The following is a 545,885-nucleotide window of genomic DNA, read 5'->3' as shown; positions in this document are numbered from 1 at the left end:
TACGAAGGTTGGCAGGGTTGTTAAGGACACTAATGACAGTACACTGCTGCAACAGAATCTAGAAAAGTTGAGCAGATGGACTGAGTGGTGGCAAATGAAGTTTAACATTGACAAATGAAAAGTACTACATATGGGAAGCAGTAACCCCAGAGTAATGTATCAACTCTGTGGTACTATACTGACAGTGGTAGAGAATGAAAAGGACCTGGGGGATAATTGTGCAGGCAGTTATGAAGTTTTCTGAGCAGTGCTGACAATCTGCAAGAGTAGCTCATGGTGTCTTGTCAATGATATCCAGGAATTTTTCTAGCAGGGATAAGGAGATGATTATCCCCTTGTATAAGGCAATGGTCAGGCCACACCTTCAGTACTGTATACACGTCTGGAGGCCTCATTTTAGAAAGATGTAGAGCTGTTGGAATGAGTACAGAGAAGGGCAACAAGATTAGTGAATGGAACAAATGGATGCTCTTATGAAGAAAGGCTTAAGTTTTACAAATTACAGTGTCTGGAGTAGGGATTGTTTTTCGGGATCGCAGTTGATTTTTGCTGCGGGATTTGCCGGTCTGAATTACTTACTTTAATAATCAATACTAACAGTCTTACACACACATTATAAATATATATATATATGCGATCATCGTGCGCTGGCAAGATAAATAGTTTCTTCATAATTTGAGATATCGTCAGCAATAAAGATGTGTATTATTTTAATTTAGAAAAATATTTATTTTCATACATTACATTTGCAATATATATATATATATATATAAAACAGAAAGCGAAAGGCCAGCACTTTCTTACATTTCTCTGTAATGTCATCGTCGTCATTTCTCGAGTCTCGACTCTTCTCGATTATACATGTCATTTGTCCTAGAAAGGTCCTCTTGCAGTTAAGCCGCTTTATATATATTTTATTGTTTTAATATTTTGTGACGATGGAGAGATCAAAAACATTCGTCTGGCAGTACTTCATTAAATGTAATAATAATGAAGAAGCAAAGTGTAGTGCATTGTGGTGCAATACTGAAATGTAGAGGTTTTTCTACAAGTGGCTTGATTCGGCATTTAAAAACTAAACATTCTATTGAGAAGCCAAGCCTACGTCGGCAAATGATTGTAATCTCAAACGTTCTGCAGGGGATGAATCTGTAGAAAGCTCTTCGAAATGTTTAAAAAGTGTTCATTCTCAGCCAACATTGTTTAGTTTTTTAAAGAAAGACACAAAAGAAGAAATCATTGCAAAGCTTGTAGCTGTAGATGGATTTCCTATCAGTGCCATATGTAAAAGTGAATTTATTCAGCAAGCATTCAGTGAAAAAGGTTTGCTTCTTCCTAAAAATCCCAATCATGTTATGCAATTAGTGTATAAACAGTATAATATTATAAAAGAAAATATAATCAAAGAAATTGAACAATCATTAAAAAATGGTAAGAGATTCAGCCTTTCTCTAGATGAATATACGTTGCTTAAAAACAAATGTTATTTAATCAATGTTCATCAAGATAAAGACAAATTTTGGAATCTAGGAATGATTGCTATTAATGGTAGAATAAACGCCGAAGAAATGGTTGAAGATGTAAAACAGAAGTTATTGGAGTTTAAATTATCAATAGAGCATCGTATAGTTGCGTGCGTAATGGATGGGGTGAAATTTGGATAGTTGATAGATTGTGAACATCAGCTTTGCTATGCCCACGGTATACACCTTGCAATATGCGACGTTCTATACAAGAGATGGAATGATTCGGAAGGTGTAATTGAGGTAGAAACAACTTGAAGACAGCGAGGAAGATTTAGAAGAGGATGAAACGGAAAATTATGATTCAAATCTAAGCTTCGAAAACAATCCTGATAAGGAACAAAAATGTGATTTCAGAGATCACCCATTCTCCAGTGCATTAAACATAGCTAATATCATTAATAAAGTTAGAACGATTGTGCAAATGGTTCGAAAGTCTCCCTTGAAAAATGATACTCTTCAGAATTATGTTAAATTTCCATTCAAGTAAGAAAATTTAAGCCTAGTACTCGATTCTAAAACTAGATGGAACAGTTTGGTAGCCATGTTAGAACGATTCTTACAGTTAAAATCACAAATTGAAAAAAACAATGATTGACTATAACATGAAAAATCCAATATGTGAAGCAGAGTATACAGCTCTTAATGACCTTGTTCGTGCATTGAAACTCGTCGAAATCGGATCACAAAACCTTTGCAGTCGTGATGTGACACTTCTTACTGCAGAGGGAGTTTTTTCTTTCATCATACAAGAACTTTCTGAGCAAAATTGTATCTTTTCGATAAAAGTTCATGAAGCACTAATTTTATGGACAAACGAGAGAAGGCAAAAAGCTTTGGTTGGATTATCGAAGTATATAAAAACTGGAAAAACGTATTATAAAAGAAATAGAAAAATAGTAGAAACCGAGTTGCAACCATTTCCAAGAAAGTCAGCCTTGTTGGTTACAGCAAAATGAATAATAACTCATCTTGGGTTTTCCTCTTCTGAATCATCGCAATCTGATTCGTCACATTCCGACTCTGAGAAAGAGTGTGACAGTGAGAGAAAAGACAGCAGACGCTTTGAGAAATTGCCGCGTCAAATCAAAAAACAAACTGAATGTGTTTCTAAAGTTCCTCAACATGAAGCTGAAGGTCAATCACTTGCAAAGAATATATCCAAGGAGTTCGAAATCTTTGAGGCACCTGGTGAAAAAACAACAAATGTATTAAAATTAATGGACACTTTCGAATCCATACCACCAACAAGTGTAGAAGCTGAAAGGTCCTTTTCGGCTGCAGGACTATTTATAACCAAACTCAGAACTAGACTCAGCGATAAAAGTGTAAATTGCCTGTGTTTCTTACGTTCATATTACATGTCAATTGCCAAATCAATTTCAAAATAAACTAAAGTGAAATAAATTTTTGTTTAACAATGTAGTCACTAGTCTGTCAAGGTTTAAAAAGAACATGTTAGGTTTCTGAAAAGTAAGTTTTGAATTCGTTTCAGTTTGTAGTTTAATATATGTATATATAATTATATATATATATATAATTTTTTATATATAAAATATTGTAAGTAGAATGTGTGAAGGAGATTTTATTGAATTAGATCTAATGAATATACAGTATACATTGGGAGTGATATATGGTATGAGAAATGGACCGGAAATTAAAATAAAGGTAAGAATTGAAAAAGCGACCAAGATGAAATAACATTGCCGTGTCTTTCACAATTTCAGTGTCATCATCCGAGGTCATCCACCGAAATTATGAAAAAGACAGCAATGTTCTTGCTTCTGTTTCCGACACGTATCATAACCACTTTTATTGGCACATTACCTTATAACCTTACTACAAAATTCAAAATCTAAATTTGCCTTTGTAACATGTGGCTACTATACACGTGCACCACAGCATGTCGTTCAGGGTCCTAACTATAGGAATGGGTTTGCAACCCCAAACTACCCGAGCCCAACTACTTATCTCTACTTCATTTATCTTTCTGCTTTACTAGCCACTACTTCTTATGTCCTGTGAGCCATTAGTCTACCGAACACAATAGCGGGACACTACTTTCTAACTTTACCCAATCTATTAATCTATTTTTCGCCTTAACAAAGTTTAGCTGCCTTTTACTGCTACTTTGTTAGCTATTATATTTCTTAACTATCCTGGGCAGTTTGGACATCATGTATTTAATCTAGATCATCATCACCACCCATTTCATTTCAATCTATACTGTCTTTATCACCACTCATTTCATTTCATTTCAATCTATACAGTCTTTACCACCATTCATTTCATTTCAATCTATACAGTCTTTATCACCACTCATTTCATTTCATTTCAATCTATACAGTCTTTATCACCACTCGAAAAGAGTAGGAGACCGGCGGAATTACTTAGCAAGTACAGGTCACTGTTGAAAAAAAGCCGTGAATTAGGGTTGAATTTGAAAGTGTCTGCAATTCTGCCCAGACATGATAGGAGGGAGTATATGATGAGAGCCTTGTCGATCAATTCGGCCCTGGAGGGATTGTGCAAGGCTCAAGGGGTAGTATTTTTTTCAGCCTGGACTGTACTTGTTAACAGGAGAGATTGCTTCTACAGGGATGGGATACACTTAAATAGGAAGGGTGCAAGAATTTTTGCTGATGCTGTCGAGGAAGAGTTAGGTGGGTCGGAAAACTGCTAGTTGGGGGGGGGATACAAGGACTAATAGATTAAAAGTAGCCACTGGCAGAGGTGGAAGTGATTCTTGCACTGCTTCTATTGAAATGAGCAGAAGCCTGAAAAACAAGATGCAGGATATTTCAGAGACTGCTGGGAGTCATTGCGGTACAAGTAAACACATGGGTTGTGTTAGGGTAGCCAAGAATAGAAACAGGTGCATGTATACCTGCGTATACACCAATGCTAGGAGTTTGGTAAATAAATTTGATGAATTTGAGGTATTGCTCAAAATATCAAAGGTAGATATTGTTGGGATATCAGAGACGTGGTGTCACACAGATATAAGGAATGCGGAACTGGAATTTGGGGAATACAATGTGTATAGAAAGGATAGACAGGACAGGAGGGGAGGAGGGGTTATGCTATTAGTTAAGAAACGCAAAGTCCAAGGAAGTGAAGCCAGTCGACATCGATGGACAGGGCAGTGTCGAGTCAGTTTGGTGTGACATAAGCATAGGGAAATCAAAATTGAGAGTAGGAGTGTGCTATAGGCCTAATGACTCTGAGGAGTATAATAAGATATTGTACAGGGAAATAGAGTGGGCCAGTAAATCAGAGAGTCTTATAATGGGGGATTTTAATTTCCCAGATATTGACTGGAATTTGTGGGTTGGTCACTCGCACACTAGCAAGGCTTTTGTGGATTTATTGGATGACTGTTTTCTACATCAGCATGTTCGTGAGGCAACAAGAGGGAGCAATACTCTTGATCTGATTATCAGTAGTGATTCTTCATGCATTAAGAATCTGCAGATAAATGAACCACTAGGTGGCAGTGATCACAGTATGTTGAAGTGGGATTTACTCAAGGAGGTAACTACCATCAGAGGTAAAGGGAAGGGTTTTTGTTTTCGTAAAGGCGACTATGATGGTCTGAGACAGTATTTAAATTCTATACAGTGGGACCAACTGATGATGTTACCAACAGCAAACTCAAAATGGGAAGCATTCAAGGAACTAATCTTGGAGGCTACCAAGCTTTACATACCAACTAAGAAATATTGTTCAAGGTTTAGGCCTAAATGGTTGTCAGATGAACTAATGAGACATGTGGCAGAGAAGAAAAATGCATGGGATACATACAAATTAATGGGTGACATGGAAGCCTATGATAGATATAAGTTGGTCTGTAACCAAGTCACAAAGGAGATTAGGCAGGCAAAGGCAGACTACGAAAAATCCTTGGCAAAGGATGCAAAGAAAAACAGAAAAGAGTTCTTTACCTATTTAAACTCAAGAAGGAAAGGGATGAATCAGATTGGTCCACTGGATATTGATGGTTCAACAGTTGAGGATCCTGCTCAGGTGGCTAACAATCTAAACGAGTATTTTGCATCTACATTCACGCATGAGGAGTTATTCAGGAAGGAGAATGATGTGGGTAAAGTAAACATTGGCAGTGAGCTGGATGATTTTGTAATAACTGAGAGGAAAGTGGAGTAGAGGTTGTTGAGGATAAACATAAAAAAGGCACCTGGGGTGGATGGGATCTATCCAGTTATATTAAAGGAGGCAGCAAAGGAGGTAAGCAAACCCCTAGCCATAATTATGAGAGCTTCTTTGGACTCAGGGGAGGTACCCATAGACTGGAGATGTGCAAATGTAACCCCAATTTACAAAGGAGGATCAAAGGCTGACACAAGTAATTATAGACCTGTTAGTTTAACTTTTGTTCCAGGTAAATTAATGGAGGCACTGGTTAAAGAAGCACTGCAGGATCATCTAGACAAGAATTCAGTTATAGCTCAGACGCAGCATGGTTTTGTTAAGGGCAGGTCTTGCCTGACCGATTTGATTGGATACTATGATGTAGTCACAAAAGAACTGGATGCAGGGAATAACTTTGATATTATATATTTGGATCTTAGAAAGGCTTTTGATACTGTTGCACATGGAAGACTGCTGCACAAATTGGAGCAGTGTGGCATTGGAGGCAAATTGCTGCTATGGATAAGGGGGTGGTTGAGTGGCAGAAGACAGAGAGTGGTAATCAATGGACACTGCTCAACGTGGACTAATGTTATTAGTGGAGTTCCTCAGGGTTCAGTGTTGGGTCCGTTGTTGTTTTCGGTGTTTATGAATGATATTGATGAATGGGATATCAAGTTTAATGTCCAAGTTTGCAGATGATACAAAGGTTGGCAGGGTTGTTAAGGACACCACTGACGCTATGCTGCTGCAACAGGATCTGGAAAGGTTGAACAGATGGGCTGAGAGGTGGCAAATGAAGTTTAACATTGACAAATGTAAAGTACTACATATGGGAAACAGTAACCCCAGAGCAACGTATCAACTCTGCGGTACTACACTGACAGTGGTGGAGAATGAAAAGGACCTGGGGGTAATTGTGCAGGCAGATATGAAGTTCTCTGAGCAGTGCAAACGAGCTGCAAGAGTAGCTCATGGTGTCTTGTCAATGATATATAGGAATTTTTCTAGCAGGGATAAGGAGGTGATTATTCCCTTGTATAAGGCAATGGTTAGGCCACATCTTGAGTACTGTACACAGGTCTGGAGGCCTCATTTCAAGAAGGATGTAGAGCTGCTGGAACGGGTACAGAGAAGGGCAACAAGATTAGTGAATGGAACAAAGGGTTGCTCTTACGAAGAAAGGCTTAAGTTTTGCAAATTACAGAGTCTGGAGACTAGGCACCAGCGAGGTGATCTGATAGAGGTGTATAAGGCTTTGAATGGTTTGAGCATGCTCAATGCCAATGGGATTCTTCATCTTGCTAAGAATAATCAGCTCAGAGGGCATAAATTCAAATTGAGGAAGGATGGAGGTCGGATAGATGTGCGGAAATTTGCCTTTGGCCAGTGGGTGGTTGGTTGGTGGAACCGACTTCCATCACTTGTTGTTGAAGTTGATATCCTAAACAAATTTAAGGCTCAACTGGACAGGTATTTCGAGCGAACGGAGGGGTGAAATGGTAGTGGTGTGTTTTTTTTTTTTTTTTTGGCTGATGCTGAATAAGCTTGCTTTCTTGCATCATATGCCTCTACTAATGTTAATGCTAATTTCATTTCATTTCAATCTATACAGTCTTTATCACCACTCATTTCATTTCAATCTATACAGACACCATAACAAAATTATTTATTTTTTATTATTATTTTTTTTATCCCGCACCTAACGCTAGGAGCCGCTAGCATACCCACACATAAATATACTGGCACCCCGCCATCTTGGTCTTTTGGTCAGTTTTACAAAGTAACGGTAAGTCCCTTTCTTCCTGTCTATACTGATAATCCTTACTTTAGTCTATCCAGTTTTTTTTTCAATTCTTTTCACTTGCTTCTGTAAGGTCATCCATGATCTGTATGCACCACGTATCATAACCACTTTTATTGGCACATTACCTTATAATCTTACTGCAAAATTCAAAATCTAAATTTGCCCTTGTAACACGTGGCTACTATACACGTGCACCACAGCATACATGTCGGAAACAGAAGCAAGAACATTGCTTTTTCATATTTTCGGTGGATGATGACCTCTGATGATGACACTGAAATTGGGAAAGACACCGCAATGTTATTTCATCTTGGTCGCTTTTTCAATTGTTATCTTTATTTTAATTTCCGGTCCATTTCTTTCTCGTTTTCATACCATATATCGCTCCCAGTGTATACCGTATATTCATTAGATCTAATTCAATAAAATCTCCTTTGCACGTTCTATTTACAATATTTTATACATAAAAAATTTATATATATATATATATATATATATATATACACACATTATAGCTGTAGGGTACTTTTTGCTAATGCAGTATCCCTGATCCATAAGTTATCTTTTTATTACAGGCCCATGTCCCCCCCTATATTAATTAGCTTCTCAATACCATTATTCTTGATTATATAATTATATATGTGTGAATAAATAAAATGCTGTGAAATTTCCAGTTTTAATTCCACCTACAATAACCCCAGTAAAAGAACATTTTTTTCCCAGGATCCCGGGATTACCAAAATCCGGGAAAAAGACAATCCCTAGTCTGGAGACTAGGCACCTGCGAGGTGATCTGATTGAGGTGTATAAAGCCTTGAATGGTTTGAGCATGCTCGGTGCTGATGGGATTCTTCCTCTTGCTCACAATAATCACCTGAGATGGCATAAATTCAAAGACAAATGTAGGATAGATGTGCAGAAGTTTGCCTTTAGCCAGCGGGTAGTTGGTTGGTGGAACAGACTTTCACCCTTTGTTGTGCAAGTTGATAGCCTAAATAAATTTAAGGCTGAGCTGGATAGGTATTTGGAATGAATGGAGGGGTGAAATGGGAGCGGTTTTTTTTTTTTTTTTTTGGCTGATGCTATATAAGCTTACTTTCTTGCATCATATGCCTCTACTAATGCTAATGCTAATGTCTTGCAGTGCCAAAAAAAAAAAGAAAACGGCAAGTCACGTGATTAATGTATTTGTTTATGTTCACCATTTTGAAAGTGAATTCTGTACTGATATTAGCATTAGTAGAGGCATATAATGCAAGAAAGCAAGCTTATGCAGCATCAGTCCAAAAAAAAAAACCTCCCATTTCACCCCTCCATTCATTCCAAATGCCTGTCCAGCTCAGCCTTAAATTTATTTAGGCTATCAACTTCCACAACAAAAGATGGAAGTCTGTTCCACCAATCAACCACTCGCTGGCTAAAGGCAAATTTCCGCACATTTATTCTACAACTGTCTTTCCTTATTTTGAATCTATGCCCCTTCAGGTTCTTATTCTAAGCAAGAGGAAGAATGCCATCAGCATTCAGTTTGCTCAATCCATTCAAGGCTTTTACACCTCAATCAGATCACCTCACAGGTGCCTGCTCTCCATGTGCTGCAATTTGCAGAACTTAAGCCTTTCTTAGCAAGAGCGCCCCCTTTGTTCCCCTCACCAATTTTGTTGCCGTTCTTTGTACTCGTTCTAGCAACTCTACATCCTTCCTAAACTGAGGCCTCCAGACAGCTGTACACAGTACTCTAGATGTGTCCTGACCATTGCCTTGTACAATGGGATAATCACCTCCCTGCCCCTGCTAACAAAATTCCTATATATCATTCACAAGACTCCATGACCTGGACTGCTCAGAAAGCTTCATATTTGACTGCACAATTATCCCCAGGTCTTTTTCACTTTCCACTTCCCTGAGTGTAGTACCACACAGTTGGTACATTTTTCTTGGGTTAATGCTACCCATATGCAGTACTTTGCATTTGTCAATGTTAAACTTCAGTTGCCACTTCTCAGCCCATTTGCCCAACTTGTCTAGATCCAGTTGGAGTAGCATACTGTCTTTACTGTTGTTAAAAACCCTGCCAACCTTTGTATGAACTGCAAACTTGGACATTAATCTTGATATACCATCATCAATATCATTGATGAATACACAAAACAACAATGGGCCCAACACTGAACCCTGGGGAACTCCACTAATAACATTTGTGTATTCATCAAAGTGGTAATCAATGGACACTGCTCCACGAAGAGCAGTGTGCATTGATTACCACTCTCTGTCGTCTCCCACTCAACCATCCCTTTATCCATTGTAGCAACTCACCCTTAATACCATACCTCTCCAATTTGTACAGCAGTCTTCCATGTGCAACAATATCAAAAATTTTCCTGAAATCCAAGTATATGATATCAAAATTATTTTTGACAATAAGTTCCTTAGTGACCACATCATAGTATCCAATCAAATTGGTCAGACAAGTCCTTCCTTTAACAAACCCATGCTGTGTCTTAACTATTACTGTAGTCTTGTCTAGATGATCCTGCAATGCTTCTTTAATCAGTGACTCCATTATTTTCCCCAGAAAACAAGTTAAACTAACAGGTCTATAGCTATTTGTGTCACCTTTGGACCCCCTTTGTGAATTGGTGCACATTTGCACATCTCCAGTCTATGGGGATCTCCCCTGAGTCCAATTACATGGATTTTAAATTAAATTAAAGCCCTCACTATGGCTCCTAAAGTTAATAAATCTCATTGAATCTTTGTAGCAAACTTGATATAATCCAAACTATAACATTAGGGTCACTGGGAAAATTCCAGCAAAAAGGCAATACCATTGCCTTTTTGCTGGATGAAAAACCCCAGTTTATGGAGGGGGAAACCTTGCTATCTATGCCTGAGACCAACTTACTCAGCCTCTGAGTGAAAAAAAAAAGCCCATAAAAGTTCCTTGCATCATCAACGGGATTAGAACACTTGCCTTTTCAACATGGTGTGGGGAGGCGGTGACGATACTACTGTGCTACCTGTTCAGACTAAACTTGATATAATAAAGAAAATCTAATGGGGCGTAAGGAGTATATTAATGGCAGAATATAACATTTTTATGTTTTTTATGTGCAGTTAATAAAATTGCATTCTTAATCTCTCTATTTCTTATTTAGCTTCATTATTTCTGCAATAAATATATTAAAAATAAAACTTTCTAGATAATGCAGAAATCGAAAGAACTGCACCTTGAATCCCTGAAGGTGCCGTTATTCTGAAAGGCTACTGTATTTGCTTCTAACGTGATTTTCATATCCTGTGTCTTTAACAATGGCAATTCATGGTTGTGTAAACAATCCATATGGGGGTTTGACTTGTATTGGGCTAAAAAGTTTTTAGCCCAATACAAGTCAGAAAGGTTTTCATGAAAGACAATATTGTCAATCTGTTTTGTGACTCTTGTGTGTTCACAGGAAATTTCAGGTTTATAACTATACTCTTTTTTTTTTAAAGAGGGCATTGAAGTGTGGAAAGTGAATGAAGATGGCGATTGTTGAAAGAATCAAACACCATGCATTCATTGAGTACTTTCACTTAAAAGGGAATATTTCCATGAGAAATTCATGAAGACATGCAGCAAACATTAAGGGAATCTTGTCCTTCATATGCCATGGTCAAAATCTGGGTTGTAGACTGTGGGGGTGCATCTTAAATATGTGGACAAGACAGTGTTGAAGATGCACCCACAGTGGGGGGGCCTGTTACAGTGTCGACACCTGCAAATGTGGATGCCATTCATGACCTGATTGTGCAAGACCGCAGAATAACATTGAAGCACATTGAGACAACATTCAGCATCTCTCTTGAATGAGCTCACAATATTGTGGTGAATGTCTTAGAAATTAAAGTTTCTTCAAGGTAGATCCTTAAAGCACTGAATGCAGATCAGAAGCGAGAAAGAGTGAAGTGCTGTCATGAGATTGTGCAGCATTTTGAAGCAAAGGAAGCTCAGTTTTGGAGTGGTATATACTGCAGAAGAAACATGGCTGCACTACTTCGACCCTGAAACAAAAGAAAAATTGAAACAGTGAAAGCATCCCTCTTGTCCCCCTCCCAAAAAGTTTTGAGTGCAGAGATCAGCTGGAAAGTCATGGCATCCATCTTTTGGAATGCAGGAGTGATCATGGTTGGTTTCCCGAAACAAGGTACCACTATCAAAGCTGAGTATTATTCTAACCTACTGAGGCATTTCCGAGAAGAATCAAAGCTCAAGAGGCATGGGAAATTAGCCAAAGGGGTCACCTTGCATCAAGACAATGCAACAGTACACACACACACACACACACAGCATTTGTGACTCAGGAAACAATGCATGAGCTATTACAGCATTTTATAGGTGGTAGATGACTTTCATCAACCGGTGAAATACCACCACTTTGCTTATTGGAGGCTTGAAGTGGTGAAACCCATGTTTAGTCTGTAGAGCAAAGTTTCCAACATCCCCCTCCCCCCACACTTCCCCTTCAACCCATGCACGGTACTAAGTACTATAGGTTTTGATACCTTTCGTGTTTGGGGTTTTCATAAAAAAAAAAAAAAAATTCACCCTACTCACTGGATTTATCTCCATCAGACTATTTTCTGTTTCCAGATCTCAAAAAGAAATTGAAAGGACAGAAATTCAACATTGACTGCTGTGATGGTTCAGTCAACAAATTGCGTGAGTCAAAATATTCTGAATTTTATTTGAGCATACTACAAAAGCTAGAGGATCATGCCAGAAAGTGTGTTGACATAAGATAGGACTTGAAAAATAAATGGGTTTTTTCACATCTTTTTGGCATTCCTTGTATAAGAGGCTAGAACCTTTTCAACCTCCCCTTATATTTTGTTGCATTTGTGGTAACTATGTTGTGGCAAAACAAATGCAGGATACATCAGTTGTAAATAATGTATGTTATTTTGGAATTAAATTGACCAAGATATAATTCCCCCCCCCCCCCCATAAAGTGTGCCATACGTGTGTGGAAAGCTTGCGAATGTGGACATATGGTTAAAAAAAAATTGCCATGATGTTTGCCATTCTCAGGGTATGGAGGGAACATTAATAACTACTGCTATATTCTGTAAATTTAGCAGGTGTAATGTGAAGAACAAGCAGAGCATTGTGTAACCCCATGGATCTGAACTACCGGTACCACCTCCTTCAATCTTCCTTGAACACATTCCTCCAAATCTCAGATTTGTGATCTGGAGGATGATATAAACTATTGTGGCAAAAAAATTCACAACTCTGGACCACTGCTGTTTATGCAAAGTAAGCCTGATAGTCTCTTGAGATTTAAATCTATCCAAAGGTAGATTTAAATCTCAAGAGATTGTCAAGCAGAGCTTTTAGGGTCAAGACCATAATCCACAAATCTTCTGGCCCTAGGAACAGTCTTTCATGGTATAGACATTGTGAAAAACAATTGGTTCCCATTTTTTTTTTTTTTTTTTTGAAGAAAGATCAATGATATATTGCAACAATATTCCTGCAGTTATGAACTTTTTGGAATTTTCTACCAGCCAACAAAGAAGAGGCTATTTATTGATTATTAAATTATAATAATGTTAAACTTTAACTTTCGTGACTTGCTGGAGTTGGATTCCGACTATAGAAAGTCACGATTGTCCCAGATTATGAGACAAGCAACTAGGCTACATGTTAAATGCACTTCTTACACTCTCATCTCAACTATTTCCCAGAAAATTTTGGTAGTTTAAGTGAAGAGTAGGGACAAGATATTAATCAATCTATAAAAGAAATGGGAAAAAGGTAGCACCAAAGGGACAAGATATTAATCAAGTTATAAAAGATGGGAAAAAGGTAGTACCAAGGGGGATGGAATGACAGTATGATCACTAACCACTGCTGGATGCTAAAAACGGAAACAGCTACTGAAACTAGTTGCGTAAGGAATTCAAAAAGACATGAGTTTAACCAGTAGATTGTATATGAAATCCACTTTTTGGCCATCTCTGCTTGATGGGCAGATGTAGCCCTTTGGTATTTCTGGTTTTACATATTTTTATATAAAAATAGCATATTTATAAATATCCTTAATCCAGTTTATTTTTTTTTAATCTATGCTTGACAGGACGACTATTTTTAAATAAAAACAACATTCATGAGAGGTATTAGAACCAATAGTACTTAGTACCATGCATGGGTTGAGATGAAAGAAGATATTTCTTGATATTAGACTTGAACTTTGTAATTTTCAGGAAATACATATGAAGTAAAGTTGCTCGACAGTACAAGGATGTTGACTGGTTGCAGCACGTGTTCGGTATGCTTTGGAAAAGAGAGAGAGCAGGAATTATAGAAGCCAATTCAGAAGGGACAGAGTGGAGAGACTCTGTTTGAAACTGCCCTCTTTTGAATGGAATCTAGAAGAGAGAGAGAGGTTTTGGGGGCACCGCCCCATATTTGGGAACAATATTCCATGGTAGGACAGATTTGCGATTTGTATGGAGTGAACAGGTGTTTGGAAAGAGAGTAACACCGAGAGTGAAAGAGAAAACACAATTTTTTAGATGCAGAGGAAGCAATATTTATAGTGCGCTTATGCCAAGAGAAATTAGAAGTCGGGTAATCCCAAATAGAGATATGTGATCTTGTCTAGAAATCTGAGTGTCATAGAAGGTCATTAATAAACATAGGAGCAGAAGGATCCTTTTTGTGAGATATAAGATAACACTTAGTTTTAGAAAGATAAAAATTAAGCAGACATTTCTTCCCCATTGTAGAATTACCTGGAGATCAGCATTTAAGGATGATGGATATTCCAGAAGTTGAAGCTGTTTGTGCAGAGCAAGTTTCTTAAACTGGAAGATGGAATACAATGTGCCATTATCAGCAAAACTATGGATAGAATTTCCAGTCAGTGGAAGATCATTAACATATGAGAGGAAAAGAGAGAGAAAGGACCGAACCTTGATCATATTCCCCAGCTGATTCTGTTTTGGTGTGGTCTTGTTCGGTTGGCCAGTTAAATATTTCTCCAAAAAACTTTTGGTACTCTTGTAGGATTCTGCCTGTTTTACTTCTGAACAAGCTTAAAAAAGGGAATGAAGAGAAGATTCTGAAAATTTACTTATGTTTTTTTATATGATTGAAGATTTTGTGGAAGGGGAAACACATTTCACCATAATAACTTAAAAACCCACAGAATTCCAGCTATCAGTATTATTGCAAATGCAATAAGACAGAGTTTTTTAATACGTTTATAATGAATTGCACTAACAGAAAAGCCCAATAATCCAGAAAGTGTAAATTGTTTTTATTGTTTTATGGTAGTGACCTCCAGAAATGTGCTTTAGTAAAATGTGAGCTCTCGTGGGATGATAATAGTGAGGTTTTGCCTTAACCTTGTGAAGTTCTTTACAGAAAATTGACCATTATCGTGGTGCCAACTAAGAGAATAAGTGATAGCAGTACCAGTAAATCTACCAAGAAAAGGAATCAGAAAATTAAAATAAGGATGTATGAAAATGGTCAAACATTAAACAAGTATCATGCAGAATTCAGATTTCTTAGTCAAAGGTGAACACAAATAATAAAGGGCAAAGACAGAATATGACAAGTGGTGAGGGGATCGGCACCAATGAAGTCAACTATAATAAACAAGGTTACGAAATACATATCAGTTTTTACAGTACAATAACGTGTTTTTTCTTCCTTTTGTTTTCTTTTCTTATGTGCCACTCCGGCTACTTGCCCAGATAAAGTTTTTAATTGAACTAATTAAAAATATATAAATAAATAAATTTTCTGTTTATACTCCAGGACGACCAAACGGTTAGAGGAGTTTACAAGATATACAAGAAACAGCACCGTATTCAGCAGTCACGGGCTTCAACCCCGGTCACTCAAGGCATGTGTACTTATGCACCCGCACGCCTGACCACTAGGCTACGGCGGCCTTACTATTTTACTTCCTCTTTCCAAGCATATTGTGGTTTTTGTAATTTTGGCTTATCAAAGATATAGTAGCAGTATTTTATTAGTCATTCCCGAGTTACTTAAGAAGTCCTGGAACGTATCTCTTACGTATGTCGGGGACTTACTATAGTTTTCAATTAACCGGGAAATTGATCATCCGCGATTTTCTTTTTACCATCTATCCCGGAAAATCAAGAGTCTACTGTATTTGGGTGGGGAAAATTCTGCATGTAATCAAATGCAATTGCCACAACTCATTTGTTCTCAACTTTTGAATTTTTGAGATATGTTTTTTGAATTTCTTGGCCCTCCTTTTAACTCACACAGACAAGTATGTTCAGCTTTTTATTTTGATAGCATGTTATCAAAGTTATGCATATATTAATTTGAGGCCTACTGAATCAGCTAGCCGACCTGGCTAGCCGGGAGGGTAAAGTGCCTGCCTGGCAACCCAAAGGTCGCGGGTTCGATTCCCGCCTCGGGCTTGGATCAAAGTACTGCAAAAACCTTGGGAGGTGCATTATGGCCACAGAAGCCTATGCGCCAACTACCAAAAAAAAAAAAAAAAAAAAAGAATCAGCTTGAAAAATTTTCCCTAATAAAACTATTTCAGATAAAATTTAGTTTTATTTTTTAACTTCGAAATTTTTTTAAACATGGCATACATTGCTATTACATCTAAACCGGCATCAAGATTATCCAATGTGCTTGCCGGCATAATGTACTTTTTTTTAAACTCTGCAGTCATGGTGTCCTTCACTTTACAAAAATGGTGGTACACCTGATAGGTGTAAACTTTCTTTTTAATTTCTGGGAAAAGTTTGTGGGGTTTTTTTAATTCTACTTGGAACTTACCAATATTTCATCTTTTCTGAATGACTGACTGAATGACTTTCAGTATTTATTACGTGTTAATTATAGTTTAACATTAATTTTTAAAAAAAATACATATAAATACAAAGCTGAATTATTTGCACATTTTATTTTCAAACAAAAAAAATTCTGTTGAAGAAAAAAAAAAAACCATTATAGACAAAAAATATAAAGATTTAACTGTTTCTTCCATTTTACAGTTTTAAAAATTATTTAAGTGTGAAAATTTAAATGTATGCACATGTGTATATATTTCTGCTTATTGTGCATATAAATTATTTTAAAAACATTAAAAAATATATAACATTTTAGAAAATTATTTACTTTTTCCATTTTTTGTTTAATTTTTAAAAATTTATTTCAAATATGGCATGCTGTGAACTGCTTGTAACTTGAATGTCATATTCAGTGTTTTCATCTTGATTATCTTTCAAAAACAAATATAAAGATAAAAATAAAGATAGAATTACCATCAGGGGTAAAGGGAAGGGTTTTTGCTTCCATAAAGGTGACTACAGTGGACCCAGACAGTTTTTAAATTCTGTACAGTGGGACCAACTGATGATGTTACCAACAGCAAATTCTATGTGGGAAGCCTTCAAGGAATTAATCGTGGGAGCTACTAGGCTTTTCATACCGATTAAGAAATATTGTTTAAGGTTTAGGCCTAAATGGATGGCAGATGACTCGTGGCAGGGAAGAAAAGTGCAAGGGATGCATATAAATTATCAGGCAACACAGAAGCCTATGGCAGATATAAGCCAGTCTGTAATCAAGTCACAAAGGAGATTAGGCAAGTGAAGGCAGATTACAAGAAATCTTTCACAAAGGATGCTAAGAAAAACAGGAAGGATTTCTTTATGTATATAAACTCAAAAAGGAAGAGGATGAATCAGATTGGTCCACTTGATATAGATGGTTCAACTGTTGATGATCCTGCTCAGATAGCTGATAATCTGAATGAGTATTTTGCATCTACATTCACACATGAGGAGTTATTAAGGGAGGAAAACGCCAGAAGTTTATCAAACTGTAACAGGGTGCTTAATGATTTTGTAATAACTGAGAGCAAAATGCAGGAGAAATTGTTGAAGTTAAACATAATAAAGGCACCTGGGGTAGATGGGATATATCCAGTTATATAAAAGGAGGCAGCAAAGGAACTAAGCAAACCCTTAGCCATAATTATGAGAGCATCCTTGGACTCAGGGACTGCAGTCCCACAGACTGGAGATGTGCAAATGTATCTCAAATTCACAAAGGGGGAACATGAGTAATTACAGACCAGTTAGTTTAACTTCTGTTCCGGGTAAATAATGGAGTCACTGATTAAAGATGCATTGCAGAATTGTCTAGACAAGGCTGCAGCAATAATTCAGACACAGCATAGGCTGGTTAAAGAAAAGTCTTGTCTGACAAATGGGATTTGATACTATGATGTGGTTACAAAAGGAACTAGATGCAAAAAATAATTTGGATATCATATACTTGGATTTCAGGAAAGCTTTTGACACTGTTGTGCATGGAAGATTACTGTACAAATTGGAGCAGTATGGTATTAAGGGTAAGTTGCTACAAGGGATAAAAGGGTAGTTGAGTGGGAGAAGATGGTCAGGTCATACCTTGAGTACTGTGTACAGGTCTGGAGGCCTAATTTTAGGAAGGATGTAGAGTTGCTAGAACGAGTACCGAGAAGGGCAACAAGATTGTAGAATATATGTGCGGAAGTTTGTCTTTAGCCAGCACGTAGTTGATTGCTGGAACAGACTTCCATCTGTTGCTGTGGAAGTTGTAAATTTAAGGTGTAAGATGTAAATTTAAGGCTGAACTAGACAAACATTTGGAATGTCCGGATGAGTGAAATGGAAAAGATTTTTTTTTTTTTTTTGGTGATGCTACATAAGTTTTCTTTCTTGCATCATATGCCTAAACTAATGCTAAAGACAGAAGGGGTAATCAATGGATGCTGCTCTTTGTGGATTAATGTTATTAGTGGAGTCCCACAGGGTTCAGTGTTGGACCCACTGTTGTTTTGTATATTTATCAATGATATTGATGAAGGTATATCAGGCTTAGAGTCGAATTTGCAGATGATACAAAGGTTGGCAGGGTTGTTAATGACAGTAATGGCAGTGTGCTACTGCAACAAGATCCAGAAAATCTGGGCAGATGGGTTGAGAAGTGGCAACTGAAGTTTAACATTGATAAATGCAAAGTACTGCATATGGGTAGAAGTAACCCCAGAGGAATGTACCAACTGTGTGGTACCACACTTAGGATGGTAGAAAATGAAAAAGATGTGGGAGTGATTGTGCAGTCAGATAAAAGTTTTCAGAGCAATGCAGATAGGAGAGCAGGTCATCGGGTATTGTCAATGATATACAGGAATTTTGCTAGCAGGGAAAAGGAGGTGATTATCCCTTTGTATAAGGCAATATTCTGGCCATGCCTTGAGTACTGCGTCCTGGTCTGGAGGCCTCATTTTAGGAAGGATGTAGAGTTGCTTGACTGTGTACAGAGAAGGGCAATAAGATTGGTAAGGGGGTACTGAATTCTGATGGGATTCTTCCGCTTGCTCAGATTACGAACCTGAGGGGGCATAAATTCAACTTGAGGAAATTCGGGCATAAATTCAAATTGAGACAGTTGTAGAACAGATGTATAGAAATTTGCCTTTAGCCAGCAGGTGGTTAATTGCTGGAACAAACTTCCATCTGTTGTTGTGGAAGTTGATAGCTTAAATAAATTCTAGGAAGAACAACAAATTTTCAGAGGAAATGGTTGCGTGAAATTGGTATTTTTTGGCTGATATTACATAAGCTCATATGGTTGCTTTCTTGCATCACATGCCTCTATTACTAGTACACTTTGTGTTAAGACTAATTGTTTATTGAACATCTGGGACAGTTCTTACCATAGATAGTCTATTGTACTATTCTTTTTGTCCACAGCAGGAAAAAAAAATTTGCATGCACAACAAGTTACAATAGTATTGCATTACTTTCAAATAAATGGCCTCGTTAGAAGGTTAATTGCCTATTTATTAATTTCTGAAAAACAATCATAAATTAGATAGAGAGTGCTTTACTTTGCAAAGCAGTCTCTAATTTATTATTGTTATTTGGATAAATAGACGCCTTTTAGGCTATAATGCTCTAAGTGTACTTATGCACTGTATTTTAAATTGAAGAGATCAACCAAAAGCAATACATATTTTATCAAATACATTAATAATAATAATAAAGGAGAGAAGTAACCCAGTATCTAACTTACATTAGAAAAATATCTAGCCACTTAGATAGAAATGACTCAAGAAAACAGGAAACCAAAACAAACAAGATAAAACAACCAACACACTGAAACAGAAACTGTTACAATAAAAAAACTTCAAGAGTAAATCATATGTTGCAAAATTGTTTTGCAAAACATAATATATCACTTTGAGACATTTTTAAAGCTGGACAGAAAATAATACAAGGAGCCTGCAACAAAAATTATAAATATTTTGTAGCACAACTAATGAGATATGCTATTGCCAGTGAAAAACAGTAATGAATATGTTAGCACTATACCTGATGGGTATTTTCATGTAGTATTCCAAGAAAATAAAAATTCAAAAGTCATATCCAGTTTAGGAAGGTACAGAAAATCATAAATTTTTTATCACCAGCCAACAATCATTGTGGGCTCATTATTTTTGAGATGGATCTCACAAGCGTAGTACCACCGGTTAAGGGGAAACTGGGAAACAAATATATGTTGTGAATCTCATGGGATACTTCCAGGCAGTACTGTATTGTATCAACCTTAGAATGTTTTGCTTCCAGGAGTAATTTTAAGTCTATGTACTCAGGTTTCTGTACTTCTGTGTAATGAAATAAATTCTTTACACACACACACACACACAGGATCATAATAAAGTATTTGTGTGGTTTTAAATTTTCATAAATTCCATTCTATACATGATGAAATCAATCTGTAAAAAACGTTAGAAATGTAATTTAGAGAAGTTTAGTATGTACTAAGAGTGATTCATTTATTTTAGTGTCGTTTTTCAAAAATTTTATATTATTTCTTTTGCAGAATTAGGCTTGACCTAATTGCTTCAATAGAAGAGAAAGTAAATTGTGTGCTGTGGTTGGCTGAGTTAAAGTCTGTAATTGCAGTACAGAAAAGATTTAGAACCCATTGCAACAAAGATTCACCACACAGGAATTTCATAACTAACTAGATGAAAAAGTTTATAGAAACAGGTTCCATCAATGATAAACCATGATCTGGAAGGCCATCTCAGTTTGTATATGTAATGATGGTGGACACATTGAGAATTAACAATCACAAGAATAAATGGTTGTTTTTTTTTTTCGTTGTTGGCGCATCGGCTTCTGTGGCCATAATGCACTGCCCAAAGTTTTTGCATTTTCTACTCTGATCCAAGCCAGAGGTGGGATTCGAACCCGCGACCTTTGGGTTGCCAAGCAGGCAGAGGCAGAATAAATGAATGTAAAATTGTAATAAATTCTTTCACTTATCCCTTTTACAGATTGATTTTATTATGTATAAAACAGAAGTTATGAAAATTTAAAACTGCACAAGGACTTTATAATAAAAAATAAATAAATAAGTTTTCTGTTTATACTCCGGCACGACAACCAAGCCAGTAGAGTTTACAATAAATCGCCAATACAAATATTTATCGTATTTAGTAGTCACAGGCTTGAACCCCAGTCCACTCAAGGAATGCGTGCTATGCACTCTTGCTCCTAACCCTGTATACAGGGTGTCTCAAAAATATTGGTACAAACGTTTAGGGGAGGTAGGTAACATCTAAAGGAATGTGAATCGCATAGGAACCCATTACTGGAAACATCACCGTAAGTCAGTAGATGGTACTGTTCATCAGTTCGCGAGAGGGAAAATTTCTGGTTTACTCATTCAAGCAGTAGTCGCCACACGAAGAGCATGCATTGATATACAAACTGTGAGCTGCCAGACATGCACCTAGTGTATGGATTAGCAGAGGGCAATGGACGAGCCGCTCAATAAATTTATGGAGAATGCTTCCCAAACAGACATGTACCAGATAACTGTTGGTTTGCACGTGTGCATCAAAATTCGTGCGATTATGGGTCCTTTAGAGGTAACAAGAGTAGTGCGGACAGACCACATTCGACACGAACTCCCGCCATGGAAGAAAGTGTGTTGAATGCCGTCCAGAATAATCCTACTACCAGAACACGTGCCGTTGCCTCTGCCTTAGGAGTGTCTCACAGTGTACAGCGTGTCTGGCAAGACGATTCCTTACACCCCTTTCATCTCCAAAGGGTTCAGTTACTGCTCCCCCAAGATCATCCTGCACATGTGGCTTTTGCACAGTGGTTTCTCCAAGAAAGTGTTCAAGACTTGAATTTTCCAGCCTATGTTTTGGTCATGGATGAGGCTCATTTCACTCAGGAAGGCTTATTCAATCAGCACAATGCTCATGTGTGGGCTCATGACAACCCACACGGTATGAGCCCCCATGTGGCACAACATCGCTTCGCAATAAGTGTTTGGGCAGGTATGGTCGGTGACTGTTTAGTCGGCCCATACCTGTTACCATCCTGCATGAACTCCGCTAAATATCGGATCTTTCTTCAAATGTGAGATGCAACATTTGGTTTCAACATGACGGGGTGCCTGCCCATCATGGAAGGTGTGTTTGTGACCATTTGAACAGGCGTTTTGGGCGTTGATGGATTGGCCGTGGATTCACAGTTGCCTGGCCCTCATGCTCACCTGATTTATCGAGCCTTAATTTCTTTCTGTGGGGGACCCTCAAATCTATCATGTATGAATCGCCTGTGGAGACGGAAATGGATCTCGTGGTGAGACTCGTCTGTGCTGCTGCTATTGTCAAAGAAAGTCCATGGTGTGTTCGACCATGTCTGCCAATCCATGATGCGTCAGTGTCACGTATGCATCGCGTCTCGTGGTGGAACCTTCGAGCATCTGTTGTAACATCATGAAATGCATCCATCTCGTATTCCATTGTTAATATTATTTCAAATAAATGTTTGCCACTAATTACTGTCTTGTGTCATTTCTGCTTTTTGTGCCTCTGCTACTACTTTCCCGTGACGTTTCCGGTTATGGGTTCCTATGCCATTCACATTCCTTTAGATGTTACCTACCTCCCCTAAATGTTTGTACGAATATTTTTGAGACACCCTGTATATGTTATTTGTGTAAGTAATTTGTATGAAATTACTCACCTATCTTTTGACTGGCTGCATAGAAAGAGCTAGTAAGTTTATATTTATTTTATGTATTATAGTTAAACATCATTGTCTGGCTCTTTAGCTAATGGGATGGAAAGTTAGGAAGGTAATTAGGATAGAAATAGACACTGCTGCCCTCATATTACACTAATAGCTCAGAGTGTGGAAGAATTTTAGTTGTAGGAAAGGAAAAAGTATATGATTGAAGACTATAACGCTGGTGCTCAGGTTATCCAGGAGCGCAATTTCTCATCCGTGTTAGTAACGGCCCTGGACATGTCCAGGGCTGTTAATGAAATAGAGTCTATTTCTATCCTAATTACCTTCCTAGCTTTGCCTCCCATTATCTAAATAGCCAGACAATGACTTTTAACTATAATACATAAAATATATATGTAGGAATTGATAGGTCTGATAAAGTTTGATAAAGGTGCAGAGATGGAAGTGAAAAATGCACAAATTACCAAAAAGTAAAAGGGTGAGGATAGCAGAAATAGGAAGTATTGTAGGTTTGTAAAAAGAGAGAAAGAATGTGAATATCCTATGTTATTCTCTTCTCTTTAAGGTCACAGTTTCTCATCCCATGTCTATCTCCTCTTTCCTGTCTACCAGCTGTTTTCCTTTTTCTACTCTCTACAGGCCTTTTTTTTTTTTTTTTTTTTGAGATTGAGTTCTCAGTCTCATTTTATCTTTTGACAGATCTCAAACCATGATTTTAATCCTTTCTGAGGGCTCACAAATTGATAAGTAGCTCCTTTGAGGAACTGAGCAACCCAGTGAAGAGATATAGTCATAATATGGGGATAGCAATTTAAGATGAAAGTCTTATCTCCAACATAACATGCTATAAGAGCTATAAAATATTGTAGCAGAGTATAACCTCATTCTAGGCTTGTTATGTGGTGCACTGATTTCACATCGTGGAGACACTTCACTCTGAGTTGCCTCTGTTATACTATTCTAAACAAAAACCTTCAGTGGAGAAGAAATTTTTTAGAAACAAGGGTATCTGGTCAGTCATTAACCTTGTGAGTTTCTAAATGCAAGATATTTTTTGTGATAATTTCATGTTAGTTTTTTTTTTTTGCTTAACTTGCAATTTGTAGGGGAGGAATAGGTTGACAGTTTTAATTGCAGATTTTCTTATTTTTGTATTAATCTAAATATTTGGAGTTATACATAATATACATTCATCTGCTACCACTACTCAGTTGGAGGGAAAGTTAAGTATAACAGTTTCATTCAATCATGTAAGTAGTGGGCAAGTTTCCAAAGTACCAAAGAAAACTGTTGTTGAGTATTTTCATTTATGTAATTTTTAGGTATATAATTAATATTATAAGTGTTTTATAAATTTTACATAGTACATATATATATTGTTATAGTTGCTGGGAATAGTATAATATTATTATCATACTTATATATTGCAAGGGGGACTTCTAAAAGTATAGTGTTGAGGTATAGTGCTCTAGGTTTAATTTTTTAACGGAAGTTATTCCTTGGCATGGGGGAAGGAATTGCCAAGGAAAGTTCTATGAATTAAGGCCTTATTGTGTGTGTACTGGGGTGGTACATATACAGAATTGACTTTAGCTAGCCATAACTCTTCCATCACTGTCTACCACTCATTTAGAAAAGTTTGGGTGTCATTGTTAATTGGAGGAATTTCTAAAGCCCTTTAGTTGAAGCTGTACTTAGCCAATTTTATGAAGGGGGTAGGGTTCCACCATTCCAGGTTTTTCAGCCTCTCAACAAGAAAATCACCCTATGAACATACATTTCTACCAACACTGCTCATATGAGTATTGTTAGTACAGATATGAGCAACAAGCTGTGATACCATTAAAATAATAATTTGAATCTGTAGCTGGACATAATGCCACAGGAAATGTCTTTGTGCATGCTAGGTGCAAGGAAATTAAATTGAAATTCAATGTTTTTATGGATGAATTTGAGTGCTTGAAGAAGAGAGTGATTACCCTGAAAGGATTTCAATCAGGGGTCTCAGTAAGTACTCAGCTGCCCCAATTCACCATTAAAGTGGTAGGAAGTAGTTATTCTTGGTGACTCTATTGTTATGGAAATGGAATATTTTATACTTACTTACTTATATTTATATTTCTATATATACTTATTTATATTTATTTATTATTATATTTATATTTTATATAATCAGATTAGAATGGCATTAGGACTGGGTTTGTCTACTTGTTGACATTATAGAACAATTGCACTGGTCAACATGATTTTTACTTCCACTGATATCAACTGTTCACACTCAATTTTTTGCTGGAATTTTAAAAATAATTTTTAAAATTTCACATCATGTCAGATTTCTACCTATACAGGCTTTTTGTGTTTTCCCATAATATGCATATCTTACTACAATTTAGGGAAATAGATATGTATTACCTGCAAATAATAATGTTTGCATGTGCTCATTGATAGCAGTAATGTTAGGGAAGATGTTCAGCCTTGTCTGTCTGCCTCCCACTTTTGTACATGTACCCGCACTAATTCTCCTTTAGTAACAGAAAGAGTTTATAGGGTGACTACATGTACAGTTTATATGCGTATCTTTTACATATGGCCTGTTGCTTCTGTATTTTGCTTAGCATTATACTGTAAAAATGTTTGAGCAGAACAAGGGACGTGTCTGAATCAACTTGAGTTTCTACTACATGTGTTGATGGTTAACAACAAAAAAACTCAGAAGAACAAAATCTACAGTATTACTAAACATGCATACTCCTTGTATTTTGGTTGCAAGATTAGGGATCAGGACGAAAACTTGGGTGCCACATATGTGCTGTATTACCTGCAAATCTGAGGGCATAGCTAACTGAGAAAATTAAAAACATGCCTTTTGTTGTTCCTATGGTGCAGCAAGAGCTGTACAACAATCGCATTGACAACTGCAATTTCTGCATGACAGAAATGCACACCCAGGGTCCTGAGCTGGATATCATCATTCTTCTTTTTCTTGGTGATTCCCTTCCTTCTCTCTCTCTCTCTCTCTCTCTCTCTCTCTCTCTCTCTCTCTCTCTCTCTCTCTCTCTCTCTCTCTCTCTCTCTCTCTCTCTCCGGGGTAATTCAGAAATTTTTTTTGGCTGGTGCAGCATAAGCCTCAGGCTTCCTTGCACCATATGGCTAATAATAATAATATCAGGGATGTCCAGAAAGGAAGCAAACACAGCATACATCAAACAGCCTAATATATCATCTGTAATAAGGCCTACTCCACATAATGAAGACCTGCCAATACTGGATCCCCCAAAATTATGAAGTAAAGGAAGCACTGATAAATATGGTAAGGATTCTTGTGTTGCAAACTTTGCTGGATCATCCACTTCAACAGATTTGGACTGCCAGACAGAAAATTAAAATGCACTGAACTTAATTAAACAAGAAGGGCTGAATGACTTATGTGATTTAAGCTTATCTAAAGAGCAAGCAGAACTCCTTGGTTCTAGTTTTCAACAGTGAGAGTTACTTGAAGCAGGAACTAAAATTACAGTACATATATTGTAAATTCCACAAAGTGTTTTCAAAATGCTTTGTTATGGAAAACTGTTTCTGTAAAGATATTAGTGGTCTTCTGAAAGAACTGGGCAGTGAACACAATCCTAATGAATGACATATATTTCTTGATACCTCAAAATTAAGTTTAAAAGCATTTTGCTGCATAGTGGAAATGCATTCTCATCAATTCCTCTACTTCATGTTTGTTAGCTCAAAAGAAATATGAAAGTATGTCCAAGATCCTGAGTGCAATAAAGTACCATGACTTTACTTGGAATATCTATGGTAATCTTAAGGTAAATGGATAATTCGCTGGTCTACAGGGAGGTTTCACAAATTGTTTTGTGCTTGTGGAACAGAAAAACATTATATTGTGCAGCAATGGGAAAAGAGGGAGAAAGTTTTATCTCCTATTTACAGCAAGGTCATACAAAACATATTCCACTATTTGGATGAACAAAGGTTCTTTCCCTTTGTATATAAATCTCGAATTAATGAAGAATTTTGTTAAGGCCCTGGATAAAGAAGGAAATGGATTCTGCTGCCTAAGGAAAATGGTTCCCAATTTCACAAGATGTGAAACTGAAAGAAGGAATTTTCATTTGGCCTCAAATACATCAACTCTTCGCAATGATGTATTTGAAACAAAGCTACAGGATACTGGACTAGCAGCATGGCTATCCTTTAAAGCTTTTTATAAGAAGCTTTAAATGATTCAAGAAAACTTCCAAGTTTCATGGAAGAAGGAGAGAAAATAATTATGAACTCTAGTGTCAAATTTAGTATTAGTAATGGCCATATGGTGTAAGGACGCCTAAGGCTTATGCTGCAAATAAGCCTAAGGCTTATGCTGCACCAGCAAAAAATAAATAAAAATAATAATAAAATAAATAATAATAAGAGAAAAGGAAATAGACAGCCTATGCATTTCCCTTCTCCTGTAGGTAGCTATCCAGTTGACCTTTAAATTTCCCCAAACTGTCAGCCTCTACCACCATTTGGGTAACTTATTCCAGTAATTTCTAACTTACTGATTAAAATAAAATTTCCTGAAATGCAGTCTACACATCTCCCCCTGTAACTTGAATTTATGGCCCCTAGTTCTAGAATCATTTATAACCATGAAAATTTCATCCTGATTAATTTTACTATTGCCTCTCCGAGCCTTAAACACCTCAGTCAAGTCGCTTCTAAGGTGCCTAGTTTCTAACTACCCACATATTCAAAGTCTTTCCTCATAAGGACATCCTTTTGTCGATCTCACCAGGCGAGTTACCCATCTTTGGATCCTTTCAAGAAGCTTGATGTCTTGTTTTGGGTGCGGTCTCCATACTTGAACACAGTATTTCAAGTGTGGTCTAACAATAGGATTATGATGTCCTTATCGCTACTAGCAAATGTTCGATGAATCATCATGGGCCTTCCTTGCAACCTGTCTACAATGCTTGGAGAACTTCATGTCTGACCTCAACTTCACCACTGACTTTAGTTCAACTCCACCAAGTGTATAAGTTATTTTGAGGTTACTGTTCCCCAGATGTAAAATTTACTGCAATGTTATAAAGATATGAACTGCCAAATATCTTTAAAAATTCATTTTCTCCATTCCCATCTCAGTTTTTGCCTTCAAATTTTGGGAAGTGTAAGTGATGAACAAGGGAATGCTTTTATCAAGACATATTCACAATGGAAAAGTGGGTAGCGATGACAAGGTTGCTGGAATACTGCTGTGATCAGAAATTCCTTAAGAGGGGAAAGCAAAATGAACTAAGAAAAACTCTTTGAATGGCAAAAAATCTTTTTAAGGAAACAGAATGTATGTAGTACATTATATGTTTGATTAAAAGTATTTTAAAATGAATGTCTCATTTTTAAGATAACATGTATTGTTGTATGACATTTTAAATTGGTCATTCATTGAGTTATTGAAATTTCAGCAAATCTTTCAACGGAAACAAAATAGAAACATAATTTTGGTATTTTTGGAACCAGCAGGTCAATTTCCTTTAGAATCTGGAACTTTTGTTCCAAAGGTACAGAATTTTTTTTTTTTTTGTTGACCAGTATTATCTTTTAAGGGTACAAAATGTGATATTGCTCTATATTTTGTGGTACTAATGATATTAACATAGACGGGCTGAGGCTCTAACTTAACAGGCTGATGTTGAAAAAAAGCTTCAAGTTAGAACTGAATTTGAAAGTGTCTGGGATTTTGCCAAGATGTGACAGGAAGGAGTTTTTGATGAGAGCTTTATCAGTCATTTCAACTTTGGGGAAATTGTGCAAGGCTCATGGATAGAATTTTTCTCATCATGGTCTATGCTTGTTAACAAAAGGGACTGTTTTTATAGAAATGCACAATTGAATGAAAGGGGTACAAGAATATTTTTATGATGCTATCAAAGCAAAGTTAGATGGTTTGAAAAACTGCTAGTTGGGGTGGTATGAAGATTAATACTTTAATGACAACATAAGCATTGATTGATTCCTGCTTCACTTCTATTTGGATTTGAATTTGTGAGTTCAAATCCCACAGTATTTCTAAATTTGTTAGATGACAACTTTCTGTACCTACACATTAGGGAGGCACCAAGAGAAAATGGTATTCTTGGTGTGAATTATCAGCAGTGCTTCATCGTGTATTGAAAATCTTCAGGAAATTAACTACAGGTAGGCCCCGATTTATACAGATGAATTATAATGTATAGGTTCCTTCACTATGAAAATTGAACCATAAGAGTTAATATAAGTGTTTTTTAAATTAAATATTTGTGGCTATTTTATAATTATGAGATATAAATAATAAAATAAAAATTTAATTTAGTACTTTGTTTCTGTAAAGTCATCTTTGGAGTATGTAGTAATGGTGCTATCTACCCCCCCATTGATGTTCTTTGACAGTGGCATAATGAGGCGGCATTAATGGGATGGGCCTGATGGAGGGTCAACCGGTTCTGCAGGTTCTTTGGCCTTAGAAAAGAACTGCAGCACTGACGTCTGGTGAGTCTTTCTCTCTTCTTACATATTATAGTAGGGCTTCAATATGTTAGTAACAGTTCTTTGAATGGAACAGCTGCATTCCCAGTCTGGTCATTATCACATAGACTTTCACAGCCTGTTTGTATTTGTGCTATAGCTTATTGAAGTGTCTTTGTGGTGAGGGTCCTAATTGGCAGTCTCCTGCTCTTCCTCCTCAGAATCCTGTTTAGCCAGTTGTGCAACCAGCTCCTCCAGTACTCCTTTGAAAGAGGCTTTGCAGAAACTCACTGACATCATCAATGTCAACCTTGTCAAGGCCAACTTCCTCAGCCAACCCAAGTGACATCTTCAACCATTGCCGAAACTGGCTCAAACTCAAGAAAGTGAGACACTACATTAGGCCACAGTTTCCTCCAAATGCCATTCATGCGTGATTGCGACACTCTTTCCAGACTGCAGCAATGTTACTTATGGCCTTAAGGTGTTGTAGGACCTTCAGTAGTCCCTCACAGTCACTGAGTTAGATGCTTGCACTGCCTCGACAATCCCTTTGAAGGTCATATGTAAATAGTATGCCTTGAAGGGTGCAATAATGCCCTGATCCATTGGCTGTAAGTGAGGTTGTGTTGAGTAGCAAATAAATGACTTTCACATTCAGAACATCATTAGGGATATCTTCATGGTTGGCTGGATTTTATCAGACAAAATTGGGCCACCTCTGGACAGAAATCTACAGTAAGTAGAAATCTATGAGAAATCATTATGAAGAGAAAGTCCACTTGGTATGAATGATGATCCTGTATAGGTTGCTGCCAAATTGAGTAATTATTTTCATCGGCATTCACATACAAGGAAAGGTTTAGATATGATGGGCATGCCAGAAGTTTAGTTAATTCCGAGTAGAAACAAGTGTACTTCATCACCATTAAAATGAGTTCATTCCAAAGATGAGACTTGAGGTTTCTGAACAAATAATAGTCACTTAGGGGCAGAGCAGAGCTGTACAGGGGGGGGGGGAGGTTTAACCCAAGCATGGTACTAAGTACTATAGGTTCCAATACCTCTCGTATTTGGGGTTCACATAAAAAAAAAAAAATTTGTTCAAATCCACATTTATGAATTTTATCCTATGAAGCTTGGATTTTGTGCATGGGTGCATTATTATTATTATTATTATTAGCCATATGGCGCAAGGAAGCCTGAGGCTTTTGCTGAACCAGCCAAAAAAAAAAAAAAAAAATTTCTTAGTTGCCCTAAGACAGAGAGAGAGAGAGAGAGAGAGAAAAAACAACAATCAAAAGTAGAAAGGAATCACCAAGAATGAGAAAAATGATGATATCCAGCTGAGGACCCTGGATGTGCCAAGCCCATACTCACCAGATGCGAGCCCCTGGGGCTATAATGAAGAAGTCAAATCCAATGACCCAACTTTCTCTCCCCTTTTCTAATTTTTTTTTTTTATTCAGCAGTGGTAATTTTTCAGAATTGACTGCTTCAAATGGCTGACCATAACATAAATCATCCTTAACTGATGCCTGTCCTGTGTTCAACTCTCAACAATTCTGCAAAAGTAGCATGAATGGGTGATATTTCCCCAAACACTGATCATTCTTCCGTGGATTTCTTGAACATTTCTGCCCCCTTTGGTTAAAAATTTGAACAATGCTGAATTTGTTGGATATTCATTCTTCTTTCACCTACCAACATAAAAAAATTAAATTTTAGAAACTGCATAAGACATTGCTATACAATTTTTTTTCTAAATTTTTTCATGTTATTTAAACTATAATTTATTAATACATTTTTATATACTTAACTTTTGCCCAACCATCATATGCACATATGGATTTTTTTTTTTTTTTTTAACACAAGAAATAACTTAGCATTAGCATTAGTAGAGGCATACGTTGCAAGAAAGCAAGCTTATGCAGCTTCAGCCAAAAAAAAAAATCTGCTCCCATTTCACCCCTCCGTTCATTCCAAATACCTGTCCAGCTCAGCCTTAAATTTATTTAGGCTATCAAATTCCACAGCAAAAGATGGAAGTCTGTTCCACCAATCAACTACCCTAAAGGCAAACTTATGCACATTCATCCTACAACTGTCCTTCCTCAATTTGAATTTATTCCCTCTCAGATGATTATTCTGAACAAGAGGAAGAATCCTATCAGCATTGAGCATGCTCAAACCATTCAAGGCTTTATACACCTCAATCAGATCACCTCGCAGGTGACTAGTCTCCAGACACAGTAATTTGCAAAACTTAAGCCTTTCTTTGTAAGAGCATTCATTTGTTCCATTCACTACTCTTGTTGCCCTTCTCTGTACTCGTTCCAACAGCTCTTCGTCCTTCTTAAAATGAGGTGTCCAGACTTGTTTGTTTGTTTGTTATTTGGTTTTTAGGAGCATTAGCAACTAAGGCCATATTGCTCCGGGGATATCCAGTGGTCATTTCCTGACCTTTCCGCATCCTCCGTATTTGGTGGGCACGGGCTCGAACCCCGGTCTAATCAAGAAGCGTGTGCTACGCGCTGCTGCTCCAGACTTGAATACAGTACTCAAGGTGTGACCCGACAATTGCCTTATACAAGGGAATTATCACCTCCTTATCCCTGCTAGAAAAATTCCTGTATATCATTGACAAGACACCGTGAGCTACTCTTGCAGACTGTCTACACTGCTCAGAAAACTTCATATCTGCGTGCACAATTACCCCAGGTCCTTTTCATTCTCTAGCACTGTCAGTGTACTACTACAGAGTTTATTCATTACTTTTGGGTTATTGCTTCCCATATGTAGTACTTTACATTTGTCAATGTAAAGTACTACATATGGGCTCCACTAATAACATTAGTCCACAAAGAGCAGTGTCCAGTGATCACAACTCTGTCTTCTCCCACTCAACTATCCCTTTATCCATAGCAGCAATTTCCTCCAATGCCAAACTGCTCCAATTTGTGCAGCAGTCTTCCATGTGCAACAGTATCAAAAGCCTTTCGAAGATCCAAATATATGATATCAAAGTTATTCCCTGCATCCAGTTCCTTTGTGACCACATCATAATATCCAATCAAATTGGTCAGACAAGACTGAAATTTAACAAAACCATGTGTCCGGACTATAACTGAAGTCTTGTCTAGATGATCCTGCAGTGCTTCTTTAACCAATGCTTCTTTAATATCCTTGGAACAGATGTTAAACTAACAAGTCTATAATTATTGTGTCAGCTTTTGATCGTCCTTTGTGAATTGGGGTTACATTTGCACATCTCCAGTCCATGGGTACCTCCACTGAGTCCAAGGAAGCTCTCATAATTTTGGTCAAAGGTTTGCTTACTTCCTTTGCTGCCTCCTTCAATATAACTGGATAGATCCCATCCGCTCAGGGTGCTTTCTTATGTTTATCTTCAACAATTTCTCCTCCACTTTCTTCTCAGTTATTACAAAATCATCTAGCTCACTGCCAGAGTGTAATTCACCTCTGGCATTCCCCTCACTGAATAACTCATCATGTGTGAATGTAGATGCAAAATACTCATTTAGTTTGTTAGCCACCTGAGCAGGATCATCAACAGTTGATCCATCGATATCCAGTGGACTAATCTGATTCATCCCTTTCCTTCTAGAGTTTACATAGGTACAGAACTCTTTGCTGTTTTTCATTGCATCCTTTGCCAAAGATTTCTCATAATCTGCCTTTGCTTGCCTAACCTCCTTTGTGACTTGCTTACAGACCAGCTTATTTCTGTCATAGGCTTCCATGTCACCCATTAATTTATAAGTATCCCGTGCATTTTTCTTCTCTGCTACACGTCTCATTAGTTCATCTGACATCCATTTAGACCTAAACATTGAACAATATTTCTTAGTTGGTATGTAAAGCCTAGTAGCTTCCAAGATTAATTCTTCGAATGCTTTCCATTTTGAACTTCCTGTTGGTAACATCATCAGTTGGTCCCACCGTATAGAATTTAAATACTGGCTCAGACCTCCGTAGTTGCCTTTACCCCTGATGGTAGTTACCTCTTTGAGTAAATCCCACTTGAGCACACTGTGATCACTGCTACCTAGTGGTTTCTTTATCTGCAGATTCTTAATGCATGAAAAATTGCTACTGATAATCAGATCAAGAGTATTACTCCCTCTAGTTGCCTCCCGAACATGCTGATGTAGAAAACAATCATCTAATAAATCCACAAAATCCTTGCTAGTGTGTGAGTAACCAACTCGCAAATTCTAGTCAGTATCTGGAAAATTAAAATCCCCCATTATAAGACTCTAATTTACTGGCCCACTCTATTTTCAGCATGTTCGGGAGGCAACTAAAGGGAGTAATACTCTTGATTTGATTATCAGTAGTGATTCTTCATGCATTAAGAATCTGCAGATAAAGGAACCACTAGGTGGCAGTGATCACAGTGTGCTGAAATGGGATTTACACAAAGAGGTAACTACCATCAGGTGTAAAAGGAAGGGTTTTTGCTTTCGTAAAGGCGACTACAAAGGTCTGAGACAGTATTTAAATTCTATACAGTATTACATATGGGAAACAGCAACCCCAGAGCAACGTATCAACTCTGTGGTACTACACTGACAGTGGTAGAGAATGAAAAAGACCTGGGGGTTATTGTGCAGGCAGATATGAAATTCTTTGAGCAGTGCAGACGGACTGCAAGAATAGCTCATGGTGTCTTGTCAATGATATACAGGAATTTTTGTAGCAGGGATAAGGAGGTGATTATTCCCTTGTATAAGGCAATGGTCAGGCTACACCTTGAGTACTGTATACAGGTCTGGAGGCCTCATTTCAAGAAGGATGTAGAGCTGCTGGAACGAGTACTGAGAAGGACAACAAGATTAGTGAATGGAACAAAGGGTTACTCTTACGAAGAAAGGCTTAAGTTTTGCAAATTACAGCGTCTGGAGACTAGGTACCGGCGAGGTGATCTGATAGAGGTGTATAAAGCTTGAATGGTTTGAGCATGCTCAATGCTGATGGGATTCTTCCTCTTGCTCAGAATAATCACCTGAGAGGGCATAAATTCAAATTGAGGAAAGACAGATGGAGGGTAGATGTGCGGAAATTTGCCTTTAGCCAGCAGGTAGTTAGTTGGTGGAACAGACTTCCATACCTTGTTGTGGAAGTTGATAGCCTAAATAAATTTAAGGCTCAGCTGGACAGGTATTTCGAACAAACGGAGGGGTGAAGTGGAAGTGTTTTTTTTTTTTTTTTTTGGCTGTGCTGTATAAGCTTGCTTTCTTGCATCATATGCCTCTACTAATGCTGATGCTAATTTTCCTGTACAGTTTTTATTATACTCCTCAGAGTTATTAGGCCTGTAACACACTCCTACTCTCAATTTTGATCTACCAGTGCCTATGTCACACCAGACTGACTCGACTCTGAACTGTTCATTGATGTCAACTGGCTGGACTTCCTTGGATTTTGTTTCTTAACTAATAGTATAACCTCTCCTTCCTTCCTGTGTTTTCTGTACACATTGTAATCCCCAAATTCCAGTTCTGCCTTCCTTATATCTGTGTGACATTACATCTCTGATATCCCAACAATATGTTTTGACCAACACCTCAAATTCATCAAATTTATTTACTAAACTCCTAGCATTTGTGTGCACGCAAGTATACATGCATCTGTTCCTATTCTTAGCTACCCTAACACAACTCATGTGTTTACTTGTACCGCAATGACTCCCAGCAGTCTCTGAAATCCCCTTCATCTTGTTTTCCAGGCTGTTGCTCATTCCAATAGAAGGAGTTCAAGAATCACTTTCATCTCTGCCAGCAGCTACTGTTAATCTATTTGTCCTTGTATCCCCCCCAAGCTAGCAGTTTTCCGACCCATCTAACACTGTCTCGATAGCATCAGCAAATATTCTTGCACACTTTCTATTTAAGTGTATCCCATCCTTGTAGAAGCAGTCTCTCCTGTTAACAAGTACAGACCAGGTTGAGAAAAATTCTACCCCTTGAGCCTTGCACAATCTCTCCAGGGCCGATTAGATCAACAAGGCTCTCATCATATACTTCCTGCTATCATGTCTGGGCAGAATTGCAGAGATTTTCAAATTCAACCCTAATTCACGGCTTTTTTTTGTTTTCAACAGTGACCTGTACTTGTTAAGTAATTCCACTGGTCTCCTACTCTTAATATAATTGTGCCAATGTGTACAACAATATCACCTTTTGTGCCCTTAAAAGATGATATCTGCTCTACAACATCATTAACCTTTGCCCCTGGCAGACGTACCCTGGTCCTGTTCCACCTATCCTTTTTGCACAATATATATTCCCCGTTTCCCTGACAATAGAGTCACCGACAACTAGTTCCTGTGGGACCAGTGCATTCTGCTTTGGGGGTTGCCGCTGTGTTGCGTGATGATCAAGTGCAAGCTGTGGCGATGTGGGCAGCTGAGAGTTTGATGGGCCCCTCAATTTAGATCCTTCGAGGGCATCCACCCTGTCATTCAAGCTCTCATATAGGCCCATAACAACACTGAGTTGTTGCCTGATTTCCTCACACTCCTTACATTGCGTGCACACAAAGACATTCCCCTTGACAATATAATGTCCCGTACCTGATTGATCCACAAACATCAATCAAGCAGTTCATTTCAAAAGGCTGTGATTCAGAGGGGAACTTCCCCCCCTCAGTTCTCCCCTGAGCCACAGCACTCCCATTGGCTTGAGCCTTTTACTGTGCTTCTCTGGTCTGAGTAATGACTTCGATTCGATTTCAGTAAATTTCAATTTGAGTATAAAAATTATAACACTATATATATATATATATTTTTTTTTTCTCTCAGTATTGAGTATTATCTCCGAGTTTCATTATATAACTTCCGTATCGAGTTATGTATTAATTAATATGTTACGTTTGTAAAATCTAAGTCGTTACATGTATTTAGTTAAAAGAGTAAAATTTAATTGACAATGAAGTTTAACAAGATTAATAAATTTTACTGATTAATTGATAATATATAATATACTAAGCTAACGCTGTCTAGTACGGGATATAACGTATCGTATAACAATTACGAACGGTAAATCTACGGACTAAGTATCATTAACTTCCAAAATTTCGCTATCTAAATTCAGAATAAACCAAGGATCTTGACTAGGTCTATAAGCTACTTATAGAAAATAATTTAATATAACAATCAGTCAATAAAGCGGCTAAATATAGCTAAAAAATTTTTCGTTCGCCGGAGCTGCAAAAACTTGTAAAACACGTTGATTGAATAATACCCTTACTGATAATAAGTAATAACCTACAAAATCTCTATCGAAGTTAAAAATTAAAACTAAGTATCGTAACTAGGAATATAAAGGTACTTCTAGAAAATAAATTAATATCCCAATTTAAGTTAATAAAACATAACTTTATTAGCGTTACCAAAGTTCTCCCGACTTCTTTCTGCAAACCTATGTAATCATAGGCTAAGCAAGTAACATCCCAGGGGCTCACATCTGGTGAGTATGGGCATGGCACACCCAGGGTCCTGAGCTGGATATCATCATTCTTCTCTTTCTTGGTGATTCCCTTTTGTGTGTGTCTCTCTCTCTCTCTCTCTCAGGGTGGCTCAGGAATTTTTTTTTTTTTTTTTTTGCTGGTGCAGCATAAGCCTTAGGCTTCCTTACACCATATAGCTAATAATAATAATAATAATAATGCGAATCAGGTTTGGATAGAAAACTAGTAATGCAGGAGCTGCTGCTATCGTGTAGCAGCGTCACTAACAGAAATACAGACTATTTATCGCCGTGGTTCGATTCTTGATCTGGTCATACTTGCAAAGAATTGTACAGTAATTCACGATTTCGAGAATCCTACGAGCAAATGCGGACGAGAAAGTTCTCTGTCTAATTTTCCAAATAGCAAATGTGCAATATAACGGCCACAAGCATCAGCGTACATCTAGATACAATTTTCTCTAATATCTGACGGATTTCGTTAGTACTGTCATCACAAATATCATTAAAAAAGCCACGATTTGTATTTACATATACAGATGCATATAATCCAATGATTAATTACATCCTACTTATAACGTAATTACTTTGGTGATTCCTTTTATGTAAGGCTTGCTCTCAGAGTTTCTTTCTAAGCAGTGAAACTATAGTTTATATCACAGAGTAATAATCTGTGGTAATATAATATAAATACTGTACAGTATATTATAATATCACTCTTAGTGTCAAAACACTGAGTAGTAAGATATCTTATTACTCTGTGCGTAAACTATTGGAAAAGGAGATTGTCGAAAGAGTAAAGAAATAAGTTACATAATAATAAATTGCTTTATTTTCTAGTTTTCTAATATAAAATAAGACAAATGCGATGTTTGTGTTTTTAGAATTAAGTTATTAAAAATTTTTCATGCAGTAAAAAAAAAAAAAACGAATCTGTTTATGTATTGTTTTATGAAATATTAGCAACGCTAATATTGGATTTCGGTTAAAAAAAAACAAAAAAAAAAAAAAAAAAACATTGATGTAATTTTTGTCAGGGAGGCCCTAGCAGTGGTCCCGATTTCCCTTGTAGAGAGAGAGCGTTGTTTTTCCCCGATTTTTTCATGGGTTCCATTTTTAATTTTATGGACGAAAATCGGGACAAAACGAAATGCCCATTCTATTTAACCACAGGGGCTCACATCTGGTAAGTATGGGCTTGGCACACCCAGGGTCCTGAGCTGGATATCATCATTCTTCTCTTTCTTGGTGATCCCCTTCTACTTTTGACTCTCTCTCTCTCTCTCAGGGTAACTCGGATTTTTTTTTTTTTTTTTTTTGGCTGGTGCAGCATAAGCCTCAGGCTTCCTTGCACTCTATAGTTAATAATAATTGTAAACGAATGCTATCAATCAGTACTAAAGTATAATTTAAGCCTAATGAGTTATTATTATTATTATTATTATTATTATTAATAGCCATATGGTGCAAGGAAGCCTGAGGCTTATGCTGCACCAGCCAAAAAAAATTTCTAAGTTACCCTGTGTGTGTGTGTGTGTGTGTGTGAGAGAGAGAGAGAGAGACAGAGAGAGAGAGAGAGAGAGAGAGAAGTAGAAGGAAATCACCAAGAAAGAGAAGAATGATGATATCCAGCTGAGGACCCTGGGTGTGCCAAGCCCATACTCACCAGATGTGAGCCCCTGGAGTTTTCATTTGTTTATTTGCAGTTGAATTAAATGAATATTTTCGGTTGTTTTATTTATTTCCTCTTCCTCACAATCCCCTTTCTACCAATCGCTGGTGACAAACTAAAATTTTGTGAATATATATCGAAATGAGAAAAATTACTCAATGTTTCACATTAATATACTGTATAATGGAGCCTTACGGTGGATTTCCCCATCTCTTAGAAATGTACATATAAAAGCCACTACCCGGCATATAAGAGCTTCTAGCGTGTCATGCTATGGTGCAGCCACGTCAGGTTCTGTCTTGGGGAGAAAAACAGAAAAATGACTGAAGGGTAATAACGAAACTTGGCAGTGGGGTCCAATCTTCTAATGATACGTTTCTGCTATTAACTACATTCATTTTGCTTGGTAGGCCACAAAATAATAACAGACATCTTAATTTTCACTCATCCTGATGCTGTTTCTTGCTGCACTGGTAAATACTCTCTTCAAACTACTGTCTACTGTCAGCAAAGTAAACAATTTTGCAAGCTCGTATTCGGCGTGACTTACTTTAAGCTTTATATGAAGTGGCAAAATTCCTGTAGCAAGTTAGGTCACATCAGGCAACTTGCACATCAGCATAGAATTCATTACCACCATAATTTCAATAGGAATATGAAACAGCATTAACAGAAAATGTGCTGAGTAATGCTTGCACAATAGTCTCGTTCGTTGTGTGGCTTACAGCATATGCGCAACTATGCGTTGGTATAAATGTTACAACATGTTTTCTATAGGTGTGGGCAAAAAAGAAGCAGGGGGTAAAAGAGTGAAATGGGCGCTCGTTATTAAAATATGTTATTTTTAATAATCAGATTGTACAGGGGTTGCTGTCAATTTGTTAGCAAGAGGATCGGTCAAGAAGAATTTCAGCTAACGGTCATCTCCGGTTAAAATAATCAGTTAAATTTTATGAAACTGTTTCCCCCGTTTCTTTTCAGCAAGGATAATTCCCAAAAATTAAAAAAAAAATGGTTCGCACAGTTCCTACAGCACACCCCTGAGAATTACAAGTTCATTACCGCAATGTGTGACAAATTGGAATGGCGTTTAGGTGCGCTCCAGTTCATTATTATTATTAGCTATGTGGTGCAGGAAGCCTGAGGCTTATGCTGCAACAGCCAAAAAAAATATTTCCCTAGTTACCCAGAGAGAGAAAAGTAGAAGGGAATCACCAAGAAAGAGAAGAATGATGATATCCAGCTCAGGACCCTGGGTGTGCCAAGCCCATATTCACCAGATGTGAGCCCCCGGGGTTAAATCCAATGCATATGTAGCTGAGTTAGTCCTAAAAGATAATAGTAGTGGTTACATGTAAATATCAGTTTAATTTGTTAAATACGATCAAGTGACAATAAATCTAGTTATAGCAAATATTGTCAGCAGCGGCGAGCCAGCCTGAGGATGAAAGGGCTGCACTGCACCCGGGTGCCAACGTTCAAGGGGCGTCAAATTTCAATTGGCACTAGGGTGCCACATACCCTAGGAACCCCCCTGATTGTCAGAATATCAATGGATGTGCTTCAGAGAAAATAAAATACTTTTGCAACAGAGAATAAGAAAAAAAGAAACCAAAAAAAATTCTTCTTGAGGAATAATTACAGCAAGTAATCCTTATCCGTTTACATGATATTTTGGTTTTAATAATGTACTGCGGAGAAATTTATTGAATTTCTCTCAAAATCGTCACGTAATAAAATCGTTAAGGTCATTGTTCCGTTTTTTTTCTGCCGTTAATTATATCAAAAAGAAAAACAACAGGTGGCTTAAAGTCACTAACGAGACCTTCTCTTCCATAGCATTGGTACGAAGTGGGAATGTGTGGGTGACCTTGAGCCACCTTGTTTTTCTCACTGCTTTAGCCTTGCGCTCACAAGCTGTGACTAGTTACAATGGCTCAAAAAAAAAAAAAAAAAAAAACCAAATAAAATCTAATATTGGTTGTGTGGATTAAATCTACTGTTTGTTAGGTCCCTGTTTGTGGAAGAGATCAACTTTAGAAGAGATTAGCTTTAATGAAACATATACAACCCCAGGGACTCGCATCTGGTGAGTATGGGCTGGGCACACCCAGGGTCCTGAGCGCTGGATATCATCATTCTTCTCTTTCTTGGTGATTCCCTTCTACTTATGACTCTCTCTCTCTCTCTCAGAGTAACTCGGGAATTTTTTTTTTTTTTTTTTTGGCTGGTGCAGCATAAGCCACAGGCTTTCTTCCACCATATAGCTAATAATAATAATATATTTCTCAAGCTTTATCCACACTGGACATGTTCGTCCTCTGTTCTCAGTTTCCCCAAAGTTAAGTTATCGTCACCAGTTCATGCAAGCGCTGTTGAACTGCAGCCACAGATGTATAAGAGTAATTTCGCTTAGTTACGAATTATACTGAACAAGAAATAGCATTAAAAGAGAGAAATTCAAAGTTATAATATAGCTAAAGCTATATTATAATATGGCTTGACAGATATCATAAATTTATTATAAGACCATATGAAATACAATGGTCTTAATTTTTTTAAAAATTTACTTTTGTAATGAATTGTCCTAGTATTGCACTACTTTCAACCTTGCCAATGGTTTAAGTGATTATTTCTTTAAAAGATTAGGGTACTATGACAGCCAATTTCAGGACTGCCCGGTTCCTAAATCAGATAGCAGGTGGTATTTATTATTATATTAGCCATATGGTGCAAGGAAGCCTGAGACTTATGCTGCACTAGCAAAAAAAAATTTCTGAGTTACCCTGAGAGAGAAGGGAATCACCAAGAAAGAGAAGAATAATGATATCCAGCTCAGAACCGTGGGTGTGCCAAGCCCATACTCACCAGATGTGAGCCCCTGGGGTTGATTAATGACAATACCCAAACAAAACAGCTTTACCTACATTACAACTTTGAAAACTCCGATTTCATATACTGCATCGCAGCTCGCATCGAACAACCAACTTCGCCGACCGGGCTAGCTTGGTGGGTAAAGTGCCTGCCTGGCAACCCAAAGGTCGCGGGTTCGATTCCTGCCTGGGGCTTGGATCAAAGTACTGCAAAAACCTTGGGAGGTGCATTATGGCCACAGAAGCCTATGCGCCAACAACTACCAAAAAAAAAAAAAACAACCAACTTCCTTACAACTGTGTGTTGCCATTACACTAATGTAAACATTTCCATAATCGATTATTTCCCTTATTTTTTGTATAGATTCTTAGGGACAAATTCAATTTTTTATATCACTATTTTTTGTATAGTTTTAAAGACATTCTATCATTGATAGGAGTGCTGGATCGATTTTTTAATATTTCAGGATTTTAAAATGTTGATTTTTTTTTTTTTTTTTTTATAAAATGTGCCGGATTTTAAAGAATTCGGGATTTTAGAGTGCCGGATTTTGCAGATTTTACTGTATTATAATAGTTAATATTAAAAGATACCAATTGTAACTGTATAAAGAATTTTGAATTAAGTTCAGTGCAAGACGCGTATTGTGATCCCGGATAATTTTATCATTCGTGTAATGTTATCACTTTTATGAAGTCCAGATCGGACGTATACAAATACAGTACCTAAAAAACGACTGTTTTTTTTTTTTTTTGAAATCGGACACATTGCGTGTCCAAGTACTGCTGTTATGGTTGTTGGTGTCCTTACTCCGTGAAAGAAAGTACCGGTATCTGTACTCCTACCAAGCTGACTTTTTTTACAGTAGAACATTAGCCTTTTCTAATCATCCATTTTAATATTTTCTTTATTTGTTTTTAATGGTTTGTATGAATTTCTAGAAACATCATGGTACAAATATTTATTTTCGACCCTTCCTGGAAGAAACAGTGGACATTCAAATTAAAGTATTTTATATTGCTTGATTTTAATGTTTTCTTTCTGTCCACTTCTACCTTTTTTATGTATACATTTCCGAGTATCAACAATAAGAGGGCGCCTCAGAAGCGCTGTAATCAACGTTTAGTGGATTTTGTTCTGATGTGAATTCTATTTATTTCAGTGAATCAAGCAGTTTTATCACGAATAGTGTTTGTAAACCGTAGTTAACTAACCGAAATGCCAGTGGTGTCTATGAACAGGTAAGTATATTTCCTTATTTTTATTTGATTACGTATCGTTAGGCCTAACAAGCTTACAATTACTTATCTGCCTAATGAAGAAGCAGAAACTCGGGGGAAAAGTTGTTACTCTTCCCCATCAAGGCAGAGGAGAATCACGGACTTTTAAAATTTTCCACAGTCTAATAAACTTAAACCAACATTTAAAAAAATGTATCCAACCGGAAATAATGACCTTTTACCTATCAGTTCGAAGAGAAAGAAAACAATGGCATTAGCATTAATTGAAGACTAAGATGCATTTAGGGCTAAAGACTCAAGCTGCGAGGAAATTTAGACTATGTATATATTAAGTGCAATAGCATCATTAATACACAGCCATTTCTGAATAAACAGAATATTTATAAGGCGGCATCGTTTTAAGTTATATCTCATATTGTGAATACCTTCACAACGAGTTGCCATGATATTGCACTACTTCGAATAAGTAACGCTTCACCTAAGGAGAAGACTAATGTTACTTATTCTCAGATAGGTACCACCACCCAGATAGCACCGTTTCAGGGCTATTTTGTATTTGTGTGGGATAATAACTTGACTATCCACTTGGCCCTATTAGACTTAGAAAATCAAAAAGGTAGGGGGAAAGTAATACTAGGAGTGAAAGAGGAAAAGAAACGGTGTAGAAGAATGAAAGGGACCGTAACTCCTTCAACTCACACCACTCAAAAACTCGTAAACTCCTCGAATAGGCAACGCTTCATCAGTGGAGAAGGCTGTTGTTACCTATTCTTGGAAACTCCGGACATCATCAGGCTCCCCCTGGTGCCGTTTCAGGGCTATTTATGTATGTATGTGAATATCTACTCGAATATCCACTTGTCCCTATTAGACTTAGAAAAGCAAAAAGTAGAGGGAAAGTTATAGTAGGAGTGGAAGAGGAAAAGAAACGGTGTAGAAGAATGAAAGGGACCGTAACTCCTTCAATTCACACCACTCAAAAACTCATAAACTCCTCGAATAGGCAACGCTTCCCCAGTGGAGAAGGCTGTTGTTACCTATTCTTGGAAACTCCGGACATCATCAGGCTCCCCCTGGCGGCACCGTTTCAGGGCTATTTGGCTCTTCTTCGGTGGGTGGGTAAGTACCCAAGTGATGCAATGATGGCAAAACAGTTATGAAGTATAATTCCACAATATGAGAGCTGCTTGATGGTATGTGATGTATTTAGACTAAGATGCATTTAGGGCTAAAGCCTCAAGCGGCGAGCAAATTTAGACTTTGTATATATTAAGTGCAATAGTATCATTAATACACAGCCATTTCTGAATAAACAGAATATAAGGCGGCATCGTTTTCAGTTATTATTCCATCAGGCATCTCTCATATTGTGGAGTTATACTTCATGACTGTTTTGCTATCATTGTATCACTTGGGTATCTACCCACCCACCGAAGAAGGGCCAAATAGCCCTGAAACGGTGCCGTCTGGGTGGTGGAACCTGTCTGAGTAACATTAGTCTTCTCCTTAGGCGTTACTTATTCGAAGTAGTGCAATATCATGGCAACTCGTTGTGAAGGTATTCACAATATGAGATATAACTTAAAATGATGCCGCCTTATAAATATTCTGTTTATTCAGAAATGGCTGTGTATTAATGATGCTATTGCACTTAATATATACATAGTCATTAGTTGAAGCATACGATGCAAGAAAGCAAGCTTATACAGCTTCAGTCAAAAAAAACCCCCTTCCCATTTCACCCCTCTGGTCACTCCAAATGTTTGTCTAGTTCAGCCTTAAATTTATTTAAGCTATCAACTTCCACAACAACAGATGGAAGTCTGTTCCAGCAATCAACTGTCCGTTGGCTAAAGGCAAACTTCTGCACAACTATTCTACAACTGTCTTTTCTCAATTTGAATCTATGCCCCCTCAGGTTCTTTGTCTGAGCAAGAAGAAGTATCCTGTCAGCATTGAGCCTGCTCAAATCATTCAAGGCCTTATATACCTCAATCAGATCACCTCCTAGTCTCCAGTTGCCTCAACTTGCAGAACTTAAGCCTTTCTTCATAAGCGCACCCCTTTGTTCCTCTCACCAATCTTGTTGCCCTTCTCTGTACTCGTTCTAGCAACTCTGCATCGGTCCTAAAATGGGGCCTCTCAGACATATACAGTACTCAAGGTGTGGCCTGACCATTGCCTTGTACAAAGGGATAATCATTTCCTTGTCTCTTCTAGCAAAATTCCTATATACCATTGACAAAACTCCATGATCTGCTCTGGCAGCTCGTCTGCACTACTCAGAGAACTTCATATCTGACTGCACAATTACCCCCAGGTCTTTTTCATTCTCCACCTCCCTGAGTGTAACGCAAGAGAAACGTACCACAGAGTTAGTACGTTTTTCTTGGGTTACTGTTACCCATATGCAGTAATTTGCATTTGCCAATGTTAAACTTCAGTTGCCACTTCTCAGCCCATCTGCCTAAGTTTTCTAGATTCTGTTGAAGTAGCATACTGTCTTTAGTGTCATTAACAACCCTGCCAACCTTTGTATCATCTGCAGAGTTGGATTAAGCCTGATATACCTTCATCGATATCATTGATAAATACACAAAACAACAATGGGCACGGCACCAAACCCTGAGGTCCCCGCTAATAACATTAGTCCAGGTAGAGCAGTGTCCATTTATTACCACTCTCTGCCGTCTCCCACTTAACCATCCCTTTATCCATTACACTGATTTGCTCTTAATGCCATACCGCTCCAATTTGTACAGCAGTCTTCTTACTGAACCACTAACACCTTATCTATGCTACTTAGGTCGACTAACTGCGCATTCTCGTAACTCACGTGGTCAACGGGTCGCATTCACTTTTCTTAAGTGTGGTCATAATTCAATGATCACTCAGTGTATAGTAATAGTATTCGTCACAAGTGCAAGGAAGCCCCAGGCTTTGCTTCACTGCCAAAAAAAAAAAAAAAAAAATACCAAGTAGATAAGAAATTATAAATTATATATTTCCCTCCTTATACAGATAACGATCCAGTTGACATTTGTATTTATTCAAACTGTCAGCCCTAACTACCTGCGAGGGCAACTTTTTCCAGCAATCAGTGACTTGTGGGCTAAAAGAAAACTTACAATTTAACTAAATCTCAACCCCTGTAATTTGAATTTATGGTCCGTAGTTCTGGAATTCTTTATAACAGTGAAAATTCCACCTTCATTCATTTTACTAATCCCTCCCAGAGCCTTATAAATCAAGTCTCCTGTGAGGTGCCTGGTTGCCAAGCTCTGCAGCCCACATAATCAGGGTCTTTCCTCATATGGTCGTCCTTTTACTGATCCCACTATTCGAGTTGCTCGTTTTTGGACCCTGTCAAGAAGCTCAATGTCTCTTCATATGAGATCACCATACTTGAACACAGTGTTCCAAATGTGGTCTTAAAATTGCCTTGTACAGTGGGACTATGGCCTCCGTATTTCTACAGGACAGTTCGATAAATCATATAAGAGTACACCATGGGATTGCATGTTTTTACTGTTCGGAAAACTTCATATCTACTAGCATCGTAACCCCCCAGATCCTTTCTTCCTCTACTGTTTTTAATTCAACTCCAGCAAGTGTATAATTAATTTTCGGGTTGGGTTGCGCCTCCCCAAATGTAAGATCTTGCATTTTGCTGCATTAAAACTTAGCTGCCACTTTTCTGACCGTTCCTGAAGCCTGTTCAAGTCATTCTGAAGGAGCGCTGCCTGGCACTGAACTTTAACTACCAATCTTTACGTCGTCTGCAAATTTTGACATCATGCCTTCTATTTCCCTTCGTCGATGTCATTAATGAAAATGAGAAACAACAGTAGTTCAAGAACCACTATAGAAAGTCAATTGCAAATGACAATCAGTGGAACTACCGCATGGGCAAATTGCAATGGCATCATGTCATTTGTCAAAATAAAAGACTGACCACACATTTCTGTAAAAAACGAAATCCGCATCCAGACCCTTAATTTTATTTACAGGACCATATCATCCCGTTCACTAGTACCATGCGCTTCATTACATTAACACTAGACAAAAAACTTAACTTTCTTAGCGCAGATAAAAGAAATCCGAACTAACTGCTTAGAAAAAATGAACATTCTTAGAGCAGTATGTGCCAGAAACTGGGATGCTGATCATGCTAGCCTTCTCAGTGTCTATCGAGCTTTAATTAGGTCGCGTCTGGACTATGGCTCTCCAGTCTATGACTCTACCAGTAAGAGTGCACTAGCATGGCTTGAACCTATCCAGCACAACGCTCACAGAAGTGCGTTAGAAGCCTTTATAACTTCCCCAGCTGAAAGCTTATTTATAGAAGCTCACGAATCACCAATACATCTTGGAAGGAAAATTTTATTAGTAAACTATGCATCCAAAGTTTGAAGCTTGCGAACTCATCCTATTTGGCCATACCTCTTCCAGTCTCAGTAGACTGCTCAATATAAAAATAAGCCGCATTTCAATAAACTTGCAAGCAATAGACTCCATGAGATCACTTCAGACTGGAATCTACAGATCGAAAAAAATCTGTCACGGAGTGCTACACTGTGGGCTACAGTTATGGTTAAATGTGATAATACTACTCGACAAAATTAACAGAACACGCAAAAAACGTGGTATAACTCGTGTAGCTTGCGATAAAGCGGGAAAATATTTGGTATGGTGGTGTAATGTAGAATAATGATGAAATAAGGAGACAGCGAGAAACTTCGGACAGACATAAGGGACTTAAATATGGGGTGTAAAGGAATTACCAAAAAATATCACATTGCAGAAGTTAATACAGGATGTTCGAAAATACTACGGTTACATGATATCAGTATGGCGTATGATCCCCTCCAATGGCTAAACAGGCCTGACAGCGGTGAACCATGCTCGAAATAAAAGTTTCTATAAGATTCTATGGCAACGAATCTCATTCTTCCACCAGCGTAGACCTTAACTCAATAAGTGATCGAGGCGTTTGCTATCGGCGTGCAATGCGAGGCCCAAAAGAGTCCCATACATGTTCGATCGGATTTAAGTCTGGTGATCGAGCTCGCCACGGCAGTCGTTGGATATCTTCTGTTTCAAGATATTCCTCCCCACTTGAGCTCTATGTGCAGTGGCGTTGTCGTGCATGAAACACAATCTGGGCCAACAGCACCCCTAAAAAGTCGCCGTACATAGGGTTCGAGGATTTGCTCTCAGTACCTCTGCGCCGTTACGGTACCCTTATCAAAAACATGAAGTGGGGTGTGGCCATTGATCATTATTCCTCCCCACACAAGAACACTGCCTCCATCGTAAGTGTCCCTTTCTCTGATGTTGGAGGGATTGTTCATCATTCCTCGTCTCCAGATGAAATAACTTCTAGAAACTTTTAGGCTAAAACGAGACTCATCAGAGAACAGAACTGTACTGCAGTTGTCAGGGCTCAAAGTCAAATGTTCATGGCGCCAGTTTCAAAGACCTCTGAGGTGGGGGTTAATGGGATACAAACCACTGGTTTCCTTTCGTGGAGTCCACTTGAATTTAGCCTTCCTGAAACAAATTACATCTGAACTGATCCAGTTACACGACAAACAACATACGTATTCAGCTGGATCCCAGCTCATTGTGGCATACTCGAAAATGAAAACGCAGATCACACAGCAAAACAACCAATAAATTCAAATGTAATTGATATGAAGATTTCCGTCCAAGATTACAAAACCATTATACGAAAAGGCTGCTGTTCCCATTGAACAAATATACGGCAAGAATATGTTCTTGCAACAATAAACTTATAGAAATTAAAACCCAGCCATCCTTCTGGACTTCCAGCACCAGGAAAGTAAGAAAAGAAAAAGTGATTCTTGCAAGAGTACATATTGGATACTTATATAACTCATCTTTACCTTCTCAGAAGCGAAGGCCCTCCACGCAATCGGCATACCTACAGCTATAATGTTCTCACAGTGGGCTAACGAAGTAAAATATTAACGTATTTTACTAGACTGTTCCTATTATCAGCAGGAAAGGCTAAAAACATTCTTATCTCACAGAAGTTTACTGGAGTCTATAACAATGAAGCGCATCGTGGGAAATGAAGCAAACCTAGATAAATTTTTCTCCTTTGCGAACTTAAAACTATTATATTAATACTGTAATTTGAAAGGCACAATATGGCCGCTGTAAACTGGTGTGCCAAAACCAACAACAACAACAGCAACAATAAACAACGCTGAACAGTGCATTCTTATTCCATCGGGTATTTTTATCAATTAAGCTGTGCCTCGATGTGATCACAATATGTGGTGTCCACTGTATTAAGTAACTTTATGTTAGCCTCAGAGACTAGTTATTCACAGGATCTAAGTCAAATCTGTTCGCTTCTGGATCTTTTTAGTTGGCATGGTAGGCACAATATGACCCAGGAGGCCCTTGTGCCAAAAAACCCCACAAGTTGGCATGGTTCTGATGACATCGTATTCCTAGACTCCTGCGCATACCACTGAACTCGGACTTCACGCTCAGTTGCAGACTGACTGAAACCAGCTGCATCAAAACGCAAAATGGCAAAATACATAACTAAACGGCAACTTGGCCGCGAGGCGCTACTGCCATAATTACTACTACTCCATATTTATGTTTGAGAAATATGAGAGGAAGTAGTTTGGGAAAAATGGAGCTGCAAAATCTCAACTTTTCAAGCGTACAAAAAATCAAATCAACAAATACGCTTAGACTACATTTCCTGTAAATATAGTCTTCAGAATTAAAGCCAGTAAATCGTTTAGCAATAAACATAAAGTTCAGGGCTAAGCATTGTGTCACAAGATTATAATTTATGAGAGTAACCAACAGTATCAGTTTCGCTTTAGTCTACAACGCAAAACGAAGTACGCATCGCACCCTGCGATTCGAGATTGTTAGGTCGTTAATGTTTTATAACACGTGTGGTGTTTATATATCAGATGCATGTACGTGATGTGACATCAGATCATAAATGAATACAAGTATTTATTATACAGTTACGTGCATGTGAAGTGTAGAATTGCCAAATGTCTCTGTAAACACAGCAAAAATAGTAACTCATTGGCACATAGTGTAATATCATAATGGTACGTTGCCTTATTTATACCTTACTCATTATTCTTCTATCCAAAAAAAAAAAAAAAAAAAAGAGAAAAGAGTGTTTATTCAAAATTCAAATGTAATTAGAAAATGAACATTTTAAAATATGGGAAGGGGAGAAGAAAATTAAAATAAAGCATTTTAATGTTCCAAATACAGCATATAACTATAGAGTTATCAGTTAGACGGATACGAAAACGAATCTTAAATGAGAAAAGAAAAAGAGCAATTATTTTTATTTTTGAAGATCGCGTAATTAAGGTGTGCTTTCATTTAATAGTTTGGCTAAACTACAGTATAGGGTACACCGGTACACCGATGAAAGACGGCGGTAATTGACAGGTGAAAGTACTTCCCGCTCAGTGCTGTGATTGACAGGTGGATGTCACGCGAGAGTACGTGGTTGTTTGGGATTGTAGCAGTCTCCGCGCAATGGGCGTGATCGTAGAACGGAGTGATTGTACGGTCGAGTTCTGTGGGGTGATTATTGTGGAGGCGTTTCTTTCTGATTGTTTTGTGTCGTCGAGGAAGGGGTGCTTAGCTTAGGTAGGGTGTTTATCCCCTGCTGTTTTTGAATCGTAAAATGAGTTTGCGATCTAAAAACAGCGGCAAGTGGGTGGAAAAACACCCTAGGCATATCAACCTAGGAGGACAGTGGACGGAGTCACAACTTGTCAATCACTGCTTTCCCACTGTTTTGCTAGTCGCCATGTTGGACGGGGTATCCTAATCTGGAGTTTACCAATAGTTTTTCAATAGTGAAATTATAGTAACTTTATAATACCGTGATAAATCTGACTAAAAAATGAATAGCAAATGCTTAGAAAACGGTACTCACCTTGTATAAATCTGCAATAAAATATTTTTGGTAGATGGTGGTTAAATTTAGGTTGGAAGAAGCATTAAAAAGAACTAAGGCGGGGAATGGGGTGAAAATATTTTAAACAGATTTTAAAATGAGCGCAAGGAAGTAGAAATGCAGATCTCCAATCCTTGGTTGTCATAAAGAGGTTAAAAAACGTAAATGAAAAAAAGAGAGAATTTGCTGCTGAAAGCACAAACTTTCATAATATTACATAATTTTTTTTAAATAAGTTATAGTTATTTATAAAAGAATAGAATTACGATGCCAGAAATACTTTTGAAACTTACACCGGGTTCCATTTTACAATAATTAATAAGTAAATAATTGAATAAGTGAATAGATCATTACGAATAAAATTATTGATCCGTTCTTATTCATTACGCTGAAATCACTGATTTCATATACTGTTTGTAAATTAATGGTCTGACTCCACAGCGACGTAGTCGTTGAAGTAGAATATACAGCAACCACAGAACACAAGGACGAATACACAAGAAAGCAAGCTTATTCCTGCTTAACAAATAGATATTTATTTAAAGTATACCCAGTATAAAATAAAATAAAAATAAAAAATATTTATTTTTTATTTTTCCTATTCTTATTCCTGCTATTGTGAATCAACCACTCATGTCGGGGTTTCTAATGTATTAATCATGGGCATACCCTCGGAGTAAATGTACAGTCCGACGTTACGTTTTCTGAGCACCGCAGACAGGCTGCTAGGAAAGTTCATGGGATTCTATGAATGATATACTGTATAGAAATTTTGCAAGGAGGAACAATGTGAGTATGCAGTTGTATTAGACAGTGTAGGCCACATCTTGAATGCTGCATTCAGGTTTGAAAGCCAGTGGTAATCTATTTTTTCATAAACTGAATTACCAGTTTTGAAGGAAAAAAAAAAAGACTTGGCGGGGGGGGGGGGAAATGTTTATTTATATATTTTTTTATAATCGAACGGGTCTTCCGAAATTACAGTTTCTTATCAACAAGTTCTGTTGAATCTCAGCAGTGGCGGAAGCGGCATTTTAGGAAATATTCAGATCTGTTGGAATAGGTGCAGAAAACAGCAGCGAGATTAGTCATGGGCACAAAAGGGTGCTGTTACCAAGAAAAGCCTTCACCTCTGTAAATCGAAACGTCTAGGAACTGGGAAGATCTGATTTAAGTTTTAAAGCTTTAAATGGACGGAAAAACTAAATGCTGATGGCATCTTTACTCTTTCTCTGATGGCACATATAAAGAAACATAAAATTTAGACTAAAAAAGGATGGCTGCAGAGTACGAAAATTTGCATTCAGCTAGAGCAGAGGTGATATCGCCCCCTAAAGGCGAAAATTGGTTTTTGGGGGACGAAAAATCATAGTATTACAATAGTTTGTGGCCCCTCCAAAGTTCATCCCTACCCGACGACATCCTATTCCTTAATGTTTAATTTCTCTCATTGGGTTTTCTTTTCTCCCTGAGACAACTGATTTTTAACATATAGGTATATCATATTAAGAATGAGCGAGAAATTTGATAAAAGGGAAGATAGTGGCGTGATTTAATTCAACCACCTTTTCATAGGCATTAAATGCCTAAGTGTTTCAGAGGTAATGTCTACGCCAGGGGTGGGCAACAGCCGGCCCGCGGGCCACATCCGGCCTGCGACGATGTTGAATCCGGCCCCCTCGGTAAATGCATAAATATAGGAAAATCCATACCTGACTACACTCGCCGTAAACGTTCGGCTTATTCGGTTCAATTGGGAATCGTGGCCAGTACAACAGTAACCAAGTGATTCTACGCAGCGTCAAAGAGTTATTTCCTAATTATTATTGTAGCATCGATCGAACGAAGTTCCTTTGGGTTTGACTTCTTATTGAAAAAAATAATATTGGTGCGAGATATTTTGTTTTATGCCTTTTCTAATTATTACAATTTTAATTTAATATAATTTATAGCCCATAAATGAGCCAATTAAAAAAAAAAGAAAAATTGATGCCGAATGCCGCATTTTCAATGATAATTGGACATTCAGATATATTTTTTAAAAATACATTAATAATTTGGTAATTCAAGTAATATAACATTTTTTAGGTTCTGATTTTTTTTATTAAATCGTTCAATCTATTCCGGCCGCATCATGATACGAAAATTTCATTCGGCCCGCTGACGAAAAAAGTTGCCCACCCCTTGGTCTACGCAATTCTTGGCGTTTGCGTATTTTCGACAGCTGCGACCGTGGTGGTGGACATTGGACATGGTTTATTTATTTATTTACGTATTTATTCTTTTGTTTCATTGGTCAATACATGAGGCATGGATGGGATGAGGAAATGTTTGTCTATTGTTTCTACTTCTAAGCGACAATTAGTATTGATTTATTGTTATTTTTGATCCACAGTGCTTTTTTTTTTTTTTTTTTTTTTTGATTTGGTAGTTGTTGGCGCATCGGCTTCTGTGGCCATATTGCACCTCCAAGGTTTTTGCAGTACTTTGATCCAAGCCCGAGGCGGAATCGAACCCGCGACCTTTGGGTTGCCGGCAGGTACTTTACCCACTCGGCTAGCCCGGTCGGCAGTGCTTTTTTGAGTGATATGGGCTATGAGAGTTAAATTAAAATAGTTTATATTTTATTATTTAATTCTTTGTAGTTATTCAACCCATCATCAATCATGTCAAGTGTGGATCTAGCTTATGGTTTTAATGAAAGCCCATTCGACTCAAGACAGCCCATATGTCTTATGTGTAATAGTTCTTTTTCAAATGAGGCTATGAAACCATCACGACTCTTTAGATCACTTAAAAATGGAAACAGCCGGATAAAGTTGGTAAACGTATCGAATATTTTAAAAATTTGAAACAGAATTTTGAGCAACATAACACTGTTACTTCCTTATTAATATAAGAAGAACACACAAACAAATTACGATGGAATGATTGCGTATTAAAAAATTGCAGAAATCAGTCTTTAAAAGTATAGTTAGTTATAAACCATCAATAAATAAAGTCACATACCAATTATGATCGGATTTAAACTGTTGTGGCTCTAAGCATGTATGAGGCCCTTCTCTCTTACAGTTCGCCTGTGACAATATTAAAAAAGGATTTTTTAAGGTGGAGTGAGGCCCTAAGGCTGTAGCTTGTTTAGCTTATATAAGTCCAGCCCGGCTTCTTTTTCATACAGAAGTCAGATGGCTTTCTAAAGGAAACTGTCTAACAAGATTTGTAAACCTTTTTAATACGATAATTAGTTTTTTGGAATGCGAGGAGAGAGATTTCGCAAAGGAGATCAGAAAACACAAAAACAACATATACTGTATGCGTGGATTTTTCAAAAACTTAATGAGGTATCACTTCAACTTCAAGGGAAATTAATTACGGTGATAGACTGCAAATGCGTATTAAAAGCCTTCACTGAAAAACTGGAAATATTTGAAATTCGAAAACGGTGGCATGGCTGAGTTGTGGGTATCAAAAAACAACTAAACTTCTTTATCCAACAATGTGATCTGAAATGGCCAAAGTACTTCTGTTTTTCAACGTCTTATATGGTTGAAAGTGGTTTTAATTCAGTAAATAAACTATAATAAAAGAAATTAATAAAAGAAACAGAATTGCTAAATGTTCAAGAGGAGACATTAGAATTAAACTTACTAACATCATACCGAATATTGAACTTTTAGCTAAGAAGCATTTATTGTACAGAGTGATTCGAGATGTACCTGCTTTTTTCTTTCAGCCCCAAAGCAATTACACAGGCATGGGCTTGCCTCACTGATCAATTGGGGTCGCCTACTCTATCATCCCCATGCTTCTGCCTTGGCGTCTCCGTAGCCAGGTGGGAAGGAGCAGCAGTGCGTAGTACACGCTTCTTGATTAGACCGGGGTTCGAGCCCGTCACCACCAAATACGGAGGATGCGGAAAGGTCAGGGAATGACCACCGCATATCCCGGAGCAATATGGCCTTAATTGCTAATGCTCTTAAAAACCAAATAACAATCTGCCTTACTCCCCCCCCCCCCAGCCTTCAGCTCCTCTCCCTCTCTACTTTGACGCAAGCGTAAGCCCCACACACCTAAATCTAAATATGTCAAAATTATCTTTCGCCCATCCGTTCGGCCTTTCTAAATTCAAGCGACCCCCCCCCCCCCCCGCTCAATCGACAATATCCGCACATATACAAGGTTGTTAAAATTAAAATATTTCTATGTAGACGGCTCTGGAGCGAGTTCTAAGCTTCGTACTGAAGAGAAATTTGGACAATAGATACAAAAAAGAATGCGCTCGTCATTTATTGGGAAAAAAATTAGTTACCTTAATTAAAGTATCCCAATGTAGAGGGCTGTGGAGCGAGTTCTAAGGCTCGTACTGTGCTCGTCATTTATTGGAAAAAAAATAAATTAGTTACAAAATTTGTCACTGTATGGCGCGTAACTATCTTAGTTACGATTATCTATCTTAACTATCTTAGCGTAAGATAGTTCTTACCAGGGCTCCCACTCCTGGGTTTTTCCACCCAGATCTGGGTTTTTTGATTGTCATCTGGGTTGATAGGTTTTTTTCACAAAAATATCTCATTATCTGGGTTTTTTCGGTAATTTTTAATTTTAAGTCAAAATTTATTTTTATTTCTTGTAAATACAATAAAATTTTTAATACATTTAATAACGGTTTACAATTTTCTTAATTTTATATTCTAATCATAATTTGTAATATCTCAAGTGCTTGTACAAAATACTAGAAATGTAAAAGGATTTCAAACTTTTCGCAGGGTTCTACACTATGAAATTACGCTTACATGTTCATACATGTAAGCATACATGATCGTGCTACTAACATGTATGCGCAGCCTATTGAGCAGGCGGAAGGCGGTTGATAGGTTTTTTTCACAAAAATATCTCATTATCTGGGTTTTTTCGGTAATTTTTAATTTTAAGTCAAAATTTATTTTTATTTCTTGTAAATACAATAAAATTTAATACATTTAATAACAGTTTACAATTTTCTTAATTTTATATTCTAATCATAATTTGTAATATCTCAAGTGCTTGTACAAAATACTACAAATGTAAAAGGATTTCAAACTTTTCGCAGGGTTCTACACTATGAAATTACGCTTACATGTTCATACATGTAAGCATACATGATCGTGCTACTAACATGTATGCGCAGCCTATTGAGCAGGCGGAAGGCGGTCTTTACTGCACAGTCTTTTGTGATCGTTCGTGGTATTATTGCATTATTTGGGGTGATTTTTACATTTATGCGTATACTACATACAGTGATATAATAAATTTAAATTGTAGTGACTATTTCTATTTTATGTTAATGGATTAGTGATTTATTTTTTATTTTATAGAACATTTTAAATAAGATAATTGCTAATTAGCCATACCCACAAATTGCCCACAATGTCTGAAACTTGTTCCCCACAGAGAAAGATGAGTAAACATTAGCATTAGCATTAGTAGAGGCATTTGATGCAAGAAAGCAAGCTTATGCAGCATCAGCCAAAAAAAAAAAAAAAAAACCACTTCCACTTCACCCCTCTGTTCGTTCAAAATACCTGTCCAGCTGAGCCTTAAACTTATTTAGGCTATCAACCTCCACCACAAGGGATGGAAGTCTGTTCCACCAACCAACCACCCTCTGGCTAAAGGCAAATTTCCGCACGTCTATCCTACATCTGTCTTTCCTCAATTTGAATTTATGCCCTCTCAGGTGATTCCTCTGATCTAGAGGAAGAATCCCATCAGCATTGAGCATGCTTAAACCATTCAAGGCTTTATACACCTCTATCAGATCACCTCACTGGTGCCTAGTCTCCAGACACTGTAATTTGCAAAACTTAAGCCTTTCTTCGTAAGAAGAAAGGCTTATGTTTTGCGTAAACGGTGGTATACTCAAAATTTTAGAAATGAATGGTTAGAAGATCTGGAATTAAAGGATTGGTTGAAAGAAGACAGTAATGAAAAAGGTGCATCTTACTGTATTTGTTGTGATATGAAATTAAAGAATGCCAATAAATCGATGTTACTAGCCCATAAAAATACAGTTAAACATAAAAAAAAGTGCAAATATTGCTAAGACAAGTTCAACGTTAGACACGTTCTTCACAAAACGTAAACCTACGAGAATGAAGAAGTAGCAAAGGCAGAGTTAACAATTGCTGCACTCATTTCTGAGCATAATGTTCCATTTGCGCAATGTGATCACCTTATAGAAGCATGTAAGAAAGCATTTCATAATAGCAATATTGCAAAACAAGTTCAGATGAAGGCGACTAAAGTCTCTTATCTTATACAATATGGCATAGCCTATCATGAAAAATTATACATTTCTAACGTATGCAGAAACAACAAGTTTTCAATGATAATAGATGAAAGTACAGATTTATCTTTATCACAAGTTCTAGCTGTTGTTGTTAGATATTTTGATATTCAAAAACTTGATGTTGTAGATGTGTTACTTGACACTGTTTGTGTTGAAAATGGTATTTCAGAAGGGCTTTATCAAGCTGTAAAAGATCTTTTCATAGGAAAAAACATTCAAATAAGTAATCTCGTTGGCTTTGATAGTGATAAATGTGCCACTATGATGAGTACTAAGAGTGGGTTCCAGTCATTGCTAAAAAAGGATGTACCATCAGTATTTATAATGGGATGTGTTTGCCATTCTTTTGCATTATGCGCTAGTCATTCAGTCAAGGTACTACCATCATATCTAGAAATATTTATAAAAGATATCTCTTGTTATTTTTTCCGTAGTAGTAAAAGATTAAACGAGTTCAAAATGATTCAAGATGTTGTAGATACTAAGCATAAAATCCCCAAATTAGCACAAACACGTTGGTTATCCCGTGGCAATGTAATAAAAATTATTATTGAGCAGTGGGATGCGTTAGTTCTTTATTTTCAGTCTCAATCAAAAATTGATAAAATCGATGGTGCAGGGAATATTTACAATACTATGATCACCAAAGGAACTAAGCATATGTTGTTGTTTTTAGGATATGTACTGGAGAAAATAAACTGCCTGAATATTGAATTTCAATCTGAGCATTTCAGATTGCACTTACTTCATTCAATGGTTTCAATTGAGTATAAAAATATTCTTAGATTTTTCATAAAAGAAGTCATTACTTCGTGCAAGCTGGTCGAAATTGATCCAAGCAATGCAATAAATCATAAGCCTCTGAATAAATTATATTTGGGAGGCCGTTGTATGGCCTTATTAAATTCAACACCGCTTGGTGACAGTGAAAGCAGGTTTAAAAATGATTGTTTAAAATTTCTTGTTGAACTTTGTATGGAAATCAGAAAAAGATTTCCTCTAAATGATGGAATTATTGCCAGTCTCAATGTTCTTGACCCAGCAGTGATACATGATTGTGCCAATTCGCCACGCTCAATTTTCCATTTAGCAATGCAGTTCCCTCACCTTGTTTCTGAAGACAAACTAGATCTTCTAGATGACGAATGGAGATCATTTCGTTTAAATCAAGATTTAGATTTCTCTTACAAAACCATCCCTGAGTTTTGGTATCTGTTACGTAATGTAAAAGATGGCTTTAATAATTCTAAATATGAGATTTTATCTAACTTTATGACCAGTCTAACTATTTTACCTCACTCTTCGGCAAGCATAGAAAGAATCTTCTCCCAAGTAAACCCTATAAAAACAAAAGCCACAAACTCCCTTAAACCAGAAACTGTGAAAAATCGACTAATGGCAAAACAGGCGATAAACAGATCTAATCAAAATTGCTATACATGGAAACCTAAATCAGAATTGGAAAAAGAAGTCATACACGGAACTTGTCATAAAAGATACGAAGAACGTTTGAAAAAAATGAAAGAACTTCAAAAAATAAATGTGGAGGGAACTGAATGGGATGAAAATTCTGATTACAATTAAATAAAAGATATTTTTGCATGGTAAGTTTTATCTTATTTGTGTTGCTATACTATATGATGAAAACTAGGTTTTTTTTGGGTTTATTTAAGTTGCAATCTAAGTTTTTTTTAAATTTGTGAGTGGGAGCCCTGGTTCTTACGCTAAGATAAGTTACGATCTTAAAAGAACTTAGTTACGATTATGCAAATAGCTTATGTTATTTGCATAATTGCAAGTTATTTCCACAGTGTCACTACTCAGCTCTGCTGTACTGTATAAAAGCAAAGCAGTCTCTTCAAAATCATACAGTAGATGTTTGCCTGCACCACAGAAGCAATGCCAACAACGTTGCAGGAAAAGGCGCTGTTAGTGAAGCTGTACTATATCAGCTGCGGCTATCAGAGAATTCCAGCGTCAGAAGCGCATAAAACCCATGTGGACCTATGACTGTTTGTGCTGTCCGCAAAATGACTGCGAAATTTGAAGCGAGGACATCTTGGTGTTCAACCAAGTAGAGGTCGAAAACGAGTGGACGCCTCTCGTGTTGAAGATGTGTCTATGCTGTCGTGGATTTATCAAGTCAATCTCCATGTGGTAGCGCAAGTGTGCCAGCTGTTTCTCGTGAATTGGACATGCCGTATTCCAATGCCTCATGCGTTGCGGTACTATCCTTACAAGATGCACATGCTACAGCAGCTAAAGCATGGTGATGATGCAGATATTCGTTTCACATACGCCCTTCAGTTTCTCGCGCGAATGACAGTGGATATCACTTGGCCATGGAACATCCTTTGGAGTAATGAAGCCCACTTCTGCTTAAATGGACAAGTGAATACGCACAACTGTCGCATTTGGGCAACAGAAAACCCTCGAGTTATCCAAGAGGTCCCGTTGCATTCTCCAAAAGTGACAGTGTGGTGTGGATTTACGGCCACATTCATGATTGGGCCACCATATTTTTTTGAACAGGTAACACCGACTGGACCCCACACCTGTTACGTCACTGGACAGCGATATTATGAAATGTTGGCAAATTTCGCAATACCAGAGCTGCAACAATGTGGGTGCCTTCAGGATACCATATTCATGAAAGATTCACACCACTCCCATATCCACCGTTGTGTCCAAAGATTGCTAAGGCAATACTTTACAGACGAACGGGTCATCAGCCGTTGTTTCCAGACATCTTGGCCACCTCGATCACCGGATCTTACCCCATGCGACTTCTGGTTGTGGGGTTTTTTATGAAGAACCAGGTGTTATCGAGAAGGATGTTAAACTCTGGCAGATCTGAAGGACAGCATTAGACGTCATGTGCTGGCCATTCCAGTTGACATGTTACGTTCTGCTGTAGAAAATGCTGTTCTTAAAATGGAAACCGTTGTTGACCAAAATGAAGGACACATTGAACAATTGTAGCGCTGTTCAAGTGATTTGTATTGCCACAGCGCCATATAGTGAAAAAGTTTGTAACTAATTTTTTTCCCAATAAATGGCGAACGTATTCTTTATTGTACCTTGTCCAAATTTTACTTCAGTATGAGCCTCAGAACTCGCTTCAGAGCCCTCTACATAAGGATACTTTAATTTTAACAACCCTGTATATATATAATACTACTACTCTTCTTTTTTTTTTTTTAGGTCCTAGCCACTGAAATCTGGGGAAACTAGGTGGCATGACCTGCCACAGTAAATCAAGTCTACTGGGTGTTCTTGGTCTGCTTCACTCGACAAAAGTGGGGTAACGTTGGGCCTCAGCAGGGGTTCAGTGGCTAAATGATCAGATGAACAACGGTACAGGACACAAAACTTAAACAATACCCACGCACATCTAAATCTCTGGCATTCCCAGCGAACTGGCACCCACAATGTAAGCAACGTGGAGATGGGCAAACTCCCTGGTGCCGCTAGACATCAACACATTTTACACTTTATACAGAGATGACGCTGATAAACTTTTTTTTTCGCTCCCTGTTAAAATACAGGGTGATTCTTGTAGATTTGAATTTGTTGATACTTATGCTATCTCTGGCATTTACAGAGTTCGTACTGCGTCACAAAGCATATTTCACTATTTGTAGCGGGAAACCCCTGGTGCCGCCTAGACAAGAACCACTATACTACATTCTACTCAGAGATTACATCTTATATTCCTAACGTGTTATGCGGGTATAATTAGGGTACGGTTTCATCTTGCAAGAAGATTACACTCAACCACATCGCCCTAGACTAATTGCCCACTATCCGAAGTTAATGCCATTATCCCTATGTAAGTGCAATGCCATCTTCCGATATCAACTCTACAGAACATAATTTCCTTGGATGTATTGCTGTGAGTCCTGCATTGCAGTCGGGGATACATTATCATTTTAATCTACGACCTCACTCTTTACCATTATATCGTCCTAAATAGTTTAGAATTTTGTAAATATTTTAAATATTTGTGTAGTTTGTAAATATTTTAGTCCTGCTCTTTCGGACGCAACAATATTCCTCATACATTGGGGAACCCGAAACAAAAGGCCGTTTCCTAAGTGACCTATGTAAACGCAGGTAAATAATTATAAAGTGATATTTATTCCACCTTAAGAATGCTGCGTGGTGGGGTGTGGTGACCAATGGGAGAAGAGGGGTGCGGGGTCACGTGGTACAAGTGGGCGGGGCAATTGCGTCACTACGAATGCACAGGTAAATAATTACATAGCCATTTCCTGATTAGATATCGATCAGGGTGTTTCGACAGGTGTCTTTTACGTAGAAAAGATTTGACTTACTACGTTATACCTCTACATTTTACATAGAAAAGCGTGCGCGGGAGTTGGCGAGCAAAGCGAGCAGGGGGCAAAGACCCCTAGTACATACATTATTATTTTTCCATTAATTGTGTTAGTTAGTTATTTTGGTTTTTAGGAGCATTAGTAACTAAGGCTATATTGCTCCGGGATATGCGGTGGTCATTCCATGACCTTTCCGCATCCTCCCTATTTGGTAGTGACGGGCTCGAACCCCGGTCTAATCAAGAAGCGTGTGCTATGCACTGCTGCTCCTTCCCACCTGGCTACGGAGGCGCCTTTAATTGTGTTAATTTTAAGTTTAAATAAACAGATGTGCATAATGACCACAGCAGTCGATGTATCAGAAAATTCTCAACCAACCAATAATTATTGAAGAAATTAATTATCATTTTCTGTCAGCCACCTTTAGTAAACATTGAAGATATATATGCGAAGTTGCAGCCGAATATTTCCAAGGATTCCCAAAATATGCTCCGTTTTTGTGACTTTTTACCTAAATTTTGGAAACCATTGTAATTCAATCATCTATGTACCTAATTCTTATTTCACCCAGCACAGTCAAGACAAATTTATATAAACAATTCAGAATAATTTTACAAAAGTAATCTAAGCATTCAATGATGCGATTGAAAAAATACTACACAGATTAGTTCAAAAAATGAGGAATTGGTTCAAAAATGAAGCTCTGATTCTTGTCTGCTTCCTTATAGGATGCTTTATGTTGTATAGGTTACAGCAGCATCTACGCGACGGTGGAATTAAGCCATGTTTATTTGCATACGGTATCTGAAATCAGGGCATCTTTTGGGTATGTGGGTGATAGTGGTTGTGGTGTGTGTATGTTAAGCGACAAGATAACTAAGGCCATGAAGCGTCAGGATATTGTCTGTAATTGTGGGTATTCTATTGTTAGTTTTCTAGTTTAATACGAGAAACCCCGTGTTTCGAAAACCGTATAACCTTCGTCCGAGCCGACTAATTCAACTACTGTGTCAAAAAAGTTACACTATGGCGCGCTCATTCTCTCTCTCTCTCTCGCTCTGTTTTTCTATCGCAGTATCGAAATATTTTTAAGAGGCTGCAAGGGTAAACTTAACATACGTCTTCAAACTTCCTAGCTTTACTAACTTAATTTCCCAAGTCATTATAGAGTAACCCTTTAAAGTCGCCAATGTAAAGGTTGTAGTTGTTTACCACTGACCCCACAAGGTGAGTTGGTGTGGGAACCCGATAATAAACGCGATTTTATTTTCCTGTGGTATTCATTTAGGCTAATAAAGAGGCTTAGTGGCCATCATTTAACGTGGATCGTTTATGTACAGTTGGCACTCTGCCAATTGTTTGAGACGTTTCGAGTCATAGATAAAGAGACAAACAAAACTTTATGAGTGTAATAAAATGAATTCCGAAGAGTGGCGCAAGCAAGTTTTTGGAGTGAGTTGCAATGGAAAATGTTCTTATAACAAAAATGGTTTATTTTAATATGAAACATTAGAAATTAGAAACAACTTTTTTGTTCTTTGGACTGTACATATATACCCTTGCAGTCCTCTTTTCCCCCGTTGACCCATTAGTTCTAGACCCTAAGTTTCAAATTACCTAAGTTTCATCTTGCCATATCATACCAGTCAAGTATTGTCCAAGGGAAGTTTTGAAGAGTAGAAAGAATTAAACCTGCGTAAATAATCTCTTAACGGCCTCCGTAGCCGAGTGGTCAGGAGCGGGAGTGCAGTAGCACACGCTCTTTGAGTAGACCGGTGTTCAAGCCCCTGACTGCTGAATACGGTCGACGTGCCAACCCGCACTGGACCAGCGTGGCAGATTATGATCCATTTCCCTCAGCATGAATTGTTGAGGAGGCTTCCATCCTGCAGTGGGTTGATATTGGCTGCACTTTTTTTTAAATAATCTCTTAGAGAGTAAAAAAAAACTGGACAGTAGATGATTTAATTAGCATATGTAAAAAGTCGTATTGTCGAGGAAATTTAAAAAATACTTTCTCGCGTTCTTATTCGGTCATTTTCTTTGATTAAGTGACTTAAGTCATTCACTGAATTTTATGACGACTTTTAATAATGAATGAAAATTTATAAACTAGAACATCTTAAAAAGTGGCCTGTGTTCAAATAAGTTTGGAAGAGAGTAGGGGAAATTAGAGATGTCAATGCAGAAAAACAGTTCCTGTGGAAGTGTCTAGAGAATGGAAGTGTCTATGAGACAGAACTTGAGAGAGAGAGAGAGAGAGAGAGAGAGAGAGAGAGAGAGAGAGAGAGAGAGAGAGAGAGAGAGAGAGAGAGAGCGCAATTCTGCCACCACCACACCAGACATGGTCACAATATTTCATGGTAGGGTTGATTTGAGATTTCTATAGAGCGAGTAGTTGTTTGCAAGAAAAGTAACGCCCAGAGCGAAAAAGAAAAACCCAGAGGAAGGATTATTTGTGATGTGCTTATGCCAAGAGAAATATTACAAGTATAATCTGTAGTAAAAAAGATGTGATTTTGTCCAGAATGTAATCGAATCTTGTCTTTGAGTGTAATCGAATATGATCACAGAAGCAGTAGACTCTTTATCTGAGAGAAATAAAACGACTGAGTTTCAGGATTGAAATTAAGTAAGTTTTCTTTTCCCCATTGGAAAAATTACCTGGAGATCTGTATTTAAGGAACTAGTGGTGGATATTCGAGAAGTTGGGGCTCTTTAATGTTTTGGGCAAGGATTCTCGAAGTGAAAAGTATGATGTAGTATTGTGTCGTTATCAAAACAACGGATAGGATTTCGCTAAGTGGCGGATGGTTATTAATATACAAGAGGAAAATAATGGGAAAAGAACTGAATATTAGTGGAGACGTTAGAAGACAACTTCATCTACAATAACAGCAGTGAGTGGTCAGAGAGAAAACTGGATACCCAATTGCAAAAGACATTTGGCAGTCAATATGATAGGAGCTTGTGTAGATCTTTATACAAAACATGATAAAAAAATCCTTAGAAATGTCAAGAGAAACTGCTCGGGTTTTCTAAGTTTTTCTATCGAATTTGTCCAAAGACGTACAATTTTTGCATAGTTTTTTGTTATATGAAAAAAAGCCATGCAAAAATATGTAAATCAAAGAGGTTATTTTGTGTGTAGCGTATGTAGGAAAGTGCTGTAAAGCTGTGTGTAACCCGACAAGTGCTCAAATTAGTTCACCGGCAACAGGGAATGGATAGAATTCTCACGGACTTCCAAAGGAGTAGTCATCGGTGTGCGTTTAACGAGTGCTGCAGCAGAGGGGTAAAATTGCACTTGTCGAGTATTCAAATATTAGTGTAATTCGAATCTTTAACGAGTAGGGAAACGCCCGAAAAAATTCTCTACGCAACTTCTGCCAAAAATGTAAGGTGATGAAGCGAGATGCTCGACATCTGCAGCGGATAATTAAATAAAATCATCACTAAACGACAAATCAGTTAATCTCTGCATTTAATGCAGGAACATCACAAGACATCAGTACCCGAACCATGCGAAGAATACAATACTAAAGTGAGTAGGAGATCACGGACACTAATCGGAAAATACGACTACGTTGATGCCAGGAACACAAATGATTGGCTCAGGAGGACTGGAAGCAAACCATGTGTTACAGTGGGTCACGATTTACGCTTTTCAATCCCATTGGAAGAGTGCATATAAAGGATGAATGAAACTAAACCTCACGAGGCACAAGAACTATTCTGTGTATCGACAATACAGGTTGTTGACGGAGGTGTAACAGTGTGGGGTATGTTTCGTGGCATCTTGGATCCCTGATTATAATGAAGGGTGCTGTGCACGTCAGAGCATACCTGAACAGCTTTTCATATTGCATGCACTCGGAAATGTTACATGATTACCACTATGGACAGGGTACTTTCAAGATGACAAACAATCCAAGCATCCACCGCACCAAATGTGTAAAGAGCGATTTGTTCCTCAAATCACTCTTTTACACATTGGGCACGAGGAAGACGTCAAGCGTCTTCCCTGGCCAGCCCAATCTTCGGATCTCGATCTCATTGACCATTTGTGATACGAACTAGAAAGGTGTGTTCGTCAGCCTGCGTTATTCCAGAAATTAAGACAGTTTGTTACCTAAAAAGTCCAATATTCACAATTCACATGCCAAGTTGTGTCGGAGCAGCAATTCGGACCAACAGCGGCCCAACACAGAATTAGTTGGTCCTTATATAGCCAGGTTGTATATGAAATGAAGAAACAATGTGTAACATCGAGTTGTCACACGAATTCAAACAACTTGACAGTTCAATCAAACGTAATATGCCAACAGTAAAAATCCAGTCTGTCTGAAAAATTTCGCTCCTACAAGAAAATAAAACGTGAGGGGAAAAAAAAAAAGTAAGGCAATCTACAGGGTTGTTGCATTTCAGGCACGTTCGATTTTTATTTCTTAAATTAATGAATATTTTTAATGATTAATGAAAGTGAAAAGTAAATACCCTGTTCGACAAAATTGACAGAAACGTGGTGTAGCTCGCGTAGTTTGTGAGGAAGAAGGATAAAATTTGGTATGGTAGTGTACCATAGAAAAACGATGAAATGAGGAGAATCGAGAAACTTCAGACAGGTATAACGGACATTTATAGGGGTTGTATAAGAATTACCAAAAAACGATCATGCAAGATGCTCGAAAATATGGTCACGACCTCAGTACGGCGTATTATTATTATTGCTCTTATAGTATTTCTCCCTGATTTGGGGTTCCACCTCGTGACGGGTATTGTTACCAAGTACGCTGTTTTTTTTTTTTGTTTTGGTTTTTTTTTTAGGAGCATTAGCAACTAAGGCCATATTGCTCGGAGATATGCGGTGGTCATTCCTTGACCTTTCCGCATCCTCCATATTTGGTGGTGACGGGCTCGAACCCCGGTCTAATCAAGAAGCGTGTGCTACGCACTGCTGCTCCTTCCCACCTGGCTACGGAGGCGCCTTACCAAGTACGCAGGGTGGTTGTTGTTATGTCTGGTGTTACTGTTGGTCGAGGAACTCTCTGACTGTCCTACAAGTGTTCAGGATTGCGACTTTCTGGAGTTCCTTGTAAGTGTTCGCTGGGAGAATTATAGCTGCTAGGCTGTTATGTAAGGTCTTTGGCACCATACCTGTGGTTGACACGATGATCGGGATGGTCGTTTTTATCTATGTGATTTTATAGTTTTTATCTATGTGATTTTATCGATTTTATCTATGTGATCTTGTTGCATATGTCACATCTCTTTGATCTCCTGTCTTAGGTTCGTGTACTTCCTGATTTTTCCCCATGGGTTTTCTGCAGGTTGCCAGTATTGGGTACCGCTATGTCAATTAGATAGGTAGCCTTTTCCCTCTTGTCCGCAAGGGTTACGTCCGGTCTGTTGTGCGGGGTTGTCCTATCCATTATTATGGCGCGGTCCCACTACAGCTTGTGAGTTGGGGTCTCAAGTATTGCCTGGGGTTCGTACTTCTAGTACGGTACACTTTCTTCGATCAACTGGTATTTCCTTGCTAGCTTCTGATGTATTATCCTGGCTATCTGGTCGTATCTATGAGTGTACTCAGTCTGGGTGATCATCATGCATCCCGCGGTGATGTGTTGGATCGTTTCTGAGGCCAGGTGGCATCATCGATATGTGTCATCGAGCACTCCGGGCTCCTTGGCGATGTATTTTCTATAGTTCCTGGTGTTGATTGGCTGGTCTCGGATGGCGAGCATGAATCCTTCAGTCTCTGGTAAAAGCGTCTCCGTTCATCAGCCATGCACTTCAGTATAAAATAGTAGAGACAGGTCCGGCTCCACGTGCCGGGGACGGGCATCAGCCAGCAGCTGAAGATGTCAGCTGCTTCCTGATGGCAGAGAGACCTGACATAAACAACATACTAAGCTCATAAACATTTCTTTAATACAATTTTAATCTATCCTATACAAAATTCTCTATTTCTACTATAATTAGTGTAATTTATCTACCAAAATTTTCTTGTTTTGAATATTCAATTTCTTAGCTATATTTCAGGCCCACTTTACAGTTTTCTGTATTATTAAATGAATTAGGTGGAGATGGGCACATGCCTGGGAACCACCCCGACACAGTATACATACACACACACACACACGTTCATCAGCCATGCATTGGAAGCAATTTTATTACTGTGAACTTGATGGAGATCATTGTAGTGTCTGCATGAAGTGTCTTCTCTGCCATCTTTCTAGCTTCGTTTGTACCTCCTGGTTGGAGGGGACTCCTCGCTTAGGTTGAGTGGGATATACCGCATGCGTATCTTCCTTATGGCCTGGTGGAGTGCTGCTGTGTGTTTCTGGAAGTAATCCTTCAGGTTAACTATCGCTGTCTTCTGTTGCTCAATGAGGTCTCTCAGGTGCCTTCCTCCTTCTTCCCGAACAATTGTCAGTCTCTCCACGGCAGATTTCGGGTGGTATTGGCGGCCCTTGGTCATCATTGTCCCTGTATTTCTCATGATATCCTCCAGCTCGGTGTTAGTCCAATTTATGATCCCGAAGGAGTATGTTAGCACTTGGACTGCATAGGTGTTTATGGCTTTAACTGTGCTACCTCCGTTCAGCTTTGTTTTCAGCATGCTTCTGAGCCTCTGATGGTATTTTTCGGTCAGGCAGGCCTTAATTTCCTTGTGCCTGCATCATCCCCAAGTATTTGTAGGCCTCTCCCTCTGCCATGGCTTCGATCTCTTTATCAGTCTGCAGCTGGTAGTTTCGGTTGACTAATTTTCCCTGGTTCAATCCGTGGGTCTTGATTTGTCTAGACCAAATTCCATCCTAATATCATTGCTGAATTCTTCGATGATCTGGAGTAGTTGCTGAGGTGCTTCTCTGTTCCCTCATAGAGCTTGATGTCATCCATGTACATCAGGTTGGGTGAGGGTGTGCAGGTTCCTCCTTCCTTCTTTGAGGTTATATCCGTACTTTCTACTGTTGACCATAGTGGATAAGGGGTTAAGTGCTAAACAGAACCACAATGTGCTCAGGGCATCTCCCTGAAAGATTCCTCTCCTGATGGGGATTGGCCTGGTTGTGATGGTTTCGACCATCGTTTCTCCTAGGAAGTTTGCCGCTATCGGATTGACTTTGTAGATGTTCAGTGCCTCTATTAGCCAGCTATGAGGCACGGAGTTGAAGGCCTTGCTTTAATCGATGTAGGCTGTGTACATGTTGCGGCGCTTCTTGTAGGCTTGCTCTATGACAGCGGCATCTATGGTTAATTGCTCCTTGCATCATTTGCTCAGCCACTTGCATCCTTTCTGCTGTTCGGCCATTATGTTCTGGCTCTTCAAGTGGTCTGATATCTTCCTGGTTATGCAGCTGATCAGGATCTTGTACATTGTTGGGAGGCAGGTGATTTGCCTATATTTCGCCAGGTTTCTTCTATCTTCGTCTTTAGGTTTCAGATATGTGATTCCTTGAGTGAGAAACTTCGGGATTGTCTCTGGGTGCCTTATCACTCTTGTACCAGTAGTTGTGGACGTTATCTGTTCCTGGAGTTCGCCAGTTGTGAGAGTTCTTGATCGTCTGTTTTACTTCTTCTTCCCGAATCTCCCACCCTCTCATTTCTTGTACGTCCTTGGCTTTCTTGCTTTCTAGTTCTATGCAGGTGGCTCGGCTGTTATGTCTTACTTCCCTGCTCCATATGTTTCCCCAGAACTCTTCAGTCGTCTTCTTCTCGGGTGGTCCGTTCCCTTCTTTCCCGTGTTCTCCGAGATTCCTCTTTGGTCCTCATCGAAGATTCGGTTTATTTTCCTCTGGGAACTCTCTTTGTATCGGCGTAGTCTCTTGCTGAGTGCAAGGAGGTTCTGCTTCAATGAGTGCAAGTACTCTCTTATTCTCTGATTTTTTGTCCCATGTTTGCTGTGGATGCTGTCTCTCTCTCTTGAGGATGCTCTTCACTTTTCCATTTAATTTCTTACTCCAATTGCCCCGTTGGTACTGGGTCAATTGGCCTATCTTGGCTCTTAATTCTTCTATCTTCTGCTGAAGTCTTGTTTTCCCAAGCTGGTGCTTCCTTCTGTTTTCGATTCTTCTGCTGCTGTTCTCTCGGTTCTCTTCCGTTAATCCTCTTGGCTGGTACCGCAGAACAGTACACGGCTGTGTGGATGGCCTCCAGTGTTGCACTATTGCTGTCGAGGTAATGCGGTATTATGTGTCGATTCAGGTGGTTTGTGACTCATTTAGGTGTTTGTGGGGGTCCATTCCTTCGAATTCTGTTAGGGCCTTCTTCAACTCGTCCTCTATTCTGGATATCATGACCTCGTCTCTTTCGACTTCAGCTGCTGTGGGTTGTATTTCTTGCTCTTCTTCCGCTGGTTCTGTATTCTTTAACCTTTGTAGTTGATAGCTCACGTCCTGCCTGATTTTTTCCAAGATTGCAGGAGCTATCAGGTTCTTCATGACGATGGTCCCCTGCTCCGCTATTCGGTGACCTGAATATCCGGGAATCGTTCCAGCCACTTGGTATGTAGTCTCGCCCTTTAAGTTGTCATATTGGTCTCCAGCTTCATTATTTCGTAGTATGCTTCCATGATGTGCGTATTCATTTCGATGCTCCACTTCATGCGTTGGCGTTTTCTCCCTTCCTGAGTGGTCACTAGCGCAGTTGCACAGGAAGCACTTCCAGTTGGTGGGCCTGATGGTCTTGCCCTTCTCTTGTTGTAGCCATGGGGGGGGGGGATGGTGCCACTCGCTCCACTGTCTTCCTCGGGAGACCGCATCTGATTTTTCGAACCGACCCCTCTACCTAAGGCCTGAACGCGTGTGACTTTATGCTGCGCCACACTCGATGCAGTATGATTAATATTTCTCTGCGACATCTAGTCCAGTGGTAGTTCTCCGGAGTGACGTCAGATGGCGCCACAGTTTGGCTTACCCGCCACTTCGACCTTTGGGTAGGTAGGTCCCTTGGAGCAACTTTCACGATGTTTATTTATATATTAATTTTTATTAATTTATTTATATTACTATTAATTTATTTATTACTATTATTCTAATTTATTACTATTATTATACCAGTCTCCTAGAGTGATGGAGCCGCGTTCGCTTCCGCCAAGGCGGTACTCGAACTCGGGTCCATCAGGCTGGTAGTCCAGTGTCATAACCACTGGGCCATCGTGACCATTATTATTATTATTGTTGTTGTTGTTGTTGTTGTTGCTCTTATATTATTTCTCCCTGATTGCGGGATTCCACTCCGTGACGGGTACTGCTACCAAGTACACAAGGTGGTTGTAATGTGTGGTGTTACTGTTGGTCGAAGAACTCTCTGACTATCCTACATGTATTCAGGATTGCGACTTTTTGGAGTTCATTGTAGGTGTTCTCTGGGAGACCTATTGCTGCTATGCTGCTATGTAGGGTCTTTGGCACCATACCGGTGGTTGACACGATGATCGGGATGGTCGTTACTTCTTGCATATGCCACATCTCAGGTTCGTGTATTTCCTAATATTTTCCTCATGGGTTTTCTGGACATTGCTAGTGTTGGGCACCGCTATGTCAACCAGGTAGGTAGCCTTTTCCATCTTGTCCACAAGAGTTATGTCTGGTCTTATCCGTTATTATGGCGCTGTCCCAGTACAGCTTGTGGGTTGGGGTCTCTAGTACTGCCTAGGGTTCGTACTTGCAGTATGGTACACTTTCTTTGGTCATCTTATTATTATTGTTATTATTAGCTATATGGTGCAAGGAAGCCTGACGCTTATGCTGCACCAGCTAAAAGAAAAAAAAATTCTGAATTACCCTGAGAGAGAGAGAGAGAGAGAGAGAGAGAGAGAGAGAGAGAGAGAGAGAGAGAGAGAGAGAGAGAGAGAGAGAGAATCAGAAGTAGAAGGGAATCACCAAGAAAGAGAAGAATGATGATATACAGCTCAGGATCCTGGGCGTGCCAAGCCCATTCTCACCAGATGTGAGCCCCTGGGGTATGATCTCCTCCAACGTCTAAACAGACCTGACAGCGGTGACCCATGCTCGATATAAGGTTGTCTATAAGATTAACCCCTAGCTCAGTGCCGTGAAGAATTTGTAAAGGTAGGGTACCTACGTCTACCTATGAACCTTACAATAAAGATCATATTATTATTTGGCAAAATATTCCATTCTTCCACCCGCGCAGACCGTAACTCACCGAGTGACCGAGGAGTCTCTCCTCTCTCCCCGCTCATGTGTGTGTGTGTGTGTGTGTGAACTGCGCATGCTTTTGTTTATAAAGCAACAATTTTCTCATTTGTATAGAAGGCAAAAACTAAGCAATTTAAAATAAAAAGAAGCAAAAATAAGAAAAGTAATCTTTCAGCATCAATTAGTGGGAAAAGCATCAATTAATTAAAATAACGTTTCCGCCAGAAGGCAGCATCTAATTAATTTCTAGCCCAGGAATACAGCAAAAGTTTCTTGTAAAATTCCTTAAAGAATCTATGAAGAGAGTCCCGTGAGACAGCGACCGAGAATTAAACAGGAAGATGTCTAATATATCTATGCTATCGATCCATGCAGAAAGTAACGCGTTTCTGATTGGGATGGCGCAATCTCCGCAAGCTTTGTCTGGCTGGGGTTCTCAAAAGGGAACAAACTCTCAGAGGGCAATTTGATATTCCTTTTGTCCTTAGTTGACTGGAAGCTCGACAACTGGAGGGAAAAAGTGCCAAAGTTCATGCACTCACTCCAAGTCAGCAGAAATAATGTATGTGGATGAGAGGAAAGTTTCTTCAAGGAAAAAGTTCCATAAAGAGAGACAATTTGTGCTCGCACGTGTATGTGTGCGTGCGCGCATGAAAAGAATCACACCACTGGAAATGTTGCGATTCGCAAGTTTGGTTTGTTGCTCTCATTAAATAGTTAATAGAGTAAATAGCCTATAGTATATCAATTGAATCTTCGTTGTATATACTTCCATAGACGTCTTTTCTTGCCTTTTTTCTTCGAGATCGAAATAGCGCATCATAGTTTTGCAACTGTTTTGATTTCATGTATGTATCTGTAAATTGCATGTAAAATGGGCACCCCTAAATTGAGAACCGGTAATCCCTTCATTTCTCAGATAGATTGGTATCCTGAAACTGACCACTAAATTGCGGGCCAGCCATTTCTGGAATTCAGATTATCAAAAAATAAAAAATTAAATGGCAGGGGGAGAATGGTTTATTAATGCGGTCAGTCTTCTAATGCCGCCAGTCTTCTAATGCGGGAAGACCATCGTAAGACAGTTCGATAAAACATTCATTTTAAACTTTATTTTTAGTGAACAGTTTTAAAGTTTAGTAGGTAAAAAAATAGTTAAAAAGTACGCAGCCTTCTCGAACTGCACAAAAAAAAAAAAAAAAAATAGTTCACCTCCAAAATTTCTAGAGGGGCAGGATAATTTAATATCAAGAAAAGACGAAAAATAGTATTAGTTCGTTCTTGATCTAGAAGAAAATCCGAAGAGGATATATCCAAAAAATAATCAAAATTAATCTGCTCGGAAGGAAAATCAAGTTGACAAAACAGAAACAACATACAAAACGTGGTTTTATTGCTGGATAAAAAAAGTGTCGAAAACTTATTTGGAATTTTCACTAAAATTGGTTGTTGTTGACAATGACAAAAGCTACACACAACACCATATTAACAAAGTGACCAAATTCAATAAGTTGCTGCATATTTCATCTAAGAGGTTTAAGGAAATAAAACCTAGGAATGGCAGGTCCTCTTTATGGGGAAATGCTGTTTATTTTAAACATTTTTCTATAGAAATAACGACAGTCAAGCTGGAAATGCCTTGTCTGGTTTGTCTTTATCTACACATGAAGTTGAAAATTGTTTCGTCTGGTTTCTGGGGAATTTGGCTCTAAAGTAAAGCAAGTGGTCGATTTAATTAAAATTATAGTGGAAAGTGCTAACTTTTCTTCCTAATATATAGACAGAAGTACACCAATGAGCCAAAACATTTGACCAGCGAGTCGTTATACAAATCGAAGCAACTGCAGGTGAATTACGGTGCGGCGCGGGTCGAGACACGGTATAAAAAAACACCTGATACAGAACTCCGTTAATCAGGTTACTTTTGTTCTTCAGATGGGAAAGGCAGCGGACTTAAGCGAGTTTTACAAAGGCCAAATTGTAATGGCCAGACGGCTGGGTCAGAGCATATCCGAAACGGCACGGCTGGTGGGATGGTCACAGTCAGCCGTGGTTAGTACCTACCGAAAGTGGTCCGAGGAGAGAAAGCCCACGAACCGCCGGCGAGGTATTGGACTACCACGGCTCATCGATGCTCGAGGTGAGCGAAGGCTATCCTGGATGGTATGTGGCAACAGAAGGGCGACTGTGGTGCAACTCGCCAGTAACTGGAATGCTGGCGATGGGAGTAATGTTTCACAACACGCAGTACATCGAACCCCTTCTGAAAATGGGGATGTATAGCCGCAGGTCGCTCCGAGTGCCCATGCTAACCACGGTTCACCGGCGACAGCGCCTAGAATGGGTACGCGAGCATCGAAACTGGACCTTGAGTGATTGGAAAAAGGCTGTCTCGTCCGATGAATCACGTTTACTGTTGCACCATGTGGACGGCCGGTCACGTGTGCGTCGTTTACCTGGGGAAGTGATGGCGCCTGGATGCACCGTGGGATGAAAACAAGCCGGTGGTGGCAGTGTCATGCTTTGGGCGATGTTCTGCTGGGATACTCTGGGTCTAGTCATCCATGTGCTGGGCGCTGTGACGTCTACCACCTACCTAACCTACATTGTCTGCGTGGGTTGCACAGTGGTATCGTCACTGTCCTCCCCACACCGGGTGGAAAAGGCGCGGGTTCGAATTCCGTCGATGACGCGAGGAACTTTAATGGGCTTTTTTCACTCTGTGGCTGAGTTAGTCGGTCTCAGGCGTAGATAGCAAGGTTTTTTCTCCCAGATCTGGGGTTTTTTCGTCCAGCAAACAGGCCAATCGACGAGAGAAAACACGCAATTTACAGACAAAATAAATATGGGTAGATGTAATCATTTATAGGGGACCTTAATACCAATTTTTTTTTTACTTGACTTACAAGATCCATACACTTTTAAATCTCTGGCCTTTCCAGTGAACTGGCACACATTCACAATGAAAGCAATGCGGAGATGGAGGGAAACCCCTGGTGCCGTTAGACACTGAAAACATTTTACACTTTACATCTAATCTTCAAAAACAGGTTGGATTACCACAGACCCCCTAAAGTGGTTATTCACGGGAATCAAATTCCATATGTGGCACAAACACCTTGGCATAATATTGGACGACAGGTTCAGTTTCCAACCACACGTGAACAGTTTAGGAAACAAAACCAAAACCTTCATTGCAGCCGTCATCAGGGTCTCCCGTTCGGACTGGGGACTAACCAAAAGAACCCTATCTCTCTACTATAAAGCTGTGTTTTTGCTAATTGCCTCCTATGCTGCTGGGGGTCTGGTTCCATAGGGTCACTAACAGTAAAATCCGGGCGTAACTCCTTTCCGTGCAAAGAACCATGCTGCTTGCTACACACCGAGTACCAAGAACAACCTCAACTAATGCACTGCAGGTTCTATCAGGGGCCCTTCCCTTGGACCTATATATAGCTTATAAAGGCTTCATCTACAAACACAAAAAAGCCTACCAACCTCACTCCTTGGAATAGATTGTAATCCTGATACAATATCAAACAGGAAAAAATAAACCTATGGAATAACCTCCTCTCCCTTTGGCAGGTTAGATGGGATGAAAGTCCCACTGGAGAGGTCACCAGACTTTTTATCCCGGATGTCACCTTTGCCATGAATAAGCCGCATTGTAATTGGTTCTACCCATCCATGAGCACGTCCTACATCGTAACAGGACATGGTGCTCTTAAAGCGAAACTGTTCCAATTCGGACTGGCAACAAATCCTCATTGCTCCTGTGGGGAAGAGGAATCCTGGAACTACATCCTATTGTCCTGCCCTAACTACGAAGAACAACGGACAACACTTAAAAATAAGGTTCAGAACATCTCAGAAGTCAATCTTAAAGCCTTAATTAAAAATGAGACTAACTTTCAAGCCCTTCAAATCTTCACCAACGACGTCTTCAGCAGAAGAATGCAGATGCTTCACCACACTGGATAATTCAACAAGCTCTTGCTGAGCTGTTCCCTGTGTTACCTACCAGTCATCCTGGACTTACACTTTTTAAATCTCTGGCTTGTCCGGTACAACGAACACATGCGGAGTGGTAGAAATCCCAGGTGCCGCTAGATCCCAAACATACCTCATACCTTACACCTAAACATCATTGGTGACCAGGTACACCCTTTCATGGCAATGGTTGTCCCCTCTGGCGGTGCCGTCTTTCAGCAGAATAATGCGCCATGCCACACCGCCCGTCTTGTTCGAGATTGGTTTGCGGGGACATGAGGAAGACTTCCAGGTATTGGCATGGCCTCCAAATTCCCCAGACATCAATCCCATCGATCATCTGTGGTCTGTTTTCGAACAGCAACTCCGATCTGCGGCGTCTCAACCACGGACTTTACAGGAATTAAAGGATCTCTGGTTACGTGTTGGTACCAGATACCACAAGACACATTTAGAAATCTTGTAGCGTCCATACCTCGCCGGGTACGAGCTGTTTTGGCTGCACGTGGAGGGCCAACATCATATTAGGTAGGTGGTCATAACGTTTTGGCTCATCGCTGTAAGTTGTTCGGCAGAACAGGCAATAACTGTACATGCAAGTTCTCATTCACGATTTACACCAGCATCTCCAAAATGCATCCATCTTTATTTCATTTTCTTGAAGTTGTTAAAAATTTCGAGCTGGCATATAGAGGCCGCCGTAGCCTAGTGGTCAGGCGCGCGGGTGCATAAGTACACGTACTTTCAGTGACCAGGGTTCAAACCCGTGGCTGCTGAATGCGATACTGTTTCTTGTATTCTGTCTATCTTGTGAACTCCTCTGACCGTTTGGTCGTCCCGGAGTATAAACAGAAAGTTTATTTATTTATATAAAGTGCCGAAGTATATCATAAAAAGTAAAGTTGTTCAATGTCGTCACGAGATTTAAATTTGTTCAAACCATATCACATTCATATAAATATTACACGGTTTTGACATATATGCTTATGCGATAATTTTAAAAAATTACATACGCAGAGTATATTTCAAATTTTTATAGTTTACACATTGTGATTTTGTATTGTACATTTGTATGTAATCTGTGTAAATATTTAATTGTATAAAACTTGCACTCTAATAAATGCATACAGAAAAATTAAACTGAAAAAAAAAAAAAAAAAAAAAAAACACTTTTTTTGTTTTAAGTCATGTTTTCACAATAACATCTTAATACCTGTAACTAATCATATAGATGGTTGCCAATATAGTTATCGGATTCCTTCCAATGGGCGGTTAATTCGCAATTTAGAGATACCAGCACAAATGACATTACCTGATCATTATTTAAATGCGACAGAAACATATCAAAATACTTGTATAATATTTATATCTGTAATTTACATTACCTTCCAAAAAAGTATTCGGACACACTTAGGTTCACATCGACATCACTGTCACTCACTTCAATAGTAGGTTGGATCCTCCTCGGCCGCTGTAACACACTTCACCCTCCTGGATAGGCTTTCTCCCAAATTCATTTCTTTCCCTTCATTTCGCCTGCAAAACTGTGACAAATTGAGCTACTACTATGGATGTTGTTGGCCTGATCCTCAGGGGATTTTTCAGGGATTTAATGTGTTGTTGTGGCGGACCCAAGGGTTTCCCCCATTAGCCGCTATTGTACATCTTGTGAAAAAGCTTGCGCCAAAGCCGGCCATTCGTATGTAGTGTGTTGGATGTGTACGTGTAATGATATGTTCTGTCGTTGTGTAGTCGGCCGTCCCACCCAAATCCCCGGCACGTGGCGACGGCCAAGATCTACTAATATCTTCTGCACTCACCTGAGGCAAAGTCTCAAGGAGGCACGGGAGGAAAAAAAAGGAATTAAGATTTATAGTAAGATAAGTAAGTCTGCGCGGATAGCACAGTGGTATTGTCACTGTTCTCCCCACACTTGGTGGAAAAGGCCCGGGTTCGAATCTCGTCGATGACGCTAGGAACTTTAATGGGCTTTTTTCACTCCGTGGCTGAATTAGTCTCTCAGACGTAGATAGCAAGGTTTTCCCCACAGAAACTGGGGTTTTTCGTCCAGCAAACAGACAAATCGACCATAGAACACACGCAATTAACAGACATAAGACACAGCACGGCAGATGAATTTAATTATTCGGGTGGCCTAAATATAATAATAGTTAGTTAGTAAGATAAGTAAGGTATCTGGTGAGGGAAGGATATAATCATAGTATAGAAGTGGATCAAATAGATGGATCCACCAGAAAAGGGAGTTAGGAGACATAATTAAGGCTAAAGTAAAAAAAAAAAAAAAAAAATGAGAGTTAACCTATCATCCCCGTCAACAGTCAGCTTCATGAGATCCATGTATTATGGAACCATCATCTCTAAAAGGAGACCATCATAATATTAACTTCAACTGAACCTAATTAAGGGTATCAATCAACTATACAGGTTTAAATACAGCAGGAATTCTCAGGAACAATTATCACAGAAATCCTTCCCCAAAGACATCATCAGTTCCTGCAAGGCAAAGCAGGGGGTAGCAGGAAGCTAGGATAAAAGCATATGCCAATTGAAGAGAACTATCTTCATAATTGTCGTTTTCTTTTAATTATTCAAAGAAAACGAGCAAATGGACACAATATTTTCAGCGGGGTACGTCTTCTAAAATGTGAACGTTCGTTTGAAGAACACATAGCAGGTTCCTTAATTAATAGAGAGCCCAAAAAAATCAAAGTGACATCATGAGTGACAAAATGAGCAATTCACACCAGAAAAAGATGAGCCTGAACACAATATTTTTATTTTAAAACTCAAGTTAAACTCGTTCCATCTTTGTCTATCCTACGTCTTCCAAAGAGTGCAAAGTTCGTAAAGATGGACAACATCTTCTTGCTGAAAGTGTAGAGCCGATATGAAGAGCAAACACTATGACTTCCAAAAGATGCAAAGTTCATAAGCGAGGCTCCACAACAAAGGCATCAAAACAGTAAAACTTTATAATAATTACAGAAAAAAAATCAGGATTCGTTGATTTGCCTCAGATCTAGTCTTCTCTTGAACACTGTGAAGATATTCTTCGACTGAACAAATTCCATTTTATTGCAAGGATCAAAGTTATCCACCACCAATTCCGATTCATGACGAAGATCATAGTAGAGATGACATATAAATATAATGTACTCAACGGTTTTGTCTGAACCACAGAGACATGCTGTAGTTGCAGAAAGACCAAGCTTATATAATTTACTATTTATGCTACCATGTCCAGTTAATAAAAACATGCAATAGAAACTTGGAGAGAACCACAGTAAATCCTTTTTTTTTTTTACAAATTCCTTGACCACAGGCCTGATCCTCAATCAACGGTTCATCCCATAGCATTAGCATTAGTAGAGGCATACGATGAAAGAAAACAAGCTTATACAGCATCAGTCCAAAAAAAAAAAAAAAAACCACTTCCCATTTCACCCATCCATTCGCTCCAAACGTTTGTCCAGATATTCCTTGAATTTATTTAAGCTAGCAACTTCCACAACGACAGATGGAAGTTTATTCCAGCAACCAACTAGCCACTGGCTAAAGGCAAATTTCTGTGCATCTATTCTACAACTGTCTTTTCTCAATTTGAATATGCCCCCTGAGGTTCGTAATCTGAGCAAGAGGAAGAATCCCATCAGAATTGAGCCTGCTCAACCCATTCAAGGCCTCATACTCCTTAATCAGATCACCTCGCAGGTGCCTAGTCCCCAGACGCTGCCATTTGCAGAACTTAAGCCTTTCTTGGTAAGAGGACCCTTCGTTCCCCTCACAAATCTTGTTGCCCTTCTCTGTACTCTACATCCTTTCTAAAATGAGGCCTTCAGACTTGTGCGCAGTACTCAAGACGTGGCCTGATCATTGCCTTATACAAAGGGGTAATCACCTTCTTATCCCTATTAGCAAAATTCCTGTATATCATTGATAGGAACCCATGGCCTGCTCTGGCAGCCTGGCAGGTGTATACAATGCTCAGAAAACTTCATATCTGGCTGCACAATTACCCCAAGGTCTTTTTCATTCTCTACCACCCTGAATGTAGTACCGCATAGTTGGTACATTTCTCTGGGGCTACTTCTACCCATATGCAGTACTTTGCATTTGTCAATATTAAACTTCAGTTGACACTTTTCAGCCCATCTGCCCAACTTTTCTGGATTCTGTTGCAGTAGCGTACTGTTATTAACAACCCCTGCCAACCTTTGTATTACATGCAGATTTGGACATTAAGCCTGTATACCTTCATTAATATCACTGATAAATATACAAAACAACAATGGTCCCAACGCCGAACCCTATGGGACTCCACTGATAACAATAATCCACGATCATAAAGTTCAAAGCTGAACTCTACCCGTACATTCGAACAGTCATGTGATTAAGTCATTATTATTTAAGTATTATTGCACAGTATTACTGTCATTACTAAATGTCATTATCACTATTGTAGAAAGATTTCTTACTGTTATAGAGCGCCTCGGCCATTCAGTGTATTTATGTTTTTGGCTTGCTCACCCACCAGCATATCCTGCCGTCTCGGGGAGAAGTGTGCTACTACTTGATACTTGATAAAAAAAAAAAAAAAAATTATCATAATGTTATGATGGAATATATTTATTCTCAATAGCGATATACATTTCTTTATGGGGAGGTGCTGTTTATCTGAAAGTTAATGAAGTAACTCATTGTGATTTGTTTTACATTTCATACTGTAAAGCAAATCGTGACTTACTGTGAGCCAATGGTTACGATTGCAATCCTTCAACAACATGTTTAAAGGACATTAGTTCGAAAAATTCGGGTTATTCATGTAGTAAAACATTCAGACCCTACCATAGAATATACGCAATGCACAACTGACATCTCATGGCCTTAGCTGCCTAGGTGCTAATTCCAACTTTCAACAATAATAATAGTCTGACCCATCATTTACAAATGATTCGCAGGCACGAATGAGACAGGTACTTTGAACAGTACCTGGAAAAAATAAGTTTATCTTTGAATGGTACTGTGCCGATTTTTTTCAGCCTTATAGAGGTGACCACATTCCGATAGCAAGGATAGCCCCGGATTTCTAGGTTGTTAGCATCCTATAATTCTTATTATGGCAATCAGCCCACTAATCTATCTTATGGTTTAGTTGTCTGGTTGTTCCTGATACTTTTTTTAATACTCAGTGACCTGTTGATTCTTGTGTAAGGACGATGTAGGTCAAATAAAATTTAAACAATAAATAAAGAAATAAATTTCCTTTTATACTAGTGCGACCACATTGACCTGATTTGGCAACTTTATTGTAACTGTTTTACTCATTATTGGGAGTAAAATATTAATACATAATTTTCATATTTCGTTTGCTTGTTATTAATTTTCTTTGCGGATCTGGTTTGTATGTGTGTGTGTGTGTGTGTGTGTGTGTGTGTGGTGGAATGACCGAAATACTTAGTCGTGGTCTCGAATTACGGCGCCAAGATATCTAATTGGAAGTCGATATTTGTACTATTGCTGTGTTTCCATGGGAGCAGTGTTTCTACAATTGCAGACGAAGAAACAGACGCTCTAGAAACAGTCGTTTGACCTACTATTTTCACTTCTGGGTAACAGAGTAAGGTAGGACCTTACTCTGTTACCAGAAGATACGAGGTCAAATGCCTCATATCGGCAGCAGATATTTAAATATTTAACGATATCATCAAATTTTGCATAAACTAGATTATAATTGTGAACACTGACAGTGATCTTAGAAATAACTGGAAACTACAAATGACTGGATCTTTGAAGAAATGGAAACTAGAAATAACTATGGTAAAAAGCAATAATATAATATTAATTTCATTTAGTGTAATTATGTAATATATGTAAATGCATATTGTATTTTATAATTTTACATATGTACAGTGTCCGACAGCGTAGTGCAGTGGTGCACTCATCAGTTTTGTTTTTGATGGGTTGGGGGGGGGGACGCGTACGTTCCGCATTGGCAAATTTACAATTTTCAGCGCATGACAATTTAATATAAAATTTGCATACACAATTATATGATTGTATATGTTTAATAATTTAATAATTAAATAATTGAATAATTGTATATGTTATTGACACGGATGATGCAGAGTATATATGCAGGCATATATAATGGTAAAAAAAAAAATAAAATAAATAAACTGCAGCCATTATCAACCCACTGCAGGATAGAAACCTCTTCAACAATTCATACTTGAGGGAAATGGACCATAACCTGCCACGCTGGTCGACCGTATTTAGGAGCTTGAATCCCAGTCTACTCAAAGAGCGTGTGCTATTACACTCCCGCTCCTGACCATTCGGCTACGGAGGCTCAGAGACATAGAGGATGGGGATTAAAGTTAATTATGATAATGTTAATTTTGATGAATACTTAACATCGAAAGAAGAAGTTCTGGAGATAGAAGAAATTAGAAGCAATATAAACTTAAAACAGTACATAACTTTAAATACTTCGGATCGATAATACAGGCTGATGGATCGTCTAAACTGGAGGTTGAATTACCGATGGAAGGAAAGTGATAGGTAGTATGCTGAATGCAATCCTGTGGAATAGGAATATACTCAGTATACTTATCTACCAAACAATAGTACAGATCATCATTATGCTCTATGGGACAGAAACATGGACAGGGAATAAAACACAACAAGGGAAATTGCTTGCAACAGAAATGGACTACCGGACAAGAGCAGCAAGAAAGTGAGACTGGATAAAATAAGAAATGAACGGATTCAACGAATGATGGAAGAGAAAACTGATATAATCCAGGTAATTGAAACAAAAAAAAAAAAAAAAAAGCCGAGGTGGTATGGACATTTCAAAAGAATGGAGAGGGATAGACTTCCAATTTGATTATGAATTGGGTGGCACCAGGAAGAAGGAGGGGAGGAAGACCAAGAGAGGTGTGGATGGATGGAGTTCGTGAAGGCATGGAAAGAGGAGGACTGAGAGAGGGAGATACAGAAAAAAATAGAACTGTGGCGAAAATGACTAGAACAATAGAAGTTTTTTTTTTTTAGGTCGAGGAAAATCCATTGCGCAATGGAAAATTCCTAATGAAGGAGAAGTATATGTTATTGAACAATTATGTATAATCTTGAATTATACTTATATACGTATGTATAATTATGAATAATGATAAATATGTATTTAATGATTAGTTGCAACGAGAGGAAGTCAAAGAGTTCCAAGTGATTAGTGGAGTTGGGAGAACGGTAGAGACAACAGATGAATTTCACGCAATGAGGTAGAGAGATTTTAAGCCAGAGAAGATCAAAGAGAGGAGATTCCAAATTGCCAAGTCTCTGACAGGGAATATCAGAACGGACATATGCACAAGTACCACCTTTGAGGCGAAAGGAATCATACAGCGAATAATTTGGGCATCTGAGATGAGCAGTAGTTGAATCAACCGATAACTGAGATTCTGTCAGAAAAAGTACATGTGGTTTGGCAGACTGCAAGTGGAAATGGACATCGTTGAGATTAGAATTGAGTTGAATTAGGAAGTCCTTGAGTTGAATTAGGAAGTCCTTGGGAGGTTTAGATCTTTTCGCAGATAAGCTTGTTCTATTAGTTTGACAATTCATGGTGTATTCAATAGTAAGAAAATGTGGGTGGGACATGCTGTATGAAGTAATGAAATTTTTGGATATGGCGTACATGTGGTAAGAATATACCCAGATCCTTTACATAACGTGGCCTCGACAATGCTCCCCGCATACACACTACTCGGACTCCCTCCAGTCACTATCTGGCAGAGTAGAGGTAGCAAGATTATACACTAGCTGATCCGGAAGCCTCCTAGAGAGTTACCAATAGGTTCGGTCCGATGTGCTAACTAGCGGCCGGCCTGCGAAAACCGTTTTAGAGCTGTACCCTCGAAATGTAAGGAATATTGGATCTCGCCACGACGTTCATCATAACCTCAAAAGTCATCAATCATACTGCATGATGGAAGAGATAGGGAAGGGTTGACCGGAACTTAGCTCTAGAGACTAAACATGGGTTCCACCACTTCAAGCCTCCAATAAGCAAAGTGGTGGTATTTCACCGGTTTATGAGAGTCATCTACCACCTAGTACTGCCTGGTAACATAGAGGGGCGGCATTCCTCCATGTGGTGTGAGCGCCACACCTCGACCCCTGCTTACGTTGGTTCACACCTGGGTGGTCACCCACCATGTGCTTGTGCATGGAGGTTATACCCAGGATTACTAACAGTCCCACCATCGTGAAGGTGCAAGCAGAGGATTTGGCTGTCACAGACCGACTGCAGAAATAATTCAGATACAGCATGGGTTTGTTAAGGGAAAGTCTTGTTGACCAATTTAATTGGATACTATGGTGTGGTCACAAAGGAACGGGATGCAAAAAATAATTTTGATATCAATACTTGGATTTCAGGAAAGCTTTTGATAATGTTGCACATGGAAGATTGCTATACAAATTGGAGCTGTATGGCATTAAGAGCAAGTTGCTAAATGAATAAAAGGAGTTGAGTGGGAGAAGACAGAGAATGGTAATCAATGGACGCTGCTTTTCTTCGACTAATGTTATTAGTGGATTCCCCCAGGGTTCGGATTTGGGCCCATTGTTGTTTTGTATATTTATCAATGATATTGATGAAGATATGTCAGGCTTAATGTCGAAGTTTGCATATGATACAAAGATTGGCAGGGTTGTTAATGACAGTATGCTACTGCAACAGGATTGAGAAAAGTTGGGCAGATGGGCTGAGAAATAGCAACTGAAGTTTAACATTGACAAATGCAAAGTACTGCATATGGGTATCAGTAATCCCAGTACGAACTGTACGGTACTACACTGAGGGTAGCGGAAAATGAAAAAGACCTGGGAGTAATTGTGCCGTCAGATACGAAGTTTTCTGAGCAGGGCAGACAGGCAGCCAGAGCAGGTCATGGGGTATTGTCAATGATATACAGGAATTTTGCTACCAGGGATAAGGAGGTGATTATCCCCTTGTACAGACAGTGGTCAGGCCAGACCTTGAGTACTGCGTACTGGTCTAGGGACTTCATTTTAGGAAGGATGTAAAGTTGCTAGAACGAGTACAGAGAAGGGGAACAAAGGGTTCTCTTACGAATAAAGGCTTACGTTCTGCAAATTGCAGCGTCTGTAGACTAGGACCTGCAAGGTGATCTGATTGAGGTGTATAAGGCCTTGAATGGATTGAGCTGACTCAATGCTGATGGGATTCTTCCTCTTGCTCAGATTACAAACCTTGATTACAAGCCTTGAGGGGCCATAAACTCAAAACTATAAACTCAAATTGAGGAAAGACAGTTGTCGAATAGATGGGTGGAAATTTGCCTTTAGCTACCAGGTAGTTAATTGCTGGAGGAAACTCCATCTCTAGTTGTGGAAGTTGATAGCTTAAATAAATTCAAGGAAGAAGTGGACAAACGTTTAGAGTGAGTGGATGGGTGAAATGGGATTTTTTTTTTTTTTTTTTTTTTCTTGGCTGATTCTGTATAAACTTGATTTTTTGCATCATATGCTTCTGCTTATGCTAATGCTATGTTTAATAATTGTAATAATTAAATAATTGAATAATTGTATACGTTTTATAATATATATAATTATATAATATAAAATAAAAAGTTATCACCCCCCCCCCAAGAGTGCACGTGTGGTGTACTGAATGATTATTCCGTTAATATTTGTCAGGCAATTTTCCATTAATAAATGTCAGGCAATGTTTTTATTTGTGCGTTTGTTTTTCAGAATGTTGCTTGGATCTGGAAGATTTTCATTTAATAAAAAATCTATTTATTATAACGCAGCGAGTTTACAGTCGAAAGTTCAGTGTTCATTTAGCTCCATTGGAGCATGTTATTAGGAAGAGTTTTGAAAGTTGTAGTGCAAAAGGAAGTGTTTCTGAAAAGCTATCAAAAGGACGTAAGTATCGGGACACTAGAAAGTAAAGAGGCCTTGCGAATGTCAGCAACACAAAGCCTTCAAAAGTCTGTTCGACGTCTTTCTCCCTCGAATTGAAATTGAAATACCGACAACTTTACGCTGCATTTTTCACAGGAATGCATAAATATTTCTGCAGGTATAGCATATCCTAGAAGTAAAGCGAATAGCTTTCTACTAAACATTTCTTTTAGTAATGCTTTGAAGTTCCAAAAATTCTAATCCAATAATGTATACAAACCATACAAATAAACACTACATTAAAATAATGTCTTGCTCTTTTTGTACCTTGTTTTGTTTTAAGATTAAGCTTATCTTTGTAAGAAACCTTAATCTTTTTAAGCTTTCGCTATTCTTTTCTAGTCTATTAACACGGTATTTGAAGATTTCTAAAAATTTCGTATTGGCTTATCCATGCATTATTGCTTACAACTTTTAGGGAAGCTGATTATTCACTCACACAGAATGGGGAACGCTATTCTGACATTCTGTGTGTGTTAAGCGTAGTTTGCCTGTTAGGCACGGCGACATCATTGTATCTTGCATCACCTAAGATTATCTAAGATTATCATCCTGCATTATCTAAGAGTAGTAACCGTGCAGGTGCTGCTTTCTTACATTCCAAATCTTTGCTCAGAGGCATATTCAAATATGGGTTTGGCTGTTCACGAAGCTTTTGATTCCAGTAACGTACAGAAAAACCTTAATCTTTGTAAGAAACTCGCTTCACTTCATGAACCTAAACTTAGAAAAAAAAAAAAAAAAAAAAAAAATAGCATGGAACAGTGGAAGTGTTAATGCACCGTTTCTAACACTTATATTTCTGACAGTCCTTGTTTGGGATCGCCAGAAGAAGAAGGGTGAGAAATAAGGGATCCGTCTCAAGAATCCCTTATTTTTTAATGTATTATGGCATTTTGCGATCCACCATCATATTGGGCGAGATTTCTCCCCTCATTATTATTATCCTTATTGGATTTCTTTTGTTCAAGGCATTTTCTATATGATCAACGGTTCCTATCGAACCATTGATTCCAATTATGTTGATTTAACGGTGATTAACGGAACGCCTCCCTTTCCATCGTCGCCGACCAAGTACAGCCCTTCATGGTGACAATGTATCTGCATGGCCTGCACAATCACTGGACTTATTGAGCACTGTGGGTATATTTGGAGAGGAGAGTGAGAAGCAGATTTCCTCCACTTTCATCACTCAAGGAACTTAAAACGTTCCTCCATGAAGAATGGTGCAATATTCCTCTTAAGATAATTCAAGATTTATTTGAATTTATTTCACGTAGAATTATTATTGTCATTATTACTCTTATTATTATTTTGTCCATCCATATATATATATATATATATGTGTGTGTGTGTGTGTGTGTGTGTGTGTGTGTGTGTGTGTGTGTATTAGGTGGATGAGCTGAACTGTCAAGTGAACTCTCAATTTTTCCATGGAAATTACACAGTTCATCTCCTCCATCCAATACACTGATAATAATATATTTGTCTATATTTCATTATGGTTTCCGGTTTTCTCTGCTATAACTAGTAGTACCCCGGATTCATAAACAGTTTAATATTTTTAAATTTATTTTTTAATACCGTTTCTTGTTTGCTAACACTTTCAGTAATTTCATTATATCTTATTTTTATCAATATTATATATATATATATATATATATATATATTTTTTTTTTTTTTTTTTGGTTTAAGAGATATTTTCAGGAAGTCGTGTGCGTGAAATAATGGTTTGTTTTTATTTCAGTTGCAAGATTTCCTTTTCCCTCTCCGAATGCATTTCATTTACGAAGGGCAGTCTTAGGAGGTGAGTTTATCTTTAAACATCCAGTTGTTAGTTTTATTCCTGTTGCGCCGAGGATGTTGGCTTTCTTTTAAACTAAACTTCATAAAAGAAAGTGCTGTGATACTGGGCACTAATCCAAAAACAACGTGTCTTTGTCAGTACTCGTGTTTGAATTTAACATGTCATTATATACTTTATGATTTACACAAAAAAAAAAAATATATATATATATATATATATATATATTTATAGAGTGGTGATTACGCAACGCGCGACAAACAATTTTCTTTTATTTTTTTTTTCCCACTTATTTTAGAAGTAAAAAAAAACAAACTAGAGAGGAACAATGGAAAAACAAAGGATGGATAGGACTGCAGGAATAAAGATGACAAAACTGAGATAAATATATATACTTTAAAAAGTAAAGATTTTTAAAGTATTTTTAAAAGTCGCATAGACAATAAACAGAATGAAAGAAAATAGAGCAGATCTTCGAAAATAGCTTTGGAAACTGTATCAGAAGGCGAGAGAAAGTGAATCCGTGAAATCCGTGTATTTCTTCTGTTTCCATGGTAACGAAAGCGGGCGTGGCAAAAGAACTTGACGAAATGAAATGCGCAGTGGTTGTTGCCGGGGTGTGGCAGTAGCACGTTCCGCTGATCATATGACAACGAGCACCCAACCGCTACACGACCACACTAGCTTCGCAGAAAACGGCGTGCTAAGGTCTTTAAGAGCGCTCCGATCAGCGAAAAGAAAGGAATAAACGTGGTGTTGGATTAAGCATCCTAGCATACTCTCTGAAACGCTCGAGAGGATTTTTGAGATTTACGGCCGAACTCTGGGGGAACCAAGGTAAGTTAATGAGATATATATAGCTAATCCTTATCTCTCGCTCTCTCTCTTTCGAGAGAGAGAGAGAGAGAGAGAGAGAGAGAGAGAGAGAAGCAGTTCTTAGTTTAAGTGATGATGATTGTATTTCAACCGCATGTCTGATCGCCATGTGAATGGCTGGTGGTACACATGGAATGCTAGAGGTGACCGCTTCAGCCTTTAGTGACCGACAAAACTGCTCTCGCAAAGGTTACGCTCTGGGTAATGCTACCGCATTGGATTCCCGAAGATTTGATTTTTATGCGAAGGTGCAGCACAGGAACATTTCATCGCATGTGGCTCCTGTTGGGGAAAACACCTTAGCTGATATACTTAAAATTTGAATCGGTTGCTGTTTGCTCATAGTTGGTACGATTGATGTATTTGTATAAATATGTAGATGCTGCGTAGACTGGTATGTACACATATGAGTCTGCAACATTTCAAAGCCATTTCCTATTTATTAAAGTTTTTTTTTTTTTTTTTATTCCTGATTGTTTATATTTTTCCTTAAAGTTTCACACCCCCACCGACTCATTCCATATGCGATTCGAATATTACTTTGAGAGATCTGTACAGTTAGAATAAACGCTAATTCTAGTTACCTAATAGTTTTTAATTTTTGGAATTTTGGAAACTGTATAATGTTGAAGGGGTGGTTGTGGTCCTTGGATGACATCCGGGGCCGCTCGTCCCTATAGGCGAATTAGGCGGTCGCCTAGGACACTAATGGCTTTTATCTACCCTTGAGTTTTGCGTGAGTGGGACGCCGATTGCGTGGTTGGTCTAGGATACGAGTTGGTACCTAGTTTAGGGTTACTTGGGTGGCGTACATGATCGCTGTTCCGTATGTTTCGTGATTGAATCTTTATACAGACTCCATCGCTGGCAGTACAGCGGTTCTGAGTGCCAAGCGATTTTCTCGAGCAATATTAAGTTTAAATTTAATATACAAAGTGATCTTTCTGAGTGATTTAGTTCTGTTTTAATTCTAGTGCCTTTCTTCCTTTAGTTCTGTAAGCGGTTCTGTACTTAAAAAGTTTCTAGAAAGAACACAGGAAGTAAATCTACTTTTCATTTCTTAGTATGTTTTTTAATTTCTTTATCAGCTACACTAATTTATCCAGCACTTGGTCACTGGTGCTGCTGCTCTTACCTCCACGTGGCGGGACCGGAAACCTTGTCAGAAAAGTTGATCTACCAAGGGCTAAAAGGACGAAATATGGATTACAATGTGTTTCCACCTTTAGAGCTGACAAGCTCTTGGCCAGAGACAGAAACTGACTATGGTACATCTCAAACCAGGAGGTTAAAAACAAATTCCTGAACAACAGATTTCCCCGCATTTCTTATATTGCACTCTAAATCCTCCTTATCCAGAAACACCAAGAAAGGATTGCAGGATTTCCTAAAACGGCTAAAAGACTGCAATCAGATCTACTAGTGGAAACTATAAACTGCAGGCATTCGGAGAAACTCCTAAAAGTTGCAAATTTTGTAGGAATTCCAGTGAAAGTATCTTCTCATGCAATTCTAAACACGTCTAAAGGTATTATATCTAGCTGGGATCTGTTGAATGTACGTAGGAAGAAATCACTCATGAGCTTCAAGAACAAAATGTAATTGGAGCCAAACAAATTATGTTTAAAATAGTTAATAAACTTACACCTACCAGGAATATTATTCTTAACTTTAATACCCCAAACCTACCCTCATCGGTAAAAACAGGTTATCTATTTTGCGGCGTTAGTCCTTGCATTCCCAATTCCTTGAGATGTTATAAGTGCCAAAAGTATGGCTACTCTCAAACGACATGCAGAGGAAACCGGGTGGGTCTCAACTGTCGTCTGCACGGGGAGCACAATGGTATCGTTACCGTCCTCCCCACACCGGCTGGAAAAGGCCCGGGTTCGAATCCCGTCGATGACGCGAGGAACTTCAATTGGCTTTTTTCACTCCATGGCTGAGTTAGACGGTCTCAGGCGTAGATAGCAAGGTTTTCCCCCTCAGAAACGCACAACACGACAGATGAACTTAATTATTCAGGTGACTTAAAAATAATAGCTTTTTAGTTTTTTTGTGTCTCAACTGTGGGATCTTCGTTCAAATTCAAAGTGATTGTTTGGCGATAAAAATTACCTTCCCCAGCTGTAAAGGCAATCATCCTGCTTACTCTAAGACATCTAATGGATGGAAAATTGAGGGGAAAAAAAAAAGAAAAAAAGTAAAATATAAGGTTGAAAACAAAGTAATGAAGAGTCAAGGAAACTAATTGCACCCCGGTTACCTAAACGTACCCATGCTAATATTGCACAAAAACATCAATCAGTGGCCACTAAAATTGTTGTTACAGTCCCATCAAACATATCAGTCTCCGATTGGGCTCGGGCTGTCTTCTCTCAGCAACAGTCCAATGTCCCTAAGCACTCGGACTAGGCAAGTAATACTCTTCTTATGATACTAGCGACATCTCCTCTTCCACCTCCTCCTCCTCCTCCTCCTCCAGTGATTACTGTTATATCACATCAAATCAATACTATTTGATTTGATGTGATACAAATCAAAGAATATTCAAGACTCATCCATGGATACAGACGACTCATACAAACAGGAAGATCCGATTCCAGAAATAAATGTACGAGACATGCAAACTGGTCGACTTTTCCAAAAAAAAAAAAAAAAAAAAAAAAAAAAAAATGAGAGAAACGGCCTTAAGGCTGTTGTTATTGGGTTTTTCGGAGTATTGGCGACTAAAGCCATGCTCCGCGTGTATTGTTTGTAAATTGCGTGTTCTGAGGCCGATTTTCTGTTTGCTGAACGAAAAAACCGAGTTTCCGGGAGAAAAAACCATGCTACACTTGTCTGAGACCGACTAACTCAGCCATGTTGTGTAAAAGACTCATAAAAATTCCTCCTTTCATCGAACTCAGGTCTTTTCTAACCCGGTGTGGGGAGGACGGCGATCCTACCAACTGTGTTACCATCGAGGGCACGCCTTAAGGCAACCACAATAAAAAAGCAGTCAGATACAGCTGCTACTAAATTCAAATAACCCCTTTTACTTTTCAGCCGAATTGCAGAGGCTTTCTTGGCAACACTGATGATATCCAAGACTTAATCGCTACTCTCCAGTAGGAATGTCTGCAAGAATACTGTTTAACTTCTCAAATTTCCGCTGCCATAAAAAAGCTACTCTATCTACTTTCTATCGAAGAGATCGCAATACATCGGATACTGCCCGTGCTGGTGTAGCCATCTTTGTCAACTCATAGATTGCGGCCAAGCAAATCTCTCTTTAAACTCAAATTGAAACTGTTGCTCTGCGTCTGATTACTCAGACTGCTTTAAGACTAGTTTTAGTCTATCTTCCACCAAATTATACCTGCTGTTATAAAAGATTTTGAACAGCTTTTAATTCAGCTTCTTTCACCTCTCTTTGTTTGTGTTTGCTAGGGGATTTCGATGGTTATAACCCCTTATGAGAATCCCCTAAATTACATAGACGTGGCCGACTCATTAAAACATTTCTGGATAAACAAAACCTTGCGATTCTTAATATTGGTGCGCGTACTCCATATGCAATTACCAACATGACACACTTCTGTGATTGATCTCTCAATTTGCTCCTCGATACTGTTTCGGTATGGAATGATCCGTTACGGATGGTTCTATGGGCAGTGACCATTTTCCAATTGTTTTTAGTCTGGTCACTACAAAACTACATTATCCCAACCGTGCAGAAAATGAAAATTTTCTTAACGAGAGAACTATATGACTATAGCCCATAGATGAAGTCACATATTATATAACATCGCTGGATACAGACGACTCATACAAACATTCGATAATGGAATTCAGCAGCTAAATGCTGAATTCCATTATCGAATCCCCCGGCCCAACGGCATTTTAATTATTGGTGGAATGAAGAATGCAGGAATGTGAAGAAGGAAAAAAAAAAAATAAAGCGTGGAATTCATACCATAGTTAACCCTATTAATTAAAAAAAGCTAAGAGCAAAAGCGCTTCTCATTCGAAGACAAGCCAAAAAGGAATCTTGGACTTGGTTTGTATCTACTTTTAATAGAAACACTGACTCTAGATTAATACGGGGAAAAGTAGGCAGCCTTCTTACTTGTTTCCTACAATCCCTTCACCAATTCTTTTCGAGAAGGGGCAACAACTCTCCACTCCTCTGGATATAGCAAATGTCTTGAACAAAACTTTTTCCCAAGTCTCAGTGGCATCAGCTTACTCTCCACCATTCCAGAAAATCAAGACCACCACTGAACAGCGATCCATCAACTTTCGAACCTCACTGTTTCTTCTGTATAACTACCCTCTTCAATATTCTGAGCTTCTACAAGCTATTAGATCAGCACGCAGCAGTGCCGCTAGACCAGATTAATTATATTATGTTCTGTTACAGCACCTTGATGGCCTAAATTTACAATTTTTTTAATAATCGAATCTTTCTTGAAAGCATTTATCCCATTTCTTGCCATTATGCACAGTTCCTGGCCTCTTTGAAGCTCGGAAAAGATTCCACCAGTCCTTATAGTTACAGGCAAATGTCCCTCGCCGGTTTCCTCGGTGATGATCCACAATTGACTCATTGAAACTGTTGTAGAAGGATTTTAGTAGCTTTAGCGACTAAGGCCATAATGCTCCGTGTACACCGAGTGGACAGAAATCATGGGATATCTATCTAGTAACGGGTAGGCCCACCTTTCGTCCGGATAAGAGCAGTCACACAGCGAGGCATTGAGTCCACTAGTTCACGAAAGCGTTCCACAAGTATTTCCATTCATGCTTGCTGCTCCACTGTCCATAATTCCATCGCATTCCTGGATGGAGGATCCAAAGCTCGAACGGATCTTTCCACAGCATCCCAAAGATGCTCTACAGGGTTCATGTCCGATGAACGGGAAGGCCATTCCATTGTAGTAAAATCTGCGGAATGCTGTTTGAACTATGTTCCCGTCACCACGGCTCTGTGGGGATGCGCATTGTCCTTCTGGAAGAGTTCATTGCCCTGTGGGTGCACTGTTGCTCTCCAGTTGGCTGAAACAATGCGAGACAGACGTCGACTGCCACATTCATCCAACACCTTTCTCCGCCCACAGCGCTGTCCAAATTGAGATGCTATTTCAAAACTGGCGTATTCCCGATACACTCTTGATACTGTCAAACGGGGACAGTGCAATTTCTATACCACCTCTGCAATAGAGTGACCCATGCGTCGGGCACCCACTATAAACCCTCTTTCAAAGTTGGTTAGCTCACGACGTTTATCCATACTGACATCGAATTACCGTCTATGTGGATGCAGTAGTGATGCAGTGTACCTATATACCTGCCAAGCGGTGGGTTCGTCCACTTGTGAGAGGGGTGACAGCGTCGCATTGCCCAGGAACCAGGTATCCCACGAATTCTGTCCTTTTAGTAAATATATATACACCGAGTGATCACTGAATTATGACCATCCCTATGAAAACTGAATGCGACCCGTTGACCACGTGAGGTACGAGAGTGCGCAGTTCGTCGACCTACGTAGCATAGATAAGGTGTCAGTGATTGATTAGATAGTAAAATTCCGAGGTTGATGGGTAAAAGGAAGAATTTACCGGACTTTGATAAAGGACGGATTGTGGGAATTCGACGAACTGGTGCCTCGATTTTCCAAACGGTTGAATTGGTGGGGTGTTCAAGAGCCGCCGTTGTTAAAGTATATCAGGACTGGCGTCAAAATGGTCAAACAACGGCCCGACGGCAAAACTGCAAAGGTCAGCGAAAGGTTGATGTTGGAGGTGAGCGCCCGGTCCGACGAATCGTACATGCAAACAGGCGCAGCACTGTTGAAGAGTTGACTACCCAATACAACATGGGTCAACCCGGAACAATATCTGGCATGACCATGCGTCGCACGCTCGCATGTATGGGCTATACCAGCAGACGAACCCTAATCATCATCTCCTAACCAAGGTTCATCATCATCGTAAAAGACTCGCCTGGTGCAAAGAGCATGCAAGTTGAACGTTAGAAGACTGGAAGAAGGTGTGCTGGTGGGATGAGTCATGTTATTTACTCCACACCGTGGATGGTCGTGTACGGATTTGGCGTCAACAACATGAGGCTCTTCATCCATCATGCATGGTATCAAACGTGCAGGCCGGTGGAGGCGGTTGTATGGTGTAGGGCATGTTTTATTGGCAGGAACTTGGACCATTGGTACATGTGGAATAACGTATCAGTGGTCTCCACTTTTTTTTATTTTCTTTTATTCATGTGTTGTTGTGGCGGATCCCAGGGTTCCCCCCATAAGCTGCTATTGTACTTCTTGTGTTGAAACTTTTGCCAAAATCGGCCATTTGTATGTAGTGTGTTGGACGTGTAAGGGTTATGATGTGTTCTGTTGTTATGTTATCGGCCGGTGCCTGGCTCTTAGCAGGTAAGAAGCAGTAACACCTGGTCACTACGTCTCACCCCCGATCCCCGTCACGTGGAGGCGGCCAGGATCAACTATCTCCTGCTGGGCAAGCCCAGGGCATAACACCTAACAGTGCCCAAAAAAAGAATGAAGTGGAAAAGGAGGAATACAGAGGGAGAAGTTTGGGATCTGGGGAGGTAAATGGATAGAATAGAGGAGAATCCACAGAGGGAGAAGTTTGGGATCTGGGGAGGTAAATGGATAGAATAGAGGAGAATCCACAGAGGGAGAAGTTTGGGATCTGGGGAGGTAAATGGATAGAATAGAGGAGAATCAACAGAGGGACTCTCCAATAGTTAGAAGTGAGAAGAAGTAAAGCAAGAAGTGGAGATGTGGACTAACTTCTCTAACCATGGGAACTTATCCCATGGAAAATCCCATCCTGGGAACTAGGATCAGCAAAACATCTTAATTTACAGTTTGCCTAACCCCTTGTAGGCAGAACGTCTTCAGTTGTTGAAGAAATAATTTACCGTCTAACAAAAAACACAGTGAAAGCAAATTCCATAAATTCTGAAAAGCTCCACGGAAAGACACTATGTCCTTTTCCTCTTCTTCAGGAACACAGCAGAATATACACTATGTACTGATACGTCCAATGTAATGCCAGGGTAATACCATAACCTGGCCCAATTAAATAAAAGATTTCAGGTTTAACCCAAAAGTAATATACATGTCCAAATCAAATCCTAGATGAGATCACATTAGGCAGAGTTCAAAATTATGATGTTTTAAAAAGTTTTTGCCTAAATACGAGCTCTAAGAGAGCCCAAAAAGTCTAAGATAATCATTCAATACAGTTAATAACAGAGTTACTAAGAAATGTCTCTAATATGAAATGTCACAGTGGTATTCACTCACAAAGAAATATTAATTGCAAAAAACTCTAAAACGCTAAAGGCCAAATAGTATCTCGATAAGTAGAGCAAAATTCCTTATACAGTAAATACCTATTCTGCTGAAAACAGTTCCACATGAAGAACAAGTCTATTATAAGATCCATGAAAGTGTAGCACTTAATGATACTAATCAGTTGCAACTATAGAATCCAATCAAAAATGAGAGATATTTCTTTCCTAATCCAATAAAGGATCCAAGAAATCACAGGAACAGTAAAACTAGGACCTGATTTCGGTTCTTCTTTTAAATGCACTAGAAGCAAACACATTCAAAGCATTAAAAGCTGTCTGAGATTCAACCAGAATTTTATTGTTGCTGGAGTCCAAGTTAGGAACTACACTAAGCAGGTCACGTCGAAGATCGTTATAATAATGACATTGATGAAGAATATGGTTAACAGTTTCTTCCTGGCCACACAAACTAGATGTTGTTGGTGAAACTCCCAGTTTGTGAAGTTTAGTATTTATACTTCCGTGGCCAGTTAATATAAAAATACCATATAAGCCCAGCAAAAACCACTTTAACTCCTCCTTTTTAATTTCCCTTGCTACAGGCAGAAAGTCCCTTGTAACTGCACCAATATCAGACGAAGACCACTCCTGCTGCCATTTTGCAATAAAAATTTGCCCCTTAATCTTGTCTTCTCAGTCTTAATGGGAGCACTTAGATCTAATTGGATGTCATCATAGGTCAATGGTATTTTCTTCATAAGGTGCTACTTAAGGTAGCGGCACTGAACTTCAAAATGGACAGGTAGTTTGCCAAGCAAAGCCTGAAGAGCCATGGTGGAGGTAGTTCGACAAGCTCTTGACATGGTCAGGAGGGCAGCCCTCTGTGCTTGTAACAGTTGCTTTACTACAGCAGCTTTATTGGCTCTAAAGCCCCATGCACCAGCTCCATAAGAAATTATCGACAAAAACACAATTATAGTGTAGTCGTAAGGTTTGACCTCTAAGACCCCAATCTTGTCTTGTTATCTGTTTAATTCGGCTCAGGAAAATTTAGCCTTTTTTTTTAACATACTGAACATATGGTAGAAAACTGAGAGCATCATCAATATAAATGCCTAAGTATTTGGTCTTCGATAAGTACTTAATGGCTTGTTCCCTATATTTAATAACTGGAGGTCTTCCATGGTCACGCTTTCTCTTAAGCAACATCTGAGACGTTTTTGCACTAGAAACGTGTAATTTATGTGTTGGAAGACCAGTTGGAACTCTCCAGCTGGTCTTCTGGTTCCAACTGGTTCCCACAGCACAGCATTTGCTGATTCTTCAAGGCTTTTCCTAGAATTACCTTGAATTAATATTGTAAGATCGTCAGCATAAGCGATCCTATGAATAGTTGGAAAACTCTTAACCAACCAGGAATCAAAAACCAGATTACAGCATAAGGGACCAAGAATTGACCCCTGTGGACATCCTCTTGTAACTCTGCGAGAGACCTCCTCCAGTCCAGATTTAACAGAAATGGTATGATCAGAAAAATAGCTCTTTAAAAGCTTATATATATTTATGGACACTTCGGCCTCCCGGAACCTCGCCAGGGCACTTTGCCACCAAAGGGTGTCAAAGGCCCCTTTGAAGTCCACAAAGAGGCCAGGCAAATACTTGGAATCTGTATCAGCCTGAAAAGCTAGAAGTCTAACTAATGCATCTTCTGTCCCTCGTCCTTTGGTGAACCCATACTGGTCTCCAGAAGCAAGTCCTTTGTCGGCATATGCTGCAATTAATCTACTGGCAACAACCTTCTCTAGCGCCTTTCCCAGAACTGGGAGAAGGGCTATAGGCCTATATGATGATGGATTCTCAGCCGGTTTTTTAGGATTCTTAAGCAAGATTTTGAGCAAAGCTCTTTTCCACACTCTAGGGAATTCACTACTTCGTAGGCATGAATTAAACAAAATTAATATTGAAACTGGTACAATTTTCCAGACTCTTTTAATAACATCTACTTCCGTTTTATCATACCCGGGGGGGGGCGATTTACCTGAGCGCATGGATTTTATTGTGCATTCGACCTCTTCCAGAGAGAATGGAGGTTCTTCGGTCAATCCTGTGTAATTAGAATTTAAATGTACGATGTCAGTTTGTTCCGGTGACATATTAGTATCAGAGTCTTGATGTATAATTACATCTAATATTCTATCTATAGTAGAAGACCAAGATACTTTGACCTTCTGCAGTTGTGACAGGCGTGAAAATCTCCCCTAGTGGAATATTTTTGGTCACAAGCTTGTAAATAAGTTCCCAGGGATCACTGTTTCCCTGGGTGCTAATTAAACTCTCCCAAGAAGTCCTTTTTTTGTTTGCGAATTTCATTATTATAATTTCGTCTTGCTTGTTTGTATCTACTTTGGATTTCTCTTTGCCCTCTGGAATTCACGTCTAGTCCTTCTAGTAAGCTGTTTTAAATCAGTTAATGTAGAAGACCACCAAGGAACGTGATATGGTTTGCGCTTTCTAAATTTCATTGAGGCTTCACAAGCCTGTTTAATAGTGTTCTGTATAAATTCAACTTGATTATCAAAAGGAAGAGATTCCATAATACCCATCTGCTCAGGAGTAAACATTTATTTTATTACCTTGTCAAAGACTTGCCACTTTGACAGACCTAGTGTGAAAACGAGGCACATCAAAAGGATCCGATCTAGAACGAGAAACGATATCTGTCATAGTAAACTTGATAACGTTATGGTCACTTGTTATCCAATCAGTTTTAACCTGCTAATCCGAGATCCTTTGGGCCAATGACAGTGTTGCCAAGGCGACATCTATAAATGATTGTCCACGTGTGGTAACAAAAGTCGGTGGATGTCCATGTGTGTTAAGAATTTTTAGACGATGTGACATAATTACTTCCTCTGCATTTTCGAGCACCCTCTGGGAGGCCACAATTGATGTCTCCCTGGCCACCAGGAGTATGGCCGGACATGTGACTAATTGGAGGGTGGAGGAAGCATGGACCACCTCAGACCACCGGGCAATAACCTTTTCAGTTGAAAGACAACTAACAAGAATAACTCAAACAAACCAACCACAAATGAGATATGCAGTCGCAAATGCAGACTGGACACTGTATAGAGAGTTGCTCACCACGGCAATTAGACACAATCTGGAAAACATAAACCCCCGGAGCGACCCGGATGACCTTCAGAGGGAAACTACAAAATTATTACAAAACATCAGTGATCGAGTGATAAAAAAAAAAACCCCAAAACCTGGCACAGTACCCTGGTGGACACCAGAAATTGCAGTACTACGACGACAAATGCAAAAAACAAGAAAAGACTTCCAGAGAGCTCGCAGAACCTGGCCTGAAGATGAGGTGGAGGTCCTGAGACAACATTACAGAGAAGCTAGGAACCGTTACACAGACACCATAAAAAAAAGTAAGAAGGGTTCTTGGGAGCGCCTAGTGTCTACTTCTGGAAACACCGACCCCTGGGGCATAGTCTACAAGGTGATAACCAATAAGCTTCCCAGGGGCGAGGTCATTAGTACTACCAGGACACCGGAGGGAAACCTAACGACCACTTGGGAGCAGTCAATGGGCAACATACTGGACAAAATCTTCAAGGAACCAGCAATATTAACCATGCAAGAACAACACGAAATTTGCAAGGACAACGCAGTCTATAACACCTCGACAATTGAACCCCTCTTCACCCTGGAAGAGCTCAGTGAGGCTGCCACCAAGATCAGAAATCGCAAATGCCCAGGACTGGACATGATCGAACCAGAGATCTTGAAGAAAACTGCAGAATTTGCACCGCACTTACTACTTACTCTCTACAACAGGTGCCTGGAAACAGGCAAATTCCCCACAGCATGGAAAACAGCAAACACCAAGTTGTTACTTAAAAATCCTAACAAAAAACCGGACTGCCCAGAGTCATATAGACCTATTGCACTGCTCTCAGTGGTCAGCAAACTATATGAGAGACTGCTGCACAAGCGAATCAAAAACCACTATGAGAGGACAAACTTGGTGGCTAGGAATCAGTTCGGATTTAAGCCGGGTTCCTCCACAGTGGATGCACTTGGATACCTGCTTCGGAAGGCACAGGAATGCAGAAAAAAATACCTACTAGTCATTTCAATTGATTTTGCTGGGGCGTTCGACTCACTATGGTGGCCGAACGTCCTAGCCAGACTAAGGGTGGCTGCAATCCCTATCAACCTATACAAGGTAATGGAGGACTACCTATCTTGCAGGAAAGTAGAAATAAATGCCAACTACCAAAAAGTCACAAGATCTGTATACAGGGGCTGCCCGCAGGGGTCTGTCTTGGGGCCACTCCTTTGGAATATGGTTCTCGACGAGCTCCTGAACCTGGACCTGGGGCTGATCGGAGCCCAGGCCTTTGCAGACGACCTTATTCTTACCATTGAGGCTGACTCAAGAGCCCAACTGGAAACTACCGCAAACCAAGCTCTGCAGAAAATACAAAATTGGGCTACAAGAAACCAGTTAAAAATTTCACCGACGAAAACCACATCTATTCTACTAAAAGGAACCCTGCAAATACGGCGTCCACCCCAAATTAAAATAGAAGGTGTGACCATTAAACTTGCCAACCAAATGAAATATCTAGGAGTTATCCTAGACAAAAACTTATCCTTTCAACCTCACCTACAATATATAAGGACGAAGATAAGACGTTACTCGGCACTGGTGGCGAGGGTTACGAGAAAAGACTGGGGATTAAAAAAAACAGCACTAATGTTGTATTATAAGGCAACCTTCATCCCTGCGATAACTTATGCTGCTGCAGTGTGGTACAGCAAAACGACGCTTGCAGTCAATAGGAGAACTCTGGATACGATACAAAGGACCATTTTACTAACAACCACACGAGCATGCAGAACAGTAAGCACACCAGCGTTGCAGGTGCTTGCTGGAGCGCTCCCCCTCGATTTGGAGACTGTAAAAGCTGGCTTGCTCTTCCTGCATGCCAGGGGGGTTGCTGCCACCTTCCAGGATTTCATAATTGACCCAGCGAGTAGTACAAAAACAGAAAAAGTCCGATTACAGGCTTACCTACTTCGGGAGTGGCAACAAAGATGGACCGATACAACAAAAGGAGAATTCACAAGAAAATTCCTTCCCAACCTCAGCAAAATATATCCCAAGCAACCAGCCTGGTACTTTCCGGGGAAGCATTTGACTTCGCTCCTTACTGGTCATGGTCCCTTTAAGGAGAAGCTGCTTGGGTTCTGCCTTGTTGAGGACCCCAACTGCACATGTGGGGAGATCGAGAACTGGAACCACTTGGTCTACGACTGCCCAGAATACGAAGATCTCAGAGGCATCCTGATCACAAAGATACACTACCTTCCGAAAGGACTGGAATCCCACTTCATTGACACAGAAGAGGAATACAGAGCACTTTCTCAATATGCGCAGGACCTCTTCGAGAGGAGAAAACTGCTAATTACCATAAATCGTGTCTGAAGAAAGATCACCACAAGTTAAACTGTACAAGACCATAAAATGCTATCAACAGAGTTACTACAGAGAAAAACCTTGAGACAAGTGAGTGAAAAACACAAGGACGGAGCTTACCCCATGAGCGACTGGACTGAAATCGACTCAATATTGAAGAAAAGAGACTTAACACAGCACAGCTGCCAAACGCCATTTGGCGACTTGAAGAGGGCACCCTAGCCTCCTTCATCTTTAATACCCATATCCCCGGTGGGGGGGAGAGACGGTCTTACTGTCTCATCCCCTTCTCGCCATTCCCACTTTCCCTTCTGGTGGGGCATGGGCATGCCCCACCGTGACTTGGAGTTGCCTCCTCTCTCGACTCCATACTTCTGTCTTTTCCCCCCAGACTTCAGTCTCCCCACCCACTCTACCTGCACATACGCAAGCGAATGCCCTACACATCGGAATTGATTTAATCATCTCCAAATTACGTTTTCCGCCCATACACTCGGCGTTTCAAAAAATTTAGCGTTAGTCCCCATAGAATTTACCAAAAAAAAAAATAAAAAAATATATATATATATATATATATTTATATCTTAGTTTATTTTTTAACTTTCTTTTCCTCTTTTTTTTTTTTTTTTTTAGGTCCTAGCCGCCGAAATCTCAGTAAATTAAGCGGCAGGACCTGCCAGAGTAAATCTTAGTCTACTGGTGTTTCCTGGTCTGCCTCCACGGGGCGAAAGTGGGGCAACGTTGGGCCTCAGTAGGGGTCCAGCGGCTAAACGACCAGATGAACAACGGTACATGACATTACACATATACAATATCCATACACTTTTAAATCTCTGGCATTTCCCAGCGAACTGGTTCACTCACAATGAAAGCAACGCGGATATGGGGGAAACCCCTGGTGCCGTTTGACCCTAAACACACTTTACACTTTACACTTTAATTACTTCCTCTAAAAGTTCCCCTTTTTTATTTGTCGTTGAGCATTCCACAATGTCGAATGGGCATTAGCATCCATTAACAGGAATATTGGTTCATTCTGTAAAGCTCTCACGGCGGAATCAATATAGTTCACAAATGGTTGAATAGAATCATTATGTTGGGCACATCGACAATAAATCGAGATAAGATAAAACTTTCCGAACCAGCCTTCAATGTAGGCACAGACTGCGTGTGCAGAGCAAAGACTTGAACTCCGAGTAACAGTTAAATTAGGGTCAGCAATGACAATCGCTGCCCAAATTCCCCTTCTTGCATTTCCGCCAGTACCAGTAATGTCTGGGTCAGATTGTAAGACTCTAAATCGCGTAGGTAAACCATTTACTAATCCCTTAAAGGAGTAAGGTTTCTGTAGGGCCATGATATTAGTCGACTGATCAAGAACAGTTGTGGTGAGGTCATGCATAACTGCAATCGCACGTTGACAGTTAAGTTGGAGAAAATTTAATTGTTTTAAATTTGTACTGCTTGTGTTGTAACTGATTGGAGGTGTATTATTCATAACTAGTTTTAGATCTGATAATTTCCAGCGCCTTTAAATATTCTTGGCATTTAGCATCTTTATATGAATGAGCATAGTTCTTTTTTCTCCGCTTACAGTTCGGATATTCTGGGGGTTTGTCTGTATTCTGACAATCTGCAATATTATGACCTGAACAACCGCAGTGACCACACGCTTGAGCTTCTTGAGTACACATCCTAACTGAATGGCCGTAGCCAAGTGGTCTCCACTGCTTGCTGACTGCGTACACCCCGCTATATTACACAGTTCTGACTTCAAGCATATCGATTTGCCTCCAAATTCCCCCAATATCAATCCCATAGAGCACTTGTGGGACACTATGGAAAGGCATATCAGGCGCCTGGATACACTAATTACCTCTATACCTGCATTGCTGACCGCATTACACACAGCTTTGTTGGCCATACCTCTCGAACGCTTCCGACATCTTGTTGAATCAATGCCACATCGGATAGCAGCTCTACTGAGGGCAAAAGGAGGACCTACGAAGTATTAGGTAGGTGCTCATAATTCAGTAATCACTCAGTGTATAATGTATTAATAATAAGAGTTTGTAGGAAACGATTACAATGATATTTAGATGGTTTATGGGCTAGGGACACTCTATATACAGCAGAAAGAACCCAACGACCATAATCGAATATAGGTAAGTAAAAAGTGAAGGAAAGGAAGGGAACGAGCTAACAAAACAGGAACTCGAAACTGTGAAAAAATCGGAAGGTACCTGAAAAATAAAATAAAAAAAGATGTACTTAATGTTGTAGATCCCATGATTTCAATGTCTTCATCAAGGGTGAACCTCGAAATCACAGGAAAGACAGCAAGAAATATATACTGTATATATGTCAGCTGTCAGTTGCTCATGAGAAATGACATCAAAATTATAAAGCAAAGTCATTATTACACAAAACTACTTACACATATATACATATATTGTATTCAGTTATATTTAATCTATTCATTTTTCTCATTTAATCTTATAATACACGCTATAATTTCCATAAATTTTCTCTCAATTAACAATATCAATTCTCTCAACAACGGCGATCACTCAACCGATTCAATCCTAATAATTTCTTCATATTTCTCTTTATCAACAATATCAATTCTGTTCACAACAGCAATCCATAAATTAACTTAATACTAAACAATTTTTAAAATTTCTCTTAAGCAGCAATGTGAATTCTCTTTACAACTTCAACAAATCTACCAACCAACTCTATACTAACCTACCAACCAACTCTATACTAATCTACCAACCGACACTACTAACAAATCTACCAACCAACTCTGTACTAAACATTTCCTTGTATTTCTCGTAATTTCTTCAACATCAACCTTACTCTAAAATAATCTGCAGTTTTACTTGAGCACCCTTTCCAATACAACATACTCGTAGTTCAGAGGACTTGCGTTTCTTCTCTTTTGCGGTGGGGTTTCTTTGTGCGAATTCCTTTCACGGAGTGCGGTGGGGTTTCTTTGTGCGAATTCCTTTCACGGAGTGCGGTGGAGTCTCTCTTTTTAGTTTAAGTCTGCCACGTAGCTCTTCCAGTGCTGTCAGTAATGTCTTATTTCGGGACCATTTCTCTGATGATAATGAAGCAAATTATCACAGCAATAGTAGAGGCCAGGGACACTATCTGACTAGCCTGTTACTCAGCTTCTGGAACAACTTATCACAGGAACATGCCCGACGACAGATAAGTTAAACTTTCACTAATAACATTACTGCTTAAGAAGTGGACATGTGTTGTGTCTTATGTACGGAGGCACCTAAACGTTAGTTTAACTCTGCCATGGTACCCTGTGATGAATACAGAACTCTGTAAAATGGCCAGGTATCAATATGATGTTATGTCTGCGAAGTGTGTGGGTGTCTTGTTTTGTTGTTTCTGGCCACTTAGCTACCAGGCAGCAGCGACCACCAGGATGGCTGCTACCTAGTACCCGTCCATGGGAGGTGGGCCACAATTCGCGTACTATCAAACGAAAGTGACAGGTAAGAATCCCGCATCCACTGGAGGAAAAATCAATTCTAGTAGATGCCAGCTGAAGGAAGGACTGGACAAGACTGGTACCATTTTATTTTACTCTTTTCAATGTTTTCTCTCTCCTAGAACTGAGACTTTTCTTCCCCCCACACGCTGTGCGCTATAGCCTCTGTAGAGCACGGCAGAACTCGTCACTACATAGCGGGACTCTCCCAGAACTGGACCGTGAACGTAACCCATAACTACAACATCAACCTCTACTTTTGGCCCGAAAACCTTATTTATTTTCTCTCTCATATTATTTTTCATATTCTAATTTAAATTTGACCCAATCACGGTATAATTCTTTTAACTCACTCTTTCCGTGAGTAACTCACATTGTGTTTTTTCCCACACAATGGAACTCTTTCATCTGTTAACTCTAGATCACCTGTTGACCATATCTTTGAAGCTGCTGCATACCGACGGCCTTCCCCAAAATACCCCGTGTCGCGTCCTCAAATAGCAATGTAATATAGGAATTAAACTATTGTGCTGATTACTTCCCTGAGCGTCTTTTAAATATACCCTTTTTTCCTTCGCGTAGTCGGCTACTTCCCATATTTAAATACTTAAAGGACTCTGCTACTTTGTCGATTGTTCCGAAGCTTTTAATTTTAACCCACTTCTGAATCTAACCATGCCAGTTGGCTGACCAAGCTAAGTGCCCGACTGCTAGGCCTCCTTCCACTAATGGAAATATTTCCATAATGATTTTTTTTATTATTATTATTTTTTTAATTTAAGCGTTTTATTTCCACACTCTGTTCTTACTAAGAGAAGTATATTTGTATGACTTTGTCTTATCAGTGTTATCAATGTCTTACAAATGTTACAATGTTAACGAATGTTTATGTGTTACAATGTTACGAATGTCTATGTGTTACAATGTTACGAATGTTGTTATTATAATGTTATTATAATAACAGACCTGCTTCATGAAGAGGATTTTGTAAATCTTTGGACATGGGGAGCCTGGATGGAGTTAGCCCCGGTGGCTCCCAACAATTTTGTCCCCATCTTTCTTTCTTTTTTTGCAGTAGTACCATGCTGCAAAAGCTGTTGGTGTCGGAGGAGATCGCCGTCACCTGGGCTAGTCCGCCCTTGTCTGCAGGAAAGAAAGGGTGCTTCTAACAAAACGACTGGAAGGAATCTACTAGCTGTTCTTTTAATATATAGGTTTTGTGTATGTGTGTTTTCTGGAAGAAAAACTATTTGGATTTTTTTTTTTTTTTTTTTTTTGGTAAAACAAATAAGCCATGTCTTGGGAACTCGCTAACGTATATGAAGGAGTGAAAATTATACCAGATGATTAGATGATCACCGAAAATCAATGTTTAAAATATTTAAACTGGTATTCCCGAGTGCTGTAAATCATAGGTATTCAAATAAAGGATTAAGAAAGGAACGAAAGAACCATTCATGAGATTACTGCAAGCCGATATGCTTCACGTATTGTTGATCACCGAATAAAAGGTCAAGATCTATATGTTCAACGATGCGAAGAAACAAAGAGCAGGAATTGTTTTTGTCTGGTATCGGCGACTTCAGGAAGAGCTCTTAATGAAAGGAATTCTCCGTCCTAATCAAGCTCCATAAGTTGAGAGAGTCACAACGTCCGGTAAGCAACGTGTAAAAATATTTGTTCCTCATTAGATTCATATCTAATAGGATGAAATGATACGATGTGATAGTGAGGATATGCGATTGCCAAATGGCAAAACGAAATCCCTATTAATATTATATCGTAATAACCAATGGATGTGTGTAAGCAAATGGTCATAGAGAGAGAACACTCGGCCAAAATAACTGAAAATAAGAGGGTAGGCAGAATTCATCTTGAGATATTTCGTACTTTTATCATTTAAAGTGGTTTTACTGTGGTTTTTATATTTTCCGTCCGATTTGTTTTTATTTTTATTAGCCGTCAAAATACAGAAAGAATTTTAATTTGAGAATTAAAAACAAGTAATTTGTCATTATAATGGATAAAATCAGTATTACACGAAATTAGTATCGAAGACATTTGACAATAATAATCAGATTCCATCTACAATATTTTGTAATCAGCAAGTTGGTTGGTTGATAACTTTACTTTGCCAGAGAAGTTAGTATGGCATTTCGATGTACAGTACTTTTGGTGTTAATCGAAAATTGAAAGGTTCATCAGTTCCATTTGATTATTTTAGAAAACATTTTGTTCAATAAAAGCTGCGTGTTTCTCTTATTCTCCAGTTAAATTTATTTAGTTGGTAATCATGTCTTTGTATTGGTGTTACTAAGTGATTTTGTTTATTATCGCCTTTCCAATGCTTTTTGTTGTTGCCATATTCGATCAGCTTCTAACTCCTGTTTTCTCTTTATTTAAAGCCTAACCCTTTTCTCTTTCTTTTACCTTCAACAGATATACTTCTTGGTATTCTAAATATTTCAAGATTGCTGTGAAAGATATACAGTAGATGAGAAGGGAAACACTAATTTAACACCGTTAAATTTAGTTTCAGTAAATTTTATTTTGATAAGTAGAAAGTTAGTGTTGTATGCGAGTAATTTTAATTTCCCACTTACTTCCAATTCATCGACTTAATAAAGGCGACGTTTCTATTCCATATTCAGTGTTCTGTCATCAGGTCTAAATGTATAAAGATCTAAGAAATTTAACTAAATTCAAAGGTTAATTAACAAATTAATATTAAAATATTTATTTGTATTTATAAATATTACAGTGATGATTATTATAACAGAATTCATTCAACATTTATTTAAATTTTAAGAGATTGCAACATGATTAGATTATAAAAGTATGACAAATAAAAATTTAATTAAGGCAAAAATTTGAGTTCTTGTTCTTAAGAATTCAATAAAAGAGGAATTTGAAATTCAAGCTGAATTTCAAGGCTTAATCTGTTTCCCCTCACATCTTCATAATTTCTAGATGAACAACCGAAATGTCCTGTCCTGTCCTTTGCATAATACGTTAATTTAAGGAACTATTTTTTATTCCCTTTCTTTTCCATATAATTAAAACCAGTTTTTTTTTTTTTTTTGTCGGTAAGTGACATGGTACAGCTGATTATTACCCAACGTTAGTATTGGGCACACCAAAGATTGCAAGTCGTGAGTGAAATACCGTGATTGTACATTTTGTTCTAATCAGTAACGTGGCAGGTGAAGTCGGAACTATTCTTCAGACGTGTCACGGTTTTTTTGGGACTTGAAAATGTACTCATGGAATAAAATTCCCACAGCGAATATCGTAGGTAAATAAGTTTAACGTTTACCTTTTATTAAATAAGTTTAACGTTTACCTTTTATCTCTTTATACATTAAAAAAGTTTCCTCCTAGTGATATTTATTCGAGCCAATAGGAGAAGAGGTCCGCTTGATATCAATGGTATGACTGTAGATGATCATTCTCAGATAGCTGCCAAACTAAATGAGTATTTTGCATCTGCCTTCACACATGAGGAGTTATTCAAGGAGGAGGAAGCCGGATGTTTATCAAACTCCAACAGAGTTTAAATGATTTTGTAATAACTAAGATAAAAGTGGAGGAGAAATTGTTGAAGTTAAACATAAGAAAGGCACCTAGGGTTGATTGGATTTGTCCAGTTAAATTAAAGTAAACGGCAAAGGAAGTAAGCAAACCCTTAGTCATAATTATGAGAGCATTTTTAGACTCAAGGGTCTGGAGAAGGGTTTTAGACATCACGGACTGGAGATGTGCAAATGTATCTCCAATTCACAAAGGAAGATCAAAGGGTGACACGAGTAATTACAGACCTATTAGTTTGACTTCTGTTCCAGGAAAAATAATAGAGTCACTGGTTAAAGAAGCATTGTAGGATCATCTAGACAAGACTGCAGTAATAATTCAGCCACAGCATGGGCTTCTTAAGTGGAAATCTTGTCTGACCAATTTGATTGGATACGATGGTTTGGTCACAAAGGAACTGGATACAAAAAATAATTTTGACATATGATATACTTGGATTTCAGGAAAGCTTTTGATACTGTTGCACATGGAAGACTCCTGTACAAATTGGAGCAGTATGTCATTAAGGGCAAGTTTCTACAATGGATAAAAGGATGGATGAGTGGGAGAAGACAGAGAGTGGTAATCATCTGGCACTGTTCTTTGTGGACTAATGTTATTAGTGGTGTTCCCCAGGGTTTGATGTTTGGCCCATTGTTGTTTTGTATATTTATCAGTGATATTGATGAAGGTATATCAAGCTTAATGTCAAAGTTTGCAGATGATACAAAAAATAGGGTTGGCAGGGTTGTTAATAACAGTAATGATAGTATGCTGCTGCAACAGGATCTGGAAAAGTTGGGCAGATGGGCTGAGAAGTGGCAACTGGAGTTTAACATTAACAAATGCAAAGTACTGCATATGGGTAGCACTAACCCCAGATAAATGTACCAACTGGGTGGTGTTACACTCCAGGTTGTGGAGAATGAAAGAGATCTGGGTGTAATTGTGCAGTCAGATAGTGGTAGTAATAATGGAGGCATGTGATACAAGAAAGCAAACTTATGAGCTTATGTAGCATCAGCCAAAAGAAAAAAAACCAAACAATTTCACACATCGATTCCCTCTAAAAGTTTGTCCAGTTCCTCCTTGAATTTATTTAAGCTATCAACTTCTACATCGGCAGATTATTATTATTATTATTATTATTATTATTATTATTATTATTATTATTATTATCTTTATTTCTCCTAGGAGACACCCGGTTACAGCCATTAACTAGGGGGTGTAGATACATATTCTGTTATGCAACAGAGAATAATATTATATACAATTTTGTTATGCAACAGAGAATAATATTATATACAATTTTGTTATGCAACAAAGAATAATATTATATACAATTTTACATTATACAAAGTATGTAATACTCGTTACTAAATTATACAAAGTATGTAATACTCGTTACTAAATTATACAATACATGTAGTACTTATTATCTGAATTATACAATACATGTAGTACTTATTATCCGAATTATACAATACATTAATAATTTGTAATCTGCTTAAGACTTAATAAATAAACGAGAAAAATTTTATACTGCTGCGTTTAAAGCATAACATCGCCATATTTACATTAGCACGGATATTCACAGTAGAACAGTATACAGAATACAATATAATACAAAATAAAAAAGCGTAAAAGTTCAATTTCTTGGTAAGAGGACCCCTCACCAATCGTGTTGCCCTTCTCTATACACGCTCAAGAAACTTATCATCCTTCCTAAAATATATGAAGTTTTCTGACAGTGCAGACAGGCTGCGAGAGTAGGTCATGGGGGTCTTGTCAATGATATACAGGCATTTTGCTAGCAGTGATACGGAGGTGGTTATCCCCTTGTGGCAATGGTCAGGCCACCACTTGAGTACTGCGTACAGGTCTGGGAGCCACATTTAGGAAGGATGTAGTTTTGCTAGAACGAGTACAGAGAAGGGCAACAAGAGTGGTGAAGGGAACAAAGGGGTGCTCTTACGAAGAAAGGTTTAAGTTCTGCAAATTGCAGCGTCTGGAGACTAGGCACCTGCGAGGTAATGTGATTAAGGCCTTGAATGGATTGAGCAGACTTAATGATGATGGGATTCTTCCTCTTGCTCAGATTACAAACCTGAGGGGAGCATAAAACTGAAATTGAGGAAAGACAATTGTCGAATATAACCCCAGGGGCTCTGGTGGGTATGGGCTTGGCAAACCCAGAGTCTTGAGCTGGATATCATCATTCTTCTCTTTCTTACTTTCTTGGTGATTCCCTTCTAGTTCTCCCTCCCTCTCTCTCTCTCTCTCTCTCTCTCTCTCTCTCTCTCTCTCTCTCTCTCTCTCTCTCTCTCTCTCTCTTCTCTTTTTCAGAGTAGGGTAACTTGGGAATTTTTTTTTGCTGGTGCAGCATAAGCCTCAGGTTTCCTTGCACCATATAACTAATAATAATAATAATATGTGCAGTAATTTGCCTTTAGTCAACGGGTAGTTAATTGCTAGAACAAACTTCCATCTGTTCGTTTTGGAAGTTGATAAATTCAAGGACGAAGTGGATAAACTTTTGGAGTAAATGAATGGGTGATTTGGGAAGTTTTTAGTTTTTTTTTTTTTTTGGCTGATGCTATATAAGATTACTGTCTTGCATAAAAATCCACTACTAATGCTAATGCTAATGCTGAAGAGGATGGGGCAATTACGTCGCTTATTTGAGCTATAACTGCCTCCATAACGTTCATCGACCTCGAGCACGTGCTTCACGGTGTAATGACCATGCCCGGCATTATTTGATGTTCCATTGTAATGTTAGCTGATGAATGGACCCAATGTAGTTTGTACGTTTGTAAATAGTTTAGTATTTTGTAAATATTTTAAATATTTGTATAGTTTGTAAATATTTTAGTCCTTCTCTTTTGGATGCCAAATATTCCTCGTGCATTATGGAACTCAAAACAAAAGGTCTTTTCCTAAGTGACCTATGTAAACGCAGGTAAATAATTACATGGTCATATTTATTCGCCCTTGAGAATGTTGCGTGGTGTGGGTTGGGTAGTGAATGGGAGAAGAGGGATGTGGGTTACGTGGTGCAAATGGGCAGGGCAAATACGTCACCACAAATGCACAGGTAAATAATTACATAGGTCATTTCCTGATTAGATATCGATCAGTGCGTTTCGCCAGGTGTATCTTTAACATAGAAAAGATTTGACTTACTCCATCATACCTCTACATTTTACATAGAAAAGCGTGCGCGGGGGTTGACGAGCAAAGCGAGAAGGGGGCGAAGCACGCTAGTTATTATTATATTATTTTTGTAAGATGACTATACTTAACTTCCAAGCTGCATATATTTTGGGATATTTTTGCGAGATAAAAAAGTTGAATTTCTTGCGGGAAAAAACTAGAATTGGCCGCGAACAGCTCCCTACTAAAAATATCCCGAGATTTGAACCCAGGCTATTTTTAATGTGGCAAACATTAGTAATCAGGCCGATGTGCCAGCAGCTACTTTTTCTTGTAGACTTCCTCACCACTTTCCAGCAGCATCTTTCCTTGTCCATGAAGGGGACAAAATTCTTCCCTCACAAAAAAGTAAATAAATAATAATAAAATTTGCGTATTTATTACAATAGATCTAGGTTATTTAAGTGTGCTTATTCCTTTTCCCCTTCCTTTTAGTGATATCTAAAGACGCCAACATTTAAACCATGCGAAGTAAACCTCACAGAACGAACTATAGGGACCAGAAAGTCCGAACAACTCCTTGCAATGAAAGCTTTTTTTTTCATCATCTTTTCTTTTTTTTTTTTTTTTTTTTTTTGTTTAGCTGCGTGTTAGTTACGATGATTGCATTTGGCCAATTAAAGTAGAACAATCAAATTCCTTACGGTTAAGTTAGGTTATGCGTATGCGAAGCGCCAAAGCAACTGTGACGTGTCAGCATATTGTGTCTACAATAGCGTGCATTCTCGGTCGTTTACTGTTTACTGGACGAAAGCCTCAAGTTTCCGCGAAACAAAAAATGATTCAGAACTTAAGACTTTTTCCACAGCAGGAAGAATTATCGTTATAACCGTTCTGCTGCGCTGAAGGACACGTTACCAACCATTTTGTATCTAAGCATATATACCAGGTGGTTATAAAATAAGTTTTCCTATTCAGGAGTCCCTAGTGTCAAAACGGTTAGAGTTAGCGCTGTGAGTAGAAGAAAGGTAGAAGAAAAATTAGTTCAAATTTCGGTCACCAGGGAAAAAAGGCTCTGCACATATGTACAAGTTATCATTTACTTCAAGACACGCTGCTTACGCAAATGACATCCTGTTAAATAAAATCATAAAGGCCAACGCCACCGTCAATAACCATTATGGTTCTTACAAAAAAGGAACGTGCACTTTTAGTAACACTATTCTACCAGAATATAATTTTTATTTATTATTTATTTATTAAATCTGTTTATTGCTATGCCGAAGAGCAACCCCCTGGACAGCAGGAAGCTAGGGGGCCAATATTTACATACAGAGGTTAAGACAGGGTATGTGTCTGGCGGTTACATGGGGCACATGTATGCTTAACCCGAAAGGTACAGAACTTAGTGTTTATTATTTTATATAATTGAAAGAATTATAGGATATTATTTTCTCAAAAGTGCTATAAATTACAAAAGCATGAGAGAAATGTACAAATATAGAGAAATGAGGCAGTCCTTCGCTGGTTGTTCCGTGGTATCTCTTCAATCTTGACTGTAATAGTGCTCACAGCCAGGCGTCTTTTGAGTAGTAGATTCTAAGAGAAAGGACCAGTGATGGCTTCACTTTATTTTCCTTTTCACCTATCTTTAACGGGATGCATTGTGGTGGCAATTTCCTTCGTGGTGTCTCATAAGTGTACGTTTGCATATGTGTCCTTTAGCTTCTGATGTGTGTATGTATGCTGCTTGCAGAATCTATCCAGGTCAATGGCTAGATTGTTCATCAAATCTACCGTGTTTCCTGGGAACATACGTCTCAATCCTTTCAGGTTGTTCAAACTGATTGTGAGTGGGAGCCTTGGGTCCATTTGATTCCTTCCGGCAATGCGGGGAGTTTTTATTATATCAGTAATGTCAGGGGCGTCGAGTCGTCTTGTGATTAGTCTGGCAAGTGTAAGAAGGTTTGCTGCCACAATCTGTTGTTTCCATGGGGTGACTTCCAGATTTATGTAGAACTGAGCCCTAGAAATGATGTATTGGTTGCCAGTCCGCTTGTTGAGCCATTTCAGGAGTCAGTATTTCAGGCTGAGGAACTTGTTGAAGTGTGTGTTGTGGGAGCAGAGGACCAAATGGTTGCGGAATAGAGAGATATGGGATAGACACATCGGACAACATATTCCTTTACCAGGTCGGCGTCATGAATTCCCGTTAGTTCCTGGTGGATCGCCCACACAGCGGAGTACATTTTGGTTTTTGTGTTCAGGAGGTGAGCTTGGAATGTCAGCCCCTCATCCCATACTAATCCGAGATCCTTGTGTGTTTTAACTTTCTGAATGGGTGATCCATTGATGGTAAGATTAATGTCATTGCGTGACTTCTTCCAGGTGAAGGACATTTGAGCTGTCTTTGCTTGATTAATCTGTAGTCCGATGGAAGCCAGATATTGTTGGAGGTTATGTATGGTTTTACTTGCCTGCAAGGTAGTGCTAAGAACCCGAGTTTGGTCAGAAGATGTGATATAAAGTTTCAGGTCATCATTGGAAGTCAGTTTGGGATGCCAGGAAGGGCTCCAGCGCTGCGGCAAATAGGTTTGGTGATAAGACTCCCCCTTGTGGGACACCCCTATTAGTAATGCAAGTTGTCCGAAGTCTGCGATGCGAGATGATGAGATGTCTATGCTCCAGGATTGATTTAATGATACTGAGAGTCCTTCCAGTGAAGTTAAAGTACTGCTGAAGAATGGTGATTAGAGCTGTTGTGTCTATTTTGTCATAGGCCGCTTTTATGTCAAAGAAAATAACATCAAGCTGTGTCCTGTTGTTGAGGGCTTTGTGGATTCTGGTAAGGGTGTCTAGGAGGTTGCTGTTAGTAGATCTCCCCTTAATCACAGTGTGGAGGTACGGAGGCCTGTGATTGAAACAGTGGTCTGCAATGGTGGGCTGGATTGCTTTTTCAAATATCTTTAGGAACCCACAGCCGATGGCAATAGGCCTGAAATCTTGAGGCCGCTTGGGCTCCCTGCATTTTGGGACTGGCCGAACAAAGTATGTGTTCCAGATATTTGGAATCTCTCCACTTTCTAAGATTTTATTGAAAATATGGACTAAGGGGTCTATAATATATGTACTGCAGAATTTGATTAGAAACAGAGAAAACCGGTCGGGACCCACAACAGCCTTCAGTGCAAGTTTTTTGACGACCTCCATCAGATGGTTTCGGGTTATGGTTATGAGTGATATTGGAGGTTTGCAGGGAGTGCCAAAAAGTGTAACAGGGGGTGGAGCATGTGACTGGTCGGTCTGTTGAAAAGTGAGCTCAGTCCATTCTTTAAATATTTCTTCCTTCATCGTGATTTGCTTATGGCTCTGTTTCTGGAGTCATTTAGATCTTTTCAGCTTATCCAGGGCAAATTGGTTGCAGACAAGTCGTTTTTGTCTTAAGAAGAGAGCCCTTGCCTTTTTATAGGCGCTGAAGTTTTCGGCGTCAGCTGATTTTCTCTATCGTCTGTAAGCCTTCTGCTTCTGGAGTAAAGTTTGCTGGATTGTTTGGTTAAACCATACAGAGGTTCTGGAGGTGATGCGTATTTCTTTTGCAGCTCCCTCTTTGGCTATTCCATAAAGTTCTTAGGCTAGGTGGCTTGGGGCTAGGTCAGGAGGTACAGTAAACAGGTGTGTCCAGTTGAATTCTCTGAGACGTCTGAGGATGATTTCTGGTTTCAGGAATTTTGTAGAAAAGGTTAGTTCTCTCTAGGTTGGTTTTCTTTTCTGGGCAAGTGATGATTGTGATTTTTTTGGGATTTCACATGTAATAGGATTGTGGTCAGAGTAGAATTTAAAAGAAGAGGTGATCATAGAGATGCTGTCAGAATTATGGAATACGAGGTCGAGTGTGCTATTACCTCTGGTTGGGCTCGTAATAATTTGCACGAGGCCCAGGAAAACAAATATGGCATCCAATTCTTTCCTGGCTTCTTCATGGCGTGGTGTAGGCATGTTGAAGTCACCGGTCACTATGGTTTTGAGGTTTGTTTCTAAGTTTGTGGCTATCCAGTTGTGTAGCTCCACTCTTGAATCTTCAGTTTGATCTGGGGGAAAATATATTACACAGACTTGAATCTGGGTATCATTGAATGATAACACTGTGGAAAGAGATTCAAAGTTAAATGTTTGGCTGGTTTTAGTTTTAGTGGGTTGAAAACGTTCTCTGAACACAAGTGCGACTCCACCTCCTTCTGGCGTCTCTGGAATTCTCTAGAGATCTATACCTTGTTGGCTGCGTGAGTGTATCTAGGTGATTGCTCTTGAGTAACCATGTTTCTGTGATATATATAATTTTATATTCTTCCATGAGGAGCAGGGACTGAAGTGTGTTTAGTTTGTTGGTGAGACTTCTGACGTTTTGGATGTAGCAACTGAGCTGAAGGCATTTCGGGTTCATATGTTCCTGATCTGTTGGTTGCTGTGTCGAATGGTTGATTTCGTTGGTGGAGAAATTTTCTCTATGAACCCTGTCAATGAATGGTTTAACCAGGGTTCCTGGCGGCCAGATTTTGGGATCTAGAATTATGCTTTGTTTATCCGGAGGACAGAAAATGACAAATGAGGTATAACTTGGGCGTCTTGTTTTTTTTTTTTTTTTATGAAAACCCAAAACACGAAAGGTATCAAAACCTATAGTACTTAGTACCGTGCATGGGTTGAAGGAGAAGTATGGGGGGGGAGGGGAATGCCGGAAACTTTGCTCTAGAGACTAAACATGGGTTTCACCACTTCAAGCCTCCAATAAGCAAAGTGGTGGTATTTCACCGGTTGATGAAAGTCATCTACCATTTGACGGGTTTCACTTCTACCTGTGCTGCGAACTCGGTGTCCAACATCATCTTGATGTTTTCGCCCGTTGTAGCTGGGCTCGATCTTGAGACGAAAATTTTCCAGCGAGTTGGGACAGCAGTGATATTATAAATGGAAGACAGGCGTTGTGAGTGTTGGTCTCTTCGAGGTATCGATGATCTGGTGTCTGGTAAATAGTTATTTGCGTGAGGAACATTGATGCCCGGGTCAATTGACTGAACCACATCAGCTGATTGTGGGTTTAACCGCCTGACAAGAAGAGAGGGAGGTTTAACTACTGACCGTGAGGTTAACCTGTCGTGCTTTTCTGGGTACATCTTTACCACCTTAGCATATATCTGTTTGGTGGGAGGGCTTGAAGGGTAACGCTTATATTGCTTGAAGGTAACATATAATAGTAACGCTAATGTAGTTTAAAGCGGAAACTTAAAGGTTTGCGTAAAGGACCTTTGACATTGTCAGTGGAACTTCGAAAACTAATAAAGAAATTCGAAGCGACCGGGGAGTTAGGTGTAATTCCAGGCAGGGGACGCCCAGGTATCGGAACGGAGGTAGTGGATGAAGTGGCGTTTGCAATGGCCTCCAGGTGAGAATGCGAAACACTACCAGTCAGTATTGCCAGAGGTGTGTCAAGAAACTTGAACCTTCCTTGGTCTACTGTACTTAAAGTACTTCGAATAATTTTACGCTGTCTCCCGTACAAGATTCATGTAGTGCAATAACTAAAGTCTTGTGATCAGCAACAGCGAATAGACTTTATCTACGATTTCTGGCTCGTATGGAACTTGATGATACATGGCCCGAATGACCTTGTCTGATGAGGCACATTTCACTCTTTATGGGGCTGTAAATCACAAAACTGACAAATATGAGGAACTTCTCGCCCACCTGCTGCGCATGACAGACCACTACAAAGTCCATACGTTACAGTATGGTGTGGATTCACAGCAGAGTTTATAATCGGACCATTTTTCTTTGAAGAGTCTACGCCTCATGGCCCCGTAAGATGTATGGTAACTAGTGCACGGTACTGCACTCTTCTAAGAGATCACATTATTTCCGATCTGCAAGACAGGCAATTCTTGAAGACCGTAGTGTTCATGCAAGATGGTGCCACTCCCCACGTTGGTCGACGAGTTGTTGTTGTTTTTGGTTTTTAGGAGCATTAGCAACTAAGGCCATATTGCTCCGGGATATGCGGTGGTCAGTCCCTGACCTTTCCGCATCCTCCGTATTTGGTGGTGACGGGCTCGAACCCCGGGCTAATCAAGAAGCGTGTGCTGCGCACTGCTGCTCCTTCCCACCTGGCTACGGAGGCGCCTGGTCGACGAGTGAAGGAACTGCTCTGTTCAACATTCGGAAATGGTTGCATCATTTCTAGTGACTTTCTGCAGTTCTGGCCAGCCCGATCAGTAGATCTCAATCCCTCTGAATTCTGGCTATGGAGATACCTGAAAGACAGAGCTTACTGTGGCGGTATACGCTTGTCGCTTTGAAAGCAAGCATTAAACAGCATGTAGCCAACATCCCCAATGATATGTTACGCGATACTGTGTCTCACCAGTCCTCCGTTTTCAAATGTCATCTCAAGTGAAGGAAAGCACATAGAACAATATCTGTAGATTTCTAAGTTCTGATATTAAAATCTAATCCCAAGTTAAGTATTCCATCTGTTTACAGCGCCATTTTCTCCCCTGGTGGCGGAAATTTGAACATTTTTTTTTTTTTTTTTTTCTTCTACAGATCGCTTCCCCATACCCTAAATAACGTAACCATCGATTTTCACAGCACTATCTATAACCGTTTTGCCACTAGGGTCTCCTGAATAGGGAAACTTATTTCATAACCACCCGGTACATACAATTGCTGATATTGTTTTTTCTCCGCAGTCAATTCTAAACTATCCATCCTTTTATCTTTACCATACCACGATTTAACCTAAGTCAACCACTTACCGGCTTTATGGAGCAAGCAATTCGGGGACCGTGCCTTTTTTTTTTCTTTCCCAACTTATGCTATCGGCCATTACCTGAGTGCAGAACTATTATACTTACAAGTGAACAGAACAGTCTCCCACTGACACACTTCAATTGTTCCGTTCTTAGTCCGAACTGCCCCCATTGACAGCGCTAATCAGCGCTTTACCCCCAACGAACACCTGTGGTAACTTTATGCACAAGCAATTAGCCTAATCATATCTGTTTAAAATAATTAATTTCAAACACAAAAATTTATTATTTTTTTAGACTTGTAAGATACATCTTAGAGTATAATGATGCAAGGAAGCGAACTTATTCTGTCTCTGTCAATAAAACTTTATCATATTATTCTTATGGTCCAAAAGTGCTTATCCAATTCCTGCTGTGCAGCAGGAATTGGATAAGCACTTTATTGAGTGATACATCAAAGATCCCAGATCTTTGGTGTATCACTCAATGGTGCAGGTGGTGCAGCTATACCAATGCCCTTAACTAAGAGGCCAAAATGTCAAAGAGAAATTTACATTAAAAATGAATAAATTACGTTGTACCAGGTCCAAAATTTCTCTTCTCTTAATCTGTACATTACCATATTTGCAATCGGTCCAAATCCTTTTGAAGAAGCACAGCCTAGTCCATATCGTTAACCACTCTCTCAACCGTTAATTCGCCCGTAGATTTTGACAGTTTTCCCCATCTTTCCTCATTAGTGTCATTTCGGAAGTTAACCACCCTCTATCCTTCAACTAACCCCTGATCCACTGATGCCTTCAATTAACCCCTGATCCATTGATGCTTTCAACTAATCTCTGATCCCCCCTCTTATCCTGACCTGCTGGAATTTATACAGTACCCTCTCATGAGAAACTGTATCAAAAGCCGTACCAAAATCCAGACGTATAAGGTCAAAATTGTTTATTGTGTCAACTACTTTATTAATTTTGTCATAATAATTTTACAGGTTTCTCAATCAGGATCTTCCCTTCACGAAACCGTGCTCAGACCCATTTAGGATTTTTGTCGAGATGGTCATGTATTGCGCCTTTAACCATAGTTGCAAGGAAGGCCCATGTTGCAAACAGGTTGCAAGGAAGACCCATGGTGTCCTATCTATGATCTATCGCACTTTTTGCAAGTAGATATAGGGACGTGATAATCCATTATATAAGGCTTTTGTTACACCACACTTGGAATACTGTGTTCAAGTATGGAGACCGCACCTAAAGAAAGACATCGAGCTTCTTGAAAGGGTGCAAAGACGGGTAATTCGCCTGGTGAGATCGGCAAAAGGGCGTCCTTATAAAGAAAGACTTCGAATATGTGGGTTGCAGAGTTTGGAAACTAGACACCTTAGAGGAGATTTGATTCAAGTGTTTAAGGCTCTGAGAGGCATCAGTTAAATGAATGAGTTCGAAAATTTCAAGATTATAAATGATGCTAGAACTAGGGGACATAAATTCAAGTTACGGGGAGAGATGTTTAGATTGGACTGCAGGAAGTTTTATTTTAGCCAGCGAGTTATAAATTACTGGAATAAGTTGCTTACATTTTCTAGCAGGGATAAGGAGGTGATTATTTCCTTGTATAAGGCAATGGTTAGGCCACATCTTGAGTACTGTATACAGGTCTGGAGGCCTCATTTCAAGAAGGATGTAGAGCTGCTGGAACAGGTACAGAGAAGGGCAACAAGATTAGTGAATGGAACAAAGGGTTGCTCTTACGAAGAAAGGCTTAAGTTTTTCAAATTACAGAGTCTGGAGACTAGGCACCGGCGAGGTGATCTGATAGAGGTGTATAAGGCTTTGAATGGTTTGAGCATGCTCAATGCCAATGGGATTCTTCATCTTGCTCAGAATAATCAGCTCAGAGGGCATAAATTCAAATTGAGGAAGGACGGATGTCGGATAGATGTGCGGAAATTTGCCTTTGGCCAGCGGGTGGTTGGTTGGTGGAACCGACTTCCATCACTTGTTGTTGAAGTTGATAGCCTAAACAAATTTAAGGCTCAACTGGACAGGTATTTCGAGCGAACGGAGGGGTGAAATGGGAGTGGTGTGTTTTTTTTTGTTTTTTTTTTGGCTGATGCTGAATAAGCTTGCTTTCTTGCATCATATGCCTCTACTAATGCTAATGCTAATACTACATGCGTGGTAGAGGCTGACAATTTGGGGAAATTCAAAGGTCATCTGGATAGTACCTTAAGTTGTGAGAAACGCATGGGATGATAGGTTTAATTTCGTTTTCTTTTATTAATTATTAGTGTTTTTTATGATTGTTTTATTCGGGTTTGTTTTTTTTTTTTTTGTTTTTTTTTGGCTGGTGCAGCATAAGCTTTCTTGCACCATGCGGCTATTACTAATACTAATAGATTCGGTAATCTTACCAACTACAGAAGTCAACTCATTGGTTTATAATTGACTGTGACTTTTTTTAGCGCCTCCCTTATGGACTTGAGATCATATTGGCACTACTCCAGTCCAAGGGACTGGAGAAGTGCCAATGTTTCCCCCAATAATCCCTGAATCTAATGATGATGATGATCTCATTAACATTACTAGTGGTTGGAGGCCCTCACTTGCCTCCTGTAACTGGATATACACCATCCGCATCTGAAGATTAATATTCTCCTACCTTCGGTATCTCCTCACATTGCCATTTATTTTACAGCGGTTCGATTAGACTTCACTGTTCAATTCGGCCGCCATTTTGCCGAATCTTGTAAGCGGGGGCTATCGAATTTATTCTTTGCTTTTTTTGTATTCATACTGCGCAGATAGCACAGTGGTATCGTCACCGTCCTCCCCACACGGGTGGAAAAGGACCGGGTTCGGATTCCGTCGATGACGCCAGGAACTTTAATGGGCTTTTTTCACTCCTTGGCAGAGTTACTCGGTCTCAGGCATAGATAGCAAGGTGTTTTCCCCCAGAAAACTGTGGTTTTTCGTCCAGCAAACAGACAAATCGACCATAGAACACACGCAATTAACAGACCTATGACAATGCACGGCAGATGAATTTAATTATTTGGGTGACCTAAATATAATAGTTTGGTTTTTTTTTTTTGTATTCATAAATGAGTAGTACTTCTTTCCCCGTTCTTAGATCTCTTCTCCTCTTCTTTGCGATTTTGTACTCAGCTTTTGAAAGTATTACCTCATCAGCGGTTATAAATTACTGTGTTAATGGTTCATACTCGTAACTTATATCCGTACAAATGTATTTTTTCTGTATAACTATGTGATAGGCTGAAAAATCCCGAATGAGTCACGGGAAAAAGCCCTACTACCTCTGCCTGAGATCGGCCAACTACATCTTCGATTGAAGAGAACTTTAAAAATTCTTGCAGTCGTCGACGGAAATTGAACTCCAAACAAATTATAGGTAACGAAACCAATATACGTTCTTGGAGGACCCGTCAATGGGGGTACAATCACTGCCGAATTAAGGTAGTCTGGGTTCCTAGATCAACAGTGATCTCGTTACATCGCAGTTCCCTTGAACCCTGGAGCAGCTGTGCCACTGTAATCCGCTAAGGGCGGTATGACTTACAATTATCATATGAAGCAGAGTTACGCGATAGCCTGTATCTATTCCATGGCGTTTTCTTTTGATCAGTTAAATCTTTTACTTCTCTCTCATCATCCATTTTGGCACCTTTCTATTGCGCTAATTCTCAAACAATAGGTTTCGGGACTATATGTTCTGTTCTGGCACGACTGCTTCGTCAGAGGGCGTCTACTGAAAAGTATGTGCATTCTCGCGCTTGATCGCGACTGCCAAATACTTCTGAAAGAACGTTCACAGTCCCTATTGATGTGCAAAACAGTGTTGCGACTGATGTAGTAGTAGTAGTAATAGTAGTAGTAATGGAGGCACGTGATGCAAGAAAGCAAACGTATGAGCTTATGTAGTATCAACCAAAAAAAAAAAAAAAAAATCAATTTCGCACATCCATTCCCTCTAAAAGTTTGTCCGGTTCTTCCTTGAATTTATTTAAGCTATCAACTTCCACGACAGCTGGAAGTTTGTTCCAGCAATTAACCACCCTTGCCTCAATCTGAATTTAAGCCCCCTCGGCTACCTAATCTGAGAAAGCGGAAGAATCCCATCAGAATTCTTTATTATTATTATTATTATTATTATCTGTTTATTTCTCTTACGAGACACCCATAGACAGCACGTGGCTAGAGGGTGTGGTTACATTATATCAGTATTTACAAGCATATTTACATGAACTTATTTACAATATTTGGAGATGAAAAAGCACAGAGTATGTGTTAATGGATTAATTTCGAATGGTTGTTAAATGTTAAATATCATTATATAAATTATTAAATTAGTCTTCTTATTATATTTGTACCTGCCGGTACACATTACCAAAGATTTCTGTCCTATACATTTTGTCTGTACATAGTTTCTCTGGATCTATATTTAAATTATTAAAATAATTCACAGTATTTGCTGGGAAAAATCTTCCCAGAGAGTCCAATTGAGTCAGTTGGCACTTGAGACTTGGTTCTTCTCTGTTTATTCTCGGTCGTATCATCCGAGGGCGAGTGATCACGTTTCCCACTTTCGGCGCATCTGTTCTCTCCGTTAGTAGCTTTGCCAGAGTTAAGATGTTTCTGGTTGTGATGATATACTTCCAGGGTGTGATGTCCAGATTGGCAGACAAAACCACTCTTGAGATGGTAAACGGTTTCCCGGCGATCTTGTTTAGCCATCTCAGGAGCCAGTATTCTACTCCTAAGAAGGCCTTGATGTTGTTCTCGGGGGCCGATGACCAGATAGTCGATGCGTACAACGGAATCGGTGTAACGCATTTAAGGATGTATTGAATCATGAGATGAGGGCTTCGGAGACCGGTGAGTTCTTGTCTAGTGCTCCAGAGTGCTGCGTATGTCTTTTTCCTGATGTGTTAGAAGTGAGGTATGAAGTTTAATCCTTCATCCCACTTAAGGCCAAGGTCAACATGTGCGGGGAATTTTTGGACTCTGGTATTATTCACTAGAATCGTAATTTCATTTTTCTTCTTTTTGTTGGTGAAGGTCATTTGGGCAGTTTTCTTTTCATTAAGTTTCAGGCCAATGTAATGCAGATATTCTTCTAGTTTCCTGATTGCCTTGTTTGCTTCCTCTGATAGATGGGGTGCAGTTTCTTGTTCTTTAGAGATTACAAAAAATTTCAAATCGTCAGCATATGTAATAAATTGCTCACAGTTTTGAACTAAAAATGGGGCTAGTGCTATTGCGAAGAAGGTGGCGGATAATACGCCCCCTTGAGGTGTGATCAACCCATTCAAGGCCTTAGAAAACTTCATTGCTCAGAAAACTTCATTTCTGACTGTACAGTTACTCCCAGATCTTTTTCATTTTCTACCACCCTACGTGTAGTACCACACAGTTGGTACGTTTCTCTGGGGTTACTTCTATCCATATGCAGTACTTTACATTTATAAATGTTAAACTTCAGTTGCCACTTCTCAGCCCATCTGCCCAACTTTTCTAGATCCCGTTGCAGTAGAACAATGGTATTACTGTCATTAACAACCTTGCCAACCTTTGTATCATCTGCAAACTTCGATATTAAGCCTGCTATACCTTCATCAGTATCATTGATTAATATACAAAACAACAGTGGGCCCAACACCGAACTCTTGGGGGACTCCACTAATAACATTAGTCCACGAAGAGCAGTGTCCATTGATTACCACTCTCTGTCTTCTTCCATTCAACCACCCTTTTATGATCTGAGATTATTGTCCATTGATTCATGTCTGTCTGCAACCTCTTGCAAAAACTGCATAGCTGTTCTCCAAAGGCAGTGCTTCTCATAAATCTGCTTCATAAGGCAATCAATATCAGAGAGTTTGCTTCCTTTAGCCATCAAAAATTCAGAGTTTTCCCAATTTGGACCCTTTATTGCTGGGTTATGTGCGTTTCGCAATAGGCCTGAAATGCGAAAACTGCTGTGGAAACTGTGCAGTGGTTTCGATGTGTGTGTGTTCCTGTGCAAATACACAACGGTCGTTCGGTCCACGGTGGAAGTTGTAATATCCTAATTCACAGTCACCAAGACTATTACTGTTGCACATACTCCCATCGAAATCCAGCACACATCCACTTCAGAGGCTAGGAGTGGAAAAGCAGTTGTGACATAACGGATAAATTTGCATTCAATGTGAGTGGCTTTCCTGAGTTCTGTGAGTGTAGCGTGTGACAGCGGCATACACAGTATTGCACTAAATGTTATTCTGTCATGTGCACAGAACAGAATTTATTGCGACAAATATACAGGGTGTCTCAAAAGTACACGGCATAACTTCAGGAATGAGTTCCTCATTTGTAGACAATAAACATATTTTATATCAACATAATTCCGGAAATGCTTGGTTCCCGAGTTATTAACCGGAATGTCTTATCTCCCGCAGGTCATTTCCTTCATCACAAGGTACTGACAGAATCTGTTGGTTTTCCTTTCCGACCATGTACTCAAATCAGGAGCAGGCGGATATGCACTTTATGTACGGTTTGGCGGGCAGCAATGCCCTGGAGGCTCGTCGTTTGTACCACGAAAGGTTCCCAGAACGAAGATGTCCAGAGAGGAAAACGTTTGAAGGTATCCATCGCCGCCTTTGTGAACATGGGACCTTTACACCTCGTGCTGCTGACAGAGGACGACCAAGACTACGACTCCTGAAGTAGAAGGGCTAAATTTCCTGGCTAAATTTCTTCATGTGGGGCGGCCATTTAAAGTCATTGGTGTATTCGACTCCGATGGCTGATGTAGAAACTCTCTGCAATCGAATTGTGGCAGGTTGTGACACAATACGAAACATGCCAGGAATTTGGCATCGTCTTCGCGAGTCCGTGAGACGATTTGAGGCCTGTATTCAGGTAGAAGGTGGACATTTTGAACAAATACTATAAGGTGATGTGAACAATTAAGTGTCATAGACACTTAACTGTTCATAGACCATCAAAACTCGGAAACCAAGCATTTCCGGAACTATGTTGATATAAAATATTTTTATTGTCTACATATGAGGAGCTCATTCCTGAAGTTATGCCGTGTATTTTTGTGACTCCCTGTATACGACACACATGCCCCAAAAAAAACAAAAAAAAAAAAAAAACATAGTTAACTAATAAGACGGGGAAAACTTAAAATGGAACATTTAAGAGGTGTCAAAGTGATATCAGTGGTGCCACAGGTGTGTATCTGTCCCTCTAGGTCTTGCAGATGCAGCGAAGGTATGGTATACCCATACTGGAATCAAGTCAGGCAATCTAGATGGTTATAACACGAGGTCTGCAGGTGCGATCCACTCTTATTGTGGTTTTATATTAAACTGCTGATGGTCTCCAAATTTGTAAACTGACATTTTTGCTTTTCGTGGCCAAAAAAAAAAAAAAAAATTAATCAGTTAATATTGCTTAACGTCCAAGTTACGCCACCAGAGGTTCTGCAATCTTACTTATGGAACAACTCGCAATACTTTCCCTATGCCCCAAGGAAATCCCTGGGGCCGCAGAACATGTAACATTGTACACTATAGGCCTTTCCCTATACGCACTTGCCATTCTCATAACTATAGTGTTGGAAAAAAGATTCTGCTTCCGTATATCCCGATGAATGTAGATTTTATCGCCCTGTAAGGAAGCGAAACTGGAACCGGTAAGCACGCATTTTTATGACATTAAAACATCATCATAACAGATAATCGCTTGTTTGAATTATTACGGAAATTGCCACTTTACTAATGCTGTATCGATTATCTTAAAAATAAACATTTGAATTTATTGAAGACAATCGAAATGAGGCTCTTTCAGTTATACTTGCCTGACAGATAGACAAAGCAAGCAAGCAGGCCATCCCAATAAACTTAAGTTTTGTTCTTTCTCCATTAAGCACCCCTGCGTTGGCTTACTGGCTCCTGTTATGTTACGATGCCGACTGACTTCCTAATGCGCCTGTATTTTCATCTTTATCCTGGAACATCATGTGCTTTCAGCTCTGAATTATTGATGATTTCGTGGATTTTAATAACGGACACTGCCACTGGAGACTGTATGTGATTGAAATGGCTGATGCTATTCGATAGTTTTCTTACTGAAAGGGAGCTCTTTACTTAACACTTTTTGCAAATTTCTATGCATCAACTTTTCTTTTTTGGAAGGATGGCTTATTTTATTTAATGCCATAAATTATTAGCTACCGCTACCACCAGATACCATGTAGATGCACTGCAAAGATCTTGAACGATTTTAATAGAAATGTCGTTAATATTTGTGATATATTTTGAAATTTGAGATAAAACAAACGGTTTATTTGGTTTATAAACCGTAAATGGCCTACTATCGAATTCCTTACATCTAAACGAATTGGGCATTATTCAATACTTGTACAGTAAATATGAGTAATGTGGTAAATTTCACTGTCGTACTTGCCGCTGTGTGCCCTGCAAAATTAAATTTAAGAAAGAAGAGGGTAAATGGCCACATAGAATGTAAAAAGTTTAAAAGAAGGCAAGATGGATATGGTCATCAATGAAATGGATAGGTATAAAATTGACATTTTAGGAGCAACCGAAGTCATGTGGACAGGACAAGGTCATTTCAAAACTGGAAATGGGTTTTTGGTTGTTTTTTCTGGAAGTGACCAAATAAAAGAACATGGTGTCGCTGTCATTTTGAATAAGGAATGTCTCAGGGTCTCTTCTTACAGTCCTATTAATAGTAGAATGATGACGGTTAGACTTCAGAGCAAGCCAGTGAATCTCACAGTTTTAGTTGCATATGCACCGACATCAACATCCACAGACGAAGACATGGACGGTTATTATGAAAATCTCCAGTCAGCTCTTGATCTGGGCCCAAAAAAGGATGTTTTGATACTCATGGGTGATTTTAATGCAAAAGTAGGCAAGACAATTTCTTCTAGTCCGGAATGGGAGAGGTTTGGTCTTGGCACTAGAAATGAGCAGAGTGAAAGTTTAATTGAATTTTGTAATCTGAACAGTCTTGTCATATGTAACACCTGCTTTCAGCAGCACCCGAGAAGACTCTACACATGGAAATCTCCTGATCATAAAACAAGTAATCAGATTGATTATATCCTTATGCAGCAAAGATGGCGTTCCAGTGTAATCACAGCAAAAACACTTCCTGGAGCAGATTGTGGCAGTGATCATCAGCTACTCCACATCGTTCTCAAGCTGAAGCTGAAAAAGATCATGAAGGTTTTCCCTAGACGATTGGATGTAGAAAATATTCCAAACGATTATATGCTTGAAACAGACAGGCAATCGTTTTCAAGCTCTATTAGAACTAGATGATGATATGCTGCCTGAGGAAATGTGGGAAAATACAAAAAGCATTATTAAGGATTCAGCAAATAGACACAATAGAGAAAGGTCAAAGATCAGACAACCTTGGATTACAGAAGACACTTTTAAACTTATTGAACAGAGAAGAACTGCAAAAGCCCAGGTTGTAAAAGGAAACGGAGTCTCAGGAACTAAGCAAAGTCATCAAGCGCTGTTTAAGCCAAGACAAACAGGATTATGTCAATCGAAAGTGTAAAGAAATCGAATACCACAACAAATGAAACAACACTAAAAAGATGTATGATGTAATTAAGTCCTTATGACAAAAGTTCCGACCAAAACTTAATGTAATTAAGGGCTCTAATGGGGAACTTATAACAGAGGAGAATACAATCAAAGGAAGGTGGAAAGAATACTGTGAGCAGCTCTTCCGAGCACCTGCAGGCACTAATGATCTGTCACCCTCTTTTCAAGGGCGTGATCATGAACCAGTACCACTGAAGGAAGAAGTCGGGAAAAAACATCAGAGAACTAACGTGTGGCAAGTCACCTGGAATTGATGAAATCTCAGTATCACTGAAGGAAGAAGTCGAAAAAAGCCATCAGAGAACTAACGTGTGGCAAGTCACCTGGAATTGATGAAATCCCAGCGGAATTGATTAAAGCTACAGGTGTGAAAGGCGCCGAATTTTTTCCTAAAATGATTGTAAAAATTTCAGAAACAACGGGACGGTGGCCATCAGATTGGAAGAAATCAATTTTCATCCCCTTACCAAAAAAAAAAAAAAAAAAAACGATCTGAAAATTTGCTCAAATTACAGGACTTAGCCTAATTTCTCACGCTAGCAAGATTATTTTTAAAATCATATTAAACAGAATCTCAAGAAAACTTGAAGAAGAAATTCCAGAAGAGCAAGCAGGTTTCAGAAGGGGTAGAGCAACCAGAGATCAGATCTTAAGTCTACGACTGATTATTGAAAAATGCAAAGAATTCAATGTTCCAGTCGTTTTGTGTTTTATAGATTATGCAAAAGCATTTTATTGTGTTCAACATGAGAAACTGTGGGAAACGATGACTATTATGAACTGGGTTTCCCAATTCACATAATTCAGCTGATTAAGCTACTGTACCAGGAACAGGAAGCAACTGTGAGAACGAACATGGGAAACACGGACTTTTTAACAATAGGTAACGGTGTCAGGCAGGGCTGTACAGTATTTTGTCACTTCATCTTTTTAATCTTTATGCCGAAGATATGTGAAGATTTGTGTGAAGATTTGGAAGATTTAGAGACTGGAATCAAAATTGGAGGACTGAAGATAAACAACCTTCATTATGCAGATGATACTGTGCTAATTTGTAATTCTAGGATCATCTTAAAGAAACTCTGAGGAGAGTATGTGAAGCAAGTAAGAAAAAAAGATTGTTTCTGAAAGTATGTAAAACTAAAATTATGGTGATTGGTGATAATCTTGGTTCCAGTAAAGTGAAGGTTAATGGGAAAGATATCGAAGAAGTTGATGAATTTGATTACTTAGGGTCAAGAATAAATGAAAATAGTGATTACTCAAACGATGTAAAGAGACGACAGGCAATTGCTAAAATGTTGGTCGCTGATCTGATAATATTATGGAGAGATCATAATCTGCCCCTAAAGACGAAACTGAGAATCATTGATTCGTTAATTTTTCCAGTTGCCACTTATGGATGTGAAATTGGAATCTGAAAAGAGTTGATAGGAAGAAAATTGAGGCATTTGAAATGTGGTGTTACAGGAGAATACTGCGTATTTTTTACTTGGATCGAAGAACAAATGAGTGGGTATTGAATAAAATTGGCAGGCCTAAAATTCTTCTTCATAGCATCAACAAAAGAAAACTCAAGGTTTTTGGTCGTATAGTAAGAAGGGAAAACTTTCTGCTGAAGAATACAATGGAAGGAAAAACCGAGGGGAAGAGGTGCAGAGGAAGACCTGCAACTAGGTGGAAGGATGGGATCAGTGAACTTCTGGGCATGACACTTTGCGATACTGCTCGTATAGCACACGATCGATGCAGTTGGAAGAATTTGTTGGTGGCTATAAAAGCTCCTCAGGGAATTATGTGACTGGAAGAAGAAGGCTTGCCTCAGATATTGAGAGTTTCTTTTGTCATAGGTATTGTAAATAAAGTACGTTATAAGTAAGAGCTCAATACCGCTAGGATTTGCTAAAATCTACAGTGGTTTCCAAAATTTATTTTATATTTTACATATATTTAACATATATTTTTAACATATACCTAACATACAATATATTTTACCTACTGTAAACATGCAATGACCGGATCGTTGCTTATCCAAAAGACGACACAGACTGACCACTTAATTTGCGGAATAGACCTACCCTAATTTTAATCTTCGTCGCTGATGTCTGCCGATGCTCTCTCCTTTTTCTAAATAATCCCTTCGAAGTATATATACTTGCGCCATCGATGAACCCATTCATAAAAGCTCTTCCGGAATTCATTACTTGATAAATCTTTGAAAATGGCTGTAGATTCTCAACCTTCCTTAAAAATGAATAAATAAATTTTATTCATTTTTAAGTGACTGTGCCACTTGAAAATTGCAGTATTCTTCACACACTTTTCTCCGTGAACCTCTGACATTTCTCGCTCAGCCTCTGTAGCACTCATACCACGTCGAACACAATAGCGAATAACAAAACGTTGCCCAGTCTGTAAATCTTCTATTATGCATTCGACAAAATGGTTCACACTTAAAATACATAACTTAAGGCCGCTTTGCAACTACCAGACAACATATCAGAACTTGTAATTGTGTCAGCGTATCCTTGGGCATACATTCTCCTAATGTTTTTACCGGCAGTTCACCGAAAATTTATTAATTATAGGGGGCCGCTGCCATTCTGCGAATTAAATCATCAGTCTGTGTCTATGGTATTTGTACACTGGCGTGCAAAACTTAAGGACCAACACTATTTCTAAAGATTACTACCACAAAATCTTAAGTTACTCTTTACTGATGAGAGTAGATTCAGTCTCAGCAGCGATTCTGGACGTCCACTAATCTGACGAGTGGTTAGCACACGGTATCAACCCGCAAACATCACTGAAAGGGATCGATATGGCGGTCCAGGTGTTCTTGTCTGGGGAGGCGTTATCTCGGATGGACTCACACAACTCCAGATAATTTGTAACCTACCAGATACTGGACAGGTGTGGTACTGTAACCGGTGCACGCTACTGTACTAAGATAATCCTTCCCCATGTGCGTCTGTTCCGAGGTGCCATTGGCACCGAGTTCGTGTTTATGGATGATAACTCCACACCCCATTGCACTGCAGCTGTTGATGTGCTTTTGGAAAGTGAGTACATTGTTCGTATGGATTGGCCTGCCCGTTCCCGCGATCTAAATGCCATCGAACACATATGGGACGCTCTGGGGAGACGCCTAGAGGCATGTCCACAATCACTAGAAAATGTTCACCAGTTGAAGATGGCGCTGACAGAGGAATGGACGATGTTACCGCAAGAACTTATCAACAACATTGTTCTAAGTATGGACAGACGGTGCAAAGCCTGCATCGACATTAGGGGTGGCCATATCTCCTACTGAGGACCACCTCTTCCCTTTGTTCCATCTTTGGTAGTGATGCATCTGTATCATGGCAGCCAGTGCTAGGTTGCCATTTTTGAATAAATTCCCTCTGTACCGTTTTGTTTCCGTTGTTGTGTCGGTGTTGTTTCCTTCATCATTTCTGTACCTCACGAGGTTCCTTTGGTATGCTTTTCCCATATCCAGGCCACTCTTATGAGAAGCTACAGGTGAAAACCTGACTGGTCCTTAAATTTTGCACACCAGTGTATGAACTAATGGCATATATATCTTTGATCGATACATAAAAAGATACATATGCTATCAGATTGTGTTCAGTTTCTAAATGTTAAGTTTATGTTGCTCCTAAGTGAAATTTTGATCTTGATTCTATGAAATTTTCATCTTGATTCTGTCTTTGGGTGCATCGAGGCATGCTTTTGTTTAGTGTTTCTTTAATATTGCTTTTGTCCGCTCCCCTTAGAGTTTGGTGTTTACATGCAAGTTGATCCATACCTTGCATCCTACTCTCTTTTTCAAAACTGTTTGTTGGAGTTGCAGTTTGTTTTCTTAAACAAACAATGGCATGGTTCATGAACTGCGTTGTTGTTGGGCGATTGAAACGACTTGGCTGAATATTTTCTTTTGATTGGCCTGAGGCTAGTCAGACCTAAGCAGTTGTAGCCAGATGGCTCAATATTAATCCTGAGGTTGTTTCAAGAATACCACAAGACCTGATGCGAGTAGTCCTATGATAATTTAGTGTTCTTTCTGTACTGTACCTGCCCAAGCGGCTGTGTAATTAGCAGTCATGCGAACTTTAACCCACAGTCAACTCAAACGGATGTGCTACTGCATTCTTTCATTGACTGCTCGACTACGCTGAGCCTTCAGTGAAGACATAAGTGACGACATCATCTTGATTGCTTTCGGATCCCACGGCTGCAACAGGAACATCTGTGTCTGCCTCTGCCATACGAAAGAGATTACAGACGGTAGCTTATATGCAAGACAACTGAGTGTGTGTGTGTGTGTGTGTGTGTGTGTGTGTGTGTGTGTGTGTGTGTGTGTGTGTGTGTGTGTGTGTGTGTGTGTGTGTGTGTGTGTGTGTGTGTGTGTGTGTGTGTGTGTGTGTGTGTGTGTGTGTGTGTGTGTGTGCTTCTCTTGTAAGCCATCTAAGGTAACCGCAAAGAGTATAGCAGAAAGGATCCCTACTCCTCTTAGAAATCCTTTTTCTAAAGGTTACTACCACAAAATCTTAAGGTACTCTTTTTCTAGGCGAAGTTCAGGTTATCAATTAGTTTGCACATCTCTGAAGATGTCTAGGGAGGGGGAGGGAACTGCTGTGATCCGTAAGAGATTCGACAGAATTTGAGAAGTAAAGCGGCGGACGCCACTTTAATATCAAGGAAAATTTACTTCGATTTGACCTCCGTTGTGTAAGCTTTATTGTGGTCTACGACAGATTGGTAATCGTCGATCTACCTTTCCTCCGTTGTGTAAGCTTTATTGAGGTCTACGACAGATTGGTAATCGTCGATCTACCTTTCAGCGTTAAATATAGGTAATTCGGTGGAACAAAAGGTTGTGGGAAATGGTCAGTTGAGCACAAGCAGGAATTATCAGTGGTTGAAATCTCATCTCATCAATGTTATGGAAGACTAGTCCAAATATTGAACTCGCGTTGTTGGTTGAATGACAATAGGTTAAAACCGAGATCAGTTCGGTTTTCTCCTCAGCACATCTTGGGAAAAGGTTGGTTGAAATCACCTAAAACAATGGCCTGAATGGTTTTGACATGCAGGAAGAGCCGACAAATCATCTCGATGTGCTAGTCCGAGTTGTGCTCTGCAGAAAGTGGAAGATAAACAGCAAGTTGCAATTGCATGCCCTAAACACAAGATGAGCAGGAGATGACAGGATTTCAAAATTTTGTTCTACTTTTTTTGAAATAACGAGAACTTCGAAGTCACTTCTGTCGACCATTCAGTACTCCTCCTCTCTTATGGGCACAGTCAGTCGTAATTGGTGCTGCCACTTAGTCGTATCACCTGCTTGTGTGAGTTAAACCACATCTTTTTATACAGGACACAGGGTTGAATTCTTGTGTAAGAAATTTGGCTAGAAAGGAATGCCAAAAATGTTCATAATTACCTAAGTTATCAACAATTTGGAAGAATGCAGTGGGAGGGTATGGGTGCCGACTACAGCATTTCATAGCCGTCACACAATGGGGAAAGTGGTGGTCTTGAAAGACCTACGCGAAATTCAGGTCAGGAGAATACGTGGAACATCTATGGATGATCTAGTCCTGAATTTGTTACGTAGATGACGATTGAATGTCATTGACAATGTCTAATGGAAGAGTTACCTTTTACTTCAAGGGCTTCAATCTTTTGCTTCAATCTGAAGATAAGCAGTTCATCACAGATCAGCTTCTCCGGATCCAGACTTTGTGAAGTGAGCCCAAAATAACAGCCCAGGCACTGCACGGGGAGGGAAGAAAGGACCAGTACGGTGAGCAGGTTACTTATAAGGAGGGATAAGACATGTCTTTGACTTTTAAATGTCGGCGATTTCTCCGGATCTTCTACACAAAGACCTTAAAGGACTGCATCATTATACCGCAAGCATGCGCCCAGTGCATTAAACATGAACAATAATGTGAAAAGTGCATTATGTGAAAAGAATTCCCTGCCAAGGCTTCCCTGGATTCACCGTTGTGTTTTTATTGTTTATTATTTATTTATTTATTTTATTTTTTATTATTTTATTTATTTATTTTTATTCTGTTGTGATTTATTTATTTCAATCTGTTTTGATTTCTTGCAATTCCAATCAATATAATCAACATTTGCATAATGTTCCAGGGGTGCTCACTGATGTGGAAATAAAATGATGTTAATAATTTATTAAAGGCGCCTCTGTAGCCAGGTGGGAAGGAGCAGCAGTGCGTAGCACATGCTTCTTGATTAGACCGGGGTTCGAGCCCGTCACCACCAAATACGGAGGATGCGGAAAGGTCAGGAATGACCACCGCATATTCACGGAGCAATATGGCCTTAGTTGCTAATGCTCCTAAAAACCAAATAACAAACAAACAATAATTTATTAAATAACTCGTGTATCATACTATGTGTCGCTGTATACAGGGTATCTCAAAAATATTGGTACAAACGTTTAGGGGAGGTAGGTAACATCTAAAGGAATGTGAATCGCATAGGAACCCATAACCGGAAACGTCACGGGAAAGTAGTAGCAGAGGCACATATTATGTCAAATAAATGTTTGTGGCAAACATTTATTTGATATAATATTAACAATTGAGTACGAGATGGATGCATTTCATGATGTTACAACAGATGCTCGAAGGTTCCACCATGAGACGCGATGCATGCGTGACACCGACGCAGCATGGATTGGCGGACACGGTCGAACACACCTGGAGTTTCTTTGACAGTAGCAGCGGCGCAGACGAGTCTCGCCAGGAGATCCATTTCCGTTTCCACAGGCGATTCATACACGATAAATTTGAGGGCCCCCCACAGAAAGAAATCAAGGCTCGATAAATCAGGTGAGCGTGGGGGCCAGGCAACGGGTCCACCACGGCCAATCCATCAACGCCCAAAACGCCTGTTCAAATGGTCACGAACACACCTTCCATTATGGGCAGGCGCCCCCGTCATGTTAAAACCAAATGTTGCGTCTCACATTTGCTGGAACATCGTCAAGTAACCCTGTTAGAACTTGTTCAAGAAAGATCCGATATTTAGCGGAGTTCATGCGGGATGGTAACAGGTATGGGCCGACTAAGCAGTCACAGACCACACCTGCCCACACATTTATTGCGAAGCGATGTTGTGCCGCATGGGGGTGCACACAGTGTGGCCCCCTCTGCTAATCCATACACTAGGTGCATGTCTGCCAGCTCACAGTTCGTATATCGATGCATGCTCTTCGTGCGGCGACTACTGCTTGAATGAGTAAACCAGAAATTTTTCCTCTCGCGAACTGATGAACAGCGCCGTGTACCGACTTACGGTGACGTTTCCGAATATGGGTTCCTATGCGATTCCCATTCCTTTGGACGTTACCCACCTCTCCTAAACGTTTGTACCAATATTTTTGAGACACCCTGTATACGGTATGGACATTCTGGACAGTTCCATTGGCTTGAGTTCTGCATATCTCAGCATGACGAAACTCCAGGTTCTTGATAAACGTTAGTTAACATAATTGACTTGCCTGACACACCATCACAGCATGATGATCAAACCCCGAATATGGTTGTGTATATAGTTGTCAAACGAATATCAGTGACAATATTTAATGGAAGAATGAAGTAATGTACCAGCTGCTTACTGTCCTAAATTTGTCCAAAGTATTTCCAGAAAGATCCTGACTGTCATTAAGTCCAGACATCAGAGGTAGGCCATACAGTGTTAATTTGTTGATCAACATCTAATTTCCTAAGAAGTATTAATGACCTAATACTTTTCAGAGTACTGTATAGTGTGTGTATTCGATTTCTGCTGATAATGATCCCCCCCCCCCTCTCTCTCTCTCTCTGGAGGGCTTTATTTTACGTTGTCATTTTTCTTTTTCTGTCGCTGCCAAAGGAAAAAGGTGCGTGGGGGAAGGGGGGATATAAACTACGCATAGCATAGATTAAAAGGGATACGTACTGACGTGTAAGCTCCACATAATAGGTAAGGGTAGAAAATGGATAGATACTCCATTAACGACTTCGAAGGATATACTTACTGGCATGTGCGAGAGCGAGCGTGATTATTTTTCCTGTCAAGTCCTGTTGTTGGCCGACTATTCGAAGTGGCCTTGACTGTTGGTGAATGAGTCAGCTTGAACAGGAAGAGAACAGAGCAATCAGTAAGCGAAATACTGTACTTCAGAACAAAAACTTCATTGCGATCAGCAGATATATCACACATCTTAGAAAAGAATGAATATCAGTGACAATGTTTAGCAATTTATGAACAGAAAGCACTCATCAATATTTTATCTTTGCAATAGTTTAGATGCCAGTTCAGCAAACTGTCGAACCCAAAGACTTCATCTCACTTTATTAAAGTGGCCTTTGTAAGATTGCTGTTGATTGTTGTACTCGCTAGGGTTATTAAAGAATTTGGTTCTTAGTCGCATGTTACTTGGGATAATATGTTTTAACGGAAATGCCGAACAGTTGCTTAGATGTGTCTTTTCAAGGTTGATAAGTTGCAACCATCTTAATATAAGTAATTCATTTCTGGAATAGAATCATTATCACACAATGAATAAACGCGGAAACTGCTGTAGTCTACTGTAGGCCCAAGCAACTGTTTACAGTACATACGTACAGTGTAATTTTCAAAAGTTCAGCATCCTATTTTTGAGCAGCTATGCCTTCCTCCTTTGAACATTTTGTGGTTGATTTATATCGCTGTTGTAATAAGGGTGTCACACACGAATGGACTGGGGTTTAAATAAAAATAATTTAAGACTGTACTATAAAGCGGTAATTTTGCCAATAATTTCATATAGAGCAGAAAGTAGATTTACTAGTGTGGTCAATGTTCAAATAAAGAATAAGTTACATTCCATACAAAGAATCATTTTATTGGCAATAAACAAAGTATGTAGGACGGTGTCCATTAATGCCCTTCAAGTTTGATTTTATTTATTTAATGGCGCATTGGCAGCTGAGGCCATAATGCGCCAAGTCAAGCCCTTCAGGTAATTGCTGGGGTATTACCTTTAGATTTATATATAATATATAGGGCATGTTTGCATCATCTTAAAAATAATAGAGAGATAACTATTGTAAGCATAAATACTCAGCCAGCTAATAACCTAAAAATAAAGAAAACAAAGATTTTAAATGAATTATAAGATATATGGCAAATGAGATGGAATAACAGCGTAACGGGGTCAGTGACTAGATTATTTATTCGAGATGTAAAAATTATGGTAGACAATAAAAGAATGCAGTGGTTTTTTCCAACAATGTCAACGTCGTTCATATTAACAGGTCACGGTTCTTTAAAGTTTAAACTATTTCAGTTAGAGCTAGAAGCAGACAATAATTATCTATGCGACTCTAAGGAACCTTGGAGACGCACTACCAGATTGTGAGTTACATGGAGATAGTAGTAGTAGTAGTAGTAGTTGTAGTAGTAGTGGAATGTGATCCAAGAAAGCAAGTGTATGAACTTATGCAGCATCAGCCAAAAAAAAAATAAAATAAAATAAATAAAAAATTACACCATTCCCTCCAAATGCCTGTTCAGTTCCTCCTTAAATTTATTCAACATATCAACTTCCACAACGACAGATTAAAGTTTGTTCCAGCAATTAACCACCCGCTGGCTAAAGGCAAATTTCCGCACATCTATTCTGCATCTGTTTTTTTCTTAATTTGAATTTATGCCCCCTTAGGTTCATAATCTGAACAAGTGGAAGGATCCCATCAGAATTCAGCGTGCTCAACCCATTCAAGGCCTTCTACACCTCACTTAGATCACCGCGCAGGTGCCTAGTCTCCAGCCACTGCATTTGCAGAACTTAAGCCTCTCTTGGTAAGAGGATCCCTTCATTCCCCCTCACCAATCTTGTTGCCCTTCTCCGTACACGCTCAAGCAAATCGACATCCTTCCTAAAATGAGGCCTCCAGACCTGTACGCAGTACTCAAGACGTGTCCTGACCATTGCCTTATACAGAGGGACAATCACTTCCTTTTCCCTGCTAGCAAAATTCCTATATATCATTGACAAAACCCCATGACCTGCCCTGGCAGCCTGTCTGCATTGCTCAGAAAACTTCATATCTGACTGCACAATTACTCCCAGGTCTTTTTCATTTTCTACCACCTTAAGTGTAGTACTACACAGTTGGTACTTTTCTCTCGGGTTACTTCTACCCATATGCAGTACTTTGCATTTGTCAAGGTTAAACTTCAGTTGCCACTTCTTAGCCCATCTGCCCAAATTATCTAGATCCTGTTGCAGTAGCACACTGCCATTACTGTCATTAACCACCTTGCCAACCTTTGTATCATCTGCAAACTTCGACACTAAGCCTGATATACCTTCATCAATACCATTGATAAATATACAAAACAACAGTGGACCCAACACCGAACCCTGTGGGACTCTACTAATAACATTAGTCCACGAAGAGCAGCACCCACCGATTACCACCCTCTGTCTTCTCCCACTTAACCATCCTTTTATCCATTGTAGCAACTTACCCTTAATACCATTCTGCTCCAATTTGTACAATAGTCTTCCATGCGCAACAGTGTCAAAAGCTTTCCTGAAATACAAATATATGATATCAAAATTATTTTTTGCATCCAGTTCCTTTGTAACCACATCATAATAACCAATCAAATTTGTCAGACAAGACTTTCCCTTAACAAACCCATGCTGTGTCTGAATTATTGCTGCAGTCTTGTCTAGATGATCCTGCAATGCATCTTTAACTAGTGACTCCATTATTTTACCAGAAACAGAAGTTAAACTAACTGGTCTGTAATTACTCGTGTCACCCTTCGATACCCCTTTGTGAATTGGGGATACATTTGCACATCTCCAGTCCATGGGAACCTCCCCTGAGTCCAAGGATGCTCTCATAATTATGGCTAAGGGTTTGCTTAGTTGCTTTGCCGCCTCCTTTAATATAACTGGATAGATCCCATCAATCCCAGGTGCTTTTCTTATGTTTAACTTCAACAATTTCTCCTCCACTTTGCTCTCAGTTATTACAAAATCATTGAGTACCCTGCTACAATTTGATAACCTTCTGCCATTTTCAAACTTTAATAATTCCTCATGTGTGAATGTAGATGCAAAATATTCATTCAGTTTGTTTGCTATCTGAGCAGGATCATCAACAGTCGAACCATCAATGTCAAGTGGACCAATCAGATTCATCCCCTTCCTTTTAGAGTTTATATAAGTAAAGAAATCCTTGCTGTTTTTCTTACATCTTTTGCCAAGGATTTCTCGTAATCTGCCTTCTCCTGCCTAACCTCCTTTGTGACCTGATTACAGACTAGCTTATATCTGCCATAGGCTTCTGAGTCGCTTGATAATTTATATGCATCCCATGCATTTTTCTTCTGTCACGAGTCTCATTAGTTCATTTGATAACCATTTAGGCCTAAACCTTGAACAATATTTCTTAATAGGTACGCAACTTTTAGTAGCTTTCACGATTAATTCCTTGAATGCTTCCCACTTAGAATTTACTGTTTGTAACATCGTCAGTTGATCCCACTGTACAGAATTTAAAAACTGTCTGAGACCACTGTACTCACCTGTACTGAAGCAAAAACCCTTTCCTTTACCCCTGATGGTAATTAAATCTTTAAGTAAATCCCACATCAGTACACTGTGATCACTGCCACCTAGTGGTTCCTTTATCTGCAAATTCTTAATACACGAATGATCACTGCTGATAACCAGATCAAGAGTATTACCCTCCCTGGTTGCCTCTCGAACATGCTGCTGCAGAAAACAATTATCCAATAAATCCACAAAAGTCTGCTAGTGTGTGAGTGACCAACCCACAAGTTCCAGTCAATATCTGGGAAGTTAAAAATCCCTATTATAAGATATTCTGATTTATTAGCCCACTCTATTTCTCTGTACAATTGTTCGTCGTACTCATTCGAGTCATTAGGCCTATAACACACTCCTACTCTTATTTTTGCTTTCGCAGTGCTTATGTCAAACCAAACTGACTCAACCGTGCACTGTTCATCTATATCAACTGGATGCACTTCTTTTGATTTTATGTTTTTCTTAATTAACAGCATAACACTTCCTCCCTTCCCATCCTGTCTGTCCTTTCTGTATACATTGTACTCCCCAAATTCCAGTTCTGCATTCCTTATATCTGGGTGACACCACGTCTCTGCTATACCAACAATATGCGCTTTTGATGTCTTGACTAACACTTCAAATTCATCAAATTTATTTATTATACTTCTAGCATTGGTATACATGCAAGCCTACATGCACCTATTCCTATTCCTAGTTACCCTAACACATCCCATATACCCACCTATTTCACGATGACTGCCATCCGTCCCTGAAAACCCCCAACATCCCTCGCTCCAGGTCGCTACTTATTCTAATAGAAGTTGTGCAAGAATCACCTTCACCTCTGCCTGCGGCTACTGTTAAACTATTAGTCTTTGTATTCCCCCAAGCTAGCAGTTTTCCGACCCACCTAACACTGCCTCTATAGCTTCAGCAAATATTCTTGCACCCTTTCTATTTAAGTGTATCCCATCCTTGTAGAAGCAGTCCCTCCTGTTAACAATCTAAGATTTAAGATCTGGTATTTTGTACAGCTACAGTATTTACAGATAGTCAGTTAACAGACCTGGTTATGGATAGTATAAAATTTAATGCTTTACAACAATTCAGCTCTCAGTTTTTGCAAAACGAAAATTATTGTTGTTTAGTGACAGGTAGCTAAGGGTTTCTTACTTCCTTTGCTATCCTCCTTTAATATTACTGGATAGATCCCACCCACTCCCGGTGCCTTTCTTATGTTTATCTTCAAAAGTTTCCCCTCCACTTTGCTTTCAGTTATTACAAAATCATTTAGCTCACTTTCAGAGTTTAATACACCTCTGGAATTCCCCTCCCTGAATAACTCCTCATGTGTAAATATAGATGCAAAAAACTCATTCAGTTTGTCAGCTACCTTATCAGGATCATCAACAGTTGAACCATCGATACCAAGTGGACCAATCTGATTCATCCCCTTCCTTCTAGAGTTTACATAAGTAAAGAATTCTTTGCTGTTTTTCTTTGCATCCTTTGCCAAAGATGTGGCTCACCTTCACTTGGTTACAGACGTTTACCTAGAAGTGGCCGTCCAGGTGATTGCCACTTTTGGGTAGCCAAGACAACACAACAACACAACAACATTACCCTCACGGTGCACACAGACAAAACACTACTGCCCTTTTTTACAGAGTTCCGTATCGTTATGGTGATTAGAACAGTGGTTATAATCACTGTCCCTCCCACACCGGGTTCCAATCCCGTCGATAACGCGAAGCACTTTTATGGGCTCTTTTTTTTTAACCCCTGGCTGAGTTAATCAGTCTTAGGCGAGGATAGCAAGGTTTTTCGCCGACGTTAACTTGGGGTTTTCGTCCAGCAATACAAACAAAACGACCAGAGAACAAACGCAATTTACAGTCATGATACACACGGTATGTTTGAGGTGATTCTCAGGTGGTCCTAATATGATAGTTTCCCCCTTTTTTTTTATATACACGTCACCACCAAATACGGAGGATGCGGCAAGGTCAGGGAATGACCATCGCATATCCCGGAGCAATATGGCCTTAGTTGCTAATGCTCTTAAAAAACAAAATAACAAACAAACCTTTTTATATAGTCCTGTGCAAATCTTCAGGCGGTCTAAAAAAGTGATTTTTTGCATTGCTCTACGAAACTATATTAAAATGTATATTCTTCCGTTGTACAATATTTTGTTTTAAATGCTCTGTTCATCAAGGCGTAATCAATAGAGTATGGCAGTTTTGCGCATTCAGTTTTTCAGATGTATTCAGTTGTTTTAAATTCCTTTGTTATCTCAGTATCAAATAACCAACCACATGATGTTACCATATTAAACATTCTTTTTTAAGTTCACTATGGAGACGTATTGAATTTCAAGAGAAATTTATCATTAAAATGACCAGTGGCGGCTCGTGACTCTGATGTTTGGAGGTGCTGCGTCTTAAAGTTACATTAAATTGCCTTGGTTATAAGACAGGTAGACATACATAGTAATAATAATAAGCAAGTTAAAAATACTACAAAACATTAACTAGACATTTACCATTAACAGACTTGAACTTTTATTAAAAACAAAATCCATTCTTCGGTTTTTATTTATTGAAAATAGATTAATAACTTTTTCATTCAAGTTTGGTGCACTGTTGACCAAGCTTTTCTCTTTTGAAAGCATTGCTTGAGCCTTTATCCTTTCCCGATTCATAGTGCTCCTTAAAAATGTTTTTATTCTTTTTAATGTCGAGAAGGCCTCCGTAGCCGAGTGGTCAGGAGCGGGAGTGCAGTAGCACACGCTCTTTGAGTAGACCTTGGTTCAAGCCCCTGAATATGGTCGAGCTACCAACCCGCACTGGACCAGCGTGGCAGATTATGGTCCGTTTCCCTGAGCATGAATTGTTGAGGAGGCTTCCATCCTGCAGTGGGTTGATAATGGCTGCACTTTACTTACTTAGCAGCGTTCGGGGTCTGAAGTAGTCATCAGAATGGTCAAAAGAACTTTTATGAGTTTTGTAAGTTCACCAAGAACTTCAGCTAGATTATTTTCTGAGATAAATTTCAGCAAGCCAGTTAATTTGCAATAATTGTGTAGATCATGTCCGCTATAGAAATCTTGTAATTCTGTAAGAAGTTTTTCTTTTTCAATCATGGGATATGCCTCAGTAGTCTCCCGTACTTCTTCCATGGGCATTTTCGTACGAAAAATAACAAAGTTCTCTTTGTTAAACAACCATGTCAACACTTATATAGTGGCATAGTTCGCTTCAATCATGGGTGTTTTTGAAGTATTTTCACAGTACATTCCTGATTTTTAGAATGGCATTCTTAAAGTTCCCTATATTTTCGTGTATTTTAACTACCTCAATTTCTCGAGATTGCATTTGATTATAAATAACTTCCACGTGAAGGCATTATCTGATGGAAAAGTTCTAACCAGAACTCGAATTTTTCATTACTCAAGATGTGCAAAATTCCAGTTTCTTCTGAAATTGTCTTATCTGCGTTTGCTGTCACTTGTAGTTCCTCCATGCACTTTTTTAAGGATTCAAAATTTTCATAAATGCTGTTCACGGTGCATATATCGAAGTTTCATCTTGTAGGGGAAGGTCGGGCAACACGGCTGTCCATATGCTTTCTGAGAACAGAGACGCTGTGGTGATCTTGAGAAAAATGTTGATATAAGGTATAAGGTATAATCATGACGAGTTGCTCCGGCAGGTCCTGCCACCTAGTTTCCTGGGATTTCAGTGGCTAGGACCTAAAAAAAAAAAAAATAAATAAATAAATAAATAGATAAAAAATAATAATAAAAGTAAAAAATAAAATAAAATAGTAGTAAAAAAAAAAAAAAAAATATATATATATATATATATATATATATGTGTGTGTACGCGTTTGTCGTTAATTCTTAAGGAGATTGCTGTTAGGAAATCGCTGGTTGGGGTTGAACGCTAGAAAGATGTGTTAAAAGACCTAATAGGTCGGGCAGAATTTTGTTGTTATTAAATTTAGACGTGTGGGCTATACGTTAGATGAAAGATAAAAGTGGGAGGGAGGGGAGGCTGAAGACTGGGGGGGTAGAAGTAGAAGTAAGGGGTCGATAGAAGAGATGACCCCTGCTGGACAGTATGGAATGCCCATGCCACACCAGAGGGGAGTTTGGATGGCGGGTGGGGGAGACGAAGAAGAGTTATCTCCCCCTGCCATGGATAAGGTATACAGTAAGAGTGGGGGAAGAGACTGAAGACTGGGGGGAAAGGCAGAAGCATGGGGACGATAGAGATGGCGACCTCAGGTGGTCAGTGAGGCAGGCGCATGCCTCACCAGGTGAAGAGATGGGTTGGCAGGGGAGGGAGGAAACAGAGCATGTCTCCTCTCTCTCCTGCCGGGGATAGGGAATTTAAGATGAATAGGGTAAGAGTACCCCATTCAGCTCGCCATATAGCATTTGGCAGCGGAGCTGCTAGTGGTTCTAGTCCGTTTCCAGGAGCGATCGGACCGAAGCATGATCGTTCATGGGGTGGTTCCCGTCCGTTCTGCAGTCTTTACCGTCAAAAGGTCCGGGTTTGCTTGTCGGCGTTTGTGGAGTCTTTCTTGTGACATTTCTCATCCATGTGGTGTTTGCGTCAATGTTGTTTATAGAGTCATTTCTCATTTATTCAACTTTAGGTCCACTTCAGGGTTTAGTGCCTTGATGATCGGAGGCCATTGGGTTCAGGCGTCTTCCGCGGGATGATTTCCTTCGAGGTTTGTTCTTATTGTTTTCTTATTGTTTTCTTCGATGTTTTCTTATTGTGTCAGTGGTTGATTGCGGTTCGCTGCGATAAGAGCTCTCCGTCTTGTGAACAGGGCCAGTGCATAGCTGGAGAAAGCCTGATATTCTTCCCTGGTATCCAAGATGTGGTGCTCCTGGCCGTATGGTAGATACTGTAGTTTGGTGATGAATGCGCTGCGGAGGTCGTCATACAGCTGGCAATCATGCATGAGGTGCTGCCAGCTCTCCAGCCCCCCGCAGGTGCAGGTGGGATCTTCTTGTATTCCGAGTAGGGGTAGCTTTGCATTCAGAGCTCCATGTCCTGTCAGTAGGTATGTGACTTGTAGGCCCGGAGAAAACCAGGGTGGGAAGTTCGGAAAAACCCGGCCAATGTTGAGCAGAAACTTTCTGGTGATTTCGCCTTTTTGCGAGGTGGCCCATCTATCCTGCCACACCTGCAGCAGGTGAGCATGCAGCTTTTTCTTTTCCATAGTCTTGCTATTGATGATGTCGGTGGTGAATCCTAAACATGTCTGTGGGATACCCTTGTCCAGGTGGTGCGTGAGGCCCCGTCGAATGATCTCTAAGTCCAGTGGAAGGACACCAGCAAGGACTTGCAGGGCATGCGTGCTCACTGTGCTGCAAGCTCGAGTAATGGTCAGAAGGATTGATCGGTGAATCGAGTCAATGATTCGTTTATTGACAACAGTTGTGGCTTTTTGATACCATGCGCCAGATGCATACGTGACAATTGGGGTGAAGATGGTTTTATAGAAAAGACGTAGCACCCGTCTGTCTAGGCCCCAGTCTCTGCGAGTGACTCTGGCAACCAATGCAGTGTATCGTCTGACTTTTGTACGCAAATATTTCAGGTGGTCCTGAAATGATAGATTCGGATCTAGAATCATGCCTAAGTACTTTGGCTGCTTTGAGAATTTAATTGTTTTCTGGTCGATCTTGATTTGTGGAGGCCGCCTGAGGTTGAGGCGGCCTCCACAAAGGCGCACCCCTTGAGCAGGATGGAGTTTGTCTTTGCAGGGGATATTCTAAGTTGATTTTTCTTTGCCCATTCCTGAAGGGTGGACAGAGCCCGGTTTGCCAGTGTCTCCAGTTGTGTCCTTGAGTCCGCTGTCACTGTCAGTAAGAGGTCATCAGCAAAGGCCTGCGATTTTACCTCGTCAAGGTCTATAGCTAGGAAGGAATGTTGGTATCGACATGAGGTTCGAAAAGAATATTCTTGAATCTGAGGTACTACTTGCTGCATTTCTCATCATCAGATTCAGTTGGTGTGCATAGCAGTGAATAAAATGTGCATTTTTGTACACTTCTTTTATTTTAGCCTGAGCTCCCCCTTTCTTGCCTTCATCACACTTGCGCCATCAAATGTCTGAGCAATCAGTTTTTGAGTATTTCCTTCGAGGATTATGTCTAACTGATCTAGAATGCACTTGGATATTCCGTCTGCCGTTTGGTTTTCCAGAGTGAAAAAACTCCAAACGCTCAAAAATGTCTCCATTCAGTTCATATCTCAGAACAATTACCATTTGTATATGTTCTGAAACATCTGTTGTGTCATCAGCCATGACAGCTACGAATGAAGCTTCTTTAATTTCTCTTTTTATTTCATCCCGGCATATTTGCAGCAAACAGTCATGAATATTATTCTGAATAGTTTTTGAAATGCCTTTAAATGCTGCATTACTTTCTAAATGGTTCTTTAAATTGGAATCTAATGTACAGGCGAAATGTATTAATCCTCTGAATACTTCTGGATTTTTAGAATCGTCTTTTTCGTCATGTCCACGTAAAGGAATTTCAAACTGTCCACAAAATTTAATGCAGTATTATTTTAGATAATACCTCACGATTCTTGGTAACTTTTCTGTTATGTTTTCAGATCGAAAGTCTGTAGGCCTCACATTTTTTGTTGTTGGCGAATCGGCTTCTGTGGCCATAATGCACCTCCCAAGGTTTTTGCAGTACTCTGATCCAAGCCCGAGGCGGGATTCGAACCCGCGACCATTGGGTTGCCAGGCAGGCGCTTTACCCACCCGGCTAGCCCGGTCGGCTAGGCCCCCCCTAATCTGTTCTTTAATATTTACGCTTCCTAAAAGCGATAGTGAAATCACATTATCAATATGTTTCTTCGAACTCTCATGTTTTAGAGTTTTTTCTTTCATTCTGTTTATTTCTGTTTGTAAAGCCACTTTTTGTCCTCCGAACAGGAAAACAAAACAATGCATTTTTAACTTCACAACCACAAAGCCAACTTTTCCTTTTTCGTACCATTCAGTTTTAAAACTGGGAATATATTTCTTATTATTACTTATTCCCCGCTGAGAAATTTGAATCTTTGGTGTGGGGTTGCCTTCTTTTTTAATCGCATTTTTTCTTGGAGAGATAATTGTGAAAAACTTAAGTTGCTGAAATTTATTCACTGTCACGCGATTTTACTTCATGGGGAAGCATGGAGGCCATGATGGAATCAAATTTCACAAAATCGTGTGTCGTAGAAATAATGTTTTACTTACACATCAACTCATAATATAACTTCAACTTACCAAGTTCAAGCTCAATTCGCAGTTAAGCTGTAATCAAATCACATAATTACACTATTAAATATTGAGTATTGACTTAACACTGATATTATTTAGTTACTTAATGGGAATTCGGGCGAATAACAAAAAGACACCGACATTGTGGCTACACACCCATCATGGTCAACGATGAAATCTGCACTGCACGATTTACAGTGACTTTGATTCGTTTCACCTATAAAAATTTATATTGGCAAGTTGCCAATATGCTGGTTGCCAATGGCAACCATCTACCAGATATTCACTGGAATGCAAAATGTATCACTGCCCTGCGCACAGTGAGGCCTACGATTAATTAAACTTCAAAGTTGGAAACGATTTCGTGTTTTTATTCGTTTATTATTGAAATGATTACTGGAAATAGAGGATGCGCATACTATATGCGGGTCCTATTAATAAAAATATTCATTGCGTTGCATTGTTCTTCACAAAATTTCACATAACTCTGTTCACTGTATATCTAGATTTAAATAGCTGGGGGTGCTGCAGTGTCTCAGTGCCTATGGACGAACCGCCCCTGAAAATGACTAAAATGACGATCTATCGGATGTGTTTATGATTTTCAATCTGTGTCGAATTGTATAATTATCTCCTGGTCTTTTTCCACGCGATAGTTGATAAGGGAAGAAAGCTAGGGGTGATTGTACAATTCGGCATAAAATTCTTTCAGCAGTGCAGACAGACTGCTATAACAGGTCGTGGTGTTCTGTCAGTAAAATTTAGGAACTTTTCCAGTATTGACCAAGAGTTGATTACCCCATTTCATAAAGCAGTGATTAGACCACATCTGAAATACCGCATATACAGGTCTGAAAGTTTCATTGTAGGAATAATGCAAATCTGTCGGAAAGAGTGCAGAGAAGAACAACAAGATTAGTTTGGGGCATGGAACAAAAGGTATTTTTACCAAGAAAGATTTAGGTTGTGTTAGTTGCAGTGTCTGAAAACTAGGCATCTACGTGGTGATCTGATTGAAATGTATAAGGCAGGGTTAAGTAAACTAAATGCTGATGACATCTTTATCTTTCTCAGATGACATACACAACGGGGTATAAATTTAAAATGAAAAACGATGGTTCCTTATTGTTGTTTATTTATTGTTGGAATTAAACTTTCACCTAGTGACAAATTATGTATTGGTAGGAATCTTAAACGAACTGTTTTTGTTTTTGGTGGTTCCGTGTAAGGTTTGCTTCTTTGCATCCTATTATCAGTGTTAATTGATAACATGATGCAAGGAAGCAAATCTTAACGGCACCACCAAAAACTATTGAGATAAATTATAACACTACTGAGGTACATCCAATTCTAAGATTCCCGCTCTTTCTTTCTTTCTTAGCATAATAATAGTAATAATAAACTGAACTCATTTTTTTAAGTGAATCCATCTTTTCTATTATGAAACTGAAATGAAAACGGAGGCCAATGCTGCTGGAAAAACATCTGAATCAACAGTACGGGAGTATTCTTGAAATATATTCAAAAATATCATATTTCACATTAGGATTTTAAAAAATAAAGTAAGGTGTTTTGTTCTTTCAAAATGTTTTGTGTACACTTTATTTTTTAAAAAATCAATAATTTAGTACTGAACAATAGAAATGCACGTTGTCCTCTGACCTTATAATATTGCCGTACAGGAGGTAAACAAACTGTAAATGCATTATGAGAATATCTTGATTTCTTTGCTGACATATGTTGCTCTGTGAGGATCATTTTAAAAATATTGTTTCTGTTACGGATGCACGAAGATACCCTGTGAGCAAAAATGGGAGTAGTATTTCCATTACTCAGCTGGAGCTCTTATCAAGCGAACCGAACGAGGAGATGCACCTGGAAGAAGCGCTAGTAATGCGCTTGCTTTAAATATTTCGTTTCAAGAAATGTGCCGCCAAAAGAAGGGGAGACAACAACAACAAAAACAACAACAAAAAACAGTGCTACAGCTTGATCCTTTTCGAACGCTGCAAGTGGTAATTCCGCACCTGCCATTTGCACATTAAAAACAAGCGGGCCAAATGCGGCCAGTATCACATGCATTGATGTGTACCTTGGGGCTAATTTGGAAATTTTTTTCCAAAGTCCCAATAATAACATCAAAATAGTTTTTCTTCATTTAAACCATACGTAGTTCTGCGAAGAGGCACGGATCGTACTTTTTGATAGAACTACATATCGTTTAAATGGAATTGTTAAAGTGAAACTCTTCTAGTGCGAGAGCAATTCAAAACAGTAATCAACTCCGAAACAGTAATAGTTGGTGCATCCCAGAGGTTGCTAGAGAAACTGCCTTCATCAACTGCCTGACTTCCTTGCATCTGTTTGCCTTTATTAATGTTTTCTCTTTCGCTCCTGGCATTATTTTATTTCCTAACAACTTCTAATCCTATACAACTGTCCTGATATTAACTGAATGCCGTGGGTGACTACCTTTACAATGAAGTTTATATTCCTCCCGTCGTGTTATTGTCTCGCAGTATATTCATAAACAATTTTTTTTCCCTTTCTCCCTTCTTTTTTTGCATTATTTAACAAATAATAGCCTCGCCCGCAGAAAATATCGGTAAAGGCGATTCGATCTTTTTCCCAACGGGTGACAAAAATACACAACGCCACAAAGTTCTCCAAATTCAATGCGATAAACTTCTTATTTAAGAAGCGCGAGCATAACACACCGACTGGGCCGGTTAACATAAATACATCTAGTTAAAAAGAGCATTGCGATATACAATAGAATATTTCTTTGTAGCAATCTTTCTTCATCCGAAGAAGGTGTGTGTCAGTTTCTTCTGACGAAAGATTTACTTTAAAGCAGAATTAGACAAACACCCGGAAGAAACCAGCTGACAATATTTTTATTTTTTCCCCTAAGGCCGATGCTGAATAAGTCTAGCTTCCTTTCATCGATTTTCCTTTATTAATACTAATAATTTTCGCTTTCACTCCCGGTGTTATTTTACTTCTAAACAACTTTTAATCCTATACAACTCAGCCTGCTTTAGAGTACTGTTTTTACAACTTGGGATGTGTTGCAAAATCCTTAACGTTCTAGACTGTATGCAAACGAAAGCGATCAGGTTATCTAACGAAACCTTCCTCCCCGCTTCTACCTCATATCCTTTCACGCAGTCGTTCATTTTTCTAATGCGCACCTTTCCTACAGATTTCATGGGCATTTTTCAACGGAATTCGTATCTACAAGGGCGGATCAATAAGTAACGCACTATAAGCTGTAACATCTTTATTATCTGAGATATTGTAGCAATACGACATAAAATACAATCTTTCAACTTTGTGAGAAAATATCACTCAATGTAAGAACCATCAGAGTCATAACATTTTCTCCAGCGTTCTTTTCAGGCAGTGAATGCACTTTGGTATCATCAGGAGGCCGGCGTTTACACCAATGATTAATGTCAGAAATGAGTTCCATATCACTTCTCAAGCACCTTACCAAGCAGGCATGTCTTCAGTCTACCATACAAACAAACAATAAAAAAATAAATAAATCTGATGGTGCGAGGTCAGGGCTATAGGGTGAGCGAAGCATCATTGACAAATGCAAAGTACTGCATATTAGTAGAAATAACCCCAGAGAAACGTACCAACTGTGGGGCACAACACTTAGGGTGGTAGAAAATGAAAAAGATCTGGGAGTAATTTTGCAGTCAGATATGAAGTATTCTGAGCAATACAGGGAAACACCTGTATACTCCATATCATTGACAATACTATTAATGATATACAGGAATAAGGCAATGGTCAGGCCACGTCTTGAGTACTGAGTACAGATCTGGAGGCCTCATTTTAGGGAGGATGTAGAGTTGCTTACGCGTGTACAGAGAAGGGCAACAAGATTGGTGCGGTGAGTTCGGTTGCTTCAAAAACTCCTCGTCAACTGCTCTGATCATAGGCACAGAATTCAATGGGGAGTCGGTCTACATGTGACTTTTATCGTATTATGTCTATATGACAGGCGTATTCTGCCTATATAAGCGTGTTCGTTTATAGGCCGATTTTAAAGTTTTGCGGGATGGAAAATCCGGAATAAAATCTTTTCGACTTCAGCCTCGACTGGAGAGACCTTTGAAAATTTCTCCTGCTTCCGACGAAGTTTGAACTGAGACCTCTCCAAACGAGTTACAAGTTTCGAAACACCATGCTGTCACGGGGATATATCAGTTAGTCGATAAGATTTCCACAGTGTTTTCGTATCTAGGATCTTTAAATCTGTATCTTGGAACTCAGCAGTATTTGCTTTCAGCTAGCCTAATGCTACACGGGAAAATAAGGTTCTGTTATTATCTCCTTCCATATGAAACAAATTTAAATTTAAAATAAATAAATAAATTATCTGTTTGTACTCCGGGATGGCCACACGGTCAGAGAAGTGCACAAGATAGAGAATAAAAGAAACAGTACCACATTTAGTAGTCACGTGTTCTTGAACCACGCTCACTCGAAGCACGTGTACCCTCGCACCTGGCTACTCGGCTACTGCAATTGTGGGCATTGTGTAGTCTACGCCAAGCGTAAGACGGAAAACCAGCGCCTTGTTTAATGTATTTTAATATTCGATGAAACAGGTTATTTTCCTTTTATCTTTTGAATCTGTTCCAATATCTGTTTTGTCGGTTTAACGTAGGGTTAGAAAATTTCTTTATTTTATCGAATTTATTCACAATTTACAAGCTATATTAGTGAAACAAGTAGTTTATTATTATTATTATTTTAAATCTCGCTTTTAACGTTAAACTGTAAGATCCACCATCGGAAAAGCAGTTTGCCGACATAGCCGAGCAAATTAATTGATATACTCGTATAAGCAAACTGCGTTCTACTTTTATATTATTTTCTCTCCACTCGTACTAGTAGTGTTCGTGCGAAAATGTTTAAGAAAAAACCAGCTGCTTGTGATGAAATGGCAAACAAGTAGTTCACAGGAGGAATTTCCGTTAATTGTATATGTAAATTATTATTGCCGAAGCGACACGACTACTTACGAAACTGACAATGTGTCATTTACGCAAGATTGCTGAAGTGACATGTTGCGAAACTAGCCTGTGTTTCTAAATGTATAAAATATTAAACAGCACTCACGCAGAGATATAGAGTACATGTAGCGAACCGGTGCTATGCACCACGGTCCCTAGCCAATAGCAGGAACCCCAAACGCCCATGACATTTTTTTATCGAACTGATAAAATTAACAATAGGCCCAAAAATTAGAATTTTGTATCGAGGCCCTCACAAGAGTTTGCTGCGCCACTGAACAGCGGGTTGAACGGCACATTTCCAGTTATTAAAGAAACTTTCGCTATTTTCCTGGTTCTGTAAGTTTAAAAATTATTATTATTATTATTATCCGTTTATTTCCATAAGGAAACCACCCCGGGACGGCAAAGTGCCAGGAGGGTGCTAAGTACATATCAGGGTACGAGATACTACGTGCAGTGGGTTACATATACTGAACACGTAGTCTCGTCCCGAAATATTACATACACATTTTATGTTTAATATATATACACATTGATGATTCTGTACATACATTATACAACTGATATATTTACAATTCACTAATAATTCCATCTATAAATTACATATTTACATAACTGTTACAGAAGGTATATTTTTACAGTCAACAAATTATTATTGTTCTGAAAGCAGAAAGTTTCTCTTTTACTCTAAATTCTTTGGTACTTTGCAGCCGATTCATATTTTGGTAAGTCTATACGAATCCTGGAAGATCTCTTTCCGGTATGTTGCATCCTCACACAGTTTTTCGGCATCTATGTGTAGTGAGTTAAATATTTTCGCTGCATTTGATGGGAAGAATCTTTGCAGGCTACTAAGATTGTTCAGGACTGGACGCAGTGGATTATTTACTTCCCCGCAACGTCTAGCAGTGGCACGCGGTTTGACTAGAATATTATCCAGGACTGGAGCATCCACTCTGCCTGTGAGCATTTGTGCGAGAGTGTGTATGTTCCTGTTAATTGTCCGCTGCATCCAGGGTGTGATGTTAAGGTTTGAGTATAGAATGGCCCTTGAGATAGTAAAAGGGTGGCCAGCAATTCTGTTAAGCCATCGCAAGAACCAGTACTCGATCCCAAGGACGGACTTATAATGTGAATCTGGAGCTGAAGACCAGATTTGCGAGGCATACATTGCAATTGGCAGGACACACATTAAAATGTACTTGGTTGCTAGCTGAGGATCCCTAATTCCTACCAGTTCCTGTCTAGTAGCCCATAAAGCGGCGAATATTTTTGTCTTCATATGGGCGAAGTGTTGAGCAAAGGTGAGTCTGTCATCCCACTTAAGACCTAGGTCCAGGTGAGAGTGCACTTTTACCACATTAGACCCGTTCACAGAGATCGAGATGTCATTTTTATTCTGCTTGCAAGTTATGGTCATTTGGGCAGACTTCTGCGCATTAATACGGAGCCCGATGCAATCCAGGTAGCTCTCAAATTCTCTGATTGTGCTATTTGCCATCTGACAAATACCTTCTGCCGATTCATGGTCTTTGGAAGTGATGAAGAATTTTACATCGTCAGCATATGTTATAAAATTGTAGTACCGTGCAAGAAACGGCTCCAGGGCGGCCGCGAAAAGAGTAGCCGAAAGAACTCCCCCTTGTGGCACTCCTCGCGAGATGGTAAAGCAAGATTGTAGCTTTTGGTGCTTAACAATAAGTTTTCTATGTTCTAGCAGGCTGGTTATTATAGTTAACAAATTTCCTCTTACATTAAAATAATACTTTAAAATCGCAATGAGCGCTGGAATTGAGACGTTGTCGTAGGCTGCGGAGATATCCAAAAAAATAATATCAATTTGCTCCTTCTCATTTAGTGCTCTCTGCACGCGAAAAAGGGTTTCCAGTAAGTTTGTTATTGTTGATCTACCCGAAATGACTGAGTGCAAATGTGGTGGTCTATGGCTGAAGCAGTGTTGATTGATGGTGGGAAGCAGTGCTTTTTCGAATACCTTCTGTAGGGTGCAGCTGACAGAAATTGGTCTGTAATCCTTAGCCAATTTTGGGTGTTTAATCTTTGGTATTGGGGTTACAATGTAATTTTTCCAGGCTTGCGGGAAAGCTCCTGACCTGATGATTTCCTGATAGATGTGCAGTAATAGATCTATTATAAATGGGCTACTTATCTTAAGGATGAACATTGGAAATTTGTCTGGTCCAACAGTGGCCTTATTGGGCAGATCGTTGATTGCTTTCATTACGCTCTCTTTGGTGATTTGTATTTCACTCAAAGGAGGTCTTGTTGGTTCCTCTATTGCCGAATGGTTTCGCTTGTTTAAATCTTTCAGGAATTCAAAAATTTTGTTACCATTATCAGTGTTCTCAATTTGATTCAGTCCATGCAGGTTACTAAAAGTGTTATTAGCCCATTCCTTGAAAATGCATTCGGTCAAATTCTCTGTGCTATTTCTATTGCTAGTAATTCTTTTTGCTCTTTTTAGTTTATTATGAACAACACTGCAGTGTGCCTGTCGTTTTGCTTTGATGAAATGTGCTCTTTCTTTCTTATAACGAATGTGATCGGCAGGATGACCCGTTCTTTGCCATTTTCTATACAGTTTTTGCTTCCTGAGGAAACTTGCTTTCAGTTGTGGGTTAAACCATTCTTTTGTTCTCTCAGATATTTTGATTTCTTTTGCTGCTCCTTCCAATGCTGTTTGGTATAGCTTTTTAGTAATCATTTCTAAAGCTTCGTCTACTGGCTTTTCTTGCAGGTCATTCCAGTTGTAACTAGTCAGGTGACTGAGAATGACCTCTGATTTAATATACTTCACGGAGAAAAGATACTTACTTTGCTTTTCCCAGTTCGTGTGGTTACCCTGCATGTATTTGTGTATCTTCAGTGCTGCTTCAATTTCAATGGGATTGTGGTCCGACTTAAATTTTATGCAGTTTTGCGCTAGCCTTATGTCTAAGGAACTATGATACAACAGGTCAAGTTGCTGCATTCCCCTTGTCACTGGTGTCGGAAGCTGCGTTAAGTGCAATGCACCCAATGTAGCATCCAGCTCTTTCTTGGCCTCCCTGTGTTTCGGAAAAGGCAAATTAAAATCTCCCGCTATTATTGTGTCGACTGATGGCTTTAGATTTGCAGCAAGCCAAGCATAGAGTTCGTTTCTTGTCTCCTTTGAGTGCTCAGGTGGGAGGTATATGATGCATAACTGTATTTTCACGTGCTCTTTTGAAAAGGTAACGCAAATCCCTTCAAAATTATTTGAATTGGTTTTTCGTTCTCTTATAGGCTGGTATTTATTTTGGTAGCAAATTATAACTCCCCCTCCTCGCCTATCTGTTCTTCCGGTTCCCACACATTTGCAGTTTGCTGCCGCAGTTAGCCGATCTAACTGTTTTCCATTTCCCAACCAGGTTTCGATTAGGCAAATGAAATCCAGGTCCTCGTACATCATCATCGTTTGTAGGGTGTGGAGCTTATTTGAGATGCTCCTCACGTTTTGTACAAACAGGTGGATGTGATGTTCTGCATTCCCAGCTGGGGGTAGTTTTCTTGATTGCTATTGAGCCCGATTCCTTGCATCATTTCTAACCAGTGGTCTGGCCCATCTGTCTCTGTAGGGCTTGACTAAGGTACCTACTGGCCAGGCGCTTACGTCTTGTAGGCGAGTTGCTTTATCTGGTGGACAAGAGATTATAAAGGAGGAGTAAGCTGGGTGTCGTGTTTTCACCTGCTTTACTTCCACAGTTATCCCATGTTCGCCCTCACACATGGCTTTAATGTTTCTGGGCTGTGTTGTGGGTCCCAGCCTTGATACAAAAATTTGCTCTCTGGTTGCAACGGAAGTAATGTTGTACATTTCAGCAAACCGTTTGTTTGTTTCAGGTGTGTTACAGGAAGACACGTTAATACTTTCTCTGTGAACTGGATTACGTCGTCGGCTGTCCTCGGCGAGAGTAGGCATGAAATTTTGGGATGGGCGGGTTTTTCTACCCTCAAAAGTGTTATGCTTTTTAGGTAGCATAGTGATGTGCGCATAAGTGTGTGGGTTTGCAGGAACATGATTTGAGGGGGAAGATGTAACTCTGGAGTTCGTACTCTTGGAATACATGCATGCTCCAATCATTTCAGTTGATTCCTGTTGTCCTAATATTTCTGAGGCTTCTTTATTTTGGTTTCGACTTTTCCTAGTGGAATGTGTGGAGCCATTTCCTTGTGCTGCCTCTAAAGTTTCACTGGGTTTGGTGCTATTGCTTGCGAGGTCCTGCTGCAAACAGACAGTTCGCGGCTGGGCTTGAGATTCACATATTATTTGGCTGTCTTGTAGTTTTGCAATTCTTTCTGATATGTTTTCCTCCGAATTCAATTCTTTTCTTGTCTTCTGTTTGTGATTTTCAATGCTTTCTGTCCTCCTGTACAATCCATGCATATCACTTCTACTTTTCTTTGGGTAGCTCTGCCTCGCATAGCAAGTTTCGTCGGTTACGGGAGCCGTTGAGCCACCTTGTGCAACGAGGACGGATTCAAAGCATCCTAGCTTTTCCTCCAGTCGTTTAAGGGTGTGCAATATTTTACTGTTTTGTTCTTTGAGAAGAAAATTCTCTTCCTGCAGTTCCTGTAGCATTTTATGTACAGGGATGAAATTGCTCGCGAGGTTTTCAGCGTATTCCACAGCCTGCATCGAAAAGGGGCTGATGCAGTCTGCAAGGATATCCTTTAATTCCGTACGCGAGACATATTCTTTACGGTTTTCTTCCTGCTTTTCATCCGGGCTATGATTGCTCCTCTTTCTAGCGAAACCCCCTTCAGAGTGCTCGCAGTCTTCCGGGCAAATATCGCATCCCAAGGTTTCAAAAATTGATCCTTCAGGATGGCCCAAGATGCCATTTCCAAGGTCAGTCTGCGAGAGGATTTCTCTTGTTGCTTGTTCAAGGTTATTAATCTGTTTTGTGCAAGAATCTTCACAAATAACTTCATTGGGTAATTCTTCATTATTTTTCTCTGTTTGTTGCCTACAGGCGTTACATTCAAACTTGCGTTTTCTAGTTTTGTTTAATTTCTTAATATCTACAGAAGTACAATCAGGCTTATTGCAATAGTTTTTGTGACAAGTAACGCATTTAATTATGAAGTCATCATTGGTCAGACATATACAGCAAGTAAGCGGCACGGCTGATGCGCTGAAATCTGTCATTCTGAAATGCAAATGGGGGCTGGAATTTCAGTAATTTCGAGGAAGGTAGTCTTTAGTACAACAAGATAGGGCACTTCTATCGTTCGATGACTAGCCTATGAAATATGCAGGTGGAAATGGGGGAGGTTTTAATCCCTAACTTTGTCACCGCTTGACCTTGTCCAGAGCTTAAGTGCCGTATTGCCTTAAGCAGTATATTGCTATGTTCCGCTGCACTGAATCGCTATAAACCAACCGTTCCTTTCAACTATTACGCGAAGTATGAATGCTTAAAATCAAGATTAGACATATTACCTGTTCAGGATTCCATTAGTAGACACTATATCCAGATTCCACTTCTCATAAGCTCTCTGTCAATATGCAGTTCATTTATGATCCTTTCAGGTTAACTTAGGTATTTGAGTATTTTTAGGAGCACATAATTCAGTAACTCACTGACCTTCGCCACCTAGCGGAGATTAAATACATATTTAATCATTCCGTATCATCTTATATGTGTATTTAGTGACGAACGGCAGTAATAGTTGCTTATCATACAGCTGTTTGATAATAACGGAGAGCCATGTATTCCATCCGCACCTCTCACTTAACAGAAAACACACATTTTCTATTATTCAGAAAGTTACCAATATAGGTCAGAGGTCTTCACCTGGAGGTTCGTGAAGTCTTTTCATGATTCTTTCTTTTACGAATCCAATATTTTCTTTCCTTTTCAAAATGTATACTTTCGTATTATTTATTTTACGAGCTAAAACACCACAGAATACCAATACATTCGACCTTTTATACTGAATGCACGACTGGCATTCTAAATCCCGGAACGGTATAAACACTTTCCACACAGTGCTCCTTCTTCGACTTTTAAGACAAGTATATTTCGTTTGTGAGAACTTCACTCTATAAATGCTACTGTAAGGCGTATACAGTATATTCATTTGCTTTTGGTTCCGAGGCATCAGACCATGACCCTATTAAGCGGAAAGCTTAAAGTATGAGTAAAACTTTGGACGTAATTCATACCTTGGCACCGGCAAAGGCAGCGTTGAAAACATCGCATGAATTAACATTGTTAAGAGAAAGGGCTGAAAGCAGTGACGTAGACTGAAAATCGAAAGTTCCCCTAAAAACTGATGAGGGGGCCCTCTTTAGAAGCAAAGATTGTACTTCAGGAAAAAAAAAAGTATTTTCTTACCTTTAAAGCGGAACCTGTATATTTTTTTATTCATTACAGTTACGTGACATTTTTTAAGATATTTTATTTTCAACGTTTATTAAACAATTCGGGGCGCCTCCATATATGGATATCCGGTAGTGCAGCTTTCCGTTATTTCACTGGCTAATAGATCATACATAATTGTAGGAATTCACATCATGCTGGATGCTTCATAATCAGCTGTCCCAGAAAGAAGATACACACAAGTACAGTGGGATATAAGAGGATTATTTGGACCGCAACCAGAAACTGGTGAATCTTTAAGATAACTTTTTCTCTTTTTGGCCTTTTTTTTTTTTTTTTGTTTTGTTGTTCGGTCCAGTCGACGAAGGAATATTTCTAGTGTGTAATAATCATTAAATATGGATACGCTACTCGTGTCGGCAACATATAAAAATGATACGTAATTGGAGACCGGTGAAATCACTGGTTACAGTTCATCGTTGCCGTCCATCTAGGTAAGAGAAAGACGGGAGTTAAGGATGATTACGCGCTTCGCTAGCGTAGAGGCTGTGTAAGCTATTCCCATTTTCTTCCAGATTATAGCTATTTCAGGTGTCTAGAACAAGCCCATTTGAGCCGCATTTCTTATGGTAGCAGAGAGCGCTGGAAAGCACGGAATTGGAGTGGGAAAGGACAAATAGCATATCGTTCTCGTGACGACATTGTTAGGTTAAGCGGTGGTTTAGAGTAGGCCAATCTTTATGCCGAGTGACCAGTGGCATCTTGGGGCCGGGATATAGTCTTCTTATTGCATACCGCGTTATAATATATCATTTTTAATATAGTGTGGAACATGCATATATTCCTCACTCTAACGAGTAAGGATTATATCTTTCCCATTGAATTTTGGGAATCTCGACTGTGACTCACGTCACAGTCGAGATCAGTGGAAAGAGATTCAAAAAAGAATAAACTGAAAGAAAAAAATATATATATCAGGAAGCCACATGTGTAAAACAAAATATATAATAAAAGTAGGAAAATAAGGGATAAGATAAGATTCAATTTTAAAATAAAAGAAGTTTGAAGCAACCTACGCCTCAGAAGGCTAAACTGCGCATATTCTAGACCTGTTTTCATTTGTATAGGAAGAAAAATACTAAACTTCCTCATTAGACTACAGTCCTGAAGTGAAGCAAAATAACTTTTTTAGTTGAAGGTTCAAACGGTTTGTGACGATGAGAATCGAACTCCAGACCTTCAGAGGTGGTCGACATACCCACTGCTACTACAGAGGTTGAGCCGGAGGGGAGGAAATAACAGTGGGACATCCCATCATGATCGTCAGGTAGAGCGGTAAGATTTGGCACACATATTCGATCCACTTGAACTCTGATATCTGTTGAAAGCATAACGTTCAAGATAATGTCCAGATCCAAGATCCATATGTAGGACAACTTTCGGCATTACCTTATCATGAATTACCATATCCATTTTTCTTCGGTGCCTCTGTTTGTAATTAAGTTTTCAGTTAGTTTGTTCGCATCTTGTGAGTTGTCGGAATAACATCTTCAGATTCAGCAGTTACGATAATTTAGATGGTTTTTAACTTGTGCTAATGTCGATATCACGCTTAGAATTTTTATGGCTTCATGCGAGTTCAAACTATCGAATGCTGCTGTTATCTCCACGTTTTTTTTTTTTTTTTTTTGTCTTACTTGGAAGGTTTCTTAAACTTGATTATTGGGTCAGCTATATTGGTATTAGTAAGGCAGCCAAAAAATAATAATGAAATGATAATAATAAAACAAAACACGATATTCATACTATTCCCATTACCTCAAGGTAACCACCCAGTTTCATTTTGAACTTCTGCTACATTGGAAGAAAACTTATTCCATGTTCGACAACAGGCTGCCTATAAGCGAACTACATGAGATCCGTCTTTTTTTTTTTTTTTTCATTCCTTTGTGAATTGAGGATGCATTCGCACATCTCTAGTCCATAGGGCCCTTCCGCGAGTCCACGGATGCTCTCATAATTATAGTTAAGAGTTTGCTTACTTCCTTTAATATAATTAGATGGGTTCCATACACCCCAGGTGTCTTTTTTTATGTTTAGTTTCAACAATTTCTCTTCAAAAGCGCAGGGATTAACATCTACCATAAATAAATTACAAAGTAATTACAGGTAATATAAAATGCAAGAATATAATAGAATCGAAATAGTTGCTAAACAGTACAGTCGTATTTCGGAAACTGACCAATGAGAGCTTTGTTCAGTGACTTATATTTGAGAGAGAGAGAGAGAGAGAGAGAGAGAGACCATGCTTGGTGGAGTAATCCATTTTGGTGAAAACTATGAATATCAGGGGAAAGTATTGGATTAAAATATTCTAACAATTTTTAGGCGCGTTAGCATATTCTTAAAGCGCCTGTTGTCTTTATCATGTCCGTCCGTATGTCGTCTCCTAGTGAATGTATTTTCGTGAACCTTTACACTTGGCGCTTTTAGAAAGATCTGTTGAGCCAAATGTAAACTTTCTTAAAAATCAAATTTCATTATAATCTTATAAAAATCAAACAATTATTATTTCTTCCCCCCCCCCCCACATTTATCACATGCGAACGGATGTGACCATACAGCACTTCAGCTACCATATGTTATAGCTGAAGTAATGTACTATAATATATTGTTTGTTTGTACTGTAATATATTGTTTGTTTCAATGCGTTGCTTGGAAGAATGAATGCACAATGTGATGGGCAAAAACGAAATGTTCTCGATTCGCATATGAAAGACGTTTTTAGGCACTTTTTAGGCGTTTTTAAATAGTCGTTTTTAGGCACTTTTTAGGCATTTTTTAAATAGTCGTTTTGCACTAATGCCCTGAAATGTAACTTGCTTGTATTAAAAAACTCGTTAAATAATTGCATAAAACATTTTTGAGATGTAAATAAAATAACACAAAATAAACAATATATTTTCATTGTGATTAAATGCAGCACACAGCCCATCACGACGGCAACGTGCAAGGGTTAACATCAACCATAAATAAATTACAGAATAGCGAGTAATTACAAGTGATATAGAACACAAGAATAAAATATAATAATTAAAGAATACTCATGAATGAAACATTGTAGGTTATACGTTTATCTCTGGTTGTTAGCATTAGCATTAGCATTAGTAGAGGCATTTGATGCAAGAAAGCAAGCTTATGCAGCATCAGCCAAAAAAAAAAAAAAAAAACCACTTCCACTTCAACCCTCTGTTCGTTCAAAATACCTGTCCAGCTGAGCCTTAAACTTATTTAGGCTAAGTTTAGGCTATTGTTATAAATATAACAGACTGCAATTCCAAATTTGAGTGCGTTATGTCGCTACAATTCAGCAAAGCAGCTATGATTGTCCCACTTCTGTCTGTGTAAAACAATGGGGAAAGCACAACTTACAATATGGCGCACTTGTAGCATTATGTTATTATCCCCTGAAGTTGGTTGGGTTGAAATCCTTAAGAATCCTACCAGTTAAGCACATTGATTAATTCGTTCCGATATATTTATATTCTTTGGCCATTCGCTTCTCTCAGAGACTAGCAAAAGCTTTAATATGAATCTGCCTGTTAATGCAAGCCTATTACGGTGAACCACTAATACAGATGTCTTTATAACCTCACAAAAAAAGAGAGAAAAAAACTAGTGGATTATTTTTGGACGGGCTAAATTATTCAAAAAAAGCGATTTTTTTTTCTGCATTTGGCAACAAGAACCAAAAGAAAAAAAAAAAAAGAAAGAAAAAAACACTCATTCATACTTTCACCGTCGCAAAAAAAAAAAAAATAAATTTATATCCACTTCCGTTTTTAAATTTGGCAAATTCCCCGCCTCCGACACTTGACCGAGTTATACTGTATATGGCGAACGTGAAAATTCACGCTGAATCCCTTACACATTCGGTCTCATTAAATTTCGTGTCTTATTCCAGATCGTGTGGTATTTGGTTAAATACATAAACATTGTATTAATGTCACAGAGTATAATGTAATATGGAGCTGTAATCTGGCCATCAGTGTTATGCAGGGGGTGAGCCTTTAACTATCAGTGTTACCTAAGATGCTTTGTGCATTGCCTAGGTTCCCGGTCTGGTTTGGTTATTAATACATTTTAGTAATGATGTTCCAGAAAACGCCTGCATACTAGTCACCTAGTATGCAGGCGTTTTCTGGACTGTCTAGGAGCTCTATGGTTGGACATTTGACCTCGTATGTCTTAAAATTCTTCTCAACGTCGTGATAAGGAGAACTTGCGTTGTGACTAAATCACTCCGAAATCCTCTTATAAGCGTGCATATATTATAGTCAGATCTCGGAATGCCGCTAATAAATAGACTTATTATCCTCTTTTTACTAAGGATAACGTGTAGCAAGAGGATAGGTCAGAGACAAAGATACTTAAACAAAACATTAGTATTAGCATTAGTAGAGGCATTTGATGCAAGAAAGCAAGCTTATGCAGCATCAGCCAAAAAAAAAAAAAAAAAAAAAAATCCACTTCCACATCGCCCCTCTGTTCGTTCGAAATACCTGTCCAGCTGAGCCTTAAACTTATTTAGGCTATCAACTTCCACGACAAGGGATGGAAGTCTGTTCCACCAACCAACCATCCGCTGGCTAAAGGCAAATTTCCGCATGTCTATCCTACATCTGTCTTTCCTCAATTTGAATTTATGCCCTCTCAGGTGATTATTCTGAGCAAGAGGAAGAATCCCATCAGCATTGAGCATGCTCAAACCATTCGAGGTTTTATACACCTCTATCAGATCACCTCGCTGGTGCCTAGTCTCCAGACACTGTAATTTTCAAAACTTAAGCCTTTCTTCGTGAGAGCACCCCTTTGTTCCATTCACTAATCTTGTTGCCCTTCGCTGTACTCGTTCCAGCAGCTCTACATCCTTCTTGAAATGAGGCCTCCAGACCTGTATACAGTACTCAAGGTGTGGCCTGACCATTGCCTTATACAAGGGAATAGTCACCTCCTTATCCCTGCTAGAAAAATTCCTATATATCATTGACAATACACCATGAGCTACTCTTGCAGCCCGTCTGCACTGCTCAGACAACTTCATATCTGCCTGCACAACCACCCCCAGATCCCTTTCATTCTCTACCACAGAGTAGTAGTACCACAGAATTGATACGTTGCTCTGGGGTTGCTGTTTCCCATATGTAGTACTTTACATTTGTCAAAACTTCATTTGCCACCTCTCAGCCCATCTGCTCAATCTTTCCAGATCCTCTTGCATCAGCATAGTGTCAGTAGTGTCCTTGACAACCCTGCCAACCTTCGTATCGTCTGCAAACTTGGACATTAAGCTTGATATACCATCATCAATATCATTTATAAATGCAGAAAACAATAATGGACCCAACACTGAACCCTGAGAGACTTCACTAATAACATTAGTCCACGATGAGCAGTGTCCATTGATTACCATTCTCTCTCTGTCTTCCTCCCCTCAAATAGCCCTTTATCCATAGCAGCAATTTGCCTCCAATGCCACACTGCTCCAATTTGTGCAGCAGTCTGCACATAATTTATTCACTTCTAATTTATAAAAGATACATATTAGATATGGAATGCACAATAATCTCTCTCTCTCTCTCTTACAAAAATTGAGAAAAATGATAAAATATGCGTCTAAGGCTAATGTGTATGTATGTATTCAAATATGTTGGCGTTCTTCATGACAGAGCCCTCAGTTGGAACTGCTTGTACTTTAGAGTCATCTTACAGTTCAAGAGTATAGGTGCATACATATACATGTTACTGTACTGTATCAATATATAACAGTCTGGGTTTGAAATTACTTTAATACTAATGGATTTATTTTTGTGCTACACTCTAACTAATAAGGTATTGTATCGGTAATATTACATTAGTAAGTGTTCCTAACGAGAAGGTATGCTTCTTATTGGGCTTTATCTGGTTAAGAGAGAGTTATGGACGCCTGATATTCTCATTAATACTTCAGCTTCTGTACTATAAAGTTAAGGTGAGAATATGTGGGACTTACCAGTAAATTCACTGCCCTGGTCCAACCGTAAACTGCTTCAGTGTCTGTACCTTTCTCTTCCAAATCTTTGGGTAGGCGATACTTCAGGGAAACAGCAAAGTCGGTCTTTAGTCTGTAGAAAAGACTCTTGTCGGGAACAAGACTTAAATCTCAGGACAAAGCAGCGGCGGTGGGAGAGCGATCAAGGAGCGGAGCAGTTGATCAAAGAAGCGGCGATCGGTCAGGAAAAATGGGTTCTCCCTTTCCTTGTCTCTCATCTGAATATATAGGTCCTCTCTTTACACTTTCACTATGCTCCTATTGGCCAGAACGCTCATTTTAGTGAGGGACTAATTCCCAGGGACTGGTATTTGGGGACAAGATACAGTCAAAAGGAACTTCATCGATGAGAAAAATGAATATCATATCTGCACGGGGTTAAAGTTACAAACTTCTCAGCGGATAACCACTGAGCTTGGAAGGCCGATTCCCTGTAATAGACTCCGCAGCTATAAGATTCAGATTACACCTCTAAAGTCTATTTTTTTTATTTACATTACTTCTTTTTCTCCATTGAAGATCATCCACTTTCTCTTCGTTTTCCGTATACTCCATCTACCAAGTTGGTCAACAGCTGATCAGGTAACGAAATCTTGCTGTGCAGTGACCTAACCAATAAAGATGGGATAGGGTTGCATTTCCTAACCTTACCTAGTGCGGCGCTAAAGAGACGTGCGCTCGAGTGGGGAAAGAAGAAGAAGAACGGCGTTAGGCACGGTGTTGATTTTCGTACTACATATAGTTTGGTTGGTTTTGATTTTACTGGCGCAAAAACGACTGCGGTTATACTGCGCCAAGAAAAGATTAAAATATCAACAAAAATAAATTCCGGTAACCTTTAAACAGGTTACTTCGTCAAACTGTTTTTTTTTTTTTTTTATATATATATATATTTTAACAGCTTGTAAAAATTTAAAAACTGCTGACACATGGTCGTTGTCTGATAAAATCTGACTGAGTGTATAAGGTCCAGTCGAATGAGTAAAAGTGGTAAAATATATATTGCGAACATGGGTAAAATTAACGCAATCGATTAAAATATGCTTTATTGATAAAATGGTGTCACAAGACTCGCACATAGGAGAGTCATCTACCCTCAGCAGAAACGAATGTGTTAGAGGAGTGTGTCCTATGCGGAGTCGAGCAAGAACAACTTCCTCGCTACGATTCCTGCGCAGACTGGACTGCCATGTTTCAGTTACAGGCTTTATCTGGTATAATTTATTTGTTGTCTGTTTATACCATAGTTCTTGCCATTGGAAATATATCTTGTTGTGTATTATTTACCTGTAGTCTGTATAAGGGGCTTACGGGCGAAGATTATTAGTGGGAGCTGCTGATTTGGCTGTAGTGTCAGCCAAATCATTTCCCCTTATCCCAATGTGGCTAGGAATCCAGCAGAAGTGGATATCAAACTTGTGTTCATAAAGAGAATGTATCATCTGCTGAATCCGACAGAGAACTGGATGGGAGTTGTGTATCAACTACATATAGTACAGTAGTGGGAAAAAGTATGGGGCGAATCGGCAAAGCAATAGCCTTTCAAGGAAAATATAAAGTGTAAAGTGTAAAGTGTGTTTAGGGTCAAGCGGCACCAGGGGTTTCCCCCATCTCCGCGTAGTTTACATTGTGGGTGAACCAGTTGACTGGAAAAGCCAGAGATTTAAAAGTGTATGGACTTTGTATATATTTGATGCCTTGTACCGTTGTTCATCTGGTCATTTAGCCGCCAGACCCCTACTGAGGTCCGACGTTGTCCCACTTTAGCCCCGTGGAGGCAGACCAGGTACTCACTAGTATATAGTTCACTCTGGCAGGTCCTGCCACCTAATTTCCTAAGATTTCAGTGGCTAGGACCTTAAAAAAAAATAATAAAAATAAAAAATAATAAATAAATCGCATACGCGTCGCGGGGAGCGCTAGAAGTCCAAAATGTTGGGCAAAATGGAAAATATAAAGTGAAAATTCAGCCATTTTCACAATAAACAGAAAATGTTTATTTATTTATTTTTTTATGATACTCGCTTAAATTAACATGTATCGCTGTTCATGACTATGACGGTTGTTTGAAATAGAACGGAAAAATGTGAATTGATTTATGTATTCTCAGTCAGTGGCGAAACTACTGTACCACCATGTCTGCCACCACGGAAGAGGGGAGGGTGACGTGGTGGTACAGTAGTTGGTTACTTTGATATGGTTACTAAAGAGCATCTTCGCTTCTACTATCACTTAATATTAAATTCAATCTTAATACTTAAGCATATTGTTATAAGTGCTCGCCTTATTCTGTAGAGCAATACTAGGTTTAATGTTCGTATTACTGTCTTTATAAATTCAGCTGATTTCCAAGAAAAAAATCGCTAAATAAAAGTTTTACATTACTTGATATTTACTCATGATATGTTTATGAAATTCACTGATGCAGTAAATTTGGTACGCAGTCGGAAAAAACTGGATGGTTATATCGCGTAGTTCAATCAAAATTACAAAAATTCATGAATAATATTTGTGGTATGCAAACTATTAATAAGAATGATAATGAGCTAGTAATAAAGCTAGCTCTACGCCCAGAGGCGCATCGCTAAATATAGAATATCAACCGCGTAAAGCTTAAGAACGTCCTGACTTAACCAATGCCATTAATATGTAAAAGGTACAAAGATAGAAAAGTTATTTTGCCACAGAACTCTGCTTAGATGCAATGCTCATGTCACGCAAAGCGTGAGATTGCCATAGCAACTAACACGTCCGACAGAACTGCTAAGTCATTTTTACCATGGTGTGTTTTGTACCAAGAAAACAATAAACGTGGGTTTGCATTAGTGTTTTTCCACTTCGGGTTTAAGACGTCATATTTGCAAAATTTGGACAGTTTAATGGAAGAACTGTAGCATCCACGGAAGGTTTAAAACTACGCCTTTATTGGGTCAGCGCGCCTAGCAGTCGGTGACCTTTAAGAAGTGGTAACAGATGGCTAACACTAGCTATAAATAGTTTTCAAATATCCGCGTCCAATTTGTGTCCAATGTTCATTGGGTCCCAACCTGCCGTCTTTCACAGACATGGGAAATGTCTCATGTATGCTCTTTTCTATTAATTTTTTTTCTTTTTCTTTTTGCTCCTGAGTTTTGTTCTGTAATGATATTTTGTTGCCATGGAAACAGACCAGTGCTGTGGTTGCTAGCATGTGGAATATCTCTACAATTGTGATTCATTTTTATCCTTTATAAGAAAGGGTGGTGGAATTTTTATCATTAAATCGATTTTTATTAATTGTGTACTCTTAAGCATCAAGACACAAATTCGAAACATTGTGTTAATAAAAGAAGTTTGTTTTTGTTTGTTTCATTTGCTATTGTTTAGAATCCTGTATAACATTGCACTAACGCAAATCAGACAGATCGGTGCTAAATATGTTTTACACTTAAAGGTGATGTGTTACGAAACAGCAGTCAGCGATGAATAAACAGTCCACGAAAGAAAGAATTTAACGTGTCAGTAGTGACCCCCGAATAATGGAATAAAACCGCTCAGGTTGGTAGCACTTCGCCTGCATCTTGAATGGAGATTCAGATTCAGATTGAGAGAGAGAGAGAGAGAGCGCTCTCAGGACCCTGGGTGTACCAAGCCCATACTCACCAGATGTGAGCCCCTTGATAAACTTCCAACGATTGGTTAGCCGAGTATTTCCCAATTAGTAATTTGCGTACGGGTTTGTATCTGTTCTGCTCTTCCTGGGATTAGGACGCTGTGTGTGTGTGTGTGTATAGCGCGCGCGTAAAAGAGATCTTTAGAGATGTTTGGTTGTATGCTATAATAATAATACAATCCAGGCAACGTGTCTTTCGTTTGCTATCCGACGTGATTTTTGGATCCAAGCAGTTAGATGTTAGTACTAGCTATGTGATTAAATACTAAAAGGTTAGTAAAATTAAGGCCGCTAGCTAAATACAGTGAATATTTATACACTAAAACTAATTAAATTCACTTTCTTCAAGAACTGTTAATAAATTAAATTAAAATAGTAAAATTTATTTATTTTAAATTAATAAAATAAAATTAACACATATATGCAAGTAGATAAACGTCATGTAAATACAAACACTGTAGAGCTACATACTGTATGAATACACCCATAAAACTGTCTGTAAGTGGTAAGCACCATAAAACTACAAGCACAAGAGCTGCATTTATATGCAGCTCTTGTGTTTGTTATAGGGGCTTTTATACTCAAGATGTTCGCATAAACATTATTCACATTGCATGATCATCTCCATAATCTTACATATGTGCCTTTCGTCATCGGCAATCCTGTTTAGGTCACATTCCAGCTCGAAGGAACCGAGCTGGGAGGAACCTCTTCGACAGCGTATTTTTCGCGGATTCGGACTTCTATCTTATTGGTGGTGGTGATGCCTCCGTCTAGCTATATTCCAGACGTTGAGAGCGAAAATCTTCTATTCATCATTTGGCAGTGCAGACCGAGAGATGACTGGTGACTTTTAGTATGATAGTATATGCGCTTGATAAAGAGATCTATAAAATATAAGAAAAAACCATGCAGTTAATACATCGTTTTAGTGACTCATACAAATAAGTTATGCTTAGCAAGAAAAAGCCGGAATGTGTCCCGAGGTCAGAATATTGAACGTTTCGAGTGCTTTCTGAATAATGATATAGTCCACTTCATAATCTTAATAAATAAATTAATTACACTCTAATCTTGTAATTGCTCCTTTTTTGTAGCTTTCCTATGTTTTGTGGGGTGGGGGGGGGGAATATAACGTGAATGCTTTAATTTTATTTTGAATATTTTTAATTGTAATAATAATAATTCTTTATTAAATATTCCTTATTTGTTCTGTTCCCTTATAGACCTATATTTCTTACACCCCCCACGTACACATCTGACTTTGCTTCACAGGAGAATTCCAGATTCAAGGGAACTTCTCAATTATGTATAATTCCCTTCGGAAAGGCTGAGTGTTCAGGAATAACAAACTCACAAATTAATAAACGACAAAGTTTATTTACATATATATATACAATTGAATAAAAAACATGTAATATGCATACAAAGTTAAATCAAGGATACCTTGCATATATTATTCTTATTCCTGTTTCCCTTCACTAGCTAATCTGAGTTGACCATTATATGAAAACACTGATTCATTCTTCTTGCCCTAACAACTAACTAACACTTATATTAACAATCAATATGCTACTTTCATCATTATACTTGTGTTCTCACCATTCTGTTACAATACACTGAAGACAATCTTAACTTTCCTAAAGTCTCTACTTGTTATTAGTCTTTCAGATGAACCAACAATTCTTCAATTTAATCTATTACTCATCCTTCGTTTCCCTTGCATTTTACAATAACCTTTTTTTAACATAATAACTCTGTTAGTATATATAATTTACTTCAGAGATAATTTATCTATCATTTTACTTCTAGTGCTACCCCTTTTTTTTAATTAATTACTATACTGTTTCACTAACAGTCCTTGTTAACTTACAGTACTTACTATATTTCTCACCTACTTCTATCTTTTTTCTTTCCTTTCCGGGGAGGTTTCAACCTTCCATTTTTGGCTCTCTGAGGATCTCCTTCATCTGCTACACCTGAATCTGCTACAGATAATTTTCAGGAACTCTTGGCTGCATGGGACTGGCGTCCTTTCTCCACCTTATTCGGGCTACCTTCCGTTCGCTGCTTCTTTCCTTCTCATCGAGCTACTAAGTTTTCGGCTTCGCTCCTTCCCTCTCCACCTTATTAAAACTTATTCACAAAAAAGAAAATTCACAGGGCATCTCACACTAACTCTTTCTCTACTCCACTTTTTACAGCTCATCCACAAGGAGATAGCTCATAGGGTGCCACCCTCGCTTCTCCGCTAAACATATTAAGAACTTCTTATTAAATTAAGAAATATTTCACAGCGCTCGTTGCATTCGGGTCACTACCCTTGCCTTTCTTCCGATGTGGATTAGACTATAGCATACGGCCACTGCTCTTGCCTTCCAATGACGGACAGGCTTATTCTCCTTACACTCCATAATTTCTAACGCGACAAAAAACTCAACTGTCAACTGTTACCATCTCACATTTTCTACCACGACAAAACACTCAACTGTCTGTCCTAACTCATTTTTACAAACACCGACAAGAATCTCAACTTTGTCATTCTTAACTCATTTTTCCAAATGCCGACAAGAATCTCAACTTGTCTCTTCCTAACTCATTTCCATAAACACCCACATAAACTCAACTCGGGGTTCTGTGTGTTTCCTACTCAGTCACTTTTTTAACCCATTTCAACAAACACCGACAAAACTCAACTGTGTTCTTGAATATCTCATTTTCAGAAACACCGACAAGAATCTCAACTTTGTCATCCCTCTCCCCCCCTTTCACTCACCTTTTTCATCTGAATTACGTACCGCCCCTATGTGTCAGGTCTGCCCTTGTTCTGAGTGTTAACCAATCTTTCTCATTTTGTCAACTTTCACTCTGTTCTATTTGCCCGTTTGATCTAACTTCTTATTTTAAGAAATTTGTAAAATTTCTCAGGCTGTCTGTACCTTTGAAGTCAGCCGCTTATAGTTATACTTTAGCAGACTTATTTCACACGATCTACAAAACTTGCCATCACCAACAGCCAGACGCCAGTCTTAACTCTAATTCCAGCATTTGTCCCGTATTTACTTCCTGTCTCTTCTCCAGGTGTCACCGATCAAAGAAATGTCCCGACAGTATCATGGTCCACCGCACCATTGTTTTCCAGAGTTAACACCTATTACCAACAGCAGTTGCTACTCGTTTCCATTGTTTCTGTGTGCTGGGAGTCGAAGTGTACCCAGGTTGCTAATAGCCTTTCAGCTTACCGCTTCCCTTCTATAGACGTTGTCTAATTTAATCCCTTGCGAGTGATCTTAGTAATATTCTTGACTTGTAAGGTTTCACTCCCCCATATTGCTTTATTATAAGTTTTACTTTAAATTAATCTCACTTTTCTATAAAATAATATACTTGTAAGATTTTACATCTTACAGTTTTCTACAATAAATGCGTGACTTCTATAATCTATGTTAACTTGGCAATACCTTGAAAAAAAAATCTCATGAGATCTCACATTTAATACCTACTCTCTCTCTCTCTCTCACTCTCTCTCTCTCTCTCTCTCTCTCTCTCTCTCTCTCTCTCTCTCTCTCTCTCTTTCGAGAAAGCATCACTCTTAGTATCTAGTTTACCATTTATTAAATATATATATATATTTATTTAAAATATATAAGATATGTTACTCTTAATACAGTCTTTATTTTCATAGTTAACACAATCAGAAGTACCCCAGACTTAAAGAAGTACATATGCACAAACATATTACAAAATATATCGTTTTTGATTTACCTGCATGGCGCGTTGGCTAGGTATTGTACTAAAATTAACTAACCAAATTTTGCATTTACCAAATTTACTTAAATCTCGTTCATCATTCACAGTAGCTTGACTTTGTTCTACTTGAGGTAGCACTCCCGAGTCTCAGCAGAACAATGTTTTAGGGGTAGTGCAATCTTAAGACAACTCGTTCAATGGTGGAGAACCTTCATTTTCAAATAAAGAGTACACTACATCAATAAGGGAATTACTTTTGGGCTAGTTCAACCACAACTATGAGTGGATGCACTCCGGCTATGGAATAAAATATCCACATAAACAAGACAGACGAACTCGAGCTGTGGTATAAAATCTCTACTCGAACTGAGTGGAGGTACTCAGGCTATGAAAAGGTCTGTTTCTGATAGCAGGAACTTGTGTTCGATTCCCCGACACAACTTCACTATAACATGAAATTGCAATTTCATGTTAAATTTCATTTTCTAATATAAATTCTCTCTCGCATAGGGCCCCGGGTGCCAAGCGTTTCCGTGGCCAAGCGATTCTCGTGCGTTTAAAGAGCGTTTTCTGGTAAGCGACTAGGTTCTATTTTGTTTTCTCCCTTACTCATTAAATCTTTTCGTTAAGTAGCTTCATTTTCTTAAAAACACTAAGAAGTGAGCCCAGAAGAAGGAAAGAACCTTTTTCTTTAATTTAGTACTCCTACTAACTATATTAACCTCTACGCTTGGCCACACGCGGCACTGCTCCTGCCTCCCCCTGGCGGGGCCGGTAATCTGGGTGGTAAAGGTAAACCCCCAGGGCCAAAAGGAGCTAACATGGATACAAATAGTTATCCCCCTTTAGAGCCATTGAGCTCAAGACAAGAGACTCCCGACATTGACCATGACTGCGTTCACCCAAAAAGGCTTCGAACGGAAGCAAAATGTCCAAATGAGATACCGAATTTCTTGGTGGTACATTCGTTATCTGCCCAACCTGTAGGCAAGTTATCACCATTCTTGATACAAAAGTGTTTAGAGTCTATTGCAGGGTCACCAAAAATGGTGAAGCGACTACAATCTGGAGACCTCCTGATCGAAACAGCCACCTCAAAACATTCTGAGCCGCTGTTAAATACAACATCATTTGGGGGGGCTGACAGTATCAGTTACTCCCCACAGAACCTTAAATTCATCAAGAGGTGTGATCAGTGAGTGGGACCTAATTACAGTCTCCGAAGAAGAACTACTCCAAGAACTTAGTAGTCAAAAAGTAACAAGTGTAAAAAGAATCATGAGTAAAAAAGATGGGAATCTAACTCCAACTAGAACCATCATTTTAACATTCAGTACTCCAGACTTACCATCCTCAATCAAAGCTGGCTATTTGAATTGTCGTATTAGACCATATGTCCCGAATCCTGTTCCTTGCTTCAAATGCCAGAAATATGGTCATTCACAGCAGGCATGTAGAGGTGACTCCATTTGTCCCATCTGCGGAGCTAAAGAACATACTCAAGCTGATTGCTCAGCCGCAACCGCTGCATGCCCAAACTGCAAGGAAAATCACCCTGCCTTTTCCAAATCTTGCGAATTATGGATTACAGGGAAAAAAATTCAAAAATATAAAATAGAAAATAAAGTTACTTTTCCTGAGGCACGTAGGCAAGTTATGTTGAGCATGCCTAGCAGTCGATCCTGCGCTGTTCGCACTAGAAACTATGTATCTACTGGAGCACAAACAGATGTATCAATTCCGCCTAATACCTCAATGGCTAATTGGCTTAAATCTACTCTTTCAAATTCAAAAAAAGAAAATCCTCAAAATAAAACTAGCGAAGCTACAAATACCCCAATCAGTATCCTTAGTGATACTGAATCGGTCCCATATGACACAGAGCAAAGGAAATCAGATACAGGTTCAAAACAAATGGAAAATCCCACCAACAGTATGGAAGTAGATGATCGTTTAGATAATGGGGAGCCCATTTTGGAACTCCATGCAAATGACACCATGGATTCTGTTCGCCCCTATTTCCCGAAAAAGGATAAAATAAAGCAAGACAGATCGAAATGCTCCACTTCTAAAAAACAGTCAGAACAATCGACCACAACTAAACTCAAATAATGTCTAATATCATACAGTGGAACTGCAGAGGACTAAGAAGCAATTCTGACGACATAAAAGATTTACTGATTAAATACAATCCGATAGGAGTATGTCTACAAGAGACTTTCTTATCATCTGAAGCTTCACCAAAATTTACAAACTATAAAATATATAGAAAAGACAGGATTTCGGAGTCTCCTGCTCGCGGAGGAGTAGCTGTGCTTATAAAATCAAACATACCGTCCAGGCAAATTCAGTTAAAAACTAATCTAGAAGCTGTGGCAGCACGTATTTCAATCGGTATTTCAATTACCCTAACTTCTATATATATTTCCCCTTCTCAACCATTTTCAAATACAGAACTTGATAATTTGGTTATACAACTACCATCTCCAATCTGCCTTTTTGGTGACTTCAATGGCCACCATCCATTATGGGGGTCGCCTGCGATTGACACAAGAGGCAAATTAATCGAAACATTCATGAATAATAACAACCTAACTATACTAAATTCTGGATCTCCCACTTATATTAACCTATCTACAGGATCTACTTCTGCAATAGACTTGTCTATCTGCTCACCAGCAATTCTCCCAAGTATGTCGTGGTCAGTGCTAAACAATCCTCTAAACAGCGATCACTTTCCAATCCTTTGCTCATTACAAACACGGGTAACTGCAAATCTCGAGGTCCGATCCACCTGGAAGTTCAAGAAGGCAAACTGGGAGAGCTACTGTACCCAGGTCCAGTTAGACAGGAGCTATGTTCAGCAACATCCAATTGAAGAAGTAACTAACTACATTACCAATCAGATACTAAATGCAGCAAAAAATTCAATCCCGAAGTCACAACCTCACAAGTACTCCCACCATAACAACTGGTGGAATACAGATTGTTCTAATGCCAAGCGTGAGAAAAACCGTGCTTGGAACAAATTCCGTGAGTTTCCGACAACCAATAATCTAATAGAATACAAAAGACTTAAAGACAAAGCAAGGCAGATTAGGAGAAAAGCCAAACGTGACTCGTGGATCTCATTTGCCTCAACTATCACCAAAGACACTGACCCACGACTCATTTGGAGAAGAATTAAAGCACTAAATGGAAAATTCACTCGACCACGCTCTCCAATACTCTGTTGGAATGGGAAAGATCTATCGGCACCTAAGGAAATCGCCAATGCGCTAGCAGAATCATTCGCTACAATATCTGCTTCTGCTTCCTACTCGATCTCCTTTCAGCGCATCAAGGCAGATGCAGAACGCCGCAAAATTAACTTCTCCACACGGCTCTCACTTCCATACAATCAACCATTTAATATAACAGAACTCAAAGAATCCTTAAATAAATCTTCAAATAGTGCTGCCGGCCCAGATGACGTACATTACATCATGCTAAAACAATTACTTGAAGAGGACTTACGTACCCTATTAATTTTCTATAATCGAATCTTCTCAGAAAATGCCTATCCGCTTTCCTGGCGTCATTCTCTCATACTTGCCATACCAAAACCAGGCAAAGACCCTTCTTTGGTTAAAAATTATAGGCCAATATCTCTCACAAGCTGCATGGGGAAAATTTTTGAAAGAATGGTACATACGAGGCTTACTTGGATCTTAGAAGCAGAGAACCTTTTAACAGATCATCAGAGTGGCTTTCGTAAGAACAGATCCACTCTTGATGTCCTTATCAAAGCTGAATCGAATATTCGCAACGCCTTTGTCATGAAGCAACATCTAGTCATGGTCAATTTAGATATTGAAAAGGCATTTGATACTACCTGGCGACATGGTATTATTATGGACCTTTATCACCTAGGACTAAGGGGGTCATCTCCCTCAGATAATTCAGAATTTCCTGCGCCACCGCTCTTTTCAGGTCCGTTATCAGAACGTACTGTCTACACCCCATATTCAGGAAGAAGGAGTACCACAGGGATCTATACTCAGCGCAACGTTATTTGCAATTCGAGTCAACAGCATAACTAGAGACATCCCCAAAACTGTGGAGGCTTATATGTACGCGGATGACCTCGCCATCTCCTGCCAATCGCAAAGCATGAACACCATTGAGCGTCAACTGCAACTTGCCATTGACAGAATTGAATCCTGGATGTCATGCAACGGATATCGACTAGCTGAAAAAAAGTCTACCACCACTCACTTTGTAAGAAACGTGCTGTCCACCACCATCCTGAATTACGGCTAAACAATTGTCCAATACCAGTAGTAAACAGCATCAGATTTCTCGGTCTGATATTAGATAGTAAGCTTAACTTCCAAGCACATATCACATATTTACGAACTACTTGTCTAAAACAGTTGAACACGCTTCGATCAGTCTCATCCATGTCGTGGGGAGCTGATCGGTACTCCTTACTTCACCTCTACAAATCTCTGATCCGTTCACGCTTAGATTATGGTTCTCCCGTATATGACTCAGCTAGGAAAAGCACATTAGATCGGCTAAATGTCATCCAGCACAGTGCCCTGAGGACTGCTCTGGGGGCATTCAGGACTTCTCCCATGCAAAGTCTTTATATTGAAGCCCACGAGCCTCCATTACATCTTCGTAGAAAAACATTGCTTTTCTATGCTTCTAAGATCCAGAGTCTTCCATCGCACTCCAGTTGGGAGTATCTTTATCACACTCGGTGGGATTCCTTTTATCAGAATAAGCCACATGAAAATCGACCTGCTTCACTCAGGATCAAAGATCTTATTCTGAGTTGGAACATTGATTTAGCTGATATTTTTCAGAACACAACTGCACCTATTCCACCTTGGACGTATGTTTGTGCCTCACATGACACACATTTTCTCCAGTGGGGGAAGAATGTCATATCTCCCAATAACATGAGACAGTTGCACTCAGCTCATGCTACTCATAACTCCGATTTCTTTAAAATATATACTGATGGGTCCAAAATTGATAGTATGGTAGGTGCTGCAGCTGTTTTTCCTACATGTACAATTTCAGCCACACTACCTTTATCATGCAGTGTCTTCACTACTGAACTTTATGCCATCAAGTTAGCACTTAGTAAGATTATTGAACTTTGCATCCCACCCGCAATAATTTACACGGATTCCCTCAGTGCTATCAATGCCATAAGGAAGAATTTCTCCTCTTCTCATCCTACATTGAAAGAAATTCATTCCCAACTATTTTCCTGTAGTGTGTCCAATCAGTCAATCACCTTTTGCTGGATCCCTGGCCATTCTGGCATTCCGGGAAATGAAAGTGCAGACTTTGCCGCTAAACATCCTCAACCCACTCTCTCACAACATCCTCAGGTTCCATACACTGATTTTAAACCTGTTATTCATAAAGCATGTTTCGACAACTGGTCACAGATATGGAAAAGGAATACTAACAGCAAACTTTACCAAATAAAACAAGAACCAAAGCTGTGGCTCTCTTGCTTCAGACCAAACAGACGTGAGGAAGTGGTGTTGGCAAGGCTAAGAATTGGACATACGCATCATACCCATCTCTACTTGCTATTGGGAGAAATCCCACCTCAGTGTTCATCCTGTAAAAGTCGGCTTACGGTCCGCCATTTTCTGCTTGATTGTCCCTTGCATTCAACCATCTGGTCAAACACTTTTCAATCAGTTTCCAGGCTTAACGTATCACCTGATTTATCTCATATTCTAGGAAACAATGCAAATATTGAAGAACTTTTAATATACCTAAAATGTATTGGCCTATACAAAAGTATATAATTTAACAACCATAAAGATAGGGTCATGCAATTAAACGATGAATAGACACAATTTGGCTTCAGTTGCCCTTGTGTCTTTAAACCCAATAACAACAACAAAAACAACAATCTCTCGCATAGGAAAAACTGGTGACTTTGTTTGGATCCAGATCAAGATCCAGAGTATACGTACTGCATCCGTATTACCGGTTTTGAAAGTTTTCCGGAAGATAGCGAAACAGCAAGGATTTTCTAGTGCATCTGTTATGTAAAATCATTTCTGCATTCACTGTTAACAAAAAAGGAGGAAAGTCTGATGTAGAACATGTAGGAGTTTAAAAATTATTGACAGACACCAACCAGTCTATCATGTTTTTTTGTACAAAAAAAGAGTATAAAAGAGTATATGCTTTTATACAAAAGGGTTGAGGTTCGAATTAGAAAGAAACAAGGGGTCTTCCGAGAAAAAAAGTAGTGTTTTTGTTTAGATCTGTGAATACGCGTACTGGGACTTCGGAGGAGGTTGACCCCCCCCCCCCCCAACCACTTCGCGGATTATTTTTCTATGTATTTTTCAGGTATAGTTCAACTGTAGTTTAATATATATACTTTTCATGCTTAAGTTTCTTATGTTTGGGTTTTTTAATGATTTTTTAAGACTATCGCACAGGATATCGCGGTTTAAGTTATTTTTTTTAGTTGCTTCAAATGGTTAGATCGACTTTACAGGTTTATGGTCTTTCTTCTTTTTTTTTAGATTATATTCCGTTTTCATTGTCCCATTTATATTGTGTTTATGTTATTATTATTTTTCCCCTGTTATATTTAGAACTGTAAGGTAAAACAGAGCCTTGCATATATCAAGAAAACGTATGTTGCTGGTATACATTGAAATTCTTTGCACAATAATAATGGACTTAAATTATTACTGCTTTGAATGTACCCTGATTGCAAAGTCAACAAGTGAAACTAATCTAAAATTTTTGTGTCAGTTCCTTCATAAAGAAATAAAGCAGACTTATGAACCGAATTCTTTCGGGGCTCGGTAGCTGTGTTAGCAGGAGTGCTAGGCTGTGCTGAGTGGAGTGGCGGGGTTCGAATACCAGCCGTTGGTAGCTTGGAATTCTTCGCGCGCGGGCGATTTCTCCCTCAATATCTGAGTTAGTCGGTCTCAGGCCGTGGTCGTGAAGTTTTCTCCGGGTACTCCGGTATTCCCCTCACAAACCCAAACCGACCAGAGAACATCCGCTGCACGCACATCTAGACATTTTCTCTTCAAAATCCAACATGCGGGGTTCCCTTGTGTGGAATATTGAACAGACGGGGGGAGGGTGCGTTACCATCGGGCGGTACCAAAACTATGCTTCCTGTATGGGTGACGGCTGTCCAATGTATGGTTGTTTGCTTTTTGCACTCTCAAGTAAGAATATATTTTTTAATCTTAGGTAATTCATTTAAGAATCGACAGAGGTCGTATAGCATCCAGTTGAGCTTGTTAATTGTGCATCGTAGAGGAATTGCTAAGCAACGGCAGTTTTTACACTGGTGTGCAAAACTTAAGGACCAACGCTATTTCTAAAGAAACAGCCTGTGGCGATTTATATAACTGTGGCCGTTCAGTAGAAAGCTGGTGCACATGCAGAAATTTGAATCCTGATTACAGGGCTCACATAAACAGATAAAAGCAGCAGTTATGTGCAAATTACCAAATGGCCAGTAGACAACATCTGGATGACTTTACCTGGGGTCGAATAATTGGGAAGCTCGAAGAGTGTGGCTGCAGAGTTCGTATCGCCCATAGCATCGTCTCACGTGCGTGGTCGACCTTCAGAACGACAGGTACAACTGTTCGAAGGACCAGTGGTGGTCGTCCACGAAAAACAACGCACAATGATGACCGCTATATACTCCTACAGGCCAAGAGGAACCGACACCAGACAGCGAGATCCATTGCAAACCAGCTGCACAGGACGCAGGATATCGCAGTTTACTGTGGCCAGGCGATTCCACAAAGGTGGACTGTTTGCCCGACGGCTAGTACACTGTGTCCCTTTAACACCTGCTCATCGGAGACACCGTTTACAGTGGTGCATAGAACACAAGGACTGGACAGCAGTGCAATGGGTAAGGTACTTTTTACTGATGAAAGTAGATTCAGTCTCAGCAGCGATTCTGGACGTCAGCTAATCTGGAGAGAGGTTGGCACACGGTATTACCCCACAAACATCACTGAAAGGGATCGATATGGCGGTCGAGGTGTTCTCGTCTGGAGAGGCGTTATCTTGGATGGACGTACAGAACTCCAGATACTGGAAGATGATACTGTAACCGCTGCACGCTACTGTACTGAGGTAATCCTTCCCCATGTGCGTTGTTCAAGATGCCGTTGGCCCCGAGTTCGTGTTTATGGATGATAACGCCACACCCCATCGCACTGCAGCTGTCGATATGCTTTTAGAAAATGAGGACATTGTTCGTATGGATTGGTCTGCCCGTTCCAACGATCTAAATCCCATCGAACACATATGGGATGCTCTGGGGAGACGCCTAGCGGCACCTACATGCCCACCAGAAAATATTCACCAGCTGAAGATGGCGCTGACAGAGGAATGGACGATGTTACCGCAGGAACTTATCAACAACATTGTTCTAAGTATGGACAGGCGGTGCAAAGCCTGCATCGACATTAAGGGTGGCCATATCTCCTACTGAGAATCACCTCTTCCCTTTGTTTCATCTTTGGCAGTGATGCATCTGTATCATGGCAGCCAGTGCTCTGTTGCCATTTTTGAATAAAGTCCCTCTCTACCGTTTTGTTTCCGTTGCTGTGTCGGTGTTGTTTCTTTCATCATTTATGTACCTCACGAGGTTCCTTTGGTATTCTTTTCCCATATCCAGGCCACTCCTATGAGAAGCTACCGCTGAAAACCTGACTGGTCCTTAAGTTTTGCACACCAGTGTAGTTATTTGATTAGTATTTTGGCAGCAGCGAATTCTCAGTCAAGTTTTTGCACTTAGTGATTAAGACTCTTGCAACCTCAGCTGGTAAGTGAGTTTTAAGTACTGACGACGTTAGGAAATTTCTATCATAACTCAGTGTGTATAGGAAGCCATGCATGTGTGAGTGCATTTCTTCCTTGTTCTGCCTGTCGAAATACGGTATACGATTTGAGAAGCCTTTCTAATCATGAAGACCGCAAGTAAATGCTCCCCACCACAGAATTACTTAAAGTAGTAATGAACATTAAAGTTTTCTTTAACTTCTCTGTTCCAGTCGTTATTCTCGTGTTTGTATTTATCACCTGGGTGTGAATGGTCTGCTGTGTTATTGAAGACCGGCTTTGATAGCGTATTTCAGGCATCTTCTTTTGTTAGCTGAAAATCCGAAGTTCAAACTTTCTTCGCTGAATTAAACGGCACGTTAGTCAGTTTGTTAGCAGGAGAACGTCAGAAAAGTGCCGCATCGCATTTTCAAGGCATTGTTTTAACTATCGTGTTTTCTAGCAGAAATACAAACTTTGCAAAATAAGTTGATTCTGATAGATCTGTGCCATTTAGCCGCTATTCTTTTGGCCACTATCTTCAGTATTCGTGACTCTGAATTGAACGGGATTTAAAAGTGAACATTTTTTTCCTCTAATTTCGCTGTTGTGAAGTTCGACTAACTTAGCTGGCTTTGAAAAGAAGCATTCCATTAAGTATAGGACTGGTTGTAAGAATCTAATAGCCATTTCGTTCCTCATGTGCTAATGGATAGTCGAAGTGAGTTCATTTTATTTTAACAGAACTGATAGAAACCTTACTATGTTTACTTATTGGTAGTACTAGTAGTATTATCTTAATTTTAATATAATTATGTTCGTTTTATTTTTAATATAACAATGAAAGCAAAATATAAGTCTAAACTTGTATGTCTAAGTCTCATTCTACTGATATAATATTTTCACCTAAGAATATTAAAAGGGATTAAGTCTATTTTCTTGTCATCTGATGTTTTTGCCTTCATTCCCCCATTCAGAATTCATCGTTTTTAGCTCACTCAAAATGGCTATAATCTCACCACCCCTGCTGTATCGTAAGTAATGCGCACTATCATATTGGCTTTGAATCCCTAAAGATTTTGCAAATTTTCTAAAATTTTTATTCTTTAGCCTGCAGATTATTATTTTAATTGGTGAAATGGGCTCCAATTTCTTCAATCTCTAAAAATAAATTTTCATCAGCCTTAAAATTTCCGACTTTTACAATTCTATTTTGTCCAGCTTTTTTATTATTTTTTTCACTTACCTTGCCAATCTTTTATTATAGGCCTACTTGAAGAAAAGATATTTCCGTGTGATACTCGATTTTATTAAAATTTCTGTTGGCTCCCTTTTTGAAAAATCTTTTGATGAAAATTTTTATAGCGGAGTTTCATTCCGATTAAGACAACTTTTATTCATTACTATCCGGGGTGCACTACTGTCAAGTACACTGGTGTGCTAAACTTAAGGACCAGTCAGGTTTTCACCTGTAGCTTCTCATAGGAGTGGCTTGGATATGGGAAAAGAATACCCAAAGGAACCTCGTGAGGTACAGAAATGATGAAGGAAACAACACCGACGCAACAACGGAAACAAAACGGTACAAAGGGACTTTATTCAAAAATGGCAACATAGCACTGGCTGCCATGATACAGATGCATCACTGCCAAAGATGGAACAAAGGGAAGAGGTGATTCGCAGTAGGAGATACGGCCACCCCTAATGTCGATGCAGGCTTTGTACCGCCTGTCCATACTTAGAACAATGTTGTTGATAAGTTCTTGCGGTAACATCGTCCATTTCTCTGTCAGCGCCATCTACAGCTGGTGAAAATTTTCTAGTGGGTGTGGACGTGCCACTAGGCGTCTCCCCAGAGCGTCTCATATGTGTTCGATGGGATTTAGATCGTTGGAACGGGCAGGCCAATCCATACGAACAATGTCCTCACTTTCAAAAAGCATATCAACAGCTGCAGTGCGATGTCATCCATAAACACGAACTCGGGGCCAACGGCATCTTGAACAACGCACATGGGGAAAGATTACCTCAGTACAGTAGCGTGCACCGGTATCTGGAATTGTGAGATAACGCCTCCCCAGACGAGAACACCTGGACCGCCATATCGATCCCTTTCAGTGATGTTTGCGGGGTGATATCGTGTGTCAATCTCTCGCCAGATTAGCTGACGTTCAGAAACGCTGCTGAGACTGAATCGACTCTCATAAGTAAAGAGTACCTTACCCCATTGCGCTGCTGTCCAGTCCTTGTGTTCGATCCACCACTGTAAACGGTGTCTCCGATGGACAGGTGTTAAAGGGACACAGCGTACTGGCCGTCGGACAATCAGCTTACCTTTATGGAATTGCCTGGCCACAGTAAACCGCGATATTCTGCATCCTGTGCAACTTGTTTGCAATGGATCTCGCTGTCTGGTGTCGGTTCCTCTTGGTCTGTAGAAGTATATAGCGGTCATCATTGGGCGTTGTTTTTCGTGGGCGACCACCACTGGTCCTTCGAACAGTTGTACCTGTCGTTCTGAATGTTTGTTTGTTTGTTATTTGGTTTTTAAGACATTAGCAACTAAGGCCATATTGCTCCTGGGATATGCGGTGGTCATTCCCTGACCTTTCCGCATCATCCGTATTTGGTGGGCACGGACTCGAACCCCAGTCTAATTAAGAAGCGTGTGCTGTGCTATGCACTGTTGCTCCTGCCCACCTGGCTACGGAGGCGCCTGTCGTTCTGAAGGCCGACCTCGCACGTCAGACTATGCTATGGACGATACCGAACTCTGCAGCCACACTCCTCGCACTTCGACCTTCCTCGAGCTTCCCAATTATTCGACCCCGGGTAAAGTCATGCAGATGTTGTCAATTGGCCATTTCGTTGTCTGTAGCACTGTATGAAACCAATCGAACATCTGTAACAATCGTGCTCACCATTCGGTAATTTGCACATAATTGCTGAACTGCTGCTTTTATCTGTTTATGTGACCCCTGTAATCAGGATTCAAATTTTTGCATGTGCACTAGCTTTCTACTAAACGGCCACTGTTATGCAAATCGCCACAGGCTGTTTCGTTTGATTTTGTGGTTGTAACCTTTAGAAATAGTGTTGGTCCTTTAGTTTTGAACACACCAGTGTATTAATATCCTCATTCCTAAAAAAAATATTTGAGGGTTTTAAATTGGAAATGACAAATAGGCATTCATGATAGTCATATAATGTGCTTGCTGTTTTTGCCTGTTTATTAATGACTGTGCAGTTTCTTTCAGCAAAACGAACTAAAGAAAAGAGATCTGGCGAGGTCACTTTCTGCCCTACCTTCAAATTATTGTGATTCTATTAATTCGCTTTCAGTATCGTTTCTGGGTTATTTTCGTTTATTTGATTTTCCTTTGAATTCTTCTAAAACTGTTCATAATATTTTGTTTCGAATATTGCCCCCGTCTTAATTCCGATTCATTTTTATGAGTCAGATTCTAAAAACAAAAGCGAGGAAACCCAAGGCGCAATTGGAATTTAAGATGTTTCAAGTTTTTTGGGCAGAAGGATAGACTGAACGAAGAAGCCGTCGATAATTTACATATAAATAGCCCCACGGTATTCTTGAGGAAGTAGTGGTAATGATTATTATTTGCTTAATTTGAAACTCATAAAATCCACTACAATTGTCTGCTTTAAATTCTAAACCTCTCCTAAAGATATTAGAATTTCGTTTTAAACCTTGACATTCGTGAAAAAGTGCGTTTTTTTTTTCTAGGTCGAAATATCGCCAACAATTGTAAAGATGTTCCAAGTGTAAGTTTGTTAAATTAAATAAGTACTGTATTTGCAACCATGTTAAAACAATTCTGACTTCGCTTTTCAACATTTTCTGCTTCAGTGTTTCCGTCAGTACGGCTCCAACTAGGGACAAAAAAGGAGACAATAAACAACCTTCAGGTTGTGGTGTGTGTGGGGGGGAAGGGGGCGAGGTCTGGATTCAGTTGATGTTCGAGACAAGAGAAATTCTTAAAGGTCTTTCCGATTGAGGTGTATTCCACCGATTTCATACGGAAGAAATTGGCCTTTCTCCATGAGTCAATCGTGATTTTTGGCCATGAACATTTATTCACTCTAGAGCAGATCTATAACAATTATAAGCAGATCTATAACAATTCAGCGAAGACTAGCAGCGCGTTTGCATAGAGTTGGCACATAGGTTATGTGCGACCTCTGTGCAAACTTTCATAATTTACAGAAAGTTAGAATGGTATTGTCACATTTGGGTTCTACAAAGCATGTGTCCAAAATAACCCCCTTCGTGTAATGTATAGCAGGTCCTGAAGTATTTTGAAGATAAATCGAAGTAGTGCATGAATTGAATTCAAGTCGCTTCGTAAACAGAAGTTAGTGCCAAAGTTGTTGAGGTAAGTGTGCTATGAATCTTCGTAAAGGCTTACGCGAGAATAATGAGATTTTTGGTTACAATTTGCTGCTCTCTATGGCATGACATTAATTCTGATTGGTGTTCTTTGTGGATATTGAGCCATTTTAATACCATAATTCAATGCCTAGAATTTTGAGCTATATGTGATTGGGCTGATGACTATAACCGATGCGTAAAGTATTTTGATTTTATTTTTCGATGCAATTTTGATTTTATAAACTAGTGAGTTCCGCATAGAAGCGTAAGTTTTGTCTGTTGTTCCGACCGGGGATGTCCGCAGGGCTCTGTGCTTGGCCCGTTCCTCTAGTCTATTGTCTTGGACGAGTTCCTGGGCTTGGACCTTGGGAAGGGGGGGGGGGCTGAGCCCTTGGCCTTTGCGGATGACCTTGTCCTGCTGGTGCGTGCGGACATTATTGCAAATGCGGCGCTTGTGAAGCTCCAGAACCGGGCAGCCTTGCACAACCTTACCATCTCGGCAGAAAAAACAAAATCCATTATCCTCAAGGGCAGACTACAAATTAGAAGACCACCTACGATGAAATTAAACTTCACTCCCATCCGACTGTACACAGAGGTTAAATACTTAGGTATTTACATTGACTCGGGTCTTACTTTCCATAACCACCTGAAATATCTAGCCACCAAAATATATATAGATACAGAGTCCACTGGCCTCTGGTGATCATGTAGGGGCACCTGCCCCCTGCTACTTTAACTCCCACTCCCAGGCCCCTATTTTCACCTCACAAAGAGCGGACTGCTCCTCAACTTCAGTCCGTCCTCCTTTTCCCTCTTTCTGTTCCTTCTAACTCGTACCCCTGTTCTATGTCCCCCCCCCCTTTTTTTTTTCACTTGGCCTTTGTCAGGAAGCTCAGGCAACCCTGGCAAAGGCCAGCCATAGTATAATGGGCAGCCTGGCTCACCTCCCAGTGGTGGTGGCAGGCAACGTGGGGTCTCACTAGGGGCTCTGCGGCCAAGCAGCCAGAGACAAAACAACAAAACATAACAGTATTCTGACAGAAACCAGACATTACACTTTTTCTGGCTTTTACAGAGATTCTGTACTTCTTCACAAAGTACCATGGTGAAGATGTGGGAAACCACAGGTGGCGCCTTTCACAAAACACTATATCCCGCATAGAAGCGTAAGTTTTCTTTCCGGTGCTGCTAAGGTGTAGTTGAGAAGTTAATTCTAATACAATAAAAAATTGTATGTGCACGATGACCGAACTAGTAGATGCGTCAGAAACAACCAATGATTGTTTTGCTGTATCCATGTAACTAACATTTAAAACGAGAATACGGTGATTTGGGTCATAGAAGGTATAAAAAGATTTAAAAAAAAATCAATTCCAAAACAATTACAATATAGTAGGGCCCCAACATCCAATAGTAATTCGTTCCACAATACATTGTGGAACTAATTACTATCGTTCCAATAATACATTGATTTCCTGTAATTCGTTCCAAAGTCTGAACAGGCGACCCCAAAAACACATAAAATAGGTATTTCTTACATGTTATACTTCATTTTTACATTTAAAATGAGTGTTTTATAAAAATTATTTAATATTTAATAAATAGTCATAAAACATCTTAAAATGAAAAAACAAACAATAAATTAGCATTCACCTTAGACTTTAATTGCAGAGCTGATGAAATCAATTGCGGCGTAGTGGTGGTGGGACTATATTAGGCGTCAGGTGTTTTTTGCTGCTACTGGCAAAGAAACTGTCCAAAGTGGACTGTTTTTGTAGCTTCCTGAAGTAAGAAATGACTTCGCCTTCTATTTTGCACATCGTGAGTTCAGTGTTTTAAATGTTGGGGTGTTTTTTTACCACTTCTCTTAAACGCTCCCAACAAGAAATGACAGTCATCAACTCTTCAACTGACACTTTTTGGGTGTCTTCCTCTTCCTCTCCAGTGTCACGCTCCGTAATTTTCTCTAACTCTTGTAGCTCCTCTGTTGTTAGCTCACGCCCATGAAAATCAATAAGGTCCTCCACATCCTCGTCGTCAACCTGCAGACCCACTGATTTACCAAGAGTGGCGCCTCTGTAGCCAGGTGGGAAGAAGCAGCAGTGCGTAGCACACGCTTCTTGATTAGACCGGGGTTCGAGCCCGTCACCACCAAATACGGAGGATGCGGAAAGGTCAGGGAATGACCACCGCACCGGAGCAATATGGCCTTAGTTGCTAATGCTCCTAAAAAAAACCCAACCCCGATTTACCAAGAGTGACAATATCATTTGTCAAAGCACCATCATCTTCAAATCCGTCAACGTTATGGATAATTAAAGGCCAGATGTTGTTCCAGGCTGAATTTAAGCACCTGGTGGAAACATCATTCCAAGAACTTACAATCAGCCTCACACATCCAGGATGTTGAACTTCGACCTCCAAAAATCGTTGAGGGTGACAGCATTTTCACCAGCGGTCGCTGCAAAGCAACTTGAAAACATTTTATTGGTGTAGATTTTTTTTAAGTTTGCTATCACTTGCTGGTCCATTGGTTGAAGAAGAGGAGTGATGTTGGGTGGCAAAAATTTGACTTGAACAAAGTCAAAATATGCCTCAAGAGATTGAACAAGGTTGTGATCATGGCCTGGGGCATTATCCAGTAGGAGCAGTGCCTTCACAGGGAGCTTATTTTTCTCAAGATAACTCTTCACTGAAGGACAGAAAACTTCAAGCGCCCATTCATTGAAGACATATATTGTAACGTTCTTGTTACTGCGCCGCCAAAATACTCCCAGAATGCTTTTGTCGACCTTTTGTTGTTTAAATACTCTGGGGGTGTTAGAGTGATACACAAGCAAATGCTTCAGCTTGAAATCTCCAGAAGCATTGGCACCTAACAGGAGAGTGAGCCTATCTTTCATAGGCTTATGCCCATCCTTAGTGATGTACGTTATCCTGGGCATTCGCTTCCAGAAGAGGCCGGTTTCGTCAATGTTAAAAACCTGCAGGGGAAGATAACCCTCCTGATCAACAAACTCTTGTAATTCAATTTTAAAGGTCTCAGCTGCTTTTTTATCAGCACTGGATGCCTCTCCATGCCTTTCAACACTTTTGATATTTTTTTGAAGCACTCGAACCTTTTTTTTAAGCGTTGAAACCAGTCTCTGCTAGCTTTAAAGTTCTCAAGCGTACAGCACTGCCACTGGTTGAGGAGCTGTAAGTTTCAGATCGTCATAGATCTGCTCAGCACGTTCGCAGATAAATTGTCTAGGCACTGTGTCATCCATCATCTGCTTTTCCCTAATCCATATCAACAAAAGCCTTTCCATTTTCACAATAAAGTCGCTTCCCTTATGTGCAGATGTGGAATCATCACTAACTTTAACACTCTTTAGAATATCCTTTTGTTTAAGTATTGTAGAAATCATCGATTGAGGAAAACCATATTCACTTATTAATGCACTCATTTTTACAACTTCATGTTTCTGTTTTTTTCTTATCTTTTTGCTTCACTTTAATAGAAATTTAATTCTTAACTTGTTAGTATGAACCAGAGCTATAATCCTCAATACGTTCTACGTTGATATCAATATTTGTAAAAGAATAAAGGAAGTTTACCTCAGTATGATACGTAGAACACTTCCGTATGATACTCTCCAGAAATTAAAACGAAAACAATTAAAAAATCGAAAATCTTACACTACAGTAAGAAATAATTAACAATAATTAAAAATCAGATGAACACAATTAAAAATCAATTTAACGCAATTAAAAATTAAGTAAAAAATTAATTTAACGAAAAAAAATTTGCAAAACAATTTTCCTTCCTGAAGCTGACAATGCTTTTCGACCGTATGTCGTGATCACAGGAATGAAAATTACCGAATAGGGGTGAGTATGGAACTTAAATAGGGATTATTTGTCTTCGCGCATGCGCGTAAAGGACAACGAGTCGGAGATTAGATATGGCCGGCAAACATTAACAGAATTCTCATGTAATTTAATTTCAACGGTTTCTGCAATTAATAGTCTTGTATAATTACGTTGGACACTAAGTATTTTGGGCTCGTTAAATAAAAAAGTATGTTTTTCATTAACGGCATGAAAGGCTAATTCTGACTCTGCTGAACGAGAAGCACGAACTGAGGCCGCGTGTTGATTAATACGAAAATTCAGAGGAAACGGCATAGAACCCTGATAAGACGAGTCGCAATCACCGCAAGAAATGTTGTGTACTAGGTCATTTATTTGTGTTGCGAACGAGGAAAGGACTGAGCGATTGTTCGGTATAGTGTGTAATTTCCGCATTGGCCTGGCAACAATTTTAAATTCGGTATCTTTAAAGTATCTGTTAAGTTGTTTGTGCCACTGTTCAACATATGAGAGACAGAAATAAAAGTATTTTTTGATACTACTATTGTTGGTGTATTTTTTTGTTCGTTAAATTAATTTTTACTTAATTTTTAATTGCGTTAAATTGATTTTTAATTGTGTTCATTTGATTTTTAATTATTGTTAATTATTTTTACTGTAATTTAAGATTTTTGATAATTTAATTGGTTTCGTTTTAAGTTCTGGAGAGTACCATACGGAAGTGTTCTACGTATCATATTGAAGTAAACTTCTGTTATTCTTTTAAAATTCTTAACTTGTGCATTAAGAGCCATCGTTATTTAATTTTAATTTATTTAACTAATAAATTCAAAAATAACCACAATCAAATTACTGTAATTACGTATGATTAACAAAAATAGACTACTTACACACTGAACACGCGCATCAAACAGAACATAAAGAAACTCTCCGAAGGAGTGTTTCTTTATGTTCATTTTTTTTATGTTTCTTTATGTTACGTGGGAATGTTCATTGATGTTGTTGTTGGTTTTTAGGAGCATTAGCAACTAAGGCCATATTGCTCCGGGATATGCGGTGGTCATTCCCTGACCTTTCCGCATCCTCCATATTTGGTGGTGACGGGCTCGAACCTCGGTCTAATCAAGAAGCGTGTGCTACGCACTGCTGCTCCTTCCCACCTGGCTACGGAGGCGCCAATGTTCATTGAACAATAACAAATATGCTAATTGGTTGAGAACACTCGTACGAGTGATGTTCCGCGCGTCTGAAAATTCCCACCCATGTATCGTTCCAGCTATATTGGAAAGCCATCGGTACCTGCAAATATCATCGGGCGCCTCCGTAGCCAGGTGGGTAGGAGCAGCAGTGCGTAGCACACGCTTCTTGATTGGACCGGGGTTCGAGCCCGTGCCCACCAAATACGGAGGATGCGCAAAGGTCAAGGAATGACCACTGCATAACCCCTGAGCAATATGGCCTTAGTTGCTAATGCTCCTAAATAACAATAACAACAAATATCATCGATTCTTAAAATAAAAGATCGTATTGAGGTATATCGGTTCCTGAGAATATCGAATGTTGATGTCATGGTAAGTCGAGGTCCCACTGTAATGTGAGGATGCAGATGCCCAATGATCATATGTTCGATGTCGTAACAGTAGTAATTTAAAGATAAAAAATGAACTAAAGAATCTGAAAAGCTAAACATTATTGAGTCTTAAGAAGAGAGCTAAGAATGTTAATTCACAGCCCCATTCTGAAGAATAACATGTCATTTAACTAAATAAAAATGTGCATATGAGATCAACTTTATTTCGAAATAAAATTTGCGGATATTTTATAAGCTCAATTATTATAAATCAAGTAACTGAGAGTTACTTAAATGTCTTGTACGATTTAACATTATTTATATGTTGACATGGTATGCCTACCCCATATAGATGTATTCTTCCCTGCCACGGAGGTTGTGATAGATTTTTCATGTTGACCCTTGGCCATGCTGCTGTAATGCGAAAGGCATTATAGTAGCATCTTAGGGACGCAAACAGAGGGAGTAATACTCTTGATCTGATTATCACTAGTGAGTCTTCTTGCATTAAGAATCTGAAGATAAAGGAACCGCTAGGTGGCAGTGATCACAGTCTGCTGATGTAGGATTTACTCAAAGAGGTAACTGCCATCAGGGGTAAAGGGAAAGGTTTTTGCTTTCGTAAAGATGACTATGGTGGTCTGAGACAGTTTTTAAATTCTATACAGGGGGACCAACTGATGAGTTTACCAACAGCAAATTTTAAATGGGAAGCATTCAAAGAATACTCTTGGAAGCTAGTAGGCTTTTCATCCCAGCTAAGAAATATTGTTCAAGGTTTAGGCCTAAATGGATGTCAGATGAACTAATGAGATATGTGGCAGAGAAGAAAAGTGTATGGGATTCATATAAATTAACAGCTGATAGAGAAGCCTATGGTAGATATAAGCGGTCTGTATTCAAGTCACACAAAGGCAGATTACGAGAAATCTTTGGCAAAGGATGCAAAGAAAAACAGCAAAGAGTTCTTTACTTATGTAAACTTTAGAAGGAAGGGGATGAATCAGATTGGTCCACTTGATATCGATGGTTCAACTGTTGATTATCCTGCACAGATAGCTAACAAACTGAATGAGTATTTTGCATCAACATTCAGGGAGGGGAATTCCAGAGATGTATTAAACTGTGGCAGTGAGCTAAATGATTTTGTTATAACTGAGAGCAAAGTGGAGCAGAAACTGTTGTGGATAAACATAAGAAAGGCAGCATCACCCCTTAAAATTAATTGTCGTCCGAATAACATAAGTATATGGCAATATTTCTTACAGATTGCATCAGATAAGATTGACACGCGTATGATGTGATGACGTAAAATTGCATCAGCTGTTACTTTCAGCTATATAAGCACGCTCTGCAAGAGTTGCAGTCATTCCTTGCTTGTCAGGATGGCGAATTAGGTGCAGTTGTCGCCACGAAGAAAGAGTGCTATTGTTACTTTACGTGAGGAAGGTTTGTCTTCCCGTCATATTGCTTATAGTGTTTTGTAATCAGTGGCAGTGAGTAGATTTATTTTCAAACTCAAGATTACTGGTTGTGCTAATAGGAAAAAAGGAACGGGACTCAAACGAGTGTCTACGCCAAAACAGGACCGCGTTTTGAACCGTTATGCCTTAAAAACCTTAAAGCTTCTTAATCTGAGCTGAAAAGAGAATGGAAAGAACATACAGGAGTGGTAGCAAGTGCAGTAACAGTCAGAAGACACCTCTTCAAAAATGGACTTGTAGCCCGTCGTCCTAAGGAGCCCCTCCTCACGCAAAAAAATGAAAAAGGCCTAATTAATTTGGTGTAAGGAGCATGTAAAATGGATCCCCGAGCAGTGGAAGTCAGTTATTTTTTTCGGATGAGAAGAAATTCAACCTGCATGGCTTTGATGGGAGACAAACGATTCGCCTTAGACGTAGTGAAGAATACCATCCAGACTGTATGGTGTCTATAGTGAAATTCCCTACCAATCAAATGATATGGGGGTGTATTTCATATAGTGGAGTAGGTCACCTGTAGTTTATAAAAGGTTCCGTAAATGCCAATGGATACCTGGCTATATTGGAAGGCAAATTGCTGCCAACCATTAGAGACCATTTCAACCTGCCAAGTAACTGCATCTTTCAGGACGATTCTGCTCCTTGTGATCTTGCGAAAAGTGTAAGTAGGCACTTCTGTAGTTACTTTAGCTTCATTTCTACATTAGAGGTTCGACAGTGATGTGTTTACATTTGTTACAGGTGAAAAAATAGTTGGAAGAACGGTCCATTACAACTCCTAGCTGGCCAGGACCTGAGTCCTGGCCAGGAGCATAGCTGGAAAGACAAGATGCGACAAAATCAGGAATGATGTGATTATGGAGAGAATTCAGGTTGAAAAACTTCAGAATTGGCATTTGCTAAGATTTACAAATAAAGGACAAAAGACCAAGGGTGAGGTGGCAGGATATGATAAAGACCGATGAGAGGAGGAAACTGGAGTGAAGGAGTGAAATCAACGACGGAGAGAACTATACTGAGGCGCCTCCGTAGCCAGGTGGGAAGGAGCAGCAGTGCGTAGCACACGCTTCTTGATAGACCGGGGTTTGAGCCCGTCACCACCAAATACGGAGGATGCGGAAAGGTCAGGGAATGATCACCGCATATCCCGGAGCAATATGGCCTTAGTTGCTAATGCTCCTGAAAACCAAATAACAACAACAACAGAGAACTATACTGACAGGGCATGGTGGCGAGGCTTCATACGTCGACCCGTGGAATAGCGGAACGATGATAGATGATGATGAGTACAATGCTATTTTATGCTGAGACCTTATATACATACACGAAGATCTAATTTGCGGCCAGAAAAGTCGGACATGAATGCTGCCAACGTTCTGATTCTGCATGACAATGTCATGCTACACAAATCTAGTACTGTGATCGGGAATGGAGGGGGGTGAAGAAGGCGGGTTAGCTTCCCTGGGCTTGGAATTGGAGTTCCTTGGGGGGATGCTAGCCTGTCTGCCGGGTGATTGTTTGCTACAGGATCCTGTGGCACTCGACACTCGACGCCCCTGATTGTGAAAAATGTGGCAAAGTATGGATGGGAGATGTTTCCTTCTCATCTTCCCCGCTTCCTGAAAAAAAAAAAAAAAAAAAAAACTACAGTTCTGACATGGCCGTTGATCTCGGCTGGGAGTTTTTGGCACGTAAAGATTCAATTTTGAAGAAGGAATGCTGATCATTACATGTGTGACCTGATTTCCATTTGTTCCATTTTGAAAATTCAGCATACGATACAATCAACCAACGTGCGAAACTAATTCAAAATATGGCTTTTAATTTATTCAGCAAAAAAGGTCAGCCAAGAGTTATCTTTACCTAGATGGTGGGGGGGGGGACCCTCTCTTGAGTCCGTACTCAAAGTTGACGCTGGTGCACTACACCCACTGCATTCTCCTAAGGCCAGACTCTGGTTTGTCAACACACTTCTACTTCGTGAATCAGGAAATGACTAGAAATACTACTCTCATTGATAAAATATATAATTTTGCTGAGACCTTAGCGAGATCCCAGAGGAGGCTAAAGCCCCCTTCCCAAAAAAATCTAGACAGCTTCCCGTTCTGGCCCCTCCTGGAATGGTTAATGGGATCAATTGCAGAAAATTGGCATCCTGATTTTCTTTTCATAGTTATAGTGTCATAAAAATTAATATATTAATCGTCTTTAGAAGTGATGCATCTTAAATAAGTTTAATTTAATTATTGTAAATTTATATTTGTTTGTCGCTTTTCTGTTTTTTATTACCCATTTACATATGTTATTACTGGTCTGACTTTGTCTTTTATAATAATAATTAATCGAATCTCGCAAGATGCACTTGTACCTCGTAATTACAATCCCTCGTCTCATTTTATCTGCAGATGTAATCACTATTACACAGAATAGGCATGCCAATGGCCGACAGTCCATGTTTTTGCATATCTTGTTGTTGTTGTTGTGGGGGGAGGACAGAGGTCGTCGGCTGTTCACATGCCCCAGGGCGATCTGGATACAAATGCGCTCCTCCGCGTCACTCATTGATTTAACGCAGAATTCTCAAATGGTTCTTTAATCATGTCTCCTTCCAACCTTGACCCAATATTCAGTTACGTCATCTAAAGTTGCATACAAACAATACTAGAAATAATAGTAATAACTCATATTACAATGTCTCTGGTACCGAACTGACTAACAGGAAAAAAAAAAGGGGATGGGGGACGTTCTGTTTATCTTTTGTCATTATCACGTATATTAGAGGAATTTACAACTACAATAACTATTTAGAAGAATCTTTTCGTTAACCATATATCAAATAAATTAAACAAATAAAACTGTACAATTTGTATGTACAATCGCACAGAGACACAGACGTGTCCGAGTAACATTCATAAAGATGACTCTGGGCGCTGACACAACTTTTTAAGTAGCTTCTCGCCCGGTGCGCCATTAAGGTTATCATGGGCTATACAAAGGGTACTAGGAAAGTTTTGCAATACAGCTTTGTTTATTTAATTTTTTCAAAGTAATTTCCTCTACATTCAATACACCTCTCCATCCTCCGAAACCAATCTTTAAACCAGTTCTGCCAAGTTTCACTAGGGAGTAAAGCACACTCGTTGTCCCAAGCCCGTAGAAGGGCCTCATCACTGGAAAACCGCCTCCCTTTTAGCTTCATTTTCACATGCGGGAACAGTGCAAAGTCGCAGGGAGCAAGGTCTGCCCTGTAGGGAGGGTGCTCGAGAAGTTTCAGTCCTGTCGTGGTCAAATATTCGGTGCAGGCTTTGGCGCGGTGAGCTGGAGATTATCGTGATGGAGGTACCAGGTGTCCATTCTTGACTTTGGCCGCAGGTTCTTCATAGATCCAATGACTTTAGGCAGGTATTGTTCAGTATACCACTTAGCTGTGACTGTCTTCTGCGTGTCCAAAACGACACGTTCCACAATTCCACTCGATTTGAAAAATACAGCTATCATTTTCTTCTTTACAGATCGGGATTTTCTGACAATTACGGGTGTGTCGTCATCATCAAAGACCCAAACTTTGTTTTGAGCCTTGGTCGGCAGATCGTAATAGTACAGCCAAGTCTCGTCACCTGTCACGATGTTGTTCACATACCGAGATTGTCCCTTATCAAACTTTTTTAACATCTCCCGGCACCAAGTCACACGTCGTGTCATCTGCTCTTCAGTCAGTTGATGCGGCACCCAGAGAGAACAAAGTTTCTTCACGTGCAAATGATCTTGCAGAATCGAACGAATTGCTGGTGTATTTAGGCCCAAAGTATCCTCTATCTGTTGGTAGGTCACTCGCCTGTTTTCGTCAAGCATTTTCCTCACAGCAGTAACGTTTTCCTCCGTAACTGACGTTCGTGGCCTTCCCGGCCTCTCAGAATCCTCCAGAGTGAAATTTCCCCTTTGGAATTCTCTATACCACCTGAATATCGTTGTACGATGTGGACAATCATCATCTAGTGCAAGAGTCATTTCTTCTAAGCACTGGTCTGTGGTTAAACCACACACGAAATTATACCGCAAAACTGTCCTTATCTCATTTCGTGACCACGATGCCATCGCAAGCACTTTACACTCTCACTACTAATGAATAACTGAGCCCATCGACTTGGCGCGGCGGCTACTATGCACGTATGAACATGTCTCAACATGCAGCAACAAGTAGCTTCCTGTGATTCATTGTTGCGTCATATTGCAAAACTTTCCTAGTACCCTTTGTATATCCAAATGAATGCTGTCCTCTTCAAAGTTAGTCTACCTTGGAAGACTATACACTTAGTTCAAACAGTATTACTCCAAAGCATTTAGTGAGCAGCGTTTGGATCGCTAAGAAGCTACGAGATCTACTAAATCAATAACTTTCAGTTTGTACTTCGGGACAGTCACATATGATCTGAGTAATTTAACCAAAAGCATAACTCCTCCCTATGCACCACGTCTTTTTTCTGCACACATTGTACTAACTAATGCAAGGATCAATTCTACCTCTTATAGTCGTCATTAAACTACCAGTTTCTCCTTCCCCAAAATGGCAGTATTTTAAAATCGCCCACCTTTGCCTCCATAACGTTAACAAATATTTTTTATTCCGAATATTTAAGTGTATCTCAATAAAAAAAATAAAAAAAAAACCGCGTGTGTACCCTGTACTCACGAAAGATGTTTTATTTTATGTGAAAACATCTTTGACGAAAATCAAAACCGTTTAAATTTTTTAAAAAATCGAACAGCTAGAACCGAAGTTATGAACGCTGTAACATTTTATGCTCACGCTCGCTACTTACTCTACCGAATCAACGTTAGCGCCATTTAGGAAGTTACGTCATTTGAGTCATTTCCGTCTCGCATTTTCGTTACCAGTCGGTTTTACTTCAGTCTGAAAAAATGTAGGTTCTGCCAAAGATGTTTTCACATCAAAAGTCTCATGTTAATTTTCTCAGCATGTTAATTTACTGACCATGCTGAAAAAAATTATACCACATTAACCTTGCACAGTGTTCCAAGACCGAATTGATTGACAAGGCTCTAGACTTAACTTGACTTTTCGCTCGCCTTGGCAAATTTTAGGCGCTTTCAAGTTCATCCATAACTTTTCTGAATATTTCATATTCGTTAAGTAAAGCCTCAGATTGATTATTTAGCATCATCAGTTCGGCCATCATCATATTTTGTGCCCTTAAAAGAGAATTGTTCTGCAGTATTACTAACTTTTGTCCCTAGCAGACATACCCTGGTCTTATTCCACCTTCTGCTTATTGTTATCCAACTGTGAAGCTGGATGTATGACGGTAGGAGTTGAGGTAGTCAGCTGAGTAATTGATCCCCCCCCCCCCCCCCGCCACCATAGAGAAATGACCATTTACTTCAAGCACTCAAATTTATTCATTAAAAAGCTAAATTTCTGTTTAATTCTCTCTCTCTCTCTCTCTCTCTCTCTCTCTCTCTCTCTCTCTCTCTCTCTGACACACACACACACACACACACACACACACACACACACACACACACACACACACACACACACACACACACACACAAGCAACCCTATGGCATTATGTCCACCTGGAGTTGTTTCTGTGAAACACACATACAGTATAAGTAATAAAGATTGTCGAAGGCAGCTCTTCTTGATTCGACAATTCCATTTCCCCTACGGCACCAAGGAATCCTCCCTTTAACATTATTATACTTAGGAAGTTTGATCCAATATTAGTGGAGGTAACAGCTGAAATTTACATTAAACTGCAACTTTCTCAATAAACACATAAATAGCAAATTTAATTCCAGTACAAATTTAATTCCAGTGTAGTACTGGAATTAGGATTTTTTCTTAGTTAACACTGAGAAAAAATCCTCAAATTATCACGCAAAAAAAAAAAATGTTATGTATATATATATATATATATATGCCCTGAATTTACGAGTTCACGAAACTGGGGACAGTTTCATTCACGGACGTCAGCTTTATTATAATTAAGCAGAACATTGAATAAAATTAAATGATTTTTTTCGAACACTTTGCTTTTAAGATATAATATGTGAAATACACATACTGGGATTCTATCAGTAGTCAATCTAAAGCCACATTTCGACTAAAATTGTCCTGGAAGGCAATAAATAATTAATTTCAGTATTGTCTCGAAAACCTCCACCGGTTTTGAAGAGACTTCATTAGTCCGGACCTACTAAATTTAGCCTCATTTGACTAATGAAGCTTTCCTCAGGTCTTCCAGAGCTATGTAAGCCGCGAGATAACCATTCAAGATTATACACAACTTCTAAACATAATTGTGTACAATATTTTGCATAGATTATAACATCACTGATTACAGAAGTGTAAGTATTTCTAACAAGTACTAAACTTTGCACAATTTCTGAAGATCTCACTAAATCGAAAGGATTTTGATTTCAAAATTACAGAAGGCGCTTTTTTTATTCGTAAGACCGCAACCATTATAGTCTTTCCTGAGTTTCAAAAAAAAAAAAAAAATAAATAATAATAATAATAAATATATATATAGAATGTATGAATAGGAAATGCAAAGAAAAAGAAAAACAGGAATTGCACCTGAATGTGCAATGCTGCAAAAACTGGATACAAAAGTATATTGATGAAATTAGAAAGAATTAATAGAAAATACAAAAAGATGGAGAAGTATTTAACACAAGGTGCCTAGCCTAATAGAAGAAAAGTAAGTAAGAGAAAAGAATGAGAAATAAAAAGAATGTTAAGAACCATAAAAAAAATATATAAAATTATATAGAATTAAAAGCTGAATTAACAAGCCAATTAAATGTAGATAAGCTGAAAGGGAAAGAAGTAATTTATTATTAATCAATGCTAAATAATAGCGAGCATCAAATTGAGGGTGGTAGGACAGTAAATAGGGGAAAAAAATTGATGCAAACTAAATAAAATTGGTACATAGATCAGTGCGTTTCTATGCAAACTTATGTTAATGGCGGAAAAATTAAAAATATTACAAAAAGGGGGGGGGGGAGAAAAAGGATAAAACCTCCAAAAACATAAGTAAGGTAGTCCCAACGCAGTGTGTGTAATTAAAATATTAAATTAAACAAATTAGAGTGTAAATGAATTAACTTAGTGTATGTAAATAAAATGTTAAATTAAACAAAATAAATTAAAGAATGCCTTGTTTTCATGTACGTGGCTTAAGAGTACAGGCGCCTCCGTAGCCAGGTGGGAAGGAGCAGCAGTGCGTAGCACACGCTTCTTGATTAGACCGGGGTTCGAGCCCGTCACCACCAAATACGGAGGATGCGGAAAGGTCAAGGAATGACCACCGCATATCCCGGAGCAATATGGCCTTAGTTGCTAGTGCTCCTAAAAACCAATAAACAAACAAACTTAAGAGTACAAAATGTAATGTAAATTCTGAATCGTCCAAAGGACGAAAAAGGTTTTTGAAAAAATGTTTTGAAAAAGACGAAAAAAGTGAATTTGTGTATCATAAAAGTATTAAATGCAACAGGCAGTGGTATAGAAATGGGAAATAATGCAGGGTAAGGGGGGGAAAAAGTGATAAAGAAAAAGGAGGCGAAAATAGCAAGAATGAGAAAAGTAAGAATGTCCGAATCGCCCTTGTATTACACTAATAGTTCAACGGACGGAAGAAAGAAGAGTAGAAAGATGAAAAGAAATGAGAAAAGAGTTTAAAGGATACTAGGCAAGCTAGGTGTGTAAATACCCAACCTTTTAGAAGGGCCTTGGCTGTGAGAGTGTTAGTAGAAGTGGAAACTAATACCCCTAGCCTGTGCTATATTTTACAAAAATACCAAAAATACAATGCCGGAAAAAAGCCGAAAAATAAATAAAAATAAGGTAAAAATAATGTTAAATTAAAAAGAAATGAATAAGAGAAAACAATTAAATACTTGTTAAGTTATTTAACATCAAAGTGGGAAAAATGTATTACTAAGAAAGAAAATATTTCATCAAGATAGGTAAGTAAAAATGGAATATAAACTGGAGAGCTATGACGACTGTGGAGTTGATCAGTAGAAAGATGAGTAAAAAGGACACAGGTTCCCTCTATAGCTATTAAAATAAGTTGAGATATTGAAAAGAAATAAAAATAAATGTGAATCTAATATTGTGTATGTTAAGGCTGACTGGAGAAAAATTCTGAAAGAAATGTGAGAGAGAAACATGTCATAGACGATAGCAGAGAAAATGAAATATCATTACGATTGTAAATGATTATGAATATTAATAGTAATAAAGAAAATAAACTTAGAGAGTGAAAAGGCGTGAATATCGTTCAGAGAGAAGTCATGTAATACGTTCACTTTCAAAGTAGTGGAAATACCACCATTAAAATATACATCTGTACAGCTATATAAGTATCAGGTTAGTACTAACCAAAATGGGACATAAAATTTCCTATTTCTGTACTACTGCCTGTTGCATTTAATACTTTTATGATATACAAATTCACTTTTTTCGTCCTTTGGACGATTCAGAATTTACATTATATTTTATACTCTTAAGTATACTCTTATTATACTCTTAATACTTTCCATGTACATGAAAACAAGGAATTCTTTAATTTATTTTGTTTAATTTAATATTTTATTTACTCTTGATTTTTTAAGGAGTCCTTATGTGCTGTAATGTAATAACTAGATCGTATGTATAGCTTAGCTTAATTTTCAGCACTCACATCATAGTAATCCGCTTAGCTGGTGGAGGGTTTTACCACATACATAGTGGTTATAGGATTCTAATACTTTACAGGGATTATGGGTTTAAATTAAGTTATGGGCTATAAAAAATTTTTAAGAAAGGAAAGTGCACCTTCCATGGTTGCCTAATTAAATTAAATGAAGAGAAAAAAAAGAAAAGGAAAATATAAGCTAATAATCGCGCACGAGCGACTTTCGAGTTTCCTCGTCTTCAGTTAGCTATAGTGGAGGGGGGGAAGAGAGCGCGCTTGTGTTATATACGGGTTGGGTTCCCGAAATGCATTTCAGTGCACGTAGAAACTTAATACGTGCTAAATTCCAAATGGGGGAGAAATTGGCAGGAATCTTTTTGTTTAACACGTTGAGTGATGTATGGCGCTTAAACCATTCAATAACGAGGGCTTCGTTTTCAAGGATTTTGTAGCTAGAATTTAATTTAATTACTGTGATGGCTGAATCGATGAGTGGGTTGTGATTTTGAGATTGGACGTGTTGTGTTAGTTCCGTACTTGCTGAATTAGTTTGGAAGCTATTAAAGTGGTAGTATGCACGCGTGTTGGAAATTTTTGATGTCCCGAATTTTGCTGTTGTACTGCCTATGTAACATGCTTGGCAATCTGATTGGCATCTGATCAAATATATAATGTTGTTGTAATCTTGTGTCTCGTACTCGTGTGTTGTCTTGTATGAATTGAATTTGGAACTTAATTTGTTATAAGATGTGAATATTAATTTGATATCTCTATTTTTAAAAATCTGTTGAAGTCTTCTAGCGTATTGTTGATGATATGGGAGCGCGATAAGGGGTTTATATATCTTATTCTTGTTCACGTGGTTAATAATTTTGTTTGGGTTATTAGTGTTATTATGAACTTTGGTGATGGTTTCTTTTATTAGTTGTGGTGGGTATTTTCTGTCGATGAATTTTTTTGGTGAGGTATTGTAATTCTACAGATAGGTCTGTTTGTGTGTGGCTATATTTTACAGCGTTGTATATCTGGTTGTATAGAACTGCTTTTTTGATGTATAGAGGGTGGTGTGAGTGGTAATGTAAGAATTTACCTGTATGTGTGTTTTTTCCTGTATATTTTGGTGCCTAAAGATGTGTTTATATTGAGGTTTCTTTACATACACTACGTTAATTCATTTACACTCTAATTTGAGTAATTTAATATTTTAATTACACACACTGCGTTGGGGCTACCTTACCTATGTTTTTGGAGGTTTTATCTTTTTCTCCCCCCCCACCACTTTTTTGTAATATTTTTAATCTTTCCTCCATTAACATAAGTTCGTATAGAAACGCAGTGATTTGGTACATGATCAGGTGTAGTCTCCTGATGAAATGTCTGATCTATGTACCAATTTTATTTAGTTTGCATCATTTTTTTTCCCTTATTTACCGTCCTACTACCCTCAATTTGATGCTCACTATTATTTAGCATTGATTAATAATAAATTTCTTCTTGCCCTTTCAGCTTATCTACATTTGATTGGCTTGCTAATTCAGCCTTTAATTCTACATAATTTTGCAACTTTTTTTTTTCGGTTAACATTCTTTTTCTTTTTATTTCTCATTCTTTTCTCTTACTTACTTTTCTTCTATTACGCTCGGCACCTTGTGTTAAATACTTCTCCATCTTTTTGTATTTTCTATTAATTCTTTCGAATTTCATCTATATATATAATGACCTGAAGCTTTTTTAGATAATGCTAACAAACTTAACATATTCCATTATGTGAGGTTTTGACATGGGTATAATGACCGGTAAAGTTTTACTTAAATGTTTAAGGTGAAATTAATATAAATCTTAGTTGAAAAAAGTAATGCTAAATTCATTTACTGTTTTTGTAGTACCGTAAACTCTCAGTAATTGAGATAAAAATAACGAGCAGATTGAAAAATACTTACTTTCTCGTAGGCAGCTTGTGGGTTCGTTCTCATTAACTATTTCTTCAACGACATTAAAAACCTACCTACCGTGTGGTAGCTTTATTTTTAAATGTTACTATCAAGCAAATAGCTCTACCTAATCCGCTTATTCTATTTTTAAAATGCACTAACCGAAAGGCTGTTCACTGAATCTGCTAATTCTTCTTGTACTTGATCATGGTTTTTGCCATAAAAACAGCTGATTCACACAGGAAGGTTTTTAAAGTGAATATTACGTGAGAGAAATGAAAACAGCAGTAAGAGACGGAAATCGATGACACACAACACAAATGAATATCGCTTCTGGGAAGGAGTGCATTATAATTTTATAAGGTGCACCAACTTGATGAAAGTACAGCAGAGCAACAGTCTGCTGAGGCTTTGATATATGAATTGTTAACATTTCTGTTCACATTTCAAAAATTAGTTTGACGAAATGTAGAACTTCCGCGATCAACACTTTCCTTCCACGATATACCACCACACTCGATCTTTTTTTCATCCGTCACCTTTATATTTATACTATAGAAATAAGTTTTGGTTTCATCTCTAGTCGATTTGGCTGTGATGTCGTCTATGGCATTTCTTTCCCAAAATCAGTCTCGTGGATCTTGGCAATTTCGAATGGTGTTTCACGTAATTTTTGTTCGTTTCAGCTGTTTCACGTAATTTTTGTTCGTTTCAGCTGTTTCGGTTAATATTTTTAATTTCCTGAACCTAATCCTTGATCGCATATTGGAATCATTCTTATTGGAATGAAATCCTTTATTCTCAGTAAGATTTTTTTCTTTTTTTAATGAGTGGATGTATGCTATTTTCCTATCCAAAACCGTAGCCGTCGTGCACTTGATGATGATGGTTTGCTCAAAAAATTTTTAGCAGGCCGCATCCTATGGAAATTGATATAAAATCTATCAGAATTTGGAACTAACAGAGCATTCTTTACAGGTTTGGGGAAAATCTGTACTTCGAAGCTTATTGTTGTTCGTGCGATTGTGCAGGAGATCAAGAATGTACGGATGGATTGCACATTGTTATAAGAAGAAAAGGAATCTATCTGGGCCAACTGTACTCTTTCTGGGAAAAGTTCATTTTGTCAGGATCCCTGTCTTAGAAAAGAGATTTCATCTGAGTTTGTGGGTTTTGTTGCTTATGTACAGATCTGTAGGTGTCTCAAAGTATCGCCAGCCTATTCGATATAGGTTTTTTTTCCTTCTTCCATGTTAAGGTCTCTGTGTAAATTCTTTTCCTTGCCTAGCTTCCCGAAGATTATTTTAAAACCTACTTGTCTCCTGACGAAAATGGTTCTACTTTTTTTTATAAACTTTTTTCTCACTTGGGATTGCTCTGGGAGCAATAGTTCCCCAATCATTTTCCTTTTGCGGCACACTGTTGCATCCATACAGCATACCTAATTACCCTATCCCCATCTTTTTTTTTTTTTATAATTAGTATTTGTGACTTAGTTTTAAAAGAGCTCTCTACTGTATTAATGTGTGTGATTTTTTTTTAAATTTTATTTCCAGTAAAGTATTATTTCTAGTAATAACTAATTATAGTAATAATAGGTAAAACTTTGCTACTAATTTCTGTTTATACCCTGGAACGACAACATTAATCAGAGAAGTTTAAAATTAGCCATTTTCAACAAGACAATCACAGTCTTGTTGATTATAAGAATATAATCATTAGCAGTCTTACTAATGATTATATTCTTGTGAAGAATATAATCATTAGCTGTATTTAGCACGTTTAATACCACTGTTTAATTTATTTTAATGTCATGGTTTAATTCTCATCTATTTGTAATACATGTTTTAATATAACCCCATAACCTTGTCAAGCCCCTGGCCGTGGCGGGCATATATTGTATCTTTACTGTACAATAAAGATTTCTTCTTCTTCTACAGTCAACTCAAACGCGTGTACTACTTGTACGTGCGATGACGATTCGTTTATGTCAGGTATTCTGTGTGTATACAGTGTCCATAAAAGTTCTGAGCAATTTTATGGAGTGTAGCCGGAGGGGGGGGAGTGTACCGGATAGGCATAATTTCTTATTATGATCTTGAAAACATTAAAATGAGATGCAAATTTTCGGGTAAGTGTCCTTACCCAAATTGACAACCCTTCGGATGATCTTTAGACTACGTAGTCTGCTTAAATGTCAGCTAAAATATTATATTTTAGTTTACATTTATTTAGGGCCCCTGGTTAAAGATTTTAGCTGACTGATTATAGGATGCCCCGAAAATATATTTTGGGTCCACCCAAACAGTCAGGGCTGCTTGGCACAGGCAACGTAAGCACATGCGGAAAGATGTCTATGCCATTCCTCTTGTGTATCCTTTCATTAGAGAAGATATATGGAATATTTCCTTTTAAGAAGTTGGTTGTTTGTCGGTTGTAAACCAAGTTTGTGCCAGACATGACTGAGTAGTCGCCTGAAAAAAAAAGGATATTTTCAAACACAGGTAGTTTATTCAATAAATTTCTTCCATTTTGTAGAAAAAATGAAAGGGAATAATATATTGCCGAACATTTTTTTTTATCTGTTTGTTCTTTTTTTCAGTGATACGCGTTTCTTTTTATTTTAATAAATTTTAACTAATTTAAGTCCTGCGGGTCCACTCAATAAAAACTGTCTGGTTTCCTGCCACCGTCCCTGACTCGCTTTAACATGTTCTAAGTATTCGTCTACTGGTAAGATAGGACACGGCCTCGTATATCTTGGCCTCTTAAGAAGAATGGGCCGGGTGTTGTGATTAACATTAAAGATTTCTGCTACGTAAAATAGCTTAAAATCTTTAATGCCGCAATAAACATATACCTCTCTTATTTCTAACTCTGGTGTGGATGAGAATATAGCAAAGAGAGACTCTCATTTCAAACATGACATCTTTATTAGAAGCATACACTTTCCATCCAACAAGATTTAGCAGATTAAAAACATAAGCATTCTAATATGTCATTTACGAGAATAAGGCAACATAGTAATTAATTGTAATGGTTATCCGCTTGTGCCCATATTATAATAGTTCCACATAAGTAGCACGTTTCAAACAAGTACATAGAAATATCAATTCATTTAGCAATATCTCTAAAATCACAAGAAATATACAATATACTAGGAACACATATATTAGACAGACATTATATACTAAACAGAAACATATTGTGGGGGGGGGGTGGATTTTAATCTGTATTAGTGCCTATATTCTTATTTTGAACCTTTACTTTATTCTCTTTTCTTTATCCCACTTTCCGCATCTGACTTGTGTACCTCACAGAAGAAATCAGGCTCTAGGGAGTTTCTATATTGAGTATATTCCTCCTTCGGATTTGGCTGGGTGTTCAAAATGACTAAGCACAACTTCATTTAAGGCTATATACAAATTGTTTATTACACATATTTACAAAAAAGAAAATGATCAATATTTAAGCACATATTACAACTTGATAGCACAATCTATATGGTACACGGTATGGATTAATTGGTCATGTTAATTTACATTCATGCAATCACCTTTCTCTTTACCACAAGGCTATTAACACTTTCATGATTTTAATTTATACTAACTTCTCTAAAGTAAATCAAATTTTTTTCCTAATGGATCAAACTCAGTTTCCACATTCAGATCTTCCTTTTATACAATACTTCTTTCTTATTTAGAGATACAAATGACAAACCTTCTCTAGCTAGATTTACCTTGATACAATTGAAACCATCTTTTAAACTAGGATTAATCTTATTTATTTGGTTTATACCAGCACTAGACAAAAAAAACTTCTAACTTGGTCACCACATTACACCTGGATCATCATATATGATAGCATTCATCTCTATTATCCCGTTTAATTACCCCGTCCAAAATTTTTACTTTACATCCATTTATTCATAGTAAATTCACCATATCTAAATATTCTCCGTTCTATACCATATTCCAACAACGTTATTCTACTCATCTGCATTTACATGCATATACCTTATTGTATATTTCCCATATGACCTCCCCTAATAATTCTCTTATCTTTTTTACTATAGTCCTTTAAATTTGTAAAGGAGTACTTATGCTATCTAGGCACTTACTTCTAGTGACTGGCGGGACGTCTCCATTAGGGCCTTCCGTCTTTCCTTATTCGGGGCTGCTACCCTCCGCCATCTAGAGCAACATCTTACGGCTTCCGGGGAAATATCGTGCGGACTGTAGGACTGCTACACAGCTTTCGGGATCTGCTACTCTACCTGTCGGATACGCTCCTTCTTTCCAAGGCTGCTACTTCTATTCAGGGCCTGCTATGTTCTGTTCCAGGCCTGCTATTTGCCTTCCAAGACTTTCCTGGGAATCATAGCCTTCATCGGTGGACTTGGTCATCTGTGAGAATTTTCTTCTCTCACTTCACTAATCTTTTCAAACTCTCTGACGTTCCGATAACCTCACTTTTACATTATTTCTCGTCGACCACCTCCTCACTATACTTCTCTTAAAAACTTTCAAAACTCCTTCATCCTTTTTTCTCTCTGATAGGTTCTCTTAATTTTCCCGCGCTCTCTCTTTTTGTTCCCCGAACTCTATACCGCCGCTCAAGACTGGCACGCCTCCCTTCGGGACTCCAACCAATCCTCCCCTTACTATTTAAATTTACGTTCGGTTTCATTCGCTAATACCTTTCTCCCAAGCTGTCTCCTTAGCACGCAAACCAACCTCCTTTTTGAACATTCTTATTTTTTTTCTTCCCAGGCAGTATGGCCCTTTGATGTCGACCGGCCACCTCCACAAACACTCATTTTCATTTCGCACCTTGCCTTCTAAAGCATCAGAAAATTTACATCTCAGTCAGCCTGGCGCCGGTCTTAATTTGGAACCGAACACTGGACATGCACCCACTTCCTGTTTAGGTCTGACGGTGTTACAGATCAAAGGAGGTGCTTCGTCTAATCCCATCTCCCGTCCTATTGATTGTTCTGGAGCAACCCTTTTCATGCCTATTCACAAATGGCCCCCGTTACCTAGTCCTGCTGTTCCTGTTTGCTCTCGTGTATTATGAGAGTTGATAGTTTATCCCTTTGCTACTATTTATTCTCACGCTTAACCCATCCCATCACTAAATTTAACTTTCTTCTGATTTAATCTTACCTTTAGAAAAACCCACCATCTTTATTTTATTTAATTTGTAACATTTTTCATCTTACACCATCACTATATTTAACGTTTTTCTAATTTAAATCTTACTTTGCGAAAAACAAACCCAATATCTTTATTTAAATTAACTTGTAAGATCTTACATCTTACAATATAATGTCAGGAAGAAACGACTTTAATCATCGTTCCTTACGGGTTAGAATTAACATGAATATTCTCTATTCAGTTATCATCATCCCAAACAACCTCCTTCCGCACTTATGGAAAAGGAATTTCAACTTACCCCGTTCTTCTCTTCTGGCTGTGCCGAACACATGGTGACTTTGGTTTTCCGTAGGGCTCCTTCAGCGACACAAATACAAAATCGTTCACGACGTTTTCTGCCTCGGTCCAACTGTTCCCGACCACTCCTCTCTTGGGTCTCCCAAAGCCCCCTTTTTAAAGGGAAAAGTTTCTCGAAAGTTTATACAAACTCGACTTCTCATTTGGGCACTCCAGTGCTCATGTCCCACGCACTCGGACAACACGTGATGGAAAAGGAATGATCACATTATCCCCCATCTCTCTAAAGATGTGTCTGGCCCCGTCTGGTTACTACCCGAAAGTATGAGCAGAGACGCTCCATATTTCCATTTTTGGAGCATCAAAGTGTGACTGCTTAAACATGTGAATGCTTGTTAAGGAATTTCATTTATGTACGTGTGAACGACTACCCGCTCTCTGTTTATATTGTAGACCATTTTAAGCAGTTCAGTAAAACTCTGTGGGTTTTTGCTTCTTTGCTTCGTTACAATGGATTTGACTTTCTCATATTTACTCTCCTCTTTATCCGCATAAATTAACGATTGCTCAAAATACCTGATTTTCGTTAGTGTTGGAACAATACAAGTAAAAAAGGTTCTGTATAAATCCTTAATAAGTGGGCATAAAAAAACAGGAAAAGGAAAGTACTTAAACAAATAAGGGTTAATTTGTAGTAGGAAAAATAAAGGGGGAGGGCAGAAAAAATCAATTCCATTGTAACAATTGAACTAACTTTTCTTTATTATTTATTCATTTCATTCATAATTATGAGAGCATCTTTGGATTTAGGGAAAGTCCCTGTGGACTGGAGATGTGTGAATGTATCCCCAATTCACAAGGGGAATCAAGACGTGATATGAGTAATTACAGACCTGTTAGCTTAACTTCTGTTCCAAGGAAAATTATAGAGTTAGTGGCTAAAATAATGCAGAACCCTCTAGGCAGAAATGCAGTTATACTGGATTAATTTGTTAAGGGGCAATGTTATCTGACCAATCTGATTGGATACTATGACGCAGTAACAAAGGAACTGGATGCAAAAAAATAATTTCGGTATCATATACTTGAATTTTAGGAAAGCTTTTGTTACTGTTCCACATAAAAGACAGCTCTACAAATTGAAGTAGTGTGTGGTATTAAGGGCAGGTTACTGCTATGGATAAAGAGATGGTTGAGTGGGAGAAGACAGTAGTGATTAATAGACACTGCTCTTCGTGGTCTAATGTTATTAGTGAAGTCTCCAGGGTTCGATGCTGACCCATTTGTTGTTTTTTATATTTATTAATGAAGATATATCAGCCATCATGTCTATGTTTGCAGTTGATACAAAGACTGGCACGATGATTAATGAGAGTAAACAAGGTAAGCTACCGAAACAAGGAATAGAAAAATCAGGCAGATGCGCTGAGAAATGCTCGTTGAAATTTAATATTGACAAACGCAAGATTACTGCATTTGGATAGCAGTAATCCCAGATTAATGTGCCAAATATGTGGTACTACACTCAGGGTAATGAAAAAGACCTGCAGTGATTGTGTTTTTTTTTTTTTTTGGTAGTTGTTGGCGCATTGGCTTCTGTGGCCATAATGCATCTCCCAAGGTTTTTGCAGTACTTTGATCCAAGCCCGAGACGGGATTCGAACCCGCGACCTTTGGGTTGCTACGCAGGCACTTTACCCACCCGGCTAGCCCGGTCAGCAAGTGATTGTGCAGTCAGATATGAAATTCTCTGAGCAGTGCAGACAGGCTTCCAGAACAGATCATGGCATTTTGTTAATGCTATACATGAACTTTGTTAGCAGGGATAAGGAGGCGATTATCTCATTGTATAAGGCAGTGATTAAGCCGCATCTTGAGTACTGCATATAGGTCTGAAAGCCTCATTTTAGGAACGATGTACGTCTGCTGGAACGGGTGCAGAGAAGAGCAAATGAGATTGATGAACGGAACAAAAGTGTGGTCAGAAAAAAATAAAAAAAAAGAAGCCTTGCTAAGAAAGGCTTCAGTTCTGGAGACTAGGCACCTGCGAAATGATCTGATTGAAATGTTTAAGGCTATGAATGGATTGAGCAAAAGCTCAATTCTGATAGGATTCTTTGTCTGGCTCAGACTAGGCAGATGGGGGAGCATAAATTCAAATTGAGGAAGGATGGTTGCAGAATAGATATGCAGTAGTTTGCCTTTAGTTGATTATTGGAACAATTCTGGGTACTAAAAATTACTTCACAAAATCATCTCTGAGAAAGTCACTGTTCCTTTTCTCCTCGGAAAAAAAAATTAATTTACACTTGCAGTTCCAACGAGAAAGCAATGGGCATTATGCAAAATGGAATAAATTTGGATATCGCCCAAGCAGTACCTTTTTGAACAGAACAATCTGTACTGCAAACAGGCTAATGATCGACATGGGCCTTAATGATTTTCTAACACTTCCAGAAGAGTTTGATGCCCGTGTCCATTGAACCAAAAATTAAACCTTCACTTGCGTGCGCGACGTTCACTGCCTTCCGCTTGTAAATTCTGTTCAGTTTTCCGGTATTTGGTTTCTCAATTGGTTGGGCCAAGTCATAGCTAAGCTTGGTAAAGCTTATGGACTTTCTAACTTGACATTTTGTGGCATTTTCCGCGAGCTTCTATTAATTCTGCAGCAACTGGGACTAAACATGTTGATTGACTCATTACCAAAGTATAAACAGAAATTTATTTATCTTTTCCGAAGTTAGGGAGATCTAAGACATTCTGTTAGGATCTGTTACTATTACAGTAAATTGATGGCGTCATCCATTAATCATGGTATAAATAATTAATTTATAAACAACTGTTTCGCATTTTTATCAAAGTATGTTTTTTAATGTATAATGTTTTGCTTACAGAATTCATATTTGTTCATTAATAACTCTCACGTAACCAGTGCAGACTTTCGAAGTTCATGTGAAACATTTGACAATCCAGTGCACACGGGTTGTCACGTACTGTGTGTAAGCAATTTATAAATATTTACTGCTAAGCTGTAAGAAACTGAAGTGGTTAACTCTGTGAATTGCCCTACTTTCAGATCGCTGTACTGTACTTGGAAATTTTTCGATATTTCGCATCCTGTTCCATCCTGTTATCTTTTTTTAAAATTGAATATTTTTACGTGGGCAGTTTGATTATACTATAGTACTGTACTCCAAAAAAAACAAATAATGTATTAGTACTTGTTTTTTAGGGATCAATCATGTTTTACCTTATTTAACGTATTTTGTAAGAAGTTTTTTTTTTCCCAGTTTCCTGGTTAAATATGATTTTTAACATCATATGTTTTTTTTTTTTTCTATTTTTTGAAAAATTCTTATCACTGCCACTTGAATATCCCAACTCCGAATTCTAACTGGCACATGCACTGCACTTTTAGAACCTTGTTCTTTGTTTTTTATCATCCGTTCAAATATACTCGGTGTTCATCTTTCTAGTACAAGACTAAATGCCATTAGGAAGCAATATTAAATTTTATAATTAATCTTCACGTAGCAGTATATCTCGAATACATTATTATACCGGACAACTATATTTGTTCTTTGCGGCTTCACACCGAGGAAAGAAAATTATTTCATTGCAGTTTTTTTCAAAGGGTATTCTTTCCGTAGGTCTTCAGAAACCTTGTTACTCAACCGCATATGCTTTAATGCACTTCTTAAAATCTCAGCATTTATGTGACGTAGTTTATTGTTAATGGTCCGGTTGTCACTGCATTTTATGATTCTGCGGTAAAAATTGCTATTAGTTATGCATACGGATGCTTGATATTTAATCGGTGCGTGTTGAGCTTACGTATTTCGGCTGAATGCTTCATTTGAGAAACGGCCTTCCCTCCCCCCCCCTCCACAAACTCCAATCTTTCCGTTAGACATTCTTAGCATTCGTCACAAAAACTTTACCTGAGGTTATACAGAAGCGGTAACTTCCAGAACCCCAGGTAATTACCGAGGCGATAACACAGCTGGCTGGAATACTGCCAAGAGCTGGAGAAACGAAATGGTTCAAACAGACCGAGGTCAGGCTGCAACGGAGCTATAACTTTTTCCCAGAATTCCTTGATTCCGAATCCATACCAATTGATTGACGATGACCCATTGTTATTTGGTCCAATATGTTTCTTATAACAATCGTAAATACTTTAAACTAGCAGCAAGGTTTGATTTGATTTGTTGACTTCTTTTCCGATTTGACCTAATTATTTCATGTGTGGCATGAATAAATTGCAGCTTTCATACACTGCTCTCACCATTTGAGGCGACACGTCAAACACATACAGGTTGCGAGAGCTAGTATCAAAATACGGGCGCTCGCATTTTGATATTAGTTTATCGGGCTTGATGGAATTTAGACACTCTTCGGTGAAGGGAGTTCAAATTTCTTTTATCTATGCAATTTTTTATATGAATACTTAATAAAAAAAACCATAAAAATAATCTAATCTTACCTTTTCAACGACAGACAGGCTACTGCCGTGCAGTTGTAAAATTTTCTATGAATATTCATTGATTCTTAAATTTCCCTAAGTCTCTTTCTAGCAGGGGAATGCTGTCATCATAAAGAAAACAAAACAAAAAACAAAAAAATAGTATTTTCGTAAAACTGAATTCAAATACAGTATTACAAGATTTGGCTAATAATTATTAGCCAATCTTCTAAAACTTTATATACCGGCACAAACAATCATTAATAAGAAGATTATTATTAATAGTAGTAGTAAGAAAAACAAAGAAGCGGACGTTTTCTGTATCAGCCAAAAAATAAATAAATAATAACATAAATAATATATAAACAGAAAATTTATTCATTAGTTACACGAAGCTACGGGTTGTAATTCTAACAAAATTCTTAGATAGTCTCATTTACACAACAAATAATAAATTTTCTTTTATTCTTCTTTTTTTGTTTTTGTTTAATATTTTAGTATCTTTCTGCTGCTTCACTTAGATTATTCCATGTTTCAGTATCCTTATATTGTGTCGGACTGCTGTTTCAGTCTAAGTTGACGCCACTGAAAAAGGTCCAGGATTTCCTCACACAACAAATGGAATAATGTTTTAATACGCCCTGCCGCGAAGCATAGAATATATAAAAAAAAAAAAAAAAATATATATATATATATATATATATATATATATAGTTATATATATATAAAATAAATATTAATGTTAAGCTATTACTTATAATTTTTAATCAGCACAAAAAAAAAAAAAAAACAGATGGTTTTGAACGCAGTGCTGTGTTCTCTCTAAAGGTCAAAGAAACGTCGATAACGGGGTTGACGTCAGTTTTACATAAGGACAAATATAAAGTAAAGTGTGTTGTCTTACGGCACCAGTTGACCAGGTGTTCCCCATCTCCGCATTGTGTACACTGTGTGACACAGAACTCTGTGGCGGCTAAATATTTCAAAAGTGCGTTTGTTGTGTTCTGTTGTTTCTCTGACCCCTATTGGAGCCTACCATTGCCCACGCTTTGCCACGAGGAGTCAGTTCAAGCACCCAGTAGATTATTTAAGTACTCTGGCAGGTCCCGTCACCTAATTTCGGAGGATTTCAGTGACTTGTCTTTTTTTTTTTTTTTTAGGAGCATTAGCAACTAAGACCATATTGCTCCGGGAATATGCGATAGTCATTCCCTGACCTTTCCGCATCATCCGTACTTGGTGGTATACTGGAGTATATATATATATATATACCCTTAAAATTGTAATTGTTGTCCGAATAACGTAAGTATATGGCAATATTTCTTACAGATTGCATCAGATAAGATTGAAACGTGTAGGTAATGACGTATTATTTCATAAGTTGTTACTTTCAGCTGTATAAGTACCCTCTGCAAGTGTTGCAGTCATTCCTTGCTTGTGTCAGGATGGCAAGTTACGTGCAGTTGACGCCACGTTAACTATTGTTGCTTTACGTGAGGAAGGATGTTCATCCCGTCATATTACTTATAGAATGTCTTGTAATCAGTCAACAGTGAGTATATTTCTTTCCAAACTCAAGAATACTGGTTCTGCTGATAGGAAAAAAGGAACCAGTCCAAGTTAAGCCACTTATGTACCTCCTGGAGAACTATTACAGTTTCACGGGTAATGTTTCGAAGCTCCTCAGAAATTTGCTGACCAAGAGGTGTCTTACCTTCCAGCAAGGGAATAACCGCATCACAAAACATGGGAGTCGGTATACCCCAAGTGGATCGTTGTCGGCACTGCTTTTTTCAGCGACCCCTCACCAGACGAGGCAGAGGAATTATCGAATTCTGTCATCCTGAACAAATATCTCTCCTCTTTCTGTGAATATGCTAACTATTTTGGGCTTAAAATAAATCCTGAAAAATCCAAATATAACATTTTCTCACCTAGAGCACAAGCAGACCTCAATCCAGCCGCCTCTCTGCAGCCTTCCACTGCGGGGCATGTTCTCGTCACAACTCATTCCGTAAAATTCCTAGGAGTGGTAATCGACGAAAACCTAACGTATAAGGAACAAATCCAGCAACTGCGTTCAAGAGCATTACGGGCTTTCTGGGGTATGAAACTTGATCTCTGTAGAGCGCACAACAAGGAAACAGTCAGAAATTTTCTCCTCTATTATTTTAGTTCTGTCATTAGTTATGGTATTGAAGTTTGGTCCGCTGCTCCTATGTCCAGTCTGAAGATAATCTGGGGTCTGGAATTCTGGGTCCTAAAGTGGACGAACAATTGGGCTCATCTACCCTATACAACATCAAAATCACAGCTGTGCAGAAATCTCAGATACACCCCAGCCCAGCACCTGGCATATGCGAGGAAGCTCACAATGGCGCTTAATCTGTGCTCCGCTGCTCTCGGCTTTGTTAATATCTGGGAAATCGTAGGGTGGAAAATCCCTGCTAGAGCTCTCAGAAACCGTCCAGTGCTCTGTTCTAACCTGCAGAAGCTTTCGACCTTCAAGCGGCACTTTCCGAACAGCATCATCGGCGCTCTGAACTCCGCATTTGGATGTGTGGTCCAGAGATTCTGCCTACAGAGAAGAAAAGCGCAAATCCATAGTGAAGTGCAGTCAGCATTCCTGCAATTGTCAGCGGAATAACTCCCAGTGAAAGTGTCCAGACCAGACTGTCTTAATGTGTTGCAGCTTGTATATAATAAGTATAAAATCTATATACTGTAATGCAATATAAGCTCTGTATAATTAATCTATTATAATAACTATAAAATCCATTTATTGCAATGTTAGCTGTGTATATTGCACTGTCTACGTATTCTATGTATTTGCTGTGTACCCACGTAGTTTTTTATGTATTGAATGTAATGTGTCCAGTTAATTGTAAGATTCCTCTGGTTGCTTGTAGCGGGAATCGTGTCCTACATTTCTATGAATAAAGAATTTTATTATTATTAAAAAAACACTCCTTATTATCGCATATAAAAAGTTGATGAAACAACGTAGGAAAGTTGTACCCACCAATTGTCTAACCCAAGAGTATATATTTATTTTATTTTTATTAATTGTTTATCCTTTTATTATTTTATATACCACACAACTGCTTAAACACTGAAGTATGCTCACATAACTTTGTTCAGGGACCTACTATAGGAACGGGAACAGCAACCCCGAACTGCCCGAGCAAGATCTATTTCTGTCTTCTTTCCGTATTCTTTATGCCTTCTTACCTTTCTATATATTTTATTTCTCGTGAGTCATAGTTTATCGAACGCAATATGCGAGATGTTCCTTTTCTGCTATAAACACTGTTCTTGCTTGAACAAAGTTTAGTGACTATTTAACGCTATTTTGCAAGCTTTTTACTCCTTTCTATCCTGGGACGCATTACTCCACGTGTTTAACACCTACCCAGATTATATATTCGAAATTTAATTTAAATTAATTTAATTTAATCTATTCTAACTTAGTTTCTAATTGACGACACGCGGGGTAGCCAGCATAATTTAATTTATTTGATTTTAATTATTTCCTTAACCTTCCGATTTCTTACACACGGGGTCCTATCATACACCATAAATACTTCAAAACAGATTTTCCCTATATTTTTTATTACCTTCCACCGCGGTATAGACCTTCTCTACAATTATATACCTACTCGACCTCAATAAGTATCCTACTTCTTATTAACCTTTCCATTCTGCCTCTGTCGGGTCAGCCATGTCATACGTATGTCAGGTCATACGTATACCATACTACTTAAAATTTTAAAAAATTAACCCTGATCTTCTATACTGAATTCCGACGTGTACCACGTGCTGCGTATATTTCATGTCAGAAACGGAGGCTGTACTTCTTGCCATCGTTTTCTTTGGTTTCGGCGGCTGGCCCCCGATTAAGGCGCTGAAATCACAGGACACATGGCATTAAGTATCTCTAATTACTTATTATCATGTTTCTCTTCTTTGTTCTCCGCAGTTACAATTTCAGTTATGTTAGCACCTTAACACTATCTACCTACTTTTTATATTCTGCACCTATGTATCCATTATGGTCGTTGGGTTCTTTCTGCTTAAAATTTAGCAGTGTCCCTGGTTCATAAATTGTTAATTAGTTAATTCATTAATAATATTTTATACCATTAAATTCTTAAAAAAGATATATATATATATATACATATATATAACGCGTTATATATAAATCTAAATACTATTTTAATAGCAGTAAACTATTTTTTTTTTTTATGTTGGAGTATCACATAAAACAAGTGTAAGTACAATTTATTTTACTTGCCTACTCTGTGACTATCTATATAATTTGCAGCCTGGGTTCCTTAGTATTTATCTTTTTAGCATGCACCATTATCTCATATTTATCATTAATTTCAGATTATTGCAAAGCCTTAATTCATAGGGCGTCGTATAAGAGTGTATATTTTATCAGCATAATCGTGATTTTTTTTTTTTTTTTAATTTAGGTTTAAATGTAATATCTCAGTGCAATTTGAAACAGCGGACTGTAGTAAGAACATTCTCCGGTGAAAAACAGGGTATCCCTGTGAACGTGTCTGATTCTATACATCCCTGATTTTCAAACGTCTTGCAGAAAAATAAATCCAGTGCACTGTGAAATATTAAATAACTTTTATTGGGAAAGAAAACTCAAGAAGTTTATATAAAAAAAGTAAAAAAACATAACTTCTATATTGAGCTCGTTTTGCGCAACGAAGAATGTCCAAACGGTACTAGATTTCAGACTAGGTTTGCTCCAACATATCTGCAGTGAGGGTGGCAATTGCTTGCACGATGCATGTACGTAAGGTTGCGATGTTAGACAGTTTGGTGGAACAAACCTTTCACATATTCTCAGAAGAAAAGCTCTAAGTGAGTTGCGTCAGATGAACGAGGGAAGCCATGGTATCCGTCTGGGATTGTGTAGTTCAGAGCAGTGCGCACCTGCCAGCTCCAGTGAAATATAATGTTGCTGAAATATAATGTTCGGCTGTAGGAGTGCATATTGAGGAAATGCGTATTTTTTCAGTATGTCTAAGTATGTGATAATACCTGTAACGGTATCCCCCAAGAAGAACGGTCCGGTAATGATGTCTTTCATAAGACCTCCACTTTTCGGCTGTCTCGAATATGTTCTTGGATACAGTGCGGGTTTTCAGAACTCCATATTCGAACGTTTCGTCGTTTAACTTTTCCCGAAACCTGAAATGTTGCCTTGTTGGAAAACCTAAATGAATCAAAAAATCGTGGTTTTGTACGATACGATCAAAAATATCAATAGCGAAGTTTTGTCGCTATGGTTTGTCGCTCGTCTTGATTTCTTGAACCATTTGCAATTTATAGGCATACAAATGCAGTCGCTTGTGCATGGCCCTGCAGAATTGCATAGGACATGTTCAATTCCCTTGATGGCTGGCCAATTTCCGCGGGCTACGAACAAACCCTTCATCTTTTAACGGCACAAAAGGTGATATTGTTGTACACCTTGGAACTAATGACATTAAGAGTAAGAGATCTCCAGATTTACTCAAGTACAGGTAAATGTTGAAAAAAAGTCGCGAGTTAGTGTTGAACGTGAAAGTATCTGCAATTCTGCCCAGACACGATAGGAGGAAATATATGATGAGAGCCTTGTCGATCAATTCGGCCCTGGAGAGATTGTACACGGCTCAAGGGGTAGACTTTTTTCAGTCTAGTCTGTGCTTGTTAACAGGAGAGACTGCTTCTACAGGGATGGGGTACACTTAAATAGAAATGGCGCAAGAATATTTGCTGATGATATCGAGGCAGTGTTCGGTGGGTCGGAAAACTGCAGCTTGGGGGGATATACAAACTGAAAGGTTAACAGTGGCTGCAGGCAGAGACAAAAGTGATTCTTGCACTGCTTCTATTGGAATGAGCAGCAGCATGGAAAGCAAGGCAATGGAGATTTCCAGGATTGTTGGGACTCATAGTGGAACAAATAAATACATGGGCTGTGTTAGGGTAACTAAGAGTAGAAACAGGTGCATGTATACTTACATATACACCAATGCTAGGAGTATAGTTAATAAATTTGACGAGCTTGAAGTGATAGTCAAAGACAGATATTGTTGGGATATCAAAGACGTGGTGTCACACAGATATAAGCAGTGCAGAATTGGAAATTGGGGAGTACAATGTGTACAGAAAGGATAGATAGGAAAGAAAGGGAGGTGGTGTTATGCTGTTAGTTAAGAAACATAAAATCTAAGGAAGTGCATCCAATTGATGTTGGTGGATAATGCAATGTTGAGTCTGTTTGGTGTGACATAAACACTGGAAAAGGAAAAATGAGAGTAGTTGTGTGTTATAGGCCTAATGAATCTGATGAGTATAATGACCAGTTGTGCAGAGAAATAGAGTGGGCCAGTAAATCAGAATGTCTTATAATGGGGGATTTTAACTTTCCAGATATTGACTGGAACCTGTGATTTGGTCACTCGCACACTAGCAAGACTTTTTTGGATTTATTGGATGACTGTTTTCTACAGCAGCATGTTCTAGAGCAGGGGTGGGCAACTTTTTTCGTCAGCGGGCTGAATGAAATTTTCGTACCATGATGCGGGCCGAATGAAATTTTCGCATCATGATGCGGGCCGGAATAGATTGAAGGATTTAATAAAAAAAATCAGAACCTAAAAAATGTTATATTACTTGAATTACCAAATTATTAATGTATTTTTTAAAAAAATATCTGAATGTCCAATTATCATTGAAAATGCGGCATTCGGCATCAATTTTTCTTTTTTTTTTTAATTGGCTCATTTTATGGGCTATAAATTATATTAAATTAAAAATTGTTATACATTGTAATTAGAAAAGGCATAAAACATAAAATATCTCGCACCAATATTATTTTTTTCAATAAGAAGTCAAACCCAAAGGAACTTCGTTCGATCGATGCTACAATAATAATTAGGAAACAACTCTTTGACGCTGCGTAGAATCACTTGGTTACTGTTGTACTGGCCGCGATTCCCGATTGAACCGAATTAAGCCGAACGTTTACGGCGAGTGTAGTCAGGTATGGATTTTCTATATTTATGCATTTACCGAGGGGGCCGGATTCAACATCGTCGCGGCCGGCTGTTGCCCACCCCTGTTCTAGAGGCAACCAGAGGGAGTAATACTCTTGATCTGATTATCAGCAGTGATTATTCATGCATTAAGAATTTGGAGATAAAGGAACAACTGGTTGACAGTGATCACAATGTACTCAAATGGGAAAGACGTAACCACCGTCAAGGCTAAAGGGAAGAGCCTTTGCTTTCGTAAAGGTGACTAAAGGGGTCTCAGACAGTTTTTAAATTCTGTACAGTGGGATCAACTGATGATGTTACCAACATTGAATTTTAAATAGGAAGCCTTCAGGGACTTCCTGAAGTCCCTGAAGTCCCTAAATAACTTCTGGTTATTTAGGCTTCCTGAAGTAATCTTGGAGGCTACTAGGCTTTTCATTCCTACTAAGAAATACTGTTCAAGGTTCACGCCTAAATGGATGTCAGATGAATTAATGAGGATCGTGGCAGAGAAGAAAAATGTATGGGATGCATATAAATTATCAGGTGACACAGAAGCCTATAGCAGATATTAGCTTATCTGTAATCAAGTCACAAAGGATGTTAGGAGCAGGCGAAGGCAGATTACGAGAAATCTTTGGCAAAGGATGCAAAGAAAAACAGCAAAGAGTTCTTTACTTATGTAAACTCTAGAAAGTAGCTGATAAACTGAATGAGTATTTTGCATCTACATTCACACATGAGGAGTTATTCAATGAGGGGAATGCCAGAAGTTTATCAAACTCTAACAGGGAGCTAAGTGATTTTGTAATAACTGAGAGCAAAGTGGAGAAGAAATTGTTGAAATTAAACGTAAGGAAGGCACCTGGGGTGGATGGGATCTATCCAGTTATATTAAAGGAGGCAGCAAAGGAAGTAATCAAACCCTTAGCCATAATTATGAGAGCTCCCTTGAACTCAGGGAAGGTTCCCATGGACTGTAGCCATACAAATGTATCACCAATTCACAAAGGGGGTTAAAAAGGTGACACAAGTAACTATAGACCTGATAGGTTAACTTGTGTTACGGTGAAAATAATGGAGCCACTTGTTAAAGAAGCATTGCAAGATCATCTAGACATCTAGATCATGCAGTAATAGTTAAGACACAGCCTGGGTTTGTTAAAGGGAGGTCTTGTCTTACCAATTTGATTGGATGCTATGATGTGGTCACAAAGGAACTTGATGCCAAAAATAATTTTGATATCATATACCTGGATTTCAGGAACGCTTTTGTTACTTTTGCACATGGAAGACTGCCGTAAAAATTAGATTGGTATGGCATTAAGGGTAAATTGCTAATGGATAAAGGGATGGTTGAGTGGGACACGACAGAGAGCGGCAATCAATGGACACTGCTCTTCGTGGACAAATGTTATTAGTGGAGTTCCCCAGGGTTCGGTGTTGGGCCCATTGTTGTTTTCTGTAATCATCAGTGATATTGATGAAGGTATATCAGGATTAATGTCCAGCAGGTGATACAAAGGTTGGCAGGGTTGTTAACGATAGTAAAGACAGTATGCTACTCCAATTGTATCTAGATAACTTGGGCACATGGGCTGAGAAGTGGAAACTGAAGTGTAACATTGACAAATGCAAAGTATTGCATATGGGTAGCAATAACCCAAGAGAAACGTATCATCTGTGTGGTACTACACTCAGGGAAGTGGAAAGTGAAAAAGACCTGAGGGTAATTATGTAGTTAAATATGAATTTTGCTGAATAGCGCAGACGGGCTGCCAGGGCAGGTCATGGAGTCTTGTCAATGATATATAGGAATTTTGCTAGCAGGGACAGGGAGGTGAATATCCCGTTCTACAAGGCAATGGTCAGGCCACACCTAGAGTACTGCGTACAGGTCTGGAGGCCTCGTTTTAGGAAGGATGTAGAGCTGCTAGAACCAGTACAAAGAAAGGCAATAAGATTGGTGAGGGAAACAAAAGGGGTGCTCTTAACAAGAAAGGCTTAAGTTCTGCAAATTGCAGCACCTGGAGAGTAGGCACCTGCGAGGTGATCTGATTGAGGTGTATAAGGCCTTGAATGGGTTGAGCAAGCTGAATGCTGATGGGATTCTTCCTCTTGCTCAGATTAAGAACCTGAGGGGGCATAGATTCAAATTGAGGAAAGACAGTGAGGAAAGATAGAAATAGATGTGCGGAAATTTACCTATAGTTAGGAGGTGGGGTGATTGGTGGAACAGACTTCCATCTTTTGTTGTGGAAGTTGATAGCCTAAATTGGGAGCGGTTTTGTTTTGGCTGATTCTGCATAAGTTTGCTTTCTTGCCTCTATTAATGCTAAGTACCTTCTCAACTCACTCTTCTGATGTGGTTTGATGACCTTCCTCCTCGTTGCATCTGCACTCTGCGAGTGTTCAAATATGAACTCTATCGTCTCCACGTCTTTGGGTCAGATGCATCTTTGTTGAACATCCGTCTAAATTGCCTTTGAACCGTGACAACTGATTTGCTCTCTGCAAACCACACCACTGTTGCGCTTTGTCTTGCACTGACGCCATTTTTACACAAACGACAGTAGCGCCGCAGCCTGGATCACAGTGCGCTTCAAAACATCAACAATAAAACTCAACCATATGCTCCTCTACTGACTCACACTACGTTGCCGTATGTACAACACATGAATTTTAATTCAACTTTTAAAATCAGGGACGTTCAAAAGAGACACCCTGTATTTTCTGACAAAGGAATACAACTTGAGAGTTCCTGTTAGACAGGGACTCGTAGATATTGAATGCACCTTGTTTCCATTAAAACGTGTAAGAAACTATATGGATATTATTTTTATCCGTTTGAATATAGACAACTTAGTATAAAATGTTCTGCTTTTACTCTGCGGAATTTTGCCTCTAGCCAGCGGGTAGTTGATTGCTGGAACAAACTTCCATCTGTCGTTGTGGAACTTGATAGCTTAAATAAATTCAAGGAGGAACTGAACAGACTTTTAGGGGGAATGGATGTGTGAAATGGTTTTTTTTTTTTTTTTTTTTTTGGGCTGATGCTGCATAAGCTTGCTTTTTTGCATCACATGCGTCTACTACTACTCCAACACAACCATAGTGGTCAGAGGAGCTTACAATTAATCATATTGTTTAGTGGCTCCGTGAGCTCGAACCACGGTCATTTCAAACTTGTGTACTATTGCACTTTCGATTTGACCACTTCGCTACGTCAGGCCTCATACAAATATTTGCTTAGACAAATTAATTATTGCACCATCTCAGAGAATCCAGATTATGGTAGCTACATGTTTTAACCTGAACAGTGTGCTGCGTTTCTGACTTATTTCGGGAGCTTGGGACCGCCCCCCCCCGCAAGATATATCTAGCGGGGTGGTCACCAGTTGGCCGAAGAGTTCACATCTTCATTGTAATTGTTTAAAGCAGCGATATATCAACGCTGCAGTTAAGAGTGGGCCGTGATTTTTGTGGCCTTATACGAATTCATTCATTATCACAACTCGCGTACCACTGATCATTCATGCTTCCCCGAGGCAACCTGGCTCTTTCCGTAATGCGTGTTAAAATGTCTGGGCCCGATTTCTGTCGCCAGATCGCAGCAAGAGTGTTTTCCTTTCGTAACGTTTACCTAACTGTAATTTTGTTGTGCAGTTAAGTTTAGAATTTCGTGCTTCTGTTTCTAACAGATTTCCGGTTTCTGTGATAGAGAAGGAGGGGGTCAAGTCGGACTAGATCCTCCCCATTCCAGAAAATAAAAATATATTGTTTAGATTTGTGAAGCCGTAGCGAGACCTCAGAAGACACTGAGGTTTTTTTTCCTCCCCTCCCACTTTTTTCAGTATCTACCAAGTACGACTCTAACTTAATTCACTTTCAGATGTTTAAGTTTTTATCATTGCTTATTTTAGGTTAAAATCCCCCCCCCCCTGCTCCTCTTGGGATGCCACACTGTATATAACTAAATGTCATGGCAACTCAGCATTTCTACGGTGAAATGTTAAGTGCAGTTTTAAAAAATCCTGTATACGCAAGAATTTTTAAAACGGCAATTAAAAAAAAAAAAAAAAAAACTTAGTTTGGGCCTTCAGTGTAACACTAAGTTTTTTTTTTTTTTTTTTTTTTTTTTTATGTGTGTTCTTACTTACAATAAAAATCGTTCTGTTTATGTTCTGATTAGAGGAGTTTATAATTTATTGTTTCGACCATGAATACAATTGTTAATCGTATTTAGCAGTCAAGATGTTTAGCAATAATTTCATAAGGAGACTTAAATTGTTACCAGTCTAAATACACACTAACTGCGAAGTCAGTGAACATGAAGCTGAATATTAAAATTAAAAGGCTTTTGTTGTCATTTCCTTCATTTGGAGAAATAGATGGCGCAAAGTTTATCAGTACCATGGAGTCGTATTTTCATTCTTAGCAAGAGTGCTAGGCCGTATTGAACGGACTGTCGATGGTTTGAATCCAGCTGTTGGTAGCTTGGAATTGTTCGCACGGTTTTCCACTTAATATCTGAGTCAATTGGTCTTACGCTGTGGTCGTGAGGTTTTCTCCGGAGTACCCAAAGATAACCTCACATATACATACTCATTTTCTTTTCGAAGTCCAACATACGAGGTTTCTTCCCTCGTGTGGGATATCGAAGAAACGGCAGAGAGTTACTTCTGGTGCTACCAACCCTATGTACCATTTAATTTTTTTTTTTTTTAATCATGGTGTAGCAAATGAACAAAGTGAATTTTAATTTTGTGATCAAGATTATTTTGGTTGTGCATTCTCTTCGCTTGGATTAAAAAAACAAGAGAGATGAATCTTAAGTAAAGGATTTTTTTTCCTCCCACAACCATTTGATTTCTTGTTTTGTTAATTTCCAAAATTTTGGTCAATAATATTTAGGTCGTTGATTGCTTATCAAAAAAAGTCAAACTGCTTTTATCAGTTGAACAAAAAAAAAAAAAAAATTAAGTTTAGACCAATGAAATCAAAATACAGTACAGAATAATATTTTCATTCTAATTAATAATAAACGCATATTTAAAGCTCATATTTCTTTAGTGTTGTGCTGTTCCTTACAAAATACAATTTAATATTTATACGTTTTAACTTATTTTGACTCATCATGTAGGCCTATAGCATATAAGTTAAACTGTAAACTGCTTGTTTAGTTTTAGCCATTTCGTGAAAGGAACCACAGGCTTTTGCTGCAGAGAAAAAAAAAAGATATGTAAAAAAGGTTTTAAGTAAATCAGAGCAGAAACAAGACAATTTCCTTTCCTCTTAGTTGCGCTCTCTCTGTAGTGAACCACAAGAAGAAAAATTAGTTCATGACAGCAACTAACTGCGGTATGACACATTATTCTTCTCAATGGAATGCAGTTCCAACGAATTGCCGAATGAAAAACCTTTGTGTTTGTTTAATTAATCATTTCTTTGAAGAAGTGGTCCTTTCCGAAGAGACTAGCTTTGACGTAAATATTCCGCAACTCTTGGTTTATTGATTATTTGTTGTTGACACTAAACACTGACTCGCAAGTGAAACAGTAATACTGGTCAACAAGATTTTGGTAACATAAAATGAAACAATTTTTTAAATTGCCTTAGTTATTTTAATTACCAATCTGGGCAGATTTTACAGAACATCGAAGTTCAGAAAAATGAATGCAATAACTGTTTTTCCTAACAACTTGAAAAAATAATCATCTCTTTTTTTCGGGTTTTTTCATAAGAGATGGCTCGTAATTATAAGTCATCTCTTATGAGAACTTGTTATAACAGGTTCGTGTATATTAGCTGTTAAGTTTCCATCTGACTTTGTGTGTGTGCGTATTTTGTTTTCATTCAAAGCAATACAATTTAATTATTAGAATTATCATTATCGCCCTTTGTATAAATTAGTTTTTCTGATAATCAGTATTCATTCAATCAATTTTAATCTTACTCTTTTATCAGTATGGACTCTAAATTCTTCTGTTATCGATTGACGTTGTTGGTCCATAACAAATTGGTTACGTACGCGTTGCGTTACTTTTGAGGTCTGTTATAGTGTGCATAGTGTTAGGGTCAGGCGCCACCTGTGATTTCTCACATCTGCGCCATATGTACGCTGTGAAGAAATACAGAACTACTGTAAATGCCAGAAAAGCGTTGTCTGTTGTATATGACATATTGAGTTAGGTTCTGTTGGGTGTCCTGGCATTTGGCCGCAGGGCCCCTGGTGGGACCTCACGTTGCCCGCACACACCGCTAGGATGTAGCCAGGCTGCCCTTTATTCTCTGGCTGGTTTCCGTCAGCGTCGCCTGAGCGTCCTGGACGAAGACCAAGTTTAAAAAAAAAAAAAAAAAAAGAGGAAGAGAAGAGAAGGCCTAGGGAACAAGAGGAAGCAGGGGTAAGCTAAAGTGGGCAGATAGAGTAGGCAGTCCACCCGAGTAAGGAGAAATAGGGGGTGGAGAGAGGGATCAAAAGTCACAGGGGCAGGCACCACTGTGCGAGTGCCAAAGGCCAAGCACTCTCTGGGAGTCAGCTTTTCAAGGAGTGCCAACCATGATGATGCCAGCATAGTATTTTAATCTTCAGTCTGCACTTGAGGGTCGTTGTTCTGAGCAGCTCTAAGTTCAGCAAACTTTGCCCGTCTGATGGTAAAGACAGCTTGTGCGTAACTCGTTAGGGCTTTGTATGTTGTTTCATTCTGAAGCAGGTATGTTTCATGGTTACGAGGATTCCCCTGGATTTCAGTAAAAAAATTGAGCCTACAATCATCGTAAGCATGAGATGCCCCCATGACTCCTCTTCGCCACAGTGGCAGAATGGATTTCTTTCAATTCCCATTGCTGTCAATTTCTGTTGAAAGGGCCCCATGTCTTGTGATCAGGAATGTAACTTGCAGACCAGGTGAAAACCAGGAAGGAAACTTTGAGAAAGTCATGTCAATGGATGGGAGGAATCTTCTGGTAATTTCTCCTTTGGGCGTGGTTTCCCATGAATGCTGCCAAATTCCTTGAAGGTGTTTGAAGATACGTTTTCTTTCTTGTTTCAGATCATTGGTAAGCTGCAGTTTAAGATTTAACAACTGTGTCGGAATTCCCTTCTTTAATCGATGGTAAAGTCCCCTTTTAATCACCTCAAGATAGAGTGGCAAGCATCCAGTAATAACCTGTAGGGCAGGGGTGCTGACAGTGCGACATGCCCTGCAGATAGACAACAGCATGAATCTTTGTATTGAGTCAAGTTTACGCTTGTTCTTTTCCAGGATGGCCTTTGTACACCAAACTGAGGCTCCATAACACACAATTGGGAGAAGCGCCGCTTTATAGATGAGAGACAAAGCTTTATGCTTGAAACCCCAGTCCGCTCTGCTGACTCTTCTTATCATGGCCGTATACTTTCGGTTTTTTGTGGATAAGTACTTCAGATGAGAGTGAAAAGTAAGACCAGTGTCAATGTAGATTCTCAGGTATTTGACTTCTGTGTAGAGACGTATAGGGATGTATATTTAGACGTATATTTAACTTCATTGTTGGAGGCCTGCGTATTTGTAGCTTTCCCTTGAAGAGAATCGATTTCGTTTTCTCACAAGAAATTGAGAGGTTGTGGAGTGCTGCCCAGTTTTGGAGCTTTTCCGGAGCTGTATTTGCTTTTGCTTCCAGTGCCGCTCTTGTGTCACCTTGAACCACCAGGACAAGATCATCAGCGAAGGCTAAGGGTCTGGCCCCACCCAGGTCAAACCCCAGGAACTCGTCCAGAACAATGGACCAGAGGAATGGTCCAAGGAGTGGCCCAAGGACAGAACCCTGGGGGGCAACCCCCGATGAACGCATCTTGTGATAGTCTGGCATTTGAGATCCGCTAGTAACAATTCACGATTTATATATATACATAAAAAAAATTGAGGGGGGGGGAGAAAGAAAGCAAAAAAAAACAGTAACTTTTTATGCGCGAACCGAGAATATCTCGTTTCTGCGCATCCGCCATATTGCTCATTCATTCCTCCAACCTGCGCATGGCAACAACCATAATATCCAGTACTTCAGCTATGCTAGACAGTATATGGATAGCCAATGTGATATGTATGAAAAATAAATAAATAAATAAATAAAATAATAATAATTGCCGGATTTCCAGAAGAAATATAAAGGATAACAAAAAAAAAAAAAAAATAGCGTGTTATAACTTTTTACTTGTCATTTTTGACTTCAGGCGTAGTAGTTTAAGCCTGGCAGTCTGAAGTAGCTTATTTTATACATGATCCCTTCCCCCCAAATTAACAAATTTTAACTTCTGTAATTTATCCATCCCGTTAAAGCTTGCGCTTGTTTCCGAAGATAAACACTGTTTTGGCAAGTGGAAAAATAGTGTTTTTCTTCCACACCTTGTTATCTCTGAAATGTTACATTGTTATATATGTTACCACGCCAGCTTCTCCACATTTTGAACGCTTGTATCGATCAGTTCCGTCCAGACAGAGTGTGTATGGTTCTCTATATAGATCACTTACTGGAGTCAACAGGCTTATTTGGAGGCTAGAAACTTGGCACTTTTGTGGAAAGTAGGTACACGTGCTGTTCTTCCGGGTGTGTTTTATGTGAAGATAAATGAGGTTGCAGAGCGTCTACACTTTATTGTAAGAAAGTTCCTTTAAGAATTTAGATTTAACACAACCTTTATGATTTTATCATTTACAATACGAAATAGTTGCTGATTGCCAAATGTTATTTATAATTATATTTAAGATTTAAGATTCGGTTCAACAAAGATCAATTATAGAGTAAAGAATGCTCTACAGGAGCGTTTCTCAACCTGTTGCAGAAAATGTGGATGAGTCGAGAAACTTTCGATGAAATACAAGGAGTGCATTAAAAACAAAATATACCGTACTATATAATGATATAAAAATAATAGATAAAATCAATTTTTTTGTAAATTATTTGTAATTTGGATAGGAAAAATTGGACGATTAAAATCAAATATAATGTGTATTAATCGATAAGTGTTTTTTTTGTTGTTGTTTTTGTTAATTACATTTATACTTTAGATATGAAAAATTGAGTGAGATATTCTTTTATATCAGAAATAAACGAGAAGTTACAGCTGTGAATTCAACAACTTTAAATTGATTTTGGTTTATGGAGTGATTGGTTTACCGGCTATCTAATAAACTGTGACCTAATAGCGAGTAATACCTCCTTTAACCCCCCCCCCCCCCCCAGAAAAGCTTTAAGGCGCCCAGGCATGAATTCCAAGGAGCGTTGTGAACGTGTTCCACAAGTATGCTGACCAATGCAGAACTCGACTGCATCCAGCAATTGCCTCTCAGATCTCTGCCGCGAACAGCTCGCTCTGTCTCATTTCATCTCACAGATGCCTAATCGGGTTCGAATCCAACGATAGAATAGGCCATTGAATTAAGTCACCCTTATAATCCTGGAACCATTTTCGAACGATCATTCTGCTAGAAGTTACCGTATGGATAACTCCTAGCATTGAAGGGATGCACATAATCCGAACAGTTTAGGCTGTGGTATTCAGACATAGATCAACCACTTTCAGAGGATCTAAGGTGCGTCACAGAAACATTTCCCACACCATCCCACTACCACAGCCTTGCAGTGGTAGTGGGATGGTGTGGTATGGTGAGTCCATTAATTCATGCTGCCGTCAATATACCCTGATCTTGCTGTCAGCACGGAACAACAGTAACTGGGATTCATCAGATCAGGGACTTTTTCCGTGCCACAAATGTCTAGTGACGAAGTTTTTTTGTGCCCACTGTATCCATACAGTGGGCACATTTGAAAGCCTTCCATTGACAAGAGTGGAACACAGTGAGGTTGTCCCCTACCCATCTGTGACGGGGCATGACCCATTGGTACGTGCATTTCAACGTAATGTCTCCAACTGCGGATTTGAGATGACGCAGTTTTCATATTTTTATACCAATACTGTACATGCCACATTTTTTATACATATATATTTTTTATTCATTTTTTATACATATAGCGGCCACAAGTAAGAAGGTTGTAGGTTCGAGCCGTACGCTGCAACAAAATTGCATGGCCCATTGTGAACTGTGGCGACGAAACCTGATTTCCCTTAATAATTAATTCAGTATATTTTCAGTCACAGTGAACATGTAAACCCTTCTGACCTCGGCCATATCAAGGATAAACGGAAACTTATTTTCCACGACAATTACACTGGTCAACAAAATAATTTTTATTTATTTATTTTTTTTTTTGTATTGTTTCATCGGAGATATAAACACACTTTTCTAAACCAGCTTTGCGCGCTAATTTCAAATATTTTCTAGGTTTTTTCTAGCAAGTATATTTTTCCTAATATTACTGGTGATATTATCAATACAAGTTAAGACCATTTCATATCAAAACACAAGACTGTATACAATTACATTTTCACCACTTTTATATTTTAAACCCAATACATTATACACAGAGTTAAAATAATACAGTGTATGATTTTAATAAAGATATGTACAATTTAAAAATGTCGGGATTATCGCGGTAAAACATCCGCTAGTATCCGCCAAAATACTTTCATTCCAGAAACCTTGGTAACAATTTTTCATTGACTTTATTAATGTCTTGATGGAATCGTTTCTCTTGCTCGCCACTCACTGTGCCAAGGTTTTTAGGAAAGGAGTCCAAATGTGAAGCAAAAAATGAAGTTTCAGCGACATACGACATTCCGTTTCCGAACTTCTTCATATGCGGAAGACCTGCGGTTACCGAAAAAAAGTGTCCACAAAGCCATTTGAAAGCCTTCCGTGCTTTTATTTCTAATACATGGAGGCATTTTTTCAAATTTTTATTCTTGCAGAAGTTCTCTGATTTCAGTCCTCACAAAGATTCCCTCTATGACTTTCGGGGCACTGACCTTTTCAAATTTCTCACTTAAGCAATGCTCTCAAATTCATCTTGCCCATCGCTTCCACAAACCTTTCCATTAAGTAAAGTTTAATGCAGAGAGGTGGAAGAAAAATCTTTATTAGATTCGCTAATGGAACATATTGCATGCTAGTCATTCTTGACTCATATGTGCTTCTTTGAGGCCGATGATGTCTAATGCAATGTAATGGTCTGAGTATAACGGCTGTTCCATAGGCATAGGGAACAAAAATATTTTGTGAACCTACCAATAACTTTGAGTTCACGGCATATATTCCATTGAGTGCTGTGGCACAGATGTGAGAAACCACCGGTGGCGCCTTACCCTAAATACTGTGAGTGCTGTATTGAATTGCTTCGCGTAGTGTCTTCATGTTATGGTATTCCTACTCTGGTGACCTTATTCTGGTCACCAGAAAGAGCAATGGAGATGGTTGGCTTATATGTTTTGTGTACTGGCACACAAACTGCAATAATAAAACATTTATTATACACCAGGCTATTTATACATATACAAATATTCACTTAAAGTGAGAAACATTACTAATAAGTTAAATAAATTATCACTTTCCTTCTTCATTTAATTACCAATCTATTATATTTTCATTTACTTTAATTTGTCAAAAATTCTCTTAATCAATATTACAATGCAACTTCAATTAATTCGGTGTGACCACAATTATAATTTGAAATTTATCTCCTTTTTTACATTCTCCTCTACTCTTTACAAAATCGCTATGTAAACCTACTTTTTAATGATTCCGAACTCAACTAAAGCTATAATATTATTCACTACAATAAAACCTATAACATTAATACTTATCGTTGAAAATTTTATGACTTTGATTTTGCAATACTTACAGTTCTTAAATTACAGCTAGTATATTTTCAATTTAAAATCCAATCCCTATAACTTTTGTATATAACATCTGCCAATTCTTGCCAGTGTAATGCTCTCTAACCAATAGAATGCTTTCTAAGTAAATATGATTGTGACTGAATTCATACTAAACTTGAACGATTAATTCTTCCTACATTAATTCTTCTAACTTAGGAAGAATTAATTCGAACGATTAATTCTTCCTAAGGTTTTATGACAACTACATAACACCATATCAAGGAGCGGATCCAAACTGTTCTTCTGAGGGGGAGGAGAAATACAACGATGGTGATATTTTTAGAGGGAAGAGAGCGGTGTAACCATGATGATATGCTGCTCTCAGTAATTGAAATTGAACTGGAATTTAACTAAAATTTATTTAGAATTTTAACCTCTCTTTAAATCATGAACATATAACGCGGATAATTTCCATGTAACAACTAATATCGCAAAACACAATATTTGTGAACTTTTTTTTGATTCCTTTAAAATTTCAAAAATTCGTCTCGCCTGTTGCTATTTGTTTTTTGATTTTACGTTACAAAGTAAATAATAAAGTTTTGATTTATTTATTCATTTTTATTCTGTTTATTTCTAATTGACGAAACACTCTCAAAGATGTTCAATTGGAAATTTTTATCCTTAGCGAAATCGTGGATACTGTTCAGCAATGCACTTACCCATATCGAACTTTAATGGTATTAGGCAAGCGCACTAGCAACAGTAGCAATCGGTAGACCACTTCATGGGAAGGGAGCTGTGAAGTTTAATGCAGAAACTAATGGCTAGGACGGAAAAGGCACGCTTGGAATCACATACATGACTGGAAAATGGGAATTTGCGATAGCATTTATGGGAATACAGTATATACCAGCATAGACTATATGTTTATGTTTTGATTAATTATTTTAATAACTCTTTTAAGATTCCTGAAATTGCAAATATCGATTTATTATTATTATTTTGGCCACTACGTGGTTTGTGATATGGACTGGTTGATTTAGTGATCGTGACTAGTCAGAGAATATTACACTTGTATAATTTAAAGATTAGTAAATCTAAGAATATTATATCGCGAGAAAGAGCAACTTTGAGTCCACAGTTCAGAATGAAGATGTGGTACAAAGAACACGAAGTAGTGTATATTGATTTCGTGTTACTGGTAAATATATGTTTTCTTTTGCATTTTTAAAAAAGATATGCGGAGCAACGGGAATGCACCTCTAGAGGGTTGGCTGCCAGGCTTCAGCCACTAGGCGCCTCCGTAGCCAGGTGGGAAGGAGCAGCAGTGCGTAGCACACGCTTCTTGATTAGACCGGGGTTCGAGCCCGTCACCACCAAATACGGAGGATGCGGAAAGGTCAGGGAATGACCACCGCATATCCCGGAGCAATATGGCCTTAGTTGCTAATGCTCCTAAAAACCACATAACAACAACAGCTTCAGCCACTCACAGAATTTTTCATTAAAAAAAATAAAAAAAATAAAATAAAATAAGTAATTTATCTATGTAAAAGTAGCTGCTCTGATCGTCAATCGCCCATAAAAAAATTATGAATATACTTACTACTAGGCAATCTCCATATTCAAAAAGAACGATGGAAATGCAAAACATTCATGTTTAACTAACTTAGTAAGCTATTTTGACATGGTAATTCATGAACTGGATGTAGGAATTGGTGTAAAGTCAGAAGTGGCGTCCTCCAAGGATCGATTCTGGGACCACTGTTGTTCCTGATTTTCATAAACGACATAGACGTGCGATAGACTTAATGTCGAGAGAGAGAGAGAGAGAGAGAGAGAGAGTAGAAGGGAATCACCAAGACAGAGAAGAATGATTATATCCAGCTCGGGACCCTGGGTGTGCCAAGCCCATACTCACCAGATGTGAGCCCCTGTTGTAATAACGTTTCGACATTCTTAAAATTTTGTAAAATTTTTTTGGTAATAGTACAAAAAGATGGGATCTTCTTTCTAAATTTATTGGGGAATCTGAAGTTGCATTAAAAAAAAAAAAACTCAACCATGGTCGATGGTTCGTTTTGCGGATATTATAATAGCTTTGACAGAAATTAATCTTAAATCAACTAAAAAAGCAGACCGAGACGAAGCGCGTAGAATAATGAAGCAAATGATGATATTTGATTTTATTTTCATTTGTATATTTTTGAATAACGTGATGTGCGAAATTAATTATGTTTCAAAAACTCTACTTGAAGCATGTTATTGACCTCGATGAATGTACTTCTGTATTGGATCAGGTCAGTAAAAATTTACAAAACATACGAATAAATTAAATACGAATCTGAATACAAATTAAATACAAATTGAGCAGATACCAAATTTGAAGACAAACGACAACGTAGAACTAAAAGACAGTACGATGAATTAGCTTCAGATTTTTTGTTTGATAATAAAGATTAGTAGATTAGTTTTTTGTTTTTTTTTTAAATCAGTGTTTTTTACTGTTTCAGAAAAATTTATAATACAAATTTAAAAATCGTTTTGAAAGTACGAAGTTAGAAAAAAATTATTTTGCAATACTAGAACTGAAAAAAATAATTAATATGTCAAATGCTGATATATTAAGTGAGTGTGAAAATTCCTAAAAAAGTATTCATCTGTACTCTCTCTCTCTCTCTCTCCCCCCCCCCCAACTGCTGATTCCATATTGTAATTTAATCGCACTTATTAAACAAGATTTATCAGCAGACATGTCTACAGATATTTTTTTATTTGCCTTTGCAGAAATTTTTACTTTATTTATGTTATTTTTTACCCTGCCAGCTGTCACTGCCGAAAGAAGATCATTTAGTAAATTACGAATAATAAAAGCTTATAAAAGAAATGCTATTGGTTTTGTCAAAGTAGATTGCCCAATCTTGCAATGTTGGCTATTGAGCATAAATATGCCAGTAAAATTAATTTTATTAATGATTTCGCAAATGTAAAAGCGCTAAAAGTAACATTTTAACTTTTTTCGTAAATTTATTAGCTATAGTACAAATGTATAATTTTTTGTTTGTCCCATCTGTTCAACTTTTCTAGATTCTGTTGCAGCAGCATACTGTCATTAACAACCCTGCCAACCTTCGTATAGTTTGAAAACTTGGACATTAAGCAATAATCGACCCAACCCTGGGAACTCCAGTAATAACATTAATCCACGAAGAGCAGTGTCCATTAATTACCACTCTGTTTTCTCTCACCCAACTAACCCTTTATCTATGTCATACTGCTCCAAGTTGTACAGTAGTGTTCCATGCACAACAGTATCAAAAGCTTTCCTAAATCAAAGTATATGATATCAAATTTATTTTTTGCATCCAGTTCCTTTGTGACCACATCATAGTATCCAATCAATTCGGTCAGACAAGACTTTCCCTTAACAAACCCATGCTGTGTCCGAGCTATAATTGAAGTCTTGTCTAGATGATCCTGCAATGCTTCTTTAACCAGTGCCTACATTAATTTCCCTGGAACAGAAGTTAAACTAACAGGTCTGTAATTACCTGTGTCTCCCCTTGATCCCCCTTTGTGAATGTACGTTTGCTCATCTCCAGTCCTTGGGGTATTCCCCTGAGTCCAAAGTTGCTCTCATAATTATGGCTAAGGGTTTTGCTTACTTCCTTTGCCGCCTCCTTTAATATAATTGAATAGATTCCATCCACCTGGGGTGGATGGGATCTATTCAATTATCCAGACTACAAGAATATAGTTGAAAATATGTTAAATCTTCTTATGTTTAATTTCAACAATTTCTGCTCCACTTTGCTCTCAGGCCGACCGGGCTAGCCTGGTGGGTAAAGTGCCTGCCTGGCAACCCAAAGTTCGCGGGTTCGAATTCCGCCTCGGGCTTGGATCAAAGTACTGCAAAAACCTTGGGAGGTGCTTTCTGGCCACAGAAGCCGATGCGCCAACAACTACAAAAAAAAAAAAAAAAAAAAACTTTGCTCTCAGTTATTACAAAATCATTCAGCTCCCTGTTATAATTTAATAAGTTTCTGTCCTCCACTTCCCTAAATAATTCCTCATGTGTTAATCTAAATGCAGAATACTCATTCAGTTTGTCAGCTATCTGAGTAGGATCATCAACAGTCGAACCATCGATATCAAGTGGACCAATGTGATTCCTCCCCTTTTTTCTAGAGTTTATACACGTAAGAAGCCGTTGCTGTTTTTTCTTAGCACTCTTTGCTAAAGATTTCTCGTAATCTGCCTTCGCTTGCCTAACCTCCTTTGTAACTTGATTACAAACAAACTTAAAGATGTAAAGGTATAGAATATGATTATATTTTTTAATTCGGACTACTCTTTCTCCGTTGGTACAAATTACTAAGGTTTTATTGTACTGTTATTTTCGTGTTTTCAGTTAAAATTACAGCGTAGTTAAACACACACACACACACACACACACACACACACACACACACACACACACACACACACACACACATTTATTAATAGAGCTAATTAGAGAAAGCATTGTTTGCAACTTAACATCATATGCATTAATTAATAACACCACTCTGCATGGTTTTCGATGTTTGTAAACTAATAGCTGTTTGTAACTCGACTTCAGAAGTCGAGATTTCAGAAATCTTCGTTTATTTCTATCATATACCATTTTTTTCACAAGCAACTTAAGTTGATGCAATGAGTTGTATTGTTGAGTCTATTAAATTAGAAGTAAATGCTGGGAATTTGTAAACTAAATCTTCACTTGGCAACACTGCCTTCAGCCATTTGTTTCTTGACATTGAGTTTATTAGCTGCAGTGTATGCTCAGTTAATTTTTGAAGTTATCGTGTTAAATTTGCGCTGAAAAGTGAGTAAAATGTCTTCATGCAAGTGTTTGAACAATATGAACTTATTTTGTTATATTTGTGGAAATGATATCAAGAAAAGACAACATATTACAGAATTAGTAAAAAAATGTATATCGTGGTTATTTTGGAGTGAAATTCGGTGACCGAGATAAACAATGGGCTCCACATAAAGTTTGTTGAACCTGTGTTGAAGCATTGAGATTGTGGAAAAATGACGAAAATAAAGTACCATTTACAATTCCCATGGTTTTACTGGAACCTACAAACTGCTAGCCGTGTGGGTAACGTGCCTGCCTGGCAACCCAAAGGTCGCGGGTTCGATTCCCGCCTCGGGCTTGGATCAAAGTACTGCAAAAACCTTGGGAGGTGCATTATGGCCACAGAAGCCTATGCGCCAACAACTACCAAAAAAAAAAAAAAAAAACCTACTATGATGACTGTTACTTTTGCTTAGTTAATGTAGAGGGATAAGGTGCAAAGAGTAAGAAGGGCATTGTGTACTCCTAATATTCCATCTGCCATTATACCAATCCCACATGGAGATAGCCTACCGATTCCATGCCCTCCACTTATACTGGAGAATGTAGTTGCAGAGTGCTGAAAGTGAATCTTCTGTAGATGAAACTGAAGTCTGAACCCCTGTGACATTTTGCCCAGTGCTCAACTGTTTTCACAGCGTTGACTCATTGATTTAGTAAGAGATTGAAATTTACAAAGGGAATTTTCAGAACTCCTTGGTTTTAGACTTAAGTCAAAAAATCTTCTAGCACATTGAACGTTTTTCTCATGATACATCAAGAATAATTATTATTATTATTATTAGCCAAATAACGAGAACTAGTTCCTTACTTTACTGAGGACGATTCAGTGTTTTTTTTTTTTTTTTTTTTGCAGTAATACAAATGACCTAAGGAATTATTTCAATCTACACAGTGGAGATTTTTTGACTCATCAAAGAGGAGTTTCAAAGGTGTGTTGCTCAATGGAAATATGGGTCAATTCCACTAGTTCACTCTGTGCTTTTGAAAGAAACATGAGAACTTGAAGTTGTTGACAAATAGTAAGTATGAAGAACATGGTTGGTTGGTCTGTACTGGCTGTAAAGGATAGACATGCTACTTGGAGAGCAATCTGGCTACACAAAAATGCCTTGCTTTTTGTATGAGTGGGACAGTCATCCAAAGAGTAAGCACTAGGATGCCAAGATCTGACCAGAGAGGGATAATTTGTTGCTTTGGCCAAAGAAAATAGTTCATAAACTACGGGTAGACCCCAAACTGTCCTACCATCATTGCATATCAATGATGAAACAGTTTGTGAAAGCTTCACCTCAGGAAGATCCTTTCTTCAACTACCTTTTGTACTAAATTCCCATCAATCACCCAAGAGAAGCTAAAACATTTTTTAATTTTATTGGACCTCAAATTCGCAAATTGATGAGAGATCGAGATTTTGAGAAAACTATGAATAAAAGAGAAAAACTGGCATGGATTAACTTCAGGTCTGTTGTTGAGAATTTCATAGGGAACAACAAGGATCCAGACTACAAGAATATATTGATAATATGTTAACAAACTTGAAGAATCTAAGCTGCAACGTTGATGTTATTGTTGTTATTTTGTTTTTAGGAGCATTAGCAACTAAGGCCATATTGCTCAGTGAATATGCGGTGGTCATTCCCTGACCTTTCCGCATACTCCGTATTTGGTGGTGACGGGCTCGAACCACGGTCTAATCAAGAACTGCAACGTTGAGTGTCGCAGTTTATTTTTTACATTCCCACATTGACTACTTCCCAGTTGTTGTTATTCGGTTTTTAGGAGCATTAGCAACTAAGGCCATATTGCTCCGGGGATATGCGGTGGTCATTTCCTGACCTTTCCGCATCCTCCGTATTTGGTGGTCACGGGCTCGAACCTCGGTCTGATCAAGAAGCGTGTGCTACGTACTGCTGCTCCTGCCTACCTGGCTACGGAGGCGCCACTACTTCCCAGAAAATCTAGGAAATGTTAGTGAAGAACAGGGTGAGAGGTTTCACCAGGATATTAAAGACATGGAAATGAGGTACCAGGGGAGATGGAATGTCGACATGATGGCTGGCTATTGCTGGATTTTGAAGAGGGATTGTAAAGTAGAAGGATCTGCAAGAAAATTAAAGAAACGAAAATGTGACCCATTGTAGATCAGTTTTTAAAATGAGGTAAGTGTTTAGTTCATTTTTTTTATAAAAATTTCAATTATTTATAATTGAAAAAAATTATAATTTCAATGCACAAATTCTGCCAAAAATTAATAAAACTTTGTGAAAAATCAAATTTTATTTCGTGATTTTTGAAGAAACTTGACGTTGATGGAAACAAACGGGAGTGATTTTTTAAATCAGCATTAGAAAATAATTCAGAAACACGTTTCTGAGAAAACATCAGTGAATTTTTTTCAAAATGTAGAGTGGTGTAATCTATTAATTAATCAATTTGAATGCATGCAACTCTATTCCATTTTAGCATGTAATCACCTTTATTTAGGTGAGCGAAGCGGACTCCTGCACTCTGGACTAGCAGCAAAGCTTTCTAACAGAACTACCACGTTTAACGCTGGTCATTGCTCTTACCTATTTAATATCAGGATAGTTGTCCCTCAATGTTCTTATCTGAGTCCGCTTATTTTCGCCATTTTTATAAACATCTGAAGTAGTATTATCACTGATGACACAGGCTTGCTAACTTATGATATGTAATACAGATGATATAGTAAAGCTGTATAGACCTATCGATAATATCATTGATTGCTGCAAACTAGAACACGCAGTCTATAATAATAATAATAACTGGATAAAATACTGCCTTGTGTGACAAAACTCTTAATACCTTCATCTAAGGTGGCTGAACTCAGGGTGCCCTTTGTTAGCCACACAACAGCCCAACTCCAAATATAGTTCTAGAGGTTCGAGGCTTCTAGAATTCTAGATGTTTTGACGCGTTCGTTCAGAGATTTCACCGATACTAGCTACATTCCGTTAGATTGAAGAAGTGGCAATGCATCACCAGTATGTAAAGGCAGTTCTAAGAGTGAAGTTAGTAACTTTTTTTTTTTTTTTTTTGTTAGTTGTTGGCGCATCGGCTTCTGCGGCCATAATGCACCTCCCAAGGTTTTTGCACTACTCTCATCCAAGCCCGAGGCGGGATTCGAACCCGCGACCGTTGGGTTGCCAGTCAGGCACTTTACCCACCCGGCTAGACCGGTCTGCAAGTTAGTAACTACAGCAGGTTAGTCTGACTTCAGTGGTAGGAAAAATCTTAGAGACAACGATTAAGAGTGCAGTCCAGAGACATCTAGATAGGTATGGCATTCTGAAGGACACAAAACATGGGTTTTTTAAGGGAAAATCATTTTTAACTAACTTAGTAGGCTATTTTGCCACAGTTACTCAGGAGGTGCGTGTAGGGAACAATTCGACATAGTTTATTTGGATTTTAGCAAAACATTCGACTCGGTCCCTCATGAGAGGTTACTGTATAAGCTTCAATAGATTGGGATTATTGGTAAGATTCTAAGATGGATTGCTGGGTGGCTGCAGGGCAGAAGGCAGAGTTGGTTGTGATTAATGGATATCCTTCAGATTGATGTAATGTCAGGAGTGGGGTCCCTCTAGGATCCATTCTTGAAACGTTGTTTCTCATTTTCATAAATGACATCTACGAAGGGACGGACAGAAGGCATGATATGAAAATTTGCAGACGACGTGAAGATTAGTAGAGTCGTTAATGATCAGTGCCAAGCAGCGCTCCTTCAGGATGACTTGAACAGACTTCAGCGATGGTCAGAGAAGTGGCAGCTTTGATTTCATGCAGCTAAAAGCAAGGTCTTACACTTGGGGAAGAGCAACTGCCAAATAAATTATACACTTGGTGGGGCTGAATTAAAAACTGAAGGAGGAAAGAGATTCAGTAGTCACGATATGAAGTTTTTTGAACAGCTGTAAACAGGCAGCCAGGAAAGCCCATGGTGTCCTATCGGTGATTTATCAAACGTTATCCTGTAGAGATTGAGAGGTCATAATTCCGCTATATAAGAAAATTGTGAGACCAAATTTGGAATACTGTGTTTATGTATAGAGACCAAATCTGAAAAAAAAAAAAAAAAAAACATTTGAGCATCTTGAAAGGGTCGACAGACTGGCAACTCAAATGGTGAGTTGAGCAAAAGGACTACCGAACGAGGAAAGACTCCGATTATGCGGGCTATAGAGCTTGGAAACCAGGCACCTCAGAGGTGACCTGATTAAGGTTTATAAGGCTCTGAAATTTTATGGGTCTTTTTTCACAACTTGGCTGAGTTAGTCAGTCTCAGGCGAGGGTAGCATGGCTTTTTCTTCCGGCAATTTGGGTTTTTCGCTCAGCAAACAGAAAATCGACCTTAGAACACAGGCAGTTTACAGACGATATACACGGAGCAACATGGCCTTAACCGCTGATGCTCCTAAAATCCAACAACAACTGAGAGGGATTAGTAAAATGAATGAAGGTGGAATTTTTATTGTTGTAAAGAATTGGCAGCTAATCCCAGCAGAATTGCTGAGATTTCACTCAGACTTTGGCAACATTTAAAAGGACAAAAGAGAATCTATGCTGAATGGGCCCCTCACAGATTTAGGGAACAGTTCCCTATAACAAAATGTTATAATTGTCACAAATATGGACACTGCCAGGGACTGCAGTCAGAAAGAACCTGTCTGTGGTCATTGTGCAATGGCCGGGCACGACTACAAAAACTTTTTTTAATAAAAACCAGCAGCTGAAATGTTGTCACTTGCAAAGCGGCACAGCTGACAGACCATTGCCATGATATCAGGAATAATAAATTAGCATTAGTAGAGGCAGATGATGCAAGAAAGCAAGCTTATATAGCATCACAAAAAAAAAAAAAAAAAAAAACCTCCAATTTTTCAAATGTTTGTCTAGTTCTGCCTTGAACTTATTTAAGTTGTTGACCACTACAACAGATGGAAGTTTGTTCCTGCTATCAACCACCCGCTGGCTAAAGGCGAATTTCCGCACATATATTCTTAAATTGTTTTTCCTCGATTTGAATTTGTCCCCTCAGGTGAGTAATCTGAGCAAGAGGTAGAATCCCATTAGCATTGAGCTTGCTCAAACCATTCAAGGCCTTATACATCTCAATTAAATCACCTCAGGTGTTTAGTCTCTAGAAATACCCCTGCTATAAAAATGATAAAACGAATACAATCCAGGACCAGCTATGGGCCAGATTAAAAACAAATGTGACAAGGGCTCTAATTCTCGTTCAGTTCAATGTTCAAAGAGCAAAAACTTGTAGATCAGATCAAGCTCAAACTAGAAGAAAGTAATACAGATAACTTGGTACTCCAAGAACCCTACACACACGTATGGGTAGTATTCAAGGATACCCAGGAAGATATAAAATAATAGAACACACCTCAGGTGGCCCTTCTACAGTAATAGTGGTCAGAAATACTGATCTCACAGTTACAAAGGTGAGCCACCTCTGCTCCCCAGTGGCAGTGTGTGCCCATATCACCAGCGCTGTAGGACAGTTCTGTATTATATCTCTTTATGCCAGACCAGATGAAGACATAAACCCTACCATAGAGTATTTACAAGCAGTCATAAATTTGCTACCTACTGCAAACATCATACTGTGTGTGTGCTGCCGATTAGCCTTATGGCGTAGCCGTGCAGAAGACAGCAGGCACACACAGGCACACAACGGCCAAATTTTATCAGATTACATAGCTACTTCACCATTCCGAGTACTAAACCAACCAAATAACTCGCCAACTTTTAGTAGTACTATGTGGGAGAGTGACATTGATGCTGCTCTTGCCACCAATTCAATAGCTTATAAAATTGCAGGCTAGTGTGTCCAGCCAGCCTAGAGAAATCACCCTCAAACTGAACAGGCAACTACAAAAAAACCCAATTCCTTTTGGATATCTGGCAGATTTTCACAGAATATGCAGCAGCTTAGCTGCAAAAACAGGAAAATGAGTGGTCTAGATCAGGCAACAACTGTAGCCCGGACGAGAAAGCACTAAATATGACAAATATTTTAATAAAAAAATTAATTAAACCTGTCAATCCCACGGAAAAAAACCGAGGAAGCAGTTAGTCCCCTGGTGGTGCCCTGAACTGACTATACTCAGGAGAAGGATGCACCAGGCGAGGAGAAATTTTCAAAGAGCCAGAATATCTTGGACACAAAATGAGGTGGATGCACTGAGAGATTCTTATAGAACTCTCAGAAGTCAATACACAGCCCGCATAAGAGACAAGAAAAAAAGCATCCTGGAGGCACTTAGTGGGAACTTCTGGAAACAATGACCCTTGGGGAATTGTCTACAGAATAGTGACCAACAAGTTGCCGCCAAGAGGTGATGTAATTGAAACAACTGTCAATAACTGTCAAGCCAAATGGAACACAAACCTTGTGTTGGGCTGAATCTGTTAGCAACATCTGAAACAGTGTTATCCAGTCTGAGGGTGGGAAGTATTCCCCTACCCAGTTAGACATAATAAAAGAGAATACTGATTAACAATGCCAATATTGAGCCTCTGTTGAGGTTCAGTATTGTTAGGGCCGTTTTAAGAACTCTCGGGGCCCCCGGCCAATTTCCAAGTGTGGCCCCTATTCAGTTTAAATTTTGTTTTTAAATTTTTTTTTTCTGGATATCTCTTAGTCGCATTCCTAACCCTATGTATTAAAACAGCTACTGGAAACTATGCTCCATCACCAAGTGAGAAGCATTGCACGGCGGACACTTAAAAATTATAATTTAATTATATTATATTATATAATTATTATATAATTATTATATAATTATACAATATAATTATATTATTTAATTATAATTACATAATATATATATTAATAATATATATGATATAAAATTATATATTTATATTATTAATTTATAATCGTAAGCGATAATTAAATTTGTTAATTATTTTTCTAAATATTAATATTTTCGGCACTTTAAACTATTTAAAGAAAGCCAAAAACGTTATTCGTATATCATTGTAATAGTAATAGAGGCATGTGATGCAAGAAAGCAAGCGTATGAGCTTATGTAGCATCAACCAAAAAAAAAAAAAAAAAATCACACACCCATTCCCTCTAAACGTTTGTCCAATTCCTCCTTGAATTTATTTAAGCTATCAACTTCCACAACGACAGATGGAAGTTTGTTCTAGCAATTAACCACCCGTTGGCTAAAGGCAAATTTCCGCACATCTATTCTACAACTCTCTTTCCTAAATTTGAATTTATGCCCCCTTAGGTACGTAATCTGATCAAGTGAAAGAATCCCAGAATTCAGGGGCTCAACCTATTCAAGGCCTTATACACCTCAATCAGATCACCTCGCAGGTGCCTAGTCTCCAGCCGCTGCAGTTTGCAGGACTTAAGCCTCTCTTGGTAAGAGGATAACCTCATTCCCCCCTCACCAATCTTGTTGCCCTTCTCTGTACACGCTCAAGTAAATCTACATCCTTCCTAAAATGAGGCCTCCAGACCTGTACACAGTACTCAAGGCGTGGCCTGACCATTGCCTTATACAGAGGGATAATCACCTCCTTCTCCCTGCTAGCAAAATTCCTGTATATCATTGGCAAAACCCCATGACTTGCTCTGACAGCCTGTCTGCAATGTTCAGAAAACTTCATTTCTGACTGCACAATTATTCTCAGGTCTTTTTCATTCTCCATTACCCTGAGTAAAGTACCACAGGGTTAGTACGTTTCTCTGGGGTTACTTCTACCCATATGCAGTACTTTGCATTTGTCAATGTTAAACTTCAGTTGCCACTTCTCAACCCATCTGCTCAAATTTTCTAGATCCTGTTGCAGTAGTACGCTGCCATTATTTCATTAACAACCCCTGCCAACCTTTGTATAACCTGCAAACTTTGACACTAAGCCTGATATACCTTCATCAATATCATTGATAAATATACAAAACAACAGTAGGCCCAACACCGAACCCTGTGGAACTCCACTAATAACATTAGTCCACGAAGAGCAGCGCCCATTGATTACCACCCCCTGTCTTCTTACACTCTACCCTTTTATCCATTGTAGCAACTTACCCTTAATACCATTCTGCTCCAATTTGTACAGTAGTCTTTCATGCGCAACAGTGTCAAAAGTTTTCTTGAAATCCAAGTATATGGTATCAAAATTGTTTTTTGCATCCAGTTCCTTTGTCACCGCATCATAGTATCCAAACAAATTTGTCAGACAAGACTTTCCCTTAACAAACCATGCTGTGTCTGAATTATTGCTGCGGTCTTGTCTAGATGATCCTGCAGTGCATCTTTAACCAGTGACTCCATTATTTTACCCGAAACACAAGTTAAACTAACTGGTCTGTAATTACTCGTGTCATCCTTCGATCCCCCTTTGTGAATTGGGGACACATTTGCACATCTCCAGTCTGTGGGGACCTCCTCTGATTCCAAGGATGCTCTTATAATTATGGCTAAGGGTTTGCTTAGTTGCTTTGCCACCTCCTTTAATATAACTGGATAGATCCCATCCACCCCAGGTGCCTTTCTTATGTTTAACTTCAACAATTTCTCCTCCACTTTGCTCTCAGTTATTAGAAAGTCATTAAGCACCGTGCTACAATTTGCTAACCTTCTGGCATTTTCCTTCCTTAATAACCCCTCATTGAATGTAGATGCAAAATACTCAATCAGTTTGTTTGCTATCTGAGCAGGATCATCAACAGTCGAACCATCGATATCAAGTGGACCAATCTGATTCAACCCTTTTCTTTTAGCGTTTATATAAATAAAGAAATCCTTGCTGATTTTCTTAGCATCCTTTGCCAAAGATTTCTCATAATCTGCCTTCGTTTGCCTAATCTCCTTTGTGACTTGATTACAGACTAGCTTATATCTGCCATAGGCTTCTGTGTTGCCTGATAATTTATATGCAACCCATGCATTTTTCTTCTCTGTCACGACTCTCTTTAGTTCATTTGACAACCATTTAGGCCTGAACCTTCAAGAATATTTCTTAATAGGTATGAAACGTCTAGTAGCTTCCACGATTAATTCCTTGAATTCTTCCCACTTAGAATTTGCTGTTGGTAACATCATCAGTTGATCCCACTGACCAGAATTTAAAAACTGTCTGAGACAATTTAAAAACTGTCTGAGACCTTTACGGAAGGATAAACCCTTTCCTTTACTCTTGATGGTAATTATGTCTTTAAGTATATCCCATATCAGTACATTGTGATCACTGCCACCTAGTGGTGGCAGTGATCACAATGTACTGACATATGGGATATACTGACATAACAATGTCAGTACATTGTCAGTATATCCCAAATGGGATATACTGACAATGTACTGACATAACCGTGTGGAGAGCATCCAGGAATGTCTGGTCTGGATGCTCTCCACACATGGAGAGATGATACCAATGCCTTTTGAAGACTGCTGCGGCATAACTGCTAAAAGCTAAAAACGCTTCTTTTGATTTTAACAGGTTGCTTTCCGTGATTAAAGTGTGATTAAATTTATATCCAGTAACAGTTGATTACCTAGGTCCAGGTAGATGTTACACGAGTGCATTACGTAGTGCCAGTCTTCCAGTTCTCCACAAACACAGTGGGTATTGTTTACAAGCCCAAATTCCTGAAATCGCTTTTTGAATGACCCATGTTCTGTGAGAAGAAAGGTAGTGTGTAAATTAGGGAATAACCAGCCAAATCTTTGTTTATTGAGGTAGGAGACACTAGGTAGAAATAGCTTGGTAGTACTGCCTTTGGTTGAATCATCCCAACGGATTTGCCAGAGGGAAACAAGTTCCTACCAAGTACACCGGAGTTCTTGTTTCGGATCTGCATCGATAATAATTTTTATCCCCAAGAATTCAGTTTCTTTGTTCTTTTTGATGGAATGCGAAAGCCCTGTGAAGGCCGCTTGGAAGTCAAGGGGGATACAACCTGTTAATACTTGTAGTGCTGCTGTTGATGTTGTTCTACAAGCCCGAGTCATTTTTAATAACATCAACCGTTATATCTGCAGAATAATATTCCTAGTGCTGATGATGGACAAACGATGGAACCATACGGCAGCGCCATATGTTACGAACGGTACAAAAACAGCTGAATAAAGAAGGTGGAGTGCAGGTCCCTTAAGACCCCAGTGTTTGCGGGTGAAGCGAGCAAGCATATTGATATAATTTTTGGCCTTCTCTTTCATGGACTTTAGATGTGGCATGAAAGTTCTGCGATCATCTAGGGTAACACCTAAATATTTGAATGAACGTTGATTCTTGAGTGCATGTCCTTTATAATGAATGGTTGTTGGTCTGTTGATGTCAAACGGCCTTTGAGAAGTAGGGTTTTGCTTTTATCTGTAGAGATTTCCAGCGTATTCTCTTCAGCCCAAACCGACAGGGCATTCAAGACTGTGTTGGCTCTGGTCTCAATAGCTACACGAGTAGCTGTCAACAACGATAACCAGGTCATCCGCATATGAGAGCTGTGTGGTATGGGGTAAGTCCTGCAGGAGCCATTCATCCGGAATCATATTCCAAACAGCTGGCCCCAGAACAGATCCCTGCGGGCAGCCTCTGGTGAGTTGGCGGGTGATACTATGAAGTTTTGTTTTCATGGTAACTTTTCTGTTATAGAAGTAATCTGTAAAAAATTTGAAAATGTTGAGGGAGCAACCAGATATTCTGGCTCGCCGCAAGATTTCTTCCCCCCCCCCCAGTAGGACGAAACCCCTGGCGTCCGTCGGGTGCGACCATGCGTTAAAACGGCCCAGAATATTGTACTATAGAAGACTTAGAAATAGCACTGTCTAAAACCAAGAACAATAAATGCCCAGATTTTGACCTATTAGAGGTTGAAATTATCAAAGAACTAGCAGAAATATTTCCTGCTAGTTTTTTAATAATTTCAACCTCTAATTCACAAAAACCCTGTGAAACACCCTACTGATCCCAAATCATAAGACCAATAGCCGTACTCCATGTATTAATGATAATGATTACGCACCAACATCGAGCCATGATGATGAAGAGGTTGAAGAAATGTACACCGAAATTGAGAGTCTTCTAGATGAGCAGAAAACCCACTACACTATTATTATGGGGGACTTCAATGCTAAGGTTGAAAAAAAAAGACAGTGCAGAAAGGGGAACTATAGGAAATTTTGGAATTGGTGAAAGAAATGAAAGAGGGGGAAGACTTGTGGAATTTGCAGAATCTCAAGGATTGTCAGTAATGAATACTTTTTTCAAGAAAACGGTGAACAGAAAGTGGACATGTAAGAGTCCAAATGGATTAACAACTAATGACATCGACTTCATCTTCACTAACAGAAGATATATTGTGAATGATGTTACCGTCCTGAATAAGGTAAATGTTGGAAGTGATCAAAGAATGGTAAGATGTTCAGAATTTGCTCAGAATAATCACCTGAGAGGGCATAAATTCAAATTGAGGAAAGACAGATGTAGGATAGACGTGAGCCAATTTGCCTTTAGCCAGCGGGTGGTTGGTTGCTGGAATAGACTTCCATCCCTTGTCGTTGAAGTTGATAGCCTAAATAAGTTTAAGGCTCAGCTGGACAGGTATTTCGAACGAACAGAGGGGTGAAGTGGTTATTTTTTATTTATTTATTTATTATTTATTTTTTATTTTTGGCTGATGCTGCATAAGCTTGCTTTCTTGCATCAAATGCCTCTACTAATGCTAATGCTAATGTACACTTGATGTAGGAAAGGAAAGGAAAGGAAAGGAAAAAACTGACTCAAGTAAATAATACAAAGGTCTTTGGATAACAGAAGAGGAGAAAAAGCAGTATGTACTGGAACTTAAGAACAAGTTTGAGCTTCTGCAGACTGCTCAGGACCAAGATATCGACGAGGAATATTACAACTTTCTGAAAGTGATAAAGCCCAAGAAACCTATAGGGAAAAAGAAATCCAAAGAAGAAAAAATTAGTCAAGAAACACTTGTCATGATGAACCGAAGACGACAAATGAAGAGCAAGAAAAACACTGAGAGGGAGAAAACTGAGTATACTGAGTTATTCCAAGACATTAGAAAGAGACTTAGAGAGGACATAAGATTTAACACAAGAAAAGTAGAACAAGCATTAAGGGAAAACAAAGGATTTAAATCAGCAGCCATGAGCAGTAATACAGAAAGACAAATGATACTGAAACTGAAGAATAGTGATGGTGTACTTATAAACAGCAGAGAAGGCATAATTCAAATAGCAGCAGACTACTATAGAGAATTATACAAGGAGCGAGGGAATGATGCCAGCAGTGGGGAAGATGGATTGCAAAGTAGGAACACATACGACATACCCGATATTCTTCCTGATGAGGTAGAACATGCATTGAAGAAAATGAAGAATCAGAAAGCCCCAGGGGAAGATGAAGTTACTGTAGAGTTGTTAAAATTGAGAGGAAGAGACATAACACAAAAACCGGCAAGGCTCTTCACAAAGTGCATTCGAAAAGGTGTGACGCCTAAGCAGTGGAATAATGCAATCATAGCTTTGCTGCATAAGAAAGGAGATAAATCAGAAATTGGAAATTATAGACCAATTAGCTTGTTATCCCACATCTACAAGTTGTTCACATGGGTCATTACTAACAGATTAGAAAGAATACTTGAATAGAATCAACCGAAAGAGCAAGCTGGCTTTAGGACAGGATTCTCAACTATGGATCACCTTCACGTAATATCACAGCTAATGGAGGAAGCAAATGAATATAAAACACCATTATGCCTGGCATTTGACTCCATACAGCATAAGGCAATGTTTCGGGCACTGGAAAGACAAGGCATAGATACCCCATATATTATGATTTGAAGAAAATATATGAGAGAGCTACATCCTTTATAAGACTAGACTAAGATAGTAGGAAATTTAAAATCGAGAAAGGAGTTCGATAAGGAGACACAATATCTCCTAAGCTGTTTACTGCTGCCCTTGAGGAAATTTTCAGAAGATTAGGCTGGTCGCAGAAAGGAGTCAATGTGAACGGAGAGTACCTAAACCATTTACGATTTGCAGATGACATTGTTTTCATAAGCCACGATCCCAAAGAATTAGAGGAAAATCTTAATCAGTTATGCACAGTTAGTAAGGATTTTGGACTAAAGATAATATGGCTAAAACAAAAGTAATGATGAACAAATGTGCCACAGAAAGGGAAATAATGATTGAAGCAGCAGTAATTGAAAAGGTGGAGTCATATATATACTTATCTGGGACAAGTTATTAGCTGTAATAACGATGAATGGCTGGAAGTCAAAAGAAGAATAAATTTTGGATGGATAGCATTCAGGAAATATAGTCACATACTGAAGAGCAATATCCCAGTTTGTCTGAAACGTAAAATAATGAACCAATGTTTATTCCCCACCATGACTTATGGAAGTAAAACTTGGGCACTCACCAAAAGAATGGAAAAGAAGCTGAGAACTACACAACGAAGAATGGAACGAATTATATTGGGAATCAGACTGTTAGATAAGAAGAGAAACACATGGATTAGGCAGCAAACTCAAGTAAAGGACATTCTTATCAAAACTAAAGAACTAAAATGGTCTTGGGCAGGACACATAGCTCGAAGACATGATGACAGATGGACTAAGAAAATAACAGAATGGTACCCAAGAGGAGCTAGAAGAAATCCTGAAAGACAAAGGCGTAGATGGATAGATGAAATTCATGAGTTTTTGGGTAGTAAATGGATGGCCAGTGCTCAAAACAGAAGGAACTGGAAATTTGCTGGAGAGGCCTTCATCCTGCAGTGGATTGAAAATGGCTGATGATGTATTAGGGAAAATCTATGAAAGATTAATATACAGCAGATTATCACAATATTATACAGACGCAGGCTTATATTCCAACAATCAGTATGGTTATAAGCAGGACAACTCTAAGGAGGATGTCATGCGCCACCTACTGACAAAATTGAAAAATACAGAGGAGAAATATATGCTGGCAATTTCTGTTGGCTTTGTTGGAGAATTTGTCTCACTTTGGCGGCCTAGTGTCCTCAGGAGATTCCGCGAGTCAAATGTCCCACACAACCTATACAAGGTAATAAACAGCTACGTTAAAGACAGAAGTGTCTCAGTACGCACAACGTTCCAGGAGTTGACACGCCCTGTGAATAAAGGTTGCCGCAGGGTTCAATCCTTGGCTCTTTCTTCTGGACATTGTTCTGGCACCTTGGATCATGGGCCCAGTGGAAAGCTTACCTTTTGCGGATGACTTGATTATCCTTGTAAAAGCTAACATGCTAGTCGTAGAGCAAAGATCAAATTCCGCCCTCATGCAACTGCAGGAGTGGGCATAAATGCACATGCTCAGGATATCGCCTGAAAAAACCAAATCGATACTTTTGAAAGGAGGCGCCTCCGTGGTAAGGTGGGCAGGAGCGGAAGTGCGTAGCACACGCTTCTTGATTAAACCGGGGTTCGAACCCTTGACCACCAAATACGGAGGATGCGGAAAGGTCAGGGAATGACCACCGCATATCCCCGAAGCAATATGGCCTTAGCTGCTAATGCTCCTAAAAACCAAACAACAACAACAACAACTTTTTAAAGGAAACCTAAGGAGACTCTCTCAAATTAAATTTAATGGAAAAACCGTAAAAATGTTATCAGAACTAAAATACCTAAGGGTTGTTTTGACTCAAAATTAACCTTTTATCCCTATTTGGCGTACTTGGCAAAAGGATCAGTCGGGCTGACTGGGGGCTCAAAAGAAGGATCCTGGCAATCATATACCAATCAGTGTTCTTGCCTATCGTCATCTATAGAGCTGGTACGTCGTTCATCCGCTTGGGCCTAGTACGAAGAGGACAAAATTAGAATCAATACAGAGGAACATACTTCTCACTATTAGAGCATGCTTTACTGTAAGCACACCTTCACTGCAGTTGCTGGCTGGCGCTCTTCCTCTTTACTTGGAAGTAGCCAAAAAGGCTCATATTGCAGACTAAAAAGGGTTATACCCACAGAATTCCTAGAGATAGTCCTTGATACAGCCAACACCATCAAGGCTAAAAGAAAAAGAATAGCTTCCAATTCGCTCAATGAGCTATTGGAAGCGAATTGGGAGCAGGAAAACAGAGGTCTGGTTTCTGCTATGGGTGGCAATGATCAGCCGAAAGCCACCTAAGTGGTAAGCCCCTGAACTTTTCACAACATTTATACTTGACAGGCCACTGCTCCGTAAAGGCGAAATTAACCTCCTTGGGGCTGACTGACGACCCAAACTGCAACTGTGATGAGAGTGAAGACTGGGCAGACACATTCTATATGAATGTATAATTTATGACATCTCCAGAACACAGTTAATAGCACAGATTGGCTTCCTTTCCAGGGAGAAGAGCATCTATTCAGAATTGAAGAGGAAAATTATAAAGCTTTCACAACACAAAGTATTCGAAATGCGCAGAACTATCCAAAGAAGGGCAATTCAGCCCCCAAGGTTAAACAATAATAAATAGCTAAAATTGCCCATGTCTCCCTACACACCCAGATGATAACTTTAAAAACTGTCAGGATAGCTGTATTCAGCGCCCTGACAGAAACTGGTATGACAAAACCGGATTGACTTGGGTACCCCCCCACTAGGACTACCCTACTATGTATAGGAACCTGGAGGCCCACACCATATAAGTAACTGTATAGGGGAGGAAAATGTACAGGCAGCAGGGAAGTAGCCTAGCTGAAAAATATTAGTAGCAAGGGGTTGCAATGTAGCATGATTGAAAGATATAATGAATAGGCTGGGCACTGAGTGAAAGAGTGAATTGGAAATATGGTAGAAGAGAATAAATGCTAGTTCTGGTGAAAGAGAGTGGCCCAGTATGAGAGGGAAAGGGAGATTGAATCAGTGTTATCTTAAATGGGAAGGAGTGAAAGAGCGAATGTAATTGGCTGAATGAATAAAAACTTAATAACTCACATTAGTTTATATATACTAACAACACAAACACACTCACTGCAATTCTCTCCTTGCCTGCAAAACTTACATCTGGGCCTGCACCAAAAGTAAAGAATAATAGTAAGTTGAGATGCCCAGAGAGTGCAATGCAGAATGCAAGAGTCGAACAAATGAAATGAAATCCAGAAGAATAAATGGGAGTGTAAATGTGTGGGAGAAAGAACAAAAACCATAAACGTTACAGTTAAGTATACACTAACCCTAGTTTTAATCTTTAATATTCTTATTTATTTAGCTTAATTATTATGTATTAGTATATTAAATTACGTTACACACCATTGCATCTTCCCCGGTGTGGGAGAAAGAAGATAAATGAGTGAGTAGAAAAAAAACCATATAACAACAGAAAATGTAAGAAAAAAAGTTTAAAAAAAATTAGCATAAAATGTAAGAAAAAAGTACAAAACAGAATGAAACTATAGTGTAAATGTGGATATGAATGAAGAAAATGTGTATTTCCTCCCCTGGATAGGATGAAGGGCCTATGGCTTAGGGTCCCCCCCCCCCAATTCAAGCAGACACCATACAGTAGCTACTCAAGCGGCGTGGTGGGGGATGCTGACACTGGCCGGTGTGACTTGCCCCTGGCGAGTGTGGGACAGAGTACCAATGCAGGCGCTCTTACGTAGGGATTCTTTCCCTATGTTCTTTCATTCCTACCGTCTGGTAGTTGATCTTTCACTCCCCTATCCTCTTCTCCCAATCTGGGTTTCCCCCCCCCCTTTCGTCTGTTGGATTTTCCCGCTGCCAGCCATCATATCCCACCCCCAGAGTAGGATGCCATCCTGACCTGAGGTACCCTTCTGTTCCCCTTTCACTTAGGCGGGCGCCTCCACTACTGCCCCCTCCTCTATCTTCCTACCGCTTTCCCACTTCCTATCTCCTCACTACCATAATCTAACTTGCACTTTTTTTTTTTACTGAGCTCTCCCTGTCTCTAGCTTTGGTTGCCACAGGGTTCGCCCCGCGAATGCTTTACACTCCCTACTCCCTGGCCCGCTTCCTAGTGGCGCTGGACGGTAAACTAGAAGTTTTTGTGTGAAAACACAGGGCTTTAGTCTAAAAGTACAAATAAACAACACAACACAACCCCACACTAACACTACACGAACACTCACTAACCTACATAAATCTAGCTTTTACAGAGTTTTCTACGAGTTCTGTCTTGTATTCATCACGTTGCTTTACGCAAAGTTGGGGAAACCTCCGGAGCCGCATTACAATTAAGACTATACACTATGACCCTCTGTTGTAAAGAATTTCAGAACTAGGGGCCATAAATTCAAATTATAGGGGGTTGAGGTTTAGATTAGATTGTAGGAAGTTTTTCTTCTAGCCAGCGAGTCGTTGATTGCTGAAACAAGTTGCCCTCACAGGTAGTTGAGGCTGACAGTTTGAATAAATTCAGAGGTGAACTGGATAATTACCTGTGTAAGGAGGGAAGCATATAATTTGTATTTTCTTGTGTACCTAGTGTTTTTTTTTTTTTGCAGCAAAAGCCTGTGGCTTTCTTGCACTATATGGCGAACATGGGCGCCGGCAGCGTGGTGCAAGTGCACCACCTTGAGATTTCGAAGTAATACACAATTTTTACCATTTTCATTAATTTATTGAAACATAAGATATTGCATATATTCAAAAATTTGGTGAACAAAAATTTATTCCCGCATGTACCACCTTGCAAAATATCCTGCCGGCGCCCATAATGCCGAATATTATTACTATTACATGATTACAGCTTACCAAATGATGGCGATGCCGCTCTTAGAATCTCCATCTCTCTTATGTTCTCCCGGTATCTGACTAAGGATTTCACTTCAGAAATTTGTAGTCAGATACAATACATGTACTTCTGTTTTTTTCCCAGAAACTGGGTTTTTTTTTTTTTTCCCCAGCAAAACAGTCAAATCGACCAGAGAACAGACACAAATACAGGTTTATGTAAGAAATTACTGGTGACCTTATATAATAATTTGAATTTGAGTGCTTCTGTTTTACTCAACATCTTAACTATAATGAAAAAACATACAAAAATGGTGTATGCATTTTAGGATATTTTAGAACACGATCGCAGAGCACTTTTAGATTAACTTTTTCTAAATAAACTGAGAAATGGCGTTATTCAGATATGCAACCTACTGGCTCAAGTAAATTTTTATTTCCCACCTGAGCATCAGAAATACAAAAATTCTGATGTGCCGAAGTGTACTACAAAATTTCTATCTTTAAGGTATGCACGAGCTACCAATCTATACCGTCAATATTTTTATAATAAACGTAAATTTTTATCCTCAAATATCTGAGATAAATACATTTCATACAATTCATTAATAGAGCTTTACATTTGTTTTTTTACTCTTGTTACTTTGAGAGTTTACTTATTTTCGATCGGTTTTGAAAACAAACAAAAAAAAAAAAAAAAAAAACCCAGAGTTTCGGGAGGAAAAAACCATGCGATTCTCGCTCGTCTGAGATGATTAACTCAGATTCATTGTGAGAAAGGCCTGTAAAAATTCCTCGCCTCATTGACGGGATTCGAACTCAGGTCTTTTCTCTTTTCCATCCCGTGTGGAAGGAAAGGGACTGTATCCATTGTTCTGCCCTCAAGTGCCTTTTTGCTGTGTACTGATTTGTGGTATAGGCAATGAATAGAGCCCATCTTGTTGCGGGTCCCGGGAGAGAGTGCGCGGACCCAAGTTGACATGCTACTGATCTAGGGTATTGCATTTTTCCTGCAACTACTTGAAGAAATTGATTGCTAATATGGCATCCTATGATGACTACCAGATGGAAGTCGTTAAGCTTAACGTCTCGATCCATGTACTACATTTAGTTGATTTGATTGCGTCTAGAGTAAACGCAGTTCCTTACCTATCTGTTCCTAACATGTGAATGGTGGACATGGTTCATCTTTTTTTTTTTTTCGATATAATGCACATGACACTGATATGAGCAACAAGCTCCAGTGCGGTAAGTAACAGTCCCAGAAAATATTTCGCAGTTTTGCAAGTTGTAATCAAGTTTAGGGCATGATCATAACAGCGAACATATATTCAAGAGTGTTTTTCTTTTCAAGCTGCGTCTGAAGCTCTGCATAATGATCATTCATATTTGCTGCTCCATAAAAAGGATATCAGACAATTTGTTTAGTGCTCAACTTCGGTTTTTCTATCTGTGATTTTATTAGCCGATACAGCGCGACATCTGTTTTTCTATGCTACAAATTTAGTATTAAAGTTTAATCAGTTTTGATACTACATTTCTTGATGCATGAATATCGTTAGCAGTATTCAGTTAAATTTGAATAGCGAGATTTTGTTTATGAAAAGTCTTTTAAAAACAATGTCAAAAGATACCCTTTGAACTTAAAAATTCAGCTTTCAGCTTGAAAGGGCGCTTGTATGCAGTGGCGTATCCAGGTATCATCGTAAGGGGGAGACATGGCGACCAGGTTTTTGAGTTTTTTAGAATGGCCCCTGCGTTCTTTTTCTTTAATTTCAAATGTTGGGTTAAGGGGGCATACATCCGCATACATACACACATACATCCTGCCCACCCCTGGTATTGCACCCACCGGTATTGCACTATCTCCGGTGGGTGCGGGATTTGTGCACAAGGCACCAAAGGTGATAGTAGACCTAGGCTCGGCTGCTTGTGCCTGGGGGCGGGCAGCGGCTGCCTAGGTGTAGGCTGCTCCCTGGTGGCAAGGTGGACGTACACAAGCGATAAAAGCTTTGCAGAGTTTCTGCACCAACACAGACGTGCAAGGTGGAGATGGGCTAAGGCCTAGGAGCCACCTTTGATACAGGAAACACACACACACACACACACACACACACACACACACACACACACACACACACACACACACACACACACACACACACACACACACACACGCGCGCGCGCGTTCATATATAATATAGTATTTTATATATATATAATACAAATGTATATAAAATTGTATATATCTTCTTTGTAAGTTTTGTATATAATTTGTAAATAATTGTGTGTACAAATAAATGGAAAATGGAATGCCCACCCCTGAATATCCCTTTTAAGATGGATTTTCTTCTTCTGAACTTGGCTAAATCTTCACATTATCTATGTAATTTTTTTTAAATATATTTATGTCTTATTTAGTATCTGCAGTGGCAAATGATTCAATGAAGAAAGCTTATACAGTATTAGGAGGAAAAAGACACTACCCACCTCATCTGCCCATTCGCTCTAATAATTAATATATACTTCTGCAACACCAGATGTTAGTTTGTTCCAATAATCAATTACACTCTGGCTGAAAGGAAATTTTTTACATATCTATTCTGGAACCATCCTTCAGTTTAAGGATATCCCCTTGTGTATGTGTTACAGCAGCATTTAGTTTACTCAATCCATTTAAAGTCTCAAACAATTCAATCAGATCTAGCAGGTTTTTAGTTTCCGAGCACCGCATTTTTACTTAGTCTCTCATGAGAGATTACTATGTAAGCTGGAACATGTTGGGATTACTGGAAATTATTGGAAAGATTCTAAAATGGATTGCAGAGTGGCTGCAGGACAGAAGGCAGAGGATTGTGATTAATGGATTTTCTTCAGGATGGTGTAACGTCAGAAGTGGGGTCTTCCAAGGATCGGTTCTTGGACCACTTGTTTCTAATTTTCATAAACGACATTGACAAATGGGATAAAGGGCGCAATATCAAATTTGCAGACAATATAAATATTGGGAGAGTCATTGATGATCATTGCCCACCAGCGCTTCTTCAGGATTACTTGAACAGGCTTCAAGACTGATCATAAAATTGGCAACTATGCTTTAATGCAGCAAAATGCGAAGTCTTGCACTTTGGAAATAGCAACCCCAAAATAATTTGTATACTTGGTGGGACCAGAAAAAAAACAGTGGAGGAAGAAAGGGATCTGGGAGTTACGATACGGGCAGATATGAAGTTTTTTGAGCAGTTTAAACAGGCAGCAAGGAAAGCCCATTGTGTCCTATCGATGATTTATCGATCGATATCGTAGATATAGGGAAATTATAATCCTACTGTTTAAGACAATTATAAGACTGCATTTGGAATACTGTGTCCAGATATGGGACCACATCTGAAAAAAGACAGCTTCTTGAAAGGGTCCAAAGAAGGGCACCTCACATGGTGAGATCGGCAAAAGGGCGACAGTACGTGGAAAGACTTCGATTATGTGGGCCATAAATTTAAATTACAGGGGAAGAGGTTTAGATTGGATTTTAGGAATTTTTATTTTAGCCAGCGAGTTGTTGATTATTGGAACAAATTGCTTTCGCAGGTAGTTGAGACTGACATTTGAAGATATTCAAAGGTCGTGAGGAGGGAAGCGCATCATTTATATTTTCTTAGGTACTTTTTTTTTTGTTTGTTTGTTCTGGTTGGTGCAGCGAAAGCTTGTGGCTTCCCTGCACTATATGGCTAATACTAATTTGCAGAATCAGTTTGGCGTGGTAAGAGTACTCCTTTGTGTACTTGATAAATCTTTTTGCTCTTCTCTGCACCCATTCCAATAAATTCGCATCCTTCTTAAAATGAGGCTTTCAGACCTGTATGCAGCACGCAAGGTGTGACCCGACCATTGCCTTATGTAACGAGATAATCACATCATTGTTCCTGCTTGAAAAATTACTGCGTATCATTGACAGAACCCCATTAGCCGTCCTAGCAGCTTCTCTTCACAGTTTAGAGAACTCCATGTTGTATGGTACAATTACATCTTAAAACTTTCGTTCTCCAACTCCTTGACTATGTTACTACATAATTTGTACGTTGTTCTGGGATTACTGCTGCCCATATGCAGTATCTTATGCACTGTGCTGCCACTTTATTAGGCACACCCCTGCTGTGCACACAAATGGTTTGTGCCACAACGTTGCAAATCAAATGACCACAGTTGCGGATATAAATGCAGCAGCAGAACAACCTTTCTAGTATCAGTTAAGCGTACAAACCTTAGCAAGAATGGGAAAAAGGAGTGATCTAACTGACTTCGAACAAAGCATCTCTGAAACGGCAGTTCTCCTGAAATTTTCACACACCACAGTTTCAAGGGTGTATCGAGAATGGTGCAACGAATATAAAACATTCTCTCAACGGCACTCCTGTGGAAGAAAATCGCTTGTTGATGAGAGTGTAGAGTGTGTATAGTGTCAAATGGCACCAGGGGTTCCCCCCATCTCCGCATAGTATACTTTGTGGGTGTGAAACAGAACATTGTCAATGCCAGAGGTTTAAAGGTGTATGGATTTTGTATATGTATAGTGTGTATAGTGTCCTCTGGTCATGTAGCCGCTGATCCCCTAATGGGACTCAATGGGACTCACTCCGCCCCGTGGAGGCAGACCAGGTACACCATTATTATAATTATTTACTCTGGCGGGACCTGCCACCTAATTTCCTGAGATTTCAGTGGCAAGGACCTTATAAAAAAAAACCGTAGGGGAACGCTGAAGTTGGAAATGCCCAAAAACTGGAGATCGCGGTTAATTTGACATGTTTAAATTTAGACGTGTGGGACATTCGCTTGCATATAGATAGAGTGGGGCGGTAGACTGAAGACTTGGGGGAAAACGACAGAAGTATAGGGACGTTAGGGAAAGCGACCCTATCAGTCAGTAAGGCAGCCCATGCCTCACCAGAATAAGCGGGGGGGAGAGGGGAGAATTCCTTTCCTCCCACACCAGAGGTGAGGGGGTAAAGGTACCACGCAAGGGAGCGTGATACAAATCGCTAGCTGGCGCTGGCAGCAGAGCTGCAGGCTGTCAAGGTCCGTGCAGAGTTGTTGATGAGAGAGATCAGAGGAGGATGGCTAGAATTGTGCAAGCAAACAGACGGGCCACAATGTCGCACATCACGTCAGAATACAGCCTTGCTGCGCAGAACAAAATATCGCAACGGACCACTAGTCGCACTTTGTCGCGAATTGGCTACAACAGCCGACGGCCACATCGCGTACCTTTGTTATCAATGAAGAACAAGAGAGCATACCTCCTGTGGGCACAGCAACGCCAGCAATGGACTATCGAGGATTGGAAACAGTTGCTTGGTCTGACGATTCGAAGTTCCTGGTGCATCATGTTGATGGAAGGCTCAGAATTTGGCAAAAACAACATGAATCCATGGACCCGTCATGTCTGACGCCTACTGTGCAAGGTGCTGGGGGCAGTGTTATGGTGTGGGGAATGTTTTCTTGGCACACGTTGCATCCATTAATCCCATAGATTCACGTCTGAATGCCACATCGTGCCTAACCATGGTTGCTGACCAAGTGCATCCGTTCATGTCGACAGTTTATCCTCAGTCAGATGGTTACTTCCAGCACGATAATGCGCCGGTGCACAAAGCCCGAATCACTATGAAATGGTTTCAGTAACATGACAATGACTTTTCTTTGCTGCAGTGGCCTGCTCAGTCCACGGATCTCAATCCTATTGAACATCTTTGGGATGAGCTGGAAGGCTGTTCGCTGCAGGCTTCCGTCGAATCTCAAGGAACTGCGTGACACACTCATGTCTGCATGGTATTCCATTCCTGCACAACGTTTTCAGCATCTTGTTCAATCCATGCCTAGACGAATTCAGGCTATTTTGAAGGCTAAAGGAGACTCAACACCCTATTAGGTAGGTGTACCTAATAAAGTGGCAGCACAGTGTATTTATCAATGTTAAACCTCAGTTTCTACATTTCAGTCCCTTCTACCTAATTGTTGTCGGACTTTCTGTAGCAGTACCTTGATTTCCATTAATCACCCTGCCAACATTTTTTATCATCTGCAAACTTAGACAGTAAGCTTCATCAGTATTGTTAATAAATACCGAAAACAGTAAGGGACCTGGCACTTCTTAGAAGACAAACATTAAGAAACATGATTTACATTTGCTTGGAGATCCGCTGCAGTTTTTTTCTGGTTTTCTTTATAAGCAACGCTTTGGCTGCCAATGAACAAAACTGTATTAGCAGTCAAACTAACTCATTTGATTTCGATATCATTTAAAAATGATATCGAAATTAAATGAACGAAGAAAAGCTGAAAAATTGGCTTTCAGACATCTCTTTATTATTACATTTTGAGTTATTTTTTTCTTTTGCTGGCTTATAGATAAATTTTTACAGCACATTCGTTGTATTTTAAATTTTCATGTGTTCAAGTTGATCGTAGAAATTTTTTATGATTACTTCAATCTAGTTAATTAGTTCATTGTCTATATCTGAAAATAGAGATAATTGTGACCTTGTCTTTTTGAGAGTGTAGTAGTAGTAGTTATGGCAAATGATGCAAGAAAGCAAGTTTATATAGCATCAGCCAAAAAAAAAAAAAAATAAAAAAATAATAATAATAAATAAATAACCTCCACAGTTTCATCCAACCGTACCTGCCAAGAATTTGTCTAGTTCTCCCTTGATTTTATTGAATCCATCCACTTCCACACCAATAGATGGAAGCATATCCCAACAATCAACCACCCGCTGACTGAAGACAAACTTCCGCACGTCTATCCTGCAACTATCCTTCCTCAACTTGAATTTGTGCCCTAAACTAAAGCCAGTAGTGTAGGAAAGGGATTTGGATGTTACGATACAGTCAGACGTGAAGTTCTCCGAGCATTGTAGACAGGTTGCAAAGAGGGGCCCATGGTGTCCTATCGATGATTTATCGAACAATTGCTAGTAGAGATAAGGACGTCATAATCCCATTATATAAGGCTATTGTTACACCACACTTGGAATACTGCATTCAAGTATGGAGACTGCACCCAAAGAAAGACATAGTGCTTCTTGAAAGGGTTCAAAGACCAGTAACTCGCCTGGTGAGATCTGCAAAAGGGCGTCCATATGAGGAAAGACTTCCAATATGTGGGTTGCAAAGCTTGGAAATCAGGCATAGAGGAGACTTGATCGAGGTGTTTAAGGCTCTGAGAGACAAAAGTAAAATGAATGAGAACGAAATTTTCATGGTTTTATAAATGATTCTAGAACTAGGGGCCATAATTTCAAGTAACCGGGTGGAGATGTTTAGATTGGATTGCAGGAAGTTTTATTTTAGCCATCGAGTTATAAGTTACCTACATGGGTGATAGAGGCTAACCGTTTGGTGAAATTCAAAGGTCAGCTGGATAATTATCTACGGGAGGAATGAAACGCATAGGTTGTCTATTTCCTTTTCTCTTATTAATTATTATTTTTTAAAATTTTCTTCTTATTATTATTTTACTTTTATTCTTATTTTTTTATTTCATTTTATAATTATTTTTTATTATTTCATATTATTGTTTATTTATTTTATTATTTTTATTTATTTTTTTGACTAGTGCCGCATAAGCTAGGCTTCGTTGCAACATGTGGCCATTGCTAATACAGTACTATAATATTCTTATTCGCTTTTCAAGAACTTTTTTTACCTATTGCTGTTCTTCTCTTCTTCCACGATTAAGATTTCAAAATAACTGTATTCGCTCATCTGTTTTCTATTATCTGTCATCCTACTTCAGTAGTCTCACACCTTTTGGCTTCTTGATATTTATTCTCATCGCAAGCCTATCACAACTTTCCTGTAGCCCGTTGATCAAATTCTGCATCCTTCCTCAGAATCTGCCAACAGGTCATATTATCTGCAAATTTAATACTCTGAATAATCTTTCTCTCAATCTTCATCCATGTAATTCTCCCTTATCCATATTTTCCTTATCAAATGCTTTTTTTATAAAAATTCTTTATTTCTTTATCAAATGCCTCTTTATTAAATAAAATTGGGGCCAGACAACACCTCTATCTCACGCCTCTTCCTGTCTGAACAATTTGATGTCGCCTTGTCCTACTCTATTACTTTTTGGCCCAAATATAATCTATTGTTCCCTTTTTCATTCTTCCTTCCAGTCCACTCCTATCATTTCCAATACATTCAGTAATTTCATTTCCAATACATTCAGTAAAAGCTCTCCAAATCTGTAAAACGCACCTTGTTCACTTCCAAGTGTCCTTCTGTAAACATTCTTATCACTCCTATTGCATCTATTTTTTTTTCTCTCCTCTCCTGAACCAAACTGCCCTTCTCCCACGTTTCCTCCATCCTTCTTACTACCCTTCTATTTGATATGCTTAGCATTATCTTTGCTGCATACAGTATTAAACTTAGTTTTCAAATCTTTACATTTCACGGCAAGATTTTTTTCTGTTGGTATAATTACTGTAGTCTTAAAATATAAAATCTTCTGTCCATTTCCCGTGCTCATTCATTAACCTACATAATCTGTTAATTCCCTTAAGCTCAGTTCCCCTAGTAACCCATTATAAACTCACTCACTGGAATTCCATCAATACCTACTATCTTATTTCTCTTCATTTCCAGTAACGTTGCGATTTCCACTTGCTCCATTATGAATGGCCCCAAGCTATTTCGATCCATTATTTCTACTTTATCAAAATTATCCTCTTTCCGCCGCTTATCTGACCCATATAAATCCTTTATACTATATATTCCGCCCATCTCCCCACAATTCTCCTCCAATTTTCTTAATTTCAACTAAACGTCAGTTTAAAACCTCTAATTTTCAACTGAAGTTTAACATTGATAAATGTAAAGTACTGCATATGGGTATCAGTAACCCCAGAATAACGTATCGACTGGGTGGTACTACACTCAGGGTTGTGGAGAATGAAAAGGGCTTGAGGTAATTGTGCAGTCAGATATGAAGCTTTCTGAGCAGTGCAGACAGGCTGCAAGAGTAGCTCGTGGTGTCTTGTCAATGATATACAGTAATTTTGCTAGCAGAGGTAAGAGGGGTGATTGTCCCCTTGTTTCCTCGGTCTTAATCCGTGCTTATACTCCATTCCCTCTTCAGTGATTTTAGTAATAGTAATAGATGCATGTAATGCAAGAAAGCAAGCAAGCGTATGAGCTTACGTAGCATCAGCAAAAATACAAAAAAAAAAAAAAAAAAAAAAATTACACAACCATTCCCTCTAAAAGTTTGTCCAGTTCCTCCTTGAAATTATTTAAGCTATCAACATCCACAACTGGAACAAACAGATGGAAGTTTGTTCCAGCAATTAACCACTCGCTGGCCAAAGGCAAATTTTCGCACATCTATTCTGCAATTGTCTTTATATTCTATTCTACAATTTTCTTTATATTGACTCTTAAACTTACCCATTTATTCTCTGATTATCCATCTGATCATTCCTTTCCAATAATTTGGAGCTGGATATCATCATTATTCTCTTTCTTGGTGGTTCCCTTCTACTTTTGACTCTCTCTCTCTCTCTCTCTCTCTCTCTCTCCCTCTCTCTCTCTCTCTCTCTCTCTTTCAGGATTTTTTTTTTTTTTTTGGCTGGTGCAGCATAAGCCTTAGGCTTCCTTTCACCATATGGCTAATAATAATAAACACCTATGCAGTCCCAGTGCTAACATACTCATTCGGGGTCATAGATTGGACTAACACCAAGCTGGAGAATATCATGAGAAAGACAAGGACAGTGATGACCAAGAGTCGCCAACACCACCCGAAATCTGCCGTGGAGATACTGACAATTGCCCGGAAAGGAGGAAGGGGTCTGATAGACCTCATTGAGCAACAGAAGACAGCGATAGTTAACCTGAAGGATTACTTCCAGAAACACACAGCAGCACTCCACCAGGCCATAAGGAAGATAGACAAGCTGTATACCCCACTCAACCTAAGCGAGGAGGCACAAACGAAGCTAGAAAGATGGGCAGAGAAGACACTGGCAACCTGCAGAAAACCCATGGGGAAAAATCAGGAAGTGCACGAACCTAGGACAGGAGATCAAAGAGATGTGGCATATGCAACAAGTAACGACCATCCCGATCATCGTGTCAACCACAGGTATGCTGCCAATGACCCTACATAACAGCCTAGCAGCAATATGTCTCCCAGCGAACACCTACAAGGAACTCCAGAAAGTCGCAATCCTGAACACCTGTAGAATAGTCAGCGAGTTCCTCGACCAACAGTAACACCAGACATAACAACAACCACCCTGTATACTTGGTAGCAATACCCGTCACGAGGTGGAACCCCTAATCAGGGAGAAATAATAATAATAACCTTTCGCTTAATTTGAATTAGGACAGACGACGGTAAACCTTGATATTCGGAACTGTTCCAGTGTAAAATATCTCTAAGGAATAAAAATGTTTTCTTGTAATCATGATTTTCGTACACTAGAGGGCGCTGTCGTGTAATAGTCACCTACGGTTCTTGATGTAAGGTCATTCCCGTCAAGTTTGGGTGGATACGTGTAAGTGTTCTGTCGTGTGTTACAGACATTGAATTAAAATTTACTTGGATAAGAGAAAAACAAATTTTATATTTAATTTTGAAACGTGTTTTCAAGGTACTTTATGAATTAAATAATTCTATCATTTAGGCAATTGTGTTGAAGTTCGTTATATTGTATTAGTATGCATTTGATGCTGCTGGGAGAATTTGGGTGTTATTAGTTTTCTAGTAGGAATGTTTTTTATCATGAATAATGTTATTAATGATAAAAATATTCTCATATTATGAATAACACCTTCATATATAATGTATGTTTATGTACCTTGGAGATTCAGTGTACTCGGATAGTTATGATTCATTTAAATAAATAATTAATTATAATATATAATCATTATATGTAAGAAACTTACCAACGTTCATAATTACAGAAGAATCGTCACAATGAGTATAGAAGACGTGGAGTTAAAAAACATCGAACTTCAGTTTCCTTTGATGAGGAGCATGTCGAGGAGTGATTCCTATACCCATGTAAGTGTAAACCTACCTAATTCGACGGATTGGTAAACATTGTCAAAATTATGAGTATATTTATAGTTTATATAATGCTTCTTAACGTTATTAGTAACTTCAAAAATTGTGTATTGTTTAGTTTTTGAAAGAATGCGTTTTATTGTTCAGTGATTCTATCTTTAACCATCCGTAGAAATAGGAATATTCGAAATTAGCCATATAATTTTAGAGCCAGCATATGGTTTTAACTTTTAGCTCTTATCAGGCAGAGATATAGGATTCTTCTTTGTTCATTTCTTAAAAACAGCGAAACTATCCTTAAACATAAATCTTCAAATAATACACTGATTCATGGCTTGAATTAGTTGTGGACTAGACAAATTATTATACTTTAATACTTTAAGTAGAATAATTAAATAAATAAGCGAATTTGAAAATATGTAGATACAATATATAATTTATGAGATGTGATCAAAAAAGTACTCAGATTGTATTAAAAAAAATTATTGTCATTTAAGTTTCAAGCTGTTAACTCCCCCTACCAGATAATCCACTTGAGATTTAATACAGAGTGCAGTGATTCTGCTGCTGTGTGAAATCTAGAGTCTTTATTTTGTATTCTTCAGTTTTTCCTATAATTTTTTGATTTATGAGAAAAATGTAATGAGCTCTCCACCCTTTTATTGCAGAAATTTAGTTTTGTGAACAAGATCTCTCTCTCTCTCTCTCTCTCACACACACACACACACACACACACACACACACACATGCATGCATGTGAGAGGGAGGGATCTGGGGAATTACAGCAGCCATGTTATCCCTGGTCAGAAATTATGACTAGAAAATACAAATATTTTGACCTATAAGGTTGACATTGCTCATACTAGTCTGAATGAGTGCTCATTGTCTAGTGGGAACAGATAAAATTCAATTAACCAATGTCCTGTGTCATTTTTCTGAAAACTTCTTAGTAGAACTTCTTTTATGCTGGGATAAATTCTTGGTGCATGATTCTGTTGATGTTAAAGTACAAGCAACTTATACGTGACATTCAGGACAGATCTGCTGAGGCTAATGAAAATATGCAACAGTTTTTGGCCAAGAGCAACACGCATAGGCCTCTTCCCAAGATTTCTTTTTATTTTTCAAAATAAAATTTGTACTGAAGGGATGGAGAACTCTGAAACATGAAATTCAAACTTAAATGCTGAATGGGAATCAAAAGTAAATCTTTTTCTTCTTTTTTATCAGGGCAGTAAAAATGACGGTAAAAGTACAGTTTGTTTATAATTATTTGGATTAATCACTATGAAAAAATGACTGACAGCAATGCTCTCCAATGAAAATGAGACCTTAAGTGAATGCTTAATAGGTCGGAAAATATTAGCATTGGAAATTTCTTTTGTGGTAGCCCCTGTAGAGGATGCTTTACCCACACACCAGATAGTTATACAGCAAATTATGCTGCCATATGTGCAGACATTTTGTAATTCAAAACATAAAGGAGAATTAGAATTTTGGTGTATCCTACAATAGATAAAGTGAATTGGGTGAAGGTTACTATTTAAATATGTTGCAGTTATTTGTCATAAAGTAAGTTATTGATCAAAGGTATAGGTAATTGTATGTGCCATTGTTTATCAGCATGTGGATCAAATTCATCCTGCAACCATACTTTTTTTTTTTTAATTTAAGTTTGACCCCTTATATGTGTTGACTGAGAAAGAATAAAAATACCATCAGCTTTTAGTTTACTCAATCTATTTAAACTCTTAAACACTTCAATCAGGTCTCCTTGGAGGTGCCTAACTTCCAAGTGGTGCAATTTGCAGATTGAAGTCTTTCATGGTAAGAGTGCCCCTTTCTGTCCTTGACTGTTGCTCTCCTATGCATCTGCTCCACATCCTTCTTAAAATGAGGCTTCCAGTCCTGTATGCTGTACTTAAGATGTGGTCTAACCATTGCCATGCTGCCTGAATTCCTGTATATCATCATCAAACCTGTTGTCCTAGTCTATAATTACTTGTTTCTCCCTTAAAACCATTTCTATAAATCAGAGAGATATTTTACATATCTTTTATAAGTTGGGATTTTTCCTCAAGGCTTCACCTGTGTAACAGATAGGGGTTTGGCAATTTGTCATGCTGTATATTTTAAAATTTGAATATTACTATCCTATCAATTCCTCATGTCCTTTTTATATTTAAGTATCCATTTTTAGTGATAAAATTGTTATAGAGTTTCTGGATATATGTTTTTGGATAGCAGTAATGTTAAGTCTGAAACTATGCTACATGTGCATATTGGTGTAGATAATGAGAGACACTCAAAAAGTTATCTACTTCTGTAATAAAGAATCAGCGTAGCTTAATTTTTTTTTCTTACTATGCGTGTATATATATCTTCCAATCCATTTGTGTGTGTGTGCACACACATGTACACTTGTCCCTTTGTTCAAAAAGGAAATACTTGGGAAAAAAACCTTTTGTTGTGGTCTTTGAAAATACCATTTATAGCTTCTTTGAACCCATCATCACTCACTTCAAAACTGATTTCCAGTGTTTATTCAATTTTGTAAAGAGGAAACAACCACTGGGGACAAAGTCTGGTGAATGGGTTGTTTAACTCCTGGAATCTGCAATCTCTCAGAGCAGCAATTGGGACTTGTGTACAGGAGGATTATCATGAAGAAGCAAGATACCTGATTTCAATTTCCTTCTTCTCTGTTCCTTTAAGGCCCCTAAATTTTTTAAGACACCAATGATTGTTTTTTTTTTTTCATTTGGTATATAGTCTATTAAAGGAATTCCTTTCATATCCCAAGAAAATGCCGATCCTGATCTTCCCAGCAGAGAGTTACATCCTGAAATTTTTGGATGGTGGGGGCCCATAGTCTTTCCATTGTGTGGACTCCTGTTTTGTTTCTGGTTTCCAGTGATAAATAAATTTCATAACAAGTTACAATTCTTGAAAAGTCTTCTTGTGGATCTGCATCATGAATGTATTAATTTTCCTTACAAATTTTGAGCCCTGTATTGTTTTTGAAGAGGCATGAGCATTCTTGACTCCCAGCAAGAACTGACCTTTGGCATGGCTAAGTATTCATGGAGGATTACCAATTCTGAATTCTTTGGCAATCTTAGGCACTTTAATGTGTCCATTCTGCATAGCCAGGCATTTGGGTTTTTTTTTTTTTTTTGTGTGTGTGTATTTCTGGAGTTGTCACTTCTGCTAGTTATCCCAAGCAAGGGTAATCTTTTATGGATTTTTGATCCCATTTAAACTTTAGTTTAAATGGGTCAAAGCTTTTATATTTAAATTTGTTATTTTACTGACTGTAAATGATGCTCCAATTTTGCTCTATTCATGCAATTTCATGATATCTGTTTTTCTTTGGGTTGGCTACATTAAGCTTCTGTAGATCACTGTAATGAGTTGGACCTGCATAAATAAATAAGATATATTTATATATCTTATAGTTTTTTTTATATATTTGGCATATTTATAGTCAAGGTAGATAACTTATTGAATGCCCCTCATATTATTTAGCTCATCATCTATCTGATTAGTCAATCAGATGGATGATGAGCAAAGCTATCTTATAGTGACATAATTGGTTCATTCCCTTTTTTGTTATGTTTACATATGCAAAAACATTTTTAATATTGCTCTTGATTGTCTTTGCCAAAGTCTTTTTATAATCTGCATTAGCATGTCTTACTTTTCTATAGTAACTTTATTACAGATAAATTTATAGTTGTCGTATTTGTTCAATGTGCCTTGATAATTTATGTTACCAGTTTTATCAGTTCATTGGTTAAGGACTGGAACAAAAACCTTTAAGAAGTATAAAAATATGTGTAGCTTTTAAATGTATCTCATATAGCATTTATACTTGTAAGCTCCACAAACTCTCATATTCAGTAGAATCCAAGTAAGGCCATTGTAATTTCTCATTCAAAAGTGAAACTCTTAAGTGAAATGGGATAATAGTTATCTCATTAGATATGTTTTAGAGCTGAATTAAGGCAAAGGCTATCTAGGCTGTAGCCAAGGCCAGCATTTTTTTAGGGTGGTAAAAAAATAGGTACAGACAAATATAAAAAATATTGTTGAAAACAAAAAAGTAAATAAAATAATGAAGAGTTTCTAATTTCTTTTTAAATGTGAAGAATTAATACTAAAAATAGACTTCAAATATTAATGCAAATAAGTTTTTTCATGAAATAGTTAAGCAAACAAGAAAGTTCAGCCATTTCTGCTGTAGTAGACCCAATAACTATTCCTTTTGCTGGTGCCTGGTTGTGTTTGCTTTCTGGCTTTCATGTTAACTCCATTGTAAATTTCATTTGAAGAATTGCTACTTCATGCTCATGTCAAAATGTTGAGATACGTTTTAAAATATGTTTCTAGCTTGAAACGTATTTTAAAATTAATTGATTCATTAAAAACAAAACAAAACACATAATTACTTCATAGCTGTGAGCAGAGAAACAGTTCCACTTCCTTTCATAGTCATCTTCCCCGCACCCATTAATCCTAATATAAGCCATGTGTCTTTTGGTTGTAAAATGCATGTATTCACATTTGATCTTAATATTGTACCTTAGATATACTAATTTTTTGCAGGGGAACTAAATCTGAAGTCCTGAGTAGTCATTCATCTCATTTGCTTAAATCCTCCATTGGTGATATGTATTTGTAATCCTGTGAACAAGCTGAAAAAGTACTATAAAGCTATGAGCACCTAAAGGGAATTAAATAGGCCATTTATGCTCAGTTTGATTTATACTGAAAATACATAATTATGTTGAAATGGGTTAAACTATTATAACATTCACCTATTATTGTTCATATAAATTTTTACACTTTAATGTTACAATTTTTCTCTATTCTTTTTTAGGAAGATAAGATAAAGACAGACCTTGGTACAATGGTTGTAGCAGTTCAAGGAGATAAAAACAAACCAGCAATATTTACTTACCACGATATTGGGTTAAATTGTAAGTATTTCTTAAAAATGTGCCAATATTTAGTGTTAGTAGTGGCAAACGATGCAAGAAACTAAGCTTATAAAACATCAGCCAAAAAAAAAAATAATAATAATAATTCCATATCATCTATCCATTCCTTCCAATAGTTTATCTAGTTCTTCCTTGAATTTATTTAAACTATCCACTTCCACAACAACATATGTAAGTTTGTTCCAACAATCAACCACCCATCAGCTGAAGGCAAACTTCTGCACATTTATCCTGCAACTATCCTTCCTCAACTTAAATTTATATCCCTTCATGTGTGTAGCCAACCAAAAGGAAGAATGCAGTCAGCACTGAGCCTGCTCAATCCATTCAAAGCCTTAAACACATCAATCATAAACAGTGTCAGCCAAAAAAAAATAAACTAATTTATGTGCCTAGTTTCCAGAACACTGCTATTTGCAGAACTGAAGCCTTTCTTGGTAAGACCACCCTTTGTTCCGATCACCGACCTTGTTACCCTTCTCTGCACCCATTTCAGCAGATCTACATCCTAAAAATAGACGTAGATCTGCTGTTTGCAGTACTCTAGATGTGGCCTAACCATTTCCTTGTAAAATGGGATAATCACCTCTTAATCTTGATAGAAAAATTCCTGCATATCATTGACAAAACCCTATGAGTTGTCTTGTAGCTTGTCTGCACTACTCAGAGAACTTCATATCTGATTGCACAATTTTCCCCCTTTCCCCTGAAGTCTTTCATTTTCCACTACTCTGAGTGTAGTACCACACAGTTGATACATTAACCTTGCATTTGTCAATGTTAAACTTCGACTGTCATTTCTCAGCCCATCTGCCTAATTATTCTAGATCTTGTTGCAGTAACACATTATTATCATTAACCATCCTGCCAACCTTTGTATCATCTACAAATTTAGACATTAAGCATGATATAATTTCATAAATATCATTAATAAATGTAGAAAACAATAATGGGCCCAGCAATGAACCCTGGGGGGGGGGAGGTACTTCACAAATTGTTTGTTTGTTTGTTATTTGGTTATTAGGAGCATTAGCAACTAAGGCAATATTGCTCCGGGATATGCGGTGGTCATTCCCTGACCTTTCCGCATCCTCTGTATTTGGTGGTGACGGGCTTGAACCCCCCATCTAGTCAAGAAGCATGTGCTACGCACCGCTGCTCCTTCCCACCTGGCTATGGAGGTGCCACTTCACAAATAATATTAGTCCATGAAGGGCAGTATCCATTAATAACTACTCTTTCTTCTTCCGCTCAACCATTCCTTTATCCATAGCATAACTTGCCCTTAATGCCACTCTGCTCCAAATTGTACAGCAGTCTTTTATGTGTTGTTTCCCGAAATCCAAGTATATGATATCAGAATTATTTTTTGCATCCAGTTTCTTTGTTACTGCATCATAGAATCCAATCAGATTGATCAGACAATATTGCTGTTTAACAGGTCCCATGCTGTGACTACTGTATAATTGCTTTCCTAACTAGATGGTCTTGCAGTACTTCTTCAGTGACTCCATTATTTTCCATGAAACAGCAGTTAAGCTAACAGGTCTGTAATTACTCCTGTCACCTTCTAATTCCCCTCTGTGAGTTGGGGGCACATTCATACATCTCCAGTCCATAGGGACCTCTCCTGAATACAAATATGCTCTCATACTTATGGTTAAGGTTTGCTTACCTCCTCTGCTGCTTCCCTAAATATAATTGGATGGATCCCATCCATGCCAGATACCTTTTGATGTTTAGTTTCAATACTTTCTCTTCTGCTTTCCTCTCAATTAACACAAAATCATTTATCTCCAGTTACAATTTGGTAAACTTCTGGCATCATCTTCTCTAAACAATTCCTCCTATGAAATCTATGAATGTAGATGAAAATACCTATTTAGTTTGTCAGTAACATGGGTAGAATCATTAACAGTTAAACCATCGATATTAGCATTAGTAGAGGCATGTGATGCAAGAAAGAGAGCTTATATAGCATCATCTAAAAAAAAAAAAAAAGCCCTTCCTGTTTCACACATCCATTCACTCCAAAAGTTTGTCTAGTTCAGCCTTGAATTTATTTAAGCTGTCAGCTTTCAAAAAACAGATGGAAGTTTGTTCCAGCAATCAACCACCTGCTGGCTAAAGGCAAATTTCCACACATCTATTCCATGACCATCTTTTCTCAATTTGAATTTATGTCCCTTGGATGCAGAATCCTGAGCAAGAGGAAAAATCCCATCCGCTTTGAGCTTGCTCAAACCATTCAAGGCCTTATACACCTCGCAGGTGGCTAGTCTACAGATGCTGCAATTTGCATAAGTTAAGCATATCTTCATAACAGCAACCTTTTTTTTCTCTCACTAGTCTCATTGTCCTTCTCTGTACTCATTCTAGTAGCTCTACATCCCTCCTAAAATGAGGTCTCCAAACTTGTACACAGTACTCAAGGTGTGGCCTGACTATTGCCTTATGCAAGGGGATAATCACCTCCTTATCTGTGCTTGAAAAATTCCTGTATATCATTGACAAGACACCCATGAGCTACAAGCAGGACTATCTGCACTGCTCAGAAAACTACATATCTGACTGCACAATTACCCCCAGTTCTTTTTTGTTCTCTACCACCCTGAGTGTAGTACCACACAGTTGATACACTACTGTGGGGTTACTGCTACCCATATGCAGTACTTTACATTTGTCAATGTTAAACTTCAGTTGCCACCTCTCAGCCCATCTGCTCAACTTTTCTAGATCCTGTTGCAGTTACATACTGTCATTAACAACCCTACCAACCTTCATATTGTTTGCAAACTTGGACATTAAGCCTGATATACCTTCATGAATATCATTAATAAATACAGAAAACAACAATCGATCCAACCTTGGGGGACCACTAATAACATTAGTCCACAAAGAGCAGTGTCCATTAATTACCACTCTGTCTTCTCTTACCTAACCACCCCTTTTTCTATAACATACTGCTCCAATTTGTACAGTAGTGTTCCATGCGCAACAGTATCAAAAGCTTTCCTAAAATCCAAGTTTATGATATCAAAATTATTTTTTTGCATCCAGTTCCTATGTAACCACATCATAGTATCCAATCAAATTGGTCAGACAAGACTTCCCCTTAACACACCCATGCTGTATCTGAACTATAATTGCTGTCTTGTCTAACTGATCCTGCAGTGCTTCTTTAACCAGTGCCTCCATTAATTTCCCTGGACAGAAGATAAACTAACAGGTCTGTAATTACTTGTTTCACAGTTTGATCCTCCCTTGTGAATTGGGTTCACATTTGCACATCTCCAATCCATGGGGACCTTCCCCGAGTCCGAGAAGCTCGTAGTTATGACTAAGGGTTTGCTTACTTCCTTTGCCACCTCTTTTAATGTAACTGGATAAATCCCATCCACCCCAGGTGCCTTTATTATGTTAACTTCAACAATATTTCGAGTGTTGGCATTCATTGTGAGCGGATGCACTTCGTCAGGGCTTCTCAGTTAAGTGGATTGGATTACTGTTGATTAGTGCTTTTAAATATTTGATTTATTTAGATATTGTTGGATTATTTTGTTATAGGTTTTCCTGTAACAGTTTGATTTTAATAATATTATAGATATAATTTTTTAAAGTTAATTTTCATTGATATTTAGCTAATTTTATAATGGTAGTTACGGATCTGCCTTAAACACGTCACAGTGTATTGTGACTCACACGGAAATAGCCGATGGTGATTTATGGGTGAGTCATGATTTAATCCGTTGCGGAACCTGTGGAATGTTTTCCAAGGTCAACCTGGTGACTAATCATAGCTCACCTGGAGATTCTTTTCTTTGTTATCGATATAAGGAGTGCACCAATCTTAAATTACAATTTGGTGCACTGATGGAACAATTTGAGTGACTTAAAAAACGGGTGCTTGCCCTCGAGAACAATGCATATGGGAGCTCGTCAGGGACTCAAGACTCTAGCAATCTATCAAGTGATCCACACCCGATTCGGGCCTCAAAACAGAAAAACCAAGTGCAAACTACTCTGGTTAAAAAGGACATTGTTTTATTAGGAGACTCCATTGTCAGGGAAATGGGGAATATTTTTTATAATAAGGATAGGTGGAGTAGAACCAGGGTATGTCTGCCCGGAGCAACTATTAATGATGTCACCAACAGATTGTCAGATTTTAAGGGGAGTAAAGAGAATATTATTTTCATGTGGGGACAAATGACATTTAACGTACACGATCTGACAATTTGTTGGAAAAATACAGGACCATGCTGAGGAGATGCCGCGAGCTAGGCCACAATGTCTATGTGTCTGCAATTCTGTCCAGGCACGATAGGAGGGATTATATGTTAAAAGCCTTGTGGATTAACTCAAGACTTGAAGGACTCTGCAAGGCTTTAGGGGGGGAATTTCTATCAGCATGGCCCACACTTGTAGGTAGAAGGAATTTGTTTTGTAGAGACGGGATACACTTAAACAAAGGTGGTGCAAAAGTTTCTGCCAGTATTATTGAGGATACCTTAAAAGTTCAGGGAATCTGCTAGTCAGGGGGGGGGATGTGGGTAATACTGACACACCTTTATCTGATAATATTGGTCAAAGTAACTCTTACACATACCTCAAGAGTTCTTATCTGTTACCCCAACTGGACATATTATCTAGATGTTCTGGGGGCAGAAACGTTTCAAGTGAGCAGGTAGCTAATGCCAGGGAAGCGAGCCTAAAAAACTTCAAAGGTTGTTAAATATACAAGAACAGTAAGTCTTAATTGTTTATATAGTAATGTTAGAAGTGTCGTCAATAAAATGAGCGAATTCGAACTACTGGTTAAAACAAGTAATGCGGACATAATAGGGCTTACGGAGACGTGGTGCCACCTGGAAATGGGGATGATGAGTTTCAGTACGGTTTGTATAATGTATTTAGGGAGGATAGGGTAGATAGAAGGGGTGGTGGGGTTATTCTTCTTATCAGAAGCAGCCTGAGTGAGACAATAGCTTTCCCGGAGTCAGACGTTTCACGTGCTAGTATAGAATCTGTATGGTGTGAGATAGTTGGAAACAAAGGTATAATGCGAGTAGGAGTAATCTACAGACCAGGTGATTGTGAAGATTATGACGAAAGTCTCTACATGCAAATGGAATGGGCAAGTAAGCGTCAATGTCTTATTATGGGTGATTTCAATTTGCCTCTAATTGATTGGAGTAAGTGGGAAGGAAACTTGGCATGGGGAACAAAATTTTTAAATCAACAAGATGACTGTTATTTGTATCAACATGTCAGGGAAAGTACTAGAGAAAAGAATATCCTAGACCTCATCATCACTCTTGAATCAGATGACATAACAGGGCTGACAGTAGAGGAACCAGTAGCAGGAAGTGATCACAGAGTTCTACGATGATGATGAGAGAGGTAGCAGCAGTAAAAGGCAAAGGAATGGGTTTAATTTCAGAAAAGGAAATTACGATGCCTTAAGGTACTACATGGCCTCTATTAACTGGGTAGATATCGCACACAGAATGAATACATTTGAACTGTGGTATGCTTTTAAAACATTAATCACAGATACCTTGAATGCGTATTTACCATTAAAAAAATACTCCACGAGGAGGGTTCCAAGTTGGATGAATAGTGAAGTTGCCACATTACTTTAGAAGGAAAAGATGGCGTGGAAAGGTTTCAGAGCAATAAAAAGTACTGAAGCCTATAACAGCTACAAGACGATCTGTAATAGAGCCACAAAAAAGGTTCGACAGGCAAAGGCAGTTTATGAGAAATCACTAGCAAACAGAGCAAAGAGGGGGGATAAGGAATTCTTCACATATATAAATGCCATGAAGGGCAGGACAAACCAGATCAGACCTTTACGTAAGGAAAAGGGGATAGTATTAAATACACCAGCTGCCGTTGCAGATGAACTCAGCAGTTATTTGCATCGATATTTACAAATGAAAAACCTTTTGTGGCAATGGGAAATTGTGGGAGCAAAGTTGAAAAATATGTAATTAATGATATTGAAATTTCGCAAGATTATTTAATGAAAAAATTTTCGAGCCTACAGACCAGTAAGGCTCCTGGAGTTGATGGAATATACCCTATAATCTTAAGGGAGGCGGCAAGTGAGTGCATTGAACCATTGAGGCTAATTATGCGAGCATCACTAGACTCTGGGCAGATTCCCTTGGATTTGAAAAGTGCCAATGGATCTCCCATACATAAGGGTGGCTCTAAGAATGAAGTGGGAAATTATCGACCTGTCAGTCTGACTTCAGTGGTATGGAAAATCATGGAGGCAATGATCAAGGGTGGAATTCAGGATCATTTGGATCGAATTGAAATTCTTAAGGATACTCAGCATGGTTTTGTAAAGGGAAAATCATGTTTAACAAATCAGGTTTGCTATTTTGAAATGGTCACTCACGAGCTGGATTTAGGGAATAATTTCGACATTGTTTATTTAGATTTCAGCAAAGCTTTTTGACTCAGTCCCACATGAGCGGTTGCTTTATAAGCTGGAACAGGTTGTAATCACTGGGAAAATCCTTAGATAGATAGCAGGATGGCTTCAGGGCAAGAGGCAGAGGGTTGTGATAAATGGCTATTCCTCAGATTGGGTTGATGTAAGAAGTGGGTTCCCCAAGGATCAGTAATAGGACCACTGTTGTTTTTAATTTTCATAAACGGCATCGATGAAGGGATACAGGGTGTGATGTCTAAATTTGCTGATGATGTTAACATTGGTAGAGTAGTTAATGATCACTGTCAAGCTGAGCTTCTTCAGAGAGACCTAGATAGATTTCAGGAATGGTCAGAAAAATGGCAGCTATGCTTTAATCCAACAAAGTGTAAGGTATTATACCTGGGAAACAGTAATCCCAAAATAACTTATTCACTTGGTGGAGTTCAACTAAACAGTACTGGAGGAAAGGGACTTGGGTGTTACGATACGGTCAGACATGAAATTCTCTGAGCATTGTAAACAGGTTGCAAAGAAGGCCCACGGTGTCCTATCGACGATCTATCGAACTTTTGCAAGTAGAGATAGGGACGTGATAATCCCATTTTATAAGGCTTTTGTTAGACCACACTTGGAATACTGTGTTCAAGTATGGAGACTGCACCTAAAGAAAGACATCGAGCTTCTTGAAAGGGTGCAAAGACGGGTAACTCGCCTGGTGAGATCAGCAAAAGGACGTCCCTTAGAGGAGATTTGATTGAAGTGTTTAAGGCTCTGAGAGGCATCAGTAAAATGAATGATTATGAAATTTTCAAGATTATAAATGATGCTAGAACATAAATTCAAGTTACGGGGGGAAATGTTTAGATTGGACTGCAGGAAGTTCTGTTTTAGCCAGCGAGTTATAAATTACTGGAATAAGTTGCGTACATGGGTGGTAGAGGCTGACAGTTTGGGGAAATTCAAAGGTCATCTGGATAGTACCTTCGGGTCAGGGAAGTGTATAGGATGATAAGTTCAATTTCCTTTTCTTTTATTAATTATTATTATTATTATTATTTTTTTTTTTTTTGGCTGGTACAGCATAAGCCATAGGCTTTCTTGCACCATGCAGCCATTACTAATACTAATATCTCCTTCAATTTGCTCTCAGTTATTACAAAATCATTAAACTCCCTGATAGAGTTTTATAAACTTCTGACATTCCTCTCCCTGAATAACTTCTTGTGTGAATGTGAATGTAGATGCAAAATACTCAGTTTGTCAGCTACCTGAGCAGGATCCTTAAGTCATTGATATCAAGTGGGCCAATTTGATTCATACCCTTCCTTCTAGAGTTTACTTAAGTAAAGAACTCTTTGCATCCTTTCCAAAGATTTCTCGTAATCTGCCTTCGCCTGCCTAACCTCTTTTCTGACTTGATTACAGACCAGCTTATATCTACCACAGTCTTCTGTGTCACCTAATAATTTATATGAATTCCATGCATTTTTCTTCTCTGCCACGAATCTCATTAATTCATCTGACATTCATCTGACATTCATTTAGGCCTAAACCTTGAACAGTATTTTTTAGTTGATACGAAAAGCCTAGTAGCTTCCAAGATTATTTCTAAAGAATTAATCTTGGAAGAATTTTCAGACCACCATAGTCACCTTTACAAAAGCAAAAACCCTTCCCATTACCCTCGATGGTAGTTACATATTTGAGTAAATACTACATTGGCACACTGTGATCAGAGGCGTAACTAAGTTTTTGGCACCCTTGGCAAATTAGTGGCTAAGTGCCTTTTTTCGATAATTGATAAAATCGTAATAAATAATAATTAGTACTGCTGGATTTCTGTTTAACGAACTTCTTTATAGTGATTTTTTTTGAATTTGCCTTGGTAATTACATTTAAATTAGTTTCCTAAAATGAAGAAAATTTTCCATATAATGAATTAGATGATCATAGTAGTTGAATATCCGAGTCTGAAATTTTGGGCATTTTCAAAAAAAAAAAAAAAAAAAAAAATTATTTCTGGTGTGGGGATTTTTGTTTTCTAATATATTTTATCATTTGGTGTTGAAAGCATTTGATTTCAATTTTAAATTGGTCTTGATTAATTTCATGGTATTTTTCTGATAGTAAAATAGCTTTAGTTTCTAAATCTTTACTTGTCATTGAATGGAACGCTTCCCCAGTCAAAAAATTGAAGTCTTCTGCTATCTTTTTTAGAGATCCAGATCTTTCATTTAACTGCCTTATAATAGAATCAATTATTGAAAAACAAGAAAGTTTTATTCCATAAAAGTTCGATGATTCATCTTCAGCATGTACACCTGGCATTTTTTTTTCGTTTCACCTTCCTCTTTTCGGCTGGTACTATTTTCATTGTTTTTTTGTTTTGGTTTTTTTTCAAGTTTCCTCAATTTCAGTGAAAGCATAAATTTTGTTATTTTTTTTGGTCTTTAAAATAATCTACAAGCTCTTTAATTAATACGGCTGATTGATAAATAGCCTGATCTTTTTTTGCAGTGATATGTTGACTCTGTTTATCCTTTCCAGTATCGAATTCCAAAGATTTAAAAAAAACTATAAGCTGGGGTAAACTATAAGCTAGTCTGTAATTAAGACAAAAGGAGGTAAGGCAGATTACAAGAAATCTTTGGCAAAGGATGTAAAGAAAAACAGCAAAGACTACTTTACTTATGTAAACTTTAGAGCAGTGGTTCTTAACCTTTTTCTACCTACGTACCCCTTGTCAAATTTAACATCAATTGTGTACCCCCATTATAAAATATCTTTCTTTACTTATTTGTACAATATTTTAGTAATCTTAAATATTTAACAAGCATAAATAATGTATACAAATAAAATAAATAAAAAAGAAAATAGAAAAAATAAAACCAGAAGTTTAATGTGAGCATTGTTGCTGTTTGTTCAGTGTTAAAACGGTGATAAAGAAACATGCATATCATGTTCCACAAGACGCCTATTTTGTTTCTTCATTTTTAGTGAAGCGAGTGTTGAAAATCCTGCTTCACGCATATAAGTTGCCAAATGAAATTTAAAGATTCATGGATCTTCTTACTAATGCAGGATAGGCTTTTTTAAGGAAGACCAAAATTCTTCTAAACATGTAGAATTAAATTTTTGTTTCAGCAATTCTTTTGATCTTAAATCAACAAGGTCATCTTTAATTGATTCCTCATCCTTAATATCATCAATGTTAATAATAAAAGGATTATGGATTTTTGAACAGAATAAAAATAATTATCAAAAGAACTTTGAAGATAGAATTATCAAAAGAGCTTTGAAGTTTTTATTACAAGATATATTGTATTTTACATATGTTTACATATCAAGGCCTGCGTACCCCCGAAAGACTTTCACGTATCCCAGTTAAGAACGACTGCTTTAGAGGGAAGGGAATGAATCAGATTGGTCCACTTGGTTAATTGGTTCAATTGTTGATGGTCCTGCTCAGGTAGCTGACAAACTGAATAAGTATTTTGCATCTACATTCACACATGAGGAATTCTGTAGAAAAGTTTTAAGTTGGTTACTCACACACTAGCAGAAGTGGAGGCTAGAAATTGATCAAACTCTAATAGAGAGATAGGTGACTTTGTAATAACTGAGAGGAAAGTGCAGGGGAAATTGTTATCATTAAATATAAGAAAGGAACCTGGAATGGATGTGATTTATCCAGTTGTATTAAGGGATGCAGCAATGGAAGTAAGCAAACCCTTAGCCCTCATTAGCATTAGTAGAGGCATATGATGCAAGAAAGCAAGCTTATGCAGTATTAGCCAAAAAAAAAAAAAAAAAAACCCTCCTTTCTCATTTACAAATCCATTCATTCCAGATGTTTGTCTAGTTCTTCCTTAAATTTATTTAAGCTGTGAACACCTACAACGACAGATGGAAGTTTGTTCCAACAATTAACCACATGCTGGCTAAAGGCAAATTTCTGCACATCTAATCTACAACTTGCTTTCCTCAATTTGAATTTATATCCCCTCAGTCAATTAACCTGGACAAGAGGAAGAATCCCGTCAGCATTGAGCTTGCTCAACCATTCAAGGACTTATACACCTCAATCAGATCACCTGACGGGTGCCTAGTCACCAGACACTAATTTACAAATCTTAAACCTTTTTCATAAGATCAACCCTTTGTTCCATTCATTAATCTTGTTGCCCTTCTCTGTACTTGTTCCAACAGCTCTGCAACCTTCTTAAAATGACACCTCTAGACCTGTATAAAGTACTCAAGGTTTGGACTGACCATTGCCTTATACAAGGGGAGAATCACCTCCTTATCCCTGCTAGAATAATTGCTGTATTGACAATCATTGACAAGACATCATCAGCTACTCTTGCAGACTGTCTGCACTGCTCAGAAAACTCCATACCTGAATGCACAATTACCCCACAGGTCCTTTTCATTCTCTGAAAACCTACACCCTGAGTGTAGTGTCACACAGTTGATATGTTACTGTGGGGTTACTGCTATCCATATGCAGTACTTTACATTTGTCAGTGTTAAACTTCAGTTGCCACATCTCAGCCCATCTGCCCAGCATTTCTAGATCCTGTTGCAGCAGCATACTGTCATTAGTGTCCTTAGCAACCCTGCCAACCTTTGTATCGTCTGCAGACTTAGATATTATGCCTGATATACCTTCATCATTATCATTAATAAATATAGAAAACAGTGGACCCAACACTGAACCCTTCTTGACTCCACTAATAACATTAGTCCACAAAGAGCAGTGTCCATTGATTACCACTCTCTGTCTTCTCCCACTCAACCATCCCTTTATCCATAGCAGCATTTGCCCTTAAAACCATACTGCTCCACTTTGTATGGTAGTCTTCCATGTGCAACAGTATCAAAAGCTTTCCTAAGATTGTAAGTATATGATGGTCAAAAGTATATGAATCAAAATTATTTTTTTCATCTAGTTCCTTTGTGACCACATCATAATCATGATCATGACCACATCATGATCCACCGCTAGGGGGATGATTGTGTCCGGCTGTCTGTATGATATGCTCCGTAAACTTTTCTTGTTTTGTGTGTTTTTTATTTAAAGTATTAAGTTCCTATTAGTGCCACCACATAAGGATAGGCCCTTGGATTGCCAGGTGAAGTCCTATTAGTGCCACCACATAAGGATAGGCCCTTGGATTGCCAGGTGCAAGTACTGTATTATTTGAACGGACAACAGATAAGTATTAAATGAATTTCTGCATGTTCATTCTGCTACTCCATACAAGCGCTTTCAGCCATTATCTTGTAGTTCAACTTATACATGTGTCCAACAGACACTTGACCTTGACCAGGCATTAGAGTATTGCCTAGCCGCTCTGTTCTTCCCTCCCTACTTAGACCCCTGCTCCCTGTGGATTTCACTGCAGGGCAACTAAGGCGACCGGCAGGTCACAGTGCCAATTGCTTGCTAAACCACAACTGTGGTGATATTAAATTATCTAGTAACACTACAGCAACTGAATTCAATATGACAAATACTACCTCTTGTCAAAATTCTAGCGTCTGCACCATCTGTGGGACCAGCTCTGACCCCATTGTCCAATGTATTGAGTGCAAAAAATTAATATGCAATGACTGTACCCATTCTGACCTGAAAAAATTAAATAAAAGTCGGCGGAAATCATTCTGTTGTGATAGATGTCGACTCAGAAATTCTCAGAAAAGCCCTATAACTGTTGCAACGCCAAACAGCACGGAACCTGAGTCACTTTTCTCCTCTTCCGCTAACAAAGTTGAAATGCCGTACTCTAGTACATTTGAGACAAATATCATGCCAATAACTAGAAATACCAACTCTGAATCGTACATGGATGAAGCCTCTAATCCTTCTTTGTTGTCTTTGGGGTCGCATCAAATATCAGATGCATCAACTCAAACACATATATCTTTGCTGTCAGAAGATCTCAGCGCTAACTCCTTCCCTACGGAAACTCTGAATCCAACCTTTGGTATTCTGCAATCAACTGAATTCCAGGAACTACTCTTTAACACTATGCAGAAAATCCTCATTCAAACTCATCTAATCAGCGCACCTCATACTGCAAACTCTGAAATTCTCCTGGATTCTAATACACTCAATGAAGGAAACAGCGAGCTATTCACGGAGATCTGTGGTATAAAAACAATATTAACTAATCAACAGGCCGACATTTCTGACATTAACGCCCAAATTAAAAATCTCACATCAATTATGTCTTGCCACTTAAGGGAAGCTAGGAAGAATTCTGAACCTACTCTCGAAACCAATGGGCTCAAAGTGAATACGAATTCTTCATTAACTGACGATGCCCTCAGTATTGAGACCAGATCTTCACCTTCCACCGGCCTCAATACTTCTACTGCTGCAAATATTAATTTGCCCAAGCCTGCTAACATTCATGACTCAAGTCATTCAACTGAGCAATTTATTGCCAAACAGACTCTGTTAGATGATTCTTCTGATGTAAATAGAACCACTCCTCCCACCTACTCTCCTCTGCGGAACAGTTCTGTCTGTACCTCTATTTCACAAGCTCAGAGTCACCAAGCGCAATCCTCTTCAACATCAGTTAAGGCAACATATGCAAAAATAACTGCTGCCACATCTAATGAGGTCTGCAAACCTGTCTATAGATCTGCCGCCACAGCGAGTAAACCTGTTTCTAATTGCCAGTCTCAAATATCACACCAAAGATCAAAACAGAACAAACCGTCAGAAAATATTAAAGCATCTATATCTCAAGATACTTTCTCCAAGCTTCCAGCCATAACTCATCAAACACAGAATGTAACTACTGCAGAAAAATCTCAGTTACTCAAACACAAGTATAATATCACAATTATTCCCACAAAAGACCGAATTTTTCTTTCTAGACTTGGACCCGCCACTAAATCTGAAGATCTTATCAACCTAATTAAAGAAGAATATGGTTTCGGAGTAGATGTCCGTTCTCTGAAGACACGGTGTCCCGCCTACTCATCTTTTATAATAACATGCCTTCCTTCACAAACAGAAAAAGTGCTGAATCTAAGATCCCTCTTATCAGGGGCTCTAGTAAAACGCTTCACGGACAGACCATCAAGGGAGTCCAAAATCTCCTCTCCACCGGCATAGCAATCAGATACCCTGCTATCTACACATACTATGTTCTCCTCTCGTCATAGAATCCCCAGATCCCTACTGTTCAGTGTTTACCTTCAGAATTGCAGGAGTATAATTAGCAACCTAAACCACTTCAGAGCAATCCAAGGCTCACATATATATGACATTTACCTGCTCACTGAAACCTGGCTCTCCATTGATATTGATGATCGGGAGATTATAGATGGACAATATACAATCCATAGAAAGGACAGAGGATCTCGTGGAGGCGGAGTAGCTATTATACACTCTAACCATATACTCTGTGAAACTGCATCAAATTTCACAAATATTGAATCAGTACACTGCCTTCTTCATCTTGGCAAGTTAAAGGTTTTAATAGTATTGCTTTATTTTCCACCTCCCCTAACTAATATAGACCTCCAGTACTTAGAAAGCTCGCTGGAATCAATCTTCCCACTAATTCAATCTGCCGACATAGCAATGGTTTTGGGTGACTTTAACTGTCAAATGGCCAATTTAGGATCTTCTTCTCCATCACTGCAGACTAGGGCTCTCTTTAATATGCTTCACAGCTATGGTCTGGAACAAATTTGCAACTTTCCAACCAGAGAAAATGCCTACCTCGACCTAATATTTTCCTCTACTCATATAGATGTTCACACCGACAACCCCATATTTCACTCGGATCATTCACCAATTACTTTTGACATCACAGTGACTTCTCATAACTTCAAATGCAGCCCCCGTACTCCTCGATTCAATTTCAGAAAGGCTGACTGGCCTCTGCTCAACCTAGCTCTAAGAAATGTAGACAAGCAGCTCGCTGACGCTATGGATGACATCGATGTGCTCACCAACAACCTGATTAACTGTGTCCATTCAGTTATATCTGACATTGTTCCTCAATCCCATCTTACCGCACGCTCTACCTACCCGCACTGGTATAACAGTGAACTAATACGTAAAATTAAATCCAAAGAATTCTACAGAAACAAGTATAAGCAAACAGGTGACAGTCAATACTATGAAATATTCAGCCAACTCCGCAAAGAAGTGAAAACTCTCATATTAAACTCCTACAACATGTATACAGAGTCAGTTCAGGATAGTCTGCTTACTCACAGAGATATCAAACCATTCTGGAATTTCATGAAGCATAAGAACATAACCAGTAGAAAGTTACAACTCCGTAACGCAGATGGAATTCTCTTATCTGACGAATTCAGCATTGCTCAAGAGTTTGCCAAACACTTTTCCAGAATTCAAACAAATGATACATTGAGACCTGTCTCATTTCCTGACTTCACACCTGTTAAAGATGATATCCTCATTAATCTTTTTATCACTGATGAAGATTTAAATTCGGCATTAAAAAGCATGAGAAATGACTATGCTAGAGGCCCAGATAACATCCCAGGCTTATTTTGGAAAAGGACTGTCACTACATTGAAACCCCTCATACTACGGATCTTCAACCTGTCTCTCAGGCTGGGGAAGTATCCTAAGCACTTTAAGCAGGTCAATATAGTTCCTATTTTCAAAAAAGGTGATAAAAATGACGTATCTGATTACAGACCCATAACCTTGCAAAACAGCCTGGCTAAACTCTTTGACACAGCAGTGCACAAACATCTCTTCGAATTCTTCAAGCCTTTTATTGATCAGAATCAACATGGTTTCTGCAGTGGCAAGTCAGTAGTCACAAATTTACTTCCTTTCTGGCAATACACCTCGGAAGCTCTTGATAATCACCTACAAGTTGATGCAGTCTACACAGACATATCCAAGGCATTTGATAAAGTCCCGCACGAACAACTTCTGGAAAAACTTAAGCTATATGGTATCCGTGACCCTTTGCTCTCATGGCTACGCAGCTATATTACGCATCGTTCCTTGAGCGTTATCATAGATCAAGTGAACTCAGACTGTTTTATACCACTAAGCGGAGTACCACAAGGCTCTCCCTTAGGTCCTCTTCTCTTCATTGTTTTCGTGAATGATCTTCCTTCTTTCATGTACACCTCCAATGTTCAAGTTGCTCTCTATGCAGATGATCTTAAGATCTACTCAGCAGTGAAGGAGACTACCGATTCTCAACAGCTTCAATGTGCTCTCAATAAATTCTCTCTGTGGCTATCTCTAAATGGTTTGTCTGCTAACCCCTCGAAGTGCAAAGTAATCTCTTTCTCATCTTGCAGATCTCCACAACTAATGAATACGGAGTATAGTATTAACTCTGTAATCATCAAAAGGTGTGACCAAGTTAACGACTTAGGGATTCTCTTTTCCAGCAGTGCTAAATTCGATGCCCACGTCCTTAAAATCACCAGCAAAGCATTCAAAACACTGGGATTCATCAAACGGAACACATACAAGTTCAAAAGCTACAGATATGCGGTTATCCTCTATAAAACTATTGTTCTGCCAATCCTTGAATTCAGTTCACCCATCTGGAATCCTCACACAAAGACTTTAACTAACAAAATTGAAGCAGTCCAAAAAAACTTTGTCCGTTACCTTACGTACCGCAATCCTCTATTCTATCACTCAGTGTATTATGAATCGCTGTGTGATTACTTTAATCTGAGGCCTCTGTGCACTAGAAGAATTACTGCTGACATCGCCCTTCTAGCCAAAGTAATCACTGGAATTTACGAAGCATCTGATATCCTGAGTAAAATAAACTTCAGTGCTCCTTGTAGACAAGTCAGGAACCTTACATTGTTTCGCCTTGACTCTGCCAACACGGACTTAATGAAGTTCAGTCCACTGAACAGAATCAGCAAATCAGCAAATGACTCTCGCATTGACTTCTTTGACAACTCCCAATCACTGATGAACTCCATCCACAAGTTTGCCTCTTCACTTAAACTGCAAAGTGACTAGCTCACATCTAATTATTGTAGCTTTTTATTTGTTATATTATTTTTCTATTCTCTAACGGATTAATTATTACTTGTTGTACCGGTAACTTAACTTAATACAATCCTCTTTTGTACATATGCTTTTATTGTTTGAATCTATATCAATGTTTATCGTCCTGTTGGATTTCATATTATTGTTATTATGTTTATTGATCTGATCTCAGATACACTGTTAATGGTTACCTGTTGTGTATCTTGTTATTAATAAAATAAATAAAAATAAATAAATAAATAAAATAATACTATGATGTGGCCAATGAAATAGTCAGACAAGACTTCCCTTTAACAAACTTATGTTGTGTCAGAACTATAACCGAAGTGTTGTCTAGATGATCCTCCAGTGCTTCTTTAACCAGTGCCTCCATTAATTTCCTTGGAAAAAGATAAACTAATAGGACTGTAATTACCTGTGCCAACCTTTGATCCTCCTCCTTTATGAATTGAGGTTACATTGCACATCTCCAATTCATGGGTACCTCCCCTGAGTCCAAGGAAGCTCTCCTAATTATGGCAAAGTGTTTGCCTACTTTCTTTGCACCTCCTTTAATATAACTGGACAGATCCCATCCATCTCAGGTGCTTTTCTTATGTCTATCGTCAATAATTTCTCTTCCAGTTTGCTCTCAGTTATTACAAAATCATCTAACTCACTGCCAGAGTTTAATACACTTCAGACATTCCCCTCCCTGAATAACTCCTCATGTGTAAATGTAGATGCAAAATATTCAGTTTGTAAGTTGCCTGAGCAACTGATCATCAACAGTTGAACCATCGATATCAAGTGGACCAATCAATAGACCTGTGAGTTTAACTTCTGTTCCAGGAAAAGTAATGGAAGCACTGGTTAAAGAAGCACTGCAGGATCATCTTGACAAGAATTCAGTTATAGCTCAGACACAGCATGGTTTTGTTAAAGGAAGGTCTTGCCTGACCAATTTGATTGGATACTATGATGTAGTCACAAAAGCATTGGATGCAGGAAATAACTTTGATATTATATATTTGGATCTTAGAAAGGCTTTTGATATTGTTGCACATGGAAGACTGCTGCACAAATTGGAGCAGTGTGGCATTGGTGGCAAATTGTTGCTGCTCATCGGGGACTAATGTTATTAGTGGAGTCCCTCATGGTTCAGTGTTGGGTCCATTGTTGTTTTCTGTATTTATAAATAATATTGATGATGGTATATCAAGCTTAATGTCCAAGTTTGCAGACGATACAAAGGTTGGCAGGGTTGTTAAGGACGCTGCTGACACTATGCTGGCTGCTGCGACAGGATCTGGAAAGGTTGAGCAGATGGACTGAGAGGTGACAAATGAAGTTTAACATTGACAAATGTAAAGTACTACATATGGGGAAACAGCAACCCCAGAGCAACATATCAACTCTGTGGTACTACACTGACAGTGGTAGAGAATGAAAAGGACCTGGGGGTAATTGTGCAGGCAGATATGAAGTTCTCTGAGTAGTGTAGACGGGCTGCAAGAGTAGCTCATGGTGTTTTATCAATGATATACAGGAATTTTTCTAGCAGGGATAAGGAGGTGATTATTCCCTTGTATAAGGCAATGGTCAGGCCACACCTTGAGTACTGTGTACAGGTCTGGAGGCCTCATTTCAAGAAGGATGTAAAGCTGCCGGAAAAAGTACTGGAAGGGCAACAAGGTTAGTGAAGGGAACAAAGGGTTGCTCTTACGAAGAAAGGCTAAAGTTTTGCAAATTACAGTGTCTGGAGACTAGGCACTGGCGAGGTGATCTGATAGAGGTGTACAAAGCCTTGAATGGTTTGAGCATGCTCAATGCTGAGGGGATACTGCCTCTTGCTCAGAATAATCACCTGAGAGGGCATAAATTCAAATTGAGGAAAGACAGATGTAGAATAGATGTGTGGAAATTTGCCTTTAGCCAGCGGGTAGTTGGTTGGTGGAACAGACTTCCATCCCTTGTTGTGGAAGTTGATAGCCTAAATAAATTTAAGGCTCAGCTGGACAGGTATTTCGAACGAACGAAGGGGTGAAGTGGAAGGGTTTTTTTTTTTTTTTTTTTTTGGCTGATGCTGCATAAGCTTGCTTTCTTGCATCATATGCCTCTACTAATGCTAATGCTAATCTGATTCATCCCCTTCCTTCTAGAGTTTACATAAGTAAAGAACTATTTGCTGTTTTTCTTTGCATCCTTTGCCAAAGATTTCTAATAATCTGCCTTTGCCTGCCTAACCTTCTTTGTGACATAATTTCAGACCAGCTTATATCTTCCACTGGCTTCTGTGTCACCTGTTAATTTATATGTATCCTATGCATTTTTATTCTCTGCCACATGTCTCATTAATTCATCTGACATCTATTTAGGCCTAACATTTGAGCAATATTTCTTAGTTGGTATGATAAGCCTAGTAGCTTCCAATATTAATTCTTTGAATGCGTCCTATTTTGAATTTACTGTTGGTCATCAGTTGGTCCCACTGTATAGAAAAATTAAAAACTATCTCAGACCACCGTAGTCACCTTTACAAAAGCAAAACCCTTCCCTTTACTTCTGATGGTAGTTAGCTCTTTGACTAAATCCCACTTCAGCACACTGTGATCACTGCCACCTAGTGATTTCTTTATCTGCAGATTCTTAATGCACAAAGAATCACTACTGATAATCAATCAAGAGTATTACTCCTTCTGGTTGCCTCCCTAACATGCTGCTGTTGAAAACAGTCACCCAAGAAATCTACAAAAGCCTTGCTAGTTTGCAAATGACCAACCCACAAGTTCCAGTCAATATCAGGGAACTTAACATCCCCCCATTATAAGACAATCTGATTTACTGGCCCAGTCTGTTTCTCGGTACAGTTGTTCATTATGCTCATCAGAGTCATTAGGCCTATAGCACACTTATACTATCAGTTTTGCTTTCCCAGTGCTTATGTCACACCAATGACAATAAACACTGCACTGTCTGCCCATGTCAACTGCCTGCACTTCCTTAGATTTTGTGTTTCTTAACTAATATCATAACTCCTCCTCCCTTCTTATTCTGTCTATACTTCCTGTACACATTGTAGTCCCAAAACTCCAATTCTGCATTCCTTGTATCTGTGTGACACCACGTCTCTGATATCCCAACAGTATCTGCCTTTGTTGTTTTAACCAGCACCTCAAATTCATCAATTTTATTTACCAAACTCCTAGCATTGGTGTACACACAAATATGCATGCACCTGTTCTTATTCTTAGCTACCCTAACACAGCCCATGTATTTACATGTTCTGCAATGACTCCCAGCAGTCTCTGAAATCTCCAGCACCTTGTTTTCCAGACTGCTGCTCATTCCAATAGAAGTAATGCAAGAATCACTTTCACTCTTGCCAGCGGCTACAATTAATCTATTAGTCCATGTATCCACCTCAAGCTGCAGTTTTCTGACCCACCTAACACTGCGTCGATAGCATCAGCAAATATTATTGCACCCTTTCTATTTAAGTGTATCCCATCCCTGTAGAAGCAGTCTCTCCTGTTAACAAGCACAGACCAGGCTGCGGAAAATTCTATCCCATGAATCTTGTACAATCTCTCCAGGGCCGAATTGATTGACAAGGATTTCATAATATACTCCCTCCTATTGTGTCTGGGTAGAATTGCAGACACCTTGAAATTCAACTCTAAATCGCGGCTTTTTTTTCAACATTGACCTGTACTTGTTAAGTAATTCCTGCTCTCCTACTCTTAATATCATTGGTGCCAACGTGTACAACAATATTGCCTTTTGTGCCCTTAAAAGATGATATCTGCTCTACAACATCATCAACTTTTGCCCCTGACAGATATACCCTGGTCCTGTTCCTCCTATTCTTTTTGCGCAATATATTCCTCGTTTCCCCGACAATAGATTCTCCAACAACAACTATTTCCTGTAGGGCCAGCTCATTCTGTCTTGGGGATTGCCGCTGTGTTGCCTGATGTTCAAGTGCAAGCTCTGGCATTGATGTGGTCAGCCGACAGGTTGATGGGCCCCTCAATTTAAGTCCTTCGAGGGCATCCATCCTGTTCTTCAAGCTCTCATAAAGACCCATGACAATGCTGAGATGGTACCTCATTTCCTCACACTCCTTACATCAAGCACACAAAGACGTTCATTTCTCATGGCAATATCATGTTTCATTCCTGATTTCTCCACAAACAAACAAGCAGTACATTTCAAAAGGCTGTGATTCAGAGGACAACCACTCTCCTCAATTCTCCCCTGAACCACAGCACTCCCACTACCTTGAGCCTTTTGCTCTGCTGCTCTGGTTTGAGACATGATTTCAATTCAGTTTTAATACAGTTCAAATATAAATTTAATACAATTAAAAACATTATATTAAACTTCTCTCACAATGCAGTAATAATCCTATATATCGAGAAGCTGATGAGATGTTTTGTTGTTCAGTTCCACATTCACGCAGAGTTGGAATTTTGCAGTTTTATATGCCATTTCTTCAAATTGTTCCTGGACCTACCCACCCCAGTGTTAAGATGGTTAAGTGACTGTCAAACTTTCCATCCATACAGATGTCCAGGGGGAAGGATTTTTCTTGCGAGGCCATCCAATCTTCAGTTTGTTCACTTCTAGCTCTCCATCTGGCAATGTGGGTCAAGGATGGTGTGGTAAGCAGTTCATTTGTTGTCACTAGAAATTCTCTTCTTGATTTCAGTCTTTGAACAGAAGGTTGTTGTTCGAATATTGGATGTAACAGATTATCTGTAACTTTTTGTAGTTCAGTGCTTGCCTGTACCCCTGTCTCACATCCAGCAGGGCAGTTTCAGCAAGGGTGTATAACTTCTTGGCTGGAGTAGCCTTTAAGCAACTGGTTATCAGACAGCAACTGTCATTCAGTGGTACATTTATCTTCTTTGCATGGGTGGAGCAGCACCAGACTGGGCTGGCATATTTGCCAGCTTAGTAGCATAACACCAAGGCAGTTGCTGTTAAGGCTGTGCACCCCATTTTGATGTTGTCAGTTTTTTTTAGAAGATTGTTGCGTGTAGCAACATTCTGTTTAATGTTTTCCCTTAACGTACAGTATTCCCTGTATGTTAAGGCTTGGCCTAGCAAGACACTCAAATATTTTGGAGCATCACAATGAGTCAAGGCCATACCCTGCCACTTAATGTCCAACCTTTTGTTAGCATGGTGGTTTCACAGGTGCAAAGCACAGACCTGGGTCTTTGTGGGGTTGGGTGTCAGATGATTATTTTGATAGTACAGTCGAACTTGGCTATAATGAGTATCAAGGGACCTACAAAATTTCCTCATTATAAGCATTACTCACTATATCAGTGATGAGTTAAATCTACTTCCTATTTTTTTTCAGTAACCACAGGGGCTCACATCTGGTGAGTATGGGCTTGGCACACCCAGGGTCCTGAGCTGGATATCATCATTCTTCTCTTTCTTGGTGATTCCCTTCTACTTTTGACATGCACTCTCTCTTTCTCTCTCTCTCTCTCTCTCTCTCTCTTTCTCTCTCTCTCTCTCTCTCTCTCAGGGTAACTCGGGAATTATTTTTTTTGGCAGCACTTCATTGCGTAGTGAACCATTGAAGCAGTATTTCATTGGAGTTTGTACCTCGCACGTTCTATTTTTTTTTTTTTTTTTTATGGTTATGTTCTTTTCCAGTACCGATATGTAAACATGTTTATTCTTCCACAATGTCATTACTGTTGAAGATGACAAAGAAACTTTTTACACATTGCAAAATTTTTTTGCACCACATTAGTTCAGTTACTTGCGAATAATTTTGACTTTTTTGCGAATCGAGAGACATTTTCTTTTGTTAGTAGACATGTTTCCGAAAGTAGGGTTTGTTTCTAACTGATTTTATTTAAAATAACAGTAAAGTGATCTGCATACAAAATTCTTAGAAGTCCCGAAATAAATTTATCGTTCAGAGTGAATACAAGACAATCTGTAAATAGGGTAATTGACAATCTGAACACCAATACACTATTGTATAGCCTCTGCCCCCGAAAGGACAAGGTCATAAACCGGCCGCTGATCCAATGAGATGCAGGTGGTCATAAAAGCTAAGTTGCCCCTTTCATTTTTGTCTGTTCCAAGAATTAGTTTTTTTTGATTACCTGAGCAATTAAGAATGTTTGCATAGTTACCAAAATTTGTACGGCATGTCCATGTAGTTTGCTCGTTATATAACAGTGAGCAATTGTATGGGAATACTCATAAATTAAAATCATTATGGCTTTTTGCTCATTACAGCCATGATCTCGTTATTTCCATGCTCATTATAACCAAGTTTGACTGTAGTTGAGAGTTGTTGGAGTGCAGCAGCAATTTCACTCTCAGTCTCTTCAAATGTGTTTCCTTGTGCAACCAAAGCTCAGTTCCGCACAAATGAAAGATCTAGTTTGTGCAGGTAATGGTTGGTCTTTTGTAAATATGCTACAGGATGCTACCTTGAGGTAGACCATTAGGTTATGTCCTCCATCTACTTCGTTTACCCTGGAACTCCACAAAGAAATGGGTGGTTTTGTAATAAGGTATCAATTATTTTATTGATGCTATTGTCCTTAGTCATTTATTGAATCATAGTCAGTAGTAATTTGTGGAGTATTGTGTCATATGCAGCACTAAGACCTACAAAAACAATTCCCATAATTTTCTGCTGTTGGAAGCCATCCTCAGTATGGTGGGTTAGATTAAGGATTTGGCTGGTGCAAGACTTTCCTAGTCTAAATCCTGTTCTTGGATAAGCTTCAGGTCCACAAAGGGAGTAAGGTGGTTAAGAAGAATATGTTCAAAGAGTTTATATAAATTACAGAGCAAGGCAATAGGTCTATAGTTCTTTGGATTGTTTTCATTATTCCCTGGTTTTATTATTGCTATGGCTAGATTTTCACCATATCTTGGGAATTGACATTCTTTGAGACAGTTGTTAAAAAGGCCAACAACCCACTTCCTGGTACTGACGGCAAAGTTTTTTTTTTTTTTTTATGTGAACCCCAAACACGAGAACCTATAGTACTTAGAACCGTGCTTGGGTTGGAGGTTGAGAAGACTAAAGAAGATATTTGTTGACATTGGATTTGAACTTCTGTAGACTGTAATTTTCAGGAAATACGTATGAAGGATGGCAGTTGAATGAATAAATAAGGAAGATGAAAAGTTGGTTCTGTGGGTTTGAAATTGGACAGTAAATGCATGTTTGCTGGTGGCAGCACATGTTCGGACTGTTTTGAAAGAGAGAGAGCGGGAATTATAGAAGCCAATTCAGAAGAACAGTGCCCATGGAAGTATGTGTAGAAGAGGTATGCAGCAGAAACAATATGTCTATGAGAAAGCGAGTGGAGAGACTCTGTCAAGAAGCCTGAGAGAGGTTTTGGGGGCACCACCTCAGATGTGGGAACAATATTCCATGGCAGGGCGAATTTGCGATTTATACAGAGTGAGTAGCTGTTTGGAAGAAAAGTAACGCTGAGAGTGAAAGAGGAAACCAAGTTTTTTAGATGCAGAGGAAGCAATATTTGTAATGTGCTTGTGCCAAGAGAGATTAGAAGTCAGGGTAATCCCCAAAAGAGATATATCATTTTGCCTGGAAATTGAAGTGTCCCTAAAGATAAGCATAGGAGCAGAAGAATCCTTTTTGCGAGATATAAGACAAGACTGAGTTTTAGAAGGGTTGAAATCAATTAAGTTGTCTTTGCCCCCACTGGAGAATTACCTGAAGATCGGCATTTAAGGAATTGGGAGCAGATTTTCGAGAAGTTGAAGCTGATTGAGTAGGACAAGGTTTCTCAAAACGGAAAGTGGAATGCAATGTTCTATCATCGGCAAAACTATGGATAGGATTTCCAGCCAATGGAAGAAGGTCATTAATATACAAGAGGAAAAGAGTGGGGGAAAGAACTGAACCTTGGGGGACATCGGCATTAGTGGAGAAGTTAGAAGACAGAGAGCCATCTACCATCACCTTCAGTGAGTGATCAGAGAGAAAACTGCATAACCAATTACTAAAAACAGTTGGAAAACCGTAAGATGGAAGCTTGTTTAGAAAACCTTTATGCAAAACACGATCAAAAGCCTTTGAGATGTCAAGAGCAACTACTTGTGTTTCACCGAACTTTTCCATTCAATTAGTCCATAAATGGGTAACATAAGCCAGAATATCACCAGTGGATCGACACTGATGGAATCCATACTGGCAATCGTTGATCAGACAGAAGATTTCTAGGTAGTTTAAGAGTTGGCGGTTAATTGATTTCTCCATTTAGAAAGAGTAGAAGTAATTGCAATGGGACGATAATCGGATGGGAGGGATTTGTCACCCTTTTTAGGAACTGGCTGGATATGAGCAAATTTCCAAGCAGAAGGAAAAACACCTTTGGAATAAGAAAGTGAAAAAGGCGGCAAACAATAGGAGTAAGTTCAGGAGCACAGGTTTTGAGAACAAGTGGAGAAATACCATCAGGACCTGGAGCTTTCTTAGCATCAAGATTCATCAAAATCCTTCTGATATCCTTTGGACGGAAGACCACAGGAGGCATTGAATGGAGCGTGTTGGGAATGGTGGGAGGTGTTTTACCAAGATCATTAATATATGAGTTGGAAGAAAAATGGGATGCTAGCAGGTCAGCTTTATCCTTGGCTGAAGTGACAACAGAACCATCTGGTTTGGACAGAGGTGGGAGCAGAGATGGGCAAAAGTTGCGGCCAATAGCTTTGGCAAGAGACCAGAATGCTCGGCTACCATTAGGGCAAGAAGCAAGTTTTCTACTCTTAGCCTGTTCAAACTCTAGTTTGGACTGATTAATAACTGCTTTACAATTGTTGCGAGCTTTGGTGTACGCAGAAAATGAAGCTGAAGAATTAGAAACAAGCCAATTACGATATGCAACATTCTCCTCTTGAACAGCCTTAGCACATTTATTGGAAAACCAAGGTTTAGATAAAGGACGAGATTTTAAAGTGGAGTGTGGAATAAAGGATTCCATTCCTGCAAGAATAATTTCACTGACACGATCTGAGCAAACATTGACATCAGAAGTTTTGAAACAATAATCCGACCAAGGAAAAGATGAAAAGAAGTCTCACAGGCCATCCCATTTTGCATTCTTGTTATGCCAAACAACACGAGGTTGGGAATAGCCATGAGATAAAGGTTCCATTCGAGAAGAGACAATCGCCAAGTTGTGACCTGAAGTGCCTAAAGGGCCTCTCACTTCAACCGTGTACTTAAAAGGGTTGTTTGTGAGAAAAAGATCAAGAGTATTGGCTGTATGATTAGGATTGTCCGGTATTCTTGTAGGTAAATGAACAATCTGTGCTTGGTCATTAGTAATTGCAAAAGCCTTAGCATCTCGATCTCCTGGATCGGTGTGACTAGAAAACGGAAGCTAGCTGGAGTTGTGAACATTAAAATCACCAAGGAAAATTACCTCACTGTTAGGAAAGTTGGACTGAAAAAAGTCAAGTTGCAAAGAGAGGAAGTCAAAGAGCTCCAAGTGATTAGTGGAGTTGGGAGAACGGTAGAGACAACAGATGAATTTGACACAATGAGGTAGAGAGATTTTAAGCCAGAGAAGATCAAAGAGAGTAGATTCCAAATTGCCAAGACTCTGACAGGGAATATCAGAATGGACATATGCACAAGTACCACCTTTGAGGTGAAAGGAATCATACAGTGAATAATTTGGGCATCTGAGATGAGCAGTAGTTGAATCAACCGATAACTGAGATTCTGTCAGAAAAAGTACATGGGGTTTGGCAGACTGCAAGTGTAAATGGACATCGTTGAGTTTAGAATTGAGACCACGTATATTTGTGAAATGAATTAGGAAGTGCTTGGGAGGTTTAGATCTTTTCGTGGGTAAGCTTGCTCTATTAGTTTGACAATTCATGGTGTATTCGATAGTAAGAAAAAGTGGTTGGGATATGCTGTATGAAGTAATAAAATTTTTGGATATGGCGTACACGTGGTAAGAATATACCCAGATCCTTCACATAACATGGCCTCGACAATGCTTCCCGCATACACACTCCTCGGACTCCCTCCAGTCACTATCTGGCAGAGTAGAGGTAGCAAGATTATACACTGGCTGATCCGGAAGCCTCCTAGAGAGTTACCAATAGGTTCGGTCTGGTGTACTAACTAGCGTCCGGCCTGCGAACACCGTTTTAGAGCTGTACCCTCGAAATGTAAGGAATATTGGATCTCGCCACGACGTTCATCATAACCTCAAAAGTCATCAATCATACTGCATGATGGAAGAGATAGGGAAGGGTTGACCGGAACTTAGCTCTAGAGACTAAACATGGGTTCCACCACTTCAAGCCTCCAATAAGCAGAGTGGTGGTATTTCACCAGTTGATGAGAGTCATCTACCATCTAGTACTGCCTGGTAACATAAAGGGGCGGCGTTCCTCCATGTGGTGTGGGCACCACACCTCAACCCCTGCTTATGTTGGTTCACACCTGGGTGGTCACCCACCATGTACTTGTGCATGGAGGTTATACCCAGGATTACTAACAGTCCCACCATCATGAAGGTGTAAGCAGAGGATTTGGCTGTCACAGACCGTCCGGACTTTGCCGAAATTGGGTCCACTTGACTTGAGTGTCACCCGAATATCAGTTCCATCAGCGTTTTAGACTACCAGGTAGCAAGTACAGCTTGTCTGGCATATCTGAGAGAATGTCTGTGACAACCTCAAGGACCTCAAAGTGTTTAATTTGTTCATTTTGGACATCATTTAATCCTGCAGCTTTCCTCATTTTTAACTCGCAGATGCCAGATTTCAATTCAAATAGAATAAAGGGTTCACTAAGTTGATTAGTTTCAGGATGGAGGTTCCTGTCATTTCTGGTTCTCTAAATTTTCTTCTTTTACTTTCCATTCATAAAAAGTTCATGTGTAATTTGGTTAGCCGTTACATTCACATGTTGCTTCAGTGTGGTAGGGTCATGTCTAAGTTTTCCCATAAGTCTTCATGCAGTGTGACTATATTTTGACATGTCCAGGTTCTCCAGGAGATGAATCCATTGATTAATTTTCTTTCTTGCCATGGCTGTTACTAGTTTGATCTCCAGCCTCAGTGGTCTCTATATTAAATGGGTTGGCTTCAAACAATTGTGCATATTTCCAGAGCAACTCAGTGGTTTCATCAGAGAGTCCAGAAACATGCACTGTCTTACATCCTCTTGGTATGCTTACTCTGCAAATCCTTTTAAGAGCTTCAACAAAGGAGTTGTAGTTATCAGGAGTTGGGTCAATAATAGTAACTGCATTATCCAGCAGGGTGGCAAATTTTTCCCAATTTGCTTTTGTTAAGTTGGAGTAGTGTCTAAAGGGGACCATCTTTGACAAATGAAGCAAAAATCTAACACATTATGGGCCTGTACTGTGTGTGAGGGGTTGGGCCACAGATGGTTTTTGTGCATTGTTGTCCAGTGGTTTCATTTACAAAGACAAGATCCAGGTTGTACCCTTGCCTCCATCTCCCACTGTTGAAAGATGCTGATAGTTTTGCATCATGGATAAGGGTTAAATTATTTGTTTCTGCCCAGGTTTCAGCTGCCTCCCCCTGAAACCTGGGTAGAAACCTTATCATCAGTCTCAAGATTGCCCCAGCTAATGCTGTGGCTGTTGAAGTCTCTGATGACAAAATGTATTTTTCCATCTCGCTGAATGAGTCTTTCTGGGGGGTTCAAAAGTGGCTTCTGGTGCTAGGTGGCCTAGGTGGCACTGCTAGATGCACTGCTGCATATATGTGAATGTTAAGATATGATATGAATTAGGTGCCACAAATGCTTGTGCAGTTTCTGAGTGGTGTTTGGAGGTTTGTAATTCGTCAGTACTACAAAATTATTGTCTGCAGAGCTCACAGTTAAGGCAATCAATATTCTTTGCCTTGCAAAGATTGTAGTATTTCTTTGTAGTATTTCTAGAGAGGCTATGAATTTCGTGGCTGATAATTGTGGGCAATTAACTCTCCAGATACACTGATAGATTATAGGTAGTAGATTATCTTCATTAACATTTTGATCACTAACAGAAAATTCTCCTGTTGATAAACCAGATTTCTGGAAACCATTTATTACCATTGCAGGTGCTACACCTGCAATATCCTATGCATCTTTTATCAAAAAAATTAAATCCAGTACAGAAACATTGTCATATAATCCTCATTCTTGTCAATCAATCAGTTGGAGAACTAAGGATCAACTGAAATAATCCTTGAAGCTTTTATTAATGCCCATATCCATTTGCTGCATAAGACAGGTTGCATTTGGAGAAAAAAATGGCAGTTTAATGTTAGATAAACCTTGGAAGTGAAGGTCCATTGGACAGTTATCTTTCAATAGTAAAATTTTTCTATTTTTGTCCCTAACTCATTGTTTCACTTACATAATATTGTTGAAAAATATATGAAGACATCTGGGTCTTCTTATTAGCTACATGTTTAATGAGAGGCTTTACATTTTTGAACGTGTAGTTTCAGTGATTTTTCCAATTACAAATTTTTTTTTTTTTTTTTTTTATCAGTTTCAGCTGGTTTGCACACATTAAGACTATGAAATGGTTCTTAGGTCTTTTAAATTTAAATGTTCCACCTTTAAATTTAAACATGGCATTTGGACGTCATGTTATAAAATACAGTACTCCAGTTTCATCTGCATTATAGATTTCTTTTTCTCTGTAACTTTTCTTACATCCTACCCAAACATTTTTCTCCCATCCGTTTGCTGTTTTGTAATCTGTTGAATAGTGCTTTCCTGCCAATAATGAGAAAGGTGTCAGCCAGATAGGTTCCTTGGGTATGTCCTTCTTAAGGCAGCTTTCTCAAGAACAAAAAGTCATTTGTGTCAAGTTGTATGAAGCAGTGCTTCAATGAATGGTTTCTTTTCCTTGAATGTAGCAATGGATGAGATGGGGAATTCACTGTTCAATTCTGAAACCAAGCACCAGCCCACCTGATGGAAGCATACTGAGTCACTGCCATTCAAAAAGTTCTGTATTGCTGCAAGTGTGGAGAAAATGTTATTACTGTTTTCTGGGATATTAATGGAATAATTTTTACATGTTGTGTTCTTAATTCTGAAGAAAAATTTCCTCTCGGTATTTGCAGAAGAAATGCACACAGGGACAGAATCACATTCAATTCCATCAGGACAATGCTCCACCCTGTTGTGCTACTGAGTTTCAAGATTTTTTTATATAAAAAAAAAAAAAAAAAAAAAATGTTGAACTTATCCCACCTCCTACATACGTGCCTAACCTTGCACCTAATGACTTTTGGCTGTTTTCAATGCTGAAGGATGCTCTTTGTGGCAGTATTTTTCCTAGCCAAGAAGCAACTACTTCAGCTATTCACAGGATGGGGGGGGGGTTGCTAAATACACCTCCAAATAAATCTTTGTAGTGGCCTTCACAGCTCGGAAGAAAAAGCATGAAGTGTGTGTGTTCCTTCTAGGAATTATGTTGAAAACTGGCATATGTGTCATTTCTCTATCTCATGTATTTTATGAGAAATAAATTTGGAGACATAACTTGAAGGTACCTCATAAATTAGCATATATTGGACTGTCTTTGCTCATTTGAACAGTCTGAATTTATCCTTGGAAACAAGGTAATATCCACATTCAGTATTCAAGACAAAGTGAGTGTAATTTAACCCCAGGGGCTCACATCTGGTGAGTATGGGCTTGGCAAACCCAGGGTCCTGAGCTGGATATCATCATTCTTCCCTTTCTTGGTGATTCCTTTCTACTTCTCCCTCTCTCTCTCTCTCTCTCTCTCTCTCTCTCTCTCTCTCTCACTCTCTCAGCATAACTTGGGGAATTTTTTTTTTGGCTGGTGCAAACATAAGCCCCAGTCTTCCTTGCACCATATGGCTAATAATAATAATCGCAATACTAGAGGTAAGCATCTTAGTCATAGCAAATCGGATTCTTTTCCATCCTTTATAACTTTGTGGTCAAGTCAGATGAAGACCTTGATGCTATGTGTTGAAAACTGTGTAGGGAAGGCTCAAAGAGAATGGTCTTTGTAAGTGCTTTCAGTAGATAAGAAACCCTTTACTGGTCAATGTCCAAACACTGCCAGATAACTTCTTGGGCTTCAGAAAAGAACAGCTCTTGTCATCTTGCTTCAGATGGTTTTCTGAGAACGGCATTTCAAGAAAAGATACTGACATCATTTTATTGTTTTCTCTTAGTACCCTGCCCTATCAGACAAGTATCTTATCCCCCACTTCATAAATGTCATTAAAGTTCTAAGCACTGATTGGCATAAAAGCAAACATATTGACCTGGAACTGAATCTCTATATTGAGCTTAACAACATTAAGGCTACTGTAATGTTACAAGAAGTTAAAACTTCTTTTTCATTGAATAGCTTGTGTATTTCTAGATAATTTAATGATTATGCTTTGCATTTAAATGATAGCACTGATAAAACTTGCAAGTTTCTGTACTGTTTGTTTTACCTTAAAACCTTGTTTTGTTTTAGTTTGTGCCTAAAACTTGATTATAATGTGATTCAACTGTTTGAGTTAATGCATTCTAATATAATTAGGAGAGGGGAGTATGCCAATAAGGCAGAGGTTCGAAAAGTGGTATATGAACGTTTTAAGTTTAACAATTCCTTAGATGATAGATAGAATGGTTTGAAACTGTGTTTGTTGATATTCAATGTTGTATAATTATTTCAACTGTTTCAAAGTCACAAGCAGCTTGAAATATTCAAGCTAGATTTTTCTATAACCCAGTTTTCCTGAAAATAAACTATCAGTCAGACTGCTTATGAAACTGTATACTCTAGTGAGAAAAGGAAACTATAGTGATCTTAATAGCATAGGATACTATGCAATACAGTAGAGAATTTTTTTAAATGGTTTAAAAAATTCCCTAGTGTTTTGTTACAGATGCTGTTTTGAAGTATAATTTTATGCTTTAGTTTGTAAAATCATTGAGTAGTCTTATAATTAGAGAACAAGAAAGGCTAAATGCAATTATCATATATATTATTTATTCTAGATATTTCAAATTTTTTGGCCTTTTATAATCACATGGATACTAGAGTCCTGATGGAAGCATTCTGTGTTTATCATATTAATGCCCCTGGCCAGGAAGAAGATTCTACTACACTTCCAACTGGGTAATTATTATTATTATTATTAACATTCTCTCCTTTAAAGGTAAGCAAAAATGACAATCTATAAATATATATTTGCCATCTCTGGGATGGTAGATACAGAAATGAAACTTATTTTATCTCAATTAGGCACCTAATTGAGATAAAATAAAATGTCCCAGCCCTTTATTGGAAATTAAAATTTAAAAAAAAAAAAAAAAAAAAAATGTATATTGGAGTGGTGGCTTTGAATGCTCCCCTAATTCAGTTTTTTTTAAAAATCAAATGAATTTGTATATAATTAATTATTTGAAATATTTGGTACTACAATATAATCTGCTATAAAGCAATATTATTTACTCCTGTACATCATCACAAACCCATTATCGTGGTGAGCACAATTTAATTTTATGACTTCATGATGTTGGTGTAGCTGGCTGCAGTCAGCCAGCAAACTGAGCATGGAGGTGTGTGTGTGTGTGTGTGTGTGTGTGTGTGTGTGTGTGTGTGTGTGTGTGTGTGTGTGTGTGTGTGTGTGTGTGTGTGTGTGTGTGTGTGTGTGTGTGTGTGTGTGTGTGTGTGTGTGTGTGTGTGTGTGTGTGTGTGTGTCCAGATATACAATGTCATTAGAGCCATACAAATTGGTTGGATTGCAAAACATTTACAATCCAATGGCTCAGTGAGTGCTTTATTTGACATTTTTGTTATGCTTTTGTGTGGATAAGACAAGCAGATTTATGTGATTATGGCAGCTTGATGAATATAGCTTACTTTAAATTTAAAAACATTACCTATAATCATCAAGTCAGATGGTAATGGTAGCCAAATCCTTGCTGAAATTATTCTGATTGCAAGAACCTCTGTAACTCCATGGAACATTAAATTGTTCATTCATTATTTCTTTCTTGTTAAGCTGTGCATTGAAATGGTAGTATGGTATTTTGGGCCAGTATTGTTTAGAAGGAAATCTCTGATAAAATGGGCTCATTGCTTGCTCTTGACATTGCAACCCAAATGCCAATTTTCTGGGCGCCTCCGTAGCCAGGTGAGCAGGAGCAGCAGTGTGTAGCACACACTTCTTGATTAGACTCGGGGTTCGAGCCCGTGACCACCAAATACGGAGGATGCAGAAAGGTCAGGGAATGACCACCGCATATCCCCGGAGAAATATGGCCTTAGTTGCTAATGCTCCTAAAAACCAAATAACAAACAAACATGGTAGATGCATGCATCCGGAAATGGTTGTCTGTATATCTATATGCAACAAAATCTTATAATTATAATTAAAATTCTACTTAACATTACTGTACATTCTTAAATTTATGCTGTTATAATTTTAAACTTAAACTTGTAGGTAACTGGCTGATGTGTGGGAAATGGTATCTCTTCAGGATGCCGCATCATTTCACTATTTCAGCAAAATATGCTGAAATAGTCCATACATACAGCCTATAACATTACAGTAGTTTCCTGTACATATACCCTAGTGTTGTAGCTAGCACTTATACAGAAACCTCTCAAATAATGCAAATAAACATATATATATTATATCAGCCAGTTACCTGCAAGTTTAAGTTTAACAAAATAATATAATGTACACACACACACACACACACACACACACACACACACACACACACACACACACACACACACACACACACACACACACACACACACACACACACACCATATTATTTTGTTAAATATGTGTAATAGTTTATGGGGAAGATTATCGTAAAAGTCATACTTAGATAAATCTATATAATTGTATAGATTTATCTAAGTATTGTACACATACACAAAGGATAATATACTAAATCTTATTGCTGTATTTCTACAATTTGGGTGACATCATCTGAGATTAATCACCCAAATTGAAAGGAAAAACAATGATAAGGGGGTTCTCTGTTTCTGTAATGATTAATATGCACTATGGCAAAATCAATTTTGAGGTTACATAACAAATAATCCTAATTTTATATAATCCTAAATTCTGTTATTCTATTATTATAATCCTAAATTCTATTATCTGTTATATAACCTCAAAATTGATTTTGCCATTGTGCATATTGATCATTACAGGAACAGAAAACCCCTTATTGTTGTTTTTCCTTTGAATTTGGGTGGTTGACCCGAAGAAGTCACTCAAATTGTACATATTTAGCAATAAATTTTTGTACATTATCCTTTGTATAAATGTAACATATTTCACCCATACATTCTCCATAGATTTATCTAAATATGTCTTTTATGATAATCTTCCCCATAAATTAATATGTATATTTAACAAAATAATACGGTATATATATATTACATTATGGACATAGCATATATATTGCCACTGCAATGGCACTAGCTCATAAATGCTGTATATTGATGATTATCAACATTAATATGTATAAAAATCATCTTTTTGTGATCAGCCTTTAACTCCTGCATATGGCTGTAATTTTGTACGTAGAGAATTTAAGTTTTCTTACTATCTTATGCCAATTTTCTCATCGACTCTTTTGGGCTCTGCTGCATTTTATCAGAAATTTCCAACAGCCTGTCCTCTATTTAAATAGGCTTTCCACTTCTTGCTACATTTGCAACTGAGCTGGTTTTTCAAAATTTATTTAATAAATCATGAATGATATCATAATATGGAATGTCAGTATCCGAGAACCTTTCCAAAAGTTTTTGTCTCACTGTTTCCGAATACTAGTTACCTTCTCAGAAAACATATTCAGTTAAAAAAAAGTTCATCCTTAGATTGTTATTAACAATCGGTGGAACAGAGCTGGCCTGACGGGGTTGCGGACGGTGCGAGCGCACGCGGTCCCGCGTTTCTGAAAGCCCCGTGCCGCTGACTGATTTTGCAAAATAAAAATGGTGGTTTTTTTTTTTTTTTTTTTTGTCTTAATACTGTCGCAAAATCTAGTGACATCGCCATAAAATGGCCATATTTTTAATATACATAAGAAATAAAATGTCAATAATCATGTTATTAATATTATCTGAAAGCCCGCCAAGAATTCTCCAAAGAACACGGAAAAATATATATTTTTTTTCAAATATATTTAAAACATCTCTCCTTACAAATAAAAATAATAATTATATAATGATTTATTGGAGTTTAATTTGAAATTATTGAATAACTATTCCCCACAAATACGAATATATATATATATATTATGACAGCTGATCTTACATTGTACGTTTTTATCGCGATTTGCGAGGTGTGAAATTAAATAACATATTCGTATCTATTTTGCAACATGACTAGTAGAGACAGAGATGAAGGAAGAAAGTATATGTGTGGCTCTGATGAATTGAAGAAAAAAAGAAAAAGAGAAGAAATTATGGAAAAACAGGTACTCCCTTGCAAAATTTTTAAAAACCGAAAATGTGCAACAAACTGAAGAAATTATAATTCACAGTTACTGGAAGATCAAACTCGCAGAAATGAAATTACTGCGAGTAATTTACGATCCTGATCATCATAAAGCCAGCTCTCGTCCTAATGAAGAGGAAAGCGATGATAAGAAAACTGTAGAACGGGAAGATAATCATGAAGCAGAGGGAAATGTACAGACGGAGGATTTTTTGTCAGTGTCGAACAAAGAACAAGATGAATTATTCCTAGGACCGCAGCTTCAAGAGAATCAACAAAGCGACGAAGACGAAAATGTCGATATCAATGATCCTGGTACTTGGCCTGAAATTATAACTGATAAATCTAGAATAGCTATCATACGAAATGGCGTGACACAAGTAAAAAACTATGATTTTCCTAAAGATAAAAATAACAGAAGTTTTTCTGAAAATTATTATTTAAGAAAATTAACGAATGGGGAACATCAAGAACAAAGGTGGTTACTTTACTCAAAGTGCAAAGATGCCACATTGTGTTATGCGTGTAAGTTATTCTCTTCAAATACCACTTCTGTGTTTAACTGGACTTAACGATTGGGTACATTTAAGTTCGCAATTACAAAGTCATGAAAGATCAGAATATCATTTACAAGCTATGTACAAATTGTTACAACTAGAAAAGAATTTGAAATTTGGAAACACTACTGACAAAGAACATGAAAAAATAATTAAAAACGAAACACAGCGTTTAAAATGTGTCTGTGAACGAATAGTGGCTGCAATTTTATATTTATCAAAGCATAATTTGGCATTCAGGGGCAGTAGCGATGCTTTATATAAACCGCACAATGGTAATTTCTTAGGTCTCATAGAATTACTTGCAAGATTTGACCCAATCATGAAACAACATTTGGATCAGTGCGTGGAATCAGCATCGCGTTCCTATTTATCTCATAGAATACAAGGTGAACTGATTTCTGCTTTGGCTAAAAAAGTTAGAAAGGAAATAATAAATACAGTTAAGAAAGCTAAGTATTTCACAATTTTATTAGATTGCACTCCAGACGTAAGCCATCAAGAAAAATTATCTGTTATTTTAAGATATGTTAATGTAGATAACTCTGAAAGTAATGTGAATATACAAGAACGATTTATTTGTTTTGAAACAGTAAAAGACTCTACAGGAAAAGGGTTATCAGCCAAAATTGAAAGCATATTAGGAAAGGAGGAATTAGATTTAGGGAACTGTTGAGGACAGGGGTACGATAACAGAGCTCATATGAGTGGTTTATATAAAGGCGTGCAAGCACTTATCCTGCAAAAGAATTCCAAAGCACAGTATATGCCCTGCGGAAGTCATAATTTGAATTTAGTTCTTGGAGACATTTCAAAATCATCTTCTCTTGCAAATTCATTTTTTGGTACTTTACAAAGCATATATAATATTTTTGCAAGTTCTGTGATATGCTGGGATATATTAAAAGAGCATGTCAAACATCTTACTCCAAAACCACTGTCAGAAACGAGGTGGGAATGTCGCCTCGAAAGTGTAAAATCTGTGAGATACCAAGTACCACAATTTTCTCTAGCTTTGAAATACCTTTATGAACATACCAGTGACATGAAATCCAATCAATCGAAAATAAACTTACTTCATTTGAATTTTTATAAAGTTTGGTCATTTGGTATGACATACTGAATGAAGTAAATATTGTGAGCAAGATATTTCAGAATTCAAATATAGATATTGGTACTGCAAATTCATATTTAAAAGGCCTTTTAAATTTTTTTGAACAGTGTCATGAATCGGGATTCAAATCTTATTTAATAACTGCAAAACAAAGGAAATAGCTGAAGAATTACAAGTGACATCCGAATTTAAGAATCAAAGAAATGGATGAAAAATAAAGCAATTTTGTTATGAAGGAACCGATCAGCCTATTTCATCAGGCGAAGAATATTTCAGAATTCAATATTTTCTAGTCATAATCGATAGTGCGATTATTTTTTTTTAAGAAAAGATTCGAAATTTATCACGAACATGACACATCATATGGTTTTTTGTATAATTCGGATAATATTCAAAAACTGACTGAAAAACGATCTTCTTCAATGTTGCAAAGACTTAAATGCGACCTTGCAAGACGATATTGATTGTATTGATTTATTTACTGAAATCAAAATTTGTCGTCGAGTTTGCCTTCCAGGATCACAATATTACAAATATTACAATATTTACTGAAAAATAATTTATTTGAATTGTATCCAAATTTTGTTACTGTTCTAAAAATTATATTAACCTTAACAATTACCGTCGCATCTGCAGAAATATCTTTCTCAAGATTGAAAGTAATAAAAAATTACTTGAGATCTAGCATTAGTCAAGAACGATTTACCTCCTTAGCCATTTTATCTATCGAATCCGAAATAGCCAAAAAACTAAATTATGATGATATTATCAACGAATTTGCTATAAAACATGTAAGAAAATGAAACAAAAATCACATATTGTGATCTTATTCGATTTTAAGATATGTTAATGTAGATAACTCTGAAAGTGATGTTAGTATACAGGAACAATTTATTTGTTTTGAAACAGTAAAAGACTCTACAGTCGCATTAAGTCGCATACCAAAATGTATTTTATAAGTATATGAAGCAATTATTTTTCTTATTTGATTTTTTTGTGATTGAAATGTTAATTTTATTAAAATTATTTATCATTTTCATGTAATCCTTACTAAACCAATTTGTGCAATGTAATAAATATCAAAATGCAATAAATTATTTTGTTGTACAAAATTTGTATCAAGGCCCCGCAGGTCAACTTTGCACCGGACCCCGCTTTTGTTCGGGCCTGCTCTGATTGTTAACATACTACTTTACAAAGATATCATAAATGCTATTCAGTAATTCATTAATACTGTTCCATACTCTAGTAGTGAATGCTTGTTACAGTGTAATTTTATCTGGATTCATTCACCATCTCCAGTCAACAGTGTTTGGAAGTAAATGAACTATCGCTTTGACAGAGACAGTTGCCTGTCATGTTTGGTTTGTCATCTATGGTAATTGAAATACCTGCCATACTATTCTACATGGACATCCATTTTTAAGCCATGATGGGAAAACTTGTATAATACTCAATAGACTGCCAGTCATTCTTTTGGTATTTGTGTCCGAGATTTATATATCACAGTAGACAAGGTTGCCCAAACACTTAAGCAAATCCTCCTCAGCTTGCTCATGTTCTAGCATGTGACTTCTCCCTTAAGAACTGAGTAAAGTCTAATACTAATATTCCATCTTCTGTATGCCTTTGGCTCTATTCAGCACGCATTCTGACTTCTACACAGATGGCTGAAAGTTGGAATTAGGAAGTTGGAAGCAGCCTACACAGATGGCTGGAAGTTGGAATTATGTGTAGGATCTATTGCTGTTTTTTCAAACACTACTATATCTGAGCAGATCCTCCCCGAGTACAGCATATACATTAGAGTTAGCCTTGGATCACATTAGAACTTGCCAGTACTAATGGTTTAATATAATTACTGATTCTTTGCTTATATTACAGGCTTTAGCAGGTCTTTTTCATTCTCCACTACCCCGAGTGTAGTACCACACAGTTGATAAGTTACTCTGGAATTACTGCTACCCATGTGCAGAACCATGTTAAACTTCAACTGCCTTTTTTCAGCCCATCGACCCAATTTTCCTACATCTTGTTGCAGGTAGCTCAGCCTGATGACTGCCATTAACCACCCTGCCAACTTTGTATCATCTGCAAACTTTGGCATTAAACCTGATATACCTTCATCAATATCATTGATAAATATTGAAAACAACAATGGACCCAGCATTGAATCCTGGAGATTGCCACTAATAACATTAGTCCATGAAGAGCAGTGCACATTGGTAATGAGCTATGTACAGTTAACCAACCCTGTACAATTGTAAACAACCAAAACTGCATTGCATAGGAGATAGTCGTTGGCACCGCCATAGCCAGGTGGGCAGGAGCAGCAGTGTAGCACACGCTTCTTGATTAGACTCGGGGTTCGAGCCCGTGACCACCAAATATGGAGAATGCAGAAAGGTCAGGGAATGACCACCGCGCATATCCGCGGAGCAATATGGCCTTAGTTGCTAATGCTCCTAAAAACCAAATAACCACCAACTAACAAACAGTGAGATAGTTGTTATTTTCCAAATTCTTTAAATTTTTGGTGGGGTATTTCAGCCTCTTTGGTAATATCTTGGGAACTAATTGGAGAAAAGCCAGATTTCTATCTTTATGAATAAAATTGAGTATTACAATATGGTAGCAGACCATTGTTGGTTATTATCTTTATGGTAATAGGCGTGAGGTGTTAGAAGGATTATAAAATATTATGAATAAAAGTGGTTTCAACCACTTTCCTTAAGATATATTTATTAATAATTATTTATTTAATCAAGTTCCTTTCACTCTAACATGAAGAAGTTTAGTTTGCCTGTTTTTGAGGGAGTTAACTGATTTTGTGTTTTCCCTTCATATATATACACTGAATTATGACCACCTACCATTTGCCACCATTTTCATGGATAACAGCCACTATTCGCCTATGCATTGACTCCACTAGAGATCTGATGACTTCCATGGGGATCTGCAGCCATTCTGCCTGAAAGGCTTTCCACAGTATTAGCATTAGTAGAGGCATACAATGCAATAAGAAAGCTTATGCAGCTTCAGCCAGGAAAAACTCCCTCCCATTTCACCCCTCCATTCGTGCCAAATGCCTGTCCAGCTCAGCCTTAAATTTATTTAGGCTATCAATTTCCACAACTAAAGATGGAAGTTTGTTCCACCAATCAACCACCCAATGGCTAAAGGCAAACTTCCGCACATCCATTCTACAACTGTCTTTCTTCAATTTGAATCTACACCCCCTCATGTTCTTAATCCGAGCAAGAGGAAGAATCCCATCAGCATTCGGCTTGCTCAACCCATTCAAGGCCTTATACACCTCAGTCTGATTACCTTGCAGGTGCCTACTCTCCAGGCACTGCAATTTACATAACTTAAGCCTTTCTTGGTAAGAGCACCCCCTTTTCCCCCTCACCAATCTTGTTGCCCTTCTTTGTACTGGTTTCTAGCAACTCTACATCCTTCCTAAAATGGAACCTTCAGACCTGTACACAGTACTCTAGGTGTGGCCTGACCATTGCCTTGTACAATGGGATAATCACCTCCTGTCCCTGCTAGCAAAATTCCTATATATCGTTGACAAGACTCCATTACCTGCCCTGGCAGCCCATCTGCACTGCTCAGAAAACTTCATATCTGACTGCACAGTTACCCCCAGGTCTTTTTTACTTTCCACTTCCCTGAGTGTAGTACCACACTGTTGGTACGTTTCTCTTGGGTTATTGCTATCCATATGCAGTACTTTGCATTTGTCAATGTTAAACTTCAGTTGCCACTTCTCAGCCCATTTGCCCAACATCCAGTTGGAGTAGCATGCTGTTTTTACTGTCATTAACAACCCTGCCAACCTTTGTATCATCTGCAAACTTGGACATTAATCCTGATATACCTTCATCAATATCATTGATAAATACACAAAACAACAATGGGCCCAGCACCAAACCCTGGGGAACTCCGCTAATAACATTTGTCCACGAAAAGTAGTGTCCATTGATTACCACTCTCTGTTGTCTCCCACTCAACCATCCCTTTATCCATTGTAGCAACTTACACTTAATGCCATACCTCTCCAATTGTACAGCAGTCTTCCATGTGCAACAGTATCAAAAACTTTCCTGAAATCCAAGTACAGCGTGAGTTTGATTAACATGTTTTTCAGTTACCGCTATTTGAGAAAATTATACCACAAGTTGATAACTAATTTAGAAAACTAAACTCCATAGTAAGCATGTCAAAAAAAGCCACTCCAGCAGATGCATTAGCATATGCACCTGCTGGAGTAGCTTAACTGGATGCCATTCAGCATTTTTGGAGAAAAAAAGTTAGTAAATGGTTTAAAATTAGGTTCTTTATTCTGATACTGTATTCGATAATAAAAACAAATATCTTGAGTAACAGTAGTTTAGTTAGCTGAAAGAATTATATTCTTGCCTACTCACTTGGTGCATACACAGCAATGCAGAATAAGAGAAATCAAAGATGAAACCAAATCTTCACAGGAATTCAAATCAGGAGTGGGTGCATGATGCAGTTGTACACAAGCGCAGAACCAAATGCTGAAGACCACATTTGAAGGAATGATAAATTTGACACTGATGTGAAAATGGTTGTTTTAATGCAAGAATTAGTAATTTTGCCACACTATCATGAGCAGAAACTGACACCTTAGAAAGAGGTACAGGTAACCCTCATATAATATGGTAGTTAGGTTCCTATAAAATCTCATGTAGTGCGAAACCATGTTATACGGGACTAAGAACCAATACAAAAAGGGGGGTTACATTCCAAAAGCAAACAAAAATACACCATTTTTTTATAACTATCAGAAACTTATTTTTATTAAAAAAATAGTAGGAACTCAGCAAACGTCTTACAAACTGTGATACATATATGTCAGATAATGTATGTTCATTTAATTTTCTTCCTCTTCATTGCTGCTAAGCAATTAAACGAGAACGTTTTCTATGTTGTGGAATATCTTCACCTTCTGAACTACTTTCTGCAGCATCTAAATTTCATGTATCTTCTGCTCTCTTTAAAAAATCAATAATCTGGATTTGTTTGCTTTTGCTTGACAGATCTTTGTAGATTTCATGGTATGGAGCTAAGCATTTTTGAAGCTCACTTTTAAATTTTGTGCTCCTTTCAGTCAAAGGATCTTATTATTATTAAATTATAGTTGCTCAGAGCGAAACGGATACAAAAATAGATTGTGACAAGTTTAATAATAGGAAAATATACATATATTAGATTAGATTAGATACATACAAATAAAAGCTTTTGGTTGTTTAGTCAACCTTAGTCGACGCTTAGTCGCCAATAGTGGCGATGCGCCTTTTTGGAGTCGTTAAACATCAAATGCTCCAATACCTCAGTGAACAGGAACAGTGGATGTAAAGTCCACCCTATCACTGAAACAGCAATCCTGTCCATTGACAAACGCTGGCCACGCCTGCATACATCACAGCCACAGGCTTCAACATCCAACAATCAGTCACGCACTTCACGTACAAGATTGGCAGTACACGCCCTCATGCTCCATTCTTAACTGTCAGTTTAACTGAGGAAGGTTGACTAAACAACCGAAAGCTTTTATTTGTATGTATCTAATCTAATATATGTATATTTTCCTATTATTAAACTTGTCACAATCTATTTTTGTATCCGTTTCACTCTGAGCAACTGTAATTTAATAATAATAATGAATCCAGAGTGCACAGGCCTCTTTAATCATATTCGAACTGTTCTTGGCCAACCAACATACGACATAGTCGTGAAACTGCAAAAGAATTTCATCTTTATAGCCCGTGGCAAACAACATCTCAGATTTTCTCACAGGTGCAAATCAGACGAAGTTATCCCGAAATGATTTCTCTACAAACCACCATTTCCTAATGAATGTATGCGACGTACCTGTCAAAACTTCAGCTACAAGACCGTGAACATAGGGATTGGCTGCCTTCATCGAGACTTACAATATGCTTCAACGAATAAAGCAGCCCTGCTGATTGAACTTAGAAGTCTAGTTCCCGAACCTGTTTACACCAATATAATCCATATCTTGTTCTACCAAGCCGTCAGAGAATCTGAACACTATTGTACACGTCAAAAATGTAAGTTCGATGCTTTAATTAGTGAATCCCGTCAATTTCATCATCAGCATAATACCCCTACCACAAGTTGCACAGATTTTGTATTGAACCTGAGCAACAAACAGTTATCTACAGAACAAATAGACCTGTTGACTCTGGGTATGAAATTTGCTATTCTCCCAAGAAACCCACTGATCACTGGGATGGAGGTAAAAAGTGCAATACATTTGCCTTAGCCGTAGAAGCGTGTTTAACACGTTTCCCTGAAAATGTGACAAACACAATTCGCCTAAAAACTGCAACAATTTTACACCATGCTCACCCGCTTCTTCCAATCTCAGCCACAAACAAATTTCTGCCCTTAAGACACTGAAACAAGACTCATCCATCGTCATCCTACCGGCAGATAAAGGATGTTGAACAGTGGTAATGAACCGCACAGATTACGAGACAAAAGCCTTGCTGCTCTTGCAGGACACTTCTGTTTACCAACCCTTAACTGTTCCTCCCATCAAAGCCTTGGAACAATGGGAGTCGAAAGTGAACATCCTCGTCAACAGTTAGCTCGAAGAGAAGAAAATAACAGAATCAACACGTAATCACCTCCGGCTGCCAGATTCCACAATTCTACGGACTACCGAAAGTTCACAAAGAAGGCACACCACTAAGACCCATTGTATCCTGTTGTGGCTCATTGAGTTATGAATTAGCTAAGTTTGTCTCAAGGCTCCTTTCTCCTCTAGTAGGCAAGACCACCAACACCGTCTCCAACAGTAGTGAGTTCATAGAAAGGATCGGAACCATATCCATCTCACAAGATCAAGTTATGGCATCATTTGATGTAGTTTCACTTTTTACCTCCATCCCAGTAGAACTTGCCATCACATGTGCAAAGCAACTCTTAGATAATGACGAAATCCTTGGCAGCAGAACCAAACTAACACCAGACGATATCTCCACTGCCCTCAGACTATGCTTAACAGGCGGTGCAATCATGTTTAACAACTCCATTTACCAACAAGTACACGGCACAGCCATGGGTTCCCCGGTTAGTTTGGTCATGGCAAACATCACTATGGAGGAATTAGAAGGTCGTGCATTTACAAATGTACCAGATCCCATTGCCTTTTGGTGTCGCTATGTGGATGATGTGTTCGTGGTTATCCCCAGAAATTCAGGTGACCAAATCTTAGACCACCTCAATTCTCTGTCACCTTTCATAAAATTCACCATCAAGCTAGAGCCAAACAACACCATACCATACTTAGACACCCTTGTCCGGCACGAGGGCACGCGCTTGAAGACAACTGTCCATCGTAAACCTATGTGTGCTGGCCAATTTACCAACTTCTGGTCTGCACATGTGCGTAGCCATCTTCTTGCCACTACAAACCTTGCTGACTCGTGCCTGGACACACTCTAGCTCTGTAAATGAGAGGCACACCGAAATTGCTAAAGTCAAGGCGGATCTTATGAGGTGTGGCTATCCCATCAATACCCTTGACAGGTGTGACCTACAGACATGCGGCCACGTAGCGACCAAAAGAACATCCAAGGTGATGACTCAGCCACGAGCACCTTTATCCCATACTACCCAAACCTATCGCAGCAGGTTTGTAGAATCTTAAAATTACATGGGATAAAATGCGTACAACTCCCAGGCAGAAAATTACGATCCCTCATCTCTGAGGTAAAAACACCTGTCCCCACCCTACTACAAAATGGATTGGTCTACCGCATCTCTTGCCGTGACTGCACTAGCTGCTATATCAGGAAAACTGGGAGACGGCTCGAAAAACGCCTTTCCGAACACAAAAGAGCAATCCGCTTAGCGGATGTGAAGCACTCAGCTATTGCCGAACACATTTGGGCAACCCACCACAACATTGACCCACACCACGATGTCGTGATTGTGGATAAGTCCTGTTGTTATCGGCAATGCGCCTGGTTGGAGTCGTTAAACATCAAATGCTCCAATACCTCAGTGAACAGGAACAGTGGATGTCAAGTCCACCCTATCACCGAAACAGCAATCCTGTCCATTGACAAATGCTGGCCATGTCCGCATACATCACAGCCACAGGCTTCAACATCCAACAATCAATCACATACTTCACGTACAAGATTGGCAGTACACGCCCTCATGCTCCATTCTTAACTGTCAGTTTAACTGAGGAAGGTTGACTAAACAACCGAAAGCTTTTATTTGTATGTATCTAATCTAATATACAGGGTGATTCACTACTAGTGCGACAAACTTGCAGGTGTAAGTGGCACAAAGACGAATTGGAATCACATAGCATTGCAGCGTCCGAAATGCCTTCGTCATGCGGGAGGTCGCGTGAACAAAGAAGCAAAGAAAAAGAACAGAAATAGCAACTCGTTAGTGTAACAGAAATCATTTTAATGACAAATTTTACATTGGCAAAAAGCCATGCTACAGAAGGTGTTCGAAAGTTCGACCAGAAGCAGGCTTTTGGTCGAACTTCACACAGGCTTCACAGTGCCGCCGCATGGAATCGCTAATGTTCTGGAAGATTCCTGACATGTCTCGAATCTCCCTGGCAGCTACAGAGATGCGAGCGACGAGGTCTTCAACTGAATCAACGGGGGTCTCGTACACCAATGTCTTCATTTGACCCCAGCAGAAGAAGTCCAGGCATGATAGGTCCGGCGATCTCGCAGGCCAATGAACTGGACCACCAAGACCTATCCAATGCTGTCCAAATGCAACGTTTAGGTGTTGGCGGACGTCATTGGTGTAATGTGGGGGAGCCCCATCATGCTGGAACCACATTGAGCGGTGGCAACGACTGAGGAACATGTGCTTCTTCAATAAGTTCGATCAGGACTTGCTGTAGAAAGATCAAGTATGCCCTATCGTGCAGACGAGGGGGCAGAAGGTACAGTGAGGTGGTATCCAACAATGCCGCCCCAAACATTGACAGAGAAACGGCGTTGAGTTGCACGTGTTCGTGTACCAAGGGGGTTCTCCAAAGCCCACAAATGGGCGTTATGTTGATTGAAGGCTCCCTCTCTTGTGAAACTTGCCTCATCCGTGAACAATATGGACACAGCAAATGCTCTGTCTGCCGCACTCTGTTGAAGAAACCAAGTAGCAAAAGTCCTCCGGAGTGGATAATCCGCAGGCTCCAATGATTGGACGCATTGCAGATGGTATGAACTCATTTGGTTTGTTGACAGTATCCTCCATACAGTGGATTAAGAAATACCCAATTGTTGGCCTATCGCTCGAGTACTCGTACTCGGATTGCCTTCTGCAAGACGTAGGACATTCTCCTCATTGTCTGGCGTCCTCGTCATTCGCTCTCAATTCATGGTACCTCTCGTGAAACAACCAGTCTCATGTAACCTTCTCTGCGCACGTGCGAAAATCGTATGATGAGGAGCATGCCTGTGTGGGAAACGTTCCTGGTACAAGCGCAGAGCGGCACGCCCGTTACAGTCCGCAGTTCCATACGCGAGGTGCATGTCGGCCAGTTCAACGTTTGAATACTCGTCCATCCTACTGCCTCGGGAACCGGTTCGGAAATGCTGACTTCCAGCGGGATCGCTGTTCACGCAATCTCCCATTCAACGTCCTCTACCGCATGATGAAGGCATTTCGGACCCTGCAATGCTATGTGATTCTGATTCGTCTTTGTGCCCCCTACACCTCCTGCAAGTTTGTTGCACTGGTAGTGAATCATCCTATTATTAAACTTGTCACAATCTATTTTTGTATCCGTTTCGCTCTGAGCAACTGTAATTTAATAATAATAATGAATCCAGAGTGCACAAGCCTCTTTAATCATAGTCAAAGGATCTACATTCAAAAAATAAGATTCTAATTGCTCTGCCAAGTTTGTGCTTTCCCATATACTTTTTAGTGTAAAATTTGGAACTTCAGAATTTTCAACTGCACTATCATTCTCTGAATTGATTGCTTCACTTAAATTTAAACTTGATGCAACGTGTGATACCTTTTCTCCTGTTTTTAAGAAAATCCGAAATTTGTGTCTTTGATTCTAGAGAAGTAGTTTCTTTTGAGTGGAGCTTTTTTTACTTTCCTTAGGCATAATTTAGGGCTGGAATTTAATTCACAACAAAGAAATTATTCTAAAGTGGTTCTTAAGAACCACTTTAGAATAATTTCTAAAGTTTAGTAATACATACCCAGAAAATTTTATAAACGGTCAAATAAAAACCAAAATAAATACTTGCAACAACCTTAAAAGTCACAAACTGCATGCTTCGAAGTCACAATTTTTTATGGTCTCAAACAAGCACAAATTCAATAGCACAGAACCTCGCACGGGAATTTCCCAACATTTTTTATTATTATTATTTTATTTATTTATTTTTTTTTTCAATTTTGTTTTCAAAAAATTGAAAAATTTCTGTTTCAATTTTTTGGCGTAACGATTAGCGAGTCAACAGTGGGGAGTCACAAAAATGAATGGAAATGTTGTAAAATTACATCCAGCATAATAGCAGCATTTTTTTTCCCCACACAAAAACACTGTGCTATGCAAAGTTTGTCGCAATTCTCTAATCGTGTTAGAGCGAAACTGTGTTATATAAGTACCATGTTGTGTGAGGATTGCCGCAATTTGTCAATCTTGATAGAGCAAAAAGTTGTAGAAGTACTGTGTTATATGGGGATTGCCTTGTAATTTAAATCAAAATTAGGTTTCACCCTTTACTGGATCAAATGTCACACATGGGATCTTAAAATAAGTTATATTTAGTAATTTCTGCATGTCGGTTGATTGAGTGGCCACTCCTTTACTTATTCATACCATATGATATAATGTAAAAGGGAGGTCTTATCTGACCAATTTGATTGGATACTATGAGGGGAACAAAGGGGTGCTCTTACCAAGAAAGACTTAAGTTCTGCAAATTGCAGCACCTGGAGAGTAGGCACCTGCAGGGTGATCTGATTGAGGTATACAAGGCCTTAAATGGGTTGAACAAGCTGAATGCTGATGGGATTCTTCCTCTTGCTCACACTAAGAACCTGAGGGAGCATAGTGTCAAATTGAGGAAAGTTAGTTGTAGAATAGATGTGTGGAAATTTGCCTTTATCCAGCGAGTAAATTGATTGGTGGAACAGACTTCCATCTTTTGTTGTGGAAGCTGATAGCCTAAATAAATTTAAGGCTGAGCTGGACAGGCATTTGGAACAAGTGGAGGGGTGAAATGGGAGGTGTTTTTTTTTTTTTTTTTTTTTTTTTTTTGGCTGATGCTGCATAAGCTTGATTTCTTGCATTGTATGCCTCTGCTAATAATGTGGTCACAAAGGAACTGAATGCCAAAAATAATTTTGATATCATATACTTGGATTTCAGGAAAGCTTTTGATACTGTTGCACATGCAAGACTGCTATACAAATTGGAGAGGTATGGCATTAAGGGCAAGTTGCTACAATGGATAAAGGGATGGTTGAGTGGGAGACGACAGAGAGAGTGGTAATCAATGGACACTGCTCTTCATGGAAAAATGTTATTAGTGGAGTTCCCCAGGGTTTGGTGTTGGGCCCATTTTTGTTTTGTATATTTCATCAATGATATTGATGAAGTTATATTAGGTTTAATGTCCAAATTTGCAGATTATACAAAAGTTGGCAGGGTTGTTAATGACAGTAAAGACTGTATGCTACTCCAACTGGATCTAGATACATTGCGCAAATGGGCTGAGAAGTGGCAACTGAAGTTTAACATTGAAAAATGCAAAGTACTGCATATGGGTAGCAATAACCCAAGAGAAATGTACCAACTGTGTGGTGCTACACTGAGGGAAGTGGAAAGTGAAAAAGACCTGGGGGTAATGGTGCAGTGAAATGTGAAGTTTTCTGAGCAGTGCAGATGGGCTGCCAGGGCAGGTCATGTAGTCCTGTTAATGATATGTAGGAATTTTGCTAGCAGGGACAGGGAGGTGATTATCCCATTATACAAGGCAATGGTCAGGCCACACCTAGAGTACTGTGTACAGGTCTGGAGGCCTCATTTTAGGAAGGATGTAGAGTTGCTAGAATTGAGTACAAAGAAGGGCAACAAGATTGGGAAAAAGGGGGATGCTCTTACCAAGACAGGCTTAAGTTCTGAAAATTGTAGTGCCTGGAGAGTAGGTACCTGCAAGGTGATCTAGTTGAGATGTATAAGGCCTTGAATGGGTTGCGTAAGCTGAATGCTGATAGGATTCTTCCTCTTGCTCAGATTAAGAACCTGAGGGGTCACAGTTTCAAATTTAGGAAGGACAGTTGTATAATAGATGTGTGGAAATTTGCCTTAGCCAGTGGGTAGTTGATTGGTGGAAGGGACTTCCATCTTTTGTTGTGGAAGTTGTTAGCCTAAATAAATTTAAGGCTGAACTGGATAGATATATGGAATGAATGGAGGGGTGAAATACGAGGGGGTTTTTTTTTTTTGGCTGATGCTGCATAAGCTTGCATCAAATGCTTCTACTAATGCTAATGTTGTGTATGTACAAGGTAAACAATTTCAGTGACTTTGAATGTGGTATGCCATACACACCACCATAAGCATCTCAGAAACAGCACACTTGATGCAGTTTTCACACACACTACTGTCACTGGTGTGTTGAGATTAGTCCATAACCAAATAACATCTGGCCAATGTTGATTCTTTAGTTAAATATCTCATTGATATGAAAGGGCAGTGGCAGCTGACAAAACTTGTGCAAGTTGCAGAGGGGATTCTAGGTAATGAAATAACAACCCAGTACAGCAGCGGTAACTGAAGAGGCATTTCAGAATGCCTTTCCGGTAGTGTAATACATGGGAACTCATTGTGAAGGTAGTCACAATATGAGATACAATTAAATTATTGCCTTTACACTACTTATGTAGTTTTTCCTTATAAGTTTGCTATGGTGTATTTACACCTATATTTTATAGTGTATTTTAAACTCATAATCTATTATGCCTTGAGCATTTATATTTTATATAAACATAAATTTCTATGATGGAGTCGTATATCAGATTTTTTTTTGTTTCAGGTTCATGTACCCTACAATGGATCAGCTTTCTGAAATGATAGCAGCTGTAATGGAATTTTATGGGTAAACAAACATTTCTTTAATTTTGTCTCTAGTTATGGTATTAAAATGCTTAGTGTCTTTCTTAGATGATTGCAGCAATTGTTTAGTGTGCTGCAACACCATTTAACAATTGAGGGGGGAAAAAAAAACTCTGTCCAGAATCTGCTGAAGCAGATAATGCATATAAAATGACATAATAATACTTCACTGTATTAAAATAATGATGGAGTCTACTTCAGTATGCATTAACTCAGGAACTAACTAAATTACTTAGGGAAAAAATAATAATAAAAAAATTAACAGAAACTAGTTGGTATTAACTAATATCATTTTGTTATAGCGTTTCTCACAGTGACCTTTACATTACCCCCCCCCCCGTTAGTAATACAAAAATTACTGGGAGATCTGCTGTAACAAAAAAAAAATTTTTAGTTCTTGGAAGTTTAGAAAATAGAAGAGACAAAGAGTAATCAGGTATGATTTTCCACAAGCTGGAGGTTTAATGATATTATCGTCGGCCTCTGTCTTAACCCCTGCACATGCCTGAAATGTGGATCCATTTCATTGATGATGTATTCACTGTCTGGAACCTAAACGGAGAAACTAGATGAATTTCGTCTTTCATCCTGGAAATTGGGGGTAGGTGCCTCCTCTTCCTAGAGCAGAGTTAAACATTTTCAACAACTCATCCACATGGATCTATAGAAAACCTACAGATGCAAGGGGTTGTTCTTAATTAACATGCTAATCATCTCATCAGTGTAAAATCCAAGATCAACACGGCTTCACCCAGAGGACACTCAGAGTTTAGAACTGTCTGCGAATAGGCCCATTCTAAGAAAGAATGGGTACCTCCCCCCCTCCTTTTCAACAGAATCATAAACCAGACTGTCCAGAAATTGAGGGCACAAACGGAATTGAATGAAAACATAGGGTAATTGCTTATTCAATCATCAGGTCCACTCCCAGAGAAAAGCCACTGAGTACTAAAAAGGTTGTTTGTCAGGCCAGCACTGGCCACAAGCATGTTCAACCAATTCGGTCGAACAGGACCCTGCGCCTGGCTCATTGATAGAAATGCGGAAAAGATGCAGATGATATTATTTAGACCATTTGTGTGCAAGGCACCATTCGACAGAGCTCTAAGCGTCCGAATACTTCATTCTCAATTCATATGTTTCATTTGATATCGAACATTTAAAATAGCTTCCATAGAACAAAGAAAATTTCCATGTAATGAACAGATTACAAGAGACTTAACTTGAAACGCATTGTTTGTACCTCTGGCCTTCAGGCAGTTGAGGCAATTAGTGCTGCTGCTAAGCATGAATTAAGAGTCAAAAGGATTACCATTCTGCAACTTAGTGTTACTCTTTAAACCTATCCAACTGCCTGTCCCACATACCCAGAAGTCATGGTGGTCATCTGATTGGTTAATGTTTACTGGTATTTAACACGGCAGACAAATAATTCATTGGAAATAAATACAGTACGTGAAATTGCAGAATTACGTAACTTTCTTATTATCTGGATCTGTGTATCATATTTATATTTCACAGTTACAAAATAGTTTGCTTATATCATATTTCAATTTTTTCTCAACTTAAGTAATTTTTATAATGAAAAATATAACTGTGAAACTTATTTGTTAGCATATGCTTACAGCTTTGATTCTCTATATGATTTCAATTTTTTAGCATTGCTTATAAACATCATGAAACTTGCCTCTTAATCCGTATGTTTAAAATATGATGAAGAAATTAAAATGGGAATTTTTTTCCCCGTTTTAATTTCTTTTTTCCATGGGAAAAAAGTGCACTCTTTTACTGTGATTTAGAATCTAAAGTTTATTTCCAGAATTTCAGATAAATTTTTTATTTTTGTTTGTTGTTTCATTACATTATATGTGAGATAAGTTGTAATTCTTTTCTTTTTCAATAAATTAATAATAATTATTATTATGTTAGTGAACATAATAATAATTATTATATAATTATAATAATATAATTATTATAAATGTTAGTGAACAGAAATGTCAACTGGTTAGTATGTACATATTACAGTACGTATTAATTATTCCGATTATCACGTATATTCTTCCGATTTTCACGTATCATGGCCAAAATGCAGTAGTCCCGATGTGTCCCAAATAACCGGAATCGACTGTATTTCTATTCTTCAGAATTAGTACCTGTAGTTTCACCTTTTGCTTTTCAAACATATACATCAACTAGTTAACATTCTTCATACTTCAATTTACAACTTCTGATTTAAAAAAATTGCATGCAAAAAAAAAAAAAAGTACCAAAAGGGTAATTTCCCCTCCAGTTCATCAAATGCAACAGTAACCATGCAAATACTTGATTTTCAAAAATAAGTTATTTTATTAATGAGAATGGATGATTTTATATGAAAATCATAAAATCTAAAAGAAAACCTGACTACTTTAGATATTTTTGAAATTAACTGTTTGAAAGCTTTTCTTTTTCAGGAAAATTAAGTTTAAATAAAAACTATTTAATAGAACCAAATATAATTATATAAGATAAAGTAAATTAAATATTAATTTGCATGTTGAAATAGTTAACTATACCTATAACTACTTTTTGAGAAATGACAAATAGCATATCATGAATTTTTTTTATGTCATTTGGTTGTTCTGATTTGTAGATATAGTTTTAATTTTTTAAATTTTTATGAGGATGCATTGTTTGTGTTGATTTTTGAAATTTGTGAATTTCCACTTATGAAAAAATTATAAACTGTTTTTCTTGGCTACTTTAATGTAAATTCATATCTCAAATAAAATTTTATACTGCTGAAAAAGAAATAAGATGTAGAATGAGTAATAATAATAAACAATACTCTGTATATATTAGGGTTATTAAACTACACTGCTTTGAAGGCCTATAGATGAAAAATGCTTAATTATAAAGAGCTAAAGGAGGCAGGAGAAATGTTGTGTTGTACATTTTTCCAAGTTCTATTCTTACAGTAATGTTGTACATTGTATTGGGGCCCCGGGTGCCAAGCGATCTTCTGTGCTATATCTATTGCGGTTAATAGAGCGATTTTTCTAGATCCACTGAGTTTTTCCTCGTTTATTTTGGTTTAAGTCTTTCTGTTAATTAGCTCTACTTTTTAAAAGTATAAAAGGAGAGCCAGAAAAAGGAAAGTAACTTTTTCTTTATTATATACTAACCGCACTTACTCCTATGCTTGGCCACAAGCGGCACTGCTTCTGCCTCCCCGTGGCGGGGCCGGTAGCCTGGGTGGAAAAGCCAATCCCCCAGGATGAAAAGGAGCTGAAATGGATAAAGAAAATTATGTGGCATTAGAGCCACTGAGCTCAAATACCACATATTGGAACTTGGACCAAGGAAATGCACAAAATAAGCACTTAAAAAAACAATAACCAACCAGAGTATCCAACTTTCCTCATTATCCATTCTTTAAGTAGTCAACCGGTGAGTAAACTGTCTCCATTTATCATACAGAGATTTCTAGAAAATGCTGCTGGATCACCTAAAATGGTCAAAAGATTACAGTCAGGTGATTTACTCATTGAGACAACACAGTCCAAACATTCAGAACTGTTGTTAAAGCTCACATTTGGATGAATTATCCTGTTAAAATCACTCACCCATACCACCCTAAACAGTTCCAAAGGTGTTATCTCTGAGTGGGATCTGTTGAATGTAACAGAAGAGGAGCTTGTGCAGGAACTGAAAGATCAAAAGGTCATACAAGCTAAGAGAATTTTGACTCGTAGGGATGGCAATCTCGTTCCAACCCACAGTGTAATACTTACGTTCAGTACTCCAAACTTACCAAATACTGTTAAAGCTGGTTATCTAAATTGCCATATTCGCCCCTATATACCAAATCCACTACAGTGTTATAAGTGTCAGAAGTTTGGACACTTTCACACTTGCAAGGAAGATCATCCTGCATATTCTGAAAATTGCGAGTTATGGAAACTTGGGAAGAAAATACAGAAATTTAAAGTTGAACACATTGTGACCTATCAGGAAGCGAGATGACAAATTCTGAAAGATACTCCCGCACGCACATATGCTGATATTACAAAGAAATATCATTCTGTTGCTACACAAACCAATGACTCAGTTCCACCTAAGACATCACTTGCTGAATGGGCTAGGGCTCAGCTTTCAGTTCCTCAGCCATCTTCGAAGCAAAACAACAAAGACCAGACTTGTAAAATCTCAGTTTCCATCCCCTCTACTAGTGGCATAAAGTCTCAAAATGAAACCAGAATGGCAAAAGCTGAATCATCTAAGAGCCACATTAATAGTTCAGAAATGGATATAGATGACAAAACTTAAGAAGAATCTTTATTAGAAATTTATGCTGAAGAAGATATGGACACTGGATGGCCTACCTTTCCTAAAAAGATAAAATTAAAATAGATCACAATAAACCTACTACCTCTAAAAAACAACCGGATCATCCTACCACTAAAATTAAATAATGCAGTGCATTTTACAATGGAATTTCGAGACTACGTACTAATACAGATGAGCTATATGACTTAATTTGACATTTCAGTCCATCAGGCATTTGTTTACAGGAAACATTTAACTCTACAAGTGACCCCCTCAATAAAGAAATATACTTTGTACAGGCATGACAGGTATGCAGCAACTGCAGCCCATGGAGGTGTAGCAGTTTTAGTATCTGTTACAAATCCATCTAGGCAGATCCCCTTAAAAACTAATTTAGAAGTTGTTGCTGTAAGAATAGAACTTGGAATAATTTTTTCTCTTGTATCTATTTATCTTCCACGGAACCAAACGTATGTATTCAAAGACTTTGATGAGCTCCTTGCCCATATACCACCTCCTACTTGTTTGATGGGTGACTTTAAGGGTCACCATCCATTATGGGGAAGTCTACGTATGGATAAAAGAGGGAAACTAATAGAAACCATACTGGACACACACACAATCTAACTCTGCTAAACACCGGTGCACGTACTCATGTGCATTCTCCCACAGGAAATACTTCTGCCCTAGATTTGTCTATATGCTCCCCCGCACTATATCCAATACTGCCCAATGTATATCCAAGTATACATTGGGCAGTATTGGATAATCTACATAACAGCGATCACCTTCCTATTATTTGTAGATTCCAAACTATCTCCACCTATCAGGAAACTCGCAAAAGGTGGACATTCTCAAAGGCAAACTGGACAAAGTTTTCCTTAATTATATCTTTAGATAAACATTTGATTCAGAATCTGTTAATAGATGAAGCCACTGACCATGTCACTACACAGATACTAGCAGCAGCTAATAAATCTATTCCTCAGTCCACGAAGGTGTAAAAACTACTGGTGGAATGATGAATGTAATAGAATAAAAGAATAATGCTTGGAATATATTCCACAAGCATCCCACTACTATTAACTTTATTATTTACAAGAAACTTAATGCTAAAGCATGACAAATAAGAAGGAAAGCCAAAAAAAGCGTCCTGGATACAGTTCACTTCCACTATTACCAGAAACACCGATACTAGATTAATCTGGAGGAAAATCCAACATCTGAACAGCAAATATCCTTTGTCATCCTTTCCTATATTGATCTGTAAGGGACAGGAACTGTCTTCCCCAAAAGACATAGCAAATGCTTTTGCTGAAGCATTTGCCGAAATTTCAGCAGCAAATTCATATGATGCTCCATTCCTACAAATTAAAGAGGCAACAGAAAGGCAGAAGTTAAATTTCAACACCAGTCGCTCTCTTCCATATAACCAGCCTTTTACAATATCTGAGTTAAAGGAATCTCTTAACAGAGCACTCAAGAGTGCAGCTGGCTCTGATGGTATTTTTTTATATTATGATAAAACACTTGAATGATGCTGCTTTACAAACTCTTCTAATATTTTTTAATAGAATTTTTCAGGAACGTGATTATCCTCGCTCTTGGTGACATTCACTTGTATTAGCGATCCCTAAACCAGGAAAAGACTGCTCTAATCCAGTTAATTATTGTCCAATTTCCTTAACTAGTTCTTTGGGGAAAACACTGGAGAAAATGGTCCACAAATGGCTCACCTGGTTTCTTGAATCACATAACATCGTACATAAAAATCAGTGGTGCCTCCGTAGCCAGGTGAGCAGGAGCAGCAGTGCGTAGCACACTCTTCTTGATTAGACCAGGGTTCGAGCCTGTGACCATCAAATACGGAGGATGCAGAAAGGTCAGGGAATGACCACCGCATATCCCCTGAGCAAATATGGCCTTAGTTGCTAATGCTCCTAAAAACCAAATAACAACAACAACAACATGATGATTAAAGCAGAATCAAAAATCAGAAATGCTTTTGTCAGAAATGACCACCTAGTTGTGGTAAGTTTGGATTTAGAGAACTCCTTTGATACAACATGGCATTTTGGTATTCTGCGGGATCTTCATGCCTTTGGACTATGAGGCAGGCTTCCCTTGTTTGTTCAGAGCTTTCTCCAGGGTAGAACTTTTCAAGTTACAGTCATCTAAATGTTCTTTCTATAGTCCATATCCAGGAGGAGGAAGGGGGTCCCTCAGGGATCTATTTTGAGTTCTACCCTATTTTTAATAAGAATAAACGATATCATCATCCATGATATTCCAAGAACAGTAGAATTATATCACTATGCAGATGACCTCATGATCTCGTGCTAAGGGAAAAATATGAATTTTATCAAGAGACAACTTCAGATCTCAATTAATAAAATTGAGCTGTGGATGTCTCGCAATGGCTACCGCTTATCAGCACAAAAATCCAACTGTATTCATTTTTGTAAAAAACGAAAGATCCACCCTGAGCCAGAATTAAAACTTAACAATTCCACCATACCTCTTTTGTACAGTATCAGATTTCTTGGTCTAATCCTAGATAATAAATTAAACTTCTTACAACACATCACATGCCTGAGAACCATTTGCTTGAAAAAGTTAAATATCCTCAGAGTACTATCATCATCAACGTGGGGTACGCTGACCGATATACTATGCTTCGGCTATATCGGGTGTTAATCTGATGTCACTTGGATTATGGAGCCCCAATCTATGACTCCGCCAGGAAAAGTGCACTAATTCAGTTAGACACTGTCCATCACACTGCCCTAAGAACTGCTTTAGGAGCATTCAGAACATCCCCTGTACAGAGTTTATATATAGAGGCACACGAACCTCCACTCCATCTTCGGAGGAAAATGTTGCTACTCAACTATGCAGCAAAAATACGGAGCCTTCCCTTCCATCCTATCTTGCCATATTTATTTGAGGCCCAATGGACCACCTTTTATCAGAACAAACCCAATGAAAACAAACCAATCGGGATAAGGCTGCTACAGTTAACACTGCTGGAATTTAGACATGGGTAATATCTTTCAGGAAACAAGCACACCTAACCCTCCATGGTCTGATTATACTCCAATCTGTCATTTCTCATTCCAACAATGGGAGAAAAAGCAAGCAGCAGATCTCACCATCAGGAAGCTCCATGCTGCAAATGTAGCTAAACATTTTCGGTGGTTTCAAATATATACCAATGGCTCAAAAACAAGTACGACAGTGGGTGCAGCGGCAGTTTCGTCTATTTTTTCTAGTTCTGTGTCCCTTCCAAAGGAATGCAGCGTCTATTCTGCTGAACTGTGGACGATTAAAATAGCTCTGGATCATGTGATTAATCTGTCAATTAAGAAAACTATGATCTACTCTGATTCTCTGAGTGCAATAACAGCATTGAAAAATTCATCTAAGCCACTCCACCCCGTATTGAAGCAAATCAGATCTCAGATAATTGTGTTACAAGCTGATAACCAGTCAGTCACTTTCTGTTGGATACCAGGTCATGTAGGCATCAAAGGAAATGAATATGCAGATCAAGCCACTAAACATCCAATCACTACAAGCTCTTCTAACTACCAAGTGCCATATATACAGACTACAAATCAGTCATAAAAAATGTGTGTGATGTGCAATGGTTGCAAATCTGGCAGGCTCAGGGCGGCAATAAGCTGCTTCAATTTAAACACGAACCTAAGTTGTGGCCATCAAGCATACGATCAAATAGGCAAGAGGAGGTGATCCTGGCTAGGACGCATATTGGGCACACACATCTAACCCATATTTATTTACTCATGGGAGAAGATCCGCCTATTTGTGCATATTTTCAGTCTACACTTACAGTGAAGCATGTTCTAATAGATCGCAATCATTATAATAATTATCGAAGCACAATTTTCACATCGCTTTCGCATCTGCAAGAATCTTTAACATTACCTCATCTAATTGGAGACGATGCAAATCTAGCCGATTTCTTTGTTTTCTTGAAGCAGACACGATTATTTAACAGATTTTAACTGGTAATTACATTACGGACTAGAATCAGACACAATATGGCCTTAGTAGCCCTTATACCATTAAACAACATATCAACCAACATTGTATTGTAGTGAAAATTTTTTGTAGCTATATAAGAGGTTTATTTAGCTATAATATTTTAATATTTGTTAAACTATCCAATATGATGTCAGCAGTGTGCTAAAGTTGTAGAAGATGTGAATTGCTGCCTGTAACATTTCCTTTAAATTATTTCCAGCACTCCGTATGTTACATTTTACATTTTTCAGAATTTCCAAGTTAGCATTGGAAGAGGCACATGATGCAAGAAAGCAAAGCTTATACAGCATCAGCCAAAAAAAAAAAAAAAAAAAAAAAAAAAAAAAACCATATCACAGATACATTTTCTCTAAAAATTTGTCCAGTTCTTCCTTGAATTTATTTAAGCTATCGCTTTCCACGACGGCAGATGGAAGTTTATTCTTGCAATTACCTATCTGCTAGGTAAAGGCAAATTTCTGTGCATCTATTCTGCAACTGTCTTTCATCAATTTCAATTTATGCTCCCTCAGGTTTGTAATCTGAGCAAGAGAAAGAATCCCATCAGCATTGAGCCTGCTCAAACCATTCAAGGCCTTATTCACCTCGATCAGATTGCCTCGCACGTGCCTAGTCGCCAGATGCTGCAATTTCCAGAACTTAAGCCTTTCTTGGTAAGGGATCCCTTTGTTCCCCTCACTAATCTTGGTGCCCCTCTCTGTACTCATTCTAATAACTCTGCATCATTCTTAAAAGAAAAGCCTCCAGACCTCTATGCAGTACTAAGCACGGCCTGACCACTGCCTTATACAAAGAGATAATCACCTCTTTATCCCTACTAGCAAATTTCCTGTATATCGTTGACAAGATACCATGACCTATGCTGGCAGCCTGTCTGGGCTACTCAGAAAACTTCATATCTGATTGGACAATTGCTCCTAGATCTTTTTTATTCTCTGCGACTTTGAGTGTGGTACCACACAGTTGGTACATTTCTCTGGGGGGTTACTTCTACCCATATGTAGTACTTTGCATTTGTCAATATTAAAACTTCAGTTGCCACTTCTCAGCCCATCTGCCCAGCTTTTTTAGATCCTGTTGCAGTAGCACACTGTCATTACTGTCATTAACAACCCTGCCAACCTTTGTATCGTCTGCAAACTTGGTCTACAATGATATTGATGGACATTCATCAATATCATTGATAAATATACAAAACAACAATGAGCCCAACACAGAACCATGGGGGACTCCACTAATAACATTAGTCCAAGAAGAACAGTGTCCATTGATTACCACTCTCTGTCATCTTCCATTCAACCACCCTTTCATCCATTGTAGTAACTGGCCTTTAATGTCATACTGCTCCAATTTTTACAGCAGTCTTCCATGTGCAACAGTATCAAAATCTTTCCTGAAATCCAAGTACAGTCTGTCCTCGTATAGCATGATAGTTGTGTTCCTAGAAACTCTCGTGCAATGCAAAATTGTGCAATATAAACAACGGTCCCTATGGGAAAAGTGGGGTTAGGTGCCGACCACCCAAGATTGAACACACATTTGGAACCAAAACATTACCAAATACAATAAATAATCGGGTAATTTTAATCGTTATAAAAAATAATATAATATTTTTTATTTTTATTATACAATAAATAATAAAAAATATTTATTTTTATTATATTATAAAAAAGTATTTTTTACGAATAAAATACGTATTTTATTCGTAAAAAATTATTATATTAAATAAGATAGTCGTAATAAAATACTTACGTATTTTATAATACGTGAGTATAAATTATAATACGTAAGTCGTAATAAAATGCTTACGTATTTTATTACGTAATAAAATATTGCTACTGCTTTTGCTTCTATCGTAAGCAAACTTGTTTTTTGTTTGATTTTCTATCCAAACAGATGACAGCCTTTCCATCTCTTCCAATTCTTGTGTCTTAATCTAATGGATTTTAATTACACTTTGAGTTGTTCTCGCTATGAAAGTTGTTTTTATTTTCTCCGCATTCTTTGTAATTCTGGGCGTTGCCTCATTTAGGGCTGTAGCACGTGCAATATCACATGGTCTTTCATTTCACTCAAAGCGTTTCACAATTTCATATTTTTTTTTCTCTATCGACAGAGGCGGACTGGCCATAAGCCTTACCCGGGAAATCCCGGTGTGATTTTGGCCATAAACCGTAGTACGAGGCCACTATAAATTTTCCCGGGTAAGAATTTTTGACCCAGTCCGCCTCTGTTTATCGGTATTGCTTATTTTTTTTTCTCTCTGAATCTGCAGTGTCTTAGCCAGGACGCTTCCTTTTCACACCTTTTAAGCATTTTACTCATTTTTAGGGAATAACGCACAATGACAAAACGAGGAGGCACGATTAATACACATAAACAAAGCTGCGCGCGTATAGCAACTGAATAAACAACACGGTAAAGGCCGAGATACGCTATTAACACCTCACATTTTACTAAAGCACATTTCTGGGGGTTACTACCATAAAACAATAAAAACAATTTCCAGTTGCGTTTCTGCTAGTGGAATCTGTTATAAACTGGTAGTAAACTCCATCTAATTGCATTTGTGATTATACCGATAGCTGGAATTGTGTTAGTTTTTACGTTATTATGGTGAAATGTGTTTCCCCTTCACTGATATAAAACATAAATACATTTTCAGAATCTTCTTCATTCCTATCGTGTTGCGTTCGGTTGGGGTGATTTCGCATTTGACTGCCATTTCTTGTAAATACAAAGGCGAATCGTGCATAAGCGAATTCGGTTCATGCTATATAAGTAACATTCCCCTATTTATAAATCGTGTATGATCGAATTCGTGTAATGTAAACACGTGTTATACGAGGACCGACTGTATATGATATCAAAATTATTTTTTGCATTCAGTTCCTTTGTAACTACATCATAGTATCCAATCAAATTGGTCAGACAAGACTTCCCCTTAAAAAACCCATGCTCTGTCTGAATTATTACTGCAGTCTTGTTTAGATGATTCTGCAATTCTTCTTTAACCAGTGATGCCATTATTTTCCCTCAAAGAGAAGTTAAACTAATAGGTCTGTAATTACTCATGTTACCTTTTGATCCACCTTTGTGAATTTCAGATACATTTGCACATCTCCAGTCCATAGGAACTTATCCTGAGCCACCGGATAGATTCGATCCACCCCGGGTGCCTTTCTTATGTTTATCTTCAACAATTTCTCATCCACTTTGCTGCATCTGTAGCCAGGTGGGAAGGAGCAACAGCAGTGCGTAGCACACGCTTCTTGATTAGACCGGAGTTCTAGTCCCATCATCACCAAATACGGAGGATGCAGAAAGGTCAGGGAATGACCGCCGCATATTCCCGGAACAATATGGCCTTAGTTGTTAATGCTCTAAAAACCAAATAACAAACCTCCACTTTGCTCTCAGTTATTACAAAATCATTAAGCTCCCTGTCTTCCACTTCCCTACAGAATTCCTCATGTGTGAATGTAGATGCAAAATACTCATTCGGTTTGTCGGCTATTTGAGCAGGGTAATCAACAGTTGAACCATCGATATGAAGTGGACCAACCCGATTCATCCCTCCTGCTTCTAGATTTAGATTTTATATAAGTAAAGAAGTCTTGCTGTTTTTCTTTGCATCCTCTGCCAAAGATGTCTTGTAATCTGCTTTTGCTTGCCTAACCTCCTTTGTGACTTGATTACAGACTAGCTTATATCACTCACAGGCTTCTGTGTCTCCTGATAATTTATATGCATCCCATGCATTAGCATTAGTAGAGGCATATGATGGAAGAAAGAAAGCTTATATAGCATCAGCCAAAAAAAAATAAAAAATAAAAACCCTTCCCATTTCACCCATCCATACACTCCAAATATTTGCCTAGTTCTGCTTTGAACTTATTTAAGTTGCTGACGTACACTATAACAGATGGAAGCCTGTTCCAACTGTCAGCCACCTGCTGGCTAAAGGTGAATTTCTGCAGATTTATTCTACAATTGTCTTTCCTCAATTTGAATTTATGTCCACTCAGGTGAGTAATCTGAGCAAGAGGAAGAATCCCATTAGCATTCAGCTTGCTCAATTCATTCAAGGCCTTACACACCGCAATTAGATCACCTCACAGGTGCCTAGTCTCCAGAAGCTGCAATTTGCAGAGCTTAAGCTTTTTTTGGTAACACCAAAAAAGGCTTAAGGGCCCTTTATTCCACTCATCAATCTCGTTGCCAACTGTCTACTGATGGCAGTAGACAGTTCTACTAAAAACAGTCTACTTACTTTTTACTTTATTATTATTATTATTTTTTTTTTTATTGATGGGTATTATTAAAGAAGCAAGAATAAAATATTGAAATTGGTATATTGATAATAGTAATATATTTAATAACAATCACAACATCATTACAATACACTAAACACTTCTAAATTTAAGGATATGCATTTAAACACAAAAGCAAATGATGTACAAAAAACAGTTTAAATAGGAAGTATGCAAATTGAATAAATTTTATTAACACATTACATACATGACACAGAGGAACCTTCTGTATATTCCAACATATAAGTTGACTTCTATTTTTTGCTCTGAAAAATTGTGTTTAGAACTTCTTTCATATTAGCGAAATCATCAATTAGCTGAGATACATCCATATTTTCTGCTTCTATGCTTAAAAGGGCTAAACCAGACAGTCGTTCTTAACTCATGGTATTTCTTAAATAATTTTTTATTAACTTCTGCTTTCAAAATGACCGTTCCATTGTTGCCACAGTTACAGGAATTGTCAAAAAAACAATTAAGTAGCAAACACATTTCAGTGTAACTCATGCTCATATCATAATGCAGCACCAAAATAGTTCAACCAATTCTCTTATGGTATTAATTTTCTCTATTTCCCTTCGGAATAGAAAAAGTTAACACAATAAGAATTTCACATTTTGATGAAAAGTAATAATTGAGGAGATAAAGATTCAGATAAGACCTTGAAATATTGATTCTGTACACAAGATGGATTTTGCATGGTTTTTTTTGTCTGTCATATACGTAATATTTTCAGTGTTAAAAATGAAAATAATTAGCATTAGCATTAGTAGAGGCATACGATGCAAGAAAGCAAGCTTATACAGCATCAGTCAAAAAAAAAAAAAAAAAAAAAATCTGTCCCATTTCACCCCTCCTTTCGTTCCAAATACCTGTCCGGCTCAGCCTTAAAATTATTTAGGCTATCAACTTCCACAACAAAATATGGAAGTCTGTTCCACCAATCAACTACCTGCTGGCTTAAGGCAAATTTCTGCACATCTATCCTACAACTGACTTTCCTCAATTTGAATTTATGCCCTCTCAGGTGATTATTCTAAGCAAAAGGAAGAATCCCATCAACATTCAGCTTGCTAAACCCATACAAGTCCTTATACACCCAAATTAGATCACCTTGCAGGTGCAAGGTGATCTAATTGGGGTGTATAGTCTCCAGCCACTACAATTTTCCAAATTTAAGCCTTTCTTGGTAAGAGCACCCCTCTGTTCCCCCCACCAATCTTGTTGTCCTTCTTTGTACTCATTCTAGTAACTCTACATCCTTCCTAAAATCAGGCCTCCAGGCCTGTTCACAGTACTCTAGGTGTGGCTTGACCATTGCCTTGTACAACGGGATAATTACCTCCTTATCTCTGCTAGAAAAATTCCTATTCCTGTATATCATTGACAAGACACCATGAGCTACTCTTGCAGACTGTTTGCACTGCTCAGAAAACTTCATATCTGCCTGCACAATTACCCCCAGGTCCTTTTCATTCTCTACCACTGTCAGTGTAGTACCACAGATTTGATACGTTACTCTGGGGTTACTGCTTCCCATATGTAGTACTTTATATTTGTCAATGTTAAAAAACTTCATTTGCCACCTCTCAGCCCATCTGCTCAACTTTTCTAGATCCTGTTGCAGCAGTGTACTGTCATTAGTGTCATTAACAACCCTGACAACCTTCCTATCGTCTGCAAACTTGGACATTAAATGTGATATACCATCATCAGTATCATTTATAAATACAGAAAGCAACAATGGATCCAGCACTGAAACCTGAGGGACTCCACTAATAACATTAGTCCACAAAGAGCAGTGTCCATTGATTACCCCTCTGTCTTCTCCCACTCAACCATCCCTTTAACCATAGCAGCAATTTGCCTCCAATGCCACACTGCTCCAATTTGTGCACCAGTCTTCCATGTGCAACAGTATCAAAAGCCTTTCTAAGATCCAAATATATGATATAAAAGTTATTCCCTGCATCCAGTTCCTTTGTGACCACATCATAGTATCCAATCAAATTGGTCAGACGAGTTCCTCTTAACAAAACCATGCTGTGTCCGAGCTATAACTGAAGTCCTGTCTAGATGATCCTGCAGTGCTTCTTTAACCAGTGCCTCCATTAATTTCCAGGGAAATTAATGGAGGTACTGGTTAAAGAAGCACTGCAGGATCCCTGGAACAGAAGTTAAACTAACAGCTCTATAATTACTTGTCACCCTTTGATCCTCCTTTGTGAATTGGGGTCACATTTGCAAATCTCCAGTTCGTAGGTACCTCCCCTGAGTCCAAGGAAGCTCTCATAATTATGGCTAAGGGTTTGTTTACTTCCTTTGCTGCCTCCTTTAATATAACTGGACAGATCCCATCCACCCCAGTGGCTTTTTTATGTTTATCTTCAACAATTTCTCCTCCACTTTCCTCTCAGTTATTATAAAATCATCTAGCTCACTGCTAGAGTTTAATTCACCTCTGGCATTCCCATCCCTGAATAACTCCCCATGTATGAATGTAGATGCAAAATACTCATTTAGTTTGTTAGCCACCTGAGCAGGATCATCAACAGTTGAACCATCAGTGGACCAATCTGATTCATCCCTTTCCATCTAGAGTTTACATAGGTAAAGAACTCTTTCTGTTTTTCTTTGTATCCTTTACCAAAGATTTCTCATGATCTGCCTTTGTCTGCCTAATCTCCTTTATGACTTGGTTACAGACCAGCTTATGTCGATCATAGGCTTCCATGTTACCCATTAATTTATATGTATCCCATGCATTTTTCTTCTCTGCCACATGTGTCATTAGTTCATCTGACATCCATTTAGGCCTAAACTTTGAACAGTATTTCTTAGTTGGTATGTAAAGCCTAGTAGCTTCTAAGATTAATTCTTTAAATGCCTCCCATTTTGAATTTGCTGTTGGTAGCATCATCAGTTGGTACCACTGTATAGAATTTAAATACTGTCTCAAACTACCGTAGTCACCTTTACAAAAGCAAAAACCCTTCCCTTTATTCCTGATGGTAGTTACCTCTTTGAGTAAATCCCACTTCAGCACACTGTGATCAATGCCACCTAGTGGTTCCTTTATCTGCAGATTCTTAATGCATGAAGAATCACTACTGATAATCAGATCAACTCCCTCTAGTTGCCTCCCGAACATCCTGATGTAGAAAACAATCATCCAATAAATCCACAAAAGCCTTGCTAGCGTGTGAATGACCAACCCACAAATTCCAGTCAATATCTAGGAAATTAAAATCCCCCATTATTATATGACTCTCTGATTTACTGGCCCACTCTATTTCCCTGTACAAATTTTTTATTATACTCATCAGAGTGAATAGGCCTATAACATACTCGTACTCTCGGTTTTGATCTTCCATTGCTTATGTCACACCAAACTGACTCGACACTGCATTGTCCAGAAATGTCGACTGGCTGCACCTCATTGGATTTTATGTGTTTCTTAACTAATAGCATAACCCTCCTCCCTTCCTGTCCTGTCTATCCTACCTGTACACCTGTACTCCCCAAATTCCAGTTCTGCATTCCTTATATCTGTGTGACACACCACGTCTCTGATATCCCAACAGTATCTGCCTTAGACGTTTTGACCAACACCTCAAATTCATCAAATTTATTTACAACTCCTAACATTGGTGTACACTCAAGTATACATGCACCTGTTCCTATTCTTAGCTACCCTAACAGAATCCATGTGTTTACTTGTGTCTCAGTGACTCCCCGCAGTCTCTGAAATACCCTGCATCTTGTTTTCCAGGCTGCTGTTCATTCCAATAGAAGCAGTGTAAGAATCACTTTCACCTCTGCCAGCAGCTACTGTTAATCTATTAGTACTTGTATCCCTCCTCAAGCTATCAGTTTTCCTACTCACCTAACACTGCCTCGATAGCATATTGTCTGCTACAAATGTATCCTCATTTTTGCCATACGAAATAAATAAATAAATAAATCAGCAAATATTCTTGCTCCCTTTCTGTTTAAGTGTATCCCATCCCTGTAGAAGCAGTCTCTCCTGTTAACAAGTACAGACCAGGCTGAAAAAATTCTACCCCTTGAGCCTTGCACAATCTTTCCAGGGCTGAATTCCAGGGCTTGTTGAAAAAAATTGTTTTTTCAACAAGGCTCTCATCGTATGCTACCTTCTGTCATGTCTGGGCAGAATTGCAGACACTTTCAAATTCAATCCTAATTCATGGCTTTTTTCAACAATGACCCGTACTTGTTAAGTAATTCCGCCAGTCTCCTACTCTTAATATCAGTAGTGCCAACGTGTCATGTTCAGTAATATTTTCAGTGTTAAAAATGAAAATAATTTAGAAATAGTTTTCATGCCCTTGAATGTGTTTAAATTAACTGTTTACAATGTCAATTATTCTATAAAAGACTAATTAGGAAACAATGATGTAAATTTTCAAATTGGTAATCTACAAGTTTGTTGTAAAAATTTTTTTATTATTCGTTTTATTTCATTTTTAAAATCAGTTTTGAGTACTCCATTTTATGCAACAAAAGTTTCTTCTTTCAAAATAATTTTGAATTCATTTTGTGGTTGTTTTACTCCGACAAAAGACATTTTTAAATGTGTTGCTGCCTGAGAATTATCTAAATCCTTTCTTTGTAGAAATTTCGATGGCAAATTTATATTTGAAAGAACCTTTTCCATTATTACAGTAATAACAACAAATTCAAAATTTTCTATATATTTTTTTATTCTGATTGCTTCTGTTTTTTTGTTCTTTTTTTTGTAGTATCCAAAATGATTTTGCTTAAAACTTTCAGAATATGTGTATATGGTTGTTTTATTGCTATTAATGATGAAAGACAACCAGCCCACTGTATAGGGTTTAACTTTTTTAAAGTAATTTCTGATTCACCCCAATATGAAGATAGCAAGTCCCAATGAACGTATAGATGCTTTATTCAACTGCAAATACTTTGATACATCTGGGATACCATTAACTGCATTATTCACCAAGTTGATATGATGAGCCACCCAAAGAACATATAATGTATTTGGATCCATTTCTTTTATGTGCTGGCTTGTACCCCTGAATAAACCCCACTCATAGTGTTCGTCCCATCATATCCTTGGTCCCAACATTTACAAAGATCAAAATCATTTGATTTCAGTGTGTTGCAAATAGTCGTCATTATACCTGCAGCAGTTTAATTGGTTAGATGAATGAAGCCAAGAAAAGACTTCTCAATTTTTAATCCTCTCGGTTTATTTCCGGTTTATAATGTTCGTCTGATGTTTTTTTTTTAAATGACCTGAGTTGTGTATAATATGACAGAAAATAAAGGAGAGGCTTTTATTTCTATTAATTGTTTTTTCAAATGCAAATTCAAACATTCTATCAACTCATTTTATATTTTAGAACTTAGATATTTTGATGTGCCAAATGGCAAATTTTACACATGTTTTATAGTGTCATCATATTTGGCTAAAAATTTTACACCAGACAGAAAGTTTCCATTGTATGTATCTTTCAAACTCTCTTGAGCTCGAATTGCGATTGAATTTTTTGGTAATTTTAGAGTTATTTTGATAAGTTGCTCCAAAACTTTACTCAAAAAATTACATTATTATCATAAATTCTCTTCTACTTTTTTATCCAAACATTTGTTTGTCATCCATAATTCTTTGACATAACATGCCTCTGTATGTGATGAACTCCATCATTTGTTAAGCTATAAAGCTTCTTATATTTAGCTTGTTGAGCAGGTGAGTGTGAGAACAATGAGAAAATCTGTTTCATGGCAGACACTCATCGACAGCATGGAACACTGCTAGTTGGAGTGAATGACATACATACTTGATAAGAAGCAGACAGGGAATCTCAGCCTTTAATTTCTTATACACCATTGTTAATATTAACCATTACAGATGCATTGTCAGTATAAGTGCAATAAGTCTGTGCAAACTCTAATCCATTATTTCTTAGCAATGTTTTCAGAGCTGGCACTAGTGTTTGTGGTGCATGAGGCAAAACATTGTAATGGTGCCTAATTCATATTGTATCTTAACACACATATATATGCAGTACCGCATCTAGCAGCACCTGTGGCAAATGCCTCACTTGCGCACCCTAGTGCTCACCTGCCTCACTGCCAATAAAGCCAGTGGTGAGCTGTGAATATTTTAACAATGGGCTCACACTTTTGCCGACTTATGCCAAGGATCTGGGTATATTCTTACCACATGTACGCCATATCCAAAAATTTCATTACTCGTACAGCATGTCCCATGCACTTTTTCTTACTATTGAATACACCATGAATTGTCAAACTAATGGAGTAAGCTTATCTGCGAAAAGATCTAAACCTCCCAAACACTTCCTAATTCATTTCACAAATATACGTGGTCTGAATTCTAATCTCAACGATGTCTATTTCCACTTGCAGTCTGCCAAACCCCATGTACTTTTTCTGACAGAATCTCAATTGATTCAACTACTGCTCATCTCAGTAGCCCAAATTATTTGCTGTACGATTCCTTTCACCTCAAAGGTGGTATTTGTGCATATGTTTGTTCCGATATTCCCTGTCAGAGACTTGGTAATTTGGAATCTCCTCTTTTTGATCTTCTCTGGCTTAAAATCTCTCTACCTCATTGTGTCAAATTCATCTGTCGTCTCTACCGTTCTCCCAACTTCCCAACATCTTTTAAGGGCACAAAAGGTGATATAGTTGTACACGTTGGCACTAATGACATTAAGAGTAGGAGACCGGCGGAATTACTTGACAAGTACAGGTCACTGATGAAAAAAAGCCGTGAATTAGGGTTGAAATTGAAAGTGTCTGCAATTCTGCCCAGACACGATAGGAGGGAGTATATGATGAGAGCCCTGTCAATCAATTCGGCCCTGGAAAGATTGTGCAGGGCTCAAGGCGTAGAATTTTTTTCAGCCTGGTCTGTACTTGTTAACAGGAGAGACTGCTTCTACAGGGATGGGATACACTTAAATAGAAAGGGTGCAAGAATGTTTGCTGATGCTATCGAGGCAATGTTAGGTGGGTCGGAAAACTGCTAGATTGGGGGGATACAAGGACTAATAGATTAACAGTAGCCACTGGCAGAGGTGAAAGTGATTCTTGCACTGCTTCTATTGGAATCAGCCGCAGCCTGGAAAATAAGATGCAGGATATTTCAGAGACTGCTGGGAATCATTGGGGTACAAGTAAACACATGGGTTGTGTTAGGGTAGCTAAGAAAAAGAACAGGTGCATGTATACTTGTGTGTACACCAATGCTAGGAGTTTAGTAAATAAATTTGATGAATTTGAGGTATTGCTCAAAACATCAAAGGCAGATATTGTGGGGATTTCAGAGACGTGGTGTCACACAGATATAAGAAATGCAGAACTGGAATTTGGGGAGTACAATGTCTACAGAAAGGATAGACAGGATAGGAAGGGAGGAGGGGTTATGCTATTAGTTAAAAAACACATAAAATCCAAGGAAGTGAAGCCAGTCGACATCGCTGGACAGTGCAGTGTCGAGTCAGTTTGGTGTGACATAAGCATTGGGAGATCAAAATTGAGAGTAGGAGTGTGCTATAGGCCTAATGACTCTGATGAGTATAATAAGAAACTGTTCGGAGAAATAGAGTGGGCCAGTAAATCAGAGAGTCTTATAATGGGGGATTTTAATTTCCCAGATATTGACTGGAATTTGGGGGCTGGTCACTCACACAGTAGCAAGGTTTTTGTGGATTTATTGGATGATTGTTTTCTACATCAGCATGTTCGGGAGGCAACTAGAGGGAGTAATACTCTTGATTTGATTATCAGTAGTGATTCTTCATGCATTAAGAATCTGCAGATAAATGAACCACTTGGTGGCAGTGATCACAGTGTGCTGAAGTGGGAGTTACTCAAAGAGGTAACTACCATTAGGGGTAAAGGGAAGGGGTATTGCTTTCGTAAAGGCGACTACAATGGACTGAGACAGTATTTAAATTCTATACAGTGGGATCAACTGATGATATTGCCAACAGCAAATTCAAAATGGGAAGCATTCAAAGAACTTATCGTGGAAGCTACTAGGCTTTACATACCAACTAAGAAATATTGTTCAAGGTTTAGGCCTAAATGGTTGTCAGATGAACTAATGAGGCATATGGCAGAGAAGAAAAATGCATGGGATACATACAAATTAACACGTGACACGGACGCCTATGATAGATACAAGTTGATCTGTAACCAAGTTACAAAGGAGGTTAGGCAGGCGAAGGCAGATTACGAGAGATCCTTGGCAAGGGATGCGAAGAAAAACAGCAAAGAGTTCTTTACTTATGTAAACTCTAGAAGGAAGGGGATGAATCAGATTGGTCCACTTGAGATCGATGGGTCAACTGTTGATGACCCTGCTCGGGTAGCTAACAAACTAAATGAATATTTTGCATCGACATTCACACATGAGGAGTTATTCAGCGAGGGGAATGCCAGAGGTGTATTCAACTCTAGCAGTAAGCTAGAGAATCTTGTAATAACTGAGAGCAAAGTGGAGGAGAAATTGTTGAAGATAAACACAAGAAAGGCACCTGGGGTGGATGGGATCTATCCAGTTATATTAAAGGAGGCAGCAAAGGAGGTAAGCAAACCCTTAGCCATAATTATGAGAGCTTCCTTGGACTCAGGGGAGGTACCCATTGACTGGAGATGTGCAAATGTGACCCCAATTCACAAAGGGGGATCAAAGGCTGACACAAGTAATTATAGACCTGTGAGTTTAACTTCTGTTCCCGGAAAATTAATGGAGGCACTGGTTAAAGAAGCACTGCAGGATCATCTAGACAAGACTTCAGTTATAGCTAGGACACAGCATGGTTTTGTTAAGGGGAAGTCTTGCCTGACCAATTTGATTGGATACTATGATGCAGTCACAAAAGAACTGGATGCAGGGAATAACTTTGATATTATATACTTGGATCTTAGAAAGGCTTTTGATACTGTTGCACATGGAAGACTGCTGCACAAATTGGAGCAGTGTGGCATTGGAGGCAAGTTGCTGCTATGGATAAAGGGGTGGTTGAGGGGGAGAAGACAGAGAGTGGTAATCAATGGACACTGCTCATCGTGGACTAATGTTATTAGTGGAGTCCCTCAGGGTTCAGTATTGGGGCCTTTATTGTTTTCTGTATTTATAAATGATATTGATGATGGTATATCAGGCTTAATGTCCAAGTTTGCAGACGATACGAAGGTTGGCAGGGTTGTCAAGGACACTACTGACACTATGCTGCTGCAACAGGATTTGGAAAGGTTGAGCAGATGGGCTTCGAGGTGGCAAATGAAGTTTAACATTGACAAATGTAAAGTACTACATATGGGAAACAGCAACCCCAGAGCAACGTATCAACTCTGTGGTACTACACTGACAGTGGTAGAGAATGAAAGGGACCTGGGGGTGGTGGTGCAGGCAGATATGAAGTTCTCTGAGCAGTGCAGACGAGCTGCAAGAGTAGCTCATGGTGTATTGTCAATGATATAGAGGAATTTTTCTAGCAGGGATAAGGAGGTGATTATTCCCTTGTATAAGGCAATGGTCAGGCCACACCTAGAGTACTGTATACAGGCCTGGAGGCCTCATTTCAGGAAGGATGTAGAGCTGCTGGAACGAGTACAGAGAAGGGCAACTAGATTGGTGAATGGGACAAAGGGGTTCTCTTACGAAGAAAGGCTTAAGTTTTGCAAATTACAGTGTCTGGAAACTAGGCACCAGCGGGGTGATCTGATAGAGGTGTACAAAGCCTTGAATGGTTTGAGCATGCTCAATGCTGATGGGATTCTTCCTCTAGCTCAGAAAAATCACCTGAGAGGGCATAAATTCAAATTGAGGAAAGACAGATGTAGGATAGATGTGCGGAAATTTGCCTTTAGCCAGCGGGTGGTTGGTGGGTGGAACAGACTTCCATCCCTTGTTGTGGAAGTTGATAGCCTAAATAAGTTTAAGGCTCAGCTGGACAGGTATTTCGAACGAACAGAGGGGTGAAGTGGAAGTGGTTATTTTTATTTATTTATGTTACTTTTTTTTTTTTTTTTTTTTGGCTGATGCTGCATAAGCTTGCTTTCTTGCATCAAATGCCTCTACTAATGCTAATGCTAATGCTAACTCCACTAATCACTTGGAGCTCTTTGACTTCCTCTCTTTGCAACTTGACTTTCTCCAGTCCAACTTTCCTAACAGTGAGGTAATTTTCTTTGGTGATTTTAATGTTCACAATTCCAGCTAGCTTCCGTTTTTTAGTCACACTGACCCAGCTGGTCGAGATGCTGAGGCTTTTGCAATTACTACTGACCTTGCACAGATTGTTCATTTACCTACAAGAATACTGGGCAATCCTAACCATACAGCCAACATGCTTTATCTTTTTCTCACAAACAACCCTTCTAAGTACATGGTTGAAGTGAGAGGTCCTTTAGGCACCTCAGATCACAACTTGGTGATTGTCTCTTCTCAAATGGAGCCTCTATCTCATGGCTATTCCCAGCGTCGTATTGTTTAATATTACAAGAATGCAAAATGGGATGACCTGCGAGATTTCTTTTCTTCTTTTCCTTGGTCGGATTACTGTTTCAAAACTTCTGATGCCAATGTTTGCTCAGATCGTGTCAGTGAAATTATTCTTCCAGGAATGGAATCCTTTATCCCACAATCCACTTTAAAATCTCTTCCTTTATCTAAACCTTGGTTTTCCAATAAATGTGCTAAGGCTGTTCAAGAGAAGAACGTTGCACATCGTAATTGGCTTGTTTCTAATTCTTCAGCTTCATTTTCTGCCTACACCAAAGCTCGCAACAATTATAAAGCAGTTATTAATCAGTCCAAACTAGAGTTTGAACAGGCTAAGAGTAGAAAACTTGCTTGTTGCCCTAATGGTAGCCGAGCATTCTGGTCTCTTGCCAAAGCTATTGGCTGCAACTTTTGCCCATCTCTGCTCCCACCTCTGTCCAAACCAGATGGTTCTGTTGTCACTTCAGCCAAGGATAAAGCTGACTTGCTAGCATCCCAGTTTTCCTCCAACTCATGTATTAATGATCTTGGTAAAACACCTCCCACCATTCCCAACACGCTCTATTCAATGCCTCCTGTGGTCTTCCGTCAAAAGAATGTCAGAAGGATTTTGACAAATCTTGATGCTAAGAAAGCTCCAGGTCCCAATGGTATTTCTCCCCTTGTTCTGAAAACCTGTGCTCCTGAACTTACTCCTATTCTTTGCCGTCTTTTTTCACTTTCTTATTCCAAAAGTGTTTTTCCTTCTGCTTAGAAATTTGCTCATATCCAGCCAGTTCCTAAAAAGGGTGACAAATCCTCCCATCCAATTATCGTCCCATTGCAATTACTTCTACTCTTTCTAAAGTAATGGAGAAATTAATTAACCGCCAACTCTTAAACTACCTAGAAACCTTCCATCTGATCAACGATCGCCAGTATGGATTCCGTCAATGTCGATCCACTGGTGATATTCTGGCTTATGTTACCAATTTATGGATTAATTCAATGGAAAAGTTTGGTGAAACACAAGCAGTTGCTTTTGACATCTCAAAGGCTTTGATCGTGTTTGGCATAAAGGTCTTCTAAACAAGCTTCCATCTTATGGTTTGCCAACTGTGTTTTGTAATTGGTTATCCAGTTTTCTCTCTGATCGCTCACTATGGGTGATGGTAGATGGCTCTCTATCTTCTAACTTCTCCACTAATGCCGGTGCTCCCCAAGGTTCAGTTCTTTCCCCCACTCTTTTCCTCTTGTATATTAATGACCTTCTTCCATTGACTGGCAATCCTATCCATAGTTTTGCCGATTATAGCACATTGCATTCCACTTTCCATTTTGAGAAACTTTGCCCCACTCAATCAGCTTCAACTTCTTGAAAATCTGCTACCAATTCCTTAAATGCCGATCTCCAGGTAATTCTCCAGTGGGGCAAAGACAACTTAGTTGCTTTCAATCCTTCTAAAACTCAGTCTTGTTTTATATCTCGCAAAAAGGATTCTTCTGCTCCTATGCTTATCTTTGGTGACACTCCAATTTCTAGGCAAAATGATATATCTCTTTTGGGGATTACCCTGACTTCTAATTGCTCTTGGCACAAGCACATTTACAAATATTGCTTCCTCTGCATCTAAAAAATTTTTCTCTTTCACTCTTGGCATTACTTTTCTTCCAAACAGCTGTTCACTCTGTACAAATTGCAAATCCCCCCTATCATGGAATATTGTTCTCACATCTGGGGTGGAACCCCCAAAACTTCTCTCAGGCTTCTTGATTCCATTCAGAAGAGGGCAGTTAGGTTAATTAATGATTCATCTCTAACAAAGTCTCTCCACTCACTGTCTCATAGACATTCTGTTTCTGCTGCATGCCTCTTCTACAGATATTTCTCTGGGCACTGTTCTTCTGAATTGGCTTCTATAATTCCCGCTCTCTCTTTCAAAACAGTCCGAAAATGTGCCGCCAACATCCATTTACTGTCCAACTTCAAACGCACAGAACCAACTTTTCATCTTCCTCGTTTATTCATTCAACTGCTGTTTTCTGGAACAACCTTCCTTCATACGTATTTCCTGAAAATTACAGTCTACAGAAGTTCAAGTCCAATGTCAACAAATATCTTCTTTCTTCTTCTCACCCTCCAATCCAAGCACGGTACTAAGTACTATTGGTTCTAATACCTCTCGTGTTTGGGGTTTACATAAAAAAAAAAAAACAACCCAATTACCATCCGTAAGCTACAAGCTGCTCATCGTAGCCCCAACTCACAGCTGATCTTTATAGTTTCCACATCAAGTTCTTTAGCAATCATCCGTAATTTTTGCTGTTTTTTTGGAGATTGGTGATATAATGCATTCAGGTTTTTTTTTTTTTTTAATTATTGCCTGCATGCCATTATATTTTAGAACATTTTCTACACAGTGAAAGCCTCGATGAAATTTCAAAATCTGCCAATATTTCATCTTCCTAAGGTTTATATAATATCTTAGTTGCCTCAATCCCCCCCACTCCTCTCTACGTTGCTACTGTCACTAGTTCTTTGAATATTGTGCAAAATGTCGGAATCACATGGGATATTTAGCTACTGTGACCATGTAAACATAGACAGGAGAAATTTACTGGAAGGTGTTGATCGATCACTTCTCCGAAAAACATATGACCTCTTGTGGAGTAAAGGAGAACCATAACACAGGTTGACCAGAGGCTATTATCTGTGTCAGGAATCTTCTTAATCTTCTGACATAGTGCGACTTCTAGGTATATGACTGCATAGGTTTTAGGGACACCACTAACATTGTGAAACGGTAATCCCTTTCACCCTTAATTCTTGCTTTCTAATTGCCTAAAGACCAGAGGTGAGAACAATGCATTCAAAGTTGTCTCTCGTAATCCGTCATTATATGGAAATCTTATTTCAATGAAAACTATTTTAAATGTAATTACCAAGAGGAATTTTTAAAAATTCGCTATAAAGAAGTTGGTTAAACAGAGGTCCAACTGTAATTAAATCAAAAATGAAGGAATTTTAAAATATATAACTGATCGATTGCGCTATTAAAATGCTGGGGATGGGGCTCCGCTCACCCCACCATAGTTTCGGCTCTCGATACTCAATAATTTCATCCAGGGCTTCATTTGTAAAATGATCGTCTCAACTTGGACTTGGACTTGGACTTGGGCTTGCAAATTTTAAAAAAAAAATAACAATTGGCTCTCGCAAGCCCACTATAGCTCACCACCAAATAAAGCAAATGAAAACTCTGTGATTGGCTGAATTTTTTTTTTTTCGTTCCCACTTACATTTCCAAGTTACTCCTTCAAATAACTTTGCAACAGATTTTCAGACCACAAATGAAAACAAAACAGAGACATATAAAAGGGTGGTAAACTGCATTATTCATGGCCGGCGACAATGTCCAGGTTCTGTTGGCTGTATAAAAACAAAGCAATAGACAAAGGTAGAATGTTGTTGTAAAAATGGCAAATGAACCTCAAAACCATAAATTTAATGAAACTTCATGCTTTGGAGTAATTGAAGTAAATGCTTTACTCTGCCTGGTCATGTTTGTTCTGCTCTTTGAACACCACAGGATAAACACTAACTACAGGAAGGGTTCCTCGCAATTTACTGATCAGTCTTAGAACACCATTGACATACACGAGCATCGAAGGATCTGTAATTTAGATGTGTCTCTGGTTAGCATAGTAGTAACTCATTCCTAGTCCTTGGAGTTTTTTGTTTCAGATAAAAAAAAAAAAAAAAAAAGGAAAAAAAAAAAAAAGAAGCCAAATCTTTACTTGAAACATTGTTCAAGGTTAAGACCTAAATCGATGTTAGTGGAACTAATGAGACTCGTTGCAGAGAAAGAAAATGCATGCAATGCATATAAACTATCAGGTGACACAAGCATATGGTAGATATAAGCTAGTCTGTAATGAAGTCACAAAGGAGGTTAAACAGGCAAAGGCAGGTTGGGAGAAATCCTTGGCAAAAGATGCAAAGAAAAACAGCAAAGAGTTCTTTTCTTATGTAAGCTCCAGAAGGAAGGGGATGAATCATATTGGTCCACTTGATATGGATGGTTAAACTGTTGATGATCCTGCTTAGGTAGCTGACAAACTGAATGAGTATTTTGCATCTACATTTACTCATGAGATAATCAGGGAGGGGAATGCCAGAAGTTTACTAAATTCTAACAGGTAGTAAATGATTTTGTAATAACTGAGAGCAAAGTGGAGGAAAAATTGTTGAAGTTAAACATAAGAAAAGCACCTGGGGTGGATGGGATCTAGCCAGTTATATTACAAGAGGCAGCAAAGGAAGTAAGTAAACCCTTAGCCATAATTATGAGAGCTTCCTTGGACTCAGGGAGGTTCTCACAGACTGGAGATTTATTTTAGATGTGCAAATGTATCTCCAATGTATAGAATGAAAGGGTGACACTAGTAATTACATAACAGTTAGTTTAACTTCTGTTCATGGGAAAACATCGGAGTAACTGGTTAAAGAAGCATTGCAGGATCATCTAGACAACACTGTGGGAATAATTGAGACATAGCATGGGTTTATTGGGGGGGGGGAAGTCTTGTCAACCAATTTGATCGGATACTATGATGTGGTCACAAAGGAACTGGATGCAAAAAATAATTTTGATATCATATAATTGGATTTTAGGAAAGCTTTTGATACTGTTGTACATGGAAGACTACTATACAAATTAGAACAGTATGGCATTAAGTGAGGTTGCTGCTATGGATAAAGGGATGGTTGAGTGCAAGAAGACAGAAAGTGGTAAGCAATGGACACTGTTCTTCTTAGACTAATGTTGTTAGTGGAGTCCCCCAGGGTTTGGTGTTAGGCCCAATGTTGTTTTCTGTATTTATTAATGATATTGATGTAGGTATATCATTCTTAATTTCCAAGTTTGCAGATGATATGAAGGTTGGCAGGGTTGTTAATGCTTTGGAGTGATTGAAGTAAATGCTTTACTCTGTTTGGTCATTGTTTATTCCTCTCTTTGAACACCATGGGATAAATGCTAATTATATGAGAGGGGTCTTCCCAATGCACTGATCAATTTCAGAACGTCATTGGCATATGCAGGGTCGAAGGATCTGTAATTTAGATTTGTCTCTGATTAGCATAGTAATAACTCATTCCTAGTCCTTGTAGTTTTTTGTTTTATATATATATATATATATATATATATATATAAAAAAGAAGCAAAATCTAGTGCTAAAATGACAACATTGGCCATAGCTAGACTGCTATGTGACAAATTTGTGTATTGTGAAACAAAACATATTGCTCTCTGACAATAGAGTATGCATACACACAAAAAATGTAAAATAAATTCACCAGTGCTAGAATAAAATCAAACTGTGTGTGTTTATCTGAAACATTTTTATTTGACACTGGTTTTTCGGAATATTTCATGACTATCTGTTTACTAATATTTATTTATGCCTGGCATCGGTTTAAACAATATTCAGGTGGCCAATCACTGGGGTGATAAGAATGTGTTACCTTTAATTAAAAAAAATTGCTCATTTATTAATGAAATTCGTTAATTGTCTCAAGAAATGAATCTGTCCTCCAAATTTCATGAGCCCCTTTCAAGCATGGGCCCCAATGTGACTGCATTAGAATAGTTATGCCACTGCTTTGATGCCTTAAATGGATCGAGAAAGCTAAATGTTGATGGCATCCTTTCTCTTGCTCAGACAATGCATATAATAGTTTTAAATTTAACTAGTTGTACATACACCATCTTTCTGATTATGGCTTAAATAGTTTAATCTAGATCCTTGTCTTCACCATTCTTGTTTAGTGGTGATATAATTCTACAGCAGTCACCTGTGGGATATATGCATATGTCTCTATTTGCACATGGTTCTCCGTCTTCTCCAACAAATTGCAGCAACCTCCGTTTTGGATGTATGTGCATTATATCGTCTCTTATCTAAGTCCGGGTCTTCCGTAAATGTCGTGCGCACATTCATTGTTGGATTCGCCTGGGTTATTTGATGATGAGAGTTTATATGACTCAGCAAATGGGTTAACTTATCGCAGTATCTTGTCCAATTGGCCATACACACTTGGTTTGATTGTTTTTCAAGCCGTTTTGTTGTTGCTTCAGCTATATATTTTCGATTCTGCTGAAGCAGAATCGAAAATATATAGTTGTCCATATCCTGGCTTATTTGCCTCATTTGGATAAAGCAGTGAGACCAAATGGTAAATCTGCCGTGTTTTCTAAAACGGTATGGACCATTTCCAGGCGGTGATTTAATCTCTACGCCCATTGATGCACATGCCATTGCTGAATGGGTCAAGTGAAACCTTTCCATCATGATAGCATTTAGTGTATTTATTCTATGTGCTTAACTCATGTCCCTAATGTCTTGCATTGCAATGCTCACATTTATAACACATATTTCCTATGTCATGCTCTTCTACATTGCAGCTTGTTGATTATTCGCATCCATTACTTCTATTTGATTAGCCCTTTTTCCCCAACTTCTCATTTTGAATCTTGCTTCTCTTTCTTCAATGTTTTCTGTCCATCTTTGTGGTCAGAATCTCGTTTCAATCTCTTAGTCTATTAGATCTCTCCTCTAATGTTTGATTAGCATTTCTTCTACATTTTCTCAAAGTTCCTACTGTTCAGCCATTTTTACACTTAAAACTTAGAACGGTTTATTAAAATTGAAGACAGATAAAATAAAAAGTTAAAATAAACATACATCTATAGCTTTCAGGCATAGGTTGCCTTTTTTTATGTGCTGTGTCCCATCGTGTTAATTTTTTTGGTTTTCACATGCCTATGCAATTGATGTTAATAGTTAAATATATGAAAGTGCACAGCTTCGATGGCTCCTATATCCCTGGAAGTCGACGGCAAAATAATGTAAGTACTGTTTTGAAATATAAAGGAATGCTCATCCTCAAACCTCTAAGCCTAACTGCTTTGGACCACGTGGTAGCACTAAGCCTTGTGCTTTCAAACCTTGCCGGGCCAGACTCTGCTGCCTCACAAACCATCAACTGCTCTGCAAAAACTCTCCTCAGGGTAACCAACAATGTACATTCCTGTATGAAAATCTCAAAATGAAATATCAGAGGGGATGGACAGGTGATGTGTGAAGTGTTTGTTTTTTTTTTTTTCTTTTCTTTTCTCTCTCTCTACTTGTGGTGTATTAGCTTTTTTCTTCTGATCATTTGCAATACTGTTTTGCCCTCCCCAGTGGTAATTGAAGGAGAGTCGGATAGAGTTCAAGGCAGAATTGAAAATTTATCTTTTAGTAAATGGCAAATTGTAATTGACTGAAGGGTCTGTGCTGATACAGAATACTTTTGCTACCTTACATCATCATCATTTAGCCTGATAAATACAAATTTATTTGTATTATTAAATCATATTCATACTAATATATTGGAATACAATAGTAATATAATCCAAGATTTACTGAGCCTATGAAAAACTGCTCTCAAGTCCGCATGACTCCATTTGACCTGTGGTGGTATTTCATGTAACTTTCTTTTTTATGCCATTCCTTTCTGCATTGTGTATTATCTGTTCTGATTTTCAGCTCTGTTGCCATTAGTCATTTTCCATTTACAGGCCTACAAAGTGACAGTTTACTTGTAACCACCTTGTATATACATCACAATTTTTTCTGTTTTCTAGACTGAAGCATTTTATTGGATTTGGTGTTGGAGCTGGGGCTAACATCCTTTCAAGATTTGCTGTAAGTATTGCTGTACCCTTAATTCATTAATTCAAAAAAAAAAAAAAAAAAACCCAACATAATAATAATATTAAAGCGATTAATTATTGTTCCCAACTTTGAAGTATAAAATAATGATACACTACTTTTCAAAATTGATTTTTTTTTTTTTTTAGTTTACATATGAGATGTATACAATATAGCATTATAAAAATATCATTTAATGAAAGCACTTTATATGAATATTGGACCGTATGGAAAAAATTTAAAATATTCTCACAAAATGAGTGCCTTTTTTTTTTTTTTGGTAGTTGTTAGTGCATGGCTTCTGTGGCCATAATGCACCTCCCAAGGTTTTTGCAGTACTTTGATCAAAGCCAGAGGCGGGAATCGAACCAGCGACCTTTGGGTTGCCAGGCAGGCACTTTACCCGCCCGGTCAGCTGAGTGCCTTGTATTATGCTTCCTAAAAAAAAAAAAAAAAAAAAAAGTTAACATCACAATTGGAGAAGTGATCCAGAATCATATCAGATATCTGTAAATAATCACATACTTTTACTTATGCATATGTGAATTTGCATAATTTCTAATCTTATATTTTTGTAATATTTTGTTTGAACATAGTTACAACATCCAGATTGTGTGGATGGACTCTTTCTAATAAACTGTACTTCTACTGCTGCTGGTTGGACAGAATGGGGTTACCAGAAGTTAAATACAATGTACTTAAGAAATTCTGGAATGACCTCTTCGACTCAGGAATATCTGATGTGGCACCATTTTGGCAAGGTATGTTATGAGAAATATGCAAAAAAACTGTTTTTATTTATATTTCTTCTTGCATCAGGTATGTACAATATTCATTGCAATAATATATTTAATTTTAGAAGAATATATTTTAGTTTCTGTTTTTCCAAGCTGAACTATATATTTCAAATATGGCAGCTGAACTGCTTCATGCTCTTCATGTCGTGCATTTTAATATATAAATCTTGAAAAACTTTAGCTTCTAGATTAAGTTTTTCTTTTTTTATGTTGCCTTTAGGTGTGTTATTTATATATATTTTTTTTCTTGGCATCATCAATTAGCATTAGCATTAGTAGAGGCATTTGATGCAAGAAAGCAAGCTTATGCAGCATCAGCCAAAAAAAAAAAAAAAAAAACCCACTTCCACTTCACTCCTCTGTTCGTTCGAAATACCTGTCCAGCTGGGCCTTAAACTTATTTAGGCTATCAACTTCCACGACAAGGGATGGAAGTCTGTTCCACCAACCAAGCATCCGCTAGATAAAGGCAAATTTCCGCACGTCTATCCTACATCTGTCTTTCCTCAATTTGAATTTATGCCCTCTCAGGTGATTATTCTGAGCAAGAGGAAGAATCCCATCAGCATTGAGCATTCTCAAACCATTCAAGGCTTTATACACCTCTATCAGATCACCTCGCTGGTACTTAGTCTCCAGACACTGTAATTTGCAAAACTTAAGCCTTTCTTCGTACGAGCACCCCTTTGTTCCATTCACTAATCTTGTTGCCCTTCTCTGTACAGCAGCTCTACATCCTTCTTGAAATGAGGCCTCCAGACCTGTATACAGTACTCAAAGTGCAGCCTGACCATTGCCTTATACAGAAAAATTCCTGTATATCATTGACAATACACCATGAGCTACTCTTACAGCCCATTTGCACTGCTCAGAGAACTTCATATCTGCCTGCACAGACAACCCCCAGGTCCCTTTCATTCTCTACCACTGTCAGTGTAGTACCACAGAGTTGATACATTGCTCTGGGGTTGCTGTTTCCCATATGTAGTACTTTACATTTGTCAATGTTAACCTTCATTTGCCATCTCTCAGCACATCTGCTCAACCTTTTCAGATCCTGTTGCAGCATCATAGTGTCTTTGACAACCCTGCCAACCTTCGTATCGTCTGCAAACTTGGACATTAAAGCATGATATACCATCATCAATATCATTTATAAATACAGAAAACAATAATGGACCCAACACTGAGCCCTGAGGGACTCCACTAATAATATTAGTCCACGATGAGCAGTGTCCATTGATTACCACTCTCTGTCTTCTCCCCCTCAATAACCCCTTTATCCATAGCAGCAATTTGCCTCCAGTGCCACACTGCTCCAATTTGTGCAGCAGTCTTCCATGTGCAACAGTGTCAAAAGCCTTTCTAAGATCCAAGTATATAATATCAAAGTTATTCCCTGCATCCAGTTCTTTTGTGACTGCATCATAGTATCCAATCAAATTGGTCAGGCAAGACTTTCCCTTAACAAAACCGTGCTGTGTCTGAGCTATAACTGATGTCTTGTCTAGATGATCCTGCAGTACTTCTTTAACTAGTGCCTCCATTAATTTTCCTGGAACAAAAATTAAACTCAGAGGTCTATAATTACTTGTGTCAGCCTTTGATCCTCCTTTGTGAATTGGGGTCACATTTGCACATCTCCAGTCTGTGGGTACCTCCCCTGAGTCCAAAGAAGCTCTCATAATTATGGCTAAGGGTTTGCTTACTTCCTTTGCTGCCTCCTTTAATATAATTGGATAGATCCCACCCACCCTAGGTGCCTTTCTTGTGTTTATCTTCAACAATTTCTCCTCCACTTTACTCTCAGTTATTACAAGATTCTCTAGCTTACTGCCAGAGTTCAATACTCCTCTGGCATTCCCCTCGCTGAATAACTCCTCGTGTGTGAATGTCGATGCAAAATATTCATTTAGTTTGTTAGCTATCTGAGCAGGATCATCAACAGTTGACCCATCGATATGAAGTGGACCAATCTGATTCATCCCTTTCCTTCTAGAGTTTACATAAGTAAAGAACTCTTTGTTGTTTTTCTTTGCATCCCTTGCCAAAAATTTCTCGTAATCTGCCTTCACCTGCCTAACCTCCTTTGTAACTTGGTTACAGATCAACTTGTATCTATCATAGGCTTCCGTGTCACGTGTTAATTTGTATGTATCCCATGCATTTTTCTTCTCTGCCATATGTCTCATTAGTTCATCTGACATCCATTTAGGCCTAAACCTTGAACAATATTTCTTAGTTGGTATGTAAAGCCTAGTAGCTTCCAAGATAAGTTCTTTGAATGCTTCCCATTTTGAATTTGATGTTGATAACATTATCAGTTGGTCCCACTATATAGAATTTAAATACTGTCTCAGTCCATCGTAGTTGCCTTTACGAAAGAAATAACCCTTCCCTTTACCCCTAATGGTAGTTATCTCTTTGAGTAAATCCCACTTCAGCACACTGTGATCACTGCCACCTAGTCGTTCATTTATCTGCAGATTCTTAATGCATGAAGAATCACTACTGATAATGAAATCAAGTGTATTACTCCCTCTAGTTGCCTTCCGAACATGCTGACGTAGAAAACAGTCATCCAATAAATCCACAAAAGCCTTGCTAGTGTGTGAGTGACCAACACCCAAATTCCAGGCAGTATCTGGGAAATTAAAATCCCCCATTATAAGACTCTCTGATTTACTGGCCCACTCTATTTCCCTGTACAGTTTCTTATTATACTCATCAGAGTCATTAGGCCTATAGCACACTCCTACTCTCAATTTTGATCTCCCAATGCTTATGCACACCAAACTGACTCGACACTGCACTGTCCAGCAATGTCGACTGGCTTCACTTCCTTGGATTTTATGTATTTCTTAACTAATAGCATAACCCCTCCTCCCTTCCTATCCTTTCTGTAGACATTGTACTCCTCAAATTCCAGTTCTGCATTCCTTATATCTGTGTGACACCACGTCTCTGAAATCCCCACAATATCTGCCTTTGATGTTTTGAGCAATACCTGAAATTCATATGAACATAAAGTAAGAGCTTGGAGGTCATTGGTGTCTACAGTTGGAAATAGTGACCCATTGGGGACTTTTATACAGGGTATCTCAAAAATACACAGCATAACTTCAGGAATGAGTTGCTCATATGTAGACAATAAAAATATTTTATATTAACATAGTTCCGGAAATGCTTGGTTTCCGAGTTTTGAAGGTCTGTATATGACACTTAACTGTTCACATCACCTTATAGTAATTGTTCAAAATGTCCACCTTCTGCCTGAATACCACTGGCAGAACATTACTCGCGCAGGGTAATTTGCTTGTGACAAGACCTGTACCCGTTGCAGATGGTAAGGATAGAGTTAGTGTTCTCACAACACTCTCCAAATAGTTGAACATTGAACAGCCAGTTGCATTGCTATTCTGTGTGTGCTGATTTCGGGACTGGCATGCACAACCCCCTCGACGTGGGCACCTGTACGTGGTGAGGGGACCTCCCAGTGATGCTGCTGGTCTTCCAGATTAGCATCACTGGGATCTAACGCCCATACCTTGGTTCCAGGGTTATATTGTTGCAATCTGGCATGTGCAGCCGTGCGCCGCGACCCGTGGAATTCGGAAAGGGGGATCCTGGTAGTTGAGGGGCCCAGCCTTAATACACCACTTTGGCCCCTGCTTCGACAAGATGGGTGGTCCTGGACCGGCCCGACTGGGATCAACTGGCGGGTGGTTCTTACTGCTAGGGTCAACTGCGTTCCAATGTCTCCCTCCCTTTGGTCTTGGGACAGGATCAAGGCTTATTGGAAACGTGGGTATGGTGCTCCTAAGCTAACTTGGCATCCCATTCTTCGTGTACGCAGTACCTACTAGTTCACAAGTGGGCGTCCCCTCATAGGTGAGGTACTTAGGGAATCTGAAATTTTTATCTTACTCATATGAGTAATTTAATTCCTATTTCTTTTGGGGCCCCAACAAGGCCCCCACCTAATCAAGATGATGACGCGGAAAACACCTCTGCAAAAAGAGCCAGGACTGAGGATACACCACCGCCACCACCATCAGTGACACCGCTTTTCGTCATTCTCCATTCCACCGGAGAGCAGTCATTTGGAAAGATGTCACCCTTCTTTATCCAGAAAGGATTAGAAGGGTTGGGAGGTTCACCAAAATCAGTTAAATGACTGCATTCTGGCGACCATTTAGTTGAAGCTTCCAGCACAAAACAAGCTGAAAAAATCTTGAACTCTACATCCATAGGGGGAATACCTATCACCATAACCCACCCACAAAACTCTGAATTCTTCACAAGGTGTTATATCAGAGTGGGACCTTCTTCATGTTTCTGAAGAAGAGATCTGCTCTGAATTAAAAGACAAAGGAGTGACAGCTGTCAAGAGAATATCGATACAGAAGGATGGGAATCTACCCGAGTTCTTATCCTCACGTTTAACACCCCATGGCCTCCTAGTTCCATGAAGGCAGGCTATCTAAACTGCCCAGTGAGGATTTATATCCCAAACCCACTGCAGTGTTTTAGATGCCAAAAATACGGCCACTCACGAGCATCTTGTTGTGGTAACCCTGCCTGTGCTTGATGTGGTGTTAAAGACCACAAGAGCAAGAAATGTTCAGCTCCAAAACCGATCTGTGTCAATTGCCAAGGAGAGCACCCCGCCTACTCTAGAGCATGCCAGCGGTGGAAGGATGAAAAAGAAATCCAAAAACTGAAAACAGAGCTGAATATCTCCTACCCAGAGGCCAGAAAATGTATCCAACCAATAAATAGCGGGAAACCTTCATATGCCCAGAAGGTTTCTTCTAAGTGCACTATCGGTATGCAAACTGAAATGACTATACCACCAAGAGAGTCATTCACTCCAATTGCATGCTATTTATTGAATTCACAAAAGCCCATCAAAAAAACACAATCAGCTGCTGCCACTATATCCGTACCTCCTAGTGCTCCACCACTACCAAAACCAAGTGATAAAGAAAGCCAAAAAGTTCAGAAGAGTCACCCGTGATACCAGAAAAAATGTGTGTAGAGAATAAGGAGATACCGGATGAATCAGTCTTGGAACTCTTTGCGGAGGAAGAAATGGACACGGGACAGCGTCCATTCTTCCCCAAAAAAGATAAATCCAAGACTGACAAAAGTAAGCCCTCAGCACCTTGGAAGCCACCTGATGGACCCACCAAGCCAAAATAATGGCTAAATTCTTACAATGGAATTGTTGTGGATTCCGGCAAAATACTGATGACATCAAGGCCCTCCTGCAAAAGCACGAGACAGTTTGCTTTTGCTTGCAGGAGACATATCTAAAGGCAAATGATAACCCCACCATGCATAACATAACTTTTTTTCGTAAGGACAGAATTGCAGATGGTCCTACTTATGGAGGAGTGGCTATCCTTGTGGGCAACCAGACCCCCCAGTTCATAGCCTCTTAGAGGGCATCTCCCCATTTTTATTAAAAACTTTTTAGCCAATCGAACTTTCCAAGTTCATGTGGGATCCTCACTCTCTCTCTCATTCTTTCAGTCAAGAGGAGGGAGTACCACAAGGTTCAGTATCAAGTGTCATGCTTTTCGCCATCAAAGTAAATTCCATCACAGAAAAACTTCCTCCAACTGTAAACAGTGCCCTCTATGTTGATGACTTTAGCATATTTTGTCAGTCATGCAACATGATGGTTATTGAAAGACAACTGCAAAAAGCCATTGATCGCCTTAATTCCTGGGCACTTGCTAATGGCTTCAGGTTCTCGCCGGAGAAGATCATTTGCGTACACTTTTGTTGTAAGCGTATTCATCCTGAACCTGAATTAAGGCTCGGACAAAATGCTATTCCAGTAGCAGTGGACACAAAATTCTTGGGACTCGTATTTGATAAAAAGCTGACCTTTCTGGATCACAACCGTCAACTCTGCACAAAGTGCACAAGAGGTCTGAATATTCTGCACTCTCTCTCCTCTACATCTTGGGGGTGCGGATCGATGCACCCTACTACGCATTTACTGTGCGCTTGTACGATCCAGACTGGATTACGGGTCCCTTGTATACAATTCGGCCAGCGACAGTGTACTTCGATGGCTGGATCCTGTCCATCATCAGGCTCTTCATATTGCTATTGGAGCATATCGAACATCTCCTGTCCAGAGCTTGTACGTCGAAGCAAACGAACCACCGTTGTCACTTTGACGTAAACAGTTGTCTCTAAAGTACACTTTAAAACTGAAATCCCTGCCAGACCATCCTGCATGGGCATTCGTTTTTGGGCCACGATGGGAAAATTTGTACAACACCCATAAGACTGCCAATCGTCCTTTTGGTATTCGTCTCCAAGAGCTACTCAAAGAACTTAAGATCAAGGTAGACAAGGTTGCCCAAACACCAAAGCAACCCTTTCCACCCTGGAATGCCCATGTTCCAGCATGTGACTTGTCCCTTAGAAATTGGGGAAAGTCAGACTCTATCATCTGTCTACCTGCAGCTTTATTCAGCACACAGAGCTGAATATTCTGACTTCACGCCAGTTTACATAGACGGCTTGAAGTCGGAATCATATGTGGGATCAGCTGCTGTCTTTCCGGACGCCACCATATCACAGCAGATTCTCCCCAAATGCGGGAGATAAAACATTCCGGTTAATAACTTGGGAACCAAGCATTTCCGGAACTATGTTGATATAAAATATTTTTATTGTCTACATATTAGGAACTCATTCCTGAAGTTATGCCATGCATTTTTGAGACACCCTGTACAGATTGTCAATGAACAAAATTACAACACAGGAGGTGTTCCATACAATTATAATGGATAATAGTGAAACAATGGATTGGCAATTAACAGTACAAGCTGTGATTGCACAGGTGTGTCCAGAAGATAATGTGTTGGATGAGAATGAGGAACAAACTTTGATCAGAACCTGTAATGTTGGATATTTTACAGATGATAATGATTGATTGTTTGAGATTGCTGAATTGAGTTCAGTATTAAAACAATTAAATACAGTGGATTCTGGTTATTTGGGCCACCTGTTAATCAGGGCAGCCATTTATTTGAGGCAAATCTTAAAAAACAGAAACTAATCAAGAAAATAGCCAGGGCTTATTTCGCTTAATTGGGACAGCATGCCGTTTAATCGAGGCAAGAGACCGCAGCACTGGAGATTACCCTATGATTGTCTCCGACGGTACCACGTGGTTCGGTCAAAATTCTGGAGGTCACAACCATAAAACAATAAAAACAATTAGCAGTTACCTGTTTATTGGGCTTTTCTGTTAGTGAAATCTATCATAAACGGACAGTAAACTCGATCTTACTGAATTTGCAATAATACCGACAGCTGGAATTCTGTGGGTTATTATGGTGAAATGTGTTTACCCTTCCATGAAATCTTCAATCATATAAAAAAATTAATTTTCAGAATCTTCTCTTCATTCCTATTTTTAAAGCTTCGTAACTTGTTACTCCGGTCTCACTTGCGCGTATTGTGTTACTTGCAATTTGTGTGTGCCGTGTTCTTTGTTATTGATTGCTTATCTTTTTACTGTTTTAAATTTTAGCCCCCGACCCACAAATGTCAGTGAACAGAAATGTCAACTAGTTAGTATGTACAAATTACAGTACGTATTAATTATTGTGATTATCACTATATTCTTCCGATTTTCACGTATCATTTAATTTTTTAATTGGTAAGGTAATAAAAGGTAAATTTGTGCTTAATACAGCTTTACTTTTTATAGGAGGAATATTATCCACTGGATAATATTCCTCCTATTTTTGTTAATTAGAATCGCTGTTTAATAGAATTAAAATGCAATTCACAAAGTGATCACAATGACCGGCAATTACTACACATCGTATAGTGCACAGTAAAAGTATGGCGAGTCCATCGTAATGTGATTTGATTATACAGTGAACCAATTATAATGCGGGGAGTCCATTGTATTTTTAGCTATTTACATGAAACTTCAGATAATTGGGACAGCCGCTTAATCGGGCCAAAATTCACTAGCTCCGATGTGTCCCAAATAACCGGAATCGACTGTATTAATAAAACTCATGGATTTAGTAGAGTATAGTGCAATAATTAAATTTATAGATTGTTACCCAAGTGTAGCTTTTATTTATTAAAAATGTTATAATAATATAAAAATATTATTATTATATTTTTATATTATTATAAAAATATTTATAATAAATGTTTATTGGAATGTATTTTTCCTGATTTTTGGAAGAATGCACTACTGAAATTGATAAGGAAACCAGGTAAGGAAATTACTAATTCAAAGGCCTTCAGGCCAATATCATTATTACTTAATCTTGGTAAACTGTATGAGAGATTGTTGTGTGGGCAATTGCAGCAGTTACTGATAAATAGGAAAATTACCTTGTGTCATCAATTTGGGTTCAAGAAAAATGTCTCACTGAAGATGCAATTTAATGCATTGCTAAATCGCATACACAATTTAATATTTAATTATGAATTAGCTCTATTTATAGATTTTGAGGGGCATTTGTTTGGCATCAAAGTATTGTACATGAGTTAAGGAAAGTTAACTGTCCTTTTAATTTGTATAAAGTTATAAATAGTTATTTGACTAACCGGAAAACTACTGTTAGATCAGAGCATTTACAATTTAATAAGAAGGTTACTAGAGGATGTCCACAGGGGTCTGTTTTAGGACCTCTGTTTTGGAATTTAGTTATAAATCAATGGTTATCAAGGCCATTTGATTATGTGGAGAGTTGCTTTAAGATAGCTTTTGCTGATGATTTGGTCATTTGTATATCTGGGCAGTCAAGGAGATGTTAGAAGACAAAGTTGGGTGGATTATACATGAATTATGTAAGTGGACAACATCTAACAAGTTAAAGCAAAACGGTGATGATGTTATTAAAGGGCAATCTTGATTATAATAGGCCACCAACAGTAAAAATAAATAATAAGAAAATTCCACTGGTTCCTCAGACTAGGTATCTGGCGGTTATATTGGATCATAAGTTAACATTTTTGTCACACTTAAATCATTTAATGAATAGGGTTAAGAATTTTAGTATGGCAATTATTAGCGTATCTCGATCAGAGTGGGGGTTGCAAAGAAGAGTGTTAAATCTTTACTACAAGACAGTTTTTCTGCCACTTGTGGCTTATGCTGCATCAGTTTGGGTAAACTGTGTCAATAAGATTAAATTTAGGACAAAATTATATTCCTTGCAGAGAGTTATGTTGCTTGCTATGCACAGAGTGTGTAGAATGGTGTCAACACATGCCTTACAAGTTATTGCTGGTCATATGCTTCTTGATTTGTATATTGTATACCGAACTTTCAGTTATTACATAAGAAGAGAAAAGAAATACACATTTATGAGTATTAGCAATAACACTACAGAAGATCCCCAAAAGGAGAGGAAGCTCATATTAGGAAAAATGTTGGATCTTTGGCAGGAGAGGTGGGAGGCTAGTATAACTGGTTCTGTTACTAGATTATTTATTCCGAATATTCGGTTTGCTTTTAATTATGAGAAGAATAGATGGTTCTATCCTAATATGGACCTATCTTATCTACTTACTGGGCAAGGCTCGTTAAGAAGTAAATTATACTATTTTGGCTTAGTATCAGATCCGTTTTGTTTGTGTAGATCTGAGGAAACTTGGAGTCACATATTATATAATTGTCCTTTATATTTGCCTTATAGGCAACAATTGATTGAGGTGATACCTGATTTAAGTCCTGGTAATGAAACTCTTTGTCTAAATACCTATAATTGTTATGTAGCAATGCAAGATTTTGCCAGGCTAGTTTTCCATAAAAGGTTAAACCTTGGATAGTAGTTGGATGATGTTTTTTTTTTTTTTAACTCTCAATTTCAAACTCACAAGTGTATTTATTTATTATTATTATTATTTTTTATTTTTTTGCAGGCACTGCAAAATTGTACAGTGCAGGATGAATACACTTGTGGGCTTGATTGGGAGTTTTTCCCCCCCCCCCCCTCCATTTGGATATTGGTTACCTTGTTTTCCACTACCCAGTGGGGGGCGTTTTTTTTTTTTAATTTAATTTTGTTTATTATTATTTTTTTATTAGTATTATTTTTATTTTTTTATCATTTTATTTTATTATTTATTTATTTTTTTTTACTGGCTCCCAGGCTTGGGCAACTTGGGAGCAGGATTGTTGGCTCCTTCTGGTCTAGCACTTCTACCGGAGGGTGCGGGATTTTTGTGCAGCTAGCACAGACAGATTAATTCGTGGCCCCGTGCCTGGGGTCGAGTAGTGGTTGCCAGAGTGTTGGCTGCTCTCTGTCTGTGTAGAAAGAAACAATAAAGAACAGTGACAACAGGTGGATTTGGACATGTCTAGGGGCCACCAGCGACCATAAATACATACTTACATACATACTTATCTGGGACAAGTTATTAGCTGTAATAATGATAAATGGCTGGAAATCAAGAGAAGAATAAATTTTGGATGGATAGCATTCAGGAAATATAGTCACATACTGAGGAGCAATATCCCAGTTTGTCTGAAATGTAAAATAATGAACCAATGTATACTTCCCACCATTACTTATGGAAGTGAAACTTGGGCACTCACCAAAGGAATGGAAGAGAAGCTGAGAACTACACAGCGAAGAATGAAATGAATTATATTGGGGATCAGACTGCTAGATAAGAAGAGAAACACATGGATTAGGCAGCAAACTCAAGTAAAGGGCATTCTTATCAAAACTAAAGAACTAAAATGGTCTTGGGTAGAATACATGATGACAAATGGACTAAGAAAATAATAGAATGGTACCCAAGAGAATCTAAGAGAAAACCCTGAAAGACAACGGCGATGGACAGATGAAATTCATGAGGATGTGGGTAGTAAATGGATGGTCATTGCACAAAACAGAAGGAACTGGAAAGTTGCTGGAGAGGCCTTCATCCTGCAGTGGATCGAAAATGGCTGTTGATGATGATGATGATCTTTGCATGCTGAGAGGATAGTTGACCCTCTCTAATGTACTTCTTATATTACACATTACTCTTTGCCTGTCTCTCTGTATTAGCTATTGTTGTCAGCATGGAGAATTCCTGTATTATGTGTTATAGCAGCCCACATGTATTAAGTAGTATTTGTTTCTTGTACTTCATTTCTGCACCATCCACAATCTTTTGCATTTCATTTCAATTCAACCTTTTTTTTGAACATTGATTTTTTACCATCTGGATATCCTTTATATATATATATATATATATATATTCACAGATACTCCCCGACTTACGACGAGTTCCATTCTGGTAATTCCGTCATAAGTCAGAATGGTCGTAAGTTGAATATAAAGAACAATGGTAATATAGGGGTATGGTTCCCAAGGTTAATAAGAAAATAATAGTAATAACAATAATACATTTAATAAGAAAAAGGGAAGTAAAAATTTCAACAATTAAAGACATTAAAATTATTCATTGAGTGAGAGAGAGTGATAGAAGTATTACTCTCTAGATCACTCTATAGAAGAGTGATAGAAGTAGAAAGTAAAAAGATATCTTTTTCTTCACTTTTTATCTTTTTGCTTTCTACTTCTATTTTTTTCCTATTCGTAAAGCTATTAGTGCAATACGAGGGTGATACCAGCATTCCTACTATCCTTAATCTCTCGCTATCTTTGTCTCTATTCATTCAATTACACCTCAACTTAATCTCTTGCCATATACCATTTGTTTGCTCCAAATTTTATCAAATTTATTCACTTCTACACTAAATTACAATTACAATTTATATTATAGAACTTTTTTTTTTTTTTTTTTTAATACTCTGAAAACACTTATTTGTATTGAAGTTTCATTTCTACTTTGATTTATCTTAATTTTTATTTAACTTATACTGCATAGGGACCTTGTCCATACTTTGTGAGAGTGGTGCTACTTTATCTTTAGTAATTTTATTATTTTATGGTTTATTTAGCTTTTCTTCCACTGTTATGGTCAGGTGTAGTCTCCTGATGAAATACTTGACAATGTATCAATCTTTACTCTAGCTAACATTACATTTCTGCATTTTTGCTATCCCCTTTTTTCAACTTATAGCTAATTTTGCCCACTCATTTCTGATGATAGCTATCTCAACTTTTATTTTATTTGTTTGATCATTTTATATTAATCATTTTACTTTACAGTTCCCTCACCTCTAATTGGCTTTGCAATTCAGCCTATAATTTTCTTAATTCATCATAATATATAGGATATTTGCATTCTTTCTCTCTTTTTACAAACCTACAATACTTCATTTTTCTGGTGTTCTCACTCTTTTAGTCTTTGGCACTTTGTGACCTATCATTTTCTCTCTCTCTCTCTCTCTCTCTCTCTCTCTCTCTCTCTCTCTCTCTCTCTCTCTCTCTCTCTCTCTATATATATATATATATATATATATATATATATATATATTAACTTCACAACCGTGATGACACATCTGCATTATCAAGGTACCTGCCTGCTCACTGATGAGTGAGCCAACAAGCTCCGAAACACATCTGAGTGATGATGCCCAGTGAGAATAAATAACAGTAGTCTCCTCTACTAGAGAAGCATTATTTATTCAAAGTAGTGCAATACCCGGTATCTCATTGTTGAAGGTAGCTACAATATGAGATAAAATCAAATGACACCGTTACACTACTTATGTAGTTAAGTTTATGGGTAAACTATGGTGTATTTACACCGATATTATATAGTTAATTTAACCCATAACATATTATGCCTCGTGCATTTAGTCTTCAAAATATATATGAAATATATATACAGTTTGTATTAATAAGTTTGTATTAATATATTGAATAAAGTGTGCATAAATGGATGTGAAAGTTACACAAAATGCCAGTAACTAGAAGGGTGAGGATAGTTGAAAAAGAAGTGTAGTAGATATGTGAAAGGTGAAAGATATTTAAATACATAATGCATGTTAATATCCTAAAAGTTATGATGAATTAAGAAAATTATGGGCTAAATTACTAAGCCAATAGAAGGTTGGAGAGAACTGTAAAGAAAAATTAGTATGGCAAAATACTAATAAAATAAAAAGTGGCACAGCTGTCATCAGATATGGGGAGAAACATATTTAGGTACTTGTCGAATATAGGTAAGGCAAAAGTGCCTGATCTGATTTAAGCTGCAACAAATATCGATACATGATCAGGTATTTCATCAGGGGAATACACCTGACCATGTATCAGGAACTGCATTTCTATACTTGTCCATAGTAGTGGAAGAAAAGCAAATGGCCAAATAGCAATGAAAATAAAATTAGCACTTTCTAATACTGTATGGACAAGGTAGAATAGTAGTAGGACAAGGTAGTACTGTATGGACAAGGTATATTATATATGAAATATATGATATGATGGGTTAAAACCTGGAATAGTAGTGGAAAAATAAAAATAAAATAAATTAGATATGGCAAATGCACTAGAGTGTGCAAAGAAGAAGCAAAGGATGCATAAGTTTATATATGTACGTTTTAATACATATGACAGTTAGGTGGGAAGATATAAGTGTAAGTTACACATGATGCTAAAAGGAAAAGGTTAACAGAAATATGAGAAAATGTAGATGTGAAAAGGGAAAAAGAATGTGAATATCCTATAAGTTATGATGAATTATGAAAAATTATAGGCTGAATTGTAAAGCCAATTAAAGAGGAGTGACCTGTAAAGTAACAATGATTAAGTCAAAATGATAAATAAATAAAAATAGTGGTAGCTAGCACCAGATTAAGGGTGGATAAATTTGGCTATAATTCAAAAGGGGTAGATCAAATATGCAAATAAATCTGATGTTAGCAAAAGTAAATATTGATACATGATCAGATATTTCTTCAGGGCACTACACCTGATCATGCATCAAGGACTGGCACCTCCATAGCCAGGTGGGCAGGAGCAGCAGTGCATAGCACATGCTTCTTGATTAGACCGAGGTTTGAGCCCGTGAGCCACCAAATACGGAGGATGTGGAAAGGTCAGGGAATGACCACCGCATATCCCTGGAGCAATATGGCCTTAGTTGCTAATGCTCCTAAAAACCAAACAACAACAACAACAGCATCAAGGACTGTGTTTCTGTACTTGACCATAACTGTGTAAGTGGAGAAATTTAATAATAAATTAAGTGGGATCAAAAGCAGTATTACTCTCAACTAGACAAGAATGACTAACCAGCATATCAGTTTGTTGAAAAACTATTGAAAATCGTGTTGCATAAAACAAAAATTATAATAAAATTATTGATGATTTTGTTTCAGAAAAAGTGAGAAAAATTCAATTAAAATAATACTTCTTCATTGCATTTAGTTTACGTTATAATGTTAAAAGTACTGTATATTATACTTTTCCAATATTTTGGAAAAGTATAATATACAGTATGATTTTATTCTAGATATATAAACATAATTCTAGATTTTATTCTAGATCATCATGCTCAGGGAGTGCCAGAAGTTTATCAAACTCTAAAAGGGAGCTAGATTTTGTAATAACCGAAAGCAAAGTGGACGGGATCTATCCAGTTATATTAAAGGAGGCAGCAAAGGAAGTAAGCAAACCTTTAGCCATAATTATGAGAGCAGAATTCTCTGGACTCAGGGGAGGTGTCCATGGACTGGAGGTGTGCAAAGCAAATGTATCACCAATTCACAAAGGGGATTCAAAAGTGACACAATTAACTATAGACCTGTTAGTTTAACTTGTGTTCCGGGGAAAATAATGGAATCACTGGTTAAAGAAGCATTGCAGTATCATCTACACAAGATCATCTATACTTGTATGTCAGGAAAGCTTTTGATACTGTTGCACATGGAAGACTGCTGTACAAATTGGAGAGATATGGCATTAAGGGTAAGTTGCTACAATGGATAAAAGGATGGTTGAGTGGGAGACGACAGAGAGTGGTAATCAGTGGACACTACTCTTCATGGAAAAATGATATTAGTGGAGTTCCCCATGGTTCGGTGTTCCCCTGGGGGTAATTGTGCAGTCGAATATTAAATTTGCTGAGCAGTGCAGGCGGGCTGCCAGGACTGGTCATGGAGTCTTGTCAATGATATATAGGAATTTTGCTAGCAGGAACAGGGAAGTGATTATCCCTTTATACAAGGCAATGGTCAGGCCACACCTAGGGTACTGTGTAGAGGTTTGGAGGCCTCATTTTAGGAAGAATGTAGAGTTGCTAGAACAAGTACAAAGAAGGGCAACAAGATTGGTGAGGGAAACAAAGGCGTGCTCTTACCAAGAAAGGCTTAAGTTCTGCAAATTGCAGCGCCTGGAGAGTAGGCACCTGCGAGGTTATCTGATTGAGGTGTATATGGCCTTGAATGGTTTGAGCAAGCTGAATGCTGATGGGATGCTTCCTCTTGCTCAGATTAAGAACCTGAGGTGGCACAGATTCAGATTGAGGAAAGACAGTTGTAGAATAGATGTGCAGAGATTTGCCGTTATCCAGTGGGTAGTTGATTGGTGGAACAGGCTTCCATCTTTTGTTGTGGGAGTTGATAGCCTAAATAAATTTAAGGCTGAGCTGGGCAGGCATTTGGAACGAATGGAGGGGTGAAATGGGAGGTTTTTTTTTTTTTGGCTGAAGCTGCATAAGCTTGCTTTCTTGCATCGTATGCCTCTACTAATGCTAATAAGCTGTCTGTGTTTTCTCTGATTTTTTTTATTTCTTTTAGTTATATGTATTTTCTTACTTTGACTGTTTTATAGACAGTCTCTAGATATATATATATTCATAAGTTTCTTTCTCTTTGATATTTTTGTTTTGTTATATTTGTTGTATTATTTAAATTATTTTATTATTTAATATTATTTTAATAGTAATTTTTATAAATTCATAAAGGTTTACTACCTGCATATAATGGGGGTAATTACTTTTGCATATAATTTCTTTTGCCCCACGTGTAGGATTGCCTAGTTCCATCTCTGTGTCAGACTATATAATCACCTGATTCTTGAGCTGCCCTGGCAGCCTGTCTTCACTGGCAAAGCTTCTTGTGAGATGGTACAATTACCCCTAAGTCTTCTTTCTTTCTTCTATACCTTCAATTTAGTGCCATCCAAATTGTGTGTCATTCTAGGATACTGGTACACAAACAAAGTACTTTGTATTTATTAATATTAAATCTCAATTGATAAGTCATTCATTTGGAACAGTATTGAAGGTTTTTATCAATATCTGAGTAGAGTAGAACTTCAATTTAACAGTTTGTGCACTAAATCCAATTACCTTAAATGAAATACCTTTACTCTCCAAGGTTGCCAGAATGTTATGAAAAATATTGTGCTAGGAAGTAAAAAACAGAAATGCTTTAATACTGTATTTTACTGACTTTTGTGTGGATTAAAATTTTGCTGCTATGTAGTTTCGTGGGGTGTCTGAAAAGTTCTCGTGTCCGTGTTGGAAGTTTAGATGACTATCTACTGATGTCCATCAAGATGATGGACATCAGCAGATAGTCATCTAGTAGGACATCATGATGGTGAAAAAAAATCATGGCTCCCTGGCTTTATTATGAAAATGTTTTAACTGATGGAAGATACCGTGAAATTGAGGCAGTTATGTCACAAGACAAAAAGCTGAAGATGGTTAAAGCAAGGACATCAGCTTTTCATCTGGTGATGTATATGACATTCAGAATTTTCTCTGTATCCAGTTCCTTTTGCCAACCTCTTAACAGCTAATTTGATTGGTCAGGCACAATCTCCCTTTATGAAATCCATGCTGCAATTCCCCATTTCTATCAAGATGATCTTGCATTACTTATTTTAACTATTGACTCCATTATTTTTCCTAATACACAGGCCAAACTTGCACATCTGCAATTATTCATTTCCTTCTTTGAACCAACTTTATCAGTAGGAGGTACATCTGCAATCTGACAGGACCCCACTAATCAATGACCTCATTATTATAGCTAAAGGTTTAACTACTTCCTTTGCAGCTTCTTTTAATATAATTGATAGATTCCATCAGCCCCAGGTGCTTTGTTCACTTTTAGCTGAGAAATTTCTCTCCAGCCTTCCTTTCAGTTATTATAAAATCATTCAACAAAACAGTCAGTATTATTCTTCTAACTCACTCACAAAAAATTGTGTGAATATAGATGCAAAATATTTATTCAGTTTGTCAGAAATTTGTACAGGAATGAATAGTTATGCTACTTGTATCTAATGGACCAAATACAGCTGATCTCTATCCTTCTAGCATTAACATAAACCAAAAAATACCTTGCTACTTTTCTTTACACTCTTAGCCAAAGAGTTCTCTGCTCTGTAATGGCTAAACCACCTCAAGCAACTTGATTACAAACTATTTTATTCTTGCTTTAGGGATTCTGTGCCACCCTGATAATTTTAATCATCCCATGCACTAAGCCATTAAGCTCATCAGTTCATCTGAGATCCATTTTGATGTAAACCTTGAACAATATTTCTTAGTTGGTATAGAATGCTTAATGGCATCTATGATTAACACTTCCCATTTGACATTTATATTTTTTAACATCAGTTAGTCCCACTGAAAAGAGTTTAAGGAATGTCTGAGCCTGTTATAACCACCTTGGCAAAAATGAAATCCCTTCCCTTAACAGTAGTTATTTCTTTGAATAAATAACACATCTATACATGATGAATACTGCCATCTAAAGGTACATTTAACTTGTAGATTCTTAATACATGATGAATCACATGCTGATAACCAGATCAAGAATATTATTCTCTTGTTGCCTCTAATATGATAAGACATTCTAATTTTCTGGCCCACTCTGTTTGTCTCTATATTTATTCATTATACTCATCACAGTCACTGGGCATTTTTGTTTTCCCAGTGTTTATATCACATCATGCTGACTCAACAACTACTGGCTGTTTTAAAATCTATGTGCTCTTTAACCAAAAGCATAACTCCTCCCCCCCCCCCTCTTGTCATATCTGTGTTTCTGTACAGAAAGCACATAACCACCATATTCAAATTCTGGCTCAGGGTGCCAAGCGAACTTTCCCAAAGTGAAAGTTTTTCAAGTTTTTGTTTTGTTTTCATAAAAAAGAAAGTGAGTTTTGTCTTATGAATTGTGAGCAATTCCTAGAAAGGAAAGTTACTTTTATTTTTCTCCCCCTCCCCTTTCTCTAACTAACAAACAAACTTTACTGGTTGGTCGCTCTAGCAGCACTGCTTCTGTCTCCACATAATAGGGATGGAAAGCTGGGTGCTAAAGCTCATCCCTACCCAGCACCAAATGGATACAATAGAGTATCCACTATTAGAGCCATTGGTGTTCTCCACAGAATGACTTACAGCCAAATTAACCTTGATCTATCTCACCCAAAGCGATTAAAATTGACCACAAATGAACCTCCAGCTTTTTTTATTATGCACTTATTGTGGGCAAGTTCTCTCCTTTCATTATTAAAGATGTCTTAAAAATGTAGCAGGATCACCCAAAATGGTCAAATAACTCAAATATAAAGGTTGCACAGCCTAGACATTCTCAGCAGTTATTAAAGCTAACTTCCATAAGTGGAATTTATTCCAATTATGGTCACCTCACATCCACTCTTAACTCTTTGACATCGATGAAGGGATAGAGGATGTGATGTCTAAATTTGTAGATGATGTAAAGATTGGTAGAGTAGTTAATGATCACCGCCAACCAGAGCTTCTTCAGAGTGACCTAGATAGACTTCAGGGATGGTCAGAAAAATGGCAACTATGCTTTAATCCAGCAAAGTATAAGGTATTACACCTGGGGAACAGTAACCCCAAAATAACTTATACATTTGGTGGAGTTGAACTAAATCCAGTAGTGGAGGAAAGGAACTTGGGTGTTATGATATGGTCAGACACTAAGTTCTCCGAGCATTGTAGACAGGTTGCAAGGAAGGCCCGTGGTGTCCTATCGATGATTTATTGAACATTTGCTAGTAGAGATAAGGACGTAATAATCCCATTATATAAGGCTATTGTTAGACCACACTTGGAATACTGTGTTGAAGTATGGAGATTGCACCTAAAGAAAGACATTGAGCTTCTTGAAAGGGGTCAAATATGAGTAACTCACCTGGTGAGATCGACAAAAGGGGTGTCCATATGAGGAAAGACTTCAAATATGTGGGTTGCAGAGCTTGGAAACTAGGCACCTTAGAGAAGACTTGATTGAGGTGTTTAAGGCTCTGAGAGGCATAAGTAAAATGAATAAGGATGAAATTTTCACGGTTATAAATGATTCTAGAACTAGAAGCCATAAATTCAAGTTATGATGGGGGGATGTTTAGACTGGATTGCAGGAAGTTTTATTTTAGCCAGAGAGTTATAAATTACTGGAATAAGTTACTTACATGGGTGGTAGAGGCTGACAGTTGGGGGAAATTCAAAGGTCAGCTAGATAGTTACCTATGAGAGGAGTGAAATGCGTAGGTTGTCTATTTCCTTTTCTGTTATCAATTATTTTTTTAAATTTTTCTTCTTATTATTTTATTTATTTAATTTTTTTTTGGGCTGGTGTAGCATAAGCCATAGGCTTCCTTTCACCATGGCCGTTGCTACTAATACTAACTCCTCCAATAGAGTTATGAGATGTGGCTATATTAAATAATGAGACTGGTGCAATAAAATAAATATGATGCAATATTTCACACCTTACAAGTTATCCCCTTCAAAGTAATTGCCTTGGGTTTGCCCACATTGTTCCATACATTTCCTCCAAGCATAGAAACAGTTCTGGAAGTCACCTTCTGTTGAGAACTTTTAACCCTTCAGTCATTTTTTTTGGAATGCCTTCAATGGATTGAAAATGGGTTTTCTCTTAAGTACACTTTTCAGTTTAGGGAAGAGAAATAAAAGTCAATGGGCTATAAGTCTGGCAAGCAGGTTGCATGTTCACACACACAGGAATTTGTTTTTTTTGGCCAGAAAGCTTGTAGTGTGCTGAAGCATTGTCTTAGTGGTGCATCCAATCATCCTTCCACAAATCAGGACATTTCCTTTTAATTTTTTTATGCAGCCTTATCAGAACTTCAATGAAGTATGTTTGATATTGACATTCTGATTTGGTGGGACACATTCAGCCATAATAATTCCTTTAAGATTGAAGAAAACAGAAGAACAGGTTTTCATTTTTGATTTTGACATTTTTGGTTTTTTCATCTGGGGGATTGTTTTTAGCATTAACATTATTTGAGGCATATGATGCAAGAAAGCAAGCTTATATAGCATCAGCTAAAAGAAAAAAAATAAAACCTTCCCATTTCACCAATCTGGTCACGCCAAATGTTTGTTCCAACAATCAACTACCCACTGGATAAAGACAAACTTCCACACATCTATTCTACAACTGTCTTTTCTAAATTTGAATCTATGCCCCCTCAGGTTCATAATCTGAGAAAGCGGAAGTATCCCATCAACATTGAGCCTGCTCAAATCATTCAAGGCCTTATACACCTCAATCAGATCACCTCACAGGTGCCTAGTCTCCAGATGCTGTAACTTTGAGAACTTAAGCCTCTCTTTCTAACAGCACCCCTTTGTTCCTCTCAACAATCTTGTTGCTTTTCTCTGTACTCATTCTAGCAACTCTAAATCCTTCCTAAAATGAGGTCTCCAGATCTGTACAGAGTACTCAAGGTGTGACCTGACCATTACCTTTTACAAGGGGATAATCACCTCCTTGTCTCTGCTAGCAAAATTCCTATATATATATATATATATATATATATATATATATATATATCACTGACAAAACTCCACGACCTGCTCTGACAGTCCATCTGCACTGCTCAGAGAATTTCATATCTGATTGCACAATTACCTCCAGTTCTTTTTCATTCTCCACCTCCCTGAGTGTAGTACCACACAGTTGGTATGTTTCTCTCGGGTTACTGCTACCCATATGCAGTACTTTGTATTTGTCAATGTTAAACTTTAGTTGCCACTTCTCAGCCCATCTGCCTAACTTTTCTAGATCCTGTTGCAGTAGCATACCTTTGTATCATCTGCAAACTTGGACATTAAGCCTGATATACCTTCATTGATATCATTTTTAAATACACAAAACAACAATGGCCCCAGCACTGAACCCTGAGGGACTCCACTAATGACATTAGTCCACATAGAGCAGTGTCCATTTATTACCACTCTCTCTGCCATCTCCCACTGAACCATCCCTTTATCCATTGCAGCAACTTGCCCTTAATACCATACTGCTCCAATTTGTGAAGCAGCATTCCATGTGCAGTAGTATCAAAAGCTTTCCTGAAATCCAAGTATATGATATCAAAATTATTTTTTGCATCCAGTTTCTTTATGACCACATCTTAGTATCCAATCAAATTTGTCAGACAAGACTTCCTCTTAACAAACCCATGCTGTGTCTGAACTACAGTAGACTTTCAGAATAACAGCACCTTCGGGGATTCAAGTTGCCATTATTTTGATTTTTCCATTGTCTAAAAAGTTTTATTTGTAATGTATTTAACATAGAAATTATGAGACCGAATAAGAAATAGAGATTAAGAATGAAATTTTATTAACTGCACAGAAAAAAACAAACATGTTGAGAATCCAATGTTATATTCTGCCATTAATACACTTCTGCTTATGCCCTGTTCTATTTTCTTTATTATATCAAGTTTAGTCTGCATGGTAGCACAGTGGTATCGTCACTGTCCTCCCCACACCGGTGGAGAAGTACCAGGTTCAAATTCAATCGATGACATGAGGAACTTTTTTAGGCTTTTTTCACTCCGTGGCTGAGTTAGTGGGTCTCAGACATAGATAGTGAGCTTTTCCCCCCCTCCCAGAAATTGGGGGTTTTCATCCAGCAAAACAGGCAAATCAAGCAGAGAACAGACACAATACACATGGGCATATGAATTAACATATTAACATTCTGGGTGACCCTAATGTAATAGTTTAGATTATATCAAGTTTGTCACTACGCTTAATGTTGTTCTTCTTTTCTTCTCTGTATGAGGTTTATTAACTTTAAGAGCCATAGTGAGGGGTTTTTAATTTAAAATAAATGATCCAGTATAATCCATGATATTAGTACAGAATTCACTTTGAAAATGGCGAACGTAAACAAATACAGTAATCACGTAACTTGCCGTTTTCTTTTTTTGCCACTGCAAGACATCTGCATTCAGTCTCAATGTGCCATTATTTGGGGTGCCGTTATTTCAGCAGTCTACTGTATTATTATTATTATTATTTTTTTTTTTATGAGAACCCCAAACACAAGAGGTATTGGAACCTATAGTACTTAGTACCGTGCTTGGGTTGGAGGTTGAAAAGACGAAAGAAGATATTTGTTGACATTGGACTTGAACTTCTGTAGATTGTAATTTTCAGGAAATACGTATGAAGGAAGGTTGTTCCAGAAAACGGCAGTTGAATGAATAAATGAGGAAGATGAAAAGTTGGTTCTGTGGGTTTGAAGCTGGACAGTAAATGGATGTTGGCTGGTGGCGGCACATATTCGGACTGTTTTGAAAGAGAGAGCGGGAATCATAGAAGCCAATTCAGAAGAACAGTACCCATGGAAGTATCTGTAGAAGAGGCATGCAGCAGAAACAGTACGTCTATGAGACAGCGAGTGGAGAGACTCTGTTAGAGATGAATCATTAATTAACCGAACTGCCCTCTTCTGAATGGAATCAAGAAACCTGAGAGAGGTTTTGGGGGCACCACCCCAGATGTGGGAACAATATTCCATGGCAGGGCGGATTTGCGATTTATACAGAGTGAGCAGCTGTTTGGAAGAAAAGTAACGCCGAGAGCGAAAGAGAAAACCAAGTTTTTTAGATGCAGAGGAAGCAATATTTGTAATGTGCTTGTGCCAAGAGAGATTAGAAGTCAGGGTAATCCCCAAAAGAGATATATCATTTTGCCTAGAAATCGGAGTCTCACTAAAGATAAGCATAGGAGCAGAAGAATCCTTTTTGCGAGATATAAGACAAGACTGAGTTTTAGAAGGGTTGAAATCAACTAAGTTGTCTTTGCCCCACTGGAGAATTACCTGAAGATCGGCATTTAAGGAATTGGCAGCAGATTTTCGAAAACTTGAAGCTGATTGAGCAGGACAAGGTTTCTCAAAATGGAAAGTTGAATGCAATGTGCTATCATCGGCAAAACTATGGATAGCATTTCCAGTCAATGGAAGAAGGTCATTGATATACAAAAGGAAAAGAGTGGGGGAAAGAACTGAACCTTGGGGGACACCGGCATTAGTGGAGAAGTTAGAAGACAGAGAGCCATCTACCATCACCCTCAGTGAGCGATTAGAGAGAAAACTGGATAACCAATTACTAAAAACAGTTGGCAAACCATAAGATGGAAGCTTGTTTAGAAGACCTTTATGCCAAACACGATCAAAAGCCTTTGAGATGTCAAGAGCAACTACTTGTGTTTCACCGAACCTTTCCATTGAATTAATCCATAAATGGGTAACATAAGCCAGAATATTACCAGTGGATCGACACTGGCGGAATCCATACTGGCGATCGTTGATCAGACGGAAGGTTTCTAGGTAGTTTAAGAGTTGCCGGTTAATTGATTTCTCCATTACTTTAGAAAGAGTAGAAGTAATTGCAATGGGACGATAATTGGATGGGAGGGATTTGTCACCCTTTTTAGGAACTGGCTGGATATGAGCAAATTTCCAAGCAGAAGGAAAAACACCTTTGGAATAAGAAAGTGAAAAAAGGCGGCAAAGAAGAGGAGTAAGTTCAGGGGCACAGGTTTTGAGAACAAGTGGAGAAATACCATCAGGACCTGGAGCTTTCTTAGCATCAAGATTCATCAAAATCCTTCTGATATCCTTTTGACGGAAGACCACAGGAGGCATTGAATGGAGTGTGTTAGGAATGGTGGGAGGTGTTTTACCAAGATCATTAATACATGAGCTGGAAGAAAAATGGGATGCTAGCAGGTCAGCTTTATCCTTGGCTGAAGTGACAACAGAACCATCTGGTTTGGATAGAGGTGGGAGCAGAGATGGGCAAAAGTTGCGGCCAATAGCTTTGGCAAGAGACCAGAATGTTCGGCTACCATTAGGGCAAGAAGCAAGTTTTCTACTCTTAGCCTGTTCAAACTCTAGTTTGGACTGATTAATAACTGCTTTACAATTGTTGCGAGCTTTGGTGTAGGCAGAAAATGAAACTGAAGAATTAGAAACAAGCCAGTTATGATATGCAACATTCTTCTCTTGGACAGCCTTAGCACATTTGTTGGAGAACCAAGGTTTAGATAAAGGACGAGATTTTAAAGTGGAGTGTGGGATAAAGGATTCCATTCCTGCAAGAATAATTTCACTGACACGATCTGAGCAAATGTTGACATCAGAAGTTTTGAAACAGTAATCAGACCAAGGAAAAGAAGAAAAGAAGTCTCGCAGGTCATCCCATTTTGCATTCTTGTAATGCCAAACAATACGAGGTTGGGAATAGCCATTAGATAAAGGTTCCATTGGAGAAGAGACAATCACCAAGTTGTGATCTGAAGTGCCTAAAAGACCTCTCACTTCGACCTTGTACTTAGAAGGGTTGTTTGTGAGAAAAAGATCAAGCGTATTGGCTGTATGATTAGGATTGTCCGGTATTCTTGTAGGTAAATGAACAATCTGTGCTAGGTCATTAGTAATTGCAAAAGCCTCAGCATCTCGACCTGCTGGGTCAGTGTAAATAGAAAACGGAAGCCAGCTGGAGTTGTGAACGTTAAAATCACCAAGGAAAATTACCTCACTGTTAGGAAAGTTGGACTAGAGAAAGTCAAGTTGCAAAGAGAGGAAGTCAAAGAGCTCCAAGTGATTAGTGGAGTTGGGAGAACGGTAGAGACAACAGATGAATTTGACACAATGAGGTAGAGAGATTTTAAGCCAGAGATGATCAAAGAGAGGAGATTCCAAATTGCCAAATCTCTGACAGTGAATATCAGAACGGACATATGCACAAGTACCACCTTTGAGGCAAAAGGAATCATACAGCAAATAATTTGGACATCTGAGATGAGCAGTAGTTGAATCAACTGATAACTGAGATTCAGTCAGAAAAAGTACATGGGGTTTGGAAGACTGCAAGTGGAAATGGACATTGTTGAGATTGGAATTGAGACCACGTATATTTGTGAAATGAATTAGGAAGTCCTTGGGAGGTTTAGATCTTTTCGCAGATAAGCTTGCTCTATTATTTTGACAATTCATGGTGTATTCAATAGTAAGAAAAAGTGGGTGGGACATGCTGTATGAAGTAATGAAATTTTTGGATATGGCGTACATGTGGTAAGAATATACCCAGATCCTTGACATAACGTGGCCTCGACAATGCTCCCCGCATACACACTACTCGGACTCCATCCAGTCACTATCTGGCAGAGTAGAGGTAGCACGATTATACACTAGCTGATCCGGAAGCCTCCTAGAGAGTTACCAATAGGTTTGGTCCGGTGTACTATCTAGTGGCCGGACTGCGAACACCGTTTTAGAGCTGTACCCTCGAAATGTAAGGAATATTGGATCTCGCCACGACATTCATCATAACCTCAAAAATCATCAATCATACTGCATGATGGGTCTAGGTGATCCTACATCATCACTTCTATAACCAATAACTCCATTGTTTTCCCTAGAACAGAAGTTAAACTGACAGGTCTATAATTATGTGTCACCCTTTTTAACCTCCTTTGTGAATTGGGGATATATTTGCACATATCCAATCCATGGGGACCTCCCCTGAATCTAAGGATGCTCTCATAATTAATGGCTATGGGTTTGTTAACTTCCCTCGCTGCCTCCTTCAATATAACTGGATAGATTCTATCCAGTTGTCTGTCTTCCAGCTGTTTTGTCTTCCATTGCATTGACTGTGTTTTAATGGGTTGTACCAGAACAGCTAACTTTCATCAAAAGTAATTACAGTACTCAGAAAGTCAGTACATTTTCTTCAAATTTTGTTCAAAACATCTTCACAAACTTGGAGTCATACCATTCTTTGATCTTCATTAAAAAAAATTTGGCACCATCTTGGCGCACACACTTTTCTCATGCCTAAATTTTCAGTTAAAATTTGTATAACTGTTTGTCCATATTGAATTCTGATGAACCATTCTAATGCTTAAATGGCTATTACTTCTAATCACTGTCCTTACCCTTTCTGTGTTTTCATCAGTTTTCATGGATACTGAACGGTCTGTTTCTTTGTCTTCCATATTACAAGGACTAATAGATTAACAGTAGCCACTGGCAGAGGTGAAAGTGATTCTTGCACTGCTTCTATTGGAATGAGCAGAAGTCTGAAAAACAAGATGCAGGATATTTCAGACTGCTGGGAGTCATTGCGGTACAAGTAAACACATGGGTTGTGTTAGGATAGCTAAGAAAAAGAAAAGTTGCATGTATACTTGCATATACACAAATGCTAGGAGTTTGGTAAATAAATTTGATGAATTTGAGGTATTGCTCAAAGCATCAAAGGTGGATATTGTTGGGATATCAGAGACGGTGTCACACAGATATAAGGAATGCAGAACTGGAATTTTGGGAGTACAACGTCTACAGAAAGGATAGGAAGGGAAGAGGGGTTATGCTATTAGTCAAGAAACACATAAAATCCAAGAAAGTGAAACCAGTCGACATCGCTGGACAGTGCAGTGTCGAGTCAGTTTGGTGTGACATAAGCATTGGGAGATCAAAATTGAGAATAGGAGTGTGCTATAGGCCTAATGACTCTGATGAGTATAATAAGAAACTGTACAGGGAATTAGAGTGGGCCAGTAAATCAGAGAGTCTTATAATGGGGGATTTTAATTTCCCAGATATTGACTGGAATTTGTGGGTTGATCACTCACACACTAGCAAGGCTTTTGTGGATTTATTGGATGATTGTTTTCTACATCAGCATTTTCGGGATACAAAGATGATACAAAGGTTGGCAGGGTTATCAAGGACACTACTGACACTATGCTGCTGCTTGTTTGTTTGTTTGTTATTTGGTTTTTAGGAGCATTAGCAACTAAGGCCATATTGCTCCGGGATATGCGGTGATCATTCCCTGACCTTTCCGCATCCTCCGTATTTGGTGGTGACGGGTTCGAACCCCGGTCTAATCAAGAAGCGTGTACTACGCACTGCTGCTCCTTCCCACCTGGCTACGGAGGCGCCTATGCTGCTGCAACAGGATCTGGAAAGGTTGAGCAGATGGGCTGAGAAGTGACAAATGAAGTTTAACATTGACAAATGTAAAGTACTACACATGGGAAACAGCAACCCCAGAGCAACGTATCAACTCTGTGGTACTACACTGACAGTGGTAGAGAATGAAAGAGATTTGGGGGTGGTTGTGCAGGCAGATATGAAGTTCTCTGAGCAGTGCAGATGGGCTGCAAGAGTAGCTCATGGAGTATTGTCAATGATATACAGGAATTTTTCCAGCAGGGATAAGGAGGTGATTATTCCCTTGTATAAGGCAATGGTCAGGCCACACCTAGAGTACTGTATACAGGTCTGGAGGCCTCATTTCAAGAAGGATGTAGAGCTGCTGGAACGAGTACAGAGAAGGGCAACAAGATTAGTGAATGGAACAAAGGGGTGCTCTTACGAAGAAAGGCTTAAGTTTTGCAAATTACAGTGTCTGGAGACTAGGCACCAGCGAGGTGATCTCATAGAGGTGTATAAAGCCTTGAATGGTTTGAGCATGCTCAATGCTGATGGGATTCTTCCTCTTGCTCAGAATAATCACCTGAGAGGGCATAAATTCAAATTGAGGAAAGACAGATGTAGGATAGACATGCGGAAATTTGCCTTTAGCCAGCAGGTGGTTGGTTGGTGGAACAGACTTCCATCCCTTGTCGTGGAGGTTAATAGCCTAAATAAGTTTAAGGCTCAGCTGGACAGGTATTTTGAACGAACAGAGGGGTGAAGTGGAAGTGTTTTTTTTTTTTTTTTTTTTTTTTGGCTGATGCTGCATAAGCTTGCTTTCTTGCATCAAATACCTCTACTAATGCTAATGTACTGCATAATCACCACTCTGCCCTAATTGCAATAGTGTAATCCCCAGTTTTTTTCTAAAGCATGTGACTATGTAAGTCAGGAAAAAAAAAATACAGAATTAAAGATTGAAAAAGTAACATACCAAGAGTAAGAAAGCAAGTCAACTTTACCAAAACTTATAGAAGGAAACACATGCAACACCTTCCTGAGAAATGAGCACTAGGTTATGATATGCCTTGACATTGAGATGGCTTTTTATACAACCTGAAGATATGGCACCTTGCGTGACTTGTGCAGACTAGGAATGGAAGGCCAGTTACCAAAATTCATATCTAAGTTTGTGAACAAAAGAACTTTCCAAGTCCTATATAACCATATTTTGTTCCAAAAGTCTGTTGAAGATTGAGTTCCCCAAGGCTTAGTCCTCATTACAATTAACCTCATCACACCCTTTAATGTGTGCACCTGTATGTAGTGAGGGGACCTCCCAGTGATGCTGCTGGTCCTCCAAATAGCATCACTGGGATCCAACACCCACACCTTAGGTTCCAGGCAAACATCATAGGAATCTGGCATATTTGCCGAGCGCTGCAACCCATGGAAATTTGTAAAGGGGGACAATGGTGGTTGGGGGGAGTCTGGCTTCAAGACACCACTTGGGCTCCTGCTTCAACAAGACGGGTGGGTGGTCCTGGAAGGCCCAGCTATCAATTGGCTAGTGGATTCACCTGCAACGGTCAACCATGTCGATGCCATGCCCCTACCCTCATGGTCCAAGGAACAGGATTTAGGCTGGCAGCAGTGTCTGGGTAGCCCTGGTGTTGCACTCTCGAGCGCATGTATTTCTTGCTGTGTAGTGGGCATCCCATTTGTGCTGTGTGGTAGGTGGGGAGCCCAGGCACTGAACAAAAATAGAAATCACTCTGAATTCTGATAAAGTTATTTCTTCTGGGTACCGAACCTTAAAACCAGAAAATGTCAATGCAGCAAAGGGACCTCAAACTGAAGTACTTTCAGGTCCCATTCCAAGATTTCTGATAATGCATCACAAACTGAAAAACCCATTAGGAAAATGTTGCTCTTCTTTATATAGAAGAGTGTAGAGGGGTTAGTGGGTTCCCAAAATCATTAAGAGGCTTCATTTTGGAGACCTCTTAATTGAAACCAAAAACGACATACACTCAGAGCAACTACTTGAGCCACTTCAATAAGAGGAATACCGATTACGGTGACACCCCACAGAACACTAAACTCATCAAGAGGTGTGATCTCAGAGTGGGACCTACTTGAGGTTACTGAGGAGGAAATCAGCTCTGAATTAAAGCAGGGAGTGCTTAAAAAGGAAGTGGTTCCAGGCTTCCACTACACAAGAATCCTAGATCCAGATTAAAAACTTGGCACCAGCAGCATGGTCTGATGATAGGTATCGGTGAGATCCTGAACCAGCCTACACACCAACCCTGATGTCAAGAGTATGGGAGCAAAGGTCACCTCAGGCTTCTAAGTACCCTGGATCCAGGATAAAAAACTTGGCATTATCCTATTGGCTAATGGAGTTAATCCCTCTCTTATAAATTAACTGTTGGAAGGCCTCTTGCCTGTATGTACACACAGTTCCTGGGAGCATCGGAAGAGGAGTCTGTTAGCAGGTAAGATTTTAATCCCTCTGTAGTCATCTTAGATTTCCTGTTTTCTATTGTTAATGGTAACTTAAAATTTAATACTTTACAACCATAATTTGTAAATTATAATATTGGTAATTGTTGATAGTAATATTGTAATTGTAAATTATTGGTAACTGTAATTGTATTATTAGTAACTTAATATTCTAAATTATTCAAAACAGCTTTGTCTGATGATGGGTATCGGTAAGATACCTGAAACGTCATATTAATGTATAGTATTAATTTTAACGTGCTCTAAGAGTGGTTTTAATATAATAATAACCTTAATGGAAAACAACCACATAAGGTCCTTCCCTAACTATATTAAAAATAAGTTAATCATGTAGAAACAATAACAAAAAATAGGTAGCCACGCTGTCGATGCATTTTCCCTTAATCGTACATTTTTACATTTCATGTTTCTTTAGATTTTATTGCTACAAAAACTGGCGATCCCTGAGCTTGCTGGATTTTTGATGTAGAACCTGCATGGTATTTAAAAATAGAAAGAATTTTTTAACTTGCATGTGACATTGAAGTTTGTTTCGTACTGTGCAAAAAAATATTATAACATTTCAACTGCGAAGGAGCAAATGTTTTAAAACTTGTATATTAGGGAAATTTGATTTAAGAATTGCACAGTTCTTTATACTCTAGTAAACTTCTTGTGGAATTTTGTATTTATCTTCTGGTTCTTTTTACTGGATTGCAGTATCTTTCAATTATGATGTAGAAGAAATTTTTTTTGCTGCCATTAAAAATGTTAAAGAAGTAATTCAAGATCAGCTTGACAGAAACGGTTATATGCCAATCACAAGATGAGTCACTTAAGGATGATCTTCTCCAACAAGTCTTTAATTACTCTAAGGTGGTCATGAAGGAACCAGAAGTAAAAAAATAATTCTGACATCATATACAGTGAAACTTCTCCTAACGGACACCTCTCGTTAATGGACATCTCTCTACAATAGACATTTTCAAATTCCCCAACTCACCTCTGTTGGTTTTAACGTGTTTGCAGCTTCTGCCTAGCGGACATTCTCTGTAACGGACGCGGACAGGCAATCTGCACTATTTTGTTTAGATTAGCACTTAATTTGATCTCCCCATAATGGACAGCGGGCGAGCTTACGGCCCTTTTTCTTCCACGTATTGCCTCAATCGTGTGTTTATTTTCTATTTCCGATTCTCTGAATTTTATCAAGGTTTATGTCGCGGTTCTAAACCCGTTTTCAAGAATTTTAAGGCACGTGTAAAACTTCTGATGAATTCGGTGTGTGCAGGGGGGGGGGGATATGGTCGGCCTTTCATCTTTTCAGTTTCAGTTTTCAGTTTTGTTCAGTGTCGTGTGAAGTGCACAATGTCTTCTCGTAAACATTTAACTTTAAAAGATAAAGTTGAACTCATTAATGTGTATGATCGGCAAAAAAATAGTGTTCCCAATCTCGCTGCAAAATTCAAAATCGGGAAGATGCAGGTAAGCAACATCCTAAAGAAAAAAAATGAACTGCTTAAACAATTCTGGCAACACGGAAATGATCAGGTTCAAAAATGATTCCCGAAAACTGTTGGACTTCAAATTGACAATGTTACGTATGAGTGGTTTTTTCACAAACATGCTAAAAAAATTCCCATTAATGGGCCTATTATTAGGGAAAAGGCTTTGGAGGTTGCGAAATCTATGGGAGTAAATGAGTTCAAAGCTTCTGTGGGATGGCTAGACAAGTTCAAAACTCGGCATAAAATTTCTTTGAAAACCGTAAGTGGTGAAGGTGGATCTGTTGATACTGGGGTTGTAACAGAGTGGACCATCAAACTGGAAGATTTATGTCGTGATTTTGAAGCTAAGGATATTTACGACTGTGACGAAACAGGGTTGTTTTTTAAAGCTCTTCCTGAAAAAACAATGAGTCTAAAAAACGAAAAGTTCCAGGGCGAAAAAATTTCTAAGAAACGCTTGACTGTACTATTGTGTATAAATATGCTGGGAGACTTTGAACAACCTCTTGTTATAGGAAAACCACAAAATCCTCGTTGTTTCAAGGGCATAAAGTTGAATCTTTTTAATGTTGACTGGAAGTCTAATAAAAAAGCGTGGATGATACGAGATATCATGAGCGAATGGATGTCACTTTAATCAAAACATGATTCGTCAAAACAGAAAAATTATTCTTTTCATGGATAATGCTGCATCTCACCCGCACATTGAATTGTGCAACATTCAAATCGTTTTTCTGCCACCAAACACATCTGCAGAGTGTCAGCCCTTGGATCAAGGGATAATAAAAAAATTTAAACTTCACTACAGAAAACGTGTTTTAAGACATCTCATTGCAAACATGAACGATGTAACTTGTGCGAGTGACCTTGCAAAGAAACTCAGCATCCTAGATGCGATTCAATGGATTTCCTCTTCAGTAAACGCAATTAGAAAACAAACTGTCGTGAACTGTTTTGTAAAGTCTGGCTTCTCAAACGCAAAAATTTGAAGTTGTGAACAGCAATGTGGAGCACCAAGAAGAACAAGAACTTCAACATCTATTGATAACGTACGATATTTTAGCTACAAGTGACCCTGGCTACAAAGATATAGACTCGAACCTCACTACAGAAGATGGTGCTCTAGATATCAACGACAGTGTCATCGATATTTTTCAAGATGTTCCTCATGAAGATGAAGAAATGGAAGGCGGTCATTCTGTCGAAGAACATATTAACGACGAACCACCGATGAAAATAGAAGTGCTCGTACAAATCAATCGTTTAAAAATGTTTTTCGCCGCTGAAGAAGATACTGAAGGAATTTCGATGGTTTCTTCACTCCAAACAAATATTGAAAACAAAATTATCAGCCGGAAGAAGGTGCAGAAGAAAATAAGTGATTACTGTATGTATTTTTCTTAAGATAAAGTCATAATATGCATAGCACAATTGTATATATATTATTTACAAAAATATTGTTCAAAATCTGTATATATTTTAATTTAATTTTACATTAAACGTTTAACAATTTTTCTTTCTTTCTTTTTTTTTTTTCTCCCTCAGACTTCTTGTTAGCGGATACTTCTCTCTAACGGACACATTTTCGTTCCCCATGGCTGTCTGTTAAAGGGAAGTTTCACTGTACTTAGATTTTAGTAAAGCTTTTGATACTCTTGCACATGAGTGATTGCTATACAAACTGGAGCAGTCCGGCATTGGGAGTAAGTTACTGCTGTGCATAAAAGTATGGTTGAATGCTTTAATTTAATGATTACTGCTTTTCATGGACTATGGGTACCTTAATCTTTTTAATAAATGTCAGTATATTGATATGGGCAGAACGCTTTTGTGAATGAATTTTCAGACAGTATACAGTATATGCCAACTGGAGTGAATTTTTTTGAGGAACTTGAAAGGTTGTAAAAATTCAAAAACTGTGTACATAAATGCTTCCAAATATTAATTTTTCCTATTTTGACTTTATACCTAAATATCAGATCAGGAGTATTGTAAAAAATCATAATTATTATTTTTTTTTATTATTTTATTTGCAGCAATATCTCTTTAATATTGCTGCAAAAAAAAAACAAAAAAAAAAAAAAACAAGAGCTGAATCTAAATCTGTTTGATTTAGATTCATCAATTTCTGGATCCAAATTCCAGAGCATTTCATCAGTTTGGACCTATGTAAGGTAGCATAGTCTTGAATGGCATTGACTTTTGATTTTCAAAATCATCATAATTTTAAAAATGACTACTATTGCTTGCAGACACAGTGACAAATGGCAGCATATTTAAGGGAATCTATACATATATACACATACTGTGTTGAAAGAACCTTCAAAAGGCCAGGCTGTGGATGATTGAGAGAAGCCAAAATCTGCATGATTTTTGACCTCAATTTTTCACATCCGAAGTAAAAATAAGGTAGAGAAGAGCAACAAGATTAGTTAACCGCACAAAAGGTACTCCTACCAAGAAATACTTGGGTTATGGTAACTAAGCATCTGTGAGGAGACCTGACTAAAGTGTTTAAAGCTGTATATGAGTTGAGTAAACTAAATGCTAATATACATGTTATATTTATTGAATTACTAAAGTTTTCATATCCAGATTATAAAAGTGATGTACAAAATAGCACTTTTCTATTTATTACATATTGTTTTAATTTTGATTTGATCCATGTGCTTTATCAAAAGTTTTGTGACCTATCTACATTTTTCTGTGGCCCATATTATCTGAGTAAACTAGAATGCTGTTCTAGTTCATTCAGAGAATGAAAAATTTTATCTTTCATGTTATTCCAGGCTTTTACAACTGTATGAATCTATAACTGTTTGAGTTATTTTATTGCTTCATTAGCTGTGGATATAGATTCCTCCACTTTATGTATTCGTCCTCTTCCAAAGATTCATATTGATTCTCCTTCAACCATTCATTGAGTTCTCCCAACTTCCTTCAGTTCTTCACGTGTATTCACAGCTTTATCAACATTAGTGTAATTTTAATATGCAATCTTCATATTCAGTTCCTTCTCTTCTTCAGGCTCTGATTCTAAAACAGGCTCAGCCACCAAGTACAAAGATGGTTTAAACCCAGTTTTATGGAACAGTCTGCAGTGCTTTATGTTTATCTCTCTTTTTGTCCGAAAGTAAAGTTTTGAGGAAATCTATTCCACAGCTTTTGTCACCACTAAATTTCTGTTTATACTCCGGGACAACCAAATGGTCAGAGGGATTCACAAGATAGACAGAATACAAGAAACAGCACCATATTCAGCAGTCACGGGCTTGAACCCCGGTCACTCAAGGCACGTGTAGTTACGCACCCACGCGCCTGACCACTAGGCTACGGCTCTGTGCCTCATAGCTGGCTAATAGTGATACTGAAGATCTACAAAGTCAATCCGACAGGGAAAAACTTCCTCGAAGAAACCATGGCCTAATAGAGTACCACCATTAAGGTTGAAAACATCACAACCAGACCGATCTGCCATTCAGGAGAGGAATCTTTCAGGGAGATGCCTTGAGCCCACTCTGGTTCTATCTAGTACTCAACCACTGTCTAGCACTCAACCACTGTCCACCATGCTCAACAACAGCAAATATGTATATAACCCAAAGAAGGATGGAAAATCCTGTACACCCTCTCCCACCTGGTGTATATGTCATCCATATACACCAGGTGGGCGAGGTGTATATGGATGACACCTGGTGTATATGGATGACATATACACCAGGTGGGAGAGGGTGTACAGGATTGCTGGAATTGCTTCTCGGTTGCTTATTCGCAACCGAGAAGCAACTCCAGCAACTACTCTGGATCACCGAAGAATTCAGCAATGATATCATGATGGAATTTGGTCTAGACAAATGCAAGACACACACGGATTACATCAGGAGAAATTAGTCGGCCGAAACTACCAGCTGCAGACTGGTAAGAGATTGAAGCCATGACTGGGGAAAAGACTTAGATATACCTGGGGATAATGAAGGCTCAGCAACACTAGCCAATGATAAAAGTGTTTTAAAGTCTTAATCCACACCTACTCCATTGGCTGCACTGCAAAAGCTATATTTAATGGGGAAAAGATGACTTAAAAGGCCTCCAGATGAAGGATATTGTTATGAGCTGTACCGCTGTCAAGAAAGAGAAAAATTTTCCTCAGTTTAGTGGAGACTGTTTTGTCTAGTTAAAGCCAACCATTAAAGAGCTCAGTCATCATCCAGGCAGTTCTATGAAACTAATACTGCAGTAGTATGCTTTTAACTTCTTTGACTCATCTAGGTTTTACTGATTTTCTGATTATTAATAATGTCGGTTTTTCTCTGTGACTTACCCTATTTGTCTTTAGCTAGAATTGTTACTCTTTATTTACTGTTTTCCCCAATGCTGTGCAGCTGTTATCTTTAAAAAAAATGTCAATTGATATAGAATATCTCTAATCCAACCACGCTGTGCTGCTTCATCCATTTAGATAAGATATGATGAAGCGCCATATCTTATCTAAATACCATTATTCACTTCTTTAAATCCTGCTGGCCCTTGTAAGCTTGCTTTAAAATCATTCATCTCCAGCTCTTTTAGCAAAGTCCTCTGCTTTTTTTAGCAATGACTCATTCAGTGGAATAGTCGCATACCTGTTAAACCAATTTAATACAAATTTATCAACTTTAAGATGATTATTTCCACAGAGTTTTTATCTTAACCCTCATCCTGTGAATTACAAGATTCCATTATTTTTTTTTTTAGGTAAGTATATGGAGTATTAGTCAGAATGCCACATTCTTCAGCACTTTCAGACTTAATTCTGTATACTTTGCCAGTGTCCTTCTAGTTTTTGGGTAGAGTTAGGCTTGTGTAGATGTTGCACTTGGATTTATGAGTAATGAGTAATGCATTCAACTCTGGCAAATCTTGTTTTGAGGATCATTAACATCCTCTGATAGCAAAGTAGAATTCCTGTTTTTGCTAATGAAAATAAATAAAATTTTCATAAGAGTTATTGGGATGTTCTTGTATCTGTGTGAGTGTTTAAAAAAAAAAAAAAAAAAAGTATGATTTAGTAAATTCCTAATGTGAATAACTACCTGACTGACTGAATTATATCGAATAACATGAACAGTAAACTTCAAATTAAAGGGGTTTTTTTGTTTGTTTTATAGAATAGGAGGTTCAAAAGGAAAACATAATTTGAAATAATCAATATTTTAGATTACTCAAGCTTCATGTGCTATTAGGTATAAAAATAGAATTTATTTGCTACTGTTACTTGTAAAGAATGCTATACCCCCCCCCCCCAAAAAAAAAATCTCATGAGTTAAAATGAGCAAGAGTAGATTATTGTTGCCATGGTAGGAACTGAATTCTTTATTTGTAATATGTGAATAACTGCCTGACTGACTTTGAATTATATCGAATAACATAAGCAGTAAACTTCAAATTAAAGGTTTTTTGTTTCTTTTTTGTTTTATAGAATAGGAGGTTCAAAAGGAAAACATAATTTGAAATAATCAATATTTTAGATTACTCAAGCTTCACTTTATATATGATGTGCTATTACGTATAAAAATAGAATTTATTTGCGTCTGTTACTTGTAAAGAATGCTATTTGGACCCCCCCCCCCAAAAAAAAATCTCATGAGTTAAAATGAGCAAGAGATTATTGTTGCCATGGTAGGAACTGAATTCTTTATTTGTAATATGTTGGGAAACTTGTTGAAAACAGAGTTCTACCTTTCCAACAAGTTTTCCAGCATATTAAAATTAATACCACAAGGGGGAGCAAAGGAAATAATATATCATCCTTTTTTCTAAATTATACCTTTATTAAATTTCAGTGTTAAGTGTTTATAACATATGTTTAAAGCTGTATTTTAATATTTGCAAATATGTTTATCTGTCTTCGAAATTTCTAGACCAATGAGGGACGTAACCATGATCTGATGCAGTTATTTAGACACTACTTTAACAAGTCAGTGAATCCATATAACTTGGCTCTCTTTATTGACTCATTTATCAGGTAACTTTTAATAATATGCTTTTTGGCATATAATTAATCTATTATATAAGGGCAGATTGGAAATTTGTTTTAAATTTATTTTGGACATATTAGCATTAGCATTAGTAGAGGCATATGATGCAAGAAAGCAAGCTTATTCAGCATCAGCCAAAAAAAAAAAAAACACACACCACTCCCATTTCACCCCTCCGTTCGTTCGAAATACCTGTCCAGTTGAGCTTTAAATTTGTTTAGGCTATCAACTTCAACAACAAGTTGGAAGTCGGTTCCACCAACCAACCACCCGCTGGCCAAAGGCAAATTTCCGCACATCTATCCGACATCCGTCCTTCCTCAATTTGAATTTATGCCCTCTGAGCTGATTATTCTGAGCAAGATGAAGAATCCTATTGGCATTGAGCATGCTCAAACCATTCAAAGCCTTATACACCTCTATCAGATCACCTCTCCGGTGCCTAGTCTCCAGACTCTGTAATTTGCAAAACTTAAGCCTTTCTTCGTAAGAGCAACCCTTTGTTCCATTCACTAATCTTGTTGCCCTTCTCTGTACCCGTTCCAGCAGCTCCACATCCTTCCTGAAATGAGGCCTCCAGACCTGTATACAGTACTCAAGATGTGGCCTAACCATTGCCTTATACAAGGGAATAATCACCTCCTTATCCCTGCTAGAAAAATTCCTCTTTATCATTGACAAGACACCATGAGCTACTCTTGCAGCTCGTCTGCACTGCTCAGAGAACTTCATATCTGCCTGCACAATTATCCCCAGGTCCTTTTCATTCTCCACCACTGTCAGTGTAGTACTGCAGAGTTGATACGTTGCTCTGGGGTTACTGTTTCCGATATGTAGTACTTTACATTTGTCAATGTTAAACTTCATTTGCCACCTCTCAGCCCATCTGTTCAACCTTTCCAGATCCTGTTGCAGCAGCATAGCGTCAGTAGTGTCCTTAACAACCCTGCCAACCTTTGTATCGTCTGCAAACTTGGACATTAAACTTGATATCCCATCATCAATATCATTCATAAACACCGAAAACAACAACGGACCCAACACTGAACACTGAGGAACTCCACTAATAACATTAGTCCACGTTGAGCAGTGTCCATTGATTACCACTCTCTGTCTTCTGCCACTCAACCATCCCCTTATCCATAGCAGCAATTTGCCTCCAATGCCACACTGCTCCAATTTGTGCAGCAGTCTTCCATGTGCAACAGTATCAAAAGCCTTTCTAAGATCCAAATATATAATATCAAAGTTATTCCCTGCATCCAGTTCTTTTGTGACTACATCATAGTATCCAATCAAATTGGTCAGGCAAGACCTGCCCTTAACAAAACCATGCTGCGTCTGAGCTATAACTGAATTCTTGTCTAGATGATCCTGCAGTGCTTCTTTAACCAGTGCCTCCATTAATTTACCTGGAACAGAAGTTAAACTAACAGGTCTATAATTACTTGTGTCAGCCTTTGATCCTCCTTTGTGAATTGGGGTTACATTTGCACATCTCCAGTCTATGGGTACCTCCCCTGAGTCCAAAGAAGCTCTCATAATTATGGCTAGGGGCTTGCTTACTTCCTTTGCTGCCTCCTTTAATATAACTGGATAGATCCCATCCACCCCAGGTGCCTTTTTTATGTTTATCCTCAACAATCTCTCCTCCACTTTCCTCTCAGTTATTACAAAATCATCCAGCTCACTGCCAATGTTTACTTTACCTACATCATTCTCCTTTCTGAATAACTCCTCATGCGTGAATGTAGATGCAAAATACTCGTTTAAATTGTTAGCCACCTGTTTTGATGTGGTTGTTTTGATATATTGTTTTGATGTGAACAGTGATTTGTGGCAAATAAAGCAATTGAACAGAGGTTTTTATAGTGGGCAGGTGGTGGCAGAAAGACATTCCAGCTGATTCAAAATGACTGCTGTTGCAATAATGGCATTCATGACATTCCAGCAGGTTTTCAGCATTGGGAAAATAATACCTTTTTTCAATATCAAGTAGTTAACTTGCAGCTCATTCTCTTTCTTATTCACAGGCCTGTGAAATCTTTCTGATGGATTGAAATTAGAGCTAGAAGATCAGGGTGGATGTCCTAAAAGGAATTAAGTTAGGGGCCCGTAAGGCTGTCAGCTGCACATACAGCTTGCACTTGATTATCAAGAAATTGGAACTATATTGTGCAAAAAGAATAGGTGGAATAGGACCAGGTTATGCCTGCCAGGGACAAAAGTTGATGGTGCTGTAGAGCAGTTATCTTTTAGGCACACAAAAGGTGATATTGTAGTACACATTGGCGCTAATGACATTAAGATTAGGAGATCTGTAGACTTACTTAACAAATACAGGGCAATGATGAATAAAGTTGTGAGGTAGGGTGAAATTTGAAAATGTCTGCAATTCTTCCTAGCCATGATTTCACCCTTTTTACCAGGCATGATTTTACACTTTAACCAGTGCCTCCATTAATTTCAAGGGAAATTAATGGAGGCACTGGTTAAGCACTGCAGGATCATCTAGAAAAGACTTCAGTTATAGCTCGGACACAGCATAGGTTTGTTAAGGGGAAGTCTTGTCTGACCAGTTTCAATGGATACTATGATGTGGTCACAAAGGAACTGGATGCAGGGAATAACTTTGATATCATATATTTGGATCTTAGAAAGGCTTTTGATACTGTTTGATTGAGGTGCACATGGAAGACTGCTGCACAAATTCGAGCAGTGCTGCATTGGAAGCAAATTGCTGCTATGGATAAAGGGATGGTTGAGTGGGAGAAGACAGAGAGTGGTAATCAATGGACACTGCTCTTTGTGGACTAATGTTATTAGTGGAGTCCCTCAGGGTTCAGTGTTGGGTCCATTGTTGTTTTCTGTATTTATAAATGATATTGATGATGGTATATCAGGCTTAATGTCCAAGTTTGCAGACGACGAAGGTTGGCATGGTTGTTAATAACACTAATGACAGTACACTGCTGCAAAAGGATCTAGAAAAGTTGAGCAGATGGGCTGAGAGGTGGAAAATGAAGTTTAACATTGACAAATGTAAAGTACTATATATGGGAAGCAGTAACCCCAGAGTAACGTATCAAATCTGTGGTACTACACTGACAGTGGTAGAGAATGAAAAGGACCTGGGGGTAATTGTGCAGGCAGATATGAAGTTTTCTGAGCAGTGCAAACAGTCTGTAAGAGTAGCTCATGGTGTCTTGTCAATGATATACAGGAATAGGAATTTTTCTAGCAGAGATAAGGAAGTGATTATCCCGATTGTACAAGGCAGTGGTCAAGCCACACCTAGAGTACTGTGTACAGGTCTGGAGGCCTCATTTTAGGAAGGATATAGAGCTGTTGGAACGAGTATAGAGAAAGGCAACAAGATTAGTGAATGGAACAAAGGGTTGATCTTACAAAGAAAGGCTTAAGTTTTGCAGTTTATAGTGTTTGGAGACCAGGCACCTTTGAGGTGATATGATTGCGGTGTATAAAGCCTTGAATGGTTTGAGCATGCTCAGTGCTGATTGGATTCTTCCTCTTGCTCAGAATAATCACCTGAGAGAGCATAAATTCAAATTGAGGAAAGACAGTTGTAGGATAGATGTGCGGAAGTTTGCCTTTAGCCAGCAGGTATTTGATTGGTGGAACAGACTTCCATCTTTTGTTGTGGAAGTTGATAGCCTAAATAAATTTAAGGATGAATTGGACAGGTATTTTGAACAGATGGAGGGGTGAAATCGGAGCGTGTTTTTTTTTTGGCTGATTCTTCATAAGCTTGCTTTCTTGCATCATATGCCTCTACTAATGCTAATGACAGAAGGGAGTATATGCTGAAAGCTTTATCAATCAGTTTGGACCTGGAGAGATTATGCATGGGGTAGAATTTTTCTCAGTGTAGTCTGTGCTTGTTAGCAGGAGAGACTGCTTCACAGGAATGGGACACACTTAAATAGAAAGGGTGCAAGAATATTTGCTAATGCTATCAAGGCAGTGTTAGGTGGGTTGGAAAACTGCTAGCTTGAGGAGATACACAGACTAATAGATTAACAATAGCTGCAGGCAGAGGTGAAAGTGATTCTTGCACTGCTTCTATTGGAATGAGCAGTAGTTTTGAAAGCAAGGTACTTTGGATTTCAAGGACTGCTGGGTGTCATCATGAAAAAGGAAATACATAGGCTGTATTAGGGTAATTAAGAGTAAGAACAGGTGCATGTATACTTGCATGTACACTAATGCTTGGAGTAAATAAATAAATTTAATGATTTTGAAATGCTGGTTAGCACATCAAATGCCAACATTGTTCTGATTTCAGAACAATGTTGGCATTTGATGTGCTCAGATATAACAGATGCAAAATTTGAATATGGGATGTACAAAGTATACAGAAAGGACAGACAGGAGGGGGGGGTTGGTGTTATGCTCTTAGTTTAGAAGCACATAGGCAGTGCAATGTTCAGTCAGTTTTTTCATAAGCACTGGGAAAGAAATGAGAGTAGGGGTGTGTTATAGGCCTAATGACTTATGAGTATAATGAACAACTGTACAGAGAAATAAGAGTGGGCCAGTAAATTAGAATGTTTTATAATGGGAGATTTTAACTTTCCAGGTATTGACACTGGAACTTGTGGGTTGACTGCTTTCCACAGCAGAGAGAGAAAGAGAGAGAGAGAGAGAGAGAGAGAGAGAGAGAGAGAGAGAGAGAGAGAGAGAGAGAGAGAGAGAGAGAGACTTGATCTAATTATCAGCAGTGATTATTCGTGCATTAACAATTTGCAGATAAAAGAACATAAAGGGAAGGATTTGCTTTCATAAAGATGACTACAGTGGTCTCAGACAGTTTTAAATTCTATACAGTGAGACCAACTGATGCTGTTACCATTTGCAAATGCTAAATGGGAAGCATTGAAGGAATTAGTTATAGAAGCTACTATGCTTTTCATACTAACTAAGAAATATTCTTATAGATATAGGCCTAAGTGAATTTCAGATGAACCGATGAAACTCATGACACAGAAGAAAAATGCATGGAATGCATATAAATTATTGGGCAACACAGAAGCCTATAGGTGCCTCCGTAGCCAGGTGGGAAGGAGCAGCAGTGCGTAGCACACGCTTCTTGATTAGACCGGGGTTCAAGCCCGTCACCACCAAATACGGAGGATGCGGAAAGGTCAGGGAATGACCACCGCATATCCCGGAGCAATATGGCCTTAGTTGCTAATGCTCCTAAAAACTAAATAACATAACAGAAGCCTATGGTAGATATAAACTAGTCTCAATGGAGGTCAGGCAAGCAAAGGCAGAAGTTTGTAGATGATACAATGGTTGGCAGGGTTAATGACGTATGCTACTGCAACAGGATCTAGAAAAGTTAGGTAGATGGGATGAGAAATGGCAGTGGAAGTTTAACATTAAAGTACTACATATGGGTCGCAGTAACCTCAGAGTAACATACCAACTGTGTGGTACTATACTCAGGGTAGTGAAAATGAAAAAGACTTAGGAGTAAATTGTGCAGTCAGATATGAAGTTCGCTGAGCAATGTAGACAAGTTTCCAGGACAGCTCATGGGGTCAATGATATACAGTAATTTTGCTAGCAGGGATAAGGAGGTGATTATCCCATTGTATAAGGCAATGGTCAGGCCACACCTTGAGATTGCATACAGGTCTGGAAGCCTCATTTTAGGAAGGATGTGGAGCTGCTGGAACAAGCACAGAGAAGGGCAAGGAGATTGGTGAGCAGAACAAAGGGGTGCTCTTACCAAGAAAGGCTTAAGTTCTGCAAATTACAGCATCTGGAGACTAGGCATTTGCAAGGTGGTGTGATTGAGGTGTATAAGGCCTTGAATGGGTTGAGCAGGCTCTGTCTATGGGATTCTTCCTCTTGTTCAGATTACAAACCTGAGGGGGCCATAAATTCAAATTGAGGAAAGACAGTTGTAGAATAGATGTGCAGAAATTTGCTTTTGTAGCCAGTGGGTAGTTGATTGTTGGACCATACTTCCATCTGTTATTGTGGAAGTTGATAGATTAAATAAATGCAAGGAAGAACTAGACAGAGTTTTGGAGCAAATAGATGGGTGAAATTGACAGGTTTTTTTTTTTTTTTGGCTGATGCTGTATTAGGTTGCTATGGAAAGCAACCTAATGAAGCATAATAGGTTTGCATTAACAATATTAGGTTAGACAATAGCAATTTGTATGGTTTAATTATTGTTATTTGCAATTAATTCATTATAAACAACCACATTTTTTTCTCAAAACATCATTTAATTGCATTCCATCATTTGTCTTTTTTTGCATTTTAGTTAAAAAATAAAAAAAAAAAATCTAGCAAAAGCACTAGTTATAAAGGAAACAAGATTGTGTCATCAAGCTTGATACATTTTTATAAGTGCTTCTAAAATTGTTTCTATCAATTTCAATGCAATGTGGTATACAAAGTGAGTAAATTTGTGATTTCAGATTGTTTTGCACCTTTTTCTTATACATTCTAAATACAATCAAGGTGTGTTTTTTCTTTGGTATCTACACTGCAACAATCATTTGGGATGTAAATTAGTAATTTTCTTAGTGTTTTAGATTAATTTTTCTTATGCAGCATCCACCTTACTCAGCAAAGTGTTTTAATGATCCTGCTGTTCCACTTTTGTTAGCAAAATTTAAGAACATTGTACTGTTCTTTGCATATATCAGCATAATGATATAAGAAAAAATGACTAGTATTTTTGAGCTACTGCCATATCAAATGCATGTGTAGTAGACTGCTCTACATTTGTGCATTTTTAGGCGAAGGTAGGTGCCAGTAGGTAAGAAAAACTATTTAGAATTTTTTCTTATTTTTAATCAACCCTTGTACATACCTTCCATAAATTCCTCAAATTCTTTTATTGATGAAATGCCACCGTTAATGTAAAATGGTGGGAGGGACTATAACTTTGTTTGCCAACTGATATATCATTTAAATGATGAACATGAATGGATTAATGAAATTCCCCTCTCTTCCAGTTGCCTGGTGAATTTCATTCTCTGGCTCAGCTCCTGCATTGCCTAGTGAGAGCATCTGATTTTGGCAGGGTAAAACATGAATTTTGCTCTAAAATGATGTTGGGCTCTTCATTTTAGCATCAGTTTTCCTGCAGGTTGGTGCTTTGACCTAAAAGTGAGCAAACCTAGTCTCTGCTGGAGCTGCCTACATATGTCCTTGCTGAATAGGATGGGTGTTTCAGGTTAATACCTGTGTAAACAGAAACTCCATTAGTGGAGAGCACATGCTGTGGTTCTTCCAGTCCCATTGTTTTTTTGCATTGTCAGCATCTGATGAAACTAGTGTAGGGAAGAATATTCCTATTCTGGCTTGGGCAGTTATATTCTTTTGCCCTCTACAATATGAAGAAAATGATGGGTGCATTGTTGAATGTTTTGTGGTTTTAATTAATAGTGTCAGGGTAGTGGTCATTCCATTCAGAGAGTGAAGCTCCTCAATGTCCCTGTGGCCTGAGGATGGACTATCTCCTTGGGTACCATGATAGGAGTTCCTGTATTTGCTGGTCTTGGGGAGAGGGAATGTTTCTCCTTGCACCTTGAAAAATTAGCCCAGTAATTTTTATGATCATTCTCAGTAGGGAGTATACTCCTGTTTCCATAACCTACACAGTAGGGGGCCTCGCAGTCTAGATTATAAGAACACCTGGGTGCTCTTTTAACAGTGCTGCTGCTACTACTACTGCTGTGTATATAAAATATGTTAATGCTTTCAATTTTATTCTGTATGTTCATTTTTCAGACACATAGTCTGATGCTATTATTGTAAAAATATGCTCATCATCATCATCAGCCATTTTCAATCCACTGCAGGATGAAGGCCTCTCCAGCAACTTTCCAGTTCCTTCTGTTTTGAGCACTGATCATCCATTTACTACTCAAAAACTCATTGATTTCATCTATCCATCTCCGCCTTTGTCTTCCAGGTTTTCTTCTAGCTCCTCTTGGGTACCATTCTGTTATTTTCTTAGTCCATCTGTCATCATGTCTTCGAGCTATGTGTCCTGCCCAAGACCATTTTAGTTCTTTAGTTTTGATAAGAATGTCCTTTACTTGAGTTTGCTGCCTAATCCATGTGTTTCTCTTCTTATCTAACAGTCTAATTCCCAATATAATTCGTTCCATTCTTCGCTGTGTAGTTCTTAGCTTCTCTTCCATTCTTTTGGTGAGTGCCCAAGTTTCACTTCCATAAGTCATGGTGGGGAGTATACATTGATTCATTATTTTACGTTTCAGACAAACTGGGATATTGCTCTTCAGTATGTGACTATATTTCCTGAATGCTATCCATCCAAAATTTATTCTTCTCTTGACTTCCAGCCATTTATCATTATTACAGCTAATAACTTGTCCCAGATAAGTATATGACTCCACCTTTTCAATTACTGCTCCTTCAATCATTATTTCCCTTTCCGTGGCATACTTGTTCATCATTACTTTTGTTTTAGCCATATTCATCTTTAGTCCAAAATCCTTACTAACTGTGCATAACTGATTAAGATTTTCCTCTAATTCTTTGGGATCGTGGCTTATGACACAATGTCATCTGCAAATCGTAAATGGTTTAGGTACTCTCCGTTCACATTGACTCCTTTCTGCGACCATTCTAATCTTCTGAAAGCTTCCTCAAGGGCAGCAGTAAACAGCTTCGGAGATATTGTGTCTCCTTGTCGAACTCCTTTCTCGATTTTAAATTTGCTACTGTCTTTGTCTAGTCTAATAAAGGATGTAGCACTCTCATATATTTTCTTCAAAATCATAATATATGGAGTATCTATGCCTTGTCTTTCCAGTGCCCGAAACATTGCCTTATGCTGTATGGAGTCAAATGCCTTTTCATAATCCACAAATGCCAGGCATAATGGTGTTTTATATTCATTTGCTTTCTCCATTAGCTGTGATATTACGTGAAGGTGATCCATAGTTGAGAATCCTGTCCTAAAGCCAGCTTGCTCTTTCGGTTGATTCTCATCAAGTATTCTTTCTAATCTGTTAGTAATGACCCTTGTGAACAACTTGTAGATATGGGATAACAAGCTAATTGGTCTATAATTTCCAATTTCTGATTTATCTCCTTTCTTATGCAGCAAAACTATGATTGCATTAATCCACTGCTTAGGCATCGCACCTTTTCTAATGCACTTTGTGAAGAGCCTTGCCAGTATTTGTGTTATGTCTCTTCCTCCCAATTTTAACAACTCTACAGTAACTTCATCTTCCCCCGGGGCTTTCCGATTCTTCATTTTCTTCAATGCATGTTCTACCTCATCAGGAAGAATATCGGGTATGTCGTATGTGTTGCTACTTTGCAATCCATCTTCCCCACTGCTGGTATCATTCCCTCGCTCCTTGTATAACTCTTTATAGTAGTCTTCTGCTATTTGAATTATGCCTTCTCTGCTGTTTATAAGTACACCATCGCTATTCTTCAGTTTCAGTATCATTTGTCTTTCTGTATTACTGCTCATGGCTGCTGATTTAAATCCTTTGTTTTCCCTTAATGCTTGTTCTACTTTTCTCGTGTTAAATCTTCTTATGTCCTCTCTGAGTCTCTTTCTAATGGCTTTGCATAACTCAGTATACTCAATTTTCTCCCTGTCAGTGTTTTTCTTGCTCTTCATTTGTCGTCTTTGGTTCATCATGACAAGTGTTTCTTGACTAATTTTTTCTTCTTTGGATTTCTGTTTCCCTATAGGTTTCTTGGGCTTTATCACTTTCAAAAAGTTGTAATATTCCTCGTCGATATCTTGGTCCTCAGCAGTCTGCAGAAGCTCATACTTGTTCTTAAGTTCCAGTACATACTGCTTTTTCTCCTCTTCTGTTATCTCAAAGACCTTTGTATTATTTACTCGAGTCAGTTTTTTCCTTACCTTTCCTACATCTATATCAAGTGTACATCTTACCATTCTGTGATCACTTCCAACATTTACCTTATTCAGGACGGTAACATCAGTCACAATATATCTTCTGTTAGTGAGGATGAAGTCGATTTCATTAGTTGTTAATCCATTTGGACTCTTCCATGTCCACTTTCTGTTCACCCTTTTCTTGAAAAAAGTGTTCATTACTGACATTCCTTGAGATTCTGCAAATTCCACAAGTCTTTCACCTCTTTTATTTCTTTCACCAATTCCAAAATTTCCTATAGTTCCTCTTTCTGCGCTGTTTTGCCTTTTTCCAACCTTAGCATTGAAGTCCCCCATAATAATAGTGTAGTGGGTTTTCTGCTCATCTAGAAGACTCTCAATTTCAGTGTACATTTCTTCAACCTCTTCATCATCATGGCTCGATGTTGGTGCATAAATCGTTATAATCTTTAGCTTGTACCTCTTAGAAATCTTGAGTATTAGTCTTGACACCCTTGGTGATGTACTTTTGAATTCCAAAATGTTGTTTTTAAAATCTTTATGGACCAGAAACCCAACTCCACCTTCACTCCTTTCACTGTTTCCATTGGTGTACAGCAGATTTCCACTTGATAAACTTATAAGTGATTCATTTCTTCTTCTTGTTTCAGCCAAACCGATGATATTCCAATTCACATTTTCTAATTCCTTTTCCAGCTCTAATATCCTGTCTTCACCGATGAGTGATCGTACGTTATAACAGGCCAAGTTCAATTTCCGTGCATGGCAGCCTGGTCGTACCCAGAGATTCTTAGCACCCTCTGCTTCCACTCTGATCCTCTCGCTGCCGTAAGAGGGAGAGTGAAAGCTGCTGGGGACTGAGGGCCATTTGTATTGTTGTGCTGTCATTGCTGGAGGGTTTGGTCTTTTCCTCTTCACGCTGACCAGGCGTCTTGAAGAGAACCACTCTACACGTTCGTTGCCACCTAAGTGACGTAACAGGGCTTACCATCGAGAAGGTGTGCATGAGTGGATTTTAGGGAGGCAGGCCAACCGGACTTCTCCTAAATCTTCTGTAATAGAGAGATATTGGATCCATCAGTGTTTTAGGCTGAGTGTCTGATAACACACAGGATACCTGTTCCCCTCTAAGCCCCTAAAATATATGCTATGAAAAAAATATGCTATGAAGTTTTAATGATTTAAAGTTGCAGCTGTTGCTACTGCAGATAATATATAATTTTGTTACATTCCTTTCTTACATTTTTGATTATAGGCGATCAGACCTGCAGATTGTTAGAGAAACTGATCCTGCTAAGAAAAAGACTGTACGCAATTTCAGGTAATGCTATTTTCACTGTAATTCAGAAAGTCTTTTAGTAATTTTATAATGCAAACTTAGTTACTATGAGAAATTCTCTGAAAACATTTCAGTTTCTTCTCTGTATAATCACAATAAGGTTATTTTGTTCTGCTAAACAGATCTTTTGTGTGAGTACTTAATTTCTTTAACAAGTTAAAGAAATTAAATTAAGTGCACACACAAAAGGTCTGGGGCATGGCAATAAAACCACCATCTGACTGTTTAAATGAGTTCTGTGCTTACTAGAAGACAGGCTCATTGTTTATGTTGATTTGGTGCAATTGTTTGGTGAAGTGAATGAACACATGTAGATTTTTTACTTAACAGTTAAAAATAAAAAACTTAAAATAAACTATTAATAATTCCTTAATAATTGAAAGTTCAAATTTCTCTCTCTTTTTTTTTATCCTTTTGTTTCTCTGAACTGTTTTTTTTTTTCACTTGTGATTTTCTTTCCATCCTACAGCATTATTTTATCATATTTCTCTTTCCTTTCCAAATCACTACCACTCAGACAGTTTCTATCAATAGTTTTCCTCAGCACTGTACCCACACAACTGCTGTTCTGTTCATATTAATAAAGGAAAATTAATGCAAAGAAGCTAGGATTATTCAGCATTAATCTTTCAAAAAAAAAAAGAAAAAAAAGGCACCTGGTTTCAACTAGATATAAGTTCAACCCTTCCTTAACCTTGCTGTGGTGTTGCCCCAATTGGCAATAAACATAGTGGTGGGTCACTTGACAGGTGACCAAATTTCGTTTTAATTTAGGAAGAAGTTTTAAATTCTGCTCTTACAGTATCAGTATTCCATTCTTTTCTTAATGAATTGCAATACTTGTAATTTTCTATTTTTTAATTAAAAAAATATAAAAAAATGCTGTATGTTTCACATCTTTTATTTAACAAAAAAAGAAACAAAAATACTAATTCTGCTGAAAATTTAAAGGTAAAATGTTTTATACATAAAATATGAATGTTAGTCTCTTCTCTTTTCTACTTTAAAAGGACTGAAGACTGTTAACCACATGAAATTTCAAACATACACTTATATTTCTATAGGTTACCAACTTTCTTTTGAATTTTGGAAAAACATTTTAGGTCTTTTTTTCTGAATTCTGCTTCAACAGTACCAGTATTAAATCTTTAATGGATTGCATTAATTTTTGTTTGTAACATCAGTTTTTAATAAATAAATAAAAAAAAAAAAAAAAAAAAAACCATTTTAGCAGTCTTAAGTTTCTTCCATTTTTCATTTTCAAAGACTAAGTATGCAAAATTTCACACTTGCACATTTATTTTTTTCTGTTGTGTGTGTGTGTGTGTGTGTGAGAGAGAGAGAGAGAGAGAGAGAGAGAGAGAGAGAGAGAGAGAGAGAGAGAGAGATACCATGAGCTACTCTTGCAGACCATCTGCACCGCTCAGAAAACTTCATATCTGACTGCACAATTATCCCCGGGTCCTTTTGATACATTACTCTGGGGTTACTACTACACATATGCAGTACTTTACATTTGTCAGTGTTAACCTTCAGTTGTCACCTCTCTGCTCAACTATTCTAGATTCTGTTGCAGTAGAGTACTGTCATTAGTATCATTAACAAACCAGCAACCTTTGTATTGTCTGCAAACTTAGACATTAAGCCTGATATATCATCAATAATAAATACAAGAAACAACAATGGACCCAACAGTGAACCTGGGGGGAGAGACACCACTAATAATATTGGTCCACGAAAATCAGTGTCCATTGATTACCACTCTCTGTCTTCTCCCACTCAACCATCCCTGTATCCATAGCAGCAACTTGCCCTTATTGCCACACTGCTCCAATTTGCACAGCAGTCTTCCATGTGCACAGTATTAAAAGCCTTCCTAAGATTCAAGTATATGATATCAAAATTATTCTTTGGATCCAGTTCTTTTCTGACCACATCATAGTATCCATTCAAATTGGTCAGACAAGACTTCCCCTTAACAAACCCATGCTGTGTCCAAACTATAATTGATCTATGTCTAGATGATGCAGCAATGCTTCTTTAACCAGTGCCTCCATTAATTTCCCCGGAACAAAAGTTAAACTGACAAGTCTGTAATTACTTGTGTCACCCTTTGATCTTCCTTTGTGAATTGGGGTCACATTTGCACATCTTCAGTCCATGGGTACCTCCCCTGAGTCTAAGGAAGCTCTCATAATTATGGCTAAGGGTTTGCTTACTTCCTTTGCTGCCTTATAAATAAACACATAACTTGAAACTGTGTATGTACCCATAAAGTAGCAGACATCATGAGTGAATATTGTGTTTCGGTTTCTTGTCTTTGTTATTTGAAAAGAATAATAAATCTTTCCAAGACAACTTATATGAAACTGTAAATCTATAATTATAGAACTAGTTGGAGAGGGAAAGTAAATTTTCTTGAAATAATAAAGATGCAATTCAAAATTTAACTTCAACACCTGTCTGGTCCAATGTTACTCTTCAAGCAAAAAGCAGAATAATTGTAAGCATAGTGATGGGCCACCTGACAGGTTCTTGCAATTTTTTAATAATTCAAAAATCCACTTAAAAATATTGGAGTAAAAAGTTTGTCTATAAAGGAAATTAGAAAAATACTAAGTTTTTTAATTATTAATTAAGGGATGACACAAAGGTGTTATTTGAGAGGCACCTGTCAGTTGATCTGACAACACTGCCAGATTAAATTTACATAATTTCTCTTGTTCTGTACAGTTGGGTGGTAATTTATTCCCAAATAATAAAAATGTTTTAAAAACTTAAGACTTTTTTTTTAACTGCCTTTCCTTTCTATCTAAAGGACCAACAGGTGGTTTACCCTAATTTAAATCTTCAGGTAAAATTATTGAGACTTGAATAAAGTGCAAGACTAATTATTTTTTCCAGTCATGGCAATAGTTTATCTCTTTCACAACAATTAATGTGCAAAACACACAGAAAGATGTAAGCATGGACTGTGTGCGTGCGTGTAAAGAGTGAGGGTAAAACAGCACTTCTGATAGTGTAAATATTTCTGTGTTTTGTTAGTATCAATGAAGACATGCAGTGCCTTAGAATTCACAAAATGTTAGACTGAGGTAATTATACCTTCAGTTTAATTGTTTGCACAGGTACTCACGTGGATATTAGACACTGTATCATGATACAAGAAAATGGAAAAAAATGGACCAAGAATTTCTGCAACAGCAGGGAAAAAAAAAAAAAAAAAAAATTAGTATTTTTCCCCGAGTACAAATATCAGTATTATTCCCGAGAACATAAAATTACATAGATGAACAATGGACATAAATGTCATTTATTGGTGGATTAAAATTGTAGTAGTAGTAATGGCAAATGATGCAAGAATGCAAGCATATATAGCATCAGCCAAAAAGGGGGGGGGGGGGGAAACAAGTTCACCCATCCGTACCCTCCAACAATTTGTCTAGTTCTCCCTTGAATTTATTCAACCCGTCCACTTCCACAACAACAACAGATGGAAACCTGTTCAAAATCAACCACCCGCTGGCTGAAGGCAAACTTCTGCACATCTATCCTGCAACCATTCTTCAACTTGAATTTGTGCTCCCTCATGCGTATAGTCTCAGCAAGTGGAATGAATACCATTAACATCCACCTTACTCATTCCATTCAAGTCGTTAAACACCGCAATCAGATATCTCTGCAGATGCCTAGTCTTGAGACGCTGCCACTTGCAAAACTAAAGATTTCTAGGTAAGAGTACCCTTTTGTTCCCTTCACCAATCTGATTGCCCTTCTCTGTACCCGTTCTTGCAGATTTACATCCTTCCTAAAGGGCCGGGTGGATAAAGTGCCTGCCTGGCAACCCAAAGGTCGTGGGTTCGAATCCTGCCTTGGGCTTGGATCAGAGTACTGCAAAAACCTTGGGAGGTGCATTATGGCCACAGAAGCCGATGCACCAACAACTAACTAAAAAACAAACAAACCTTCCTAAAGTGAGGCTTCCAGACCTGTATACAGTATTCAAGATGTGGCCTAACTCTGACCTTATATAAAGGGATAATCACCTCCTTATCTATGCTAGGAAAGTTTCTGTATATCACTGACAAAACCCCTTGAGCTGTCCCGACAGCCTCTCAGCACTGCTCGCAGAATTTCATGTCTGACTGCACAATTAACTCTAGGTTTGTTTCATGCTCCACTACCCTGACTGTAGTACTACACAGTTGATAAGTTACACTGGGGTTACTGCTACCCATGTGTAGTACCTGGCATTTGTCAATGTTAAACTTCAGATGCCGTTTATCAGCCCATTGAACCAATTTTCCTAGATGTTATTGCAGTAACTCACTCTGATTATTGTCGTTAACCCTCCTGCCAACCTTGTACCACTGCAAACTTAGATATTAAGCCTGTTATACCTTCATCAGTATCACTGATAAATATTGAAAACAACAATGGACCCCTCACTGAATCGTGGAGAACTACATTGATAACTACTCTCTGTCTTCTTCCACTTAATCATCCCTTTATCCATAGCAGCAACAAGACTGCCCTTAATGCCACATTGCTTGAGTTTGTACAGCAGTCTTTTATGTGCAACAGTATCAAAAGCCTTCCTGAAATTTAAGTATATGATGTCAAAATTATCAAAAATTATTTTTTGCATCCAGTTCCTTGGTCACTGCATTACAGTAACCTGTAAGACTGGTTAGACAAGACCACCCCTTGAAAATCCAGTGCAATTTGCAGAACTTAAGCCTTTCTTGGTAAGAGGACCCCTTTGTTCCCCTCACCAATCTTGTAGCTTTTCTCTGCAAGAAACTCTACATCCGTCCTAAAATGAGGCCTCCAGACATGTACCCAGTACTCAAGGTGTGGCCTGACCATTGCCTTATACAAAGGGATAATCACCTCCTTTTCCCTACTAGCAAAATTTCTGTATATCATTGAAAACTCCATGACCGGCTCTGGCAGCCTGTCTGCACTGCTCAGAAAACTTCATATCTGACTGCACAATTACTCCCAGGTCTTTTTCATTTTCTACCACCCAAAGTGTAGTACCACTCAGATGGTATGTTTTTCTGGGGTTACTTCTACCCATGTGCAGTACTTTGAATTTGTCAATGTTAAACTTCAATTGTCATTTCTCAGACCATCTGCCCAAATTTTCTAGATCCTCTTGCAGTAGCACACTGCCATTACTGTCATTAACAACCCTGCCAACCTTAGTGTCATCTGCAAACTTGGATATTATGCCTGATATTCCTTCATCAATATAAATGATAAATGTACAAAGCAACAATGGGCCCAACACCAAACCCTGGGAGACTCCACTAATAACATTAGTGGACTAATGTTATTAGTGGAGCAGCATTCATTAATTACCACTCTCTGCCTCCTCCTACTCAACCACCCTTTTATCCATTGTAGCAACTTGCCCTTAATGCCATACTGCTCCAATTTGTACAGTAGTCTTCCATGTGCAACAGTAACAAAAGCTTTCCTGAAATCCAAGTATATGATGTCAAAATTATTTTTTGAATTATTTCCTTTGTAACCACATCATAGTATCCAATCAGATTTGTCAGACAAGACTTTCCCTTAACAAACCCATGCTTTGTCGGAATTAGTACTGCAGTCTTATCTAGATTATCCTGCAATGCTTTTTTAAGCATTGCAGGATAATCCAGTGACTCGCTATTTTTCCTGAAATAGAAGCTAAACTAACAGGTCTGTAATTACTAGTGTCACCCTTTGATTCCCCCTATGTGAATTGGGGGATACATTCACACATCTCCAGTTCATGGTGACTTCCCCTGAGTCCAAGGATGCTCTCATAATTATGTCTAAGGTTTGCTTACTTCCTTTAATATAATTGGATAGATCCCATCCATCTCAGGTTAAACTCCCTGTTAGAGTTTAATAATCTTCTGTCCTCCAATTCCCTACAGAATTCCTCATTTGTGAATGTAGATGTAAAATACTCATTGAGTTTGTCAGCTATCTGAGCACGATCATCAACAGTTGAACCATTTATATCAAGTGGACCAATCTGATTCATCCCCTTCCTTCTAAAGCTTATATAAGTAAAGAAGTCCTTGCTGTTTTTTCTTAGCATACTTTACCAAAGATTTCTCGTAATTTGCCTTCACTTGCCTAACCTCCTTTGTGACTTGATTGCAGACTAGCTTATATCTACCATAAGCTTTTCTGTGTTGCCTAATAATTTATATGCATCCCATGCATTTTTCTTCTCTGCCACAAATCTCATTAGTTTATCTGACATCCATCCATTTAGAATTAAATCTTGAACAGTATTTCTTAATCGGTATGAAAAGCCTAGTAGCTTTTATGATTAATTCCTTGAATGCTTCCCATTTAGAATTTGCTGTTGGTGACATCATCAGTTAGGTCCACTGTATAGAATTTAAAAACTGTCTGAGACCACTGAGTCACTTTGAAAGCGAAAACCTTTCTTTTACCCCTAATGGTAGTTAATATCTTTAAGTAAATCCCACATCAATAAACTGTGATCACTGTCATCCAGTGGTTCCTTTATGTGCAAATTCTTAATGCACGAATAATCACTGCTGATAACCAGATCAAGAGTAATACTCTCTCTGGTTGCCTCTTGAACATGCTTCTGCAGAAACAATCATCCAGTAAATTCACAAACGTCTTCCTAGTGTGTGTGTGTGTGTGTGTCCAACTCACAAGTTCCAGTCAATATCTGGGAAGTTAAAATCCACCATTATTAGACATTCTGATTTACTGGCCCACTCTATTTCTCTGTACAATTGTTCATTGTACTCATTAGAGTCACACTCCTACTCTTATTGTTGCTTTCCCAGTGCCTATGTCACACAAAACTGACTCATCATTGCAGTGTCCACTATGTCAACTCGATGCACTTTCTTAGATTTTATGTATTTCTTAACTAACAGCATAACTCCTCCCTTCCTATCCTGTCTATCCTTTCTGTACACAATTTATTCCCCTTGAAGTGCAGAATTGGAATATTTACACAAATTCCAATTCTGCACTGCTTATATCTGTGGTATAATAAGGTTTATATTAGGTGTAATGAGAGTGGGAGTCAGTAGCGCTGCCTTCCTATGTGCCACCAATAAGCAAAATAAAATTTGCTGATAAGCGTTAACCAATCAGAAAACAAAATCGAAAAAAATTTCAACGCCCTCTTGAACTGTCGCCTGTAAGCGATGCTTACCTCACCTACCCACTTGCAGAGACCCTGGTGTGAGAGTAAGTGTGCATGTGTGGTATAATGTGGTATGTCTTAGGTATAGTGTGTTAGTTGTCTAACGGCACCAGGGGTTTCCCCCATCTCCGCTATGTCATAGGTATAATGAGAGAATGGGCAAGTATGTGGGAATGTCTTATTATTCGTGATTTTAATTTGCCTCTAATTGATTTGAGCAATTAAGAAGGAAACTCTACATGGCTGACAAAATTTTTAAATGAACTAGATGATTGTTATTTATAGCGGTGTCAGTGAAAGTACTAGGGAAAAGAATATTCTAGACCTAAATATAACCAATTAACTATATGACATGATACTGCTAACGGTACAAGAACCCATAGCAGGAAGTGCTCATGGAGTTCTACAATGGATGATGAGAGAGAGAGAGAGAGAGAGAGAGAGAGAGAGAGAGAGAGAGAGAGAGAGAGAGAGAGAGAGAGAGGCAGCAGCAGTTAAAAGTAAAGGAATGGGTTATAATTTCAGGTAAGGAAATTATAATGGCTTAAAGTGCTACATATCCTGTATTAACTGAGTAGATATCTCAAAGAAAGCAAATACAATTGAATTGTGGTATATATTAGATGATTTATAGAGCATCTTATTGTACCGTTATGTAATCGACTTAATAATGAAAATAGCAATAAGAGCTTAATTGACAGTACTAACCTCAATTGATCTGCTTAGTTACTTGGTATTGAAGTGGAAATGAAGTTTAAAATAAATAAATATGGAATTGTTAAAACCTGTATTTAAAATTTGCTCAAGGAAGAAGTGCACTACTTTCGTGTAAAACGTCTTTGGTTGGCAGTGATAGGAGAAAAGGAATTATGTATTTAAAGAATTCCTATGTTTCCATAATACATTTCGAGACATGTGGGAACCTTGCGTGCGTAAAGTTTCAGACCAATGAAAGGTTGGTTGGCAGTTTCTTGTTTAGAATGTTAAATTTAGCGTTATGGCGATACCCGAGGTGTCGCCATAACACTAAATCTTCCAACACGAGGTGCTGGAAGATTTTGTAACTAGATTCTAATTTAATAATTGCAATGGCTGAATCGATTAGGGGATTGTAGTTGTGAGAGTGTATATGTTGTGTAAGTTTGGTGCTGGCTTGATTAGTTTTGAAGCTATTATGATGGTAGTAAGCACGTGTATTGGAAGTTTTTGTGGCGCCGTATTTTGCAGTAGTGCTCCTGATGTAGCATGCATTGCAACCGGATTGACATTTAATTAAATATATAACGTTGTTGATGTCACTTATTGGATATTCGTGTGTCTTTTAATATGCATTAAAGATGGTCCCTAATTTATTGTACGAAGAAAATATTAACGTTATGTCTGTATTGACAAACACTTGGCGAAGCTGTCTGGCGAGTCGGCTGTGGTAGGGGATGACAATGCATGTGTGTTCTGTTTGTTGTTCTGATTGGTGCTATGATTATGTGGGTTATTGACATTATTTCTTGCAACAGAAATTGTGTGTTGGATTAGGTATGAAAGGTATTTCCTAGTTATGAATTTCTCTGTAAGATATTGTAGCTCGGTGGATAAATTGTCCTGCGAAAAAATAAACTTAATGGCATTGTAGATTCGATTGTAGAGAGCAGACTTTTTTTTTTATACTGAGTGGGTGATGTGATTAAAAATGCAAATATTTTCCTCTGTGTGTGTGCGTGCGTGCGTGTGCGCCTTTTCTATAGATTTTGGTTCCTAGTCTGGTGCCTATTTTATATATTGTGAGGTTAAGGAAGTTGATTTTATTGTCAGTTTCTATTTCAAGGCTATATTTTAATCTTTCGTGTATTGTATTGAATTTAAGAAAAAGATTACTAGTGGTGGCTCTGTTTCCTTTATTAATAACACGTTGTGTGCATACCACATGTAGAACTTAATAGGAAGGAAAAGGTTGGAGTACTTGGTTTTCAATTGTGGCTTAGTACACTAGGACTGTTGATTAATTTCATTAATTAAAGCAATCAATGTGTGTGCAAATTTTAATGATGATTAAAATTTTTTAATCTTACGATTAAGAATGATCTAAAATTGGATACATCTGGAACTGAAATATAGCATAGAATCATCAAATGCTTTTTCTGTGAAGTTGAAATCATAAGCAATAGTGGAAGAATTCATTTCAATTGTATTAATTGTATTAATCTTGGTTTTGACATTTTTATATTCAAAGCAACGATGCCTACTAAATTAAACCTTTGCATTGGAGCAAATAAAGCTTACCAATGAATGTTCTTTTTAGAGGCACTGTTGTTTCAGTTGTGCATTTTAGTTGGTAATCATATACAGTCAGTCCTCATATAGCATGATAGTTGTGTTCCTAGAAACCTTTGTGCAATGCAAAATTGTGCAATATAAACAGCCCCTATGGGAAAAGTAGGGTTAGGTGCCAACCACCCAAGATCGAAAACACATTTGTAACTAAAACATTTCCAAACACAATAAATAATCGTAATAAAATACGTAAGTATTTTATTACAACTATTACGTAATAAAATATTTCTAATGCTTTTGCTTCCATCGTAAGCAAACTTGTTTTTTGTTTGATTTTCTATCCAAACAGATGACAGCTGTTCCATCCCTTCCAACTCTGTGTCTTGATCTAATGGATTTTAATTACACTTTGAGTTGTTCCTGCTATGAAAGTTTTTATTTTTTCTGCATTCTTTCTAATTCTCGGCATTGCCTCATTTAGGCCTGTAGCACGTGCAATATCACATGGTCTTTCATTTCGCTCAAAGCGTTTCTCAGTTTCATATTTCTTTGCTATCGACAGTGGCGCACTGGCCATAAGCCTTACCGGGGAAATCCCAGTGGGCCGGAGGCCGGTGTGATTTTGGCCATAAACCATAGTGAGGCCACTACAAATTTTCTCGGGTAAGAATTTTTGATCCAGTCTGCCTCTGTTTATCGATATTTCTTTTCTTTTTCTCTTTGAATCTGTAGGGTCTTCACTAGGATGCTTCTTTTTCACACCTTTTAAGTATTTCACTCATTTTTTGGGAATAAAGCACAATTACAAAATGAGGAGGCACACTTGATACACATAAACAAAGCTGCGCGCGTGTAGCAACTGAATAAACAACACCATAAAGGCAGAGATACACTATTAACACCTCACATTTTACTAAAGCACATTTCTGGGGGTTACTACCATAAAACAATAAAAACAATTTCCAGTTGCGTTTCTGCTAGTGGAATCTGTTATAAACTCCATCTAATTGAATTTGCGATTATACCGATAGCTGGAATTGTGTGGGTTTTTACTTTATTATGGTGAAATGTGTTTTCCCTTCACTTATATAAAAAACATAAATACATTTTCAAAATCTTCTCTTCATTCCTATCGTGTTGCGTTCAGTTGGGGGTGATTCTGCGTCCGACTGCCATTTCTTGATAACACAAAGGTGAATCGTGCATAAGTGAATTCGGTTCGTGTTATATAAGATAACATTCCCCTATTTATAAATCGTGTATGATTGAATTCGTGTAGTATAAACACATGTTATACGAGGACCGACTGTATGTGATAAATAATCTTAAAATAATTAATCTGTACAATGTTATAAAGTTCTTCAGTTGTATGGGGCTGTATCTTTTAATAGAAACTTTTCAATTTACTCAACCATAAAAAATTCATTTTCACTATTATTGCTTGTAACAGTGCCAAAGCCTTCTGCTTTAGGCATTAAAATGGCCACTGCTGCAAGTTTTCAGAATCTTACATATCCACAGTCTTGGTTCAGTTGTTCCCATTAGCCTTATTGCACACTGACAGAGGATCGGCAGCTGTAACTCAAAACCAATAGTATAAAGTGATCATTCTTGTTATTGCATTTTTTATATTTTGTGCCATCATAAACAAAAATGTCTGTTATAAATGGTCAGTTTACATTTAGTGACAACAAAACTGTGGTCTGTGAATATTGTGGTAAACATTTTAAGTATCATCACAGTACATCAACACTTCAATATCATTTGCGAAATAGACATGTATGGGGCAGTTGGAATTTCAACATATGAAAAGAAAAAAAAAAAAAACACTATTAGTAGTCTGAAATGTGTCTGATAACTTTGAGTGACATGCATTGAAAATGGCAATCAATAGATCATGCTCAATACGATAGGTTAACCAACTCCATTGCCAAGTGGGTTACACAAATATGCTCATTTAATATTGTTAATAATGATGGCTTGCCAAGAATTATTCATGTTGCTTCAGGTAATAAAACATATATTTCCATCATGTTCAATGATTATGGCAAGGCTCTATGAATCAGAGAAATCAATCAACTGCTCCAAAGTGCTGCAAACGTTTTATTGACAACCAACAATTGGACAAATGTTGCAAATAAAAATTACCTTGGTATAACAGCCCAACTTATTAATAATGCATTTTCAAGCTTTTTTTCTTGGTGTTTACATCATGGAAGAATGCCATTTCATGGAAACCGCAGCTTGGCTTATAAATAGTGTAATTAATGATTGGCAACTATCAATAAAAGTAAGAACAATAGGAACAGATAACTTTTAATATGATAAATGTCATTTGAATTATTATTGTGTGTTGCAAATAAAAAACAAGAAAGGTTTGGTTGATGTTGGTTTAGAAGCTGTTGTTGTTGTAAAATGTCATAAAATTGTGGATCATTTTAAACAAAGTCCTGTCAACTTTGACAAGTTGAAACAAGAACTGATTAAATGCCACCTGCCTTCAGAAATGCCTATCCAGGATGTTGTTACTAGATGGAATGCAGACAAGCTGTACTTGCTACCCGGGAGTGTCGAATATTAGTTCCTCGCTGATGGAACTAATGTTCGGGTGACACTCAAGTCAAGTGGACCCAATTTCGGTGAAGTCCGGATGGTCTATGACAGCCAAATCCTCTGCTTGCACCTTCACGATGGTGGGACTGTTAGTAATCTTGGGTATAACCTCCATGCACAAGTAAATGGTGGATGACCACCCAGGTATGAACCAACGTAAGCAGGGGTGGAGGTGTGGCGCCCACACCACATGGAGGAATGCTGCCCCTCTATGTTACCAGGCAGTACTAGGTGGTAGATGACTCTCATCAACTGGTGCAATACCACCACTTTGCTTATTGGAGGCTTGAAGTGGTGGAACCCATGTTTAGTCTCTAGAGCTAAGTTCCAGTCAACCCTTCCCTATCTCTTCCATCATGCAGTGTGATTGGTGACTTTTGAGTTATGATGAACATCGTGGCGAGATCCAATATTCCTTACATTTCGAGGGTACAGCTCTAAAACGGTGTTCGCAGGCCAGCCGCTAGTTAATACACTGGACCAGACCTATTGGTTAATCTCTAGGAGGCTTCCGGATCAGCTAGTGTATAATCTTGCTACCTCTACTCTGCCAGATAGTGACTGGAGGGAGTCCGAGTAGTGTGTATGCAGGGAGCATTGTCGAGGCCACATTATGTCAACGATCTGGATATATTCTTACCATATGTATACCGTATGCAAAAATTTCATTACTTCATACAGCATGTCCCACTCACTTTTTCTTACTATTGAATACACCACGATGAATTGTCAAACTAACAGAGCAAGCTTATCTGCGAAAAGATCTAAACCTCCCAAGCACTTCCTAATTCATTTCACAAATATACATGGTTTCAGTTCTAATCTCAACAATGTCCACTTCCACTTGCAGTCTACCAAACCCCATGTATTTTTCTGACAGAATCTCATTTGATTCAACTACTGCTCATCTCAGTTGCTCAAATTATTCGCTGTACGATTCCTTTTGCCTCAAAGGTGGTACTTGTGCATATGTTTGTTCCAATATTCCCTCTCAGAGACTTGGTAATTTGGAATCTCCTCTTTTCGATCTTCTCTGGCTTAAAATCTCTTTACCTCATTCTGTCAAATTCATCTGTTGTCTCTACCATTCTCCCAACTCCACTAATCACTTGGAGCTCTTTGACTTCCTCTCTTTGCAACTTGACTTTCTCCAGTCCCACTTTCCTAACAGTGAGGTAATTTTCCTTAGTGATTTTAATGTTCACAACTCCAGCTGGCTTCCGTTTTCTAGTCACACTGACCCAGCTGGTCGAGATGTTGAGGCTTTTGCAATTACTAATGACCTTGCACAGATTGTTCATTTACCTACAAGAATACTGGACAATCCTAACTATACAGCCAACATGCTTGATCTTTTTCTCATAAACAACCCTTCTAAGAACACGGTCGAAGTGAAAGATCTTTCAGGCACCTCAGATCACAACTTGGTGATTGTCTCTTCTCCAATGGATCCTCTATCTCGTGGCTATTCCCAACGTTGTATTGTTCGGCATTACAAGAATACAAAATGGGATGACCTGCGAGATTTCTTTTCCTTGGTCGGATTACTGTTTCAAAACTTCTGATGTCAACGTTTGCTCAGATCGTGTCAGTGAAATTATTCTTCCAGGAATGGAATCCTTTATCCCACACTCCACTTTAAAATCTCATCCTAAACCTTGGTTTTCCAATAAATGTCCTAAGGCTGTTCAAGAGAAGAACTTTGCACATCGTAATTGGCTTGTTTCTAATTCTTCAGTTTCATTTTCTGTCTACACCAAAGCTCGCAACAATTATAAAGCAGTTATTAATCAGTCCAAACTAAAGTTTGAACAGGCTAAGAGTAGAAAACTTGCTTGTTGCCCTAATAGTAGCCGAGCATTCTGGTCTCTTGCCAAAGCTATTGGCCGCAACTTTTGCCCATCTCTGCTCCCGCCTCTGTCCAAACCAGATGGTTCCGTTGTCACTTCAGCCAAGGATAAAGCTTACTTGCTAGCATCCCAGTTTTCCTCCAACTCGTGTATTAATGATCTTGGTAAAACACCTCCCACCATTCCCAACACGCTCCATTCAATGCCTCCTGTGGTCTTCCATCAAAAGGATGTCAGAAGGATTTTGACGACTCTTGATGCTAAGAAAGCTCCAGGTCCCAATGGTATTTCTCCACTTGTTCTTAAAACATGTGCTCCTGAACTTACTCCTATTCTTTGCCACCTTTTTTCACTTTCTTATTCCAAAGGTGTTTTTCCTTCTACTTGGAAATTTGCTCATATCCAGCCAGTTCCTAAAAAGGGTGACAAATTCCTCCCATCCAATTATTGTCCCATTGCAATTACTTCTACTCTTTCTAAAGTAATGGAGAAATCAATTAACCGCCAACTCTTAAACTACCTAGAAACCTTCGGTCTGATCAATGATTGCCAGTATGGATTCCATCAGTGTCGATCCATTGGTGATATTCTGGCTTATGTTTCCCATTTATGGACTAATTCAATAGAAAGGTTCGGTGAAACACAAGTAGTTGCTCTTGACATCTCAAAGGCTTTCGATCATGTTTGGCATAAAGGTGTTCTAAACAAGCTTCCATCGTATGGTTTGCCAACTGTTTTTTGTAATTGGTTATCTAGTTTTCTCTCTGATCGCTCACTGAGAGTGATGGTAAATGGTTCTGTCTTCTAACTTCTCCACTAATGCCAGTGTCCCCCAAGGTTCAGTTCTTTCTCCCACTCGTTTCCTCTTGTATATTAATGACCATCTTCCATTGACTGGAAATCCTATCCATAGTTTTGCCGATGATAGCACATTGCATTCTACTTTCCATTTTGAGAAACATGCACAATCATGCCCTGCACAATCAGCTTCAACTTCTCGAAAATCTGCTACCAATTCCTTAAATGCCGATCTTCAGGTAATTCTCCAGTGGGGCAAAGACAACTTATTTGATTTCAACCCTTCTAAACCTCAGTCTTGTCTTATATCTCTATAATGCTATTGCTATTGCTAATGCTATGCGAATGCTAATGCTATCTCGCAAAAAGGATTCTTCTGCTCCTATGCTTATCTTTAGTGACACTCCAATTTCTAGGCAAAATGATATATCTCTTTTGGCGATTACCCTGACTTCTAATCTCACTTGGCACAAGCACATTACAAATATTGCTTCCTCTGCATCTAAAAAACTTGGTTTTCTCTTTCACTCTCGGCATTACTTTTCTTCCAAAGAGCTGCTCACTCTGTATAAATCACAAATCCACCCTGCCATGGAATATTGTTCCCACATCTGGGGTGGTGCCCCCAAAACCTCTCTCAGGCTTCTTGATTCCATTCAGAAGAGGGCAGTTAGGTTAATTAATGATTCATCTCTAACAGATTCTCCCCACTCGCTGTCTCATAGACGTACTGTTTCTGCTGCATGCCTCTTCTACAGATACTTCCATGGGCACTGTTCTTCTGAATTGGCTTCAATAATTCCCGCTCTCTCTTTCAAAACCGTCTGAACATGTGCAGCCAACATCCATTTACTGTCCAACTTCAAACTCACAGAATCAACTTTTCATCTTCCTTGTTTATTCATTCAACTGCCGTTTTCTGGAACAACCGTCCTTCATACATATTTCTTGAAAATTACAGTCTACAGAAGTTCACTGTCAACAAATATCTTCTTTCATCTTCTCAACCTTCAACCCTCCCAAGCACGGTACTAAGTACTATAGGTTCTAATACCTCTCGTGTTTGGGGTTTACATAAAAAAAAAAAAAAAATGAAGGTGAATGGGGAAAAGCTTTGTGTTTTGAAATCTCTGCTAGAACTGTTCGAAAAGCTAACAGAGATATTGGTTGGAGGTGTGTATCGTGTTCAGTTGCTCTTCCATGCTTTATGTATTTGTTAAAAAATGTAAAAATAGTAGAGGATTGATCCTGCTTATGTCTTAATTTTTACACTGATTTCTGTGATGATATGGAGAAACACCTTGAAGATTGCAATCAAGAATGGCTGAAGATTGCTTTGCTTTAGATCTCTGATTTAAAGGTACATATGCTTGCAGAAATAAGAGAGAAAGTGTATGGTCAATTATTGAAAGCAAACTTAAGGACCTTGTTAAGGTCCTTAAAGAAGATGCTCAAGTTCAAGTAAGTGCTGTTGTATTTGATGAAATTCTAGCAAAGAAAGTTAAGTTGCTTGATTTTTCATCTAGTACAGACTATGATGAGACTGAAATGGCAGAATCTGAAGTGTATATTTTAATCAAATGTTATACATCTGAGCCTGACATTGAGAAGAATGCTTCTCCAGTCAAATTACACACCATGCATCGCGTCTGCTTGTTGCGCAGCATGCATTGAAATATCTAGCATCACCTGCAACTATTGTGCTTTGTGAGAGACTTTTTCGCTTGCTGGACATGCTTGATAAAAAGTAGGCTTTGTTCAGTGATGCCAACTTAAATCAAATTATTTGTCTCAATAATTTTATCTAAATGGAGAAAATTAATATTTTTAATTATCTCAGGACTAAAGTTCTTAATAAACATTTAATTTATAGTTTTATTTTGGTAATATTTATACAGTGTATTAATGTTTGTTAGTAGTTTTTAATGCTTAGTTTTCATTGTACATCAGGATTATGTGACTTAAAATTTAACATTAAAAAAAAAATAATAATAATAAATTTTTAATTGTTCAACAGCTACTATATATACATGTTTGTTGAAGCATATCATAGTGGACTATGATATGCTTCAACAACTGTACCTACTGCATTTGCTTTATATTTGGAGAGTGAATTTGTAGTCAACCCTTAGTTGAAAAGCATGTTATATAGTTCAGAATTGTTTAGCTGAAAGGGCCACATCTTCAGTTCTGCATGCAGGTCAGCCCTTATTTTAGGAAGGATGTTTGAGTGCAGAGAAGGGCAGTGAGATTGGCAAGGGAAACAAAGGGGTGGTCTTACCAAGAAAGGCTTCAGTTTTGCAGATTGCAGTGTCTGGAGACTACGTACCTGTAAGGTGATCTAATTGAGGTATGTAAGGCTTTGAATAGATTGAGCGAGCTCAGTACTGATGGCATTCTTCTTCTTGCTCGGACCACATGCATGAGGGTGTATAAATTCAAATTGAGTTAGGATGGTTGCATGATACATGTGGATGGTTGATTGTTGGAACAAACTTCCATCTGTTGTTGTGGAAGTGGATAGTTTCAATAAATTCAAAGAAGAGCTAGACAAATTATTTGAGGGACTTGGAGGTTGATGGGGGAAGTTTTTTTTTTTTTTTTTGGCTGATGCTGTGTAAGCTTGCTTTCTTACGTCGTATGCCTCTGCTAATGCTAATCATTTGTCATTACTAATACTAATGCTTCCAATCCTTTCAGGATAAACAGTGCGTTTGCAATTGTATGTTTTCCTGTAGAATGTGTATAATTAATAAAGCTGGTTTAACTGGTGAACGAACTAGAATCTACATTTTTTTAGGAAGGGAATGTTCATGGCTCAATCCTCACTTTACCCAAATCATTACTTTTGTTTTGACCATATTTATCTTTAGTCCGAAATCTTTACTAACTCTGCATAACTGATTAAGATTTTTCTCAAATTCTTCTGGATCATGGCTTATGATTACAATGTCATCTGCAAATTGTAAATGGTTTAGGTACTCTCCATTCACATTGACTCCTTTCTTGCGACCAGTCTAATCTTCTGAAAGCTCCTTCAAGGGCAGCAGTAAACACTTTGGAGATATTGTCTCTCCTCATCAAACTCCTTTAGTACAGAACTCTTTCAGTAGTATTCTAGCTACTTCAGTGTATATGTGTATTTCTTTCTAGTTTAAGGGACAACTGGATTTTAACAGACAGATTTTAACAGGCTTTACTCCCATATAGTTTATTAAATCAAAATTTCACTGTAAATATTCACCATAACCTGAGTCACATGTTTGCTAATCTAAGTAATTGAACTGGTAGAAATTGTTATTAAGTAAAATTGTTTGTTGTTGTTAATTTCTCAGTATTGGGGAAGAAAAGATAAGAAGGAACAAGAACAGCCAGAAACATGTATATTTTTTATTATAGGTGCCACATGTTGCTCTTATCAGGTGCTAATTCTCCTCATCTGGAAGACACTGTCACAATGAACAGCCGCCTTGATCCCTCAAATTCCACCTGGATGAAAGTAAGTCACCCCTTCATTGTTATTATTAGCAATATGGTGCAAGGAAGCTCGAGGCTTATGCTGCACCAGCTGAAAAAAATTTCTGAGTTGTTAATGGTTTATGAAATTAGTCAAATGCAGTAAGACTTAATGATTTTTTTGGAGGGGGGAGATTACATTCCTGAGTCTATGAGTGGAAAATCCAAATATACCGATTATATACATTCATCATTGTCATCAGCCGTTTTCATTCCATTACAGAATGAAGGCCTTTCCCGTTCCTTCTGTTTTGTGCAACGGCCAAATGTTTACTGCCAATGAACTCTCTAATTTCATCTGTCCATCTCCGTTGTTGCCCTCCAGGTTTTCTTTTAACTCTTCTCGGGTACCATTCTGTTATTTTCTTAGTCCATCTGTCATCATGTCTTTGAGCTATATGTCCTGCCCAAATCCATTTCAGTTTTTAGTTTTGATTAGAATGTCCTTTACTTGAGTTTGCCCTAATCCATGTGTTTCTCTTCATATCCAACAGCCTGATTCCTAATATAATTTATTTCATTCTTCGTTGTGTAGTTTCAGCTTCTCTTCAATTCTTTTGATGAGTGCATTCCACATTCCACATTTGTGTTGGAATGTGGGGCTTGGTAGGTTGGTCATCTAGGCTTACACTGGAGGCGGAATCAGGTATTGAATGAACTATGTATGTGGTATTGATTGTAATAAGCTTGTGGTTTTATTAATAATAAACCAGGTATGATGTAACTCAAGGGAACCTCAAGTATTAACCCTTTTCAGTCCAGCTGTAACAACAGAAAAAAAAAAAAAAAGAAAGAAGAAACTAATTCAAATGTGATGTTCAAAAATAATTGTCTTTGGATTTGCATGATAAAACATTTTAAGAAATCTAATGCAATATTTCTTCCCAGAAGAAAATATTCACGAATCTTTCCATTTAGATAATTGATAATACTTTTTTACTTTAGAGCCTCTACTTTGAATTTCTTTTGTTGATGGGTATACATTTTTTAAAAATGGAATTCTGTTTGTCCATTCTTTGTCTTCAGAACAATATTTCTGTATTATTTAGTCTCACGTTGATAATAACATCAAAAACTGTCTTTCAGTTCATTAATGAACTGAAACCCAGTCACTTTTTTAATATGTTCACGCCAGGCTGCAATTTGCACATATAGTCCTGTGGCAGGTATATTTTACAAAATTTGCCCATTCTGATGGGAAGTATTTTTTTCCTCTTCTGTTATATTTGACCCTAAAATTAGAGCTAATTTTTATGCTAAATAAGTGTTAATTATTTGGCTGAGTGACCCACTGGTGGGTCACTCAGCCAGATAAATTACCACTGGTGTTTATGTCCATATGACGTTGTTTCTGTTACGATCAGTTCTTCACACTTTTTCAGAAAGTAAAAGGACATTAGAGAAGTTCATGTGTTTTGTAATGTGTAGTAATGAATAAGCAGAGAATTTCTGTCAAAACTGCAGAAATCCATTGGTGAATTTCTCTGCCTGATGGCATTGATATAAGAGAAAGAAATCTCTCATCACTTGCTTACCTTTTATGTGTCACAATAGAAAATATGATTTGTTTGTGCCCATTGTTTTGTAATCTATAAAAGTTTTGTTCAGTTAGGGCAGTTAGGGCAGAGATACTAAATTGAAGAATAATCTTTGAAAGAAAATAAAAATAATTGTTCCCATGTAATAATTTATTATTTCTATCAAATATGGTTAATATAAAAAGTGCAGGAGAGTGTTATTTCATTTTTCAATCATACTTATACAACAACTACAACTTGTTATTAGTTAGAAATAGAATGACCAATTTCAGCAGTAAATAGAAAGAAAAATAATTTCTTAGCAGTTCATATGTTTCAGATTTTATGAGGAAAATCATATACCTACTTGCAGAAAAATTGTAGTTGATGTTGGAAAAGCGGGATAGAAATATTTTAAATTTCTTTAAAGGAAAATTGACTCTGGGGATAACAATGGTTATTGAATATAGAAACGAAAATTTTTTTTCATGTTAAAAAGTAATATTTATTTCATTTCTATCAACAGCTATATGCAAAAATAAAAGGGATAAAGATTTTGATTGACATATATCTTTCTGACTATGGAATCAAAACATATAATGTGTAGTAATGAATACAAGGACTAATAGATTAACAGTAGCCACTGGCAGAGGTGAAAGTGATTCTTGCACTGCTTCTATTGGAATGAGCAGCAGCCTGGAAAATAAGATGCAGGATATTTCAGAGACTGCTGGGAATCATTGGGGTACAAGTAAACACATGGGTTGTGTTAGGGTAGCTAAGAAAAAGAACAGGTGCATGTATACTTGCATGAACACCAATGCTAGGAGTTTAGTAAATAAATTTGATGAATTTGAGGTATTGCTCAAAACATCAAAGGCAGATATTGTTGGGATTTCAGACACGTGGAGTCACACAGATATAAGGAATCTGAACTGGAATTTGGGGAGTGCAATGTCTACAGAAAGGATAGACAGGATAGGATGGGAGGAGGGATATGCTATTAGTTAAGAAATACATAAAATCCAAGGAAGTGAAGCCAGTTGACATCGCTGGACAGTGCAGTGTAGAGTCAGTTTGGTGTGATATTGGGAGATCAAAATTGAGAGTAGGAGTGTGCTATAGGCCTAATGACTCTGATGAGTATAATAAGAAGAATCACTACTGATTATCAGTAGTGATTCTTCATGCATTAAGAATCTGCAGATAAATGAACCACTAGGTGGCAGTGATCACAGTGTGCTGAAGTGGGATTTACTCAAAGAGGTAACTACCATTAGGGGTAAAGGGAAGGGTTATTGCTTTCATAAAGGCGACTACGATGGACTGAGACAGTATTTAAATTTTATACAGTGGGACCAACTGATGATGTTACCAACAGCAAATTCAAAATGGGACGCATTCAAAGAACTTATCTTGGAAGCTACTAGGCTTTACATGCCAACTAAGAATTATTGTTCAAGGTTTAGGCCTAATTGGATGTCAGATGAACTAATGAGACATATGGCAGAGAAGAAAAATGCATGGGATACATACAAATTAACACGTGACACAGAAGCCTATGATAGATACAAGTTGATCTGTAACCAAGTTACAAAGGAGGTTAGGCAGGCGAAGGCAGATTACGAGAAATCTTTGGCAAGGGATGCAAAGAAAAACAGCAAAGAGTTCTTTACTTATGTAAACTCTAGAAGGAAGGGGATGAATCAGATTGGTCCACTTGATATCGATGGTTCAACTGTTGATGATCCTGCTCAGGTAGCTAACAAACTAAATGAATATTTTGCATCGACATTCACACATGAGGAGTTATTCAGTGAGGGGAATGCCAGAGGTGTATTCAACTCTGGCAGTAAGCTAGAGAATCTTGTAATAACTGAGAGTAAAGTGAAGGAGAAATTGTTGAAGATAAACACAAGAAAGGCACCTGGGGTGGATGGGATCTATCCAGTTATATTAAAGGAGGCAGCAGAGGATGTAAGCAAACCCTTAGCCATAATTATGAGAGCTTCCTTGGACTCAGGGGAGGTACCTATGGACTGGAGATGTGCAAATGTGACCCCAATTCACAAAGGAGGATCAAAGGCTGACACAAGTAATTATAGACCTGTGAGTTTAACTTCTGTTCCCGGAAAATTAATGGAGGCACTGGTTAAAGAAGCACTGCAGGATCATCTAGACAAGACTTCAGTTATAGCTCAGATAGAGCATGGTTTTGTTAAGGGGAAGTCTTTCCTGACCAATTTGATTGGATATTATGATGCAGTCACAAAAGAACTGGATGCAGGGAATAACTTTGATATTATATACTTGGATCTTAGAAAGGCTCTTGATACTGTTGCACATGGAAGACTGCTACACAAAGTGGAGCAGTGTGACATTGGAGGCAAATTGCTGCTATGGATAAAGGGGTGGTTGAGGGGGAGAAGACAGAGAGTGGTAATCAATGGACACTGCTCATTGTGGACTAATGTTATTGGAGTCCCTCAGGGTTCAGTATTGGGTCCATTATTGCTTTCTGTATTTATAAATGATATTGATGATGGTATATCAAGCTTAATGTCCAAGTTTGCAGATGATACGAAGGTTGGCAGGGTTGTCAATGAAACTGCTGACACTGTGCTGCTGCAACTGGATCTGGAAAAGTTGAGCAGATGGGCTGAGAGGTGGCAAATGAAGTTTAACTTTGACAAATGTAAAGTACTACATATGGGAAACAGCAACCCCAGAGCAACGTATCAACTCTGTGATACTACACTGACAATGGTAGAGAATGAAAGGGACCTGGGGGTGGTTGTGCAGGCAGATATGAAGTTCTCTGAGCAGTGCAGACGGGCTGCAAGAGTAGCTCATGGTGTATTGTCAATGATATATAGGAATTTTTCTAGCAGGGATAAGGAGGTGATTATTCCCTTGTATAAGGCAATGGTCAGGCCACACCTTGAGTACTGTGTACAGGTCTGGAGGCCTCATTTCAAGAAGGATGTAGAGCTGCTGGAACAAGTACAGAGAAGGGCAACAAGGTTAGTGAAGGGAACAAAGGGTTGCTCTTACGAAGAAAGGCTTAAGTTTTGCAAATTACAGTGTCTGGAGACTAGGCACCAGCGAGGTGATCTGATAGAGGTGTATAAAGCCTTGAATGGTTTGAGAATGCTCAATGCTGATGGGATTCTTCCTCTTGCTCAGAATAATCACCTGAGAGGGCATAAATTCAAATTGAGGAAAGACAGATGTCGATAGATGTGCGGAAATTTGCCTTTAGCCAGCGGGTGGTTGGTTGGTGGAACAGACTTCCATCCCTTGTCGTGGAAGTTGATAGCCTAAATAAGTTTAAGGCTCAGCTGTACAGGTATTTCGAACGAACAGAGGGGTGAAGTGGAAGTGGTTATTTTTTATTTATTTATTTTATTTATTTATTTTTTGGCTGATGCTGCATAAGCTTGCTTTCTTGCATCAAGTGCCTCTACTAATGCTAATGCTAATAAGTAAATTGTAAAACAATGTAATATAGAAATTTAGTTTTGGTTTTGTTTTGTGGGAGACCAAACTAAATTATATTTTAGTATGGTCTGTGGATTCCTAAAAAATTCTAAACTTACATACCTGTAAAAACAATTCCCATTCAACCAAAAATGCATTCGAGCAATTGTAAACTCTCATCCTTAGTAGAAACCAATTCAGCAGCTACATATGAAAAGAAAAGGAACAGTGCAGATCTTCAGCTACAGTTCATACTTAGCCAGTAAAATCACTTGCAAGAATTTTGAACTTTCACCCTCAGAATAAACAACTCCAAACCCTTATAGCTTATCATAGTCTCATACAGTTCTACTAAAATGTAACTGACATAAAATCACTCAGAGTATGCTTAGAAGTTTCAGTATTATTTTACATTGTTAACAATGAAGGCCTTTCACATTTTATGTGAAACATGTTTCCCGTCATCTAGGAAATCCTGATTCTTCATCACATCAGTTTCTATGGAACAATGGCGCCTCCGTAGCCAGGTGGGAAGGAGCAGCAGTGTGTAGCACACGCTTTTTGATTAGACCGGGGTTCGTGCCCGTCACCACCAAATACGGAGGATGCGGAAAGGTCAGGGAATGACCATCGCATATCCCAGAGCAATATGGCCTTAGTTGCTAATGCTCCTAAAAAAAAAAAAAAACCTATGGAACAACCTCCTCTCAAGAAAAAAAAGGCTTTCCCATTGATGATGAAGCTATCTTTGAAGGCTATTCTAATTTACTCCTGTTTTCTGAAAGTAGTTCCACATTTGATGGTGAAAATATTACAGAAACCAGCAAAATTTGTGAGATCTGGTGAATGAAATTTAAGAATGTCCACAGTGGAATGAGGTAGGTAATATGTCTCTTCAAATTGCAGAATTTGCTGGTGATGTTGAACTTCTTCATCCAGTTGAAGTTGATAATCCATTTGCATTTGCAATTTATTCTTCGTTTGTTACCAACAATGTTATAGATTTTATTCTGGAGTTAACAAATTGCAATGTAGAGATATATCTAAAGAAGGAATGTAAAGATTCTTTGCAGTTGAGAATTGTGAGCGTGTCCCAGAAATCAATCTCTATTTGGAAAAAAATAAATTACACTCCAACTTTTTTTTTTATATATATATATTAAAAAGGCAATGTTTATTACAGCTACTGAAATATTGGCATTTCAATGATAATACAATAGAAAGTGATCACCAGACATTTAAAACCCTGTTCTGCCAGAAAAAGATGTGTTAGATGAAAGTATACAAATTCTGTTCACCCAAAGGCTATATTTACATTTATACATATGCAGGTAAAGGTGACACTGAATGGTGAGGATCCTGCACATTCTGTAACTTTGAAGTGCTCTGAAGGACTATTAGATGAAGTCTATGTTCTTTGTACTGGAAACTTCTGAGTGTGGCACTAGCTGAGGAGCTACTGTCATGAGGAACATTTCTCTTGATTTTATAAAATTGTGATAAAATGTGATGAAAGTTGTTGAGACAACAACTTTCATCACATTTTAAAATTTAAGAGATTTAGCACACAAGTTCTGATGTATCAAACAGTGAAAAGAAATAAAATCTTTTTCTTCCAAGTTGAGGAAATGTATTTCTGATTTTATTTTGGAAATTAGAACCACCTTATTTCCAATAATTGCTGTAGCTCCATCTGTTGTCACTTTCGAGCTTATCAAAAGAAAGGTCAAATTTCTTCATGGATGCTTTTAGTTTGTTGAAAATATCATTATCTGTGGTAATATCATTTACACTTCTTCAGTAATAGAAAAAGCACTATCAATCCCACAATAAAAATTACTGGCTGGTATCCGATAATCGGTGCTTTCATTGAGAGCCAACAAAAGACTCAATTTAGAAGGCAGCATTGCTAAGCTTTTTTCTATATCTGCAGAAATTTCCTCAGTGCATTTCGTAACCGTTCTTCAGGACAAGCTAATGCATCGAACTCTTCCTTCTTCTCCGGATACAAAATATTAACAAGGTTAAGCACTCCTTGAAAAATTCACAATCAGAGTAACTTTTTGAGTTGGCAGTTTTCTGTGATGTAATATAATTTGCAAGCAAAATGTTAGAAAATTTCTGCTTTTTCAAAAAGAATGTAGTCAGGCTCATTGTCTGTTTCATCAATTTTTCTAGTTTCATCTTTCTAATTTCTCCTTGAGGTTTATGATATTCACTGTGTTTCATATTGTAATGATGCTTAATATTGTATTCCTTGAGTACAGAAACAGTTTCAGAACAGATTAAGCACACAGGTTTGTTTTTTGATTCAATAAAAAAATAATAATTTTAAATATATATAATTCAGTTGCAACGGATAAAAAACAAGCTTTCAGCAAAAATCCTTTAATATTCATTAAAGACAAGTTAAGAAAACAAAAATAATACATCTATCAAAAGCTTTTGAACTTGCATAATCCTTCAGTTGGGGAATGATCATTATTATAAAACAAAGAAATGCGTAACACGGGTGCAGGTAACAATCAGTTGTTGGAAATAGAGGCTTGTGGTTGTAAGTGTAGTGTTTGACTATGAAGCATGTGCCAACACTCATCATTCTGGAGTATAACTGCTTCCATGTTTGGGATGGATGCATCCTCCTTTATTTCAGTTAAAGGCACCTTGATAACAGGAACTGTGTAGCAATTCCAATCAGATGCAATGACAGTAGTCTCGGGATTGGCCGATAATTTCAACGTCACAGCATGGATCAAGGTTGTGCTGGAAAGACCAGAAGTGATCACTGAGTGTTCTGAATCTGCGGAACGGATTGCTCTCTCATGTTCGGAGATTTGCTAATTACCGGTCAGCACATGCTCATAGTCAGCTTCTCTATACCATGCGAGCTCTACTAACAGATGCCTGGACTCATTCCAGTTCAATGGATGAAAGACGCAATGAGATTGTTAAAATAAAAGCAGATCTGGCTTCCCTCCCAGTGCCCTAGATAAGTGTGACCTACAGCCCCCACCCTAGGACCCCCCCATAGCGATGACGCCATCACCCAGGCCCCGGCGTCTCCGTAGCCAGGTGGGAAGGAGCAGCAGTGCGTACCACACGCTTCTTGATTAGACCGGGGTTCGAGCCCGTCACCACCAAATATGGAGGATGCGGAAAGGTCAAGGAATGACCACCGCATATTCCGGAGCAATATGGCCTTAGTTGCTAATGCTCCTAAAAACCAAACAACAACAACAACACCCAGGCCCCCTGTAGCAATGACGGCATCTCCACCGCCTTTATCCTCTACTACTCTGGCGTGTCACAACAGCTCTCTAAAATCTTACGGGCTCATGGGATAAAATGCTTGCAGCTACCAGGCATGAACTTGTGGTCCCTCCTCTTGAGGATAAAAATGCTGATCCCCCCCCTTTGGTGTAGCAGTTCGGTGTACCACATATCCTGCCATGATTGCACTGGCAGTTATGTTGGGGAATCTGGCAGGAGGCTCCAAGATCGAATCTCCGAACCTGAGAGAGCAATCCATTTTGCAGATTCAGAACACTCAGCAGTCGCGAAGCACTTCTGGTCTTTCCAGCACAACCTTGATCCACACCTAACGTTGAAATTATTAGGTGATCCCGACACTACTGTCATCACATCTGGTTGGAATTGCTACACATTTCCTGTTATTGAGGTGCCTTTAACCAAAATAAAGGAGGATGCATCCATCCCAAACGTGGAAGCAGTTATCCTCCAGAATGGTGAGCATTGGCACATGCTTCATAGTCAAACACTACATTTACAACCACAAGCCTCTATTTCCAACAACTGATTGTTACCTGCACCCGTGTCATGTGTTTCACCTCGCATGACCACCATGGCTGAGCACCTGGTATTCTTTGTTTTATAATAACGCTCATTCCCCAACTGAAGGAGGATTATGCAAGTCTGAAAGCTTTTGGTAGATGTATTATTTTTGTTTGCTTAACTTGTCTTTAACTAATATTAAAGGATTTTTGCTCAAACCCTGTTTTTTATCCATTGCTCTGTTATGGCTGAATTATATATATTTAAAATGAATCATGGAGACAGAGGCCCTGTCCAATTCAAACTAATCATTTGTCCACTATTCCTTGAAACACTCTCTTGTAGGATAGCTTTCTTTTGTTTGACAGAGACATTGTAAGGATTGCAACTAAGGCCATATTGCTTCGGGGATATGCGGTGGTCTTTCCCTGACCTTTCTGCATCCTCCGTATTTGGTGGTCACAGGCTCGAACCCCGGTCTAATCAAGAAGTGTGTGCTACACACTACTGCACCTGGCAACGGAAGCAACCCCCCAGGTGCAGGTAACAATCAGTTGTTGGAAATAGAGGCTTGTGGTTGTAAATGTAGCGTATGAAGCATTTGCCAACACTTATCATTTTCTTTATTAGTCATAATATTTTCTTTTGTGGTATATAGTTCTCACTGTGTTTGTGCATTTACTTCATAAGTTTAATCATTGATTTTTGATGAACAATTCTCCTAAAAACCAAATGCTCCTAAGAACCTGCACCTGTGTCACGCATTTCACCTTGCATGACCACCATGGCTGAGTACCTGGTGTTGTTCTTTGTTTTATAATAAAGCTCATTCCTCAACTGCAGTTGCCAGTCTAAACATGAAAGCTCATTTACCCGAATTACTGATTAGTTCAAGTTTGCAAGAAAACATGAAATGACACAAACTACCATCCGCAAAAGTGAAATACACTCCTGTAATGCTAGTTAATTAAGTTAATTACTTAAAAATAGTTCACAGCAAAGACCTTTGCGTGGGTGCCTCCGTAGCTAGGTGGGCAGGAGCAGCAGTGCGTAGCACATGCTTCTTGATTAGACCGGGGTTCAAGCCCGTGAGCCACCAAATACGGAGGATGTGGAAAGGTCAGGGAATGACCATCGCATATCCCCAGAGCAATATGGCCTTAGTTGCTAATGCTCCTAAAAACCAAATAACAACAACAACCTTTGTGTTCCGCAAAAATTTTAGGTAAAAAAAAAAAAACAAAAAACAGGCAAAAATATGAACAAAGATTTTTCCGGTCCTGCTGAATGAGTTGTCAGGAGAAAAGTATAAAACATGTCAGCTGTTTAATAGAAATAAGAGAAAATGGCTGAGGGAAAAGGATACGAGGGTAAACTTTTCTAACACAATGAGTTGGACTTAATACATTTTAAAATTTTTCAAGTAGAACAGAGTCAATTTTACCTAAATAGCTAACTTTTATTTCATTTTAGGCATATATATGAATTAACATTATTATATTATTTATTTTATTTAACCAAACACTTATACTTCTACAAAGTTATAAAATTACCTTTCATAGCAGAATTTACAATTTAGAGTATATAAAATATATGGTCTGTATTGGTTGTGGGCCACATTAAAGGTTGCTGCAGCCCAGATGTGGCTAAAGGTTGCCCATATGTGGTCTAGAAGGAAGGGGACGAATCAGATTGCTCCATTTGATATCAGTGGTATAATTGTTGATGAACCTGCTGAGATAGCTGACAATCAATGATTATTTTGCATCTACATTCATGCATGGGGAAGTCTGTAAGGAAGGGGAGACCAGAAGCTTATTAAACTCTAGCAGGGAGCTAAATGATTTTGTAATAACTGAGAGCAAAGTGGAGGAGAAATTGTTGAAATTGAACATAAAAAGGCATCTGAAGTGAAGTGTGATCTATCCAGTTATATTAAAGGAGGCAGCAAAGGAAATAATCAAACCCTTAACCATAATTATGAAAGTTTTCTTGGACTCAGGGGAAGTCCCCACGGACTGGAGATGCAAATGTGCCCCCATTTCACAAAGAGGGAAACCAAAGGGTGACCTGAGTAATTACAGACCTGTTAGTTTAACTTCTGTTCAAGGGGAAATAATGGAGTCACTGGTTAAAGAAGCACTTCACGATCATCTAGACAAGAGTGCAGTTATAGTTCAGACAGCATAGATTTCTTAAGGGTAAATCTTGTCAGACAAATTTGATTGGATGCTGTGGTGTAGTCACAAAGGAACTGGAAGCAAATATTAATTTTGATATCATATACTTGGATTTTAGGAAAGCTTTTGATACTGTTGCACATGGAAAACGATAAGTGGGAGAAGACAGAGTGGTAATCAATGAACACTGCTCTTCGTGGACTAATGTTATTAGTGGAGTTCCCCAGGATTCGGTGTTGAGTGCAGTGTTGTTTTCTGTTTTTGTCAATGACATTGATGAAGGTATATCAGGGTTAATGTCTAAGTTTGCAGACAATATGAAGGTTGGCAAGGTTAGACATTAACCCTGAACTCTGGGTTTACTGTGGTTACTGCTACTCATATGCAGTATTAGCATTAGCATTAGTAGAGGCATATGATGCAAGAAAGCAAGCTTATTCAGCATCAGCCAAAAAAAAAAAAAAAAACCCACTTCACCCCTCTGTTCGTTCAAAATACCTGTCCAGCTGAGCCTTAAACTTATTTAGGCTATCAACCTCCACGACAAGGGATGGAAGTCTGTTCCACCAACCAACCAACCACCCGCTGGCTAAAGGCAAATTTCCGCACGTCTATCCTACATCTGTCTTTCCTCAATTTGAATTTATGCCCTCTCAGGTGATTATTCTGAGCAAGAGGAAGAATCCCATCGCCATTGAGCATGCTCAAACCATTCAAGGCTTTATACACCTCTATCAGATCACCTCGCCAGTGCCTAGTCTCCAGACTCTGTAATTTGCAAAATTTAAGCCTTTCTTCGTAAGAGCAACCCTTTGTTCCATTCACTAATCTTGTTGCCCTTCTCTGTACCCGTTCCAGCAGCTCTACATCCTTCTTGAAATGAGGCCTCCAGACCTGTATACAGTACTCAAGATGTGGCCTAACCATTGCCTTATACAAGGGAATAATCACCTCCTTATCCCTGCTAGAACTTTACATTTGTCAATGTTAAACTTCAGTTGCCACCTCTTAGCCCATCTGTTCAACTTCTCTAGATCCAGTTGCAGTAGTATACTATCCTTACTGTCATTAATTGTGTACTTCAACTGTAGCATCTGAACTGTAGCAACTGTGTGGTACTTACACTACCCTGAGTGTAGTACCACATAGTTGGTACTACACTCAGGGTAGTAGAGAATGAAAAGGACCTGATGTTAATTGTGCAGTCAGATATGAAGTTTTTTGAGCAGTGCAGATAGGCTGTAAAAGTAGCTCATGGTGTCTTGTCAATGATAAACAGAAATTTTGCTAGCTCGGGTAAGGAGGTAATCATCCCCTTGTGTAAGGCAATGGTCAGGCCACAACTTGAGTACTGCATAGAGGTCTAGAGGCCTCATTTTAGGAAGGATATAGAGCAGCATAAAAGAGTACAGAGAAGGGCAACGAGATTTGTGAGTGGAACAAAGGGTTGCTTTTACCAAGAAAAGACTTAAGTTATGCAAATTGCAGCATCTGGAGGCTAGGCACCTGCGAGGCGATTTAATTTAGGTGTATAAGGCATTGAATGGTTTTATCTAGCTCAATGCTGATGGGATTCCTCCTCTTGCTCAGATTACTCTCTTGAGGGTACATAAATTCAAATTAAGGAAAGACACTTGTAGAATAGATGTTTGAAAATTTGCCTTTAGCCCATCGGGTGGTTGATAGTTGGAACAAACTTCCATCGTAATGGTGGTTGAAAACTTTAGCACTAGCAAAGGCACATGATGCAAGAAAGCAAGCTTTTATAGCATCAGCCAAAAAAAAAAAAAAAAAAAACCCAACCTTATTTCACCCCTCCCCTTGCTCCGAATGTTTGTCAAGTTCTACCTTGAATCTATTTAAGCTATTAACTTCTCCAATGGCAGATGGAAGTTTGTTCCAGCAATCAACCACCAGCTAGCTAAAGGCAAACTTCTGCACATCTATCCTACAACTGTCTTTCCTCAATTTGAATTTATGCCCTGTCAGGCAATTATTCTGAGCAAGAGGAAAAATCCCATCAGCATTGAGCCATGTCAAACCATTCAAGATTTTATACACCTCAATCAGATCACCTCACAATTGCCTTGTCTCGAGACACTGTAATTTGCAAAACTTAAGCCTTTCCTCGTAAGAGCAACCCTTTGTTCCATTCACTAATCTTGTTTCCCTTCTCTGTACTCATTCTAACAGCTCTACATCCTTCTTAAAATGAGGCCTCCAGACATGTATACAGTACTCAAGGTGTATACAGTACTCAAGGTGTGGCTTGACCATTGCCTTATACAAGGGGCTAATCACCTCCTTATTTCTGTAAGAAAAATTCCTCTATATCATTGACAAGACACAATGACCTACACTTGCAGACCGTCTGCACTGCTCAGAAAACTTCATATCTGCCTGCACAATTACTCCTGGGTACTTTTCATTCTCTGCCACTGTCAGTGTAGTACCACAGAGTTGATACGTTACTCTGGGGTTAATGCTTCCCATATGTAGTACTTGATATTTGTCAATGTTAAACTTCATTTGCAACCTCTCAGCCCATCTGCTTTTCTAGATCCTGTTGCTACAGAGTACTGTCATTAGTAACTCTGCCAACCTTTGTATCGTCTGCAAACTTGGACATTAAATCTGATATACCACCATCAACATCATTTATAAATACAGAAAGCAACAATGGATCCAACACTGAACACTGAGGGACTCCACTAATAACATTAGTCCACAAAGAGCAGTGTCCATTGATAACCACTCTCCGTCTTCTCCCACTCAACCTTCACCTCCTTATCCCTGCTCAACTTTTCTACAGCAATTTGCCTCCAGTGCCGCAGTGCTCCAATTTGTGCAGCAGTCTTCCATGTGCAACAGTATCAAAGGCCTTTCTAAGAGCCAAATATATGATATAAAAATTATTCTTTGCATCCAGTTCCATTGCGTCTATATCATAGTATTCAATCAAATTGGTCAGACAAGACTTCCCCTTAACAAACCCATGCTGTGTCTGAGCTATAACTGAAGTCTTGCCTATATGATCCTACAATGCTTCTTTAACCAGTGCCTCCATTAATTTCCCTGGAACAGAAGTTATACTAACGGGTCTGTAATTACCTGTGTCTCCCTTTGATCCTCCTTTGTGGATTGGGGTCACATTTGCACATCTCCAGTCCATGGGTACCTCACATGAGGCCAAAGAATAATTATTATGGTTAATAATAATTATTCTTTGGAATAATAATTATTATTACTCTCATAATTATGGCTAAGGGTTTGCTTACTTTCTTTGCCGCCTCCTTTAATATAACTGGATAGATTCCATCTATCCCCAGGTGCCTTTCTTATGTTTATCTTTAATAATTTCTCCTCCACTCTACTCTCAGTTATTACAAGATTATCTAGCTTACTGCCAGAGTTTAATACACCTCTGGCATTCCCCTCCCTGAATAACTCCTCATGTGTGAATGTAGATGCAAAATATTCATTTAGTTTGTTAGCTACCTGAGCAGGATCATCAACAGTTGAACCATCGATATCGTTAAATTATCTGGAGTGAATGAATGGGTGAAATGGAAGTTTTTTTTTTTTTTTTTTTTTTTTTTTTGGCTGATACTAAATAAGCTTGCTTTCTTGCATCATATGCTTCTACTAATGCTAATACTCTGTGTGTGTCAGCTATCAGAGTGTGTTGATGTGTGATGTGGAATTTACTTAATGATGTGACTATAGTAGTCTCAGAAAGTTTTTAAATTCTATGCAATGGGATCAACTGATGATGTTAGCATGAGAAAATTCTAAATGGGATGCATTCAAGGAAATAATCATAGAAGCTACTAGGCTTTTCATTCTGATTAAGAAATATTGTTCAAGCCTTAGACCTAAATGGATGTCAGATGAACTAATGAGACTCGTTGCAGAGAAGAAAAATGCATATAATTTATCAGGGGATACAGAAGCCTATGGTCAGTGGTGTGATGGTAAATTTTAAACAACCAACTCGCTAAAAAAAAAAACAAGACCAAGGATATGTGTGTATATATTTATTGTAAGTTTTAGTGATTTACAACAATTTGGAATACAAAAATTTCAAACAATAAAAAAAAATTGATATTTTTATTATAATTTCATATAGCCAATTGATTCTCACAAAATGTTTTCATTGACTTTTGCTGAGCTCTTGTAACTGTAGCCAGTCTATGATTGTGATTCAACCTTGATTTGACAAATGGGGTTGCATCCCAAGCTGCTAACCCTTTTCCCAATAAATTTATCATCATTAAATCTGATATGTGACGATATCATGACAATTCTAGAAATGTGAAATCTTTGACGGATTAGCATGGGAATGACATTACCTTAAGAAGAAGTGGCCCAGGCAAAATTAAGTGGATGTTGTTGGAAATAATATACCTGTAAAATTGCTAACAGCAGGATGCAGTCTATCTCAAAAACTAGAGATGTGCCATTCAAGTATTGCATAATAATAAACAAACTTTAACAAAACTTTTGTCCTGATATTTCTCTATATAACTATTCAAATCATGCTTTTAACTATGATGCTGCTGAAACATTGAATAAAATCTTATATAAACCAGTTTTTCCATCAGTGTTGAAATCTTCCTTCCCAGGGTTGCAATCAGCACCAGGACTTGATAGAGTACCTTCAGTGTTCTTAAGAAATAGTCCATCATAGATCCTAATTGATCTGTCACATTTCATATTTTTTTATGGTCAGATAGACTACCAGATTCTTTATATTCAGCAAATACCATCTTTATTCTGAAGAAGAAATCGCCAACCTCTCCATCTCTTCTGTCTTAACAAGTCCTTAACCTATCATAAAATACTAGCAAGTCAGATATCTTCTGCAATAGTATTGGACCCACATCAGAAGGCATTTATCCCTGTGAACAGCATGGCAGAAAACATCTCTTTTCTTCAAACTCTATTGTATCATGCCCAAAAAAATTTAAAGTGTCTTCATATTTCTATTCTTGATATATAATGAAGGCGTTGGACAGTTTCTCATCCTGCGGTGCTTGAAGCTCTTCAGAGACATCGTTTTCCTCTACCATTTGTGCAGTATGTAAGTCTACTATATGGCTCTTACACTGCTACTATGAGATTCCTAGGAAAATCCTGCTGTGCTAACTGTACAAGAGGAGTTCGACAAGATTTCCTTGTCCTCATTATTCTTTAATATGGTTATTGATATGCTCCTGAAAGAATTACCAAGTTATGTAGGGTACCCTTTACTTGGTTTCAATGTTAACACATTAGCATTTGCTGATGACCTCATTCTAGCAGCCAATACTGCAACAGGGCTCCAATGCCTATTAGAAAGGACCAATTCATTTTTGAGGAAGAGAGGTCTTCTCATTAATTTGTCAAAGTCTTAGACAATCTCTTTGGTCCCTTCAGGGCAAGAGAGGAAGATAGGGGTACAGTAGGGAGATTCCTATTAGGAGAACAGGTGCTACCATCTTTAAAAGTGCTGGACAGATGGAACTACCATGGTATTGGGTATGTTGAGGGTCTAATGGCGCCTGGGATTTCTCCCATCTCTGCGTACGTTCTCTGTATTGAGTGACAGTGCCCTGTCAATGCCAGAGGTTTGACGGTGTGTGGGTCATGTAGTATGTTGTGCCCATTGTTTAGCCGCTGGGCCCCTAGTGGGCCCGATATTACCATACCCAGCGATGGGGATGCCGGCTGGGTGTCGGCTAATTGTACTCTGGCAGGGCCTGCCACCTACTTTCCTGAGATTTCAGTGGCTAGGACCTATTAAAAAAATATATATATATAACGAGTGGGGTTTTCGCTGAATGAGTTTCTCTAGAGGTCTAATAGTTCGGGCAGTAATTTTGTTGTATTAAATTCGGACCTGTGGGATAATATGCTGTATAGGAAAAGTTTTGAGAGGGAAGGCAGAAGATTGGGGGGTAAAAGTAGAAGAAAGGGACTGATAGGGAAGGCAGACCCTCATTTTTCAGTGGGCATGCCCATGCCACACCAGAAGGAAAAGTGGGGTGGCAGGAGTAGACAGCGAAAGCATTGCCCCCTTCACCTGAGAAAGGGGGGGGGGGAAAGCAGGCTGGAACAGATGTCCAGCCCTGTTTGTCAGATGGCCTTCCTCGGCTTTCAGGGCAACTGTCCAAGGTTCAGAGGATATCCATTCCAGTCCTTGTATTTAGGTAGTCCTTTCAGGGTCACCACACCACCGGAGCACTCATTGGTGCACGGCGAAAGAGACCGTTTGTCGTTTCCATTTAATCATTGCGGTTTTCTTGCTTTGCCTAGTCCCATTTTCTGGTTGTTGTCTTGTCTGGTTTCACCTTGGGAGGGTTGGTGAGAACGTAGGCATTTTGTTGCATTGTTCTGTATCACCACTTTTATGTCACTCTGTGTAAGGGGGATGAGTGTTCTTCACCTAGTGAAGAGCTGCTGAGCAAAGTTTGTTAGTGCTCCATATTCTTCACTTGAGTCCAGCAAGTGTGATTCCATATTTTTTGGGAAGTACTTTATTGTAGTCATTAACCTACATTGCAGGTCTTCATAGCTTGGGCAGTTATACATGATGTGTGTCCAACTCTCCGCTTCACCACACACACATCTTGGGGTCTTTTCCAATCCCATCTGGGCCAGTTTTTCTTTGAAAGTGCCATGGCCTGTCAGTACATATGATGTGTGAAGTCCTGGTTTGAAACAAGTGGGTGTTTGTGGGAATATTTTCCACAGGTCCAGGATGAATTTTTTGGTGATGCAGCCTTTGGGGTTTCAGCCCAATGACATTGCCAGATCTGTGTGAGGTAGTTCTGAAGCCTATTATTTTCCTCTTTGCATGCCATGCTGTTGTTAACTGTGTAATCTAGGAAGGTGCAGGGGAGTCCCTTCACTATATAGTATTTGATTCCACTGTTTGCAATTTCCAAGTCTAGGGGTAGGACCCCTGCCAGAACCTACATGGTGTTAGTGCTTGTGGTGCTACAGGCTCCCATGATAGTAAGCAACACAGTTCGTTCTTTGGATTGCATCCAGGGTCCTCTGATTTACAACCATTGCTGTTTTGGTGTACCAAGCCGGAGCTGCGTACAAGATGGCTGGGAGGAAGACTGCTTTATAACAAGGTGTAGATTTTCCACTTCTGGTAAAACTTCATATAGTGCCGATTTGGACCTGCATTTGGGGATACTATCTAAAGCCTCAACAGTGGCTGTTCATTCTAAAACATTTTCTAATTCCCAGGTTTTATTATCGCTTAATTCTGGGAAGAGTGATGGCTGGCAAGTTGAACAAATTTGATTTGCAGGTCACATTGGCTATGCCTGCCCAAGGACTTAGTTACCCCTATTTTTATGCAGATGTCTCTGTTGGGGGGATTGGGAGTTCCTTCCTTCTGATGGTCTATTCTGATTCTAAAACAAGTCATCTGGATAAACTTCAGTACTCAGTATCTTCTCTAATTAGAGCTATTGCTGCTTCCTCTCCACTGAAGTATGATATAAGTAATGCCACAAGAATGCAACATGATGGTTGAACTGTTGTTAACACTTAAGTCCAAGATGAAAAAAGGATGGCGGCGACTGCTTCTCAGTACATTTGATGGTCATGGCTTGGAAGAGTCAGCCAAAGTCCCTGCCCAACATCAGTGAGTCGATGGGACCAGACTCTTACGTTGACTTGAGAAAGACCTGAATTAATGTCCTCCCTATCCTCCCCAGAACATCTAGAGGACAAACTTCAGATTGGAATTGTAGAGCTAGGTATTTTGCCATTGACACTCTTTCTCATATTACTCTCTGGTGCCATAGGTCCCATGGCACCAGGATTCATGGGCATGATGCTGTGGTAAGCTTGATTAACAATAGACTAAGTCAAAAGGGCTGATTGACTCTTCTGGAGCCACGATTTAACTCAGGAAGTGTTAAAGTTAAAGGGTGGTCTTAAAAAGCCAGATCTTTTGTGTGTGAAGGGGGGGGGGAGTCAGCATATCTTCTCAATTCCCAGGTTGTGGGCTTGGGATATTCTCTCAAACTGTCTCACTGACTTAAATGCTGGAATTATGATTGTAATGTTAGTCTAAAACAACAAGGAGAAGAACAGTTTGGTCATTAATTTGCTGAAGTTTTGACAATAACTATTAACTGTAGGGGGTTTGGTGTTAGACATCTGAACCTTCCTATTATCGCTAGGTCTGACAAGATCTGATTTAAAGATAGTAGTAGTAGTAGTAGTAGTAGTGGCACTTGATGCAAGAAAGCAAGTGTAGGAGCTTATGCAGCATCAGCCAAAAAAAAAAAAAAAAAAATCACACCATTCCCTCCAAATGCCTGTCCAGTTCCTCCTTAAATTTATTTAATCTATCAACTTCCACAACGACAGATGGAAGTTTGTTCCAGCAATTAACCACCCGCTGGCTAAAGGCAAATTTCCGCACATCTATTCTACATCTATCCTTTCTTAATTTGAACTTATGTCCCCGTAGGTTCGTATTCTGAACAAGTGGGAGGATCCCATCAGAATTCAGCGTGCTCAACCCATTCAAGGCCTTATAGACCTCAATCAGATCACCGCGCAGGTGCCTAGTCTCCAGCCACTGCAATTTGCAGAACTTAAGCCTCTCTTGGTAAGAGGATCCCTTCATTCCCCTCACCAATCGTGTTGCTCTTCTCTGTACACGCTCAAGAAAATCTACATCCTTCCTAAAATGAGGCCTCCAGACCTGTACGCAGTACTCAAGGCGTGGCCTGACCATTGCCTTATACAGAGGGACAATCACCTCCTTTTCCCTGCTAGCAAAATTCCTATATATCATTGACAAAACCCCATGACCTGCCCTAGCAGCCTGTCTACATTGCTCAGAAAACTTCATATCTGACTGCACAATTACTCCCAGGTCTTTTTCATTTTCTACCACCTTAAGTGTAGTACCACACAGTTGGTACGTTTCTCTGGGGTTACTTCTACCCATATGCAGTACTTTGCATTTGTCAAGGTTAAACTTCAGTTGCCACTTCTTAGCCCATCTGCCCAAATTATCTAGATCCTGTTGCAGTAGCACACTGCCATTACTGTCATTAACAACCCTGCCAACCTTCGTGTCATCTGCAAACTTCGACATTAAGCCTGATATACCTTCATCAATATCATTGATAAATATACAAAACAACAGTGGACCCAACACCGAACCCTGTGGGACTCCACTAATAAGATTAGTCCACGAAGAGCAGCACCCATTGATTACCACCCTCTGTCTTCTCCCACTTAACCATCCTTTTATCCATTGTAGCAACTTACCCTTAATACCATTCTGCTCCAATTTGTACAGTAGTCTTCCATGCGCAACAGTGTCAAAAGCTTTCCTGAAATCCAAGTATATGATATCAAAATTATTTTTTGCATCCAGTTCCTTTGTGACCACATCATAATAACCAATCAAATTTGTCAGACAAGACTTTCCCTTAACAAACCCATGCTGTGTCTGAATTATTGCTGCAGTCTTGTCTAGATGATCCTGCAATGCATCTTTAACCAGTGACTCCATTATTTTACCCGGAACAGAAGTTAAACTAACTGGTCTGTAATTATTCGTGTCACCCTTCGAACCTCCTTTGTGAATTGGGGATACATTTGCACATCTCCAGTCCGTGGGAACCTCCCCTGAATCCAAGGATGCTCTCATAATTATGGCTAAGGGTTTGCTTAGTTGCTTTGCCGCCTCCTTTAATATAACTGGATAGATCCCATCCGCCCCAGGTGCCTTTCTTATGTTTAACTTCAACAATTTCTCCTCCACTTTGCTCTCAGTTATTACAAAATCATTAAGCACACTGCTACAATTTGATAACCTTCTTCCATTTTCGAACTGTAATGATTCCTCACGTGTGAATGTAGATGCAAAATACTCATTCAGTTTGTTTGCTATCTGAGCAGGATCATCAACAGTCGAACCATCGATGTCAAGTGGACCAATCATATTCAGCCCCTTCCTTTTAGAGTTTATATAAGTAAAGAAATCCTTGCTGTTTTTCTTAGCATCTTTTGCCAAAGATTTCTCGTAATCCGCCTTTGCCTGCCGAACCTCCTTTGTGACCTGATTACAGACTAGCTTATATCTGCTACAGGCTTCTGCGTCGCCTGATAATTTATATGCATCCCATGCATTTTTCTTCTCTGTCACGAGTCTCATTAGTTCATTTGATAACCATTTAGGCCTAAACCTTGAACAATATTTCTTCATCGGTATGAAAAGTCTAGTAGCTTCCACGATTAATTCCTTGAATGCTTCCCACTTAGAATTTACTGTTTGTAACATCGTCAGTCGATCCCACTGTACAGAATTTAAAAACTGTCTGAGACCACTGTACTCCCCTTTACGGAAGCAAAAACCCTTTCCTTTACCCCTGACGGTAGTTACCTCTTTGAGTAAATCCCACTTCAGCACACTGTGATCACTGCCACCTAGTGGTTCCTTTATCTGCAAATTCTTAATACACGAATGATCACTGCTGATAACCAGATCAAGAGTATTACTTTCTCTGGTTGCCTCTCGAACATGCTGCTGCAGAAAACAATCATCCAATAAATCCACAAAAGTCTGACTAGTGTGTGAGTGACCAACCCACAAGTTCCAGTCAATATCTGGGAAGTTAAAATCCCCCATTATAAGACATTCTGATTTACTGGCCCACTCTATTTCTCTGTACAATTGTTCACTGTACTCATTCGAGTCATTAGGCCTATAACACACTCCTACTCTTATTTTTGCTTTTGCAGTGCTTATGTCACACCAAACTGACTCAACAGTGCACTGTCCATCTATATCAACTGGATGCACTTCTTTTGATTTTATGTTTTTCTTAATTAACAGCATAACACCTCCTCCCTTTCTGTCCTGTCTATCCTTTCTGTACACATTGTACTCCCCAAATTCCAGTTCTGCATTCCTTATATCTTTGTGACACCACGTCTCTGCTATCCCAACAATATCCGCCTTTGATGTCTTGACCAACACTTCAAATTCATCAAATTTATTTACTATACTTCTAGCATTGGTATACATGCAAGCATACATGCTCCTATGCCTATTCCTTGTTACCCTAACACATCCCATATACCCAACTATTCCAGGATGACTGCCATCCGTCCCTGAAACCCCCAACACCCGTCGCTCCAGGTCGCTTCTTATTCTAATAGAAGTTGTGCAAGAATCACCTTCACCTCTGCCTGCAGTTACTGTTAAACTATTAGTCTTTGTATCCCCCCAAGCTAGCAGTTTTCCGACCCACCTAACACTGCCTCGATAGCATCAGCAAATATTCTTGCACCCTTTCTATTTAAGTGTATCCCATCCCTGTAGAAGCAATCTCTCCTGTTAACAAGTACAGTCCAGGCTGAAAAAAATTCTACCCCTTGAGCCTTGCACAATCTTTCCAGGGCCGAATTGATCGACAAGGCTCTCATCATATACTCCCTCCTATCGTGTCTGGGCAGAATTGCAGACACTTTCAAATTCAACCCTAATTCTCGGCTTTTTTTCAACAGTGACCTGTACTTGTTGAGTAATTCTGCCGGTCTCCTACTCTTAATATCATTAGTGCCAACGTGTACAACTATATCACCTTTTGTGCCCTTGAAAGATGATATCCGCTCTACAACGTCATCAACCTTTGCCCCTGGCAGACATACCCTGGTCCTGTTCCACCTATCCTTTTTACATAGCATGTTCCCCGTTTCCCTGACAATAGAGTCGCCAACAACTAATAGTTCCTGTGGGACCAGCGCATTCTGCCTTGGGGGTTGCCGCTGTGTTGCGTGATGACCAAGTGCAAGCTCTGGCGTTGATGTGGGCAGCTGAGAGCCTGATGGGCCCCTCAATTTATTTCCTTCGAGGGCATCCACCCTGTCCTTCAAACTCTCATATAGGCCCATAACAACGCTGAGTTGTCGCCTGATTTCCTTACACTCCTTACATCGCGCACACACAAAGACATCCCCCATGGCAATATCATGTTCCGTTCCAGAGAGTTCGGCAAACATTTCACAAGTTGCACATTTTTTTAGGCTGTGACGCGTTGGAGAATCGCCCCCCTCAGTTCTCCCCCGAGTCACAACACTCCTGCCACTTTGTGCCCGTTGCTTTGCTGCTCTAGTTCGGGGCATGGTAGTTTAAATTAATAAAATCAATAAATTAAATGTCAGTAGTATTTGAATAGAAACTATGAAATAGAAACAGTGAAGCGTATTACTATATAATTATGCGTTAGAGCTACCTAGCTACCTCAATTAAAAAATTTGAATTCCCTATATACAAAAACAATGGCTACAAAAATCGAACAAAAATAACGGTTTTACCTATCGTAAGTAAAATCCACAAAAACTCTATCTAAATTAAAATAAAAAATAACCAGCGTAACTATAACTATATGACTACGTATTAAGTACAATATAAAACAACAATCATGTAAATAAAAGGCAAACACTTATCGTTTTTGCGGAGCCTGTAACTGTCAGCTGTAACTTTTAAATAGAGTCAGCGCCCTCATGATTTCCATCCGAGTGTTGCAGGGAACCTTTTTGCTGATGTCAGCAGATGACATCTGCTTTCTGCAGAAGTCATCTGCTGATGAACTCTCCAGGGCTGCTGGAGAGTTCATCAGCAGATTACGTCTGTCTGTGATATGAATGATGAACCTTCAATGTTGGTTCTATGTTGGGCATAATCTGTAGGATACCATGGCCATCGTACATGGGAAATTAATATAAAAAAAAAAACTTCTGTTCCAGGAAAAATAATGGAGTGACTGGTTCAAGAAGTAATGCAGGACCACTAGACAGGACTACAGTTATACTTCAGTCACAGCATGGGTTTGTCAAGGGGCAATCTTATCTGACCAGTTTGACTGGATACTGTGATGCAGTAACAAAGGCACTGGATGCGAAAAATAATTTTGTTATCATATGCTTGGATTTCAGGAAAGCTTTTAATACTGTTACACATAAGACTGCTTTACAAATTGGAGCAGTGTGGCACTAAGGGCGAGTTACTGCTCTGGATAAAGAGATGGTTGAGTGGTAGAAGACAGAGTTGTTATCAATGGACACTGTTCTTCATGGACTAATGTTGTCAGGGGAGTTCCTCAGGGTTTGGTGCTGGGTCCATCGTTTTCTGTATTTATTGATGAAGGTATATCTGGCTTAATGTCTAAGTTCGCATATGATACGATTAGCAGGGTGGTTAATGACAGTGTGCTACTGCAAAAAGATTTTAAAAAATTAGGCAATTCATGTTTGACATTAACAAATGCAAAATACTTCACATGGGTAACAGTATCTCAGATTAACATACCAATTATGTGGTACTACATTCAGGTAATTGTGCAGACAGGCTGCCAGGGCAGCACATGGGTTTTGTCAATGATATACAGGAATTTTGCTAGCAGAGATAGGGAGGTGATTATTCCAATGTACAAGGCAATAGTTAGGCCACATCTAGAGTGCTGCATACAAATCTGGTGGCTCATTTTAGGAAGGATGTGGAGCTAGCTGCTGGATCGAGTACAAAGCAGATATGAAATTGGTGACAGGTACAAAGAGGGTTGCTCTTACCAAGAAAGGCTTCAGTTCTGCAAATTGCAGTGTCTGGAAACTAGGCACCTGCAGGTGATCTGATTGAGGTGTTTAAGGCTTTGAATGGATTGAGCAAGCTCAGTGCTGATGGGATGGACATAAATTCAAATTGAGGAAGGATGGTTGCAGCGTAGATGTGTGGAAGTTTTTCTTTAGCCAGCAAATGGTTGATTGCTGTATTCCATCTGATGTGGAAGTGGATAGCTTGAATAAGTTAAAGGAAGCACTAGACAAACTGTCTGAGGTGATAGATAGCAAAATTGGAAGTTACTCAAAGAGGTAACTACCATTAGGGGTAAAGGGAAGGGGTATTGCTTTCGTAAAGGCGACTACAATGGACTGAGACAGTATTTAAATTCTATACAGTGGGATCAACTGATGATATTGCCAACAGCAAATTCAAAATGGGAAGCATTCAAAGAACTTATCGTGGAAGCTACTAGGCTTTACATACCAACTAAGAAATATTGTTCAAGGTTTAGGCCTAAATGGTTGTCAGATGAACTAATGAGGCATATGGCAGAGAAGAAAAATGCATGGGATACATACAAATTAACACGTGACACGGACGCCTATGATAGATACAAGTTGATCTGTAACCAAGTTACAAAGGAGGTTAGGCAGGCGAAGGCAGATTACGAGAGATCCTTGGCAAGGGATGCGAAGAAAAACAGCAAAGAGTTCTTTACTTATGTAAACTCTAGAAGGAAGGGGATGAATCAGATTGGTCCACTTGAGATCGATGGGTCAACTGTTGATGACCCTGCTCGGGTAGCTAACAAACTAAATGAATATTTTGCATCGACATTCACACATGAGGAGTTATTCAGCGAGGGGAATGCCAGAGGTGTATTCAACTCTAGCAGTAAGCTAGAGAATCTTGTAATAACTGAGAGCAAAGTGGAGGAGAAATTGTTGAAGATAAACACAAGAAAGGCACCTGGGGTGGATGGGATCTATCCAGTTATATTAAAGGAGGCAGCAAAGGAGGTAAGCAAACCCTTAGCCATAATTATGAGAGCTTCCTTGAACTCAGGGGAGGTACCCATTGACTGGAGATGTGCAAATGTGACCCCAATTCACAAAGGGGGATCAAAGGCTGACACAAGTAATTATAGACCTGTGAGTTTAACTTCTGTTCCCGGAAAATTAATGGAGGCACTGGTGAAAGCAGCACTGCAGGATCATCTAGACAAGACTTCAGTTATAGCTAGGACACAGCATGGTTTTGTTAAGGGGAAGTCTTGCCTGACCAATTTGATTGGATACTATGATGCAGTCACAAAAGAACTGGATGCAGGGAATAACTTTGATATTATATACTTGGATCTTAGAAAGGCTTTTGATACTGTTGCACATGGAAGACTGCTGCACAAATTGGAGCAGTGTGGCATTGGAGGCAAGTTGCTGCTATGGATAAAGGGGTGGTTGAGGGGGAGAAGACAGAGAGTGGTAATCAATGGACACTGCTCATCGTGGACTAATGTTATTAGTGGAGTCCCTCAGGGTTCAGTATTGGGGCCTTTATTGTTTTCTGTATTTATAAATGATATTGATGATGGTATATCAGGCTTAATGTCCAAGTTTGCAGACGATACGAAGGTTGGCAGGGTTGTCAAGGACACTACTGACACTATGCTGCTGCAACAGGATTTGGAAAGGTTGAGCAGATGGGCTTTGAGGTGGCAAATGAAGTTTAACATTGACAAATGTAAAGTACTACATATGGGAAACAGCAACCCCAGAGCAACGTATCAACTCTGTGGTACTACACTGACAGTGGTAGAGAATGAAAGGGACCTGGGGGTGGTGGTGCAGGCAGATATGAAGTTCTCTGAGCAGTGCAGACGAGCTGCAAGAGTAGCTCATGGTGTATTGTCAATGATATATAGGAATTTTTCTAGCAGGGATAAGGAGGTGATTATTCCCTTGTATAAGGCAATGGTCAGGCCACACCTAGAGTACTGTATACAGGCCTGGAGGCCTCATTTCAGGAAGGATGTAGAGCTGCTGGAACGAGTACAGAGAAGGGTAACTAGATTGGTGAATGGGACAAAGGGGTTCTCTTACGAAGAAAGGCTTAAGTTTTGCAAATTACAGTGTCTGGAAACTAGGCACCAGCGGGGTGATCTGATAGAGGTGTACAAAGCCTTGAATGGTTTGAGCATGCTCAATGCTGATGGGATTCTTCCTCTAGCTCAGAAAAATCACCTGAGAGGGCATAAATTCAAATTGAGGAAAGACAGATGTAGGATAGATGTGCGGAAATTTGCCTTTAGCCAGCGGGTGGTTGGTGGGTGGAACAGACTTCCATCCCTTGTCGTGGAAGTTGATAGCCTAAATAAGTTTAAGGCTCAGCTGGACAGGTATTTCGAACGAACAGAGGGGTGAAGTGGAAGTGGTTATTTTTATTTATGTTACTTTTTTTTTTTTTTTTTTTTTTTTGGCTGATGCTGCATAAGCTTGCTTTCTTGCATCAAATGCCTCTACTAATGCTAATGCTAAAATGGGACGTTTTTTTTTGGTTGATACTGTATTAGCTTGCTTTATTTGCCACTACTAATACTAACTCGCTTCTACTCCCATTTTAGTTTTCTCAGTGCTTATGTCACAACATCACACTGCTTTAGATTTAATATGCTTCTTAAGTAAGAAATTTAATGTGCTTCTTAACCCTACTTTTTTTGGTTACACCATGTCTCCAGTAACCCTGAAAAGTATTAATTTGATGACTTGATCAGTATTTCAAATTGATTTACTATGCTTCGAGCATAGTAAATAAATTTAAAGTGTATGTACAAGTATATATGCACCTGTTCTTACTCTTAGTTATCCCAACACAACTTGTGTTGGGATAACTAAGGGCAGCAGTGCAAGAATCACTTTCACTGCTGCCTGCTGCATCTAGTAGTCTGTGCTGCCCTCCCCCACCAAGCTAGCAGTTTTCCAACCCACTTAACACTGCCTCAATAGCATCAGCAAATATTCTTGCACCCCTTCTCTTTAAGTGTATCCCATCGTAGTCTCTCCTGTTAACAAGCACAGACCATTCTGCAAAAATTTATACCCCACAAACCTTGCACAGTCTGTCATTCAAGGTTACAATTGATTGACAAGGCTCTCAACATGTACTCCCTCCTATTGTGTCTGGGTAGGCAGAATTGCAGACACTTTCAAGTTTAATCCTAACTGGCTACTTTTTCTAACATTGCCCAGTACTTGTTAAGTAAGTCCTTAGACCTCCGTCCCAATATCATTAGTGCTAACATGTACAACAATATAACCTTTTGTGCCTGTAAAAGATATCTGCTCTACAGCATTATCTACCTTTGTCCTCTTGCAGACATATACTGAATCTATTCCACCTATCATTTTTTTGTAAAATATATTTCCTGTTTAATGCATAAGTGAAGCTGATAGCTTACCCCCCCCCCCCCCCCCATTTCTTTCATCTTGTTGCTCTTTTCTGCAACCTTTAGCCGAGTGGGTAAAGTACCTGCCCGGCAACCCAAAGGTCACGGGTTCGATTCCCGCCTCGGGCTTGGATCAAAGTACTGCAAAAAACCTTGGTAGGTGCAATATGGCCACAGAAGCCGATGCGCCAACAACTACCAAATCTGCAACCTTTCCATAATACAGAATTTTCAACACTAAGGATGGTGAACAAATTTTATTTGGATGAGAAACTTAATTAATTTTATAATACTGTTGGGGCAGGTAGTGTGCTTCCCCCCCCCACAAGTAAAACATTTGAGATTTTGTTCCAATTCATATGAAAAGATATATAGACTCCTGCATATCATAGGTTAAGACCCAGTGCACTGTTGGTATTCTTTGAATTTTTGCTCCTCTGCTGCAGTTATGACTAAAGCAATAATTATCCTTAAGGGTACAATAGTTGGTTTGCCTAGTCACTCATTTAATATTAGTAAGAAAGAAAGCCAAAAATTTTTTTACCTTGTTGGGAGACAGCTTATTCCAGCGTTTGACACCCTCTGCTCATATGTGAATTTTATATTTGTGCCACCTGGTTCTTTGTCTGATCAATGAGGGACAATCCTGCCTCATTCATTTCACTCAAATGTCAAACTTAAAAGTCAACACCTTCTAAGCTCTACTTCATGTGTGCATTACTTTGCACTCATCTAATCTGATCACCCTTCTTTGAATCCTATCCAGACCTGAATACAGTAATCCAAATGTGGTCTTAACCGTAATCCTAATTGCCCGTTTACACCATATGGAAAATTTCATGTCAGATTGAATTGTAAGACCTAAGCCTTTTCATCTTGAACCACTTTTATTTCCTTTCCTCCCTAGCTTATGACTCCAGGATTTCTTTTCCTCAAATGCATAAATTTTACCTTTGAAATGTAAGGTGAAGCATTGAACTTTAGTTGCCATTTTTTAGATCAAATATGCAACTAATTCAAGTCTCTCTGAAGCGTAATGGCCTGGCTCTAATTGTTAACCATCTTCCTCACTTTCCCTTGGATAATCCTATCAATATTATTTATGAAAATTAAAAATAAGAGGGGTACCAACACCAAGTCCTGAGGGATCCCGCTTGTTACATTGATCCACTATGAAGATTAATCATATGCTGCTGGATTGCCTGCAATCCAGCATAAGATCTTATCAGTACTTCCAATTTGTTCTAGATTATATATATATATAGCTTTCATGAGGGACAGCATCAGAAGCTTTAATAAAATCTAGGATATAATGTCAGAATTGTTACCAGCATCCAACTGTTTAATGACTACATCATTAGTAATTTATCAGATTAGTCAGGCATGGTCTTACCATAATGAACCCATTCAAGATGCCATTCTTGTTATTACAGACTCCATGATCTTCCTTGCCACAGAAGTGAAGCTCACTGGCCTATAGTTATCCAACTCCTCATTAGCACCACTTATTTCACAGATTAGCATTTATCCAGTCAATTGAGATCTTTCTGGAGTCTAACAATGTTCTCATTAACATTCCCAATTGTTTGTTACACTCACATGCAGCCTTTTTAATTATAATTGAATATATAGCATCCTTCTCTGGAGCCTTGTGCCCCTTTAACTTCAATAGCTTTTCTGACAACACTTCTCTGTGATCATTATATCACTTATTTTACAGCAGTCTGGCTCTAACATTCCCCATGGATTCCAACTAGCTTTTGACTTTTATGAAATACCTATTCAACTCACTTGCCACTTTTGTTGCACTTGTTTAGGAACCTATTATTTGATTTGGAGCAATCTGTGTTTTAATTATGGTAAGAAGCTCTTAAGAGCTTCTTTGATCAGGCGGAGGGAGTTTGGTGTACTTCATGAGTTATTCCAGGTTTTTTACCTTGCTGCACAACATGAAAATGAGCCTATAAACACATACAAGAAGTTGTGCACTATGACTCTAGTAGTGTTTCGACAATTTGATTACTGTAAGGAAATTGTTGTGTTAAAACTTGTGATATCATGGATAATTTATTTGCTTTTTGTAAACATAAAAGTCATCCTAACACATTCTGTTATATGTTATCTGGTGGTTTTCTGTAACTGTATTATGTAAGGCTGATACTTTTTTTGGCTAAGAACCACAACAGATAAAATGCTGAAGGTTACAGGCTGCAAGAACTGTTCTTTACTACTAATTTTACATTTTTAAATATATAATTCAATTTTTGTTATCAACATTTCACTTATATCTTTATATTTAATAATTAAATATGAAAACCAACAATTATTATACGATTATTATTAGATACTAAGAATTTAACAATGAAAAAAAGAAAAAGAAAAAATGAATATTTGGAAAAGGTGGCATGGTAGTTTAAAACTCAGCAGATGCCTATGGTTGCAAGCCACACAGTGTGAAGGAATGAACTGCCCATGGGTTGGACCCCCAAATTTTTCTATCATTTTGCTCCCAGCTTTACTGGAACATGGTGATGGGGGATCATGCACACCTTGGTATTCTTATACTATATAGAAAACTTAAATTGGATATTTAACCCTGGGAGCTCACATCTGGTGAGTACGGGCTTGGCATACCCAGGTCCTGAGCTGGATATCATCATTCTTCTCTTTCTTGGTGATTCCCTTCTTCTCTCTCTCTCAGAGTACTCAGGGAATTTTTTTTTTTTTTTTTTTTTTTTTTTTTTTTGGCTGGTGCAGCATAAGCCTCAGGTTTCCTTGCACCATCTAGCTAATAATAATAATAATAATATTATTATTACTTGTCATGTATTATGCTTATTTGTAACTAAAATAGCAGGTTTTAACAAGGTAAACCTTTGTTTTAGCTTTCAGAATGTGGCATGCCTTTAGAGGAACGTCCTACTAAAGTATGTGAAGCACTTTATCTCTTCCTTCAAGGATTAGGATATGGTTAGTAGAAATCTTTATCATATGAAATATATATATATCATGTACATATAAATGAATGCTTATACTACATCTCATATTGTAAATGGTGTCACGAGTTGCCCACTTGTAAACCTCGAATAAGTAGCACTTCCCCTAATGGAGTGTGTTCCTATTTATTTGGATGGGTGATGATACTCTATCAAGTACAAGTAGAAACATACTTTTTTAGGGAAGACATGCTACTTGTTTGCAGTTTAAGAGTAGACAACTCATTATGAAGTTGATTCATAGTAATATATATTACATTATAATTGTTATTACCATGAACTTCTCAATCATATTGGGTTTTCTTTCATCCCTGAGACAACTGATTTTTAACATATAGGTATATTATATTAGGAGTGAGTGAGAAAATTTGATTAAAGGAAGATAGTGAGCATGTTTTAATTCAACCACCTTTGCTTTTCATAGACAATGTCTCCGCAATCCCTGGCATTTGCATCTTTCCAACAGCTGCGACCTTGGTGGCGGTGGGTGGTCATGGTTTATTTATTTATTCTTTTGTTTCATCAGTTGATATATGAGGCATGGATGGGATGAGGAAATTTTTCAGTCTATTATTTCTGTTTCCTAAGCAACAATTAGTATTGATTTATTGTTTCCTTGTGGAAGTTGTTTATTTTTGATTTACAGTGCTTTTGTAACTGACATGGGCTATGAGAGTTAAATAAAATAGTTTATACTTTATTATTTAATTCTTTGTAGTTATTCAGCCCATCATTAATCATGTCAAGTGCTGAAAAGAAAAAGTGTCTACGGTATCTGAATGAATATCTAGCTTATTTTTTTATTGAAAGCCTGTTCGACTCAAGACAGCCCATGTGTCTTATGTGTAATTGTTCTTTTTCAAACGAGGCTATGAAACTATCGAGACTTTTAGATCACTTAAAAAGGAAACATCCTGATAAATTGGTAAACATATCAAATATTGGTGTGACATAAGCACTGGGAAAGCAAAAATGAGGGTAGGAGTTTGTTATAGGCCTAATGACTCTGATGAATACTATGAACTATTATACAGAGAAATAGTGGGCCAGTAAATCAGTGTGTCTTATAATGGGGGATTTTAACTTCCCAGATATTGACTGGAACTTGTGGGTTGGTCACTAGCAAGACTTTTGGGAATTTATTGGATGATTGCTTTCTATAGTAGAATGTTAGATTGGCAACCAGATGGAGTAACACTCTTGATCTGATTATCAGCAGTGATTATTCATGCATTAAGAATTTCCAGATAAAGGAACCACTAGGTGGCAGTGATCACAGTGTACTGATGTTGGATTTACTTAAAGATAAAATTAATATCAGGGGTAAAGGAAAGGGTTTTTGCTTCCATAAAGGTGACTACAGTGGTCTCAGACAATTTTTAAATTCTGTACAGTGGGATCAACTGATGATATTACCAACAGCAAATTCTAGGTGGGAAGCATTCAAGGGATTAATCATGGAAGCTACTAGATTTTCATACTGTTTAAGAAATATTGTTCAAGGTTTAGGCCTAAATAGTTGTTGAATGAACTAATGAGACTTGTAGCAGAGAAGAAAAATGCATGGGATGCATATAAGTTATCAGGTGACACAGAAGCCTATGGCAGATATAAGCTAGTCTGTAATCAAGTCACAAAGGAGATTAGGCAAGTGAAGGCAGATTACGAAAAATCTTTGGCAAAAGATGATAAGAAATATTGCAAGGATTTCTTTACTTATATAAACTCTAAAAGGAAGGGGAGGAATCAGATTGGTCCACTTGATATCAATAGTTCGACTGTTGATGATCCTGCTCAGATAGGAAACAAACTGAATGGACATTTTACATCTACATTTACACATGAGAAATTATTAAGGAAGGAAAATTCCAGAAGTTTATCAAATTGTAACAGGGTGCATAATGATTTTGTAATAACTGAGAGCAAAGTGGAGGAGAAATTGTTGAGGTTATACATAAGAAAGGGGTGGATGGGAGCTATCCAGTTATATTAAAGGAACTAAACAAACCCTAGCCATAATTATGAGAGCATTCTTGGATTCAGGGGAGGTCCCCACGAACTGGAGATGTGCAAATGTATCCCCAATTCACAAAGGGGGACCAAAGGGTGACACGAGTAATTACAGACCAGTTAGTTTAAATTCTGTTTCGGGTAAAATAATGGAATCACTGGTTAAAGATGCATTGCAGGATCATCTAGAGAAGACTGCAGCAATAATTCAGACACAGCATGGGTTTGTTAAAGGGAGGTCTTGTCTGACCAATTTGACTGGATACTATGATGTGGTCAAAAAGAAACTGAATGTCAAAAATAATTTTGATACCATATACTTGGATTTCATGAAAGCTTTTGATTCTGTTGCACATGGAAGACTGCTGTACAAATTGGAGAGTTATGACATTAAGATTAAGTTGCTACAATGGATAAAAGAGTGGTTGAGTGAGAGAAGACAGGAGTGGTAATCAATGGATGCTGCTCTTCGTGGACTAATGTTATTAGTGGAGTCCCACAGGGTTCGGTGTTGGGACCACTGTTGTTTTGTATATTTATAAATGATATTTATGAAGGTATATCAGGCTTAGTGTTGAAGTGTGTGCAGATGATACAAAGGTTGTTAATGATAGTAATGGCAGTGTGCTGCTGCAACAGGATCTAGAAAATTTGTGCAGATGGACTGAGAAGTGGCAACTGAAGTTTAACTTTGACAAATGCAAACTACTGCATATGGGTAGAAGTAACCCCAGAGGAACGTACCGACTATGTGTTATTACCCTTAGGATGTTAGAAAATGAAAAAGTCCTGCGATTAATTGTGCAGTCAGATATGAAGTTTCCTGAGCAGTGCAGACAGGCTGCAAGAGTCTGTCATGGGATTTTTTCAATGATATACAGGAATTTTGCTTGCAGGGAAAAGGAGGTGATTATCCCTTTGTATAAGGCAGTGTTGAGGCCATGCCTTGAGTACTGCATACAGGTCTGGAGGCCTTATTTTAGAAAAGACGTAGATTTGCTTTAGCGTGTACAGAGAAGAGCAACAAGATTGGTGAAGGGAAGGAAGGGGTCCTCTTACCAATAGAGGCTTAAGTTTTGCAAATTGCAGTGGCTCGAGACTAGGCACCTGCATGGTGATCTGAATGAGGTGTATAAGACCATGTATTATAATTAGCCATATGGTGCAAGGAAGCCTTGAGGCTTTCTCTGCACCAGCCAAAAAAAAAAAAAAACATTCTGAATTATCTTGAGAGAGAGAGAGAGAGAGAGAGAGAGAGAGAGAGTGTCAGAAGTAAAAGGGAATCACCAAAAAAAGAGAAAAATGATGATATCCAGCTAAGGACCCTGGGTGTGCCAAGCCCATACTCACCAGATGTGAGCCCCTGGGGAGTATGTGCTGAGCACACACTGAATTCTGATGGGATTTTTCCACTTGCTCAGATTATGAATGTAAGGGGGCATAAATTCAAATTGAGGAGGGAAGGTTGTGGAATGGGTCTGCAAAAGTTTGCCTTTAGCTAGCGGGTGGTTGATTGCTGGAAAAGACTTCCATCTGCTGTTGTGGAAATTGATAGCTTAAATGAATTCAAGGAGGAACTGGTTGGAACAAGGAGAATGGTTGTGTGAATTTTTTTTTTTTTTTTGGCTGATACATAAGTTCATATGCTTGCTTTCTTGCATCACATGCCACTACTACTAATAATAATATTTTTATCTGGAGTCATTGTCAATCCACTGCAGGTATACAGGGTGTCTCGGAAATGCATGGCATGGCTTCAGGAATGAGTTCCTCATATGTAGACAATGGAAGTGTTTTGTATCAACATAGTTCCGGAAATGCTTGGTTTCCGAGTTTTGAAGGTCTGTCTATGACACTTAACTGTTCACATCACCTTATAGTAATTGTTCAAAATGTCCACCTTCTGCCTCATCGACGTCTCATGGACTCGCGAAGACGATGCCAAATTCCTGGCATGTTTCGTATTGTCTCACAACCTGCCACAATTCGATTGTGGAGAGTTTCCACATTTGGAGAGAGTTCTAACAACGCTCTCCAAATAGTTGAACAGCCAGTTGCATTGCTATTCTGTGTGTGCTGATTCCAGGAGTGGCATGCACAACATCCAAAATCTCCTCCTCTACTTCATGAGTTGTAGATCTTTGTCATCCTCTGTCGGCAGCACGAGGTGTAAAGCCCCATGTTCACAAAGGCGACGATGGATACCTTCAAACGTTTTCCTGTCTGGACATTTTTGTTCTGGGAACCTTTCGTGGTACAAACGACGAGCCTCCAGAGCATTGCCATCTGCCAAACCGTACATAAAGTGCATATCCGCTTGCTCCTGATTTGAGTACATGGTCGAAATGGCAAACCACAAGATTCTGTCAGTACCTTGTGATGAAGAAATCACCTGCGGGAGATAAGACATTCTGGTTAATAACTCGGGAACCAAGCATTTCCGGAACTGTGTTGATATGGAATGTTTTTGTTGTCTGCATATGAGGGGCTCGTTCCTGAAGTTGTGCTGTGTGTTTTTGAGACACCCTGTATATATACAGAAATCCTTACTTACCCTGCTGTCTTAAAAACGAAATTCACAAATGTTACTCAAATGATCAACTACCCAATGATCAACTATGATCACTTACACAATGCACAGTTATGAAAAATGCTATGTTGGTTTCTGCCTTTGCACCTTCTGTGTAGCCAATTTTCTTGAATGGCAATACCCTGTGATGCTGAAAACTAAAGGGTTCTTTGGCTTTCTTGTGCTTCATTTGTATTACAGTGCCTTTCAATATCGCTTAATTTGGCTCTCAGAGTGCATCTACAATATTTACAAAAACATTTTAAATAATCACCATCTATTCAACTCCAGGAGCTCACATCTGGTGAGTATGGGCTTGGCACACCTAGGGTCCTAAGCTGGATATCATCATTCTTCTCTTTCTTGGTGATTCCCTTCTACTTCTCTCTCTTTCTCTCTCTGGGTAAATTGGGCTTTTTTGTTGTTTTTTTTTGCTTGTGCAGCAAAAGCTCCGGCTTCCTTGCACCATATAGCCAATAATAATAATAATTTTAAAAATTTAAAACAGAATTTTGAGCAATGTTGCACTGTTACTTCCTTGTTTAAGAGCCCACAAACAAATGATGATGAAATGATTGAGTCTTATAAAATTACAGAAATCATTGCAAAAACTGGTAGTACTCATACATTTTCTGAGACTATTATACGACCTGCATTACAGACTGTAATTTCAACAGTGATGGATCAAAATCCTTCCGGTATTTTAAAAGCATTTGCCATTGAGCACATGATTAAATTCGAAGATGGATTGATGAGATGTCAGTTAACATTGAAGAGCATCTAATTAACAAACTAAAAACAAGAAAATTTTCTATTCTGATTGATGACTCCACAGTTACTGACATTATTGTCAGTAACTGTGGAGTTATCAATCTGAATAGAATTGGCCCTTCTAATGGCAGAAATTTGCTATTTTGATAATTATTGTAACTTGCAAGAAGAGATGTTTGTAAAATCTATAGAAACTGACTGTACTGGAGTATCTGTTTTTCCTGTGGAAAAACAAGTACTATTGGAAAATTTGGTATTCTGTGCCACTGATGGAAGAAAAGGTTTTATAGCCCACCTAAAGGAAGTATGTCCTGAAGTTCTTGCAATACACTTCATTGTGCACCAACATCATCTGTTTGCAAAAAATATTAGTCCAGTTCTTTATCAATCTGTCAGTATAGTTATTAAAACCATCAGTAAAATTAAGTCACATAGCAAAGATCGCTTTTACAGAAAATTTTGTGTTGATAATGAAGAACAGTATGTGAGGCTTCTTTTACATACAGAAGTCGAATGGCTTTCTAAAGAAAACTGTCTAACAAGATTTGTAAACCTTTTTGATACGATAATTAGTTTTTCAGAAAGCGAAGGAGATGCAGATTTAGCAAAGGAGATCAGCAAACACAAAAACAACATATGCTATATGGCTTGGATTTTTTGAAAACTTAATGAAGTATCACTTCAACTTCAAGGGAAATTAATTACAGTGATAGTCTGCAAATGCGTATTAAAGGCCTTCACTGAAAAACTGGAATTATTTGAAAGCAATTTAATGGTATGCAAGAGTTAGCTGAAATCAATGAATCTCTCACAGAGAATGATCTTAAAAATTATTCAGATCATTTGTGTTCTTTAAAAAGTGAAAAATTGATTTTAAAAAGTGAAAAATTGATTTTGAGATTTATTTTCTTTTGAGTGAAGCCATGGATGTTAGAGCCGATTGAATGCAATGTTGGGGTCTGCTAGTGAAGAAATTCAAGAACTCATTCAATTAAAATGTAACGAGGAAGAATGCAAATACAAATTCAAAAAATGCGGAATGGCTAAGTTTTGGGGATCAAAAACAACTAAATTTCTTTATCTAACAATGTAATCTGAAATGGCCAGAGCACTTCTTTGTTTTCCAACATCTTATATGGTAGAAAGTGGTTCTAGTTCAGTAAATAAAATATTAACAAAGGAAAGAAACAGAATTGATATATGTTCAAGAGGAGACATTTATATTTATTTATTTTTTTTTTTTGTTAGTTGTTGGCACATCGGCCTCAGTGGCCATAATGCACCTCCTAAAGTTTTTGCATTTACTCTGATCCAAGCCTGAGGCGGGATTCGAACCCACAACCTTTGGGTTGCCAGGCAGGCACTTTACCCACCCAGCTAGCCCGGTTGGCGAGGAGACATTAGAATTAACTTACTAACATTGAACTTTACTGAACATTGAACTTTTAGCTAAGAAATATCAGGCTCAGGGATCCCGTTGAATAAAAAGAGTAAGTATAAAATATTTTCTTGTTTAAAAATTTCATGGGGGGGTGATTAGGAAAAAAAAAGTCTAAAACAGCCATTTAGGGGGCGATAATTAAAAAAAAAAAACGTTGAGAATTACCTGAAGATTGGCATTTAAGGAATTGGTAGCAGATTTTCGAGAAGTTGAAGCTGATTGAGCAGGACAAGTTTCTCAAAATGGAAAGTGGAATGCAATGTGCTATCATCGGCAAAACTATGGATAGCATTTCCAGTCAATGGAAGAAGGTCATTAATATACAAGAGGAAAAGAGTGGGGGAAAGAACTGAACCTTGGGGGACATCGGCATTAGTGGAGAAGTTAGAAGACAGAGAGCCATCTACCATCACCCTCAGTGAGCGATCAGAGAGAAAACTGGATAACCAATTACAAAACACAGTTGGCAAACCATAAGATGAAAGCTTGTTTAGAAGACCTTTATGCCAAACACGATCAAAGCCTTTGAGATGTCAAGAGCAGCTGCTTGTGTTTCACCAAACTTTTCCATTGAATTAATCCATAAATTGGTAACATAAGCCAGAATAACCAGTGGATCGACACTGACGGAATCCATACTGGCGATCGTTGATCAGACGGAAGGTTTCTAGGTAGTTTAAGAGTTGGCAGTTAATTGATTTCTCCATTACTTTAGAAAGAGTAGAAGTAATTGCAATGGGGCGATAATTGGATGGGAGGATTTGTCACCCTTTTTAGGAACTGGCTGGATATGAGCAAATTTCTAAGCAGAAGGAAAAACACTTGTGGAATAAGAAAGTGAAAAAAGGAGGCAAAGAACAGGATTAAGTTCAGGAGAACAGGTTTTGAGAACAAGTGGATAAATACCATTGGGACCTGGAGCTTTCTTAGCATCAAGATTCATCAAAATCCTTCTGACATCCTTTTGATGGAAGACCACAGGAGGAATTGAATGGAGCGTGTTGGGAATGGTGGGAGGTGTTTTACCAAGATCATTAATACACGAGTTGGAGGAAAACTGAGATGCTAGCAAGTCAGCTTTATCCTTAGCTGAAGTGACAACAGAGCCATCTGGTTTGGACAGAGGTGGGAGCAGAGATGGGCACAAGTTGCGGCCAATAGCTTTGGCAAGAGACCAGAATGCTCGGCTACCATTAGGGCAAGAAGCAAGTTTTCTACTCTTAGCCTGTTCAAACTCTAGTTACGACTGATTAATAACTGCTTTATAATTGTTGCGAGCTTTGGTGTAGGCAGAAAATGAAACCGAAGAATTAGAAACAAGCCAATTATTATGTGCAACATTCTTCCCTTGAACAGCCTTAGCACATTTATTGGAAAACCAAGGTTTAGTTAAGGGACAAGATTTTAAAGTGGAGTGTGGGATAAAGGATTCCATTCCTGGAAGAATAATTTCACTGACACGATCTGAGCAAATGTTGACATCAGAAGTTTTGAAACAGTAATCCGACCAAGAATAAGAAGTAAAGAAGTCTCACAGGTCATCCCATTTTGCATTCTTGTAATGCCAAACAACACGAGGTTGGGAATAGCCATGAGATAAAGGTTCCATTGGAGAAGAGACAATCACTAAGTTGTGATCGTCTCTTTTCCGATGAAGTGCCTAAAGGACCTCTCACTTCGACCGTGTACTTAGAAGGGTTGTTTGTGAGAAAAAGATCAAGCGTATTGGCTGTATGATTAGAATTGTCTGGTATTCTTGTAGGTAAATGAACAATCTGTGCAAGTCATTAGTAATTGCAAAAGCCTCAGTCAGCACCTCGACCAGCTGGGTCAGTGTGACTAGAAAACGGAAGCCAGCTGGCGTTGTGAACATTAAAATCACCAAGGAAAATTACCTCACTGTTAGGAAAGTTGGACTGGAGAAAGTCAAGTTGCAAAGAGAGGAAGTCAAAGAGCTCCAAGTGATTAGTGGAGATGGGAGAACGGTAGAGACAACAGATGAATTTGACACAATGAGGTAGAGAGATTTTAAGCCAGAGAAGATTAAAGAGAGGAGATTCCAAATTGCCAAGTCTCTGACCGAGAATATCAGAACGGACATATGCACAAGTACCTTTGAGGCGAAAGGAATCATACAGCGAATAATTTGGGCATCTGGGATGAGCAGTATTTGAATCAACCAATAACTGAGATTCTGTCAGAAAAAGTACATTCGGTTTGGCAGACTGCAATTGGAAATGGACATCGTTGAGATTAGAATTGAGACCACATATATTTGTGAAATGAATTAGGAAGTGCTTAGAAGGTTTAGATCTTTTTGCAGATAAGCTTGCTGTATTAGTTTGACAATTCATGGTGTATTCAATAGTAAGAAAAAGTGGGTGGGACATGCTGCATGAAGTAATGAAATTGTTGGATATGGCGTGCACGTGGTAAGAATATACCGAAATCCTTGACATAACGTGGCCTCTACAATGCTCCCTGCATACACACTACTCGGACTCCCTCCAGTCACTATCTGGCAGAGTAGAGGTAGCAAGATTATAGACTAGCTGATCCGGAAGCCTCCTAGAGAGTTACCAATAGGTTCGGTCCGGTGTACTAACTAGCGGGCCGGCCTGCGAACACCGTTTTATAGCTGTACCCTCGAAATGTAAGGAATATTGGATCTCGCCACGATGTTCATCATAACCTCAAAAGTCATCAATCATACTGCATGATGGAAGAGATAGGGAAGGGTTGACCGGAACTTAGCTCTAGAGACTAAACGTGGGTTCCACCACTTCAAGCCTCAAATAAGCAAAGTGGTGGTATTGCACCGGTTGATGAGAGTCATCTACCACCTAGTACTGCCTGGTAACATAGAGGGGCGGCGTTCCTCCATGTGGTGTGGGCACCACATCTCGACCCCTGCTTATGTTGGTTTACACCTGGGTGGTCACCCACCATGTACTTGTGCATGGAGGTTATACCCAGGATTACTAACAGTCCCACCGTTGCGAAGGTGCAAGCAGAGGATTTGGCCGTCATAGACCGTCCGGACTTTGCCGAAATTGGGTCCACTTACTTGAGTGTCACCCAAATATCAGTTCCATCAGTGTTTTTACTGCCAGGTAGCAAGTACAGCTTGTCTGGCATATCTGAGAGAATGTCTGTGACAACCTTAAGGACCTAAAGTTAATATTTAGATTGGAAATACCGATGAACATGCTTTTATCATTCAAATAAATCATTTGAATGATGAAACAAAATTTTCTGTACAGACAAAGAACTCATGATTGCTTCTCTTTGGATGACAGTGAATTGGATAAAAAAAAGGATATGCTGAGGTTGATTGAAAGGCAATCGAACACATCCTATTCGAGCAAGAATCCATGTAAATACTTTTTTAACCATCCATACAGTGAGAAAAGGAATTTTATAACCATCAGTTGATTACTTGTTTATCATTTTGAGACATTGCCTATTTATAATATATTTTTTGGTTTTAGCTGTGGATTGGTAAGCATTCATTTTATATTTCACAGTACTTTTTGTTCAGATTTCCAAATAATGGCAATGTTTGTGAAAATATTGTAGTGCTATGTAGTGTACAACATGTTTTCATTTGAATAATTCACTATTTTGTTCTGAATCTTGGCATTTTTGGATTCTGTGAATGTTATGAATTAATAAAATACTATATTTGTTCTTTCTGATACATCACCATTTGAAAAGAAATAATTTAATCAGTCTAGCAAACTAAACTTTATTAAATTCCTCTATTTAAAATGGTTTTGGTCCAACTCTGTTAAAGAGTAGAGGAATTTTTTAAAGGTTCCATGTGACAAGAGCTAGTGCACTATGACCAACAATCTCCAGAACAACTGTATAAAAGGAATGACTATAATATAATTTTGTATCAGAGTTGTTTACATTACCAAAATAAATAAAAATAGTTATTTTGCATAAACTAATTGTTTTTCTCCCCCTCAACAGCTGTCAACCAGTACAGACGAAGATCATCTGCAGCTTCAACTAGTAATGAAGGTGAGTAATAATAAGATGTGCTTTATATTTGAACTCAGTTATTGGATTTACTTAACAATGTTCTGCTTTGAAAATAGAAAATTGCTATTTATAAGAAATGATTAAAAAAAAGTCAGTTTCTCTGAATTATGAGTGACCACTGTACCAGTGAAGAAATTTTAACAGTAACTGATAATATTTTTAAGCTTTTTGTAACTGACCTCTGACTCTGTGATTAAAGAGAAAAAGATTAAATGAATCAATAAACCTGAAAGTGCATACTTCTCTATGTATATTCTTCAGTAACTCACTGAGTTAAAAAAAGAATATTGCATTTTTATTATCATAAGTGATGACTACTGGTTGGTTATTTTAATTCTGATTGTGAACAGAGGAACTCCGACAAATAGCGATGCAGCGGGAGTTTCTCTTTGACCATTATGAAGCATTATTTTCTGTACTCCAACAAATGAACATCATGTTAAAAACCTCCTACCAGGTTCTTGTTCACATGTACAAGGAGTAAAAATTTTCTTTTTCAAACTTCTGATGTCAGGTAATAAGAGGTGTCTCTACTCCAGTACTTAGGCACTGGATTAGAGATGCCTCTTATGTTATGACATCAGCTGTTCGAGAAAGCAAATTTGTACCTCTTGTTTTTATTCATTGTGCATATGAACAAGAATCTGGTAAAGGGTTTGTAATGTGATGTACATATATTAAAATATTTATTATGGCTTATAAAAGTGTTAGAATAGTTTATTTCTTAACAGATATCACTTGCAAAAAAATACTCATTTAAAAACATAATTAAATCTAAAATTTGTATTAGTATTATCCATATGGTGCAAGAAACCCCTAGGATTTTGAGTACGAGCCAAAAGACTGCCTCTCCATGTAGGTGTCTATCCCGTTGATCTTTGAATTTCCCTAAGCTGTCAGCTTCAAGCACCCACGGAGATAACTTATTTCAGCAATTAGCTCACTGGCTAAAAGAAAACTTCTTATCCAACCTAAACTCCTTTCCCTGTAATTTGAATTTAGTGTTAATAAAACAGTCCAGATAAATAAACCTGACATATTTTGCTATGCTTTTGGTAGTTTTTTGTAAAAAAGTAGATTTTAAACTTCTGTTATCTTTCCTTGAAATGGAGTCAAGTTAAGAAAAAGCCTCAGCCTTTTGCTATTTCCACAGTGTAGTATAAACCAAACAAACCATGGAGGTGAATTTTTGTTTTGGCAACTTTGTTGTGCATTAAAAAAAAAAAAAAAAGACTGGTGTAATGTCTGAATATATATCTTCCATGTGACCTCCTCATATATGGAAATGTGTATGAAGTGCAACAGTTAACACAAAATGATTTGGATCTTTCAAATTTTTTTGCAGGGTATCAATTTTTTTTGTTGGGTGCAGACACCCTGAGGAGTGCATTCAATATTTTTCTCAGGACGATTCCTCTCTTTATTGCAGCAGAATTTCCAGATTAATGATTACCTTAGGAGCTCTAGTATATGAACCATGTAAGTGGAGACTGATTCCTTCAAAACTAGTCAGAAATATGCTTTGTTTATAAGAGGAACATTTGTATTTTTGTTCCAGTTGTACACTTGGTTAACGTAATAGAACATGAAAACCTCAGTGTATTGCATTTCAGATGCATCTGATTTTTTTTCTTTTCTTAAATTGATTAATAGAAGTGAAAAGCAATTAATTATTTTATTTATCAATTAACTAATATAAAAGTAATTAGCAGTGGGAAATGATGCAAGAAATTTCACTTATTCATTCCCTCTAATAGTTTTTCTAGTTCTTCCTTGAATCTATTTAAACTATCAACCACCTGTTGGATAAAGACAAACATCAACACATCTATTCTGCAACCATCGTTCCTATACTGGACAACAAATTCCATCTTGTTCAGTATATAGATAAAGTATGCATAAAAAAAAGAACTAATAGATTTCTATTTGTGCAATTTTAATAAAATTTGGAATGATGAGTTGGCAAATGTTTCTAAAAGAGCCAAATATAAAATTTCATGAAAATCTGTCCATTGGGAGTTCAGCTGCTATAAGTGGACAGATATGGTGAAGACAGTAGGTACATTACACATATGCAAGCACACCTAAAAATGTGAAGGATATAATTTATGGAGACTTGAATTCGAGTTCTATGTATGTTTTTCTGTCAGAAATCAAATTACACTAAAATGCCATGTTTCATATGTGAGTAGGACAGCTGGTGGTGGTAGTAGTTTTTTGTTGCATTAGCATCTTTTGCTGGTGTTTTCAGGTTGGCTGACTAATTCATGCAGAAAATCCAAATGACTATAGCTTTTAAGAATTCCTCAGAGGGATTCAAACCCAGACATCTCCAAATGACTAGCAAAATCCCTTTACTATTATGCAGGGTTCAAAAAAAGTATTAAACACAAAACACTAGTAGATTAATGAAAATCCTGTTACTCCATTTCATATCCAATTAGGGCTAATGAAGCAATTTGTAAAGGCTAAAATCTTTACATTAGATTTCCAAGTTAATTCAATGCAAAACTGAAAGAGGGGGTATTTTCTTTGGATGAGATAAGAAAGTTAACTTCAAATGAGCAATTTGGTAGAATAAATTTGCTTTGAAAATGCTGTTCAAGTTCTTAAGGAACAGAAAGACGCTAATTCAGAAAATATGCTCAATAAATTTTAAAAATCAGGATTCAAGATGATCAGCTTGAAGGTTCATTTCTTGCACTTCCATGTAGACTTTTTCTAGAAAATCTTGGTTCAGGTTGAGTGACTACACCAAAGGTATAAAGAATATGAGAAGATGGAACATGTGCAGATTACTACTGATCTTTGTAAAGGGAGATACGAGGGGGTTCAAAAAAGATTTGTATTCACCCAGAAGTATAGAAGGTTGAAACAAACACCATGTATTACAACATAGTCATCAGACAAAATGATACTTTTTTTTTTTTTCCCCACCTCCTCTCAATACACTTTCTCACACCAGTTTTGTCGGGGTTCTCTGACTGCCTTTAAAACATGCCTTGGCAGCATAAATCACCTCATGATCAACAGCAAAGTGTTTACCATGAAGAAAGGACTTCAGGGCAGGAAAGAGGAGGAAATCTGAGGGTGCAAGGTTGAGGGAATAAGCAGAATGCTACAATATTTCAAACCCACATTCATGGGCACATTCTTTTCCTGTCTTTTCTCTTATAGCAGCACATAGCTTTATGGGGAGGTCAGAATAATATTTTGCAGTCACAGTACTGCACTTTTGAGGGTAATTTATTAGTATTACACCATGCTGATTACAAAAAACTGACAGAATCACATTTCCAACACTCAGTTGCACCTTTGCCATTTTGAAGAGTGGCAATTCTGCATGCTTCCATTGTTTTGTTTTGGGATCATAGTGATGGATCCATGGTGACCAGCTGTGAAAAAAATCCTCTTGCTTTTCCTGGCACATCAACTATGTTTCATGTGCACATTGTGCCCGTCAGTCTTTTGATCTCTTATCTGATTTCAGATAAGAGATCAGAAGTTTGGGGACCCATCCAGCAGACACTTTATGAAACTGTTGATGGATGATGTTCTTTACAGATCCTACACTAATTTGGAGCTCTGCAACTAGTTCTTTGATGCTAATACAGCAATCTTCCAAAATTAATGCTTCAATTTTTGTAACACTCTTCTGTTTCAGCATTTGCTAAGCATCCTGGGATTTCTTCATCATGCACTAAGGTTCTTCCACCTTGGTATAAACAATTCAAATGTGCGACAACTGTAATCTGGTCAGTCCTCTCCATAAACAGCGACCATTTCTTTGTGAATTTTTCCCTTGCAGAAAGAGGAACTGAATCACTGATTTGTATTCCACTTTATCCATTAATCATTCAGCACTGCAAAGAAAAAAAAAATTAAATGCCAAATTGAAACCAAAATTTGTGTGCTTGCTATAGAGATTTAAAGGTATAAAACAAAATAATAATAATAATAATAGTAAAATAAATAAATAAAATCATCTTTCTATGACAACTACTTCTGGGTGAACACAAATCTTTTTGACCCCCCCCCCCCCCGCCTCATATATAGTGTAAGGCACAAAACATCATTTGAGGCCAAAAGACACCTGAAATTTTTTCAGAGAAATCTGTATTAATATGCTTCTGTTGTTTTTTCTCCCTTTGACTTTTGTCCATTTTATTAAAAGAAAAGTACACAAACTGCTATTTGAATAAATTAAGTAAAATAAAGAAATATGTATTTTTATTCTTTTTCAATTTATGGAAAATCCTTACATGATATAAAAAGTAGATGTCAGTATATGAAAGTAACATATTAGAATAGAAACTCCATTCTATAAGTTTGCCTATATATAAGAGTCTGTTGGAAAAATATTTTCCACATAGTAGAAAAAAAAAAAAAAGGCAAACATTTAGTAGGTACTGGATTTAGGATATGATTTGCAACTGAGGTGGCGTCTCCGTAGCCAGGTGGGAAGGAGCAGCAGTGCGTAGCACACACTTCTTGATTAGACCGGGGTTCGAGCCCGTCACCACCAAATACGGAGGATGCGGAAAGGTCAAGGGAATGACCACCGCATATTCCCGGAGCAATATGGCCTTAGTTGCTAATGCTCCTAAAAACCAAATAAACAAACAACAAGCAACTGAGGCAAAGTAGATTGAGGTGGATTCCCAATGGAGAGCACAAGTTAAATTTAAAAAAAGGGGGTGTGTGTGTGTGTGCCAAGAACGCGTGTTAGATGGTTTTATGTGAAACATGTGTGTCCATTTGTGATGTCCGCATGATCTTGGCATTTATTGATATTTCACATCAATAATAAATACCAAGCCAGTAGCCTAATTACCTATTCGAATGGCTACAATCAAATGGCAACTGCATGCAGAAAGTATGATTGCAACAATACAAGTTACAATAATTCACCTTTGGCAGAAGCTGCAGATGATGTCACTTCCATGTTGCATTTTTTGTGACTGATCGGATTTACTTGGTTTAGGTGCCCCCAAGGATGTTTCACATCAAAAATTATATGTTCAAACCTGTGGTGCAGAATCTCTTTATTTCTAAGCAGAATTGCTCACCATTTCATCATGTATAGATAATAGCCCATGGAGTTCTGTCAGTGATGTACAGGGGCAATGAGATGATTATCCCACCTCATATGTGTGGGAAAGGATGAAAAAAAGAGCAACAAGATTAGTTAAATGAGGACAAAAGGATATTCATACCAAAAAAGGTTATGTAAATTGTGGCATCTACATGCTGACTTAAGAGAAGTTTATAAGGATTTAAAAGAGTAAACTTTAAACTAAATATGGATGCCATTTTTAACCTCAAGCCTAAGACCTTTGTTAGAAAACACGCATAAAGGGATATAAATTTTAAAGTATGCAATGGTTAAGTTCCTGTACCCCTGTGTAAGTTGGGTTTCTTCATAGAAAACTATTCTGCTAAGGTTAAACCAGGCCGTGTGGGTAAAGTACCTGCCCGGCAACCCAAAGGTCGCGGTTCGATTCCCGCCTCGGGCTTGGATCAAAGTACTGCAAAAACCTTGGGAGGTGCAATATGGCCACAGAAGCCGATGCGCTACCAAATCAAAAAAAAAAAAAAAAAAAAAAAGTTAAACCAGGTGAACTCCTATAAACCATGTATGTGTGAATTGAATGTACATAAACAAGCTACAGTCAGGGAAGGATGCTCCTTTATGGGTGGCCATTATAACAGATGCAACTGAACTCAAAGAAGCACATATGAACTCAAAGAAGCCTGGAATGAATAGTGTGTAATATGTTCCATCAGTGGATTCAGTGAAGAGTTTTGTGATGGGTAAGATGAATTCAAAAGAATTTCATTATTTAAACGAGAAATTTCCAGATATCACTGCTGTGAAAGACAAATATTTATGGGCCATCAAATCAGAGAGCTTTTGCAGGATAAACGCTCTCTGATTTGGCAGGCTTTCAAGTGGCTTGGTAAAAACTTTTGGAGTAACCACAGTTCTCCCACTTACAAATATGAAGTTACTCAGTTGTTCATTTCTTATGACTTTCCTTTTACAGTGCTCATTTATTTACCACAATTGAATGGGTGCATTAAGGCACAAAAATTACAGTTTGTTTGGATGCAGATTTTGGCAGCAAAGGATTACAGTCCTGTATAAGCTTGACTTCTACAGAAAATAATGGTGTCAGTGGTTAAAGAAGCAATGCAGGGTTATCTTTACAGGAATACAACAATTACAACATGAATTTAAGGAGAGATCTTATCTGACTAATCTGACTGGCCAGTACAGCATAGTTGCAAAGGAATATGACACAAAAATTAATTTTGACATCATATACATAGATTCAGTAAAGCTTTTAATACTGTTCCACATGAAAGACTGCTGTGCAGCATTGAGGGAAGTTACTGCTGGTGGATAAAGGGATGGTTGAGTGGCAGAAGACAGGTGAACTATTAGTAAAGTCACTCAGGGTTCAGCACTGGACTTCCCATAATGTTCTAAACATTTATTAACAATATTGATGAAGGCATAGCAAATCAAATGTCTAAGTTTGCCAGTGTTACAAAGTTTGGCCTGATTGTTAATGGCAGGAAATCAGGGTACACAACTGCAACAAGACCTAGAGAATTTAAGCTGATGGGCTGAGAAGTGGCAATTGAGGTTGAACATTGATAAATGCTAATACTGCATGTAGCAGTCATCCAAGAATAACATCAGAAATAGGTCATGATGGCAAATAAAAAAAGACCAAGAGGTAGTGCAGACAAGCTGCTAGGACATGGGATTCTGTCAAATATCCACATATATATGAATTTTGACATCAGGAGATTGTCCCATTATATAAAGCAAAAGTCCCATTATATAAAGGTCAGGATGCGTCTCTACTGCATACAAATCTGGAAGTCTCATTTTATGAAGGATTTGTATTTGTTGAAATGGGTGAAAAAAAGAGCAACAGGATTAGTTAAGTGCTCAAAATGGTACTATTACTAAGAAAGACTTCAGTTGTGTGAATTGCAGATCTGGAAACTAGGTACATGGGAAGAGATCTGATTGAAATGTTAAGGTTTTAAATGGATTGAGTAAGTAAATGCTGATGACATCCTTACTCTTCCTTGGATGTCATGTATAAGGAGACATAATTTAAATTAGAAAGATTCCATTAATGCTGCAATCTTTCCAATTTTTTTCTGGTTTCTGTTTTCACCATAATATGAATATCTTGCTATAGTGTTAAAGAAGTAGATATGACACTGATCTGTTGTATTACCTGAAAATAATAATATTTGCATGTGCTCATAGATGGCAGTAATGTTGGGGAGGGTTAACATGTACAACCTTGTCTGTCCACTTCTTATTTTCAGTAATGGAAAAACAGTTCTAGCATGAATAAGTGCATGTTGTTTCTTTCTTCTATGTTTTTCTTCACATTGTTTAAGCAGAAACAAAGGAAGTATCTGAATCACCCTGATTCAGATACTTCTGTGCTACATGCATGGATGGTTTACAACAAAAACTCAAAGAAAGAAAGAAAATCTACCGATCACTAAATGTGCATGTTCTTTGGTGATCAGCACAAATCTGAGAATGTGACTAACTATGAAAATTAAATGTGTACCTTTTGTTTCTATGGTTGCGGCAAGAAATATGCAATCCCATTGATGTTTGCTATTTCTGCATGACAAAATTCAAGCACAGCATCAAATATCCTAACATATCATCTGCAATGAAGCCTGTTCTGCATAATGAAGACGATACCAGATCTCCAAGTCTGCAATATGACTCCTTGCTATATTCATGGGATAAAGGAAGCAATGATGAATATAGCAAGGATTCCTGTGTTGCAGGCTTTTTTTGCCAATCCACTTCAAACAGTTGTTCTATCAACCAGAAAATTATAATGCACTGCACATAATTAAGCAAGAAGAGTTGAATTACTTAGTTCTTGATTTAAATTTATCTAAAGAGCAAGCAGAACTCCTTGGTTCTAGGTTACAATAGTGGAAGTTACTTGAGGCAGGAAACGAAATTATATCAAAAGTCACAAAATGTTTCATTATGGAAGACAGTGTGTGTTACTGTAAAGATATTGGTCTTATGAACTGGGAATTTAACACAATCTTAATGAATGGCATATATTTAGTGATGCCTCAAAATTAAATTTAAGAGCAATTTTGCTGTCAAATGGAAATACATTCCCATCAGTTCCTCTGCTTCATGCTGTTGGCCTGAAAGAAATGTATGTCTAAGATCCCAAGTGTAATAAAGTGCCATAACTTTGCTTGGAATGTCTGTGGTAATCTTAAGGTAGCTGGTCTACAGGGGGGTTTCATAAAATATTGTCATTTTTCATATTTATGTATCAGTCATGGAACTGGAAAAAGTTATATTATGAAGCAGTGGGAAAGGAGGGAGAAGTAATATAAAATATGGTGTTCCCTGCTGGTTGAACCAAAAAATAAGTTCTTCCTTCTTTATAGAAAGAAGGAAAAAGAACATTTCATTTATCCCAGGCTTTCTATGAAAAGCTTGGGATAAATGACTCATTTTGTTAAAGGCCTCTGGATAAAGAGAAGTGTTTCCTAATTTAACAGATGAAAAAAGGAATTTTCATTGAGCCTCAAATAAAAAAAAAAATTCCCAAAAGATGATCTATTTTAAATAAAACTACAGGATACTGAACAATTATTCAGCCTGGCGATTGTTAAAAGCAGTTGTGCATGAATTCTTAAGAAGGAAAGCAAAATGAGCTATATTAAAAAAACTCTGAGTGACAAATATTTCTAAGGAAATAAAATATATGTAGCACGTTATAAGTTTTGATTACAGTATTTTAAAAAGAATAATTCTCATTTTTAATTTGTCATTCATTAAGTTACTAAAATTTCTGTTTATCTTCCAATGGGGATGTTATAGAGGCATAATTTTGGAATCAATGGATCAATTTCCTTTAGAATCTGCAACGTTTACTCCAGTGGTACGAAATAATTTTTATTTTTTGTTGGGCGGATTACAGGAAGGTTCCCCCCTCTTTGCTAATGCCATAGGTTTTCTTTCTTGCATAATTTGCCAATATTAATGTTATTTTGTTTCTTGCATAATTTGCCAATATTAATGTTATTTTGTTTCTTGCATAATTTGCCAATATTAATGTTATTTTGTTTCTTGCATAATTTGCCAATATTAATGTTGTTTCACATTTTGCAGTTTATGTCGATCTTACACGAATATATTACTGGCAGTCTAAAGCATCAAGAAGAAAACAGGTTTTTTTTTTTTTTTTTTTTTTTTCTGTTCAAAAGTGGAAATGCTGATTTCATTTTTGGGAAAACACAAATCTGCCTTTGACTAACGGATAATGCTGGTCATCCCTTATTCATGAAATTATAGGGTTTCGACAAGCCAAAAATATCTTTTTTGATTGAAGTGAATATTGATGTAACTGTGCAAAATTTACTATATCAGCTGATAGCAATGATAATGCAGATGAGAGAATTTGCCCATAGTCATAACATTACAGATAATTAAAAATACCCCATTTTTCAAACCTGTCTAAAAACTTAATTTTACTGGGAATATAGAAGATTTGATGGCTTTGGAATTTGGACAATGTCACTGCTGTGTCACAAGAATGGCATTATACCAGTATTAAAAGGAAAAACAAAAGAAGCTCATTGTAATAATCAGTCCTTGTCACTTAATTAAGCTGCAAAAATGTTTACTTTCAAACTGGAGATACATTATTTCTTTGGAAGGGGTATTAAAAGAAAAGAAAGGCACACTTCAGTTCTGTGAGATATGTGTGGGATGCAAGATAAGGGCATTTAATTTCCAAAAGTTACTTCTAAACTGATGTAGAAGAATTTAGCTGCATATAATGGATAAATACATGTTCATGTTGCAGACTCTTTCTGGGGACTTTGGTCAGGGGATGATTAATAAAAATATTTTAAGTTATTGTAACGAATGGATGTCTGGAGGCCTTGTATCTGCCGAGCTTGCTATCATCAGCAGGAATATTCTTGCAAACAGTAGTTTTTCCCCAGTTCTCAAACAGAATCATTCAGAAAACTGTCCTTAATTTAAGACTTGCTGTTTTCAAGGACAGCAAGATAGTGTAATGTGAAAATACTCTTCATAGGCATAGGGTTAGGAGTCAGGTGACACCTGACCCTAACACTAACCACATCTGTGCCATATGTATACTGTGAAGAAATACAAAACACTGTAAATGCCAGAAAAGTATTGTGTTGAATGCATAGTATTATGTTGGGTTCTGTTGTGTGTCCTGGCATTTGGCCACAGGCCTCCCTGATGGGACCCCACATTGCCTGCACACACCACTAGGAGGTAGCCAGGCTGCCCATTATTCTCTGGCAGGTCTCCATCAGGGTTGCCTGAGCTTCCTGAACAGAGACCAATTTAAAAAAAAATAATAAAATAATCATAAAAAAAAAATAATAAGGTAGAGTGCGGCAGTACAAGGTGTATGGAAGAAGACGGGGGTGAAAGTAAGAGTAAGGGGATGTAGGTGAAGGCATCTCCTAAGTTGACAGTGGAGCCTATGCCCCACCAGGCAAAAAGGGGATAACCCCAGAAAGATAGAAAAGCCATGCAGCGAGAGTGCTGAATGTAACCTATATTTGGCAGTGGAGTGGTCAAGACCACTGGAGCCTACCCAACCATATGGGTCAGTTACCAGGTAATCCTATCCTGGATGTTCCAGGGTTACCAAGTTTATGTTGGTAAAACGGTCAAGTAGAGAGTTTTTATTTCTGATTTGAGCAAGGCCTTCACGGGTTTGTATCCCTAGCTTGAGTTGGTTGTAGAGCCCTGTTCCTAGCAAAGAGGTTCTGTGTGTACGCCATTAGTAATTTGTAGTGTTGTTCGTCAGAAATGAACGGGTGCTCCTGTCCTTGAGATATGTGTTTGAGTCCCGTGTATAGTGTTTCTTGAAGATTGTCGTAAATTGGGCAGTTATAAAGAAGATAGTCCCAATCTTCAATTTCTCCATATATACAATAGGGATTATTGATGATTCGCAAGGTAATCAACTTATGATTTATAGAGGCCAGGAAAGAACCAAGGCGGCGACTTTGGATAAACAAGTTTGACATCTGGGATGAATTTCTTAGCTATTAGGCCATTGTCCGTTTCTTCCCATCTTGTCTGCTAGATTTGTAGTAGCATGGCAGCTAGTTCTTCTTTTCTTGCTTACAGTCAGTGTGGATGTTTATGGTATGTCCAAAGATGGCAGTTGGGATGCCCCGTGACAAGCAGTAGTACAATCCTCATCGGATAACCTCTAAGTCAAGGGGAGGTCACCCGCAAGAACCTGGAGGGCTGGAGAGCTTACTTTGCAGCGGACTCTGTAATGGCGAGCAATATATGCCGCTGAATTTTTTTCTAGTTTGCATTTATTGCAAACAGTTATTGCTCTATGGTACTAAATCCCGAATCCCTATGTAATAACAGGGAGGAATACAGCTTTATACAGGAGTTTGAGTGTTCTCTGGTTCAGTCATTCACACCTGCTTACTCGAATGATTAGGGCTGCATAATTTCTGATTTTGACTTGAAGGTATAAGAGGTGCAGGAAGAAGGAGAGCTTCATATCCAGGATAATACCCAGGTGTTTTCAGGAGGTTAACAACTTGATGGTTTTTCCTTGTACCTTGATCTGAGGAGGTCTTGATATTTACAGGGTTCCTTTGAAAAGTATGGATTGTGTCTTCTGTGGGAAAATCCAGAACTTGTGTAGAGTTGCCCAGTCCTGTAAGATCTATAGTGCTTGATTGCCAGTTGCCTCGAGAGCTGCTCTGGTGTCCATTGCGATGGAGATGGTAATGTCATCTGTGAATGCTTGGATAGTAACAGGGCCCGTATCCAGGCCAATGTTCCAGAGGAACGGGCTGAGGACCGAGCCCTATGGGCAGCCTCTGTAGATAGACTTGGTGAGCTTCTGGTATGATGATGTTCTTGTTCGAAAGGTAACTTTGGATACACTTGTATAAGTTGGCTGGTATGCATGCTCGTCACAGGCAATACAACTCAAGAATATCCTGGGTGGGCCATAAATTCAAATTGAGGAAAGGCAGTTATAGAATAGATGTGTGGAAATTTGCCTTTAGCCAGTGGGTTATTGATTGCTGGAACAAACTTCCATCTGTCGTTGTGGAAGTTGATAGCTTAAATAAATTCAAGGAGGACCTGGACAAATGTTTAGAGGGAATGGATGTGTGAAATGTTTTTTTTTTGGGGGGACTGATAAGCTTGTTTTCTTTCATCATATGTCTCTACTAATGCCTATTTTCCATACTCTGGAATCCCAGGATGGTGTGTATTATGAAATGTAGTAGTGTAGCCAATCCTGGATAGCAAAATATACTGTAAGCCCAAATTCTGATGAAAGGAGAATTGTTCCTGCAGTCACAGTTTAAGCCAACTACAGAAAAATCTGCCTCCTTCCCCACTAGTTTTTTTTTTTTTTTTTTTAATGAAAACTTCAAACATGCTAAGTACTATAGGTTGTAATACCTTTCATCATGTATCAGTTGGAGGCTGAGAAAAGAGAAAAGATACTTGTTGGCATTAGATTGAATTTCTTTTTGTAGATTGTTGTAGTTTTTCAGGAAATACATAGGAAGGAAGATGTTGTTTCAGAAAATAAATGAGGAAAAGCTGGTTTTGTGATTGCAGATGCCAATTCAGAAGAACAGTGCCATGGAAGTATCTATGCAAAAAGGCATATAGCAGAAACAGAACATCTATGAAAGTGAGAGTGAAGAGACTGTAGGAGAAGGGATAAGAGAATAAATAAGCTGACTTCCTTCTTTTGAATAGTCTAGAAGCATCAGAGCAGTTTGGGAACATTTCTCTAGATGTGGGAACAATAATTCATGGTAGGATGGATTTCTGATGTGTACAGCGTGAGTTGTTTAGAAGAAAAGAAAACCCAGTTTTTTAGATGCAGAGAAAGCAATACTTGTGATATGCTTATGTCAAGAAAGATTAAAAGTTGGGGTAATCCCTAATATGCATCTGAAATTTGAATCTTGTCTAGAAATCTAAATGTCATCAAAGATGAGCAAAGAAGCAGTAGACTTTTTGTGAGAAACAGGATTACCTGGAGATCTTATAAGGAATTGGTGGCGGATAATTGAGACAAGATTTCTCAAGCTGGAAAGTGGAATGTAGTGTGCTATCATCAGCAAAACTATGGGATTTACAGTCAGTGGAGGAAAAGAGTGGGAGAAAGAACAGAACATTCATGTGCACCAGCATCAGTGGAGAAATTAGAAGACTGCTGTCTAACATCACCCACAGGGAGCATTCAAAGAAAAAAAAAAACAGAATACCCAATTATAAAAAAAACAGTAAGCAGGTCATAAGATGGGAGCTTATTAGTATTAGTCATATGTTGCAAGGAAGCCCTAGCCTTTAGCTGCATTACCCCCCCCCCCAAATAATAAATCAAGCTGGGCTTTGAATTAACCCAAAGTTGTCAGCCTCATCCACTAATGGAGGCAACTTATTCAAATAGTTGACAACTCATTGACAAACCTCTATCTCTGTAATTTGAACTTATTAGTTTCTATTTCTGGTATCACTTATAACAGTGAAAATTTTACCCTTGTTCATTTTACTTTCACCTCTACCAAATCTCTTCTAAGGTGTCTAATTTCCGAGCTCTGCATATTTGAAGTATTTTTCCATATGGATGCTTTTTTCAATCTCACCAGGTGCACTGCCTGTCTTTGAACCTTTTAAAAAAATCTTGAATGTTTTTTTTTTTTTTTTTTTTTGTACAAACCCCATGCGCGTGATATAGTATTCCAAGGATGGTCTCAAAATTTCTTTTATACAGTGGTATTATGACTTCCCTGTCTCTACAAGCAAATGTTTAATAAATCATCAGTAGGACACGATGAGTCTTCCTTGTTGAATTTCTACACCATTCAGAAAATTTCGTATCCAACTGTCGTGTAACTCCTAAATCCCTTTCTTCATCTACTGTTTTTAGTTCAACCCCACCAATATGTAAGACCTTGCATTTTGCTGTTAAAAGGTAGCCGCCGCTTTCTTTTCTGACCATCTCTGAAGTCTATCTAAGTTGTTTTGAAGAAGCTATGCCTGGTGCTGATCATTAATTACTCTACCAATTTTGACATCAAAATTGGTAGAGTAGTTAATGCTCTCTGTCTCTTCATCGATGTCATTTTCATTTAAGAAAATCAAAAACAAGAATGGTCTCGGTACCGATCCTCAGGGAATCCCTCCTGTTATGTTAGTACAATCAGAAAAATAACTGTTAACCACAACCCTCTGCCCCTGCACTGCAATCCATCTAAGGATTTTTCCTTTGGTTCCAACATATCCAAGCTTATAGAATAACGTGTTTTCTTGTTTATACTTCAGTACGACCACCAAGTCAGTGGAGTTTATGATAAATTATCAATACAAATATTAATCATATTTAGCAGTTCAGGGGCTTGAACCCCGGTTCACTCAAAGGGCGTGTGCCACTACACTCTCGCTCCTGACCACTCGGCTACATCAGGCTTCAACCTTTCATGTGGGATTGCAGCCTAAATAAAATTATTTAGAAGGCCTTTATGATAAACAGAATCAAAATTTAGAAGTGTCAGAAGCAGCTTTTTATGTTTCACAAAATTTTTCCAAAGATCAGTAACATCAGCCATTATGTCACCAGTGAATCAATACTGACAGAATCTATATTTGCAATCATTGATCAGATGGAATGTTACAAGCAGGGCTTGCTTTAGGGTAAGGCCGAGTAGGCACTTGCTTAGGGACACTAAGGTTTAGGAAATGCCAATGCCACCTAAACCTTGAAGTTTTTATAAAGAGTTTTGTTTTATTTTAAATTTAGTGTTATGTTTGTGTATAATTACTTTTTTGCAAGTAAATAAAATTAATCATTCTAAAAAATGAAAATCTTTGCATCAGTAGGAGGGGGTGCCATCAGTCAATATGGCCTAGGGGCACCATTAGGGCTTACAATACTGGTCAAAATCTTAATACCAGTATTTCGGTATTTTAAATTTATGATAACCGGTATTCCAAAAACAAACATTTTTCTCAATAAATTTTGATGACAATTAGGTGCAATAAAGTAAGGAAAAAACAATACTGTAATTACTTGAATTCAAGTTTTAAATAAAGATTTATTGCAATAAATATTCTGAAAAAAATCATTAAAAATACAGTTATTCTAAAAACAAAAAAAATACATATTGTTACTGCAAAGTTTAATTATCCACACTACCTGTCCGAATAAAGAGAGCTCTTAAGAAACATAAGCAGTCAATAGTATGATCATTTAAAATGGATCTAATTTTGGTACATATTTTATTAGCGGCAGAAAATGCCCTTTCGGATTCTGTTCCGGTACTGAGATAATCATAGACGATTTCAGTCCATATTTTCTAGGCTTTGAACTTATTTAGCAAAAATAGTTAAAAAGTATTTCATTAATTTCTGACTCAAGTTCATTGGGGTCAGGCAATTTCTTATTTTGGAAAGAATTTGTGGAACACTGATGTTCTGTTCCATGTTGGTCTTCCATCGTTGAATTATGTTCATTATTTTCTGAAGGAGAAAGACGTTTTATTCAGCAAAGTATAATTTTTACTATAGTATCTTTACTGAGTCTCGGAGAGAGAGTGGGGATAAGGAATAAAGAGAGCAAAAAGTGCAGTTAAGGAATTCTTAACATATATAAATGCAAAGAAGAGAAGGACAAATCAGATCAGATGCATATGTAATTCCGTGGAATAGTATTAGATACCCCAACTGATGTTGCAGATGAACTCGACAGTTACTTTACATCAATATTTACAGAAGAAAAACCCTTCATGTCAATGAGAAATTATGGGAGTGAAGGTGAAAAAAATGTAATTAGTGATGTTTCATGGAGGCAATGATCAAGGGTGGAATTCAGGATGTGCCTAGTCTCCGGATGCTGAAATTTGCAGAACTTAAGCTGTTCTTGGAAAGACCACCTTTTTTGTTTCCTTCACCAATCTTGTTGCCCTTCTCTGTACTCACTCAAGCTTCTTAAAATGAGGCCTCCAGACATATATGTGTACATCCTTCTTAAAATGAGGCCTTCAGACATGTACGCAGTACTCAAGATGTGGCCTGACGATTGCTTTATACAAAGGGATAATCACTTACTTTTCCCTACTACCAATATTCCTGTTTATCATTGACAAAACCCCATGACCTGCTTTGGCAGCCAGTCTGCACTACTCAATCATTGCAAGGCCTTATAGACCTCAATCAGATCACCTCGTAGGTGCCTAGTCTCCAGATGCTGCAATTTGCAGAACTTAAGCTGTTCTTGGGAAGACCACCCTTTTGTTTACCTCACCAATCTTGTTGCCCTTCTCTGTATGCACTCAAGTAACTGCACAACCTTCCTAAAATGAGGCCTCCAGACATGTACGCAGTACTCAAGATGTGGCCTGACAATTACCTTATACAAAGGGATAATCACTTCCTCTTCCCTACTACCAAAATTACTGTTTATCATTGACAATACCCCATGACCTACTCTGGCAGCTTGTCTGCACTACTCAGAAAATTTCATATCTGACTGCACAATTACTCTGAGGTCTTTTTCATTTTCTACCTCCCTAAGTATAGTAGTGCACAGTTGGTATGTTTCTCTGGGGTTACTACCCATATGTAGTACTTTGCATTTGTCAATGTTAAACTTCAGTTGCCACTTCTCAGCCCATCTGCCCAAATTTTCTAGATCCTGTTGCAGTAGCACACTGTCATTACTATCATTAACAACCCTGCAAACTTCAACATTAGCCTGATATACTTTCATCAATATCATTGATAAATATACAAAACAACAGTGGGCCCAAGACTGAACCATGAGGGACTCCACTAATAACATTAGTCTACAAAGAGCAGTGTCCATTGATTACCACTCTGTCTTCTCCCACTCAACCACCCTTTTATCCATTATAGCAACACCCTTAATACCATACGGCTCTAATTTGTACAGTAGTCTTCCATGCACAACAGTGTCAAAAGCTTTCTTGAAATCCAAATATATGATATCAAAATTATTTTTTGCATCCAGTTCCTTTGTAATCACATCATAGTATCCAATCAGATTTGTCAGACAAGACTTTCCCTTAACAAACCCATGCTGTGTCTGAATTATTACTGCAGTCTTGGCTAGATGATCCTGCAACGCATCTTTAACCGGTGACTTCATTATTTTCTCTGGAACAGAAGTTAAACTAACTGGTGCATTACTTGTCACCCTTAGATCCCCCTTTGTGAATTGGGGAAACATTTGCACATCCCCAGTCCATGGGGACTTCCCCTGAGTCCAAGGATGCTGTCATAATTATGGCTAAGGGTTTGCTTACCTCCTTTAATATAACTGGATAGATCCCATCTACCCCAGGTGCCTTTCTTATATTTAACTTTAACAATTTCCCCTCCACTTTGCTGTCAGTTATTACAAAATCATTAAGCACCCTTTACAGTTTGATAAATTTCTGGCATTTTCCTCCCTTAATAACTCTCGTATGAATGTAGATGCAAAATGCTCATTCAGATTGTCAGCTATATGAGAAGGATCTACTGTACAAATCATCAACGCTCGAGCCATTGATATCAAGTGGACCAATCTGATTCATACTCTTCCTTTTAGATTTTATATAACTAAAGAAATCCTTGCTGTTTTTTCTTAGAATCCTTTGCCAAAAATTTCTTTTAATCTGCCTTCATTTGCCTAACTTCCTTTGTGACTTGATTACACACTAGCTTATATATATCCTAGGCTTCTGTGCCGCCTAATAATTTATATGCATACCATGTATTTTTCTTCTCTGTGACGAGTCTCATTAGTTCATCTAACATCCATTTAGGCCTAAACCTTGAACAGTATTTCTTAATCAGTATGGAAAGCCTTGAATGCTTTCCATTTAGAATTTTCTGCTGGTAACATCATCAGAAGTGTGATATGTTACATTCTTATCTTGAGCAGCCTTAGAACATTTATTAAAAAACCAAGGTTAAGATTAGTGGGGAAATTTTAAGGTGAAATGTGGAATAATTTCACTGACACAATCTGAACAAACATTGAGATCGAAATATTTAAAACAGTTTGTTTGTTGTTGTTATTTGGTTTTTAGGAGCATTAGCAGCTAAGGCCATATTGCTCATAATCAAGAAACGTGTGCTATGCACTGCTGCTCCTGCCCACAGAGGCGCCGATTTAAAACAGTAATCCAACCAATGAAAAGAAGAATAGATATCTGATTTTTGTATTCTTGTAATACCAAACAACACTGGGCCCTCATGTGTAGCACAGTTGGTATAATCACCATCCTCTTCACACTGAGAATTTTTATGGACCTTTGTCACAACATGACTGAATTAGTCAATCTCAGATGAGGATGGTGGTTTTTTATCCAGCAAATTGACCATAGAGTACATGCAGTTTACAGATGTATTATATATGGTGCAATATGCCTTCAGTTGCTGATGTGCCTAAAACCTTATAACAACAGCAAAGGCTCCATTGGAGAAGAGATCATCATCACCAGGTTATGATCCGAGGTGTATAGAGAACCACGTACTTTGAAGGGTTGTTGGTGAGAAAAAGATCAAGAGTGCTGCGCATGTGATTAGAATTATCTGTTATTCTCATTGGTAAATGAGCAATATGTGTGAGTTCATTAATAATTTCAACAAAAACCTCAGCATCTTGACCAGCTAGGTTCATGTAAGTAGAAAACTGGAGTTGTGAACATTAAAATCGCCAAGGAAAATTACCTCTCTGTTAAGACAGAGTTCCATGTATTCAGATGACTTGGGAGAATTCTTCTTGGTGCATTATAACTTTGTTGTTTTTGATCATAAAATACAAAAATCACACTTGGGAGAATGATGACAGTAACAGATGAATGTGGTAGAGAGAATTCAAGCCGGAGGAGATTCCAATGGAAAACTCTGACCAAGAATATCAACATGAACATATACACAAGTAACACCTTTCAGAAAAAGGAATCATAGATCGAATAATTAGAGAAACTAAGAGAGTAGTAGTTAAGGGAACAAATAATTGAGACTTTGTCAAAAAAAAAAATAAGTGGGATCAGGCAGATTGTAGGTGTGGCAATGATCATACTGAGATCATGTATATTTGTGAAATGAAGTCTTCCATGCATAGCAGTCTCAAAAGCTTTCCTGAAATCCAAGTACAGTAGAACCTGGATAAGAAATTCCTGCATAAGAAATTTTCCCTTGTACTAGGTTTGGTTTCTTAAGTCCCAATTTCACCTTTATGTATTGTAATGTATTATTTTCCCGTGTAAGAAGTTTCCCAGGAAAAAGTTTTCCCGCATAAAATGTTCGTGATAAAGAATACACAGTGCATTATTATAATGATGTTTTTCCTAATCCTGATGTTTTCTTAATACTTTTTTTAAATATAGAAATTTTTCATGTTTAATATAAACATTTTGGTAATTGAACAAGTCAATGCCAAGCATCCTTTTAGTTAGTAGTAAATCACCAAAGTAGGTGAAGTGGCATCGATTTTGATATATCTCATATTGTGAATGCCTTCACAATGAGTTACCCTGATATTGTACTACTTCCAATAAGCAACGCTTCGCCAAAGGAGAAGACTAATGTTACTTATTCTCGGCAGATACCACCAACCCTGGATGATGGTATCTGCCGAGTAACCACTGAGAATCCACCGGCGAAGTGTTGCCTATTTGAGAACCCAGTGGCAAAGCTTTGCTTATTCTAGGTAGTTCAATATCAGGGCAACTCAATTATGAAGGAATTCACAACTTGGGCGCCGGCAGCAAAATGGTGAAAGTGCACTACCTTTGGATTTCGAAGTAATGCACAATTTTTAATATTTTCATTAAATTATTGAAACATTAAAACAATACAAATTCTTTCTTTCAAAATACAAGTACTTTCTCCCATCGATCACGAAACGTTGGCTTGGCTGTACACGTAAATCAGCCAAACTTAATTACATATTGCATGTATTCGAAAATTTGGTGAACAAAAAATTTATTCCCACATGCACCACCTTGCAAAATATCCTACCAGCGCACGTGATTCACAATATGAGATATCACAAAAATGATGCCGTGTTTGATTAGTGAATTTTCCGTAGTCTGAGTCTTTCAGTGCTAAAACCTTTTGATATAATTGAAGTGACGTATTACAATTGTTTACATCGATATCTATAATTGGATAGCATGAAGCACAGTGAAGTATTTGCCATTAAGTTCTCATTTTTCTGAACTGTTCTGAATTACTTAGTGGATTGTTGCTCTGTCTTATTGTAATTGTAACTTTTTAAGGTATTTTAAAACTCCAAAGGAGCTCACTTCCAACTTTGTAAAAATTAGTATTATTATAAATTTATTTCTCTGTTGAGGAAACACCCCGGAACAGCCATTGGCTAGAAGGGTGTCAGTTACATTCTGAGATGTGAGTATTTGGTAATGAGTTTAATGAACAGAATGTTAAGCAATTTTTTTTTTTTTCTTTTTTTTTTTTCTTTCTTACCCTTAGGTCATTTTCCCTTCTAAGAAGTTTTCCTGCGTAAGAAGTTCTAAATCTCGAGTCCCTCGGAAAACTTCTTATCCAGGTTCTACTGTATATGACATCAAAATTATTTTTTGCATCCAGTTCCTTTGTAATCACATCATAGTATCCAATCAAATTGGTCAGACAAGACTTCCCCTTAACAAACCCATACTGTCTGAATTATTACTGCATTCTTGTCTAGATAATTCTGCAATGCTTCTTTAACCAGTGACTATACTATTTTCCCTGGATAAGAAGTTAAACTAACAGGTCTGTAATTACTCATGTCACCCTTTGATGCTCTTTGTGAATTGGGGATACAGGGAGCTAAATATTTATCACACTCTAAGAGGGAGCTTGTAATAACTGAGATCAAAGTAGAACAGAAATTGTTGAAGTTAAATGTAACAAAGGCATGTGGGGTGGATGGATCTATCCAGTTACATTAAAGGAGGCAGCAAAGGAAGTAAGCAAACCTTTAGCCATAATTATGAGAGCATTCCTGGATTCAGAGGAAATCCCCATGGAGTGGAGATGTGCAGATGTATCCCAATTTACAAAGTGGGATCAAAGGGTGACACGAGTAATTACACACCTGTTAGTTTAACTTGTTCTGGGGGAAAAAATGGAGTCACTAGTTAAAGAAGCAATGCAAGATCATCTAGACAAGATTGCAGTTATAGTTCTGGCAAGGAGGAAATGTTCTCTGACCAATTTGATTGGATACTACAATGTGGTCACAAAGCAACTGGATGCAAAAAATAATTTTGATATCATATACTTGGATTTCAGGAAATATTTTGATACTGTGGCATGTAAAAGAGTGCTGTACAAATTGGAGTAGTATAGCATTAAGTGCAAGTTGCTGCTATGGATAAAGGAATGGTTCAGTGGTAATCAATGGACACTGTTCTTTGCGGACTAATGTTATTAGTGGGGCCGATTGTGGTTTTGTAAATTTATCACTGATATTGATGAAGGTATATGAGGCTTAATGTCCAAGTTTGCAGATGATAGAAAGGTTGGCAGGGTTGTTAATGACAGTATGCTACTGCAACTGGATCTAGAAAAGTTGGGCAGATTGGCTGAGAGGTGGCAACTGAAGTTTAACATTGACAAATGCAAAGTACTGCATATTGGTAGTAGTAGTAACCCCAAAATAATATACCAACCTTGCATGCACTCAGGGTAGTGGAAAATGATAAAGACATGGGGATAATTGTGCAGTCAGATGAGAAGTTTTCTGAGCAGTGCAGACAGGCAGCCAGAGCAGATCATGGGGTCTTGTCAATGATATTCAGGAATTTTGCTAGCAGGGAAGAAAGTGATTATCCCTTTGTATAAGGTGATGGGTCAGACAACACCTTGAGTACTGTGTAGTGGTATGGAGGATGTGGAGTTGCTAGAACTAGTACAGAGAAGGGCAATGTGATTGGTGAGGGAAAGCTCATACCAAGAAAGGCTTAAGTTCTGCAAATTTCAACATGTGGAGACTAGGCACTTGCAAGGTGATCTGATTGAGGTGTATAAGGCTTTTAATGGTTTGAGCAAATGTACTTGGGGGGTGGGGACATAAATTCAAATTGAGGAAAGACAGTTGCTGTATAGATGTTGAGAAATTTGCTTTTAGCTAGGAAGTGGTTTTTTGCTGGGAGAAACTTCCATCTGTTGTTGTGGGAATGTATAAGTTAAATAAATTCAAGGAAGAACTGAACAAACTTTTGGAGTGAATGGATGGGTAAAATGTGTTTTTTTTTTTTTTTTTAAATCTGATGCAGTATAAGCTTGCTTTCTTGCATTATATTCCATTATGAATGCATTATTTAGAACTGCAGAGGCTTATGCTCAAGTAGAAGATACAGGGTTGTTAAAATTAAAGTATCCCTATGTTGAGGGCTCTGGAGCAAGTTCTAAGGCTCTTACTGAGAGAAATTTGGACAAACAGGTACAATAAAGAATGCACTTGCCATTTATTGGAAAAAAAAAATTGTTACAAAATTTGTCACAAACTATCTTAGTTATGATTATGCAAATAATTTTTTATTGTTTATTGTTAGTTATTGCTATAGCGCCACTACTCAGCTCAACTGTACTGTATTAAAGCAAAGCAGTCTCTTCAAAGTCATACAGTAGATGTTTGCCTGCGCTACAGCAGCAATGCCAACAACATTGCTGCTGTATATGGACCTCACCCCATGCGACTTCTGGTTGTGGGGTTTTTTGAAGAACTAAGTGTATTATCAGAACAACAACAATGCAGCTGTGGCTATCAGAGAATTCCGGCATCAGAATCACATAAGGCGTGGACCTATGACTGTTTGTGCTGTCCACGACATGATTGCAAAATTTGAAGCGACAGAACATCTTGGTGTTCAACCAGGTAGAGGTTGAAAACGAGTAGACTCCTCCCATCTTGAAGATGTGGCCATGGCTGTCGTGGATTTATCAAGTCAATCTCCATGTGGTAGTGCAAGTGTGCCAGCTGTTTCTCGTGAAGTGGACATGCCATATTCCACTGTAAGGTGGCTAGTAATGTGTCAGGTGTTGCAGTACTATCCTTACAAGATGCACATGCTGCAGCAGCTAAAGCATGGTGATGCAGATATTGATATTCGTTTCACATACGCACTTCAGTTTCTGGCACGAATGACAGTGGATATCACTTGGCCATGGAACATCCTTTGGAGTGATGAAGTCCACTTCTGCTTAGATGGACAAGTGAATACGCACAACTGTTGCATTTGGGCAACAGAAAACCCTCGAGTTATCCAAGAGGTCCTGTTGCATTCTCCAAAAGCGACAATGTGGTGTGGATTTATGGCCACAATCGTGATTTGGGCCGCCATATTTTTTTGAACAGGTAACACTGACCAGACCCTGCACCTGTTCCGTCACTGGACAGCGATTTTATGAAATGTTGGCAAATTTCACAATACCAGAGCTGCAACAACGTGGGTTCCTTCAGGATACCATATTCATGCAAGATGGTGTGCCACCCCACATCCACCTTTGTGTCCAAAGATTGCTAAGGCATCACTTTACAGATGAACAGGTCATCAGCCGTTGTTTCCAGGCATCTTGGTCACCCCCGATCACTGGACCTCACCTCATGCGACTTCTGGTTGTGGGGTTTTTTGAAGAACTAGGTGTATCGGGGAGGATGTCAAATTCTGGCAGATCTGAAGGACAGTATTAGACATCATGTGCTGGCTATTCCAGTTGACATGTTACGTTCTGCTATAGAAAATGCTATAGTTGATCAAAATGGAGGACACATTGAACAATTGTAGTGCTGTTCAAGTTATTTGTATTGCCACAGTGCCATATAGTGACAAATTTTGTAACTAATTTTTTTTTTCAATAAATGGCGAAGGCATTCTTTATTGTACCTGTTGTCCAAATTTCTCTTCAGTACGAGCCTTAGAACTCACTCCAGAGCTCTCTACATAGGGATAGTTTAATTTTAACAACCCTGTATTAGAGTTTTCACCACTCAATATATTCCTTTGTGCTTATCTCTGCAAGAACCTTGTCTAAAACCCTCACTCTCCTTAGTAAAAAACTATGCTTTATATCACAAAAGACTGAATAACAGACATGATGGTGGTGTTTCAGTACTAGTTAAGTCAGATATACCTTCACAGCTAGTCATACTAAATTTCGCTTCTGAAGTAATTGCAGTATGTATAGCAGTTGGATTGCTAATTACAGTTGTAGCTATATAATTTATATACAAAGACATAGGCTTAAAGGATTGGATTAAGTCAGCTGTCCACCCCTTAAGGAGAAATATAGTTATCAATCCAATATGTTGGCCAATTGAACAGAACAATCTTAGTCTACTAAACAATGGTATGCTTACATACATTCATGAGTCTAAACATCAGCTTCCTTTTGCCATGATAACTACTTGCACCTGGGAATAGCATAGATTACATAAGATGGTGTAAGGTGGCCTCATGTAACCTGAACAGAAGGACCTCATGGACTGGCAAATGCCATGTTCAATGGGATTGATGTTGGGGAGCATTATTATCAAACAATTCCTGCATAATTGGGGCATTGTCTTGTTGAAAGAGTCCAGTGCTATCTGGATACATGATCACAAGGTAAGCAAAACTTGGTCCAAAACAGTGCTGAGATAGGATATAGCAGTGAGGGTGTATTCAATAGGGATGGGGGGGGAGACTCAGTGATGTCCACAAAAACATCCCCAAACCACGATACCAGTCTGGTTGCAGCTTTCACTATTCATCATCAAATATGGAATTGTCCATTGGCATGATGGAGCTGGAAGAGACGTCAGACGTGACTCTTTTTCAGTCATCCACTGTTCAGGAACAGTGCTCCTGTTCCAGAACTAGAGTGGTTGTGGACTGATTGTTGCACAGGGTGCAACACCTCCATGGGTTTTGATCAGGTGGCGAGACACTGCAGTTTCTGTGACATGTCTCTTCATCCCAATTTTATCAACTCTACAATAACTTCATCTTCACCCAGGGCTGTCTGTTTCTTCATTTTCTTCAATGCATGTTCTACCTCATCAGGAAGGATATGTGTTTATAATTTGTGACACATCTTCCTCACTGCTGTGGCATCATTCCCTTGCTCCGTATATAATTCTTTATAGTAGTCTTCTGTTATTTATAAGTACACCATTACTATTCTTTAGTTTCAGTATCATTTGTCTTTCTATATTGCTGCTCATGACTGCTGATCCTTTGTTTTCCATTAATGTTTGGTCTACTTTTCTTGTGTTAAATCTTCTTATGTCCTCCCTGAGTCTCTTTCTAATGGCTTTGCATAACTCAATATAGTCCTTGTTGGTTTCTCGGGCTTTATCACTTTCAGGAAGTTGTTGTATTCCTCATTGATATCTTTGTCCCGAAAGGTCTGCAGAAGCTCAAACTTGTTCTTAGGTTTTCTTAAGTACCAGTACACACTGCTTTTCCTTTCTTTTCTTACATCTATATCAAGTGTGCATCTTACCATTCTGTGATCACTTCCAACATTTACCTTGTTTAGGGCAGTAACATCATTTACAATATATCCTCTGTTAGTGAGGATGAGGTCAAGCCCAAATCCATTTGGGCTTTTCCATGTTCACCTTTTGTTCACCCTTTTCTTGAAAAAAGTGTTCTTTATTGACATTCCTTGAGATTCTGCAAATTCCACAAGTCTTTCACCAATTCCAAAATTTCCTATAGTTTCCCTTTCTGTTCTGTCTCTTTTCAGCCTTTTCATTGAAGTCCCCCATAATGATGGTGTAGTGAGTTTTCTATTCCTCTAGAAGTCTCTCAATTCAATGTACATGTCTTCAACCTCATCATCATGGCTCGATGTTGGTGCATATATCATTATAACCTTTAGTTTAGAAATCCTAAGTAGTAGCCTTGACACCTTTGGCGATTTACTTTTGAATTCCAAAATGTTGGGTTTTTTTTATATTTTTATGGACCAGAAAGCCAACTCCACCTTCTCTCTTTTCACTGGTGTACAGCAGATTTCCACTTGATAAATGATCCATTTATTCTTGTTTCAGCCAAGTCGATGATATTCCAATTCACATTTTCTAATTCCCTCTCCAGCTCTAATATCTTATCTTCACTGATGAGCGATCTTACCCTTTAACAGGCCAAGTTCAGTTTCTGTGCATGGCAGCCTGGTTGTACCCAGAAATTCTTAGCACCCTCTGCTTCTACTCCAATCTTCTCACTGCCATAAGAGGGAGAGTGAAAGCGACTGAGGACTATATGTTTCATCGTGTTGTCATGTGCTGGAGGATTTGGACTTTTTCTCTTCACGCTGACCAGGCGTCTCGAAGAGAACCACTTTACACATTCATTGCCACCAACCAAAGTGACGTAACAGGGCTTACCATCGAGAGAGTGTGCATGTATGGATTTTAGGGAGGGCTTATTCTAAAATAAAGATATTGGATCTGTCAGTGTTTTAGACTGAGTATCTGATAACACACAGAATGCCTGTTCCCCATCTAAGCCCCCTTTCATAGGTTTCAACCTATGTTGGTATAATTATGTTTATTTTTGAATTGGAAACATGTACATAATGGAGGAGTTAAATGTTTCATGTTATTTTCTTACCTTAGTTACTTCTTCAGTAACTAAGGGTTATTATTATGGAATTCTTAATTTTTAGTAAATCAACTAATTTGAAGAATTTTGTTTTTAAGGATAATTTTATATAAGTAAATGCTTACCAGCTGTTTTTGCAATATTACCATTACAGAAGGTCACGATAACTTAATGATTTGTAAGAGAAACATATATATGGTTTTGCTTAATCTTGTTTCCATGTGGTTTGGTGGACAAGAGTCTAAAGGATTATCTTTATTGTCTCCTCAATATTGGGGTTTACTTGTGCACTCAGGGTAACACTACTGCAGGTGTTTGTTAGTGGATAATACACATTTTAAGGATATATTCAATAAAAATATATATATATATTTCATATATACATTATATATTTACCCTTATAACTGTGTGTGTGTGTGTGTGTGTGTATGTGTATGTGTGTGTATTTTTTTTTTGTATTGACATTTCTAAGTGTGGGTAGTTTCCGCAAGCATTCCATGTCTGGTTATAAAGCTAGTGGGAGGTGAAGTTAGGAAAGTACTTAGGACAGCAATAGACACTCCTGCCCTTGTATTGCACTAATAGTTCAGAGTGTTGAAAAGATTTAAGGGGAAGGATAGTAAATAGAATATGATTGTAGAAAATACAGTTGGTGCAAACCCGGATTTTCCTGAGCACCAACTGTATTTTCTACAACCATATTCTATTTACTATCCTTCCCCTTAAATCTTTTCAACACTCTGAACTATTAGTGCAATACGAGGGCAGGAGTGTCTATTGCTGTCCTAAGTACTTTCCTAACTTCACCTCCCACTAGCTTTATAACCAGACATGGAATGCTTGCGGAAACTACCCACACTTAGAAATGTCAATACAAAAAATATTTACTTACTGCTTTATCTTTGCAGCCTGCACAAGATAGGCAAGTATATGTGAATAATTACAATTAGAATATAAAATAATAGCTTACAAACCACTTGAACACACACACACACACTGATAAGGGGAGAGGAAAGAGAATAAAGTTAGAAAGGAACTAAAGTTCTTACTTTAACCTTTTTTAATTTCTTTTATTCCTTTTGCTCTCCCCTTATCACTTTATTATCCCCTCTGCTTAAGTTTAGCATTTGCTGCCTTAGATTGCACTAGACTACTTCCCCATTTCTACATTCACTTCTTCCTTATTCCATTAATATATATGTGTGTTTCACCCATAAACAAATCAAGTTCTTGTGATGGTGATATCCAGCAATGACAGCTGGTAAATGTTTGTATTTTAATGTTATTTACTTATACAAAATTCTTTGAATTAGTTTGATTTACTAATTACTTCAACTAAAAAGTTAAGAATTCCATAATGATAACCCTTAGCTACTGTCATTGCAGTCACTGAAGAAGTGGTAAGAAAATAAAATGAAACATTTACTCCATTGTATACATATTTCCAGTTCAGAAATAAATATAATTATACCAACATAGGTTTGAGTGCTATTATATTAATATATTATCTTCAAACAACCACTCGTACATTCTAGAAGTATGAAACAGTGACAAGACATAAGTGGACATCTCTTTTTGAGCCATGATGGGAAAATCTCTAATACTGATCAGTCTGCCTTTTGTATTCATGTCCAAGAGCTGCCCAGAGAGTTTACCATCATTGTGCAATTTTCTATTAAAAATTGGGGAAAGGCCACTATTCCACCTTCTATGCTAACCATCAAGATGCGTACTCTGATCTCGTGGATGGCTTGAACTCAGAATCATTTGTGGGATTTGCTGCAGTCTTCATAGATAGCACAGTATCTGAGAAAATGCCCCACGAATTCAATATATGCACATCAGAGTTGTATGCTATAGAGCTAGCCTTGAACCACATTAAAGCTAATAATTATCGATGGTGTTTGGTATACATAGATTCTTTAAGTGTATTACAGGCTTTATCAATAATGAGATATAATCTTCATCCAGGGTTCAGCAGAAGTTATATTCTCTTTATGAATCTGTATTCAACATCTGATTTTGTTAGATTCCAAGCCACATTGGGATCAGGGATAATGATCTGGCAGATGTTTCAGCCAGATCAGAGCAATCACAGCCTGCTAATGTCCAATACAGATTATAATCAGGTAATACATTACTCCCAGTGGCAGAAATCATGGCAAGGGCAGGCCATACTTGACACACACAGTTTTCTCCTGATGAAAGATGACCTTTCCTTGGCGTCACAGATGCCATTCTCATAGAATGTCCAGTTTATTATAATGCTCAACAGAAAGTTTTTCAGTCACATGTACTTTAACAATATCCTCTAATTCTGGATAATTCTAGGAGATAATTCAAACATTGTCATTTTTACTTTCTTTAAATTAGTGAACCTTGTGAATCACATCTAATATAAACTTGAATGTGCATTATAGTCAAAGTAGCTTTTGTGCCAAAAATCCCTAAACAACAATAACATGGACGGGTCACATTTAAGCTGTATCAGATTAAGCCTGTAATCTAAACATGGTAGTCTAGTTCTGTGCAGGAATCATGGAGAGGAAGCTGTTCTTGTTTACCTTCTTACACATTCTTTTCTGCTGAGGGCTGATGACCCTTCCCCCCACTAACGTGTGAGAACAGAACACCTTTTTAACAATTCAAGAATATTTTAATAGACATATTTTAACTGCAAATCCATGTTTTAGACATGAACCTCTTATCTTTTACTTTTTTTAGTCGTCTGACTGAGTCCTATACACTCAGTCAGATACTATCTGACGACAGCTGTTTTATCTATTTAAAATTATCAAACATTTCTAAGCTCACCTAAAATATACTTTTTTTTGTTACTTATATTTACTGTAATGAATTAATTTTATACCTTGGGATATAATTGACCATTTTTCATAGTTCACTGAAACATTTTTTTTTTTTTTCTTTCTATTTTTAAAAACTGGTTTTTGTGCATTACGGTTGCTGATGCACCAATAAAACCAAACAATCGTGCTGGATTATGGAAAGAGCATATCTGAAGACCCTCCACAATGTCATATCTGTCATACCACAAACTAGTTTTAGTAATGGCAAAGGAAAGCTTATATATCAGCCAAAAAAATAAAAATAAAATTATAACTTGCTACCTACGTCACCTGTCCTTCCCCTCTATTAGTTTGTCTAGTTCTTGAATTTATTCAGACTACCCACTGGCTGGAGGCAAACTTCAACACATCTAACCTGCAACCATCCTTCCTGAATTTGAATTTATACCCCCCCATGTGTGTAGTCTGAATAAGTAGATGTCATCAGCTAAATTGGGCTACCTCAATCAGATCTTGCCACTCTTCTATGCACCTATTCCAACAGATCCAGACCTGTATACAGTACTCAAGATGTGGTCTACCCAGTCTTATACAAGAGGATAATGAATTCCTTATCCCTGCTGGCAGAATTTCTGTATATCATTGGGTGAATTCCATGGGCTGTCTTACTACCCATCTTCACTGCACAAGTGTCTTCAGGTCTTTTTTGTTCTCCACTACTGTGGTAACACAAAGTTAGTATGCCAGGCATTTGTCAACATTAAATTTCAATTGTCATTTCTTAGCTCTTCTGCCTAATTTTTTAGATCTTTTTGCAGCAGCATACCCTGATTACTCTCATTAACTACCCTGAAAACTTAGACATTATGCCTTCATTAATAAATATAGAAAACAATACCCACGTTCACAATATGAGACAGAAGCTTGTTCCAACAATCAGTTACCTGCCGACTGAAGGCAAACTTCAACATATCTGTCCTGTAACCATCCTTTCACAATTTGAATTTATGCCCACTTAGGTGTGTAGTCTGCATGAGAGGAAGGATACATCAGCATTCAGCTTATTCAAAGCCTTAAAGACCAAAATCAGATCTCCAGACTGCAGTTTACAGAAACAAAGTCTTTCTAGGTAAGTTTTCCCATTCAAACAGACCCACATCCTTCCTAAAATTAGGCTTCCAGAGACTTATGTGCAGTACTCAAGATATGGCCTAACTATTTTGTTATACAGCATAATCACCTCCTTATTCCTGCTGGCAAAATTCTTTTATAGCATTGACAAATCCCCATGAGCTATCTTAGCAGCCCATCTGCACTGTGCAGTTACTGCCAGGTCTTTTTCGTTCTCCACATTCAAGAAAAATGTTCTGCTTGCAGTATATAATTTTTTACATTTTGGGAATGTATTGCATAAATTATTATATGTAACTTTTGAATTTTTAAAATTAAAAATATTTTTTTACACACTTCATTTTCAATTGAACAAAACTGTGTTAGTTCCAGTTTATATAAATTGATAAGGGCATGAAATTTAAAAGTTAAATTTTGCACCCTTGTCTCTGCTTATATATTGCAGAAATATGCAGCTACATTTATAAATTTACTGAAAAAAAATTATACACATTAACCTATTAAGGCACTTCCATTTTTGAGTTGGTGAAATTTCAAAATTACACATGTGCACATATTTCTGCTTATAGACACAAACTACGAAGTGTGGCAATAAAGTTCCCAGACTGGTACTGTTGTAGTTAAAACTTCTTCCAACAGATGATGGTACAAAGATTATCCAGTAGGCTGACAGGTTGCAAGTAACAACCAGTTTCATTAGTAGCATTAATTTTCCATGTCACAATTTTGCAATGGAGCAACAAATGAATATCAAATTCTGCTTTAAACCGGGAAAATCAGCAACAGAAGTGTATAAAATGTTAAAAAAAACTGTTTACGATAATGAAACATTGTCATACCAGCGTGTTTGAATGCTATAGGTAGTTAAAAGAGGGAAAAGAGAACCCAAAAAGTGGGCATCTGTCAACCTCTCAAAATGAGGGAAGTTGTGGCAAGACATCATTGTTTGACCCTCAGAATGATGGCTGATGAGTTGGATATGTACAAGGAGATGATTCTGTATGAAGATTTAGTGAAAAGGAAGGTCTATACAGAATTTTGCCTCAATTTCCTCGGCTGTACTGTCACTGGAGATAAGTGTTTGGTTTCAGTACGACAAAGCATCAGAGCGTGCAGTGGACTTCAAAATCACCATCAAGGCTCAAACGTTTTATTTACACAAGTTCAGGACCAAGACAATGCAGATCATGTTTTTGACAAACAGGTTTGGAATTCACAAGGGATTTGTACATTAAGGGGAGAGAGAGTCAGTGCTGCACTGTATATGTACATGTGCTTTGACTATTAAAATGCATTTCCCAGGTGACGCTGCAGTTTCAAGAGAAAGGTAGCTGGTTCTTGTTGTATGGCACTGCTCCCACCCATTCTGCCCTTGTTGTGAAGACATTTCTGATGAAGCATGGCATCGTACAGATCAATCATCCACCCTGCTATCCTGATCTAGCACCACTGAACTTCTTTCTCTTTCCCAAGGTGAGAACTGCCCTCAAAAGATTTTAGGATGTTGAAGACAAAGAAAAATGTAACCGCAAAACTCTGAACATCATCTCTTTTGATGCATTTGCTGACTCTTTTCAGAAACTTTTATAACAGTATAATAAATGTATTCAATCAGGTAGTGATTACTTTGTGTTCTTTTATTGCACAAGTCTGGGAACTTTATATTCCTACACCTCATATAATATTATATTTTATCCTAATTTCTTGCATTGCTGTATTTCCTTTACTCTTAAAATTCTCAGTACTTATAAATTATCAAAGTTATCATTCATAATGTCTTTTTTCAAATAAATAAATGATAATACTTGAGACAACAAATCTATTTTTTATTACATCGCAATTTAGGGCAAAAGCCTCAGTTTGCGTAAGGAGTTAACATGCGTACAAGTTAGTGCAATTGCATCAGATCTGTTCGCAGCTAACTACTAAATGGTTATAAGATTGGCATCATTATGTATATCTCATATTGTGAATACCTTCACAACGTTGCCATGATATTGTAATACCTCGAATAAGTAACTCTTGACCATAGGAGAAGACTATTGTTACTTATTCTCGGCGTATGCCACCACCCGGACAGCACCCTTTCGGAGCTGATTCACTCCTCCTTGGTGGGTGGGCAGGCACCCTGGTGTTGAAATGATGGCAAGGTAATTGCAAAGTATAACTCCACAATATGAGCGATTCCTGATGGTGTGTAGTAATTTGAATTACATTGCAATTTAGGGCAAAAGCCTCAGGTTGCGTAAAGAGTTAACATGCATACAAGTTACTGCAGTTGCATCAGATCTGTTTGCAGCTAACTACTAAATAGTTATGAGATTGGCATCATTGTGAATACCTTCACAACAAGTTGCCATGATATTGCAATTCTCGAATAGGAGAAGACTATGTATCTTCTGCAATGGAGCCTCTCTTGGCCATTCTCGGCCTTGTGTCATTTAGCATTATAGGAATGTAATATGGGACGACCTGCTTGGTTGCTGGGTCAGAAGGTTTAAAAATTTTCTGATCCCAATGTTTGCCCAAATTGTGCCAGTGAAGATATTCTTCTAGGGATCATATCATTTATCTAAACCTTGGTTTTGGAAAAATGCACTGAGATTGTTTAAGATAACAATGTAGCATACAGCAACTGGCTTCAATTTTTGCCTAATCTACAGCTTGCAACAAATATAAAACAATTATTAATCAATCCAAACTTGATAAGAGTAAAAAACTTGCTTTTTGTCCAAATGGTAGTCCAGCCCACTGGTCTTTGCCAAAGCTATTGGCTGCAACTTCTACTTCTGTCCCATCCTTAGCTAAAGATAAAGCTGACTTATTAACATCCTCTTTTTATTCTAACTCTTGTATTGATGATTTTGGTAAACCACCTTTCGAAAGAAGGATGTTAGAATTGTGAATAATCTTGATGCCAAGAAAGCTCCAGGTCCTTGATGGTTTCTCCACTTGTTTGCAAAACCCCGAGTTTGTTTTTGTTCTTTTTACACCTTATTCCAGGAAATTTGCTCATATTCAGCCAGTTCCAAAAAAAAAGTTTTACAAATCCTTCCCTCCAATTGTCATCCCATTGCACTCGCCTCTGCCTCTACATTTTCCAAATGTTGTCAGGTCAAGCCACTGGTGATATTGGCTATGTTAGTTATATTTGGACAAGTTCAGTGAAACTCCAGGAGTTGCAGATGACATTTCCAAGGCATTTTGTGTATGTTTGGCACAAAGGTCTTATGGATTGCAGTCCATTTCTTGTAATTGAATATCTAGTTTTCTCTCTAACCAATCACTGTAGTTAGTAATCATATTCACCATAAAATGCAAGGCAACCACAGGCTTTTGCTGCACTGTCAAAAAACAAAACCCAAGTAAACAAGAAAATACAAATTTCAGTAAGCAGTGGTTATAGTGATCACTGATTATTAGAATCAGCTGCTCAATAGAATCCAAATTAATAAAATGCACTATACTTTCATCATTTACTAGAATCACATTTTTGGTTATAAGAATCAATTTTGCACACACCTCTGTGATATTTTTCTAAAGCACATTTCTGGAGGTAACATTTATAGCGGTCACAACCATAAAACAAAAAAAAAAAAACAATTCGCAGTTTCTGGTTTATTGGGCTTTTCTGTTAGTGCAATAAATGGGTAGTAAACTCGATCTTATTCATTTGCGATAATACTGATAGCTGGAATTCTGTATTTTCACATTATTATGGTGAAGTGTGTTTTCCTTCCGCTGAAATCTGCTCTTCATTTCTATATCTAAACTTCGTCTCACTTGTGTGTGCTTTGTTATTGATTGACACTTATCTTTTTTACTGGATTTTAAATTTTACTACCAAAAAAAAAAAAAAAAATGTCAGTGAACAGAAAGAGAATGAATTTGAGTGTAAAAGATAAGTTACGAATTATAGAAATGTACAATAAATTAAACTTAGGCAATATGTCTCAAAGGGAAGCGGCAGTAAAATTAGGAGTGCCTCAGTCATCTTTATCAAAATTGTTAAAATCACATCACACACTAAACACTAATGATTAATGATTAGTCAAACTAGAAAAAAGGAAGCGTGAAGGGAAATGCCAAACAGTAGATGAAGCTCTGTTCGTTTGGTTCAACCAGCCCAGCTCATTTAATGCGCCAATCAATCGTAGCATTCTTCTTCAAAAAGCTAATGATTTTGCTGAAAAACTACACAAAGAGTTTAAGGCGATGGACGGATGGCTAACAAGATGGAAGGAGAGGCATGATATTATTTACAAAAAACTTCATGGAGAAAAACAGGATTCCGATAGTTCTGCATCTGACACTTGGTTGAAAACCTCTTGACAAACTGTGTTAAGCACTTATAATCCTGAACACATTTTTAATACAGATGAAGCAGGGTTGTATTACAGGGCTACCCCCAGACTACAGCACGATTTTAAAAAATTCCTCTGCGTCTGCAGGAAAAAAGATCAAAGACAGGATTACAGTTCTTTTAACATGCAACATGATGGGAACAATCAAGATGAAGCCGTTAGTTATCGGCAAGAGTAAATCGCCTAGATGCTTTAAAGGAGTAAAACAGCTGCCTGTTGAATATGCCAATAATACCAATGCTTGGATGACAGATTCTTTATTTGAAGATTATCTTCGTAAATGAGATTTGAAACTGGGTAAGAAAAACAAAAAAACTGCATTGGTTTTTTGGACAACTGCCCAGCTCATCCAAAGTTGACTTTCAAAAACATTGAATTAGTTTTTCTACCTTCAAATACCACATCACTAATTCAACCTCTCAACCAGGGAATAATAAAAATCTTTAAGACCTTTTATAGATCAGATATGAGGCAAAGAATCATCCTGTCTATAGATGAAGGTTTGGGAAAATCATCTGATATCACAAAGCAGATGACTGTTCTAGATGCACTTCATGTGACAATGAATGCCTGGAATGAGGTTTCCGAAACCTGCATTAGCATCTGTTTCAAAAAATGTGGATTAATTATTCATGATGGTCAACTAAGTCACGATACTGATCATGTTGAAAAGCCTAAAGACATGGGTGAACAGGAGTTTAATGATTGGGTGGACATAGATGGTGATCTACAAGTTACTACAGCTTTAACAGATGAAGAAATTGCCCAGTCTGTTACTGATAATTTCGCCGAGGAGGAAACTGATGATGAACCCGAGCGAATTCCAGTTACAAAATGGCAAACTCGTGAAGCTATAGCCATCTTGAGGAGAGCGTTGGAAGAAACTGGTGTAAGTGATCGGGAATATAGACTGTTATACAATATTGAAAAAATCTATAAATAGATTTTGTAGTGATAATTTAAAGCAATCTAAAATAAGTGACTATTTTAAATTATAATCATATTACAAAAGTGTTATGTTTAATTAATATGTATATTAATTAAGCTATGTACGTAAGTATAAATTTATTTTGTTCGGAACGTAAAAATTACAAGAATATTCTGATTTTTACGTATCTTTTAATTGGTAATAAAGTGTAAATTTGTGCTTTTATATATTTATTTTTCTAGTCTCTGGATAATATTTGCTGATTTTCGTTTATTAGAATCACCGTTTCTTAGAATCAAAATTCAATTTGCAAACGTGATCACTATAACTGGCACTTACTGTATATGCTTTCCTCCTCACACTGGTCACTATCCAGTTGACCTTTAAATTTATTCAAACTGTCAATCTTAATTACCTGCGAGGGCCATTTATTCCAGCAATCAATGACTTGCTGGCCAAAAGAAAACTTCCTACAATCTAATATAAACCTCAACCCCTGTAACAATTGTCAATATGTAAAATGTTATGAAAATACCTAATCTTAACTAAATTATGCTGAACACTCTTGTTTTGGAATTATATTTGGGGGTGTCATATTAGCAAGTTACTCTACATTATCAACTATGGCTCTCAGCAAAACTGCAGTTTCAGTACCACCACACTCTTATCACATGATCCGCAACTGTTGCCACGCTCTGCATCATAAGTTGTTGCTGCCTCCAATGTATCTTCAACTCTGTTGCAGCAATCCTTGAATGTGTATAGGTACATGATTTGTTCTCAGCTAATGGTTGTTATCTGCGAGAATACTACTTTTTGCACAATATTTGTGTCGTGTAAGATTAATATGCCCCGTAATTGTGTGAATAGTTTAGATGACTTCTGTCACGTATGTGGAGAAGTCACGTTAGCTTCAAGAAAGCATTTCTTAAATCGAGCCTAAAAAAGGCTTACTTCTTGTACTTTGGAACTTTAATATCTATCTTCTACCTAATGATGAAGGCTCGTTTTGCAGAAAAATCAGCATATTTTAATATCAGTAATGGCAAATGATGCAAGAAAGCAAGCTTATTCAGCAAAACCACAACAAGAAAAAAACAGTTTCCATTTCACCTCTCCATTCCTTCTAACAGTTTTAGTTCCTTGAATTTATTCAGGCAATCCATTTCCACATCAGATGGAAGTTTGATCCAACAATCAACCCCTTTTTGCTAAAAGAAAACTTCTACACACCTATTCTGCAACCACCCTTCCTCAATTACAAATTTTGACTCCCACCCCCCATGTGTGTGTGTGTGTGTGTTGGCTGAGCAAGAGGAAGAATCCCATCAGCACTGAGTTTCATCAATCTGGGATCATTCCATGTCAAGTGACCTAGGGGTCCCTGCTTGACCATCTTCAACTTTGTTGAAACTTGGTGTGGTTGTTTAAATGAAGCAGTGCAAAATTTCAGTTCAAAATATATTATGCTTGAGGCACCAGCACCTTTTTTGCAGAGGTCACTTGTGTTATGCAGAATAAATCACAAAAAAATTTCAAAGTTTTAAGTGTTATTGTTGAGAGGTAATGCTCTGAAACTTGGTATACCTAGTTAACTTTTGGTGTCCAGGCTCAAAAACCTTCACATTTTTTACAATTTGGTCTAAAACTGGCACCAAAAATTTGTCGCGACAAATTTAAGCAAGATTTTTGAAAGGCATAACGTTGAAATAAAAACCTTTGGTACCTTCTTCTTTGAACATTTCACTTAACTGCATGAATTCAGCCTAACAAAATATCAGCTCTTATACTTGCTTTCTGGCTGAAATATTTTCCTTCAAAGATTGACTCAAAATTTGAAAGTCAAATTTGACTTATCTTAAAGGGCAAATATCTTAATGTGAAACACCTTCAATTCTCTCATTTTTGCCACCACTGGAAAGAGCAGAGTTTCAGCTACAAGGATCATAGTTTATCTGTTTTGTGTCTTTTGCACTTAAGGTCATAAAAGTAGGCCTAAACATCAAGTAGTTTTATGTGCCGTATTGATATTTTCTTATATCTTTTTTACACTTCCTTAATCCTGTCTGATGTTTAGAAAAATCTAGAAAGAGAGTATATATTCTAGAACTCTGGAATATACTAGAATCATACAAAAAAAAGTATAAATAGCTGATATTTGAACCATGCTGTTATTAATGTGTTTTATCTTCTTGATGAATAGTTTGTTTATTTTGTTCCTATATTTTTTGTTTGACTGTAATAAAATTAATTAACTAAACATTTTCATTGCTTGCAGAAACGTCCACTTATTAGTCATCATGAAAGCCATGGAATCAGAAGATTTTGCTGAAGATAAGCTGGACTCATGCACCATCAGTCATATGGATAATTCTAAATGTCATGTGCTTTCCTATACACACAAAACTGGGTTAAAATTATTTAAAGAATTTGAATTTGAAGAACAACAGCTGATAGGTCAACGTTGTGGATTAAAACTGGGTGAAGAAGACACAATTTGTCTACATCATCTTTTGACAAAATTTGAATTGTTGCAGCATTCATGTTGCAATCCTTTCCAGAAGAAAAATCATTTGGTGAAAAAAAGCTTACAACCAATTGATTTGTCAATGGCAGACTACCTTAAAGACCTAACAAAGGGAAACATAAAACCAGGCCAGAAGCTGTGGCCATCATACCGAAAAGGGTCTAACAGACAAAAAGCAGCAACAGGAACATCAACTTCATCTGGATCAGACCATGATGACAAAATGCATGTGACTGAAAGCTTGAACACAAGTTTGATGGCTATTGGTATTTCTCCTCTGAAGCGAATGGCTAAGAGAGAGTCATTCGCTGAAATTTCAGCGAATGGCTCACAAAACTATACCAAAAGGAAGGCAAGTCAAGTACAAGATGTAATTGCCAGTAAAATTGCATCTATTGGTGGCTTGAATCCAAATGACATCATGGAGCCAAGTGAAAGTCGTCAGTGTGGAAATTGCTTAGATTGCAATGAGCTGCTGAAAGAAAAGTTGACGGTATCAAGTCATTCAGAAATACTTCAAATATTAACACTAGCTCCAGTTAGTTGGTCCATAAAGAAACAAGGGAAGAGTTTAGTGTCTCAGAAAGAATGGCCAGAAAAGCTAGAAAACTTAAAGCAGAAGAAGGAATCATGGCCATACCTGGAAAACAGCAAGAAAACAAGCTTTCTGAGCAAGTAAAGCAAAAGGTGATGGAATTTTTTGAAGATGATGAATTTAGTTGCATATGCCCTGGAAAGAAGATTACATTTCCATTAGAAATGCAGATGAATAAAAATGCAAATTTCACTACTACTCAGCAACTTGAAGGAAATGTTTATAACTTATTGAGATAGAAATGGATCTGACAGTGGATTTTCTAAATTTTGTGAACTTCGACCAAAGTTGGTGCACAAGGAACACATTCTGTATGTGCATGCATCCATCAAAATGTCAAGTTAATGCTAGCAGCAAGTCCTGTTGAATGTGATTACAAGGTTCTCATTGGTAAAACAGTCTGTGATTTGGAGCCAAAAGATTCCATGCTTCATCGGTGTGAAAAATTTCCAGGAATAGATGAATTCAAAAAGTTTCTAGAGAATATTTTTGAAAACAATGAACCAGAAGATATTATTAAATTCAAGCAATGGATACACACTGACAGAGATACTGCACACAAAGCAATTAACAACAAAAAATTTTATTGAAGAGTTGAATACAAAGATATGTAACCTTTCCTGTCACCACTGCATTGCTAAACATCAAAGCTACCATTTGAAGTCAACAAAGAAAAGCCAAAGCCTAATGACAGGAGAATTGGTCATCTTGATGGATTTTGCAAAAAATTATTCATTTGTTGTGCAAGATGCTGCTCAAGGGTTCCACTAGGAGAACAGCCAGGCTACATTGCATTCATTTGTCATTTATTACAAGGATGTTGAACTTCAGAATATAAGTTTCTGCATAATCAATGACTGCCTTCGACATGACACAATTGCAGTGCATGTTTTTCTAACCAACTTAATTGAATATTTGAAGAGTTTCATGACAGAAATCAGGGCACATTTACTACTTCAGTAATGGTTCTGCAGCTCAATACAAGAATTTCAAGAATTTTATTAACTTGTGTCATCATCAGAAGGATTTTGATATCAGTGCTGAATGGAATTCCTTTGCCACTAGCTAGCCATGGCAAGTCACCATGTGATGGAATTGGTGGAACAATAAAAGAATTGGCAGCATGTGCAAGTCTCCAATGCCCAATTGAAAACCAAATCCTGACACCAAGAAACATGTTTGAATTTTGTGACAAGCATGTGACTGGAATAAAATTGTTTTGTTTCTAAAGAGGAAATTTTGCAAGTAAGGTGATTTCAAGAGAAAAGATTCACCGATGGTCATATAATTGCTGTAACAAGAGAAAATCATCATTTCATTCCTAGATAGATTCATGTTTGCAGAGTATCAAATGACACACCATCATCATTTGTAGCTCATGTAGCTCAGACTAGTGAAACCAATATTCAATATGTGCCAATTGTTAATTTACAACCTGGCCAATACATTGCCTGTATTTATGAAAATAACTGGTGGATTGGAAATATTTGTGAAATTTCATCTGAGAAACATGATGTATTGGTAAATTTCATGCATCCTCGTGGAGCAGCTCACTCATTTCACTGGCCTGCTAGACAAGAGATCTGCTGGATTCCTGAACAACAAATTATTGCCAATATTCCAGCTCCAAAAATAACAACAATGGGACAATAATATAGTTTGCCTGAAGTAGTAATATCAACCATCAATGAAAAATACCAGTCCATTATAAAGTAGTGATTCAATATCTTCACACTCACTTGCTTATTTCAAATTGTATTGTGTTTTAAATAAATTTTGTTGCAGTTATAACTTCTTTCAAGCTTAGAAACCAATAGAATATCATCTTTATGCTTGGAATCCTAAATAAAGTCCACTTTTCATGCTTGGGAACTTGCAATAAAGAAATCCATGCAATTTCCTTTCTTGCTATTTGCACCCCTATTGTAAAAATACAGATCTTTTTGTGCATTGGCAATATATCCTTTCTCATTAAACCAAAGGGCAGAGTAATTGCAGAAAATTTCACTCTTGTAAATGCAATAGTTCTGTCCTTATTGAGATGTGACACTTCACTATCAAATAAGTATGCAAATATTATGTGGAAAATATAAAATATTTAAGGTCTATTTTTAGGCCTTAAATAGCAAAACACAACTGTGATTCTTATTGCTTAAAACCTGCTCTTTCCAATGGTGGCAAAAATGAGAGCATTGAAGGTAACCCCTAAAGATAGGTCAAATTTTGAGTCTATCTTCTAAGCAAAATATCTCAGCCAGCAAACAAGTATAAGAGCTCATATTTAGTTAGGCTGAATTCATGCAGATGTTAAATGGAATGCCCAAAGAAGAAGGTACCAAAGTTTTTATTTCAAAGTTGTGACTTTCAAAAGTCTTGCTTAAATTTGTCACGACAAGTTTTTGGTGCCAGTTTTAGACCGCATTCTAAAAAATGTGAAGGTTTTTGAGCCCGGACACCGAAGGTTTTGTATTCTCTGCCAAAAGTTAACTAGGTATACAAAGTTTCAGAGCACTATCTCACAATGTTGTGCAACAGTAACACTTAAAACTTTGAAATTTTTTTGTGATTTGCCCCATGTAACACAAGTGGCCTCCACAAAAAAGGTGCTTGTGCCTCAAGCATTCTATATTTTGAACTGAATTTTTGCACAGCTTCTTTGGAAACCTGTTTAAACATCTACACCAAGTTTCAATAAAATTGAAGGTGTTTGAGCAGGGACCATCTTCAAAATTAGGCCACTTGATATGGAATCACCACTCATCACTTTGCAGGTGCTTAGTCTCTAGACATTGCAATTTGCAGAACTGAAGTCTTGCTTGGTAAGAACACCCCTTTTATACCTGCTCCAGCAGTTCTACATCCTTCCTAAAGTGAGACCTCCAGACCTGTATGCAGTACTGAACATGTGGCCTCACCATTGCCTTATACAATGGAATAATCACCTCCTTATTGCTGTATATCATAGACAAAACCCCATGTTCTGCACTGCTCAGAAAACTGTTGGTACGTTAATCTGAGATTACTGCTACCTATATGCAGTACTTTGCATTTGTCAATGTTAAACCTCAATTGCCATTTCTTAGCCCAACTGCCTAATTTTTCTTGATCTTGTTGCAGTAGCATACCATCATTAACCACCCTGCAGACTTAGACATTAAGCCTGATCACCAATATCATTAGTAAATAAAGAAAACAATGGGTCCAGAATCGAACCCTGGGGGACACTACTGATAACATTAGTCCATGATGAGCAGTGCCCATTAATGAGAACTCTGTTTTCCCTCACTCAACCATCCCTTTATCCATAGCAGTAACTACCCTTTTATAATAAACATGGATTTCAGGAAAGCTAAAGCTTTCCTGAAATCCATGTTTATTATATCAAAATTATTTTTTGCATCCAGTTCCTTTCTTACTGCATCATAGTATCCAATCAGATTGGTCAGACAAGATCATCCCTTGATTAGCATTAGTAGAGACATATGATGCAATAAACCAAGCTTATGCAGCATCAGCCGAAAAAAAAAAAAAAAAAACCCCTTCCACTTCACCCCTCCGTTCGTTCGAAATACCTGTCCAGCTGAGCCTTAAATTTATTTAGGCTATCAACTTCCACAACAAGGGATGGAAGTCTGTTCCACCAACCAACTATCCGCTGCCTAAGGCAAATTTCCGCACATCTATCCTACATCTGTCTTTCCTCAATTTGAATTTATGCCCTCTCAGCTGATTATTCTGAGTAAGAGGCAGTATCCCATCAGCATTGAGCATGCTCAAACCATTCAAGGCTTTGTACATCTCTATCAGATCACCTCGCTGTTGCCTAGTCTCCAGACACTGTAATTTGCCAAACATAAGCCTTTCTTTGTAAGAGCAACCCTTCGTTCCGTTCACTAATCTTGTTGCCCTTCTCTGTACAGCAGCTCTACATCCTTCTTGAAATGAGGCCTCCAGACCTGTATACAGTACTCAAGGTGTGGCCTGACCATTGCCTTATACAAGGGAATAATCACCTCCTTATCCCTGCTAGAAAAATTCCTATATATCATTGACAATACACCATGAGCTACTCTTGCAGCCCGTCTGCACTGCTCAGAGAACTTCATATCTGCCTGCACAACCACCCCCAGGTCCCTTTCATTCTCTACCACTGTCAGTGTAGTACCACAGAGTTGATATGTTGCTCTGGGGTTGCTGTTTCCCATATGTAGTACTTTACATTTGTCAACGTTAAACTTCATTTGCCACCTCTCAGCCCATCTGCTCAACCTTTCCAGATCCTTTTGCAGCAGCAGCAGCATAAGCGTCAGTAGCGTCCTTAACAACCCTGCCAACCTTTGTATCGTCTGCAAACTTGGACATTAAGCTTGATATACCTCATCAATATTATTTATAAATACAGAAAACAACAATGGACCCAACACTGAACCCTGAGGGACTCCACTAATAACATTAGTCCATGATGAGCAGTGTTCATTAATTACCACTCTATGTTCTGCCACTCAACCATCCCTTTATCCATAGCAACAATTTGCCACCAATGACACATTGCTCAAATTTGAGCAGCAGTCTTCCATGTGCAACAGTATCAAAAGCCTTTCTAAGATCCAAATATATAATATCAAAGTTATTCCCTGCATCCAGTTCTTTTGTGACTATATCATAGTATCCAGTCAAATTGATCAGGCAAGACCTTCCCTTAACAAAGCCATGCTGTGTCTGAGCTATAACTGAATTCTTGTCAAGATGATCCTGCAGTGCTTCTTTAACCAGTGCTTCCATTAATTTTCCGGGAACAGAATTAAACTCACAGGTCTATAATTCCTTGTGTCAGCCTTTGATCCTCCTTTGTGAATTGGGTTACATTTGCACATCTCCAGTCTGTGGGTACCTACCCTGAGTCCAAGGAAGCTCTCATAATTATGGCTAACGGATTGCTTACTTCCTTTGCTGCCTCCTTTAATATAACTGGATAGATCCCATCCACCCCAGGTTCTTGTATTTATCTTCAACAATTTCTCCTCCACTTTACTCTCAGTTATTACAAGATCATCTAGCTCACTGCCAGTGTTTACTTCATCTATAGCATTTCCCTTCCTGAATAACTCCTCATGTGTGAATGTAGGTACAAAATATTGATTTAGTTTGTTAGCTACCTGAGCAGGATCATGAACAGTTGAACCATCGATATCAAGTGGACCAATCTGATTCATCCTCTTCCTTCTAGAGTTTACATAAGTAAAGAACTCCTTGCTGTTTTTCTTTGCATCCCTTTCCAAAGATTTCTCGTAATCTGCCTTCGCCTGCCTAACTTCCTTTGTAACTTGGTTACAGATCAACTTATATCTATCATAGGCTTCTGTGTCACATGTTAATTTATATGTATCCCATGCATTTTTCTTCTCTGCCATATGTCTCATTAGTTCATCTGACATCCATTTAGGCCTGAACCTTGAACAATATTTCTTAGTTGGTATGTAAAGCCTAGTAGCTTCCAAGGTAAGTTCTTTGAATGCTTCCCATTTTGAGTTTGCTGTTGGTAACATCATCAGTTGGTCCCACTGTATAGAATTTAAATACTGTCTCAGTCCATCGTAGTCGCCTTTACGAAAGCAATAACCCTTCCCTTTACCCCTAATGGTAGTTACCTCTTTGAGTAAATCCCACTTCAGCACACTGTGATCACTGCCACCTAGTGGTTCATTTATCTGCAGATTCTTAATGCATGAAGAATCACTGCTGATAATCAAATCAAGAGTATTGCTCCCTCTAGTTGCCTCCCGAACATGCTGATTTAGAAAACAATCATCCAATAAATCCACAAAAGGCTTGCTAGTGTGTGAGTGACCAACCCACAAATTCCAGTCAATATCTGGGAAATTAAAATCCCCCATTATAAGACTCTCTGATTTACTGGCCCACTCTATTTCCCTGTACAGTTTCTTATTATACTCATCAGAGTCATTAGGCCTATAGCACATTCCTACTCTCAATTTTGATCTCCCAATGCTTATGTCACACCAAACTGACTCAACACTGCACTGTCCAGCAATTTCGACTGGCTTCACTTCCTTGGATTTTATGTGTTTCTTAACTAATAGCATAACCCCTCCTCCCTTCCTATTTGTACTCCCCAAATTCCAGTTCTGCATTACTTATATCTGTGTGACACCACGTCTCTGATATCCCAACAATATCCGCCTTTGATGCTTTGAGCAATACCTCAAATTCATCAAATTTATTTACCAAACTCCTAGCATTGGTGTACACGCAAGTATACATGCACCTGTTCTTTTTCTTAGCTACCCTAACACAACCTATGCATTTACTTGTACCCCAATGACTCCCAGCAGTCTCTGAAATATCCTGCATCTTATTTTCCAAGCTGCTGCTCATTCCAATAGAAGCAGTGCAAGAATCACTTTCACCTCTGACAGTGGCTACTGTTAATCTATTAGTCCTTGTATCCCTCCAATCTAGCAGTTTTTCGACCCACCTAACACTGCCTCGATAGCATCAGCAAACATTCTTGCACTCTTTCTACTTAAGTCTATCCCATCCCTGTAGAAGCAGTCTATCCCGTTAACAAGTACAGACCAGGCTGAAAAAAAATTCTACCCCTTGAGCCTTGCACAATCTTTCCAAGGCTCTCATCATATACTCCCTATCATGTCTGGGCAGAATTGCAGACACTTTCAAATTCAACCCTAATTCATGGCTTTTTTTCAACAGTGGCCTGTACTTGTTAAGTAATTCCACCGGTCTCCTACTCTTAATATCATTAGTGCCAATGTGTACAACTATATCATCTTTTGTGCCCTTAAAAGATGATATCCACTCTACAACGTCATCAACCTTTGCCCCTGGCAGACATACTCTGGTCCTGTTCCATCTATCCCCTGACACTAGAGTCACCAACAACTACTAGTTCCTTTGGGACCAGCGCATGGGGGGTTGCCACTGTGATGCCCAAGTGTAAGCTCTGGCATTGGTGTGGGCAGCTGAGAGCTTGATGGGTCCCCTCACTTTTAATCCTTCGAGGGCATCCACCCTGTCCTTCAAGCTCTCATATAGGCCCATAACAACGCTGAGTTGTCGCCTGATTTCCTTACACTCCTTGCATCGCGCACATACAAAGACATCCCCCATGGCAGTATCATGTCTCGTACTTGACTGCTCCACAAACATCAAGCAAATAGTGCATTTTAAAAGGCTGTGATTCAGAGGGCAACTGCCCCCTCAGTTCTCCCCTGAGCCATAGCACTCCCATTAGCTTGAGCTTTTGCTTTGCATTGATAAACCCATGCTGTGACTCAAGTATAACTGCAGTCCTGTCTAGATGGTCCTGCATTACTTCTTTAACAAGTGACTTCATAATTTTTCCTGGAACAGAAGCTAAACTAACAGGTCTGAAATGTCACTCTTTAATCCCCCCGTAAATTGGGGATATATTTGCAAATCTCCAGTCCACAGTGACCTCCCCCTGAATCCTTAATTAAAACAGCCCTCAACAGATGCAGAGATATCTCTTCTTCCTCACCACAAATTTTGATTTTAATTAAAAATATATCTTTGGTATGACTAAACATGCAACTTTAAAGAGATTTCATATAACACTAACTTCAAAAATAGCATAAAGTTGATACCCTTAATGGCATGTTACAAAAAAAGAGGCAGTGCTTACTTATTAACTGAGAAATTGCATTAATTTATATACCAGGTTTCAGGACTTAGTTTAGATAACTAATTCTGTATTAAATTTACAATTGATGGAGAGTCCAAAATGAGCCACAAAACATGACTTATAAATTAAATTCTCTTTCACAACACACAACGATGCATCATCGTGTGTTGTAAAAAGAGAATTGGGTTAGAATTCTAACACAGGGAGAGGATTATATAATACAGCATTTCTTAGCTTAAATTAAATAATTAAGTTTCATTTAATTGCCTCCATTTTTCATGCTATTCTTATTCATGTATATTTTTTTGTGATCATCTAAATGGCTATAAGCCCACTAAACTTACTTCACTTTTCAGTGAATGTCATCTGTACAAGGATGGCTGTAAATGTGTGAACATTCATCTACTGCTTGACAAACCCTTTGCTTTTCATTTCCCCATTATTCCATTTAAACAACCATGCTGCTGTTCATGAGTATTATTCCCAGTCCACTGCAAGCTTGCCTCCCTTTAGCTGCATCTGTTCATAGTGTGATGATGCCCACATTCTTCAAAAATATGGTGCTGTTGACTTCCCATTATTATTTGACCAAACAACACTGCAAGATTTGTCTATAAATTTGTATTAATTATTAACTCTGTAAATATTGATGTATCTCTGCTATATGTAACCTATATGTATGTTTCCTGTGTAACCTTCAGCATATTCTGAAAGTAAATTTTAATTTCTTCTAACTTGCAGCACTTCTGTATTCTTACTTTGTATGCTACAAGCATTTCAGTGTTCTTGTCTTTCTCATAAAAAAAATTTATAAGATAGTATAATCACTGAATTGATTATAACTGTTAACAATTAAATAAAAATTTTAAGAACACAGCTTTCATTCAGTGCTTGGTAATTTTCACAAAGTTATAGGCTTCTGAAGCTACTTGTGATTTACCTAGTACAGAATGCAAAAAGATTATCATCTCAATCAAAACCGAAACTTGCCAACTGTGGATGAAATGATTCCTCTCATTGGCAGTTACACAATTGCTCTTGAAAGCTGCAGGAGATTTCATGCTCAATGCAGAAAGTAATCAAGACTAGGCTTCTCACATTCAGTCAGAGGAAGTTTCAGATACCTTTAGTCACAGATGGACTGATTGTACTATATAAACACAGAACCATTTTTGAATGAAAACACTTCAGAAAACATCAGAAATGATGATAGCATGAACTTTTGTAGAATGGTGATAAGAAGATATGTTTGGATCCATAATAAGTAAGAGTTTCCTTGCCCTTTCATATGTGCACAATGACAAGAGCTCGTGAACTACAAATATAACTCCTGGTAAAATTTTTCAAACTTTGGATCCATGCTATAATATGGCTAACCTCCTTAGATGATCGGTTCAATTGAAATAAATATTTTGTTTCCCAATAATATGCGTGTTCAAAAAAACAACTGAAACTGCAAAATTTAAATAAGCATTTCTTTGGGATCTGTGACAAGAAACTATTCATTTTCTACCTAGCCTCCTGTCACAAAATTAATGCTTAGAGAATTTCAGAGAATTGCTTTGGTTGCTTGCGGAGCTACTGATACATTAGTTTTTTTTTATTTTTATTTCATCATTGGAGTGGAAGTGATTTCCTGCTAATACCTCTGAGTAATCCAAAATAAGATAACAGACACTTGGAACGAAGTCTGAGAAATGAGGATGTAATAGCTCTTTAAAATTTGGATCTTGAATGCGGATGCTCTCATATTGTAAATAAACTCCTTTTGAGTAAAACCCTCAACATTTGGTTCAAATGGCACATATGCCTATTTCAATTTGAAGAACTGTTGATAGCTGGTCCCTTCTTTATGTAACTCTCTATAATAGCCTGATTTTTGTCCTAAAATACAGTTAGTATCACCTTGAAATTTCTTGGATTTTGGGAAATTGGAATTATACTACTCGTTATTGGTTGACTTGCTCTCAGGCTGCAATTCATCGCAAGTCATTGTGTAGTTTAGAAAAGCATCTTATTCAGCTTTATTCTGAGCCGCCAGTAACATGGTGCATGCATGAATAGTTTAGCAAACATTCAATGAAATGCTTCTCTGGTACCATAAAAGAAGCAATTAGTTTTGCATTACAAGAGGAGAAGACTATGTTGAAAAATAATCATGTACCTTAGCACAGATTTCAATGAGGAATTGCTTAACAAAAATTAAAGTCCTTTTAAAATAGATTTGTTTCTGTTCTATACCAATGTAGCTTAAGTTTTGCTGTCTTTCAGGATATCTTGCATAGGAACTACAATCTTTTGAACAGTAAATCATTACCTTCAGTCTGCTAACTGATGTACTTTTTTTTTTTTTTTTTTTAAGTGTATACTTTATTTGAGATGTAAGGGGAGTGGAGTTTATTTCGCTTCTTCACTATTCTCATAAAAAGTTAGATGTGATGCATTCTTCCAGTTCCACTTATTTCTCTTTAACTAGATGTGGAATACTGGTATTTATATCAGATTTATTTGTTTTCCTTTTATTTCACAGTAGTAATAGTGGCACTTTTAACTTATAGTATGCAGGGTTTTTCCCCCCTCCCCATGAATAAGGATTATATGGAGAGAAGATGGCAAATAAAGAATATTATTCTAAAATATTTTTCATTAGACCAAACTATTTGAAAAATACTTCAGTAGAGCAGGTAAGAAAAAAAGAACAAAAAAACAACAACACACAGGACGCAAGTGTTTCCATTTCCCAAAACTGCAGCTCAACTGCATTGGCAGCCCGTAAAGCTATATCAGATTGATATTATATGCATGACCTTAGAAAGAATTAAGTTTATCTTGTTTAATTCCTAACTTCCCTATGGGGCACCATCTATGTACATCAGTGTGATGTATTTAGTTTCCTCTTTTACATATTCTATGCAATGTCTTAATTATTTTTTGCATGTTTATTTTTTAAATTAAATTGCATATGTTTATTTTTTAAATTAATTTATTTTTTAAAATTTTAAAAATATATTTCTTAAATATTTTTAAAAAATTAACAATATTTTAAAAAATATATTTAAAAAAATAATTTTTTTTATTTAAAAAAATTAATTTTAATTTATTGCCAAACTGCTGTCAGGTGTGCTGTGGTAGGCTATGTTGTAAAATGGAAATGTAGCACAACAATGTTTCATTCTGTGTTATATGCAGTCATTTCATACTACTCTCATAGTGCAAAAATAATTAACAGTATCTCTCAGTAGGATGCAAAAGAAATACAATGTAAAATTTAAAAAGACAAATTGTTCACATATTGTAAAATCTGAAAAGGTAACACATTTGTCTTTAGATTGTGCAGTGCATAAAAAAAATGAAACTGGTGATGTCATACACTGAAGTTTATTTGCATCTTTTGTCATTGATCATACATAGACTTGTACTAATCATGTAGGTTCATTGTTCAAAAATACAACTGTGAACTTGTGTGGGAAAGAAGATGTAGTGATTAATTATCAAAACTGGCCTTTCTCGAGTAGTACAGATAGTAGTAATTGAAAAAAAATCACAAACAGCATTGGAAGGTGACTTTTACAGGGTACAACGTTGAGTGATTTCTTCATAAACCCATTATGATATGCTTAAAAACTGGAGAAGCAAGAAAGGGGAAATTGAGAATTTGGTATAATATACTATTACTGTTATCTCATTAATTTGTGTGTTGAAAAGGGAGCTGCATGCCTTCCTGTGAAAATAGATGAATACTTAGTGAAGTTTACTACTATCTAGAAAGAAGTAATAAAATAAAAGATAGATTTAAGCAATTTCAACTGATGAATGATGAATTAAAAAAAGATTTAGAAGTATTGGCTGCCTTTATAGACTGGTAGAAACAGTGTCAATCTTTGACAAGTGTGCTTAAAGAACAGGTTAGAAGTGGTAACAAAAACAATATGAGTGAGCACTTTCAGAGTTACCAAATTGAAAAGTGGCTCATGTTCAAATCCAGTTCATGATTCCAAAGTTTTGAAAGAGGAGAGAGGGGAAAAAAAAAACACACTTAAAAATAGAAGGGAGTGTAAGAATATTTACTAATGCTATTGAAGCAGTAGTAGGTGAGTTGGAAAAACTGATAGCTAGGTTAACTAGAGCCACAGGCAGAGCTGAAAGTGATTCATGCAGCAGCCTAGAAAGCAAGGCGTTGAGGACTTCAAGAACTGCCAGAGCCCATTAGAACAAGCAAATACACGGGCTGTGTTAGTCACTAAGAGATGAAAACAGTTGCCTGTACACTAATGATAGGAGCATAGAAGATGAATTTTAAATAATGGGTCATCAAATGCAGACATTGTAGGGATAGAGATATGGTGTCACTCAGATATAAGGTATTTAAAATTTGAATATGAGGAGTACAAAGTATACAGAAAGGACAGAATTGGGGAGGGACTGTGATCTTTTAGTTAAGAAGCACATTAAATCTAGGGCAGTGCATTCAGTTTACTTTGATGTGACATAAGTACTAAGAAAACAAAAATCAGAATATGAGTATATTACAATGATTGTGACAAATATAACGAGCAACTGTATAGAGATGTGGAGTATGCCAGTAAATCAGAATGCCTTCTAATGGGAACTTTCCAGATATTGACCAGACCTTGCGGGTTGTTCACTCATAAGACTTATGTGGATTCTTCTTCTTGCATTAAGAATATGCAGATATAAAAGACCCACTAAGTGGCAATAATCACAATATATTGATGTGGGATTTACTTAAAGATCTAACTACTGTCAAGGGCTTTCGTAAAAATGACTATGATGGTTTTACGCAGTGGGAGCAACTGATGAAGTTACCAACAGCAAATTGTAAATGGGAAGCATTTAGGGATATTATTGTAGATGCAAGCTACTAGGCTTTTCATATCAACTAAGAGATACAGTTCAAGGCATAGGCCTAAATGGATGTCAGATGTGCCTTGTAGCAGAGAAGCATGGGAGGCATATAAAGTATCAGATGAATACAGAAGCCTACGGTGGATATAAACTATCTGCAATCAAGTCACAAAGGAGGTTAGAAAGCTAAGGGAGATTATGAGAAGTCTCTGGCAAAGAAAAGCAGCAAAGACTACTTATATTAAAAGTAGAAGGAAGGAGTTGAGTCACAGGTCCACTTGATTTTGATGATCCTGTTTAGAATGCTGATAAACTGAATGATTTTGTCATAACTGAGAGGAAAATGGAAGAGAAATTGTTGAAGCTTAATGTAAAAATGTCACCTGCAGTGGAGGGATCTATCCGATTATATTAAAGGAGGCACCAAAAGAAGTAAGTAAACTTTTAGCAATGATTATGACAGCATCTTTGGATTCAAGGGAGGTCCCTGTGAATTGGAGACTTGCATATATATCCCCAATTCATGCATGGGGATCAAAGGGAGACAAGACATGAGTAATTACAGACCTGTTAGCTTGAATTCTGTTTCAGGGAAAATAATGGAGTCACTGGTTAAAGAAGCAATGCAGTCACAGCATGAATTTGTTAAAGGGCAGTCTTGTCTGACCACTCTGATTTGAAACTGTGACACAGTAACAAAGGAACTGGATGCAAAAAAAATATTTTGATGTCATATATTTCAATTTCAGAAAACTCTGTTGATATTTACCATAAAAATAATAGCATACAAATTGGTGCAGTATAGCATTAAGGGATGGTTGAATAGGAGAAGACAGAGGTTATCAGTGGGCACTGGTGTTATTAGTGGAGTCCCTCAAAGTTCAGTGAGGGCCCATTGTTGTTTTCTATATTTATTAATGATGCTGATGGAGGTATATCTTAATGTTTAAAGGTTGGCAGGATGATTAATTGCAGTAATCAGGGTATTCTATTACTACAAGATCTAGTCAGATGGGCTTTGAAGTGGCAATTGAAGTTTAATATTTACAAATGCAAGGAACTTGAAATGGGTAGCAATAACTCCAGATTAACATACCAACTGTGTGGTACTACACGTAGGATAATTGAAAAAGAACTAGATGATTGTGCAGTTTGATACGAAATTCTCTGAGCAGTGCAGACAGGCTACCAGGGTGGTACATGTGATTTTGTCAATGATGTACAGGGATTAGGAGTGATTATTCCATTGTAAAAGGCAATGGCCAAGCCTCACTTTAGGAAGGACGTGGATCTGTTGGAATGAGTGCAGAGAAGGACAAAAGGGTATGCTTAAATTCAAACTGAGGAAAGATAGTTGCAAGGCATATGTGCTGAAATTTTCCTTTAGCCAGTGCATGGTTGATTGTTGGAACAAACTTCCATTTGGTTGTTTGTTTGTTGTTTGGTTTTTTTTTTAGGAGCATTAGCAACTAAGGCCATATTGCTCCAGGATATGCGGCGGTCATTCCTTAACCTTTCCGCATCCTCCGTATTTGGTGGTGACGGGCTCGAACCCCGGTCTAATCAAGAAGCGTGTGCTACGCACTGCTGCTCCTTCCCACCTGGCTACGGAGGCGCCTTCCATTTGGTGTGTTGTATACATGGGTAGAGAGCCGACCGGGCTAGCCGGGTGGTAAAGTGCCTGCCTGGCAACCCAAAGGTCGCGAGTTCGATTCCTGCCTCGGGCTTGGATCAATGTACTGCAAAAACCTTGGGAGGTGCATTATGGCCACAGAAGCCTATGCGCCAACAACTACCAAAAAAAAAAAAAAAAAAACATGGGTAGAGAGTGAATAAAGTTAAGGAAGAACTAGACAAACTGGCATAAGGTATGGATGAGACTCTCTCTTTTTTGGATGATGCTGTATAAACTTGCATTATTTGTTAGTAGTAATACTAAATTGATGAACCCAAGAAAAAGAACTGAATTGCAATCCTAAACCGGGCAAGCAAGCTGATAATTCTAGGCACATTATCCTTACTTGTGCAGAAAGCCTGTTTCTCTCTTCTCCCTTGAATAAAGCAATTTATGTGTTTGTTTTAAATGCTATGCCAACATTTGAAAATCCAAACATAGCTCTTCAATCTAATGTACCTGATATCTGTACACTGAGGCCATTATTCGTAAGTATGTTTGAAAATGTTGTATGCAAATTTATTTAACGATAGGTTTAATTTCTTCCACTTTCATTTTGGAAATTGATTACCATACAGACTAAATCAGGAAAATGATTCTGGCTTGGTTATGGAGAGTCTAAAATAAGAGGAGACAATTCTTTTCTTTTGCTCGCTAGGACATACTTCATGGCTGCATATGACTACATGATTCACGAGGTCCCACTTAAAAATGGTGGTCTTATAAATGCTGAGGTAGCACAAATGTCATCATTTGGCAGTGCATCATTTTAAAAATTTTTGTGGACAAGTTTCTGGTACTTCTCAGTGTTATTAAAGAAATAGATTTTTTTTGCAGTTTCAGTGTGAGAGAACATTCAGCCAGGTTAGAAAAACAAAAATTAATTTCAGATCTCTTTCTGATGAAGCTTTGGAAATGCTCCTGATAGCCTCGACTGAACATTTCCAAAGAGGGATCTTTTTCAGAAGCAATCAAAATCATTTGATGTCTGATAGAATATCCACACAGAAATCTGTTAAGTATGCAAATATTTAAAAGCATACTATACTGGTAAGCAGTCCTATGGCTGTGTATTTTACCAGTGAAATTTAATTTCTAGTGTGGACATTAAAATAATTTCCAGCTTTTTGAAAGTCAAAAGTCGGCAGGTATGTAATTCTATAATGTGAGCCCCTCTGGCCTTGTTCTGTCCCCAGGAATTTTCCTTTATAATAAACAGATATTTATTCGTGTTAATTTAAGCTTTATTTTGATTCTAAATGTTTTAATCACAAACTTTGCAGCACTTTTTTTTATGATTGTTGAATACCAACTATTTCTAGAACAAAATGCATATTACCATTTAAAGTGTTTTTTAATACATGACTGAATACGGTTTTCATTTATTGCAAGGTATTTATTTTTTTCAGTCTAACTTTATAGTATACATTTAAACTTTTTTTTAGCCAATTTAATGTAATGAACAATATTCTTTTCAACATGGTTGCTTGTGCATTATAATCTAGTGTTTGCTGTTACCAACTTCCTGCTGCATGTTATTTCATATTAAAATGAGTATTGTTGTTTCAAGTTACATTGGCAGGCTGCCAAAGCTTAATTCAAAAAATTCTTGTCCTCTAATAGTAATCAACAAGGTTTTAATAGCAAAATGAAACAAACTCCAAATCTAAGTGCACAAATTTTATAGTGCGACGGTTTTGGGAGAGATTTTCTAACATTGTTATGAACATCAGTTAATGTGTTTTTTCAAAACAGTACCATTGTGACTTCACTGGACAAATTTTGTTACGTGTATACAGAGCTTACACCAAAATCATAATTCCATTGTATTATGAAAGCAATTAAACATGCTTATTGCCTCAAATCTGGATGACACTTGTATACTTCAATACCATTGCTTGTTGCCCTAACTTAGTTTATCCTGCATCTTTTTTTCACACACAAAACTAAAAGCTTTCCATTAAATTCAGAATTTTTAGAGGAAAAGCTTTGTGAGTTTAGAATTGTATATATATAACACATGTAGCAGAAATTATTATTAGTAGTAGTACTGGCAAATGATGAAAGGAAACAACTTATACCATCATCCAAAAGCACTACCCACATCATCTGTCTCTCCTCCAATAATATGTATAATTCTTTATTAAATGTATTTAAATTACTCATTTCCATAACACCCGATAGTAGTTTGTTCCCACAATCAATTACTCCTCTGGCTGAAAGCAAATTTTCACATCTATTTTGCAGCCATAGTTTTTCAGTTTCAGTCCCTTTGTCTATGTTGTCTGAGAAACAGTTAGAAAAATCTGGTTAATCTGGTTGCTCTTCTCTGCACCTGTTCCAAGGGATCCACATCTTTCTTAAAATGAGATAATCATTTTTTTGTCCCTCCTGGCAAAGTTCTTGTATATCATTGACAGAACACCATGAGCTGTTCTGGCAGCCTGTCTACAGTGCTCAGGGAACTTCACATTGGACTGTACAATTATCCCTGGGTCTCTTTTGTTCTCCACCACTTAACCGATATGTTACTCTGGGATTACTGCTGCCTTATACATTATCTTGCATTTACCATCGTTAAACCTCAACTGCCACTTCTCAGCCTGTATGCCCCTTGATACGCTTTCTTCAGTACCATTATAAATAGGGTAAACAGTAAGGAGCCTAGCACTGAACTCCAAGGGGCTCCATTAATAACATTTATTCCGAGAAGAGCAGTGACGATTGATAACCACTTTTTGTCTTCTCCCATTTAGTCATCTCTTTATCCATAGCAGTAAGTTGCCCCTAATGTCACATGCTCCAGTTTGTGCAGCAGTCTTTTGTGTGGAACAGTGTAAAAAGCTTTATTGAATGCTAAATATATGATGTCAAAATTATTATTTGCATTGATTTCCTTTGTTACTTTATCATAGTAGCTAATCAGATTTGTCAGACATGATCCTGCAGTACTTCTTTAACCACTCATTATTTTTCCCTAGAACAGATATCAAAGGCGCCTCCGTAGCCAGGTGGGCAGGAGCAGCAGTGCATAACACACACTTCTTGATTAGACTAGGGTTCGAGCCCATGACCACCAAATACGGAGGATGCGGAAAGGTTAGGGAATGATCAGCGCATATCCCCGGAGCAATATGGCCTTAGTTGCTAATGCTCCTAAAAACCAAACAACAACAACAACAGATATCAAGCATAAATTACTATAATTACTAATGTTGCCCTTTGCAGATAGGAGACACATTTGCATTCCTCCAATCTATAGGAACCTATCCTTGGCCATAGTTATGAGTATGCTCCCATAACTATGGCCAAGGTTTGCTAACTTCTTTCATTGCTTTTAATATAACTAGATAGATTCTGTCAAGGCCCAGGGTGTCTTATTTACTTTTAGCTCCAGCAATTTCTCCTCCACTTTCTTCTCAGATATAGCAATATTGTTTAGTTTCTCCTGTTCCTATATCTAAAAACTTAATGCAAAATATTTATTTTGTTTCTCAGAAACGTGAATCCCCTTAACTTTAGGATTCCATGTGATCTGCTAATTTATAATTATCCCACACATTTTTCTTTTCTGCCACTGGTTTCATTAGTTCATCTCACAATCGTTTAGGTCTGAACTCTCTCTCTTAGTTGGTATAAAACACTTATTAGCTTCTATAATTACTTTTCTGAATGCCTCCCATTCAGAAATATTGTTCCTAGATGTGGGAACAATATTTCATGATAGGGCAAATTTGCAATTTGTACAGAGTGAACAGCTATTTGGAAGAAAAGTAATGGAGTGAAAGAGAGAAGCAATATTTGTAATGTGCTTATGCCAAGAGAGATTAGAGGTCAGGGTAATCCCCAAAAGAGATATCATCTTGCCTAGAAATTAGAATGTCACCAAAGATAAGCATAGGGGCAGAAGAATACTTTTTGCGAGATATAAGACAGGACTGAGTTTTAGAAGGATTGAAGTGAACTAAGTTGTCTTTGCTCCACTGGAGAATTACTGGAGATCTGCATTTAAGGAATTGGTAGTTGATATTTGAGAAGTTCAAGCTGATTGAGCAGAGTGAGGTTTCTCAAACTGGAATGCAATGTGCTATCATCAGCAAAACTATGGATAGGATTTCTGCTCAATGGAACAAGATTATTAATATACAAGAGGAAAAGAGTGGGTGAAAGAATTGAACCCACCAGCATTAGTGGAGAAGTTAGAAGACAGAGAGCCGTCCATCACCTTCAATGAGTGGTCAGAGAGAAAACTGGATAACCAATTACAAAAAACAGTTGGCAAACCATAACATGGAAGCTTGTTTTAGAAGACATTTAGGCCAAACACGATCAAAAGCCTTTGAGATGTCAAAAGCACCTGCTTGTGTTTCACTGAACTTTTTCATTGAATTTGTCCATAAATGGGCAACATAAGCCAGAATATCACCAGTGGATCGACATGATGTAATCCATACTGGCAATCGTTGATCAGACAGAAGATTTCTAAGTAGTTTAAGGGTTGGGGGTTAATTGATTTCTACATTATTTTAGAAACAGTAGAAGTAATTCAATGGAACGATAAATGGATGGGAGGGATTTTCCACCCATTTTAGGAACTGGCTGGATATGAGTAAATTTCCAAGCAGAAGAAAAAACATCTTTAGAATAAGAAAGTGAAAAAAGGTGGCAAAGAACAAGAGTACAGGTTTTGAGAACAAGCGGAGAAATACCATCAGGACCTGGAACTTTCTTAGTATCAAGAATCATCAAAATCATTCTGACATCCTTTTGACAGAAGACCACAGGAGGCACTGAATGGAGAGTGTTGGGAATGGTGGGAGGTGTTTTACCAAGATCATTAATACACGAGTTGAAAGAAAAATGAGATGCTAGCAGGTCAGCTTTATCCTTGGCCGGAGTGACATTAGAACCATCTGGTTTTGACAGAGGTGGGAGCAGAGACGGGCAAAAGTTGCTGCCAATAGCTTTGGCAAGAGACCAGAATGTTTGGATACAATTAAGGCAAGAAGCAAGTTTTCTACTCTTAGCCTGTTCAAAATCTAGTTTGGACTGATTAATAACTGCTTTATAGTTGTTACAAGCTTTGGTGTAGGCAGAAAATGAAATGAAGAATTGGAAACAAGCCAATTATGACATGAAACATTGTTCTCTCGAACAGCCTTAGCACATTTATTGGAAAACCAAGATTTAAAAGTGGTGTGTGGTATAAAGGATTCCATTCCTACAAAAATAATTTCACTGACACAATCTGAGCAAACGTTGACATCAGAGGTTTTGAAACAGTAATCCGATGAAGGAAAAGAAGAAAAGAAATCTTGCAGATCATCCCATTTTGCATTCTTGTAATGCTAAACAAGAATGCAGAGTAGAGGTAGAAATAGCCTTGAGATAAAGGCTCGATTGGAGAAGAGACAATCACCAAGTTGTGATCTGAGGTGCCAAAATGACAACTCATTTTGATCGTGTACTTAGAAGGGTTGTTTTTGAGAAAAAGATCAAGCATGTTCGTTGAATGGTTAGGATTGTCCAGTATTCTGGTAGTTAAATGAACAATTTGTGCAAGATCATTAGCAATTGCAAAAGCCTCAGCATCTCAACCAGCTAGTTCTCTGTGATTAGAAAACAGAAGCCAGCTGGAGTTGTGAACATTAAAATCATCAAGGAAAATTACCTCACTGTTAGGAAAGTTGGACTGGAGGAAGTCAAAGAGTTCCAAGTGATTAGTGTTGTTGTCTCTACCATTCTCTTCCAAAGAATGGTAGAGACAACAGATGAATTTGACAGAATGAAGTAGAGAGATTTTAAGCCAGAGAAGATTGAAAAGAGGTGATTCCAAGTTACCAAGTGTCTGACAGGGAATATCGGAATGGACATATGTACAAGTACCACCTTTGAAGTGAAAGGAATCATATAGCAAATAATTTGGGCAACTGAGATGAGCAGTGGTTGAGTCAACTGTTAACTGAGATTCTGTCAGAAAAAGTACATGGGGTTTGGTAGACTGTAAGTGGTAAGGGACATCATTGGGATTAGATCTGAGACTATGTACATTTGTGAAATGAACTAGGAAGTGTTTGGGAGGTTTAGATCTTTTTGTAGATAAGTTTGCTCTATTAGTTTGACAATTCATGGTGTATTCAATAGTAAGAAAAAGTGGGGGGGGCATGCCGTAAGAAGTAATAAAATTTTTGGATATGGCGTACACATTGTAAGAATATATCCAGGTCCTTGACATAATGGGCCTCGACAATGGCAGAGTAGAGGTAGCAAGATTATATACTAGCTGATCCGGAAGCCTACTAAAGATAGTTACCAATAGGTTCGGTCCAGTGTAGAAACTAGCGGCTGGCCTGCAAACACTTGTTTCAGAGCTGTACCCTTGAAATATAAGGAAGTTTGGATCTCGCCATGGTGTTCATCGTAACTTCAAAAGGCATCAGTGATATTGCATGATGAAAGAGATGGGGAAGGTTGACTGGAACTTAGATCTGGAGACTAAACATGGATTCCACCACTTCAAGCCTCCAATAAGCAGAGTGGTGGTATTGCACCTGTTGACGAGAGTCATCAACCGGTGCAATACCACCCCACTCCGTGTGGTGTGGGCAACACACCTTGACCCCTGCTTACGCGTGGGGGTTGTACCCAGGATTACTAACATTCCCACCATCATGAAGGTGCAAGCAGAGGATTTGGCTGTCACAGACGAATCTGGACTTCACCGAAATTGGATCCACTTGACTTGAGTGTCACCCGAATATCAGCCTTGTCTAGGTAGTATTTCTTTAATCAGTGACTCCTGGAACAGAAATTAAGCTAACAGGTCTGTAATTACTCCTGTCACTCTTTGATCCCCTTTGTGAATTGGCAGTATTTTATTTTACACATCTGCAGTCCCTATAGACTGCATGTGTAAAACCTTATAATTAAAAATAATTAAAATCTCTTATAATTATGACTAAGGGTTTGTTTACCTCTCTTAATGTAATTGGATAGATCCATCCACCCCATCTGCCTTTCTTATGTTTAACTTCAACAATTTCTCTTCCACTTTCTTCTCAGTTTTTACAAAATCATTTAGCACCCTGTTAGAGTTTGATAAACTTCTGGCATCCACTTTCCCAAAGAATTCCTCATGTGTGAATGTAGATGCAAAATACTTTTTCAGCAACCTGAGCAGGATTCATCAACAGTTGGACCAATGTGATTCATCCCCTTATCTTCTAGAATTTACATAAGAAAAGAAGTCTTTGCTGTCCTTGACATTCTTTGCCAAAGATTTCTCGTAATCTGCCTTCACTTGCCTGATCTCCTTTGTGACTTGATTACAGACTACCTTATATTTACCACAGGCTTCTGTGTCGCCTGTCAATTAATATGCATCCCATGCATTTTTCTTCTCTGCTACGAGTCTCATAGTTCATCTGATATCCATTTAAGTCTAAGCCTTGAATGGTATTTCTTAATTAGTACAAAAAGCTTAGCTTCTATAATTATTTCCCTGAATATTTCCCATTTAGAATTGGTTTTGGTAACATCATTAGTTGGTCCCACTCTATAGAATTTAAAAACTGTCTAAAACTACTGTAGTCTCCTTTACAAAAGCAGAAACCCTCACCCTTAATGGTAGTTTCTTCTTTAAATCCAAGATCAATACACTGTGACCACTGCCACCTAGTTTATTCTTTTATGTGCAGATTCTTAATGCATGAAGAATCACTGCTAATAATCAGATCAAGGGTGTTGCTCTTGCTCTCTCTCTCTATAACATGCTGCTTTAGAAAACAGTCATCCTATAAATGCATAAGTCTTGCTAGTGCGTGAGTGGCCAATCCACAAGTTACAGTTCAATATCTGGAAAGTTAAAATCCCTCATTATAAAGACATTCCGATTTATTGTCCCACCCTGTTTCTTTTTATAGTTAGTCATTGTACTGATCACAGTCATTAGGCTTACAAAACACACTCCCACTTCATTTTTCTAGTTCTTATATCACACCAAATTGGCTCAACATTGCACTGGATGCATTGCTTTAGATTTTGTGTTTCCTTAACTAAGAGCATAACTCCTTCCTCCCTCATGTTCTTTCTATATTCCTTCTCTGGAGTGGACCCCCATAGAATTACTTTACTCAATGGTTTAGCACTGCTGCCTGTGGTGTAGAGTTTGGCGTGAGACAGATAGTTACTGGACCTGGTCCACCTTCCTTTGGTTTGGATGAGTGGCCATAACTACACAATGCAAATAATACATACAAACCTACAATAATCACATATCTGCCCTTGTGCAGTGGCACTTTCTTCACAGAGATATGTGGCAAAGTTGAATTGACATTCTAGGAGCTGCCTCTTAAAGATACATCATACTCCCCCTATTCAAATTCAGCATCCTTTTTATCTATTTTAAATTTGACACCACACATCTGATATCCCACAATGTCTTTACCAGCACTTAAATTCATATACTATTGGTATACATGCAAATACACTATACCTGTTCTTACTCTTAGTCAGGGCTGTACTGAGCCATTTTAGTACCTGAGGCAAGAATTAAAAATTGTGCCCTATGTTAATCATGGCAACGTTGGCAATTATTTAATCTTTCTTTTGGCACCCCTTTCAGCTTTTAATCTGAGGCAAGAGCCTCTTTTGCCTCACCCTTGGCATGGCTCTGCTCTTAGTTACCCTAACACAGCCTCTGTATTTCCTTGTTTTAAGATGACCCACAGCAGCCCTTTAAATCTCCATGTTGCTGCATGTTCCACTAGAAGCAGTGCAAGCACAAGTTTCCTTTGCCTGCAGCTGTTGTTAATCTATTAGTCTGTGTATCCCACCATCTCAAGCCAGCTGTTTTCTGATCCACCTAACACTGCCTCGATAGCATCAGCAAATATCCTTGCACCCTTTCTATTTAAGTGTACCCCATACCTGTAGAAACAGTCCCTCCTGTTAGCAAGCACAGACCATGCTGAGAAAAATTCTATCCCATGAATTTTTCCCAGCCGAAATGATTGACAAGCAAGCTCTCAATCATGTACTCCCTCTTCATGTCTGGGTCGAATTGCAGACACTTTCAAATGTAACCCTAACTCATGACTTTTTCCCAACATTACCCTGTACTTGTTAAGTAAGTCCTGAGATCTTCTATTCTTAATGGCATTAGTGCCATGTAAAAAATATATGCTGATGAAAATTTATGTATTTAATATAGTAAACACTCAATATTCGAGGGGAACATTCCTGAAAATTGTTGCAAATAAAATCTCATGCCTTATGGAGAAAAGAAAAAAAGAGGCGAACATTCATCAATTATAAAGAATTAACTTGTAATAACTACTTATTATGACAAAAAGAAATACAAAACACCATGAACGTGTTTTATATGAAGTAAAAACATTAACTCACTGAAGGTTGCAGTCATCGAGTCCTCCCCGATCTTTCTTGGAAGGTGCAGTTCAGGATGTTATTAAAAACAATTCATTATGGGCATTTTTCTTCATCTGTTATTGCAAAACCTAGTTCTCTTAGTTAGCACCTCCAATCCTCTATTAAATTTTAGACTGTGCTCCATCGAAGGGTCCATTTCAAAAAATCTTGTCAATCCAGAACTGTATACATGTTCAAGGATTGCTGTTGCATAAATTTGCCTGCAGCCAGTGGGTAGTTGATTGTTGGAACAAACTTGCTTGTTTGTTTGTTTGGGGATTTTTTTGGCGCATGGGTGTCTATGGCCATAATGCGCCATACATAGGTTATGTATTTATGCTATTTCTTTATGGATCGAGAGTCAGGAAACTGATTGTTGACTAGCTAAAGGAGGTGGTATACAATGATTGCTTTGAGAAAAGTAAAAATCTTTGAGACATCTGTTTTATTACCCAAAAGTGAACTAAGCGTTAGTGGTTCTTCAGTTGTGGCTGGATTGAAGTGATTCTGGCGTTCTATTGCAAATTTTGTGCATTCCACAAGGATATGTTTCACTGAAAGCACTGTTTTACAGTGATCACACTGGGGGGTGAATCTCCCCTCTTAAAAGGTAACCATGAGTAATATTAGTGTGACCTATACGGAGACGAGCTAGTATTACCTCCTGTTGTCGAATTGCACTGAGGCTTGAAGGCCATTGCTCAAGATTTGGCTTGATACTTCGAAACTTATTTTCAAGTTGGTTTTGCCATGTTGATTGCCACTGGTACATGCATTTTTCCTGTATTATTCGTCTATAATCTTGATGTAGGACTCTCCACTGTACATCAGGTGGTAAGTCGGCTGCTTTTTCGGCATTGTCGGCTAATTCATTTCCTGGAATTCCCATATGTCCTGGGACCCAACAGAAATGTATGGTTCTTCCAAGCTCAGATAAGGTATATAAAGAGTTTGTTATTTCTTTTATGACTGGGTGGGTGATGTTCATGGTGTTTTCCAGGGCTTGAAGTGCACTTAGAGAATCAGAGAAAATTATACTGTTTTCAATATTGGAGGTCTCGATATGCTTCAGTGCAACCTGAATTGCCAATAATTCGGCAGAAAATATACTGAACTCATGTGGCAGTTGGTAGGCCAATGTTATGTTCGGGAAAACTGCGGCGATTCCAACGTGGGTGTCATTCTTTGACCCATCTGTATGAACTACAACAAAGTTTGGAAACTGCTCCACCACTGCAAGGTACAATTGCAAGAAATTTTCTTTATGTAGTGCAGATTTATCCCATTTATTAAGGTATTTATCACATAAAGGTGGAGTAATGCTCCACGGAACAAGGAATAGTGGAGGGGTATTTGAGATATTATCAAAACTCAGATTAAGTTCTTCTAGAAGATGTCTTATTCTTATACCTAACGGTCGGTTAGCAGTAGGGCGGTTATGGTATAACCTGCTGTGTTGGGGGGTGAAAAGTAATTCCCAATTTGGGTGTTCAGGCATAGATCTTATTTTATATGCATAGTGTAATATAAGTTGTTGCCTTCTGATAGAGAGAGGGGGTTCGTGAGCTTCGGCATATAGACTATGTATTGGAGACGTGCAATATGCTCCTAGAGCAATGTGTATTGCACTATGATGGAGAGGATCAAGCCAGCGAAGGACACTAGGCCTTGCTGAGCTATACACTGGTGCCCCATAGTCAAGTTTTGATCTTATTAAAGATCTGTATAGCCGTAATAAGGTAAGGCGCTCAGCTCCCCACTTTGTTGCTGAGAGAACCCGGATAATATTTAATTTTTGTTTGGCAGGATGTTCTTAGTCTTTTAATATGTTCCAGGAATGTAAGCTTATGATCTAAGGTGATTCCTAAGAATCGTATGCTGGGTTGAACTGCTATTAGTTGTCCCTTCAGTTGTAGGAGTGTAGCACTAAGTACAGAGCCCTGGGGAACTCCTTCTTCTTGAAAAAATAGTTCCGACAGTGAAGTTTTAAATCGAACCTGGAAAGTTCGCTTGTCTAGGAAGTTGCGTATGAAAATCGGGAGATTGCCCCGAAGTCCATGGCGGTGTAATTCGCGGAGTATTCCATACTTCCACGTGGAATCATAGGCCTTGCTGATGTCAAAGCAAACCATTACATGGTGTTCCGATCTAAGGAATGCATTACGAATGGAATTCTCTAGTTTTACTAGTATATCTAGTGTTGATCTGTTCTGTCGAATGCCGAATTGTGCAGAATGTAAGAGATTGAAATTTTCCAGGTACCATATTAGTCGACGGTTCACCATCTTTTCCAGAATTTTGCAAAGGCAATGGGTCTATAGCTAGTAGGGTTTGTCGGGTCTTTTCCTGGTTTAAGGAATGCAAGGACTGTAGCGTGGTGCCATTGTTCAGGGAATGTGTCTTCCCGGTAGAGCCTATTGAACAGATCAAGAAGTGACTGCAGTGATTCAGCACTTAGTTCCTGTATCATCGAATAATGGATATTATCTGGTCGTACAGTGCTACGCCTAGATGTTGACAAGGCTCTATGTAGTTCGTGGATAGTGAATGGTAAGTTATATTGTTCTTCTGCTTTTGAAGAAAAGTTTAACTTTTGTTTTTCTGAATTTGCTTTGAATCTTCTGAAGGCTGGTATGTAACTTTCTGTTGCTGATGTTTTGGCAAAAGTTTCTCCTAGTATATTGGCAATTTGGGTAGGGTCAGAAATGTTCTGCCCTCTCCATTCCATGATAGGCTGAGGTGTCGTTTGATATTTACCACTCATTTTCCTGATTGTTTTCCAAATTTTATGTGTGGGAGTTGCTTGATTGATGGTTGAAGTGAAGCGAATCCAAGCGGCCTTTTTATTACTGCATCTAACATACCTGGCTCTTGCTCTAACGCGTTTAAACTGAATGAGATTAGCTGTGGTTGGATAGCGCCTAAAAGTATTCCAAGCTTTATTTTGGTCTCTTTTTGCTGCACGGCATTCGTCATTCCACCATATTTTTGGGTGTTCAGGTAATTTTGAGGAGGATTTTGGTATAGCTTGTCCTGCTGCGTGTAGTATAGTTTTTGTGACATACTCAACCGCTTCCCTGGTTGGGGATTTTTGTATAATTTCAGGGTCCAGTTTAGCTAATTTTTTATACATCTCCCAGTCTGCTTTATCAATTAGCCACCGAGGAATTCTAGTAAGATGATAAGAGGGTTTATTTAGTAATTCAATTGTAATGGGAAAGTGATCACTATGCAGTGGATCATTGTTTGCCATCCACTTTAGAGTAGCATACAAAGTTGCAGAACAGATAGACAGGTCTATTGCAGTATATGTTCCAGAAGGAAGGTGAACATAAGTAGGTGACCCGTCATTTAGAAGGTTGTTATCATCTAAACATTTTTCAATTAGTTTTCCTCTTTGGTCGATATTGTTGTTACCCCATAGTGTGTGATGACCATTTAAGTCTCCCAGAATGAGGAAAGGTGTGGGGAGTTGAGCTATGAGGTTGTTTAGATCATTTTGTTGGATGGAAAAGCTTGGTGGAATATATAAGGAGCAGATTGTAATATGGATGTCAGCAGCTACACGGACCGCTATTACCTCGAGGGGAGAGTTCAGTAAGACCTGTTTGACAGGAACATATGGGTTTGTTATAACAGCTACACCACCATGTGCAGTATTTTGATCGGTTCTATCTTTTCTAAAGATATTGTAATAAGACAGTTTTGGTGTGTCTTGAGGTTTGAAATACGTCTCTTGGAGGCAGAGACATATTGGTGTGTATTTAGAGGTAAGGTCGTATAGGTCATTAATATTGGCACGGAAACCACGACAATTCCATTGGATTATTGTGTTCATTGTTTATCTCTAGTTAGACTTTCCGAGCATTTTCTTGGTGCTGAGGTTCTCTGTTTTTCACTCTTGTTTTTGTCTTTCTTTCGAAAGTAGGGCCTTTCTGTTTCCATGTCTTCTTCTACAAAAATGTGTAGGACTGGGTCATCTGGGGGTATTTCCTTAGTATCCATTTCCTGTTGGTGACCAGAAGTAACGATTTGTTTTTCTTTGCATCCTTCATCCAGGGAGTGGAGATTTTTGATTGGTATAGAAACTGGCGTATTGACTGCCTGAGTTTGAGTTGCATTGTACAGTGTTTTTACGTAGTTTGAGAAAGACTCTTTTGGGGGTACTGTTAGTTCAGTTTGCGATGCGGTTGAGTGGAATTTTTTGGTGATTTGAGCATATGTAGATCTATTTGCAAGGGTTGGTGGTGAGATGTTTCGCTTTGCTTCTTGATAGGACACATTATGATTGGTTTTATAAATCTGAATAAGTTTCTCAGTTTTCCAGCGATCGCATGTTCTGGCGTAAGCGGGATGATCTTTTTTGCAGTTTGGGCATATCGGTTGGGGAGCAGTACAGGCTTCGCAGTTGTGTTCAACTGACCCGCACTTTGCACAAGCAGGAGTTCCCCTGCAAGCTGTCTGGGAATGTCCGTACTTCTGACATCGGAAACACCGTAGTGGGTTTAGAATATAAGGTCTGACATTACAGACCAGATATCCAGCCTTAATGGATGCTGGGCGATGTGGTGTATTAAAGGTCAGAATGAGATTGCGTGTAGGAGTCAGAACTCCTTTTTTTCTGGTGGAAATTCTCTTGACCTGTATAACGCCTTCTTCTTTAAGTTCTTCAAGCATCTCCTCTTCGGACACATCTATTAAATCCCAATGAGAGATCACTCCTTTAGAGGTGTTCAGTGATCTATGGGGTGTCACAGTAACTGGTATTCCAGCAAAGAGATTAATATTCAAGAGTCGCTCTGAGTGTTTACTATTAGAGGTCTCGATCAGAATATCTCCTGACCTAAGTCTTTTTACAGACTTAGGAGCTCCAGCTCTGCTTTCTAATTCCTTTTGTATTCTAAATGGCGAGATTTTTCCAATTGCATTTTCACCAGTTGAGTGCATGATCAAGAAAGCTGGAGAAGGATAGATGTCAGAGTCAGTTTTCTGCCGTTTTGAAGTTCCTGCAATAGAACTATCTTTCTTTTTGATGTCTGGGGTGCATCTGGCAGCCCAGATAAGTCTGAGTTTGATTTACTCATGACGTGCTCTTTTTGGCCCCGGGAGATTATCTTTTTCTCCCAGGTTACCAGCCCCGCCACGTGGAGGCAAGAGCGGTGCCACCTAGTGACCCAAGCAAAGTGAAGGTTAGTATTAACGAAAAATAAAAAGGGGGTTAAAGAAAGGTACTTTCCTTTCTGGGTTATATAATTTGAAAGATCTATTCAATTATAATGCTCAAGAGTTAATGGACTTGCGAAACTCAGGAGAAACGTATATACAGTAAAGCGTATCAGATAATCACTATGAAAAGGCGCTGTGGTCACTAATATCGCTTGGCACTCGGGGCCAACAAACTTGCATTTGGTGTTGTTGCATTATTCGCCACTACTAATACTAAAATCTCTGCCATTGCCTTAATTGACAGCTAATGCTTTTGAATTTCATGACTTGCTGATTTCTTTGAGATTATCAAAACCTCTCCTCCCAGATCATGTGCCAAAGTCTGCAGTGCTTCTACATGATAAGATGCCTGTTGGGTCTTTCACTACATCTGGCGGCGCCTCAGGGGGCAGGAGCAGCAGTGTGTAGCACAAGCTTCTTGATTATACCGGGGTTCGAGCCAGTGATCACCAAATACGGAGGATGCGGAAAGGTCAGGGAATGACCACCGCATATCCCCGGAGCAATATGGCCTTAGTTGCTAATGCTCCTAAAAACCAAATAACAACTACATATGGCAATTCTGCCCAGACACAATAGGCAGGATTATATGCTGAAAGCCTTATGGATTAATTCAAGACTTAAGGGAATCTATAAGACTCTAGGAAGAAATTATCAATGTGGCCTGCACTTGTGGGTAGAAGGAATCTGTTTTGTAGAGATGGTATTTGTTTGAACAAAGGTAGTGCTAGGATTTTTGCCAGTATCATTCAGGATACCTTAAGGGTTAAGGGAAACTGCTAATTAGGGGGAGGAAAGAAGGGTAATATAGATCTGTATTTATCTGTTGATATTGGTCAAAGTAATGCTTGCACTAACCTTACGAATTCTTGTTTGTTGCCACAACAGCTGATGTTGGCAACATTTCAAATGAGAAAGATAGGAAAACAAGCCTAAATAACTTCAAGGGGTGTATATTTACAGAAGAATATTTAGTCTTAACTGTGTCTACAGTAATCTTCAGTGTTGTCAATAAAATGACTGAATTTGAACTAGAACAACTAATGCTGACACAATAGGGCTAACAGAAACATAGTACTACCCAGAAATTGGGGATGACAAGTTCCATTATGGTATGTATAAAGTATTTAGGGAAGATAGAATGGGTGGAGGGCTATGCTTCTTATCAGAAATGGCCTGAACATGAAAAGAGCTTTTGAAGTTACATCTGCAAGTATAGAATCTGTACGATGTGAGTTAGTTGGGAGTAATCTACAAGACCGGGGGATTGTGAAGAATATGACAAGAGTGTCTACAAGCAGATGGAATGGGCATGCACATGCAAATGTCTTATTATGGGTGACTTTAATCTGCCCCAGACTGATTGGAATAAGTGGGAGAGGAACTAAACATGGGGAAAAATTTTTTTAAATACACTAGATGATTATTATTTGTGCCTGCACGTTACAGAAAATATACTTGACCTCATCACTTATGAATCAGATGACATCACAGAACAAGTGCAGGAACTGTTGTCAGCAAGTGATCATGCAATAGTTAAAGGTAAAGTCACATGTTTTAACATCGGAAGAGGGAACTTTGACAGTTTAAGGTGTTATATGGCATCTATGAATTGGGCAGATTGCTGAGTGAGGGTGAATACATTTGAATTATGGTATACTTTTAAAGCAAAAATCACAGAAGCCATGAATTCATACATACCATTTAGAAAACATTGCAGGAGCAGGATGCTGAGCCTGCCACATTCATCCATTCACACAATACAGTTTTGTTAAGGGAAAACTGTGTTTAACTAGGTAAGCTATTTTGACACAGTAACTCATGAGCTGGATGTAGGAAACAATTTTGACTTAGTTTATTTGGATTTTAGTAAGGCATTCGACTCAGGCTCTCATGAGAGGTTAATGTTGGAGCTGCAGGGTAGAAGGAACTGATGAGACTAGCAGCAGAAAATAAAATTCATCGGATGATTATAAATTATCAGGGGGAACACAGAACCATGAAGCAGTCAGCAATTAAGCAAGCTAAAAGAGATTATGAGGTCTGTAGCTAAATTTTTTTGCCTATGTTAACACTTGAAGGAAAGTGTATGTAATGACATAGCAATTTATGATCCTATTCAGGTTGCTGACAAACTAAATAAATATTTTGCATCTACATTCATGCACAAAGTTTTCAGGGATGGAAACACCAGAAGTATACATCTGATGTTCTAGGAGCTAAATTGTGATAATTGAGAGGAAAGCGGAAGAGGAATTGCTGAATCTAAAAGTAAATAAGATGCTGGGATGGAATCTATTCAATTGTATTAAAGAGACAGAAAAAGAAGTAAGCAAATCTTTAGAAAGATGACTACCATGATCCACTAATTATGTGAGCATTGTTGAATTCAGAAGACATCCCTACAGATTGGAGATGTACAAATGTCTCTCTCTTATTCACAAGGGTGGGGGAGAAACAAAGGGGAAAGTGAGTAATTACAGATCTGTAAGTTTGAATTCTGTTCCGGAGAAAATAATGGAGTCAGTGATTAAAAAAGTACTGCAGGGTTATCTTGACAGGAATACCATTTTATGGCAATCAGAACACAGATTTGTTAAAAGTCTTGTCTAACCAATCTAATTGCTACTATGACATTGTCAAAAAGGAACTGGATGAAAAAAAAATAATAATTTTAACATCATATATTTGATTTCCATAAAATGTTGACACTACTCCACATGAAAGACTGCTGTACAAATTGAAGCATTAGGAGTAAATTTGGTTTGTGAAGTTTGTCACAAATAATCTTCCAGGTGTTTATTATTATTAACCATACAGTGCAAGAAAGCCTGAGGCTTATGCTGCGCCAGCCAAAAAAAAAAAATTCCTGACTTATCTTGTGAGTGAGAGTGATAAGTAGAAGTGAATTACCAATAAAGAGAAGAATGATGATATTCAGCTCAGGACCCTGGGTGTGCCAAATGCATACTCACAACATGTGAGCCCCTGGGCTATGACAGGCTACCTGAGAGTTTAAAATGTTGATGAAACTGATATTCAGATCCCATTTAGTCAAATTTCAGTGAATTCCAGTTGTCCTAAATCCTCTGCTTGCACCTTCACAGTAGTGGTGGGACTGTTAGTCTACTAACAGTCCCACTCACTAACACCCAGGCTCACTAATAGTAGTGGGACTGTTAGTGAGCCTGGGTATACTCCACCTACATGCACGGTGTGAAACACTGCATGTAGTATACCAGAGGAGATCACCCACGTGTTAGTAGGGGCTGGGGTTTAGCATCCGCATCACCAGGGGAATGGCAATCAGTCATCAAGAAACACTAGGTGGTAGACGACTCATCATCTGGTGCAATTCCACCAACTTTGCTTATTGGAGGGCTGAAGTGGTGTGAAACATTGTCACCAAAGAAAGTAAAGCTCCAGCAATCCCCATCTCTCCCATTATGCAGCTGAAGTAATGTCTTTTGAGGTTATGATGAGCGTCAGGCTGAGATCCAATATTCTTTTACATTTCAAAGGTACAGCTGTAAAATGGAGCTCATCCACCAGACAGAACCTATTAGTAAATCCCTGGCATGTAATCAAGATCAGCAAGAAGCCTGCTGCCTCTAGTTGTCTGGGAGGTATGGCAGGCCACATTTTGTCAAGGAGCTAGTTATATTCTTGCTGTGTGTACACCATTTCATTAATTCATATGTTACCCCTGCACTTTTACTTCACTAAATGCATCATGAATAGTCAAAGTAGCAGAACAAGCTTATCTGCAAAAAGATCTAAACTTTCCAACAACCTGCTCATTTCCACAAACAGTCTACCAAGCCCCACTTATTTTTCTGAGTCTCAAACACTACGTCTGCATGTATGTCTGCTCAGATATTCCTTGTCAGAGACCTCCAAACTTTGAATCTCCTATGGCTTAAAATTATTCTACCCCATTACTTTTATTGTTCTTCCAAATCCATTTGAAAGTGTTTGCGATTTTAATGTTCACAACTCCAACTGGTTTCAGTTCAGCTGATTGAAATGTGGAGGCTTTTGCAATTACTGAAGACCTCACACTTCTTTGTTTACCCATTAAACAGTCTTAATCATAAGCCCTTGTTCTTTTTCTCACCAACTATCCTTCCAAGTATGCAGCCAGTTTTCCAACCATTTTTTAGATTTCAGGTTGAGGCCACAATTGCAAAAAATATTAAACTATACACACAAATATATTAATATGTATTTTAATATATTTGTGTGTTAATTCCATTAACATCACTGTTAATGGAATTATTGCCTACCACAGCTTGATGATGGGCTCTTCTCCAGTGGAGTCTCTCTCATGGTTATTTTAGCCTCATGTTTCTGCAAACAACCTTTAGTTTGGCATCATGTGGATGATATGTATGAATTGTAGATCCTTTATTCCACCATAAAATCTTGACCCTAACCTAATCCTTGGTTTTCCAGTGAAGTTGCTAAAGCTGTTCAAGATGAAGATGTAGTGTATTGCAAATGGCTTATATCCAAATCTCCAGCTTCATTGAAGCTTACAACAATTAAAAGTTATTTGGTCCAGAACTAAAATATGAACAGGCAAAGAGTAGAAAACTTGTTTCTTGTGCAGTTAATAGTTGAACATTCTAGTCTCTTGCTAAAGCTGCAACTTCTATCAATACTCAACCTGATGCATCCTCAAGCAAGGAGTAACTAACTTGCCAAAATTTATTTTTCTTCTGACTCTTGTTTTAATAATCTTGGTAAACCACCTCTTGCCATACCTGGTATGTTCCTTTAATGCCAAGAAAGCTCCAAGTCCTGATGGTTCTTGTTCTGTTTCTGACATTTTCTTATTCCACTGGTTTGTTTTTTAACTTCTGCTTAGAAATTTGCTCATATCCAGCCATTTCCTAAAAAAAAAGAGGGGGGGGGGTGATAAATTCCTCCCAATTATCACCCAATTACATTACCTCTACATTTTCCCCAGTAATGGAGAAATACATCAACTGTCAACCCAAACTATCTCAGAACATTCCATCTGAAAAACTCCCTTCTGATAGTTTTTATCAATTGGGTATTCAGTTTTCTCTCTGATCATTCAGTGCTGGTGTTCTCCAAGGTTCACTACTTTTTTCCTCTTGTATATCAATGATCTTTCTCCACTCAGTGGAAAAATCCTGTCCATAGTTTTGCCGATGATAGTACGCTACATTCCACCTTTAGTTTAAGAAACCTTGTCTTGCATAAACAGTCTAAACCTTTTGAATATCTGCCACTGCTTCCTTACATGCAGATCTCCAGATTATTGTCAATAGGGGAAAAAACTTAGTTCTGTTGTATTTGCCACAAAAAAGTCTACTGCTCATATGCTTTTATGACAGATTTCTAAACAAGAAAACATATTTCTATTAAGGATAAGCACATCATAAAGCTTGCTTCCTCTGCATGCTGAGAGTGAAAGAGAAGTGCAAAACACTGGGGGGTTTTTTCTTTCTCTTTCAGCTGTGTGAGTTGTTTAATGCTTAACAACTCACTCTGTAATGGAATATTGTTCTGACATCTGGGGTTATGCCCTGTAATCTCTCTCAAACTTCTTGACCATTCAAAACAGAGCAATCATGTTAATTGATGACCCATCTCTCACAGAATCTCTCCCCTCTATTTCACTGCCATTCATTTTCTGCTGCATGCCTTTTCTATAGATACCTTAAATGGCATCTATAATTTTTCCACTTTCTTCCAAATCAGCCAGCATCCATTCATTGTCCAACTCCAAATTCACAGAAACAACTTTTTCTCTGTCTGTTTTATGGAACAATCTCCTTCTCGTGTATTTCCTGAAATTTACAATTTGCAGAAATTCAAGTCATATCTTTTGTCTTCTCAGCCAAACCAATACTTGATACTAATACCTTTAGGTTTTCATAAAAAGTTATGGGTCAGTCATTATTCACAGATTAAAGTTATCAGTGGAATCTTATTGTTTTTAATACAGTGGATGCTGCTTTTTGTGATCACTTTTTGGATAGATCTTAATTGATAATAAAAACAAGAATACAGCTGTTCATTGATGTGGAGCAGAAGTGGGAACAGAAATAAAAAAATTAAAATCAAGTGATATATAAAATACTTTAATTTGACTTCAAAATCATCACTAAAAATGAAACTGTCAATGTTTATGAACCATTAAAAACATATTAGAAGGGTTAATGCTCTTCTGTAAAGCAGTCAGATTGGTAAGAGTACAGATACGGTACCAGAGAACTCTATGAAGAAACAGTACTAACTGGACATACATGTCTGATTTCAAGAAAAAATCGGGATGTTAAAATAATCACTGCACGTGTGTAAACCGCAATAAGGCAAAAATGTGGTATCATAAACCAAAGCACTAATTATAATAACCATTGCTTTTTTCTATGTATTAATATACATTACATCTGGACGTCATAATATAAAAGTGATGACATTATCTGTGACAGGATAAGCAGCATATCCTGTCCTGTCCTGTTAGTACTATATCTACTAACAATGTTGATGAGGGCATGGCGAGGCTCCTCATTTTACAAAGGATTTCTGCATAGTTAATGACAAGGATTGGGGTATGTTACTGCAAAAAAGATGTACGGAAGCTAAGCAGATGGCCTAATCAGTGCCATTTGACATCTTATTGTTTTCAATATTTATTACTGACATTGAAGGCACATCAGGCTTAAACATATTTATATGCATAAGCACCTATGTTATCACCATGTCTGTCCACTGGCTGCCTGCATGTAACAACTAAATTCCCAGTGGACATATTTTCATGAAATTTAAGTTCTTTAGAAAGATTTTTTTAAGCCACACCAAATTTCATTAAAATCAGAAATCGATCAATTGTTTAAAATGCATATATTAAGTACCATTAGCTTTGCATCGAATGGGATTGAATCTTTGTACACTGGGTGCGGGAAAGTCTTCAATAACCCAGCAGATGTTGCTGATGGATTGAACAGATACCATGCATTGGTCTTTACTGAAGAAAGACCATTTATGCTGAGAAGAGGCTGAGCCATATGAAATTACAGTGACTGTTTATTAGAAAACTTTTGAGCCTAAAGGCAAGTAAAAGGGCTCCTGGAGTTGATAGCATATATCCAGTAATTTTCAGGGAGTATTGAATCATTGAGCTTAATTGTGAGGACATCTTCAAACTTGGGAGAGTTTCCTTTGGATTGAAGAAGTGCTAATACATAAAGCTGGTTCTAAGGGTGAACTAGGGACATTTAGATAGAAATAGCATTCTGAAGGTCACACAACAGGTTTTGTTAAGCAAAAATCATGTTTAACTAACCTGGTAAGCTATTTTGCCAGTTACTCATGAGCTAAATGTAGGGAATATTCCTTTCAACATAGTTTATTTGGATTTCAGCAAGGCATTTCACTCACTCCTTCATGAGAGATTACTGTATAAGCTGGAACATGTTGGGATTACTGAAAAGATTCTAGGGTAGCTGCAGGACAGAAGGCAGAGGGCTGTGATTAATGGATATTCTTCAGATTGGTGAACATCAGAAGTGGGGTCCTCCAAGGATCGGTTCTTGGGCCACTGTTGTTTCTGATTTTCATAAACGACTTTGATGAAAGGATAAAGGGCACAATGTCAAAATTTGCAGACAACATAAAGATTGGGAGAGTTGTTAATGATCAGTGCCAAGCAGAACTCCTTCAGGATGACTTGAACAGGCTTCAAAGACTGGTCAGAAAAGTGGCAGCTATATTTTAATGCAGCAAAAGGGAAATAGCAACCCCAAAATAAGTTATACACTTTGTAGGGTCAAATTAAAAACCGTACAGGAAGAAAGGGATCTGGAGTTAAGAAGTTTTCTGAGCAGTGTAAACATTGTGCACGTTACCTAAGTTTGCAGAATGGTTAATGAAAGGAATCAAGACATACTACTGTAAGAAGACCTAGAAAAATTAGGCAGATGGGCTGACATGTCATAATTGAGGTTTAACATTGATAAATGCATTTAGATAATAGAAGCAACAGAATGTAGGGTCAAATTAAAAACCGTACAGGAAGAAAGGGATCTGGAGTTAAGAAGTTTTCTGAGCAGTGTAAACAGGCGGCCAGGAAAGCTCATGGTGTCCTATTGATGATTTATCGAACAATATCTTGTAAAGAATGGGAGGTCATAATCCCATTGTCAAGTATGGAGACCTCATCTGAAAAAAAAAAAGACACTAAGGTTCTTGAAAGGGCCCAAAGATGGGCAGCTCACATGGCGAGAATGACAAAAGTGCAACCATACAAGGAAAGACTTTGTACGGTTGTCTATTTGTTATTTAAGACTTGTGAAGATACAGAAAGAGAGAAGAAGAGACTTTAAAAAAGTATAATTAAATATAATACAGTTGTGATTAAACTGAGTGACTAAGTTTAGGAAACATAAAACTATTGGGTTTTATTAAGTGTTCTATAAAATTATAATCTTTAAGAAGGTAACAATATTTACTTTTCATGTCTGTTAATTGCTGAACACACTTGAAGTTAATGCATTGTGCACGTTACCTAAGTTTGCAGAATGGTTAATGAAAGGAATCAAGACATACTACTGTAAGAAGACCTAGAAAAATTAGGCAGATGGGCTGACATGTCATAATTGAGGTTTAACATTGATAAATGCATTTAGATAATAGAAGCAACAGAATAACTTACCATCTGGATGCTGCTACACTCAAGGTAGTATGAAACAAAATAAAAGACTTAGGGGTAATTGTACAGTCTAACACGAACTTTTCTGATCAGCGCAAACAGGGTGCTAGGGCAGTTCATGGGGTTCTGGTAATGATATACAGGAACGAGGTAATTATCCCACAATCTGCATATAGTTCAGAAACCTCATTTGAGGAAGGATGTGGATTTATTGGAATGGGAGCAGAGGAAGATCAACAAGTTTATTCACAAGCATAGAAGGGTCTCCTTAGCACAAAAGACATCAGTTGTAAAAGCTAGACACCAGCAAGGAAACCTGATGGAATAAACTAAATGTAATGGCATCTTTACTCTTTCTTGAATGACACACACCAACACAAGAGCTAAATTTAAATTGAAAAAAGGATGACTGCAGGATAGATGTTCAAAAATTTGCTTTCTACCAGAGTGTTGGAACAAAGTTCCATCTAGTGTTGTGGAAGTGCTTAGTGTGAATAAATTTAAGGAAGGATTACACCAATTATTAGAGTGGGTGGACTAATAATATGGGTAGTTTTTTTTTGGTAGATGATGCATAAGTTCTTCTTTCCTTGCATCATATGCCACAACTAATAGAATTTTTTATTTAAATCTTTTAAGAGATTATGGCTATAATCAGACACACAACTTTGAATTTTGTCTGGGGACTAATCTTATTAAGGATTTAAAATGCATATTTTGAACCATACTGAAATCCATGTTATTTATTGAGTGACACCCTTTCACAAAGCATGTACTACAAACAATGGCAATCCAGTACACAGTGAAGTTTTGTAACAAATCATAATTTAAAACTCATGCTCTATTTACAAATATCTGGATATCTGTAATTGAAACAATTTTCATCAAACTTTTTTTTGCTCACATTTTAAAAAGAAGTGTTGGAAATTTCTGAATTATGTGGTTGAGTTTGCTTCTTTTTTGGGTAAATAAATGATGAATTCTGTTAGCTCAACAAATCAGTAGTTATAATCGTAACATGTTTACCTCCTTTTGGATTTGAATTTATTAAGCTATATTTGGAGTGCCATGGTTTTTCTTATTTTTGCTAGATTCATTATATTCTTCATCTCTTGACACCACTTTTAACACTGAGAATTAAAATATCAACATCTCAGAAAAAGGAGTTTTATAGAGTCATTTTCAAAGAAATAGCTACTGTAGGAGTGTGAATATTAGTAGATTTTGTTTTACAAAATCTACTGCCATATACTTTTTCTTAATACCTAGATGAATTAATACTTGTAACAAAATATTTTACACATTTTTTTTTTCAGCATTTCGAGTACTACAAGCTTATCAGAACTCTTTAGTAAAGACACAGGAAGGTGTAATCACACCCCCAGGGTCCTACACCCCAAGGCAGGAAGTGCATATTGTGGAAAATCCTATTAATCAACACAACATTGCCTGAAGTGAAGATACTAACTGTTTATAACCTGACCTGGTCATCATTGCTCTACCCCAAGGCATGGGGTACTGCATTGCATAACAGTGCACAGCAGTAGCTGCTAGAATAAACAATCATCCACTGCATATATTTCAACAACAGAACATAGATGCATGCTTGCATAAATCACAAATCCATACATGTTATAGAAGGGAAATTAACAAACTAAAGCCATAAGGGTTTTGCTTGCTGTGAGCTAGTGATATATGCAAAGGTAGTTTAATGTAAACTAGAAATGTGAAGGTATTGATGATGGCAATAAAGCAATAGTATATAATACTATGCATAGAGAACTGAATGTTGCTGAAACCAGCACAATATTTGTACAATCTCACAGATATCATGTATCAGGAATACCATGGTATACTTAGAAATTAGAGCTATCAATTTTAGAGTTATGAAGACATCATCACTCTTCCTATTGAAATGATTTATATAGCATTCCATTTATCAATAAGCCATATTCAAGAAGAACTAAGAATGTATTGTACATATACAGAATAGTTGCATGAAAGAGTAATCTGTGTAAATATGCAGAATTTAGGAAAGGGTTTTAGAACTGTAAGTATACTTTATATATCTGCTGTCACATTGGTTGATGAATGGTTTATGGGTCCATTTTTGTACCTCAATTTATTTGACTCTGATGTTTTTTGAACAATGCCTTTTTACGTTCCCCTGGAGGTTTTGTGTAACTTTCTGGCAGTGTTCACTCATGAATATTTTATCTTGAATTTTTATCTGGACAGACACAAGATGACATATTTTTTTATATCTGTACAGTGAATAAGGGGGAATGAACCCCAATATATATTTAGTTTTTTATGTTACAATAAAAAGGAAAAGTGAACAGGTGACTAAATAGCTAGAAAGTATAAGAAAGGAAATATAATAAACTGGTGCTCAGAATATTTGCATAATTTAAAGGATCACAATAAATGTAAATTAACTGCCAGTACCATGGCCAAACAATAATCTCTATGTATGTAAAAAATTACTTGTATGCACAAAATAAATTGTCAATAAACTGTACTGCTCTGTGTTCATTATTCTAATAAAGGATAAACTGATGAAACAATTTTGCATAATGAAATATACAAGACAATACTGAATTTAACCAAATACAGTGCATGCTGCTTATTGTAACAACAGAATAATGTTAATTATTTTATGAAGTCCCAACTAGAGGTATACATAGAAAAAAAAAAGTTTTTTGTTTTTAGGAGCATCAGCAATTTAGACCATATTACCCCAGTACAAGTGTGAGTTCACAGGCCAAGTTGCATGTTTTTAGGGCTTAAAAACCCAGAATACTCTATGGGGTAAGCCCCATATCTTCTATTCATCAATGGAACTCAAACATTCCTCCCATTTCAATTCTCAAGAACAAGTCGGGAACCACAAAATATTATAGAAGAATATTCAAAAATAAATCGATACGACAAAATTGTGTATCATATATGTTGTTTGTGCTTAATTATACCAACGACTGAAAAACAATATTTAATTTTACTCAATATACAAAACAAGAACTTGTAGATTCCTAACACCTTCTCAAGAAAACTATCATTCTTTATATATATCTGAAGATTACTATAGAGGAACAAGCCAAATGTGTTAACAATCAGTCTTCCCAGTTCTCAACCCAGAAATGTCTATCTGTAGAATTAAAAAAATGTGTACTTACTGAGTGGAATAAGTACTCAGTAAGGGGGGGGGGGGATGTCCTCTTAAAATAAACATGGATAGGATCCTATCCATGTTTATTTTAAGAGGACTATTTATCCTACTATTTAAAAAATAGTAGAATTCTGCTTAAATGGCTCAAATGGGACCAAGGAGTGGACAATTAACCTGAAGTTCCATTTTCAGCTTGGAAAAACAAAAACATTCTGTGAAGAATAATAATTGGGTATACACTGAATAGTATGCTCCCCTACATCTAATTTACAATCAATTCTTTAATATCTCACTTTCATGAAGTACTTATGACATTAACTTTTTTCCCCCCATAGACAACAACACAGTGACATCCCCAAAAGCAGAATTTGCTAGTCCAATAGAAAGTAGCTATTGTGGGTGACTATTTTCAGTGACATATTGTGTAAAAAGAATATTCTCAATAGGTCCAGGAGCAAAAGTTAATGATGATGTAGAGCAGATATCTATTAAATTCATAAAAGGTAATACAGTAAGGCTACACATGTCATGAAGAATAGACAGTCTGAGGATTTACTTAATTGAGTATAAGGTATAGTATATTGAGAAAAATTCACAAGTTAGGATTAAATTTGAAAGTCACTGCAATTCTTCCTAGACATGATAGGAGGGAGTACATTGATGAGAGCCTTATCAATCAATTCAGCTTTGGGGATTCTGTGCAAGACTCATGAGGGTAGATTTTTCACATGGTCTGTGATTGTTAAAAGGAGGGATGGGATACATTTAAATAAGTGGTGCAAGAATTCTGGCTCATTACACTAGTCAACACCTAAAATGTTACAAAAATACCCAATCTTGACTAATTTTATACTGCTGAACATGAAAATTACATTAAAATTTTCCAAATTACTGTACATTATCAACTATGGCATCACTGCAGTTTCAGCACCACAGTGCCCTTATCATGTGATAAGTTGCCTCAAGTGTTGCAGTAATCCTCGAATACAGCAAGGTACTGGGTGATTTGATCTCAGTTAATGGTTGTTCTCTGTGAGATGCCTACTTTTTGTGCAGTATTTGTGTCATGTAAGATTACATGCTCCCCCACCCCCGTAATTTGTGTGAATAGTCCAGATGACTTCTGTTACATATGTGGAGAAGTCACGTTAGCTTCAAGAAAGCGTCCCTTAACTCGAGCCACAAAAAAAGCCTACTTGTACTTTGGGTGTAAAGTAGGTGACCAGGACAAGAACTCCACACATATGCTGCACTACCTGTTCATCAAAACTCAATGCATGGATTTACCCACATGTTTTATGCCTTTTGCAGTGCCCATGATATGCAGGGAGCCAACAAATCATGTCACAGACTGTTACTTCTGTATGGTGCCTCCTATTAGAAAAGAGATGACAATGAAGAAAAAGTGCAGTGATGTACCCAAATATATGATCTGCAATTTGCCCCATGCCTCCCGGTGAAGTACTACCTATTCCTGAACCACAAGACCATTTTTCTGTACACTCTTATGAACATCTATTTGATATACACGAAGAAGTACAGCAGCCGTCTATGTCAAGAAATCCACCATTTTGTCCAAACCTTTATCCTTCTGAACCACATAAGATCAAGGATGTGAGCTTAATAGCCTAACAGGATCTCAAACTGCTGAAGAATAATGCAGAGCTTACATTTCATACTCAAAATAAAGACTATATTAAATTCTATCAAACAGAAGGTGAACTCACTGTTTGTAAGGATGTTGACGGTCTAATGGCAGCAATAAACATGAAGCATGTTCCTGAAGAAGACAGCATATTTCCATTGTGTAATAACACAATGGAAATATGCTGCCTTCAGTACCTCTTATGCCATCCACAAAAAAGAAACATACATAAACATAGAGAACATCCTCTTAGGTGTACACTATCAGAAGTATGAGTGGCAGATATGTGGTGATTTAAAGGAAATTGCCATTTTATTAGGACTACAAAAGGGTTACAACCAAGTACTGTTGCTTTCTCTGCGAGTAGGATAGTTGTGCCAAGGATATGCACTACGAGAAGAGGAGTTGACCTCGACGAAAATCATTAACACTTGGAATAAAAAATGCATTTGAACCTCTGGTAGATCAAATAAAGTTTTGCTTCCACTGCTCCACATCAAACTGGGTCTCATGAAAGATTTTGTGAAGGCTTTGGAAGTGAACGGTCCTGCATTCACATACTTGCAAGAAAAATTCCCAAAACTTAGAACAGAGAAGATTAAGGCAAGCATTTTCATCATTGGTCCACAAATAAGGCAACTTTTCAAAGATGAACAGTTCAAATGTGTCCTTAGTGATAGCAAGAAATCAGCGTGGAAAGCCTTTCAAAATGTTTCGACTGTTTTTTACAAGATGTTAAAGCCAGCAGTTTGTGGAAGATCTCATTACTTCTTACAAAAAAACTGAGGTGTAACGTCATTGAAGACTCATTTCTTGCACTCACATCTGGATTTCTTCCTCCCAAACTGTGGTGCTGTCAGCGATGAACATGGCGAGCACTACCATCAAGGCATCACAATGATGGAACAAAGATACAAAAAGCAAATGGAGTGCAGCCATAGCCGATTATTGTTGGATGGTGAAAAGGGATGCCCCGAAGCTGAATACAAGTGAAAGGTGAAAAAAGTCCCGTGTTTGATACAGGTATGTTCGTAGCTACATCTTAAAAAATTGCCATATAAATATAAAAAACTACTTTTTTTTTTCGAAAACAAGAGCTAATCTACCATTTTAAGCACTGTTTCAGTGTTTAGCACTCCAAAATCTATAAAGTAAACTTCTTTCATGCACATAAGATATGACCCAAAATTTGTTGTTCAATGTTAGACGAGTTGGAAAACTGCTAGCTTTGTTAGAACACAGACTAAGAGATTAACAGTAGCTGCAAGCAGAGATTAAGGTGATTCTCACCCTGCTGGGAATCCTCATGCAGACATTGAAATACATGGGCTGTGTTAGTAAAAGCAAACACAGGTGTTTATACACTAATGCTAAGAGCATAATAAACAAATTTGATGAATTTAATGTATTGGCTAGGTCAGCAGCTATATCATGAACATGGTGTCACACAAATGTAAGGGATTTGGAATTTGAATACAGATAGGACTTTTTTTTTTTTAAATGTATTATTATGCATAGGTAGTCCCAGCCAATCTTTATAACAGCTCCATCATGTTTTTTTTTTTTTCCTGTTTTCTTTATGAAATCCCCTAACATGAATATTAAAACCTATAATATTTAGGCAAGGCATGCAGCAGAAACTGAACATTCATGAGAGAAAGAAAGTGAAGAGACTATAAAAGATGTGCCTTTAATTAACAGAATAGATTAATAGTAGTTGTTTACAAGAAAACCATAAGGTTTTTTTTATATAGAGCAGGGGTCAGCAACCTTCTTTGAGTGAAGAGCCATTTTTGATCTAATTAAAAAAAAAAAAAAGAGAATCCAAAGAGCCACACCTCAGCTCAAGCTGGGGGGGGGGGGGGGGTTAAGAAATGGAACAGAATGGGAAGGTGTTTTATTAAAAACTATATATTTTAAAATATTATTTATTAATACTGAAAAAACGTAGCAAACATTCAGTTAGGTACAAATTAATGTGACTTTTGCTACTAAACTTCTTGAGCAAGTCTCTCAACATCAGGCAAGTATGCCGTAATTTTCATCTTTAAACATGCTGAGAGACTCACATTGTTCAGACGGTTTCTTGATTTATTTTTAATATAGTTCATGTTTGAAAATATTTGCTCGCAGAAATGCGTCTAACCAAAAACTGAGAGAAGTCCAAATGCAAATATTTTCAAATTTATATATTTGTAAGTTACTCCACACATCGACACAATTTAGCCTTGCTTTTTCAACTCATCTATCGTCGTCCATTTGTGTAGAATTGCTAGGACAGCCTTTTGCCTTTCCAAATCCTCAATTCAAGTTTTAAGGCATTTTAGCCTTGTACTCCACGTGTCCTTGATTTTTAAGTCCTCTAACTCCATTTCAAATTGAGCTTCATATAAACTAAAAGTTAAAGAGCCGTGGCTAGATGTTCAAAGAGCTGCAGGTTGCCGACCCCTAATTGTAGAGGCAGTAATATTTGTGATGTACTGATGCCAAGAGAGATTAAAAATCAAAATAATCCCATAGATATGCTGTCCATAAATCAGAGTATTATCAACGATGAGCATTGAAGCAGTAGATTCTTTTTTTGAAAGAAATGTCCTGAGTTTTTGAAGCATTGAAATTAACTAAGTTTATTTGCCCCATTGGAGAATTACTGGAGATCGGCAATTAAAGAATTGGTGGCGAATATTCAAATTAAGGCTCTTTGTTTAAAGCATAGTTTCTCAAACTGATATGTAATGCACTATAATCAGCAAAAAATTATGGAAGGGATTTTCAGTCATTATTATACAAGAGGAAAAGAGTAGTAGTAGTAGTAGTAATGAAGGTATGTGATGCAAGAAAGCAAGCATATGAGCTTATGTAGCATCAGCCAAAAAAAAACTATTTCACACATCCATTCCCTCTAAAAGTTTGTTCAGTTCCTCCTTAAATTTATTTAAGCTATCCACTTCCACAACAGATGGAGGTTTGTTCCAGCAATCAACTACCTGCTGGCTAAAGGCAAATTTCCGCACATCTCTTCTACAACTGTCTTTCCTCAATTTGAATCTATGCCCTCTCAGGATTGTAATCTGAGCAAGAGAAAGAATCTCATCAGCATTGAGCCTGCTCAATCCATTCAAGGCCTTATTCACTTCAATCAGATCACTTCGCAGGTGCCTAGCCTCCAGCCACTGCAATTTGCAGAACTTAAGCCTTTCTTGGTAAGAGGATCCATTCGTTTCCATCACCAATCTTGTTGACCTTCTCTGTACACACTCAAGCAACTCAGCATCCTTCTTAAAATGAGGCCTCCAGACTGTATGCAGTACTCATTGTGTGGCTTGAGTACTGCCTACAGTACCACACATGAGTCATCGCTAATACCCGAAACGTATATATTTACACTCTCTAAAGACAGCGCCTATAGCGTCATTCTAAAATCTACGAAACAACTGAACTCTGACATTGCAGGCATGAATGGAGCACAGCAAGGCCAGATTGCCAGACCTCAACCGACGCAAGCATCCCCACGCCAACGGTATTCCAGAAACAGCAAAACCACCTTGATTGGCACTAGCCTCAGAATATGAGATCGCAAAGCCACCAGCAATACTAACGCAAATATCTTCATTAGCAGGCTGGATCCATTGACAAAATGTTGAAGAAATTCAGGCACTGTTGATGGAACTAGGCATACCCGGTAAGCCTTTCAAAATCAATACCAAGCATCTGTCTTATGCTTCCTTTAGGATTCAGAATTACCATACCTCAATGCCAAATACTGGCCCAGAGGTCTGTTGGTAATGCCATACTATGGTACACTAAAGGCCAAGAACTTATCAAGCCCGAACCCCATTCCACAACAATGCATAACTAGGGCAGCATAGCTACCTGTCCTCTCTAGCGGAGTCTCCCAAATTATATCTGAGAGCGGGTGCAACTTGTGGATGTCTAACGTGGAGATGACAAGCAAACATCGGACCGGTCGCATTCCAGTTAGAATGTCCAGTAAGAGGGCACATCGAACGCGACATTGATCCCGGGACAAGATTTCAGATCATTATATGAAAAGCAAATACTGTTCCAAGAGTAATCTCATCATAATACAACCTTCTGTCGAAGTAAAAATTCTATGTTTCCTACAAAACATCAGGAGTGTCAAAAACAAACTAGATGGCCTACTTGATTTGCTTTCCTGCGCAGAGTTACGACTTCATCATTCTGATTGAAACCTGGCTCAGAGATGAAATGGAAATTGCTGCCTTCACCTCAAATCTTGGCTATCACACACTGGCTGCTAATAGAATTGGGAGCGAGGTGGTGGTGTAGAAATCTGTCAAAGGAGTTCACTCCCCCTGATTAAGGCATCCACTTATTCAGGAGGTGACATAGAAGCTGTTCTTGGAATCTACCGAGTTGCTAGTTTGTCGATCTCTGTGTGCGCTGTTTATTTCCCTCCCGGTTTCTGAGGATTCTGTCCTTAATCTGACAGCATGGCTGTCATAATCGGCAAAAGCTCATCATCCTCGGAGACTTTTAACCTTCCACTGCCAGCCACAAAGAAGCTCCTAGATACATTGTCATTGAATATGTCAAAAATGGGCATTGGTCTTATTCATGTTCCTCCCTCACGTGGCGATGCCACCCTGCAACGCATATTCTCAAACTGTTTAGTAAAGGAAACTCTTGTTTAGTAAAGGAAACTGAGAACTTCCTCCCGTCCGATCACGTTCCGATTGCTGCGATGATATCTCTGCAGGCACCTAAGGATGAACGTACACAAGTACAAACTACAAACACTGTCAGGAGAGTATAAAATCCAAAATACATCAACATTGGAAAAGTTACTATCCTTTTCCAACTTTACCCATGGA

At 38.2% G+C, this 545,885-nt stretch overlaps 1 protein-coding gene across 1 annotated transcript; it reads left to right on the top strand.

Annotated features, from left to right (window-relative positions):
* Positions 1-263,880: 263,880 nt before the first annotated feature.
* Positions 263,881-538,736, top strand: LOC150080926 (protein NDRG3-like). The gene is made up of 13 exons (XM_090380617.1): positions 263,881-263,932; positions 264,342-264,441; positions 269,327-269,426; positions 300,972-301,092; positions 319,231-319,293; positions 350,204-350,264; positions 350,867-351,031; positions 388,144-388,247; positions 399,423-399,488; positions 417,636-417,735; positions 448,646-448,730; positions 459,526-459,576; positions 537,532-538,736. Exons 2-13 carry the CDS (start codon positions 264,355-264,357, stop codon positions 537,666-537,668), a joined length of 1,140 nt encoding a protein of 379 aa, XP_090236743.1. The 5' UTR covers positions 263,881-263,932; positions 264,342-264,354; the 3' UTR covers positions 537,669-538,736.
* Positions 538,737-545,885: the final 7,149 nt, after the last annotated feature.

Source organism: Mastigoproctus giganteus, chromosome 9 (assembly GCF_048544385.1).
Source record: "Mastigoproctus giganteus isolate SK-2022 chromosome 9, ASM4854438v1, whole genome shotgun sequence".
Taxonomy (NCBI): Eukaryota; Metazoa; Arthropoda; class Arachnida; order Uropygi; family Thelyphonidae; genus Mastigoproctus; species Mastigoproctus giganteus.
This window is presented reverse-complemented; position numbering and strand designations above follow the sequence as displayed.

Bases quoted from the DNA above. Each gene is read 5' to 3' on its own strand.
- LOC150080926 (XM_090380617.1), top strand. From the start codon at position 264,355: ATGAGTATAGAAGACGTGGAGTTAAAAAACATCGAACTTCAGTTTCCT. The intron at 319,294-350,203 runs GTAAACAAACAT...TCTGTTTTCTAG, and splicing joins GCTGTAATGGAATTTTATGG to ACTGAAGCATTTTATTGGAT. The intron at 399,489-417,635 runs GTAATGCTATTT...TTTTTATTATAG, and splicing joins AAGACTGTACGCAATTTCAG to GTGCCACATGTTGCTCTTAT.